Source organism: Camelus bactrianus, chromosome 16 (assembly GCF_048773025.1).
Source record: "Camelus bactrianus isolate YW-2024 breed Bactrian camel chromosome 16, ASM4877302v1, whole genome shotgun sequence".
Classification (NCBI taxonomy): Eukaryota; Metazoa; Chordata; class Mammalia; order Artiodactyla; family Camelidae; genus Camelus; species Camelus bactrianus.
Window position 1 is genome coordinate 47,762,333 of NC_133554.1, and position 576,716 is coordinate 48,339,048.

A 576,716-nucleotide genomic window follows, 5' to 3' on the forward strand; every position below is an offset into this window, starting at 1 on the left:
ATAGCAAATGCAATCAGGCATTGCCAATAGAATTATTTCAGAAAAATATAAAGCATCAAGAACACAACAGAATGATTTAAAATGTTGTAATAGTTTCTGGCGTACAGCATGGATGGACTGGGAGGGCACTGTGCTAAGTGAAATAAGTCAGACAGAGAAAGACAGATACTGTAAGATATCGCTTACATGAGGAATCTAAAAAAATACAACAAACTAGTGAATATAACAGAAAAGAAGCAGACTCAAACTGACATAGAGAAGGAACTAGCGGTCACCAGCGGGGAGAGGGAAGGGGGAGGGGCAAGATGGAGGTGGAGGATTAAGATGTACAAACTACCAGGTATAAAATAAGCTACAAGAATGTATTGTACAACATGGGAATATAGCCAATATTTTATCGTAACTATAAATGAAGTATAACCTTTAAAAATTGGGAATCACTATATTGTATACCTGTAACACATAATATTGTACATCGACTATACTTCAATTTAAAAAATATATTGTAAAATAAATATATAAATGAATTAAAAAAGGAAAAAAGAAAAAAAAAACACAACAGAAAACAGTACTATTTAAAGTGTAGATACAGGCAAAACTTCCTTTGAAATCCTAGGGAATAAACATAGTTTTTTGAAACATAATCAACTTAAACACACACTCATCATTAAGTAAACTTTTATTAATTTATATTTATGGTATCCTGAAAGGGTTCAATAATTCATTTAAAACTGTACGCTGCAATCCAAAGGAACCAGAGTCTCATAAAGTCTCTAGGTCCAAATACCAATTTAGAGGGAATACAAATTCAGAAGAATGTAAAAAATGATACTATGGGGAAATAATCAGCAAAACCCAGACTGGAAATTCTACAGGACAAATGACCTAATTTCACAAGAAAGAAAAAAATAAATAAGAGATGGTAACAAAACCTGTAGACTGAAAGTCATGAGACTTATCAATCACCATAATGTATAAATTCCACTTGTCCTGATTCAAGCAACTTGTAAAAGTAAATGAGTAACTGAAATATACAGAGATGAAATTATCTAATGTCTGGGATAATATGGGCAGGGGAAGCAGGTGGAGGTGTAGATGAAACAGGACTGGGAAAACACTGATAAATGTTGGAGATGGGTGATATATACATGGGATTCATTATACACGCCTGTCTACTTTTGTATGTTTGAAATTCTCCACAATGTGAAGAAAAAAGAAAAAAAAGAGGAGGAACCTTTAAAGTTAAAAGTTTAAAGATATAAATAGGTAAAGTCTTTGTGAGGTTAAATTTGCATTTTCTTGACTTCTGCAGTTACCATATTTGTATCCACCTTTCCTGGGCCTAATTTTCTATTTCTGTTATACTGTTTCATAGTACACTTCTCTTTGTTTGAGAGGCAGTGTATAAATAAATTAAAAGCTTTACATCAAAGGTTACAGAAGCCTTAAGCCTCCTGATTTTCTTACGGGAATCATGCAGCAATCAAACTGTTAAAAATGTTGCAAATTTCATCTTATGGTGCTTATACTGCTGCATATTACATGCTACTGCCCAACCTAGTAATGAAACAGGGATGGTGTACGTGGTCTGTGCAAATCCAAGAGCCTTTCTTTCTTCTAGCATATATTTGAAGCACTTGGTATCCAAGTTCATTTTAAAGTAAAACAAAAAGTCTAACTATACCTTACCTGATGTACAATGTAAAATATGAGACACTTAACAGTAAAGCAACAAAATATCCAGATAAACCAGAAGAAATAAATGTTGCAAGTCCTGAGGTCTGAATATATCACAACAATGCATAACAAATTTGGCACTGATGACCCATATCAAAAAATTTACCCACAAATAAAAAATAGCCAAGGATAATTAGATTCATATGAAATTACATTTTTAGAGAAGAATTTCAATTTGTTAATGTATAAGGATTATAGGAAACTGTAATTACCTCATCACTTCCTATACCAAGGAATTTGTGTTTCTGGGAAAGCAAATCAGTGTCAATTGCTTGCTGAGTACAGAACTAAAAAGTAGAAAAATAATTAAAAGTTTTCTTTTTGGCAACAACGTGTCCCTCTTGTAGACTCCGCTCTCCCTTCCAGGGCAGTATTATTTTTTGGTTTCCTACATTTTTTCCTCTCTGATTCAAATCATTCTTTCATCTTTAGACAAATTCACTTTTGTTTATTCCAGACTTACTCAGTTTTGATTCTATGCCTAATATGAACACAATTCAAGGTATTCCATGTTTGATGAGAAAATTTGCTAGGTTTTGGAGTAATAATGCTTTCTACTAATCTGCATACTCATGTTATAGATATTTAGAATCTATTAGATAATCTTCTACGCATTATACGAATGGCATCGGTTTACTGTCACAAGGTGTTCCTGTAAATTTTATCCCAAGGAGGACTACCATGAGGTAGATATTTCCTACATAAAATTAAATGACAATTAGGAGTTATATTCCTAAGATTGAACTCCAAATTATAGATCTGACAGCTATGTAGCATAAGTGTAGCAGTGATTAAGAGGCAGCACAGGACAGAGTACAGGGTTAGGAGTACTAATGCTGGAGCTGGCTGGGTTCAAATCCTGATAGTTACTAACTATGTGAACTTGGAAGGTTACCCTTCTGGTCTGTGCTTCAATTTCCACAACAGTAAAGCACACTTCATGGAATTGATAAGCAGGCTCAAGAAATTAAGTCAATTAATATTTATAAAGCATTTAAAACAATGGCAGGCACATAGTAACTGCTATATAATGTAACAGATAGTAGCTTATATATTACATATTATAAATATATTACATGTTTAAATGGTAAGTACCCAAATGTAATGTTTTACTTGTTAAAACGCATCTTTAAAAAACAAAACCATTTTATATTCTAAGTCTAAAAATGAGCAGAGAATATCATAGCAACTAGGATCTGAAATGTATCACAAATCAAAAATCTAATACACTAAAAGTACAATTCTATGTAATTATTTTCTGTGTTAAGCTAGGTAAAAAAAAGTCTTAGGATGTGATCTGAAACTAATAAGGTAATAGTAAGAGACATTTATTTAAAACCCCTTTAATAATAGTACACTGCTTTCTTAGAGATGAAAACACTCTGGGGAAGTACTTTTAAATGATGCTGTCTCTTCAAAAAAGTTGTTCAGAATTTTGAGTAGTTTTCTCCTTAAGAAATTTGTCAGTAGCAAATGTAAGCATTGCAAAAGTCCCATTCATGTGAGTATGCTTTCCAAAGTGTCCCAAAATTATAATGATGATGATTAAAGGAAGTGGAAGAGTATGATCTAATATCATATTTCAGCTTTGCTAGAATAAAATTGTGGGAACTGGGTAAGACACTTAACATTTATGAATAAATTACTGGTAAGGCATCTCAGCTCTAGTTTTCTGGGTCAGAAACTTTTGTTTTAAGAATCAAATATTTTAACTATGTAAAAACATGTTTTTATGCAAATAGTAAGTGAAAAAAGTAGACCACACATTATATGCTCAGTGTGATTATAACTTCAAATCTGTGAAATATCTCCATCCATTTATCTGCTCATCTACCTATAGACTGGGAAGCAGACTGAGGAGATGAGAATGGCGGCTATATGGCACACAGCATTCCATTTTACATCGAAATTTATGCCCAATTTTTACATTTGCAACCATAATCACCACCAAAGTAGTAACTAATTCAGGCAAAAATTACCAATGGATTTAAAACCACTGTTGGGAAGCACAATACTCCAAAATGGGATATTCACAGCATCAAAGATAAATACATAGGTTACTTATGAAATACAAAGGGAAAAGGTACCTTTGGAGAGAGGCCGTCTGATAAGCCCTACCTTAATTAAGTGATCCAATTTAATGTCACCAATGATGGGACAACTCACATCAATGCCTCCTGATGCTGTGCCTTCTCTGCAGCTTTCTTGCCAGAAATGTTTAATCTGAATCTAGTCATGTGGAAACGAGACAAATCCAAACTGAGGGACATTCTGCAAAATAACTGGCCTAGATTCTTCAGAAATGCAATTATCTAGGGAACTGTTCTAGATTAAAGGAACATGAAAACTAAATGCAATGCCATGACCCTTGAATGGATTTTAGGAAGGAGAAAGTCCAATTATAAAAGACATTACTGGGACAATTGTGGAAATCTGAATAAGGACTGTAATTATTCTAAACAGTACTGTATTAACATTCATTTCCTGAATTTGATAATTGCATGTGGTCATGTAAATTAATGCCCTTGTTTTACAGGATTAAATTTAAGTATTTATTGGATTAAACTGAATTATGGGATTAATCTCAATGTTTGCAAATAACTCTCAAATAATTCAGGAAAAAAAGAAAAAATATAGAGAGAATGTAAAACTAGCATGGTAAAATGTTACCAATAGGTAAATTTATCAAGGATATGGAAGTGTTCATTGTTTTTTCTTGCAAGTTTTTTATGATTAAAATTTTTAAAAAAAGAGCTGGGGCAAAAAAAGCCATCTTTATTTTAAAATTCTCTATGATCCAGAATGGACTCCACTGTAGTTATAGCTACCAACTATTTATAAAGAAGGCTAAAGAGGCAAAAAGCAAGCAAATGTGTAATTTTAAGTAGTAATGGTAACCTGTTAGCCTGCATTTCCCTCAAAAAACATTAAGCTTACAGCAGGAAACCATTTCCTAGATGGAAAACCTAGTTTAAAGAACAGCTCTTTTATTATTATATAGATGGAGCATATCTAATCAGGAACAAATGTGAATTATAATTTAGTTATAAAAAATAAAAGTCTAGAGGCAGAAGACAGACTGCCTATATGGGGTGAACACAAATGATTCACTTTTCAGAAAAAGTAACTATTGCAAACCCTCAGAATTATTACTCTACAGTTGGACAGATAAATTCTATTCAGTCATTTTATTCAGTAACCATTTACTGAACGCTGACTGTGTGCCAGCAGCCCTGTGCTTAGTGTGGAGAAAGCGCGAGACACAGCCCTTGCCTTGAAGAACTCAGCCTATAAGAGTCTTGTCAATTATACCTCAAAAAAAAAAAAAAAAAAATCCTCTATGTATCCTTATAAAATCCTTATTTAATTTCTAAATTTAGTTTAACTTAGACTGCAGGCAACCTAGAGACAATTTGTAACTAATATTTGAAAGCAATTAAATTTTTCTACTTCAGAATCAGTAATTTGCTTCTATAATTACAACCAAATTATTAAACTTTACAAAACAGACTTCGTAAGGATCCTACATAGAAGCTCTGTCCAAATAGACAAAAAACTGAGGGCGTAGGCCTTCTTCTTCTGGCCTCTCCCTGCTCAAAGGCCTTTATTTGTTTGAGCCCTGACCAGGCAAGTTATCACTGCAGAAGCCCCCTTCAAGTGCGATTAAATCAGGAGTCATGAAGAGCAAAATGTCAATCTATGAGCTGATCATTACTGAGTTTCATTTGCTTGTTTACTTTGGCTGAAAGAATTCACAAATCAATCAGATTTATCTCTTAATTATGGGTTCTTATAAATTAAATCATAAATAACCCAGAGTCTAAAAAGTGTGAAAATCCTGAATAATCTTTTTTTAAAATTTAATTTATTATTGTATTATTTAATTTTGGTGGGGAGGGGAGGTAATTAGGTTTATTTACTTTTAACGGAAGTACTGGGGATTGAACCCAAGACCTCACGCGTGCTAAGCATGCACTCTACCACCTGAGCTATACCCTCTCACTCTGAATAATCTTATAAAAGGATCCTTATAAAAGGATCTCTAAATCATAATGGGTTTTCTACTGCAAAGCTCAAAGTTTTAAGAAAACCTTAGGGACCCACCATTTTAAGTCTGGGTGTCTGCTAGTACTTCTTAAGTGGTTCACAAAAAAGATAAAAGGACAAACACCAAGGAGACCTGCATTTTTCATTTCTGCTGAGAAGTACTGTATTATTTTAAATTGCCTGAGCAAAAGGTCCCATTATATAAAATGAGCATGACAGTTAACACATGCTGTTATCTTTGATATTTCTTTTCTCTCAGGATTAAAGAGAGATGAAAATGACTGAGGAGAACCTGTTTATTAACTGCCATAGTTGTAACGAAGGGTTACATAGAGTGCCTAGCCTAAAATGAAGCCTTTCTCTAATGCAAATTAAGCTAAGCCATCAGGATTCTATAAATGTAGGCTCTAGAACCACACCTGAACTTACGTTTATGCACTAGAATTTCAGGGTTTTTTTTTTTTTTTAAATATATTGTAACCCTTCAGGTTAAAACAAGTTTCTAAAGGATTTACTCAACAGAGCTTTCAAGTTACTTTTGGGAAACTTTAACTCATCACTTGTAAAAGTTATTTCACTTTTGACAAAAATAAATTTGAGTTTTTTTTTTTTAAGAAACCAAATTACCCATTTCTTCTACATAAAACCTTTCATTTGTTCGAAACCCTAAAATTTAGAGTTAAAATAGGAAACTGTATGGTTAATCAACCTATAAACCTATTTTCAGAAGAGAATTTTTTTTTTTTTTTTACTACTTAGAGACATCTAATCATAGCGTAATCTAAGGGATAAAGTATATAAAGAGGTACTGTTCAACCCTGGGTATGTAAGAAGGTGAGTGGGAGTAGGTAAAGCAGGAGAAAACGGCAGAAGACAAGCACATGCTGGACAAGGACCCCTCCCGCCCTGCTTGTGGACCTGACCTCTTCTGTCACCCATGAACACAGATGAGCTCTGATAAAAACTACGTTCTTCCTAGAATCACTGTTTCAGTGGTGATTTATTAAAAGAAGAACTATTCAAACACATCGTAAGAAATTAAACTTTTATCAATACACAAATAAGTTTACTTAAAAGCAGCTCAGTTAACATTTTTAAAAAGTTCCAGAACCTCTCACCACCAATGTTCATAAACTAGAATAGGTTCATGTAACCCCTCCAATCTGACCTGGGAGCACCAATAAGTGATGGTCCAGGTACTTGCCAACACATTTCTCTTGTCGCTGAGAAACAGTCATAAACAAAACACATCTCTTGCCTGGATGAATAGGAAGAATTCACGTAAAAGAGCTTCATAAAACATCTATGAAGGAGAACTGGTAATATCAGAAGAGTTCCAGCACTTCAATTGAATATAATTCTCTATTATTCTTTTCTTGATTTAATTTCTGTAGTTCACGAAAACCTACTTCAATCTTGTTGAGCTCCGAACAAATGCTTATCTAAAGAAAAAAGTTCCAAAATAATTTTTACCATAACTTGTATATATGATGAAATCCTCTGCAATGACTTATAACTATTCCAAGAAAAATTTAATAAATTGTAATTTTGATGCTTCTTGGGTACAAACAGAATTGAGTATATATCAAATAGTTACATACCTGGGATTTCACAAACTTGTAAAGACTTAACAATAGCCTTTTTGCTTCTGGTATCATTACCACAACAGTAAAGTTAGCATCTAGCAGTAGACATATCCAATCCATAATCTGAAGATAAACAGGAAAAGGAAAGTTAAGATTTTAATTTAATTTTAGGTTAATTCATTTTACAAAGTCCATAATTCTACCAGTTATAAGAAAAGAAAATCTTAACAAAAGCCTGAATGTTTTAGTTTAGAGATAAAGGAGTCTCTCAACAATCTAAAAAGGTTCTTTTCTGCTTTTTTTTTTATACTTGTCATTTTACAAACATAATTGGATATTTTTTATAGGATTAACCAGTAAAAAGAAAGCCACAGTGATATTTAATCCAAGGGAGAGTTAGTACTTATTTGAGAAAAAAATTTTTTTGACAATTACTGGCAGTTACAAAAAAAGAACATACTCATCTCTTACTCTGAAATATACATGATGCCCCAAGAACAGAATATGGTGTAATATACATGAGCTACCAAGAGCCAAAATAAAATTATTACTATACATTTATTAAAGTATGTAGTTCTAAATTTTCACATGGTAGCAAATGTTGTTAACATGCAAATATCACTGTCACTAAAAAGCATTAAGGAAATCGATTATCCATTTGGGGAGAGGGGGGACAGCAGATCCCTATGTAACTCCTCACACCAAAATAAATTTTATATGCACCAAAGAGTTAAAATCAGAAAAAGGAAACCATTAATGTATCACGGAAAAACAGGGTGGCTATTTTTACAGCCTTAGAGTGGGAAGGGCCTTAAGCATGATATAGCCATAAGGAAGCCATAAAGGAAAAGCTCAACAGTTTTGACAATAAAACTCATTTATGGCAAAAATTACACTAAAGAGAATGATCAGAAAAAAGTATTTGTAATACATTTGACAGAAATAAACTTATTTCCTTAATATACAAAGAATAATTAGTAAGCCAAAAAGAAAAAAAACAGGAAATGCAATGGAAAAATGGACAAAAAAAAAAAAAGGAACATAAAACAGGCAAGAAGAGATGGCCGACCTCTCTCATCAAAGAAATGCAAATTAAAATAAAACACCTATTTGTTACCTATCTGGCAAAGAGTAAGATCTCAGACCTTGCTGGCAGCAGTACCTCTTGTCACAACCTTTTGGAAAGGTGTCTGGCATTTTCAAAACTAAAAATGCATGCACCCTTTATCCAATAATTTCACTAATGGGAATTTACCCAGCAGGCGTTCTCTCATAATATACAAGAATATCTGTATAAAGATGGTCACTGAAAGTCTGTTTGCAATAGCAAAAAACTATAAACAATTAAAATGTGAATCAAAAGGGGACTAGCAGACTAACAGCGTCTATAAAATCAATAGTATGCAGTGGTTAAACAGAATGAAGCAGATATATACTAACCTAGAAAATTTGTAAAACATAGTATTGAGTGAAAAAAACAAAACTCCAGAATAACATGTACATTATTATCTAATTTGCATTAGAAAGACAAGAGAACAATTAAGTGTATAGAAAGAAAATTTCGGGACATGAAAGAAACTCTTAATACTGATCACCTCTGAGAGGGACTGGGGATTATTAGGTTATTAGGAGATCATTAAGAGGATACTTACTATCCCCTCTCCCCACAAAGCTAAGGAAATTCTTGAAAAGGGTCACAATAAAGAACCAGGAATTTAAGATGAATTTAAGTTCTTTAGTACAGAATTATGGCTCGAAAAATCTATCTACCAAATTGACAGATCCACTCCAGTGGTTTGGGTATACGGTGAAGAAGGAGGGTCATAGGGACTAGGAGACAAGGAGAAACAGGTTACTGAATTCCAGATTCTGATACTATGTATATAACCTTTTTTTAAACAGATTTTTCCCAGCATCAGATCAAAGGAAAAAGACTATCTCACCTGGTTCAGGGTTGGAGGGTGTATTCCAGGAAGAGTCATGGTAACATTTTCACTACATTTCAGATAAAGGAAATACAAATACTGCAGAAATAGCTGAGTGGGAGAAAAAAGGACAATTTATCAATTTGATAGAAAAATTTTCTTCATACAAAGCTAACAATGAGACTGGAAAGAATTTTAAGAAGCTATTGAATTTCACTATCAAATAAATATGCTGGACATCTGGAGACACAAAAATGAATCAAATGCATTCCCTGCTGTGACAGAGGAGTTCACTTGGTTTGGGAGGGTTTTGTTTATCAACAGTAAGTAGAGAAGAGAGAATCCTTCTCTGGGGAATTGTTTTTAGTTTCTTCTTATTTATAATTTAGACAGATTAACGTGGCGGCCCTCAGGCTTAGCACCAGGAACATGTCAAGCTCTGCCTCCCCCAAATCACTCTAGTTTCCTAGGCACCACTGTTCACCATCATGGCTGGGAAACCTCTTATTCAGATGAAAGTACTTTATAACCTTTTGAATGCCCTAAAGGCTGGTTAGAGTTAAGCAGCAATATTTAAACTAGAAATAAAGTTCTCTACGATTTGTAAGAACTTACAGTGATATGCTGTGCTGGGATGCCTTTCAAATGAGGCAGAAGAAACGTTTCACTATATGCTGAGTGAAGAATTGCATTTCTACTCAGGAATAAAGGAAAATCTTATTTCAACAAATAAAGGCTTTTCTAACAAAATTACGAGTAATTCTCTTCCCTAACGATTTTTCTAAATTTATACAAAAGTTTAACTTTTCTAGAAGAGCTCTATCAGTGAACATTCTCCTGGTCACTAGGGATCATCTGGAAAACTTCACAATAGTGAATAACAAATGATTGGTATTTATTCAGTATACTAACTTTTAGAACTGACTGAGCTTCTACCTTAGTACAGCTTCTTAAATAAGAAATAAGGTTTAAATAAGCTGTTGGAATATAGCATTGAATGTAACCCATTTTCAAGCAGAAACTGAAAAAAATTGAAAAAAGGTAAAAAACACCTTAAATTATCTAATTACTCCTTAGTTATTGCTTGGCATTTGACTCTATCCCTGGGGGAGAGATAATATAAGGGGAACTGTTTGAAAGGATACAGTAGGGCTGCTCTCTTTGGTATAACAGGGCACAAAGCAGCCTCCTCCACTGCCGCCTGAGGCTTTGCACTTAACTGCTGAGCACAGTTCTCACAGTTATCTTCCTCCAAATTGAAGCCATTTTGAAGAATTTCAGCCTGCTCTTCCATCTTCTCACCTTGTACAGTATTGGCATAGTCAGAAACTGACTCCATATTGATATCTGTTTCTTGAAGACTGTCATCACCAATGCTATCATGATAATTGAAAACAAGGAATTAATTCTTATCACTACTTGAACTTACTGGAAAAATTTCATTTTCTAAGCCTTCAAAGTTTCAGACATCAAATAATATAATAGATTAAAAATGTAGTGAAGGAAAAGGACCATTGGCTTCTAACTTACCCCAAGAAAATTTTTAAGCAAGCGCAGGTGACTGATTCAGGAATGTCAGGGAACTGCTGTAGACAGAGCTGTAACATCTGCACATCTGTCTTTTCTAAGGCAATCTCCATTAAGCCAGGGCACAAGCTAAGGCCAAAAGCATGAATTACTTTTATATATTAAGGAAACTCTCAACTGCAAATAATTCATAAGGCTTTTTCACAGTATGAAAATCAGAACCGTAAACTACAAAACAAGGTCAAAAGAGTTATGTATGTGAAGCCTGGTGTACAGAAACTTTTACCTGTAAGAAAGCACATGCGTTTGGATAAGCTGCATCAGAGAGTTCCGGGGATAAAATGATGGTTTTGTTTTACATCTTTCCAGAAGTCCTATCACTGTGTCCCCAATAATTGTATGAAAGTCAGGTGTCCGCTTAATAGCCAAAAATTTACGTAGTTCTACTTCAATGTGTTTTTCTGATTCTTTCTGAAAGGGCAGAAGTAAAGAGTTCAGTCTGGTACATTGATAAATGTCATTCTGAACTTAAAAGTTCCTAGCGCAACATCTTAAATCACTAACAGTATTCATGCACTTCTGTGAAACTGGAGTTGATACTACAATTTACTGAACAAAGACAAACTGTAAGAAAACGAACAAACAAACAAACCTCAAGGATTTAGAAATCAAAATTTCTGTGAAGCTAAATTACAAACATATTCAATGCAAAGCTGAACGAGGTATAAGGCCACTACCATCACATTGATCTCACAAAATGCTTAGTGAGAGTCAAATAAGCTAAAGTATTGGTCACTCTGACAACCTCAGCATACTATACAAATGTAAGTTATAGCTATAAAAATGATCCTAAAAGTAAGATCGAATGAAAAGTACATGGGATTTCCTTCAACGAGTTGAGTTGAGTTTTGATATTCCTAATATATATACACATGTATTTGTGTGTGTGTGTGTGTGTGTGTGTGTGTGTGTGTGTGTGTGTGTGTGTGTGTGAGATGGGGGGATTAGATTCATTTATTCCTTCAGTGGCGGGACTGGGGATTCAACCCATGACCTTGTGAATGCTAAGCATGCACTCTACCACTGAGCTATACCCTCCTCCTTCTAATATTTTTAAATTTACCTTTATGGTTGCTAAAAGTTGTTCGGATGTTGGAACCTTTGGCTGTACACTCACTTCAATTTTTCTTCTTCTTAACTGGAATTAAGTAAATTGATTAGGATCTCAAAATAATATAAAAGATCCAATATACAGTTTGAAGAATATGAAATGTCCCAAAGATACTGGCACACTTTTGCTCTAATCACAAACTTTTTTAGGGTTTAATTTTCTTACAGTGAAAAGTGAGTTTATTTTAACTTTTAATGTAAATATCTTCAAGATTTTTAAGGTTTTCATTTTTGAATAAACAAAATAAAATCTCTATACAAGAAAGTATTATTATTAACAGCAAACTGGTCCATTTTTACACCTGGGTCTTACACACACAACCATAAAAATTAACTACTAGATGACATGTGTCATTTTCAGACAAGGGCTGTTGGGTTACTGAGTTCAAGCTTCAAACTGCCCCATCATTAAGAGCAAGTTGTAGGAGTTGTACAGATATGAATTATTAAAGTAATTCAGCTTTTCATGTTTTTTGACATTTGCACTAACACTTGTATTTCGACTACGAAACTTACAATTCTCTTTGATTGCTCTGAGTTCTGGGATCCTAGACCAGATTCCTGCGATGCTTCCCAGTTTACAAAATGAGGTATGGCATGAGTGCCTAAGAAAACACAAAACACACAATTTCTGGAATTTTTTGACCTACTGGTATGGATCCAACCAACCAAAGAACTATAAAAAACAACCATCTGTGCACAGTTCAAGAGAGGCTTTAAAGTCCACTTCATTCTACCAATAACCTTAGATCAGTAAAGCATAGTAACTTAAAAGGCTACGTGCCCAGCAACAGTAAGCTAACAGATGAGGCCACTGGTTAAACTAGGGAGGGAAAAAGCATTACTGATTTTGTCTGGAGGACCTTCCCATTGCCCCTAAAGTCAGAAGAACACTGGTGTTCAAATCAGTGTAACGCTTTAGCCTGCAGCAGTAACTGCAATATGGACTGTTCCCGGGGTAGCTTCCTGGATCAATAAAATCTGAATGAACAATGCCAACTTTCAACATTAAGAACAGGCTATATTATGGAGGTTCCTTAAAAAACCAAAAATAAATTTACCATATGACCCAGCAATCCTACTCCTGGTCACATATCCAGAGAAAAATGTAATTCAAAAAGACACATGCACCCCAATATTCACAGCAGCACTATTTACAATAGACAAGACATGGAAATAACCCAAATATCCACTGACAGCTGACTGGATAAAGATGTGGTATATATGTACAATGGAATACTACTCAGCCATAAAAGAAAAAAAATGCCATTTGCAGAAACACGGATGGACCTGGAGATTGTCATTCTAAGTGAAGTAAGCCAGAAAGAGAAAGAAAAATATATGATATTGCTTATACGTGAAATCTAAAAAAAAAAGGACACAAATGAATTTACCTACAAAACAGAAAGTTTCACAAAGAGAACAAACTTATGGTTACTGTGGGCAAAGGGGGTGGGAAGGGTGCAAATTTAAAATCTGCACCTCTTGGGGAGTGATGGAAATGTTAAGGTATCTTGATAGTGGTGGTGGCTTCATAGGTGTATATATCAAAATTCATTCAAATTATACATCTAAAATATGTGTAGTTTACTGTACAGGAATCATACCACAATAAAAGTGTTAAAAAAAAGGCTATGCAAACTGATAGCTGTGAAAATCTACATATCAAACTAGAAGTTTATAAAATGGTTTTTAGTAATAAAACAAACATTTAAGTTCCTACCTGGATCTTGACTATGTTTGAGTTTTCCAAGAGCACCTGCTAATGATGACACTTCACACTTGTATGGAATTACAGTTAGAAATTTTCCATGTAGCATAAACAGATTTTCCCCATAATACCAGAGCTACAAAAAAAGTTATCAAAAATGTAAGCAATCCTTTTTTTCTTCCAAGATCTGATTCAACAAAGCCATGTAATTTATAACAATAGCCTGTGGTGTGAGCAATCTTAGTGTAACAGAAAAGGATAAGGCAAAGTTAAGCAACGTCCCAGAATAATACCATATGTTCAATTTATTTATTGGGGTAGGTTTACACTGCTTCTATTTTTGCCCATGTCTGAATGAAGCATAATTTAAAGAATACTTTCTTTTGACTCATAAAAATTTCTTAATTTCTTTTTGCTTTGTGTGGGGTAATTAGGCTTATTTATTTATTTTTAGAGGAGGTACTGGGGATTGAACCCAGGACCTCAGGCATGCTATGCATGCACTCCACTGCTTGAGCTACACCTTCCCCCTAACTCATAAAAGTTTGATCAATACATATATTTAAAATAAATGAGGGGGGTGGGAATAGCTCAGTGGTAGAGTGCATGCTTAGCATGTACTACATGAGGTCCTGGGGTCAGCCCCCAGTACTTCCATTAAAAACAATAATGAAAGAAAACAAATTGCTTAAAATAAATAATGCCACTATTACACATCTATTAACATGATAATCACAAAGGCTGCTGTAATTTAGGCAAAGTGTTATGATGTACTAAATGAAAAAAAGCAGAATTTAACATGATAGAATCTATCTCATGATTCTAATTATAAAATTGTAAAAATAAGATATATGAACAAAAACTCAAAGGAATATGGAAATGAAAAGTAAACTCTATCAGAGTAGTGAAATTGTGAAACATTAATTTTGTTAAAATTATTTAAATGTAAGTTAGAATTCCATGCCGATAAATCTAGTCTCATCCTCTAATTATAATGATCAATAACATCCTATATCTTGATTTACATTTTATTTTTATATGAACATTTAGTCACTAAACAACTAGTATTTACTCAGTACCTCTGGTAGGTACTGAATATACATGGAAAACAAAAAGGCCAGGCAGGACCCTTGCCTCAGAACATTTATAGTCTGTCAGCTTAAATCTTAATTGTTTATTTATGTAATTCCGTGATAATGTTTAACATATAACCTAAAAGACTAATTTATTAGGAAAAGTAATAGCCCTAGGGTATAGCTGAAAATACAAAAGTAAAAAGATCAAACCAAAGAGAGGCGAAAAACAAAAGTTTTTGTTAACTAGTTAATTGTTCTCCTTTGATCTAAAATTAGCTTATAATTTAGTCTTTTGAAAGTGACAAATACAAGGAAACTATTAAAATAATGACCAAATTAAATTTTGCAGGTAGAAAATAAAGTATTTCTTAATTTAATTTAATCCAAAACTGCCAAAAGATTTAGATACAAAGAAGTCTCTTTCTATACAGTATATTAGTGCAAAACTGTTACATTGAAAGAAAAAAACATCCAAGTGCAAAAACTTACTTGACCGCTGGTCCCTTGTGGTAATTCTTTTGAAGTCTGTAGCGTCTGAAATTTTATATTCCATATGGAGAGGCATTCTGTAAAATACGACATACAAATTCAGAAGTCATCCAAGTTTAAATATATGATGCTTGGGGTTGGCGGGAGGGAGAGAGGAAAGTCATGGTTAAATATATGTCTTTCTTTATTAAGTATAAAAATGAATAATGAAGACAGTAATTCAAAGATACAAGATTTCATGACAAGAAATAGAAGTGTGAGGGCAGGCAGCCTGCTGGAATCAGTGTATCTTCCCCTCAGTTTTGCTGTGAATCTTAAATTGCTCTAAAAAAAAAGTCTTTTAAAAAAATTAACTATTTTTTATTGAAGCATAATTGCTGTACAATATTAGTTACAGGTGTACAATATAGTGATTCACAATTTTTAAAGGTTATATTCCATTTACAGTTATTATAAAATATTGGCTATATTCCCCAAGTTGTACAATATATCCTTGTAACTTATTTTATACCTAATAATTTATACGTTACTCCTTCACCCCTATATTGCCCCTCCTCCCTTTCCCCTCCACACTGGTAACCACTAGTTTGTTTTGTAGATCTGTAGGTCTGCTTTTTTTATGTTCACTAGGTTTGTTGTAGTTTTTAGATTTCACACATAAGTGATATCATACAGTATTTTTCTTTCTCTGACTTATTTCACTTAACATAATGCTCTCCAAGATCATCCATGTTGCTGCAAATGCAAAAATTCTGTTCTTTTTAATGGCTGAGTAGTATTCCACTGTGTGTGTACACGCACACACTATATATATACACATACACACCACATCTTTATCCATTCATCTGCTGGAAACTTAGGTTGCTTCCATATCCTGGCAATTATAAATAATGCTGCTATAAACATTGGGGTGCATGTATCTTTTTGAATCAGTGCTTTTTTGTGTGTTTTTTCTTTCTTTTTTTCTGATATATACCCAGAACTGCTGGGTCATTGAGTAGTTCTATTTTTAGCTTTTTGAGAAACCTCCATACTGTTTTCCACAGTGGCTGCATCAACTTACATTCCCACCAATAGGGTTCCTTTTCTCCACATCCTCACCAGCATTTGTTATTTGTGTCCTTTTTGATGATAGTCATTCTTACAGATGTGAGGTGGTATCTCATTGTGGTTGAGATTTACATTTTCCTGATAAGTAGTGATGCTGAGCATCTTTCCATGTTCCTGTTGGCTGTCTGCATTTCCCCTTTGGAAAAATATCTATTCAGTTCTTCCACCCATTTTTAAATTGGGTTTTTCTTTTTTTTGGATGTTGAACTGTACAAGCTGTTTATGTATGTTGGCTATTAATTCTTTATCGGTAGTATCTTTTGCAAGTATTTCCTCCCATTCAGTAGGTTGTCGTTTCATTTTGTTGATGGTTTCCTTTGCCGTGCAAACACTTTTAAATTTAATTAGGTACCATTAGTTTATTTTTACTTTTATTTCCTTTGCGTTAGGAGATGAATCCAAAAAAATATTGCTGCGATTTATGTCAGAGTGTGTCCATGTTTTCCTTTTAAAAAATAAAGTTTTAATAAAGATGCTGATGTGGAAAGATCTCTGTATCTCAGGTAGGTGGATAAATAAGGTGCGCAAGAGTGTGTATGATATGGTACCATTTGTGTAAAAAGAGGAGAAAAAAATAAATAGAAGTATTTGCTTGTGCGCATATTAAAAAAACTCTGAAAAGATACATGAGAAACTCTATGGTGGGTAGTGGGTTTTTTGGGGGATAGAGAGCAGGAACCAGAAAGAGGGAAGATTGGGGATTGAGAGAGGAGAAACACAGCTGGTAAAGTGGTTAAAAGCTAGGACTTGAGAATGGTAGTTCACGTGGCCTAAGACTCCACCTGCTTCGTTTGATCCAACTCCACTACTTAGTTACCTAAGCTCAGATTCTGATGCATAAAATAGGGGTCATAATATCTGAACTTTCTCTCATAGGGTTGTTAGAGGATTAAATGATACAAATAATGAGACAATATAAGTAAAATCCCTGGCACAGGGTAGTTATGCTATTAGTGGTAGCTCCTAGCTTAAAGAGTAGGAGAAACCTAAGAACAAAGAACACAGGTAAGGATGGCCATATCCAGCCCGGCCTGAACAAAGCAGAGAGTTCTTGCTTCAAAATCGGGAGAAGAGATTAGAAAAGGTGGACAGGGTCTAGACTGTGGAGAGACCTGAATGCTAAACCAGAGATTTGGAGTTTCATAGTGTAGGTGGGGAGACACCAACCTTGCACTGGCCAGGAGCAACTGTGTCCTTCATGAAAGACTACAATTCCGTGTGTTTGGAGGGGTATCTGAGGGTGAGGATGATAAGAATCCTGCTCTGAAGTCACAGTGATGAAAGGAATACTAACAGTCCTAGAATTTCAACCCGTCCAAGTCTAATGGATTTATATTCTGCTGAAATGTTATCAAGCTATGAATTCAACCCTCTATTGCAAGGCTTACCAATGTTTCCAGTGCCTGAGGGCTGGCACAGATATTTGTAGTTTTTATTTCTTTAAGATATTGGTGATAAGCAAAGCAGTGAGTGATACAGGAGATGTTTCAGGAAACTGATCAAGGCAAGATGAAGTCAAAGACCTATTCAAGAATTAGGAGCTAGAAAAAAATTTGAGTACAGTGATAAAAAAGAATGGATTAGGGTGGTAATAGACAAACGAAAAAGCAAGAGAAGGCTAAAGGTACACTCTGAAGGAAAAAAAATCCAAAGGACTCCTTAACTGACTAGATTTCAGTTACCTTTAGAGGTTGGGAGTGGTGGTCCCAGGACCGCTAAGTGATCTTGATCCAGGACCATGAGTCCAACACCACTTCGAGCATTACCAGACACTGCCGACTTGAGCAACAATGATCGAACTACCCTCTGATTTTTTTCTGGGTCACTCGGATGTATTGGTATCAAGGTTTCATATACACATCCATCAGAGCCTGTTGCAAACAAGTATTTGTTGTTTATTATTGGATAAAGAGCAGTTCTATATCTGTTACAGTTAAAACATCCTAAGCTGTTTATAAGATTTTACCAATTTGATACATGATCCAACCAGAAAAATAAACAAATGTAACAATCACATCACTCTATGCTTTCCCATAAAGAATATACTACAAACCTAAAGTTGAGGGAGGAGAAATAGTAATAAAAATCTCAGTAAGAAATATTGTAACAGTCATGAAATAAAAATTATAAATGCCTATAACAACTAAAATAGGAGAGGACTGCCAAGAATACAATCTAGTCACTAAAATTTAGCTCTGTCTCTCATTAGAAGTTAATTAGCATTCTGGTCTAAACATTACACTTCTTGTTACTCCCCTCTGAAAACCCTATAAAATTGCTGGGTTTTGCAGGCCAACTGAATTTTTGGCAACTTCATGTAGTTTTAGCTATGTTACATGAAGATTCTATGGCCCTTTGGTTCAGACTCCCTTACTTCAATGTTCAATAAGCTAAAACATAACTCATAAATGCCTGTTTTACAATTAATAAGTCCTAGAGCTTAAACTTTAAGAAAACCAGTCCCTCTTAAGCAAAGGTATTAAGCAGACTCCAATAACCCTCTAAACATAAATGACAGGAGCCTTTTTAGCTGCCACTGCAAACATCTGCACATTGAAAAATTTCAGAAGATTTTAAATTGTGGTAACATGGAAATGTTTCCTAAATATTGCTCTTGCTTCTTCCTCACATAACCTTCTCAAAAGAACTTCAAAAGAAGTCATAAAGGGTAGGGTAGAAGGAACACCACAAAGGCATTTTCTCCCTAGATGCATATGACTGGCTTAAGCTTTAGAGCATTACATAGAGGTAAACTCCAAGGCATTTGAAAAAAATCTGTAAAATGCCAACTAGCCTGAGCCCAGGCTGCTGTTAGTCCCCTTTCACCCACCTGTCTCCGTCACTGTTCAAAGAAAGGCACACTCTATTCTAAGGCTGGAAGAGACGAATGGAGGGCCATTCAGTACCAACCTTAGGTATCTTGTGGGTCACTAATTATGATATCAAAAAAAAATTGGACTTATCATGGTAAAGATAAAGGTGATTTTCCCCTTTTTATTGGTATTATACTACTACTTGTTGCTTATGATAAATCTTAAGACATAAAAGTTACTGCAGAGAACTACTGACCTAACACATGACTAGACAAGGCAAGATGCAAAAAGGCATAAATACTTGTCAGAAAGCACAGAAAGGGAAATACTACAAGAGAAAACTGCAAAAATTGAAGACTAAGTTAAAGAAAACACTATCTTGTAACACCTCTTTATTTATACACTCTGAAAGTTTAAGGAAAAATACTTACTTAATGACATCAAAGAGATAAATTTCCGATCCACAGAGGTACTAAAACTCTGTATAACAGAGTTTTCTTCTTGTCCAAGTACAAGTGTGTATTTGCTTAGGATACGTGAGTTAAACTTTTGTACATAAGCAAAGTAATTTCCATGCTGCAAAAAAGAAGGTTTTAAAAAAAATATTCCCATTTCCACCAACTATATTTAAATGTTAAAACTAGTTGCCCAGCCTTCTGAGATGGCCTGCACTCTACGTAGTGTGTATCTCTGAATAAATCTACCTTGGCTCAAAATGAAACAAAACAAAAACAAAAAAACAAAACCAGCTGCCCTATTGCAATCACTTCAAAGAGTACTTAAAAACCTCTAGTCCAATTAAATTAAAAATGTTGTAACGAATTTCTATACACCCCAACGTTCACAGCAGCACTATTTACAATAGCCAAGACATGGGAACAACCCAAATGCTTGATAGATGACTGAATAAAGAAGATGTGGGTATAGCTGAAGCAGTAGAGTGCATGCTTAGCATGCATGAGGTCCTGGGTTCAATCCCCAGTACCTCCTCTAAAAATAAATAAAACAAATAGACCTAATTACCTCCTCCCACCAAAAAAAATTAAAAAAGAAAATACTTAAAAAAAATGTGGTGTGTGTGTGTATATATGTATATGTGTGTGTATATATATATATATATATATATATATATATATATACATACATGGAATACGACTCAACCATAAAAAATAATGCCATTTGTTGCAACGTGGATGGAACTGGAGATTGTCATTCTAAGTGAAGTAAGTCAGAAAGAAAAGGAAAAATACCATATGATATCACTTATATGTGGAATCTAAAAAAAAGGACACAAATGAACTTATCTACAAAACAGAAACAGATTCACACATAAAGAGAACAAACTTATAGTTACTAGGGGATAAAGAGGGTGGGAAGGGATAAATTGGAAATTCAAAATTTGCACTTCTTGGGGAGTGATGGAAATGTTAGCTATCTTGATGGTGGTGGTTTCACTGGTGTATAAATCTATCAAAATTCATCAAATTGTACATCTTAAATATGTGTAGTTTACTGTATAGGAATCACACTACAATAAAGGTGTTAAAATTTTCTTCTATAATTCAGGCATAGAAATAATTATAACTAATAGGCTTTTTAGTATTTTTAAAATATATAAAATAAAAGGCTTCTGAAAGAAGTACCGAAGTCCAAGCTTAGTTTTAAAAATAATATAGGTGACTTTGAAATGTCACAAAATGGGCCAGGAATTAAAGATTCACTTACTTTTTCAGTAATAAAAATTAGCACAGGATGCCTAAATACCATGAAAAACTTTGTCCACCTAAAAAAAGAAAAAGAAAAATGATAAAATGCCAAATTACCAGTTGAGAGAAAAACATACCATCAATCTAAATTTAAGAGATTATCTTTTATTAAATGTTTTTTAGAGCCAGAGAGATATCACAGAGCACTTAATTCAGTGTTTCAAAATATATACCGTGGGGAACTAGTAGGCATTTCTCTGTCAAATGAGTCTCTGGATTAAATGCAAGTTGCTGAGCTTCCCAGAGCTTACAACAATAATGTGAACTGAAAAGTATCAAGGATGTGTGAGAAAGACACGGTGTTTCCCAAACTTACTTGAAACCCCTCGCTCCTTTTTTCAAGAGTCATTTTGGGACCAGTGTTTTAGGAAAATATGAGCATCTCATCTGCCTTCTTCAAGTGAGAGGGGAAACTGAGGCACAGGGAAGGTAAATGGTCTGTAACCAAGGCTGCACAATCGTTTTTTGGCAAAGTGGGGATTAGAACTCAGATCTCTACCTGTATCTTTTTTCCTAAAGACTTCCTCCAAATACAGCTGCTCACACTTCAGAGGCATTCATCAAGTCTAAGATACAACTGCTTATCGTCCACACTGTTTACTGACTACATACAAGTCTCGCTTGGACTTTTAGAAATTTAGTTTGCATCAGATGGGCCTGGAGAGGCAGCAGTTAACCAAATAGGAAATGTGATGAAAGAATGGGGATTAGAGAGATGCGAAACCATGAGATTTCCTTCTATCATTTGGATGAGTTGTTCTCCCAGTTTTATGCCAGAATCTGGGAAAGCAGGTCTCGAAGCACTATCCTGATTCTGCTAACAACAAGCTGCACATTTCTTCAGGGGAAAGGGTTCTGACCCTGGCAGTCGGGGTAATATGACAGAAGCAAAGATGCCAATCTCGTGGGATTACTCACTTCATCTTCAAATAACTGACTATCCAGTTCTGTCATTAGGACAGGAGACATCTGGCCCTATTTCTCTCAGTCACTTATCACCCTAGAGGCTTTTGGGGGATGTGATTTTGGCTTATGTCTTACAGACGGCTTTAATTATGTTACTTTTACTACGTTTATAATTAAAATATTTTTGAACAAGGTAAAGATTATAAAAAAAAAAACATCAAGAGCATTTTCATTTTAGTAAAAACTCACTTGTAAGTATTGGAACTTACTTAATCACTTCTTCATCAGAGATAACAGTTTCAATTTTCTGCTGGGGCTCTTCAAGCAAGGCCTCTAAACTACGCACGGCGCCTTCCTTGAATAGCACCAAGGGTTCTGTCCCTTGTATTGAATGTATCCTATACACCTCAGCCGACAACTAGAAGAACATAAAAATATTTTAATTTTTATTCTAAAGCAATTGCCACCTAATAGAATAAGGACATTGATAGAAGGCTTATCTTTAAGGACTGATTTGTTTTCATTTTGATTCAATTTTGCTTTGTAACTATGTATGGTTGCAAAGTCAAATCTACAACATAAAATACATTCAGGAGTTTAACTTTTGCTCCTATTCTATCTTCTCCCCTGCTATCCCCAAGAAGTAATCACTTTTATTCATTTTTTGGTTTATTCTTCCCTTGTAAATACTGGAGGTTAGGCTATCTAACCTGGGTCTCTCAAAACTGGAGGTGGGGGGAAGGAACAAAGTCACAAATGCAGAGTTATAAGTGGTTCCGGTGTTAAAGACAGAGTGTGTGTGTGTGTTTCTAAACCATACCCTGCAAGCCCAAGAAAAGAAGTTAACACCATATGTGGGATTAAAAAAAACCCTGTCATGTAAATTCAGGACCGTGTCACTGCAGGGTAAACAAAAAGACAAGTCAGGAGACAGCACAGTCAGCTGGCTAGAAATTTCAAGGGTCCAGGTGACAGCTGCCATTATATTTGAATCAGTTTATTGTGAATCACTTCGAAAATGCGCCAATTATATTTAGAGTTAGACATTTAGAACCAGAAGGAAACTTTGAGATTAATCTTTCAGATCCTCATTTGATAAGAGGAAGTTAATTAACATACTTTAGGTCATTAGTAGAAAACACAGTTAGTCACGGTTCTTTTTTACTGCATTACGTGCTACTCAAATGTATAACGCACAATCCTTGCAGGGTCTACTCTACCTATTTTAAGGAAGGGAACAATGAAGTTCATTTGTTCTCACAAGGGACACACCACAAACATTTAAACTCATGGAAATAGCTATAAATTTATCATTCGTGATTTAAATCATCAACCTCATATAACATTACCTAACATTTTCTAATGTATTACTTCATAAATTGAGACATTTTACCAAGATACACTGTACAATAACTAGAATGAAAAATTGATTATAACCTTTATATCACGTTCATAGATGCTTTAAGATAAATAACTGTTATATTACATTATTCCATCTCACCAATAAACTAAATAAATATGTCAGAAAATCCAAGACTTACCGTGGCTTTAAATACTTTATCCAGGTTTACGTCTTCATTATTCCATATTCTCAAGACCTTAAATCAAAAATATACAAGTTAAAAAAAAGTCCAATTTCCATACAACATGGATAGTTAATAAGTCAACATTTGATTTGTTCTGTATATATTATATAAAAGTTAAAAAACTCACCTTATTATCATGTACAACAATAAACTCTCCAGTTTGAAAGTTGCACACAGCTGGACATGTTATAATTTGACCTTGTTTCACTGACCAGCTCCCCAAAGGTTTCTGATCAGAAACCTAATGAAATTAACATACAATATTCAAAATGTTAGTTTCAGACATTAAAGCAATTAAATTTACATTTGAGACAAAAGCAGTCATTAAAATGATAGCATTTAACAAATTTTCTGAATTAAAAAAAAACCTAGTCACAAAAATACAAATACTGTGTGATTCCGCTTAAGACAGAAAGTAGAATGGTGGCTGTCTGGGGCTGGGGGAATTGGGAGTTACTGTTTAATGGATACAGTTTCAGTGTTGCCAGACAAAGAGTTCTGGATATAGACGGTGGTGATGACCGTACAATAATGTAAACGTATACACTTAATACCCTGACTGTATACTTAAAATGGTTAAGATAGTAAATTTTGTTATATTTTACCACAATTAAAAAAAAAACTTAAAAATTAAATGAAAATATAAGTTCCTAAAATGAAAAAAAAGTAAATTAATAACTACACTTTGATAATAAACAATATTAGTTCATTTAAAAAATTGATTCCATTGTGCCCTTGAACAGGGGCATGAGAAATTAGGTAAGGATAGCTGGGATCATGCCAATTCTAATCAGCTACTCAATTCCTATGCAGAAAACGTAAAAAGCCCACTTGACAGCCAGGTAAAAACCAACGGTGTCATCCGACACATCAAAACAAGCAAACAGTACAGGGAACTGTTGGCAACCTGTTCCCCAAACTTCAAAGTAGATAGCTAGCTTTTTCTTCTTCCTTTTTTCTTTATTTAAGTATAGTTGCTATATACTATGTAAGTTACAAGGTATACTATAATGATTCTCAATTTTTATTATAAAATATTGGCTACATTCCCCGTGTTGCACAATATATTCCTGTAGCCTATTTTATACTTACTAGTTTACACCTCTTACTCCCCTACCCCTATATTGCCCCTACCCCCTTCTCTCTCCTCACTGGTAACCACTGTCTCTAGAGCTGTGAATCTGCATCTTTTTTGTTATATCCACTAGGTTGTTGCTGTTAGTTTTTAGCTTCCACATACAAATGATATAATACAGTATTTATCTTTGTCTGATTTACTTCACTTAGCATAATGCCCTCCAAGTCCATCTGTGTTGCTGCAAATGACAAAATTTTGTTCTTTTTACGGCTGAGTAGTCCACTCTACATACTCACCACATCTTCTTTATCAATTCATCTGTTGATGGACACTTAGGTTGTTTCCATATCTTGGAAACTGTTAATAATACTGCTATGAACACTGTGGTGCAAGTATCTTTCTGAATTAGTGTTTTTGGGGTTTTTTTGGATATATACCCAGGAGTGGAATTGCTGGATCATATGGTAGTCTTATTTTCAGTTTTTAAAGAAATCTCCATACTGTCTTCCACAGTGGCTGCACCAATTTACATTCCCACCAACAGTGTACGAGGGATCCCTTTTCTCCATATCCTCAACAATTGTTAAAATTTGTGTTCTTTTTGATAGCCATTCTGACAGGTGTGAGGTGGTATCTCATTGTGGTCTTGGTTTGCATTTCCCTGGTGATTAGAAATGTTAAGATAGCAAGCTTCTCAAAGACACAGAAATCTATGTTCAGCAGCTCACATAAAAATATTCACTTTCTATGCGATCACTAAAAGAGTTTAGAAGGTGTGCCCAGTAAGTTGTTAGGCTGAAAAGGGGGCGGGGCGTGCAGATTTCACGGGGCTCAACTCTACCATTCACAGGGTAACTACAGCTGGCAACAGACAGGTCACTCAGAATCAAAATTCCGACCAAGCTGCCAAGAAAGCGAAAAACCAAAACAAAATTTACCCACAAAACTTTTTTTCTCTAATGAGTGGGTATGAAGTGTATGGACACAACGCTAAATCACTATTCCCACTATCAGTGACATCTCCCACCCAACCACTCTCCGTTCACCGTTTCTGGGGGCAGCTGGGGTGACAGAGACCCCAGGAGGGGATCTTAGCGAGGCTATCTCCGGGAGACACAAAGCGAAAGAACAGGTTGCCTTTCCTTTCTGAGTCTAGCCCACGTGCACTTAAACGCTCTGCCGCCTGCAACTCGAAACTATGCCTCTCCTTCCGGAAAAACAACCCAGTCAGACGCTAGACCTCATTCAGCGTCCGGAAGAGGCCACGCCGGCTCTCCGTTAAGCCCGCTGGATGATGTCCAGCCGAAGCTGTGAGAAACCCGAGGTTCTGGCCCCGCGCTCCGAAAGGGGGGAGACGGCAGTGGGGGCACTCCGAGCCTGTGACTCTCACCTTATAGAGGATGACGGTTCTGCCGCTGTCCGTCACTAGAAACTGGTCTGTTTTGTCGCTCGGCTCCACTCCTAGAGGTCCGTCAGGCCCAGAACCCAAGGGTACCGCTGTCAACGTGAATTCCTCCTCGAGAGCTGCCATTTTGGCCCAACTTACCCGACGGCCGCGCAAACTTCCCGTCAGGCTTCGCGCTTTCTCTCGCGAGAACTAGGAGACCGACTATCAGGCACTCGCCAAGTGAGATACCTGCTCCCGGGGCCTGCGACCCCTGGCGGGTAGAGATGGAGCTGCGGATATCGTCGGGTGGGCGGGGCCTGAAGCTTGCGTCTAGACTCCGCCTCCCAGGCCGCGCCGCCGAGTCCCGGATGAACGCGCAGGGGAAGTCATACCTGTTAGGTGCTGAATGTGCTGCGTCTCGTTCACCTGCGGACTTGAGCTGCTGAGGGATGGGCGTGGCAAGTGGCCGAATTTAAATGAGCCAGATTTTTTTTTTTAACTTGAAGCGAACTCTCTACAGGTATTCCTACCACGACCTCATAGAACAATGTCCCAAAGGAAAAATATTTATCTCTTAAGATAAATTCTTAATAACTTGCTGTAGCTAACTGAAATGCTTTAGCCCCCCTACTTAGCAGAACCCGGCACAGAGGCCTAGTGTCTGGCCTTTTGCACCTCCCAAGTTGTGTCTCCCTGGTTTTCTGAGCACCCGCGGGGAGCTCTTTCAGCAGCTTACAGGAAATTCAGACTTGTTTGTTGAAGAAGGTGAAGTCCAAAATCCCCCAGGGCAATTTTTGGCAAGACCGTTTCCAGGAGAGATTTTTAAGGTAAACGTGACTGATTCAGTCAAGATAAATCGTGCGTGTTCTTAGGGAGAAACCATCTAAATAGGCCATTAGTCACAAACATGTACCATGTGCTATGTCACACGGCAAAATGCCGCCACATCGGTTTAGATTAAGCATCCACACGGCCGCAGCATTACAACACAGGAGAAAGGAGGTTATGCAGCTACTACGGAAAGAATCAAATACCTACCGTGAATTCTTAATAAGGCTAACAGGTCTTTTCATTTTCAACGTGACTCAGGAATTTGAGTTTGTGACCCCTTTGTTATTTGGAAAAGAAATACTGTGAGATTCAGCCTAGACATCATGGCCTCTGTGAAGCATTTCTTTTCCTCCCAGCACAATCAGCCTCTCAACTGAATAAGTATTTAGCACTTATTACCCATATTTGGGATGTCAGCCTAGATACCTCCTCCTCCAGGCAGGCTTCTCTGACTCTCTGAGGCTGGATTAAATATCTGATTCAGGGCATTGGTGTTATTGGAACATCCAGTACTGGGATGGCCTAGTTACTCATGTATTTCCTCCATTATGTTTGGTTCTTTGAAGGGACTCTGGACTTATCACTAGTACCTGGCATAGTGCCCGTTCCATAAATATTTATGAGGCTAATGAATAAACAGTGAAAGCTTACTCATAATATTGAATTTGTGCTTTCTCTCTTCTTCAGCTTGAAGACTTTAAAACAGGGATTCTCAACCTTTGTGATTTCAGGATTCCTTTACAGTCTTAAAAATTATTGAGGACTGCAAAATGCTTTTTTTTGCTTTATAGAAATTAAAAGTGAGGAATTGAGAAGTATGTATTTATTTTCAAACAATGAACCCATTACATTTTAAATAACATTTTTATGAAAAATAATTTGGAAACCAATTTAGTGAGAAGAGTGGCATCATTTTACATTTTTGCAAATCTCTTCAATGTCCGACTTAATAAAAGACAACCGATTCTCACATCGGCTTCTGCATTCAACCCATTGTGGTATCACATGTCATACCACACCGGAGCTCCGTCGTGCACCATAATAGGAAAATCACATCTGAGTAGTTTGTCTTCATGGACTCTCTGAAAGGGTCTCAAGACCCCCAAGAGTGTGAGAACTGCTGTACTAGACAGTGCAGGTGGAGAGCAAGTACAGGGTTAAAGGTTGCCTGCCTGGGAAGAGGGAGATCAAAGTTCTTGGTGTCAGAAAAGAGAGATGGAGCAAACTTCCCTGAGTTCCGGAGTCTGGATTAGGTGTCAAGACTCTAAGGAAGTCAAAGTAGGAAGAAAACATGGGAGGGCTTTCAGCTCAGAAGTGAAAACTAAGCCTTGCCCTCCTGATGCCCAAGGAGACCTTAGGACCAGGAAAAGAGCTGCTGGGCTAGGAATGCTACCAAACTTCTTGCAGATGCTGAGAATTGAAACAACTTCTGACTCTTATTTTTAGCCCTAGAAAAGGTTATGGGACTGGAGATAGATTTTTAAATTTTCTTTTTCTTCTTTTTCTCTGTTTGGATAGGTGTTGTGGGCAGACTTGTGTCCATCCTCCCACCCAACTCCCCCCCAAACTCATATGTTGAGGTCTCACCTTTAGCACAATAGAGTGTGACTGTGTTAGGAGTGAGGGTGTTCAAAAAGATAATCAAGGTAAAAATGAGGTCATTAGGGTGGGCCCTAACCCAATAGGGCTGGTTTCAACATCAGAAGAGGTGATGAGGACACAGACACACACAGAGGTGGCTGTATGAAGACACAGGGAGAAGGCTATCATCTATAAGCCAAAGAGAGAGGCCAGAAGAAAACCAAACCTGCTGGCACACAGACTCCCAGCCGCCAGAATTGTGAGAATATGCTTTTCTGTTGTTTAAGCCACCCAGTCTGCAGTACTTTGTTATGGCAGCCTGAGCAAACTAAGACCCCCACAAGAGTCCAAGCAGAAGAAAGATACACAATGTAAAAACTCGCCCTCTCATCCCTGTCTCTGGCCACCCCGCTCTCTCTCCCAGCGATGATCAATGTTAACAATTCCTGGGTGACATTTCAGATAGATTTTCTACACGTTTAGATTGTGATGTGTGTCTGTTTTCTCTTTCCTTTTTACACAAACGACAGTGTAGCCTATCTGGTGCTCTGCCCTTTGCTTTCTTCATGTAAACAATGTCTTGTCGATCATTTCCAGTCAGTACATAAAGAGTTAATCTGTTTCCTTTTAATTTCCTAGCACTTAATAGGCACTCACTTAAAAAGTGCTGTCTGATTGAAAGAACCACTTTGTATTCATGGCACCAGCCATAGTTTGATACATGCTTGTTGAATAAATCACACTTATATGGCAAGCTGTTGTAATAGATGTGAACTTGACCCATTAGGATAAAGTTGAGACTTAACAAGTTGAGAAAGCTGGAACTTCACGTGCATGTTTGTCTGTAAATTTGAGTCTAAGTTTGGTAAACGATTAAAGGAGACTGTAATCCCTTTTGGAAGGACACCAGCTATAACGAGGGAATTAGGAGTCTTCTGCAACCTAGCCTAAGATAAGAATGGGTCAAAGTATGCTACTTCCAAGATGAATCAGTCAAGGTCACTGAGCAAGAACAAGGCCTGGCTATCCATCACTGGTTAGAGACATGTGAGGGCTGCTCTTCAAAGGCAGCTGTGACCCTGTACTTTTTAATTTGAGCTGTAGATGTTCCGCCTGGATTGTTTCTCTTGTTTCTGCTGCTTGGCTGCCTAGCTGTGAAGACTGGGGAAAGATATTGCATCTCACATTCAATTCCTAGAATAGAATCAGGTGATAAATATGCAGTAAATAAGTCTAATTGTATAGTAGGGATGCCTGCCCATATTCGAAAGGGAGAACGTTACCCATTATGGATTTTTCACGGAAGGTTGACCATTGATGACGTGTGCAATGTGTGAGCAGGATGTAGTAAGTACTTTGCCAAAGGAGCATTTCTAGAAGCACTATTCTGAAAACAGGATGGATTATATATATATATATAAATTCCACCAAATCTCCATACTATATGGAAGTTGTAGTGGTTCTTACATAAAGGTCTAAGATTCTCTGAGATAGATTTTCCAGTTTTAGAGTCTCAAAATGCCTTTGAGGTAAATGTTGAGACCACAGCAAAGAACTGGATGATATTACTGGAATTCAGGCAGACGCCTCTCAAGATATTTCCCACAGCAAAAATCAGAGATGAAGGAAGAATGTCATAATCTAAGGTATACATGGCCTTTTTTTCCACGTGAAATATCACTTTTAATGTGCTAGTGGCCTTTTCCCATTTTTTATTGAAGTATAGGTGATGTATAATATTATATAAATTATAGGCGTACACTATAGTGATTCAAAATTTTTTAAAGGTTATATTCTCCATTTATATTTAAAAATATTTGCTATATCCCCCATGTTGTATAATATATCCTTTTAGCTTGTTTTATACCTACTAATTTTTGGGAAGGTAGACCCAGCATTCTATTTTGACTGCGTTAAGTTTGAGATGCCAAATAAGTTGGTAGCACATATGAGCCTGGAGTTTCTGTTCAAGACTCAGGTTGGAGACAAAGATTTAGGCATCAATGGCACAAGAAAGTTCTCTAAAGCAGTGGGACCTGAGTAGGTCCCAAGTGCTGTTGGTTTTGTTTTCTAAATACAAGTCAAATTGTCCACTTCTCTCCTCCACTGCTACCCCTCAAGTCCAAGTCCCTCTTACTTGGACCACAGTAATTGCTTCCTTGTCTCCCTGCTTCTCCACTTGCCCCCTTCCAATCTGTAGCCAGGATGATCTATTCAAAATCCTAATCAGATTGTGCCACTCCCTGCTTAAAATCCTTTAATACCTTGTTCTCAGGATGAACAAGATCAAATCCTTCCCTGACCCACAAGTAGGGCAGCCAAATAAAACACAGGATGCCCAGTGAAATTTGAATTTCAGATAACACATAATTTTTTTAGCATAAATATATTCCATACAACTATTCATTGCTTATCTGAAATTAAATTCAACCTGGCATCCTGAATCTTTATTTGCTAAATCTGGCAATCCCACTCACAAGGGCTTTGCAAAATCTGACCCCTACCCTTCTTTCTCTCTTGTCTCCAATCAAATATCCCTTGTTCTCTGACTCAGGCCTCATCTTGTTTTGGAATAGGCTATGCCCTCTCCCACCTCAGGGCCTTTGTACATGCTGTTTCCTTTGCTGGGAATGAGTTTAGCATCTCCTAAATCAACTAACTGCCACACACCTTTCACATCTCAGTCTCCATTGAATAACCCTCTTTCCCTTGTGGTATATGCTCTCCGAGCGTAACGTCACTTTCCGCCACTGACCCTGCATCAAGTAGCAATTACACATTTATTGTGCGATTATGTCTAAGTATTATATATCTTCTCCACTAAACTATAAGGTGAGAGACCAGATTTCTTTTGCTTACTTTTGTCTCCCCTGTGCTCTCTTATTCTCTGCTACATAACAGACACCATGAAAGGAAAAAAAGGAAAGAAGAAAGAGAAAAAGAACAAAAGACTGTACTAGATTATAGGCTAAATTGTATCAGGACCAGAATGAGGAATGAGGACTAAAGCAGAGATTGACCCTGTGACCCAGTTCACAGGGAGGGCAGGGAGGGGGTGCAGGCTTAAGATAAAGCACCCAGGTCAGCCTAGGAAGAGGGTGGCAATATTTTTGTCCCAATATGTCCCAGGCTGAGGCTGATTAAACGCTTTCTACCCCTCAACTCTATTTGGTCTGGCAAATGGGGCAGTCTGGGCGTGGGTACTGGTGGGCTTTTTGGTGGAATCACTGCTAAGGTCATGTGGGTCTGGGTTAGGCCCCTGTTCAGCTGTCTGGGAATTTTCCCCTTCCACTCCACTGTCCCGTTGTGGCTGCTGGGACTAGGGTTAAAGAGCCATTATGTGTACAGGTCATTAATAACTCGGATGTTTGAGCTGGAGACCAGCTTTTAGAGGAAAATAGAATAGCAAATGCCTCAGAATAGGAGAGAAGAGAATAGCATGTGAAATCTTAGGGGGTCCCCTTTATAGGTTCCAATATTCTCTCTCGGAATAAAGACTGTCCCCTCAGGAGACTTACTTTTAATCCACCTTTCCTTGGTTTTCATTTGAAGAATTAAGGAAGGTAGCATGGGGAGGGGAAAGAAAGGAACTCACCAAAAACATTTAAAGTAATTGATTTATATTTGGATCCAGATTTGAAGAGGCTCATGTTTAAGATATGTATGCTTTTTTTGGGTACATTTGGATTAATTTTATTTAAAAGGAATCAACCCATTAAGCCAGTGGAAACAATGCGCACCCAGTTGTCCCCTTCTCTCTTCCCCTTAAGAAAGACTTTTTTTTTCTTTTTGATTGCTGGAAGAGAAGCCAAGGTATCTACCACAATAAGAATAGGAAAGAAGGGGAAAAGTTCAATGTTAAAGCAGAGCTGGAGGGACAGTTTCAGAGCATCAACGGAGGAGTGATCCCAGAGCACAGGAAAATTGGAGAGTGGAGGGAGGGGCTTTAAAAAGGTGCTACCCCAGGTTATGAATCATATCCCTCTAGTGTTCTTCAATAGGTAAAAGTAAAGAATGTAATCATGTAATCGCTTTTTAAAATTTCAAAAAAAAAAAAAAAAAAAGGAATCACTAAAGAGTTTCAGCTGAGGCAGCAGTATTGCTTAGCAAAATTAACAAAATCCAGTTAACAAAATCTTGGCCTTGCTAGTTAAACTTCTCTGTGTATTAATCAGATTTGTCTCAAAGGCTATTTACCAGGCTGGGGAGGGTAACTTGTTATGCTAAAAAGCTTTTCCATCTAGACCTAATGAGACCTAGCATGTCAAAAAAAAAAAAAAAAAAAAAAAAAAAAGGGAACTTTTGAACATCTTTATATTCTAACAATAACAAGTCATGTTGCTTAAAAGAATCTGACTCTAACACACTATTGACCCTTCAGATAATCTGAATTAGCCAGTTTGTTGTTGTTGTTTTAAAAAAAAATCCAAGCACCCTCACTTAATTCCCTTTACTGGAGTAAAACATAATTATTTGACAATGTGTATGCATGAAAATGAAGCAGGTCTGACCTCATTTGTCCAGTTCTTTTCAAGCAGAAACGTATTTCACTTTATTCTTGAAACACCATTCTTTCCACTTGGGATGTTATTAATGTATGTTGAAATCTCAGAAAGGGACCCGGAAGTTGCATTTCTTCTATTTGTTTCCTTTGGCAAACTTGTTTCTAGAAAGGACATTTTAATCTACTTCCTGACTGCTTTTAGTTACCTCCTGTGGTTAAAAGGAAGAGATTCTCTCAAAACAGACTCAGAATAAAAGAAGCCTCCCGTGATGGTGGAGCGGCCATCCTCTTTTTCTCATGAGCTCCCTGCTCTTTCTTATGGCGCTTTTGTTTGAATTTGCTTGTACCCTCTCTCTCGTACCAAATGGCAATCTTATTTTTACATACTTGCCATTGAAATATAAAAATATGCCTCTTGTTATTATGGATGGTGTGGTGACAGGTAAAGAAATGAAGGCTCAGAAAGAGGAAGGTATTTGCCCAACATTGCACTTGGAAAACACAGGAGAATATCTATGTTTACTGACTTATCAGGTTTTTTCCCCCCATAAAATAAGCCTTTAAAAGGCCTGAAACGTGCTCTAACATGAATGAAACTTGAAAACATTATGTGAAGTGATATAAGCCAGACACACAAAGACAAATATTACATGTCCCATTTATATAAAATGTCCAGAATAGGCAAATTCATAGAGCCAGAAAGTAGAACAGAAGCTCTCAGGGGCTGGAGGGAGGAAAGGATAGGGAGTTAGTGTTTATTGGGTACAGAGTGTCTGTTTGGGATGATGAAAAAGTTCTGGAAGCGAATAGTGGTGATGGTGCATGGCATTGTGAATATACTTAATACCACTGAATCATACACTTAAAAATAGTGAAAGTGGTAAATTTTATGCTATGTACATTTTACAATTTAAAACAAGCCAAAAAAAAAAAGTTTCAGAGCTGTGATGAATATGTTATAGCAGAAAAAAAAAGTTTGCCTCAGTGAAATATTTTCTTTTTTGTTTGTTTGTTTGTTTTGCTTTTTAACATTTTTTATTGAAGTGTAGTTGATTGAATGTTAGTTTCAGATGTACAGCAAAGTGATTCATATACCTACATATATATTTTTTTCTTTTCAGATTCTTTTCCCTTGTATGTTATTATAGGAAATTGAATGTAGTTGAATATAATTTGTTCTTAAAAGTAAAGGTTTTGTGTAGAAACACACTCAGAGATAGAGAACAAACTTATGCTTACCAGGAGGGAAAGGGGGTGGGAAGGGATAAATTGAGAATTTGAAATTTGCACCTCTTGGGGAGTGATGGAAATGTTAGCTGTCTAGATTGTTGTGGTGGTTTCATGGGTGTATACATTTATCAAAGTTCATCAAATTGCACATCTGAAATATGTGTAGTTTACTGTGCGGGAACCATAGCACAATAAAGGTGTTAGAAAAAAAGTTAAGGTTTTGTGGGGTGGGGAGATGGGGGTGGGGTGAGGGGGCTTGGCTGTAAAGGGGCAGCATGAGAGAGTTCTATAGAGATGGAATAGTTCTGGGTCTCACGTGCGGCAGGAGTTATGTGCCGCTACATAGGTGATAAAATTGCACAGAACTACACACACACACTTGCACACACACAAATGAGTGCATGTAAAACTGGTGAAATCGGGATAAGCTTTATGGACTGTACCCATGTCAGTTTCCTGGTTGCGATATTTTATGTAGTTATACAAGCTGCTGTCACTGGGGGAGGCTGGATGATGAGGGTATAGGACATCCAGGTACATTTCTTTGTAACTCCTGTTGAATCCATAATTATTTCAAAATAGAAAGTTTAACGTAAACACACACCAACGACAACAACAAAAAAAATCAAGGCTGCAGTCAGGTTCCAAGCTCACTTGAGGGTCAGTTTTTTATCTTGTCATTATGTGTGAGAAATGGTCAGTCATTCTCCTTGAGGAGAATTCTCTATTCCTCAGGAATGGCTCTCACGAGGCTCAAGAGAGGATGACGCACAGACTGTTACCTTCCTTTTTTGGAGCACATGTGCAATCGATCATCACATTCTTTCCAAGAAGTTAGATGAAAGACTTTGGAAAGACTCTGCTCTGTCCTTCCCAAGGTTCAGTCAGAATCAGGAAATCACTGATTCTGAAATAACGGTGAGCTCAAGTTTTCACTTTGATTCTCTCTTGGTTAAAAAACAAGCAACAACAACAACAACAACAAAAAACCCAAAAACAAAAAAACACCAAAACCAAAAGAAAAAACCTTGTTGGCACACATGTGCTGGTTTTCAGGAAATCCTCAAGTAAAGATGCATTCAATGTGTCTTATCACTAAAAGCTTGAAAACAAAATGGCTAAAAGTGATTTTTTTGTTGTTGTTGCCCTTTTTTTTTTTTCCTTTTTGGAGCGGAGGAGGTAATTAAGTTTATTTATTTAGTTATTTTAATGGAGGTACTGGGGATTGCACCCAGGACCTTGTGCATGCTAAGCATGTACTCTATCCACTGAGCATACATTTCCCTGCAAAGTGATGTTTGTTTATTCAATTAAATACAATTCCTTATGCTTTTCTTTGTGTAGTAGCCAGTCAACGTTTCTGAACTAGAGGAAGCACTGAACATCTAAATAAATCAGAGAACTTCTTTGTCTGGGCTTGACCTTCATCACATGAACACTCAAAAAGAGATATTAATACACTGAATCAACAACAGTCTCTTATAGCAATTGGATGCTAGCCATTGCTTAACAAGTTGAGATTAGTGAACTTTTTCAAACTGCAAATAGTTGTTTAAAAAGACAAATGTTCTCACTCGTCTGTTGTCAGTAGACTTTCAACTTGATACAATTTTCTGTGGAGGAGATGTTGGCAGTAAATACTCAAAGTCATAAAAATATTCATATCCTTTGATTCACTAATTTAATTTCTGGGAATTTATCCAAAACATGTAATTAAAAAGAAGACATAAACTATGTTACAAAGATGTTCCTGACAACACTCTTTATAATAACCAAATCCAGAAAAAATCTATATGCCAAATAATAAAGGAATGTTTAAGTAGATTATAGAATGCCAACTGATTGGAATATAACACAGCTATGAAAAGTGATAGCCATGCCATGTACCAAATGTAAAGGTGTTTATAAAACAATTCAAAATCATCAAAGCATTTTGTAGAAAGATACATGTCTATGAGTTAACTTCCACAGAAGAAAGAGCAAATTCTAAAGTACTTAATGAAGATGAAAAGAAAACTCACATCCCTGGGTCTGTATAGTAGATTTTAACAAAATGCAAAGAAATGGAATAACTCTAAGATGAATGGGAAGATTCAAACTTGTTGACATATTTCTAGATTTTCACGTTGTGTTCTGGGAAGGGGTACAACACACATTAATATTGATGACTGGCCCAGCAGCAGACTGCACCCAGTGAGCAGGAAGCTATCTTTGGGCTGCTCTGAATATAATCACGTGTGTGCCAAAGATCACAGAATGATTCCCAAGTGTCGCTAAAAAGAGCAGTAAACTGCCAGCGTCTTGCACGCAGAAGCCCTTGGGAGCAGGAAAGTTATTTTGGAATACATTTTTTTAAAAAAATCAAAAAGTCCAGATTTGGCTGCCCTTCAAAACCTTGAGTGACAGATGGCCAAAACTCCTTTCTATAAGTTAAAAGAGGGGAAATGATGAGTCCCAGTCCTTTGTGTCTGTTTTTAGGGCAGACAGTTGGTACTTCTAGTTAAACATAATTACCCCCTTGATTCCAGGTGTTTAATTTAGCTGTTTAATGTTGCTGTACTGAATGGCTGGGGTCAGTAGGACCTGAAGCCATGTCCAGTGCCTTTGGCTACTTATTGGCTCAAGGCCTCAGTGCTGGGACCAGGGCAAGAATATTAAGGCAATGGACCAGGTTGTTTCCAGTTTTCCCAGGAGAAGTAGTTAAATGATGGTACTTGAATGACATATCCTAGTAGGTTGCATGCTGCGGAAAAGGGAGAATTTAAGGGGGCATGGAATATTAGAGGGCTAATAATTAAGTAGAGAAAGTCAATATAATGAACTTGAAAACATGGCTTGCCTGGATCAGCCACACGAAGTTACAGGCTCACGCTCATACACACACTCACATACACACATGTATGTACCTGTATACCAAGGTTGATTGTTCTTCCAAAGCCATCCAAACTTTAGGTTTGAGAATAACATTTTCATATAGGAATATTTCAGATCAGCCCTTGGAGAAACGATATGTGATTTATCTTAAGCTTGAGAGGCCCAGGTGCAGTTGGAAGTTGGAGGCAAAAAACCCCATGAATGTACTGAAAGAAACAGGAAGTTTTCGAAAAGAGTAACACTCAAATGAGACAACATCATGATTAAAAGCTGTACAGGGAAACTGGGGGTGTGATAAACACTTACACATTTAACATCAGGCATCCAAATATTTAATAACCTCTATAGTTTAAGCGCCAGAAATAAACAGCCAGCCTGGTTTTACCAAGTTTGTTTTCAGCCAGCAACTGTGTGTGGGGTTTGCGTGTTTTGAAGGGAGAGCTAAAATGCAGGGCAGGAGTGATGATGGTGAAGTTGGAGCTCCAAAATCAAGCACGCTTTCATGAACTGAATTAGTGTTACTTAATCTGTGGGAAAATCTTCAGTGTAGAAAGCCTAGCTAGATGCACTGTTATCAGAAGCTCTGGCCTGATACAATTGGAGATTAGTGCACAGAACATGGATCTTGACATTAGTTACAGCGTTGCAGCAAAGTGTGTTACAGCTCAGTGTTACAGCTCAGTTGTGACAACAACCTGGATCCAGGCGAGAGACCAGGCAGCACTTGGAGAGTCGGAGAACTCAGGTTTATTATGCTGGTGGGCCCAGAGGAGTTAACACTCCAAGCTCTGGACCCCGTCTGTAGGTTTACACAGTGTTTTATAGGCTACCAGTCTAGACAGACTTTGCAACATTTTGCAACATCATATGCAAATAAGGTATAACAAAGGTGACTAATTAGGAACAAGCTTTGTAGAAATGGGCCAATCAGGAGTAAGCTCCATGCAGATGAAGTGCTACAAATGGACCAATCAGGAGTTAGCTCAGGGAACCAATAGAATCTTAGGGGTAACTTCCACTTTCTTAGAAGTGAGCCATTTCAGAGGCAAAAAGTGAGATAATGCTGCTGGGCTAGGGAACTGGATGGTGCTGGCAGGAGAGTAATGGTCCTCCCTAGGGGGCCTGCTGGTCTTTTTCATGGGGCTTCCCACCTCAACAGGATCGACTGGAAGAGTGCAGAGGGGGAGGTGTATCACTGCTTAAGCTCTGAGGAGACTTTTGAACAAGGGGCAGTAAAGCATTTCTGTGCTCACTCCACCCACTCCCTTTTGTAAATGACAGGAGCTACTTGAGATAGAGAGACCACCATCATCAGATCAGAGTGATTTCAGCTCAGCTGAGACTGGCCTGCCTGCCGTGGAAAGAATCTGGTGTGGTGTTCCTACAGAGTCCCTTGGGGTGGTTTTTCTTGGTTAACCACTCAGATGGTTGCCTCACATTTGATGAGGGGGAACCAAGCACCTGTTGGATGGATGGATGAATCTAGATGTGTATCCCACTGAGTTATAGATTCACTTCGGGTATTTTTTGGCTAGATAGTTAGAGCTGGCACCCAGGCATTTCCTACCAGGGGCCCGGCCCTGAAGACACCATATGCTCTTTAGCAGGCCAGGCGTCTTTGCACACAAGTCCCATAGCACTGGGTCTAAGTACCAGCTATTGGCTTGACAGCTTCTTTCCCTTCGGCCCACAAGTTCCTAATTGTCCACGTTCCCTTGAGCACAGCTGAGAAGGAAAGAGAGGAAGCTACACTTGGAAAGAAGATTGCTTTGTACTTTATTTACAACAGAATGTAAGAAAGAGTAAGTCATTATCAATAATAAATAACTTGGAAAAAAAAAACACAAAACAGCCATAAAATGACACAGGAGGATGGCACGTGTGAGGATCAACTTTTGTTTGCTCTGAGTGTCGTCGGTGACACTGTGCATTTCAACGCTTGGTCCTTCAGCAGTGGCAGTGGTGTCCTGACTCATTTAACTAATCAAGATCCCAGCTCGAAATGTAAACACTAAAAATGACACCTGAAGCTACATCTAAGTGGCAGAGGTATAACATCAACTCAAAGAACCTCTCCTTGGTGACACACAGAAACTAAAGGGAGACTTGCGATTCAACACACACGCTTTCGGTTTTAAGCAAAAACACTGAGAGGCTTACCCTAAAACCATTTGGTAACGTAACAACAAAATTACAAGGACTAACAGCATCTGGAAAGGTCTCAACATATTCACATTCTCTTATTGCACTAATGCCTAAAAAGCTTAAACACTTACATTTCAAATGAAACAGATTGTTTTGAAGGTAGAACACAGAAGAATCTGATATGTCTGGCCTCCGGATACCATTGTTGTGCTGTTGTGTAACATTTCAGTTTCAGCAGGAAAGAATAGTTTTAAATAGTCTATTTCTGATCAATTGCAGTCACTGGACAGATTTTTTTTTTTTAATTTCAAGAATTATGGCTCAGATGGCATACTGTCACCAAACCTATTGAATCAGATGATCAGAAAGGGACTAAAACTATTTAAACAATCCTTCTCTCTTGTGATTATTTAAATACACATCACATGTAAAGTAAATGATACTCTGGCTCTTCTGAAAAGTAAAATTCCTATTGACCTATGCCAGCCAGTGACCATGTTTTCTATGAACCATGAATAGCTTAGATGCTAAGGAAAGTAATATTTAAAAATATACATAAATACATTAGCCTTGAAATTTTCTTGGAAAAATGATTTCTTGAGAAGTGTCAGAATCTATTCTGTTAAGTCACTGTTCATTACAGTGTCTTGGAAGAAAACCACATAATTACTTTTGGGGGCCTTGCTGGGTTTTTTAAGTGTCTGCCTTATATGCACATAATTGTGCTATTTATAGAGATTTATTTTCACAACCCAAACCCTGGCTAATAAATACCTCCAAATAAATTAAAACCATTTTTCCCACACACAGATGCAAAACCAAAACAGGAAGTGTTTATAAATTAGTTCACCAGCAAACTCAGTGTTTTGTTTTTAATGTGGTAACCAAAAAATGTCATGGACTCCTTGGTTGTTATGCTTTTTCTTTGCTTTGTCTTATTACAGCCCAAAAGCAAGAAAATATAATGGTCTTCAGAGCTGACTTCTGACAAAGTTTATGCAGTAAAAACACTGAGACCTTCTTCTTCTGGGAAAGCACAGCTAAGGCCACAGGCTGTGCTACAGCCAGCGGAAAGCATGAAGGCATTTCGTAACTGAAAATCCATTCAAAGTAAGGACATTTATCATCATTTTGATGGTCTCCACTTAATGTCAAAGATGAAGATGGGGTGAACATTTGTGTTACTCTGTGGATTACTTACTTTAATTTGGCTACCAGAGACTTAAAACTAGTTGTGTCAGATTCACTATACTACATTTATATATATGATATATATATATCATATATATAAATATATATATATATATGATATATATATACAGATATAATACAGTTTTGGTGAACAAAGTTGAAGGTTTCCACATTGCAGACAGAGGCACTGAGTTAAGATTCTATGTTTCCCCAAACATGCTTAATGAATTCAAGTTTCTGCTTTTTTTTCTTCTGTTTCCATCATGCAGCCATTTAATTTCCATCCATATAGGAATTATTAATGTTCTATATACACATTCATCGCAGGCTTGTACCCCACAATAAACAAATTCATATACGGAGACTGTGAAATGACACTTGAAAATCAAGACAGATAAAATATTGAAGTCATTTATGCCCTGTGATGACTGGATTAAATATTCAAAGCAGCCAAAGGAATATCCGCACCCCTCCCCCCTTTTAAAATGCACACAAACCACATGGAGACAGAAAAACTGAACATACTTTAAAAGCACACATATTTGTTGGCTAAGAATCACACGATCATTGGTAGCTTTGCATAATGTCGGTGGTATTGTGCTGGCTATAAGAGAAAGAAAACTCACAGTAGGAAATGAGAAATTAGCTTTCTAAAGCATAAGGAATCGTTGACCTTGGTGGCAGAAGCTACTCTACAAAAACTGAAAACAGCAAAGGCATCAGTGGAAAAACTAGGTGCCAATGTGTTACCAGCCTGCACAAAATAAATCCATTCCATGCGAAAATAATGACCCCACCCCACCTGATTTCAGCTTGCAAATGGTAAGCAAATACACACACTACATCAGTGTCTTCTGAAAAGTAGCATTTTGCTTTCTAAAGCCAAACGTTCTTGTTAAGTACTACTGGGTCGAGAGGGAGCCATTGAGAAGTCCAAGAGGTCTGGATAAAAGATTTGAGTTTTCCCACAAGCAAAAATCATGCTACCATACCATGCAAAAGTGTCTTACTATGGTGCTATCGTTCTTAGGGAAGAGATGCACTGTTGATCTAAGCTATTTGCAATGGGTTTCCTTTGAGTTCTGGGTTTGTTTACTTATTTACTAAGCTAAATGTTAACCTACAGATAAAGAAATGATCTTGACAATCTGACATATGACTTAGAACACTTGGTGCTGGGCTCCTGGGGCCAGCACCTGCACCTTGGGAGAGTTTGTCAACTTGAAAGACACTATGCAGAGTGCTGGGCACTGAGAGAGAGAAGCAGGCAGGGTCCACTGGCTGAGAGGCTGTGTAAGAGGAGGAGGATACACTCCTTGCTCTGTGTTGTGTCCTTTGGAATCTGTTTGGGGAAGGTCCCTTACCTGAGGTTGGAGGTTATGGTCAGGAAGGCTAGCTGGGGCCTCGGAGTTGCCCAATTACCTTGTTCTCTTCCTCTCTCAGAGGACAGAAGTAAATGCTAGATTCTATTTGCTCTTCCTTCTGTGTTTAAAGGCAGTGAGGTGCGAAGGTGGCAGAGTTTTTTCTCTTTAGGTCAAAGGAGAGTTCTCTTTCCGCCACTTTGGTGAATGATCTTGTCTCCCATCAACCTTGATTCTAATCTTGCGTTACCACGACTCGCAGAAAATAAAGCTAGACAGAGGGGCATCTTTTATCACTCCTTCCTTTCACTCTACACATAGAAGTCAGCAATCCTGCGCGTTCTCTCCTCCCACTTGACTATCTACTCGACTTCTGCGACATTCCCAAGTAAGGAGCAAGAGAATGCCACTCTTTTCTAAGGTCTGGAGATGGGCAATCCATTCCAGGGAAGCCTGGATGTCATTAAGAGTAAAATGAGGAGGCGGATGGGAGACAATTCTGATAGTGTTAAAGTCCAGTTAGCGTACTCTACCCTTGAACTTCTTTGAATGGGCGAATAGTCAGTGAATTCTACTCAATTAACTACAAATTCTGAGAATCTTAATGGATGGTGGAAGTTGACAGGTCAAGGTTCGTTGGTACCTGTAGGAAAAAGAAGATGTTTTGCCTCACCTGGGCCTCTTGGTTCCTAAGCCAAATCATTCAAAAATCAGTCAGTTATGGTCACATTCATCCACATAATTCTTAAAGATTTCTGAGGCCACAAGGGCACAAAGGGGAAAGTTATTAAAAGACAGAAACAAGTGGAATCTTTATTAAATTCTGTGAAAGGTATAAATAAGTTATCATTAATTGCACTTGGAGCCTCTACAGGTTGATAATTAAAATTTCCCCCAATTTTAAAGAGTTAATTAGGCCCCAAATCCTGAGTCAAACTAATCAAAATAGGAATCTCAGAAACTACTGGTATTCAAGTATTGGTAATGAGCAGTTCAAAATTTAACAAGTAGGTATGTTACACCTGAGAATATTTTTGAGAATTTCAGGCTTGATGGGAGGAATCTGACTTCACTATTTTACTGCACCTTGTAACACAGTGGTGCAGAGTTTTCATTTATTTACCCTTGACGTCGATGCCAACCTCCTCAAATGCCCAATAACAAGGCTTCCTCCCTGGCATCCAGCTGTGGCTACAGAAGATTCCTTCTGTCCTTTGCGAGTTTTTCATTTTACATCTAATATGATGCTGTGTGGCATACTTAGGGACTCATATTATATGTGAAATTACTTAACCACATGCACACTCAAGAGATCAAAGGAACACGTCTGAGTGACAAAGCAGTCTTTTTCTGTATCAGAAGAGTCTTAAAAAAAAAAAAAAAAGAAAAAACAAAACTGAAAATATAAAACCCCATAAAATATTCATATGAAGTTACTCTGATTTGGGCCGACATGGCTTATCTGAAGAGTGTATGCCAGGTAAATTCAGGGTGGCTTTTTTCTCAGGGTCTGGGAGTGTAAGAGTTTCTGGGGCGGACTTCTTCCGGGGCCGATCTTTGGGAACTGACAGGAATTCTGGTGCATCTGTGGAGAGAGGTGTGGATGGAGCACTGGAAGGGGCACTGCGGACTGAAGAAGGCAGCAGGGGGGTGGTGGAGATAGAAATGGCAGGTGGGAAAACGCCAATTTTCTTGTTGGTGGCTTCCTGAGTGGCTCGTTCAAATTCTCGGACTTCATCCATTGTCATGTCTTAAAGGAAAAAAATAGAAAGAAAAATGAGCGGGTATTTAGAAGAGAAGCCAAGGGATTCACCTCTCTCTGCCTGTTTTTAAAGGACCTATCAGAACCCTACGATCAAAGGGCGTCTCCAGATTATAAACCCAAATTGTCATTGAAATGCTAAACCCTGAATTATCTTTTTACTGAGGCAAACCTCTGAAAAGATACTCCTTTATGAATATCCATCCAAGATTTTCCAAAGCACTCTTCAGTGAGTATTTTAAGTATTCTGAATAAGAACTTATGAGGGGGTAGGGAGCCACAGCAAAGCTGTGTGTGTATGTGTGCCTGTGTGTTGTAGGTAAGGTGTGGTGATGTGGAGCTATTATTAGGCCTGGCCATCCTTTCTATAAAGGGAAGGTAATTAAAGCAATCAATGGCTCAAAAATGATACATATTATTACCTACTTTAGATCATGAAAATACAAGCATATCTTTATAGGGTAAACAGGCAGATCAGAATTTCTCAACACACTATGCTCTAATTCAATAAACATACTTTTTGTGTTCTAGGGGTTACTTGTTTCCTGGCTGTGTATCCATCCCAAGATTTTTAGATGCTGTGTTTTAAGCACTTCATCTTAAAAAACAGGTAAGATATGACAACAACAAATTCTGCTAATTATCCTCAAACCAAGAAAACCATTTCTCACATAAACATAAAGAGAAAAAGAGTAGAGAACAAAAAGAGAGGATGGCTTAATGGGTGAGAATTTTATTTAAAAGAAAAAAAGAGCATTATTTGGCATTTAAGAAATAAATTCATTTAACAGGCATTGTCAGATGATGTAGATTTTCTAAATACCTGAAATGTTCTTATTACGTGAGAAAGTAAAAAAAAAAAAACCAAAACTCATTAAATGTGAATCTCTCCCTAATATAAATACATTAAATAATGTACTATATACACTTATTATCTTTAAGACATAATAGGCTGAAAGTATATCACTGTGTTACAGTACAGTGATAACCTCTTTCTTGGGGCCAATTTGCTTTATATAGTTTTATATCTCTTCTCTCATTCTCAGGAACTCTATTATTATTATTACTACTACTACTATTAAAGTTATTATTAATCCCTCTCAGGCTGGAATATCCCTGGTATCCTTTGCCAATTGTATTACTGGTAACAGGGAAAACGGGTAATAGGGCTTATCAGAAAAAGTACTGAGTGAAGGCCTACAAGCTTGTCCTTGAGAAAAAGGTGAAATCCGCTGCCCAGGGATCTCTACGTCTGTTTTAGCTTGCCAGAGACCCATTTTTCATTCTCGTCCTCTCCCGTGAACTTAGTAGGTGAAACCTTCACTAGATGATACTGCATAAGCTAGCACGAAACAATACAGCTGCTTTGGAAATATTAACTATGGAGTGAATATTCATAACATGGTATTAATCACATACAGTCATATGGTAACATATGAACCAACCAGAAATGTTGTTCAAACAAACAAAATCCTTAAGAGGATTTCCTGGGGTCAACTGTTAAAATTTTCTGAAAGAGAAAAGTTTTTACAAGGAAATAAAAAATTATGACTGTGTTGACAGAATATAAAATTCAGGATACAGCAAGAAAAATTGTTACCTGGAGACTAACCATTTAAACAAAATACTAAGGCTATTAAACCACCTAAGAAATGCAATTAAATTTTTTTAAAGTTATTTCAAGATAAAATTGAGACTCAGAAAAACCTCTAGGAATTTCAGCAGTATATTTCTATCATAAATGGATATCATCTTTGAAAAATCAGGTTTTCTGTATGTGGCTGAATATAGTGCTCTACACCACATATCCAGCAGGGGGCAGAAATCATCCGAAGTACAGAATTTTGATTTTACACTGCCCTTCAGAGTCTTCTTAGAAGTTCCCTTCCTTGAAAGTATTGAAAAGGAGACCATTATTTCCCTATTGCCATGGTCATGGATGTTGATTTTGCCTAATTTCAATCCAGTTTGTCTCTACTCAGGCCGATGATTCAAACTTATTGAGCACCCATGCAGTTTTTATCTGTGATGGACAGCAGCCTCTTGATTTCAACTTTTTCATTATGACAGAGAAGAAAAATAATGGAAAAATAAACGACCCCCAATTTGACAGAATTCCAAAGAATAAGGGAAATGTGGCAAATATTTAAAGATAACCACTTTGTGTAACTTCTAACACAGAAGTCATGGGAAGGACTGGCCTGCAGGCAGAGAATGAATGCATGGGCTTTCCCATGGGGAGAACCATTGCAGGCATCACCTTCTACATAGTAAACTGACTTCCTAATGGTAATCGTAGTAAAACGGAAAGAAAACCGGTCTTCAGCTGTAAGCCGGGAGAACTCAGAATGAGGAAAGCACTGTGGATATCCTCTGGGTGTCTTCCCCTTTCCTCTGGCTTCCTCGGTCTGGCCATGCTTATCCTTATAGTGAGCGGCTTTCAGAGAGCGGCTGGGGGGGGGACTGGTGTCTGACATTCCTAAAGAAAAGGTAACTGAAAGTGATGGAAATTCAAGGACAGTTTCTTAAATGAGCATTTCTATCTTTAGAAAAGGGAGAGAGGAAAGGGGAAGTCCTGTTGAAATGGTCTGTGCCTACAGAGGAACACCTCAGTTAAGTCTGGTCCAAACAGCTTTCTGCAAATCCAATCACTGCATGCAGATTGGGGAGGAAGAGTTAGAGCCATTTCAACCTCAAGGACAGTCACATGCATCCAGTGGCAGTGCATGAGCCTTCACAGGGCACATTCCAAAGACATGCTCTTAAAAGTTAACTAGAAATTTCCAAAGTGCAATCAAAGGTCTTCACAAATCCAAAGTATTGACAATAATAGCCATCTCTCAATTTTCTATAACCACACTGTCAATTTCTTAAATACCTCACCGTGTATTATTCTGAGGCTAACAGGCATGCGCAAGCTGGCACCCAAAGAGATCACAGCTCTGGCCAAAGATACATGTAAAAGACTTAGTGATCACATTTTCTTTATTATCTGTAACTCCCTTTCACCAGCATGAATGATTGAGATAGAACTATATTTAAGATGCTGGCATACACCATATAGTCAGCTCTCAATCACCAACATGCATTCAATAACCTCAGGCTCTCTGGGGCTTATCTAAGTCCCAGGCTAGATCTAGAATGGTCCTCGGTCATCACTCCTTCCCTGCTTAGCCAGTGTGTATGCACAGACGGCAGCCCCATCTTGACACGAACCTAAGTAGAAAGGAACTGTTTGGGTAAAACAGCCTTAAAGAGCTGTAGAAAGCATTTCAAAGCAAATGTAAAGAAACCTAAAATACCAGATGAGCCTGAAGACCTCCCTTAGATGAATAACTGACTGTTAACTATGTCTTTAAAAGTTACTGGCATTGATGGTCTAGCTTTTGTACGACATCTGTTTTTACCCCTCTGTTCTCTTGTGGTGCAGGCCACAAATTGTTTCCACTCTCTGTGTTCTTGGTTTTACGACCAAAAAACCCCCCAATTCAAGCGGCTTAAAAGAATGGAAATGTCTGGAAGCAAGAGGCAATGCTGTCCAACTGAGACTCAGCTCCTGTTCTTCATAGACAGCCTTTGGGCGATGACGCTTTTTTTTGTGCAAGTTTGAGAATCGAGTGTGTGAAGTCATTTCAAAGATCAGTTTAGGTGTACGTTTGGTAAAGGGTGGGCAACATGTTTTAAAAATTCTACATACACTTGTTTGGGCCTGGCTCTCTATGTCATCCACAGTGGAGGAATGCTGATTGCAAACTTTTATGTTGGTTTGTTCATGCATGTTTTTCTCGTATTCCCGAACATCATCCATTGTCATATCTGAAAGAAGGTCAAGACGTTGGCAACTTCCATTATTAAAGGTGAACTTTTCAATGGGGAAGACTTTAGGGAATGATGGTAGCTGAGCAGAAGCCAAGGAGAGGTGTAAAAAGCAGGGGATTCACTAACTTTATGAAGAGTCAATCATAAAGTTAGCTAAACCAGCCAAAGGGGGAGTCAGTACAAGGAAGTTAAGTCAAAATAGTCAGAACGGAGAAGAGTGGAGATTATTTAGGGATGATTCTTGTAAAGTGAGCTCGGTGGGAGAAAGTCTTAGCACGTGGAGGGTGCCGTAGCCCGAGATCTCCTAAGAGCATAGTTAGAAGATCCCTTTGAGGGACGGACGGGGTCAGGTTTGTGTGGTTAAATACTTACCTTTCATATACCTTTCAAAATAGATTTGGCGCTTCTTTAAACCAATGCATTCAACAACAGAAAGGACACTTTCATCGCTATTATAAGAGACAGGACATAGAAGGCAGAGAAATGACATTCACTGGCACCACTGAGGTTTGGTGCAATGCTCACACCGAGATGTACTTCTGCACAGAATACATGGTGTCCAAGAGTGCAGGTCTACACTGAACTTCAAGTCTAGCCTAACAGCTGGAAGATGGCTGGCACTACTCCCACCTCCACTGGTCTATAAATAAAATGGCAGGTGACATTATGATTTTTGGTCTGAGCTTGCGATTTTTCGGTATTTCAGAATAATGGTTTCTTAATCCAGGGGTTCTCAACAGGCGCCAGTTTTGTGACATTTTCGGTTGTCACAGCTGGGGTGCAGGTGCTACTGGCATGTAGTGGGTAGGGGCCAGGGGTGCTGCAGCACATCCTATGATGCACAGTACTCCCCTGCACCCCCCAACAAAGAATTGTCTGGTCCAAAATGTCAGTGGTGCTGAGGCTGAGAAACCCTGTCTAAATCCGACTGATAAAAAGCTTAAAGAACGCATTCATCTCCAGAATGTGGAATGCATACAAATAACCGTTAATCTCACTTTAAATACTTCTGTTGCTTTATCCTCTACTCCCCACTCCACTCCCTGGTTATTTTACATTTTACCAGCAATTTCCCCAGATGGGCATTCCTCTGTTACTCTCCTGGCAGAATTTAACTTCATGCCTCTTTACAATGAATTGTACATGCTCCACAATTGGTTAATCAAACGACTGCCCTCATCACCAGTTAGCCTGGTGGGGATTTAGAGTGGGTATTCACAGCTGGAATTTCTCCTTAAGTATTTTCTGCATCATGTGGATCGGTGTCTTTTTATATCAGTCCATGTGTGTCATGTGAGAGTCTCTTCACTTCCAAAGGGCAGACCTGCCAGAAGCATATGAATGAATTCAGTGTGGTCTGGGGCCAAGACGGAGGGCAGCTCTAAATCCAGACCTGGGCTATTTTATTTAGCTGGTCATCTTCCCACACCCCAAAATGGTTAATAAGAAATGCTGTCTGTGAGCAACGTAAGTATCAAGAAGGCTAGGCAACAGTCTGGCCAAGCGAAGAGCATGCTTTTCTTTTAGAAAATCAAGGTAACTGGAAAGCAGTAAAGAGATGCTGCTTTGTGATTAGAACAAATGTATCTTAGTTAACAATAACACATCGTTTCAATACAATCACTTTAATTTCAATGACTAGCCTTCAAAATTTCTTAAACACAAATACACCTGGAATGAATACTAAGGTCATTTTTAAGTTAAAAGTTTAAAATTGAAAGAATTTCTCTATACATATGTTCATTAGACAGTTTACTTCTCCCCCTCACCGGCCTGACAGTAATTCCGAAAACAAAAACAAAGGTTGTTTAGTTTCTTTGTTCTTGTGAATCTCAACAGAAATCATTCTTTATCTTTAATTAGCTCAATGTTAAGAGAGGTCTTTAAACTGTGTGACTATGTGCTTTCAAAGATATATCTATTTTTATGGATGTGAAGAAAGATTTAATCATAAAGATACCCGTCATTATCTTGTTCATCATAGTGAAAAACTGAAAACAACTCAGAGACCTGACAGTATTATACAGTCACTAAAAATGATGTAGAAGAATATTTAACACTATAGAGAAATGTTCTTGGTATATTATTAAATTAAAAAAAATTGGAAATAAAAAGATTGTACATGTTGTATGAAATCATTTTTGCACAATATACATTTAAAAAAAACACAAAAGGTACGTTAAAAAAACTGAAATGGTATGTTTCAAAATGTTAACAGGGATTGTTTTGAGGAGTTGGAATTATAGATAATTTGCACTTTCTTCTTTTTGCTTATCTTTATTTCCTAATTTTCTACATCAAATATGCATTACTTTTGTAACAAAGAAAAAGAACATTATTTAAAAATCTATTATTTGGGGTCATCAGGAGATAGATACCACAAATTTGTGAATTGGTAAGGAGACACTTTTCTAGAATTTCTCCCTGTTCTAGAAACATGATCCCTTATTTATTTTTTTAAAGAAAAGAAAGTTGCAGAAAATTTCATCTTAGAGAAAAAAAATCTCTCAGACTATACAAGAATGAACAGTTCTAGTAAAGTAGTCCTCTAAAAAAAGGATAATTTGGTCCCAGCTGATGCTGATCAAATCCTGAACTATCCCCACATACCATACACGCTTAAGGAAATGATGTCAACATTTTCAGTATTCCTCAGTAATTTATGGAGAGCCTAATCAAGCGAAAATATTCCTGTTCAGGTATCTGGTAAAATGCATTACGTCTTGCTTCTGCAAAGTATATTACCTCGAAATCTATATATGAATCAATTTTTTAGTAAATTCAATTACACGTGCCCAATGACAGATTATACGTTCAGGGGTGATTCATCTTCATTACTGATTGATTTTCAATGATCAGAGTGACTTCTCACAATTTAGGTTCAGGCCTCTTTGCTCCCAGCAAACAAGTAAGTGCTTATGTGATCAGAGAAACTCTTAATGAAAGGAATCCAATGTCAATCATTTTGCAAATAAACTGATAATCACTAAATTTATAGATTTGAAAGGTCATATTTTACTCTTGTTAAGCGAACTTTCTTAAATGAAGGCTTCTTAAACAAAGTAACACTGGCCTGCCTGACTTAAGACATTATTCCAACTAGATCCGAATTTCTTCTGATTAGGAATGTATATCCTAGTATCTTTGACACTTGGTTATCAGTGGGTGCCTGATAATCTGGGGGTAAAAATGCCCTTTTCATTGCAAGACTTCCCATCTTTGCCCTCTTGCAAGACCATTTCTTCCTCCTCTTTCTCGCCTGCCTTCAGGTGAGGGGAGTAAGCAGACCCAGTCTCCTATCCCAGCATGTGGAGGTCACACTGAATTGGCCTGGGTGGGCCCCTCTTCTCTACCACCAGCCCAGCTTTGTCAAAGATGCTGTGGACTCAGGGAGTTTGTTAATTGAGGAAGCTTCTTCCATTTCCTAAACCGTGAACTAAGGTTCTTTGTTAAACAGCAAAATGTACCTCAACAATCTGAGTCTTGGTCTGCTTTAGCCATTTTTGGCCTTTTTTTTTTTTTTTTTTACAAAGTATGGGTTTCAATTATTATTTACTTATTGAATCACTTAACTACTGCATGAATTATGCTCCACAGAAATAATTCAAACAGTACTGGTTTATATAGAGAAAAGAGTTTAGTTCCTTTTAACTTCCCTTATCAATCCTATGCCTTCTGGAGATAACCACGGCCAGATTTTTCCCTATGAACTCACATATATGTTGTTATTACACACACACACACACACACACACACACACACACTCTTACAGTCTCACTTATTTTTACCTTTATGGAATCATACTATATGCACTATACTATACATATTGTTCTGGCTTTTTCCACTAATGGAAAATGTACATATTTCTGTATCAGTACATATGGAACTATCTCATTCTTTTTAATCATTGCACACAATATTCATAGTGTGAGTGTTTCATAATTCACTTGACCATATCTCTGCTAACGGACATTTACACGGAGACTAGATTTAAGCTTTTAGAAACAACACTACACTGAATAGCTTTGCACTTATACTCATGAACACTGTGTATTCCTTAAGGATAAATTTGTAGACGTGTTATCAGTGGGTCATAGGCTATTTGTACTTATCGCTGTCATTTTTAAAAAATAGAAATTGTTAGTGTGCTCTCCCACCTATCCAAAATTGGATCATTATCACTCTTTTAAATTTTTGCTATCAGATGGGCAAATGTCATATCTTCTTGTTGTTTTCCTGACATTTCTTGTGATTAGTAGTAATGTTGTTGGTTATTCGCATTTCTTCTTCCACGGTTTACCTATTCATGTCCTTTACTTTTTTTTCTGTTGAATTGTTGGATTTTTGATTTATAGGACCTCTTTATATATTATAGATATTAGTCCTCTGCTGGCTACATATGTTGCAAGTAGCTTTTCTTAGTCTTTCAACTTTGTTTATGGTGGCAATTTTCTTTCAATCATTTTATTCAAGAAGGCAGGTTGATTTCACAGGAAGTGGAGGCAAGACTGTATATCTGAAAGGCCTTTAGGATAGAAGTCAGTTGAATATGAACTATAAATGCCATGGAACAAAACGCCAGCAAGTAAGAATTTTCCTTCATTATACTGCACAGCCGCAGCAGCTGCAGTTTTAATAAAGAGCCATATACTTTAATTCAATGACCTGTCCAGTGGCACATTATATTTTATTTCCTCCTACAAACTTTGTCTCTCCATTTCCAGGCTTGTCAGCCTAAACAGAAGTAATTATTTTTGGCTTTAAATCAAGATGGAAGTCTTAAACAAGTGGTTGGGTCAGGGGTTGGAGAAAGCTTCAACATTAGATTTGATATCTCTGACTCTAGCAAAATGGTGGCCATCCTTTGGGAAGTGCTTTTTTTTTTTTTTTTTTTAAACTCCTTAAAATGGTAATAAATTCAATAGATGCTTGTTATAAATAGCTTAGGGGTGGCTCCACTTTTTTGTAGTAAAAGAAGCCAATCCTCAAGGCTTGGTGCATACCCTTTCCATGTGATTCAGACCACTAAGATCTAGAATTGTAATCTACAGTTGTGATTTTTTTCCATAGTTCTTAATTTGGGGAGGTGGAGGGGGTCACAGATCCCTTTGAAAATCTGATGGAAAGCTATGGGTTCTCTTCCCATAAAAATGAATGTAAGCAAGCACATATAAAGGGTTGCATAAGAGCCATGGCACTCAAGATCATATTTCAGGAAGCCTGAGGCCCCTGGAAAACGCTGGCTTGGTGAACTCAACCAGCTAATGCTAGTCCCTAAGCAGTCTTCTTTTCCACCTTGAGCTTGCTTCACTCATTGTTAGGAAGCTCTAAGGACTCCTGAATGCTCGCTCAGTCACTTTCATTCTGGAGTTTCAGCTATACTAGCCAGAACTATCCCATATACTTTTCTGGAAGGGTCAGGATTCATGAGGTTCCACTCAATCACAGCCTCCCTCGGGCAGCCCTCTGTGTTCTTCTCTCAAAATACTGTCAGATTTGTGAAGCAAAACCATGATTTGGGGAAGCTGGGCTGCCTATTTTTATCCACCTCCCCTTCCACCCCATCTTCTGAAATGTGCTGTTGTTTCTTCTGATTAGTGCTCCAGTCATGCAGGGGATAGCCAAGGCTCATGGATAAAGACCAGTCGAAGCTTTGAAAGACAAACTCAACTCCACCAACAGGGGAAATGGTTATGCTTTACAACGAACAAGAGCAGAATAAAATCTATTTAGGGAAACAGTTATGTGACAGCCAAATGCTGAAACTCAGAAAAGATACAAAATTGATTTCTGGGCAAGAAAAGATCACTGTCAGCTATGATGTCCTTTTTTTTTTTTTTTAACTCTTAATTAAGCACTGGAGGTGGCGACTCTAATTAGGGAGAAGGACATCCAGGGCTGCCACAGCATACAGGTGTACAGTTTGGACACAACCCAGCAGGTCAATGGAGCTAAAATTCAGCCCTAAGCTGATAGCAGCAGCTGAATCTGCCCAGAAGGGGCGCCTTTTTCTAATGCTAAGAAGCCATCAGAGTTTTTAGCAGTTGGCCCTGAAGACATTTCCCATTCTCTAGCCTAATTAAATCTGGACTGAATTAATTAAACTTTCCTTTCATCTAATCTGATTTAAAGTCATTCTTAAATTTTAGTGAGCACCAGAGTCATCTGGGGGGCTCGTTAAAGCACAGACTGCTGGGCTATCCCCCCAGAGTAGCTGAGTCAGTAGGTTTGGGGTGGGGCCTGAGAATCTGAATTTGTAATAACATCCCAGGGGTGCTGATGTTGCTGGCCCAGGGACCTCACTTTGAGAAGAAGCACTACAAGCTATAGGAAAGGGTTTCTTTACTTTGAACCTTTTCTGTTTACTAACAAGGACCTCACTGAGCCTGTATTGACCAAAGAAAAATAAGCAAATTCAGGTACCCCAAACTGAAAGGCTGTTCTGGTGGACAGTGACACACCCACTTACCCGAAAGGTCCGCAGTCCCCAGCATTTGCTTGAACAAGAGGCTGTGCGCAGGGCCATTTCCATTCATTTGACTGACTGAGTGTCTGCATCTGGGTAATGAAGGAACCACCGTTTTCCTGGCAAGCAGCTCAGGCTGGGGGCAGCAATGCCAGTAATTTACATGAAATTGATGGGGTGGTTCTCAGACCCCTTACTGAGTGAAAAGGCTGCTTGTTTTGGTTGGGGCTAAGATTGTGTACACAGGGGGTGGAGACCTTCTCTGGGGAGTACGAGGCGCCCTGACGATCTACATCCACTAAACCACACTCTGTTTTTCTGCATTCAGATACAGAAAGGGCTTTTTGTCTGTAGACTCCTTGAGTTAATTTCTGTCTCTACCTCACCCATCTTAAATAAACAGGTAGATATTTTCTTCTTAAAGGTCTTTCTTTGATACATTATTCTAGCTTTGGGCCCCTGTAGTAGTCTGAGAAATTTTTTTTTAACTGAAAGTCTTTAAGTCTCTTCCTTGCTGAGGGTTCAGCTGGCCCCCATCCTCTACACTCCAGCTGTTCCCTTACTAGACGCCTGCCCATATTTTGTTTTTCTATATCCTGCCTCTACTTAAACTCTCTTTTCTGATCCACAGGCCTGCAGGGTTTTGTCCTCTTAATAGGGGTGCGGCTACCCTTTCTGATGCTGCCTTTTCTGAAAAGTCCTCTACGGTGACCCGGCACTCAATTGACATCTATTAACAAGCCCTGTCTCTCAGTCTTCAGTGTGGCAGTGTTTTGGCCCTTCAGGCTTCTGTTCACTTGCCAAACTTCTCACTGGTTTGAGCCTATTTTTCTTTGAATATCCTTTTGAAATCCTGTCGGGTGGCAAGGACGCCAAGAGCGTGGAGTTGTGCAAGTTGGGGGAGACCAGCAGTTCTTAACCTTTTAGGGTGTTTGTGCTCCCTCTAAGAATCTGAGAGAATCTCCCCAGAAAAAAACAACCAGAAAGATTTGTTTAATGATCAGGGGAAGTAATCACAAGCAACTTTCCCTCCACTTCCCTCACAAAGGACAATCACAGATAGGTGTTAGGAAGACAGTGTGGGGAGTCAGCGCCCTTGCTGCATGTGAGCAGCACCCTGGGGAGGGGGGTGTGATAAGAGACAGCAAATGATGCTCTTTCAAAAGAATCTCTTTCAGAGGTCTGCATTTGGGCAAACCCAGGAAGATGCAAAGATACATTTGCTTTCCAGAAGATGTGGATCTGGGAAAATGGTGCAAAAAAAAAAAAAAAAAAGCATGCCCATAGCCTACAGAACCCTGTCTTTTAAAATGTGGTTTGGAAACAGCAAACATTAATAACAATCACTGTCTTTGCCCACTCAGTCCAATGTAACTTTTCAATTTAAGTTTGATACCTTCTGCTAAGAGGAGGAAGGGGGTTGGTGGAACAATGGTAGAAAGGCACCAAAACGCAATCTAGGGTAACACTGAGAACAAATTCAGTGGGACTTAGGAAAAGGCCGAGGAGAAGGGCATTTCATTAGGCAATCAGATCTACCCCAAGTCACCAACTGGGCATGTTTGTTTCTATTTATAGTCAAGGACACTAGCCTCTGATGACTGATTCTGGGAATGTGGAGGATTCACGTGGACAAAACGATCGTGTTGGGGATCTGGGAATGGTGGTCCGTCCGTCACAGTATGAAACAAATCTTGTTTCTTTCCATTTGCTGGAAGTACACAGAACTTGTTTAATTCTTCCCAAATCATTTTAAACAAAACTAGAACAATAGTCTCAGGATTAAGGGTACACCTAAGCCCCTGCCCTTGAAGTCTTCTGCGTTTTTGGAGAGGGAGTGTTTCAAGTATTCGCTACATTAAAGGGCTGCTTTCACTTGATAAGATGCTTCAGACAGCATTGATCTTGAAGTCTGGGATAAATGGGGGTGGGTTTGAAACCCATCCAACAGAGAATCAATCATAAGCCCTTTGTTATCAAGTATGCAAGCATCAAACACACGGAGGTCCTACTTAGTCAATAACTGAGTGTTGTGGCTATTTTAGAGCAAGCGTCTGTCATCACATCCTTCCTCATTATGTCCTTGGACAGTGCTATTTCCAATACAGGAAACAAAAGCGCTGCCTTTGTTGATGTCTCTCTAGGTAGCGGTAGAAGCCAGATGGACTGGAAGCCCAAGCCAACATGTTATGAAGTTGTTCTGTAAGTTATTTGGGGGAAGTTGACTTACCATACCACTCATCAACCCATGCAAAAGCCTGTCTATGTCCAATCAGAAGAATATCTCGGACCACCTAAAAAAGCAAAAGAAGGCGGTTGACAGAATACTATGTTTGATTAAAACTATCTGGAAAATTGGTGGTTCCCAATACTAGGAATTCTGACAATTACAAATTTCTCCATCCCTCTGTCCATGTGTGATGACAACTACAGGGTGATATACTTACTCAGCTCTTTCCACGGTGGGCATATCCTTGCTGTAAATTAATCTCTTCACCTTATTTGAAAGTTGGGCTGGAGGTTTTTCAGACTAATGACAATGACTTGGCAGTCACACAGCAGTGACTGGAATGAATCTCTAGGGCTAATCACCTTGAGATTCTTCTCTTCATTGATCTTTACCTAAAACAGGTTCTACTTTTCATTTGCAGAAGGGTGAGTCTCACTGGTGCCAGGAGGTCATAAACGGTGGAAATCAAGAACACTTGTCTGGGTAGCAAATCACTTCTAAGCCAAAAGCACTTAACACTCTTCCCTAATGAAATATCCTAAATATTGGGTTTTTTAAAAATATATATAACTGAAGGTGTGGGATACAAGATAAGTAAGTAGTAAATTTGTCTAGGTTTGACTTTCATGTAACAGAAGTGAGGGGGAAAAAGCAGTTTAGTCTACTATTATTGAAAGAGATGAAATAGGAGGCCAGAAGGAGAGCAGAACATAATGGGAATGATAAGCCTGACTGGAGACAAAAGGAATGGAATTATTTCTTAGTGACACATAATGGCAATAGAAGACCAAGGAGAACAAATAGTGTGTGTAACACTATTTATGTGCTTTTATTTCGTGGTTTTTTTTTTTTTTCTTCTATAAATATGCCTTTTTACGTTTCTTGGATACTCACACTCTCCCTCCAACATTCCATTCTTCCTGCCAAACAAATCCAGCAATTGTCAAAAACCTCTTGTGGAAGGTTTCAAGCATGTTTCAATAAATGAAGGATTTTTAATTCGCTGAATTTGTGGAGACAAGGGAAGCTTTCATAATGAAGTGTTTATTACTCTAGGCCTCTGGATATCTAGTGAGGCTTTTATGATTCAGAAGGAGGAAACATGTAATGAAAATAAGAAACAACATGAAGCCGTATGCACTTGAGTGCTGAGTGTGTCAAATTCAGGGAAGTCAAAAGAACAGCGTCGAGGCATCAGCAAATATACCCTATTGCATTAGGAACAACACAGCTGTCTGCTTGAAACAAGAATTCAATAATGTGCTAATGGCTGGCTTTTGAATATTCTTTCCCCTTAACTGTGAATAGATTCTTAAAAAACAAAGGTGTTCGGGGAAAGGCATCCCTGGCACTTAAAACTGATGCAAATGCTAGCTTCATATACTCATTAGCGGCTCATGTGCCGGAGCAGGTGTGTTTTTGGGGTGTTGATAGCACTTCATTATATTTGGAAATGGGCAATGAGAATGCCTATTACTAGAGTGTAATTCTTACAAGTGTTTTGAAGAAATAGATCCTCAAAACTAACCAAAGTCATCTGTGAGAGGAAAAAAAAAAAAAAAAAAAAGACAATGAGCCCTGTGGCCATCTCAGTATGCTCTGTGAGAAGAGGAAATAATAAAACATTACTGTGGTAGTGCCCTAGTAAGAGGAGATCATTTGGGGTTTAAAAAAAAACATGTGGGATGTTGTAGGAGGATGAGAATACACAGCCTGAGAGAGACAGAAGGGAGGCTGGAAAATATTTACTCTGGGAGCCCCGACTGTCTTCCTGCTTGATAACTGGGACATAGCAGGAGAGCGGGAGGTACCAAAACTTGATTTCCATGGGTCCCACCTGGCTTCCACCTTGGGCTGGGCAGAATGGATTCTGGAGCTCAGCAGAAGATCAGGACACTCCTCTGTCTCAGATTTGCTCCAGGGTCTGTTATTATCAGGAGCCCAAGTTCGATCTATCCCTTGGACCTAAATTCCAGATTTACAGATTTTATTATCAATTGGCTCCCCCCAATCTCAGTAGACAAATTCATCCAAGTAACAAAAAGCTCAGTGCATTAAGGTTAAATTCCAGTGCCCTGAAAGGAATTTCAGAAAGCTGCTCTTTATCAGTCTTTCTTTTTTTTTTAAAGTGGAAAAATAAGCAGATATTCAGCCTGTCTGGAATGGAGAGACAACTTGGGTAGTATTTTTTTTTTTAACGAAAATAGGAGTTACAAAGGACGATGTTTAACACTGCATTTCCCATTAATTTCCATAAGGATGAGAGTCATGTTAGAAGGCCCCTAACAAACTTAAATCATCACCAAGTGGGTTCCTGCTACAAAATTAACATGTTCAAAGTAGATATACAGTTGAAATCTGTGTTTTGAGATTATTAATAATTCTTTGGTAGCAGAATTATTAACTGAGCACAATGGCTGAGGTGCACCACCAAAATCCCACCCCTGGGATTTCTTGTTCTGTCTCTTGGGGCATCTTCTACCTCAGTTGTCTATATCTGCACGATCTGTTGAGTGAGAACTCTCCTTGGGTGCCTCTGCCTGGAACCCCAGACCCCAAGTACCTCTACCTGGAACTAGATTAGCCTGATGCCAGAGAGGGAGTATATTTTGAAAGCCCAACTTCCTGAACATACTCACCCAATAGACATGGAGGTCTCAGAATGAGAGATGAAGTGTCAAGTATCTATTAATGGAAGAACATTAAACTGTAGGCAAAATGTATTTTCATGAAAACAGGGTTTTCTAGATGCAGGGACCTCGTGTTGACTCAGCACTTGTACACCTGTTGGGCATCGGACGCTCCAGTTTACATCATAGAGTCACTTTGTCCACAGTCCAGGAACTGCTGTCCATTCACTTACCTTGTGTACAAATTGTTCCACTCTGGTCTGAAGCCCCCAGACCTCAAATTTCACCGTCACCAGCTTGTAGGAACACATGATGGGCTGATGACTGTCTCTCCAGCCTTCCCTTAACTGTCCCCGTCCTGTCTTCTCAGATTTGAAGTGTTTAGGATCCTAGGGGAAAAAAAAATATATATATATGAGAGAAAAGGATAACTTAGAAATTCAACCATCATTTATATGACATAAGTGAAGAAGGGAAGCTAAGTGAAAGAAACCAGTCACCAATGGCCACAGTGTAAAATTCCATTTATATGAAACACCCAGAATAGGCAAATCTATGGAGGCTGTAGATTTGTGTCCCTAAGGCTGGAGGAGCATGCTGGTATGGCGATTGACTACTATGCGAACGAAGTTTCTTTCTGGGATGATGAAAATGCTCTAAAATTAGATTTAAGGTGATGGCTCACAACTCTGTAAACATGCTAAAAACCATTGAGTTGTAGACTTTAAATGGGTGAACTTTATGGCATTTAAATCAGATATTAATAAAGCTGTGAAAAATACATAAAAATAATATAAAAAAACGCTGTGTACTACCTCCATACAATTTTTCAGGGTGTGCATTGGCTCTGGGTTTGCTGATATTCTTGCATAAAATAATATTATAGTAATCATTAACCTAAGTGTGTTTACTGAATGCACACTGTAGGCACGGCATAGAGTCAGGCATTACATTATGGCCTCTCTCGACCTGATTTCTTCATGCTGAGGGTTGTCAGAGGGCAGCTCGTGTATGTGTGGTCGGAAGGGTGTGGTCTGTGTGTGATCGCAGGGCACTTCCCTCCACTCGACAGAATGGACTCAAATCTACTTGGATAGTCTCTGTTCCCTAACTTTCCTCCAGGGTCCCTCCTTATGTGTAGCAACTGCAGGAAGTTAATGGGCCTGGGGATAGAAAGGGACCAGAGTCGGGCAAATATATAATTAATAGGATGCAAAACTGACAAAAGGAATCCTGGAAGGGTGTGAGGAAAAGAGAATGCATGCTAAGTACCCCAAGAAAATAAGTGCTTCTGCGGTGCTTAACATCAAAGAAGTAGAACTTGGGCTCGTGAAAGGAATCTAAGATCCATTAGTAAGCAATATTCCTGCCATAGATTCTTCTTTGGAAAATAGAAGCTAATGTCTTCCGGGGATTCAGGAGGCACTTACTGAAGTGGAGTGGAGGGGCTGGTGTTCTTGAGTATGGATAGCATTTTTGAATCTTCGGTACCAAATTGGCCATGCTATATTTTTATCACCTGGATCAACTCAGAAATGGCCACTGAAATTATGTGCATGGGCCTGGAAAGAGTATAATAATTTAATAACATGATACATGAAAAAAGGATAAGCATAGAGTTTGGCCCATGGCAAGCGCTCAAGTGATGTTGGCCATTTTTGCATTTCCCAAGGCAGTCAGTGAAGCCTTTGAGTAACGTGCTCAATCCTACAGTCTGGGGCAGAGACAGCAATGCCTTTCCAAAGGACCCCGGAATTGCTGGTAAAAGATTTGATCTTTAAGGCCATGAGACTAATTCCTCCCTGATCTGTGTTCCTATACCATAAAATGCCATTAAGAACAAAGAGATATAATTAAGTCAAGAGACATAGCATCAGGGAGACTATGGTAGATAATCTCCAAAGATGGTCACCATCAGTTCCTTCCCTCACTGTGCCTTCATGCTGTTTGTCTCACCAAGAGATGGAGGCTACTTCCTTCCCCATGAATCTAGACTGACCTGTGACTTGCTTTGACCATTAGAACGTGGCAGAAGAGACACTGGGTCAGTTCAGGTCTTTTAAGGGAAGCTGGAGACTGGAAGCCTGCCACAATGTAAAAAGTCCAGTTTGATTACCCTGAGACCACTATGCTGAGGAAGCCCACATGAAGAGGTGCTCACTCATTCCAGTTGAAAAGCCAGGCATGTGAGTGAAAAAGCCATCTTTGATATTTCAGTCCAAGCACGCACCAAGAGGAACAGAAGACCTGCCCAGCTAAGTCCAGTTGAGATGGCAGAATTCTGAGAAATAACGCACTTTTGTTTTAAGCTACTAAATTCTGGGATAATTGTTCCTTAGCAAGAAACAGCAAAACAAAGCATTAAGTAGATTCCAAAATGGATGCAGTGACTGGATCTCCAAAGATGAGGAGAAGGCATGCTGCTTTGTCCTTGCACAGAACGCACCAAAAGTTCATACAACAAGCTACGCGCACAGGTGCCATAGACAAGGACATGTACAGCGGCCACGCAGCTCCAGTGACTTAAGATACAAGGGCTGGGGTCAAACGGGCAGCCGGTTTCCTTCCCCATCTGCCCTTCGACTTTCCCACAAGAGGCAAGTGATAAGTATAATTCTCAGCCCGTGGACAATTATCTTGAGGCTCAAAAGACACGGGCTCCACGCTGTGGCCAACCGGAACACACAGAGGCCAACCCTCGTGAACCTGAGTGGAGGCTGTAAGCAAAGGACAGCTGTAGAGCCAGCAGGCAGGTGAAAGCAAGAGGCCAGAGCTCCTGGCAACCCAGACGCGTAAGAGACCGAGGACCCAGTGAACAAAGCAGGTGTGCCCGTGGCCTGAGCTGCCTTCACTCCCCTCAGGTCCACAGGTGCGGTGGGTCTGGCAGAGGCCTGAGGATGGAGGCCCGGGGTCAGCTGGCTGTGCCCCACCCCCTCCCCAAGTCCCTGATTTATGGATTAGCCTCAACTCGTTCCTTCAGCCGACCACTGTTGAACTTGAAATGATACCTATTCTAGAATCTTCGTGTAGATTCCAGACATCTGAAAAATGAAATATGACACTGTCACATTAAACGTGGAACACCGGCAGATTTTATTTCCAAAGCAGTTAAGAATTGTGGGGCCTCATAGTAAACTTCAGCTCTGAATAAGACCGGGAAAGAACTGCCTGCACAGCGAAAACTGTGCAGGTACTTACATCCATGTGTGGTCCCCCATCGAACCGCACAATTGTCAGACTTTATTAGGCTATTGTGAAGTAATGTTTAGGGAAGAGGCTAGATGGGAATGAGAAGTGCTCTGTATTTTCAAGGCATGGAATAGGGTTTTTAAGCTGGAAGTGATAATTTGACTTCATAGCCTTGATTTTATGGGTAAGGATACTGAGGCCTGAGAGAAATGAAATAGTTTGTCCCCAAACCACGGGCTCTTGGTAACAGGGCTGGGACAAGAATCCCAGCCTCCCCTAATTCTAACCCAATGTTCTTTCCACTACATTTACTTTTAATATTAAAAAGCAAAAGGGTGTTTTTGTTATAGCCAGATGCCCAAAAAGCAATTAACAATTGGGCTTTTTATGGCAACAGTGTGTGCTGATTTTTTTTTGCAAGTCTGGTGTCATATCCACAGCTGCTGATTTCATCTAGTAAATCTCATACGTGGCCTGTAATTAGGGATTCACTTTCAAAGAGCTGGAGGGAGGAAAGGGAGAAGGATTTTCCCCAGAGGACTCCTTTAATCAAAACTCAAGATCAGAAATGAACATTTCAGCTGAACGCCTTCGAATGAAGAGGAGCGAAATAATTAAACAAGCAGAATGTAAAAAACCAGACCACTGGATCTTATCTGAAATATTCTGGTCACTGCAAACGTTCCCCCTTTTCATGGTCTGCCCCCTCCCCTCTACGCCTCCTCCCCGCCTTCCCCCCAAACACCCACTCCTCTTGAAATTGTTATCTGCCACTCTCATGTTCTCACTTGAGTTTGTGAACATAAATACCTAAATTGCCCCATTCATACATCAGTCGACCTTTCTTACATCTTTTTATATTTTTTTATTCTTTAAATTTCTAGTTTGTGTTTCTATAGCTACTCTGCTGTTTTGGTTCTGATTCAAACTCTGTTGAAGCACTTATTCTTTATAAGAGAACTGGACTGTTTCACATCTTAAACTTTCATTTCCAGGTTTCCTTATTTTAAAATAAAGTTTATAAACCTCCACCTTCATCTCTGATGCTACAAATCCCCTGGGCCTTCCCACACTTTGGTTTCAGGGGTTGGCTTATTTTAACAAGACGTAAAACTTGATTTAGTGTGGCTGAGGGATTATGCATCTCCAAACTGTTCCTGGATCCCAACCCGGTGCAGTCAGAAAACACAGTGAAGGTTCTCTGCAGTGATTGGTGACCCCCTGAAAATATGTCCAAATCCTCACCTCTGGTACCTAAGAATGAGATCTTATTTGGGAAAAAAAAGTCTTAGCAGATGTAATGAAACTAAGGATCTAGAGGTTGAGATCATCCTAGCTGAAGAGGGTGGGCCCTAAATCCCCAAACAAGAGTCCTTATAAGAGACAGAAAAGAGGACCCAGAGAGGAGGCCACTTGAAGTCGGAGGCAGGGGCTGGAGACATGCATCCATAGACCACCGAATTCCTGGAGCCCCCAGAAGCTGGAAGAAGCAAACTCTCCTCTAGAACCTCACCTTCACTAAGGACTTCTGTCCTCCGGGAAGTGTGACAGAAACCTCTGGGGATGAGAAGTAAGGTTAAGCCCCCGGTGCCTCTGATCAAATTGGTCTTGGGTGGGGTCTATGTAGCGTTTCAACAGCTCCTCAGGTGATGTGAACGTACAGCCAAGGTTAAACCACTGCTCTACGGTACACGTGTCATCTCTGTGCTCCAGGTGAGGAGCCCGAAGCTCAGAGGTGATGGCTGAGTTATCCACAGTCCTCCAGGATTCAAGCTCAGGTCAGCCTGACTCCCAGACCTGGGCTCTCCACCCATAGTCCATGTGGACAGGACATTCTCATCTGAAATTCTGGCACAATCTATTGGAGGGGAACTTCAGTCTCCTCACTGGCAGGATGGTGTTAGTACTAACTCCCTTGTGGGACTGCTGCAAGGCTTAAATTGGATAATGTCGGCAAAGTCCCCAGCCCAACACCCCACAGGTGATGCACAACATACAGGAGACACCCCAGAGCGATAAGAAACACATGACACTGAAACATCCTTAAGAGATACCGTAATGCAATTTTCTTGAATCTCATTAAGCTCCTCAGAAGACAGGCAGCAGGAATCTCTGAGGTGCTGGAGGATTATTATTACTTTGTTATACTGTAGTCGAGTGTATAGAAAAATAAGTGCCAAAGAATACGGCTGCCAACCATCATGCTGGTGTCCTCATGCCAGTGAAAGGCAGGGTGGGCAGTTGTGTCTTCCAGAAGCTCTCACCTGTCAGTACGTGGTGGATGAAATCCCAGGAAAACGGTTTTGCTTATTGGATGCTTATGACTAGGTTCTGGGCCAACGACAAGTGATAGTCTTCAATCTTAAAATCAGTTCCTTTCCCTCTTTCTCTTATGTTTCAGGAACACTCTGTTCCAGGCTGACGTGGCAGAGAGCAAAGCAGACTGCTCTACTGCAGGCTGGTCCCTTAAAGGAAGGGATTTTACTAATTGCACCGGGGTTCTGGAAATACATGGTGGCACACGCAGGAGCTGGTCCCAGCCAAGCTGGGAGCTTCCCTGGCAGGTGAAGCCATCTCCCAAAGGCAGGATGGGTCAGCCTTGAAGTCAGACAGGCTTTGAGTATCTTGGCGGTTATTGAAAAGCTTTCCTGTTGAGGAGTCGAGAGCTACACGGAGATAAACGCAATCCTTTCCTTCCAGTAATCCTCCAAGCTGGGGCGGAGCTCACTTCCCTAATGGGGAACTCAGCTGTGTTAGTTTCCTAGGGCTGTTGGAACAAAGAACCACAAGCTGAATGGCTTGCACAACAGAAATTTATTGTCTCATGGTTGCGGAGGCTAGAAGTCTGAGATTAAGGTATTGGCAGGGCAGGTTCCCTCTGGGGGCTGCAAAGGGGACTCTGTTCTGTGCCTCTGCCCGCTCTGGTGGTGGTTTGGTTCGCTGGCAGTTTTGGTGTTCCCTGACTTACAGATGTATACTCCGGTTCTCCCTGTGTCTCTTCGCACCGTCTTCCTTCTGGGCATGTCTGTCTGTGTCTAAATTTCCCCCTTTCGTGAGGACACAATCATATTGGATTAGGGCCCACTCAACCGCATTTCATTTGATTACCTCTGTAAAGACCCTGTTTTCAAATAAGGTCACGCTCTCAGGTATTGGGGGCCAGGACTTCAACAGATCTTTTGGGGGGACTCAATTCAACCTATAATACCAGGTCAGAGAGGTTTGCACAGGGAAATCTTCTAGATTCCCCTGTGACTCTTTCATAGCTTGTTTACCCTCTCAGTCAATGCTCTTGCTTCGAGGGCCCTGCCCAGCAGCTGGTTAGCTGAGAACATGCCAGGCTGCAAGTTCCTCTGGCTGGGGGCTTCTAAATTCATCCACAGTGAGAGCTCTGGCTCCGGATCCTGTCGGCACTCCCTGGGCTTGGCAGATGGCAAATTGGACCCTTGCTGTTAAAGCCCATCTGTACGGAGAGAGGTGAGCCGGTGCCAGGGCTGTCTCCCCGGGGCCAGATGGACCTCGCTGGCCACCTTTCTGTGTGGGCACATCTTCTTTAGATGGCTTCTTCTCCCCAGGGTTAGTCACACCTTCGGGTCTCATCCATCTTGCACTTGGACAGAGCAGAACAAAGGGGACGCTAAGGGCTTCCTGATTAGCGCAGCCCATGTGAAATGGTGTCCCTGCGTTTGTTAGAATCAGTCTCACACCTGGGAGGTGCAAGGAGAAACCTGCAGGAGACCTTGGCCTGGTTGGAGCACAGCGTGCGTCTCAGAGGCAATATTATCAGCTGACGTTCACCGGGATATAAAGTCTCCGTGATTAATTATGCTTTCAGTTTGAACCACCAAAGACTATAGCCAACAGGGGCTTGCCTTCTTAGCTGAAATTAGAAGGTTTTGATAAATGTTAAATGAAAAAGGGCTAAGCAGTAACCAGCTAGGAATTGCTATATTATGTAACTATAATGCTTGGCCTTCAAATAGGAACGAACGAACAAATCTGAAGAGTATCAGATTTCCCCCCTGCATTCTGGAACTTTCCTTGAAGACCCTGAGGTGTTACAGATATTATTTTCAGGCCCCTTCAATGAATAGCCATTTTAACGAGGTAAAATTTAGCCCCGAATTTGGACCAACACTTCTTGAACTTGAAGCCTAAGAGGGATACACATAAAAATTAGAGCTTTCAAAGAAGCTAGTCCCAACAGACACATATTAATGGATCCCCTTCATGTGAAATGTCCAGAACAGGGTAATCCACAGAGACAGGAGGACTGGCGATCGCCTACGGCCAGGGTAGGCCTGGGGGTAGAAGAGTAGGAGGGTGGTAGCTAAAGCATACAGGGTTTCTTTTCTGGGGTTATGAGACCGTTTTAAATTTGATTGTGGTGATGGTTACCCATATTTGTGAATCAGCTAAAATCCCCTGAATACTACATTTTAAATGGGTGAATTGTATGGTACGTGAGCTAGATCTCATAAAGCTGTTAAAAAAAAAAAAAAAAAAAAAAGCAGAACTAAGGAGCTTTCATAAGTGTGCTTGAGAACTGACCGAAAACTTTACTTAAAAGGTCACCTGCTATGCATCAGCTTAAAACAAAAACAAAACAAAAAACCCCCCTAAATGCAAATTGTAGCCAGAAGCAGCGAATTCTTGCTTTGTTAGCAGTTAATACCTAAAGTGCTATTTTTAAAGCATTTGCTCTTGGCACTAGCGGGTACTGCGAACACCGAACACCGAGTGATTTGTGCTAGTCCTCTGCAAAGCGACTCTCTTAAAGGAGCTTGACTCATAAGGTGTGTCTGACATGTAGAAAGGCAGAGAAAAAGGTGGCTGTGGTCGGGGGAGTGTTTTGGTGGGTGTTCTGAGCTCTTCTCAGTTCGAATTCAGTGCCAGAAAAACTCAAAAGTCTCTACTTGAAGAAGAGGGAGCATGAGAATGGAAAAGTTGGGCACAAACCCCAAACAATGTAATAGTCAGCGGTCTCTAGCCCGGAGGGGGACCACTGCAGGGGCCTTTCAGGTGTTAGTGAGAAGATGAAGGCAAAAGACAACCCCAAGAGATGTGGCCACGAGGAGGTGGAGGATGGAAGGAGGGAGAAGTCACCTTTCTAGCTAATGTTCCTCAAATGCGTGCCGTGTACCAGAGTCTTGGTGGGACACTTTAGATTTACTCTCATTTAATCTCTGTGGGATAAGATGTATTTGAGGTGACTTAGTTTGCAGTATCTAGATGGCCTCAGAATGGGGCTGGTAACCAGAAAGATCTACAGCTTAGTCCACTGACCTCTGAGGAGGGCAAAGAGGGAGGCTGGTGATTGGAACATACAAGCTCTTGGCAAGGAGGTCTGGAGAGCTTCGGGGCTGGTGAACACATCACTGTGCCCAGGTGGGGTGGCATGCCTGGAGAGGGCACGAAAGCTCTGTACCTTCCCCCCTCCCTCCCTCCCCGCCTCATACCCTGGCCTATGCACCTTTTCCATTGGGCTGTCCCTGAACTGTACTCTTTATAATAAACTAGTAAATGTAAGTAAAGTGTTTTCCCGAGTTTTGTGAGCCTTCCCAGCAAGTTCTCGAACGTGAAGACAGCATTGTGGGAAGGAGGGAAAAATAACCACAGTAGAGCATGTGGTGGCCCTGGACTTGTGACTGGCATCTGAGTGAGAGTGGTCTGCTGGGACTGAGTCCTTTAACTTGCAGTGTGTGATGCTAAAGCCAGGGAGTGTCAGAACTGAATTGTATTGTTGACACCTGATTGGTGTCAGAGAATTGGAGAATTGGTGGGTCTTAGCGTAAACACCCTGGAATTCTCCTCACTACAAACCTCTAAAGTAGGACACAATTATCTTCCTTTTGTATAGTGTCCTAGGGAACGCCCCCATGCTATTCCCAGACTCACTCTCCCACAGTTCCATCTCAGCCCTTGCCATGGACTCCTTCCATAAGCCTCCTCCTTCAGAAATCTCCAGGTGGGCAGCAGGCATCAGTCAACCTCTCTGTTTCCTTACAAACTTCTGGGGCCACTTTTCAGTCTCACCCCAGGTTCATGGGATGGCAGTGCTGAGGGTGGACCTGCAGGTTCCCAGCTCAGCAAATAGTTAGCTTTTTTTGGACAGATGCTCCAATTTCTGCAATTAATTCTCTTGGAATTCTCCCTTCACATGGCTTTGGGTGAGGCAAGAAGTGTACCCCCAATGACTCAGAGAACTCCCCATCCCCATCTTCAACGAATGGGGAGAGATGGACGACGGGGTTGTGGTGAGAGGGCCAGCTGGGCCACTGGGTCAGCCCTGGGGAGTACCTGGCCCCCGGGATTAGCAGCTGCCCGTGGGATGTGGACCTATAACTCTTCTTTGTCCCCAGCTTTGGGCCTGGTCCCCACTTCCAGAGCAACAAGAGACGTCTCCCTAATATACTGTTACATAAAGCTAACCTGTTCCTTTCGGCATGAACAGATATAACTTGATATATTTAAGGTTGCCTCTAATCAAGACCAATAAGGTCATTCAAGGGCCCGCTGGAGAGGACCCCACCTTACTGTGTGACAGTGAGAGGCCAGCCACCAGCTCTCCTAATAGCCGGTGAGCCAAGCTCTTCCCATAAAGGGGGCTGTTAGGACCTGGCTCCCTTTGCAGAATTTGAGCTGGGCCTGTGTGTTGTGGACGGTCCCAGCTCGCTCTGATCTTAGCTGTGCTGTTTGGACATAGGCCATGAAGCACTGATAACCATATCATATATCTATACTGAGGATATACAATTTGGCCCATAGACAGCTTAAGCTTATTAAATCAAAAACTCATAATAGACTAACAAATATTCTTGATGACTTGCAACATGGCAACGGCGATCAGCGCTGGATTAACTGTCCCTGCATCTAGCTTGCTCCTCCTGTACTGTATTATTTTGGGAAACTTGGACCTCCAGCTTGTTGAACAGAAACTGGGATAGAGATATTCAATAAGCCAGTCGATCTGTATTTGAAGGCAATAAAAGATTTCCATTTTCAAAGCTGGAATAGATTTCAAACTTATTTTAGCTTAAGAACTCATTTTGTTTTCCCAAATATAATATTATTTGGAATCCCAGTATATACAGAAGGTAAAAATAATGAATGGATTTCTTGGACTATTTCAGCCTTCATTGTTTGACACAATACATTTTATTGTTTACTGGGCTCAAAGCATTTCTATGGGGTCCTCTTTGGGGAGCTTTGGAATGAGACACCTCTGGGTCTGAATTTCTGCTCCAGCAAGGGCTACCTGTGTGAACCTGGGCAAGTTATTTAACTCAAAGACTTTTGTGGGGATGATAAAATGAGAAGAGGAATGTTTCCCCAACTGTGGTCTGTGGGCGTACTATTCGGGGGCTATGACTTTTATTTTTTCTTTAATAGATTCCTGTATTACTCAGTTGTGGGATGGCCAGGTTTTGTTTTTTCCAGACCAGGTTTGTTTTGGCCAGCTCGCTATTTTCTAGAATGTTCACAAGGAGAAAAGTTTTCCTAAAAGATGGGGAGTCAAGTTCTATCAGATCATTAAACCTAAAGAGGGTAACCGAGGGGCTGGGAAAACCCCCTTCCTCTTCCTTATTTACTCTGTCTTTCCCCAGGATCCTCCCTTCATATGGTCAGTGAGGCTCAGGGGTAGCGAGATACATTTCAGGAGAAAACAAATTTCTTTCTTAAAAAAAAAAGGAGCGTTTTTAAAAAGATAGACAACAGTGTTTGTACCCCCAGCTTTACCTGAAGGAGCCAGCTTGGTGGGGGAGGAGAAGCATAATCTTTGGGGTTTGAATCGAGACTGCCTGAAACTTCTAGCAAGCTACTTAGACTCTGAGCCTCAGTTTCCCTGTCTATAAAATGGAAATAATATCTAGTCTACTGGGTGGTTAGCATTAAATGATATAATTGAATAAAACAACTTAGCAAGACTTTTCTTTTTCTCAAAAGTTAGTTCCTGTCCCTCTAAAGCCAGGTTTAGCAACCCTGTGAGAATCTGTTGAAACTCCTAAGGCCCAAGTTAATGAGCTGGTAATTGTATGTCTTTCTTTGGGCCCCTTAACAATAAAAGATGAAGACAAGCAACTTAATAGCACCTATTCTTTTTGGATATTTTTGGAGCAGAAGCTGAACAGTTGTACTTGGAGTATGAAAAAAAAAATGAAGAAGTGGAGGAGAGAGTCACTGAGAGAGAGAGAGTCTTAGTTCTCAAGGGAAAAAAAAAAACTACTTCCATCATCCCAGAGTTGCAGCCGTAGATTCTCAGAGCTAGTTGGGAAAGGGCTCGGGCAAGATCTAGCCAGAGGATCTGATGGACACTGATTATGGTCTTTGACTGGAGGAAATAAACTTTGATAAGGGTTGATCTGAAGCCAGTCCCCAACTCAGGAGCAACGTGGAGACAACTGCACAAATGTATATTATAAAAACACTATTAGCTGGCAAGGAAGGCATTGAATATGACTCTACAGATGACAGATGGTACCAGATTCTCAACAGATGGAATGCAATTCAAAGGTATTGACCCCTCCCTCGGTAGGGGAATGGGCAGTCTTCCAGGCTTACGTTGCTATTTCCTTTTGCCTCTACAAAAGTAAGTAGTAATAAAATGGTTTAAAAATGTGAACACGGTAAATGGAGCTCTCCGAGGCAGACCTTCCCTACCTTGAATGGATAATAGGTGTGACAAGGTACTTTGGCCCCTGGGGAAGCAGACTGGGCCTCCTGACCCTGTGGGGTGGTCATCTTTACGCAGGAGCTCCTGATATGCCAATCAAAATGCATCACTTTCTATGTGCATCATGGCATGAAAAAGGTTAGGAAGCTCTGCTCTGAAGCTATTCCCCCGAACCTGGTGCATTTACACACAGATCCTTGGGTTCCATCTTACTGGGTCTGGTTTGGTAGGTGCAGAGAGGGTCCCAGGCATCTGTACTTTTTTAAAACCTTCTAAGGTGATTCTAATCAGAATTGGGAACTCTGCTCTAGGGGCCATGAAATTCTGGTGTTTTAATAAGACTAAAAACAGCAGAGGCTATTGTAGCTGGCCTGAGTTCTGAGCAACTTGTGAATTTAATGGCTGTCTTCTTGAAAATACAGAGGGAGGTTCTCCATGAGATGGAACTGAAGAAGAGTTTGGTTGCATCTATTCACTTCTGGCTGAAAGTCTTCAGCCCTTTGGAACCTGCTTCCTTCTTTTAAAGTCTTAACTATTATTCTTCTAAAAACACTGGGTAAAAGGCTCATGGTGGACAGTTAATGAAGTGCTCAAACTACCTTGGGTAGCATCCTGGGACTCCCAGTGCCACAGATTGCTCCAAGTTGGCAAACCAAACAGTAAATGTAACCTCTAAGGTTTCTTAGAGGTGATGTATCAGAGACACGTGCCAGTCTGAATTCAGGTTAAACAATAACAAAAGTAATAACAACACATTTAAAAAAAAAGTCTCAATGGTACAGATGGCTCTACTTTCTGAAGGATCTTGCTGCACCTGCAGAAAACTCTGTGATCTTGTGAACTGGAGTGTTGAAAACAACCCTCTGCTTCCCTTCCCCATTCACGCCAACAAGTAAAAAGCAATACACAAACTCCCATAGCCCAACTCATGGCAGCCACTCTCCCAAGACACTTGGTTCCTACTAAGCAACCATCCCAGCAACCCATCTGCAGATCTCAATGTTAAAGCAGGAAGAGGGAACATTCATGAAATGCTTATTATGTGCCAAGACCGTGCTGGTCTTTTTAATGCCTTCCTTGCCTTTCACATCATCTCACTGCAGCTCTGCTCATCTCTCCATCCATCCAGTCATTTGAAGGAAGGAGGAGATTCAAGATGGTGAATCCTCATTGGTGCTGATGAACTACAATGGCTGTGATTGCCAGGGAGGTGTCCCAAAGCCAGAGCCCCTTATTACATTAGGGCTGAGTTTCATCTCCACATGGAAAGCCTGGGCTGGGAATCCCCATCCATACGTTCTAGAGGTTACCTTTCCCAGAGATCCCTCTTCAACAAACTCAGTGGTTTCTCCCTTCAGTGGATGTTTTGCTAGGTTGAATCTTGCCTCTTAGGGCATGGAGCAATTTCCCCAGGGGCTCTTTCTATTGAGTCAAGGACCCAATGACACAATCGGCAGCTCCACTCCTGGCAGACTTAGAATCTCTGGCTTTGATCTGACATTTAGGAGTTCATTTGCCTTGGCTTTGTTTGACCTAATTGGTTTGGCGTTTCACTACCAAATCCAACTGGTAAGATTTGGAATGGCTACCCTGGGCACTGAGCTCTGGAGAACCTCATTCATGAAAATTATTTCAGCAGTTTAAACCGTTTTTTTTCCCCCTTGAAAAATTAAAACACAAAAATCCTTTCTCTAGGATGGAATTGGGTAGTACCGTCTTCCAGGTACTCCCAGTAAAAATTGGCTTTGCTCACAGCATTGTGGTAGCTCCACATTATTAGGCCAAAAGAACAGCAGTGGTTTTAAAAATCAGCATTCAGCATGGTATTTCAGCAAGACTTGGTGGCCCAGGTTTCTTTTCCTTGGAAGAAATGAGAACTGAAAGAGAATACCTATTTGTTCACTGGGAAGTGAGCTGCCCATTAGTGGCCTAAAAATGATGCAGTCAGGGTTGTTGAAGGCTGGACTCCTGTTTAATGCCCTGTTATTCCAAAGGTTTCTTTTCATTAACAAAGCATTGTTGCTGCCAATACAGATGAAGGTGATTTGTTTATGAAAGGGGTAACAGAAGAGGGAGAGAAGTAGGTTGATGGGATGGAGAGTTCTAAACCTCTTCGTGTCCAGGCTCCTGCCCTTACCATCCCCTAAGAGAGTTAGCCTCTCTGGTGTGGTCACAAATGGAGACGTCTTGCAAGGTGGCTGGTGACCCTGCTTGGAAAGTTTTCGGCTACTTGCTGAATAAAATCCAAATTCCTTGGCTCGGTATTCAAGGCTCTTCTTTTCTGTTTCAGACAGTTGCTCACGGACCCTCGAACATGCGGTGGAACCCCCTACATTCTCACTGTTTTTGCTCTCACTTACTACACTGCTTTTCAATACAACTTCTTTAAAATTCAGTGTGCTCCCACACAAGTGTGGATCAGAGGGTCATTTAATATAGCTTTGGAGCAGGGACAACTTGGCTCTTTCTAACAAGATTTAAACCCATGTACCCATTGACTCAACAATGTTCACTTTTAGAACATATTCTACAGAAATATTAAAACAGTACCAAAAAAAAAAAATAGCATGAGGATGTTTCTGGTACTGTAATAGCGAAAGAATGGAAATACCCTAAATGGCCACCAAATGGAGAATGGCATAATCATGCAATGGCACATTATACAGTCATTATAAAGCCTGCTGGAGAGATGTGTGCTGCCCCGGAAAGATGGCAAGCTTTATAGCATTAGTGAGAAAATGCAGCTGCAAAGTTGCACTGTGTGAGCTCATTTTTATGAAATAATGTTATGTATGCATTACATTGAAGTCTAAACACCATAAACACCAACTTTAACGACACCTGTCTCTGTGATGAGGCATCTTAGGACATTTGCTTTTTCGACGTTACATATTTATATCACGTTGGAATTTTTTTTTTTTAAAGGATCACGAATTACTGTGTGAACAGATAAAACAGGAAAGATAAGCAGCGTCTAAGGGCCCAGTTCAGATTCCACCTGACCTGTAAAGCCCGCCCTGACCACTTCTGTTTGCGGAGCTGTGGTGATGGTGGAGCACAGGAGTTTTAGGGGAGTGAATCCCGCGTGATGAGAAGGCAGTTCTCCTGCTGCCTCGGGCTGTGCTGTCATTTAGCCTGTGTGTCAGACCATATCCTTGCAACCAGGCTTCTTAAAGGTGAAGGTGTCCCGCTTTTTGTTTTACCCCACAGACTGTGTCCCCACCCAGTGTCTTGCACTGTGTCTTCACAAAGTGTTATGTTCTCAAAGATCAGAGGAAGGGCAGAACTCCTCTCCAGCCTTGCTGGGACAGAGGCTCCCCGGCCAGGCTGACCGGATCCCCACTCCCATACAAAGGAAGCCACTCAAATATCACCTAAGCCTCTCTCTGGGCCGGACACCCACTGCCTTTCTGGATTGATGGACAGGATGTCGTCCAACTTGTAAAGGGGGCTGGGGGGCAGGGGGAAAGAAAAAGAAAGCCAGTTCTTATTATCCAAGGAGCGCCCAGCCCCAGTAAATTGGAACCCATCACAAAACAGCTGTGTTATTCTCAGAAAGAAACAGATGGACGGAGGGAAAAGGGGGAAAAAATGACAATAACAATACAACAACAAACTGAACTCCACCACATACCCCAGCAGGAGGCAGCTGGGTTAAATCTGGCCATTTGGAGATAATTGAAAATTTTTACCACCCTCAACCGCCAAGATGTAGACCACCACGAAAATATTTTTAATTTGAGGGAGCAGAGTGGTTTGGATACAGCACTTTGTACTGAAGGGTGCAGCTAAGTACGACAGACAGTATTTACTCATTTCATCTCTCTGTTCTCTTTCTGGGGGCCCCCTGGCCTTAGCAAACAGCATTTAATCTCTCACCCTTGACAGTTACTGGGAAAGTTAGATGTATCTCTCTGTTCCTTTCCCTTTCCCTTAAGAGACAATTTAGGGGATATTTAGGGGATATTTAGGTTGGTGTGACCAATGAACTGGCTGCCAAGGATTTCTTAGTCCAGTAAAACTCTATAATCCAGGAGCCTAGGGGTGAGTTCCAAAGAGTCCCCTTAGTCACCCAACTCAGCGGGAAGGCTCTGAATCAAATCCTGCCTAAAAACTCCCCTGGCACCCCACTACATTCACTTACACCACCTCCGGGGTGCGTGCTTCTGGGAGAGTCTCATGTATTCCTTCATTGCTACCCGAGTTCAAAGCATTGTAAATTTCCCTAATTTTTCCATTAGAATTATTATGCTCTATTTATCACTGGTAAAATGGAGACTTCTTTTGTATCTTCCAAAGCGAAGAGAAAGAGGAATTTTCTTTATATATATATATATAAATATATATAAAAGATCAAGTTCAAAGGGTAGTGGAGACTAGGCATAATCATGGCCTTTGTAGTTTCAGTGCCTAGCACAGAGCCTGGCACACAGTAGGTACTTAATAAATGCAAGCTAAGGAAATTAATCAATGAGTTCTGCTCCTAATAAGATTTTACTGAATTCTGTGTCCTTGGGTTGGTCTACAGTGGAGACGTCACCACGGTGGGCATTTCGGGCTGGATAATTCTCTGTTGTGGGGGCCATCCTGTGCATTGTAGGGTGTTTAACAGCATCCTGGGCCTCTACTCACCAGATGCCATAGCAAACAACTCCCCACCAGTGGTGACAATCAAAAATACCTCCAGACATTGCCAGATGGCCGCTCGGGGGGAGAATTGGCCCTAGTGGAAAACCACTGGTCTATAGACTCCCCCTTGGCTTTACATAAATCATTGAAGATTTAAAAAAGCTAAGCACAGGGAGGTAGGTATATAGCTCAGTGGTAGAGCGCATGCTTAGCATGCAGAAGGTCCTGGGTTCAACCCTAGTACCTCCATTAAAAAAAAAAGAAATGATGTTGATTTAAAAAAAAAGCATAAAACATCCTCTATTTCTAAACCTCCTCCACCAGAAAATCATTTCTTTTTTCCTTTTCCCCCTTTCTACTCAAGGCACATCTGAACAATTAGGGGCTGTGTGTGCCTCCACCTTCGTGTCTCTGGGGGAAAGCTGCAGGGGGGGCAGCAACTAGGAGGCCACTAGAGATGCCATTCCCCTGATCACCCCGGTCTTGTAACTGATGCCAAGACTTATAATCGACTGCAGTTAGCCCAGGAGGAAGAGCGCTGGCCTTTAGCCAACACCAAAGGCCTCTGAGCTAGAGCTCCCTACACCTGACTTCTGGATGCTGTCTAGGCGAGACTCGCCCTGGAGGCTGGGTGTTGAGATTAGTTCCTGCATCCCAAATGGCCAGCTCAGCTCTGCAGGCCCAGGCTCACCACCTGTGTCCTCTGAGGGCATGCCGTGACTTATCGTACGAAGTTCCTCATTCCTGCGCTGGGCTCTTCACCTTGAAATCTTGGCAGAGCAGCAAAGGGATGGAAATCTTGGCAGAGGAAAGAACCCGCGTATCAACCACACAACAAGTACAGCCCGCTCAGACTTTGGCTTCCCTTCATCTTTGCTGCTCTGGTGGTGCTAATGTGACTTGGTGCAAAGAGATTTGTGAGTGTGACAGGGGTGCAGGGCCTTGGTGGGGCTGAGGCTCAAGGAGCTGCTCTCTGTGCCTGAGAAATTACACGGATTTTGTTTTGTTTTGTCTTTTTGTTTTTGAAACAAGGCAGCACTGCCCTGCAGAGTCCTGCCATCCATATGAGAGCAAAATCTGAGACTAAGAGGCTCTTGGGAGGGGCAGCTCAGGCCCCTGCTGTGGATGGCAAACAGCAGCGCTGCAAAATGAGGATCAAGAGGGCGCCGGGGGGGCCAGCAGCTGATTCTGTCTCCAGAGCATCCTTCTGCATCTCTGGTTAGTGGTGCCATGAGGGCCACCAAGCAGAGGGTGTCCAGTGGAAAATTTCCAGCTCCAGTCACTTTAACGAGAGAGGCATTCTTGCCTCTCATGTGGTTTGGAGGTTTCCAGGGAGAAAGGGAAAAAGGAAAGAAAGTACTTCAATCCCCTGTTAGCCTGGATGGCGGTGGGTGGGTGATGGGAGCTGAGTGGTGACCCTGATAACCCCAGTTTGAATGCCTAAGTATCAGAAATCTCAGGACAGATTGAGCCCACCAGCATTTCGGCTTTCTCCACAGAAAATGTGTTCCTATTTATGATGCTGACACAGTCAACTTATGAAGATGGATCAGAAGAAAAAGCCCATAAAGCTGTTGGTTTCAGATTAAAAAAAAAAAAAAGGAACTCTGATTCACAACTATTAGCTTAATGGCAACAAATGCCATTTTCAGTGATCGTGCTTTCCCTGAAATTGTCGCTGCTAGAAGGGAAAAAGAAAGCCCATGGCTTTCACTTATTCATTCGACAACCGTTCTGTGAGCAGCTGCTACGTGCGGGCACCATGCTAGCTGCCGGGGTATGCGGATCAAGAAGACAGCTCTTGTCTTCCTGGAGCTTAATATGCAGCCACGAGCTAGCATGAGCTAGCATGATCTAGAAGCCACAGACCAGAACTCTGCTGCCAGTGAGCAGGGAACAGGGCACGTAGAAAAGCCCCCAGAGGGAATGTCAGGTTTGAACTGAAGTCTAAAGAGGTGTAACTAGAAGCTTCCCAACTGAGAGGCACGGGGGTGAGGAGGGCCGGAGAGCGGAGAAGGCAGAGGGCCATGCTAAGGGACCCGGCTTCCCCCCTGGCCAGTGAGGGGTTTTAAGCAGAAAACGACACGGTCAGATTTCATTTTAGGAAGAAACTCTTATGGTGGGGAGAAGGATGTTAATTACTTAGTGCACGGAGGAGAAATTTATTTGGAAATGGTTTGCCTTCTGTATCGGTTATTTCCCTTCCTCTTAGTCCCTGGCAACGACACCCAACCAGACAGGCTAGGACAGTGCTTCTCTCCCTCCTGGTGGGTTCACACTGGATTCTGGAAGTTGAATGATGGTGTGGTTGGGTCACAAGGGAGTCCCATGAAGAAGACTTTCCCTATGATTTTTTTCACAGGGTCCCAACTATGCCTTTTCCTTTGCAGTCTAACTGCCAGAGCGAGTGAGAAAAAATTCTCCCTGCAATGTAGGCTGCTAGTCCTCTGGCAAGTCATGCCTGACAAACAGTGTGCAGGGCTGAGACCTCTGGGGCCCCTTTCTTCACATCCGTTAAGTAACCATAAGGCAGGCAGGGGTGACTCAGTGTGAGAGCTCAAACTAGACTTCGTTCATCTCCAATGACCTTTTCCTCTAGGGCGGGGTTTCTTAGCTTTGGCATAATGACATTTGAGGCCAGATAATTCTTTGTTGTGGGGGAGGGGTGCTGTCCTGTTCCTTATAGGATTTGGTTAGTGGCTGGTAGCACCCCCAAGTTGTGACGGCCAAAAATGTCCCCAGATACCGTAAACGTTCTCGTGGGGCAAGATCACCCCCAGGCGAAAGCCACGGCTCTTAGAGGCAGTTTTCCATTCTCATCTTACTGGATTGCTCAGCAGCATTCAGCAAACTGATCTCCCTCTTCTCTTGAAACCTGCATTCCTTGGCGCACTCTCCTTGTTTTCCTTCTAACTGCCTGGCCAGTTCTTTGTAGGTTCCTGGGGCTTCCCCACCCTCCTCCTGATCTCCAAATACTGACTTTTTTGCATGGTCCTGAATCGCTCTCCCATTATACTGTATGCTTTCTCCCTCTCATTCATCCTCAGAATCTTAAATTCTTCTATTTGTCAAATAATTGCCAATTTGTCTCCAAGCCCAGATTCCTTGTCTAAGCTCCAGACTCATTTCTGTTTGTTCTAGATGGCTCATTGGCATCACAGAATCCGCCCATCTTTCTCCAAAATCCCTTCCTCTTCTCACCCCCACCTATCTGTTGTCCAAGCCATAAACCCTAAGGTCATCCCGACTCTTTCTTTTCTCTCATCTTCATATCTGGTCCATGACCAATCCCTGTCAATTCCATCTTCAACATATTCCTCAAAACCACCTGCTCCCAGCTCTCCAGTTCAAACTACCATAGAACCTAAATAACCAACAGTGTAGATAAGTCCGATGACCTCAGTGGTTTCCTGACTTCCACTCTGCTCCCACTCAGTCCATTCTCCATCCAGAGCTACTTTCAAAAGCACAAATCACATGATGCCCAGGTTTAATTTCTTCCAAAGCATTCTACTGTATAAAATCTGAGTGCATTCTACTGTACTTGAATAAAATCTAAGTGTCTCAGCATGGCCCCATCCTCCTGTCCAACCGCCCCTTGTGTCATTTTTCCTTTTGTTTCTGCTGCTGCCACCACGCTGGCCTTCTTTTGCCTCCTCATATGTATCACTTTGGGACCCCCCGCACATGCTGTCACCTTCACTGGGAGCACTGTCCCCCAGCTCTTTTCATCCTCTGGGCCCCAGCGTGTCATCTCTTCCTGGACATCGCTCCTGATGTCATCCTCTTAAATTCAGTTTCCCTATCATGGTCTCTCCCTGCCTGCTGCCTTATGACACATGTGACTTCTAACTCTGTATGTACTCATGTGATTATTTCTTTATTGTTTGGCTCCCCCCAATAGATTGGAAGTGTCCTGGAGAAGAGACCCTCAGTGTCTCTTCTGCTCAAAGCCATGTCACCACTTAAATATTGTCTGTGACACTCAGGGAGTACTCAGAACATATTTACTGGATGAAGGACTATTCACCCCTCATTTCCTTGGTCAGACTGCATCTAGAAAAGAATACTTTATGACCCAGGAAAATGAATGACTGCGAAGCATGAAAAAATTCTCCTCGAATATCTGTGTAAGTGAAAAGAAGCTTCCGGTGGTGTTTCTTGGAAGTATAAAAGCACCGGGAGATGAGTCAGGCACCCAACGACCAGAAATGAGACTTGTTGATTTCATCATCAGTATTTCACACTCGTCCTAAGACTTTCCACCGAATCAGGAGGAAAATCCCTGAGTGCCAGGCAGGACCACACCAAAGCAATCTAAGGGGAAGAGCTGCAAGTATTTCAGAGTTTTCTGGCAACACTGCCTTTCTAGAAGGCCTGTGCTCCCAAAGAGGCAAGGACATCTGGGTAAGACAGCAGACTCCCAGGGCCAAGGAGCCATGGAGTGAGGGGGCAGCAGCTCCACCCAATGCATTATGATGGTTTGCACATCATCGAAGCCCTCCTCTTGAGGAGGACCACAGTTATGCAGACAGCATTTTACTTTGTTTCTCTGAAAATTCACAAGTGTGGCTGGCTGCAGAGTGTAATATAAATCGATGACATTCAAAAGCTCAACCTTTGAGTCACACTGAGAGTAATTCACATCGGCCTCTCCCAGTCTATGAAGGGATGGCAGCTGCAGAGCACACGCCTGCAATTAAGCAGCTAAGCCTTTGCTAAGATCAGGTTAGACTTTGATATCCAAACGAATCCCAAAATGTGGAGACAAAAAAACCTGAACCACATTGGGAGCCCAGTGTGTGTCACGGTAGAATTAATTTTTACTGGGTTTATTTATTATGTCTTAAATCAGCTCTAGAGAATCTGAGCGAAGAGTTTTAAGGTCCATGTGTTACAGCTCAAGGACGAGACTGGAGCCCTGAGTCCAAACATGCAATGATTGGCTGCATGTTGCTAAACAGCAAAAATAGCCCAGCAACTGTTGTCGTTGTAGGGCTGGGACGTTATTTACAAGGGGGTCACCCAAGTTCCATCAGCAGCCGTTAATAAAATACTAACAGGATATAAATGGTGACTTGCACCAATGGTAAAATAAAAAGGTTGCACTGAGGCAAACAGGAGATCCTAGTAGGTGGAAGACTTAGAGAAAGATATTCTCTTAAATTTAGTCTCAGTGAAGAAGAAAAAAGAAGAGAGTTTCACGAAGGCACTTCCTGTTTTGAGAGAAAGGTTCTGTGGAGACATGAGCTGTCCAAGTGTCAATATTCACCCAAGGAGGATTGATTGGGCATCTTTTTTGTGTTAGACCCCAAAGTTACAAATAAAACCCATCGTCTGCAGAGGGGAAGACAGGCTGGGCAGAGACCTGGCCAAACAGGAAGCCAGAGGTGGCTGCTGTATTTTAGGGAGGCCAGGGTGTTGGGTGCTTCAGCCTTGTGAATATTTCACGGCCCAGAATGATGGCAGAGCTGGGGAGACAGGAAGACGAAATTGAAATTGAGTGGCTGCCGGGGTTAACAACGGGCCCTGAGAAGTAGGGACTTAATTTTGAGACTCACAGTAAAGAATCCAGCAAGATGTGAAACCAAATTGAATCAACACAAAGACAGATGGAAGCCTCCCAGGTCAGGGCAGACTTAATAAATGTTTGTTGAATGAATGAATGACTCTCTCCCACATGCCACCCCAGCTATCGCTCACCTCAGATTCTTTGTAGTAACGTTCTGGAATTTCATCGCAGGCAATATCGATAAAGCAAACTTCTCTCTCCAGGTCTTTGGCTTCATTGTCAAAAATCTGAAAGAGCAGAGCAACATATCAAAGGTTAGTGATAGCAGGTGAGATCGTCAAGGTGCCCGCGGGTTGGCCCAACGGTGCTTGAGGTGGAATAACACCCCACAGAGCATCTCCGCGTGGCTCGGTGCCCCTGGCTAGAGCTTTCCGCCTGCCTCAGAATGTGCAAGAATCATGAGACGCTTTTATTCATCGCTTACATTTTGTCACATCAGAGGCAGGTGTAGCATCAATCACCACTTGGTGAGGGAAGAAGAAAAAGCAGGCTGTTTTTAGAAGTTCAAGAGTGAAGAAATAAATCTCTTCCAAAAATGGTCTGCTGATTTTTGGCAGCTCATCTGAACGGGGGGGGGGGGGGGGAGGGAAGAGGCTAGAAAGGGTCTGGCTGGATATGAGACAAAAAGCAGTAATATAGCCCGAGATTTAGAGAAAAAAAAATGTGGGTTTTTTTTTTTCATTAAAACGTTTACATATATTTAATTTCAGAAATAATACACGCCCATTGCAAAAAAATACAGATAAACAAAAAGAAGAAAATAAAGATCGTCCATAACTCCATTATCCGGTGTATTATTCTTGATCATTTAAGAGCACGATGTCCTTGGTGCCCAGAGTGGTAAGAAGGTAGAGCCTGAAGAGATACTGAGATGGCTTCCTGCCAATCTATGCCAGGTTCCACTGGCCCAGAATGTCCATCGCTTGCAAAAAATTATGTAAGACAGCCATACATATAGATACACATTTCCGTGGAAAGATTAAGTTTCTCCAGTTTTTCCTGTTGCCATTTTTTTTCTGATCTAAAGGGTTGATCTTCCCGGTCCTTCTGAAGGATAGTAAACAGATTAAGTTTGCAAAACCACTTCATCCTTGGAGACAGTCTTAACTGTATCCCTAGCTCACTATTCAGCAGGGGAATAAACAGGGGAGTCATCCACTAGGATTTAATTAAATCTGACTCTCTTGAAGAGAATGAAATATTTTGGAAGAACAGGGTGGTTGATGCCTAAGAATGCTGTCTGGATACAAATTTGGTGCCTGTTAACAACACAATCTCCCACAGGACAGCATCTGCAGGACTCTTAACACGTTAAACTCTCTCTGGTTTGGTTCTCGGGTTGAAACTATTAGTCCGTTCCAAACTCTTTCTGAATAATATTTGTGCTGGTATTTATCCTCCTAGTCTGCTGTTTGTTCTGTCCCCTATTTTCTTCTAAAATGGTGGGAGACAGGACCCTTCAGATTTGTTCAAGGAGATTAACTCCCCATTCTGACCTGAGGTGGCCACTGCATTTTCCTTACAGGCAGAGAAAAACTGGCTCTTGGATCAGCTCTGATTCCTTCCTCAGCCACTTGAAATCAAACGCTTGGGGACACTCTCAAAGTGTTTGGGAGGGACATGTAGATTGCTTTGAAATGAAATGGAGAGATAGTGGGAAACCAAGTTCGAGTCTGAGTGGAGAAATACACTGTGAAATGAAACACTGGGTCTCAGGTGGTTTGTGTGAGTGTTTCTCTCTCTCTCTCTTTGGCATGAGTCTCTTTTAAGTGTGTGCAAGAGAAGATATGTGCCTCGTTAAGAAAACAAAACAGAATGGAACACCCCCGAGGGAAATGAACTTCTAGACGGTAAATTACAAGAGAAGTTAGAGAGGTTTTGACATTTATTGGTGGTAAAATTTACGGGACTGAAAGAAGGGGAAGTACAACAGGGGTCAAGGAAGTTATTGACAGATTAGGTAGCTTTGTCTAATTTAATTCAGATACTTTTGGATCACCCATTATCGCATTAGTACTTTATTGCCCTTCAGCTCCTGATTCACCCTTTAGTCTCTGCTCTGAGATGGCAGACTGGACCCTGTGAGCACCTCACTACAGTGAGTGTGTCATTAGGCCGTGGCTTAGAGGGACCCTGCAGGGAGAAGGGGGCTTCTCTTCCTGGTTTAGATCTTATTCCTGCTGCAGAATCTGTCAGTGGAGGGGACACTCAGTGGTGCTCTGTCCAAGCTGCATGCCCAGGGGGCGTGGTTGCTTGGTGACCTTGGAGTCCTGGCCTTCCCGTGGCCCTTCCGATGTAGACACCATGCACTCCAGGCCTTGCATTGCCAGTGGCGCCCTGACTCTGTGTACCTGCCCACCAGTCTCATCTCACCTGTACCCAGAGGACTGATTTCTGCTGCCCAGCAACTGTGGACCAGCTCTGGTCCAGGAAACCAAGCAAACTTCTCTGCCATCCAGTGGGCTACAACCACAACTTCTGCAAGGAAGCCTGGGCCCTGGCCATAGAGGTGGACCCTTCCAAGTTTGTTCCTCCTTGTGTACACTCCCTCAGCCTTAGGTAACCTTTAGATTTCTCTTTACAGTTTTATAGTTACTCCTGTCAAAGTTTAATAATTCCTTATGTTACACTCTCCCTGTTCAAATTATTGTGTGATTTATGCTTCCTGATTGGGCCCCAACTAGAACACCCATTGCATGCAAAATGGTGCCCTTGGCCTTTGTGGCCGCATAGATTAGGAGGGCTGAGTTCCTGCCCTTAAGGAGTTCTTGCCCACGTAGTGGGAAGCTAGTCTCAAAAATCCAAGGTGGAATAAAGTATTTGCTATAAAACAAAGAACAGACTGTAAAGCTAGGGAGAGGATTCATTTAGGTTGACTCAACAACTACGTGGTCAGGATAGTATTATTATTTACAATTTTCAGATGAGAAAAGGCTCAAAGAAGTAAAGAGCTTTGCCCACGGTCACACAGCCAGTCGGCAGAGAAGCTCAGATTCAGGGCAAGTCTCCAGGCTTCACAACCAGCCTCCTCCAGTGATAAAAGGCTGCCTCTTGGCACCCAGTCGAGAAGATAAATATCAATCAAAAGTGCTTCCTAATTTTCTTCCAGAAAGAAGAAATTGGAATCTGGTTCTCCTCCTGCTACCTAGAAATGTATGTCCTGAGCAGCTGTCATTGGGAACTCCCCAAAGACTTGGAGCTTTTCTGCTGAGATTGCAGTAGAATCTACTTAGGTAGCTTTCAGGTCAAACTCTGGACTACTGCTTTGATACAACACTGATTCTCACATCAAAGTCCATGAAGTACCAAGTACTGCTGTAGTCAACATTTCAGGGTGGTGTCCCCAGCACCTGAACAAAGCCACACACAAAAAATCACTTTGAGGACCTCAACACCCTCTTCAAGCTTGAGGTTACAAAGAGTCTTAATTTCCAGTAAATAATTAATCTCCCTATGATTAGAGACTTTAGGAGAGGCTTGTAGGTCTTCAAGAAGTACCTCCTGAATCCCTGGAAGATATTAGCTTCTATTTCCAAAGAAGAATCTATGGCAGGAATATTGCTTACTAATTGATCTTAGATTCCTTCCACGAGCCCAAGTTCCACTTCTTTGATGGTAAGCACATTAACTTTCCATAATTCCCAGTACGGGGCTCAACGTAGACTGTAAACCTCATAGTATTGGCTGACAGGTCCTAGGCCGAGAATCAGGAGAGCTGAGTTTGAATTCAGTTATCTCCTCTGTGTAACCTTGGGTAAGACCCCGAACCTCCTTTGGGTCTTCCAGATGAGGAGCTTCCAGATGAGGATCTGCAGATGGATAGGCATCAGGGAGTTGTAAAATATCCTGGAATTACATCCCAAATTTGGGGAGGTGCTTTTTCTCTGGAGAGAGGGTTTGACCACTCTCATCTGCTTATCAAAGAGATCTGTGGCCCCAGGGAGGTTGAGATCGAGTGACCCAGATGACTACTAAAATTCTTTCCAGTTAAAATGTCTCTGATGCTGAGTGACTTCTGGGTCATGCTAGTCTCCTACATCTTGTTCTTTGGCTCATTCCTTCTCTGACCCTTCACCTCACATCCAGCCACTTGGGTGACGTGCGGAGGGGCTGCAGTACGGAAACAGGAAGTGGCAGTGGTCATGATGTAGTGTAACCAGAAGCCACAGCTGGAGTGAAACAGTCTAATCTTCATGCTTAGTTTAGGGCATGATCCAGAATTAAGCCAACACTGTTACAAACAGACAGAGGCTTAGCCAGGCCCCCAAGGAAAATAACAAGACTAACTATTCATTTGGGCTTCCTTAGCGACAGCAGCAACTGCCAGAAACTCTGGTCCAACCACCAGCTCTTTGAAGTGGAAAGAGATCTGCTGAGATAGTTTATGACAAGATGCATCTTGATATTGATACATTAAGTCAGAGCTCTACCAGGATTGCACCTGACACAGATGTTGTGTACCTTCATGCTCTTGGGAGCTTCTTGGACAGAATTTGTCCTTTTCTGAGATGGGAGTTGGGTTTGGGAGTCAGTTGTGGTACTTTCCCTATATCCTCTATAATAACGTTCCCATCTGTGGTTAATTTATTGGAGATATACCCACCCACAAATAATCTGTATTGGATTTTAGTGCCAATCTGGTTGATTCTTTTGACCTCCACCCACAACTAGGCAGTGAACACTTAAAAAACAAACTCCTTATAATATGAACTGAGCAATATTACAATGAGAAGGCAGATCTCCTGGGTAAACACTATCTTATACATTCCAAAATGAAAAGGGGGTGATTTTCCCTTTTTTGTAAAGCATCCCTTAATGTAAAGCATTAAGTATCAAGCAGCTTTCAAATCTCCATATACTTTGACCTAGAAAACTTATGCTTTGAGAATTTGTCTTAAGAATCTTAGGTAAAGGAAAAGCTTTGTGTACAAAGATTTTTATTGCAACATTAATGTAATGGCAAGAAAGAGAGAGAGAGAGAGAGAGAAAGCAAACAGCTGAAATATCCCAGGATGGGAGAATGGCCAAGGAAATTATGATAAATCCATTTGATGAACTATTTTGTAGCCATTAATAATTCCATTCTTAAAAAAGATCTTCCCAGGAGGGTAAGCATGGGTGTGGGTGGGATGGAGAAGGGGACATGCCCCATATTTAATAAAGACAGATGGTGAGTCACGTGGTCATGGCTCAAAAGGGAAAGGTACATTGATAAACATGGAATGTGTTTAAACGACACACTAGATTTCTTCCTTGAACAAGGGTGTTCTTCTAGATTTTATAACCTCTCATTTTGCTTTTCAATGTTTCTAGATTTTGTGATCTCTCTTGTTAACAGCCCATCCAGAGAGAACCCTTTTCAGAAATCCACAATCCTGAGAATCAAGGATTCTGCAGCCCCTTTCCCCAAAGAGGAACTTTTGGGGTTTAAGATCCAAGTTTAGATGGGAACTATCTGTCCTTTCTGCACAGTTTTTCCATAAACTTAGAGCTGCTCTAAAAAATAAAGTCTATTATTAAAAAAAATTAAGGTGGGGAAAAAAGATCCAAGCTTAGTAGCTGTATGGATTTTACCTTCCTGCCAACTGTCCAGGCTACCAAGGATGCAAAGTAGAGGTGGTGGGTTAGTAGGGATTTTGAGAACAATCTACCAGTCATCTTGTTTTATGCTTCAGATATGATAAAAGGGACAAAGAGTCCCAGCTAAGCTGCTGTTCTCCTCTAACTTTATTTCACTGCACCTGGGAGGTCTCGGGGGAAGCAACTGTCTAAGACATACCAACAAAGAATAGGTTCAGCAACAAGGAACACTGGAAGCAGAGTTATTGTTTTAACAATGCTTTCATTTCAGTGCTCTGGTTTGCAAACTGGCCATTGGTTTGGTGCAGGGCAGGGGATACGGGTCCCTGGTCAATACATTAGGCACATGGGGCTAGAGTTGGTTCATGGATTATTGATTATTCTCTAACAGCAGCATACCTGGTGGGGGGAGCCTGAAAAGCACTTATGGGTCGGAAAAAAAAAATAGTCCAAGTTATCGACGAAGATAGCTACCACGTCGTTACCCCATCGTACTGGTGTTCCCACCAAGAACATTTTCATGCCTACACAATTCAGTGGTGGCTGTTTCAAAAGTCTGTAAGCTATATGATCCAACCCAAGAGCAGGCAAGTTGCCTCCCCTCACCCCCACTGCCATTAAGATAGAGATAAAACAGGATGGCCTTTGGTCTCTTTAAAACCATTTCTGCTCCCCCCCACCCCCGAATAGAGAGTTGGGTAATGTATTTGTCCTGAAGGTGGAACCACTTAATGACAGTGCCCTGAAGAGAAGGGACCAGGCTTACAGCAATCAATAAATCAGCAGATACTTATGAAGTAACTGCTCTGTGTTCAACACTGTGCCTCTTACAAGGTGTGAGATAAGATCCACTTTCAAGGGGGCTTATGGTTTTGTAGAAAAGATTAGATTCAACACAAGATTTAATTAATAACACCATATAAGATATATCTATCTGTTCTTATAATCATCTGTTTGTTATTAACATATTAAGTACTAAAAGGTGTGTATCGGACAGGAAATACTCCAGTACGAATTCAGCAAGGAGGAAACTTAACAAAGACCCACAGTGGTCTGGGCCCAGGACCATTATTTAACCAGCAGGGGTGATTCCAAAGAAAGCCATTTGGTGTTGCGAGGAACGGAGACCCCAGCCCCACTGTGGTTCAGAGACATAAGAGCCTGGGGTATAACTTATGGCTGGGGAGGGCCCAGAGATGTGACTGCGGGGGGCGGAGGCATTGGGGTAAGTGATGGTCCCAGACCTACTCCTGAATGGACCTTGGTCTTGAAGCAGAATTGGAGCCCCATCAGGTAATATGGTGGGAGGTGACCTGCTTTGATTTAATCCTCATTAAATGCTCCACTTGCCATTGGATTTAGGGGTATTAAGGCTGAGTAAATGAAACTCATCTATCAGGGTTGGGGCAGTTTGTCTTTGGTACCAGGTAAACTTCAGCGCTTCCCCAGAGAATGCTCCCTGGTGGACAGCATCATTAGGCCTTCAGTGCAGAAAGGAAAACTGTTTTTCCAAAGCCGTTGGGAGTCACAAAGTAAACTGAAGGCAAAGGTTTCCACCCACAAGTGTCTAATAAAATTCTGTCCCCAACAAGCTGGCAGTGGCATCTGGGCTGAGCTGCTGCAGGGGTGGAGAGGGCTAAGGGACAGGGCACAGGAGCCCCAAAGAATGCCTCTATGGATCTCCGTGGAACTTTCTTGTGCAGTTTTATTCTCCTTACACTGCCCTCTCTCCTTTGACAGCCAGCTCACCTAACTTCCAGTGTATTGGGTTTGAGTTAAAATTGTCTAAACAGACAATGGGAGGAAGGAACTCAGAGAGAGTCCTCTCTTCAGAATGCTGACTTTGGGTCTAGGTTACACTTCCAGGCGTTCTAGTTACAAGATGCTGGAAGGGGGCAGAGTGGATAAGGATGGAGTAAAGCTCTCTGGGGTGGCACTTAGACGGCACTGGGGAGAGGACACTGAGTTAGGAGAGCATGGGATAGGGACAAGCTAAGCTCTCAGAGGAAGGCTGGAGCTTTGGGTGGTGAGAGACAGCCTAGATCGGAGATAAAGACAGGTGGCTTCCTTCAGCACCATCTGTGGGTTTTCTGCATCACCCACAGGTCTCTGGACAGTAACGAGGGGGAAGCTAGCATACACTTGCGGAAGGCCAAGGCTCCCAAGAGGAATGGAGAGCTCTCAACTGAGTGAGGACCACTCCTACCTTGGCAGCACAGTAAGAATGCCAGTGGGTTGGGGGAAGTGATCCTTGGGAGCCTAGGAAGCATGAATAGAAAAGAAGAACTCCACACCTTGAGGGAACTGATGTAAAAAACTGGGGCATTCACGGTGTCAGGGACAGAGGATTGCATGTTTCCTCCACTAGTCACTGAGTGATGTTTCTCTATATTAGTTCAAATTAATTAAACTCCTAAATAGAACTCTGTGCTGAAAAGACTTGCAAGATAGGTGCTTGGGGAAGTTCAATGTAATGGTCATTCTCAGTTTGAGTACACATAAACGTGGGGGTATACTCCAAAATCGTTCAGTCTGCCCCTCATGGTTGAACTAGCACAAGGGGCACAGCACACTCTCCAAAGTTTTTCTTTCCTTTTCTTTTTTTTACAGTTTCTCAGGAACTTGACTTTTTAATTTAAAAAAGGGTCAAGTACAGGGAAGAATTAGCAACCACCCATGAAGGCTACACATATCTTAATCCTCTAATTCTTCTAGGATAGGACAAAATTTTAAAAATTAAATTTATACAAAAACTAGTGCCATCTCATCAATCACACACAAAAAAAGACAACTGAGCACCTTTTGTAAGATGCTGATCCTTGTGTTTTACTGTAGACTCCCTGCCCCTATAACAATCTTTTTTGAAATTGATTTTAGGGGAGTGTGCAGTTCTATGAATTTTAACACATGCATGGATTCTGGTAACCACCACTACACTTAAGATTCAGAACAGTGTCACCACCCCAAGAAACTCATTTCTCGTCCCACTTCCCACACCCCAACCTCTGGCAACCACTGATGCGTTCTGCATCCCTACAGTTTTTTGCCTTTTTGAGAATGTCATACAAGTGGAACCATAGATTTTAACCCTTTGAGACTGGCTCTTTTCACTTAGGACAATGCCTTTGAGATTTTTCCTGTGGTCATGCAAATCAAAGTTCATTCTTTTTTATTGCTAAGTAGTATTCCATTGTGTGGATGTAGAGCAATTTGTTTATCTGTTCCCTCAATTCTAGTCTGGGACAATTATGAACAGAGCTGGTAAAAGCATCTCTGGACAGGTTTTTGTGTGAACACAAGTTTTCACTTCTCTAGGGCACATACCCAGGAGTGAGACTGCTGGGTTATAGGATGTATGTTGATTCTTCTTTACGAGCAGATGAATCAATACTCCTGCAGTGAATTGACTAGTATCCCCTCCAATTCATGCCCACCAGGAACCTCAGAATGTGACCTTATTTAGAAATAGGGTATTTGCAGATATAATTAGTAAAGGATTGCTATGGACTGAATGCTTGTCGCCCCATCTTCCCCCTGGCCAAATTCATATGTTGAAACCTAACGCCCAATGTGATGTTATCAGGAGAGGGGGCCTTTGGGAGGTGATTAGGTCATAAGGGTGGATTCCCTATGAACAGGATTAGTGCTCTGTGAAAAAGACCCCAAGAGCTCCCTAGCCCCTTCTACCATGTGAGGACACAGTGGGAAGTTGGCAGTCTGCAGCTTAGAACCCAACCATGCTGGCACCCTGAAGTCAGTCTGTCTTCAACAAGTGTCGGGAACAATTTTTTTTTCTTTAACATCAGCCAGTGGTGGAGATGTGTCCTTTTCTTTTCTCCACCCACCTGAAAGGTTGCAGAAAATTCAAAAACAACAGGCAGAAACCTGATGACTACAGTACGGCAGGAATGACGTAGGGCATTGCTCATCAATGAAGTTCAAAATACAAAGCTGCTGATAAACACTCCTGGGGATGAGAACACAGAGAGGTAAAAGGGGAAAGGATGCCTGGGGGAGGGGCAGGGCGGAGGCCTAAGGGTCACAGGGCATAACAGTGGATTTGAATTCAGTGTGCTCCCTTTGAGGGAAAGAACACGTCTTTCTATTCCAGGATCTATGTCTGGAAAGAGCACCGGCAAACCAGGGGAGGATTGAGAGTCATTTTGTGCTGTGACAGGAAGATCCACGCAGGAAACAGTGGTGAAACCTGGTTCATTTGGGTGAGAAAAAAGGTGAAGGTTCAAGAGATAGTAACTGAAGTGACACGGTGACAGACGAGAAAAAGATTCCCATTGCAAAACAATGTTCTCATAAGATGCTCTGATCATGGTAACTAATTAAGAAAGGAATTAAAACAACCCAGAAGGGTCACAAATGCTATGACTCAATTCATTGACTGAAAAGGCTTTTAGGGCACAAAAACGCCTCTAAGTTACGGTTCCCAGGGCAGCTGTAACAAGGCTCTATTCACAAGCTTGGGCTGGTTTCAGCACAGAACAGCCTCGATCGGAATTCTTCCTGCGGTCGCAGCCCCCTTTGGACACAGGCTGTGTCATGAGATCAAGCCAACACTCCACTCGGGCACACGTGGATGCCGGCTCCCGACACCCGAGACCCTGTATGGTTTCCCTGCAGCATGATCAATAATGCTTCCTAAAATAGGTCTCAGAAGCTGAGCTTAAATCGTTTCAATTCCCCCTCGTTCCTTCTTATTTCAATTCCCAGGGCGGTCTCCAGGAACTAGAACTGCTGGTTTTCTCGTAAGTTGACGAATGGACATTTCACCTGGAGGCGCTCGGGGCTGGCCCGTCGCCAGCCTTCAGTAGCCGCAGCGCATGGGGGTTGCCACGCCGAGGTGACGTTGATCCTGTCCTGCTCTAACCCTTTTTTGAGCCCACCGAATCCTCTGCACAAAGAGGCAAAGTTCCTCACACAGAAAAATGGTGACTTCTTTGCTCTTCCCTGATAAGCTACTAACTCAGCCTTCAGGGAAGGCACTAGGACGCGGGGGGGGGGGGGGGGGAGGCGGCCTGCAGAGGCCTGTGCCTGGTGGGGCAGCCATGCCGCAAAGTCAAAAGGCAATGAGGGCAGTCAACAAGAAGGCTGCCAGCAGCCTCACTCCCTAGAGGCCGGAGAGTTTCCCTCTCTTGTTCACCAGACAAGCGTCCTGAGGTACTTCAGGGCCTCGTGTCTCCAAGCTCCTTCCGGGCGTGCCTCTCTGGGCAACACAATGGAAGGGGCACTGGCCCAAAACCACTTAAGAATCATGATAGAGTGCATCTGCTGTCAGAAAAAACACAATCAGGGAACAAATTGTTACATTGTTCTGGTGGGTTGTGTCTTGTTTGGTTTTCCCTTTTGCGGGGACTGGTTCTAAATACCCCAGTTGGGGAACTGGGCAGGGCCTTCTGGCTGAGCTCCACAGACCTGCCTGGCCCCAAGCCGCTGACCGGAAGGCTCCGGAGGGAGCCCTCCAGGCATGGGCCAGCAGACAGGAGGGGCTGGCTTCCTGAGCTCTATTCTAGGTCACCTGAGACCCCAGCAAGGGCCTGTGGCTTCTGTTTTCCCCAGTGGTGAGGACCCTGCTGCCTCATTCCTGCCTGGACGGACCAGCTCTCAAAAATGCAGTCGTGGATCAACTTTAGACTGTCACGGCATTCTTATATAACAACCTTTTCTCTCTTCTTTTTTCCTTATCATAATACCTCTTTATTATGGAAAGTAGAGTCAGAAAATTGTAGAGAGAAAATATAGTGTGGTGGTGACGAGTCCGAACTCCAGAGCTGGCAGACCTGGGTTTGAGACCGGGCTCTGCTGCTGGGCTGGGTGACCTGGGTTTGCCACCGAGGACAACTGGACCTCACTTTTCTCTTCTGTAACATAAGAGCAGTATCACTTCCTCCCTCATCTGGTAGCAGCGAGGACTCAATGACATAAACAGTGATGACAAATTGAAATTATAATGGAGTCATCACAGTCCAGACAGAGGAAAATGGACTTGGGTGGCCATTGATGATTTTGGTCTCAGACACGTCTCTGCACCACTGAGAACCTGAACTTTCTTTGAACTGTATCTGCCCCCAGGACACCACCTGCCATATTCAGAACAACACCTGCCAGCTGCAAACCTTTGGTCTCAAGATGTCCCTTTGTAACCATGCGTCCATTTCGGACCCCAACCAGTCCTTACTTAACAGACACTCTTACTCCTTGCCAGCTCCAGTGATAAACAACTCATGTAACTAACCATAACCTTTCAGTATTTTTGCCTTTATAAACCTCCCTCACTTCGTAGTGCTTCTTAAATCTGTGTCTCCCGGGCTGAGGTCTTGAAAAAGCCTCAGTAAACACCTTTTTGTTTCAGTCAGGTCTCTGTTTCTGGAATTTTGGTCAATGGCAGGTAAACCCCCTTTATTTTGACCTGGTTGTGGTAAGTACACTGTCAATGTCAGATATTAGTATCACTAAGAGGGGAAAAATAATCACCACACCAGTGCTCATTTTCAAGGTCTGAATCACACTTCATTATATAACTGTAACATAAACAAGCCAATCTTTCCATTGCTAAATGTTTAAGATTTTCCCTTTTTTTTCTTTTTGTCTTTTCTCTTTTTTTTTCTCACAGTTTATAATACTACAGTGAACACTTGTAATAAAATGTTAATCTTTGTTTGCTAATGACCTAACAAATCTCCTATATACCCCAGACACTCTGCCTGAATTCCAGGCTTTTTGGAATCAACTGACTATTGGATACAAGTCTCTGGTTTTACTCAAAATTAATGTATTTAGAATAACATTCATTATCTTCATTCCTACCCACTGGCTCTAAGATTTGAGCCTGCTCTTCCTCTTGTGACCCATTAATCGTCCAAGGTAGAAACTTGGGTGTCATCCTAGGCTCTTATTTCTTTCATATTCTCACATCTGGTCAGGCAGTAAGTTCTATTAATTCCTCTATATCTGCCTCTGTACCTCATGAATCCATCTGCCTGACAGACTGTTCTCTATCTCACTGGACAATTGTAGACCCCCTAATTTCCTTTCTCTTAATATTCTGGTTTCCATCATCCACATATTCAGCCATCATCTATCTACCTGGCCACCATTCATACATGCATTCATTGTCTGTCCGTCCACCCATCCATCCATCTACACACCCATCCATGAGTTTTCTTCCCAATATGCGAGAATGGTTTCTTCATTGCTCCTGGAACATATCAATTTATGGTGGAAAGGGCAGAGCCTAGGAGTCAAAATATCTGGGTCTAATCCTGGCATCATGAGTTGTGTGTGACCCTAGAAACTCCTCCATCTAGTTCATCAACTGGAAGTGAGCGTTCTAAGTGTCTTGACTGTTCACTGAGCAGTCAAGACCAGGTGAGATAACCAGGTATGAAGGTGCTTTGCAAACTCCAAAATGCTACACAAATGTATGGACTATGCCTCCACCTGTCAACTCACACTGCCTGGAATTCCTCCTTTCTCTCTTGCTCAGGGCATGCCCTGCTCACCTCTCTGAGCATCAATCCTCCTAACAACTCACCATTTCAACCTTCCACACCCTGGTTCTTGCTCATCCTTTTGCCCTAAAGCCTCTTCCTGACCCTACCTGCCTGGCTCACACCAACTCATCTTCCAAGGTCATGCCAAGTGGTGCCAAGCCTTTCTTGATCACTTTTTAGTAAAGCAACAATATGTATAATTCATTATTTCGGGTAACATTTGGTTATGGTTTGGGTTCCCAGAAATCCCAACACTTTCTCCCTGATGGAATTGCCAGGGGAACACTACTCTGGTAAGTGGTTTGTCTCAGCTGTTGCTACTTTGGTTAAATTAGAGGCTTATACATCATTAGCACTCAAGGAGATAAATAACAAGGTCCCTTGTAGCACAGGGAATTATATTCTTACAATGAACTATAACAGAAAAGAATCTGAAAAAGAATGTATGTATGTATGACCGAATCACTTTGCTGTACACCTGAAACTAACACAGCATTGTAAATCAACTATGCTTCAATTAAAGAAAATAAGTAAGAAACACTCAAGGAAAAGTCGAACAATTATCTTTCAGCTCCAGGCTTCTGAAGTCTCCCCAAGTAAAGCCAAATCCAGCAAAGTGGCAACAGACCCATTGTGATTTTTGTTTTCAACACTACTTATCTATCAAACTGCAGAATCCAGAGGAACTGTCCTGATTGTACTGGTTTGGACATGGAAGATGAAATAAACTTGCGAGGTGACAGCAAAAGTCTTTCGTTTTGCTGAATTTTGCAAATTGGGACGAGTAGCACCCCGAGGGCTCTAGTAAGAAGATGGCCACTGCTCGGGTCCCACTCAGTGCCCCAGCACTCTGAGCCCATGTGGTCCCCAAGGTGGTGGCCAAAGGCTATACAACAAAGGCACCTCATTCATTTGTGCATCCCTCAATCTTCTAATGTCTCACATATAATCAAGGCTCAACACTTAATTTTTTTGTTTTCTTAATTTTTGCTGTTGTGGACCTGAACTGTTGGGCCAAGTACCGCCAGCTTTGCATGTTAACATGAACATTTATTTGCTAGTAGTTGGTTCATTTCATTGTCTGCGAGCAGATGACATCATGTTAGCTAACAAGTAGCAGCAGATGTCAAAGTTTAGAAAAAAATTTGTGTGAGGAAAGGGAAAAATTGAGAAAAAGCCCAGCCATGAAATTTCCTTCTTTCTGCAAATTAGGAAAAATGATTGCAAATCCCTTGATCAAAGAATAGTTTGAGAGGCATGCCTCAGAACCAACAACAGCAAGAGCCTGAGGGGCGACTTACGATCTCTCCAGCGTGTTTTAAATAGCACTTCCTGGACTTTCATGTGCACATAACTCACTTGCGCAGGCTCGCAGGTTCTGGTTTAGTGGGTCTGGGGGGGCCTGAGATTCTAATAAACTCCTGGGTAATGCTGATGCTGAAGACTCTATAAACATCTGATATTTGGGGAATATAAGTTTGAGGCAGGGAGTATGAAATAAAGAAACCGTAGAGGGGATTCCATGTGGCAATGGAAGCCACTGTGAAACAATCCAATCTGGGGGCTAAACGGATCCCCTCAGGCAGCTTTGTGGGGGACGCGTTTAGTGAGAGATTGTTCTAGAGAAAAGGTAAGAACCTTAACTTGGGCAACAGTAGTTGAAATGGAGAAGATAGAATGGATGCAACATTTAGAGGGGAAAACCATCCAAATGGAATTCTCTAGCTCAGCAACTTGGGCACAAAAGGCAAACGGAGAGAGGGAACTTGGCCTCTTTTCCCTCAAATCTCATCACATCCACCTCTGCTCTGAGTGAGCCTGTTGGGGCTTCGTCAGCAGTTTGCAGAAGTTAGAGGCCAGTTAAAGAGTCTACTGTTGCCCCTGCTTTGGGATTCTTCCTGCTCTGTCTCAGGTGACCCTTCAGAGCAGGCAGCCACTATTCCTTCTCTGGTCCTAGCCACACAGACCCCTCACACTTGGCCCCCAACTCCAACTCCGTGATAAACACAGCTCAGAAAACTGAAAGAGGCCACAGTCTCCCCAAAGGCCAGAAAATAAAACACAGGGAAGCCACACACGTCAGGGAAGGACATTTTGAAAGTCCACCAAGACCCAACATTGGTCACGTAGAATTCCTGCCAAAGATGCAAATCTGAATCCAATCATGAGAACACAGTTAGGAAAACCCAAGAAAGAGGGACACCCCCAAAATGGCCTGTGCTTTTTCAAAATGCCAGTGTCATGAAAGACAAAGAAAAGCTGAGACACTGCTCCACGTTAAAAAGTCCAAAGAAAGTAACGACTAAATGGAACGTGTATGCCTGGATTGAAACACAGATCATGAAGTTTTTTTTTTTTTAATTGTTGTTCACTATAAAGACATGGCTGGGACAACTGGCAAAATGTAAATACGACTCTGAATCAGATAATAGTACTGTATCAACGTTAAATTTCCAGAATTTAATAATTGCACTGTGGTTACATAAGAGAAAGTCCCTGTTTTTAGGACATGCACGCTGAAGTATTTAAGGGTGAAGGGTCATGACGTCAGAAACTTACTCTCAACGGTTCTGGAAAAAATAATAATGTGTTAATATTTGTGGAAAGAAACAAAGCAGATGTAGAAAAATGTTAACCACTGGTGAGTATAGAATCGCTGAGTTATCCTTGCAATTTTTCTGCAGGTTTGAAATTTTTTAAATGAAAAGTTTAAAAGAAAGTCACAATCAATCAATCAATCAATCAATTGCTTGTTGGTTTGGAGAAAGCAGCTAAAATGCCAGAGCAACTGCTAACAGGAAAACTGGGCACGCCTCCCAGCCTCAAGAGTTACTTGCAGCAGAGAGCACCCTGCCCATCAGGGGTGGTCAGGCTCTGAGCGGTATGTGCTGCATGCCCTGGAATGGGCGTGGCCAGCCCCACAGCTCACCTCGAAAATGCTACCTGGGCTCTGTGGCATCATGAAATCCTGCGGCTGGCTCCCTCTCCCCAAAGCTCAAAAGGCTGTGCCCTACAGGGAGCAGCTTGTCAGAAAAGTGCAGTCTTGCAAGAGGTCTTACTAGGCCCCATTATGATGCCCCAGGAAGCAGCTTCTACAGGCTTCCATCCCCTGCACACTTCTTTCTTAGAGCTCTGTAGGACAAGAAGGTAGTAACCCCAAATTTTGCTCAAATGGAGTTTCCTCCAACTCCAAGTGCAGGTAACGCACCCCATTCTGCACATGGGCCAACCAAGGACAGCCAAGTTGGAAAGGTTTCTGCCAAGACCATTTTAAGGTCAAGCAACTGCCAAATTTTCAGAGAGACAATGTTTGTTTCTATGCTTATCTGGATATCCCAGGAGAACCACCTGGAAAAGGGCTGCTAAACAAGAATTCTTGTGCACCTTCCTCTTTTTGCTTTTTTTTTGTTTTTTTGTTCTTTCCCTTTCCCTTTTTATTATTATTTTTTAGTGAAAAGAAAAAAAACTCTCCTGGCTCAGAGCCTAAAATCCCTTCCTTGTGATGCTAATCTCTCCTCCCTGGCTCCAAGCCATTGCTGTTGGCTCTGTGCCTGTTTAATATCGTGGTTGCTGATAGGTTGTGTCAGCGTTTCCATTATGAAACTCAGCTTCAAAAATGTTTCTGAGATGGACGAACAGTCTTCCAGGCAAAGGGTTCTTACTCCACACCTGGTCATCCAACTGTGGGCTGAATATAAGAGTGCTCCTTTGTGCTTTTTGGAAAAGGCGATTTTCAATGCAATGCTTCATTCTCTAAACATCTCTTGGAAGGCATTTGAATCTGGGTTTGGGTGAAAAAGGGTCACTTATCTTAGCAATTAAAAATAGAGAGAGAAATACCACCTTAGGTATTTGGGGAAAGTGTTTTCCCTCAAGGCTTGATTAAAAAAATTTTTTTATCTCTTTATTCTCTTCTTTCATTTCTCCAACCCCATTTTCCATGACTTACCTGTTGAATACTTTTTCAACCAAACTACTGAATAATTCCCTCATTTCACCCATCACACATTGTTCCATTAATTCAGATAGCCACTTTAGGTTGGAAAGGTTCCATCTGATGCTTCCCACTGAGGCCCACTCTGGCCACAGGATCTGTTTCTTGGCAGTTGAGGTGGAGTGTGGAAGAGCAAAGAACACAGCCAAAAGACTGAGGATCTCAGTTTTGTTAAGTTATGAATAGTGTGGCCTTGGGCAATTTATTTAAACATCTCTCAACAACAGTGCCCTCATCTGCAAATTGATTATAACCATATCTACCTTGAGATATTGTGAATGGTAACCGAGATAATACACAACACTCTCAGCTTTACATATTCAGTGTTAGGCTTGGGACCTGGTACCTAACAGGAGCTCTGTGAATGCCTGCTGAATTTACTTGATTTCCTGATAACTGCAGGAGGCATTTTTCCGTCTGGCACTGGAGGAGTTTACTGATCTGATTTTAAGAGCTGTCTTCCTGCCCATTACTTATTATTGTATTGTCCATTATGACTCCCAAGCACAGCCCACAACAAATACAAGGACTCACTGTACTGCCTTTACTTACCACTAACATAATTGAGAGGGATGACAGAAATACAGGAGGCCACTAATGCAATTTCCCCTAACTAAAATCTTCATTAAGAAAAGTTGGGGAGGTTTTCACGATAAATATGAAACACAGAGGAAAGTCACAATAAACCCAGGGAAGACTCTTCAGCACCGGGGGCAAGGTTTGTCCCCAGGCTGGATGGTGGCTGCCAGTTGGCAGGCAGCGTACGTCCAAGGTCTCGCAGACTATGGAAAATCCATAAACAGTTCAGGACAAAGACTTTTGCAGAGCTTTCTTTCTCTCCATGTGGTGAGATATGCTGAGTAGTTTTGGCTGTGGGTATTTTGAGATGTCCTTTGGCACTTGATCTCAGCTGAGAAAGGCACGTGGGGACTAAAAGGTAGGAGAAATAAATTTTTCAGACATTGGGCTCTAGGAATAGAGTTCTCGGTTCAACTTTGCTCCTTCAAGGAGCCCTTAGGTTTATCACTGGCCCCATTTTATTTATAAATAATTTCCCTTGCCTTTGTCTCTGGGGCCAGTCTCTCTTTCCTATCGTGGTGTTCCCACCTAGATCTTCTTTTTCTCAGAATCTGATCATTTTCATCCCCTTCTGCATGTGCCACCAGCATCCTGCTAAGAGTTTAACATCCTCACCTTCTAATCTCCAGGTATCTGATTGGAACCAGACTCAAGATGACCCAGTTCTGTCCTACTACCCGTATTTGAAGATATACAAAAACTGAAGACATGGTGGGAAAGCAATTTCCCTGACTATTCTAGTTGATAAACATGCCTTATAAGGCACTAAACTTCTGAGAAAATTCCTACTAACAGAGTTTAAAAAAAAAAAAAAACAACCAAGATGACAAAGGGTATCATTACCACTACAATTCCTTTCAGGAATATTTTCTGCCCTGAAAAACTTGGAAGGAGAAAAAAAATTGTTTTGGACATATAAAAATGTAAACCTTCAACCATGTTTTAAAAACTCAGACTAGAATCTGAAAATTTATGTGTATTTATATATATATATATGTATAGGTATAACTGAATTGCTTTGCTGTACACCTGAAACTAACATTGTAAATAAACTACATTTCAATAAAAAACAAAATTAAAAAAAAAAAACCCAAACCCCAATTCAGGCAGCAGATTCCACATACAGTCTTATAATTCTATTTTTAGACCAAATATAGCATATTCGTTGTATGCAAGCTTGTGCTCTGAGGCTAAACTAACCCAGAATCAAGTCCCAGGTCTGACACTTGCTAGTTCTGATGGTGGGCGGACCACTTGCTCTCGTTAATCCTAAATTCTCAGCTGTAAAATGGTGACAATTATAGTTGTGAAGATTTAATAAGATCATGGCTATAGGCAGCTTAGCAGGATGCTGGGCTCATGTTCAGTAAATGTTCCTGCACATATCCGTATTGGTGTCTTCATCATTACCAGCCATCATCCACAGCACTATCATCACTACTGTTATTATGACTACTGTTACTACACTAATATCGCTGTGACTCCCCACTCTTGAAGAAGTCACTTCCTAGTTGGGGTCTGCGGGTTCACCCTCTACTCTCTTTGCCGTCCTTTGGCTGAGCAGTGCGGAGGCGTCGGAGAGCTTGCTTGCTCCACCTGTACTTTGCAGAAGGGCCATTAGATGGGGCCCTACCATCACCACCCAAGTCAGCAAGTAGCTTTGATTCCGGACTTGGGAGCCTGGGGAAGAGGTGTGAGAGGACTATTGAATTTTGTGATTACTGCTCAGATTGGCCAAATGAACTCACTGGCTCTGGTTAAGAGGTGGCCCAGGGCCTGCCACGCAGCAAACACCACTGCCCCATGGGGCACAGGCGGGAAGCAGCAGTGATGGACTCCCTCAGAATACAGAGCTCAGTATTGAAGAGGCAGCATATTCAGAATCATGAGTCAATCCATTTTGTGAAAGTGATTTTTATAAAGACTTCTTGGGAGAAAATGCAAAAGCATATTAAAATTCCTAGAGGTGAGTGGTCCCTTGTAGAATGATCAGCACTTTTCAGGTCCCTCCTCCTTCCAGGCTCATGCTTTCTAGCCACACAATCACGCTGAACAGCGTTATTTACAGACCACTGATCCAGACACCCTGACCCCTCACTCGACAGAACACCATGGACCACGTCCCAGGTTCTGCTTTACCCCAACTCACGTCCACGTCTTTGTGATCTCGGTGTCCATATGGACAACCCAGGCAATGCCACATACCTAGCCTCCTAATTCCTTTTCTACGTCTCCTTCAATGACCCTAACCTCCATTCTGCCTCGTCCCCACTTCCTCCAGCTTCCTCAAGCCCCACCCAGTCTTGAACCTCCTAGAATGAGTCCACTTCTGAAATCTGAAAATGCAAGTTACTTTTTTTCCAACCTCAGACTTGGTCCTCTCACTCTCACTCCCAGGACCCCTTCTCCTTGACCTGGCTGAGCATTCTGATCCCTGAGAGCCTCCACAGGACTCAACGCTCACAATGACCTTCACTTTCTCATCCAACTTTTCCATACCCCGCCGAACCCACCCTGAAAGCAAATCTGCATCAAGTCAGCCCTTTCCTCTGCTCCGCTGCAAAGCACAGCAGGGAAAATGACACAGATACTTTGGCTGGTGGCACAAACTCATTCAAGATTTCCCAAATCACCAGACTGCCAAACTTTTCAAGTAATCCTCTTCCTCTTCTAGAGCTGGTTCCCTTAGCCATTTCCCACACAGGTTATCTTGGACCTTCATCGTTCTCCTTAAGCCCTTTTTCCTGTCTCCTTCCCTTTCAGTAGATGACCTTTCTTCTCACATTACTGGAAACTAGAGGCCATCAGGCGTGAGGCCAGTGGCTTTCTGCCCCTCTTTCCCCTCCCTGTAGACACATCCTTACCTGCCCTGCCCTCTGCACTCTCCTTCTATCTCAGGGGCTCACGAAGACCTTGTGCCCTCTGACTTCTGGGAACAGCCTCTTCTACTTCCAGACTCTCACTCACCTGCTGGCTCCTTCCTCTTGGTATTTCAGTCAAGAGTTAATTTACAAAATTTTATCAATCAGTGGGCCCCTGTTTGTTTTTTGTATCCCGTGCCTTTTCCTGGGCTCACTTTTTAAACATATTCCTTCATTAACTTCTTGCATCTATTGCTAATCAGACATCTGCAGTCAAGGTTACTGCTGTCCATTTTTAAGCGATTTTTCCTTTGAAGTAGCTTTTAAGAGCTTTTCAAAAGATTTTGATACTCTGCGGTTTCCTTTCAATGCAACGAGGTGTGTCTTTATTTCTGCGTGTCACCTTAGTATTTAGAGAGGTCTTAGAGGATGGCCAGACTGCTTGGGAGCAAATGCCACCACCTAGCTGTGTGACTGTGGGCAAGTTATACACATTCTCTCTCTTCCAGTTAACTCACATGTAACATGCTCTTATCTCAGGGATATTAGAGGATTAATGAATTAATACATGAAAGTACATAGAGTCGTGCCTGGAACATAAAATGCTCAGTAAGTGTTATCTGCTACCATTATTATTCAAAGTATATTTTTGATCTGAGGATTCATGTCTGCCTTCAACTCTAGAAAATTCTCGGCTTTGATCATTTCAAATTGCTTTTCTGCTCTTTCCTCCTATTTTCTGCTCCTGTGAGATAGCCATATGGCACCTCTCAATCTTGCCTCCCCTTTTAGCTATTTATTTAAAAATTTTTTTTATATTTCTGTGCTGTAAACTGGGTAATACCTCAGTATTATCTTCCAGCTCACTAATGATCTCTTTAGTTATGTCTAGAGTTTATCTCATCTGTGGAGTCTCTGATTTGAGCAACTAGGTCCCCAAATTTCTAATTGCTTCTTTTTCAAATCCTCAGTTCTTATTTCTTTTTGTTTTTGTTTCTTTATTTCTCATTCTTTTATAATGGACATTATTTCCTTATTTTCCCCTTTGAGCAGCACAAACGTACTATTCTAATGAGATCCATCTATAAAATTATTTCCACTTGCATTCCATTTGGGCTTTGACTTAATCATACTGCCTATCTTTCTTAACAATTGGTTTGAGGGGATCTTTTTAAGTGGGCAGCAGCTGCTGCTTTTTTTTTGGTTGGTGCTCTCGTCTCTCTCCATCTCTAACCCATCCCCCACCCCTCTCATCAGTCAGGTTTTACAATTGCCTTCCAAGAGCGAAACCAGCACTTTAAGGCATGGCCCAGGCAGCAGTCATAGCCTCCTTTTATCAGTGGAGATGCTTTCAGCCTCTTCAGACACTGAACCTGGCTTCTGGTGTCTTGTTTTGCATGAAGCACTTTTAGTCCCACTGCCTCACGGGACCCACAAACACCTGCTTAGTCTGCCCCCAGACTCACAGTCCAGCCCCTCCGTGCACGCCCATCCCTCCTGAGTTTCTGTCCTGTTTCTGATCCACAAGTCTAGCCATATCATTTTGGCTTTCTCTTTTTGTATTTTATCTGTTATTGCTAAGTGTTTGGGACAGAAGAGAGACACCTGGACATGAATTGTTTTCCACCAAGATGGGAAGTCTTCCACAGGCTTCTTCCCTCAACCCTAAGTCCCGTTCTGATTCAGTATCTTTCCTTATTTTCAGAGCCAACCATCTCAGACTTCCTCTTTGCTACACTGCAAGCTGGGTTCTGCCCCCACCATTTCACTAGTTTTCATAAAGGTCACCAATTATCTCCTTATTGCTCAGCCTCACAGGACCTTTTAAATTCTGTGTTCCTGAATTCCATTGCTATTCTCATTGGTGACACTTTCTTTCTTGGCTTTCTTTCCTGGGCTGTGGTGACCCCCTCGCATCCCGATTCTCCTCCTGCCTCTCCAGGAGCGCTTTCTCATCCACCTTTATGGGATGCTCTTCCATTTGCTTCCCCCTAAATGTCGATATTCCCACAGGTTCCACCTTTACCCGTCTTTTCTCTTTATCCCTCACATATCTTTTGTGTCAGCCTCTTTTCCTACGGCTTCAAACTGCCTTTGCTGTATGAGTTCCAAGTCTGGATCTCTGGGGCTCAGCTTTGGATTTCTATGTCCAATTTCTTACCAGTTATTTTCACTAAATTTTCCATGAGCACTTCAAACTCAGTGGGACCAAAACTGCACTCATCAACCTCTCCTAAACCACTTAAAAACATTCCTTGTCTTAGTTGGGGACGTTACCACTGACCCATGATAAAAATTCAAATCATCGCAGACCCCTGAGCCCGTCGTCCCAACCCACTCCCAAATCCATTTAGACACCAACGTTTCTTCCTCTTCCTAATTAACCCACTTCTGTTTCTTCTGTCACTGCTTTAAATTTTGGGCTGCATTCTCTCTCATCTGATCTACTGCAAGTCTCCTGTTTGTTCACTGAAAAACAATCCTGCCTTTTTTCCAGTTTCACCCCCCACCCTGTGTTCTCGGTCGAACCTATCATATCATGCTGCAATGACACTACTTGCCTCCCCAAACCGACAACTCCTGGTACAAAATAGATGTGCAACAAATGTTTCTTGTACAATAAATTAATGCTCTACTGCGATCATCCTCTCTTTTCAAGGCAAAACAATGGACTTCTCAGTTTTCCCACTGGGAAGTTTCAACAAAAGGATCAAGGAAGATAGTTAACATTTACTAAACCTCTATTACCTGTAAGCACTGTGACATGTGGCTTTTATCAGTTATTTAATTCAGAACATTCGTTATCATTTAAAAAACTGACCCAAGTGGGTAAGGAAAATCCAGAGGGAAGAATTTTTAAAACATAAGCATTTACTACGCCTCTAGGGAATACGGAACACCCAAAGGAACAGCCTTCAAACCAGACGACTTTACATCCTTGTCAGTTTAGAATAATGACTGGGAACAACACGGGTAAATCTAGGTCTGCTGAAATCAGCTCCAGCTCCTGCATCTCTCAAGGCTGGTGCTGTCTGCCCTTGAGACATTGTAGGACTCTTCAAGTACATTACCCGCAAACTTCACAGCAGGAGAAACATGTCAAAGTCCCTGAATGTTTTAACCCAAGAACCACTTCTTGACTTTGTCCAATGTAACTAAACACCTGTTATCTGTAGGGTCACTGGTGTGGTATAAGATAAAGCATGCAGAGCTGGAAATGTCCTTTACGTTAGACATTCCTATTTGCACAAGTGAGTAATGATAATTTTTACCCGTTGTGCATTCTGTTCCTCAGCACCCCATGGTGCAAACTTACAAAGTAGGTACTAGAAGGCACAGACTTCAGGGCAGCTAGAGAACAAATCTGGCAAAAAACAAAACTCTCAAAAATCTGTGCCTGGAGAGAGTCACTAATTAATCTCGTATCCTTAATCGTGTAAGAGAGAATTTTTTCCCAGCAGTAAGATTTTTCAACTAAAATCAGAAATCTTAGAAAGAGGAAGCAATGCAGGTATATATGAACTCTTAGCCCAAGCAGACTATTAAGTCGCCCTGGGTATCACATGACTAGTTTTTTTTCAAGTAATACTGTTTTCTACTCCTAACTGTTACAAAACAAAGGCATACCATGTGTGCAACTGGTGTATCTGGTTTAATATTATCTATTTCAAGAGACCCAGATGGTTCTAAGCAAATTTAGCTGGGTGCTGAAAACAAGGTTTCACCCATAGATCAAAATTAAGTTACTGGGGAAAAAATCAATCTTTCCACTGTCCTTCATTCCTGAGGCCCTTCCTTAATATGTTTCATATTTCACTTCAATATTTCACTCTGGTTTTGACATGCCAACCAAGGTGAAGTTGAGTTAATAACAAACTCAAACTCATGACAGATTTCAGATTCCCTCTGAACCTAGATAAGAGTGATAATAAAACATTTCAGCCAAAAAGCCAATTATTTGGTTTCACTGCTGAGTACCTACTCCACGATGGCAGTTAGTTGATGCTTTTCAACATCTATTTATTAATGATCTGATTGGCGTAGCCAAAGAAAATTAAAATTACTCCACATAATCGTCTGCATCTTCCAAAAGTATTTATGACTGTCTCCTTAAAGGGCTGGAAACAAGATGATAGATTTTCAGATGCAGCTCCATGAAGTTTTTATTTACTAAGTTTATGTACTAAATGGCTGTAAAGCCTGATGGACTATAAACAGGCCTTCAATAGGTATTAGTGGGGAAATGTGATTTAAATATGATTTAACAGCTTAGTATTGTTCCGACAGAATTACTATCAGCCTCAAAAGATCAAGCACAGAATTTGGTGGGCAACAGCTGACACGCTGCTTGGTTACAATGCAGAGCCTGTGTGCAAGCAGAGGAGCAGATGGAAGCAACGCTTTCAGCGCATCAAAAGGAAAAAAAAAACTGCTTTGAAACCACATCCACTGGAAATCATTAACTTCTTTTCCATAAGGTCAGCTGCTACCATCATCCCCTTGCCCCAGTTTTTTAAAAAGACTAAAATACTAGCGGAGACTTTGTCCTTGAAGGTGTTTATCCGATAGGTGACTTCCAGGGATTTTGGAGAGAAATCCATCTTATAAAGATGATGGCTCTGAACCCATGAGTGAGAAGATGCAAGTGCTCTGTTTTCAGGGCTCTGCAAGTCCTTTGCATCCCGAGGAAGCGGATCAGTGCCCTAGAAAAAGTTAACAAACAACCTTCGAGGCCTGAATGACTAAACAGCTTATTTATTCAATGATTTTTCTTTGGTAGAATCCAGTACGGTGTCTGCACTTTATATGCAGACACTCTTCAGGGCTGAAATTCACTATTCAGACATCTCAACATCCTGCGTAGGAGAAGGTCTCAGGCTGAATGCACTGAATCTAAGACACTACCAGTTACGCCACCAGAAAAGAAAAATGCTGCCATCGACTTGAGCACACGTTTCGTTTTTATGGCCACCTTAGGCTTGGTGAAATATGGAAGCACCAATAACAGTAACACGTTGAGCATGACTGTTCTGAGTGCTTTTCATGATGAACACATTTAATCTTCACAGGTACCCGATGAGTAGGAAATATTATTAAAGAGATGAATAACATGCCTTAACCAGCTACTAAGTGACTGACTCAGGAATCAAACCCAACTGGTCTGACTCCAGTGCTTGCTGCCTTCATCCCTTTACCATTCTGCCTCTATCTGGTTGATGAGTACCGTGGAGCAACAGGACAGGTGGCTGTCACCTCTTGGAGTCAAGAAGTACCAGTCAGGATCCCCTCCAGGTGAGTGACAACCAAGGAAGGATTGGTTCTGAAACTAGAACTTCCACTCAGGAGGCCCCGAGGCAGAGGGTCCAAGACTCCAGCCAGTGACCACTCCGTCCTCCATCTTGGAAAAGTGAACTCAAAAGCTTCCATAAACATGGGACTTCCCAACTTATGTCTGAGGATGCCCCATCCAGGATGGTGGAAAAGGAGCAGGGGCTGCAGGCTTTGGAAATGTGAGAACTTAGCACCTTCCCTCCAAAAGAACTCCCCCAGTTAATTTCTCCACTTGTAGATTTTGTAGTTGTAAGAGTCTAACTCTGAAGTCGTTTCCATGAAGCATAACTCAAGTTAAAGAGGAGAAAAGAACCACTGTTATGGGATATTTGACACGCATCATCTCGCTGAGTCCTTCCAATCATTCTCTGAAGTGGACGCCATTTTCCCCTTTCCACTGCTGGGGAATTCAGAACAATGAAGTCTCATTACCACTGAGCTCCAGGGCTCTGCTTTAGACTCTGCTTGGTCCAAGGCGAGTGGGCTCTCTGAATCTAGCACACCATCCTGCTAAATGGGCCTGGCCAGCCGCTAGTTTTTGGCAGGTTCCTAAAGTGTCCTCATCCAAATGGCTCCAAGACCCAAAGGTTGTTGGTCACCATCTGTTGTAAGCAATCCATCACTGAGGTACCAACAACTGGGCTCAACAAATATAAACACAAAGCTCTAGGTAAATAAACAGAAAAGCTGTGCCTTTGTTTTTTTTTTTTTAGTGAAGCATACTGTTTTCCCACAGTAATTAGGTCTCTTATGAGAGGGGGAAAAGCCAAACATTTGGGAATCAACTGTAAAGTGACAGGAACTGAGGATGGATCACAGAAAATAGAAGAGGTTTGAGTCTCATGGAACAGAAGAGTTAGATGAATATTTTTTCCCGAACCTCAAAAGGCCAACATTCAGAAGAATACCAAGAATCACGTAACAAACTGCCACAAGTCACCACTCAAAATGAACATATGCAAACGTTTCACCATATTTGATTCCAATTCTCCCCCCTCTATTTTTTTTAAGAAAGTTTCACATTTAAAGTTGAAATCCTTTCCCCGTCTACTCCAGGCTGACAGCTATCATAAACTTGTGAAGCTGGTCTGTATTTTTACAAATGTTATATTTTGTACAATATGTAAATGTATCCATAAGCAATATATTCTTAAATGATTTTAATGGTTTTCCACACTTAGGCTTGTAAACTCCTTTTGGAGTTCATTTCTTTTTTTTAATATGGAGTGAGGTAGGGATCTAATATTTTACTTTTTCCATATGAAATGTCAACTGACCTAATGCCATTTTCTGAGAAATTTATCTTTCCCCCCAACTGATTTAAGATGCCTTAACTACCATGTATCAAGCTCCCATTATCAACTTCAGTCCATTTCTATCTGTGCCAATACCACACTTAATACAGTTATGCTGTCTGGTATGATGAGTCTTCTTCCTTGGTCTTTGTTCAAAATTTGTTGGACATTTTATTTTATTATCCATTTGAATTTTTACAATCAATTTTATGACAATCCTGTCAGGGTTTTGATTGGAATTACACTGAATTTGGAGATTAATTTGTGAAATAATTTACTTCCTTATTATATTTAGTCTTCCTAACCATGAAAACATATTTATCATGTATTTAGGTCTTGGTGATGCCTTTCAATAATAATTTTGTCTGTAAAAATTAGATTGGTGGGGACAGTGTAACTCAGTGGTAAAGCATGTGACTAGCAAGTGCAAGGTCCTGGGTTCAATCCCTAGTACCTCCATTAAAAAAAATAAAGCCCCCCTCCCCCGCCGAAAAGTATATAGTGCTGTATGTCAATTATATCTTAATAAAATTTGGAAACAATTTTTGAAAAAGTTAGATTGTTTCTAGGTGCCTTAAAATTTGTGTTGGTATTAATGATGGTGTCTGCCCTCATAGAGCTTTGAATGAGTTAGACAGTTGAATGAGCAATTATACAGCATAAGAGGTGCCATGGTTGGAGATGTGCAAATAGCATAGTACGCAAACATCCAGGGAAGTACATGTCCAGGGCTCTACCCCTTAGGAGGGTTGTACACTTAGAGGCCTGGTCTGAATCATCTCCATCTGCCTTTTCAAAACTCCAGAACACAACCCAGAGCGTGAAATTACTCAGAGACAACCTAGGGTTTCTGCAACTCAAAAAAATCTCTTCATAAACATTTTTTGGTTGTACAGAATCAACGTTGATGCTGATAATATTTATGATTAGGCTAATTATTTTGCTGTTTCATTAATGAAATCAGGATATCACTAAAAAGAGAGAGGACTGAAAGTGTCTGCTTTGTAACTACCAAAAAAAAAAAAAAAAAAAAAAAAGAAAAAGAAAAACAACACTCATTGTGTAACATTGAGTAAGTTATTATTTGACATCTCCTTGCAACATGTGAATAGTTCCTCAATGTTTATAAGACTTTTTTTAAGAAGAAAAAAAACCACAGATAAAAATTTTTTTGGGGGGGGGTTGAACTATATGAGAGTAAGAGTATGTTGCATGATATTCTGTTCCTAAATAAGTCAGCATGTATCTCCTAAGAACAAAGACATTCTCCTACATATCTACAATATAATGATTATAGGCAAGAAATTTAATATGGGCTCAATACTATACCACACTATTATTTAATATATGGTCCATATTCAAATTTCCCCAGTTGTCCCATAATATCTTTTCTGTGCCCTGCACAAGCCCATCCCTTCCCTTAATCCAGAACCTAATCAAGGATTAGGCATTAAATTCAGTTGTCAAATTACTTTAGCCTCCTTTAGTCTAGGATAGTCCTCCAGGTTTTTGTTTTGTTTTTGGTCTTTGATGACATATTCTTTTTTGAAGAGCTTTGGCTAGTTTTTCTGTGGAGTGTCCCTCAATTTGGATTTGCCTGATTGTTTCTTCCCGATTGGATTCAGGTTAAACATTTTTGGCAAGGATAATCCATAGGAGATGTTGTGACCACAGTATGTCACAATGGGAGGTGTGGTATGTCATTTTGTCCTATTACTGGTGATGTAAAATTTGCTTACTTGATGGTGTTGACCAGATTTCTCCACTGTTTGTAATGAATACATACTCTCTGAGGTGATACTTTGAGGCAGTGTGAATTCCTTTTCCTCAATACAGTTTCTCTCAGTGTTTTTAGCGTTCATTGATGACTCCTGCTTGAATCAGTTATTACTACGGCAGCTATAAAATGGTCACCTAGACCTTCATACTTGGTATTGCTTTTCTGTGTCTGCCCTCTGGTTTCCTAACCACGACGCAGCCTTGTCCCTTTGATTATTCTGCTTTTGACCAGTTTGGTTAACTGTCTTCCTAACCCTCAGTACTCACAGGTCAGCATAGTCAGGCCTTTTCTAGATTTACCACAGCACCAGTGAACCAGGCCCAGTTCTGCTGCTTTAAGTGACATCTTTTAATAATAATGATCACTAGCAATAGGCTCTAGCTTCCCTGAAGGGACAGATAATCTGCATCGTGACTCTTCTCAATTAGAAAGCTAGTCTTCGTGTTGGCTAGATGCTCCTTTTGCCCTTTTTTTTTTTAACATCCAGCTCTCAGATCCTCAACTGTACCACAAATAGCAAAGGCAACATCTTAAGGAGTCAAAGATGATCTGTTTTCCATTGTCCTCAAAATGATATTATTAGACACAGACTGAGTAAGGACGTCGACTTTCTACTTCACAGACCAACATGGATAATAATCCTTCAAAACTGCAAATGGGGGAGTTTTGTGCAAACTTCTTTTGAGCATGTACTGACGACCTATTAGAGAAAATTGCAGATTTTGTAGGTGGCGGGTTATAATAATCTAAGGTTAAAAACAGAACCATCCAAGTTGAAGACATTAGACGTCATGTCTAAAAATAAAGCAAATGCTTTTTTCTTTCTATAATCCTCAATTAGAAGCCATTTAAGGAAGGATAATCAGCTTGAGAGACTTGTAAATATGGATTCTACAGTTCTCACTGGCACCCCTGCTTTACAAATTAATTTTAGTACATTTTAAAATGTGTAAATAAATTACTTTACCCTACATCCATCCATGGTGCTAAGAAGGCAATAAATAGGATCGAGGGGGAGCTCAGCTAGAAGCCATGTGGTCAGGAAATTCCTCTTCAAAGAGGGGACGAGTCCGTGTGAGACCTGAGGCTGGAAGCAGCCAACCATCTGAAGGGTTGTCCAGGTAAGGGGGCTGTTGTAAGCTGAGTTGTGTTCCCCCCAAAATTCATATGTTGGAGTTCAGAATGTAACTGGGTTTGAAGATAAGGCCTTCAGAGAGGAGGTTAAGTAAAAGGAGGCCATTAGGGTGGGCCAGAGTCCAATCTGACTGGTGTCCTTAAAAGAAGAGGAAACCTGGAGAAGCAAAACTAGGGATGTGCACGCACAGAGGAGAGACCCTGTGAGGACCGCGTGAGGACGCAGCAAAGAGCTGGCCCCACGCAGGCCAAGGAGAGAGGTCTTGGAAGAAACCAAGCCTGCCGACACCTTGGTCTTGGGCTTCCAGCCTTCAGAACTGTGAGAAAACAGCATTCTGTTGTTTGAGCCACTCAGTCTGTGGTATTTTGTTACGGCGGCCCCAGTGCACTAATACGGGGGCAAGAAGGCCCCAGCCCCTGACACAGCCTGGCATCATCCAGGAACTGCCAGAAAGCCAGTCACCAGAGCAACAGGAATGAGAGCAGACTGGTGGGAAATGAGATGGAGAAAGTAGCAGAGGCCAGCTCACGGAAGACCGCAGGGACCATGGGAAAGAAGCTGGATTTTAGTACAATGGGAGGTTATGCCAGGATTTTAAACAAAGGAGAGGCATGATATTTATGGGGCTTTTAATAAGCTTTTTAGTTTGGAATCATCTTAAATTTATACTAAGGTTGCAAAGATAGTACAGAGGGTGCTCGTACGCCCTTTACCCAGCCTCCTCTAAATGTTAGTATCTTATATAACCATGACACGTTTTTCAAAACTACAGACTTGATTCAGATTTCACCAGTTTTCCCACTAACGTCCTTTTTCTGTGCATTCCCCCCAGTCCATGAGTAGTGTGGACGCCTTGTCTGTCGTACTGCTGTATTCTCATCACCTCTTATAATGCCTGACACACAGTAGGCACTCAAAATTTGTCGACAAGACATGGTTTATTGACAATTCAAACAAAAGCAGAGTCTCATTAGAAAACCATCAGTAATGCAGTTAATCCCAAGGTAGGACCATAACCAAAGCAATACCTAGTATTTGTACCGCACTTTACAGTTTATGAAGTGCTTCCAGGTAAACGAACCTATATGATCCTCCACACTGTGATGCAAGCATTATTTACTCTATTTTCTTGATAAAGAAACCAAGACTCCAATGCTTAAGTTATACAGCTGAGACTTCAATACAGCTCTTTTCATTTCACAAAGAACAGCTTTGGGATTTTTTCATTACAACATAGTTAAACTAGGAACTAAATAAATTCCAAATACTTCTAGGTAAGCTCCAAGGAGAGCTCTGTGAAGGACAGTGCTTCACCCTCCCGGGAAATAAACCGGACATTCTTTTCGTCTGATCAGAGAAGTTCCTTTGCTGGAATAACGGCTAACGAGAACAAGTATGGTGCCCCCAGGCCCCTTTACTGTGTGTGTAGGGGGATGGGGTGGTCATAAACATGCTTTTTGTAAACTGTTCTGTTTCCAGGGGTATAAAGAAGTGAAGAAATCTGGAGAACCTGATTTCATAAATGTTCACTGTTGGTTTTAAATAGCACTTAATATTTCCTTTAAATCTATAGTTGTCAGCCCTTGATGTCTTTCAGATTGCCCTGGGGGAGCTCTACAAATCTCAGTGCCTGGACCCCCCATCCCAGACAAATGAAATCAGAGTCCAGGGGGCGGTGGGACGATGGCATCAGTGAGGCTAAAGGTCCCCAGGTGACTTTAATATGCAGCCATGATTGAGAACCATTGGTCTAGGTCTTCAAATGGAGTGTGGATGGCATATCCTCTGCCCTCCAAAGACAGCTTATCAGGTTTAACTGGAAGGTAGACTCTAAGCGTCCACACGCTTCCAACTGGAGAATTCTGTGTTCCTGGAGGGACAGGGTAGGAACCACTGCTCTAGACCAGTCTGCAGCCAGGACCAATTAAATCAGAATCCCAGGGGGTGGAACCCAGGCAGGAGACACTGTCAAAGCTTGTCGGGAGAGTCCAACATGCAGCCAAGGCTGAGAACCACTGCTTTAAGTGGTACCTGCTTTGCTGGAGGAGGAAGTAAAGGCAAAGCTGCCCCCCATTAACTGCGGTGAACGACAGTAACCTGGCAGCAGCCGTCACTTGAACGATAAGCACAGACTCTCCCAGGTCTAGATTTATGGCCTTGGACAGACAACAGAGCTTTACTTTGGCATGGCGCCGCCCTCCCCAGCACTAATTAAGGCCTAAATAATTCTCATCGGTATGTGCTTAAAATAATGCGCCTCAATTTAAGACAACTTCCCCATTGTATCCTGGTTCATGTAATCACAATTTACAGGTTTTCACAAGCATAAATATACTAGTTTTCTCTCAACAAGGAGGAGAAGGTATTTAACTCTAGGTATCCCACCACTAATTTTTATTTTTTTATGCTAGATATTGGGTCATAGAAAAAGATTACTTATATGGTAATTGGTAACAGGATAACGACATGTACCTCATTCAATCAGTAATCAATATGATTATCACTAGCGTCTTTCAATTTAATTATTGCTTCTTATCATCATCCATTTCATTAAATTTTTGGCAGGGAGCGAAGGAAACAGGGTGCAGATAGCAGTGTGAAGGATGGTAGCTGAATGATAAAACTATACACCCAGAAAATACAAAGAAATGGCCTGAGTTTATTAAATAATTTGGCAAAGTAGAGAGACAAGAGAGACATCGCCACTGCACTGCTTTCTTTAGCAATTCTGCCTCCCACCAAAACTCCACACTCATTCCCAGACAGCAAACGAGCATGCCAGCACACGCCATCTGCCTAAAGCTCCAGTTCTGCACCCCTGGACAAAGCCATCTTTTAATAAAATAAGTATTATTACATAAATATACATTTCTCATGTTCTGATTTTGAAACATTAACAAGCTAAATGAACACCAATGAAGTCTTCCTTTTCTGCCTCTAGGGACCAAGTTTGAACCAGTTGGGTGACCAACAGCTGCTGCTGAATATGGAAATTAGAGGAAGGCAAATTGGCAAAGAAGACGTCTAATCAAGCTGCTTGGCCTGTCGGGTCTAGGAGCCTCAGGAGGAAGACCCGGGGAATCCATGGATCCGAGCCAGGCAGAGGCCAGGCAAGAACATTTAGGACCTCTTCAGTGTACTTGGACTTGGGCAAGTTGGGTGCCATGACAGAGAGATAAAGAGCTGACCCCACGGGCAGTCTCAGAGTCAGCGAGTTGAGGAGGAGGCAATGTAGGGTACAACAGTTGGCATTTCTCCCAGAGGAAGCAAATTGTGTTGACAAGGACTGCTCACAAGTGCCCTGGGGTTTAGTGTTTCTCTGGCAGACCGGCCTAAGTCTCAGAGAGACCTGGCCTTTGGCATGGGTAGACAATGCTGGCTCTAAGCATGAATCCTGAATTTCGGGTGGCTAACCTGGTATTTTAGATTTCTAGGAGAGTAGTGCAAAGACCTTAGCACCTGCCAAAAGGGGATAGAAGACAGTAAATGATAACCATGTGATTTTTTAAAATTTAAGATTAGAACTGGGCAGATTATAAACCAGAAGATTATGCTGGTCCTATTATAAAGATCATGGTGAGGCCGCACATCCATCCCACACCTCTACAACTAGAGCAGTTTTACCTCTTCATGAGGACAGAGGATAGAGCCATAGAGAAAAAGAGAAAGCAAGGGAATTTGTCCAGAAAAACTAAAAGAGGTTTTAATCCACCCCCCTACAATATTTTTAGATTCTCCATGGAAAAGCAATTCAGGCATGTCCGATCTTTTCCTGATGGTCCACAGCTACATCAAAATGGTCAAGTCCACTTCAACATCCAGTGACTGGCAATTGTTTAAAGAAGCACCTTTAAGTAGGGAATGCAGTGCAGCCATCAAAAATTACTGGGATGGGTACTTCATGTTAAAAACAGAATGTTTTACGTTCAATTTTAGGGAAATTGGTTAAAAAGTAAATTCATCAATACTTTGCAGGATGAACCAAAATGTTAACAGCAGTCATCTCTGAAGTAGAGGATTGCTACTGGTTTTTCTTTTCTTCTTCTCCTTTTTTTTTTTTATTTTTGTATTCTCCAGGTTTTAATAACCATGTGTTAATTTTCCAGTTAGAAAAAAGTCATTACTTTATAAGTGTTCAAGTTGGGCTGTGCAACACTATTTTCGACAATGAGGCTTTGATGAAGTTGGCCAGCAAAGCACCTCTGATTTCAGGTTGCTGACGAGATGGTACTAAACATTTCCATTGAGGTCACCAACCACCAGGGGTCGCTAACCATTGGGGATCCTGAACTTGGGGAAGAGTACCCTGCCAGATCCATGCTTCTCTCCTCCAGAAAGTTCCAGGAAGACTGGAAGAGACATTCAGCTGGGACAGATCTGTCACATGGTCAAATCTGGAGATCTGGTGGGTGCTGTTCTGATTTGAGTCTCTCTAACCAGGGGTTAGCAAACTTTTCTTCTTTGTAAAGGGCCAAGTAGTAAATATTGTAGGCTTTGCGGGTCTTATGAGCTCTGATGCAAGTACTCGACTCTGCTGGTGTAACATGAGAGCAGCTTAGATAACCACAGACAGGTGAATGCAACTGTGTTCCGAAATAACTTCACTTACAAACAAAAAAAGTAGTTTGCCGACCCCAATAAACTCCAGGTTCCCTAACTTAGTTCAAGAAGCTGAAGTGGCCAGGCAGAAGCTACGTCAGTCCCCGTAAGCAGATGGGTCATTACTGAATCCACTTCTCAAGCTCCTCCCATCCCAAGGGCTGACCAGCAACGACTCCTCACACTGAAGGAAGGGACGCCCATTAACACGCTCGTGTTTTCAGTCATTTAATAGGTTGCTTTACCACCAGTTGAGCCATGGGTACCTAAAGTTTGAGAAATGGCCTGCATTTTAACACCATGCATGCAGCTCACGCTGTGACATCTGAATACAAGGTGCTTGATGTGCCCTTGCTGAATACTGAATGAACGGACCTCCCCCACCACGCTAGTGTGAAATGTGGTTCTCGAGTGACACATCTTCAGAAGCACTCAAGCTCTGTCCAAGCAGGCTCCACCTTGTATGGGACAACCTGAGCCCCACACAAATGCATCTGTACCTTCTAGAAGAATCTGTTCCTGCCACGGGGCAGGAACTTTCTAGAAGATGTTTCTAGAAGATGTCAACACGAAGAAACACAGAGTAGGCCTGGCCAAAGCTGTTCCTTCTAGAGAGTTTCTAAGTTCTTCTCACTGCCTCTTTTCCCATGAAAGAAGGTTTCCAAGTTGTGAGCTCTTCGAGGCTCCTCCCTGGCACTTAGGTACCTCCCAGCCTCCTGCATCCTGTTTTGCATTCCACTAGCTCAGTGAAGGCACCAAAGGGGTCACCTTGTCGGGAAACTCTCTCTTACCCGCTTTGACACAGCCTCACTCCTCATCATTCTCCGCAAATGCAAAACATGTGCACGAAGCAGAAATTAACAGATAAAGCCTTGCAGCTTCTAGATCCAGGCTCTTCCCTCAGTGGGTCCTGACAGAACCCACAGCCGAATGTCAGGGTGAGGTTCTTGTAGGTCAAGTCATCTACTCCCAGAGGGAAGGGAATTTAGAAATGTATTGCTCCGAAAGAAAGAGGCTGGGGTAAAAGCCAGGTCAGAAGTGGAAATGAAGCAACACTAATAAACGAAGTACTTGGCTGAAATTTAGTAAGAGTCAGAATGCCTCACGAGGTGAACTCTTCGCAGGAGGGGTGCACTGATTTTTAAGGTGGGATTTGTGTGCACATGTATATATGTGAACAGAGGCACAGCCCAGAAAATATGCACAGTATGCACACGTACGTCTTGTGTTCAGTCACTGAGAAGATGTGTGTTCAACCCAATGATCAGAAACCAGAATCTGGAGCTCCAAGTTCCCCATCATCCTGCTCGACCCCCAGTGACCATCACTCCAGGTGACAGAGATGGGGCCCGTGAGAAGTACATAAAAATGAGAAGAAAAGCCGGAACTGCTCTGAGGTCCCAGGCCCAGACGGCGCTGCTGGCTCTGGCCACACAAGGAGCTGTGAAAAGCACCGAGACTCTCAGAGTCCACGGTATGGACTGGGGGTGGAGGGGGGGCTACTCACGCTGTCGTTGCTTCCTTTGTTGTCCTCATACTTGGTTTCTATGTGAATGGAGAATTTCGGCAGAAAGGAACACTATGGAGAAAAAGGGAAGTTTTGTCAGCATACCATTTTTTTCCTCTCTTCACATCTTCAATTTAGCCTCTGGATGCTCTCCTGACCATTTGGTTGCGAGCATTGTCCATGACCAGAAATGTTAAGATACTAGGTCCGTATCCAAATTCAAGGAAAGCCACCTTTGGCAGCACAGTTACATCCAGGAGTCAGGCCAGGGAGAACAACTGTCCAATAAGGCAAGTCGCCTTTCCAAAAGGAAAATGTTCTGTGAGTCTGACCACAGGCTTTAGAAAAGCAACCCCCTGAAACAGACACAATTCCAGTTCTGGATGTTTCCCTTTGGGGAGAGGCTGCCGCTGCTGGATACCTGGGGACCAGCCTGAACCATTATATAAATATTTAAATAAAGCTAGGCAGGTGGTAGAGTAGAACTTTAGATTATAAATAATCAAAGCCAGACAGACGTGGCTTTTAGTTCTCAATTTATCACTTGATAGCTATGTGACTTTGGACAAGTCATGTAACTTGTCTGAATCCCAGTAGCATTAAAACAGGGATAATTATTACCTAATAGTGACATTGAGAGGGTTACATAAAATCACATGTGTAAAATGTATCAGTACTGGGCAAAGAGCAAACATTTAACAAACGGCAGCAAATCAGTATGACGCTGCAGCTGAACTTGACATAAAAGGCAGCCTTTCTTTTTGCTGGCGTGGGGCGGGGGGAGAAAAACCCCCAGTGCACACCGCCCTGACGTCCCAGGCTCGCTGAGTCCCTTCTGCATATTAAGCAGACTTTCAGGGTTAGGGTAGCTTGAGGAGAGGATTTTGAAGGATGTTGATGTAGCCTCCCTCCTCCTGGCACTGAGTTGGGCACTAATTTCCTTGACCACCGGAGATGGGATTGAAGACTAAGGGCTAAAAAGACTCAGAAACTCCACTGGGGGCTGCAGGTGTTTGAGGAACGAGGCTCGGGCTGATATACTCACAGTCCCAAGAGGTTGGCTTCTTTATTTATTTATCCAAAAATCCACAGAGTGCATAGTCTATACCTGGCACTGGTTGAAGTGTTTCCAAGTTCTAATTCATTTACTTTTTTGTAAGCATCCTATGAAATAGGAACTATTATCATCATCCCTGCTTTCAAGATGAGGAAAGGAGGCACGAAGTAAGTGGCCATGATCACCCAGCTAGTAAATAGTAGCGCTGGGACTGAAAGCCTGGTGGCCTGGCCCCATGTTCGTGCCCTTGATCACTCCGCCACTGGTTCTCAGGGTGGGATCGCCAAATCTGCAGCAGCAGCATCCTGCAACTTCTCAGAAAGGCAAATTCTTGGGGCCAACCCCAGACCCACTGAGTCAGAAACTCTGGGGATAGGGCCCAAGCAGCTGTGTTTAACAAGCCCTCCGGGGATGCAGATGCAGGCCTGTATTGGAAAATAACCTCACTTCACCATGCATGGGAAGGAAAGAGACACACTGCATTATCTAAAATCCCAAAGTCCACAATATACACCCTCACCCTGTGTGGTCACCCTACAGTGACCACGATCCCCTTTCAGCCCAGCTGAGACCCCGGTGGCATCTGTCCAAGAAGGCAGAGGCTTTGACGTGCCACTGATAATTCTCCTGACATCACATGCCTGTGTGCATCCAGCATTCATCTGTCTTAATCCGAGGGAAAGAAGCAAGCTGAACCGTGACTAAGGAAACATGGAAACAATCAATCCCAGTAATTGCCTTTATGGAGAATGAAGCGCTGCGATTATTCATTAACACCTTCTTTGCTGTCTTCTCTCAAACCTCTCGCTGCACAACTGCTGCCCTCACACCAAGACCCAGGGAGTTCCAAGGAGGGGGCTGCTCATCGGGAACTGGGACCCCAGAGGAACTGGAGCAGCTCAGAGCCCCACCGCGGGGCTCTCGATTGGCACGTGAACTTGAGGACGTGCACCTGCAGAGAGCCTTTTATAAAAATAACAAGCTTTCAGGTGAACTGATTTGTCCTTTTTAACCCATAATTCATGAGGCTCAATCCAGCGTGTGCACAGTACCAGGTGGTGAGAGAACAGAGCCGTCCAGGGTGGGGAGCTGGGTCTGGGTGCATCGGAGTGGAACCCCGAAGGGAGTTTTTATCGGTTGAACCTCTAAACCACTTCACTAAGGTCAAACGAATGAATTTTAGCATTTGGGTATTAAACCCAAATATGAAATGCAAAACTCTTATGCAAATTAGCAGATGTTGTTATTTTTGAGTCAATGACTTAGGTTATTTTCATGTCAGAAAGGCAACCGTCCCAGGGGCTGGAAGTGCATCTGGTTTCGGCAAGGCAGAGGACCTGGGTCAGACAGGCCAGTCCCAGGCTGGTCAGCAGTCTCCTTCAGCACTGGTTTGGGACTGATAATCCCTCTGGGATATCGATGGCTGGTTCTCAGAGCCTTGGAGTGTGCGTCGTCTCATGTTAAAATCAGAAGTATCTGTGACTCTGGCATTTTTAGCGCTGTCACTAAAATCTTTCTGGCTAGATGTCCACCTTGAGCTAAACTTCTGTTTACACCAAGCAGCTTAGCTTCCCTAAAAGTCCAGCCCACTAATCCTAGTAGAGTCTGAACTGTTAAGCAAGGTGTTTTTTCTTTCTCCCTGGCCGGCTCTCTACTGTATCTCACCACCGAGGTTATCTTAAAGCCCTCTCCTTCTCAAGACCCCGTGCTTGGCTTCACTCTTCCTCCCTCTCAGTTGATTATTTCGATTCATAGTTTAACAGGGACACAGACCACGTGACGGAAACACCTACAACTTCTCTCTCCTCCTCTGCAAATTTTCTCCTTATTCCTTTATGCTGCTTCTCATTCTTTGTGAATCAGAGAAGGATGCTGCCTTCTTTATCCCCCCCCCCCAAATAACATAATGATCAGAACTGAGACACAGGAGTCAGCAGATCTGAGATGTGTTGACTTGGGCAAATTATTCTACCATCCCCAGCCCTAGTGTCCCCATTTACAGAATGGGGACAGTCCTTCTCTACTCTGTAGGCACGTTGAGAAGCTCAGTGAGGTCATTCAGGTAAACCAGGCACAGTGTTTGGCACAGGGTAGGTGCAAGGCAAAAATACTTGTAAGTCTCCTCTCAGGAAACTTGTTTCATTGATTATCTGCATTTTCTCCCTGCTTCCTTCCTACAGCCTAAAATACAGTGAAAAGTGTCACGTTCTTAAAAAACAAATAAGCATCAAGTTCCCTCAGTTACGTTTCTTCCTCGATCTACGGCCAATCCCATTTCTCCTCCTCTTCAGAACCAAACTCTATTAAAAGAATAGTCAATGCTGGCTGGCTCTACTTTCTCACCTCCTACCTCTTCTCACAACCAGTGCAATATGGTATGGAAATGAGTGATTATCCAAGAATTTTCAAACCAGCATCACTTCTCCATCGCTAACCCTGTAGGACTCTCTACACTGTTCTGTATGACTAAGCAATGCCTCCTTCCCGAACAGCAGTTCCTGCTCAGCCTTCTCTTCCCTCCTCCACCCTTAGATGAAGGTGGTCCCTTAGGTGCTGCCCTCCACCCTGTTTTCTGACTCCAGGTGACCTCATTGGCTCCTGACTTTTCCATGACTATTTTTTTTAATGAATCCTCCCAAGTTGACATCTGTAACCCCAGCTGCTCTTCTCTCTTGTTCGGCTGACCACTGGCCTTCCCCAACACGGGTCCTCTGGGCACACCAAACTTGGAAGGTCCCTACTGAATTCGAATATTTCCCAGGGCTGTCGTAACAAATTACCACAAATGTGGTGGCTTAAAACAACAGAACTTCATCCTCTCAGAGTCCTAGAGGCCATACATCTAAAGTCAAGGCGTTGGCAATGTCATGCTCCCTCCAAAGCTCTAGAGAAGAATCCTTCCTTGCCTCTTACAGCTTCTGGTGGTCCCAGGGGTTCTTTGGTTTGTGGCTACGTAACTCCAATCTCTGCCTCTGTCTCCCCATCACCTTCTTCCCTCTGTGTGTGTGTCCCTGTCCTCTTCTTTTCTTATAAGACACCAGTTATGGAATTTAGGCCCAACTGAAATCTAGTGTGATTTCATCTCTCATCTCAAGGTCCTTAACTAATACACCTGCAAAGACCCTATTTCCAAATAAGGTCACGTCTGAGGTTCCAATGGACATGCATTTTGAGGGGGACATTATTCAACCTACTACACTCATCCATCACATCCAACAAACTCCCAAGTCCTGCTGACTCAGCTTCTCTCTTTAAGGAGAAGACCTGGAGTCTTCTGTATCCTAATCGTCTTTCTGGCTTTGTCCTGGATTCGTCCCATGGGCCAGTCACAGAAGATCACTTCCTATTCCCTGGAACACTTCTGGCTGCTGTGTTTTTTTGCCCACAGTTCCCTCAGCCTGACATTTCCTTCCTAAATCTGACCCATAGACCATCTCAAATACCACTTCAGAATGATTATCCTGTGTGTGCAGGTTAGTACTCTGTCTGTACCTTGGTCACAGTGCTTATCTCCCTTTCCACCATCACAATGAGCTGTGCCTCTGGCTCACCAACCAGATGAGAAGCTCCAATATGACTCTAACAGGAGGACCCCTCCCCTACACCTGGCTGCCATTAGGAATGGCATAAGTCACTGTCACCCCAGCTTTTCAGGCATAAAACCATCCTCTTTGGTTTCAGTTTGTTCACATCTGCTTTCTGTGACAAAGGGCTTTGCTCTAGCTGGGAAGATACCATCTACCTACTCATTCTCAAATATCCAGGGGGTGGGGAAGGGAGCACTCCACCTCCCAACCCTGGACTTTCTCAAAATATACGCTACCCCCTAAAGATTCTGACACATTTCCTTGGGTGAGGGGGATTCCATATTACTGAGGGAACTGTCAGAAGTGTAGGAATAGAAAAAAAGTTGGGGTTCCTGACACAACCAAATGGACATGATGCAAGAAGAGAGACATCAGGTGTGTCACCCAGCGGCTAAAACTGTAAGATGTCTGAGGGATTCAGAAGACTCCTGTGCTCTCGAGGAACACTGAACATTTAAAGTCCCATTTGGCCCATAGCAACATGAAGGAGAGACTAAAATACCCATGGCAGACAGAACCTAAGATGATCTCCAAGGTTCCCAGCCCCGGCACACACAGCTTGTATAATCCCTCCCCTTAAGTGTAGACATGACCTGTGAACATGATGGGATGGTAGCTCTTCTGATTAGATCAACAAGGTGGTGGTGGTCAGATTTTGTTGCATTACTTAAGACTTCTGTTTAGAAGAGGCAGGCTGGCTTTGAGGAAGTAAGTTGCCATGCCCTGAGAGGGCCATGTGGCTAGAACCTGGGAAGGATCTGTAGGAGCTATGAGTGATCCCTGGAGGCCAGTCAACTAGAAAACCAGACTTTATTCCTTCAACCGCAAGGAACTGACTCCTGTCAACAACCAGTGAGCTTGGAAGAGGACCCTGAACTTCCGATGAGACTGAGAGCTTGATTCTAGCTTCATGAGACTCTGAAACAAGGAACCAGCTAACTTGGGCTCCGGTGGAAACTCTGAGATAATAAATTTGTGTTGTTTTAAGTCACTAAGTTTGTGGGAAATTTGCTATGTAGAAATAGAAAACCAACTCAACACTCAACCTCAAGAATCCGACCACTGCTTCCCTTCCGATCAGCCATTTGACTCTCATTTGAGTAAAATATCACTCACTTTGAGATGTGAACATATCTAGGGGAACGGGATGGGGAATTTGCACTCTTCCTAACTTAGCCTTTCCACCTGTGATGTCACCTGCTTTGTCAGTGGCCCCTGCTGATTGCCCAGGGTGATATTTGCTAGGAACTGATGTCACGAAGCTTGTCACTGACTGATGCAGGGAGCAAGTATGGTTGTTCAGTAGAAATAACAGAGGTTCTGGAGTGAAATAGACTTTAGTTCAAACTCCAGTTTCTTTTCTCACAAACTGTATGACTTTGGGCAAATTCCTTAATCACTCTGAGCTTCAGTTTTTCTCATTTGTAAAATGGACACAATACCAACCTGCTAGCTGTGGGGTAAGGATTAAGTGAGATAACAAATGTCCAAGGCCAGGCAGTGTCTGGCTGAACAGGTACTCGAGAAATGTTGGCCCACCCCACTGTTCCCGTCCCCATGAAATTCCACAGATTATATGGGGAGAAAATAGAGCTGGTGTGTGTGCAGGGGTCATGTATGTGCAAGGACCCCCTGGAAGCTGGTGGGTTTGCTCAAGTAGCAGTAACAGGAGAACACCTGATTTGTCCTGCCAGTGACATGGATAGTGGCCAAGCCCCGGAGCAGGCTTGGGTTCCTCCAGCCTTGCTCTGACCCATGGCCTGCTGTGTTTTGAGGACGTGTCTTCACAGCTTCCAAGTCCTTCCTCTTACTGTCCTCCTTTTCCTGAAGGCTTGGCAGCTTCTCTGTCTGCACAGGGGCCCTCTCCCCTCCCCTCTTCTCAGATTTCTTTGACCCCTTGCCAACTTCACATAGGGAAACAAGGGTACTACTGGAATCTCTGCAAACTTACTTCTCTCCTACATCTATAGGCTTTGTGCCTGCTGGTTCACTCAGCCTTATTTTAAAAAAAACCGAGGCTCAGAGAAGTTAAGAAATAGCATCAAAAAAACAGCATTTGGGAGGCCCAGGGGTCCCATGAGATGACCCTGCTTACAGGCCAAGGGTTGGGGCAGTGACTGCAGAGCAGCATGATAAAGCAGGGAGGGGGGCCATGAAATGCCCTCATCTCCCGGAGCCTGGGGGACGCCGTGAGTCATTTCAGCCACTCCCTACCCTCTTTCCTCCCCTGGGCCCATTCAAAATCTGGAGTCTTCTTTCTCATGAAAAATCTTTTTCTCTCTTTTTGACTAGAGAAGCAGCTTGGCCAAGAGAATCATAACAAATATTCACTTTATTACATCCAGGGTTTATTTTACCCCTAGTCCCCTAAAAAATAGCACAGGTTTCATGGAGAAATCAGGGAAAGAAGGTAGAATACTTCCTGTCATCTCCTCTTTGATTTTCTAGCTTAGATCCTCCCAAGCCAGAAGAGTCTTACTAATGTTGCTATGATCTGTTCCCTGCCAGGACCAACTTCCTTTGTACCCAGTATCTGAGCATCTTTAATTTGCCTTCCAAACACAGTGGCATCCACTGGAATGAACCTCTTACTGCAAAGTGATCAACGGGTACCTGTGAAATCTCGAGCACCTAAAACTGAATGTGCAGAAAAGCGATGGTTCTCTGTTGAACATTAAATACGTGTACTTGTATCTCTTGGAAGGGATGGGGTAATCTGCACTAGGGAAGAAGAATGCCAGGAAAGATGAGTGAAGTACCTGGGTCCCTGCAAGAATAATTTCCAGACACAGGCACACCCAGGTTCAGTGTCAGGAAAGGAAAGCAGCATATGCAAAATGCACGGCAGAGCTGAATTTTCAATTCACTACAGACATGCTTTGGAAAAATGAAAGGGCTATTTTTAGTCCAGTGATTGATTAGGGTTGCTATGGCAATAAGAAACACTTATGAGAAGAAAACTGAACGTAAGCAAGTCTTAAAGAGAAAGGGGCAAGCACACTGAGAATTTCAGTCAGTTTCTGGGTGGTGATGGAAGCCCTGGCTGCACTGTCCACACCTGCCTAGGGAGAGCGGGGATGGTGGCTGTAGAGAATGGGCCAGGGAAACAAGTCTAAGGTTCTCTGGAGGTCATGAACTTCAAAAACATGCCATTATAAAACTTCTGGAAGAATGAGTGAGAGGTGATGTAGTTCAAACCACTTTTTAAATGGCATCAGAGTTCTTTCTTCAAATAAAATGTTATGCAGGGATATGGTGTCCAGTGAGGCATGTCCATAGAACCTCTTGGGCCAAAAGAAGAGAAGTCTGAAAACCACTGATTGAGCTCAGTAACTCAGTGTTTTATTTCTGGTTTCCAGCCAGAATGCTTCCATGTCTGAGAACAACATTTTACAAGGAGGCTTGGAGTCAAGAAAATTAAATGGAAGAGTTGAGAAGCTGCCTGGGGGTAGATGAAGTATTTATAGGCTTTTAAAAGATCATTTCCTTTGAGCTTTTATCTGGAATTCAATGCATTCCTCTCCGATCATCTTGTTCTGACTCCAAGCAACACGTGTTCCCTCCTATCAATGAACATTAAACTCTATAGAGACTTGACCTTCTCTCTAATGGAACCCTCCTGAAGACATCGATTCTCTGCTACTATATTCTATATTATCAAATTAAATGTACTCCAAGGCCATATAGGGAATTTCAGCTTGAGATGGGATCATTAATAAAACTGGATTTGCAAATGCTTCCACCTTTCAGTAACAGGAGACTCACATGCGGAATGTTCCAGTGAACCTAGTAAAATAGGTCTAGAGTTTAGGACTGTTATCTTCTAGGAACCTGGGGCTGGAGCCTGGGCTGTTTGTAAAAGAGGAGACTGTGGGTATGAATCTGTATGTAGTAGGCAGTAGACACCTAGATTTTAAAGTACATTTCAACTTTCTTTATTCTTCATCAGGAAATTTTTATCCTTCTATTTTGACAGAAAACTTGCCCTTTCTTTGGAAGGTGCATAGAAGATCTTCAATAGACATAATTTCAAGAAGGGGTATGTCTGGTTGTCCCCATCCACTCAAAATCTCAGTCAACCTTCAGGGAAAGATGCAAAGGAAATAAGGGGAGATATCTGGGCCTCCTTAGCTGTTCTGGGTTCTGAGGGTCACATGTGACTTTATACATGATAGGTGGGTGGTATTAGTGACAGAGTTGTTGGGAAAAAATTGCAAGGAAGATAGGTCCAGAAAAGAGAGAAGAATGCAAGTGGAGGGAAAAAAAAAAAAAAAAAAAGAAGAATTGTTAAGGCAAAGAGAAGGAGAAAAGGAACTGCATGTAAATAAAACAGATGAGGATGAATCAGAGTGATTTCCCAAATATAGGCTGCATCGGAAGAAAAATGTGGCCAAGAGGAGCAGTGGGACCTGAAAGAAAAGTGGGGGAGGGTGAGAGGAAGGGAGTGTGTGGAAGGCAGAGTATGGAAATACAGCAGGAAGACAGCTGTTTGTATTCCAGCCCGTGGTGAGGAAGTGGATGTCAGCCTCTCAGCTGCTTATCCCCAGCCTACAACCTACACTGAGGCTTCTGTTCATTCATTAGTTCCTTCATTTATGGAGCCTCTTCCTTCTTCTGACATGCTGAGTAACAGCCACTTACTGGAGAAGCCAGTAAGGAGGGAGAGGGAGCAAATGCATGAATGAAAGCATATTTTCTCAATGGGACACAGTTTGCTACTGGCGCCTCTATGAAAATTGAGGAGGGAAGCTAAATGCAGGCTCATTAAATCTAGAGCTGGACCTGTCAAAGCAGAAACAAGCAGAAGATGCTTGTGAATACTGATAGGTACACACAATAAAGGCAGGACTAGGAGTTAAAGAGCAGGCAGAATGCATCGAATGAAAAAGAACTGCATGTAAATAAGAGAGATGGGAACGAATCAGTGACTTCCTAAATATAGGCTGGCGTATGGCCAGGTAGGAAACTTCCAGATCACAAGCTTCTCAGTTAAAAACTGCAAGAATCATCCCTGTTAACCAGCTGAGCAAATTCCTCACTTAAATACATACTATCACGTAATTCAGAGCATCTGAGTAATTAGAAAGGTCAAAAGACATGGGAAGAATCTTGCATTCACTTTATTTAATCACTGAAATGTACTATTTCAGTATATCCATATTTACATATGTTTTATTGTATTTTTGCAGAAAAAAAAATCTGCCCCACAAGATCTTCTCAGTTGTATTATTTTGATCTCACCAACTTGAACTAAACACAACTCCACGGGCATTTGTAAGTGGTTGAAGAGAAATCTAATTTTCAGTACAAGTAGAAAATAGAAAAGAAGGAAGAGTATTTATTTCTTAGTAAAATTTTCTATTGAAAATGCCTTTAAACAATTATTTTTTTCCTTTTCTTTGATGACTGTCCTCTGTAAACTCATTCTTAGTGGTGTTTAAAAAATTTAGACATAGACCTAGAGATCATACTAAGTGAAGTAAGTCAGAGAAAGACAAATATCATATGTTTATCACTTATATGTGGAATCTAAAGGAAGGATACACAGGAACTTATTTATAAAATGGAAGCAGACTCACAGACATAGGAAACAAACATGGTTACCAGAGGGGAAAGGGTGGGAGGGAGGGATAAATTAGGAGTTTGGGATTAACAGATACATACCACTATATATAAAATAGATAAAAAATGAGGACCTACTGTATAGCACAGGGAACTATATTCAATATCTTGTAATAACCTATAATGGAAAAATCTGGAAAAGAATATATATATATATACATATATATATATATATATACTGAATCACTTTGCTGTACACCTGAAACTAACACACCATTGTAAATTAACTACACTTCAATTTAAAAAAGGCAACAATTTTAAAATGCTACGTTATGATAGAGAAGCATATATTACCTTCTGCTCTCTCCACTCAAAATGGATGAATTAATTTTCTTTGAAGTGCAAAGAGTCTGGAAACAGCCAGAGCAAATGGAAATAGGATAAATTGGACAAACACCACTGGCTTCCAAGGTTCCTGCTTCCCCAGGAACCAGTCGACTGAGTTGCTGAGATGTGGAGACAAGTAAGCTCTAGCCCTGCACAAGGACCAAGGCACCACTGTGAATAAGCTGGTTTGTAACTGGTTCACCCATACAGCCAGTTCATTTTCTAAACTGAAATAAATCAGAATGCATAAGCTGACTATCATCCCAATGGACTGCTGCCTCTGCTGCTTGGTCTAACAGAATTGACTTTGCTTGAAAAGAGACTTGAAAAGGTTCTGTGTCAGCTGACTGTTTAAAAAATCATTATAGTTGGGAGTTCTTCCAAAAACTCCAGTATTTGAGTAATAGTAATCTTCAGGCAACATGTTAGTCCACTAAAATTCAAGACAAACTAACCTTTACTGAAATGGAATTCATCCACTGGCTTATTTAGTGGGCACAGAATAGCTCTGACTCTTAAAGAAGCTTCTGGAGCCCCTCTAAGTTTTAGAAGACTGGCTTTGCAAAATCCAAAGTCCCATGGACAAGTAAGTGTGGGAAGTGGTGCATACTACATCTCCCTTTGGGACATTGACCATGTAGGTTAGAATAGTAAAGGCCCTGAGAAGTCCTGCAATCACAAAATCTGTTTAAATCTGTATAATCTGGTGCTTCCCTTAACTGGCCATGACCCATCCTAATGATCGCTATAAATGGTTCTGCACTGTTTCTGTCTCAGTCCTCTTGAATCTGGGAGATTTTTGAACTTGGTCATTCTGACTCTATGACACCAGCCTCATGCCATGACTCGTGCCTCCATAGACTTCAACCACCCTCTCTAGGAAGGTGGCCTGAGCCTTTCTCACCAGCACCCCCAGCTGGAGTACTGTTCCTATGCCTTGGTCCCTAAAAGGTCCCAGCTCACATGGCTCACATGGCCCCATTTCTAAGAAGGGCTATTTCCTTTTGTGCCCTCCCCCACCCCACCTCCAATTACATACTGCCCTGGATACTTAGGGTTAATTGTGATGCAGCGATAAAGGTTATTTTCTTTCTTTTTTTTAAATTGAAGTAAAGGCTATTTTCTAATCATCCAACTCCCATCACTACCCCATCTCCATGACACCGAAGAAGTATTATTCAGGGACCTCTAGCCTATCTTAGCGTACATAGTAGTTGAGATGGTCAGGTTGTCCTCTAATTTCCTTCTCAACAAGACCAATCCCAGGGTTCAGATATAATAATGTATTTTCACTAGACCTGTAACTATTTCCGAGTTATGTAATTTAGAGGTTTCTACTACCCTTGGTTGGGACTCAGCGGAAGGTGAGGGAGGGGAGCTGAAGAAGGATGAGCAGAATGGAGGTCCGTCTGTATACGCAGCACTCACCAGCTCCTTCAATTATCGGGGACGCAGATGAGGCCAAGATTGAAAGTGAAATTCCTATCCAGGACACTTGGCTGCTTTCAGAAAAATGCCCCAATCTCCTTATTGCCACTCCTGGGAAGATAACTCAGGTTCATGCTGGGTGACTGACGACCCAGTCGTGAGCAGCCAGATTCTCTCCCCCGGCTGGACTAACCCAACCCTGAACAACCCCATCTCTCATTGTAGCTCAATACTGTTTGAGGTTCCTATTCCCTGGTCTGTTACAATTTACTTTTTCTACCTCTTTTGACTAAATAATTAAAATCCTGGGTATCATTGGACAGCCCACTACTACTCTGGGGAATGGCATAGTCCGTCCAGCTAAGAGAAAGGTGCTTTCCACTTGTCATCACCTCTTCTGCGATTCTTATTAAAAGATGTTTTGGTGGAGTGGGTAGTCACGGCAGTAAAATATATATAGCAACTGTATATTCTAGGTCACTGCTATTGACTTATTATAGCTTAAGTTCAAATTCTTACAAATAGGAAGAAAACCCATTTTTTCCCCCTTCATTACTACCGAGGTTGAATTGCTGCTGCTCAGCTATGTTCATATTCCAGCGTGGGCTTTTTTTAGCTCTAGAAAAACAAAATCGGCGACTTTGGAAAGCAGCCAGTCTCCTGGGGCACCTTCCTTTGTGACTTTATAAACTTCAGAAGAACCGGCAGGTTTTGAAGAACTGGTTAGATGGTCTATCCTCTGGAAAACTGCCATCGTGTTGTTCTTTGTTTACTGTATAATTAAGATTTTTTCCTATAACTGAGCTAAGGATATTTTTCCACTTCCTGTGCAAATGGCATTTGCACATAATCCTAAACACACAGTCACTCACAGTGATGAAAAAGCTTTTATGTCTTGATAACTGTGATAATACAGAAGTCCTAGATGACCCTAAAGAGAAAGTTCTCTTGGCTGGATTTTGTCACAAATGAGGGCAGCATGAGGTCTCGGTAACAGGCTGGACAGTCAGATATAAGACCCAGAGGAGCCTAGAAATAGACATATATTGCTCTGGACTAGTCCCATGAGAAGAGACACCTGTCCCGAGTATTACTAAGAGCCCCTCTGCCTCCCTGATGGAGGGTGGGCGTGATGACCCCAGCTGGGAGTTTGGCTTTGGGGAAATTTTGCTTTGGGGCCCAGACAGGAAATATGGGGACTGGAAAGACATCAAGAAGAGGTATTTAGGATTAAAGGATCAGGGGATAAAGAGCCCAGTGAAAAAGCATTTAAAACAGGAAAAAAGATGAAGGCAACTGAAAGCATCTGTCCTAAATCCTGGGCGCAGACCCTGTAGTTAGAGAGAAAGGCGGACTCTTCCTCCCAGGCAGAGGGCGTGAGAACATGGCTGAGTCCTAGTCTAGGGGAGGGAGGCAGCTTCAAAATGAACACTGCCGGCCTGAAAGTGTGCACCTGCAGCCAGAGAGAGAAAAGCCAAGAGATCCTTACTGGGGAGATGGAAAGAAAAGCTGTGCTATATTTGGGATGGAAAATAGAAGAGGACTAGCCGGGAACAATGTTGCTGCTTCTCTATGGAGAATTAAATCCAGATCTTGCCCTGACACTCAAAGCTACCATGACCTGGCCTCCACGTGTCTGAGGCGCCAGCAACATCCAGCAACATCACTTGCCCACTGGGCCTGGAAGGACCACGCTATAGACTGAATGTTTGTGCTCCCCTCGCCTTTGTATGTTGAAGCCCTAACCCCCAGTGTGATGGTATTTGAAGATGGGGCCTTTGCGAGGTAATGAGGTTTAGATGAGGTCATGAGAGTGGGGGCCTTCATGATGGGATTAGCGCCTTTATACAACCCGAGAGCTTGCTTTCTCTCTCTCCTATGTGAGAACAAAGCAAGAAGACTGTTAGCAAACCAGGAAGAGAGCTCCTGCCAGGAAGTGAACCAGCTGATACCTTGATTTTGAACTTCCCAGACTCCAGAACTGTGAAAAATAAATGTCTGTTTTTAAGTTACCCAGTTCATGGTGTTCTGTGATGCAGCCCAAGAAGACTAAGACAGAGCAGGTGTCTGCAGATGGGAGTTCTACTCTCTCCAGGGTCCAGCTCAAATGCCACCGGCTCCGAGATATTTTCCCATATTTCTCCAGGCAGAATTTCTCCTTTCCATAAGCCTCCGTTTGTGCTTCAGTTGTAACGCTTAGCACAGGTCTTCCTTGAAACAGTCATGTATTCATCTGCTCTCACTTTGTTTCCCCCAACTCTGCCCTCTTCGGACCATTTCACTTCCTAAACCAATCCTAACTGAGGCAGAAAGTACTTAATTAAGTTGTTCTGACAAGTCATTTGACTGCCCTAACGTTAATGTGTCATGTCAGCTGTAGGACAGTTTCCCGATCTTTACAATTCTCTCTCCTCCCTTTTCCTTGGACTACCAATACACCTGATTTTTGTACATTAGTTTCTGAAACCAGTTCTGTCCCACTGCCACCCCTCCCCCTCTTTTAGCATGAGTATAGCCCATGCAATATTTGGGACATACTTATGCTAAAAAATTATTTGCTTTTAATCTGAAAATTCAAACTCAGCTGGATACTCTGTATTTTTACTTGCTGAAGCTGGCAACTTTACCCCTCCCCCCCAGCATCTCATGATCAAGTAACCTATGTAAGAGGGCTGTGTTCTGTTCTTGCCTGTACCTCTTCTTGAGGACTACAGTCCTGTCCCTGCAGCTAAAGGCTCCAGTCCAGGGACCGAGGCCTTCCCTTTTACATTGCAATCGCTTCTCTGGCTGGATTCCCAGTGCCATTCATTCTACCCTCTGGTCTGAACCTCTGCTGTCAGCGCAGCTTGGAGTTCATCCAGGTCTGAGTGCCAGCCTGTCTCCTGAGCTGAGCCTGTCCTATCTTGCCTCCAGAAAACCCCATCACTTACAGATGACTCCCAGGTTTTGACTGGGATGTGTATTTCTCACCGGATTGTGACTCCTCAAAGGGCAGGGATTATTGCTCCATGAAGCCTAGCATCTGGCATGATGCTTTACACATCGCTGGTGCTCAATAAATTACTGTTAACCTAAACTTGAAAGATGGCGTTATGGGTTGAATTGCATTCACCCCCAAATATATGTTGAAGTCCTAACCTCAGTTCATCAGAATGTGATCTTATTGGGAATTAGGGTCATTGCAGATGTAATTAGCTAAGATGAGGTCACACTGATGTAAGGTAGGTCTTTAATCCAATATGACAGATGTCCTTATAAGAAGAAGAGAGAGACACAGCAAAGAGGGTGTCATGTAAAGACACAGAGACACACAGAGGGAAGACAAGCTGTGTGAAAACAGAAGCAGAGATTGGAGTGGTGCTGCCACAAGCCAAGGGATGCTGGAGGCCGCCGAAGCCTAGAAAGAGGCAAAGAAAGATTCTTCCCCTGCAGGTTTCAGAGGGACCGTTGCCCCTGAACTTGATTCAGACGTCTAGCCTCCAGGATGGTAACATGACAAATTTTCCTTGTTTTAAGTCACCCAGTTTGTGGTACTATGTTACAGCAGCTCTAGGGAACTACCCCAAGGATTATATTAGGGAGGAACTGACTTAAAGACTGAGGTTCTAGAAGAAACCAGGTAACACTTAGAGTTACATGGGGGTGAGTATGAGATCATACAACTCTATCTAACTTCTTTGTTTTGTCTCCAAATTTTCTCAGACAGAAATAACATAATTTGTGTCCCTTTAAAAGTCCTTACTGTGTGATTGGAACTGCAGGAGTACTGTGGGGCAGAAGCTGGGCAGAAGGAAAGGCCATGGGTCCTTCAGAAATCCTCCGTGGCCTACACAGAGGCGGGGGCTAGAAAACGGAGGTTCAGTGATGGAAGCTGGTGGGAAAGGCTTCAGCGGGAGGGCTGTCTTGGGAGGTGCGTCGCCGTGAGCACGGCTTTGCCAGAAACTATGGTTTTCACTCTGTTGCCTTATGTTTTCAGAACCTCAGTCTTTAATACATACTCTTAAAAAAATGAACACAAGATAACGAAACATTTTTCAGACTCCATTTCTCTGTTAGCCATCCCCACATTTCACAGCAGTAGCGTGAGTTTATGGAGAATAAACACCATCAGTTTTGGGTCAAGTCAAGGTGACCCAGTTCTAAAGACAGCAAATAACTGCCTTTGTGTAGCTACAGGGACAAGAATCCTCTTGGCTGTGTAACTATTGATCACATTTCAAATGAAAAGTCCACACAGTAGCTTTTGGAGAAGTGGGGCGTGGGAAAACACCAGCTATCAATAAAATCAAATAAAACTCTAAACAATTAGTACCGTCCAGTTAACTGGAATCCAGTCTGCACTGTGGGGTCCAAGATATATTTTCATGTATTGGTCCACTGAACTTCCATTTTAATGATGGCAGCTTCCAGCATTGAATGATATATAGTAACACTGAACATTTATTGAGGATTTACCACGCACCAGGGACTAGGCTGAAATTTCATGTGGATTATTTGATATAATCTCCATATCATCCTCATGAGATAGTTACTATATTCTCCCCACTTACAGATGAGGAAACAGAGGCTTCAAGGGAATTCATCTGCACAACTGTTAATGGAGGCAGGATTCAAATGATTCCAAAGTCTTCCTCTTGAAAACAGTGAAATTGATGGGGCTGGGGGATGCTGTTGGTGGGGAACCATTTAATTGCTATAAATTGTTATTTACAGGCAATGTGCTAACAGTCTTCCATATATTAGACCAGGGGTTGATAAACTGTAGCCTGGGGGATAAGTGTGGCCTGCTGCCTGGGCAAATACGACCACATCCATATCTCTATATAGAGTCTATGGCTGCTTTCTCAGAGACAGAGACTGGCCCATAAAGCAGAAAATATTTACTATGTGACTCTTTACAGTAAAAGTCTTCTGACCCCTGTGTTAGATCATTGAATCCTCCCACTAATAGCTCTATGAAAGAGGGATTAACCCAATTTTAGAGATAAAGAAATGGGTTCAGGGAAGTTAAGCTGCTTGTTTCAGAGCAGTGTTTCTCTGTCTTCTAAAATGTAAAATTTGTATTTTGTCATAGAATTTCCTTTTTTTCCCCCCAAAGCTAGGGACATTGGAGAGGGTGCTATATATATTCCTTCCTTTCATAAAAGAAAAGATATTTTAATACCCAAGAATGAGAGCTATAATTATCAACCATCCTTTAAGTGGAATATATTTAATTTTATGAGAAACGACTTTTTTCATTTTGCAAAGGACACATGAGAACACGGCCATGGACCAGCATGCGTGTAAGAGCTGGCACTTGGGGGAGTCACTTGCTTAAGAACTTCAGCTAGTGAGAGGCAGAGCCAGAGGACACTCAGGCCTATCTGACTCCAAAGCAGATGACACTTTTGCGTCTGTTGGGACGATCTATCCAGCTTTGACTCATGTATTCTTCCTGTCATTCAAAACTACTCATTGAGAATCTACTATGTGCAGGGTACCAAGCTTGGCTGTGTTGACCAAGACTAAAAAACTCAACTCCATCACAGCTCAGTTAACCATTTTCTTATTAGGACAACTTGACCTGTTTGCCATTGGGGAAAATGATCCGAACGAAAATACTGCAACACAATGATATTATAGAGTCCCTTTCTTTTAGTATAAATAATGACTATAATGGCTCTTAGGCCAGGAAGAAATTAAATGATTTTATCAAGCCACTGAGACTGTCCAAACCAGACCTCTGAGTAAAACAGTTTGAACGTCCGTCTTCCTAGTTTCAAGGTTTTTCTATAAGGGATCAGGCCACAGACTGCAAGTCTAAGCCCTGCTTTCCACCAGTAACTACCATCATCTCTTTAATGGCACATTTCTAGACACTGTTCTTCTATTACAGTGAACTATCACGAGTAGAGCAGTCAAGCTATTTAAAAATACAAGCAAAAGTTAATTATGTAAAGTGACTATCAAGGCATTTTAAATTAACAGTCATATTCTTGAACAAATGAGAACATTCAAATTATTGCATTATATATAACCATGTAATAGCCTACATTTAAATATTTCTGATTCTGAACTATTCCTCTATTTTTAAAATTACATTGATAAGATGAGAAGTACAAGGGAAGTTCCAATTACTCCACTGATCTTAGGCTGAATATTTAAAAATGATTAAATGAAACTTACTGTGTATTCTGGTCCCAGATGTTCATTTGGACAAGAGGGAAAAGAAAAAAGAGAGAGAAAATGATGATTTAGACCACACTTATATGCAATATAAAACCACAGAACTAAGAAATACTGCTGAATTATAATTATTAAAAATGTGGTAAAGAAACCTTCCAAGAATTAAACTTTCATAAACACTAAATGTCTCCACGTTTGCTCTTGAAACTCTTTCATATGATAGCTCTGTGGTTGGGCAGATAAGGGGTGTAAAACAAGATTCAATTAGCCTATAGGTTTGTGGCTAATTAAAAACCGAAAAGTTTGGCATTAGAGAAGCAGAATTAAAGACTAATAATTCCAGTAGAGCATTTCATTAACTGCAAAGGAAATCTTCTAAGTGGAAAAGCAGCTTTTACAACCAATAAGATGAGCTTGTTATGATGATATTCAAGTGGGATCTTGAATTTTCTTTTTTTGTTTGTTATATGAGGGGGAGATAATTATGTTTATTTGTTTATTTATATTTGGAGGAGGTTCTAGGGGTTGAACCCAGGACCTTGGGCATGCTAAGCATGCGCTCTACCACTGAGCTATACCCTCCCCTCAGGATCTTGAATTTTCGTGTGTTCGAGGGCAGGAAACAAACCTTCTAAATTTTTTGCCCATAGTTTCTAGTTCAGTATCAGCACAGAGTGCTGTTATCACTCCACTACAAGTGAGAAGGACAGTGACAAAGAATTTCATATTATCCAACTGCAAAGGAAGTAGTTTGGAAGAGAGAGACCCAACAGAACCTTTTATAGTAAATTATAGTCAAGTTTTATTTTGCCGGGGTGAAGCGGGGTAGGTTCTAAAGCAAACAAGTCAAAAAAACAAAAAACAACAACAACAAAAAAAAACCAACTTGTTTATAACCAAACTAGACTTCAAAATCATTTGGGGATTACTGAGAAAATGGAGAAATAAAGATAATGGAACTTCTAGAAATGTCACTAAAAAGAGCCTCCTTTCCTTCTTCCATGTGCTATTTACTACAATCAGTTTAAGAAGGAAGATGGAATGAATGGTTTAGCTCCCCCCACCCCCCTCGCTAGGAAGAGTGCTGACCTAAGTATGAAGGCAAAGGGTCAGGAAGATATTACAGGGCTCCCCCAAGTCCCTGCCTGGATAATCCAGTCTGAATCCTGCTACGTCCTTGCATGTACACACGTGACATCCTGGGTGTCCAAAGGACTTACCTGTAATTGTGTAGGGATAATAGTTCCATGCCTTCTCTGTAACGTAAAATATTTTGGGGACAACAGCTCTAGCCCAACTAGGCAGTTTGCTAAGAGGAAAGAAAGAAAAAAAGGTAATTAGAGTCTGGCCACATGGCCTCACTTTGCTACCCTATCTTTCTGGAGAAACTGACCGCTAGAAAAATCAGGGAAGTTCTGTCTCTGCTCTTCTCTCCACAGCTACCCCTTCCCCATCTCCCTGGTCTTCACCGTAGTTAAATCGTCCTCAGCTCGTATTTGTGTGCTCTTCAAATGTGTGAAGGCAGAAGGTTCTAGCCTGGTTTAGGGGACCTCATAGAACTATAGGCCTGTCCTCTTTTGATCTGATTTACAAGGACATGAGAATTCAGTGCTTGGGAGGTGCCATGTCTGGAGGGTTTGGCCAGCCTGGCCTTTGTCTCCTAGGAGTGATATGGTGGAAGTGGTGATGAGGGGATGTTCAAAGCCAAATATGGTGGGACAGAGGCAAACGTCAGAATCAGGCATCAGTTTAACAATCCATCTGAGTGATGTTTTGAAAATGGACTAAAGCAACAGAGAGCAGCAACTTCAGAGACATGAAGAGGAATAAAATCTAGCCCCTTGATGACTGTAGTCAGTTGACTTGTGCCTTCCCTAAAGACATATCCACATGTTATCCCCAGTACCTGTGAATGAAAACTTATTTGAAACTAAAGTTTGTGCAGATATAATTAAGGATCTCAAGATGCAATCACCCTAATGGTGGGCCCCAACACCAATGACTGGTATTCTTATAAGAGAAAGGAGAGAGGGATTTGAGACACAAATTCATATAGAGAGGAGATGGCCATGTGAAGATGGAGGCAGAGATTAGAGCCAAGGAACATGTAGGGTTGCCATGGACACTAGAAGGTAGGCGAGAGGCACAGAACAGATTTTTCCCCCAGGAGAACCAACTTGATTTCAGACTTCTGGCCTTTATCCTGTGAGAGGATAAATGTGTGTTGTCTTAAGCCATCCAGTTCACGACATTTTGTCGCTGCAGCCCCAGGAAATTAATGCAATGACAGAGCCGTTCTTCTGAAGCGGGGATCCAGGCAGCCATTTGCAGAAAACATTCTCAAAACCAGGAAAACCCAAGGGTGCAGGTCCCAAGACCTTTGTTGAACCAAGGACTGATCCAGTTTTGCTTTGCTTTGTTTTGCTCTGCTTCCTTCTGAGGCAAACTACAGCATAGTGCAGGCCCAGAGAATTCCTTCAATAGTGTATTTAAATATAGAGCATTATATATCCCTTAAATATGTCTGCATGATTTTATTTCCCCCCTACACTCTATCCTGGGGTTTTCTGTCTTTCTAGACACTATCATTTTGTTTCTTTCCTATTCTGGTGCCTACAGCCGAGTGTCTAGGTCACTGATGTCTAGCAGTACATCAGACCCAGAGAGGTGACGCAGACTCCCAGCTCCTGGGGGCTGCATGTTGGCAATAAAGAGCATCAAGAAGCAGTTGTGAATTCCAAGCTGTTAGAGCCAGGAGAGAGGGGGATGTCAAGCTAAAAGAACCCCAAATCCCCAACCCCTCTTGGACATGGAATTTAAAATGACATCCAGAGCTGTTAAAATACTGTGTTACCTTGTATGTCTTCTCAAATTGTTTCTCTTATTTCTGACAGTCTCCAGGCCCTGCTTTTTAAAAGACAAATATGTATTTTCAAAGGCTGGCCAGACCTAACCCAGTGAAAGCTCTGGGCCGTTTAGCAGGGCTGAAACAAGTGGGGAAACTCAGAGCCCCCCCTGGGGAGCAGTGAGTGTCAGAGGAAGGCCACTGCTCTCAGGTGGGCTGTGAGGGGCGGGCGGAGCGGTTTTAGAATTCACATAACAATTCTTCTTGCTGCTCTAATGCAGACTGTCTCACTCCTATAAAATCCTCTCTGCAGTAACTGCTCATTTACCTTCCCCTCACACTGCTCAGAAGGAAGGGGCTGCTTCCTGACGGGGGTTTTTATAGCTTTCGCCTAGGATTTATTCTGTCAGTCCCTGAAGTTGGAGGGCAACTGGGGTCGCCATCGAGTGGGAAAATTGCATCGGGCTGGCTTGCGGGAAATGGTCACGAGCACCCCGTCCCCCGGGTTCCCTCCCGTTTGTGCCTACGCCCCAGGGCGATATGCCAGTCGGTAATACAGGAAGATGTGGATTCTACACACAGGCAAGTGGCTTCCCTATGCTTTTAATGAACTGAAACGGGATTGGAGAATCTCCCCAAAGTAAGCGAGGCGTTGTTTAGCTTAGACAAAGTACTTCTGTCTCCCCACAAGCATTAGAGCCCTTTCTCCACTTTCCTCTTGGGGGGAGATGTTCCGTGTACACCCCACCCCTCCCCGGATTCACTAGCTCCTCACGCATAGCACGTTGGCACCCGAGTCCCCCTCCCTTCCTAACTCATTCTTTCCTCCATCATTTAAAAAGCCTCCCAGTAGAACCATACCTAAGCAGCAATCATTTTTCTGGAAGGAAGATGACAAACACTGGCAAATTTCCATTCATGTTGAGACTTGTCCTATATGTAAATGGTCAGGATGCCAGGCTCTAACATCTCTATTTTAGCTGTTTCATCCACCAACATATGCAGGATACACAGCACTATGATCAATCACCTTTTCCAATGAGATGCCCTAAAACATACATTTAGCAAGATGACTGATACGATTTTACGTGCCTCTTCTAAATAGTCCAGGAAGGAGGCCTTTCTGGTATAAGCCATTTACCACGCCAGGTGCAGGAGGCGTTGGAATGAGTTCCATGATATGCTATTTAAATATTTTTAGGCCCACTACAGACCTTCTCTTAGCCCCCGACTTCCCCAGAGCACATCATTATTCAAATCGTTTTTGTCTGAGAAAGTAAAATGTAAAAAATTTTCCCTGCAGAAATGATTTATCAGGGCAGCAAAGGAAAATGGAATTAAATTAGTCCCCACTGCTGCTGTCACTCTCACGATGTAGACTGTCACACAGCCTACAATTCCAAGGAGAAGCCTGTCACTCAAACTCACTACCAGGCATCAAACAAGAATCTCTTCTGGAGACGTGGCACAATTTGAATCATGCCTTCCTGGTCCACTGGCCAGGACCAGACTCCCCAGTGACCTATCTCCCCAGGGTACAAAATTCCTGGGTCCTAGGCAAAATGGGACAGTTGGTCACCCTATAGCAGTGGTTCTCATTTCAATGGAAAAGGGGTATGGAACTTCTTCCCCCCAGGGGACATTTGGCAAAGCCTGGAGACATTTTCAGCTGTCCTGGCTGGGGGCAGGAGGTGGGGGGAGATGCTGCTGGCATCTAGTGGTAAGAGGCCAGGCTGTTTCTCAACATCCTACAAAGCTCAGGACAGGATCCTCCCATCCCCCTCCCATCTCAGAGAGAATTATCTGGACGCAGATCTTAACGGCACTGAGGCTGAGAATCCTGGCGCTGGACATAGGTGGATATAATCACTGCAACCCTCTCCGACATTCCCCAGGTTTCCCTAAATCACAGGGATCACAAGAAGGCCCCACCGGCAGGCATAATCTAAAATGGCCTCAGGTTAAGAACGTTTGTCAACTTCATAAAGAGTTTCTGGAACTGAAATCTAAACCATCCCTCCCCTCTGACACTTTATAATCCAGATTATCACCAAATTCTCCAGGATATCTAATCTCACGTTGCAGTTCATGCTCATTTGGGAATATTTTTTGGCTTCAGGAGTTCTTGAACGTCATCAGGCCAAATTTGGTCTAAACGGAGTCTAATTTCATTTTCTCCACAGGGGTCAGAATTATGATGGTCTTAACTAGACACTTTTGGACTTAAACGTTCTCAGTAGAAAGCCCTTCCCAGCTCACAAAATAATATTGTTATTTCTCCTGTACTGCACACCTGAAACCAGCCAGTCTGTGTTAAGGTTAGGCTCAAAGAACTGCAGCTCATTCAAGTGATTCTTAAAAGGACTATGCTACCTTCGTACCTTCATTTCCTACTGGTCCAATAGGGATATTCTGACCTTTTGTTTCTTCTTTGTGCCCAAATCTGGCATTTGGCAATTATTTGATAATAATCAGTTGTTCCTATCCTGTTTTGTGTACAGTGATTTCTGAGCTATCTTAAATTTCTTCTCCGCTGCTGGATTTATTTATTTACTCTTCTTAATGGCTGTTCTGGCTGGTCTTTTCGTTCTGATCTTAATGTAATTCTTTGTATTGCAGCAAAGAGATGATCAGAGCTTCCAGACTACAGCTATCACCTGTGAAAGACATCGCCCACAGGGAGTTCCTTGAACTTGGACACTGCCACTGCTCTTCCTATAAAAGGGCAGTTTATGCTGAGATTCTGGGGAAAGAGGCCTGACTCGTGCCGGTTCATAGAAGGCTCCGCATGGACAGTGTTAGGGTGACGTGGCAGGTATGCTGGGGAGAACCCAGGGGAGCCGGCCACATGTGTCAGCATCGTCAGTCAGGAGCGAGGCAGAATCAAGGTGGAAACTGCTTGACTGGATGCTCTGTCAGATTCCAACCAGGCCTCATGTCCCGTTTCTGTGATTTCTTCTCATGGGAGTAGTTGAGGCAGCAGAAGCCAGGGGGCCTGGCAGCATGAGAACCCCTGGCATGTTCTTAAGGATTGAGTTGGGGACCAAGTAGAATAGCATGGACTGAAAGGTATGTCGGGAAGAAGGCCCTCACCTGCTCTATTTTTACCAGATTATATTAAAAATACTACTAAATAATTGAATTAATATTATATTCAATAGACACATATTGAATATATATTTATATAGAATATATGACTAAATATTTTAAAATATACCATGTTCTTATATATAGCAATTGTGTACTGTCTGTCACTCATAACTAGACTGCAGGTCCCACCAGGGCAGGGCCCTTTGTCCTGTTCACTGTGGCACAGCCAGCCAGCGCCTAGAATGATGCCTGGCACTCAGCAGGTGCTCAATAAATATTTTCGGAATGAAGGAAGATCATCTCTGGATATTTAGAAGTCAATAACGACCATGAAGATTCTTTCAAAATAGCATGAAAATAAGCTCTTAGGTCAGAATCTCTGGCTCCAGCATTTCCTCTATGACCTGTCACCAGGGCAGTGGGCTTTCCCACTGCCACGCAAGCTCTGGGCACTGAGCTCTTACTTTGGGGAAGATCTGGGAGAACCAGAAGAGGACATGTGAAAGAAAGACCCAAGCCACAGCAACGAGGCTCTGCCAATGAGCTGGCAGGTAAAGTGACCGGCTGGCAGCTTTGCTTGTCCAGTTAAACAGGATTCATGGTTTAGGGGAGCTGTACCCTCTCCTACCCAGAGCAGTTAGAGGCCAGGAGAGGTGGCCTTGGAAGGCAAGAGCCAGGGAGTGGGAAAAACGTTCTCACCATGCACATTGATTCAGGCATTAGGCGGAATCACCATTAGAAGCTGGCAACCCTCCCTGACTGGCAGCTGCCCGCACAGCCTAATTAATCCAGCAGCCGTAGTGGGGGAAGAACACGACACTTCATGACTGATAAACAAGCCTAAAAATAGGTTCTATCTTTTCTCCAGTGCCCCTCTGCCCCCACCCGCGATTCTCTCCCCTCGTGGGCTTTAGTGGGAAGGGATTGGAGAGATGCTGTAGACGAAGTAAAAATGAAAGGGGACAAAAGGAGAGCCCTACCCTCATAGGATTCTAGAGGACAGGTTTTATTTAGAATCACTATTTCAGAGTTTGATTAGTATCTTGCCTCCTTTCCCTGGATGCCAGTTGAAACCAGGATTTTTGAAGACAAGCCAAGAAATACCACTTATTTGGTTAACTGAACTGGATCAAAGGCTCAAGGACAACCACCAGATGCACTAATGTATTATTGCTAATGTAATGTTCTAAGGGCATTAGGCAGCCACCCAAATGTACTGCACCCAAGAGTGTATGTTATCAGACGCTGCAGGAAGGGCCAGAGAATAGAGCAACACCACAATCCTGGGAGGTAAGAGGCAAGAACTAAAAGGATAAATGGCATTTGAAAAAGACATTATACTCAATTTAAAAATGGGCAAAGGATTTCAACGGACATGTCTCCAAAGAAGACATGCAAATGGCCAATGAGCACATGAAAAAAATGCTCAATATCATTAGTCATTAGGGAAATGCCAATCAAAACCCAAGCAAGATACCAATTCATACTCACTAGGACGGCTGTAATAAAAAAGACAGACGTTAACAAGTGTCAGTGATCATGTAGAGAAATTGGAATCCTCATACATTGCTGGAGGGAGTGCAAAACGGTGCAGCCGCTTTGGAAAACAGTCTGGAAGTTCCTCTCCCCACCCACTGGTAGCCTGGTTTGGACTGGGAACTCAATGGATGCTTATGTTTGGGATTTTGGAACAAGTGATAGAAAGAAAATAGAGGACAATTCAGACCAACCTGCCCACAGCAGCCATGGTGACGGCAGAATGACAAGATCTGGTTGGACTTAAAGATGGCGTCATCATTGCTGCTCTTGGCCCCTTGGAGCTGCCCAGATAGCTGTCCATTCTCAAGCCTCCAGATAATTCTGTGGGCTGCTAACATCCTTCCAAGAAATGCCCTTTCTGCTCAAAACAGACTCAGAGTGGAGGCCTTGATGACACAGGCACTGAGTATTTCCAGTGCTTCTAATAGTTGCTTTGGGTAATAAATCAATAAAGCTGTTTCTGAGTATGATTTGTCTTCCCACACAGATTGATGTAAGGAAGAGAATCCACTTATTTTGCCAGCTCGGGAATTCGATCCATAGGACACTGATATATCTCCATGTAAGTTATTAAGTGGGCACTGGAATATCTTAGCTACTGCCAGTCCAACTCATAGGACCCACTCCCCTGTCATCAGGGAAGAGGTCCACCACAGTGCAGTAAGGATATTTTGAGCTGAAGACTTAAAAAAAATTTTTTTTTATTGAAGTATAATCAGTTTACAATGTTGTGTTAGTTTCCGGTGTACAGGATAATGTTTCAGTTATACATGTATATATATATTCCTTTTCATAATCTTTTTCATTATAGGTTATTAGAAGATACTGAATATAGTTCCCTGTGCTATACAGTAGAAACTTGTCGTTTATCTATTTTATATATAGTAGTTAGTATCTGCAAATCCTGAACTCTCAGTTTATCCTCTACCCCTTCTTGACCTCCCTGGTAACTATAAGTTTGTTTTCTATGTCTGAGTCTGTCTCTATTTTGTAAGTAAGTTCATTTGTGTCATTTTTTTTTAGATTCCATGTGTAAGTGACATCTTATGGTATTTTGCTTTCTCTTTCTGGCTTCACTTAGTAAGACAATCTCCAACCATGTTGTTGCAAATGGCATTATTTTATTCTTTTTTATGGCTGAGTAGTATTTACACACACACACACACACACACACACACACACACACACACACACCACAGCTTCTTTATCCAGTCATCTGCTGATGGACATTCAGGTTGTTTCCATTATAAATAGCGCTGCTATGAACACTGGGGTGTGTGTATCTTTTTGAATTAGCTTCCTCCAGATATATGCCCAGGAGTGGGATTGTTGGATCATATGGTAAGTATATTTTTAGTTTTTTAAGGAATCGCCACACTGTTTTCCATAATGGCTGCACCAAACTACATTCCCACCAACAGCATAGGAGGGTCCCCTTTACTCCACAGCCTCTCCAGTCTTTATCGTTTGTGGACTTTTGAATGATGGCCATTCTGACTGGTGTGAGGTGATACCTCCTTGTAGTTTTGTTTTGTATTTCTCTGATAATTAGCATTTGAACATTTTTTCATGTGCCTATATTGGTCATTTGTATGCCTTCATTGGAGAATTGCTTCTTTAGGTCTTCTGCCCATTTTTGGATTGGGTTGTTTGTTTTTTTGTTATTGAGTTGTATGAGTTGTTTGTGTATTCTGCAAATTAAGCCCTTGTCAGTTGTATCATTTGCCAAATATTTTCTCCCATTCTGTAGGTTGTTTTTTTGTTTTGTTTATAGTTTGAGCTGAAGACTTGAGAATCAACAATCACAGGAAGACACTTTTTCTGAACTCCTCTTATCTGCACAAAAACAGAACCTCCCAAAATAACTTAATTGTCATAAATCTCCTTTCCAGGAGTTCCACAATCAGAGAAAATTGACTCCTATCACCAGAGATAAGAAGTAAGCACCAGGATAAAAAATCACCTAAACAGACATTGTCATAAAATTATCTTATCTCCCATCCATTCTCCTAAGGCCTCACTTATTTTTCATAAAAGACATTTGTTTTCCCATAAGTGCCTTTTCTCTCCCTCCCCTATTAAAATTAAAATCACATCCATTTGAGTCACAATTTTCTGGATGCTCTCGCCTATATACATGAATAAAAACTTGTCTTTTCTCCCGTTAATCTGTCAGTTTCAGTTTAATGCGCAGGCCCCCAATTACCAATACTACATGGGGTTGAGGAAAAGCTCTTCCTCCCTGACACCACTCATAAGATGGACAGATGGACTTACAAATGCTGGAATCAGTTGGCCTAGAACCCTACTTTGATCAGAATACAAGAAACATTAAGAGGTTCCCCCCAATACCAGGACAATTTGAACACTCATGTAACAAATTACAAAGCAGCCTCACCAACGTGGTAGTTCCATGCCCTGCGCATGCAGGACATGGGTTTACCTGAGGTGGGTCAACTCTAGTTTGTGACTACCAAGTAGTTTACTTTTATGTAAAAATTCCCCATCCATGAATATTCCCATTTGTCTAGGATTTTTAAAACATCCTCCATTGAAATATATTTCTCTCCAAAAAGATTTTGTGTATCTTGTATATTTTTTACTGGGCAGCTTTAAGTTTCTTTTTCTCTTATAAATTGAAATTTTAAAAATGATTTTTTCCACTTGCTGTTCCTGCTGTGTAATAGTGCTACTGATTTTTGTGTTATGAATTTTATACCCAGCAATCTTGTCAAACTCTCCTATTGATGTTAACAGTCAGGGGTAAATCTGATCAGTCATGAATTATTATTGCTGCTGCTGTTGTTGTTGTTGGTTATTATACTCAGGTATTTGATTTGCTAAAGTTTCATATATGATTTTCATCCCTAAGGCCTTAACTGAGATTGGTCTGTAAGTTTCCTTTTTGCGCAGTTATTGTTCAGTTTTGTTGTCAAGATTCATGTGGTAGGCACTATTAGTTGCTTTCCCAGCAGTTGTCATGCATTTCCTCCCCCTTCTTAGAAGCAGATCATGCCTCTCTTGAACATCTTTCCATTTTCTCAGAGAGGAAAATCTCACGTCTCATTGGCTGGAACTGGCTCACATGCCATCCCTAGCTACAAAGGTGGCTGGGAACGTATCTGACATTTTCAACCCATGAACACTTAGACGTATTTAGAAATTTTTACATTTTTAAATGATGAGGGAGTTTGTTGTTCTTATCAATTTCTTATTGTCCTGCTTTGTAATCAGCCAACAGGATCCATATGCTATTAGTATTTGTTGAGATTGATTTCTGGCCTCCTTTGTAGTCAGTTTTTATATACTTTCGTATATGTTTGAAAGGCATGTTGGTTCCTAGGTCTATTAACGCCCACTGATCAAGCTTGGTATTCTGTCATTTTACATTTTCCCTATGTTTGCTAAATTATTTGTCTACTTTGACCTGCTAGTTTAGTAAATGGGTTAAAATCTCCCATTATAACTTCAGGTCACTTGTGATTTTGTCAGTGTTCTGATACATTTGTTGAGCGAGGTTCAGGTTTAGGATTTAATACACATACCTTTATTGTGACCACTGATACATTTTGATTTATCTGACAAACAAATGAATGCTTTCTATTTACTATGCTTTTTGGAGACTTCCCTTTGTTCTTCCTCTGCCTTCTATTGGATTGGTCAAGTTTTCTCTTGGAAGTTACATATTGTTTTCCTCTTCCTTTAGAGGTTATCTTTACATTTTGAATATGTACATTTTCCTTAAAATTTTTTAAAATGAGGGGGCAGGGTATAGCTTAGTGATAGAGTGCGTGACTAGCATGCATGAGGTCCTGGGCTCAATTCCTAGTACCTCCACTGAAAAAAAAAAGAATAAATAAACCTAATTACCTCCCCACCAAAACAAATTTCTTTTAAATGAATAAACATCTCTTTCCTTTTTCCAAATAATATGAGTAACTTAGAGCACTTTTTTTTTTTTTTACTATACTTACTACCCTCTTATCTTCTGTTATTGTCATCTGTTATTTAAATTCCATGAACATAACTCTGAATACTCATTATTCATATTTTGGAAACATTCTATGCTCATTTGAATTTGCCCAGATGTTTACCAACTTCTTTGTTTATTACTACTTCTAGATGGGACCCCTCTTTCTCCTTGGCTTCAGTTTCCTTCTACTTTAAGTACACTCTTTAGTAGTTCTTTCAATGTGCGTCTCTGAGCAGTAATTTAGTCCTTGACTGTCAAAAATGACTTTTTTTTTTTGCTCGATTCTCAGTCCCATCTCCTCATTTACATGTGCCAATGCCACATTTCCTGTCCCCTTATGGGCATGACACCCCCCACCCCTAGATGTCAGGGCTCACACTCAGTTCTGACACCTCCCAGCTTCCTCAGTGTTATTAGCTCATCTGCTTCCTACTCCGGTTAGAGCCTCCTCTTTATCTCTAGTACCTGAGGATTTCCCTTTCTTTGTTTTGAACTCAGCTTTATATTGTTATATTTCATCTTGTGTTTGTCATACCAGGTTGGGGGATGGTCTATATTAATCTTTTTAGTTATTATTCCTGGAGGTCCAGATATTCTGTTTATAACAAATTTCCCTCTTACTAATGTTTATTATTCTCCTTTAAGATAAATATCATATATTTTGCTGGAGAAAAAAGACATGACAGAGACAGCTGGACACTTCTTGTTCTGTTTCAGGAAAAGTTTTAAAGTTTTCTAATTTCTTCAATTTGGTACATAGGGAACATTCCCCAGGCAGTCACTTGGGAAAACACAATCATCTGCCAAGAAATGAAATTTTCTGGAGTTTTGAATCTATTTTCTTGCATCTCCCTCAATTCCCTTTGCTCAACAGAGGTGATGGTTGCTTAATATTTGATTTACACCCTTCGCACTACAAATGCCAAAGCAGCATGTTGAGAAACCTCTCTGTAAGGAAACCATCCTCAGGCTAGATCCAGAGCTCAGTTACGCCTGCAGATCAACAGCTGGCTGCAGGCTGAACTGCTTCCAAATCCTGGGAATTCACAGCTACTAATAGATGAACAGGATCAATCTCATTTGCATTTCATTGTGACTCAGGAATTTCCTGGGACTGCATTCCTGGGCAGATTAAAACGTGTTGGTTTAATCAGCCCAAGGCGTTTAGTGTCAGGATATTGGCCTGAAAGACTTCCACACACCCTAGTGTATGGACAGAACACAAACCCTCCCTTCAGCCTGTCAGAGGGTGAAGGTCATGCAAGAACGGAGGAATCCAAATACGGCTCCTTTCAGATACATCTCGCCGTGGTCAAAGCACTGAGAATAGAGAAAAATTCACAAGTGTCAGTGCATACACTGGGGGCATGGTCCAGATATTATGTTGGAAGTGCTTCCCGGATAACCACAAATAGGCCAAGAGGAGAGGCCAGAGATGGTGGTAAAGAGTATTCATGGAGATGATAGCAAAGACCAGAGTGGTCATACTCGGGTTCACATACGCAGACAGTTACTTTCAAGTAATATTCTGACCCAGAAAAGAAGCAAAAGGAAGGAGGTGGCCTGGAGGGGGCTGTACGATGGGGAGAAGATCAGAGAGGCCCCTACAGTCAGTTATACCATCAGCGATAGGAAAATAGCAAGAGATTAAAGAATGTATTCAAAGCAGAAGTGGCATTAGTGCTGATTAGTGCTGGTTTATTATCCTCGAATCCTCACCCTTCCAAAGGAGAGATGACAACCTCGACCTGGGGAAGGATGGGTCCTCTTGAGAAACAGAAACCACCTGCGTACTGCATACCACGGTGGTCACAGGTGACTGCTGGTTTTGTCAATTCCCTTTGCGGACGCCTGAGTGGTCACTTGGCAGGAAGTGGAAGTCTTACCGGGTTAAGACCCCAATGGCATGCGGCCATTTTCAGCACTTGCTTCTCTACAACTTACAGGCAAAGCCACCTCTTCCCTACTGTCAACACGGAACCAAGGGAGACAACAAAGTCCTTTACTCAACTTAAGATCAGATTTCATCTTAACATGTCTTGGAAGGGTTGAGAGAAGTAAGACGAAAGCTCCGCCTGACGAAAATGCAGTTGAGGACCATTTTGCAGAACGCAGGGGATTCTGCTTTTGGAAGCAACCAGACTGGCAGTTTTGGAGGGTGGATGTAAAGACTTTCCAAGTCACCTTTTCATCCCTGACAGTCACGGACTCTCTCACTAGAGGTGCAGTGGGACTGGGTGCAATGGGGCCAGGTGACGGTCACGACCTCTCTCGCGAGTGGTCTTACGTGGGGAGGGTGCCCGGAGGTGGCGCGCCAGCTGCTAGGACTTACCTGTTGAGATACACGCGCTTCTCCGTGAACTGCCCGTTGCCATGGTGAGGGTCCTCGAAGGGCTCGTTCTGGACAACCTCCACCCCTTCTCCTCGGTCGCTCTGTTCATGGCTGTGCTTGCTGATCATGTACAGCTGTCCGATTTTGTACTGCAAGACACACAGAGACAGAAGGGTCAGCCCCAGCGCCCACTTCGAAAACAGCCCCCTTCCACCATGGTGCTGCGTGCAACTCATATCATCAGCACTTTCTGCTGAGAAAAGAAAGCAGACACATGGGCCGATGTTTTACTTTTCCTCCAGAAGGAGGAAGAGAACTAGTTGTGAGTAGAGTGCAGAAACAGCCTGTTCCTGTGAACATTTTGCATCACCTTGGCGAATGCTGACTGGGGTGGCTGGCGGTCTTTGAGGTTTGGCAGCCAATCAACCCATGGGTAGCAGCAGGGAGGTCGGAACGCTGGAGTCTCCCTTTCCACTCTGGCTCTGCAGGGTTAAATGGAGCTAAAGTCCTATTTTGCTTGGCAAAAAGGCTAAGGTGTGTTATTTCTGTCCCTTTTTTCTGCCTAATTAACTGCATTGCTGGGCACAAGAGGATTAGATGTCACCTGTCTCTCCCATCACCTCTCTCAAAGTGTTCAACTCTCCTGGAGGCCTCTGTCCCCTAGAATGATGGTTCTCAAAGGTGGCTGGACATTAGAATCACCTGGAGGCTTTTAAAAACTCCAGATTCCCCAGCTCCACCATGAGTGGAAACTGTGTTCTAAAGTATGGCCCACAAGGAGGAAAATCAACAGTATCTGTAAGTCTTTTTTATCCAATTCCAGTAAGTGTGGGACAATCCAGCCTGAGGTCTCAGAAGCCACATGTGCTTACGTGAAAATGATGATATGCAATAACATGTAATACGAACACTGTCTGTCCTGTCTTCATTTTTGAACTGTTCCTCTCTCCCTCCTGCCTCTCTGAAAACCCTGGGGCCAGCAGGCATCTCTTTACCCAGTGAACTTCCAAAGTGACAAAACTAATTTGATGGAGGGAAAAAAAAAAGAGAGAGAGAGGAGGGTGGGAGGAGTAAAATGACTTTTGCACGAAGGAAGTCTGCTCAGAGTCAGGAGGCAGGGCTGAGGCCCTGCGCTGGTCCTCCCCACAGAACTGGCGTGGAACAACACACAGTGTCATCATCATCAAGGCCCGTGGGATGGAGGGAAGGGGCCTGCGTTCACAGTAAGACAATAATGGCTCTGGGCTACTCCCAAAGGGCCCAGGCCAGCAGGGATGTAGGGCTCTCGTCTATTTTAAATTAAGGGGCAGGTGAAATGTACAAATCAACAGTGCAGTCAGTTCTGAAGCTGAGAGGACACACATGTCCAAAGGTCCCTCTTGCACTCTGAAGCAGGTGCAGGGAGGGGAGTGTGAAGAGAATGGCAAAGGCTCTGGTGTGAGGCCAGCCGGAGGGACCAAGCCCAGTAACCATGACAATGGGAACAGTCGCTGGCTGGCTCTTCTCGAAGAGCAGTGTTTCCCTGTCTGTGCCATGCCCTCCCCCGCCCCCCAGAAGGGTCTTCATTCAAAATGCTTTTAACGTGAATGTGTGTGTGTGTGCGCTTGGAGGGAGTGCCAGTGCTGAGGGTTAGAGCAGGAAGAGGAGAGAGGAAAATCAAATGTACAATTTATTTTTTAAACAAATTTTGGGATCAGAAGTGTGCCTTGGCTTCCCGTTAGTAAGTCCTTCCCTTCCTAGCTCATCAAGACTGACTTAACACTCTTTCAAGAAGACAGTGAGAAAAAGTTCACAGATTGGAGATCTGTGAGATATACCTGTAAGATCAACACTCCTCCTTATGCAGCTGGGCACACAAGCCTATAACAGGGTGCCCAGCTGCCCTGGGGGTGGACATTCCACTGGCAGTTTCTTTGTACTTGGTGTCCCAAAAAGTAAGTATTTACTTACAGTGGAATACTACTCTGCCACAAAAAGGAAGAAAGTACTGAAAATGATCATGCTCAGTGGGTATTATGGGTTCAATTGTGTTTCCTAAAATTCACATGTTGAAGTCCCAGTACCTTAGTGGGTGACCTTATTTGGTGATAAAATTATGGTAATCAAATTAAGATGAGGTCATTAAGGTGGGCGCTAAGCTAGTAGGACTGTTTTCTCTATACAAAGGGGCAGGATGGACCTAGAGACAATCATAGGAAGATGAGGTCAAGCGATACAGGAAGATGGCTGTCTACAAGCCAAGGATTGATCTGGAACAGATCCTTTCCTCCCAGCCTTCAGATGGAACCAGCCCTGCTGAAACTTATCTTTGACTTCCACCACCCACAACTGTGAGACCTTAAAATTCTGGTTGGTTAAGCCACCCATTCTGTGGTGCTTTGCTACGGCAGCCCCAGCAAACTAATATAATGCACACGGAGCTTCCTTTTGGGGTGATGAAGGGTTCTGGGTCCGGATACATGTGGTGGTCTCACAATGCTATGAATGCACTAGCTGCCACTGAACTGACTTTTAAATGGTTAATTTTGTGTTCTGTGATTTCCACCTTGTGGATAGGGAATGTGGCCTACCATTCCCGTAGACAACGAATATTCTCTGCCATCAAGCCATCAGCCCCTGGAACCAAACCCCAGCCCCCAACTCAGAAGGCGCACCCTGAAGGGAATTCGCAATAGAGAAAAACAGGAAATATTCTGTGCTCTGGATACTGACCCTAGATAATTAAGATGCATATCTAAGGCATAATTTCACCAAGCCCAGACTCTTGAATCTTCCCATACATAAAAAAGCACTAAAATCATTAACTTGAGATGTCTGTTTCTGTGATTAGCAGTAATCTTTTGATGTTCAGCTACATGCTTTTTTTTTTTTGTCCCCCAGCAAAAACTCCTGTATATCCTGGCTCCTCCTTTACCTTTTCTGAGCAGCTCCTTGCAGCTCTAGCCCTCAGTAAGCTCCACAAATACAACTTAACTGGCAAGTTTTAAGTTGTGTGCTTTTCTTCAGTCAACAACCTCAATTAAAAAAAAAAATGTTGACCCCACTTCTGAAGCAGATACACCTAAAACATTAAATCCCGCCAAGGGTTTTATTTGGGGGGGGGGGTTGGCAGAAGTCTATCCCTAGACGATCTTCAGGAGCTCCAACCCTCTCATGCAGGAAAATGTATGGGACCCAGGACGAAGCATGACACAGAAAAGCCATTAGCCAGATGCGAGTCAGCCTGGCTGTACCCAGCTCAAGTGCTTCCTGTGGAGGGGAAAGGGCCGAGGCGGCCGGCGGCTGATTCACCAGCAGCCAGAGGAGGGCCTGGCTGCCCGGCCTCATTGATCATTCGAGCGGCTCCTGAATGAACCATCACAGGGCAGACACCAGCCTTAGCTCACTAAGATAGCGTCAGCCTGTGGGCGACCGACAGGCGCTGGATGCAATAACGTGGGTGACATTGCTGGGGTGTCAGGACACTCAAGCTCCCAGACACTGCAATGGTCAAGGGCTGTGCAGCTGTCACTTTTGTCTCCCAAGCAGATCAGGCCTGCTCTGCTGGTTGTGGCCATCTGAACTGGGCCATCCAGAAGCAGAGGTCTCAAACCACAAACTGACTCAAACACATGCATCCAGAACTTTCTCAGGGGGGACAGGGCAGGACAGACAGTCCTTAATTCCTGTCTCAAAGTCACTAGAGAGATACTCCTTAAAATGCTGACTCCTAGGCCACCCCAGCCCTTTGACATTCAGACTCTGGGGGAGAGGGAAGTTGGGGGTCTTACTCGAACACACAATAAAAGCTGAGAACCACGGGGGCAGAGTGCTGAAGGCATTCATTAGTACTTGCTCAGTTCCAAAGGTGCCCAGACCAAAATGTTCCATCTCTAGGAGGCTGTTTCTTCTTTCCTTTTTAATACTCATTTCTTGCAAAGCTCCATCCCTAATTTAGTGAAAATTCCACATCACAGATTCCCAACTCCCAACAAACTTGTATGTCAAATGAAAGCTGCAAAATCCACAGACTCCAAAGGATTCTGAAGACTTTGAAGCCAGAGAATTGATAACAGAATTCATGACGGTGGTGGTGGTGATTGATAGAGTACAGCTTCATTAATGAATTGTCTATTCGTGTGAGGCACCAATTAGATGCTTCCTAGTCATGTCTAATACTCACAATCATTCAGCCAGGCAGGCATTTACAGATCAGGAAGCTGAGTCTCAGAGAGGCGGGCGGCTTCTCCTGCCATGTGGCTTCGAGGTGGCAGAGCTGGGATTGGAACACCACGGGTCTGGGCTCTTTCTTCTCCACTCAACTTCGGCCCTCACTTCTCTAACAGGTGCATTGCTTTAACAGATCTAGATCTCACTATGATGGAAAAAGAGGGATGGCTCACAGCCACTGCCTTTGAACTTGGCTATTTCAGAAGATGAATAACAGAAGTCTGATATCATTTGAGAGATCAAAGTTGTTGAAACTGTGCTCACATATGGAATGGTGGAGCAATTATGCTCTAACTTTGTCAAATCTATTGTTGTAATTCCAGAGTTTGGGTAATCATCATTACAGACAATCACGATTAGAGACAGCTCTGCGCGGCAGGGCTGAGCCTCCGTGTGAGCCATCATTAGAACAGCTACCCCAAATAATTATCTCCATAGTCAAACATCATGGGAATTCAGATCTTCCCCACTTGCACGCAGCGCTGCACGTTTGACAGAGCTGCAGAACTTGAGGGAGGGCAGAGTTGTGTAACGTGCCTGGAGAAGTCAAGCGTTTTCATCACTTTGTACTTTTGCAAACTCTGTGACCAGGCATGACCAAGGCACTTAACACGGTTCAACCTCAAACCAAGCCTTGATTTTAGAAAAGGTGACCCCAAGACAAAACTCCTGAGTGTGGTAAGGGATTAACTGACCACCAACAACACCTAAACATCATCCTTGCTGGGGAAGAAGTACTGGACCCAAGCTATGACTGATTTTCACTTGACTACCCCTCTCCCCAGCGGCTGAGCTTCAGAGATAGCTGCGAGGCCAGGTTCCCATACTCCCCCACCCTAAAGAACCAAGGAGGGGTCATCTTCCTTCCTATCAATCCCTGTGTCCTCCCTCCCTGTCCCCTTTCTTGTCCTCCAGTAGTTTCCAAACATCATGGTGTGAAAGGTGGGAACCACTGTTTTGCAATAAACATTACCCAGTCTGGATGGAGTTATTATCTGACATGACTCGAGACCTCAAGTCAGGAATCAGAATTTACATCTACTTTCCTTTACCATCAAAATAGATGGATGTCATTCAACCTAATGACCATGGAGAAATACCCATCCCACTGATTTAACGTGATCTCATGTATGTTTCCATCTGTGAAATGTGTGATTCCTGCCTATCTCACTCTGGCTCTGTGGGGAGAGGGAATAGCAGAGGGTGATACAAGCTGGCATTCTTGGGAGTGTCCCATGTTATTCACATCATTATTTTTCGCTCTTTCTTCCAGCCTTCTCCACTCTTAATACGTGGACCTCAAAGCACAATGAAGCAATTGCTTCGTGACACACAAGGAGCCCCCTGAAGAGAGAGTCTGAAAGATAAAACATCACCCAAGACTCAGATGCACAGCAGTCTTCATGCCAAATGGTGCCAAAATTGTAATTACACGCAGGGAAGGGGATACAATGAGGCCAGATTTTAACATCCTCATCTCAGAAAACTAGAGACTAAAGCCAACGGTTTTTTAAATCTCACAGCATAACTGAGGCACCGCGACAAATGCTCTGGTCCAGCAGTCAGCAAACTATGTGGCCTGGTTTCTGCCTTTTTAAATAAAGTTTTACTGGAACACAGACATGCTCATTCATTCTGTGGTTGCTCTTATGATACAACAGCAGAGTTGGGTAGTTTCGACAGATACTGTGTGATTTGCAAAGCTGAAAATATTTACCATCTAGCCTTTTACAGAAGAAGGTTGCTGAACTGAACCCTGTCTAATCCATCACTACTGAGCCCAGTCTGGGCCAGGCTTAGCTGTTCACCTAGACCAGTGCTGTCTGGTATGGTGGCCACTCGCCAAATGCGCAAAGGAGCATCTGAAATGTGGCCTGTGCAACAGAGGGACTGACTTTTAAATTTCCTTTCACTTTAATGAACTTAAATTTTAAAACTGACCCTCAATTCAGCTATGAAAAAACCTTTACATATGCCTGAAACACCTTGGGTACATGAAATCTACCGTTTAAACCGGAAATTTTTATGAAATCTAAATTCACATCTGGTACCTCAGATGAAATGTTAGCATCTGGCTTGATTGCTTGTTAGGTGTAAAATGCACACTGGATTTTGAAGATCTAGTAGCAAAAACAACAAAAGTAAAATAGCTTATTAATAATTTTTATATTGACTGCATTTTGAAATGATAGTATTTTGGAGATACGGGGTTAACTAAAATACAGTCTTAAAAATTAACTTCACCCGTTTCTTTTTACTTCTTTTCTAAATGCGGGTACTAGAAAATGTGGAATTCCATTTGTGGCTCAGGTATTTCTGTTGGACTGTGCTGGTCTAAGCACTCAACTAGACCCGTGGGGAGGGAGAGTCAGGCCATCAACAACAAGACTTTGGAGGCTGGCTGGTCAGGCCAAGGGTTTCCATGTGTTTCCAAGCTAGCGAGGTAGAGCACAGGTTATTAGGGGTACCTCTGGAGAAGCTCTCCCTTTCTGAGGACTGGCATTACCTGGACCTCCAAGGAGGTGATAATTGTTCACAGTGTGCTACGGTGGAAAGCACTGAGTTTTTAAAATTGAAAACCTGCAGCCGAAGTCCTGATTCTGCCTTTGATGAGTTTTGTAGCCCAAGACAATTTGCTTATCTGAGTCACAGTTTCTTATCATTAAAAGGGGACTAATAAAATACCCCACAGGACATGGTGAGAATCAAGTGTGAAAAAACTTGCAAATTAGTATGCTTCGTAAAATGTAAAACCACACACAAACCACTGTGGCTATTGCTCCTTCTGTTTGGCAACACATCTCACTGGGACTTGAAGATCTGTTTCATTCGTTTCTGTTTTGCTACAGTTCTATAAAAGCCAAGAGAACAAGGCATCTGCCATACACCCGTACAATGCAAAAGTCAGGGAAGGCTCAGCCGTCTGCCCAAGACTATCATTTCCTTCTGTAAAAATTTTATTAGATGGTAGTCAGATCAAACACTTCCCAAAATATTATAAAAAGCTTGGGAACTTCCACTTTTATGATGTCCAGAGAGGAGCCAAATTCACATAGACAGAAAGAGACTGGTGGTTGCTGGGGGTGGGGATGGGGAGGTAACGTTTCATAGGGACAGAGTTTCAGTTTGGGGTGATGAAAAAGTTCTGGGGATGGATGGTGGTAATGGTTGCACAACAGTGTGAATGCACTCAGTGCCACTGAACTGTACACTTAAAAAAATGGTTGAAATGGCAGACCTTCTGTGAAATATATTTTATCACAGTTTTTAAAAAAACCTGGGATCATGTCATTTCTCCGTGAGTGTGGCTCCCCTGCTTCCCACCTCAAGGCGGCTATCTAAGAGTGATTCTACTTTTATGATTATGAAAAAGTTTTTTTGTTCGTTTGTTTTTAGGACAGAGACTTTTATATGTGACAGATCTTTGGTTGGGAAGCTTATTTGAAAAGCTTATTTGATGGTGTTGGGCCGAGGGGACAGAAGCAGAAAATGACTTCCCCAGAGGCAACGTTGCACGAGGCACCCGATTCCTGCCAGGCCAGGGGAGAAGGCTGGCTCGCTGTGCCCTAAACCTAAATGTCTTCGACATTAGCATTCTGGAGGATTCCTGTTGCTAATGTTCCCAAGCAACGCAGTGCTCACTGTGACAATGTTACAAAGATCCTGACAGAAGAGAAAGAGTGATTAACCGAATATGAACGCATTCTGATCCCGCCAACCTGAACGCAGGTCACCGAGAACACCAGCTTCTTATCGAACAGGATTGCCACAGTTCACAGCTCAGCCCCTCCGTTTGCTCCTCAGCCTGGGGTTTCATCTGAGAGCCACTCTACAGCAAGCCCAGTTCCAATTCTTTTTTCTTTTGGGAAGGTATAGTGTGTATTTTTACCTCCAAGGGCTGGACCTGATTTGTGTCCTGCAAAGGTGTTACTGGCTAACCCTTCAGTCTGTCTGGCTCTGTGATTCAGCACTGAGATTTCTCCATGCAGACAGGGAGATTTAAAAAAAAAAAAAAAAAGGTGTAAAGTTCTTCGCTGTTTCGGCTTCGGTGTTTCGTCAGATCTCTCCCTGGCAGGTCAATAAAGCACGAAAACCAATATCCGATCTCACAAAGAAAATACAAACCTGCAGCTCATATTTCAGGATATCAGTGCATCACCACATATTTATCTTTTCTCCTGGATCTTTATAAGCAGCCCTCTGAGGTCCCTTGTTTACATAATACCTGTGTCATTAAGCCAGGGTGCAGGAATGAAAAAGCTGATAAAAAGATTTAAGAAGGAGCTGGGTTATCGATATTTAATTCAAAAATCCCCCTTTTGTGACAAACTAATATAAACAGCATTGTACACTGGTGCTTAACCCGTCCTAAGTTTTGGGCTGAACTGAATAGAAACAGAGCAACTCAGTGCCAAGGGAGGGGCTCAGGATATGCTTCGTGCTGGTACGAGCTGAACTCTACACCTGTGGCTGTGCAAAACCATGCAAATTGTTTCTAGTCCATTCGGCTGTCTAGGAGCATAACCTACTTGACTGAGCACAGGAGGGTATGGCGTATGAAAAATAAGAAGCCATATTTAATCTACTTCTTCCAACACTGACTCATCCTTGGGGGTGGTATTCTAGCTCTGAGAACTCATCTGATGCACAACTTGAAAAGCCAAAATGATAACCTGCAGTGTATAAGCTGCTTTATAAGCATCAGCTAAACAAGAGGTGTCACCTCCTTGTAGGGATAAATGAGAAGCTGAACACATTAGCCATCGGTGAGCACCATGGAGAACCACAAAGAGGGCAAGGACAGGACCTGCCAATGCTCAGCTCAAAACCACAAGGGTAGTCGGCCCCTGGGGCAGAACATGGGATTTCTCTAGACACTGGTTTTGGGGACATTTTTGATCTTCGAGAGTCCTGTCCATTCAGGTTTATGCATTCAATAAGCATTCAGTGTGTGCCAGGCCCTGCAGAGACTGGAGGCAGAGCTATGAACAAGGTCGACCTGGTCTCTGCCAAAGAGGAGGGTCTCCCGAGTTCCACCTTGAAGACACAAGGCTACGAGCTGAAGGAACTTGAGGCTTACATCAGAGCTACCGGACCATTTGTTGAGAAACGTGAAACCGTCCGCAACTCAAGTAAATGGAGAGGTGTGGTGACAGGTCTGACCTTTAGAAAGCAATCAAGGCTCTTGTGTTTACTACAGAACAGAAACCCACAGCCAATCACGAGACTGAAAAGGGAGAAAACTGAGACAGAACTTTCCCGGGAAATGTATCCTGCACCGTCTCCTTGTCACACTGCCCCCGCCCACCCCGTTCATCTCCTTAACCTTGGCCCCATAACCAGAGGTGTTTCTAGGAGAGAAGTCTATTTTTATGGGGGTTGCATGGTCTTTCAAGAATTAGCAAAACCCCTGTTTGGAAAGCCTGTTGCCTCTACCAGTCCTTTAGGAAAATGACCGACAGCATCAGGGAGGCTCTAGTTTTGGTCAAAACCAGAAATATACTTGCAGAAATGACAGCAATTACTTTTAGTGTCTATGAGACCTTCTGAGAACAGAAGGGCAAACTGAATGCGAAGAGAGGCATTTGCTGCTTCATGTACATTTGAACAATGGAAGTTCTTAATATTTTGAAAGAATTATTCAAGCCACTTCATGCCTAGAACAACAAGATCTCAGTAATATTGGAAGGTCACTGAACCCCTTTGCTTGCTTAAGTGCTATCTGGCCCGGCAAGAGGTTCCGGGGCTCTGCTAACTAGCAACGAGGAGAGGGGGCTCTGACCAAGTTATATCTGTGGATCTAAGTTTGGAGAATCCCAGCATCTTTCCTCACCCCTACTTTGGAAGAGAGGCCCCAGGTTTCGCATGCCTGTAGTGGTACCTGTGGCCTGTAGGCAGCCACAGGGTACGTAGCTGCTTGCAGGGAAGGCAGCATTCTCTTGAGCAATAGCAGCAGTTTCTTCCTTGGTAAGAAGAAGCAGATGACTGACGGAGAAAAGTCTGAGGTTGTCAGCTCCTGCTCTCCTGAGACAGTTAATAAAGACAGGCAAAATCGGGTAAACAGGGTACCTTTCCAGGAATTGCTACCACTTTAAAATCTACCTTTCTGAGGCATCTCAGACTTACTCTAATGACCTGGAGAGATATTCTGTCAAGTGGTACTTTTAAGGCCAAATGGTGGTCCTGTCCTTGCTGTATCAACAGGTGGTAATCCTTCTGTCTCTGTATGTGTCCTCCTAAGGGAGGCAACACCACGACGAAATACAGTTCACCATGTTTTCAAAGAGTGGGAGAAATAAAAAACCATAGAGACAAAACGATGAACCGGAATGTTGCTCTTCACAGGACTTTTTTTTTTCCCCATTTTTAAGTTGTGGTGACATATACTTAACAAAGTTTACCATTTCCGCGGTTTTTAAATGTGCAATTCAGTGGCATTAAGTACATCCATAATGGTTGTGCAACCATCACCACCATCCAATTTTGAATTTTTTCATCATCTCAAAAAGGAACTCTATACCCATTAGATGGCAATTCCCATTCTCCCCCCAGCCCTCCAGTAACCTCTCATCTACTTCTTGTCTATGAATTTGTCTATTCTACACCTCATAAAAGTGGAATCACACAATATGTGTCCTTGTTTGACTGGCTTATTTCACTTAGCATAATGTTTTCAAGGTTCATTCATGTTGTAGCATGTGTCAGAATTTCATTCCTTTTTAAGGTTGAAAAATACTCCATTGTATGTGTATACCATGGATACATAATAATTCATCAGCTGATAGATACCTGGGTTGTTTCCACCCTTTGGCTATTATTGTGAAGAATGCTGCTACGAACATTGGTGTACAAGTATCTGTTTGAGTCTCTGCTTTCAATTCTTTTGAGTTCACACGTAGGCGTGGAATTGCTGGATCACAGGGTAATTCTATGCTTAACTTTTAAAGGAACCACCGAACTGGTTTGCACAGTAGCTGCACCATTTTATTCCCAGCAGCAAGGCACAAGGATTCCAATTTATCCACATCCTTGCCAACACTTGTCACTTGCTGGGTTTTATTTGTTTGTTTTTTAATCAAAGCCATCCTAGTGGGTGTGATGAGATCACATGTTTTAAACTCAACTCTGATTTCTTTTCTTGGATCTTTCATTCTTGTTAAGGCTCACTTTAGGTGGCACATGGGCACGTCAAATCCCTCTTCCAAATAAGGACTGATGGGAGAGGTTTCAACTCTATCATTTATTTAAATCAGAAGATCTTTCTGATTAAACACTGATGAACTGAGATGGTTATTTTTCAGGGGGTTGGAGGGTGTCCTTCTGAAATGCTCTGGTTGCACACCTGAGATGAAAGTGCAGTCAATCCCTTTAAAGTCAAAAAGTCCCCAACATATATAGAAATAAGTTGAGTCACTCTGTAAGGGGACCACAAAGAGGCAGCTATGAATGATTACTTTACAGAGCCTCGGGGTGGGGGTGGTGAGCATGGCCTGAAGAGACACTTCTATTTCTGTTATAGGAGCTGCATTCAGTATTACTTTGATGGCCCAGCCAGGAATGTAGTACATTACAGAATCACAATGTAGAGGGCAGCAAACAGTCCTGCCGAGTATACTTAAGAATCGAATGTGCATGACTTATATTCAAAGATTTGGGGTGAAAAAGCCATTATTGGTAATTTGCATTTTCATGTTTTTCTTATGGATTAAGTCACTCTTTCTTCTATTTTAAGAAGCTTCTCTTGAAAAAGTAATCTTGGAAATGACTTTGAACTCTGCAGTAGATTTAAGTAGTTTCTCATACTTAGTAAGTTTTTTTTTTTTCTAAGTACACAATTCAGTAGCTTTTAGTATATTCACAAGGTTGTACAACTGCCTCCACTAATTCCAGAGCATTTTCATCGTTCCCCAAAGAAACTCCCTACCCATTAGCAGTAACTCCCATTCTCCCCTGGCAACCTCTAATCTACTTTCTGTCACTGTGATGTGCCTATTCTGGGCATCTCATATAAATGGAAGCATACAATATGTGGCCTTTTGTGGCTGACTTCTTTCACTTAGCATAATGTTTTTAAGATTCATCCATGTTGTAGCATGTATTAGTATTTCCTTCTTTTTTTTCTTTACTGCCAAATAATAGTCCACTATATGGCTTTACCACATTGGATCTCTCAAGTGATAAATGAACGAATTTATCACTTTTTGGGTAACGTCCACTTTTCGGCTATTATGAATAATGCCACGAGGAACATGTGTGTATGAGTCTTTGTGTGGACTTGCTTTCATGCCTCTTGGGTGAATACCTGTGGGTGGAATTGCTGGGTCAAGCGGCACCTCTAGTTTAGCCTCTGGAGCAACTGCCAGGCTGTTCTCCACGGCAGCTACCCCACTTTACATTTCCACCAATAATGTCTCATGCTTACTTTTGATAGTTTTAAACTACTTGTAGGAACAAGAAAGTCAGATAGGTGACTTGAAAAGCCACCCATGGGACAAGGGCGGCCTTGCTTGTTCGGGTACTTGACACCTGGGACCATCCAGTGAGCAGATACCCTGGATAGAACTACCCAGCCTTGTGGTGTCTTTTCGTGACTCTGTGGGGACAACAAAGAGCTAAACTGGACATTACAATCAGGAGCTAAGATAGCACATCCAAATGTACTAATCATACGACACATGTGGAGAGTGTGTGAGGGGTTAGAAATGGTGGCTAGCACGGGCATCCTGTGGAAAATGAGCCTTACCCTCCTTGTGGAGAGGCACCAGCCTGTTAAGAAGGAAAGGGGAAGTCACAGCCTGCAAACAAATCCTGAACATTTACTTGCTCACAGCAAAACCTCATTACTTCCTAGGACACCTGAAAATGCATCACGGAAGTAATAATGCAAGCTGCCACTCAGTGCTAACTTTTCCAGGGTCGGCATGGTCCTAAAGCATTTACACTTATCTAATTCTCACAACAACATTATGGGGTAGGTAGTATTTTTAGTCCCATTTTACAAATGAAGAAATTGGTGCACAGAGAAGTTGAGTAACTTGCCCAACATCACCCAGCTAGAAAGTAGCAGAGCTGGGATTTGAGATCCAGGATCTACCCTCCCCTGTTTCTGGCATGAATCTCCTCAGTTACTTGCTTGACATCCCAATAAAAGGCTATTTATGTATGAGGCTGCGTGAAAGCACCCTGGGAAGCAAAGTGGCTTTCTTCACTCTTTTATGCTGCCGACAGTTTTAGGTTGATATCAGGAATTTTTTTTTACAGAGGTGGGAGTCGGCAGTGCCAACGAGAGCAAGCCGAGAAGAGGTCACAGGGGATGTTACCGGGGGGACAAAATTAGACACTAAGAGCCCAAGGTTCTCGGCCCTGCTCCTGGAATCACCTCCTCCTACACAAATTCTGACACACAGAAATTAAAGGAAGCACACCCACCCATACAAGTCCTCAAGATTTTAAAGTAAAAATTAAAATTAATGAGTCCATCTAATTTGGACTCACAAAACACGTGGGTGGAAGCCATTCCTGCAGCTGACAGCTGATGTGACAGTTATTTCACGAAAAGGAACAGAAGAACTTGCCTGCCTGCCTTCAGATTTGAATGTTTCCAAATGTGATGCTAAACCTTAGCCTGAAACTATATGCAGGACAGGAGCTGAATATAGATGTTCTGGGGGAGAAATCCCTTCAGCTTCTCCAGTCAGCCTGATGTGTGGGAAAATGAGGTGGAATATCCGCTTCTATCTACCCTTCTGCTTTTGAAAAAGGCAGCGGGCTCCCTAACTGTTCATACACTCTTAACCAAAATTAGATTCCTAAAGGCATCATGGAAAACAAAAATTGCATATTCCAAGGCTTCATTAAGCTATTGCAATGATCCGAATTAAGTGTTCTGTGATAAACTGAAAGTGATGTATGCTACCCTTTTAGCTCCCTCTCTGACAAGGAATGTAAAATCCAAGACCTGCATGTATATCCCTAGTGATCTACCTTAGAGGATCGTCCATAAGGCAAACCACAAACTCCTTTCCTCACTCCTAGAGTGAGGAAAAGACTCTAAAATGGAAAAAAATCACATCTTTCCTGGTTTGCCTTCTCTTTGGCCAGCCTCCTCCCTATTCCCAGAGGAAGACATTTCCAGAACTGCTGACAACCCCCAGAGGAGGAAGGCCTTCCTTCCTCCTCTTGGGCAGATGGTATTTGCATACTGACATATTGTAAATCTAGTCACCCAGGTAACGGGCTCCAGTGAGCAACAGCACAATGAAGGTCAGCCTGATTCCTTCTAAAATTAGAAGTCAGACCAATCAGATTTTTAACTGTTCAAGGTAGGATGTCCAGTTAGATGGCAAGTCCAATTCTGAAAGTGAATTTTTCAGTTGGGAGACTCAGCACTAGTTAATAAAGGCGAGTTGGAGCATTTCAACGTGATAGTAACGTAGGTTTTGACGTGTGGAAGGTTTCAGCTCCGTGACTTTGCTGTTTCTGTGAATAATCCTTCTCTGACTCCGTCTCTGTGAGTAGAGTCATCCCCAGCCTGGCATCTCCCTTAACCTTGACAGGCAATTGGTCGTTAAGGGCTGGCAATTCTATGCCAGCCACCTCAGCCCTTGCATCATCGTTGGCTGTTTCCAACTCCTTTGTGGTCCCCCACCTCTCTACATCATCGATGTCTGCCTCATGTGCTAGGCGCTAAACAGGACCCAACTTTTCAGCCTCTTTTGTCTCTGCCCACACAGATCCCTCCTACCTGGGATTTGCTCCCTTCTTTTCTTTTCCTGACTATGGAGAGGGGTCTTGGATGGGCTTCTAGGAATGCATGGATTGTGTACAATTCCCCCCACTGTCAACTTCTCAAAAGGTCACTGTCCCCCCAAAATGTTAACAGCCACTAGCTATTTAACCACAGATGGTATCTACACCAGCATTTCCCCAAATGACTTAAGAAATGACAGTTCCATAGGATTTTAAATAGAGGGAAGAAAAGCCCTTCATAGTCACAGAAATGTGGGAAACACGAGGTCAAACAGAGCTGGACAGGTTTTGTTTTTTTTAATGTGGCCCTTCCCTGGAACTTTGTTGTACTGATGTGCGCCATGAACCACTGACTTCAAAGGAGACCCTATCTCCACAGACTTCTTAATGTCTACTTAGTGGCTCCTAGGAAAGCTGGGCTGTACTTCTTTTTTTTTTTTTTTAACTTTTTTTATTGATTTATAATCATTTTAAAGTGTTGTGTCAAATTCCAGTGTAGAGCACAATATTTCAGTTATACATGTACATGTATATATTCATTGTCACATTTTTTTCTCTGAGCTACAGTAAGATCTTGTATATATTTCCCTGTGCTGTACAGTATAATCTTGCTTATCTATTCTACAGTTTTGAAATCCCAGTCTATCTCTTCCTGGGCTGTACTTTTAATGACAACCAAGTTGTGCGCTGTTCTGTGCTAGTTCTTCCATTACTGTTTTCAGCTGTTTATTTTTTACTCCTTTTTTTTTTTTAATGGAGGTACTGAGAATTGAACCCAGGATCTTATGCATGCTAAGAATCCGCTCTACCACTGAGCTATACCCAACCCTCTACTCCACATTTTTAACAATTGTTAGAAATCATATCATTGCACTCATCACATTATGTCATGCTCAGTTTATATCATTTTATGTCCCTCTCTCCTACTAACTGGAAGCCACTTGATAGTGGAGTATACACCTCGATATTGTCATATCCCAAGTGCCAAGCTGTTTGGAACTTAGATACTTAGTATATGTCAAATGAATGAATGAATGAAAGAATGATTGAGCTTATCTCCCAAACTAGGTAACAAGCTCCTTCAGAATATAAACTACATTTTAAACCTTTTGTGTTCCCATAGCACCTAGAAAACAACTTTTCAAATGGCAAAAGAGTCAATAAAATTATTAAAATTTAAATCCATTAGAGAATATTTTTTAAACATCAGTTATATCCTGGGCACCAAGTATATTAAAATGGTAAATTACAGTCCCTGCAACCAAGGAGTTTAGATTCTAGTAAAGGAAATAGATATATAAACAAAAAATGATGATAAAATAGAAATACTTGTAAATGCATAAGTATAAATATATAAAGGAAGCACAGGCTGCCTGGAAACACAGTATGGAGCCCTCGGATCCATTTGTGCCTGTGGGAAGCCAGGAAGGGTCAGCGCTGTGATGCTGAGATTTGAGGAGGGATCTGCCACCGGGGCCTAGCCACACAGGTCCTCAACTGGCCATGCTAAGCCACATTTTAGGGGGAAACTGCCCAAGAGGCTGCTCTAGCTGAGGCAGTACTCACACTAGCTCTGGCCTCAACACCCCCATGGGCTCCAGGCCCAGTGAGTGGTACCTCTACCTGGAACTGGTGAGCCCTGCTGCTCAGGGAGAGCTATCCCGGGGGCTTAGAGCCATGCAGGCAGCCTGGCTTCACTGTCTCCAAGTCCGCAGCCAAAGCTTGACCCCCTCTGTCTTATTACTTTGAGAATTAAGGGTGGGCAGGCCAAAGAAAGGAACACACCAAGGAAAAGAACAGAAGTAGTTCTCTCCTCCATGAGAACGAAGGCACGGCTGGTCTCATTTGCCCACCTGGCCTTCCTGGGCAGGACAGCCCCAAAGCTGGAGAATGCTGGGACACAGAATCCTCAGTTTTATGGGGAAACCTGGGGACCCTAAGAAGCAGCATGCCAAGAAAGACAGGTCATGTCCCTAGGCATAAATCCAGTAAACGTTTCTCCTTTTGATCCATCCAAAAAAGTTCTTCTGCTTTTTGTGGGAGAAGCGGGCAGCGGGTAGAACACCCCAACACCTAGGCCTCTGTATTTTTTCAAACTTTCAGGTTAAGGTTGAGAACCACTGGACTCAGTATAATTCTAATTTAGCTTAACAACCTGATTCACACATGAGTCATATCTCCATTGCGTCCAGGGGCAGGTTGGGCTAATGAATGAAGCCAGTGGCTAAAATGAACAAATTAAACTCGTGGGACGATCCTTCACTTACATGTAAAAATATGTTCACTTTAATACTTTTGTCTTAGTTTCCCACTTTTAGCAGAGACATGGGTACCAGGATATATTCTTCTACTTTAAGGAAAACAAAGCAAGTGTGATGATGAACTACAAATGATAACCAGCTGCATGGGAACCGGGAGAGGGGAAGAAAGGAGGCAGGGCATGGAAACCTGGAGAACCCACACCCCGTCTAAAGGGGGCAGCAGTGAGCTGGCTCTAGTGGATGCTTGCCAACATTTCCTATTACTCAAGAAAAGCTGGAAATCTAGATTTCATATGAACATCCTAATTTCTAAATGGTGGCTCAAATGAAAACACGGCAACAACAACTCACAACACTGTATGAACATGAGAAATTGGTGAGCTACATTTAGCCACATTAGTTTGTGATCTCCGATTACATGTAACTCAGTTACAATAAAGAGAGAGAACAGATGTGCACAAGCAGAGTACTACCGGAAAGTGTTATATTTGTAGCCAAGCTGCCTCATTAATGTTTGAGCCCCAGGACAATTATGGGAATGGAGAAGATGTGAGAACACAGTAAATGTTCTAGCATAGCTCCCTTTTTAAGGGCTTCCTCCATATCCTCCACCATCTCAATATTGATACTGCATAAGTTAGCAAACAGAGTACACTTATAATTATAGCAATAATGACAATAGCGTTTCCCAAACTTTCACAATGTACAAAGCAAGGGCTAAGTGATTTACATAACAATTATCCCATTTAATCTTGAAGGCAACCCTTTGTTGTAGATAAAATTACCACCTCAGTTTCCAAATGAAGAAACTGGGGTGTAGAGAAGTTAGAAAAATTATCAAAAGTCACACAAATAAGTGGAGCAGCCGGGACTCCCAGGCCTTTCCCACCACAAGTCCTGGCCCGGACATCACCCTCTCCAGCTCTGAGACAGGAAGTGGTAGTCAGCATGGGGGTCTGAAGGGAGGGAATGGATTTCCCACGCTGGCAGGTAGAGCACAGGAATGAGGAAGTAAAGTGCATAATCAAGTAGAAGGAACCCCGGGGAAGAATTCAAGGAAATATACATAGCCGATGAACAAATGAAAAATGTTCGACCTTAAGTATTGGCAGTATCACTCCAGAGTTTTGAAATGGGAAGACATGTAAAAATATTTTTATTGCAAACTAAAGCATTTTACCTATCAGATTAGTAAAGATGAAGAAGGCTAGCCAGTGTTGGCGAGGTGGGAGGAAGACTCTTGAACACACTGTGGTGGGAGAGCAAAGTGGTTAAACCCTTTAGGAAGATGATCTGGCAATCATCTTCAGAAATATGATCTTGTCTATTAAAATTAAGTTGTTTATACCATTTGACCTAGCTACTCTACCTAGGAATTTATCGTAGAGAAGTTCTTTTGCAATTGTGCAAAGATTTATATGCTTCAGATTATTCATGGCTATGTTATATGCAATAGCAAAAAGTTAGAAGAAAGCCGGTTGTCTATCAATGGGACCAGTAAGATAAATAAAGGTACATCAATATAGCCACCAAATCATGAAATAGATCTCTACTTGCCAAAATGGAAAGATGCCCCAGATGCATAGTTAAATGAAAATAAAAAAAAGTAAGCTGCAAACAGTAGGTATAGCAGGAGTTTCAGTAAAGTGCACACACGTGTACTATTATACGAACGGGGAAAAATTTTTTTAATTGTATAGTCAATTGTTAATGGTGATTACCTAAGAGAGGATTGTGAGAAATGTACTTATGTAGGGTTTGAAGTTTTTAATAAAGGGCATATACTTTTCAACTAAAAAAACAAGTTTGTATGTTAAAGATGACCCTATGATGAAATTTTAAGGCAGGATTCCAATTTCTGGGGAGGATGGTAGATAGAATAAGGAAGAAGCCTGAGTGTCTTTACGAGCAATGGCAGCCACACAGGTTGTGCACTGCAACCCTCTTGAGTTGTGCAGGGCTTGGGGCATGAGATAGGCTCCTGAAACAAGAACTCAGACAGGTAACCAAAGCAGAAGCCTCAGCATCTATGCAGGACAGAAGGTTATCAGAAGGGGGCCCAGAGAGGAGAGGGTGGAAATTACTCCAAATAGGCAGAACCTCCTGTCTTTTCAAAGTAATTTGCAAACCTCTGCATAATGTGAGAAGATTGCGTACTTAGAGCTGTTGAAGTTAAGCCTGCCTCCAATCTGAGTGGATTGTGTTCTAGAATTTCCTTTTCAGGCTAGAGTGTTTTAAAGCTCCCATGGAAATAACATCATTAGGTCAGTCTGTGGAAGACTAACTGACCCATAATTTTCCTAAATAAAAGCCCAACCACCATTTCTAATATTTCTGAAGGAAATGCAGAGTTCCAAGCACAGTGTGAGGAAACAAAGACTTAATTCCCCTGCCTTGCCCCCAAATAGGTGGGACTATTCCCCCAAGTGTGCTCCTCTTACACCTAGAGGATATGAACATACGTTATACTTTTAAGACTTTTTTTCCCCTTTTGATCAGAGAGTCTAGTAAGTCTAGGAGAAACTGGTTCAAACCAAGTTGAACAGGTGGCTTTTTTTTTTAATTCTTAAATTCTGATAAAAGATATATAACATAAAATTTACCATTTTAACCATTTTTAAGTATACCATTCAATGGCATTAATTACTGTCACACCATGGTGCAACCATCACCAGAACTTTTTCATCATCCCAAACAACAAAAACTCTTCACCCATGAAACACTAACTCCCTAGCTCCAGGCAACCATCATTCTACTTTCTGTCTCTATGAATTTGCTTAAGTACCTCATCTAAGTGGATCAGACAATACTTGTTCTTTTGCATGTTTTGTTTCTTTTGAAGTTTCTGGCTTGGGTAACTTGTAGGATAGGAGAATGGAGACTATGTTCAGGGGTTCAAGAGAGGAGGAGAAGAAGCAGACTTTGGAAGGAAGGTAGAAGTTTCAGTGAGGCTGAGCAGTCAGGAAACAGCTAGGTGAAGGTGACCTGGACATAATTAAACACATACTGGTTTGGAGTCCACGAAAGAGACCCAGGCTGGACCACTGAAATGGACAGCATTCTGAAGGACAGTATAGCCAAGGAGTAACAGGGATGGTAGGCAGGACTCAGGAGCACCCAACAATTAAGGAGAAGACGGAGGGAAAAAAAACTGGAGAACACAACTGAGAAGGCTTAGCCAAAGAAACAGGAGAAGCCAGGAGCACGCCTCCTAAGTGTTCCCCTACCTCTGGTCTCCTGCCTTCCATTCAGCCTACCCCCTTCCAGAAGCTCCTGTCTAGAGCACAGATCTACCCCTGATCTGATTTTCTCATCCCAAATTAAAAACCTTCTGTGCTTCTCCCCAGTGTGGAGAGCAAAATCTGGACTCCTTATTAAAGTTTCAAGGTCCTCTCCAGCTCAGCCCTGACCTTCTCCCCACCCATCCTGTCTGGTCCAGCCACCGAGTTCATTTGTTGTGCTGCTGCAAGGTCGGGCACGTTCTCAGTGGGCCCTTCTGCTTGGCGTGTGTGTTTTTCTTTCTGCGTATCTGCCTATTCATGTTCTGCTCTCCATTCAGGGCCCAGCTTCCATCCCAACTTTCCTGAGAGGTCAAAATAGATCCCTGAAGTGGGAATGATTGTACCCATTCCCTATAGTCTTACAGAGCTGGGCTATATCCTTAAAAAGCCACAACAAAATCAACAAAACCATACTATCATCTGGTTGTTTATTACATTGATTTGTTTTCATTATAGAAAAATTAGAATATGGAAAAAGTTTTTTTTTTCTCACTCAGAAATAAACAATAGTAACATTTAGGTACATCTTTTTAGTCTTTCGAAAGGTTGTTAAGCTAAATTAGAAATTATACTGAATGCATCACTTTGTAAAGTGCTTTTTCTAACTGAACATATTTTCAGCATTTCCCATATCTTTTGGGGGAGGGAGGTAATTAGGTTTATTTATTTATTTATTTTTAATGGAGGGACTAGGGATTGAACCCAGGACCTCATGAATGCTAAGCACATGCTCTACCACTGAGATATACCCTCCCTTTTCTCATATCTTTAGAGTATCTTCAAAAATTACTAATGGCTGTATAAAATATCTCCTTGTATGGACATAATTTAGCCAATTCTCAATTACTGAATAAGAATTTAAAAAATTTTTGTTTACCTTAGTGCATTACACATAAGTATTCAGAGTATGTTTGTTGAATTGAATTTTGATTATCTATATAAGACAACAGCAATAACCAGTTCCTGTTCTGAATTTACTCTGTCTTTTAAATTGCAAACAATTTATTTAAATGGAAAAAAAATAGTTTTCAGCTTGTGTGATAACACGTTTGCAGAATTTGTAAGCTTTTGTCCTAAAAGCCAATTAAAATGGAAGAAACTACTGCTTTCCCCAGCCCACGAGGGCCACCACCACATCTTCTTCCAAAGACTGAAATCCATGATTAAAGCAATGCTTTAGACAAAACAATGTCATAAACCTACAGGGAGACTGTATATTCATAAAACTCCTATAAATCTTTAGCATCGCCTAATCTGAAAATCTGTGTAAAATCTTACTTCATCTTTTTCTGTTTATCTTTTCTTCAGGACTTTCTCTTCACATTAAAATACACTGACATTTTTCAATTGGTAAAAGCCAGCTAAATAGGATGTATGTACTTGCCCATAATAAAGTTAACTTTCAGTATCACTAATTAATCTACCTGGCACACAGTCTTATCTCCCAAGCATGATGATTTAAGGGAGGAAGGAGAGGAACAGAACAGGACTGAGATCAGTCCAGTGCCCATGAGGGCAGGCGAGGGGCTTCAAGGATGGGGTAATGCCAGAGGGCCACCAACTGGACAAAGTGGACCGCCAAAAAGCCATGACAGAAGCTCTAGTGCAATCTGGGTACAGAGGTGGTGGTGCTGGCCAGAATACAAAGAAACATCAGCAAACGAATTTGTGAAGAAAAGAGTTACTCCAAAATTTTACACATGGCCCAGCTGGCACTTGTGTGAAAAGGCTACACGCGAAGGCTTAAACACATCCCCTGCAAGTGTTCTTAGAAACTACTGCTTGACGAGCTCCTCTAGCTGTCTAAGAAGTACCAAAATTAAGAGCTCAAGATAGCGTAAGTCACATAGAAAACAAACTTAGGGTTACCAAAGGGGAAAGGCGGGGAGATTAATTCAGAGTTTGAAATTAGCAGATACAAACTACTATATATAAAACAGATAAACAACAATGACCTAATGTACAGCACAGGGAACTACATTCAGTATCTTGTAATAACCTATAATGAAAATGAATCAATAACTGAATCATTATTCTGTACACCAGCAACTAACATAGCATTATAAATCAACTCTATGGCAATTAAAAAAAAAGATAGAGTAAATCAAGATAGGAAAGATCTGGTAGTGTACATTGAAACCAGCAAAATTGTTATATCCAAATAATCATTGTAAATATGAAATACTGACTGAAAAGAATACATTTTAAGTATAATATATAATGCAAAAAAAGTATTAATAACATCCTGAGTTCCAAATATTATTGTAGGTGGAAGTGGCTTGAAAGAACATAAAGAGGAAGGGGAGGGGAGACAAAAAGTGTTGCTCCAAATTCTGATTACCTTGACCTTGATACTCAGAAAAAGCAATGGTTGAGATGCTTTTGCAAAACTTAAAGGAAGAATTAAAACAGGATGTGAATTTTCAAATCACTAGAGAAGATACAGTGCATATAGCATACAGCAGATGTTAAAGGAAAAGTAAAAATAAAATAAGATGAAATAAGATCATACTATTAGTTATAATGATAAAGATATTACACTTCCATATTAAAAGGAGATAACTTTCATATTGAGTTGAAAAAAAAAAAAAACCCAGTGACATTTTGCTTTCAAGAGACAGAACTAAAACAAAATGAGACAGAAATGGTCATAATAAAAGGATGATTAAAGATTTAGCAGACAATAAACAAAAAGAAGTGATTTTGATTCATGATAATATAGTCTATGTTTTCTTTTTATGTGCTCATGGAACATTGATAAAAACTAATTATATAGTAGACCACAATAAAAACATAAACAAATTCCAAGACGAAACTATATATAGGACTCATTGTCACCTCTTCCCTCACCCCCAAATGATCTCACTTAAAAATATCAGATATCTAAATCAAAACCCCAACATTTGGAAATTTAAAAGAATTTTTTGACAAACTTTTAGTTATAGTGGAAATTGAACCTACAGTTACAAACAAAAAAGAGAAAAATAGCAATAGGAACAGTATGTATTAAATTCTAAGTGATACAGGCAAAGCTGTGATCAGAGGCAAGGTATACAGATGGGAACATGACTATTATATAACTCTTAGGTTTAAAGCACCCTAAATCCAAATTTGGATGCCATTTAAATATGATATGTACATATAAACGTATATACATTTGAGAGAGAAAGAGAGTGAGAGAAAAGGCTCTCCAAAATATTAAGAGTAGTTATCTCTGGTTGTAGAATTTCTTTTTCTTTTTCTTTTTTTAATGAATTTTCTACATATTCTCAATGAGCATGGACCACTTTTATAATCAAAACAAAATTAAACAAAAGCACAACAAAACATAACTTACTGTCATCAGAGGGTAGGAACAAAACAAAACAAAACACCAGCTTGGCAAAATAATCACAGCAATTAAAACTCTCTCCTTTTTTTTTACTTGTAAGCTGTAGACGGTTATTACAATCCTGTTTTTACTGTTTCAGCACAGTTCTAGCCTCTGGTCTTGTGCATGGACATCAGGTATGGTATGCACAGGCTGACAACTTTTAGCCATTGTTGTCTCTTTTTAGGGAAAATCAAGCATTCAGACAGGTAGGGAAACACAGCATGGTGACTATGTTTAATTTTTTTTTTCTTTTTCAGTTTTATTAGGCAGAATTATTACAATTTGACCACAGCAAGGTGACTGCTATGTTTTAAGGTTAATAGTGTCATATAATAGCATTTACATTACAGAATTGATGGGGAAAAAAATAGAGTGGCTGAAGAAAATTTCCCTTTTTGTCATGTATTATTTTGGTTTTTGTTTTTAAAAAGGAAATAGGTGGGAGAATATAAATGGCACTTCAAATATCACAAGCAGCCCCAGATAGCAATTCAAATCCACATGAAAAGACAGAGTGCCAGTAAAGGTATTTATGTAATTTTAAAAATAGTATAAACGCATATTTCTTCTCCTTTCTTATCTGAACTGACTTTAAAAAGCAACATTATAAAACAATATGTATAGAATTGAACTGTTGGGTCTGTAACATATAGAAATATAGTATATTTGACAATAACAGCATGGAGGAGGTGTGCACTTCCAGAGTAAGGAAATAGTGATAAGTATTATAACTCATATCCAGAGACACCAATGAAGATAGCCAGAAACAGTAAATAAGTAGGTTAGTATAACAAACTCTATAAATATATACTCTCTTTTCTTCTCTCAGTTTCTCCAAATGTCTCTATGAAGAATGTCTTCTATGTCTCACTGGAATTAAGTTAATATAAATCTGAATAGATTCTGATAAATTATGCTATATATATATATGGTAAGCATAAGAGCGACTACTAAGAAAATAACTTTTTAAAAAGTTCTTTAAAATCATTAAAATAATGTAAATGCTACACTAGGAAATACTCAATGCAAAAGAAAGCAACAAAGGGAGCTAGAACAAAAAGACATGAGATGCGAAAACCTAAAAGTAAATTAGCAGATGTAAATCCAACTATATCAATAATACTAAATGTGAGTTGATTAAGCAATCCAATAAAAAAGTAGAGATAATCAGGCTTGCTTAAAAAAAAAAAAACAAGATCTAACTATAAGCTGTCTACAAGAGAATTTAGATTCAAAGTTACAAATAGGTTGAAAGTACAGATGGAAAAAAAAATCATGCAAACAGTAGCCATAAAAACCTGGAATGGCTGTATTAAAATCAGACAAAAGTAGACTTTAAAACAAAAAAAGTAGACTTTAAAACAAAAAAAATGTTACCAGACATAAAGAGGGACAATTTATAATGACCAAAGGGTCAACCCATCAGGAAGATACAATTATAAACATGTATGCACCTAAGAGAGCCCTGAAATACATAAAGCAAAACCTGACAGAATTGTTAGGAGAAATCGATTATTAAACTATAATAGTTGGAGACTTTAAAATCCCATTCTCAATAATGGACAGATAAAACAGTCAGAAGATCAACAAGCAAACAAAAGACTTGCACACCATAAACCAACTAGACCTAACATATCCACAAAACACTCCAATCAACACAGCAGAATACATTCTTTTCAGTGCAGAAGGAACAGTCTCCAGGATAGACAGAATGCTAGACCATAAAACAAACTTCAATAAATTTTAAAGGACTGAATTCATTCAAAGTATGTTCTCTGACAACAGTGGAATGAAATTAGAAATTTGAGAAATTCACAAATAGGTGGAATTAAAACAACTCACTCTTAAATAACCAATGGGTCAAAGAAGAAATCACAAGGGTAATTAGAAATTACTTGTAGAGGAATAAAAATTAAGACACAACATAGCAATTATGAGATGCAGCTAAAGCAGTGCCTAAAGAAAAATGTATAGCTGTAAATGAATTCATTAAAAAACAAGAAAAATCTCAAATCAATAACCTAACCTTCCACTTGAAGACATGGGAAGAAGAACAAACTAAACTTAAAAGAAGTAGAAAGAAGGAAATAATAAAAACTAGAGTGAAAATCAGTGAAATAGAGAAGAGAAAAGCAACAGGAAAAAAAATCAATGAATCCAAAAGTTGGTGCTTTGGAAAGATCAACAAAGTTGACAAACCTTTAGCTAGACTGACCAAGAAAAAAAGACAGATGACTCAAATTTCAAATGTATTAAACATTCCTTTGTTAAAATATGTTTTCCAGGTCCCTTTACCCCAGGGAGGAATGGGATCTAGAGAGATTTAGCCATTTCCTTATAACTTTTCAGCAGAAGGTTGAAATCATATTCTTCAATAGTTTTGCACATGTGGCTGCCAGTCCCTGGAATAGCAAAGCAATTATTGTCTCTGTGCCTTTTCAGCTGCTTTAGATAAGACCTGTTTTGCAGCTACCTGAGAAAATGGGAAGATCTGAGTGGCGTTTTTGTGTTTTGTTTGTACATATTTTGTTTGTTGTCATATTTTCATTTGCTCTAAACTTCAGGCAGATACAAAAGGAAATGAAAATGACTCAACAGAGTGGTCAAGTGACCCCATTCCTTTGGGGAAGGATGTTCCACAGACTCATTAGAGAAAATGCAAGGGCTGCAAAGAAGTTACCCAGAAACCCTTTCCCTTTCAAATCAGAGTCCCTTACCTTTGCTAAACTTTAGTACACTCATTTGTGAGAGGCAGTTCAGTATGTGATAATTTCTCCCAGTTCCTACCACCTTCCACCCAGTTCTACAAGTGGGAAAATCCAAGCTGTCATGTTTGATGCCTCCCTACTCCACCCACTAGCACATCCTGGAGATTTATTTCCCAGTAACTCTCACCTCCAACTGATTCTCTCCATCCCACAGCTGTTCCCTTGGTCAAAGATACAACCACTTCTGGACCCCATAACAGCTTCCAAAGAGGAGTGCTTGAATCCACCTTTGTCCCTCTCTGTCTCCTTCTCACTATAAATCTGTTTTTGTTACTTCCCAAGACAAAGCCCTTCAACTGCTCTTGGAATGAAGCCCTAGTCAGCATGGCCCAGGCTGGATGCCCTGATGAATGGGCTGCCTCCCATAGCTGGATCAGGGGCCCTCCTCTTCTTTAGAGTTTTGCGTGTCAGATACACCAGCCTACTCTCCTTGTCCGAGAAGCCTTTGAAAGCATGGTACCCTCAACCTTTCTTTTTGCCTAATTAACATCATCTGACTAAGCTCACTCAAACTTCCCCAGGCGCCTTCCCTAAGTACTCAAGACCAGACCCAGTCTCCCTGTCTGAGCCTCTTCAAGCACTTTGTACCTTCCTTCTTGAGAAAGTGTTAAGGTGAGGCCAGGATTGACAGATGCACCTGCTACCCCATGGCAGACGTCACTTACTGTCAACAGCCTAATTGCCGCCCCAAATCCTCTTCGACAGCCCCTATAGGTTTACTTTTTATTGCTTTTGTACCTGGGCCAACTTACTCCTTAAATCTTCAATGTCCTAAATTTTCCAAACTCCTTAAGTAGCCCGCACTGTTACTTTCCAAAACTGCTTTCATACATCTAAACCAAATTTGCATTACAATTTAAATCCATTTCCTGGAAGAGACTGCACTTTACTAAAAATCCAGAGAGCTGAGACAGCCTAGTGACTTAAAAAAAAAAAAAAAAGCACAAATAAATCCTAAAACACTGATTATGACTTTATGAAGGAAGAGAAGAAAAACACTAAGGAATAATTCATAAGCCTACGGTGCAACTATGGTAATAGGATTGTCTATTTAATCACACAGACTTTCATCTTCATGCTTTACTGTTAGTCCTTACGGTGTTTTCAGAGTGCTGAAGGATACGGTACATCTAACAAGCTTCAATTACAACATTAACGGCTAATGTTTACTGAACAAATTTATCATGTGCCAAAGACTGTCTAACAGCTTTTCACACACTAACTCACTTAATCCTCATTAATAACTCTGAGGTAGGTGCGATTATGATCACCCCCCTTGCACAGAAGAGAAAAGTGAGGCGCGGGTGAAGTAAAAGATCAAAATTCAGATATTTTCAGGCATGTTAGGATTCAGAAAGTTTCTCTCTCCCGTATTCTTTCTTCTGTGGAATTTCCAAGACAGTGTACCCATTCAAGAGGCTGCAAAATAAGGGAAGAGAACAAAAAAGGGAAGACGACAAGAAATTCAATCAAATGTTGAGCCGGGCAGTGAAAGGGTGAGGATAGTGACTGGCGGGTTGGGACAAGATGAGGGTGACTCTGAGAAGTAAGGGGACTTCCTGTTGCCACGAGCATGCTAATTGCAGACGGTGAAAGCACGTTATTTTTTGTCCATATGAAAAAGAAAGATAAGTAGGAACTCAAGGAAAACAAAAAAGCTGTAGTTGATAGCACAGAAGAGAGAATTCACAGCGTATGAAATATTGTTTTTCAGCTGGTTCTTGCATTGTCACACTGATCCCATAGGCAAGATCATGTAACCCTAGCACCTGGACCTGCAGTGAGCAATGTTTACACAGCAATAATCACATAAATGTTGTTTATTGGTGTTCAATTTTAGAAACAATCTAAAGACATTATTAGGATTAGAGAATGAAATGTAACTGTTAAGAGTGTTTTAATTGAGATAGAAATCACAGATCATAAAATTCTTTTAAAGTATGAAATTCAGTAGTTTTTTATATATACACACAAGGTTGTGTAACCAAGACTACTGTCAAATTTCAGAACATTCTCATTACTCCCAAAATAAATCCCATCCCCGGGAGTACTTAATTCCCATTCTCCCCCCCCCCCCCCCCCGACAACCAGTAATCAGCTTTCTGTCTTTATGGATATGCCCATTCTGGACATTTCTTATAAATGGAATCACATAGTATGTAGCCTTTCTTGTCTGGCTTCTTTCACTTAGCATGATATTTTCAAGGTTTGGCCATCTTGTAGTATATATCAGTGTTCAACACTTTTATGGTATGAAATAATAATATTCCAATGTATGGATATGCCATATTATTTATCCAGAATGTTGACAATGTAAAAGTAAAGGTGGGAGGAAAGGTACACAACATCAATAATCATTAGGGAAATGCAGACCAAAACCACAATGAGACATCACCTCGCACCCTTTAGAATCACTACTATGAAAAAAAATAATAAAATGACAAGTGTTGATGAGGATGTGGAGAAACTGGAACCCTTACAGTGGGAATGTAAAATAGTGCAGCTGCTATGGAAAACAGGATAGAGGTAAGGTTCCTCAAAAAATTAAAAAGAAAACTACCATATCCAGAAGCAATCTTACTTCTGCATATACATCCAAAAGAGCTGAAAATACAATCTCAAAGAGATATTTGACACCCATGTTCATTGCAGCATTATTCACAATAGTCAAGATGTGGAAGCATCTGTCCATTAATGGATGAATAAAGAAAATGTGGTGTATATACACAATGGAATATTATTCAGCTTCAAAAAAAGGAAATCCTGCCACATGCTTGCTGAACCTGAGGACATTATGCTAAGTGAAATAAGCCAATCACAAAATACACAGGAACTGCATAATTCCACTTATAAAAGGCATCTAGAGTAATCTAGACTCACAGAAAGAGATGTAGAATGGTGGTCGTCAGGGTTACCAGAGAGTGAATAGAGTTTTAGTCATGCAAGATGAGTAAGTTCCAGAGATCTGTTGTAAAACAATGTGCATAAAGTTAATAATACTGAATTGTACACTTAAAAACTGTTAAGAGGGTAAATTCATGTTGTGTGTTTTCTACCACAATTTAAAAAAAAAAAAAAAAAAGAAGTACTGAGAGGGAGAGGATGTGTAGGGCTGAAGAGGGAATGGCTGTTGGTGATGGGTAAATGAGCCTAGCGCCCAGCATAGCGGGCAGACCTTGAAGGGAAAGTTTCATCTTTTTTTTTTTTTTTTAAAAACAAACATTTATTCTGGTATGATTCCTATACAGTAAACTACACATATTTCAGGTGTACAATTAGATGAATTTTGGTAGATGTATACACCAGTGAATCCACCAGCACAATCAAGATAGCTAACATGTCCATCACTCCCCAAGAGGTGCAAATTCTGAATTCAAAAGGCTCATCTTTGTAAGGAGAGATTCTGTTCTCCTCAGAAAGAAGCCTCTGGCAACAGTAAGGAAAACAGAGGGAGTTTTCCAACAGTCCTTCTGCATCACTAGAAGGTAAGTAAGTTCCCTGAGGAGTGAATGAGGTCTTGTCTCTGGTATTAGGTAAACTAGAGCTGCCAGATTCAACCAATAAAAATATAAGGCACTCAATTAAATCTGAATTTCAGATAAACAATAAATATTTTTTTTAGTATTAGTATGTCCCAGGTTTTGCCTGGGACTATTTATACTAAAAACTATTTATATAATTTATATATTTATACTAAAAAATTATATTTTGTTTATCTGTAGCTCAAATTTAACTGGGCATCCTGTATTTTAGCTGACAGCTATATAGATAGATAGCTAGGAAATATGGTGAAAGAGAAGGAAATAGAAATAACTGAGATTCAAGCCCACCCAGGGACACCAAAAAAAAAGAAAAAAAAAAGGAAAAGAAATAACTTAGAAAAAAAAATCACTGAAATTTGGAACACTGTTGGTAGGACTATAAAGTGATACGGCTTTTTGGGAAGGCAAGACGGCAAGGTCTATAAAATTGAAGATGTGCATAAATCGGACTAGTAATTCCACCTTAGGAATCTATCCTGGGAAAATAACACATATGCATGAAGACATAAAGAAACTAACAAATAAGTTTATGGAAACAGATTTTTCTTATTTGTAATAGCAAAAAATGGAAACTTCCTAAATGTCCATCATTAAGACAATACATTTTTGTTCATCTACTTGATGAGCTGCTGCTAAAAAGAATGTGGTAGATGTAAGTGTACTTGCACAGACTCCCATTATAAACATTAAATTTTGAAAAAGCAAGTTTATTAATAATGTCTTATGTGGACATTTATATTTTAAAAAAACCTAAGTCAGTCTTATTCTCATGTTTGTAAATGCACAGAATAAAGTCTGAAAGGATGAATGGCACATTCTGGAGGGGGAAGTAATTAGGTTTAATTTTAATTGTTATTATTTTTTAATGTAGGTACCAGGGATTGAACGTAGGACCTTGTGCATGCTAAGCATGCACTCTACCACTTGAGCTATATATACTTCACCCCACCCCCGCCAAACGGCACATTTGTGATGGTGGTAAGCTCTGCAGAGGAGGCAGAATTGGGAAGGTTGAAAGAAGACTTCTTACGCTAAATATGGGTGGGTTATGTATGTACTTTGGAATTTAAAAAATACCCACTTACTCATTTTTGACCTTGTCAGCCTCAACCTTCTCTTATCTGTTCTTAATAGAAAGAATTCTGCTAACCTCTTGCAGTAATGATAACTCTTTCAATCACATGTATGAATCTGGGTTAAAACCATCTGAGAAGTCTGACACAAGTGAAAACATTTTTTCTAGAACTAACTGCACCTAACACTCTCAGGAGGGCTTAACCACAGGGGAACAGCAAGTGCTTTCCATGCATCTCAGTAGACTGGAATTCAAAGGCTGACTCAGAAATTCCATTGTAAACAGGGGGAGACCAAGACTCAAGTTTGGGGTAATGCTTGTCACGAATGAACCCAGCCTAACTTGGTTTTTTACAAAGACAAGCAAGCAGACAAGCAAGCAATAACCTTAAGTGACTCAACTCAAAGAAAGCCATGAATGAGACATAGATGCCTCTTGCAACTAGTTAAAAACTTACATATTTGGTTATGCAGTTAGAGGACTGAAAATATTTTTCATATAATTTAATGGGGAAATTACTGAACACAAGAATCTGTAGTTCAATAGTAGGAGGAAATGGAGAAGAAAAATAATGGGGAAGGGAAAGGAGAAATGTCTCCCTCATGAAAGTGTTTATTAGAGGGGTGGTGTTTTGAAAAGTTGTCCTTTCCAACCTGACCCCAAATTTCAAGTTGTGCTCTCTGGCATTTTTTTCTCTAAGGACAAGTATTATGCTTGGCACTCTTCCAAAAATGCTCTCTATAATTCCTGCAACATTTTCTTCTCAGAATCCAATTCTCAGCAACACTAGAAATTCATCTGTATTTCAGAATTTCCAAAATCCTAAGCATAAGGAATGGGAAATGATCAAATAAAAGATAGCCGATACAAATCAACTGCCCATATCCAACAACATTTATTTCTATGGTACCTTTTAAATGCTGATTTTATGTGTTCAGTTTTTTTAAAAAGCAACCACAAAAACCTCTTTATTAATGTCACTGCGACAACATTATAGAATTAGCTAAAACTTTGCACCCTATAATTTGCTGTATATGTTACATCTATAGCTGTATCCGTCAGGACTGGCCTTTTATGCTGTGGTAACAAAGAACCCCAAGATCTCCATGGCTCAAAACAGCCAAAGTGTTTACTTCTTGCTCAAGCAAGTCAAGAGGGCTACTCTGATCCTCCTTGTCACTCAGGGACCCAGGCTGACAGAGCAGTCACCACCTTGAATTTTGCTGGTCACCACACAAAAGCGGAATAGAGAGAACTTTGGAGGACCTACACCAGCAAGCAAATGCTGAATGCGGCAATATGTCATCCCAGTTAAGGCTCATTGGTCAGAACTAGTCATGTGGCCTCACCCAGCCATGAACACAGTTCTCTGTACATCCAGAAGGAGAGTGTACTAGAAACATTTGAAGAACAGCAACAAACAGTAACTGACAGCTTTTCAAAAACACTAGAAATGAGACTATTAAAATAGGCTAGGTTTCTTAAAATGTGATTTTGTTGTCAAAATGGAAGTAATATTCTGGAATTCCATCTAGGTGACAATACTAGGATGTCAACCTCCCGGTTGAGAAAATTATATCCCCATCAATGCTGTCTTTACAATTTCAAGTTTGCAGTCTAAATCCATAAACCATTTTATCTTTTATGAGCATTTCTTGAGGCCTAAGAAGTAAAATATAAACTTTCACTATTTGACTTTTGATAGATGTTTCCTTTCCAAGAAAGGAAATGTGACTAATTATTAAGATCTACTGTATTAGTAATAATGTCAAACTTTTTCTATTTTATCTCATTATTTTAGTATAACAGGATGCCAAGCGAGAGAAATGTCTAATCTTCAGGTTATCTAAAACAACCTGAGCTAAAATCCAGACGTACTTAGCCATCACTTTTTTTTAAAATCAGAATTACGATGTGCCAGTTCAATCAAATGTCTAAACGGAAAGTAGACAGCTGTTATCTAAGACATCATTCTGACTTTCTTAAAGCAGAGTTTATGTTGACTAACATGTAGTTATAAACTGCTGACTCACATTCAATTACGTATCAAGTGTGCAATGTACAGTTGCTCAAGGCATTGGTCAAGACAGCCACTGAAAATGGGCTACATCATTCTAGAGTTGAGTGGATTTCCCCTTCATGTTGTAGATGATGTTATTAGATTGTCTTCTCTTTTTTCATTTGTCTTGACCAGCTAAATGACATGACCCATCATCTATCAGACTAATGACTGAGAGTGGAATTCAAGGTCATAAATTTGATTCTGACGCAGGCTATAGTGCTTAGTGTGGGTTCCCCCAGCAGCAGATGCTGGAAAACAACTCAAGTGCAAGTGGCTTATTTGGGAGGTGAAGAGAAAGGGGAAGTAATACAGGGAAGGGAAGACAAGCAATAAATGGTATGTTTCAAGCCAGTTACCATTCTGGGCAACTGAGCTGAACTGCATTGGTGAAACCTGCAAAACCACATAGATGCACCCCTTAGATTTACCCACCCCAAAGGGTGAGAGAGCTGGGGTATTTATACACCAGCTCCTGTCAGTCATTGGTTGGGCTGCTCCGGGGAAGCTTAGCTTCATGGGCAGCAAAATGACCTATAGGCCAGAAAAATCTTCAAGCAAAGAAATGCAGGTGCTAGAAGTCAGAAGTCAGGCCCATGTGCATTGAATTGGTAAAGATGAAGGAACATGGGCAGGGCACCAACAGCATCTGTTATAGCTATTAACTGGTAATGGCCACCAGCTCTGAGCCTAACTCCAGCCCAGTGCCTCGTTATTGGTCACTGAGAACATCAGCATTGAGTCATACATGCCTGTATTTCCAACAGTGAACTAGTCATGCTAAAATAGCAGCTGACCGAGGCGCAGTTATCTTAAACATACTGAGTAACAGTAAAACTAATGGTAAGCCAGAAAGAAGAGGTAAAATGCACAAAACTACAGTTATCTATCAAAAGCAATATTTCCCAAAGTGAAAACACTCTATTTCCACTCTACCATGTCATCTTGTTTTACTGTTTTATGAGCTTTTATCACTATCAGAAATTACTTATTTATTTCATGTATGGATTTACGTATCTGCAGCTGTTTCAACCACTTAGAATGTGAAAAGAGAGAACCTGTCTGTCCTCTCCACTAGTGTAACCCCAGGTCCTGGCACATGGATGTGCAATAAATAGATTGTAGTTAAATGAATAAACGAAGATCTCTTTTCCAGAGAGACTATTCCAGGGCGTAGTATAGGTTCTGAAAAGTCATTTATCATAAGACATAGTGACTTTATTTACCCTACCATGTCCCAAATTTATTTGAGCATGGAACCCTTTTATCCTGGAAACAAAGATTATTATTTTTTCCCTTGGGGACAGAGCTTGAGAAATAATAGTCAGAGATGCCAAAGCTAGCAAGACTGAGAATAACTTTAGTGAGTGTGACATGGTTAATGAACCTGGGATACACTGGAAATACTCACTTCTAGAAATTCAAGAGTCTAAAGGAGGTGAAGGCCATTCCTCAAGAAGCAGAAAATATTCAAAATATACGTAAGTCAAATCATTATGCTATTCACCTTAAACGTATACAGTGTTGTATGTCAATTATATCTCAATAAAACTGGAAGAGCAAATAAATAAGAGAAAGATAAAAAAATTTTCTAGAAGATGCCAAAGTACAACTTGTATAATAAAAGATGCTGGGGCAAATTCATCCAATGGTAAGTCTTGCTCCAACAAAGGCTCTTTTATTTTCCAAATTTTGACTTACTACAATCAATTTGAATTAACACAAAGTAAATTGATCCTAGGGATAGGGCAAGCAGGCTAACTGCTGATAATGGCAGTCTTCTTAAGGGCAGAGGTTGGGCTTAGGTTTTGTTCATTGATAAATCTATAAAAGTTATATAAGGATATCCTTTGCCATGGAAAGAGGTTCAACGTACTCCATGCAGACAGGGGCTTTAGTCTGGTTCATTCATGCTTTATCCCTAGGGACTGGCACATGGCAAGCATTCAATAAATATTTTGTTAACTGCAGAAATAAATGTTTGCACAGGAAGGAAGGTTTATACGTGCAGTGTATATGCAAAAACATTCAAGACTGGTTAACTCTGGGTGTCAGGGTTGTGGGCATTTTCTGGTAGACCTGTATTTTTCTCAGTCTGCAAAGAAGATGCATTGCTGTTGTGGTAAGAAAACAGGCATCTTTTACAATGATGGCTAGGTTGCTGCCACCACACCTCCCTCCCTTTTCCAACCCCCATTTCAGTACTTCAAGGTCAAACCCACGCTCCTCTGTTTCCACAAGGATCTAGAGGCATCAGGCAAATTAGAAACAGCCTCCACGTTAGACAGCTGGGGACCCTGAATTTTAATCTAGTTTACTCTGCTCTACCAGTACTTTTTCCACATACTTATCAAAGCAGGATATTTAGAACGACTGCATATCATTTGATTGCTTCCTAAGTTATAGAACATGGAAACCTGAACGCTGGAAAGGAGAGTTGAAACTGGAGCTCTTAAAAGACTGCAAATTTGTTTCTGGGGCTTGAGGTGCAAAATACTACAGCTGGGCCATTCATCTTTCCAGTGATGGATTAAGACTATTTAGAATTCAGTCAGTAGCCCAGCCTCTCTGATTCCCAGAAACCAGGGTGCTCTAACACTTGCCAGCTCTGTAACAGGTTCTTCTGAGACACGGAGCATTCCTCATTGTGAATTCAGAGTTCCTACCTAAGGAACTTGCTTAGGTAGGACTTGTCTTGTTTTAAGAAAACCCTGTGTCCAACAGCTGGACCTTATAAAAGATCTACATTAAAGAACAGCTATTGAATTCACCATTGGATTCTCCATTTAACAAAAGGATCCCAAATATGATTGGATTTTTTTATATTAATTGGAAAACTGGCAATATCTACTAAAGTGAAACATATAATTCAACTCCTGAGAATATATCCAGCAAAATATACAATATGTTTCATAAAAGCCCTATTTGTAATAACTCCAAACAGGAAAACACTCAAATGTCCCCAAAAGGAGAAGAAAAAGCAAACTGTGGCACATTCACCCCATGGAACCCAGTAATGGGAATGATCAAACACACAACAATAGTACACATCTCACAAATACAGTGCTTTGTGGAAGAAGTCTGACACAGAAGACCACATGCTATATGATTCCATTTAATTAAGTTCCAGGGGCATAAAACCTATATCTATGGTGTCAGAAGTCAGGACAGTGGTTATCTTGGGGTGATGAGAAGACAGGAATGAAGCATGAATACCCTGTTTCTTGATCTGGGTATTGGTTATTGTTTTAGTTTCCATATTAAATTACTACAAATTTGATTTGCTTAACACAACAGAAATTTATTCTCTCAGTCTGGAAGCCAGAAGTCAGAAATCAAGGTGTCAGCAAGGACAGGTTCCCTCTGAAGGCTCTAGGGGACAATCGGTGCCTTGCCTTTTCCAGCTTCTGGTGGCTCCAGCTGTTCCTTGTGGCTGTATCTTTCCAATCTCCATCTCCATCTTTCTGTGGCCTTCTGCTCCGTGGCCTCTTCTCCTCTTCTATTTCTTATAAGGACACTTGTCACTGGATTTAGGGATCACTCAGGTAATCCAGGATGATCTCATCTCAAGATCCTTAAATAACAAAGACCCCATTCCAAATGAGACACACTCACAGAGTCTGCAGGACATCTCTTTTGGGGGGTCCCTGTTCAACCCACTACAATTACCTGGGTGTGAAATTTTTACCAGTGAGGCATGCATGCATTTTTCTGATTGTACGTTATATATCCACAAGGATTTTTTTTTTAAAGCAGCTTACAACTTCTCAGAAGTACATTTGTTACACACATGGGGCATCCTGCACACATCTAAGAACAACAAAAAAGACCACAATCCCTGCTATTTCATTGGCCGCAATGTCCACAGAGTTTTTGGCTTTTCACAACCTCCCATTCCATTTCTGGTCTTATGTACAGAAACCTCATGGCAACTTTCATGTATGTTTTGATTAACTGATCCCCCTTCATCAACCCTCCATGACCCAAAGTGGTGAAATCTTTAACAAATTACAGCCCGGGGACCATCAGAGAGTCTGGGCTCTGCACCGTGTCAGCTCAGAGAACCAGGCTATAATTTTAGACAGATGTTAGTGAACTTGGGGATTCCTGGTGTGTGGACTTGGGTGCCTCCAACTTCAGATGGCAGGGGAAGCAGCCAGTGCTCCTTGCCCAGATGACCCAGAAAACATTTCTTAATGAATTGTCCAGCGTGACTCACGCTGGCTCCCACATCTGGCGGATCTGGGTTACGTCACTGTCCGTCCTCAGTGTCCTCAGGGTTCCTGGGAACACGCTGCCCAGAGTCCAGTGCACCAGCTGCAGCAGCCGGCTGCGTTCACACGCCTCTCTGCGTCATCCTGACGGCCACACGCTATGGGGCTGGCTCTGGCTCCCAGGTCCAGAGGCTGAGCTGGCCACCCCCAGGAGGCTGCCTCCTCACTTTCCCATGGGCCTAAGAAGTCACCATGGAAGTAAAATTCCATGCCAGGAGGTGTCCAGGGGAGGACTGCTTTCTCGGCTTTTCTACACTAATAGCTCCTGGCGCCATAATTCAACATTAGCTGTGTTTATGGAGAGAGAGGAAAAAACAAACATAAAAACCTGAGCCATTCACATTCCTCAAACAGGATCAGAGGAGGAGAGAAATTAGTATAAACTTTAAAGGAATTTCAAAGGAGAAATTTTAATTTAAACAGCATGTGGCACAAGGTGGATGGTGGCAAGGAGGTGACAATTTTCATGGAGACAGGGGCCTCTAATGCACTGCTCCACTGGACCAGAGTCCTGCTATGGTCCCTCCATCACTTAAAAAGCCCCAATACTCTCTCACAGTCTACCTGGTATGACATTCCTATTTTCTGATTAACTACAGCTCCTTGGAGATCTTTATTTTGTATCCTTTTAGGAACTGATCAGAACTGCCCTGAGGCTGCTTCTGGGACAGCAGAAGTCCCAGCAGCACCCTGTGGGGAGGTTCTTTACCCTCCTGCTCATTACCACTAGAACACGACGCAGTTCACACTCAGGGAACTACAATGCAAGCCTGTCTCACTCTCCATCATTTCCACTTGTTCATTCAGAGTCATGGCATGTTACAGCTAGAGGGGACGTTAAAAAAAAAAAACTCTTTAATTTCATTCTTCTAGCTGGTTTGCCAATCCATATTCTAATTTTCAAGCCGAGATTTAAAAAAACAAAAAACAAAAAACCTGTGATCCCAACAAGTTAACTAATTCAACATCCCGGCTAGATAATGACATGCACAAGTGTACGGCCCAGGTCTCCTCACTCTTGGTTCTAAAATTATACCATGCAGCCTCATTAATTAAAAAAAAATAAAAAATAAAAAAAGTCTACTAAGTCTTTAAAATGGGGGTTGAGATTTACAAATCTGCAGATGTGTTCTAAAGAAATAACCAAAAAAGAAGACAGAAAGAAAGGAGTGGAGAAATTTTTCACTTATATTCAGTCATTTACCTGGTGCCTTAAAACCCTGGCTGCACAGCAGACTCACCTGGGGGCTTTCCCAACCCCCTCATGCCCAAGTCAGACCTCAAACTAATTCAATCGGAATCTCTAGAGGTGCGGTTTGGGTGGCACTAAGCAACCAGCTGACTGATGTGTAGCCAACCTGGGTGCCGCTGATTTACTGGAGTTTAGGCCAAAGCAGCTGTGTAGAGACCAACACCATAGTTTTCAAAAGAAGAAAAAGGAAAAAAAAGAAAAAGGAGATGAGGAGGGAGGAGTCGTTTATATGACATGATCTTCAATGTACTTTGTTATCCTCTGTGCGTTAGTGGGCTAATCAGATGTACAGTCAACTTGAGAAGGTCTACACCAGCAGTCTCAGCCTGGGGCCACGGAGGCATGTGGGCTACAACTCAAGAAAAGGGGGACAGAACAAACAATCAGGACTCACAGTCTCATCACAGGAGTTGTACAGTTATGATACTTTCCCTTTTTAAAAAGCAGCACATTATCATATGATCCAGCAATTCCACATTTGATACATGTCCAAAAGCCTGGAAATCAGGGACTTAAAGAGATATTTGTACACCTGTGTTCATAGCAACACTATTCACAATAGCCGAAAGGTAGAAGCAATCCATCCACCCATTGACAGAGGAAAGGATAAACGAAGTGTAGTCTATTCATACAATGGAATATCACTCAACCTGAAAAAGGAGGGGGCATTCTGACACAAGCTACCACATGGATGAACTTTGAAGACGTTATGCCAAATGAAATAAGCCAGTCACAGGACAAATACTGTTTGATCCCACTTATATGAGGTCCCAAGAGTAGTCAAATTCATAGTGACAGGGAGGAGAATGGTGGTTGCCAGGGGCTGGTGAGGGGGCAGGGAGCGGAGGAAGTGGAGAATTACTGTTTAATGGGTACAGAATTTCAGTTTTGCAAAATGAAAACTTGGATGAATGGTGGTGATAGTAGCACAACGATGTGAATGTACTTCATGCCACTGAACTGGACAATTAAAAAATGGTTAGGATGGTCAATTTTGTTACACGTATTTTACCATGACTTCAAAAACAATTTTAAAAAAGTCAGGGGGTGCCCAATGAGTGCCCCTCATTTACTTCTCTCTGGTGTTGGTGGAGGTTATTGAGAACAAAATCCCAGAGGTAGACGTGTCATCTGTAAAACTGCGGTCTGAGGTCTGTTCCCAACATACCCCAGGCCACTGAAATCTATCTGGCAGGACTGGCTGACTCGACAAAGAGTTATAGAGCCTCACAACTTCCCCAGGGGCACACGGAGGGCCGACTGGCAGGCCTTGCGTTTCATGTTATATAACCACCGAGCTGCCAGCTTCCAAACAAGACGAGGTGAATTCCGATGTGCTCCATGCCTCTGGCGAGCCAACTGATGAGTAATTCCCAAATAACTTTATCAAGGAGCCTTTTTCTAATTCCCCGATGCAGTAATGCCATTTATTTGTTCGTTGAGAAATCTCTGGCTTTCTCTTTGATAGGTTGACTCAAATGTATTGTGAAAGAGGGGCTTATTTTTCATCTTTTCCTTCCTTTTTGCTTAGTATTCTAGGGACAAAGAAAAACTTCAACAAGGATAAAATTCCATCAGCAATGGCTCTTTTTGAGCTGCTCCATAATCCGAAGCTTTCCCCTGACTAACACCTCTGCCACAGATAGAGAAGAAAAAGCCTGCAACTCCTCTCTGATCAGTGGCCCTAACCCTTTCCTTCAGTCTGTGATGATCCTGTGCAAGGGCTGACTTGGAAGATGTTTTCTAGGGGGAATCACTTAGCCCTAGAGGCTGGTACCCAAGCCCATGTGTTTGAGCTCTGGCCAGGCATCTAAAAAATATTGTCCTGTTTCCCCAGCCCTGGACCAGCAGCCCCAGAACACCACTTACACTTGACCTAGAAAGTCTGTCCCAGTGATTCACCAGGAAGCTCAAAGTTTGGCAGCTATAAAGATGTAAACTTTCCGCTTTCTTAAGAGTTTGCAAATTAACAATTCTGCCAGAAGCCAATCGCTCAATGGAAGTTGGATGAAGTACTTGGACATCCTTCTCCTGAGCTCAGACACAGTGAAATGCTCACTCGTTTCTTTGGCATAAAGTTTTGCTAAATAAAACAAATTTCTCTGAATCTGAGCAACAACAGAAAAGGGGAGAGGTTCTCATCCATGGAGGGAAAGGAAACCTAACTTAACAGTGTGACTCGTTCGTGATAAGCTCTAACCAGTGACCCTATTTTATGGGGTTTTTTTTCATACAGATATTCAGGAATAAATTCCACAATACTCCTTAACATAGAACATGCCACTCTGGGGACTCCAGGACACAGCCTGAAGAGCAAGAGGGGATCTAGATTCCTGGGTGTCTGAATCCAGACACATAAACGTAAACTCTCTGCCTTCTCTCAGCCTCATGTTTGCCCCATGGATGAAAAGGAAAAGATACCCGAGCTTGGATGGAAAGGAAACGACTCTCTTGTTTATAACTGCCACTGATGCTTCCTGATTTTCACAAGGCTTTCTGGAGTCCATGAACTCTGGAACCATGAAGTGGTCCACAGAGTATGTGGACAGCAGCATCCCAGCTAGACACTGGTACCATCCCAGATCAATATCATCTTACCAGAAGGTATTTGTGCCCAGACATAAGGCTAGCTAAACTACATAGTGCCACGGGAGAAGGAAGAAAAGGTGTATTTTTCCACTGTTATTCCTTAAAGGCACACTAAGCAATGTATTTAGCTTCTGTTTTGTTTTATTTTGTTTATTTATTTAGTTTTGGCAGGGGAGGTAATTAAGTTTACTTATTTATTTTTAGAGGAGGTGCCAGGGATTGAACCCAGGACCTCATGCATGCTAAGCATGCGCTCTGCCGCTTGAGCTACACTCTCCCCTGGCAGCATATTTAACTTAATAGTCTATTCCTTTCTTTGCCCATAAGGAGAATCCAGCTCTTGAAATACCACCATTAATATATATTGAGTGTTCATTATATATACAGCCCAACATTAAGATAATATACTGTGTTCCGAAACACTGCTAAGGCTCTGAGAACATTTTTTTGGCACACTGAAACAGTGGAATGACCATAAATTATTTAAAGGGAGAAATTTCTTAATACATTTCAGAAAAAAATAAAATAAAAACCTTTAGCAACAAAATTTAGTGCTTAATAACTCTCACATTCTGAAATTTCAGTTTAATCAATTTTGACTTTTGGTATTTTATTTAATACATCTAGGAAGCATCACCAAAAGAGTAATTTTAATACTGCTTCTAAATTCAGTTAAAGTGGTTATGTTTTTATGGCAGAGTAACATTTGCAGGGCCATTCTTTAATACACAAGTTATTAAATCCCACAGTCTCTTAATCCACATTGCAGACTAATCTAATGCATTTAAGCCACCCTTGAGAAGCCATTTCTTAAGCGCATGGCTCACAGAATGTGATAGCTTTCAGTTTTCTGACCCAAGAAGTCATTTTTTTCCCTCTTGACATCTTAAGAGTCATCTTTAATAATGTTTTTTCTGTACTTCCAACGTCCTCAATTCCTGACATGCCAGACTGACTTGGCAAGTCTGTTCTTCTCCCATAGAAACTCCCATCAGCTGCAGCCATTGCTGAGTCCCAGGCACGTGGTCTGGCAGATACCCTATCACAAAACACACAAATCCAGATGAAAATCCAGACACTTCCCAGCATGCTCCACACATTTCGCACTGTGCCTGTGACACATGCTCCCATTAGCCTGAGCACCAGGAAACACACACACGCACACACACAAACAGTCTGGCCAAGTGGTTAGGAGTGAGAACCCGGTGGCTACACTCCACCCACCTTAGGTAAGTCGCCGTGTCTCTCTGAGCCTCTATTTCCCTATTTGTAAGATGGGAATACTCATTGTAACCACCTTCATTGAAACAAAGAGTCAAAAGTAGTCTTGGTACTTAGCGTGGCATCTGAAGTTTTTATCAAAGTCTTTAGTCTGATTTCTTAGGGAATTGGACCAATTTATACAGGTCCAGACTAATAGGCAAAGCAAGAACCGACAAGTTCGAAATTAGGGTTCCACTGCATTAAATTTTTTTTTTTTCAGAACAGGGTCAGATGTAAATTAACAATGACAGCAGCCCCTAGAGGATTAAGCCACTTTATGTGGTAAATGAACTAAAGATGAATTCTTTCATATAAAGTCAAGATGGTCCCAAATTTAGAATGACGAGATAGTTCAACCAAGGCTTATGTTTTAATCTGGAAAAAGTTGGCTATAAATGATCTCAAGTTGAAGAGAAATCTAATTAGGCAAAGCTAGAGAGTGGAAACTAACACAAGTATCTATCACACAGGCATTTCCTGAGCTGGGTATCAGGTCTGTGTTTCAGGCAAGGAAACAGAATAAAGAAATGGCTTAACAGGGATGAAGGGGGAATGGCTATTGCATAACAATCAGCAGTGTCGGCTACATTATAGTGCCTCTTCAGAAATAAATAGAGCTACACTTTGAAAATTAAAATCTATATGCTTTTCAAGTAGAAAAACCATAGTATAAAGTTCTAAGTCCTCCCAGTCTACCCACCAATCAAAGCTGTTGGTACTTTCCTGGAAACTTCCCATCTCCCATTCTGCTCTCAGATAGATAGTAGGTGATGGATAGATGGATAAATGGATCTGTAGTCTTTGAAATCAACAAACCTATAGGTCATCAAACATTTTCCAAAACATTCATACTGATTAAATCAGAATCACACCCCCACCCAAAGGGACAATTTATCTTAATGTTGATCAAAAAAGGATAAGAAAATGATTTTAAAAGACAGTATGGCTTTTCAGCTCTTTGACTACTTTATAATAAGTAGGAAATATTTTATTTTTGTTGTCACTATGAGATTTCAACTCTCAGTGCTCTTAAATAATGTTTTTTTTTTTTAAATGAGAAACTGTGAAATTCTTTATCTAGAGATGTTTTGGTAAGGAAACTTCTTACAAAATTGGCTGCAAGTCCAATTTCTCCCCCAAAATGTTTATTAATATGAAGCAAGAACATCTCTGCAGATGTTCTATAGACAAAGCATCCAGAAAAGGACTGGAAGAACTGGGGTATAAAGATGGTGCCCTCACTCCCACTTCAGTGCCAACCCATCACTCCCACAGGTCAGGGGCTGTGAAAGTATTGCTCTCTCCTCAGTGGAGTTTCTACCTGAGGTTCCTGTCACTGGTGGGAAGCTGGCAATCCCCAGAGGCAAAACAGAAAGAGAAGCATGGTGTGGTATGGGACAAGGGACCTAAGGACTGAGAGTCAAAGCCATGGTTCTGAAATTTGCCACAAAGAAACTACATGACCTCAGCAAGTGACTTGACCTGTCTGCATTTCAGTTCCTCATCTGCAAAATAAGGCAACTGGATCACTCAATTTTTAAAGTTCTTTCCAGCTATAGAAATCTTTATTACTAGAATAAGTACAATTTGCAAAACAGCAATTTTCAAGTCATTCATACTGTCCCCCTTCAAACATTTTGTTGCATCTCATGGACTACCAGGGAAATACCAAATCACAGGCATTTGGATTCTAGCATGTCTTAAGGGATCATATTTGGTGTGGACTAAAGAAGACACTAAAATCCACCATTTGACTTCTGGAAGGTGTGTGTGTGTGTGTGTGTGTGTGTGTGTGTGTGTTTTCAGTTTTACTAGCCTAATGATGCTAGGCAAAAGATTTGCAAAATTTGATCCTACTGTGAAGGAGGTAATGTATTGTATGATTATGAAAAATAAATCAAAGATAGCAAAAGTTTTATCCAAGAGGAAAAAACCCTTTTTCCATAGTATACTTCTGGTTTGTCTTCCAAACAGGTCTAGAAGTACCCTACTCCAGATAACCTTATTTAAAAACTTTAAAACTATGTATTTTTAAGTTTATTTTAAAAATAACTGATAAATGATTGTCAAGAGTTTTGTTTAAATTGTAGCCCCTCTAAAATATTTTATGTTACAGATCACTACAGGTTGAACAAAGAATTACAACAAACAACAGGTAACTGAAGATCAAGTAGAGCCTTAAATTATTGTTAGGTCAATAGGAAAATGTGATTCCTCTGTGGTATAAAGGGAGATCATGCTACTCTAAAATGTTACAAAACGCGATGTTTTATTTCTTCCAAAGATACAATGAAGAAGAATTGCAAGCTTTTCAAATTCACCTAAGCCATGTTCCATGATCCTAGCCAATTTTCTCCTCTGCATTTATCTGGCTACTCTTTTGGCCCTTTGCATATATGACTGAATTGTCATTGGTCCAGCCACTCTACCGGACTGTAAATCCCTTGAAGGCAGTGTCCAAATTTTATGCTTCCTCTGTATGCTTAATTCCTAAAGGAAGTGTCCTCCGAACACATCTGATCCAAAACTCTATCTCTTTAGAAAATTTCTATATATTTTTTTTATTATACAGGTAATACATTTAGTGGAGACTGAAAGCTCCCCAGCAAAATTCATTTTCTCCAACCTCTGTAGCATTGTAGCTGGTCATATAGATGCCTACCAGGATTTTGCTCCCTGCCTGCCCTGTGGTTGGCAGTTGGGTGTAGCCATGTGACTGTACACCTGCCAAGGACCGTGAGCTGAAGTGATGTGTGCGACTTTGGGATGAGGGTTTCCTCCATGCCCCCTCTTCCTCCTTGATAGCATCCAGCCTTGACTATGTACAAGATGACAAGGCCTTGGGGAATGGAGGAGCTATGGGATGTTAGGAACCTGGGTCTGTGCATATCTGAATGTAACAGAGCCTTCTGCATATGTGGAACACCTACCTCAAACTGCTAAATGAGAGAGAAATTCATTAGTCTCAATACTGTGGACTTCTTAGCAGCTAATGCATGCATTTTTATAGTGGGAAGGATGAGAAAATATGAGAATTAAAAGAAAAGTAACCTGGATCCTTCTACAGCTAACTAATTATTAACATTTTGGGATAGTTCCTTCCTGATTTTCCTCTACATCTATGGAAAAACCACATACACATATTTTTCTACAGAAATAAAACCATACTGGTTTACAGCCTCTCTCATTTAATATTATATTCTATCTAATATATTAATATTTTCTATATCAAAAATGCATAATTTAATTTTAATGGCTATATAATACTCTATTGCTTGGATTTATCAAAATTTATTCAACTAGTTTTTCATTGTTGGACACTTGCATATTTTTCTTTTAAAAATTCTGTTACAAACAACACTCTGGAGAACATTTTTGTACACAAACCTTTACGTATCCATCAGGGATTTTTTTTTCCCCTAGGTCTCTGTTCTCAGCATATCTTTGCAAACAAAGATGTTCCCTCTTTCTGGGGACTTACATTAAGTCATTATGTATGATAGGTATTTGCAAGGCTACCTTTATTTAACTATATTTTTGAATGAACTCCTATTCACTTTTTGTCACCCATAGACAACCAGAAAAACCAAACAAGGTCCAGCTCCCTACTCAGCACCCGGGATGAACAAATGACTCCCTGTGCAGTGGGATAGGGCAAACTCCCCCTGTACAATGCGGTCCTGGCTAGTAACAGGCACAAAAGGGAAAACAGTAGTAGACCTTGTTTCCTGCTGACAAACCTTGATCTACATCTGTGTTGCCAATTACGTGTTCAACAAACCTGTTACTTTTTTGGAAATAATAAATAATTCAGAGAAAGTCATTCTGAATCCTCTGACATCTGTTGCTTGTATGACTCTGAATTATTCATCAGTGAGCATAAACAGCATTAATTAAAGAAAAGTACTGAGGCATACCATGGAGATAGAAATGAACATTGCAGAAGAAAATGCCTTTACTCAACCCTTACTTCACTCGTCATTGACAAATATTCAAAGAGCCCGCCAGTCCTCGGAATTTAAAGGAGCTGGTACACTAAGGGATCAGGAGGCAGGATATAAATGAAGAACACTAGTTCGTGTTTCCAAATTTATTTTTTTTCTCTCCTTCAGAAAAACCATCCTCCTGATTTGGCCTTTTTCAGCATTCTACCCACTTCTTCCCTGGGTTCGAGGGAGCGTTGTGGTATTCAAAGGGGAAGGAAGGTTACTAATCGAGGTACAAGAGAATCTCAAGAAGAAGTATCCCAGATCAAGTCCTCCTATGCTCATTTGGATACTGAGATTTAGATATATTAATGGAAGAGTTCCCCCCAAATTAAGGAAGGCCCAGTTCATCCGGCTGCCACCGCCTGATCATTTATTTCCATGACGACACTGGCACTTCCTCTCGACAAAGTGCTTTCTTGTGGTAAAAAGCAAAAGAGAAAAACCTTCCAGCCTGGCTGCCTATTCTACACAGGTTGACGCTGGCTAATTCCCTCCCCCAGTCTGTCTCTCTGCACAAGGAGAGTGATATGAGATTCAGTAACACCCTCCACGGTAAAAGAGACTACAGAATATGTGTGTGGATGGAGAGTGTGAGCAGAAAGGAAATGTGTTAGTTTACGAAGCACTGTTGGTAAACAGATGCCTCCAGAGGTGGGGCCTTGGGTGTCTGGTAACCAGGTTTCTCAGGGACCAGAAGAAACAGGCCTCTCTGGAAAGGCAAAGTAGGGGAACCGCGGAGGGTGGTCTGAATCGGGCGATTTTCAGAGAAACCTATTCCTTTGTGTGGCTCAGATGAACTGACTCCCAGGTAACCTGGCCTCCTGCTCCCCCCACTCCAGTACAAACTGCTGGGGTTGCTGTGGGCAACAGAGGAGAAACACTGGGCAGAGAACAGAGCGGCCAGAGGAGGAAGGAAAAAAAAAAAAAAAAAAAAAACCAACCAGACTGAAGAAAGCCACAAGCCCAGTTTGGGGTCTTTTCAAAACCTCTGAATTCACAGGCATGACAAGCAACTGGCAAGGTCTTCTTGCTAGTGGCCACTAATGAATGGCTTCTGTTCAGAAACAAGTACTCCGGTCTCTCCAGATCGGATGCACTGAGACCTCCCAAGGCTTCCAGAAAAAGAGAGGTACAGAAACCCTCCACGCACTTTTGAATCCTTTTTCAGTAACACCCTTTCAAGGGATCTCACAAATGGGGACAAATCTCCCTTATTTTTTCCCAGTTTTGTTTGTTGTTGTTGTTGTTTTGTTCCTGTGGGGAAGAAGGTTGGAAGATGTACAGGAGCTTGGAGGAGAGAAATGGCTGGCTCTGCCAGGCTCAGAATGGCCCTGCATCAAAGGGGGTTTGTTGTTAAAAAAGGCAGAGGACGGGTGGAAAAGAAGCCAAGGCTCTCAGTTTCCCAGAAAGAGGCTGAACAGGGACTTCTGTGTCTCTTTTATGCACTACCCAAAATGCAACTACAGATTTAGAAAAGATCACTCAAATAGCACTGAATTTGAAGACATAAACTGAGAAAGATCTCTTTTAGAAAGACAACGGATGGATTTGCTGGGTAAGAGGTCCCTCAACGGAAACCCATGTCCAGCTGGGATGGATGAAGCCTGTTTGTAATGTCAAAAGCTTTCCAGATGCCCATACAGCCTTAATTTTATTCAAATATTCAAAAAACAAACATTAACTGAATACCTTCTCTTTAGGGGGAAAAAAGACGCTGCCTCCTTCCTTTCCAATACAAACAAGCAGTCTCTAAGCTAGAGGTAAAGTGAGTCTTAGGGGCTGAACACAAGGTGAACCTTTCATCACTGGCTAATAGGGGTGCCATCACTCTTAATAGGAACAGCCTGGAGGCACCAAGACTTCGTGATGACACTATGACGCACCCAGAAGTTGGAGACTATGGAAACGTGCTCTAACTGTGAGCACTGAGCAAGACTTTAAGGGGTCAGAGGGGAGCACTTGGGTTCTCAATCTAGGAGGCGTGGTACTCACAGGGTAGAGGGAAGCCAGGGCCCTCGATAGAGGCCACCCAATCGTTGAATGCTATCTGAATAGTAAAAATAAAATAAAAACTGGAAACAAGGTCCTTCCTACTGGATAGCACAGGGAACTGTATTCAATATCTTATAATGGCTTATAATGAAAAAGAATATATATATGTATGAATGTATCACTATGCTGTATACCAGAAATTAACACAATATTGTAAATCGACTATCCTTCAATTAAAAAGTAAAATAAAATTAATTTTAAAATTTAAATAAATGAATAAAAACTGGAGTCCCAGTGGAGATACCAATGGGCAGCTCAGGGAACCTTGCCTCACAGGCAACCCCCAGTGTTTCCAAACTTCACCGGGTACAGGAATCACCTCGGAATCTGGTTACAATGCAGATACTGACTGAGAGGGTCTGAGATGGGGCCTGAGATTCTGCATTTCCAACACGCTTCCAAATGCTCTGCTGCTGGTCTACTGAGTTGTAGCAGTTCAACCCAGGCAACACGTTAGAACCACTAAAGTTCTGAAAGGGAAATCCATGACCCAGCCCTTCCCCTGCTCAATTAAATCAGTATATACAACCAACCACTGAAATTTTTTATTTCCCAGGTGATTCTTATGTGCAACCCGGGTTAAGAACCCCTTGGCTGGACTAATTCTGGCTCTCATTATTAACTAGATATGCGGACCCAGGAAACATAATCTCTAGGAGTCTCAGTTTGGTATCAGAAAAGGGGGATACGCTGGCCAAAATGGACTGGTATAGAAATAAGTGTACAGTATTTGAAAGCACTTTGAGAGAGGATAAAATAGATATTATTCTGATCAAGTCTTAGTTTCCTCGATTAGAATGAGGAGTTAATAGTGTTTCTGACTAATCAAATTGCACATATATCAGCTGCATCCTAACTCTGTGGAACACACTGATTTTCGGTTGCGATCTCGTTGTTGTTCTGTTAACTCCCCAAAGCCCAATGCATTGGGATTCTTTCTTCAATGACAATCAATTCATAAATGGGTTTGGGGTCCCAGTGGCATCCCAGCCGGGTACCTTGAAAAATTCTCCTAAAATTATTTTAAATATAGTTTCCTGGCGCCCACTGATGACTGGTGCTGGATCTTCAAAGCAAACCCACACGACCCACCGCTTCTACTCCTCCCCTATCCTGCCAATCCCGAGCTCCCTGGGTGCAAGGAAGATCCTCTGCTGCCAATTTTCAACTTTCTGTGCAATAAACAAGGCTTCAAAGGCCATCAGTCCTGCCAGCCACCAACAGATGGCATCAGCAGTTGTGCAAGGTCGTTTCAGCCTCGGCCTTGGCCTTGTTCCTTTATCTTTGTTATGTTTGCTATGTTTGAAATACAGTGTCTTGTGAAAAACTAACTGAAGATTAAAAAAAAAAAAGGTCAAAATGCACATGTCTTTGGATAATAAAACGAGAGTTGTAAAGGAGTAAGAGTCCCCAACATCCCTGGCTCACTTGGGAAACAACTTTGCCAGCAACTGATGTGTACCCAAGGGAGGTTAGTGTCATGTTGGACTTAGAACAAATAGGCTTTCAGAAACTCACCTGTGAGAAGAGTTTCTCTGTCCCCAGCTGACATCACAATAAAGTCGCTTCTCAAACCCACACAGAAACTACATAGAAGGTAAAACAACCCATCACCGTAAGGCAAGGCTATAACCACAGCAACACTTTCCAGAACAAAGACCCTCTGAGAACCAGACTTCATTTCTTCTTGACTTGTCAGGTTTCTGTGCTGCGAACACCACTGGCTTGATAAAAGAGATGTTCACATGCTGAGATACAGGGAAGTCATTGTGGCTTATGCAGGGGTTAACTCGAATCTTATGCTAACTAAAGTAGCCTGTTTGTGGCCTATCAAACATACATTGTACATATGCTTTAATTATTAGAGAAAAGGGAACATTGACTGGAAGTAAAGAATATCCATGTTAAACTGTTAAAAACAAAAGATTAAATGTCCCTCTCCCTGGGTTGCTGGTCCTCCTTTGATAAGGCTCCCATCCCAGGTGCCAAGGCCGTATTGTATGTGCTTGTCTGTTTTTTTTTTTTTTTTTGAAAACTTGAAGAAGTGCATCCCTGACTTGTTTAATATTCTTTGTTCTTTTATTTACTTATTTATTTACGAGGGGAAGGTAATTAGATTTATTTATTTATTTTTTGGAGAAGGTACTGGGGATTGAACCCAGGGCCTTGTGTATGCTAAGCATGCATTCTACCACTTGGGCTATACCCTCCCCACCTAATGTTGTTTGATCTGATGAGATATAAAACTGTGCTGAAAACCATGCTTCTCTGGAGCAGTTTCTCAGAGTAATCTGGGAAGCGGGCTTCCAGGCTAGTGCTGAGTTTGGCTCAAATAAAATTCTTTTCTATTCTTATTATTGAATGTTTATTGATTATTTTCATTGACAAGCTGTTTCCAACAACCCCCCACCCCTTAGCAACTGTGGCCACATTGATGTTCACACCGGGGTGGCTTATTTCTTTGTGCAGGAACTCAGGTGAATGTCATTGTCTTAGTCTTTCAAAAGTAATGGTCAGGAATTGTGTGGATGGCTAGCACGGTGAATGTTATTTGAGATCAGTGGTCCTCAGCCAGGGGTGGTTTTGTTTTCCAGGGGATATTTGGTGGCATTGCCTCCTACTTGGTGGCAGAGGAGACATTCTGATGGTCACACTACTGGCATCTAGGGGCTGGAGGCCAGGGATACCGTGAAACACCCTACAATGCACAGGGCAGCCCCTCACAGCAAAGAATGATCCAGGCCAAATGTCAGGAGTGCCGTGGTTCAAGAAAGCCTACTCTAGAGGCCAGAAATTTTCGCCAAGAAAATTTAAATTCCAAGTCAATTTCCGACTGTCGTCACAAAAAATAATCCTGACCAAGAAGACAAAAGCTAATTAATGGGAACTCCCTCCTGGCATCAAAATCGACCCTCTTAAGCATTCTTCATCCCTGTTTTTGAGAACAGAGTGTTCCTTGTTTTTGTCAAGCTCCAACCCCCCCTTCTGGACATCATTCTTGCCCGCCTTCTCAGGAACTTCACTCCCTCCACCATGGCCCTCCTCTTTCTCACCACCTCCCCCCTACCTGATTCAGAGAGGCCATTTTCCCCTTTTAAAAATGCCTCTTACCCAGAGAATAAAATAAATTATCTGTTGAGTCCATATGGACATAAACAAACAATTGGATAAATAAATAAATGCCAGAGAGGGACAAAAGTTCCTCACAGAAGAATCCCAAGTAATAAACATAGGAGGAATGAAAGAAACAGAAAATCACTAGCAGAACGCTGCAGCAATCACGGCTGCAGGAAACATCCACCAGTGAATGCGGAAAGGTTTTAAAAGAGAAACAGGATACTTGCAGAGCCTCAAGCCATCCCTCCAAAAGCATTTATTAATTACTGTGGTGGTTTTAGCACACCTAAACAACCCTTTTTTTTTTTTGATACTCCTCCCTCTGTTGGGTAGAGCTTACTTCCCTCCCTTGAATGTGGGCTGGATTTAATGACTCATATCCCATGGACAGCTTTCTAGAATATTGGGATGACCTCTTTGGCAGTTTTATTCTTAGAGGTCATGGAGGTATTTGTTTGTTTGTTTTTCTTTCTTTCTTTTTTTTTTTTGCTTATTCTTTTAATTTTTTTTAACTTTTTTTTGTTTTAGTCGGGGGAGGTAATTAGGTTTATTTATTTAATTTTTTTAAGAAGAGGTACTGGGGATTGAACCCAGGACCTCTGCATGCTAAGCATGCGCTCTACCACTTGAGGTATACCCTCCCCCCATGGAGATATTTGGACACAATATCCAAAAGCATCACACACCTGGGAGTGGCTGGCAGGTGACTCGGATGCAGAGGTAGAGAGCTTAGCGTTTACCCTGAATGACAATATCTTGTAAAGCAAATCTTGTTGGGGCGCAGGCAAAGCAAACCTCATTACCTGCCTTAAGGGACATGCTGGTGTAGCGAGAGAACAGTACTTGGTTCCCAAATTCAGAATTTTGCAACAGCCATTCAATCACTGACCGGGGCTACTTCAAAAGCCCCACCAACAACATCCGTGAAGGTAAGACCCCAGTCGCTCTGGGCCACAGTAAATATGAAACAGGTACAACTGAAAGTTCTCTCACCCGTCCACACCTACCCCCCCCTCAACTTGTACTGAGAAAGAAATCTGAAGTCAGAAAAAAAAACCAAAACCAAAACCAAAACCAAAAAACCCTGGCCGCCTCAGAGCCCTTTTTAGCTAAAATGGTAACAAATGCAGGATCAGTAAAGAATCACGTGGTCCTCAGCACAAGAATGCCAGGTTTTTATTTTGCAAAAAGTAGAGTCAAAGCCCTGTTAATAGGAGGAAAATATTCTTTTATTCCTTATAAAATTGGGTTGGCTGTTGGATTGTTTGGGGCATAAAATTAATATTCACTGCTGAAAACTATTTGCCATGAGTTGACTCTGGAAGAAAGTGGTTGAAAGACGGATCAGGATTAAGCCCTTCATCACCTCCCACCCTACCTCCCACCAGCACCAGGGACCACCACTCCTCGTGGAGCCAGAAAACCCCCAGTGGGGTCCAGCTAAAGCAATAGGTGCCAGGTGCCAGAAGGCATGGGCATCTCATTCTCCTTTCCTGTGTCCAGGAATGGAGTTTCTCAAGAGAGTGGACCAAGGACACCGAATTTGGAGGGCAAACGGGCACTTTGAAGAGGGTCACTTGGAGGAGTGGTGATTTGTGTTAAAGGGGATGAGTAAGAAATGGGCCAATGCCTGGTCCTATTCTCTTCACTGGGCAATGCCAGAGTGCCCTGCCTGCATCCTTTTAAGTGTCAACTGCTAATGGGTCCCATCTGCCCCTCTACTCCATAAAATTATCTTTGACCTATGGGAGCTTCTCCACCTGGAAGGTTATGCCTGCCCTGAGGGAAGCTTACAACTAATCAATAGCTGACATGGGAGAAGAGAACAAAAGGCCGACCAGCCCTCAGGTAAGAGGAGACAGAGCTCCCCAGGAACCCAGCTAACACTCAACTCCCCCCAACCCCTGCCCTGCCACTCTCCCCACCTCCACCCCCGAGGCCATACATCATCTCCATGAGAATTTCTTGACTTCTAAAGAACCTGACCCAAGACAATGGGAATTAAGCTTCCTTGAAGTTTTGGGAGTCTTGGGTAGATCCTGGGAAGAGAATTTCCAGGTCAAGGACTCCAGCACTCCCTTGAGGACCACTAGGCAGAGAAGACTCAGACCGAAGCCCGCCAATGCCCCAAACACCAGAGAGAAAGCTGATGTCCCAGTTCTTCCTTATTCAGATTGGAGAAAGGTCATCAGAAGGAGGTACTCTCCCATACCTGGGTATCTGACCCATCTCCTAAAAAAATCCTACAACAAAAGGCTGATTTTGCTAGTTCCTGGTCACCATATACTCAAGGGAAATGATGAGGGAAAAACTCAACACTGCTAAGTCCAGTCTCACAGATCACTTATAAGGCAAGAAAGAGTTATGTCAGCCATCAAGTTTGTTTCAACGAGGTACTTAAAAAATAGGATTCACACTGGTACTAGAACCATGGCACAGATCATCTTTCCTTGGTGGTTTTCAAGGCTGTTTCCTCCATACAGGATCAGTTGGAAGCTCTCTCCTTTACATACACTCTATGACCTTTCCTCCTTCCCCTTTCTCACTGCCCTGTGCTCCTCTTGGGTCTTCCTAGGATCACCGCCCCGCCCCATTCTCATCTTAGTGTTGACCTCCGGAGACCAGTCTAAGGCAGGTGTATATCCAGTAACATAAAATCTTAAAATCCTAGTTCCAGAGGGCATATTCCCAGTGAATAGTCCAAGAAGTGAAAGCATAACAATACTAGCTGTACCTGACTCAAGTACTTGACTCTTGGGCAAAGTAGGTTAAAAGCCAGAGGGTTGTAAAAGAGTGATCTAAAACAGCCCAGGAACTTTATATGGCTCATAAATGTGCTTCTTTGGTGCAATTTTAAGTTAGCTTTCATAAATCTCTGCCTGGTCCATTATATTTCAGATGTTGAATTTAGGGCAGTGTTCAAAGAGTTTTATGGGGCCAGTTCACGGTTCCAATTCCAATTTACCATTCTTCCTTTACTGACTTGCTTTTGGAGTTCACCAGCATATGGGTCCTTAAGGACTAAAAAAACGAATGAATTAATCAAAGAAAAAATGTTCTGTTTCCCCCATTTAGAAATTCATTGAAATATAGATGAAGTCCATCCTGAACAGCAGGACGTTCTAAGAAAGCCATCAGCCTAAATGCCTTTATGAATAACTATTATGTTAGAAGCTCAAAAGATCTTACATCTCAGCCAGATGAATAATCAGGCCACAAGGGAACACAGGGAAGAAAATGAATATAATGTGGGTCTACACATTTTTTTCTCTACTTATCTGAACACAAAATATCTTTTCCCTTATACCACCAAATACACATTCAGCTAGCCTCTCCTGGTATCAGTGATGCTTCTTGACTCTAAGTTAAGGACTTCTGGAGGCTGAATTTGCTTCCTCCAACCTCCAAAGCACTATGTGAAGTACAAAATCATTATAGCATGAAGACAACATCCTGGTTAACTTGTAAAAACTGGTAGTATGGGCTCAGGGAAAGCTGAATCAATATTGCCACAAATTCATATTATGGAAATATATGCCACAAATTCAGTTAAGAAAGTGATTAACCAGTATTGTAAATAAGCATTAAAAAAAACCCCAACTAACCCAAATCAAGCTTTCAGTTCTCCCTACCTGCCTATCAGAGGTACAAAAACAGAAATACTATTAGTTTTCCTCTCTCTTTAGCTACTATAAACTGCTACTTGCTATGCAAAGGCATTTATAAGTCCAAATTAGTACAGAATGCTTACGGTTTTAAAAAATACAAATGCTAACCATGATCGGTATATTACAAATATACATGTGTGCATATATAAATACAACCTATGTATTTGTTTATAATTATTTAGTGATCCAACTAAGCTTTTTTCCCCAAAATTTGCCATTTAGAAAACACCATTACATCATGTAAATAATTTCCCTGGCTCCACCCCAATTACATAAATGCAGTCTTTTTTCCAGCACAATGTGCATTTGGAAAGTGCCTGCAATGTGGTGTTCTTGTCCAGGTCACTATACTTAAGCATGTAACAGGAAAAAAATAGAAAAAAGAAAAGTAAAAGCAAAATTGTACCTGAGCTCCCTCCTCCCAACTCATAATAAACAGAACTCTCTTCCTTATCAAAGGACCAAAAAAATGAACCTCTGTGATGGGAGTTGCCAACAGTAGTTATCTCAGTTATCTCTAAGTTCAAGTGGTATGTTGTGAAAGCAAATGGAACGCTACTCAGGCAAGAAGTGGAAGAGAAGCCCCCAGGGGACAGTGATGGGCAGGAATTCCAGGGACCAGGTTGAATGCTGGTTGTGTAACTGACTAGTTCTTATTAACATAGTTTGTGGCTTTGGATTCCTCATCTACAATTAGAACACTAGATTAAATGGTCTAAGGTCCATGCAAGTTCAAAATTCTAAGATTTTTAAGACCGCCTCTTCAACATCTGGACATTGCTGAAGCTCCGTGACACTGATCCTGACTCCCAAGGCTGCACTGTGGTTGCTGGAAAAAAGATTTTGCTTGTCACTCTCCAACACAAAGGGATGGGTTTGGAGAAAAACAGGAAAGTCAGGTCCTGTGTGATTTGCGTGTGGTCCCCTTAAGTGAAAGGAAACTCCCTATTTCATTAGTACCCACAGGATATGGAGTATCTTTCTTCTAACACAGACCAGACTGACTTAGGCACTGCCCCTGCAGCTGTATATTACCCTGTGCTGTTCTGTTGGGACCTATTATCTAGCTGACTCAAATCGGAAGATTCTAGAAGCATTTTCAAAATGGGGATACAGAATGTTTTACTTCTAATTTGAATTAATTTGAAGTACTGGTGGCATTTGCTCTTCTCATATACATAGTTTAAAGTTAGAGAATACAAGAGTTCTGAGCCCTAGAACACATATAAAGGCTAACCCCTGCAACAGAGTGCCCAGGCTGGGAGAACATCCTGGCCCCATAAACCGTTTATCCACTTCTAATGAACAGTGGCAATCCAGAGGCTGACAGAGAAGGTATGTAAAATCAATGAGCGCTCACTTTGACAGACAATTCTGGGGGCAGAATACCTGCCACAGGTAATAAATCACTTCATTTAAGTTTATCTTTTTAGCAGTGCACAGTGGATTATCCCCATACATCACTTCAACCTCTTTTCTGCCCTGTTGACAAAGGACAAATTGAGAAGGATGTTAGGAAAGCTGGGAGAAAGAAGGGAGGAAAACAGAAGAGTTCTGTTCCTAGGCCAGTACAGTAAAAGAAATAATAATAATGATGATGATGATGCAATGTCATTGTCTTCTAAGCATCAGTTCCATATGCAAAATCTTACAGCACTTCCTAGATTTACCAATGAAGTTACCATGGGTTGGAAAATAAAGGTAGCTTTCTTTCCAAGCCCCTCAGGAGATACTATATATCTACAGTCTGAACGGGATCTCAAGCACTTGGCTCTTGTAACAATGGGTGAGTTTATGAGTTTCACTAATGATACTGCTTAAGAACTGGTGCCCTGAGAAGCCCTGAAGCACAGAGCTGAATATGGTAAATGGGACTTCTGGTGCAGCAACATGGCAGCAGATTAAGACAATGTGAGAAAACTCCCACTACAAACACTTAAGGATGCTGGGTAAAATGTAACCTGAAAAGGAAAGGGGTAAACGGAATAAAAGCATGTGAGTGGATTCTGAGACTGCTTTGGTAACTTACAGACTTGCATTTTAAGATCCAAGTGGATAAAGGAGGTGAAACCTTGAGCCGCCATGAGACAGAGTTGGAACTAAAACCTTTGACGTGAGGCAGAATCCTCAAAGGGTGGTTTTCTAGGTGAAGACGGGGGGCAAAAACTCATCCTCTAGAAAAATGGGTCCAAAACCCATTTTATGTGTCCCTGGGCTCTGAATGAAAACAAAACAAAACAAAACAAAACAAAACAATACAGAAAAACTCTCCTCTGAAATATGGATATCCAGGTCTGAGCCTTGAGCAGAGTGATCCAAAAAGTTCCAAACTAAGAAATTAGCATAAATGTTGGCACCAAGCAAGTGATACTTCTGAGATCTCTAGATGAAGCCATGCAAGTTGTCCTTGTGGGGCCTTGTTATCAGGCCACATGAGATTCCCCCCACACACAAAAATAAGCCCCACTCAAGATCAGCTTATAAGAAAATTTAAAATTACAATACACCATGAGCAGAAAATAGTAAACAAAACAAACAAGATTGTTAGAGTTCCAGGAACTTGGGATAATAAAATTATAATCTGAAAAAGAGAATACAAAATACATTGTGTTTAAAACTATAAAAGACATAAAAGTAGGAAATAAAACCATGAGAAAAATATGAAAAATAGATTTGAAAATAAGCCACATTCTAGAAATGAATATTATAATCAGCAAAATTAAAAAGTCAACATATACATTAAATAGAGTAGACATAAAGGAAGAGAGGATTAAGCAAAATGGAAGACATATTTGAGGAACTCACCACAGGGCATCAGAGAGATAAAAGGACAGGGAAGAAAAGCTCCTGGAATAGGGAGTACGATGATACTATCTGTATGCATTTAATGCAAGATCCACATGATGCAAATAGAGACATTGTTAGTTTAGCTCCTCCAATAAACAGATGCCAAGGAAGGATACTGGGAAAAGCAGAAGTAGATAAGGAGAAGCTTCAGACCATGATGCAGGTGAGTCTATGAAAGGAGAAGGGGAAAAGGAGTGTTGAATAAGATAAGACTCAGAGTGAAGAACAGTTCTAAGAAAGTTCTGGTTCCGTGGATAGGGAGTCCCTGAGTCAAAGTCATGCATTAAAGGAGTCCTACATCCTGCAGGAATGGGCTAGCACTACTACCCATGTCTTACTCAGCCATCAACTGGGAACAGCCCAGGGGAAGCATGGCTTTTAAGTGAATCCTGAGACATGGCATCTGGGGTCACTCAACTATGCTTCCTACAGCAGGAGATCTGAGAGGTACATTTTCATGGCTGCTGAAGTGAAGGAGAGCAATATTTTAAAAGATAATAGTCAAGGATTTTCCAAAACTGTAAAAGCCAGGAACCCTCCATGTAGAGAATAATAGCAAGTTCTGAGCAGAATAAATCAAAATAAATCTACACACACTATAGTTAAATAGCAGAATATCAAAGGCTATCTCAAATACCAAAAATAAGGAAAAATTTAAACTAAATAAAAAGAAAATAAACTAGTAGGAGGGATGATTGAAGTTAATTTTAGACTGCTTTCAAAGTGCACACATTTAAGGGTAACAAAGCCAGTAGAAGGGGAAAGGGAGTGACTGATAAAACTCCTTCAGTAAGAGACTAGAAAGGAGAAAAAGAAAGCAAAGGAAAAGTATTGGAAACAGAAAACATGAAATAAGAGAAATCATTTAAAATAACAACAGTTACTATAAACGCAAACAGACTAAAACAGCTGGTTTAAAAACTCAGACTCGATTTTTTAAAATGAGCCATGTGCTATTTACAAGAGGTTCTTGTAAATAACCTCTTACTCACTTCGCCAGTAAGTAAAACCACTGTTACTCTTACTACTTACACAATTTCTTAACCTTTTGGAGATTGACTGATCTCATCACTGAGATCTAATTCTCACTGGTAGAATGGGATGAAATAATAGACTTATTTTTGAATCTATAACATGTTTTTCTTAAATAACACAAGCAAGTAGAGCAAAATGTTAAGAGTAGTGTAATCCTTCTGGTGGGGACATAGGTGCAAGCTTCATTACTGTCTGTACATTCTAGTCCATTTGAATTGTTTCAAAAATAAAAATGTTTTCACTGTTTAGATCTAGATGTCAAATAACCTAGCAGAAATATAAGAGCACAGTAAATGACAATGTCCTTCCATACCACTTGGGAGGGTATAAACTATACATCTTTCCTAGAGGACAATTTTGCAAGACACACCAAAGCTTCAAAAATGTAGATTCCCAGTGATTGCATTCTTGTAATTTATCCCAAGGAACTAATCAGAGATGTGCACAAACATGTATGTACTAGTTTACAGCCAAGTTATGTCTAATGATGAAAAATTCAAAACAACTTTAATGTTGTTGGGAATTGCTTTAGTAAATTGCAATGCATCTGTATAACAGAACAGTATGCAGTCATTAAAATTCAGGCTATAGAAGATTATTAATGACAATTATATATTAATAAGTGAAAAAAAGATACAAAGCAGTATGCTTAATATGAGCTTGCTCTTACTAAAATATATATGTTTATATATGTACAGAGACAATGGACCACCAATGAAACATTTCTGGATAGTAGAGATTATGAATGACTCTTGTTCAATGGTGCTTTTCTCTGTTTTCCAAGTTTTCTGCAGTGAACATATGGTGCTTTGCAATTAGGAAAAAAGCAACCATTAATTCTAAAGTAAGTGGCAATAATTCCAGTTTATACTCTAACACAGGGGTCCACAAACTACATCCTGCAGGCCAAATCCATCCTGCCACCCATTTTTGTACTGCCTGCGAGTTAAGAATGGTTTTACATTTTAAAGTAGTTGGAAAAAAATCAAAAGAAGAACAATATTTGTACTATGTCTTTGTATTTAATCTTCACAACAACCCTGTGAAGTAGGTACTATTACTCATTTTATAGATGAAGGAACAGAAGCTTCTAGATTGGTTTAGGTAAGCAGTCAAAGATGTCATTGTTACTGAGCCTTTGCTGGAAATTCAAACCCAAGGAGACCTACCCCAGAGCTTAAGCTCTTAACTTGCTTCCCCCATGTGAAAGTTCTCCACCACTATGAGGGCAAACGCAGCCAGCATTCTGGTGAATTCTCAGGATGGAAGACCACAGGGTTTCAGGCAAGCTTTGTTGGAGAGTGAGGCCCTGATTCCACCATGATGACAGGAAACACTGACTCTGAACTCCAACTAAGCAAAATGTTATCCTCCCAAAAAGTAGTCCATTCTTCTCATTAGTAGACCTGTATTATAGAAAATTGTACCCAATTATTATTATTATGCTGTGTTGAATTTCATCAATAAAAATTTGTGGAAATTTGTTTAGTCTCTCATTATATAAGCACCTACATAATGTCTTGAGGTTGTTTCTTGGCCCACAAAGCCTAACGTATTTACTATATGACTCTTTACAGAAAATGTCTGCAGACTCCTGCTCAAATTGACAGAGAAAAGCGAGTGGAGAGAAGGGGCAGGCAGTCACAGCATTAGCAGAATCCCCACACCTGAGCCTTGGAGTAACCAAGAACCCAAATGACTCTCCCAAGCTGTTCCGCAAGCTTTTAGTCATTTAGAGAGTGAGTTTCTTTTCTCTTTCTCCTGCTATGTCTATATATTTTATCCATTACCTCCTACCAAGAGATGAGCAAGAAAGAAAGGAAGGAAGGAAGGAAGGAAGGAAGGAAGGAAGGAAGGAAGGAAGGAAGGAAGGAAGGAAGGAAGGAAGGAAGGAAGACAGACTTAGTTTAGTCAAGGTTATTGCTTTTGAGAAACTGGCAAAATTTTGTTCAGGGGAAGAGATTTGACTTTTATATCATTTCTGAAGTTAACTTATCGGTGTTTTCTGTTACCAAACATAACTGAGAATTGGCCACTCATCCTAAGTATGGCTTTGTTCATTCGTTCACTTAACAAACCCTAAGTATTTACCATGTACCCCGCCCAATGGCACTCTGCTAGATGGATCAGCCCCAGTTTAGCTCACAGATTGGAAGATGTATATCAATACAATAGAACGCATTCTATAATAGAAAGCAGTTCCAAAGACTACAGGAAATGTGAGTGAAAACCACAGTGAGATATCACCACACACCCATTAAAATACCTATAGTCAAAAGGACAGAAAATACCAAGTATTGTTGAGGATGTGGAGAAACCAAAACACTTATATATTACTGGTTGGAATATAAAATATAAAATGCATCAGCTACTTTGGAAAACACCCTGGCAGTTTCTTAGAAAGTTTAAACATACACTTAACATATGACCCAGAAATTCAACTCCTAAGTATTTACCCAAGAACGGAAACATGCATCCATACCAAGACTCATATAAAAATGATCATAGCAGTATTTTCATAATAGCACCCAATGTGAAACAGCCCAAATGTCCATCAACTGGTAACTGGGTAAACAAAATGTAGTATATCCACACAATGGAATACTACCCAGCAATTAAAAAAAGAACCAACTATGATACACTCAACAACATGGATGAACTCAAAAACAGTATGCTGAGTGAGAGAAGCCAGTCTCAAAAGACTGCTTATTGTATGATTTTAAATGAAATGTCTAGAAAAGACAAACTAGAGACAGAAAGCAGATCAGTGGTTGCCTGGGATTGGGGTGAGAGCTAGGACTGATGACTAACAAGCATGAGGGGATTTGGGGGGTGATGGAAAGTTCTAAAACTGAATTGTGGTGGTGGTTGCACAAATGTATGGGTTTACTAAAACTCGTCAGTACACTTAAAATAGGTGAATTCATGGTATGCAAATTATACCACAATAAAGCTTTTGAAAACAAAAGTACAGCAGCGAAGGGGCAGCTATCTGCTGGAGGTGGAGGAAAGGGTAGGGAAGGCTTCAGAAGAGAAAGTTTGAGCTAATATTGTGATAATGGACATTAAGCTGAGAGAGGGATTTAACAGTGTGCAAAGGCAGGAAGGCATGAAAACTTAAGTGGTATTTAGGAAGGAAAAGAAATATATGGTACCAAAGGGCAGGCTGCACTTAGAGAGGAGGGTAAGTGAGAAAACAGGAGGTTGGTAATTACTTGGTACTTTATCTCATAGGTCATGGGAAGTCATTAAAGAATTTTAAGGAGGTAAGTGACTATCACATTTGAGTTTTAGAAAGCTAACTCTGGAGACAAAGTGAAAAGAAGATGACTTAGAAACAAGGGGAAAAAGCAAGAGGCCATGTCTAGGTAAAAGATATAAATGAAAGCATTTTGGGTAGAAGTTGGATCGAAGAGATAGTAGGAACATAGAACCAACTATTTAGTTTCCACTGAGGTGGTGGGAAACAGGAGGAAGACAACGACAGAGGAGAGGGTGGTGTCACTAAAACAATTAAGGATCACAGGAGCAGAAGCAGGTTTGGGGGAAGGAGGCTGCAGAAATACTATTTTGGGTTGATTCTCAGGTGCTGCCAGGATATTCAAGTACAAATATCCAGCATACAGTTGCAAAACTGGAAAAAGTCTGGGGTTGAAGCTGTGGCTTGGGGAATCCTGAGCAAAAAGATGGTCACTGAAACCACTGCACTGAGTTAAGAGTCAAATGGACTCACATAACTAGCAAGAAGTTAGGGCTCAAGATTTAAAAGGCTAATTAGAGTCTACCTTTCCTGTCATCCCTGCAAAGACATTAAGAAAATGCCTTTTCTTCTGCTGCTGTTCTAATTGTCAGTTTGTTCCTAGCAGACTGCCAACAGATTGTATAAAGAGTTAGAGATTATAAAACAAACATGCCAAAGATGGTGATCAAAGATGGGACAGATAATATGGATTGGAGAGCATAATGCAGAACATAACAGAGGCAATTTAGACCGGATAGAATCTGATGTCTACAAAGCAAGGTGCATGCTTTAGCTGCCTTTGAAATTCTCATATTGCTCATATGGGTACTAGTCTGCTCCCTCAAGTTAAGGGTAGATGGGGTCAGATTCCATCCATTCCCCTCAGCTCATCCACAACCATCCAAATGCACATTAGTTCTACAATCCTGTCTACAAAATACTGTGCAAATCGGTACCCTGGAGACCTACCTTCTCTGACCTTCCCAATGCCCCCAAAATGGCTAACACATGGAGAGGCCAAAAAAAGAAAAAAGAAAAAATCACACTTGTTACATACAGGATATTAGGAAATATAGGGCTAAACGCCAAAGATCCAAATTCTACACTCTATTCTTACACCATAGACAAATTAATTGTATTCTTTGTATATACAAATGGGAACATAATGCATAGGCCAGATTTTGAAAGTGTTGTCCAGCAATACAGTAATATTGCTTGAAAGTTGGTCAAATCAGATACAAACTCCTGTCTATTTAGAGGCCAAATAAGTTAAAGTTGTGCTCTATTATTTTAGGGGAAAGAAGTGTCTTTGATAGTAAAACTTGAAAATAATTTACAAAAAATCATGCCTAGAGGTGAAGTATTGAGATATAACAAATTCTCTTTCTGTACATGAACTTTAATTCTGCTCACATCTATTTACCCTTTTGGGTAAAAGAACTTAGAACATGACCTAGAGGCCTTCATTCCTTAGCTCCGCCCCCACCTTCACCCACAGCGAATGTAACCCTTCTCCAACAGTGAGTCACCCACCTTCCCCTCTGCCTTCGGCTTGGGTGGCCACCTGCAAAGCCAGGGACCCAATTTCCTTGTCTGTTTACCTGGCCAGACAAGAAGTTCCCTGCATGCAGGATAGAGCTCACTTATCCCTGGGTTCTCAGCACCTAGCAGCATGTAGGGCTCAAAAAAATGACCCCCAAGTGAAATAATAGCAGGAAATTTGGAGGAAAGATTCCAAATGGCACATATTATAAATAAAATTTTTATACTATTCTAACTTTCTAAAATAAAAATTATACATACTTAAGATGTATGAGACGATGATTGGGTATACATATACACAGTGAAATGATTACTACAGTCAAGCCAATTAACACATCTCTTCACACAGTTACTCTTGTATGTGTATGTATGTGATGAGAGCAAGAATAAAATTTTATTATTATTTTTTTAATTAAAAAAAATTTTTTTTAATTTTTTGGATATTTTTAAGGGGGATAGTAAACTAAATAATAAAATTTTAAAATTCTCCTGTGCACTGAGCAACAGATGAATGGATAAAGAGAATGTGGTACATACATGCAATGGAATATTACTCAGCCTTGAAAAGGAATGAATTCTGACATACGCTACCACATGGATGAACCTCAATGAAATAATCCAGAGACAAAAGGACAAATACTATGCGATTCCACCTATATGAGATCCTAAAAGAGTCAAATTCATAGGGACAGAAAGTAGAATGATGGTTGACAGGGTCTGGGGGGAATGGGCATAGGGAGTTAGTGTTTGACAGTTTCTGGTTGGGATGCTGAAGAAGTTCTGGAAATGCATAGTGGTGATGGTAACACAGCATCATGTATGTACTTAATGTCACTGAACTGTATACTTTAAAAAGGTTAAAATGTAAATTTTTATATATAACACCAAAATTTTTTTTTAAATCTCTTGTGCAGTATTTTGTTTGAGGAAGGATACAGGACTGTGGGTCTTTGGCCCACGTTTAGGTGGCTATTTCTTCATAAATTAAGTTCTTAAATATCTAACTAATAGCAAAGGGAAGAAAACACATTTAGCATTCACACAGCTCAGTGTCCAAATATCCCAAGTTCGTAATTTGGAAAAATACCACAAAAATCATGAAACTGATCCAAAATTTACTTCTAAGTCAAGAAAAAAATAATAAAGTGTGATTTTAATTGCGTTTTCTGCGAGTGTAAGTGTTGTCGTAGGTGACTTGTTGTTTATTTTAATTGTTGGTAACCACTTGCTGCTGTCCAACCCCACTGCCAGAAAGATAAAGTTAGGTAATTAAAATATTCAAAATCTGAACCATTAGAGAAAAAGTTTATGTTTCTAACACTTTCCTTTTAGCATCAATTGTGATTCATATATCAAAAGACTAACCTTTTAAAGGAGATGAATTAGCTTTCATATTTGACAATTTTAGTAAGTATAGAAAACTATTTCATCATCCCTTTTCCCCACCCCAAAACAGAGAAAGTTGTTGAGCCTGAGATTTCTAGACTATAATGCTGAAGTTCTCATGAAAGCAAAACCTCCCAGCGATGTTAGATGTCTTGTCAAGGTAAAGACAGGAAGATTTTTTTTTCTTTGCTATCTGTCAAGAAAATGTAGAGGTATGCTTATTACTTTCTTTAAAAAGTTCTTTTCCCATCAAAGAAGAGTGTTATATTTATTCCAATGGCAGTTTAACAAATAATCATAGGTCCTCAGCAAGGTTTCAAAATAGGTGATTAGAATGCAACAAGCCAACATACTCCAAATTAAATTGACAATACCCAGTCTAAGGCTTCAAAAGATGTGTATATCAGCGTCATCAAAAGCAATTCTCTGGGTCACTTTTAACTTCTTCCAAACCCCAAGCCTTTCCAAACTCCAATATGGCGGAGGAGAAAAGGCAAGAGAAGTGTCTTTGCTCTATCAACATGGACACCCCTTAGAAGGTCAGTGCAAATCAAAGAAGTATAACCAAATGGTTTTAATTGCTTAGGTGACAATGCACAGGTGAGAAGGGGGAGCAGCAGAGATAAAAGTGTTAGCACTTGAAGGAGATGGTGTACCCACCTTTGCAGTTCAGTAAACACAGCCTACTGGTGATTGTGTCTGTGGATGGTGAGAAGGGACTTTGCACTAGAAGATCTTATCCCACGGAAAGGACTATAATCACAGAGCCACAAAAGAGGAGAGTAGACCAGTGGCTCTAGACAGGCCCAGTGGAGGGGAGAAATGGAGGTAAGATTCCAAAGATGGAGACCTGAATAAAGCACACATGAAGCACCTACAAAGGGCAGCTTCCTGGGTCCTGAAGGAGCCTTGTACCCCCGCCCGCAGGTTAGGGAAGCTGGGAGCACCTGGTTCCAGATGACAAAAATCACTTTGCTCTGAGTGGAAGAACCACAGGCAGGCAGACAGTCAGGGACACACATAGACCGAGGTGACCGAAAGGAAAAGAAAGCACCCAGAGTAAGCCCACTTTTCAGTATGCCTTTCCAGAGAAGCAATGCGAAGAGACAAGTGAGCCCTGGGAATATAATGAGCTGGCATGGAGACTGCAGTGGACAATACTCTATTGTACATTTGAGAGTTGCTAAGAGAGTAGATCTTAAAAGATCTCATTACAAGGGGAAGGAAAAAAAAAAAAGAAGAAAAAGAAATAAAAAAAGAAAACAGCAATGTGTTAGCTGGAATCCCAGGTCAAATTTTCAGAAAATAAACACCTTCAAAGAAAGGAGACTTCTCTCTGCGGTCTTGAAGACAAAGTTTCACATCCGCCACGTCAAGGACCCAGAAAGGCTTATTGTGCTGGGGAACTGGGGTGTGTGAGCTTTGAAACTTACACAAATAATCAGCTCTTCTTCAGAGATCCGAAAGTATCCCGTCCTCCTCAGAGATTCAGGGCAACAATCAATTAATAGGCTCTCTCCGTTTTATGCTTCTGTTTCTCCTAGCTTAAAAAAATCTTAATCAGAAGCAAAATTATTTCTTTACCACATTCCTAAAGGCTCCATTTCTGGGGGATATCCTGGTTATATTTGGACATACTTTTATTTTCCATTCTATTTTTTTGGACCCAGAAGAAATTCCTCCTTCTCAAGGCAGAAAAGTCTCCAGAAAAAGGATTGGTTGGTTGTGCCCTAGTTTTAGGACATGATGAAGAGGCAGGTCGCTAAAGCAATATGGAGAAAACTACTACTTGTGGCCTCGGGAAGGAAAAAAAAAGAGGGATCAGGCAAACAAAGATACCTGGAGTCAGATTGGAACTTCAGGAGCAATTTAAGCCTTACCTCCGAATGCCTGAACAATAGCGTCTATTTATGCACAATTCAGAAGACCTCATTGCATCAGAAGGCACCTTACGAATAAGACTGCAGCTCATTCTCCCAGCAGCAGAAATCCACTCTTGTGAATAACAAAGCTTTGCTCTGTTATTCATAATAAGGATTAAACTCAGAGGGATAAAATGCACAGTTGCAGGGTCATCTCAGTGTAGGGCTGAGCCTGGAAAACTGAGTTCCCATTTCTCCCCAACTAAAGCCTGATGGTTGGTAAGGGAACCAGTTTCTTTAAAGGTCCTGTGGCAATTTCTTTCCCTGTTTAAGGAGAAATCAGTTAACAAGGAAAGTACTTGGGAAGACAGTTGAAGGGCACTAAATCAAGACTACTACTGTCCTCAGCCCTGTGTCACCATTGTGAGTGCAGACCTTCAAAGGAACACAGTGTTAACTAAAACTAAAAGATTCCCCAGCTTATGCACCCCCTCCCCACCTAAAAGGCTGCCTCTAAAGCATCAAGGGGCTGCCCCCTCCATCTGTTCCACACCTAGGTTTTCCTTCCCGTACCCACTCCCCACCCTGACCCCTGTTCGAGCAAAAACAACCTGCCAACCCCGTGCAGCACAAATGACTTACAGCTTCCCATTTACAAAAGTGCTTTGCCAAAATCTATATTCATCCTTCAGGGCTTGCTTTAAAACGGCCTCCCCATGACCCTAACCCATTGCCAGCTCTTTTTCGCACGTGGTTCCTATTGGTTGGCAATCAATTAAAAGTTCAATGTTCTTATTGAAATAATTCTATGTGGAATGATACATTGTCTGGGATTTGCTTTGAAAAAAAATCCAGGGATAGGAATGGAAGGTGGGGCATTACAAGAAACCATGAGCCGACTATTGTAGTTGGGGGCTGGGCCCATGTGGGTTCATCAGAGGGTTCTCTCTACATTTGCTTATGTTTGAAAGTTTCCATAGTAAAAATATGAAAATATTTACAGTGTCACAAAGCTAGCTAATGACAACCAACATTCGAACTCAGGATCGCTTGACATTAAGAGCAGTGCCCTTTTGGCTCTGCTATTGTTTTTCATGAATTATTTCATAGCTGCTGTTACTGCTTTTTTCACTGTATCCAACTGTATTCATTATTCATCTGACATGAAAAGCCCGGTTGCTCTCCTCAAGGAGAGCTGGCAGTGTAACTGGGGACACAGGTAAACAGATAAATCACAGTAGAAGAGTGAGTGTAACAGCCAGGAAAGGAATCGAGTGGAAACAAACAGATTTCTATGGGAAAACAGAGCAATTAAGCCTGCTTGGGGAGCCCCAAAAGGCAGCCCAGCCAGGAGGTGTTACCCCAGGTGGAACTCAAGAGCTAAGCAGGGACATCTAAGGTGAAGGAGTTTGAGGACAGGGGCACAACTCAGGCTGAAGATATAGCATGGGCAAAGATGCAGTCTTGAAGAGGTATGGTGAGGAAGGAACAGGGCTGGTGGGGAAGATGTCCTGGTGAGGTTAAGTGGGGACCCAGACTGTGAAAGGGCTTGCAGCTAAGCCAACGGGGCTGGATTTTACCTCTTAAACAATAAGGAACAAATTTGGAAGTGACGTGATCACTGCTGGTCTTAATAAACAGTTGTGCACCTGACTGCCTGGAGTGGGCTTTTGCAACAGACCAGAGCCAGGATTAGGGTGAGCAAGTGAGGTACAAAATTTACGGGGACACCAAAGAAGTCAGCAATCTGGATAAATATTATTTTAATGCAATATTTTTTCAAAGCCAAAATTAATGCAAAAAAAATCCACATTGGAATAAAAATCCAAATTGTAAGTAATGACAGAATGTTGCTGTCTATTCCTACCCTGCCTTATTATGCAACTGGAAACCCCACCCACCTCCACATCCCCCTGGCCCCCACCATGCTGGGTCCGTTTATGAGGGTTGACAATGATATGGGAACAGATTGGACAACATGAGGCTTTATATATAGTTGCATTTTTTTTTTATTGTAGAACTTTTATTAACTTTTCCCACTTGGTTCTCAATATGGGAGGATATTCTGATAAGTGTACATAGGGGTACACAGCTTTCTTTGCCTCAAGGCTCCCATATAGCTCAGGAGGGCTCAGCCACAGACCTCAGTAAATGAAGAGGGACAGTCCTAAACAAGAATAAATGCCCAGAGGGCGAAAGAGGAAGAGGCCAGATTCCAGTCACATTTCTCAGGCAGAATTGAGAGAATATAGAAATGCAGTAGGAGTTGGAGCCCAAGGACCAGCTCAAACACGATTTATTCTACCAACTACGTCACAGACACTTCAGGGGCAAAAATCCCATTTTCCTAGTCTTTTGTATCATCTTGTGCCCAGCTCAATAAATTCCTATTAACTAATTAAGTAGCAGAGAAGAGCTTAAACCCAAAGCACACATGACTAAAGCCAGAAATGTATGGTTCCTACTTTACATACTGCTTCTCTTGCTGAAAAGCAGGGCACAGGGGTGAAAGTACAAAAACGTACAAACCGATCGTGATGACGAAGACCCCAAAGTCTAAGAAGGTCTTTGAGTGACACTCTCCTGTCATTTCCCATCTAATGTTGGACCCTTAGGGCTAAGGAGGAGAATAACTGAAGTGAGGGCTCCGCCTTGCAGTCTTTGCAGCTATGAGCGGATCACAAGAGAGGCTGAAAAAAATGGTTGGTTCCACCAGTCTTGTACAATGGGAGAGAATGAACGCTGGGCTTTACAATTTTCTGTATCAAACAGTAACTGGATTCCCACTTCACCCTCCTGCCTTCGGTCCTACGATATGGAACGTGGCCCCATCTCTGCGGAGCAAATCAGAGGCCAGTTCAGGATCGTGGACAGTTTCAGTGACAATAATTAGGGTGAGGTGTCATCCAGATGAATCATCCGGTGTGGAAATGCACTCAAGAGACACTCACAATGACGGAGGAGGCCTTAGTAAATAAAATCTGCTCCCTAACCTGACTTCTGGATGGCTTCAGAAGGCTAAGCTGCTCTGCGAGGGAGGTACAGAGATAGCAACTTGCCACTCATGGCCCAGCCCAGGCAAGGAGCTATGACTGAACAGGAAATCGGTTACAGGGCAGCTGAACAGATAGATGAGTATTCAAAGCACAGGCACCAGGCTATACTCTGACACATCCTATAAAGTGAAAGCAGAGCTGTGTTAACCCTGACAGATGTGTAGGAGACTCATGTAAGAGGCAGTACCTGCTTGAGTCTTACGAAGAGCTTAAGTCTCTGAATAATTCTGAATTATTTAAAGCCATGGTTTATTGGGCATCTACTATGCGCCCAGGGCTTCACAGGCATAATTTTTAAGCCACCCTAAAGCCCTGCAATGGAAAGCATTATCTTCATTTTACAAAAGGAAGCTCAAAGAGGTTGAGTCATGAGCCTGAGGTCACAAAGTTAGTCTTAAAGGAGCTAGAATTCAAACCCAGAGCAAAGCCAGGCTTAGAGCAAGGAGACATTTTTTCCTTTCCAGCTCTCAGTGACCTTACTTTCGGTTAGAGGGAGGGGAATGAATTTGAGTTTGCCAGTGCAGGGTCAAATCCTATCTTCAACATTTTGATAAGTTTGTTCAGCATGAAACACTTTGCATTAATGATGATTTTTTTAATATATTGGATTAAAACTGTTATTCATTGTGATTATTGAGTTTAGGGGCTTTGCTTAAATTTTGGGCCCCAGGGGTGTGTCTCACTAGCCTCACCCTAGTTTTGACAATGCTCCAGGCTACTGGTGACCTTCATGCAGCCACAGACGGCTCTAATTTCAGGCAGAATTTTCACTCTCTTGCCTGCCTCATATGTTTTACATCTAAAGTTACTGCCTACTGGGAAAGAGGTTTTCTGTTTTGTTTTGTTTTGTTTTTAACTTGCTTGTTTGCTTCTTTTCTTTTTCTGTTTGTTTTATTTTGTGTTTTTTTTTTTCCTTTAACCTCCTCTATTCATCACTGGCTGGGATACTTACAGACAAGAAAGGTGGCAAAAGGTGATACACTGGATAACGGGATGCAAAAAAATTCCACACACAACCCATGAACATATTCAAATGCACTCAAAAAGGAAGTGTCTTAGCGTAATGTCGCACGCCCTGCACAAGGCTGCAGAATGTATTTATTTTTAGAAGAAACTAAGTTCCATAATGATCAGCTCTTCACACATCTGCTTCACAGACCTGTTTCTGAGCCCTTTTGCTAGACACAAAATTAAATAAATACTATGAGCTGAGGCTATGGGTTGTCACCGGTAGCTGGAGGGAGAAAAGTCATCCTTTTCCTTTCTAAACTTTTGTTTCTACAGATGTGGGACTGTTGTGACATAACACGAGCATGAGGAGGGGAACGGCCATGCCAACAGCAAACACAGCTGTTTTGAATCCTATTCTGTGTTTTTTTAATTAACTAAACACAGTGCTTTTTTTTTCTTTTAAATCAACATTAGGAAGCTCATCAATTACGCAGGAGAAAAACTGACACAGAAATTGACACTGTCCAGGTTTTTGCATTTCAGCCCTGATTTCAATTAAAGAAGCATCCATTCAGTACCTACTGTGTGTCCAGACACAGCCAGGAATTTGCATCACTGAGACAAAGGGCCAGGTTTCCTGGGAGAGCTGGATGCTCAGCAGGGCATTGCCATTTGGACTCGTGTTTTACGATGGAGAGTGCAGTCCATTAGTTTAATTAGATCACACACACACACACACACACACAGCTTGATCACAGTCTGTGTACATTTTCTACCGGACAGGCCAAGAGAAATTTATACAAACAGAGCGAGGTGGGCTTCTGGAAGAACTACAGTAAAATTAAATTTTTGTGGCCTGGTGTTTCCTCTCCCTTTCCAGCACTTTCAACCTCTAAACAAAACAAAACAAATTCCAGCAATGAACCAGCATCAGGGCTGCGTTTTGTCGCTGGGGCAGAGGGTTATGCAGACTGGCCTCTGTATACAGTATGTGTACACTACGTAATTGCTGCTCCGACGCTCCTCGCTGGCCCAGCTAATGAACAGCTAAAAGGGAGGAAGGGAAAACTACTTCTGAGCTCGGAAAATCAACGTTAGAAGGCCAGATTCTAAAATCCACACATTCTGTGCATGAGACAGTCACTTAGGCCCTCACTCAGGAACTCTGTCCTCCTCATCCAAATTCTAATAAAGAGCTTAACATCTGGTTTCTCGACCCCACGGGAGCGTAGGAGGTACACGGCAAAGGGGCACCCACACACGGTAGAGGGCCACACACACACTGTATGGCCACTTACAGCTATCATCGTTGGGGCTATTTAATGACCTTCGGGGCAGCCCAGTCTCAGGCCTATGCATTCAGCCCTTCCTCCCATTTATTCATTCAGCCAACATTCATCAGAGGCCTCCTCTGGGCCACCTCTGCTCCTTTAAGTTCCTGGTAATCCAAGTGACAACCTGGTCGTGTTAAGGGAGGTCTACAGAGCTGCCAGAGCTCCTGATAAGACCCCCACCCTCCACCCCAGCACAGTCTTCTAAGAGATCAAAGACCCTTAGGAACTGCATTAGTTTCCTGGGACTGCAATGACAGGGTGTAGCAATTGGGTTGCTTAAAGCAACAGAAATTTTATTCTCTTACAGTTTTGGAGGTTAGAAGTTCAAAATCAAGGTGTTATCGGGGCCACACTGCTCCTGAAGGCCCCAGGGAAGAATCCTTCCTTGTCTCTTCCAGCTTCCGGTGGCCCAGGGCTGCTTTATCTCCAACCTCTGCCGCCACCTTCACAAGGCCACCTTCTCTGTGTCTGTGTCCTCTCCTCTTCTTGTAAGGACACCAGTCCTTGGATTTAGGCCCACCCTAAATGATTACACCTGCAAACACTCTACTTCCAAACCAGGTCACGTTCTGAGGTTCTGGGTGGACAAGAATTTTGAGGCACACTATTCAACCCACCAGAGAAGGCTATCATTAAACCGATAACTGTGTACCCTACCTCCCCCAGAAGGCCGTCAGAATGAATCCTTTTACCTCAACATCCCCGAAGTCCAGGAATGCCTGGTGCCCTTGACTTGTATGCATGCTCCTACTCTTGCCTGGACTTTCCACAAGGCAAAGAGACAGAAATCAAATCATGTCACTCCCTTGCTGATGACTCCCAGTGGCTCCCGCTGCAAGGAAGATGTGCCCCTAACTCCTGGCCTGGCCCCCAAAGCCCTGCACAGGCTGCCCCTTGCACCCTCCCAGTACCCACCTCCTTCCCTCCTGGTCACTCAGCTCTACCTTTACTGTCCCCCTTGCCCAAACACATCAAGGTCATTCCAGCACTTGCTGACCCCCCTGTCTCCCTCTGTCTGGACAGCTATTTTCCAGGTTGCCACTTGGATCAAACCATTGTTCAAATGTCAAATTCTCAGCTAAGCCTTCTCCATCTATCTTATTTAAAATAGGGCCCACGCCCATATGCACCTTGGGTCACTTGATTATATTACAACCTAATTTAATTTTTCTTCATTGCACTCAGTACCATCTGAAGTTGTATTATTTACTTCTGTGTTCGCTTACATATAGTCTGTCTCCACCAACAGAATGTCAGCCCCATGATGACGGGGATGTGCCTGGAGGGCTTACACAGACATGTAAAAAGCAGTAACACTCACGGTGCCATTGCTGGGGGAATTTCATCTTCACAACAATCTGATCAATGGTAGGCAACATGTTACGGATGAAGTAACTGAGGATGAGTAACTTGCCCAAGGGGAGTCAGGGCTCAAACCAGGTGATCTGACCCTCGATCCTGTGCTCTGTTTCTAGCCTGCCTCCCAAAGATTATACCCCTTTACCAAGGGTGATGGAAAGGTTATGTCATAGGTCTGTGAGAACTGGAAGAGGAAGCTCTGCCTGAACACGGATGGGAGCTTTCCTTTGGTGGTAAGCTAACGACTTGCCAGGTAGAGGAGGCAATCAACACGTGTAAATGGACAGACAGTCCAAGAGAGAACAGCAGAGAGCAGACGGCACCCAAAGGGATGCAAAGAGGTTTCTGGTCATCCTGTATGAACAGGAGGAGGGGACACGGGCCTCAGGCTCCACAGCTGAGCTGCCAGCATTAAGTCCCGTTGTTGCAAGACTCACTCCTAATCTGCAGCCCTGGTTCTAAGCACTAATCTCTTGGCCTCCTGAACATATAATCAAGGTCTTCTTTTAAACCACTTTCTACTTCTGGGCCCCAGCCTTGCTCCACTCCATCTCCTGGGAGAACCAGGTTCTGTTCTGAGCGTGACTAGAAGTGCCATCTGTGGCCTTGGCCCATCTGCCCCATGCTGACAACACGCCCATCCAGCCTGTACTCTGCTTATGCTGGCCGCCAGACCCCTATTGGACACATCTTCTCCCTCAGCTGGGTGGTCCCACTGCCCAGATGACTGGCTCTCTGATGCATCCGCCTGCGAGCTCAGCTGATCATAGCAGGAACCACACTCTCCCAGGCGTGGTGTCACCCTTGTGTCCAGACTTGCCACCACAGCTGCAGCTAAGCCCTGTGCATTCCCTTCTTCACACTTGACGCCCTGTCTCCTCTCTAGATCTGGCTTCCCTTGGTCTGGCTCAAGCAAGGAGGAGACAGGAAAACTTTCGAGAGCGAAAGAGGGAGAATCACTTAGTGCAGAAGCAATTGGCTCTTCTGCCAAGTATCTGCAAGGCCTGTCCCCATGATTCATGCAGGTCTCTGCTCGAATGTCACCTCATCAAAGGCCTTCCCTATCACTCTCCCCATCACCACCCCCTGCTCCTTTATCCTGCCTCTTTTTTTTTTTTTTTTGTCTCTACCTGACATTATGTTATATTTGTGTGTCTATATGTTACTGTCTGGGTCCCACACCCCGACCCCATGCAGAAGGCAGGAAGTTTGTTTCACTCATTGCTGCATATCCCTAGTGCCCAGAGCACTGCCTGGCACGTAACAATCACTCAATACATAGTGGTCAGCTCAGTGAGAACAACAGTCCCAGGCAGCTGACATCCACAGGGAGGACACACCGTAACAGCTGAAACCTACAAAGATCTCTCAAGAAATCAAGGCAAGGAAGTGTTTGTTTCTTTCTTTGGATTAAATGAGATGTTCATAAAGTGTGTGACAAAGTTTCTAGAACATAGCAAACCCACAAAAACATCAGCTATTATTATAGAAAACATTCTAGAAAAATTGACATGATTTTGTTAAACCTTCCTTATCAGGAACACCAGCTCGTTTCCTGAGAGTCTCAGATAGCTGGAACTTTCCTGGTGGGTTAACCCATTGAGGAAAGAGAGGGGTGTGACTGGTGCCATCTGAAACTGAAAATATCTGCCAAATAGAGGACTTTGAACATAGGTGTTGTTGATGAGATAAACATACAGTCCACTGTCGAGAAAACCAGGACTTTAAGATAAAGGAAGAAAAGGTTTTCAGACTGAGTCACACGGAGCCCTTGGAGATAGAAAGATGTGTGGAGATGTGTGAACTCTGCATTCCCCCAGGTTTATGCTTTTACAGTGAGTTGATGTAAGGGACAAATCTGTATTAGTATTCAAGGCCACAGAAAGCAGTCTGTTTTACAAATTACTGTGTAATTAAACAGAAGGCTCACAAGGTCTATTTTAAGCACATCCTCTCCTTATTCTTAGTATTCTGCTCACCATCCAAGTCCCCTCGAGCCAAAACTACAACTTAAAAACTGCAAACTCACGGCACGATCAAGGAATCTTTTCCAACTGCCCCCTAAAACTGCCAGACAAGCTGTGGCCCTGTCATGAATAAGAGTATAAAAGGGTTGACAGGAGGTTAAAAGGCGGGAGAAAATGTAGTGAGAAGGGTAAAGCGTGAGGGTGAGACAAGACAGGAAACTTAGAAAAAAAGTGTTGTTGACGATAACGGTCGTTAAAGGGATGGTTCACCATAAAGCAGAAACACACTATAAAAACCGTCTTGCAACATTCTGAGTTCTTATATCACAAAGCAGCAGAGATAATGACCCTGAGATGTTACTGTTTATAAACTCGTCTTTATAAATCTTATCTCTATACCTGTGAAATGTACCCCTTTTGCAGACGGGCAAAACGGGGCCCAGAAAAGTTAAGTGATCTGCCCCCAACAGCAAGGATTCAGAGCTGCAAGTGAAATTGTGTTGTTCCAAAGCGAGGCTCTTTTGGCCACACTGATAATTCCTCAATGATTCCTAAACGTTCTTGCATCACAAAGTTTGCACAGGTTCAATGCCAAACGGAAAAAACAAAGCCAGGATAGTCTGTTCTCATAAAGCTAAATTTACTCACTATTTAAATCCTGAAATCATATCCTTCCTGACATGTTTCATGTTCAAATATTCTTCCATAAAAGAAAGGACATTTTGAACTGAAAATTCCCCGTCATAAAAAACAAAATTTTAACATGGAAAATTAATAAACAGAAGTTTTAAAATATCCTTATTCTGCAACATAAAATATGGATGATCTTACATCAATCACTAAAATTTCTTTCGAAATTTTACTGACCCATGAAATAAAAGACTGGCACCATTGCACAACAGTCAGTTATTTTCAATTTACCCATCAGGGGTTCATGAAGTCTTTATAGCTGGTTGATTCCTGCATTCTCTTCTTCCTTTCTTTTCTTTTTCTTCAATAAAATAGAAAACATCAGGAGGTAAGGACAGGTAGCAAAAAGGTTAACTAATGCTTCATGAAACACCTGTTTTAATTACACAGTTAAACATATTTGTGCATGTTTGCACTGGGTCAGGATGTAAACTGTACTTCTTACTGTGGGTCACAGTCAAAAACTTTGAAAGCCTTTGTGCTGTTTTATTAGAGTAAAACATATTCATTATTGAACATCTGTAAAACAGAAAAATTGTAAGTTTCAAATCATCTATAATTCCGTCACTCACAAATGACTATAATATTTATATCACCTAGACACAGTATGTTTTTATATTATGCAGACACTAGCCGGACACACAAACACCAAAGATTCCTAAGTCCTCTAACGTACCACCATGATTTAAAAAGAAGACTGATCCTCAGTGGCTGTGTGCCACACAGGGGGGAGTGCCCTTAAACAAGATGAACTAGTGTCATTTCGGGAGCTGAGACATCCATCAGTCTCGGCGATGACATCAAATGATATGTGGAATTGATTTCCAGCCACCTGCTCACAGAAGGAATGCAATCTCCCATCCTAAAGGTAAGCATTTGGTCCTACCATCAACATTTTCAACAAAGATTCAATCAAATCAGATTATGTATTTGCTTGGAATTTTACTTCCAAGTGTTAAATATGGTTTATTTTTAGCCTTGGGAGTGATGGAATTTGTGTTAACAGGTCCTGGTGAGAATAATCAGTTCAGAGCCAAGCTCCGGGTGCAGCCGATGTTCACGTGCAATGAAGGATGACTTTGAAAATACGGCAAATCTGGCTCACACGCTCTTGTGAAAGGAGCTGGAGGAGGTTTTATTAGTAAATGTAAGGTGTGGGGAAGAAACAAAGTAGCCAGGGTGTCACAATGCCACAAAGCCTTAGGTATTAATATGGACTCGTCCCAGGCGACCAGGAGAACTTCTCCCGGGGGAGTCGGAGAGTTGCCTGGGATGGCACCTCCACAGCATTAAGGAAGTTTAGGGACCTCACACTTGCATTTGCTACAAAGGAGAGAAGCACAAAACACGGTTCTGAGACTGTCGCTGGCATGTGAAAATGAACTTCAAAGTAAATAGGAATTCAAATATCATCAATTAATGTGTTCCATATCAAACGTGGGTGTCCTTACCAAAGAGGAATCCAATTTTCAGGAAATAAACATGGAACATTTATGTAAAAATTAAGTAAGTTGCAACAAAAACATTATGATATGTCAATACGGAAACTCCAAACAAGTATTTACATTCAAATGTGTTTCTTACTCCAGAGTATGATTTTCATACTCTCAAGGGTACAGGAAGTTTATGATGATCTATGCAGGTGGCAGCAAACCAGGGACTGCAAGCCAATGGCCTATCTGGTAAATAAAGTTTAACTGAAACACAGTCACCCTCATTCCTCTAATCCGCTGTCTGTGGTTGTTTTTGAACTACAGTGGCAGCGTTGAATGAATGTGCTGGAGACCTTATGGCCTGCAAAGCCAAAAATAGTTACTCACTGGCCCTTTAAGAAAAAGTTTGCCTCCAGCAAGGATTTCTGGTGAAGCAATGCACCTCCTGAACAGGTGGCAGGTCTTGAATACACTGGGGCCATTTCTGAGGGTGTCATCTTCCTGAACAATGAAATAGTTACTCTTCTTTCTCTACAGAGGTCATTTATTAAGGGGCATACAAACAGCTGTAAAATGAAACAGGAACACCAGTGGGGTTTGGATTGGTGTTAAAGCCAGTTTCAGAGAGGTGTGACTTTCAGGGCTGCAACAAATCTACTCAAAAAACTCTTCTATGAAACTGATCCAGATGCCTCAGCACTGAATCCAAAAAAGGACGAAGACACCCAAGAAGGAGCACTAAGACTCTGCATGTGGGACTCAGACCACATGTTCCTTCCAGGTTGGGGGACACAAATCTGGAGCCTGCTTTTGAAGGATCTACAGAAACTCTCCTCTTTCCTTTAGCAACTTTCTTGTATTTGTCCTTCATTCCAGAATCACAGGATGGAAACCTATAGACACAGCTGGGCGCACACTCATCTCATTTAAATGCAGGTAAACCACGCCACCCTATAGGTTGAAAGTACTAGTAACCAGATTTCACCAGCTCTCTATATCACCTTTGGAAAAGAAAGCTGTGCCTGATGAGTGGGGTCAGGGTGTTCCAGGCAATTATCACCTCTCCCAGGCAAGGCTCTAAGAAATGATAGAGAGTATTTCCCCAACACATCATGATTCTTGTGTCTGTCAGGGAAAAGACCTTTATTCAACTTGTACTGCATCATTTGAAAGCCAAACTCAAATCTCAATGCCATCCTGAAAATATTTCTAATTAAATAGAATCCTCTGTCTTGTTGGGGGCTTTTTAAATCAATCTGCCACAAAAAGCTTCTGAACAAGTTAATTACCCAGACGCCTGACTCATCCTCTCCAGCAAGCACTCCTCCACAGAGAATCAATGGACTTTGTGCAACCTATCAAAACAGTTAGCAGTTGAGCCGTAATACAATTAAAATGCAGCTCTTCCTTATATTCTTTCACATATTTAAAAAGAAAAAAGAAGGCACATATGCTGAAGTCTTGGGAGTCACAAAATTAAGACATAGCTGCTGTTATGCTGTACACCAGAGACTGACACGTTGTCTTACTATACTTAAATTAAAAAAAAAAAAAGATATAGCTGTCAGGTTCAAATTTGAGCTTCATCCCTCACAGAAGACTTCACATTTTCCAAGTCATATGACACAGAAAGCATTGAGGTACGTCCACATGACCACTCTTTCTCAGCCCCCTTTTTTTTTTAGTGGAGGTACTGAAGGTTGAACCCCGGATCTTGTGCATGCTAAGCATGCACTCTACCACTGAGTTCTACCTCACTCTCTTTCTCAGCCCACTTTTAAAGATGAGCACTCAGATTGTTAAAGTGACTTGCCCAAGGTCAAGTGCCTAGTAAGAAGTGGCAGAATTGGGATTCAAACTCAGTCTGTCTCCAAAACTCTATTTTGTACTGTTTTTCCCCCAATTCTATGCAGTGGTAGTTGGACGATGTGGAAGGTCCGTGGCCGCGCCTCTTCCTGGGCCGGGCCTGGGAACATGCTGTTTCGTATTTTTCTCTGCCTCTCCTTTCAGTCTTTCGAAGCATATGTTGGCACAGTCTTTCTTCAGATGATTTGGTTTAAGCCTTCTTCATTACAGTCACAAGTGAGTCATACTTCCTGCAAGTTACACCAGCTCACCTTGCTGGGTTCCAAGGGTTCACAGATATTGGGCTCATCTCTCACTGTGAATCTTAACTTCGATTTGAGGTCATTTCCTGTTGGCCTTTTGTATCATCTACGTGTGGAATTTGCCTCTCGATATTATTTCTGGAAGGTCTCTAACTGCCTTGGCCGTTAGACCGTGAGCCCCATCAAGGAAGGATTTGCTGGCTCACTCCCCACTGTATTCCTAGAACTTTATAAATATTTGCTAGATCAATGGACATCGTATCTTTGTCACATTTCGAGGAGGTAAGGAAACTAAGGCACAGGAAGACTGAGATAACTTCCCTAAGACAGCAAAAGAGTGGGGCTTCATACAAAGTGATTTAAGAACAGCCATCACCTGGACGAGGTGTCATCTGGGAGCGCAATCTGGCTCTTTCTCAATACCACACTACAAAAAGGGGTTTGGAACCAGAAATGGGTTTCAAAAGTTACCGTCCTCTTTTTCCAAGTCTTTGGCACCTAGGTAAGATGTTCATCCTATATATGGGCTGTATGTGTAAGTGAATCCAACACAGGGTGAGAAACTAACAGTTCTTTTTCCACCTGCCAAGTTCTCACAAGCACCATAAAGAAGAAAGTCTGCATTCAGCCTACGTGGAAGGGAAGCAGCCAGGGAGAGGTGTGCAGAGGTCTCCCAAAGTGCCATCTTCCCCTTTGCACCCAGGACCCTACAGAGCCCCAGAAAGAGACTGGAGCTGAGTATGCTCCAGTTAACATCATGGATAACACATTATTCGTGAGAGTCTTGGTAGCTTCGTTATGAATTAGGACCCATATTAGACTTTGCTGATCTTCTTTCCACTACGTACAGTATATGTAAATAGAGAACCACTGATGTGATCAGAAGAAATACTGGAAAATAAGCCTGAATATCACGGTACTCAGCGCTTCAATGAGGAGAAAATATATTAAATGTCAGGAAATGCAATGGAAATAAAAACACACTTGGAGAACTGAACGGATTTCATATCGTGTGCCCCCAAGAATTTAGAAATTTGGCTGTGCATCAAGATTTTTGCTCCACTGATTCTGGCTGCATCCTGAGGCATGCTGACAGGCCGTGACTTAGTAATTCCTGAGAATCTTCCTTTGAAGGTTTTCAAATCCTATTTAACACAAGCATGTCATAAAAAAGACTCACTAATCATTGATCAATAAAATATATTCCCTTCCAAGGACTACCTTTTTATAGCTCCAATCTGAAAAGCACTTCCTTCCTGCGACTCCCTTGGGGATCAAAGACAGACTAATGTCAAGCCCATGAGGCATAAAGGAAAACGTCTCTGATAAATTTGTGCCTTATGTGTAGCCAGAAGTGGTTCTTGCTGGAACAAAAGATTTGTTTTTTTAATGAGTCGATTTACTCTGTAATTCAGAAAAAAGAGGGTCTTCCCTTTCTTAGAATTTTCCTGATACCATTTTTAAAGTTTTTTTCTAGTTTCAGAACTAGAAAGGATCCCAAATAAGTATGAAAGACTGGCCAGCTGTTCGATCTAAAGCACATGCTGAATCCACAAGACTTGAGGTAAGGCCACGGAGAAGGATCCATGAGTCCGGCACAGCAACTGGAGATGATGTATGCTGGATAATAATCCGTCTTCATAGGAAACACACCCTATCTATGCTCTACCCAAGAATTAGGAAACTTCTAGAACCTATGCCAATGGGATGGAGCTGATTGAACAACTGGGAGAGCTTCTGCTTCTCCACCACGTGTACCTATCTTCCCCCCTCACCCCCTGCTCTTGCTGCCTGTCTTTTCTAACCTCCTATTGTATTGCCATCTTTCTTTTCGCTTCCGTATCTTTTTCTCTCCATTTCTCCTTCTCCCCTCAAAGCAAATGTTTACTTGTGGTTACGAGCAACAGCCTTGATTAATTTCACTGAATTATCAACCCAGTGTTAGTCTGGGCAAAGAGGGTGCTGTCCTCTGCCCCTCACCAGGTCAGCTGGCATAGAGAGAGCTGGTTTCTTTGTAACGCCAAGCTAAACTCAAGTAGCATGAAGTTCTCACAGGCTGATAGATCTCTGAACACAACCCTAGGCATCAGTAAGGCCTGTTTTCTCAGGTCAAGGGCATTCATTTTCATCATGATAATATCAAGCCGAATTCCTATAAAGCCTGCCATCCTCGTTTGCTGACTTCTTTTTTGTTTCCTCCCCTCCAGCAAGACTGTTTCACAGAACATGTAGAAATCTGCCTACCTATCCAAAGAATGAAAAATGTGATTCTTTTGTGATAGGAAATTTTTTCATGAAACACTGAAATTCTATTTCCCTGCATTGTAATTTTTAGGTCATTACTTACTAAGCAAAGTTAGAATATTCCATCTAAATGTAAAACTGTCTTCTCCCAGGACCGGCAGAGCAGTGCCATGAGCAAACCAACTGAGCAAGTTAGAAATTTAGTCTCTAATAAAAATAGGTATTGGGGGCTTTATATAGTTTGCAAGGCAAGAAGTAGATCTTAACCTACTACCCAATCATCTCCTGATAATGAGGTTATGTGCCTGGGAACCTTAAGACCTGAATCATCTGTTGGTGAGCTTTATGACACACACATCCCAAGGGGAGGATACCCCAGTACATTGCCTCATTCCCCTGACTAAGCAGTCAGAGCCCTCATGTCTGTGGGAAACCAGGGACACCTTTTCCAGGGCATCAGCTGCAAAGGTATGCTCACAGTGGGACGGCCGAAGAGAAGTTAATTTAAAAGTCTGCAAATATATATGACCCACAGCAGAAGACATCCAGAATTTTATAGAAAATGTAAGATATTCAATCCAGACCTTTCAGTACTCTAGGTCTGGGGAACAATGGGCCTTTTAGAAGACCAGGAAGGCTGGCAAACAAGAGATTATATGTCGATCAAGTTAACTCTGCCTCTGCTTTCCTTGCCGACACCACTTTGGGCTCAAGAAACAGGAGGGTCCTGGATGGTGGAATAATTTCTGTTTACAGGCAAATGAGATCACTGATATAAATACTTCTTGAATGGTGATGCAGATGTCAAGTTAACTAAAAAAGGAGTGTGGTGTAGCAAAAAGTGAACTTCTCAAATATGGTAGGACCCTACCCAGGTACATCAGAATCCCGGTAGCCTGAGAACGCCAACAAGAGGCTGGGGGTCAAAGAATCTAGGCAGAAATACACTGCATCTGCCCCAGCTCCCCTTGACCGCCTCATTTCCCTAAAGTTTATGTATCCTTAGCTAAAAATACAGGATCTTAATCCAGTTTTATAGTGGGTGAAATTATGCAAAACTCCACTGTAAATAAAATAGCAATGCATATGAACAATGAAAAGGGGTGCACATTTATGTACAAAAAAAGGACGAAGCATTATTTGGAAAGTTAAAGTGAGTTTTCAGAGTTGGTACCTGTGTTCATAATAGTCCAGTCATAGCCACACCATTTTCCATATTAAACATACATAACACTGATACTGGTGTGCCTTCAATTTTGCAATCGTTCTTCAACATACAAATGGGAGCAAAGAATGGCAGTGCGTTTTTACACATATAATAAATAGAGAAAATATTCAGGCTTGTTTTTCAGGCAAGCATGATTTTTGAAAGTCAATATTTTCATTCTGAAAGTCATGACTATTGCGTATTTACCCTATCTAAGTCAATGCTTTATCATTTTCAACCAAATTTCCTTGCAAATCATCCAGAAGAAAGAAGAGTACAATATGATCTACAGAAAATGTCATAAATCTTCAGAGAGAATAAAGTTAGAATGAGCTTCTGGGTTCAAAAAGATGTAACATTTTAGATTTCATTTATTAAGGGCACTGTGATGCCATTATATAACCATGTCCGTGTAACTGTAATAGCCAACATTTCATTAGCTCTGATTTTCTAGAGAGCCAAGGCAATAAAGAAGAAGAGATATTAAAAGTTAACTACATAGTACATTTGTGGGACCATAATTAGTTTGATTTGGCCAAAGCATAGGGTACAGGGGAGGGGCAGAGGATGAGGCTGGGGGAAGTCTGCCCTGGAAGACTTTAAATGTCACACAAAAAGGCTCAGACTTGCTATAAAAGAGGGTTTGCTGACCCAAGGGATTTGGAGAAGAATGCGACATGGGCCTTGTTATTTGGAAACTTAACAAATCTAAGAGAAGTGACACCCAGAGAGGATCATGAGATAAAGAAAGGCAGGAGAGAAATGAATGATGACTGGGGAGATGGGAAACCTTCATGAGAATGTGGCATCTCATCCGGCCCCTGAGGGGTAGGTAGGATTTTGACAGTATTGGACGGCAACAAAAGAGCATAACAGATGGAGAAGAGGTGCAAGGACACGGAGGCAGAGAGACACAGCGCGCACCTGGAAAGTGATGAGAATGTCAACCGTGGGTTAAGATGCATGGGAAGCCGTCGGCAGAAAGTGGCTCCCCTTTGCCCGCTATTCTCTACTGCATAGCACTCATCATGACCTGTCATCATTCTTACCTGTTTGTGCTTATTTTCTGTTGTTGGCTGTCTGACTCTAACTCTAGAAGAGGGGTTGGCAAACTTAAAAGAACACGCTGGCAAAGGCTTTGCAGAACATGCAGACTCTGTCACAACTACTCTGTCACTGTAGCATGAAAGCAGTCATAGACTGTATGCTGGTTAATGAGAGTGACTGTGTTCCAGTAAAAGTTTTGCTTGTTTAAAACAATTCTTACTAATAAAATATCAAAAGCCTAAAAGGCAAATTTCACTTGCAAATGCTACTTCTTTCCTTTAGGTTATGACTTTACAAAGGAGACACTAAACAGAACGTTTAAAAACTGAGTTTTCCCAGATGTAAACTCTTATACATTGCCGATACAAGCATAAATATTACACCCACTTTGGGAAACACGTGCATAATTCTATACTCCTAGGCATAGTCCCTAAAAAAACACTCACACTTGGGAGTAAAAAACATTCAACTACGTTCCTAGCAACAGTGCTCAGAAAAGCAAAACTCTACAAACAACCCAATGCGCACAGATCAAAGAACGAATGAAACACATTATGGCAGATTCAAATAAAGGATACTACACAGTCATAAAAATGAATGAACTAGAGTCGTATGCATCAATCTCAGGATCAAAATGTTGAGTGAAAAAAAAGGTCAAGCTCTGCAGTACAATGGGGGAAAATAGTCTTTTCAAAAATGATGCTGAGGCAAATGGATATCCACATGCAAAAGAATGAATTTGGACCACTACCCTACGTCATATCCAAAAATTTACTCAAAATGGGCCAAAGACCTGAATGTAAGAGCTTAAATGATAAAACTCTTAGAAGAAAATGTTAAATGTACATCTTTGTAACACTAGATTAGGGAATGATTTCCAAAAGCACAAGAGACCAAACTGAAAAATAGATACCTTGGATGTAATAAAAATTTAAAACTTTTGCACTTCAAAGGACACTATCAAGGAAGTGAAAAGACAACCCAAGGAATGTGAGAAAATTTTTGCAAATCATATTATCTGATAAGGATCCAACAACCAGAATACAGAAAGAACTCTAACAATCCAACAATAAAAAGACACACAACTTGAATAGAAATTTCTCCAAAGATATATAAATAGCCAATGAGCACATAAAAAGATGTTCAACATTACTTTTCATTAAGGAGATGCAAATCAAAACCACAATGAGATCCTACTGCACACTTACTAGGATGACTAGAATCAAAAAGAAAGTAACAAGTGTTGGCTGGGATGTAGAGAATCTGGAACATTCATACCTCGCCGGTAGGAATGTAAAATGGTACACTGTGGAAAATAGTTTGGTGATTCCTCAACAAGTTAAACAGAATTTCCATCTGACTCAGCAATTCCCCCTCTAGGTATATACCCAAAAGTAAAAACTGGTGTTCAAACAAAAGCTTGTACACGAATATTCATAGCAGCGTTTTTCACAATAGCCCAAAAGTGTAAACAACCCAAATGTCCATCAACTGATGACTGTATAAACAAAACGTGATATGGCCATACGAAGAAATATTACTCAGCCATAAAAAAGAATGAAGTACTGATTCATGCTACATGGAGGAATCTTGAAAACATTATACTATAGGAAAAAAGCTAGACACAGAAAACCACATATTGTATGATTCCGTTTGTATGAAATGTCTAGAATACCAAAAACCATAAAGATAGAAAGTAAATCAGTGGTTGTCAAAGGCTGGAGAAAGCGGGGCAATGGGAGTGGGGTGATCACCAGTGGGTACAGGGTTTCTTTTTGAGTGATGGAAATGTTTTAGAATTAGATAGTGGTGATGTTTGCACAATCTTGTGAATATACTAAAAGCACTAATCTGTACACTTACTTAAAAGAATGAATTTTATGGTATGTGAGTTATATCTCAACACAAAAGTTAATAGAAAAAATGGCAAGCTGTTGAAGACTATCTCCTCCATGATCCAAGTGTATAGAGTCTAGGGTCAGTGGCGGACACATAGAGTATTACGTGAACTTGTATCACTCTACTTACTAAGCTGGGCAACAGAATCATGGGTATATGAACTTCATATCTATTTAATTCAAAAAAACCCAAAAAAACCTTACAAGAGCAATAAATACACTTTATCTGTTTTTCAAACCACAATCAATGCAACAATAGGATCTGAAATTTAAATGACCATAAGCTGGTAATCAGTCTTAACCAAGCAACCACGGTATGCAAAATAGCATTAAAAAAAAAAAACAAAAACCTACAAGGAGTTAAAAAAGAGGCAATGACAATCACAGTCCTCCAAAGGAGCTCATAATCTAAAGCATGAGAGGCCAGTAGCTCCAGAAAGCCACAAACCAGCTTCCTCGTGGAATAATTTCAGCAAAGGTTTTGTCATTCCCAACACCCGCTATTATTAAAGAATCCAATTCACACAATTAGAATATTAAATATATTTTACTTTCAGAGCTTCAAATTTTTGTTCTGAAAATTTGTTTCATCTCCTTTTTATAAATCTGCTTTTAGGGACTTGGGATAAGGTGGAATTAGAGCACAGTGACTTGTAAAGAACTTGTCTACAAGACTTGTTTTTCACTTGAAGTAATGTATTTTTAAAGTCCCAACTTAAATGACATCTTTAGATATCACACATTCTTATTTAGGCTCTATTAGTTTCTGAATATTCATATAATGACATCTTGAAGTGCCTTTTTTTGCAAGATACAGTCTAGATAAACATAGATGTTTTCTAAAAACAATTAAGGTTTCCCTCAAGATTCATAACTTCTGTAAGGTAATCTAAAATCGTATCTGATGCCAGTTTTACCAAAGATCAGCAAATGCAAGTAGTTTTAACTTGAACACTCTTCCCATTAAAGAGGTCAATATTTTAATTTTATATCACACTTTCTGGGATATATACTGCAGAAATGTATCATTCCAGTAACTAATTCAGGGGCATATATCCATTTTAGTATAACTATCTAAGTTAATACAATTAATTCGATAATGACTGTCAACTTCCCTTTGGCTGTGGGATGCAATGGTTTTGTTGGAGAAAGCAAACGGTATTTGTAGCCAAAGAGCCCTGGGTTAGCATCCAGCTTTGCCATTCTCTAGGTGACTTTGGCAAGTCCTGTGAGCCTCAATTTCAACATCTGTAAAGGGAATATAACAGGATCCACCTTGGAGGGTAACTGCAAAGATGAAATGAGATAATTAACACAGTGGTCCTGGCATACTAGAATGTTCCATGAATGTTGGCCCTCTGCGTTTTCCCTTCTCCCGTGAAAAAGCAAAGCCTTGCTAAGTAAATGTCCACATAGACAAATATATAATTTTAATTAAATGTTTATATGCTAAAAAAAATTGGCTACACCATTTACTAAGTTTTCTCCTCTACATGTTAAATTATGATCTTGGTTAAATTGTTTCACAAAGTATCTCAAGAGAATCTTATTTTTAAAATTAAAACTATCATTAGAGAATCTAATGTGTTCTTTTGAGGGCCGTGGGTGAGTTGGGGCAAAGGCTTGCAGATTCTTATTGTAAGCCTTGTGGAAATATTTGATGTGACCTATGTATATGTATAACGGATAGAAATAAAATTCAAATTTACAAAAATGAAAAAAAAAACCTAAAGAGGAAGTGGAGAATAATCCATTCTTAGGCTTATTAATATAACTGAGGGCTTCATCTCTACACCCAAGTGCTCGCTGTTTTCTGCAACCACGGTAAGCAGTTATGACTTATATTTTATGATCTGGATGTGACTGAAAAGTCAGTAAGTTGTCGGATTAAGACAGAAAGGCATGCTTATCACATCTGCCACTAAGTTAAGAGGAGTAGCTAACACAGTAAATAACAGAAGCAAGAACCAAACACATTTTGTCAAACTTGAAACCAGCGGGTGCCATCCATCACATTTACATTTCAAAGTCCTCCGCTAATGGTTGCTGTTGCTCTAAGGCTGCTTGCTTTTGTAGATCTCTGTACACATGCGATGGAGAGACTTACCTTCACCAGGAGATCACGTGGATAAGACCAGGGTGAACTGATCACCTTGTCAGCCAGCAGTTTGATGCAGCTTCCAAAAATGATCATGCTAATACTAAAGCATCAACATCACATTTGGTGCTGAAGTAACAGTTCCCACATTTTCAGCACTGGTCCTTCAACACCTTGGGCCAAACCTGGCCCATGCCTGTTTTTGTACGGCCCATGAGCTATGCATGGATTTTGTGTTTATAAATGGTTGGGAAAAAAATCAAAAGAATAGTATTTCATGACATGTGAAAATTATGAAATTCAAGGGTCCATAAATAAAATTTTATCAGAACACAGTCACGTCCATTTATTTACATATTGTCTCTGCTTGCTTTCATGCCACAAGGTCAGAGCTGAGTTGTGGCAACCTTACGGGCTGCAATTCTAAAATATTTCTCTGTGGCCTTTTAGAGAAAAAGTTTACTGACCCATGCTCTAGAGCTCTGTGTTTAATATTTCTTAAAGGGCAGTACCAGAGGGGGGTCCGTGGGAATGGGGAGAGAGTCTGGAAACCATTTCCTAAGGTGAATCGTTGAGGGAATTGTGGATATGAAGCCAGAAGAAGAGAAAACCAAAGGACAACATTACAGTCTTCTTTAAATATTTAAAGAGCCAGCATGTGCAAGTATCCTATGTTTGTGTCACTAGAGGGGGAAAAGAAACGACCATGAAGGTCCTATGGAGACAGACATTAACTCAACAGAAGAAAGCATCTTCTAACACAATGAGGTAGACAACTGAAGAGGTCCTATCACAGAAGAGCAAGCACCCTGCCATGCTTGTATTTAAGCTAAAAGGCAAGATGATCATCATGCAAGATTATTATAAAATGGACACTTACAGTGGGTAGGAAGCTGAATTGTTTTAACACCCAGGTTCTCTCTATAATTTTATCTCAAAAGAAAAAGTGATCATAAATGACAGGTGAGAGCTTAATGACAGGTCAGTGTAAACAATTTCTACGACCACGTTCACTAAGGATTGTACCTTACAGGGAAATATATGGGCGTTATTACATGTATATGTAAATGACATATTTAAAAGAGGTTTATTTAAATAAAGAGCACATCAGCTATAAAAAGAATCACATTAAAAAAAGAAGAGTTATTTTTAGGAGGAGAGTTCCAATTACATAAAATAAGGAAAGGACATCCACTGCTAAATAAAACGAGCTCAACTCTTTCCTTGTGTTACTATAGGAAATCAGCATGGTGCTGCTTGAAAAAGGGGAAAAGTCTATACATAAAATGGAAAGGGGAGGAATGTGTTAAGAAAAAAAAAAAAGAATGTGCTACAATACAAAATAGGGTAAAGGGCATAGTTGAGTGATTTACTTACACTGGACTTCATAAAATAGTTTTACAAACAGCATCACAAAGCACAGCCACCTGTTAAGCTGTTATTTTGGCCTATCTATTTCCAATGGCAATCTTGACACCCAAGCGAGAGACACACCACCATAGCAACATAAACATCCCGGTATTGGAGAATAAAATTTTAGGAAGCAATTTATAGCCTCTGCAGGGCTGGAAATAAACTAATCCTTAAGCATTTGTTACTACGACATAACGTTCCTACAGGACAAACTCTTATCCTCTGGACACCTCAGGAGTCCTTCCCACAGGCCATTTAGAAAGTGGAGGCTCCAAAATGAATATTGTACTAGATGGTCCTTCTAAAGTAGAGGCATTTAAAAGTGCAAGACAGTGTCATTTCGTGTACAGCTCAGGGACTGCATGATTACCAGGTATTCATGCAGTATCCACAAATGGCCAGTTATCACTGTCCTTTACACTTGCCAAGTGGGCTTGTAGGTCGTGTGGTCAGCCCCTGATGGAGGTAAAAAGACAGGTATTGAAATGCTATGCAGCCGTAAAAAAGAGCAAAATTTGCCATTTGCAGCAACATGGATGGACTTGGAGGGCATTATGTTAAGTGAAATAAGTCAGACAAAGACAGACAAATACTGTATAATATCACTTATATGTGGAATCCAAAAAATGCAATAAACTAATAAATATAACAAGAAAGCGACAGACTCACAGATATAGAGAACAAGCTAGTGATTACCAGTGCTGGGGGTGGGGGTGGGCAATATAGGTGTGGGAGAGCGGGAGATACAAACTATGGGGTGCAAGACAGGCTCAAGGATGTATTTTACTGTATAACACGGGGAATGGAGCCAATATTTTGTAATAACTGTAAGTGGAAAGTAACCTTTAAAATTGTATTAAAAATTAAAATTAAAAAAAATAGAGAGGTATTGAGAGTTGAAGAAAATCCAGTCTTCCTAAATCAATTCATGGCTCTCACACAGCAAAGCCTCACCTAGTGCTTCTCACTCATCATACTGCACCACTCTAAGCCAGAAACCCCAATTTGGGGCAAGATAGGTACTTTGGCTCCAGGAAATAAAAGGCAAAGGAAAGGGTACAGGAAAACGAAAGAAATACCGTGTTTGAAAGTGATTATGCCTCTTTTCAGAGATGATACTCCCTGTGAGAGGTGGCGCAGTTACCAGGATTCAAAACGTGAACTTGGTAAGGTATGGCTGATTTGCAATTCAAAAAGATCCAAGGAAAGGGAAAGAAAGCTGATCCTCCGGCGGGAAGATGAGACACACCCAAAAGGTGTGTTGTGCGGTGGCTGCCAAGCAAGTCTGCATCAGGGTGAACAGGTTTTAATCCCTGCCTGTAGATCTGATAGACACCCAGGGCGGATCCTGAGCCCAGGGGTCAGAAACAGGCCTGGGCTCCACCCTGGAAGCACGGTCCATTAGCCCTGGCCACCACTTCCCACTGCCTCTTTTTACTTTGCTCTTAACTTTCCTCAAAGACAGATGCCTGTAAGGCCCTTGGGCAATTCCTTCTCCAGATCCGCAGAAGAGACTGTCCGAAGGCCAGGACAACACTGAATGTAGCTGTTCTGCAATGGAAAATAGACGAATCTATGATGAAGCTTCTGTGATGCCAGGGATTTGGCTGCTTTTGATGTGAGAACTATTCCAGAACCCCTTTAAAAAATAAGATGGCTTCTGACAGCTATAACCAATATTACCAAGAAGGAAAGGAAGGAAGGAAGGAAGGAAGGAAGGAAGGAAGGAAGGAAGGAAGGAAGGAAGGAAGAGAGAGAGAAAGAAAGAAAAAGAAAGAAAGAAAGAAAGAAAGAAAGAAAGAAAGAAAGAAAGAAAGAAAGAAAGAAAGAAAGAAAGGAAGGAAGGAAGGAAGGAAGGAAGGAAGGAAGGAAGGAAGGAAGGAAGGAAGGAAGGAAGAAAAGAAAGAAAAAGAACTAAAAGAGCTCAGACAGAAGGCTGAGTACGATGTAAATAATGGCTAACTTTAAATATACTTGACCCTTCTGGAAGTGTGTTTCTTAAAAAGGCTTAAGGGGATTATTCCATTTGGACAACTAATAGCATAATTACTATTTTTTAAAAAAACAACAACCAAGCTGCTTTTTTGTCGATCTTGGCAAAAAATATCCAAGTACACCCATCCCTGCAGCACCATAAGTCATACTGCTGAAAAACATAATTACACTCAGCTGCATCCAAGTTTCCATCAAACATAATCCAAAAGAGGTGAACTATTGAATCCTGAATCTAAAGGTTTTTCATTTTGGACACGATGCCTCTTTATGACCAGCAAAAACATAATATCAAAAAAAAAAAAAAAAAAGGAGTATTCGTCATAACCTTCAATAGTCCAGGATTTGGGTCTCTGATGTGCATGGTACAATCTGTACCCCAATGATTAAATACAATTCTAGTTACCAAACTCTTTGCACTTGGGGGGATTAAATAACTGTATTTCATGTCTTTAAACCTGTCTCTCTGAGCAAAAGAACCATCTATTTTCACAGCAGTTTTCAAGTATTGAGAAAACCATTTTTATCCACCATGTCACTTTCACGGAGGCTGAAATAGTCCAGAATGATAAGTGTTAGGCTTATATGAATGGCTATCTTTGTCTTTTCATCGGCATCATTATTTCAGATCAGGATAAACTCAGCTAAATGGTCCTGGTGAAGGACCATGTCACGAGGGTACTAACAACCATAGGGAACTCACGCACTTCAGAAGACATGCCCAGGGGCTCAAGCACAAACTTTAGTGCTAAATCCTGTCTTTAAAACTACCTTGTCGTGCTTCAATTTAAAAAAAAATTAAAAATAGGAAAAATAAAAATTAAAAAAAAATAATAAAATAATAAAAGAACTACCCTGTCCACTTAAGCAGGTGATTACAAGTCTTGTTTTCTCAAACATCTCTCCAATGTTGCTTTCCTATTTGGTTAAACTTCTAATTAGTAGTTTAACAAGAGTGTTGTTCTCTATGACTTTGTATTGCAGATGTCTGATACTTCAGGAGCATCAGAAAGTAAACAGATATCTTTAAGGTGTCTCAGGACACAAACTGCTCCTTGAGAGTGGCAGGGCCATAGTCCTATAAAATCTAATGAAATCCAGGTTGTTGGCTAGTGAGATGAAAACTCTATCTGCAGACACCACTAAGAGAATTGACCAGAATGAACATGTTACACAGTTAATTTATTAATAAGCCAGCATAAGGAAATTTTTTTCTCCTGGATTAAACATTTATCAAATCCTAAAATAAATAAATAAATAAAAGCTAACATTTTAACTGAACTTCTTTATTGAGAAAAAGGGTCCACTTAATGTCTGTTTCCACCTGATACAGGAATAAAACATTATCATTATTAGTCAAATATTCTGTCTTCTACTTTAATAGAAGAACACTTGTCAGTGCCAACTCTGTTTGAAATTCTTCTAAAATGCACTGGTACTTTTTCCTGACTTACTAAGTATTTTGAACAAAAATCCACTTTTTCTGTTAAATGACAATATAGTAGGACTCCTGACTTAAAGTTGTTAGGCACTTCAGCTGTTGCTGCAAGGGTAAAAGTCATTAATTGAGTCATTAATGCCACCCAAAATATGGATATGGGTCCATCTTATCATTTTCCTCCTTTGAAAAAAAGGCAGAATTCAGGGGGAAAAAATTCTAGTTAGATTCCATTAAGTTTTATTGAGTTTGTTTCAGGAAATGATGTGTGAGTTTAATGATAAAGTAATATAACCAATGCTTCAAAGGAAAGGAAAAAAAGCTGACCAGATACCTTGAGATCAGATACCTTATAGACAGAAAGTAGAATGGTGGCTACCATGGGTCGGAGGAAGGTGTATAGGGAGTTATTGTTTATGGATAAAGAGTTTCAGTTTTGGGGGTGTGTGTATAACTCGATGGTACAGAACATGCTTAGCATGCAGGAGGTCCTGGGCTCAATTCCCAGTAACTCCATTAAAAAAAAAAAAACTCAGAGTTTCAGTTTTGCAAAATGAAAAGAATTCTGAAGAAGTTGGTGGTCATGGTTTCCCAACAATGTGAATGTACTTAATGCCACCACACTCTATACTTAAAAATGGTTAAGATGGCAAATTTTATGCAATATGTGTTTTACCATAATTTCTTAAAATTATTATTTTAAAAAACTTACCAGAATACACACATCCAATTAAGTGTGGTCCCCTTCAGAGTTCATTTTAGGTGATTACATGTTTACTTCAATAGTGCTGACACAGAGCAAAACATCTCTGAATCTCCACTGTGGAACTTAGGGCAGCTTTGTTTGGATTTTTTCATCATTTTTAACATTCTTGGTAATGGTGAATGTCTTTGGAGAACTATTTTTCAATTTTGAAAAAAAATTTTCATAGCTCTATTTTCAAAATAATAATCTTATCAAGTTAACAATTTTATTTGAGCCCACATGAGCTGTGACTACAGAGGAACAATATTAGTTTGTGCATGAGGTTTGTAAACTGCCTCTGGAGGCAGTGCTCGTAAAGGTAAGACACAAGTTTCCAAAGAGTAGCCGTCTCAGCAGGAAGGGAAAACAGACAACGCCGAATAATACATTTTGATAGTTTTTCATAACCTCCAATTTGCTTACCTCCATGTGAAGAGTTTTAAGTTGTTTTCAACTAAATATGCCAAAAACATGGTGTCGCTTGTCTGTTCCCATTGTTCTCTCCAGATACTAATTTGAGAAACCCACGGGTGCTCAGCAGCGAACATCTCTGCTGATGATGTCTGTGAAGCCAAAGGTTTTTGCTGCCATTAAAAGGAATAATTTTCCAAAGTGTAGAGGTGGTTCTCTTTTTAGAGCATGAGCTACAAAAGTTATTTTCAAAGAAAAGTATGATTCATTTATCAAAGTTAAACTGAGGAATGTCACTTGGTTTAATACTTGGGTAAAACTGTTCAATAGGAAATAAAACTTATGGACCACTCTGTTAGCTTAACTGGAGAACTGTTTTCCCCCAATTATTTCCTTCCATAATCCTGAACAAGTTATTCAGTCTTTAAGAAATTGGGTTTTGTGTGTGTCTGTTTGTGCGCGTGCGCTGGGACAGAACTAAATAATCTCTAATGCTTCTTCCAGCGTTGGGATTCTAGGGAAGGCAGAGCTGGGAAAGCAAAGAGCCTGGGCCCTGCAGTCTGATCAGCCGAGGCATGAGTCTAAGTCTCCCACTTACTAGCCACACAAGCATCCGTAAAATGGGATGATAATATCCAACTCAGAGGACCACTACAGGGACTAAATAAACAAGAAAGCACTCAACAGATGTAATTCTCTCTTCCCCTCCTTTGTATGTGGAATGGGACTGCAACCAATCCAAGCATATAAAACAGAAACTAAATTTTTTTAACACTTACTTTCCAAACAGAATATTTCATGGGATGTGCTGCTGAGGCACGTAGTCCTGACTATTTCATTATGTACATAAAAGCAAGGTTACTGCCAGGCTGCACTCAGCCAAGACCTTGTGACACAGGGTAACTGCCTAGCTCCTCTCTGCTGTGATCGAGAGTCAGGGTGAGCAACTTTCACAATCTGTGTAAGACATGAAAATGGAGATGGCTCAGATAAGCAAAATGAACAGCACAACCCTGCACTTCCTAGGTGCCCTTTCCGCACTGCCTAGTCCTCCACAATACTTTTCAGGAAGTGTGGGCACAATATCATTAACAGGTACCTTCACTGCCACTATAAACTGTCTATGCAAGTTGGAAACACTTTTGCCAGAGATAAGTGAAACTTGGCCATTTTAAGAACAAATAAATAGATGCCTCCACAATGGTTATAACTAGAAAATATTGAAGAGATGGTTAAAATTAGAAACTACTGAAAAGCTTTTGGGAGCTACAAATAATCCAGCAAGGAAGACCCGATGCATCTGAAGGCTTTGACAACTTAATTACATTAGCATCCAAGTTAATGGTGACTTCTCACTCCCCAGCTGATAAATTTTCTTTTGAATAAATACAAAGATTAGTTAATTGGAGTATAAAAACACACAAACTAGTGCTGAGAAACACCTGGATCTGACCTTAATACAGCAAATATAATCAGACCTAAATGGTGTGTGTGTGTGTGTGTGTGTGTGTGTGTGTGTGCGTGCGTGTGTGTGTGTGTGTGGCATGGAGCAGGGAGTGGTCTTTGGAGATTAGCTGCTTACATTAGGTATTTAAATAACATTATTATAGGCTGTCATCAAGTTACATTTGTTTGCCAATCTTAACTTCTCTAGGTGATTCATTCTGGGAAAGAAACAACACCCTAAAGATTGTCAGATATAATTCTAAAGGAATTAAAAGAAGAGGTTTTTTCCTTTGCTCAGGAACAACAGGAATTCTGGAAGGCCATGCTTCACCCCAACTTTGAAAGAAGCAAAAAAAAAAAAAGGGAAGAACCATTAAATAAATCTGATCAAGAATTTACGTTACCTACTTGTTTAGATGGATGAGTCAACGTAGACTAAGTCTAAAAAGGAGTTTTAAGAGTAGTCCCCTTTTGTCAGAGCTGGGAAATGAAAGAATGAGTCACTTTAACACTTGATGTCAAAACCTTGGTGAGCTCTGGCTTTCGTGTTTCTAAATCAACAAACAGCATCATATAACGTAGCTCAGGCGGTCAGCCAGGAAGTGGCGGTGACCCTAGACTCCTCTCTCTCATGAGTAAAGCCAGTGGCCAAGGCAGTGTGTCCTGTGCGGAGGGTGTTCCTTCTAACTCTCTGCCATCCTGGGAGACTTGCCCAGCCTAATGGGATATGATTCTGCTATCCTAGACAGAGACCATTGACACATGGTTTAAGTGGTCATTTAGCCTACTTTATAATAAAGCCCATGATGGAAAGTCTTAAGGACATCTGCCAGAGATGAATAAGGCAGAGGAACCATCTCCTCCAGAACGCGTATTCTAGGGTTCACTCTGCTAACACATCGTTTCCTACTCAATGTGCAGAGAAAGCAGAGGAATGGACCTGGAGCCACAGCCAGAAAGGCCACCAGGTACTTATGGTTCCTTTCATGGATGATGGCCACGTCAGTCTCTGTCCCGGGCGGCTGGGGTGGGGGTTGTTTCTGAGGATTGTGAAATCTGTCAGTGAATGTCCCCCAGTACCCTAAAGCCCTGCAGGTGGCCTTAGGGCAGCTATTCAAGTTGTGATTACTTTTCTCCCCCTGAGTATCAAACTCTGACCTAAACTGCCGTCATTCTGGTCCAAATCTGGCAGACTTTTGTCCCACACTGCTGCAGAAGAGAAAAACCTCCTTTGGAAAGCTACTTAAATTCAGGATAACCAGACTCATCTTCTTGAGTCCAGGGACCATAACTTTTCAGTGTACATACTCATAATTCAAATTCTGCCAGTGGCTCGCTCTCTGAACATAGATGTCTATTCTGCTGGAAAAAATCCATAGATACCTCTCTTTAAAAAAAAAAAAGTAGCTTTACTGAACTATATTTGTATGTATCAATTCAATGGTTTTTAATATATTTACACAGAACTGTGCAACCATCACCATAATCTATTTTAAGATGGCAATGAAACTTCTCAAAGCTCAAAGAGGACAGGGATCATGGTCTGTCTTGTTTGCTGCTCCATCCCTAGCACTGGTCAAGCACCTGACCTAGCACCTGGCACACAGGAGGAGTTCAATAGGTATTTGTGATATGAGTGCTTTTATGCCGTCCCCGAGTGCCAACTTGGACCTTCCAGATCCCTAAGTTTCCCAGATACAAGAAATAACTACCTCTTCTTTCTTCCAATGGAAACTTTCAATTCAGCTAATCTCCATATGGTAGTCAGAATGATCCCTAAGATCCTCACTCCTTGGTGTGCACATCCTGTATATGTACTGTTTCTTCCCCTTAAATGTGGGTGGGCCTGACCTAATCAGGCCAGTCATTTTGCAAAAGAGTAGAGATCAGAGACAAGAATTCAGAGATTCAGAGCTGCAGCAAATGCTCTCCTGTTGGCCTTGAAGGGGAAACGGCCACACTGTGGAGAATGCAAAGCAGGAAACAGCAGGTGGCCTCTAAGAGCTGGCCCCAAGCTGGTGGCCAGCAAGAAGGAGGACTAGTCCTGCAGCCCCAAGGAACAGAATTCTGCCAACAACCATGCGAACTTGTAAGAGTACTCTCAACCCCAGAAGAAAATGCAGCTTGATTTCAACCCTGTGAGACTGTGAGCAGAGAAGCCAGTCATATAGACTTCTGGCCTACAGAGACTGTGAGATAATGAACGGGTATTGTTTTAAGCCACTAAGTTTGCAAAAATCTGTTATACAGCAATAAATATTGAATACACTCCTCCAGGAATTAGGAGGATGGCAAGACTGATTACATTAACTCCCAGGAATGACTGGCCTCATATCTTCTCAGGCATATCACTTTGGAATTTTAAAATAAGGGAGTTTTTTTTTTTTTTTAACACAAAAGAATCTCTAGTTTATAAAATTTCAAGAGGTATAAAACTTAAGGGAAAAAACTTAAACAGTGTGAAGGAAAACATTTAGGGTCAGCTTTCCTAAAAAGTTCCTATTTTCCTCAGCTTCTTCCCATCCATTCATTCAGCAAGCATTTGCTGTGTACCAGACCCAAGGTGGCCCTATATTGGATGTGACAGCCACCAGCCACATGGGGCCCTTGAGTGCTGCAAAGTGCCTAGTGGGAATTGAAGTGAACTGCAAAATGGAAAATACACACCAGATTTCAAAGATTTAGTATGAAAGAAAAATAAGGTAATAAATCTTGTCAGTAATTTCTTATGTGGATCACACGTTGAAAAGAGTGATGGAGGTGGATGATAAATAAGTAAACAAATAAGTACGGATTAAGATAAATGCAAAAAAAAAAAAAAAGATAAATGCTATGAGGGAAATAAATAAATGCAAAGATAGAGAATAGGGGGAAATTTTTTTAACACCTTTATTATGGTGTGGTTCCTGTACAGTAAACTACACATATTTCAGATGTACAATTTGATGAATTTTGATAGATGTATACACTAGGGAAAAATTATTTTATATGGAGTGGTCAGGAAAGATGTCTCTGAGGAGGTAACATTTCCACTTTAAATGTGCAAGTTTGCTACAAACTGTTAAGTTTTAACACGTGACAGCACTAGGGGCTGGGGAGCTTAAAAGGGCTGACAAAGGCAGTTGGTCAGCTGCAGGGCTATCACACTGCACAATTCCCATTGGGTTCCATGTAAATGGCGCCCCCTGGAGGTGTGCAACCCTGAGATCCTATTTATATGAATTGTTTGTAAGTCTCTGTAAGTTGGAGGGTGGATGGTATAAGAAGTCAAGCTTCCAAGATTAGTTTTTCAAACTTTAGATTTTCCAGATACAATGTGTTTTCCAGTTTTAATAGTTGTAACACACTTGGACTTCATCTGCCATGTAGCTCTACAAAAAAATCTCCACTGGGGAATACCACAAAATTCCTGATTTCAAGCATGAGATATGGAGGGCAGGCAGTTGGCAGTCTGCAATCTGAAATTCTTTTTTTCCCCTTCCAGTGAGCTGAATTTGCTAAAGATATGTAAAACCTTCCTGACTTCTTGCTAGAAATCATCTGGTTTCTATATCTGTCTCTTTCTCTGAACAGAGGCAGAAGTATTAGATAGTTTTCAGAAAAAGTTTTCAGAGTTACTTGACCATACAGACCTCAAGGCAACAAAAAGCAGGCCAGGGCCCACACAGGCCAGCTGGGCACCTGTGGCCTCACTCAGGCAGCTAAAGCAATGAACCTCAACGTACTTTCCCAGTAATTGCTGCCCCTGAAAAACACATTTACTGCCTGTCACTGTGCACAGACTTTTCTATTTAAAAAAACAAAACATCTTTGTGAACCCTCCGCCTTAAACACACACACACACACACACACACATACACACACACACACACACACACATACACATACACAAACACACTCTTCCCTTGTTGATACTCTGGGGCAAGGAAGAGGTATTGAAGAGGTTGAGTGTTGAAAATATATTAATTTTTTAAAACTACTTATTAAAAATAGGATTCTCCATTCACCTGAAATGAGAGACTTTCTGAAACAAAGATGCCTTGCTTTCCCCTAAATATCGGTAATTCTCACTTAATCAGATACAGGGTTTTTCAGTTGATTTTTGAGAGCCTTATGAACTTGCTCCATGCCTTTATAATGAAAAGAAAAAGTTAATTACTACCCACTTTTAACTAGGGTTTTGTTAACAACGGTATGCACTTTGTTTTTCAAGGCCCAGAATCAGTTTCGTGCGACAGGCATTCACACCCAGATCAAAGGGGAAACGCAGTGTCCTTCTTCCACAAAGTCACTTCCACTGACTGGCCAGGAAGACAGCATCTGCTCCTTGCTGTCTGTTCCATTAGTGGTGAAAGGTTTGTCCTGATCCATTAACCTGCCCCCCACTTCCCCCGTGCCCCTTACAATGGAGAAGGGAGCTTTGCGAGGTAGCAGGGCAGCAATGAGGAACGCTCTTCCCTGACTCTGAATCAGGCAAGAGAGGCTACAGAATTGCCCAGAAATCACTCATAACCCTGGCCTTGGTGCCTCCCAACTAGGCTAACAGTCAGGAAAAAGGAAAAGAAAACACCAAAAAACAATCAAAACAGTGCTCATTCTTTCCAAAATTATGTTTATGAGGAACCCTGGAGAAGGTCTATGAGATTATCCAAGGAGGTTATCACTTGGTACAGAAACTATCAATTAAAATATCAAACTAAAAATCTCTTTCCTTAAAGAATTTCTGTCACAATTGGTTTCCAGAAGCATTTCACAAAAATCCTTTGAAACAGAGCAAAAAGGAGAACTGCTGGGTATTTTGGCATCCTCATTTATGTCATTCCTGAGACAGCACCACCCCGATCCCAAATCTGTTCTCAGAAATGTGCACAAGAAAATTCTCTGGGGACTCAGGGGAGCCTGGATAAAGTGTACTGGCTCCCTGCCAGGGCAAAGAATGACATACTATTCTGTATTAAAAAGTTGGGTGGCTTTTTTTTTTTTTTCCTTTTCTTTCTCTCTCTTTCTTCTTTTCTTGGAGGGGAGGGGATTGTTTCTATTTTTCGTTATGTATCAAATCCCTAAAGACCACAAATAAATCCCAGACATTAATGCTGATGCAGTCGGAACAGGAAGTGTTTTAACACCAAAGCAAGCAATGAAATAGAAAAAGTTCCTGCCTTAGATCATATTAGGATGTGCTTAGCTCTTGGAAGATGCTTACCTTACTGTCAGGGAGGGGTGGTCAGTCTGTGCTCCAAAGAGTCCTGAAGATGCAGTTTGTGACCAGGATGCTGGGACCAGTGGCAGCACCAAGGAGCGGCTTGGGAGGGAAGGGCCTTGGACTCTACCATAAACTCCACTGAGTCACACATCCAAAAGCCACCCCAAATAAACATACAATCTAAGGAAAACCAGTGGACTTATTATACAAAAGCAATTTCAAAGAGGGGCCCCTGGCCACCTTCCAATCAGCTGATAACCCCTAAAGGTCAGTTTCCAAGCCACCTTCCAACTGAAAACAGCTTAGCATCCTGCTTTGCACATCTGGCTTAGCAATAATATTTCCTTCCAGCAAGGAATCCCAGAGCGGGAAGAAATGGGGGAACCCCTAGCCTGTAGCAAAAGAGCTTTGCTCCAGGTTCTGGACTAGACCCTGCCCTTGGTTATGAGATGGGCCATGAACAGAACCTTCTGTAGTGCTAGTTTTCTCTTCCACAAAATGAAATGGTTCAACTATAGACCAACTCTAATAGGCCTTCCAAGTCTAAAATTCTGGAATCTACATCACCAAATGTTTCAAATGAAGACAATGATAACTGTCTCTTCATAGCCAGCTATTGGTCCCCAGGGACCTTTACTGTTTAGAACTTTCCAATGGGGTTATATTTAGTTCAGAGACAACACTGAACGCAAATGAGGAGACGAGTCCAATGAAGTGGGGTTTTTTTTTTAATTAAATTAATTTATGAGATGTTACTTCTTATAATTCTTTACTCTGAAATTAATCTCTAAAAAATAAAACACCAACACTCTGATCTATACTGTAATTCCGCTTTATTTGCTTTATCTCCTAGAGCTGTTCTTCTTTCCTGGAACCAGGGAACATTTTATGTTAAAATAAGGTGAGAGAAATAGTAGAAACCAGTACCAGTAATCAATTCAAAAGGTCTTTGATTTTTCATTTAGTTGATTGGGCTGACTTTATCTGTTTTCAATAATTTTTTTTTTCATTTTGCTGGATTAAATATCAGTAACAGGCAAAGATCAGAGTAGGGAGAAACAAATACTAACGGGTTTTACCATGGCTCGGGTTCTGGCTTGACTATTAACTAGTCAAGTTGTGTGGCCTGGCGCACATTATTTAACCTTTGGGAATCTCAGTTCACTCATCTGCAAAATGTGGACATAACACACAGTTCCCCTTATAGTCCCCTCTACCAGGAGTTAAATGGGATAAGGACAGGGAAGAAGAATGGACATATAGTGTTGCTTCTTTGGACGACTCTCCAAAACAAGGGCATCTGCCTCATTTTTAAAAGTATAGACATTGCTACTAATTAACTGTGGTGGTTAAAACAGAAACAAGTCCTGGAAAGGTTCCACATAGGCCGGATCAGGCCCAAGGCAAAGCACGAATTGTAGCAAAAGTGAGGCTTCCAAAAGTCTACCTAAGTCGAAGGTAATTGTATTCTTTGAAGACACTGAAGTTGCTTCCCACTTTTCAGTGTTAAGGTCAGGACATAGTGCAAAGGTGGATGGTGGACACTGTGGGGTTTATGACCATTCAGACTCAGGGGTCTAACCTCTGGCAAACTGGGCCTAGATTCCTCATCCATCATCTGATTTGGTTAATCTGAAACTTCCGTCTAAACTGCACCCCTGCCTCTCTAACAAAGAAGAAAACTACTTCAGAATGTGACCTTACAGACATTGAATCATGTTTTGGTCCAAATGCATTTTACATTAATTAAATTACAATTATACATTATATTACAGGTCGAGTCCTATTTCATTTGCCAATTAAGAAAGGAAAGGCCTCCACCTATACCACTCAAATGCGATTACCTCACCCCAAAGTTGTGGGTGTTTCAGTACCAAAAAAAAAAAAAAAAAAAAGAGAAAGAGCAGTGCCTGAGGGTTCAAGAAAGCCTGAGGAGGGAACCAACCAGAAGAAAGAACTTTTGTCGGGAGTTTAGAAGACTCTAGAACTGGTTATCTTCGTATCTATCACCTGCATTTGGGGGCAGTTCATGCAGTACCAGCATTGCCTCTAGATCCCAAACTCCACTCAGTAAATAAAGTCATTAGGAGGAGGTGGAGTAGAAGCTTACATACTTTCAAGCTGAACTACTCCAGATCAGCGGTCCAGGGATGGCAAGATCTAACCTTTTCTAGAAACACCCTGTTAACCATTCATTCATTCGCCTCCCCCATTCTCCATATAGAGGTTGCTGCTTCTGCACTTGATTTCCACAGTCTGCCTACCCACACGGCATCCATCCTTCAAAGACCTTGCTCAAACGCTCTCTCCTCTAAAGCTAACGAACTGCTCGGTTTATCTTTCGGGTCGGGGCTGATCTCTCTCTCTTTGGCAGCCAGTGTCCCTGGGATACGTGTTGTAAACTTAGACCTGCTTTGATCCTGCCTTGGATTGTATCTGTGTCTTGCCTTAACACTTGCTCCAGATGACAAATGAAGGCAGGCTCCTTGGAAGCATAACCACGTTCTTAGTTAAATACCTTTTTCTCTCCCAAAGCACCTCGCCCCTTCCACATAGTGGCTCAGTAACACATCTGGCAGATTAAGTGCACTGTATTTAAATATAAATACGGTTTGGGTCGCCGGTGTCATGTGTGTTGCCACACCAAACCACACTAGTAGGTTTCAAACTGCCTCGACTGGCTTCAGGCTCCCTCGCTGTCCCTGGACAGGCGCTAAGCAACTGTGAAATCACCAAAAAGACAGGGAGGCATAGGGGGAATAAAGGGAACCCGGGGCCTTAATAATCCTTACTGAGTCATCATTTCCTGAATGATGGAGCTTGCTGCTGGCTGGGGGGAGGGGGGTTGGATCGGGAGAAAGGAACCTGAGAAGCGCGCGGAGGATGAGCCTAGGACAAGCCCCCGCCCCTCGCCCCTCGCCCCTCTGAAGCTCTCCTTGCAGCGGTGGGACCCCAGAGCAGAGGTCGGGCCCGCACCCTCGTGCTGGAGCGCCCCCCTGTGGCCATGCCGCAGCCCTCGCCGCTCTCGGCTCGCCCGCAAACCTCTCTCCTAGCGGCGGAAGAAACAAGACACGCAGAAAGTTTCCCAGCCAGGCGGTTAGCGAAAGGTCGAAGCCAGGTCCCGGAGCCTCGATGTGCGGGGGTGGCGGGAGCGGCGCCCAGGCTGGTGGCTATGGCAAAGGGTCTGGGCCCAAACGGACCACCCTCAAGGGCTCCGGGGTGCTCCCAGCGGGGCCCAGGGCCTCCAGATTCCGATGGCAAAGGGCTTCTCCGGCACCCCAACCTTCTAGCGAAGGGCGGGAGGGGAGCCTGGGCCCACACCAGGACGGGATGCCCCCTCTATCAGGACGCACCTGGGGCTCTTAGGTTTGCTTTATTCATTTTCTCATTGGAGGGAGGGGGCCACCCCCTCCTTTTGGCGCATTCTGATTCCCAGCAACCCCAAGGAGCCCACCTAGAGTCCACCGCCCAGCTCATCGCCGCCCTCCCTGCTGGTGTGACAAGTGGAAACAGCAACTCCCCTTCCTCCTCCCCCTCCAGCCTCCCGGTTTGGGAGGTAATGTTTCACAAGGGTTTCCCCGCCGTCCGCAGTGGACCTGCCAACCGGGAGGCAGCGGCGGGGGACGCAGCGACCCGGGGCAGGGGGCCGGGAGCCGGCGAGGCCGGGCCCGGCGCCGCGCCTACCTCGTCCACGGTGAGCGGCATACAGATCCGGTACTCCTTTAGCAGCATGGTCCTGCCGGCCGCGGACCCCCGGGGCGGGAAGCGGCGGGGGTTGGGGGGTGGTTCGCCCCCAGACCAACAAGGCTGCCGCCCAGACGCAGGGCAGGGCGCCTGGAGTTCCGCGCTCAGAGCCGGCCAGCGAAGCAACCCCGGCGGTGCGCTCAGCTCCTGGCTTCCTCCTTTCCGCCCGAAAGCATGTCAAGGTTTGGGTCCGAGTGTTCTCGGCTCCCCCGCCTCCTTCCTCGCGGAGGTCGATCCGCCTGGATCGCGGTGTTGCAAAGTCAGGCAGGGAGGGAAGGAGACCCGCTGGAAACCGCTTTGATCGGCAGCCCAGGGCAGTAGGAGCGGGCGCCAGATCAGGATATGCCCGGAGGCGGGCGAGGGAGGGAAAAAAGAGAGATTTCCAAAAATTAAAACGAATGCACCGAAGTCACCCGCTCGATCCGCCTCCGAAACCAGATCTGAACCTGGCGGACCTCCCCTCTTCTCCGGCCGCGGCCGGTCTGCCCAAGGCTAGTGTCACCAGGAACACATTGCAGCCGGAGCGAGAGATGCTGACTTTCCAGACAAAGGCTCGATGGGCTCCGCTCCCCGGGCGGTAAACAAGATTTCCAGCTCTTTTTAAGGCCGGTCCGCGAGGTGCTCCGGGGCTCCCTGGGAGAGAAAAGGGAAGCCGCCGCCGCTGCGGCCGTTCAGCTCGGCGTGGCTGGGGCCCGGGGTTCCTCCAACCTCTGCTCGAGGCTGCGAGGGGCGGGCGGGAGGAAGCTGGCGCCTTCCGCGCGCTCCCCTCCCCCGAGTCCCTGGGCTCCCCGAGCGCCGTGCGTGCCCGCGAGTTTGCAGCCACCTCGCCGGGGCCGGAGAGTCGGCGCCGAGCTGCAGTGTGCCTCGGGCCGGGGAGGTGGGTGCGGGAGGAGCAACCGCGAGCGAGGCTGACATCAGCAGCGGCCGCGGCGGGGAGGGTAGCCCCATCCGGCCAATGGGGAAAAGGCAAAGAATGTGGAGGATTTAAACAAAACAGCATGTCTCTCCCAGGTTGCTGCCAGACGGCAGGGCTGTCCCGGAGTGCCGAGCCCGGCCGGCGCTAGGAGGATTGGAAAAGGGGGCTCCCCTCGGCTCCTTTACCCTTTGAATCTGTTCTCAACTGTACCCCAGTTGCTGCAGTGCTCTGTCCAGCCACTCTGGGTAGCTTCTGGAACCAAGGTATAGAAGTGTTCCTTGACCTTTAGGAAAGGTTTTTACAAATGCTTACCACGAGCGTTTTCACTGGTCCAGCAAGCAAGCCCAGCGCTGGAGAGGCGATGAGATTTGGGAGCAGGTGAACAAATCCTTGCTTGGTTTCCTAATTGGTTGCAGAGCAGGAATTCAGAAACTGGAAAGTGCAACAATGTGAATAAAAACGAAGTCCGAACAGAAAGACACAATAGAGCGGGGGGAGGGTCTAGCTCAAATGGTAGAGTACATGCTTAGCATGCTGGAGGTCCTAGGTTCAATCCCCAGCACCTTCTTTAGAAGTAAATAAACCTAATTACGCCCCTCTCCCAAGAAAACTAAAAAAAAACCAAACAAACAAACAAAAAAAACCCCTACATAAATTCAAAAAAAGAAAAGAAAAAAAAAGAAAGAAAGACACAACCAGAGGGAACATGAACTGGACATAGCCTTTTACTTCTGCTGGCCCTACTTTCAGTCTGACTTCAGACTTCGCCAGGCAGCAAGAAGTTTTCCTGTCAGCACTCCTAAGTTCAAAAAGTCACAGTGAAATGTCAATGAAAATGCCTGGAGTGTTGGTATTTCATCCATATTAAACAGCTCCCTCATTTTAACCACAAGAGGCACATTCTTCAGTTACTCAGGAAGCTGCATGTAACTGCTGAAGTCTGTTTTTCATTTGTCTGGTATTTTTAAGCTTGTTTTTCTGAAAAGTTGCTGGATGAAAAATGCATCCGTTGCCTCTTTGCAGAAGAACCTGCAAGCATCATCTTTTCTCAGAAAAAATATTCGTGCTCTAAAATCCTGCCACTACTCACAGAACTCTGGATGGTGCTACAGGTGGCCTCAACATTACAGTATTTTAAATTATGAGTAATAAGTAATTAACCAATATAACTATGGTGGGCTGTGGCTAAAATCATCCAGATGGCTGGAGAGCATTTATAACTGTGTGAACATGATACAAAGGCTGATAGAAAAATGACACCCTCCACCCAGCTTATATTCTAGTGAAAACTGTTTTCTAGAGAAATGCTTCCCAGAGTTGGCTCAGAAACATTCACAGCAACTAATTAAAGCTAAACCAAATTCCTCGAGGTGGAAAATCTAAATCTGACACTGTACTGCTGAATAATAACACATGAAAGCCTGTGATACTCAGAGAAAGCGCAAGCTGTTTTTCCTTTTTCTGCTTCCTACTTGAAAACAAGTGTAGTGGCTTCACTGCTGGCACTCAAAGCTCTTCCCGGAGGCAGCTAGGGAATGTCCTGGCTAGCCACACATGCACATGCACACAGGACATCAGGATATGTGGACATATTCCTGGCTTCCTAGATGTTTCCTGACATTGATTCTGTAACTAAGTATTTTACTGATGAATATTATGGTTGAGGAACTACTCTGAATTTCACAAACTACAAATTATCACATATATGTTTCTGCCCTTTCTCCTCTGATAAGCTGACTTCACTGAACTCTTTCTTTCCACTCAGTCCGCATGCCTGGTCACATTAATTTTGTTTAAGCACAGCTGTAATCCTGCCATCTTCTCTGTGGCCTACTGAGCAAGTTAAAATTCCTCGGCAGGAGGACCAAGGTTCTGAATCTACCTTTTCCCTGTAGCCCCGCCACCCTTCCCCAGGCCTACTCCAGCCAAATGAGAAAAATCTGTTGGCCAGAGACGGCCTGAACTTACAGCTTCCACTTACCTTGACCCTTCTGCTCCTGCCTCTGCCCCTGTCTTCACAGGGAGTCCTCCCTCACTCCATCCTCTCCCTGCTCCGACCCCCCCCCCCCACCTACACACACACACACACACCATTATTCAGCAGGGCACTGACAGTCTGTGTTTTGGAAAGTGATTCTGATGGCAGTGTGTTGGATAGGTTAGAATAGAAGGATCCCAGAGGCTGGAGGTTATTACTCTAATCCTAAAGGAGACACGTGGAGAGGGTCTGAATTAGACAAGAGAATGAAGAAAAGACAATGGATTTAAACGATTCGGAAAAAATAAATAAATAAAAGATGTGGACTTGGGAACCGACTGGTTTTCCCTACAACAGCGCTTGGGGGAGGGGAGGGCAAAGGGGGAGCCTATTCGTTCATCACTCATTCACACAAAGGGAGTAGGGCGCCATCTACTGGTCAGACACGTTGCTTTACAATGTTCTAAGTCACCTCGTCAGCAAGTCTGTCGAGAACTGAATCTTTGTTTCTTTTCAACCAGAGGAGTCATCCACTTCCAAAGAGCCTTGAAGGTGTTGCTATCATCACCATGGATGCTACACTCTACAGTTACCGATCATCACATATTAAAAAGTGCGGGTAGGGCACAAAGAGCAAAAAGAGAAACGAAGAATAAAGTTCCAAGTGAGGAATGACACGACCAAAAGGAAAAGAATATTAGCCGACACATGTCTATGACAGCATATATTCTCACATGGGTGACACCCTATGAAGGCAGGGGTTCTCAGAACGAGAGATGGGGCGGTGCACATCTACATCAATCATCTGAGGAGCCTTTCAACCCACTATCCTCACCGGAATAAGGATGATGCGCCCCTCCCTCACACTGAAACCTCTTCTCAGTTTGTGAGAAAAAACTGTAAGGTTCTGACCTACCTCTAAATAGAATTTGAAAGAGAAATGTGTCAAGGCTCATTGAGAGTCTTATTCCCCACACAGAGCCATTCTAGACAACTCTTTACCTTTCTAGACAACCCAGAACACTGATCTGGACTATTCATTTTGGCTCTTGTTTGTATGCCAGGGTAGCCTCTATATATAAAATGTCATATACTGTACTGTAAGTGTTTCACCTCTCCTCTAATTCCCCAACACAATGGTAAGCTTCCTGAGGAGACAGACCATGTCCTACTGTGTCATCTGGAAAATATAGCCTGGTGTGAGAGGTATTGTAGATACCTGATAAAGGCCTATTAGATGTCTGCATATTTGAGTTCAGGGTTCTTAAACCTTGGTACCATTGACATTTGGTGACAGATAATTCTTTGTTTGGGGGGGGGGGTCACTGTAGGATTCAGCAGCATCCCTGGTCTTTACACACTGACTATCTGTAGCAACCCTCCCCACCCACACACATTGCCAAATATGGGGCTGGGTATGTAAGGGGGAACTCCTGCAGTGGAGAACTACTACATTAGTGTGACATTCATTAATGTTATCTAAATGTTTAGCTGCTTGAAAGAAACTTTTGAAGAGACTGACTTTCAATTTGTTAAAATTAGGGCTAAGGAGGCAAGGAATAAAAGAAAACTGTTACATCACTGTGATATACAGTGTCCACATCTCATTCCCATGCTATGCTTTCTATTAGCAAAGCCCTTGATAAAGGGCTTAACTCTAACATCGATCACTTGATTAAGGCAATGTCTGCCAAGTATTTCCACTGTGAAGTGTCTATCTTTCTCTTTGCATACTCTGTTCTTTGGAAGCCAGTCATTAGGCACAGCCCACACCCAAGGGAGCAGAAGTGAGCCCCACCTCCTGGGGGAGAGTGTCTACATTTACAGTGTGGTATTCTGCAAGATTTGTCCCTTGTCCCTCATTTGTGTATTCATTCAATTACTTACTCATATCAGTGGGGACTCATGCATATTTCCTCTGTACTTTGAGTTATAATTCATTAGTACATTATTTTTGTTGCTTAGATTGTTCTAGCTTTGGTCATTGGTGGCTCTTCCAGGCTGGTTCCTGGGTCCTTTTGACATGCCCACCCTATTTTTAAGGGTGATTTTAGAAAATCAAATGTTATCCTTTGCAGTTAATTTTTTTTTCAAATGTTATTTAATTCCAGCAAAGTCTATGTCTAGGTATGCCTCTTTGTGTGTGTATTTGTGTTTAACACCTGTATGTCTGACCTTGTTAGATACTAAGCAAATGTTAAATTCATTCTTCATAAAACTACACAAAGCAAGTCCCAAGGCAATTCTTATGTGTAGACCCATTTATCAGGCCTCTGTTAAATACAGAGAATGCCTTTGATGTGTAATTGCTTATAGCTGTACAGTAAATGCTCATAAAATAAAAATTAATTGACAATGATGTAGCATATATTGCCTCACGTAGGAAAAAAACCTGTATGTTCCATGGCCAAATGTACGGTTTTGTCTTTTTTTTTTTTTTTAATACATGAGCTAGTAATAAATGTTGTCAAAGTTTCACTTTTTATTGCATTGTCTATTTTTACAGAAATTGGCAAAAGGTCAGAATATTTTGAGATGAATTATGAGAGAATGTAACCTATACTGACTGGAGAGAAATTTTAGTGATGAAAAAAGACGTTGTCCTTGATCCTGAGTGCCTGCCCTTAAAGAGGAGGCAACTGTGCAACCATAACTTATAGCAGCTCTTTAATGCCAAAGATTATTTGACCTAATATCATCAAATGATGTCAACACAAATCCAGAAATAGTATTTCTTAGCTATGTAGTGCCACAGAGACGTCATGGAATTTGACTTTTTGTGGAACATTTAAATGTTTCCAGAGAGAAGAGAGGATTATGTTTGCAATTAACAGTATGTAACCATTCATATGAAAACCCCAGTTTAGAAGTTGCTTAGATGACTATAGTTAGGCTTAATAGTGGCCCCCAAAGATATCAGGTCCCAAGCCTTGGAACCTGAAAATGTTACCTTATTGGGAAAAGGGTCTTTGCAGATGTGATTAAGTTAAGGACTTTAAGATGAGACTATCCTGGATTATCTGGTGGCCCTAAATATAATCATAAGTATCTGTGTAAGAGAAAGGCAGGGAAACATCTGACACATGCACACAGAAGAGGGGAAGGCAATGTGACCATGAGAGCAGAGACTGGAGTGACGAAGCCACTAGCCAAGGGATGTCCACAGCCACCAGAAGCTGGAAGAGTCAAGGAACAGACTGTCCCCTAGAGCCTCCAGAGAGAACATGGCCCTGCCATACCTTCACTTCAGCCCACTGACACTGATTGCAGACTTCCAGACTCTAGATTGCGAGGGACTCAATCGTTGTTGTTTTCAGCCACTAAATTCATGGCTATTTGTTACAGCCGCAAGAGTAAATGAATATAATGATTCAGGTAGGACTTTATTCACCTGATGTAACTGCACTTGACGTGAAGTAATTCCAACACAAGACTAACAGATTTACTCAAAAGATAAAATACAGTATATTTTTCTTTACAAAATGATTCACAACAGATTTGGAAAAATCAAGTTCTCCCATTGCCTTTAAAACAGGCAATTTATAAAAACAAATACTTCACAAACAAATATTTTACACACATTTCAGGAAGATTTCTGTAACGTAAGCCCTGTGACTTTCAATATTTAATGCTCCCTAACTTCAAATCTCTAGCCCAAATGACTCCCTTCAATTTGACACAGGTACATCTACTTGTCATCTCAACATTGTCACTTCCGATATCCAATAGGCACTTCGAACTTAACATATCCAAAACCGGCCCCCAACCTCTTCCCTCTGATTTGTGCATCCCAAATTGGTTCCATCTTGGTAAACAGCAACTCCAACTTTAAAGAGATTCAAGCCAAAATTCTTGCAGGCATGTCTGACCCTTCTCCCCTCAAAACCAACAAGTCCTATCTGAGCTCTATTTTCAGATTATATCCAGGATCTAGCCACTTCTTACCACTTCTACTGCCTCCACCCTCATCCAAGACCCCATCATTTTCCCCCTGATTATTGCAATAACATTTTAACTAGCCCCTCAGCTTCTGCCCAACCTTGTCACCACACAGCAAGCAGCCAGAGTGATTCTTTTACTATGTAAACCAGCTTATGCCACTCCTTTGCCCCAAGCCCCATTGGCTCCCTATCTCACTCAGATTAAAAATCAAGTCCTTCTAATGGCCAAACTGCCTAAACCTCAGCTCTTGTAACTCTCACCCTTACTCATTCTGGTCTTCAAACAAACCAGGCATGATTCTGATTGCTCTCAGCTCAGGGTTCTTGCTCCTGTCTCTGCCTGGAATCTTCATCTTCCAGCTACTTGCAAGACCCTCTTTCTTATTTCAGGTCTTGGCTCACTTGCCTTCCTTGACCACCTCCCAAACACCAAACCCCTGGTACATATTTACATGTTGATTTTGTCTTCCTGCCATTAGAACGTTCAATTCACAAAGGCAGGAAATTTGGGTCAGATAATGTGCACAGCCAAGAAGCTGAAAGTGCCAGAAATGCCAAATGTGAAAAAAATATATGCCAAATATAGTAATTAATATATGGTACATTATTTTCTATAATTAGTATTGTAATATACATTATCACGATTTTTTCCAAATAAAATTTTTCTGATCAGTATTTCTCTCTACCTTTTAGATGCCTTATTTTTCCACTGCCAATTTTTCTCTTCTGAAATCAAATTCTTTCTTATGAAGCCACAAATTTAATCTCAGACTCAAATAATAGATTTATAAAAAGTCTGTCTATAATACAATACTTTCACCTATTTTCTCTGGCCAGTGCTCAGACTTTAACCGATTTCCTTCTTTATTTGCTTCACTTTAATTTTTTGTTTCCTTTGAAAGCTTTTCCTTAGATTTCAATTTGCTTTCATTTCCTTACCTCCAAGTCTAGCAAGCAAGGGCTTCAGTTTGGGGTGGAGTCAACTAGACTTTTCTCCACCTATTTGCCTCTTAGACCCCCTCACACTCTTATTTTTCTGAGTCTGGAAACTATAAATCTGTTTACTCCATTACATCTTTGTTACTTTTTGTCTTTTCAAACTCTTCACACAAAGTGTAGATCTCCAAATTCTTTTGTCTACTATAGTCAGACCAACTGCGTACCAAACACAGAGCCAGAAAACATCTTACCCTAGTGCATCTCAACAATACTGGCTCTTAGTGTGTGGTTTAGAAATTTGTAAGGAATTTTGGATTGTCGCAATCACTGAGGAGGAGGAAGATATCATCATGTAACAGGGACCCTAGACAACAGCAATACAACAAACCTACACAATAAAACACTGTCCCAGGGGAAGGGTGTAGCTCAATGGTACAGCGCCTGCTTAGCACACATGACATCCTGCATTCAACCTCTAGTACTTCCATTAATAAATAAACAAATAAATCTAATTACCTCCTCCCCCAAAATAAAAAATAAATTTAAAAAAATTTTAATAAAAGTAAAATTACTCAAAAAAAAAAAATATATATATATATATATATATATATATATATATATTTCATCCTACATTCCATCAGCTTTTTCAGCGTCCTGCCAGATAACTCCTTATGTGTCTGAGGCCTAAACTCTAACTCCATTTTGCATATGCCAAGCTATTTTTTTTTAAGTTTTAACATGCACTAAAATTTCTAAGAATCCCTCTGTATGAAAAACAATGGAAGATTACACTTCGATAAAGTCAGAACTTTACCAAAAAGTTGTATACCATGTTGGAAAAATCATGTCACCCTTATGCTTGGGGAACCAACAGAACACACCTGTGGCAGCTGTAACTTTTGCGTTTAGTTATTGTATATGCATACAAGCAAATGACTACTTCTTTACATTTCTGCTGTAGACGTGTTTTAGCCTTTATATTTTGAAATATATCATTATTTTGCTATTTTGCAATGTTTCTCCTTTACAGCTAGGGTGTTTTCTCGTTTTGTTTTTTTTTTAAATTATGTGTGCAGATGGGTTGTATTATCTGTGCTTTTCATTACGCAACAGTTAAAAACAAACAAACAAAAAGGTCTATTCAGCATATATAAAGGGAGGTTGGTGCTGATTAAACTGAGAACTACTAACATCACAGGTAAGCCACTCCACAATTTCCCATTTGCTTTCCAGGATACTGTTGACACATGGACCACAACACATACATCCTCATTTCCACTTTCAAGGATCTTAAGCTTCTTCTTCTTCTTTTTTTTAAAATATAGGGACCCAGAGGGTGTGGATGATAATTTAAAAAAAAAAAAAAACCAACAACTTTTATGGTCCTTAAGAATTGAAAACAGTCTGATATGCGTGATCTCGTTTGACGCTGGCTCAAGAGTCCTATAGGGAAAGTAAATAAAAATCTTTCTAAAGATTCTTACCAACATAATATTTACCTATTATACTACTGAACCACTGCCGTGTCTTCTCTTATGAGCTTTAAGAGATCCCACAGATTAAGCCACCAAGAGTCTCAAACAGACGAAACCTGAGAACCCTTTTCCTCAGGGTTTACTTCAGACTGCTCACGTAGACCTGAGAAAACCGAGATGCAAGAAAAGTTAAGCGACTTGCCCACGGTTCTGAGAAATCATACTATTTCAAAGCAGAGGTGTAATAATACATATGACAGCCTCTTCTTTTACACTAGCTTTCCTCACCGCAAATTTTAGGCGAGAAGGCTGTCACCAAAGACAAAGCCGGACGAGGCGGGGAAGGGGCGAGTCCCGGCCCCCGGCTCCGCCCCCAGGGCTGTCCGCGGCGGTGCCTGACTGGCGGCCAGCGCAGGGGGCTTCATGGGGTCCTTCGCGCGGGCTCCCGACGCACTGCCTGAGCGGGTGAGCCGGCGGCTTCCGGTGTGGGTGACGAGTGGTGGCCGAAGCAGGGGGACATCGAGAGACTCTCAGACAGGGACCATGGCGGACGGCGGCTCGGAGCGGGCTGATGGGCGCATCGTCAAGATGGAGGTGGACTACAGCGCCACGGTGGATCAGCGACTGCCCGAGTGCGAGAAGCTGGCCAAGGTGAGGGGAGGCCGGCTGGCTGTTGGCGGGCGCCAGGGGCTGAGTCACGGCGCGGAGCTTGCTTAGGCCTCAGGGGGCCTGCGGGCTGGAGCGCTCATCCCCGTTGCCTGCCCAGCCCGAGTGAGGCCTGCGTAAGTAGGAGATCCCAGGTCTACCCGACCAGAGAGACCCCGCAGCCGGAGTACGCTACTGTGTACAGCTTCCCAGACCCTCCCCAGGGCAGATGGTCAGTCACTTCATTCCCGTAGGAGTTGGGGCTCCATAGTGCTTTTTGCCTTTTCACGTTTACTTTAGTAGTTTCTCAGGGGTTAAGGCCACTACAGCATTCAAGCTAGATCAGAGAGTTTAGTTCTCTTGCTCGTCCTGCATCAATTTATGTCATTAAGTTGCTTACGGATCATGGCGATGTGCCTGGTCTTTGGCCAGGAGAAGGGACAGTAACGTGATAGCACGAAGATGATTAATACGCAGCCCTGTCCTTAAGGAGTTCTTGGATTAGACAAGTCAAGCGTGGCGTTGAGTGCCATATAAGTATGAAAGTGTTAGTGGAACACAAAAGGAAGCTGTTCATTCTTCTGGTGGGGTAAGGGAGGATTTTACAGAGAAGCTGACGTATTAAAGATTCGGTAAGATTCGGATGGGGAGGAGTCATCCCTGGAGCGGGCACTGCACAAATAAAGACACACAGGCACAGAAGTGCAGAATAACATAATTAGCGGAGGTCGTGAACAGTAGTTTAGCCCGACTGCGTATTTCCCATGAAATAAATAATAATAAATAATAGAAATTTTACTTGATCCAAACATTTACCATGCCCCCTGCTGTGTGTCAGGCAACTTTATGTATCATTTCACATGCAAAGAAACCAAGGCTTAGAATTGTTGGTCCATCATAATAGTTAGTAATAGGTAGAGCCAGGGATCTGACTAGGGTTTGGGTGTTAGTTGAATCAGCTCCCTTATGGGATGTTGTTAAGGATTATACTCAGGGCTCATAAAATTCCTTGATCAATCCAGCCATGAACATTTATTGCTATTCATTTGGGGTACATTCACTAATAGGGTTGTTTTTGTCATTTGAGCTTACTACCTAAGTACATAGTAAATTCAGGGGCAAGAGGAGTCTCAAGTAATACTTCACATTTAGTTTTTAGAAAGAACCCTTTTAATGCTTCCTTTTTTTCTGAAAAAGAATTTAGTGGGGCTTTACAAAAGACAAGGATAGGGGAAAATGATAAAGTTGATACACTTATATTTCTTGGGTTCAGTGCCCTAAGTGGAGGGGATCCATAAATTCATCTCTGAGCTTCCTAGCAGCTAGTATAGAGAAGCATCACCAGTTACACAGAGGTTGGAAAACTCAAAACACCTACAGTGCCAGGCAGATGATCACTCTGACATTTATTGAGTGCTTTTACAGTGCCAGAGTTTCTACTCTTCTAAGTGCTTACATGTATTAACTCATTTGATCTTCATCTTAGTCCTGTGTAGTAGGTATTATTATTATTTTTATTTTACAGACAGGAAAACAGTCTAAGAGAAATTGAGTTACATGCTCCAAAGTCTTCAGCTAGTGAAGTGGTGGAGCCAGGATGCAAACCCAGGCAGACTGATTCTAGGGCCTCTGCTCTCCGCAAGCTGTCCTGCCTAATGAGCAAAATGTAATGAAAACCTGAACTTTTGAGCACCCGCTCAGGGAACAGGGGCAGGAATTCTGCACCTCAGGTTAATCTTTGTTAGTTGGGGATGAAGGCCAAGCCTTGTCAACTCTTCTAAGTTAAGGGAGAGACCAGGAATATGGATTTTTATATGAATTGCCTCTATATTTAGAAACTGGGCACTAAACTGTTTGAGCCAATACTACATACATCAAACAAAACATACCAACGGGCCAAAGGCAGCCCCTGAACCACCTCTTTGGAATGAATAGACTGATATTGTCCGTACAAAGAAATTAATTGCTTTAAAGAAGTACAGCTATTCCTAGAACTGAGACTTGGGCAAAAAAAAACTCTTTACCAGTTTCTTCTGATAAGCTACTGTGTGCAAGACCCATTCAGTGCTAGACATTGGGGTAGAAACTATTATTACACTCATATCACTGAAGAGAAAATTGAGGGTCAGAGAGGGTAAGTGTCTTTTCTAAAGTAACACAGTAGTAGATGTTTTTGACCATTACCTTCTGCTGCCTCTGTGATTGATATTTGAGGACTCTGCATCAGATTGATGAGATAATAAAAGTGATACTAGCTCTTGATAATGGTTATTGTTTCGCCCTTGGATTAGAGAGTTAAAAATTAATCTAGTGAGGGCCTTTTCTGAACTGTAAAGATGTAGTATTTAACAGTTCTTAATACTCAGAAGGTTCCCTTCCAACCCCCACACCCTGCTTTTGGGTTACAGTGTATTTGGCACATGGTTATTCAGGGACAACTTGCATTCTTAAATTGAATATATCCATTGTTTTTCCCTCCTCTTAATGCCTTTTCATTTCATTTGGTCACCTGCAACCTCTTCTCGTGGTTAATACAAGATAAAGAGGAAGTGAAATGTAAAACAGTTTACTGATTGATAGCAGCTTGGACAAAAGACCCCTTCAAGAAATAAACATTTAAAAAAATTGAATTGGCATTGCATTTAAACTATTCATGGTTAAGTTTTTATTGGCCTTTTCTTACTTGCTTAGGTTATTTAACAAATCATTAAAAGATTGGATCCATTTAGGAGTAAAAGGACACAGACATAAAGAATGTACAAGATCCAACATGTATTGATGTTGAACAAATGCCTTAGTCATTTACCTCATTGACAAAGACTATTTTAATGAGAAAAGTGAGTCACAAAAGTCCCATGTTCTAACAAGTTGGTTTTGATAGCTCTGACTATCTTGTTCCTCTGATTTGAAAGGTGGCATTGAGGAGGTACAATTTCAATGAACATATGTGAATAAATAGGAAAGGAAGGAGGAAGATGTTTGGCCATAGGATTGAACATGAAGGATAAGGTGAAAAGTGGGATGATGAGAGAATTGGGAGTTGTATTTAATGAAGTTGTTGGTAGTGTCCCTCAGATAGCTCTGAATTGTCAGCCATTTAACTTGTCACATTCGACTTACTGTCACAGTAAAAATCAGGAAGCCAAGATCAGCTGAATAGTTCAGGTCAGTGTCGATCCATTCAGCCCATACTATGTGCAAGTTGGTGCAGGGGAAGCAATTAATCAAACAAGGTCCAACCCTAAAGGAACTTATACACCACTTAGGAGGCAAGACATGCACATTAATAACTATGGTACCAGGTATAAAGGGATGTACCAGAATATCTACGGAAGCACCATTATATGCTTGGGTAGGTGCACAGCACTGAGCTGCTGTGGTGAACAGTATAGATGTTTTCCCTGCTCTCACACTCTAGTGAGATTAGAAGGACAGTGAACATTAAAATAGAAGAGAGTTTGGGGTTGTCACCCGAAGGAAATGCACAACCTAGAAGTTGAGAATTATGTCTTACTCGGAGCATTACTGGGAACTGTAGCCTGGGAGGGCTTTCTCTCAGGTGTTTTTGCTTGGAAAAAACCAAACATGTAGTTGACCATCAAAAGATTACTGCTAATCACAAATACAGACACCTCAAGTTAATGATTTTAGTGTTTTTCTGTGTATGAGAAGATGCAAGAGTCTGGGCTTATTGAAATCATTCCTTTGATGTGCATCTTAACCACCTAGGGCCAGTATCCTGTCATAGTTCCACAACATCCTTTGTTTACTGAGATGGCAGGTGATGTTTTTTGTCCACAGGGTCATTGTAAAGCAGAAAGTCAGTGGACTGGAGTGTTAAAGGCGGTGCTGAGTAACCACAGATTTTAGAGAATGTAATCCAAGAACGCCTTTCTGAGACGGTGACAGTGACATTTAATATTTCATTGGTACCTGTAGACCCCGACTCTAGAGTGATGTATGATTCCTTCATGTGTAGGGTACAGTTCTTTAAAATCCATATTTCTGAATTAAAATACTACATAGTAAACTATATTCTGTTAATTTCAATCATGTGACTAATAATTACAAGAGTGACAAGAAGGGACCATCAGTAAGCAGTATCTTGCATTTTAGCTATTTTTGCACTACATTTTGTTGCCAGATAATAACCATTTCGCTATAGAAATTACAGTTGACCCTTGAACAACACAGGTTTGAATTGCATGGGTCCATTTACACATACGTGAAGATTTTTTTCAGTAGTAACCACTATAGTACTACACCATCTGTGGTTGGTTGAATCTTTGGATATGGAGGGCTGGCTATAAATTATACTCGGATCTTCAAGTGCTCAGAGGGTTTGGCCCCCCATAACCCCCGGCTTGTTCAAGGGTGAACTATACTTTAACTGAAATTACCTTGATGGAAGCAAAGGCATGATTTAAACTAATATGGTTGAGTGTAGTGGAGGGAGCATTGGACCAGGAGGCAAGAGCCCTGGCTTCTGGTTCTGTTGATGAAGTTTTGTGGCTGAGCTGTTTGGTCCTCAGTCTTTTTAATCTCTAAAATGAAGTGAATCTCCAGGTGTCTTTCCAGTTCTAAGATTCTTTGATTTTTATGATTTATAAGCCTTTAACTTTGGAGAATTTATAGATTGTTCTTTGTTCATTTGCTCTGATGGACATTTAGCCAGCGTTTATTGTATGCACGAATCTAGTCAGCTTTCAGAACTGGTGCTCCCCTTTGCATAGGAAACATTGTTAAAATGTTAGTAATTGTATATGTTTCAGACTTAATCAAAATAAATTTAGACAATGGCTATACAGTACATATTTTGTGCTGCATAGAAAATTCATAGTTTAAAAGTTATCTTGGAAAATATGGGTACAGTATTTTGGAAAGTCCAAGCATTATTTGTGCCCTTAATTCAAAAGCTGTTTAGTTTCTTTCAACAGTAAAAGAGTAGTACTCATATACTGTCTATGAATGTCATTAAAATAAAAATAAATTTCCTTTATGATTAGAAAATTCATTTATAAATAAAACCCTCATCATTTCTAATTCATTCATTGTTATATCTTTACCTTAAATAAATGCAATTTTTGTGCTGTGGGCTGTTTTTTTTTTAATCAAGATATGTGGTTCCTGATAGATGGCTTATTTTAGTCCTGGTGTATTATCATCTAGGTTTTTATCATATGAATTTTGTTATTCTCATTTCTTAATGTATGTCCAAGGGAGAATGTTTTGTTTGCACATGAGGTAGAGGTTGCTCTAAGTTGATTACTTTTGTTGTAGCGTGCATGGGTATTCTCAGGTAGTCTTCATTTTCTTTAAGCACAATTATAATTTATTTCCAAAGTCATTGAAAAATTAAACCAAGGTTTCCTATCTTTTTACCACCAAATAACCTTTTTATTTCTCCTCAGGACTTCATGTTTTAAAATATTAATGATGGGGAGAGAGTGTAGCTCAGTGGTATAGAGTGCATGCCTGTCATGCACAAGATGCTGGGTTCAATCCCCAGTACCTCCATTAAAATAAATAACCTAATTACCTCCTCCCTCCAAAATAAAAAATATATATATATATATAAATGGTGGCTTTGTAAAGAAATCATTCATTTTCCCATTATTATTCTTCAAAGACACATGTGACTGCCAGTTAGAAGTCTGTTCAGAACAAGATAAACAGGAGTTACCACACTGAGATGATAAATTGGAATCCAAAACAAAGATTTGATGTTTTTTTCAGGTGTTAAATCATTGTTGTTCTAGATTCACTTTCTCTTAGGCATTTCAAAATGTTAAAAATAGCTTGTGGGCCCCAAGTTGGGAACCACTGACTTACAGAATCCACTGAGGAAGATGAAATCATGAAAAGAAGAAAATCACAACGAAAGTAGTTATAGAGCTGGTCTCGTTCCTCTAAAATAGGCTATTGATTTTTTTCCTTTTCTGTATCAGAAACATCTCATTTTAGACTAGTTATTTGGTTTTGTGTTGGTGGTGGTGTTTTCATTGTTCACTTATCTTTGGTTTTAGGAAGGAAGACTTCAAGAAGTCATTGAAACCCTTCTCTCTTTGGAAAAACAGACCCGTACTGTGAGTAGATTATAGTGAAAACCTCAATTGCCATTAATTTAATTTGACATTGTTCCATTAACTTTCAATATATTTTTATTACAGGCTTCTGATATGGTGTCTACGTCCCGTATCTTAGTTGCAGTAGTGAAGATGTGCTATGAGGCTAAAGAATGGGATTTACTTAATGAAAATATTATGCTTTTGTCAAAAAGACGGAGTCAGTTAAAACAAGTGAGTTCATGATTGCTCAAAAAAAATTCACATTCAAATAAGGACTTTTAGCAAACCTTTCCGTAAATCTACTTTAAATCTGTTAAATATTACAAAATTTAGAGAGTTTTTAAAAATTCTATCCATATTCTCATTGACAACTGCTTTTACTTTTGTTTTCTCTTCTAGTCTTTATATATTTGCATATTTTTACAAAATGTACTGAGTGTTGACACAGCTTTCTTCTATTTCCATGTTGCTCCTTCGTATTTATTATTTTAAATGGTTATGTTATAATCTATCAAGTTGATAATCTGTAATTCACTTAATCATATCTTTTATTAAGCCCTTAATATTTAACTTATTTTTGAGGCCATTTTCAGATTATTGTGACTACTCATTTTGTTTAAAGCTTATGTAAGTTCTCTTTTTTATTTATTTATTTTTATTGAAGTATAGTCGATTTACAGTGTTGTATTAATTTCTGGTGTACTCTTGCTGTTTTTGTGAAGCTGGATTTTCTTTAGTGCTTCCCTGTTGTGCTTGAGACATATTTCAGTGATCTGCTGTAGTGGAAGATTCCACTTTTTACATTTGTATCTCATCTTTAAAATGCTGTTCCCTAAGTAGCTTCTGTGTTTTTATTTTTTTGCTTTCAAATGATAAAACAGAGTAGTAGTGGAACCAAAAATAGAAACATGAGGTTCCTGTCCAAATCCCTTATTTTGTTAATTAGTCTGCTGCTAGAGTGAGTGTAGTATTAGAGTGAGTTAAATTATTTTTTGCAGAAAGCAAAGTTACTGGGCTTGTTTGTTTGTTTGTTTTAAGATAACTTTGCATGCACATAAAATTCACTGTTAAGAATTAACATAGATTTAACTTAGGCACTCTAGTACATGTGAATGTCGAATTCATTTAAATATGCCCTTTTAGTGCTCAGTTCTGTGATTTGAGAGGCCAACATAGATGAACAATCATCTTCCTCTGAATTTTTGAGACTTGCTTTCTATGGGGCAATTTTGAAAGGGCTACTTAATTAGAAATCTTGGGGCCACCTGTGTTAAAATAAGTAAAAATATGTGTTTTATATAGTATTAATAAAGTTCAAAGCACATATCCTAAAATATGGATTTAATTTCATAGAGTTATAAAATTTTAGAGCCAGTAGAAGGGACTGTTTACTCTCACTCTGTTACTTTAGTGATCGAGAAACCAAATTTTATATGTAAGACTCTTGAAATGTGAAGAAACATGTAAGTAGCCTATAGTTTAGTATAGAATATAAATCACAAGTAATCATAGTACATGGCAATCTTTAACAAGTGTCCTAAGATTTTTTTTTTTTTAATTATACACATACAGGGCAACATGTGATGTTGGAATAGTGGAAGGGTACTAAGATATATGGAAGAGGAAGAGAAAGATTTTAATTAGGTTTCTTGGAGAAAGAGGAGTTTGAGTCAGACTCATAGCCACCCAGTGACATCATCACCAGAACTGGAACTGGAGCTGCTCTTTCTGCCGTAACATGTTACGTCTTCACAGCCGTGGGAAGTGCTTAGGGACGCAAAATGTCTCTTTATTTTTCTTGTGATTACTTTTTACTTCAAACTTTTCTTTTTTTTTTTTTTTTTTTTTTTTTGCTTTATCAGGGTTAGAAAGTAGTAATTTTTAAAAAATAACCTTTTCTAGATTGCTTAAGATTAATGGTTTCTAGTTCACTGTCACCTGAGCACAGGGATCAGCATTACTTCAACCATAGAGGGATCATCTCTTCTTTTTTTTTGAGGGAGGGAGGGGGTAGCTAGGTTCATTTACTTATTATTATTTTTTTAATGGAGGTACTGGGGATTGAACCCAGGACCTTGTGCATGCTAAGCATGCGCTCTACTACTGAGCTGTGCCCTCCCGCCAGGATCATCTCTTTTGTGAGAGAATAGGTGTTCCAGAGCTTTGTACCTACTGAAAGTTACATTTTATAATAAAACCTTTGCCTTCTGGAACTCCTGAAGGTCTCTGAACAGCTAATTTTCAAATTATTTAAAGTCTGATCTGAGCTATGTGAACATTAAGTATTTTTCAAAGAAATCTTTGCAAGGTGCATCATGTGATTTATTTTTTCAGCTTTATGGGGGTATAATTGACAGCAGGATATTCTGTTTACTCTTCTGCTATCTTAAAATATGCTTAATCAGCATTTTCCTCATGACAAAGAGTCCTAATTATTTGTTTTGTTTGGTGGGTAGGTAATTAGGTTTAATCTATTTTAGAGGTGGTACTGGGGATTGAACCCAGGACCCTGTGCATGCTGAGCAAGTGCTCTGGATCCTAATTATTATTATCAATGATTATGAAATGTTGTTTAGAATTTAGATGAGGTGTTGGCAAACTCTGAGCCAGGGACCAAATCCCACTTGCCACCTAAATAAAAGTTTCTGGGGGCAGAGCCGCACCCGTTTGTCATGTATGACACATGTGGCAGCTTTGGGGTTACAAAGGCAGAGCTGAAAGGTTGCCATGGAGACCCCATGGCCCACAAAGTCTAAAGTATTTACTGTGTAAATATTTATTAAAATCTTCAGAAAAGGTTAGCTGACCCCTGACCTAGGTCATAGAATGTTAGAGCTGGAGGAAATGTAGTCCAGCCTGCTTATGTTACCTGCGGGGAACCGTGGGCAGGAGATGCTGTGCCTTTCGCCATCACATACCTTTGAGGTGAGCGTGGCTGGCTGTGGCTCCTCCTCCTCACCCAGAGGATGGAGCTGTTCAACCTTTCTGCCTCTGCCACTGACTCTTTTTCCCTCCAGTCACAGTATCTACTGGTCATGGCTTCGCTGCTGTCACAGCCACTGTTAAACTCTGCTTTTCTCTCCCCCTTTTTTCCCCCTTTAATCTGTTGCTATTTCTTCCATACATTTCTGCTTGGCTGCAAAAATGCTAGCTAGCCAGCCTTCTAATAGGCATTGCCAGACATTTCCACCTTTCCTTTTGTGTAATCAGTTGACCAGTTGTAGTGGAAAGGGGTAAAGTCTTTGTACCTGAGGTTTTCCTAACCTTCATTGATTTGTTACTCAGTATTCAGTACTTCTTAGCTAAGGGAGGTTTTGGTATTTTTTTATAGGCATTTCAGTATCTAGAGTTGCTTGGAAAGACCAGATTTGACCATAGCACTTCCATCGATAAAATACTTCCTTTTCCAGTATGAAGAATGAATTTAACTTAGGAATGATTTTTATTACTTTAGGCTGTTGCAAAAATGGTTCAGCAGTGCTGTACTTACGTTGAGGAAATCACAGACCTTCCAATCAAACTTCGATTAATTGATACTCTACGAATGGTTACAGAAGGAAAGGTGAGTTTTCTATTGGCATAACTCGCAGTGATAAGTACTGTTTTGTCTGTATTCAGAGATACTTATGCATTTGAACATTTTATATAAGTACATATTTATATAAGTATTTTTAAGATGAAATACACAAAATGTCTTCACCTTAATTTAACCCATATCTTTGTACATTTCCTTCTCGTGTTATCCTACATGCCTATGAATATACTTAGTGATAATCTTAGTATATCCAGATTTTTCTAGAAATTAGTGTGATCTTATTTCAGATTTACATGTGGTAATAATTAAAGATAAGGTTAATTCTTCACATGGCCTAGATCTGCTTGAGAAGTCTGTGTTTGGGATAGTTAAGGTTTCATAGAGTATTTGCAGTGTGAGATTAGTTTTCAAAATTTCACTGTCTTGCCAGAATTTATTTGTATTTCTTTCGATCCCTTTCTTCCCTACTCACACCACCAATCTAATGTTTCTCTGAAAAGGGCAACTATGAAATGGTGACCATGGTGGATGTTTCTTGCTAGGTAGATTTTTGTGGTTTGGAAGATAGAAACTTAGCTTACACCTAATTTAGATTGCCTCTTTGAGAGTTCCGTTCATTAAATGTTTATTGAGCACCTACCTGTGTTGTGCGAAGTCTAAAATGGGCAGGACACTGTTTTTAACCTCAAAGAGATGAATCGTAGCAGTAGTTGCTGTGCTGGTCTTGACAGTAGCGGTGTGCCTGTTCCCCCCTGCAGCACAGAGGTAGGGGCTGACTGACTGAGGGGCCCAGAGGAGCCTCAAATTGCAAACTGTTGATGGTGGCTTAGCTGGCTTTTTAAGAATGAATAGAAATTCTACTGGGCCAGGGCGTATGGAGAAGGGCATTTTAGACGTAAGGGAAACTATATATAGAGATATCCAAGTAAGAAACTCAGAGTACATTTAGGAAACTGTAAGCAGTTCATTGTTATTGGAGAGGAAGTATTTTGAGGATGGAGTTGGGAAAAGAGACCGCTACAGAGCTAAGGCTAAACAAGTCAGCAAACCCAGTCATGAAAATAAGTTCCCTAGTCTCTATTAGGCTATAGTTACATTTTTAATGTTTAATTTGTTGGAAATCACAAATCTACTACATTACCCATAGCTACCAAAAAATGCTAGTAACTTTTAATACTTATCAAAATCAGATAATTTTAGAGAAAGTAGCCTTGCATTTAAGGAGAAATCAAAATGAGAATATTGATTGAATTTTAGATGCTAAACTGCTACGCCCCTTTGCAAAGTGTGTTATTTTTCAAATAATCCTTTTAAAGGCACTTTCCTTTCTGTGCCATTTATGTAGTTTTTGGTCCTGTTATTTGTTAAACACAGTGATTTAATACTTAGGCTCTCAAAGCAAAGCTGCACAGTATGGATAATGTTTTACAGAGATGTTTTCTTAAAAATTACATGATTGTGAAATGTAAAATGTCACATAGCACTGTTTATACCTGGCGGATAAAGTGCATGACAGCTGCCAGATAAATACTCTGTTGAGCACTATTGTTCACTTCTACCTTGTCAATTTTAACATGATTCTGTAGGAATTTAGATAATACAAATTTCTTGCATTTGTAGATTTATGTTGAAATTGAGCGTGCTCGGCTGACTAAAACATTAGCCACCATAAAAGAGCAAAACGGCGACGTCAAAGAGGCGGCCTCCATTTTACAGGAGTTACAGGTAAGGTGCTGCATTTTAGATTGTGTGAATTTTTACATTTCATCAGCGATATTTTCTTGTGGAAATTGTTTGTTTTGGCACCTTATTACTGTTTTCTAAACCACCAAGATTCAGAGTGAGCAGTATAGAGTATAAAGTTATTCTGGTAGCTGGAAGTTTTGTGATCATGGTCCCAACTGAATTTAGCTGCTGAAAAAGTTTTGAAGAAAAGCAGGATCAACAGATCAGTCTCAGGGAGGGTAAGCTCAGTGGTAGAACGTGTGCTTAGCACGTACGAGGTCCTGGTTCAATGCCCAGTACCTCCATTTACAAAACAACATGCGCTTACTGTATAACCCAGCAGTCCTATCCCTGGGTACCCAAGAGAAATGAAAACTTATGTTCACATAAAACTTGTTCACTAATGTTCAGATAGCTTTATTTGTGATAGACAGAAGGTGGAATCAGCCCAGTTGTTCTTCAGCAAGTGAGTGGATAAACTGTGATCCATTCATGTAATGGAACACTGCTTAGCCATAAAAAGGATGAACTGTTTGATATACACAACAACTTGAATGAATCTTACTATCTAAAGCATTATGCTGAGTAACAAAGACAGTCTCAAAAAGTTGCATATTATGTTTGACATTCTTGAAAAGACAGCTCTGTAGTATTAGAGACAGATCATTAGTTGTCAGGGATTATGTATGGGGGCAGCGTGTGTCTGTAAGGGGGAGCATGAGGGAGTTATTCAGGGTGATGGAATTCTTCTATATCTTGATTGTGATGGTGGTTACACAAATCCATACATGTGCTAAAATTCATAAAACTTTACACCCAAAGAAATAAATCCATTTTACTGTATAATAATTTTTAAAATTTTAATTTCCTGGAGGAAACTAGCTTTAGATATCATCAACACTCTCCCAATAGGTGTGAATGTTCTTATTGTTTATCAAATGTGAATATTTAAGGTCCATTTAGTTTTTCTTTTACTTTTTTTTTTTTTGAAGTATAGTCAGTTTACAATGTTGTGTCAAGGTCTATTTAGTTTTATTGCAATTTTTAAATATTATTAACTTACTTGGGGATTTACTCTGCTAGGTGGAAACCTATGGGTCAATGGAAAAGAAAGAGCGAGTAGAATTTATTTTGGAGCAAATGAGGCTCTGTTTAGCTGTGAAAGATTACATTCGTACACAAATCATCAGCAAAAAAATTAACACCAAGTTTTTCCAGGAAGAAAATACAGAGGTAAGCCCATCTCTTACTATTAGTTTACTTTAAAAGTGTTTGGGGAAAATACCCATAAGCCCCAATTAATTTTGTCCATTTTTTTCAGAAATTAAAGTTGAAATACTATAACTTAATGATTCAGCTGGATCAACATGAAGGATCTTATTTGTCTATTTGTAAGCACTACAGAGCCATCTATGATACTCCCTGTATACAGGCAGAAAGTGAAAAGTGGCAACAGGTAAGAACATATACTTATTAGGAAGAATTTCTTCCTAACTTTTTCCAGCATTCTTAATGTATGTTGAAGTCATTTTAACTTCTGTGATTATACGCAGTTGTCAGGTGCTGCTTTCTGTTCAGTATGTTGATGATTCACTTCATCCTTGCGGGTTCAGGTGGATTGTAGCAATGCTCTAAGCGATTTATGGCCTTTGAAGAATTGTAGGCTTACTATTTGAAATATATCCAGCAGGTTACCTTCTAATAAAGGTCACAGATAAAGACCTAGCGTTACTCTGGGAAGTTATCTGAAAAAGTATGTATATGTATCATTGAATCACTTTGCTATACACCTGAGACTAAGTAAATCAACTATACTTCAATTGAAAAAAAAAAAAAGTCAGCCCAGGTGGTAATCCAAATTAGCAAAAGTTGACTATAATTGTTTTATAATAGTTTTATGAAAAGTAAATATGACAGAAAGACACTATGAAGAAGGTGAAACTTAACAGGACTTTTTCCCTAAGGCTTTTGAGTACAATACTAAAAACAAATATATACAATTATTCCATTAATTTTCACTTTCTGCTGAAGTTTCCATTTTGCTTCTCATCGCACATGTAATCTGTTGTGTTGTATGCCTTTTTTAGGCCCTGAAAAGTGTTGTCCTTTATGTTATCTTGGCTCCTTTTGACAATGAACAGTCAGATTTGGTTCACCGAATAAGTGGTGACAAAAAGTTAGAAGAAATTCCAAAATACAAGTAAGTACTTTTATAATTAACATAGTATGTCTCAGTAGAAGTGCCACTTTGAAAGAAAATTGGTTAACTTCATTGTACACTTCTTAATTGGTTGCTGATAGATTGTATTAGAGAATAAAACTAGAGATAATAAGAGTGGTTTTTAGTACTGCATTAGAAATTAATGTTAAGAGATCATAACACACTTCATTCTAAACCACTTACCAAGTAGAAGTTTTATTTCAAGCTCACTGTAGCTGCCTTTGGTTAATTAACCATTTGATAAATTTTTATCATTAGTAAATGTTTGGGGCTTTGTGATTTTTGGAAATACATGCTTCTGAAAATTCATTATATAAAACAGGCATAGACTGTATCATAAGGACAGTGGGCTTTTTTTTTTTTAAGCTATTTTTCTTTTTTCTGTTTCATTAGTAAGTTTACAGTCAGTTAGTCCAGAGATTGGCAGACACAATACAGGAGAGAGCAGAATGTTAAGCAGGGGAATGCTGTATTCAGAATTACTGTGGGAAAAAAAGGTAGTAAAGTTGGTAACATAAATAATCATCAATTTGTATCTTGATCCACCAACAAAATGTTATAAAAACCATGTTTGTTGACATTTTAACATTGGCTGTTGTGTTAGATGAAACTTAAATTTTACAGATTTGGAATATTAAGTTTTCGGTAATTTCCAGGGATCTTTTAAAACTTTTTACCACAATGGAGTTGATGCGTTGGTCCACACTGGTTGAAGACTACGGAATGGAACTAAGGAAAGGTTCTCTGGAGAGTCCTGCAACTGATGTTTTTGGTTACACGGAGGAAGGTGAAAAAAGGTGGAAAGACTTGAAGAACAGAGTTGTTGAACACGTAAGCATCTGGCATGACGGAGATGACAGTTTAGAAGTAAACTCTGCCAAATTTGAGCATAAACTTTCATTTCTCAAGTTTGATAATCAAGTGTTTCTTTTGGATGTTCTATATTTAATTCTTCACTTGAGGATTTTTTTTTCCTACACCCAGTGTAGTAGTGATGTAAATTCATTGTCAAATGTTTATTGTGTATTTCCCAAAGCATATCAGAATTTATCTTTTGGGTGGGGAGAGAGGTAATTAGATTGATTGATTGATTAACGGAGATACTGGGGATTGAACCCAGGACATTGTGCATGCTAAGCATGCACTGTACCTCTGAGCTATACCTCCCCCCTACCCCCCGAATTTATCTTATTACCCCACTTGTCTTTTTTTTCCCCCATCTATCTTTGGCTTTTCAGAAAAGATAACTATGTGTTAGCATGCTGTATTTTGAGAGGACCTCTCAAGGATCCAAAATTTTATAGCATGTAAACCAGAAGGAATTTCTTAAGAATATGAGGGATGGGTCTGGGTAGAGAGATTGTTTTCTCTCGGACACTTGGTTTTGGAAATGGGTAACATGTCTTGCACCTGACCTTTGATCTTCTTGGTGTCCCTACAGATTGAATTATGTCCGCATTCATTCACATAACAAATATTTGTTGTGAGCCTTCTGTGTGCCACACACTGTACAAAATGCTGAGACACATGGGAGAATAAGACATGGTCCCTACCTTCAGAATGCTTAAAAATTAATGAGAGGGGAGATGGATTTATAAATAAAAGTACAATAGACTAGAGGGAAGCATGGGAGGAGAGCTGATTGGTTCCACCTGGAAGAACGGCCAGGCAGGACACAGAAGAGTTGATGCAGGGGGAAGATTTGTGAGGAGAGGATGTAGTTAGCATGCAGACCAGGGAAGGTGGTTGGGAGAGTCTAAGGCAGGGCATGAAGGCAGCACACAGCAGGGGGCCTCCAAGAAAAGGGCACAGTGAGAAAGGAAGCTGGAGATGCAGAAAAGCTCTGGATCACAGCAGAGTTTGTATACCCCAGTAGTAAAAACCTAGAGGATAATGACCAGACTTGTATTTTACAAAGATTCCTCTGGGAGTAAGGTGACGAGCAGGCTGGGAGAGAGAAAAGACAGATGAGAAGACTAGCTAAGGGAGGGGCTTTCCGAGCTTGAATTAAGGCAGTAGCCAAGGTATGGAAGAAGAGTGGATGGAATGGAATAAACGATTTTAAAGAAGAAAATCAATAGAATTTAGTCATTGGTTAAATTTAAAGGATGAAGGAAGGTGGAGGAGGGTAGATCTGGAGTGATTCTCATGCTGCCTGAGAGGTTGGTGTTGCCATCGAGCCTGATTAGAAGTGGGAGGAGATGCAGCTTCTTCAAAGATGAGTTCATTTTTCTCCCCACTGTTCCCCGTTTTTCGTTGTGAGTGCTGCTGCTTTGTTAGTAACTTTAACGTTAAGAATAGCAAAGGGGTGTCTCTAACTTTAGCACCATTTCCAGTGAAAATTAGGAAGTTTAATTTCAAATTATCTTTATGTAGTTCTAATGATCAAGTGGTGTTTTCACATGATCTTGATCATTTTTTAAAATTTTAGCCTTTTAAACATTTGTGTCATAATTAGAAAAACTTAGCTTTAGATTCTTGTATTTTGCAAGAATATTTTAGTTCAGTAATAACTTTGAACAACTAATTTAGTTAAGCCTATATTTTGGCTATGTATTTTGACCTAAAAATACATATTTTAAAAGAGTTGTAGAGTGTACTCAGAATAACTTTAAAATAACTACTGAAGCTTAGAATATCTAAGGGTTTAGTTTTGTTTTTGACATTTAGAACCAGCTTCATTCCAGCGGTGGACTATAGAAAAATAAAAGATCTGAGACTTGACATTTTAACTAAACCTATTTGGGTATGAAAACAAATGGACTTTTAGCCTTACTGACAGCTATGCCCTCCCTGCCCTCTGTTCTCCCCTCAGAATATTAGAATAATGGCCAAATATTACACGAGGATAACAATGAAGAGGATGGCACAGCTTCTGGATCTATCTGTTGATGTAAGTAGTAAACATCATTTTTTGTAGCCATTCATTTTAAAAAATCAATTGGCTTGTAAAAATCGAGTGAGAAAATCAATTTTGTTTTATTGCTTAATTTTAAGTTTAGGTGATAGAAAGTTTCCCCAAGCTCTCTGAGCACTCTGAATACCAAAGAATGGCCTAAATAGCAAATTTATAGTTATATTAATAGTAATATCCTAGTTAAAATCTTCACTTAAATATGTTAGTTTCACATTGATTGATTTGAAGTCCAAAGTATATATTTCTATAACAAATATGCTGAGGTTCCCATAAGTGAGCTGTAGAAGTAAGACATGAGGGAGACTGGACTCGCAGTTCACCTGAAGAGGTTCCAGGACGTATTAGAGGAGTATCGTATTCAGGTCCGGGTTTCATGCTGGTAAAATGTACAAGACCAAAGAGATAAGAGTTAAGTGAAGTGGGTTATAATGGTCTGAAAAGCCATTTCTGTCACCAGAAGGAGTCCTAACAGTTTAGAAGAAAAAGAAGAATCGTGGAATGGTAGGGTTAGAAGCCTTGATCCTTGGTTAGTTCACCAGCTCTTATTTCTGGAGGAGAATTAAAGTGTCTTGTCCATGGCTACATACTTGCCAAGTGGCAAAGTATATATTCTACCTCAGCATTTCTGGAAACAAACTAACTGTTTTTTCCCCCTTTTAGGGGGAAACATTGTAAAAGGTAGATCAAGCTGCTGTTGGCAACAGGCTCTTGGGGAACCCGCAGCATTAAGTTTGCAGGGAGATTCTGGCTGAGCCCTGACTCTGATCCTTCTAATCATTCCCTGGGTTCTCAGTAGAATAAGTACATTATTGCAGTAACTCAGCAGTTGCTAAGTATTAATAGTGAATTTTAGCCCTGCATATTCTTGAATGAAGAGTTATTTTCTAAACTTTCCTTAAAATATGTTTATTGTCTAAAATTTTATCCTATCTTAATCCAGTTTGTCCTTCTCTCTTGTAGGAGTCAGAGGCTTTTCTCTCGAATCTAGTAGTTAACAAGACCATCTTTGCTAAAGTAGACAGGTTGGCAGGAATCATCAACTTCCAGAGACCCAAGGATCCAAATAATTTATTAAATGACTGGTCTCAGAAACTGAACTCGTTGATGTCTCTAGTTAACAAAACTACACACCTCATAGCCAAAGAGGAGATGATACATAATCTACAATAAGGGGCTTCGTGCCCTTGATGCTTTTAGAAAAGAGATAAAATTGGAAGTCATTTAAAAAAAAAAAAAAGACTTTTATGGTGTATATGTTGGGTTTTTGTTTTTTGTTTTTTTTCCCTATTCTCGGCTCTTTTGTCTAAAATTTAAAAGATAGTGAATATGTTTGAGGCCCCTTCGATTTTTCAGTTCCCCGATTTCATTGTTAACTTTGCATTTGCAATTGGTGCAAAAATATGCAATACATTTCTATTGTCTGGCTACTCAAAAAATTGTCATAACTTACCTAAATGTGTTTTTCTATCATTTGAAATCTTTTTAGCTATTATTTGTTTTCATTCAGTGAACAACCATAATTATAATAATAAAAGCAGTATATACATGTTTACTTTCTATGATTACCTGTGTTTCTAGACATTTTGTGGGATAGCAATTTGTTTTTTAAATAAAATAAATTTTGTTGTAAAGCTATCAATTATTTAGTAGAATTTAAAAAGCAACATATAGAACATATAAGAACATTTGGGATAACATTTTGTGATTTGTGAAGAATTTGTATTTTAGTATTGTGGCAGAAAGTCTCTAGATTAAATGTGTACAGAGCTACCCAGTAGGCTATAAAATTTTTTTTTTTTTTTTGAGTCAAACTAGTTTCAGTCGCAGTAGCTTGTTTTTACCCCTTTTCCCTGCCTTGTCCAGTTGTTGAACTAAATCGTCAACGTGTTGACACAGTTTAACACACAAAGTCATTTTTATAAGACTCCTTTGTGGCTTTAACTTACACATCCAGTTACATCATTAATGCTCCAAATTCATTCTCCTTATAGGAGCTTTATTTCCACTGTATGTGCACTGGATAACAACCTAAAATGCTTTAAAAACGACTCAAAAAAAAAAAAAAGAGAGACTTCAGGCCACCCTCTTGGCAAATGGTATAGAGTTGACATTTTTAAAAATAGAATTAAACAGAAGTAGTTTTACTGTCATACATCTGAGATCACTTAATGTGAGCAAATTTTAGAAGTTTTTTTTAACTTGATTTCAGAGAAAACAAAAATGAAACGATGTTAGGTTATTTAAAATGATGTGTAAATGAAGAAAGTATGAGGTCTACTTTTTTAAAAATATAAATGACAAGACGGGGGAAAAGGCATTCTGGAAACAGAAGCTCTCATAATTCATTTTCCATTTAATGGTCACTGAACTGCCCTATTTCATGATCCCAGGGCTGGAGACAATTGCGAGAACTCTACTATTTTGCTGAGTCATTGTAAATAATAACATAGTATTAATCTCATTTTATTCTTTGGAAATTTAATATATTGGTCACATTAATAACATCTGCTATCATTTATCTTAAAAACTAACCAAAAATATGGCAAGCTCAGAAACATCAGATGTTCACACTAGCAGTAAGAATATGGTTTCAATTTTCTTTTGAATGAAAAGGATAGAAAATAAAGTCATTTTGCATTGTTAATTTGTAAATCAAGTTGGAACTAATTTGAATCTAGCTTCTCATTAATGTCATTAACTTACCAAATCTAGACTGTTTGGCTCTAGAAATATGTTGCTCTAAAGATCTCAAATACTCCTCTTTGTTTTTTATTTAACATGCTCATCTGCAAATTAAGCTTTTTGTTTGTTCTGATTTGGTGCCATTTGTAACTGTCCCAGTGACCAAATCCCACTTGATTAATTGCTCATTCATTATTTTTGTTTGTTTCTTCTGTCCAAGCAACCTTAAGAGTCATTACCAATTTCTTAGTGTTACAAAGAAGAATCCATTAACCTAAGGCAGTAAAATATTTGAGATGTTCAGAACCTAAAATCCTGACTCATGTTTCAGACCTAAAGCTGGCATTCATGAAAAGGATTGAACCACTTTGTTTTAATATGGAGAAGAGAATACTTGACTCGTTTTTATTAGGTTACTGACCAGCAGGAGAGGTCATGAGCCACTGGGTGTTTTTGGTTGGTTGGTTTGGTTGGTTTTGGGTTTTTTAATGAAATACCTTCTACCCTTTTATCTCTATATAATTTATGTTCTTAACTCTGGAGTTCAATCACTATTTCTGTAATTGTCTTCAATTTCCATATGCTTACTATTGAATCATTGGGAAACTCATCTCTAAAATTCATACCGTTCCATTCTATCTCTTTTAAGTGTTAAATGTATGATAAAAATACATATTTTAAATTGTTTTCAGTTCTGGATATAGCTGCAATAAAAGCACTAATTGTGAGTATTTAAGAAAATCTGGAGAATAAACTCATACTTTAAAAGATCACTTCTCTTTTCAGTTCTTTTACTGTTTATACAAAAAGCCATAGATGGTTTTCATTTTTCTTTCAAAATCATTACCTCCCTAAACCTGTTTTTAAGCAGTGGGAAAACATTTTGCACGTTTGTTTCAAAAGCCGCGGGGCCAGCTTTTCCCCCTGAATTCTTTCTGATTAGGGGTTGGTGACAGGCTTGTTATGCTTTGACCAATGGTTCCCTGACTCAGCACATCAGAATCACCTGCAGGGCTTCTTACAACACGGGTTGCTGGGCCCCACCGCCTGAGTTTCCGATCCAGTAGTTCTAGGGGAGGGAGCGCCAAGAATCTTAAAGTCTAACAAGTTCTCAGGCGCGGCGGGTGCTGCTGATCTACAGACTATGAGAACCACTTCTTGAAAATGGAGTAAACGCTAGGAAAAAAAATGTTGAGTTTTTAGAAGATAAGTTTTGTGAGTAAGTAATGCTGAGAGAGCATGGACAGCAGTAAAGCTAGGACTGGGCTGCAGGGTGATGCTTATCCAGTGCCAGCCGTTTTTGAGTCGAGTGTTATGAAAGTCTAGTTTTATCCTGCCCCCTGAGATGTAGAGAAATGTCACTTTTTGAATGGATATAAAGCAATGCCCTTACTTGGAGCTTAATATTTACTATAATGAAAGAATTGAATGACATCTCTTTGAAGATTGCAAAAGTTTCATCACCTTGCTATTTTTGTCTCTGTGAGATTGGGAACCATGTTAGTCTTTGTATCCATCATTTTGTTACATAGTAGAATCCTAAAAACTTGAGTTAAATAACCACTTAATCTCTTTAAAACTCTTCATTATATCTGGCTGGAATTTAGTTTTGATTCCAACTTCCAGTTTTTAATTACCCTGTACGCATATAATTCAGTGGCATTAATTACATTCACAATATAGTACAACCATCACTGCTATTTCCAAAACTTTACCCCAAACCGCAGCTCTGTGACCATTAGTAGTTCTCCATCCCCTGGTAACTTCTGATCTACTTTCTGTTTCTATGAATTTGCCTACTCTAGACATTTCATGTATATGGAGTCATACAATGTTTGTCCATTTTGTGCCTGGATTATTTTGCTTAGCATAATGTTTTTAAGGTTCATCCATGACGTAGCCTGTGTCAGACCTTCATTCCTTGTTATGGCTGAATAGCATTCCATTGTGTGGATCTACCATATCTTGTTTCTTCATTCATCTGTTGATGGTCACTTGGGTTGTTTCTACCTTTCAGCTATGGATGTACAACTCTCTGAAGTCCTGTTTTCAGTCCTTTTAGGGATATCTGAATACTGAGTTAAAAACATAAACGATTCAGAGGAAGTTGTAAAGATTGTGCAGAGAAGTTCTTTGTACCTTTCACTCAATTTGCACATGGGCTTTTTTTTTTTTAATGTATAGTTGGTTTACAGTGTGTTAATTTCTGGTGTATAGCATAGTGATTCATATACATGGATATAGATATATTCCTTTTCATATTCTTTCTTATTATAGACTATTACAGGGTATTGAATATAGTTCCCTGTGCTATACAGTAGGACCTTGTTGTTAATCTATTTTATGTATAGTAGTTATTATCTGCAATTCCTAAACTCCCAATTTATTCCTCCACCGCACTCACCGCATATGGTAGCCATAGTTTTGTTTCTATGTCAGTGAGTCTGTTTCTGTTTTGTAAGTAAGTTCATTTGTGTTTTTTTTTTTTTTTAAGATTCCACATATAAGTGATACCATACAGTATCTTTCTTTCTCTTTCTGGCTTACTTCACTTAGAATGATGATCTCCAGGTCCATCCATGTTGCTGCAAATGGCATTATTTCATTCTTTTTTATGGCTGAGTAGTATTCCATTGTGTATACATACCACATTTTCTTTATCCAGTCATCTGTCAGTGGACATATAGGTTGTTTCCATATCTTGGCTACTGTACATGGTGCTGCTATGAATATTTGGATGCATGTATCTTTTTGAATTCGAGTTTCCTCTGGATATATGCCCAGAAACGGGATTGCTGGGTCATATGGTAAGTCTATTTTCAGTTTGTTAAGGAATCTCCATGCTCTTTCATAATGGCTGCACCAAACTACATTCCCACCAGCAGTGTGGGAGGGTTCCCTTTTCTCTACACCCCCTCCAGCATTTATGTTTGTGGACTTTTTAATGATGGCCATTCTGACAATGTGTGAAGTGATAGCTCATTATAATTTTGATTTACATTTCTCTGATACACACATCAGCTTTTAAAGCCAGAAGTATGTTTACATACAAAGGGATGATGTGGTAGACCAGAGAGGGACCAATTCCTGGTAAAGCTGTTACTATTTTCAATCTTATCCTACTAATCATGCAGACAAATTCCACAAGAATGCCTGTTCTCTTGAACCGCCTTCAAGGGGGTCCAGAATCAATGGAATAGGAACCACTTGTGAGCAAAATTATCAGACCAAGTGTCGGCTGTGTTGAACGTGTATCACGTGCATTAAGTCCCAGTAGAACAGTTAGCACTAAGTAAGGCACTCCTATCTTCATGATAGATAGTCTTGTATCTGAAACCCATTAAGGACATTTTAGAGTGTTAAAATCAAAATATCTAAAGCACATTTGGCATCATTGGGACAAAATAAAGGATTATACAGTATGAATCATAAAAATAGCTGAATAAACATTATTTACACATTCACACACAAAACATCTGGGCTAAGTTTTCAGAAACTTTAGGCTGTAGAAATAATGTTCTCAACAGCAGAAGCTTTATCTACAAGGAAGAAAGTGTCACAGACACACCTTTTCTTAATTTTTCTGTATTGCCATATATACAGCCTTAGTGTTTAAGACGTAATGAGTACCAACTCTGCAGTAAAAATCATCTTTGTCTTTAAGAAATCTAGTATTACCAAACTTAGTACCCTATTTAATTTCATATCTTAATTTGAACTTTGGACTTTTTTCTTGAACTGGGAAAGAGAACTTTCTGGTTTCATAGTGTGTGTTTTTGTTTCTGTTTTTAAAGCTTAAATGTCACTTGAAAATGCCAAAAGGAGAAAAGTTAAAACAATACAATGCAAACCCATCTTGCTTGATCAAGATTTTAGCATTGTACTCATGTAAAATTTTTGAGGATTTAAAGAATTAGCTAAGTTTAAAAGAGCTAACTAACCTTCAAGAAAGAGCAAAGACAATGCTGGGAGAAAACAGACATTTCTTAAAATGCATATCATGTCTGCTTCTGCTGAATGCACAACGTAATGCCTCCGTCCAGAATACTAAACAGCCGGTTTCCCGGTGCTTCCACATTGATTTCCACTGTGTGTAGAATGCCGGGCAGGTATTTTAGTCACAGTGTTCCCACTTAATGAAAACGCTGTGTAAGACCACATCTCCTTCACCTTTTAGAATGCAAACCTTGAAAGAGAAGGATAATGTAATTTTCTTCTGCTGTCAGTGCTTAGGAATTATAGTAAGTGTTTGGAAATAAATTCTTCCTCTGAGACTTAGATTTTAATAGCTATATAGCCTGCACCAAAGCAGATGGCTCCCTGGCTGGCTAAATCTGACTACAAGAAGGTAAGCTTCTAGAGACCAACTTTTATAACTAGTTGACAACTAAATGCTTAACATCTGGAATAGTGCCTAGCATTTGGATACAAAATGTGTGAACTATGAAGAATAAACAGATAATTTGACTAGCTTTTATATATAAATATATAAAATACATATACATGTATATAAAAATATATATAAATAATATACATATAAAATATATATATAAATAATATACATATAAAATATATATATTCACATATATATATATACATATAAAATATATATATATATATATATATATACACAAAGTCAATTAAGGAATTAGCCAAAGAAAAATTAGAATCACAGAAGTACACACTGGTGTGTGTCAGAGAGAGATCCTCAGCTCACCAAATCCAAGTTTTCTGGACTTTTACTTTAGACAGGGCCATCCTAGATGTGGAAATGGGTACAGGAATTACAACCCCAAATCCATGATCCCCTTGATGGCAACAGTTCTCTCAAGGAACTGAAACAGTGTGCAAAATAGCCTAAAATCATGTAACGAGCTCACCTGGTCGGACTCAATGATCAATAAGCAAACTTAGGATGGTGATTGAATTTATCATAAAGTTCATGATAATTTGTGAGGTATTACTGAGTACCAAGTATTATTTTCAAAAAGATAAAATTGAATGTAAAATGGTTCAGTCATGTGGAAAACAGTTTAGTGGATCCTCAGAAACGTAACCAGTAGAATTACCATATGACCCAGGAATTCCACTCCCAAGCATACACCCCAGACAACTGGAAATCGTATTCAAATGCTTGTACATAAATGTTCATAGCAGCACTTTCCAAAACAGCCATCAGAGGATGAAAGGATAAATAAATGGTGCTATACTTATATGATAGAATATTATTTAGCCATGAAAAGGAAAAATCAGGAATGCCGATACATGCTACAGTGAGGCTGAACCTTGACACATGCCAAGTGAAAAGAAGTCAGACACAAAAGATTACGTATGGTATGATTCCATTTATATAAAATATCCAGAATAGGTGAATCCAAGAGGAAAAGCAGATTGGTGCCTGCCGGGGATTGGGAGGAGAAGAGAATGAAAGTAACTGTTTAGTGGATAAAGAATTTTATTTTGAGGTGATAAAAATGTTTTGGAAGTGGATATGATTGTACAACATTGTGAATGTACTATTTTCCACTGAATTTTTCACTTTAAAATGGTTAATTTTATGTTATGTGAATTTCACCTTAGTTTTTTTTAAGAAGGTAAGATCATGACTCATGCTAATATAAAAATACACATATCAAAGATTTCATTCAACTTATAATTAATTAATAAGGGAACCCAATAAGAGGTTAAAACCATCTCAAAAGGGTATTTATATAAGAATAAAACTTCTAGTTAAATACAGAATTTGTTAACATCCAAAAGGCCATGCACTGTAATGTCTCGACATTATCTATTTTCCCAGACAGGCATTATTTACATCACTAGTGGATACAAACCTATAAATTAATCTCTGCTCCTGCAGAATTTTAAAATAGCCCAGACAGTGGAAAGTCAGGATCAGCACTGTACTGAGAGAAAACCCAGCAATCTCTTTTAATTCCCAAGTTTAAAATACTTCTTTCTATACTTAAAAGTGATTAAAATGGTACATTTTGTGTGATTATATTTTAATAAAATAATATAAAATTCAAATGAGAAATAATATGTATATACATAGATGTATACAGAGATACATACATAATTTTTCTGACATCGTCTGTGTCTGCCTACCAGCAGAGGAAGGGTTGATTGCATGATCATGTGGCTGACAAATTTCTCATTAATGACGAGTAAATGGTCACTCTGGTGTTACACACCAGTATTGCAATGGATGGATAGTATATATCTCTGAAAAAGGAACCTGCTCTTTAAGCTGGAAACACTGGGTTTCTGTGCCTATAAGCCCAAAAGTCAGACTTGGCCTGTAGAAAATTCACCAAGGTAACAAATGTGATCTGGTGAAGTCCTTCTTGAAAGACAGGTTTTTGCAAGGGGAGGGTATAGCTCAAGTGGTAGAGTGCATGCTTAGCATACGTGAGGTCCTAGGTTCAATCCCCAGTACCCCCATCAAAGAAAAACCCTAATGATAAATAGATAGGCCTACTGAGCTCCCCCTTCCTCCACCCCAAATTAATTTTTTTTTTTAAAGACAGTTTTTGTACTCTCCCTGGACAAAGAGAGAAGAGAGTCCTTTTCTTATTTGAACTTTCACAACTTCGTATTTGGCCTGAAGTATTTTTTTTTCAGATCTTGAAATCAAATGTTTAATCATTTATGTACGTCTCTGGATTTTGAGATATACTGTATTATCGAAATAAGTCTGCTAAACTCCAATGACTATTGAATGCTTGGGGATAGATTCAGGCAAATAGTCACTACTTGAAATCACTCTAAGTATACTCAGTTGTCAGGTAAGAGTTGGATGGGATACAGGTGTCCCTAGAACGCTTATTATGCCTTTGTGAGGAAGTTACGCTCCTTCCCCTGAGATAACTATCACTCACTTCCTTCCTGGCTTTTAACTTCCCACGCTATTTGTGAATGTTTACGGCAGGGTTTTCTGCTGAGGGAAACAGTGTCCAATATTACATTCTAGCGCTCTTTCTGTCAAACACATTTTCAAACTCTTTATTAGTCATAGTCGTTACACTGCAGATTGGTAGCGTTGCACTGGGTGCCATGTCTTTTGAGATGGTATCATCATGACATGTGTTATGTCATGTAATTATGCATCGATCCACCCCGGAAAGAACCTGTACAGAGAACCGGGGCTCTGGGGCTTTCTCCCCCACTGAATGATGTGGAGGTAATTTATTGAGCTGTTTCTGCTGTGTCCCCACTGCTAGGGGAGACTCAACACCCAACAAGCCAGGTATTTTCCTTCTTCCATTCCGAGAAGACTTTGTGTTTCGTGACCCATCTCCCTTTCCCAAAGGGCTACATCATATGAGTCGAGAGGGGAAGTTATCAGGATGCTCCCTCCTCTACTCCTGGGTTGTCTGAGGAATAAACAGTTTACTCAGGGAGGCAGATGTTGTGGGAGGATGAAGAGAAAGGAGGCAGGACTCCCTTGTGGAGCAGAGAGTTTATTACATCCAGAGTGATTACACCTTGAAACCCACTTCACTTTTGGTCTTATAAACTATAAGGCATAAGACAATGTTATTGTTTAAGCCATTTAGAGTCTTAGTTTCCTGTTATTTGGCAGCCCCAAACATCCTAACATACTTAACATATGTAAAATCTGTCCAAAAATGTACACAAGACAGACCATGCAGACACTCTGCTCTGTGCTTTGCTTTCTTCATTTAATATGTCTTGGGAATGTTTCCGTATCTCCTTGTACAGACCTACCTCCTCTTTTTCATGGGTGTGTTGATTTTCAATGTATTAAATACCATCATTTATCAACCAGTCCCCACTAACTGAATGATTGTTTCCAGATTTTTTAATTTTTAAGTTATTTTATTATTTTTTCCATTTTACCCCCAGTTTTATTGACTTATGATTGACAAATAAAAACTATATATATTCTTCTGAAAGCATCCTCTTTAGGAGATGGTTGCAGGGCTGTGTTCTGGAAGCTGGACTGGAATGGGAACCCCATGTTAAATCTTTGATGTGAATAAACACCAGATTATACCCTTAAAAAAACTATATGTATTTAAAGTGTACAATACAATGTTTGAATATATATATATATATATATATATATATACACATTGTGAAGTGATGACCATAGTCAAGCTAACTAACATTTCCATCACCTCACAAACCTCACATTGTTACCTTGTATGTATGTACGGTGAAAACATTTAATATCTACTCTCTTAGGAAATTTCAAGTGTATAACGCTATTTTAGGATCTGTATACCCTCAGCAACTCTCACCAATAGCAAATAGTGAACATATCTGTCACCTCCCAAACTTTCCTGGTGTCCCTTAGTAATCCTTCCTTCTTGTCTCTCCCCACTGTCCCCATCATCCTTCTTTTTAATGAAGCCATAGATTTTTATTGTATTGAATATCATCATTTATTAACCAGTTTCCATTTTGTTTGAATAGTTTTTCCTAGTTTTTGTTCTTGATTTTTTCCTCCCTATTACAGACACTGCTGTTGTAAACATTCTAGAACATCTACCTTGGTTGTCCTCACTGATGTTTTGCTTCTTATATTCTTATAGTCACATTTGAATTATTATTCAAATGACCTGTCAGATAGCTCTCATGCACCACTTGAGATCTTCTTGTCTTCATCTGTCACTTGTCCAGCCCCAAAGGCGTGGTCATTTCTGTGTAGACACAAATGATTTCAAACTGGTGTGGCCACAACATATCCTGGGTCTGCTCCACCATTCTCTCCTCCTGCCCTAGGACTTCCCTGTTGACCTAGCAGGACCCCAGCTTGGCGCCCACACAACTCTGTGTTACCAAAAGGAAGGGGGACTTAACATCCCATGAGGTGACTCTGCCAGTCAGAGAAGGGAGTTGGAGGGTTGCTTCTGCGCCCTTGGACACAATGTCCTAAGACGCAGGTCACATGACTTCTTGGAGGACAGTCCCCTAGGACTGAGCAGTCAACCACACTGAGAAACAGCAGGTTGAATAATGCATCTTCCTCCCGTTATTACCTCTCTCTTCTCCTGGGCCTCCCCACCCAGGTCCCTGCCTCACTCCTGCTCCCTGAAATCGTATGCCCTAATACATTCGGAGCACATAAGCTTATGCCTCCTAGGCTGTGTTTTCTGGGGAATCCAGGCTAAGACAGTTGGTATTTTCCACATGACTCTACTGACTTTAAATTAAGCCATCTGTAAATCTTCCTAGTGATCAAAGCTGCAACAAAATACTGGGATTGTAAGGATGGTAGACAGCAAACAGAGACCTGCTCCCTCCTCTTCTGGATAAGGGGGGTGTAAGAGTACGAGGGGTCAGAGACTTTGACACACACATTTCCTGTAGCCTTACTTACTCACTGTGTCCGCCTCCTCCCCTCTCTTCTCTCCTCTGTGCCCTTTGATCTGTCCTTCATCTCTACCATCCTTTTGAAGGGGCCCTTTTGAGGACATCAATGTACTCCATCATTTCACATCCAATGAGCAGGTGTCCCAATGATCAGCTGTCCCATTGCCATCTTATTTGGTCTCTCAGCAGCATTTGGCTCCATTAACCAGTGCCTCATTGAAACATTTTCTTCTCCAGGCTTCTATGCCAGAGTTACCATCACACCCTACCTCAGTGGCTGTTTCTTCACCAACATCGCCAGACTGCTGGCTGTTAATGGAGGGTCTGGGGTCTCTCCCCTGCTGTCTTCCCGTTTCCATCCATGCTCTCCCCAGATAATCTCATCCAATCCCAGGGCTTCAGATACATGTCTAGCCTGATGACCTTCAAGTCACTATCTGCTACCCTTACCTTTCTCCCTTGAACCTCAGACTCCAACTATCAACTCATTTCCCCTTGGATATCTTGGAGATGTTGATTTGTCTTAAGTCAGCATCTTCACATGCTAATCTCTCTCTTCCTAAAATACTCTTTCCCAGATCTTGACATGGTTGGTTTCTTTTCTTGGACTCTTTCTTCTCATTTGGGTCTCTGCTTGAATATCATTTCTCCAAGAGGACTTCCCTGACCTCTCTGGTTAAGATGGTCCTGGTCCTAAGATCCTCTCTCTCCCATCATCCAGCTTTATTTTAGCCACATCACTTATCATTGTCTGAAATTATCTCATTATTTATTTTCTTCCTTTTTATTTCTTTGTTTAAGAAATGACTGTCTCCCTCTCTAGAATAGTGCCTGGAATACAACAGGAACTCTTATTTGTTGGATACGAAATACATATTTGTGGAATTAATGAATGGTGGATGGTAGCCTTCTGGGCTGGCTACTTCCCTTTGGCAGGCTGTTTTAAATGAGTTGGGACCAAGGAGATCAGAGGATGGTTTGCAATCTTTGGAAATAACTGGCTTTTCTGCCCATTAAAAGATATATTTTCCTGGTCTCCCTTTCACTCACTACATTTACAATTATTATGCTTTTGCCCAAAGAGTTAGGGTCACAAAGAGCTTATTAGGTTGCGAGAAGCAAACATCATCTTGTGCCTCACCTCTGTATCTGATGGTCTTGGAGAGTGTCAGAGCTTGGAGGAGGGACCCGAGACATCAGGGAGGAAATGTATGGTGAATCCTGTGGACAGGAGTGTCCTAAGAACCCTTAACCCCGGGGCTGACTGGCTCAGCAGAGGGGTTAATCTGTGGTCCTATTGCTGGAGCCTGGACGCAGATTCCCCGCTTCAGACTCCCTTAATCAATAGCTGTGTGCCCCTGAGTAACTCAATTCACCTCTTTGTACGCGAGTTTCCTACTTGTATGGGAATAATAATAATAATAATAATAATAATAATAATAATAATAATAATAATAATAATAATAATAATAATAATAATAATAATAATAATACCTCTGTCTAGAGTTTATATAAGAATTAAATAAGTTTATCTGTCCTAGTAAAATATTTGGTACAGTTTCTAGGATGGATTTCTAGCTAATCTGATAAAAAGGGCCAAACTTGAGGCGTCAAAGAGCAAGCAATCTTATGGTTCTTTTAGGGGAGTATTTAGCTTTGCCTCACGTTTATTAAACAGGTTGAAAATTCCCTACGTCCCTCCGGCACCACTCCCATCTTGCTTCTTTTGCTCTTTTCCAGTCTCCTTTCTCTCTTCCTTAGTGGAATAGGGGGAAGGAGCAAAAGCGGGGGAAATAGGCACCCCCTCCAACATGTGATTTCTTTTAAGTTTGTTTTTGAAGAATGGGACTTCCTGGAGAAGCTGGCCTGGTCCTTGGAAGCCACTAGGGGGCAGCTCTGCTCACGGGTCCCAGCCCATTCCCCCACAATCGCTGTAAGGAAGGTCTGAAATTCCTTCCCCTCCCCTCTCCTGTTCTCCAGAGGAAAAGCTGGGCATGTGCTGAGGAGGCTCAACCTCTCAGACAGCAGCCGGAAACAGTTGCCTCCTTTTTGTGGACGCCAGTGGCCGAGGTATGAGCAGTTGAGAGTTGCCCAGGGTCTTGGTGCCAGTCCTGTGCATCGCAGCCCCAGGAATGAACTGGGGCTGCAGGAGAGGCAGGGGCTGAGCCCTTGTGGTGACATGGAGGGACAGGACTGGAAGGAGCGGAGTGGGAGGATGAGGAGGGAAGGAGGCCAAAGGATGGGTCTCTCTCCCTCTTTCCCAGCATCCACATGATTGGGCTCATCTATGAGGCGAGACCCAAGAAGAGGGTTGGAGTGGTTGTCCCCCTCCCCATCTCCCAAGGCGGGAATCAGAGAGCCTGACTCACTGTCCGAACTTCACGGGGACAGGCAGGGGCTTTCCTTCCACAGGTCTTTATCAGACCCTCCACCTCAACAGACAATCCCCTGCCCACCCAACTGAGGGAGAGGGGCTGTCGTGTGTGTGTGTGTGTGTGTGTGTGTGTGTGTGTGTGGCCCAAGACCCAAGTTCAGAGCCCACTGGGCCTGGTATTAGTTTGCTCAGGCTGCAGTAATGAAATGCCACAGACCAGGGGGCTCAAACAACAGAAATTTATGTTCTCATAGTTCTGGAGGCTAAAGGTCGAAGATCAAGGTGTCTGCAGGGTTACTTTCCTCTGAGGCCTCTTGGGGCCTCTTCACGTGCTCATGCCTCTGCGGGCACCCTGGGAGTCCCTCCCTCTTCTTTTAAGGATTAGGACCCCACCCTAAGGGCCTCATTTTAACCTAATCATTTCTTTAAAGCACTTATCTCCAAATACTGTTACACTCTGAAGTTCTGGGGGTTAGGCCTTCCTCCTATGGATTTTGGGGACACAGTTCAGCCTATAGTTGGCTGTGACTCACTGGATTCAGTTCTCTTCAATGTCAAGGACAGCGTGAAATTCCGTGGGTGTGGAGAAAAGGGGACCCTCCCACACTGTTGGTGGGAATGTAAATTGGTGCAGCCACTATGGAGAACAATATGAAAATCCCTTAAAAAACTAAAAATAGACTTACCCTGTGATCCAGCAATCCCACTCCTGGGCATATATCCAGAGGGAACCCTAATTTAAAAAGATACATGCACCCCAATGTTCATAGCAGTGGTATTTACAACAGCCAAGACATGGAAACAATCTGAGTGTCCACTGATAGATGACTGGATAAAGAAAATGTGGTATATATATATATATATATATATATATATATATATATATACAGTGGACTACTACCCAGCCATAAAAAAAGAATGAAATAATACCATTTGCAGCATCGTGGATGGACCTAGAGATGATCATACTAAGTGAAGTAAGTCAGACTAGGAAAGAAAAATACTGTATGATACCACTCATATGTGGAATCTAAAAAAAAAAAAAAAAAGGAACACAAATGAACTTATTTGAAAAACAGAGACAGACTCACAAGCATAGAAAACAAACTTATGGTTACCAGGGGAGGATGGGGAATGGGGGTGGGGAGGGATAAATTGGGAGTTCAGGATTTGTAAATACAAACTACTATATATAAAATCGATAAACAACAAGGTCCCACTGTACAGCACAGGGAACTATGTTCAACACCTTTTAATGGCCTATAATGAAAAAGAACATGAAAAAGAATATATATATAAATGAATCAGCATGCTGTACACCAGAAATTAACACAACACTGTAAATCGACTATATTTCAATAAAAAAAATAAAAGGGAACCAGAGAGTTCACATCCTCCTATTGAGACGACAGAGGCAAGGAAGGGAGGCCAGGTTGGGGAACTCCCATGAGGACAAGGGTGACCGTCCTCTAGGGGCCGGTGGGGAACCAGGGAAAACTGTGAAGGTGCTGGTGGTGTGAGGAGGAATGGTGTGAACTGTGCCCAACTTTGTGTGGTCGGTGCCCGGCTGTTGGTGGGCAGAGCTGGGCTGTCCCTCCCGCACTGGGGCAAGAGGCAGGCCCTGCAGAGACACATGACGTGACACAAGAAGGCGCCACCTACAGCGGCTACATGGTCCCTTGGGTGGGGAATCCGATGCTCTTCTTAGTCTTACCTTCTTGTGTGTCCGCCGGAGGATGGAGAGTGAAAAACATACTCGGGCCATCGGGCCAAGGGGACTCACTCGAAGCCCGGGAGGAGTGTGAAAGGGCCCTGACTTCACAGTGGGAGAACCAGGACCTTCCTTGACACTTACTGAAGCCCTCCTCCTGTCCTCTTTCCTCCATTCCCACCTCTGGAGCTATCCCTCAAGAGATCGTAGCAAGCGGCAGCCTCCAAATGATGGTGTGAAGAGGCCGTCCCTTCCCCTGTGCTGTGGTGCTGCGGTGTGTGAGAGGGCAGGCCACTCAAGATGGCTGTCCTCTTGCTCTCTGTATATCCGCAGCCCAGCCAGTCCCTGCCTCACCTACACCCTACCCACCTGGCTGACCTTCCCTCTTAACCAGAGAGCCTAAACAGTAAATGCCTACATACTTGCCCTCCGCCCCAGCTAGCGATGGTGCTAACGTTTAGATCAGAACTATCACCACTATGATAGTTTCTCAAAGGGGCAGTGAGGGGTGTGCTCCTGTGCTGGTTTCCCTGGTAACCGATGAGTCAACCTGCCATCGATTCCCTCTATAACTGCTCACCTCCCTGTCCTACCAGTAACAAAGGCTGCTGCCACGTCCTGCCTGCCACCTGCCGTCCGTGGTGGACTGTCGATCCAGGACCCTTTTCTTTGGATGTGTGAGATTCCCCCATCCATTAAACCACTGGTGTCTCTGTCGCTGACTCTGGGCTTTTTTCTTGAGGCTGGGCAAGTGCGGGGCTTGCAGGCCTGCAGGACGCAGCCTGACGGTGAGTCTGAGTTACACCTGGAGGTAGTGAGTCGCAGCTGCAGCAGCGGTGAAACTTTCTAGCTCTTTCTCCCGGCCACATACTTCTCTAAGGCTGGAGCCAGCTTCTAGCATTCACTCAGCTTCAGCCTGACCTGTACCTCCCCAAGGTATTCGTAACCACTAGACCATCCCCCAAAGCAACTGGAACATTCTCAGTGCCACGTTCTAAGGCTCCCTCCTGCCCAACCTAAGGCTCCCTCCTGCCCAACCGGCTATAAGATGAGAATTCCAAGGGAGCAACTTCAACTAAGTTATGAAGAGGCCGTGATTCTGCTGTTCCGAGGTGGCTGTGCAATAGCTTCCCCACAGGGTTTACACGAAGAAAATTCATTCTTTGGGCAACGAGGGGCTACAAAAAATCTAACGATAGTTTAAGAAAAACCCCAAAAAGCCCAGAAATGGATTTCTGTGGAATCCAGAGATTACTTGTGCCATCCCCAGCTCTCTCCTATTTCTTGGGATGAGCTCAGTTTTTCCTTCCAAGGAACATGCCGGATGTTTCCAAAGGACAAACTGTCTATGTCATTTTCCACAGTGGCGGCTGGTGTGAGCAACATGGTCCCAACATGGCTGAGCAGGCAGGAAGGATGGTTGAAATCGAAGCAGAAAACAACTGGTCCCCTCCCCACCCAACCCCCACCCCCAACTTGGGTCACACTCTCCGAAGTGTGAAAGGTGGAGATCTGAGAGCTATGCATCTGGGAAAGCCTTTGTGGAAAGTTTTCCTGGAATGCCAGGTGAGGGGTGTGGGGCAGGGCGCTGGGTGGGGAGGGAGACGTGAACTCTGCTCTGGGAGTTAAGACTGTATTTTCCCCGGAGAAAAAAGACATCTGCTCCTGTGTTTCTTGCCACGCAGGCCCACAATCAGGGAAACCAGAGCAGCGGCAACAGAGCAGGGGTGTACTCTGCCTCTGGCCCTCCAGCCGTCTCCCCTCCTCCCCTCAGCAGCAAACTCATTGTCACTGCCAAATATTTCCAATAGGGTTCCCCACCCATTTTTCCGCAGCCCACACCTTCCCCCATGCTGAGGGGCTACTGGGTTGGTGGAGTTTAAAATGTGTTTACGGCTATCGAGTAACACATTCTCGTTGCCGGAAAATTTTAAAGTACAGAAAAAATGTGAATGAGAGATCAATAATTACCTGTTATCCAACCAACTGGAGACTATCACTGATAATATTGCAATATAGTTCATCCTGGTCTTGTTTTTCTTTTTTTTACATATATATTTTTATTTTATTTATTTATCTTTGTTTTAGGGGGAGGTAATTAGGTTTATTTACCTACTTATTTATTTTAATGGTGGTACTAGGATTTGAACCCAAGACCCGGTGCACGCTAAGTATGCACCCTACCACTGAGCTATACCCTCCCTCCCAGGTCTTGTTTTTCAATGCATTCTTTAAAAAACTTTTGAGATATATATTTATTATATTTTTTATATATATACACACACACGTATTATGTACACACACACATATGTATATTACATATATAATCTACATGTATATATAATCCTTTTATTTAGAATTTTCCACGTAACAGTCTACCATGAGAATTTTTTCCGTGGGTGTTGTCCTTTTGAAAGAACTCCTCAGACATTAAGGACACCTACCAGACAGAGCCTGCGGGGCCAGGCTGCCTCTCTTTCCCTCGCCAAGAACGCACAGGGTGTCAGCCGTCGGGACCGGGCAGAGACTGATCCTACCCCAGCCTGGTGCTCCCTTCCAGGGTCAGTCAGCTCTTTGCCTGCTCAGCTTCGTCCCACGGGGGCCTTCCGAAGCTTTCCACAGCTTCAACATCAACGATGCTTTTGTCTGCTCCCCTTGGGCCAGCGGCTGGAGAGTCTGTTTTTTGTGTCCATGATGGACGCAGCCCAAGTTCGACGGACCCGTGTACTTGCTCAGTTTCCCTTGATGGCTCTGCTCCAAGACGGCTCAGAAGCCAAGGAAACCAAAATCCCTGCCTCTGCAGCCAAAATGGACGGGCTGTTTCCTGATACTCCGTGTGTGTGTGTGTGTGTGTGTGTGTGTGTGTGTGTGTGTGTGTGTGTGTGTGTGTGTAAAGTGAGTCCCAGCCTGCGATTTTACTCAAGTTAAAGTATAAAACAGCTCCGAGCACAGCTTTCCCCCTGCTATCATGCACATAGGTGACGGAGCCCTCCCCAGCTGACTCAGTTATCAAGAGTAAGCGACTGAGAATGGAAATTTTTGCAAATGAATCCAACCAACAGCTGGACCAGTGCTTTGTTGATGATGAAAATAATCAATGTTTTAGCAGAGGAATAGCTGCTTCCTCAGGTGTGAGCTATCTTGTAGTTCATTTTATTCCTTGTCATCAGGTACCAAAGTTTGCAAATAACTAATTTTTTTATTGTGATAAAAAAATTTACCATTTTAACCATTTTTATGTGTGCAGTTTTGTGGTGTTAAGTACATTCACATTGTGGTACGACCCTCACCACCCATCCATCCATCTCCAGAGCTTTTTCATTTTCCCCAACTGAAACTCTGTATCCATCAAATAAAAACTCCCATTTTCCCCCTTCCCCTGGCCTTTGGCAACCATTACTCTACTTCCTGAAAAACGATTCATTTTTCATATAAATCAGAGAGTTTCTAGGTTAGCCTTGTATCATCATTCACATTGATTCATCCATTTATTCATTTAACAAATATTTACTGAGTGCCCATGCCAGTGAATAGAACAAAACACCTATCTGTGTGAAGCTTATGTTCTTAAACAATAAAATGTTAAAAAAAAAAAAAAACCATAATCTAGCAATAAATGCTATGTAAGGAGAGAGTTACCAAGATGGTTTCTCCGAGGGTATGAAATTTTTGATGGAGACTTTAGCGAAGAGAGAGGGAATTATGCAAAAAATCTGAGGGAGGAGTATGAGGTGGGTAGTAGGGGAGGCAGGGAAGGAAAAGATGCACCAGCCCTGAGGAGGTCTAGTAATCACAGGATTTTTGCTCCAGGTAGTAGACTATCCCATCAAGAATGGCTTAGACCACCCTTTCTTAAAGTGAGATCTGTGGAACCCTTGGGGACTCCCAAGACCCTTTTAAGGCATCCATGAGGTTAAAGCATTTTCATAATGACACCAAGACCGCCTGCCTTCTCTCGTAAGTGTGAAGTGGAGGTGTTCCAGCGGATGTGATGTGTGAGATCACAACAGATCAAGTGCAAGATCAATTGTTACTAGAAGCCAGCCGTCTCCTGTTCACTCAGACATTCAAGAGATTTGTAAAGAGGTAAAACAGCCACTCTTCTTACTAATTCTTTTTCTTTTGGAAAATACCACTATTTTCTTCCTAAGTCCATGTTGTTTATATGAACAAGAAATGGTTTTATTATCTTCATTAGAAAATAAAGAAATACATAAATATTTAAACTTTTTCTCTGCCTCAGTTTCTAACATGGTAAATATTGAGTCATAGACACATTAACAAAAGCTTTTTTGGGCCCTCAGTCATTTTTAAATGCTTATAGGGGCCCTGAAACCAGAAGTTTGAGAACCACTAGCTTTAACCCGTAAGGATATTCGTTACCGCACGTAATCGGAGGTGCAGAGTCAGAGTGGTGGACCCTGGGGTGGAGGTAGTGGTTCAGCCATGACACTGAGAATACAGGTGCTTTCCAACTTTCCATTTGGCCCCTCTCTCAACTCGTCAGCAGCATCCCTTCGTCACAGTCAAAGACAGACGTTTGAACAGTTATAGGCATTGCAGATATGCACATACCTAGCCAAGAAAGGCATTTCCTCCCACGAGTCTTTGCAGTAGTGGAAAATCTTTCCTAAAAACTTTCTTTCAGATCCTGTTGGCCAGGATAAGGCCACATGCCCACTCTCCAGCCTTCAGGAGTCTGAGAGATGAGTCTTGGATTTTCAGCTTCTATGGAAGGGGGTCCTGCAGCAGGAAAGGTGGTGGGGGGAGGGTGCTGTGGGGCTGGAGGGTTGGGAGAGCATGGCCTGGTACAGAAGCAGACAGCTGGCCAGGGTGGGAGCATGAGAATGCTGTCGGTGACACGTGTGGAGGAAGGTGGGGAGAAGGTTAGGATCACTGCTTTGGCTTAGAAAAGTCATTACATCTGGGTCTGAGGTTGACCTGGGTCCTGGGTACTTTCTGATAAAGTTCAATCAACAGCAAGAATGAGGTCCAGATGTTCTGCTGGATGAAAACTTGATCCAAATTTGGAATCTATCATTTTCACTTCCTTAAAACTTAAGCCATAAGTCAGCAACTTAAGCATTGGACTTTTCATGAAGTATTTTAATTTCTTCACTGGGCTTTTAATTAAAAGGTAGTTTGATTTACAAAAGCCAAGATATGGAAGCAGCCTAACAGATGAATGGATAAAGAAGATGTGGTATAGCTATACAAAGAAATACTACTCAGCCATAAAAAAGAATGAAATTTTGTCATTTGCAAAAACATGGGTGGATTTGGAGGGTATTATGCTTAGTGAAATAAGTCAGATGGAGAAAGATAAATACTGTATGCTATCACTTACATGCAGAATTTAAAAAATAAAAATCTAGTGAATATAACAAAAAAGAAAAAGACTCAGAAGAGAGAGGAGGGGAGGGGCAAGGTAGGGGTAGAAGATGAAGAGATGCAAACTACTATGTATAAAATAAGTAAGCTACAAGGATATATTGTACAACACAGGGAATACAGCCAATATTTTATAATAACTATAAATGGAATACAACCTTTAAAAATTGTGAATCACTATGTTGTATATCTGAAACATTTAATATTACACATCAACTATACCTCAAATTTTTTTTTTAAAGGTTATCTGATTGATGGAAGGGGAGCAGGAAAGGACTACTATAACATCTAAAGTGGGATTTATTTGATGAATTGCATGAAACTGTCAGAACATTTGCTGCAACTCAGGTAGAAAGAGGCAAGTATTCCCATAATATGTTAGTCTGTAGTCAAGAAAGACATTTCAACTGAAATATGTCAATTCCTGAATCTGGAATCACATAGACATTACTGATGTAGGATTTGCAGGAATCATAGGTAAGGCATTTCGTAATTATGGCACAAGTACCAGGTTTTTTACCTGGAAAGTCTGGGTTGGTTGGCAGTTCCTTGTATCTCAGACTTGGGCTGTACCTTTCCTTAGACAAAAGGCAGAAAAGCAGGTGATCCCTAAAGACAGTATTCCTGTGTGCTCTTTGTTGTCTGGGACTGGACTCCAAAAAAAATACCCAAACAAAAACCCAAGCCATATGGGTCACAGTTTTGCTTGCTCCTTGTTTTATCATTTCTCACCAATGATTTTTTTTTAAAGTTCCACTGAATGCTTATTGATAATCTTCTAAATGCTGGACATTGGTTAGTTGATCCTTGACACAAAAATAGAATTGATCAAGTGTCATAAGCTCCAGAAATTCTCAAATGGGAAAATTTCATGTCCTTGAAAAGTTGGTTTTTAGATATAGTGTCACATGATTTCCTTTAGTCAAAATGGCCCTGTATCTAAATATCTCGGTTAGAATGTACTTTGCTTAATTTTACAAAAAACCTCAGAAGGGAAGTCATGGGATTTCATGATGGGAATTCCAATTTTGAAAATGATGACCTGGACATGGGACTGTTGGGGTGTTTATGCTGTGTCTGTATTCCAACAGCAACACACCATAAGTTCTGTACTGTAAACTTGGTTGTCTGGCCTAATCTAGGTAATAAAATCTAGCCTGAAAAAAAATAGAGATTTGTTGTTGTTATTGATGTTGTTTCGTAACCGAAGTTCTATTTATGAGAGATTTACTATTTAGGTCGGACATCTGCTGACTCAGTTTTTAAAGAATTTGCAAACGTTCCTTCCACAGGCTCCCCCAGCCTGCGGGGTAGAGCACAGAGACACAGATAATGATTGTAGTTGTAACGAGACTGGATGCACTGAACTTTTTTATCCTGCCCCCATCCCCAAGGTGCCAAGCCTGTGGTGGAGGGAGAAACTTCCTTGCAATTCCGGTCTGCCGGCCATCATTGTCAGCCAAGGTAGGGTGCTTTGTCATGTACCGGTGGGCAAGGAGAATGTGCATGTTCTGAAGCCCAGGGCTTAACGGATTAGCTTATGGGAACCGGTCAAAGCTGTGCTAATAGAAGGAATGCAAATGTCCTATGTTGTCCAGACAGGACAGGGCTTTGGAAGAAAATTAATCTTGGCCAAGGCAAAAGACGTTTGATTTTAAGTATGCTAGGAGAAACCAGCTGCAGCTCCAAATGGAACCTCCCCCCATCTTTGAAATCAGAGCTCACGCTTCCCTTCTCCCTGGGAAAGCTGGGAAGTACTGAGTTCCTGGAGCCCAAGGGCTGCTCTGCAGAAGCCTCAGGAACCTGGCAGAGGAGAAAAACAATCAACATCCTTTTGACACCAGAGGCTTGTGAAATTTGCAAGACACAGAGGAGGAGAAGAGGCTTGATCCTTTCTGTGAGGAAGGGTGATGGATGGCAGAGAGAGTGGGGGAAGGATCCTAGAAGTGGGGCGGGGCTACGGGCAAGGGCTGCTTGGACAGAGAGAAAGGAGAGACGTGCAGAAACAGAATTCTCTTTCTGCCACATCACAGAACAGTCCAGAGGTTGTCTCTAAATTATCAAAAGAAAAAAAAATGAATTATATTCAGAATGCTGATAGATTCAATATATTCCACATGTAGCAAGTGGCTAGGTGTTCGTAGAAAGGAGGTGTATTGAAGAAGTGGTAATGCGGATGCATCTTGGCCATGACCTTGTATTCTCTAGCAGGTACCACAAATAATAGTTGGTTTAAAACAAACCCAAGAAGTTCCCTAAGAGAAATGGCAAAGAGAACTTTTTTTGCAGGGTGAATGGTTGAACCTGCCCACATGGCTGATTTCAGCTTCCCCAGTAGGCCTGCTCCTCTTGGGTGTAGACATTGGACACCGGATGCTCTTAACTTCTTTTTCAAAGGTGAAAAAGAGATGTGATGTTGAGAACGCCCATCCTCACCTCCGGGAGCAGAGTAATGGCAACTATGAGACAGATGAAGTCAGGGTAGGTGGCTCTGGTTTCTGCAAAGGCGAAGTCAGAGAGTCTGTCCAGCCTTCTCTCCCTGGCAAATCCAGCCTTGGATTCCAGCCCAGGCCAGGAGCTCAGTCAGGGCTGGGCTCGAGGGAGGATGTGCTTGGTCAGCAGTTATGAGGCAATGGAACAAGAGTGAAATTGGGTTCTGAGCAAGGGTGGGTCAGGCCTGGGTTCTGGGTCATGGTGCAGAGTGGAAACTGGTGTGGAGACTTGGGAAGGGACAAACTAGGAAGCAAGTGTGAACTTGAAACGTCAAGTTTGAAATCGGGATTTGAAGGAGTAGGTTGGCAGTCCTGAACTGGCAGGAAGATGAGACTGGGAGAATGAGCTCAGAGGAAAATCTACACAGGTAAGAATATTTATGGAGTGGAATGGATAGAAACGTTGAGAACCAGTGTGAGGTCTGTGGAAACTAGGACCTGCTGTGGCCCTTGGAAAACCAGGATGGCTGCCAGAGAGAAAGGGCGCATACTGTGGGATACTTCCCAGGGGAAAGGGCAGGGCAAAGTCTACTTGCATTCAGGGAGTTCCCCTCTCCCCCGACTCCCCAGCAGGCTCCGGCCTTTTTAGTTCACACAGTGTCTCTAGCTGTTCTTTGTGGAGCCAGTAATTGGGCAGGTGTCGCTGGTGTGGGTTCACTCTTGGGTGGGTGCTCTTTGTTGCTAATAATCCATGATGAGGGGGTTGCTGATGCCTGCAGGGGATCTTGGACAAAAGAAGTACCCTCTGCCTGGTCTGGATAACTCTCTGATACACACTGAACACTAATTACTGTGTAAGCAACTCTTTCTTGAAGAGCTTAAGAACGGATCCAACACCACCTGGAGTGGGAAGGGGAAGGTAGCTGGAAACCATATCCTTCCCTGGCTCGGTTGTTTTCAACTGGATTAGACTCAGCTCTCTCTTTTTACCTAAATGTTTTGTAACATTTTCTATGTTCTCTTGGAAAAAGATTCACACATGAGATAACCTACCGACACGACACACATAGTTCCAGAAACAAAACCAAACCCCACAATATAAAGCCCCCGTATAAAGGAGAAGTAAACAGAAAGGAATTTGTCATAAAAGAATAGGAATAAAACTTTAAATTTCCATATGTAAATGCTTGGGCTTGATGACACTAGAAGACATAAAGAAATAAGAATATTCTCTCACCTGTGGACAGAGTCACCATGAATGAGACACTGTAAGGCAGACTGGTACAGTGGATGGTGTTACTGACTTAAATACCACAAGCAGTGTAGACATCCTTTCCAAAAGAATAATACTTAGTTTGGGGTTTTTTTTTGGGGGGGAGGGGGTATAAGTAATCAGGTTTATTTGTTTATTTATTTAATGGAGGTATGGGGGATTGAATCCAGGATGTTGTACATGCTAGGCATGTGCTCTACCACTGAGCTATACCCTCCCCACAAAAGCATAGACTTAGATTCCATTGCTATGACCACCACTAGGTGCTGATGGAACTGGAAACCTACCATGCACAATGCCAATAAAACTGAAATGTCCTTGGCATTCTAAAAAACCAGAAATGCATTTTACTACCTCAGGAGGTAGAAGGCTGTTAGCCTTTTTGCAAGATGTCTGAGAGGGCTGCAGGACAAGTTCAAGTATCAGCAGCCACAACATACCTGAAAATAACCACTTTTTCCTAATTCTCAGACTCTTTCACTGGATCTGGCTTTCAGAGCTATTGTAAAATTCAGATGCCAAGGTAAGTCAATGGGAAAAAAATAGTCTTTTCAACAAATGGTCCTGGGACAACTGAATATCTACATATAAAAGAATTAAGTTGAATTCATATCTTATACCATCCACAGAAATTAACTCAAAATGGATCATAGATTTAAATGTGAGAGCAAAAATGATAAAACTCTTAGAAGAAAACAGGCATACATCTTTATAATCTAGGGTTAGGCAATGATTCCCTAGATATGACACCAAAAGTGCAAATAATAAAAAGAAGAATTTGTAAATTGGATTTTATCAAAATTAAAAACTCTTACACTTCAGGTGACATCATGGAGAAAGTGAAGATAACTCACAGAATGGGAAAAACTAGCATATTCTGTAGGTGATAAGGGACTTGTAACCAGACTATATAAAGAGAAAACTCTTGCAAATTAATAAGAAGAAAACAATTAATATTTTTAAATGGGCAAAGGATTTGGAAAAACATTTCTCAGAGAAGATACAGACATTGTCAGTAAGCACATGAAAACATATTCAACCTCATTTGTCCTTGGGGAAATGTGAACTAAAACCAAAGTGAGATACCACGTGATACCTATCAGGACGGCTAGAGTAGAAAAGACGGTAACAAGTGTTGAGGAGGATGTACAGAAAGTGAAGCCCTCGTTCACGGCTGGTGGGAATGTAAGATGGTGCAATCACTGTGAAAAACAGTTTGGCGACTTCTCAAAATGTTCCCACATGACACAGCAATTCCACTGTTAGGAAAAAAACAAACGTCCATACAAAGACTTGCACAAAATGTTTGTAGCAGCGTTGCTCACGATAGTCAAAAAGTGGAAACAACCCAACTACCTATCAAATGGTGAACAGATAAATAAAATGTGTTACATCCACACAGCGTAATACCAATCATAATACAAGCGAATGAAGTACTGATATTTGCTACAACATGGATGAACCTCAAAAACAGGAGGCTGAAGAAGCCAGTTATAAAAGACCACATGTTACATGTTTCCATTTATATAAAATGTCCATAAAAGGCAATCGATAGAGACAAAAAATTGTTCAGTGGTTGCCGGGGATTAGGGGAAGGGTGGGGAGGGACTTTAAATGGGTGCAAGGTTTCTTTTCTGGTGTGATGAAATGTTCTAAAATTAGACAGTGGTGATGGTTGCACAACTCTGTAAATGTACTAAAAACCATTGAATTGTATAATTTATTTTTTTATTTTCTTGTAGGGGGAGGCAATTATATTTATTTACCTATTTATCTTAATGGCGGTACCGGGAATTGAACCAATGCCTTGTGCATGCTAAGCATGCACTCTGCCACTGAGCTGTACCCGTCCCCAGAATTGTATGCTTTAAATGGGTGAATTTATGGTATGTGAATTACATCTCTATAAAGTTTTTTTTTTCTTTAAGAAGTAAATTTGATTAATTCAGGGGCATTTGTCTCTGAGATAAATAAAACTTCTTTCAACTTAAAAAAAAGTTTATCAATGACTTCAAGTGCAGTTCCTAGGGCCTATGAGCTTTGTAAAATCTACAAGAAGATTTTTTTGAGACCTAAAAAAAATATATTGGCTTTTGACTGTAAAAAAAAAAACTTATTTGAAATTAATCAAAAGCTGACAACATATAGTAGGTCAACTAACCAATGAAAGTCAATTCATATGAAACTAATATGCATACACATAAATTGATGTACTATGGGATGTGGGTGTATTTAGTGTTTGACATGATGTTGAATGAGACTCCTACAAGCAGGGTGCCAGGACAATGAGGTTCTAGGACAGGGAAGCTGCCTTACTTAGCGAATTCTTTCTTTCCTGTAGTCTTGCTTCTCTGTGGGCCTCCAAGTTCCTCAGACTTAATGATGATAGACAGTGTTCAAGTTTCTGCTTTCCAGAAAGTTCGTTATCTTACACAGAAATCAGTGCAATTTAATGCAGTTTTATGACAGAGCAGGGCGGGTGCTCTCACGCCACTCAACAGAGGAAACTAGCCCCCGCCATGCAAGGCACCTGGTTCTAAATCACCCAGGAATGGCACTTATCCTGTTGTAGAAAAATGTCTGTTCACATTTGTGCCCCCTACATTAAAAAGTGTGCTCCCTGAGGATTTGGAGCTGTCTCATTTATTTTGAATCCCAGGGACAGTGCCAGACACATGCTCTGGGCTCAAAAAGAGAGTTCTTAGTAGGGAAATTACTTTTATTTATGGTGTTTCTGGAGACAACCTCTACATGCTTGGGTTCCTGCTTTCATGTTTGAAATTTCAATCCTCATATGTCAATAGCATGGCCTAAAAAGTAAATAAATAAGGGGGGAGGATATAGCTCAGTGGCAGAGCATGTGCTTAGCATGCATGAGGTCCTGGGTTCAATCCCTAGTCCCTCCATATAAATAAATAACCAAATATATAGAAAACCTAATTACCTCCCTCCCAAAAAATGAAAAAAGTTTTTTTAAAGTCAATAAATAAAAGTTTTTAAAAATACATCAGTTTCAATCCTCCTTGGGAAAGACAATAAGAGAAAAAAGTGTTATAAAATCACTATTGGGCAACCATTGTAGTAATAGCTCATTCATGCAAGAATCATCAATGAATGCTAAAATTAGTGGGTGAAAGTTGGAGGATTATCAGGGTATTTACACAGTCTCAGAATATCTCTCCACAAGACTGTGATATCATGATTTATAAGAAATATGTATTTGGTCATTCAGATGACCCAAATATATATTTCTCACATATTTGGTCTTCATTTATCGTTCTTGGCTCACACCTCCCAAAACCTTTGGAATTTCCTGAGCTACAAGAGCAATGGGATAATATTTGGTCTCTTGTCTTGAGTTCCTGAAAACGCTTCGGGGAAAGTGACTTTTGGATCCCACCCAAGAGTAGGGGCCGGTTGCCATGAAAACCAACCATGAGATTAGAGGGTTGGAACTTTCAGTCCCCATCCCCCATCTCCGGGGAAAGGAGCCGGGTTGGAGGTCGAATGAATTGCCAATAGCCAATGATTTAATCAATCATGCCTGTGTCATGAAGCCTCCATAAAAACCCAAAAGGAGAGGGTTTGGGAAGCTTCTGGGTTGGTGAACACGCGGAGATTTGGTGAGAGTGGTGTGTTCAGAGAGAACCTTTCCCATAACCTTCCCTTTGTATCTCTTCATCTAGCTCTTGATTTGTATCTCTTAAAACCCTTTTATAATAAATCAGTAATCTGATGAGTAAACAGGTTTTCCCAAGTTTTGTGAGGCGTTGTAGAAAATTAATCAAACTCGAGGAGAGAGTTGTGGGAACCTCTGATTTATAGCCACTCGGTCAGAAGCACAAGTAATAATAACGTGGGCTTGTGACAGGCATCTGAGGTGGATGGTGGTCTTGTGGGACTGAGCCCTCTCCCTGTGGAATTCTGTCTCTGGGTAAGTAGTGTCAGAATTGAGTTGAATTCTTGGATACTCTGCTGGTGTCTTGAGGATTGCTTACTGGTGAGGGGAGTCCAGACCACTTGCCTCATATTAGAATTGGTTCTGGAAACACTTTTCCAAAGATACTTATTAATTTTACAAAGAGAAAATAATAACTTTCAGTTGGGAAACCTGGCAGACACCATCCTAACCGATAGTCAAAGTTAACATCACTGTTAATGGGACAAATTGTCTCCCGATATGATGCACTGAGAATAAAACAGCATAAGCTCCGGAGGATTCCGGCCCCAAATGCACAGGCTGAATCCAATCATGAGAAAGGCATCAGATGTACTGAAACGGAGGGACGTTTTACAAAAGAACTGTCTCCTCCAAAATGTCAAGGCTAGGAAAGACAGGGCAAGATAAAATTTTTTCCAGGTTGAAGAGGATTAGGAAGACACTAGGACAGAATGAGGCAGATCATTTGGAGTTTTCTCTTGTCCTTTCTTTAGGGCATTAGGGACATTATTGGGGCAAATGGCAAAATCTGGAAAAAGTCAATAGGCTCGCTAATAATATTGGATAAGAATTAACTTTTCTGTTTTTGATCATTTTGTTGCAGTTATGTTGCCGCATAACCCCCTGTTTTTAGGAAATACACACTCGATGTGTTAACTGGTAAAGGGGCAACGTGTCTGCAACTTACTCTCAAATGCTTCAGGAAAAAAAACTGATATAAAAGAACACTAAAGCAAATGGGGTAAAATGTTAACATGTGGGGAATGTTGGTGAAGGCTGCATGGAACTCCTTGTACTATTCTTGCAATTTGTTGATAAATCTGCAATTATGCCAAAAAATAAAGGTTACAAAATGTTAAAATATCTTCTGCCTCTGGTCATTAAAGCCATTATTGGATGTCACTTGTGGCACTTGAAGGAGTCTGGTAAACATGTGAAAACTAGTCAAAAGGATTTGGAGTCATCCAAACTTCTTCCTTTCTCAGCAAGGCCCATCCTTCTGTGTGGGTCCAGAGTTTGATTCATGTGCGATATGATTGGATAAATTCCATATGTGAGAATGTACATTTGGCTACATAGCTTTCAAAAATAATGGTGGCTTAAATGTGATAGAAGTTTAGGGGGAGGGGATAGCTCAAGTGGTAGAGCACGTGCTTAGCATGCACAAGGTCCTGGGTTCAATCCCCAGCACCGCCCCCCAAAATAAATGAATAAACCTAATTACCCCTCCTCCCCCCTAAAAAGAAAAATGTGATTGAAGTTTAGTTTCTCACTTGAGTAACAGAAGCTGGCAGTCAGTCCAGGGCTGGGATGGAGGCTCCCCAATCAACAGAGACCAAATCTTACTGCTTGATGTGCTCAGTGTGTGTCCTCATGATCCAAGCTCTAGACAGCACATATCTCTGTTCTAATCAGTAGGAACTAGGAAGGAGCAAAGAAGGGTGTCCCACGTCCACTTTTAACGGCATTTTTTGGACACTGCCCATAATGGTTTTGATTACATCTCTTTGTTCCAAGGCAACTTCTAGCTGCAAGAGAGGCTGGGCAGCCACGTTCCATCCAAAAAATTAAGGAGGAAGAGGATGGTTATTTGGATGAGTAAATAAGCTCATATTCCAAAGCAAGATGAAAGTAATCGATAAGGAAACTCTCAAACCTGTGACTCAAGTGACAGAACTGGGGCTGCCTGGTGACACAAAGGATAGTGGATCTGGGAGTGGGTGGCCTAGTACGTGTACGTGGAGACTGGAGATGTTTGGAAAGAAAAGAAGAAAATGGAAGCAACCCCATGGATGCTGTGGAAAATAGTATGAAATACAGTTAAGGCCTCTGCTTCAGTGACTACAACTCCAGCTGAACAGGGAAGAAAGGAGGAGAAGGAAAACTGGACAAAAGAAGAGACCGGGCAGAAAGGACAAGGGGACCAGGCAAGGGAGAGGTCAGGAATACCAGGAGGGTGAGTTTCAGCTGTTGGAGCCGGTGGAGGCTGGCTCTGTGGTGCCTGGGGCCGTGGCCTCTTACTCATCTGTAAGGAGAGTTCCGGGAGGCACAGCTTTATCTGGTGAAAGCAACCACCATCCACTTCCAATTGTCATTTGTAGTGTCGGAGACGCTCCTGACTTCAAATAAAGCCTTTATGTAACTAAGTCACGTGAGCGAACATGGTACAAGGGCCAGGAAAAAATTTTTTTAGGCTACACTGAAAAGAAATCCAGCTGTGTGCAAGTAGGAATTTGAATAACTACTGATAACTCAACCCATGGCTTTGATGCCGTCTTCTGGGCCATCACATCTAACTGTTACCCGAGGGCTCATTGTTGTGGCTCCGAGGAGGTCTGCTGAATACCATGAAAGCTGGTCATAAGGCTTAAAGTCAATAGACTTTTTTAAAGGCCCCTTAAAAAAACCCACCTTATATCCAATAAACACTTGGCCCTTCTCTTGTAAGGGGAATCATCAGGGGTGTTTACCTTTCAGCCAAGCCTATGGGGCCAAAAGACGTGTTTAGGCAAAATTATGCGCAGTTTCCAAGGGAATGGGCAAGCTTGTTCACAAAGCACTTCATTTATAGCAAAATGTTTACATTATAGCATCCCAGGGCTGGAAGGGACCCTTCTCTTTGGGTATAAATATTTCTACAGAAGGCTGCAGAGACTGGAGTTTGCTTTGTTTATGGAAATCATTTCCACCCCACTCATGAGAATTTCTCGACGGTAGACTTGGGCTGTGCCAATAATTTCAAAATCTAAAACTGGTGGACGCCTGCAAGTTTTGCAAAATACTGTGCAAATCTGGATGCGAATCCCTTTGAAGGGTTTAGGCCAAGGCTGGGGGCCTGTGCCTGCTCCCAGGACATCACCCCCCTGAGGCCTCAAGCTGTTCTTTAGAAAGACAGAGGGAAACCAAGATAATAATCAAAGCAGTGACAAGGCAGCAGGAAAGTTCTGGTGTCTCTGAGTCTAGACCCAAGTACTGCAATCAAACAAACTGCTTGGCCCATTAAAAACACACTGACGGCAACACATTTTTGTTTCGTAACATATGAGAAGGCAGATTGCCAAGTACTTGGTTATGAATGTGGAATCCATAAAAAAAAAAGAAAGTCCAGCATCTTGTCACTGTCTCCATAGAGGATTAACCCTCTAGCATCAGAAATGCCATGAGAGATTTAGTCAAGTCATTTGAACATGAAACTTTCTTTCTTGGCAGTGACTTTCTGTCAGATCAGTAAATCAGCTTCCAGGGAGTCCTTTTCTGTATGTAAACTGGCCCCCTTAGGTGGAAAGTGTGAGAAACCTTCCCCAAACTTTTCTACTGAAGAGTTTATCTGCAGGAAGAAAGATTAAAGTTAAACTAAATAGAACAGAAAATGCCTAAAGGTTGTTTTTTCCCCTAAAAGTGAAATTTGACTTATAATTAAAACATGCTTTGTTTTTTAAAAAGGACCTTAGGGGTCTTTTCTCCCCCGACCCCCAGCTGGTTCTTAGGTAAAACCCCCATGACTCCTTTTTTTTTTTTTCTTTTGGGAGGTGGGGGTGATATTAAAAGAGTAGACTCCTTAATCATTGAACTGAAGGAACTTTAAAGACCATTTAGTCCAACACCCCAGTGTGATGGGCAGGAAGGCCCAGAGAAGTGAAGGAAGCCCAGGGTCTCTGGGCAAAGCAAGGCCTGTGTCACTCACCCTTGAGTCCGAGCTTTTCCTAGTATATCCAAATGCTTCTAACGACCAGGCTAGCCATGCGCGTCTGCGACTGAACAGCTCCACTCTGAACCCTCAACTGTGAGAAACAGGGGAGTTGGGCTTGTGGGCCCTGAATGCCATTTCCAGTTACAACAGGGTCCAGGATGAAAACGTCCTCAGATACCTGCTCCTGCTTGAGTGCCATTTTCCTGTGGAAGAAATCTCGGTTCCATGGCAAATGCCCAAAATAGGTTACCAGGGTTGCAGGTCTGTTTTGTTTGTTGGCTTGTTTGGTATTAGTTAGTAATGGGAACATGGGAGATGAAAGGCGGGAAGAAAATAAATGGGTATTTTTTGAAACTCCATGCTTTAAAACTGGAACCTTTGAAAGTAAGAGCTATGGGTGAGGGCTATCGCTTAGGTGGTAGAGCCATGCTTAGCGTGCATAAGGTCCTTGGTTCAAGTCCCAGTACTTCCTCTAAAAGTAAATAAATAAACCTTTTATTATCTCCCCCCCTAATTTTTTTTAAATCAAAAAAAAAAATAGAAAAGAAAAGAAAGAGCTAATTTTGCTGCAGACTTACTCTGTTCAAGCCATGATCTGAGATGCCTATAACCCTCACAACAATCATTCCCATTTTACAGATGGGGACATGACAGCAAGAGAGGCAAAGGCCTTGCCCAAGGTCATTTGATCATAGGAAACAGCATTTTGGGAGCCTTGGTCCAGGGTCTGTGCCTCTAGCCACAGATGATGGGACCCCAGGCACAACATACGTTACTCTTCTCTGGATGCATCCTCATGCCTTCAAATTGACTTCTTCCTCTTCGACAGTTCTGTGGCCTTTACTTCCTTCCTGCTCTGCTGATTCAGGACCCCAGGAAGCCTAGCTTCCTGTCATGATCAGTTTGAGGCCAGCGGCAGAAATGCAGACTCAGCAAAGCAGCGCTCACCACCGGGGGGAGAGCCTGCAAAAGGTCAGAGGAGCAGAGGCAGAGGCGGACAGAGAGGTGTCTGCTCGGGCTCCCAGGCAAACACATGCTGCAAATAACCAGCTAGGGGAGAGGGAAAGTGGGTGGCTGCAACAAAAAACTGAAAGGCAAAACAGATGAACCTGGAGGACACTGTGCTAACAGAAATAAGCCAGACACAGAAAGACAGACCACTGTACGAGCTCACTTTTATGTGGAATCTAAAAAAGTCAAACTCTTGAGGGCAGGTGTAGCTCAGTGGTAGAGTGCATGCATGAGGTCTTGGGTTCAATCCCCAGCACTTCCCAATTAAAAATTAAAATTCTTAGAACCAGGAAAGTGGAATGGTGATTGCCAGGGGCTAAAGAAGGGGGGCAATGAGGAGATGTTGGCCTAAGGGTGCAGACTTTCAGTTATAAGATGACTGAGTTTGAAGGGTCTAATATATGGCATGGTACATTATTTATGGACTACAGTATTTTAATAATATTGTATTGTACACTTGAAATTTGCTGAGAGTAGATCTTAAGTGTTCTTACCTCCCATCCCCACTAAAAAAGGTAACTAGGTAAGGTGATGAATGTATTAATTTTTTTATCGTGGTGATCATTTCACAGTTTACACCTATGTTAAACCATCATGTTGTACAGCTTTAAAAACTCACTTTATGCAACCTAAAAAAACAAAAACAAAAACAAGAAACAGCAACCAGATAGGTTTGGGGAACCTCAGAAATTCTTTAAAAGTCTATTTACTTCCTTCTAGAAAGAAATATTTCTGCCTTTATTAGGAAGGAGAAAAATATAGTCTTGTTTATTAAATCTATCCACGGGATTTTAAATTTTTATTTGTTTTTTAAATTGAGATGAAACTCACATAACATAAAATTAACCATTTGAAAGTGCACGATTCAGTGGTACTGAGTACCTATTTGTGATGTTGTGCAATCACCACTCTAGTTCCAAAACATTTTCGTCATTCCAAAAGAAAACTCTGTACCCATTAAACAGTTGCACCTCCCTTCTTTCCTGTTCCAGCCCTTGGCAACAATAGAAACTTCTACATGGCTGCTTAATGAATTGGGGGACTTTATCTCTCACAGATGTCTGGGAAGAGCGGGTGACAGCACCATAAAACTAGCCTAAGGGACGGTCTCTCTGGGTCTGCCTTCCCTGGGAAAGGAAGCTGGAAGGGAAAAACCCAGTGCTGTTCTTGTTACAAAGATGCTGCTGCTTCTCCAGGCCAGACTGGTACCCTGAGTCCATTCACACCGTCTCTTGCTGCAATCTGCAATTCTTGTCCCCCAGATTATTTCCCCCAACATGAAACAGTCTGGCCAGGGACCAGTAGATAAATGTTAGGACACTCCATAGAGTATCATTGAGGCTTTAAAAAAAAAAAAAAAGCTTAAAAAAAAGAAAGCCAAATATATAACATACTGGGTTTGCAAACATTCAGCCCAATATTTTATAACCAACTTTTCTGTTGTCTTTCAACCTTTTCTTTATTGTGAAACAGAATATACGGAAAAGTGTATGAAACAGAGATGTATGGCTCATTTTTTAAAAAAATTTTTATTCATTTATATTTATTTTTAATTTAATTTTTTTATTTGGAGGGAGGTGATTAGGTTTATTTATTCATTTATTTTAATGGAAGTACTGGGGGTTGAACCCAGGACCTTGTGGTACAGCTCACTGTTTTATCACAAAGCAAAGAGCCATGTAAAGAAACATTCAATCGGGCAGCTCAGAATGTTCCCCTGAGCCTCCTACCTCCATTTGGAGGTGACCTCAGTCCTGAATTTTACGGCAATCATCTTCTTGTTAAGCAAGTATCTTTTAACACTGCAGTTTAATTTTGCTTCCATTTTGAACTTTGTATAAATGGCCTCCCAGAGTATGGACTGTTTTGTCATTGGTGTGTCATTCGTGAGATTCATTCATGTTCTTGGATGCAACAGTACTTGATTCTTTTTCATTGCTGTGTAGTATGGATTGTAAGAATATAGCAGTTTATTTAATTATACTTTTTTATAGGTAGACTTTTATATATTTTATTTCCCCCCCAGCTTTATTGAAGTATAACGGAAAGATAAAATTGTATATATTTAAGTTGTACCACACAATGACTTGATTGTTTATTCTTCCACAAATGGTCTATGGCTAACAGGTTTTACCCAACTTCTGGTTATGGCAAATAATGCTGCTATGAGCATTCTTGTACCTGTCTTTGGACATACAAGTTCACATATTTCTGTTGGGTATATTCCTAAAGTGAGATTGCTGGGTTATAGAGTAGGTTCACCTTTAGCAGATGCTGCCAAACAGCTTTTCAAAGTGGTTATGCCAATTTAAACTTTCACCCGGCTCTGTTTGAGAGAGTCCATTGTTCCACGTTCTCACCACCAGTCTGCGTGGTCAGTCTTAGATTTTAGCCATCCTGCTGGGTGTGCAGTGATAGCTTATTATGATTTTAATTTCTGTATCTCTGATTATTGGTGAGGATGAACACTTCAAAATATGTTTATTGGTCATTTTGGCATCCTTTGTGCTGAACCGCCTGTTGAAGCCTTTGATCTCCTTTTCTGTGGGATAGTTTTTTCCTTGTTGATCTGTGAGAGTTGTTAAATATTCTGGATATGAGCCTTTTGTTACATGTGTTGCAAATACCTCTTCGCGCTTGTGACTTGCCTTTGTGCTTTTTCACGTTCTCTTTCTCTTTTATATCAAGTACATCATGGAATTTTTAAATGCACAGACATTCTTCATTTTAATGCAGTTTATTAATTTTTAAATGTTTGGTTAGTGGTTTTTGTATCCTGTTGAAGAAGTCTTTCCTCCCCTCAGGTTACAAAGACAGTCTGCATTATTATCTCCCACTATCCCCGATTTCTTCTGCTGGTATAAGCTGTGTGGTACCCTTGTTTGCTGCCCGTCTATTTTGTCCCTTGGGATACCTGGCTCAGTAACCGTCTCTCTGATTCTCTGAGGGCTAAGCTACTTCGGCTGCCAGTTTGACCCTGACTGTAATTCTGACACTCGGGAACCCCGGCTCCTAGTGGATAAGCATCACCGCCTGGTCTCAATTGTTTCAGAATCCTTCCTACTGCTATCGACCAGCCAAGTTCTGTTAACAGCCTGCCCTAATGTCAGCCCTGGCCTACTTGGGAGAGTCACCACTGAACTTCCTGGTGGAGCAGGTGCCCTTCTAACTAGCACATTCCTTATGGCCTGGTAAATGGCGTGTCTTTTGAGACTTTCTGTGGAACGCAACCCGTATCTGGTGGGTCTTCTGGCTGTTCAGTGTTCCTACCCCCCTAAACCTTTTAATTTACTTCCCTACCTTCTATCATGGTGATTCTGGAATTTCAACTTTCCTAGTAGTGAGCTTGCACCCCGGATCCTTACCAGAATGTTAAATCCTGTATCTCAGGAGAGCAATTCCAAGTCAACAGACCCTCCTTTACCCAATTTTACCTTCTGGCCCCCTTGATCAAGAACCCTTAGAATCCAGTCCCCGGCATACTGGCTAGGGTTTGCAGCTCTTTTGTGGGATATAATCCCTTAGCATGTCCCCAGCTGGCATGTACTGTGACTTAAGCTAGTTTTAGGCACAGTGGCCAAGGAGGGCGAATTCTGAGGGATCCTCAGGGAGAAGCTTCTGAATGCCGTTCCAGCAAGTGCGAGTACTAGCTCTTACTGGGGGTGCGGGGATGACAGGCTCAGAAGGTTCACAGGAGGCTAGGGACTCAGAATCTTTCGAGTCCCCGCCCATATGTTTCCATCGCATCCTGGGCCCTGACCTTGGCATCACAGACCTGCCTCTGCTGGATGTTGAATCTTCTTTGTCTTGGTCCTTAGCTTCTGCTGCCTCGTCACTGCAGGAGATGAGGGCTTTGTTATTTGCAACCAAGGAGGCCTCTGGTTTTCACACTTGGCTTCCAATTGCCCGTTAACCTTGGCTGTTTTGTCATCTTTCTGCAGAACATTAATGATGCTTATCAACAGCCATCCAAACCCATCATCTCTATAGCAACTATTTCCTCCAAAAGTCTCAAGTGCCTGGTACACTACCTCTGCTAGTGCTTTCACTTCGACCAGGACACCCTCCTTATGTACCAACAGAAGGCGTGTGAACAACTGAACAAGCACCTCGTGCCACGGGCTGTCTGAGACTCACCTACTCACCGCCGGTGTTGGGGACCTCCTCGCCGGCCGGCTCTGAATCCCATCTTATCACTTGCTTTCTCAGACCCCTCCTGAGTCAGTTGTCACGGGTTAGAGTCTTCAGAAGCAGAGGCAGAGACAGAGTTTGAGGTGCAAGACGTTTATGAGGGATCAACACTGGTGGAAGGAAGGGGAGGTGGCAAAATCAGGCGCAGGAAGGGGTCACACAGCAATGCTGGTGCCACAAAGCTTCAGTCAAAGGAGCAGGGAGTTGCTGTCATTCTCAAGGGTTTTGGAGTGTCCTGCATTGGGTGGATATGGCTCTAATTATGTCCCTGTCTTACTTGTCACTGGATGTATGCTGCTCTGGGACCCGTGTAACTTCAGGTAAGGCAGCTCTCTGCAGCTGGAAGCTACGTGCAGGCCACATCTGCACAGCTGCGCAGTAAGTTCTTTCTTGAAGAGCATCTAAATGACGTTTCCATGTCTGCCACACATGGTGTACTCCCATTTATTGAGATATTCTTTCATTTTTTTCCATAGTTTTGCATAGAATTCTGCACTCACTTCAGCCTATATATTCCTTATATATCCAATATTTTGACACTGCTGTGTTATCTCTTTTTGTTATTCCCCTTTATTAAAAAATTTTTTAAATTGAACTGTAGTTGATTTACAATATTGTGTTAGTTTCAGGTGCACAGCAGAGCGATTCAGTTATATGTATCCATGTATATATTCTTTTTCAGATTCTTTTCCATTATAGGGTATTACAAGATATTGAATATAGTTCCCTGTGCTATACAGTAGGTCCTTGTTGTTTATCTATTTTATATATAATGGTGTGTATCTGTTAATCTCATACCCTTAATTTCTCTCTCCCCACCTTTCCCCTTTGGTAACCATAACTTGGTTTTCTATGTCTGTGAGTCTGTTTCTGGTTTGTAAATAAGTTCATATATATCATTTTTTAGATATGATAAGTGATGTCATATATTTGTTCTTCTCTGACTTACTTCACTTAGGATGATAATCTCTAGGTCCATCCATGTTGCTGCAAATGGCATTATTTCACTCTTTTTTTACAGTTCATAGTATTTCATTGTATATACATACCACACCTTTACCCATTCATCTGTTGATGGATGGTCAGTTTGCTTCCATGTCTTGGCTGCTGTAAACAGTGCTGCTATGAACATTGGTGTGCATGTGAAAGACAGCTTTTAAAATTTTTTATATTCTACCTGATTATTGCTTTATATAGTATATACTAGTATGTGGAAATACATTTTAACATTGATATTAGCGACCTTACTAACCTCACTTGTTAATTCTAATTGAATATTTGTGGATTTTTAAACATACATATCAGGTCATCTTGTAAACAGTATTTCTTCCTTTTCAAATTTATACCTTTTACTTTTTTCTTGTTCTATTTCTTGCATTTGCTAGGTCCACCACTATGATGCCAAATACGAGTGGTCGGAGCAGGCATGCTTGCTGCCAACCCAGAGGGAGAGCTTTCAACATTTCACTACTTGGTATGATTCTTGTAGGTTTCTACGCTACTTGGTGTGTTGGTTGAAGATTCTGTATACCCTTTATCAAGTTAAGAAAACTCCTTTTTATTCCTACTTTGCTGGTACATACATTTAAAAAAATAATAGCGTTGAATTTTACTCAGTGCTTTTTCTGTATCTATTAAGATGATCACATGATTCTTCTTTTTTAATCCATTAATATGATGAATTATACTGATTGATTTTAAACAAGCTGATGTTCATAGAAAAGCCCATGTTGGTTGTGATGTATATAGCTTCTTTGCATATCGCTAAATTCATTTTGCTGATCATTTGCTTAGTTTTGCGTTTAAGAGTCAGATTAACCTGTTATCTTTCCTTTTTTTTGATAGAGTCTCTGCTAGGTTTTGGTATCAAGGTTGTGTTGATCTCCTATGGTTAAGGGATTATTTCCTTTTTCTATTCTTTGAAGGAGAGTAAGATTGGTGCTATTTTTTCCTTAAATATAACTCACTGGTGAAGCTGTCTGGGTCTAACATTTTCTTTGTAGGAAGATTTTAAACTATAGACTTAATTTTAAAAAGTAAGATATAGGACTAGTCAGGTTTTATATTTCTTGTGCCAGTTTGGTAAACTGTATTTTCAAGAAACATGTCTATTTTAATCACATTTTCAGACATACTGGCAGAAAACTGTTCACAATATTGTCTCATTATCTTTTTAATGACTGAAAAATCTGTAGAAATGTTCCCCTTTTCATTTTTTTGGCATTATTTGTGCTTTTAAAGAATTAGTCCCATCAGGGGTTTATTAATTTTATTAGTCTTTTCAAAGAATTAACTTTTGACTGTTTCCATTTATTTGCACTTTCTTTGTGCTTAATTAGCTGTTCTTTTTCTTATTTCTCACGAAAAATACTTCGCTTATTTTTATTTAGTTCGGGATTATTTTTTATTACACTCATTTAAAAACTTTCCGTGTTAGCATGGCTCTAGCTACATCTTAATTTGAGGATGTAGTATTTTCAAAAACTTCCAGTTTAAAATCTTTCCCAGTTCCCACTGTGATTTTCTAAATCCATGAGTTATTTAGGAGGACATGCAGTTTTCAAATATGTAGATATTTTCTACTTACTTTTTCCCTTGTTTTCTTGCTTAATTGCATCACTGTCTGAGAATGTACTCTGTATGATTTAGATCATTTGAAATTTGTTGAGACTTGCTATATTGCCCAGCATTTTCATAAACATTCCATGTACACTTGAAAAGAATTTGTGATCTGAGTTGTGGGTGCAGTATTCTATGTACATCTATTAGGTAAAGCTTGCTTATTCAGTTGTTCAAATCTATCTCTTACTAGTTCTCCACCTGCTTGTTTTCACAGTTCCTGATAAACATATCTTCTGCTACCACTGCACATTTGCCTTTGCCTCCTTGCAATTCTGTCCATGTTTCTGCTTTATATATTTTGAGGCTACATGTATGAGGCACACACATTTAGAACTGTTATATCTTCTTGATGAACGAAGCATATCATCATTATGAAGTGTCCCTCTTTACTTCTAGTCATGCTTTTTGTCAAAAGCCTACTTTCTTTTGGTAGGTTTTGCACAGTTTACCTTTTAAATTTTTTGCTTAAAAAAATTGTGGTAAAATATATATACAATTTACCATCTTTTTTTTTTTTTTAAATGGAAGTACTGGGGATAGAACCCAGGACCTCATGCATGCTAAGCACGTGTTCTACTACTGAGCTGTTAACTGCCCCTCTACCCGACAATTTACCACCTTAACCATTAAAAAATTTAAAAATTGTGGTAAAAAAACACACAACATAGAACTTACCCTTTTAGTCATTTTCAAGTGTACAGTTCAGTAGCGTTAAGTGCATTCACATTGTTTTGCAGTTAATCTCCAAAAGTCTTCTCATCTTGCAGAACTGAAAGCTCTGTATATCCACTGAATGATTCCCCATTTTCCCTTCCCCTCACCCCCTCACAATCACCTTTGCCACTTCCTGTCTAAGAATGTGACTACTCTAGGTACTTCATTTAAATAGAATCATACAGTAATTTTTTTTTGCCACTGGCTTATTTTACTTAGCATATAATGTTTTCAAGGTTCACCCATGTTACATACATGTCAGCATTTCCTTCCTTTTTAAGGCTGAGTAGTATTCCATTGTATGTATATAGCACGTTTAAAAAAATCTATTCATCTCTTGATGGACACTTGGGTTGCTTCTACCTTTATGCTACTGTGAATAATGCTGCTATGATATGCGTGTATAAATATCTGTTTGAGTCCCTGCTTTCAATTCTTTAAGGTATATACCCAGAATTGGCATTGCTGGGTCATATGGTAATTTTGTTTACTTTTTTGAGAAATTGCTCAATGTTTTCCACAGTGGTTGCACCATTTTACATTCTCATTAGCAATGCACAAGTGTTCTAATTTCTCCACATCCTGGCCAACACTCATTATTTTCTGTTTTGCTTTTGGTTTTGTTTTTTTTTTTTTTTTTTTGATAATAGTTATCCTAATGTGCAAGATGATACTCTTGACTTAAATGGCTGTCAAAAGCCAAAGGCCCTGGACACAAAGACCCCAACTTTTAGAATCACCTCCCTGTTCTGGCTATCCTTGGTAGTCTTCACTTTTGTGAACCTCCCAAATGTGTTTGAGCAGATGTTTTGAGGAATATGTTACCCATTTTGTTCTAGTTGTCCTTAGTGGGAGGGTTAGTCTGAGTCATCTGGTCCACCATCACTTCCTTTCTATACGTCAAGAAGAAATGAAGTGGGCCTTAAAAGCAGAAGGGGAATATAGGATTCCAGGGATTTAATATTTCTTTGTTTTTTAACCTGTGTTATTTCCCATGTCTATATTTTAAGTGACTTAGAATAGATATCCTGGTTGAGTACTCACAGTAGCTCAAATTAATACGCAGTGAATTTTTTTTTTAGATGAAGTGGGAATAAAAAGAGAAGAAAATCCATGGAAGAGAAAAGAGAGTGAAAAGGAGAAGGGGAGAGTGAAGGAGGACTTGGGGGAAATAGAGAGGAAGGAGGTAGAAAAGTGGGAAGAAGAAAAGAGGAGAGAAGGTGAAGCAGGGAAGAACAAAATTAGAGGGAACTTTATTCAGTTTTACCAAAGCCTTGTAGTCAATCATTCTCTAGAAATTCAGTTACTACTTCTTTAAACAAACAAACAAAATTCCTTTCCCATTGTCCTTTCCTTGCCAATCGTTCACTTATTTTCATGACTGGTCATGGAAAAGGGAATTAATTCATTCACTCAACAAATATTTATTAGGGCCCCACTATCTGCCAAGCTCTGTTCTGGCCACTGAGGATAAACACATGAGTGAACAAAACATACACAAGTCCTTGCCTTCATTGAGCTTCCATTCTGGTGGGTATAGTAATTAAGGTGCTAAATGCTGTAACAAATAGATCACAAGTTCCCAGTAGATGAACATAATAAAGGTCTATTGTCTGCTGAGCTTTGAGTCCTTGCATGTATTTTTGGTCAGGCAGATTTGCAGGAGCTCATTCAGAGTCACACTTCTGCTCCAAGTCTATTGGCAAGAACTGGTCACATGGCCCCAGCTGGAAGCAAGGGCATAGCTGGGAAATGTAGTTCCCAGAAACAAATACAAATCTGATGATCAGCAGGCTGACTCTTCACATGGAGACAGACAAGAAACTGAGTAACAAATTATTTGTTATATTAGGAGGTGATAAATGCTATTGGAAAAAGGCAGGAAGGAAATTGTGTATACCTGTGTGTGTGTGTAGGAATATTGGAATTTTAAATAGAATAGTAAGAGAGGGACTCATTGGGATGAGCAAAGCTTGAAGGAGGCGGAGGAGTGAGCCATGTGGATATTGGGAGAGACAGTGTTACTGGAAGAGGAAACACTCAAAAAGGAGACTGTACAGCTGAAACAGAGCCAGAGGGAGAGAGGTGGGGGATGAGATCAAACACATCAGAGGCAGATTGTGTGGGACTCTAATTTCTCCTCTGAATGAGACGAGTAGAAACTAGAGAGTTGTGAGCAGAGGAGTGATAAGGTCTGATCTGCACTTTATCAGGATGTGTGTGATGGCCCTGGGGGGAATACACTGGACGGGGGAGGAGATTAAAGTGCATTGGATCAGAGTGGCCACAGTGCAGGTGATGAGAAACAGTCAATGCTGACACATTTTGAAGGTAAAGCAGGGTTTGCAGATGGATTAAAGGTGGGGTTTGAGAGAAAGACAGGCGTCACCGTGGCCTGGGCCATGTGAAGGATGGAGTTACCAATGATGGAGCCAGGGAAGACAGTGGTGGAGCATGTCTGTGGGAGGAAGTCAATTCAGTTCTGGATGTGTTGAATTTACGATGTCTGTGAAAGTTTCAAGTTGTTGGGTCAGGAGAAAGCTCTGGGCTTCAGCTATAGGTTTGGAGCCCTTCCTCAGGATAAAGATGGTATTTTATTAAAGCCTTAAGACTGAAGGAGAAGCGAGGGGGTGTAGTGGAGTAAGAGAGACCCAAGGACTGAGCCTTAGGGCTGAAAAGAATAAGGTGTGGCCAGTGAGGGGAAGACAAAAAGAGGGAAGGAAGAGGAGTGTGACCAGGGAATTATTTGAGGCTGTGGTTCAGAAGATCAGAATCAGAATGGAGTACCATTAATGGTGGCCAAGAGGCCTGTTTTTCCCAAGTCCATTCCTACCTGCCTGCCTCCAGCTGTGTGCAATCCGAGTGGTCAGAAGCAAGGGCAGGGCCCTCAGCTGCTCATTCTAGGCTTCTGCACTCTTTCACCACCACTCCTCACTCTCATAAAAGTTTGGTCATTCATTCAGTGAGTATTTGCTGAACATCTCTATACGTGCCAGGCCCGGGTCTAGCCACTGGGTGGACAAGCTCGCTGAGACCTCTGCCCTGATGGAGCTTATACTCCAATGGGGGTGGGGCAGATAATAAATATTCAACAAGAGACATACAAGAACATTTCTAATCCAGGGTCAAAGAAGACACCTCGCACAGGACCTTGTAGGCAATGGTTAGGAATTTGGTTTTTTTCTAAGTGTGATCCTGTGGCCTTTGTTGGAGTTAAGCAGAGGAGTCACGTGATACTATTAACATTTCGCTAACCACACTGGGTTGGTCAGATGGGGAATAGACTGTAGGGGGCAGAGTAGAGGCAGGGAGAAGAGTTAGGGGGGGTTTCTAGCTCAGGCTTCAGGGGCTGTCTTGGACAAGGATGGACCAGGAAGCACCCTGGACTGGATGAACGGGTGGGTCTGGCAGGCACATATATCCAGCTCTTCTCTGGGTCCAGGCCAATACAAGGCCAAGAAAGGTACCTACTGAAGAAATGTCAGAGAGGTACAGTCCTCACCCTCGGCTTACGCTCTCGTTGAATTATAGGAAACTCAGACCACACGCATAAAGATTGCCGAGTAAACACAAAGCAACCATTCAGTAAGTGCACAGGGGTGGCTAGGTGCATAAGGGGGCCTGGAAACGCAGCTACTGGCTGCCCTGCAAAGAGACTTTGGAATCTCCTCTAGACGGGAGGGCCACTCCATTTTCCAGCAGGCTGAAAGTCGCGAGGGGCTCTGCCTCCCCGCCCCCAGCCCACGGCCCCGCGTGGCGGCGGGCGCTGGATTGTCCAAGAACCTGGCTCCAGGCTCCGGTTTCCCACCTCATTCGGCTGAGGGAAGCGGGTGACTCAGGGGAGGTCCCTCCCGGCACGCCGCGTTCTCGCCGGCCTGGAGTGACTCATTACCTCGCTCCCTCCCTCAGCGCTGACCCCGGGCCAATCCCTTAATGAGTCTACACCCCACTCTTCTCATTTGGCCGGGACAATTGCCCGGTGGAGTTTTTTTAGCTCCCCGGGGGCAGGGCTTATGTATGTCAGCAACCGTCCAGGTTCCTCGAGAGAGGTTTCTCGTAGGGTCTGGAAGAGTGTAAAACTCTTGAGTCGACCCCAAGGCCCCAGGCTCTCCGCGAGCGCCGAAGGGGGCGTTTAATGCCCCCCGCGCATTCTTCTGATTTCAGAGCCACTCAACAGCATTTTACACCGAATACAGTTTCGCAAGTCTCTATGTCCTGGAGGATTTTTCCTTGGACACTTCTTTGTAAAAATTTGCTTGGGGAGGTGGTGGAAAGCAGCCAGAGTAGGCCCCCAAAGTCTGTAAATCAGAGACCAGAGGCAATGGGAAGTGAGAGCGCAGGGGACTAACCAACGGGCTTCGAGGGGGAAGGGGACCACTTTGCTCGCCCGCGCAACCGAAAGCGGGTGGCGAGTATCGGGGAGAGAGATCGGCTCTCCTGCAATCAGTCCTCCCGCTGGAGCAGAGGCCCAGGCAGCGGGCGGGGCTGCGGGGTCGCCCGCCTGGATCCCAGGCTTACGTCTCGGCGCCCCTTATTTCTAGCGCACCCGTGGCAGTCAGGAGACTCCGAGCATCCTCCAACGAGCCTTGGTTGGCAGTGGCGCCCGCAGTCCTCACTTCGCCCGGTCGCCTGCGCTCGCCGCCCTGCTGGGACCTGGCAGGTGGACTCGGGCCGGCCCACGCTCCTCTCGGCCCCGGACCCTCTCCGGGACCTTCCCCCGGGCTCTGGCGCACCTCTGCGCTGGGGCAGGAGCCCGCAGCTTGCGCCCCCGAGTTACCTGTCCGGGGAAGTCCCCAGTCTGCAAGCAGCCCGGGCTGTAAAAGTGGATTTACAAAAGTGGCAGAGCCCACAGTCACATTCCTAGGGGAGGGGTCCCTACTCAGAGGGTCGCGGATCGCGTTACTGGCCGAGGGGAGGAGACAGCGGCAGGGAGAGTAAACAGGGGTAGAAGTTGCATTTAGCTTATTACTCCCCATCCCTCCCCCGCTAAACGCGCTGCGATGCCGTTAGAGTCCGGGACACAGTGTCCGCCCAGGTCCCGGAGCCCGACGGCCCCGGAGCGGTCAGAGATACCTTTCCGTCTGCGGATGCGGCAGTCAGAGCGCCGGCCAGGCTGCAGGGCTGCCGGACTACCGGGCCCCGAAGGCGACCCCCAGCTGCTTGGGGGCGGGAAGCAGGAGCCCGCAGCCGTGCACCAAGGATCTAGAGCAGTAACAGACGCATAAATGCGCATAAATAAATCAATGAGCAGCTCTTTGCTGCCAGCAGCAGGGAAACCTCGAGCTGATTAAATGCAGACGTGGGGTGTCTGCCAGGATCGGAGGGCGGCGGGGCAAAGGGAACAGGCTTGGAGGCGAGAGGTGGGGGGAAGGGAGGCCAGGGGCTGGAGCAATGGGAAAGATCCAAAGCCACGTTTAAAAAATGGGGGTGAATTTTAAAAGCAAACAGTGCAGAAGAGAGGAGTGGGCCGGGCTGCTGGCGCCGGGGCAGGCCCGGCACCCGGGGCAACTTTCCGCGCGGGAGGTGCGGCCGGAGGGGCGGCGCCGGCGGCGGGAGGCGGGAGTCGGGGGCCGAGGGGGGGGAGTCACTTTAAAGGCTCTTTCTTACCCATAATGCTTTGTGGGGACGTTGACAAGTGGATCCAAGATGGCGTAGAAAGTAATGACAGGTAAGTCCTGACTTCCCCCTTCTCTGCTGCTGAGACCGCTCGGCGAGCTGCCAGAGCCCTCCGGGGAGGGGACTGGACTCCCCTCTGGCCCCCCAGGTCCCGGGAGGGGCGGCCCCGGGGCGGGCCGGGAGCCCAGGCGGCCCGCGGCGGGGCCTGGGAAGCGGGGCTCTTCGAGGCGAGGCCCGGACGCTGGAGCTGTTTACAGCTTCTTCCCCTCCTCGGTCCCCTTCCCCTCCGCTGGGGGCCGCGGCGCCCTCGGCCCAGGCCTTGGAGGGGGCCTTGCAGACCCGGGCCGCGAGCCTGCAGGAGGTTTGTCTAGCCCCGGGCACTCCGGGAGGGGGAGTCGACCCTCCTTGCACGCTCCCCTCCTCCGGGTCGCGGCTGGGGGTGGGGAGCGTGCGGGCCTCCCACGCCCCGCTCGATTGCCCCCTCAGGGCTCGGACTTCCACCTGGGGTGGGGGCGGGCGCCGGAGGGTGGGCGTCGGGAAAAGTGGGTCAGGGGTGCGTCCCCTCACCCCCCGCCGAGGGCTGTTGCCTGAGCTTCACTTTCTTCGCCCCTTTCTCCGCCCCCTCCTCGGAAATTCTCATTGGCCCACAAGTACATCAACAAAAATAAAAACAGACTATCCTTTCCTGGAGATTCCTTCAAGACTCCCCTATTCTAGAGCTAAGGGACTGCAGTTTTATTTAGGGAACTTTGATTCCTCTCCCCCTAGAATATTTGAGCCTCCTGCACCCTCCCCTTTGCTGAGGATCCTCCAGCCAGGGCTGGAAATCAGGGTCATAGGATTCTTCTTGGACTGGGATCCTCAGGTGTTGTTTGAAACTCAGAATTCCTTCTCTCTCCCAACTTACACTTTTCAGGCAAATCATTAATATAATATGTATAAATCCAGAGACAGTGGATTCCTAGAGTTGGGTGTGTGTAGGGGGAGGAGGGAGTTGGCCTGGCTAGTTTGTTCTTAATTTTGCCCTCTCTTCAGCTCATATTAATGAGATTTCTTTTCTTTAAATTCTTTTTTTTCCCTTCTTCTTCTTCTTTTTTTTTTTTTTTTTTTTAGAAAGTAAGGTCAGTGCTGTAAGAGATGACTTTTTTATGTTTTGGATTTTAAAAGCATTTTATAATCTTTTGTTACACAGAGAGATAATGTTTTTATTTTAAAGTAAAACAAACTCATTTACAAAGCTGCATAGTGTACCATTGTGGTAACTTTTTCCATTTGAAATGTAGATGCCTTTTCACTTCAGGCTGATAAAATATTTGCTACTGATCATGTCTGTTACTGGTGTTGTATAGACACATTTTACTTTTCTATTTGCCTCAGGAATTGGATGAAGTAATAATTGATCACTAAAGAACTACAGTGCTGGTGAGATGTGTAAGGTGAGACTGCAGTTAAAAATGATTTACCTTTTTTCTTTCTTTATTTTAATCAAGTCATAAGGGTAAGGCTAAAACTAAGTAATTTGGGGCCATCTTTATTTCCAAATCACTCACTAAGTCAAATGCATGTAGAGGCAGGGCTAGATTTAGAAAAGAAAACTGTCAAGTGTACCAAACTTTTCAGTGGCTCCAAAATAGTGGAGCTTATCTGGAGCCAGGTGTTACTTGTAGCCATCCTTGATAAGTATCTTCATCAGGGGTAATTATAGTTTGTCTATTTAAATTTCCTTGAGTAATTAGTTGAGTGTCTTAATTTTATGTGTGTTTTGGTGTCCATCACTTACTCTGCATTGAGTGTTAGTGACTGTGTATGTGGATTTTGTGTGTCCAGTTTTGGAGACTCATATAAAGTACACCTTTTCCATTAGAAAGAATTATTTTAGGCAGATTCTGCCTTTGTTTTCTGAAAAATGGAATGAATAGTACTTGTCTCTCTCATAGTTATTTTGAAATAAAATGATAATGTTGAATATTGTTTAGCTTATTAGGGATAAGGCTGGTTTGTCATTTTCTGGTCACACATAGTGTGTGAATTCAAAGTGTTGTTTATTTAATCTAACCGATAAGGCTTTGGATTTATAGAACATTATTGATATAGAGTCAGTGAATAGTTAGAATCTGTACTGGGGAGAAGGAGAGAGATTTGCTAATTTAAAATTTTTCACAAGCAATTTTCTCAACTTTAAAAATATTTTACTATGGTTTATTGAGACAATGTAAGTTGTTATGGTGGATTGGTTACTGCAGGTTTTTTTTGTTTTTTCTTTAACACATATGGGTAGCCTTTGTATTTTGAAATCCACTCAAACTTTTCATCTCTATCACACATCTGTTTAAGAAGAATAAGCTGTGCTTTATTTTTTTCCAGATTAAGGCATACAATTGACATTTTTGCCTTTAAAAAAAAACTTGGGAAAGGAAGGTGGACATAAACCAAGATCCTTTTGTAAATGCATACACCACATTTGCTTGTGTTTGAAACTCAGCAGTGCTTGTGTATATCACGTATATTTTTATTTTTATTCTTGGCAAAGCAAATGGATTTTAAAATTTATTTATTTTCAGTTTACAGATGGAGGCATATTCATGCCTTAGACCTCCCAATCTGTACCTTTTGTCTTTTCTTTCTTTCTTTCTTTTTTTTTTTTTTTTTACAGATTTCTTTGTGGAAGGGACCAGTAATCTACTTTTTGGCCTATGGAGATGTTTGTTTGTAGTCTATAATGGAATATTTAGAAATAGGTAATCTTGTGTGGCTAGTGTTGTTTGGCCTGAATTGTGTGAAGACATTTTCCACAATTCTCACACATGCAAACCACGTGAAGTGTTAGTATTAACTTCAAAGTGAAGTTGGTGGTTGGCCACCAAACAGGTTGTTACACAAAGCATTCTAAAATGGGAAATACCATAGTATTGAAGGTTGTGGTGAAGTAGGAGTCTGTGTCTTTGAGCTGAATAAAGACATAGCTTTTTTAGTCTGTCCTTTTGGCTGGGAAGCTAGGACACTATTTTTAGGTAAGGCTGTAGTTTTGGGGAATCAGTAAGTACCTTTCTGTAGTTGGTAAACTTGATTTTTTGCACTTGTTAGCAAGAAGTTTCATTTCTAATACCATAAATATTCAATCTACATTGTTTTAAAGTCTGTAAACATTTATGAATCATCCAGTGTTTTACTGGAGAGGGGAACGATGCTTGCATAGGGCCTTGTGTAGTTTAAAAATATACAACATGTTCATGAAAGGGTAAGAATATTGCAGAAGGACCTACAAATAAGTAGACCAGATCTTACACATGCATTTTTGTTCTCTGTTTAAGAGGAGGCTTGGTATTAATATTAAATGCAAATTAGTCTGTAATTGTCTGTCAGCCTATATATAAGACTCCAAATTCAGGCCTAGCACAAGAAATAAGGACCTTTGCCTGTTGTTTTAAATGCATAGAATATTTAGGCCAAGTTTATCAACTTGTTGATTAGATATGAGAGGGGGAGGAGCTACTTAAAAGTTATAAACAAATTGTTATGGTTGTTTATTTTAGTACACTTAGATAAGTGTACATGCAAATATAATTTGATTTCTAAGTAATATTTTGAAATATTTTCTAGGTGAGAACTATGATACGTGTGGAGAGTGAGACTACACCAGTTTATAGTTCATTTAAATGATGGGTGTAGTCAGGATTATTTCTGTAGCATTGACTAGAAGCAACATAAAACTTAGTGAGCTATCGCTTCAAGGGTGGGTGGGATAATACTTTTGAATAATTCTTTTTTTTAATTGAAGTATAGTCAGTTTACAATGTTGTGTTAATTTCTGTTGTACAGCGTAACAGTTCAGTCACATGTATACATACATATATTCGTTGAATAATTCTGAATTTAATAGAGTTAATATTCTTTCAGAAAATATTGTAGATGTAACATGAAGACTTTTAACTTAGGTATATATTTATATATATGTGTGCATATATATTTTTAAGCTACCAATTTTCTAAAGCAAATTAAAAGTTTTCAACATACTACCAAACAGTCATACCAGCTTGTTTACTCATGTAAATTGTACTGGGTCATTTTCTCCAAGAGCAGGAAGTTGTCTGGTAAAACCAGATTTTGTGTACTCAACTTGCTTTTGACCCCCAAAAGCCCTGATTCATCATTAGGTTCTTCAGAGGAATGCATGGCATATTTTTTGACTGAACCATTCTGAAGTGTGAATGTTTGTGATTTTTGTTATTTCTGTGCCATATTTTAGGTGTTCTCGGCACATCTGAATTTGCCTTTTTGCTTTCTTCTGTGGATATTCTCCTTGTGTTGAAAATATTCCTGTGAGGCGAGCTTCCTTTCAGTAGGCAATATGTGTAACATAGCTTTAAAAAATCATTTATTTTTATGTAAAATTGATGCATGCTATGGTTAACAAACTGGAGTAGTACTTAAGTATATAAAGTAAAAAAGATTAAAAAAAAAAAAAAGCCTCTCTTCCCTTCTCCACCGTTAGTTGTGCTCCCTTGATCTGACCATAGAAAACACTTGGTGTCGCTTGGCCTTTGAAGAACTCTCTTGCTGAGGAACCCTGGCAGTCATGAAAGCAGAGAGAGAAGTCAGGAAAGGCATGGCCACTGAACTGGCTTAGATGTTATGCAGGAACTATTCCACCCTTATTTCCTGTGATGATAAGTAATATTGATAATCTTAAGCTTCCGTCAGTTTAAGATAACTGTAATTGAATTGTTACTGAAACACTCAAAGAGTTAATTACATTGTCAGGTTGGTAAAGTTTTGATTTGTTGATCTTTTAAGGAAATAAATATTTGGGAATTGAGTTCATGTAACCTTAGGGCTGGGAGTAATGTTGGTAATTACCATCTGTGGAACTTTATGAATGAGTTTCACAGTTTATTTACTATAGGCTTTTTATAACTCATTCTCTCTCCTTTAGTTCTCAGAACAACTCCAAGATAGTTATTTCCACTTTGCAGAGGAAATTTAGGCTAAATGTGAATGAACTAACATAACGTCACAGGTCTAGTAAGTGGGGGTCCGGCGCTGTGCCTTGGAAAGGGCCTGCTCTTTCCATTGTGATTTGGTCTGCTTCTTCTGTCTAGTCTAACTGTCTTATTTTCCAGATGAGGAAATTGAGGCCTGGAGAAGTCAAGTGACTTGCCCAAGGTCACACACCCAAGTGGTAGCAACACTGAACCAAATTTTTATCTCTGGACTCTTATCTCGGGACTCTTGGTCCTGGCTGGTTATGCTACATTTTATTGAAATACTGTGGACCAAAAGACCATATGCTGTGAATACTGGACACATGTTTCAGAACTGATACACCAGCAATGGTGTTTTCTACTGTGTTTTAAAAAGTTCCTTCTCTCTCTTTCAGAAATTATAAAGAGCTCTGATGGGCTATTTGGGTGATACCCAGTGCAGTGAACTGCAGGTGAGTAAGGCTTGGCAGAGCCTTATTTAGAAAACAAGAACTTGGCAATGCCTGAGGAAGAGACAAAGGAGACGCAATCTAGATGAAAGTGTCTGGCCAGAAAGGGTGAGGTGGGCCAAGGTGGAGGGATATGGAGCACTAGTGAAACTGGTAACCTGGATACGCTGGTCCTGACTGAATTGGCTACTTCTGGAACGGACTGGATGATGGTGGACATACTTTCAGGAGACTGCCTGGTACTTTGTCAGTTTGTTTGAAGAGAAGTGAGGGTAGGTTAATCTTCCACTTCTGTTTTGAATGAGTAACCGCACAGGGGTTCAACCTATCTGCATATTTTGGAACTTGAGAGGTCCTTCAGTTTTGGTGTCAACATTCTTGAGTGATGATCACCGGGCTCTGATGAACTTGGTTAAGTATTAAACTGTTTTTTCTGTTATCTGCTATTTGTGTATTGTCATGAATGACGATATATATCTGCATTTTTTTAGGATCTAGACACTAAGAACACATCAGTGGAAACAAAAGGTTAAACTTTTTTCCTAAAGGTTGTGTTCCCTTCATACAATGGTTGTATTAGTCTTTCAGATTATTTATTTTTAGCTGAAATACCCTAAGAAAGACAATTTAGTCTTGAGTATTTATTACTTCACAGTAATTAATCTTCTTGGTCCATTAGTAACTTGGTCATTCATTATTAAACTTAGAAAATGGAAATATTACAGGAAAACAATTGGAAGACTGTTTTAATACTGTCTTTGTGGGGCATCAGTGCTAAAATTAGTTTTTGATATATTTTCAATACTAGTCCCAGAGACTTTAATGTGACAATACTGTGTACTTTGAGGGTTTATAATTGAACTTAGGCTTGGCTACTTGTTGATTACTAAAGTAAAACATGGTTGTAGGGGTTCTTTGATTCTTGAGGATATGCTAGTTTTGCACGATTCATCCTCCACAGGTTCACTGGGATGATCAGAAAACCAGCTGAGCTAGTTTGTTGGTCCTTGGAAAGCTGGGGTCTGGGTTGTCATAGGTCATTGTGAAAAGGAGTGCATGAGTGAAGTGGCCTTCTCAGTTAAGGCCAAAATGAGCAGTAGACGGGAGCAGTGGACCTTTTCCAAGCTTGTTTGCCAGAACCCCTTGTTTCCTGGTGGAACTCTCTCTCTTAAATAATTTAAGAATTGATATTAACTAAATTGTTAAAGGTTTGGGTTACTACCCTAAAACAATTGATTTTCTTTTTGGCATTCCATTAAAAAATGTGTATTCATTTTTAATTTTGATGCATATAATTTGGATTTTTTTCCTGTTTATTAGATTATGAAACATTTCCATGTTATAGTTGTCACAATTTTAATTTTGTAAGATTACACTTTGAAAGGCTGCAAAGTATTTCATCAAGTCATGCTCTCATAATTTACTTAAATCTTTTTATGTTAGATATTTACGTTGCTGGCTGGTTTTCAGTTAATGGTTTAATCTGCATTCTTGTATATATTATTGTATTTTTTTTCTGGCTAATTATATCACTAGGATAAATTTCTGAGTGCATAATGTGTTAAATGGTATGAATGTTTTTACGGCTTTTGATATATATTGGCATACTGTGTTTCAAAAATGTTATACTAGTTTGTACTAACAGATACACAGATACACCTGTTTCACCATAACTGGATAGAAATACATTTTTTTTCCTTAAAAGTTTTTGCTAATTTGATAGTATAAAGTGACACTTGAATTTCTTCTGTAATGTTGAATTTTTCTCTTTGAGTCCTTTCATGGTGAATTGTTTGTTCATATCCTTTGCTATTTTATGCAATAAACTGTAGATGTGGGCTTTGGGTGGTAAGGCAAGTATAACCAGCTAGTAAACAGGTGATTATTAAAAAGGTGACCAGAACACGTTCAGTGAAAATGTTCAGAGAGAGTCTAGTCTAGATGGTCAGTTTTCTTGGAAATTGTGGTTGAAGGGTAGTAAATGGATTATTCCAAGAGTCAATTCAGCAAATATTTATTCGGTATCCACTGTGTACCATGTGCTGTGTTGTGTCCTCTGAGTGCTTCTTAAGTTATCATGGCATCTACCTGGTTGAAGGAGGAGACTGCTTGAGGCTTGACCAGTTGGGGACCCTGGCTGCTGAAGTCTCTTTGTGGCTGCCTAGAGGACTGAGGGGGTCACGGTCTAGAACAATTCATGACACACCACTGTGCCATGGCACACACTCTTTGAGAAGCTCTATTCTGAAGGATACAAAGATAAATAAAAGATCATTTCCTCTGATAGGGAGTGAATCATTTAGTAGAGAGGACGGGGCACCAAAGAAAGAAAGGACTAATAGGAATTTAAAGGGTGCTGTAAAAGGGGCTCAGACAGGGTGCTTAGGGGTTCAGTGGAGGGAGTAATACTGCCCCCTTGGGGATATAAGGAAACACTTCAACTGAAGAGGTGGCATTTAAATTGCACCACTGTGAAAATGAGGACCAGTGGAAAGAAGAGGACATTCTGGAGGGAAGGATAGCTTGAGCAAAGTCTGGAGGTGCTTTCATAAATGAGGCGGATGTCAAGAATCTGCGTATCCAAATTGCCTGGACCCTGGGTTACATAAAGGGATGCAGTGGAAGATGCAGCTGTTGAGAGGTCCAGACTGGGTTTTGGAGGGTCTAAAATGTCAGGCTAAGGATGAATATGATGGATTGCCAGTGAGGAGAAACTAGAGACAGGGGCTTTAGTTGGGTTCATGGTAGTAGTCCAAGTGAGGGATGATAAGGGCTTGAATTGAATCGGTGGCCTTGGAAATGGAGAGGAGGTGATGGATTCAAGATATTTTGAACAGAGAGATGTGGTGACTATTTAGGTAGGAGGGGAAAGGAACAGTCGGTTCTATATCTCAAGTCAGAAATGATGCTGAAATTTTTATGGTTAGATGGCTGGCAGAATGGGACATTAGGAATATGGAAGTCAGGAGGAAGAACAGGTCGTAGGAGTTTAGAATAAGGATGTGTTTGGTTTTGGATGCTGAGTTTAAGGAACTAGTAGAAAGCTGAAATCAGAATTTTATCCTAGAGGGAACAGACGAGGAAGTTCAGGGCCCAGAGGAGTGAGAGGAATCAGCGAAGACTGAAGCTTCCTGATTCCCAGTCCGGCACCCTCTTCTCTGCCTCAGACTGGTTTTCAGCTGTGAGGTTCTCCTCACACCCAGGTGTGTTCAACAGACAGTTGGAAGTGGCGGAATTTATGTTGGGGAGTGAAGAGTTTATTTTTTAATTATATTTTTTTGTTATGGAAAGTTTCGGACATACAGAAGTAGAAAGAGTATAACCAGTCCCCCCGTACTGGTCATTCAGCTTCAGCAGTTACTAACATTGTTTCCTCTGTCTCCTCCCTCTCTGTCCATTCTGTTAAGCAAATGGGATAAAGTGTTTTGGTGACCTTAAGCTTTGTGTATTTGCACGTAAGGAGGGTTCAACAGTTTGGTAGGGTATATTCTGAGCTTTCCGGGTGGGGTCTAGATTGAACAGAAGTAGGATTAATTTCCAGAATTCCTTGGGCAGATCACTGAAGTCTTCTGGGTTGTAGTTTGTCTGTAAGATGGAGATGCTATCCGCTTCACAGACTCACTTGAGAGAAGGGCTGTGAAAACCCTCTATGAACTTTGAGGTTGAAGTATTATGCAGGTTTTAGTTGTCGGTAATAACAAAAAGGTAGTGCTATTCCTTTGGGCTTCTGTGTTGCTGACATGAAGTTTATATTATTCAATACATTTTTGTTATTCAACAAATGCTTGCTATGTCAGGTGCCTGATGCTTCAGGAGTTAACAATCAGGCAAGATCCCAGTTCTCCTGGAGCTCACATTCCAGATCTGGAGGAAAATGGGAAGCTAGTACTTTAATAGTGGTCAGTGTGGGCCAGACACTGTTCTAAGCGCTTTCATATTTTACCCCATTTAATTCTTGAGGTGTAGGTACTGTTATTATTCCCATTTTGCAGATTTGGAGATCGAAGCAAGTTTTTAGGCAGATTGCTTCAGGTGACAATGCCAGGATTCAAATTCAGGCAGATCTGGCTTCAAGCCTTTATTCTTAACTGCTGTGCCTTAGAACTCTTCAGCTCATTTGTGGCATCCTAGCGTTTGACACAAATAAGTAAGTCTGAAATTATTCCTAAACAAATAAGTGTTCTCTTCTTGTGAAAAAAAAAAAAAGACAAAAACAAATGAAAAAAATAGCAGTACATAGTTCTCTGTGGATGGAATATGTTAGTATTCTCTTATGGAAAATTTTTTTCTTCCTAATTTTGTAGACTTCACCAACTTTCTTGGTTTCTTTAGATACAAATGGTCACCTCAGTGGAAGGAAGTCATTTTTCTGCTGGTACTTGGGAAGAATCTCTTCTTAAATGAATCTCCTTATTTATAGTTCTCTTTTTCCTTTTCCCTCCACTCCTCTCTCTTATCTTGGGGAGATTCCCATCTCTGATCTCTGCTGTTCTCTGTTCCTCCTTTTCCTCACAGCTATGGTGGCCCTTTCTGTCCCCAGTCTGATCAGCTGCCCATGTTCTGAGGAATTCCTTTCCTTCCACCTTTGCCTTCCCTTCCCCCGCCTGCCTCAGCCACCTTTTACAGCACCCTGTGTTTTGGCTTTTCTAAGTTTATTTAGTGGGACTAATATCAGGACCAATTTCCCTCCTCTGGCTCTGGCTCTGGCTCTGGCTCTGCTAGCTCTCCATTCTCCTTCATGGGCAGAGAAGATTGGGAAGTAGGCAGTGAGCATTCCTTAGGTTTGCATCAAGATTAGGACATGGACCTTAATGCTTTTAAGGAGGATAGGAGGGTATTATGGCTTGTATACTTAAAAAATTTTTTTGGTAAAATATATATATAACAAAATTTACCATTTTAATCATTTTAGCATAGCATACTAGGTAATTTTAGCATAAAATTTACCATTTAAATCATTTTAGCATACAATTTAGCATACAAGTGGCATTAAGTACATTCACATTGTTGTATAACCATCACCACCATTGATCTCCAGAACTTTGTCATCTTCCCAAATTGAAATTCTGTACCCATTAAACACAAACTCTGTTTCCCTCTTCCTCAAGCCCCTGACAACCATCATTCTATTTTCTGTTTCTGTGAATTTGAGTAGAGTCCATTCATACCATAGTTGCCTCATATAAGTGCACTCAAACAATAGTTATCTTTTTGTGACTGGCTTATTTCACTTAGCATGTCTTCAGGTTTCATCCGGGTTGTAGCATGTGGCAGCATTTCCTTCCTTTTTAAGGCTAAATAATATGCCATTTTTTGTAAATATGACATCTTTTCTTAATCCATTTGTCTTTTGACGGACACTTGGGTTGCTTCCACCTTTTGGCTGTTGTGAATAATGCTGCCAGGAACATGGGTGTATACATGTCTGTTTGAGTTCCTGCTTTCAGTTCTTTTGAGAAATACCCGGAAGTGGAATTGTTGGATATAGTAATTCTGTGTTTAATTTTTTGAGGAATCTCCATATTTTCCACAGCAGTGGCACCATTTTATGTCTACCAGCAATGCACAATGGTTCCAGTTTCTCCCCATCCTTGCCAACACTTATTTTCTGGGTTTTTTTTTTTTTTTTTTTGATAGTAGTCATTCTAATGGGTATGAAGTGATAATGTATACTTGTTTTAAAGCTGTTTTATGTAGAACAGTAGAATTTTAGGACTAGAAATGGTCTTACAGATTTCTAATTCAATTAGCAGTAGACAGCAAAGAATGTTCTTCAGTGCCTTAGCATTTCCACTTCTTTTTCAATTAAAAAAAAACCATTTTGGGCAGACATATCTTGGGTGTAAGGCTCAAGATGAACCATGTCTGACCCAGGTATATAGAATGCAATTGCTTTGTAAGGAGATCTGCTCTTCTATTCTGCCAGTGACTATTTCTTATACTTCTTTACAGTTCCCAGCTGTGTCTTCTGGGTTATTTAATCTTCTTTCCAGCTTCTTTAAAGGATGAGGTAACTGTATTCAAAGTAAATAGTTCATATTTATTTAAAAAAACTAGATAAGTTAGAAATGAATGAACCCAAGATTGATATAAACTATCCAGCTGATTAAAAATACTATATTCAATATCAGTTTGAAGGAAACTTAAATATTACTCCTGAATGTTACCTGTAATTTCTTACTATGTGACATATGTCACCTTTTAAAAAATTTTTTTTGGAGGGGAAGTAATTAGGTTTATTTATTTTAATTATTATTATTTTTAATGGAGGTGCTGGGGATTGAACCCAGGACCTTGTGTATGCTAAGCAGGTGCTCTACCACATGAGCTATACTCTCCCCACAAGTCACCCTTTTTTGATCCTTTTTTTCTTTAATTTGTAAAAGATGAATCGGGCAGCATAAAAATTAGAATATATTTTATATTTAAGAGAAAATTATGACTTCTGCATTAGTTTGGGGTTTGAATCACTTTTTAAAGTTAAAACTTAGTTTAAAATATTTTGTGAAAATCTTTAGGTCTACAGCAAGGTGGTAAGAACAGTATAATCAACACCCAATTGTTACCATTATGCCGTAATTTGCCTTCTCTCTCTCTTTCTCTGTCAAGTATGTAGTTAGAGTTTTCTTTCTCTTTTTTTCCTGAGCCAGTTGAAAGTAAGTGGCAGACATCTTAGATGGAATTTCATTCATACTTCAACATGTGTCTCCTAAGAATGAGGACATTTTTCTTCATAAACACAATACCATTATCACACCTAAGAAAATAATTCAATAATACTAATGGTTATACTATCAGATATCAAATGTATAAATTTTCCCATTTGTCCCCAAAATGCTATTTATTTCTTTAGGTTATTATGTCTCTTTAGTTTCTTTTAATCTAGAATAGTTACCCCTCCCTTTTTTGTTTTTTGTGATAATGCAACATGTTGCTTGTTGAAAAATTAGAAAATAGAGGTGAATTAGAAAAAAACCTGTAATCTACCATTTAGGTATCTACTTTTAATTTTGGAATAATTTTAGATTTACAGAAAGTTGTGATATAGGTCAGAGTTCTCATATACTCTTCACTCGCTGTTGTTAATATCTTATATTTTTATGGTACATTTGTCAAATCTGAGAAACCATCATTGAAACATTAGTATTAACTATTTTCCAGATTTTATTTGGATTTCTCCAGTTTTTCCACAAAGCCCTTTACTGTTCAGAGATCTACCTAGGATCCGCATTGAATGTGATTATGTCCTCTGGGCTATGACAGTTTTTCAGACTTTCCTTTTTTAATGACAATTTTGAAGAGTCCTGGTTCAGATATTTCATAGAATGTCCCTCAGTTTGGGTTTGTCTTGTATTTTGCTCAAGATTAGACTGGAGTTAGGGTTTTGGAGAAGGAGATATTCGCTAATTTTAATACTTCATTGCATATCTCTCTTGGCTTTTTGTGTAAAATATTCAATATATATAGATATATATTTTATAAAAACAGGACTATGGACTATAGTATTTTATAATCTGCTTGTTTTTACTTACAAAATGGGATTACACTGTAGATATTATTTTGTAAACTTTTGTTACTTTACATCTTTCCAGTAACCCCAGTTCTTAACACCATTTCTGTAGGATACTGTTCTGAATTTCAAACAACTGATTTGAAAATATAGTTTTAGAACATAGGCTGTTGGTAAATTGAAGATGGTGGTGGTGGTACCTTTGGTTTTAATTGTGCATTTGGCACTTTTATATTGATTTATGTTTTATTTATAAAGCTCAATTGTTTTGGATTTTGATGTGTTTACAAGGTCATACAAATAATGAAGAAGGAAAATGAAGAAATACGGATAATAGAAAATGTTTTATAATAATAAAACTTTCATAGCAAGCAGCAAACTTTTCTTGGAAGTCAGTCTTTTAATATAATTTGCTTGCTTCATAAATAAAGGTTTTGTATTTTTTCCATATCTTTATTGATTAGTAAGCATGTTAAATGATTTGAGAGGAGACTCAAACTCTTCAAGAAATATTTTGGAATTATTGATCCAGAATTGCTGACAATTCTCAAAAATGGGTCAGGAAAAATCAAGGTAATAGATGGAAAAAATCTCAATTTTAGCTCTTGATATAACTTTTTAAAAATTTAGTGTTTTTTTTTTTTTTTATAATTTAAGTTACTAAAACAGATGGTAGAAGGTCCATCAGGATATTTATTTTATGTGTTTAAAACCTTTTACTTTGCTATATTGAATTCCATTCATTCTGGAATTTAGAAGAATTTACCTCTTTATGAAAGAGGTTATTCAAAATAAAATATGATTGATGATCTTAGTTTCCAGTTTTCTTCTCAATAGGCTTAGTCTCTTTTCTAGTGCTTCTTGCATACTCAGTGATTTTATAAGTTTTAGAGAAAAATGCAAGTCTGGCTGAATATTAAGCACAGTACAACAAATAAAGCTTTTTCACTTTGCAGAATATTTTGCCTGTGTATCCCATAGACCAACAGATTCCAGTTTTGGATAAAAGCAAATAAATTTAAAGAGAATACAACATCCCTCTCTATGACTTGGCATTCGAATGAGAAATGAATTTGATTCAGGACCGTTCTTGGAATGCTTGGCATTTAGGTTATTCTAGGTCATCTCTTGGGAAGTATTTATTAAATGGTTTTAGTGAATTGAATGGTTGTCATGGGGATATAAATGCTATAAAACATGACTCCTATTTATAAGATATTGTGTTGGGCAGATAAAGTGTCTTACATGATGTATTTAATCCAAGATTAAGTATATGAGTAAAAGGCAAATCATTCCATAGGAAGTAATTCTGGTTCTGGGAGGAGCATTCTTAGGGTTGTAGGCCTTGAAGTGTTCATTTAAAGCTGGGCAGGATTTAGGTCCAGAGAGAGGAGGGAAGGTATATTTGGGCATTGTCAGAGGCTCAGAGGCATTGCTGTCCATGGGACCTGTGTGGGGAGTGATGGGAAAGTTAGATTGTAGCCAGACTGTGGGTGGCCTGCATATTTGGTAATGAGCGTAGACTTTAGTTTATAGGCATTTCAGAACCACTGTGCCATCTCCAGAGTGGTTCTTAACTTTTTTCCTCCCTGAGGAAGCATGACACACTTTTACTAGCTGCAGTGTCTCACCACAGCTGCGCTGCCCAATGGGGAGAAGGAGGCATGTTCTGCTATGATTTCCTTACTCCTCAGGGTACGTCTTGGGGGTTATTTTTAATAATGTATCAATCTGGCTTTTCATTCTTTTTTCACAATACATTTACTTTCTAGAATAGTCTTGTTTTCAGGATAATAATTGGGTTTCCACAGGGAAAATAATAATGTATGAGGCAGATTAAAGGCAAATTACTGACTTTTAAAAACATAAATCTCTGATTTTTTCTAGTACTTCTTTTGTTTAAATTTTTATTTTGTTATGTAAAGAAATTTATTACATTTTAAAGTTTTCCAATGATTTTATTGTTTATATAGTTTAATAATAATTAAAGATAACTTGGGGTCTAATCAAGAACTGATCATTAATGTTAGTAATTTCTGTTCAAGTGGATGGTGGTAATGTTTAGCACAACACATCAGTCTTCTAAAACCTTTACAAATGCAATCTGATTTATCCCATCCAAGTTAATTATGAGGTAGATGATTTTTTTTTTCTCTCATGGAAACAAATGTAAAAGACATCTTCAACTTAGATTGAAGAAATTTTAGTTACTACTATTGGCTCCTGCTATTGAATCACAGTTTTTTATTTTTTTTTTGAAGTCTGTCTCTAATCAAATAAGATTGAATTCTTTAGAAATAAAAGAGGATCTTGACTAAATTAACAATAAAAGTTAATTTAAGGACAATAACTGATTTTCAAAAATATAAAAGTACAGTTCATGACTAGATTTCAAGGTGGTCTTGTGGTTATTTTTATGCTGCTGCAGAAAGAGGACCACAGTGGAAAGAGAATGATGCTTATAAATCACCATCTTTTTTATCATCTGCTACTGAGCATGTCTTAGTCCAAGCGCCTGCCTACCCTCTCTGTGGTACACTGTTGATTTCATTTTTCTCCCAGTATTTACTTTTGGTCCTGCACCAATTATCTAGCTATGATGGGATTCTTCAAAAGTATCCTACATTTTGTACCTAGTGAACTCAGTGATTGTTTTATTTGGAGACCTTCTTTCTGAGGCTCCATTCTTACCTCGAAAACTTAACATTTGTGGGAGGGGAAATGTTTGGTTTTCCATTTATTAACAACAAACATCCTTTATTTCTTTTCAGTTTTTAAAAACCGTGTCCATTGTGACATTGAGATTCATATTTTTAAAATAATTTAAAAATTTTATTCTTAAAATTTTCATCTAGTAAAACTGTTTTCTTTTGGTATATACAGGTCTGTTAATTTAACACACGTGTAGTTTGTGCAGCCATCACCACAATCAGGATACAGAACAATATTATCACCCCAGAGTCCCTCATGCTGTCCTTTTATAGTTACATATCCCTGTTCCATAACTCTTCCAACCACTGACCTTTTCTCCATCCCTATAGTTTTGTTTTTTTGTGAAATCATATAAATGGTATCATACAGTATGTAAGCTTCTGAGACTGGGTTCTTTTACTGTGTCTTTGAGATTCATCTAAGTTATTGCATGTATTAAGTTTATTCCTTTTTATTACTGAGTAGTTTTCCATTGTCACTTATTAAAGGACATTTATTTCCAGTTTTTAACAAATATGAATAGAGCTGCTATAAACATTTGTGTACAGATTTTTGTATGAACATAGTTTTCATTTCTCTAGGGTAGCTATCTGTGGAGAGAGGGGATTGTTTATCTTTAACTTTATAAGAAACTATCAACCGTTTTTCCAGAGTGGCTGTACCATTTATATTTCCACTAGCAGTGTTTGAGAGTTCCAGCTATTCTACGTCACTGATATTATCAGTATTTTTAATTTAGCCATCGTCATAGTTATATAGTAATATCTAATCACAGTTTTAATTTGTATTTCTCTGATGACTAATGCCATTGAACATTTTTTCTTGTGCTTGTTGACCATCATTCTATCCTCTTTGTGGAGTGTTTGTTGAAACCTTTTGCCCAAGTTTTAATTGGGTGGTTTTCTTCTGAGCTTCGAGAATTCTTTATATATCTGGATACAAATCCTTCTTTAGATATGTGATTTGCTGTTGGTTTTTCTCTCAGTCTTTAGCTTGTCTTTTCATTCTTTTAGGTGTGTCTTTCAAAGAGCAAGCACGTTTAATTTTGAAAAAGTCCAGCTCATAATTTTTTTCTGTTTGTGGATTATACCAAGGTGAATAGATTTCTTTTTTCAAGATGGATAGGTTTTTTTTTTTCCAAGTTGGATAGATTTTAAAAGAAGTTTCTATTCTATAAAAGAGGTGAAAAGTAAATTAGTGATGGGGATGTTCTCATAAAGTTGATTTTTGTGGAAGATGAGGATGTTCTCATTTTCTGGAAAGGTGATGCTAGTTAGTATACTCCTCAGTCTTGGTAACACCTAGGGCTTTTGCTTAACCACAGGTTTGTGAGGGTTTACACACTTTTTTTTTTCCTTAGTGGTAGTCACTATCGTGGTTAAATATGTATACTTTCACAATGCAGTTGAAGGAATTAGTCTGTTCCAGAGTTAAAATTGTGATATTTTGCACTCACATTTGATGCTTTTGGGGGTGCCTGAGTTTGAGTTTCTGCTGCATTGGAACAGCATTAGAACCTTGACTGTAGACTCAGAATCAGTATCGTCAATAAAAGCATGAACTGCGTCAGACTGTTTGGATTTGAATTCTACCTTTTATTTACAGTGTAAATGAGTAACTTAACTTTTCTGTGCTTCATTTTCCGTATCTGTAAATGGGAATGATAACAATAATAGCCACCCTATCAGGTCACTGTGAGGATTCAGTCAGATGTTATGGTCATTTCAGCGGTATCTGGCGTACAGGAGGCATTCAGCAAATGTCTCTTGTTATTATTTTTATTATTATTGCTGAAATAGCTTTATGATAAAATTGTTTAAACAAATGTTTTGGAATATTTTCAAGAGACAGAATAACCAAATATCACACTAAATCACTTCTCTCCCATGCCCACCTTTTTTTCTCCTTACATTTGTTATTATTAGTCAATAACTGTGACCAGTGCTATTAATAACTATGTGCACGATGCTGTCTTACAAGACAACAGTCAGTTCACTTAGCTTTTCACATTCTGGGAGGTACTAATCAGATAGACACATATATTTCAATTAGCTTCAGCTGCTTGAAATGTCAACCTAAACCAGCTTAAGCTAGAAAGAAATTTGAGTTAGGCTCACCTAACTGCAAAGTCCAGGCACAGCTAGCTGGATTCAGGGCTCAAGTGAAGTCTTTAGGACTCAGGTCCCCCCCATGAATCAACTCTGCCTTTTCCTATATAGACTTAAGTTATAGGCACTATATGTTAAAAAAAAATGGCCACAGCATATTCAACCCCTGTAGCCTCTCAGATTTTAGATTTGGTAGAGAAGAGTGCCTGTCTTTTCCCCAGAAGCGCCAGCAAAAGCCTCATGTTGTCTCATTGGTGCTTATGGGGTCACATGTCTTACCCTCAGTCAATCCCTGTGTTAGGGGCTGTGAGGCTCGGGATTGGCCGATTCTGGTCACATGCCACTCTTGGCTCTCTGGTGGAATCAGCTCTTCAGAAACCACATTGAGAGTTGGGGAGAGGTGAATACTCAGAGGGAAATTTGGGGCTCTTATTACCAGAAAAAGAAATGGATACTGGGTGGCCAAAAAAACTAATGTGATATTAGTTTCTTTTTGCAAGTCAGCAACAGATCACAGGACTTAAAGGATTTGGATTAGAATCTTGGTTTCTGATTCCAGCTTTTCTGCCTGTGAAGTTACATCCTCCCAAGTTTTTTCCCCACAGGGGTAGGAGTTTGCAGAAAGTAATAGTATTTTATATTCTTTTGGTGAGAGTTGGATAATTTTTAACAGGAAGAGAAAGAATCAAGGCAGTAGGGGAGGACCTCACAGTGGGTGGATGGAGTGCTTCTTCCTGCACTGGTGTGACTCACATGACGCAGCTCCAGTCTCTGGGCCTCTTTTTCCCTATGGGAGAGGCCCTTACAAGACCCAGCTTGGTCTGTGTCTGCCCTTGGATCAGGCTGTTGTGGCCACATGGCAGGATCATATGCTATAGATATGGGTGTATCTGTATAACCCAGACAAGAGTGTCAGCTGCATAGTGAGGTGTATCTGGGAGCTGGCCTCGTAAAGACATAGTTCTAGATCTCTCACTGTTTTCTGTAGTCCATTTTAGCATGGCTTGAGACATTGTCTCACTTTGACTTTGACTGGCAGTTTTTATTTTATGTTTGAGAAGGCGTTTTAAGTTCTTCTGGAGTATATGTAGCAAGGGCATGCTGTTTTCTGAAAAACCAGGGAAAACAATTGAACAGAGGCCTTGTATGGAGATCCACACTACAGCGAAGTACCCCTAACGATTCAGGTAGGCCTCAGTTCGAAACAGATTATCAGGACCTGATTAATTAAGAAAGGTAATTGTGGTAGAAATCTTCATATCCACTTCTGAAGTAGGCACCTGAGCCTGCGTATCAGACGTTAATTCTTTAAGTTAAGTCATCTCCCCCTATAGCTCCTGAAGTTAATAGTTCTGTCCTTAACTTCTGTTGTATGTTAATGTTACTGAGATCTCCCTGGCTACTATGTCTGGTGACTAATGTTGACAGTAGTCTTTGTGCTCTCCCCTCAGAGCCAGTTTTTAGCTCGTCTTTGTCAGTGACATACAAATGCACTTATCTCTCTAATGGCTGTTGGAGATCATAATCATTATTATGATTGCATAATCATAATCATTATTTTACTGAGATGGAGAAAATAGGTGAAAATAATTCCTCTGTCAAGTAGGTAAAGTACATAGTTACATAGAATGATATTTTATTTTCTATAAATACTGTATTGTATGTTGAAATCAGTAAAGTGATTTCCACTTTATATAAATTGAAAATATAGAATTCTTGGGAGATAGCGATAGAGAATAGTGCTATTCTAGGGAAATACCACTTATTGAGCACTGACTGTGTGCGAGCATTCTTTTAAGCACTTTACACGTATTATTTCATTACTCCTTACAATAAATAACACTAGGAGGTAGGTATTAATTGTCTTCTTGCCATTTTAGTGGAGAGCAAGTTGAGATACTCTGGGTTAAGTCATTTGCCCCAGCCCACACGGCTAGCTGGTGAGTGATAGGGCTGGTGAGTTTTGAACTAAGTCCTCTGGCTCCGAGCCTGTGCTCTCGATCACTGCTGTGTTCTCTCCCTGGTAAAGATTTACTGGTGTATTGTTAGTTTTTCTTTTCACTTTACTTCTTTTTGTAATAGTTTCTAGATGTGGGCTGGGAGCTTTATAGGGAGGATTTGGGCCTTTGGAATCCATGAATTTATCCATCTACTGTTGCTGTTATCTGTCAAACAAACTGTATATGCTTGTTTATATCAGTAGTTCTCAACCGGGAATGATTTTACTCCCCAGGGGAAATTTGCTAGTGTCTGGAGACAGACATTTTCAGTTGTCATAAGTCAGGAGATAAGCTACTGGCACCTAGTGGGTAGAGGCCTGAGATGTTGCTAAATATCTTACGATGCACAGAACAGCCCCTCTGCAACAAAGAATTATTCAGCCCAATATGTCAGTAGCATCAAATCTGGCCTATATAATAAGTTACTGATTATCTTATAAAGCCATTCTTATATCTAGTGGCGAAGTCACCATAGTAATATAGAAATCATTATTTTTGATTTTTGTTTGATGATTGATTTTCCCAAATTAATGCATGTTTGTATAAGGGGCATAAATACCAACCGTAACTTAAATATTTATGTTCCCTTAAACCAAACTGGGAATTCTAGCCCACTGAGGGAGAGCTGAGGGAGTTAAAGGGAGGCCATGTGAAGGCTGAGGATACAGTTCTCTAAATACTTGTTGAATTAATCTTGTGAATAACACAATTAGATTTCATTTTTTATGTTGTGTTAATTTGTTAAATGTGTGAACATATAAAATATCCTATAATTTAAAAAACCATGTTTTGGTATTTTTTTAATTAAAAATTTTGAACAGAGAAAAGTAGAGAATATTACACATTGCATTCCATGTATGTACCATACATATTTAACAAATGCTAACAAATTCTGAAGCCCATTTTGAACTCTTCCTCATCCCATTCCTTAGGGGTTTCAACATTTTTTTTAAACATTTTTTTATTGATTTATAATCATTTTACAATGTTGTGTCAGATTCCAGTGTTCAGCACAATTTTTCAGTCATTCATGGACATATACACACTCATTGTCACATTTTTTTCTCTGTGAGTTATCATAACAGTTTGTGTATATTTCCCTGTGCTATACAGTGTAGTCTTGTTTATCTATTCTACAATTTTGAAATCCCAGTCTATCCCTTCCCACCCTCCACCCCCAACAACATTTTTTTGATATACCAGGCATCTCAAAAGTAAAAGGGGCTTGGACCTCTTCTGATGTCTGTCGTCAGCCCTCACTCACTGCTGCTGCCTTTTGGCTGCCCATCAACAATTTCTCCCCTCAGCTTTCACTGCAGTATGTAAGTGGCAGAGGGCGGAGCCAGGCTGTCTTTATCCAAGCTAGAGAGGCCAGGCAGAGTGGATGTGTAGGCTGGAGAGAGGCGGGAGGACAAATAAGTACAGGTTTCCCCCACTGTCTGAAAGTAAGAGCCTTCCTGCAAAACCTTTCCTAAGCTGAAATGGTGTAAAGTGAAGAAGCGGTGACCATAGGACACTTCTTGCTAATGGTTGCATAAAGTAAATCGAAATAAAGCATCGATGCTCGTGGACATGGTTCAAAGCTATGGTGGCTTGATGCTGAGATGCTGAGTGTGGTTCCTGGGGAAGGAGCTTGGTGGTGCCACTCTGGCTGCTCGGAATGTGAGTTGCCTCTGTAAGGGCTGCTGCAAAACACGCTGAACGGTATTTTCGCCCTTCCCCCTTTTTTGTAAAAGGGAAAATTCTCTTTGGCTTTCTTTTGGTTAGGAAAACAGGTACTAAGTAGGTCCTTTGTAAAAGCGAAGTCGTGTAAATCAAACTTTGGAAAAGCAGAGGAGACCTGTCCCTTGGGGCCAGTAGGTAAGGTGGAAGGTGGGGAAGAACAGGAGAGGGAGTGAGGTGGGAGCAGGTGAGAAAAGCGGTCTCCGTGCTTGATGGAGCTGGGGACAGGAGGCCGCCAAGTGTGATCTTCCAATGTTGTGACTGTCAGGTCAAAGGATTTTAGGTCTTCTCTGCCCAGGTTTTCTCCTCCCTCTCTGTGAGTGAGAGAGCTCAGAGAGGCTGTGCTTGAGTTCTCAGTATCCCTTACTTGGACTGTTCAGTGGTCTCTTATGAATGGCAGTGCCTGCTTCTCACCAGTTCTTCACAGGGCTTCTATATGATGGTCCTTTACTTTAAAACTTTCCATCGTGCTCCATTGCCTATGGAATAAAGCCCTCACTCCTTGTGGCATTTGAGGTCATTCATAGCTCCCTTCTGTCTGACACAGCTGGAGTTTGTTGCATGCTTTCTCTCCTTGGTGATTTCTCGTGCAACTCTTCTCTCTGAAGCACTCCCGTGTGCCCTCCCTATCATCCCTGCACAGTGAACTGGTGTTCATCTTTCAAGGCCAGCTCATGCCTTTTGGCAGATGGAATGTCTTCCTTGTAATTGTTCACTTGTGCTCTGCCTCTCTTGCTAGAATCTGAGTTTCTTGAAAGCAGCGATTACGTGCTCCATCTTTGAGCTCAGTGCTGCTAGCACAGGGCCTGGACTCAGGAAACGTTTGCTGAGTTGAATTCATAGGCAGTTCAAACTTGAGTTTTAGCCAGTTTTTTTATATTGATGGGAAAATTCCTATACGGTACAGACTTTGATTCTCTGCAGTCTGAGTTACAGAATTATAAGACTGAAAATAGGAGGTTTGGGTATGAAACATTCCTACACCTTCTGGTTAAAAAAAAAGAAAGAGAAGCCTCCCTGGTTTGTTACACTTTGCACTATTCAGAGTCATGTTTCATTTATAAATTTGCCTCATTTATAAATTTGATGTATTGTAGGAATGATCCTGACTTATGGTTGACATTTTGCTTGGATCTTCATTGAAACTGCATGAGAAGTATAGATTTTGTAGCATCAGTAGCTGCCGCTTAGCTGTGACCTTGATCCAAAGGCTGGTTGAGAGTAACTATTCAGATAGATAATTAAGCCAACTGAGATAGGGATGGGGCTAGAATTTATAATTAATAAGGTTTTAAACTTACTACTTGTTCTTTCTTCCTGTCTTTAGGATTTTTGTCCCTGAGTCATGGAAGACAGAAGAGCTGAGAAGGCATGTGAACAAGCGTGTGAATCACTCAAGAGGCAGGACTATGAAATGGCCCTCAAGCACGGCACAGAGGCCCTCCTTTCTCTTGGCCAGTACTCCATGGCCGACTTCACAGGGCCATGTCCACTAGAGATAGAAAGCATCAAAATCGAGAGTCTTCTTTACAGAATTGCCTCATTTTTGCAACTGGTGAGTAAACACTGTCAATAAATGAATGCTGAATCACGTAAAGTGACCCTTCTCATTGAGTGGGGACTTTTGTTGGTCACTCCCCCTACAGATCACCAAATCCTGGGTTGAAGAGATGAGTGAAGTGGCTGGTGATTGCTGAATATCTTTGATGGCAAGCAACTGTGTTTTTAAGCCTTGAAAGTTTTACTGTTGCATAGCATTTTGGATTATTCACTCATTCAACAGATATTTATTGAGTGCACTGTGTGGTGGATGCTGGTCTAGGTATTTGGTACACGTTGGTGAAAAAGAAAGAGAAAGAGAAAGAGCCCTCCTTCATAGTACTTTTTCTAGTAGAGGGACAGGCAATAAACAGTAGGCATTGTAAACACTTTAGATTCACACAAAGTTCCACAAAGTCAGCACAAAGTTCCTGAGGCAGAAGCATGCCTGCCATGTTTGAGGAAGAGCTAGGAGGCCATTGTGCTGGAGTAAAGTACACAAGGGCGGAGGGTGACAAGGTAGATCCTGTGGGGCCTCCAGGTCACTGTAAGGACTGGTTTCTGTTCTGCTTGAGGTGGGGAGCTATTGTGGGATTTTGAGCAGAGGAGTGGCATGATCTGACTTAACAGGAATTGTCTGGCCTTTGTGTTGAGAATAGACTGTAAGGATAAAGGGATAAGAATAGATACAGGGAGACTAGTTTGGAAGCTTTTGGAATAATCTGGGCCAGAGACGAAGTGGCTTAGACCAACATGGTAGCAGCGCGGATGGTGAGAAGTGGTTTGGTTCTGGTTATAATTTGAAGGTATAACTAAGGATTTCCTAACGTATTGAAGGCAAGGAGTGAGAGATACGGAGCAGTCACAGTTTACTTACTCTGACTTTTTTTTTTTTTTGTCTGAGCAATTGGAAAAATGGAGTTTCTTTCCACTGAGGTGAGAGGGCATAGATGGGGAACAGGTTTTATGGGGAAGAGTTCATTTTAGACATACTGAGTTTGAGATGTCACGTAGATACCCAGCTGGAGATGTTGAGTAAGCAGTTGCAGATGCGGGTATGAAGTTTGGGGGAGAGGTCTGGGCTAAAGATGCTAACTAAAGAGTCTGTGGCCTTTAGATGATACATAAAATCTTACACTTGGGTCAGGCCACCAGGGGAAGGAGTGTAGATAGAGAGGAGGAGTGGACTGAGGACTTATTCTTGTGGAACTTGTGTTAAGAGGTTGAGGAGAAGCAGCAAAGCAGCCTGAAGAGCAACCCATGAGGTTACGGAAAACTAAGACAGTAAGGTGTCCTGGGAGCCAGGGGAAGAGGGTCTGCAAATTAGGGAATGTTCAACAATGTCAATGGCTGTGAATAGAGTCCTGGGAATTCAGAGTTGACTGAGAAATGACAGTGTGTCTAAATGGGTACATGTAAACGTATCTAAGTGGATACAAAGGAGATCATTGGTGAGCTCCGTGAGAGCGGCTTCCATGCAGAGGCGGGTGAAAGCCTGATAAAAGAGAGTTTAAGAGAGAATCAAGGAGGGGAGGATATAGCTCAGAGTGTGTGCCTAGCATGCATGAGGTCCTGGGTTCAATCCCCAGTACCTCCATTAAAAATAAATAAATTAAATAAATAAATAAATAAATAAGTAAGTAAGTAAGTAAGTAAGTAAGTAAGTAAACCTAATTACCTCCCCCGCCAAAAATAAATAAGTAAATAAAAAAGAGGATCAGAGGGAAGGAATTTAAATACATAATAGAGACAATTCTTGAGCCGTTTTGCCCCGAAGAGGCATAAAAAACTGAATGGTAGTTGGTGGGAGAAGTGAAGTCAAGAGAAAGATTCTTTTTAAATGAGAAATAAGAGCCTGTTTGTTTAGAGGACTGAACCAACAGAAAACAAAAAACTAACGAGAAATAGAAGGGCCTTGCTGGAGCAATGTTCTTGAGTAGGCCATGGAGCAGATCTGCACGGGCGGTGGGAGGGGCCGTAGACAGGACCAGGGTGGTTCACCTGGTAACAGGGGGAAGGCAGAGAGTGTGCTGGGAAGCGGGTGGAAGGGGTGGTGACAGTCTCTGGGAATTCTCTTCTCAGCGCTTCAAGTTGACTCAGTAAAGTCATTAGCTGAGAGTGAGGATGGGGGAAGAGATTCTGGTGACTTGAGGTTGGAGAAGGTGAGAAGGAGTGTAAGTGGCCCAGGGAAGCGCACTGTCATGTCTAGTAGAGTACATCCTCAACCAGCTTTGCTCTGTGAATATTAACTTTGCAACATTCACGATTAAACTTTGAAACAAAGCTGAGCTTTCTGATAAAATCTGTTTTTAAGCAGCCCTTGAACTGCTTAATTTTATCTCATATCTTTTATTTTGCAGAAAAACTACGGGCAAGCCGATGAAGATTGTAGACATGGTATGTTTAAAAGCAGGATTCTTTTCTGCTTTGCAGATTTTGAATTATTTAATCAAGCAATATTTAAGATTTGATTTTTTCATGTACTAATTTCAAAAGTGATTATAATATTTAAAAAACCTACGTTAACGGTGGTGACTAGTGACTAATTTGGATGACGACTTTCCTGCTACGATGGGTGTACACGTGAACACTGTTCCTAGTCATAAGTGTTAACGTTGCTGTCACTCCCTTGGGACATTGATAATGCCCTTTAAAGGTCTGTGTATAGGATTTTCAGTCAATAAAGAGCCATATTTTAAGAACTGTAACACACATTGATTCAAATGTTAAGCTTGGATAAATTGAAAAGCTGGGCTTCTGCCTCCTAAAATGTTTTGCTCCTTCAGTAGAGGATTCCCCTTAGAGAGGAGAGTGATTAGAATGCTCTTTAGTGCTTTTTCCTGTTTTCTTTCGGGCAGGGAATTGATTAGTAAGATTCTTGCTCTTTGCATACTCATAGAGTAGGAATCCTTTTCTTGGTGATTGCTGCCAGTTCACTAGAGTGAATCAGGGAGTGAGTGGGAGAAGGGTTCAGTGTACATTCTCACACACTTTGCTGGGATTTTTGCACAGCTCAGTGATTTGGATAATACAGTTTTCAGTTATCCAAATTGGGGGGGGGTGTTGAGGTGTTTAACATAAATTTTTTCCCTATTTACTCCTTTGTGTCAGAACTTTTAAAAGTATAAGCTGTTTTTGTTGTAAACCTTACAAAACAATCTTACCAATTCCTGTGGCATATTGAACATAATTTAACCACTCATTAAAGATTCTGCGACCTCTTTGTGAACATTGTTTCGTAGAATTGTATACTTTGGGAGTTAATTGGCAATTGAGAGAGTTCTAGTACAGTCTTCCATTAAAAAAACTTTACATCTATGGATAATTAAAAATTACCAACAAGCAAGATAATGATAAATCAGATAAAATAGAGGAATCTGAAGAAGGGAATCATTTCCCTTTCCTCCCCATCTGAAGAAATCATGTTATTAGCTTGCTGTATCTTCTTTACCTTTCTCCACAGTGATAAACACAAATGCTACTAATACATAGATAAGGTTTTTCCTTTAAAAATTAAAAAAGAGTCATATGATCATCACAAAGCAGTTTGCTTTCTTCTGTACCAATAGATCATGGATATCTTTCTAAGTTAACAATACATCAGCCCCAATTCCTGCTTAATATTACATATTAAATATGTGCCATAATGTATTCAACTATTCTCATGTTGATGGACATTTAGGTGGTTCGAGTTTTCTAGTTTGTCATAGTCCATCCTATAATAAACATATATGCTTTCTTACCGTTGCCTTTATTTCTGTAGGTCCTTAGTCTTAAAAGTTGGTTGTCTAGGCTTATTTTAATAGACATCATTAGATTAGTTTCAAATGCACACAGCCATCAGCAGGTGAGAATGCCCAGTCCCTGTGATCTCACTAACACTGAAGCCTCTCAGTCTTGCCATTTTGACAATCTCATGTGTGAGAAATAGCCTCTCTTTCTTTAATTTTCACTTGCTTGAGTATTAGTGAGGTTGATACTTCTCATTTGGGGACATACAAAGTCCCAGAAGATTAAATGAAAAGTCACAGAATAAATACTATTGGTGAAGGAGCATATGGAAAAATGTTGCATTTTTCTGGTAATTGTTTTACTTACTATTTTAAAGTTAGATACTATTTTACAAGCACTAAATTACCAAAATAAAAATTTAACCAGGAAACCTTGGAGGTGAAGGATAAGTCTGTTACCTGAATTGTGATCATAGTAATACAAGTGTATGTGTATGTCCAAACTCACCAAATTGTATACATTAATGATATGCAGGTTTGGTATACCGATTATACCTCTGTAATGTGGGGAAAAAGTTTAACCAGTGTCTGAGATCAGGTTATAGTGAAGTGACTGTATGCTTGTGGTATTGGTGGAGTATGAAGCGGAATACAGCTTGGTAGTATGTTCATACGTCTGACCCACTAATCCCATTTCTGGGATACTGTCCCAAGTAAATATTCCAAAAGAAGGGAAAAATTGTTTGTGGAATGGTGTTCATTGCAGTGCTGTGTGGAAGAGCGGAAAATTGGTTAGCTTGCAGTAAGGTTCATTGATTACATTCTGTGCATTCCTTGTTATCATTTATGTGACAAGTAAGAACGTGGAAGTGCTTACTTAAATGTGTATAAAGTTGTTCATTTGAAGTCAACATTTGGGAATATTGCCCAAGTTTACCTGTATATATTTGCTAGTTGTAGAGTTCTACTTTTATGTGTAGTTTTTTTCATTTTCACCTTTTTGTAACTTTTCTTTTTTAAGTTGAAGTATAGTTGATTTACAATATTACATTTGTTTTAGGTGCACAGCAAGGTTATTTTTATATAAGATAAAATACCATGTTTAGACAATCAGTTAGTGATAAAAAGCAGGATGAGAATCTCAATCTGTGTTAATTATTACACTGCTTTGTAAACTGGATAGCCTGAGCAGCTCCTTCCTTACTGGCCCCAGACTTATGTTTGCATTTTATGTACTACAGCATTGTGTTAGTGTCTGTTCCCTTACTGTCAGGCTGTCACTTCGCATTCCTTGCAGCTCTCAACATGCCTCATTGCAGCTTCCCTCCCCCTCTTCTCCACTTGCTGCGTCTGACCTTCTGGTTTCACTTTCTCAGTCAGGGATAGGAAATCAGACAGGCAGTCTTTGTCATGGAGTTAAAAAACATTAAAAAAAAGTTTTTTTATTATGAAAAATTTAAAACATACAGGGAAGTAGGGGAAATAGTATAATAAACATTCATATTCTTGAAACTTGGATTATAACCTTTTGCCATATTTACTTCATTAATTTTTCCTGAACTATTTAAAAACAATTATAGACATCATGATATTTATTCCTAAATACTTCAGTATGCATCTCTAAAAAATAAGGTCATAACTGTATAACCCTAATATTATTATTAACCTCATAAAATTGACCATAATTCCCAAGTGTTATCTAAAACCCAATCCATGATCAGATTTACCTGGTTGTCCCCAAAATGTTTTTTTAATGGCTGATTTGTCTAAACCAGAAAGTAATCAGAGTCATAAAATTTAAAAGTTGGAATTCTACTTAAATAAGGAATAGATTAAGTGAGGACTCAAGGGCATCTGGAAAATAAACTACACAGGCTTTAAGTTCATGGAGTTTGGTGTCGTGTTCTGGATAATGAGGGTTGCCAAGCCAGTGACCACTGGGTAAGTGAGGTGGTGAAGTCTGTTTTCATTATTTGAACTTAGGTTGTGTTTGGCACAACAGGAAAACTTTCCTAAATAAAGATTCTTTTTCTATCTTTGACGTATTCATCATATAGGAAACTCACATTTTTTACACTGACAAAATGGAATGGGGTAACTGGAGAAAGTGAAATCAAAAGATAGTCTTAACTAAAAGAGTATTATGCTACATGTAAAATATAGGTCAAATTCAATCATTATATACATCAAAAAATATTTTTCATAAGGCTGCAAGATTTTTAAACCCTAGCTGAGAGTGTCATTAATTTAAGAAAGTAATACAAACGAAAGAGTTTGGGGCATCTACTGACATTTATTATGATACTTGCCCTGTGAAGTAAATGATTCAGTAACCAAAAACCCCTGTTGAATAGATGCTGACTGTATCAAAAAAGACAAATTGATACATGATTGATTGAACCTTTTACATTTTCCTTCTCTGAAGAGTTTTGATTAAATAGATTTTATGGCAATTAAAATTGGGGGGAAAATAGTTAATGGGGTAACTATTCAGAATTACGTCTGAGTCAGACCCTCTGAAATAGGTTATTTTATTTAATCACATTGTAATATCATTCCAGTTATACAGGTGAGGAAACAGACTTTGTGAGATCAAGTAACTTGCTTTAGAACACAGAGCCATTCTAGAGTACTGTGGTTTTGAAGTGAGGCCTATCTGATCTGAAAGGCCATGTGTTCCTTCTCTTTACCCTGAGCTGCTGCCTGTGTGTTCTTTAGGGTTTTACAGACATTATTCTGTTTGGTATGATAAACTTGGTGGGGGGAGGCAAACAGGTATTTTATATTCCAGAAAGAAAAAACTGAGGCTCAGGATCACTTAGATAACCATTAGTAGAGTGGGACAAGAATTTGTATCTTCAAGCCTCTAGTCCATCCAGTTTTCCCTGTTGACTAGACTTTTAAATAGGGATGCAGTCCAATAATATTTCTTAATTACTTGTTCTTTAGATCCAGTTATAGGAAATGTTTTTTTTTAATTTCATGTATATAAACTTTTATTTCTCCAACAGGAATTAAAAGAAAAAAAACATTTTTATTTGGAAACATAGATTCACAGGAAGTTGCAAAAGTAGTGCAGAGAGGTCCCATGTACCTTTTCCCCACTGGTTACATCTTACGTAACTAGAAAACAATATCAAAACGAGAAAATTGACCTTTGTTCAAAGAATATGTATAATTTTATGTCATTTTATCATGTGTAGATTCATGTAACCCCCAACACAAGTCAGGATGCAGAACTAATCCATTACAGTGAAGATCTCTCTTGTGCTACCCTTTATGGTTACACTCACCATCCGCCTTCCCACCACGTGTAACCCTTGGCAACCACTAATCTATTCTCCATCTCTGTAATTTTGTCATTTTGAAAGTAGTACGTAATGGAACCAACTGTATGTGACCTTTTTAAGATGACTTTTTTTTCCTCTCATCACGTATTGATATCCATCCAAGTTTTCGTGTTTATTATTGGTTCATCCTTTTTGTGGCTGAGTAGTGTTCCACAGTATGGCTATACCAGTTTGTTCTCCAATAGAAACCAAAGGCTTTCTGGAATAGGATTTTGACTTTCACTCTTCATTTCCCCATAATGCCTATTAACTATTTAAAGTAAAGTTCTTATATTTAAGTTGATAGGGATAAAAAGCTAAATTATAGAATACTAATTTTGGAATAGAATATAAATCAAGGAAGTGAGTGTTTATTTAATATATGAATTAAGTTTGAGGACTGTTATTCTCTTAGTATGCAGAGTCTCTATCTTTTTTTTTTTTTTTTGTATGAGTAGATATTTAAGTAAGCAATAGTCTTTTGACTTACTATCCTTTTAACCCAATTGCAAGTGTCTCATCATGGTTGTATGACTGTTCTAGGCCTTTTCTTATTTATGCAGGGTGTCACTTATGGTCATGAGTGACATTGTAAATGTACTTCATGTTGTTTTTCACTTGTGCAATAAATATTAGCATTAGTTTTATATTTACTGAAATTATACATGAAAAGAGAAGATTGAAAATGAGTGGTACCTTGCCTTATAAAATCTCAGTAAAAACTATACCAAAGTAGGGAACTAAAATTAAGAGTATTGTGAACACCTGAAAATACAGCCCTCTCCCATAGGGCCAAGAAAATAGTCAGGAGAATAGCAAAATATTAGAGTTTTTCTCAGTAGGCAAATTTTTTTTTTCTAAAGTAAGCAAATCAACCATGGAAACAATGAGGTAAGGGAATGCCTTAGCAGAGGCTTCTCCCCAGTCAGGCTCTCCTCTGAGAGCTTACGAGGGAGATGGCAAGATGTTGACTTCTGAAATTGACATGAAGGCGGTGGAAGACTTAAGATTAAAAAAATACAGTTAAATTGATTTTTAAAAATAGAAACAGCATCTCAGTTCAGTTATTGAACAGTTAACAGAGGTTAACTTTCCTGTAACTTAATAGCAAATGCATACTGGAAACTGAGATTCTTTATAAAGAGAAGGTTGAAGCCTCTGTAAGCAGCAGATTCTCTCTTGTCTCTCTAATGCACACACAGTGTAGGACAGGCTACTTTTGCAAATACCATTTTAACAGTGCCTTAAGTAAAAAGTTTATTCAAGCATATGTAGAGGAAATAAAAACCTTTTATGATGTTCTGGGGAACCAGATTTCAGGTTTGTTTTTATGCTTGTGTTATCAGCTTTTTACTGTGTATAATTATTTTATATTTGTATAGTAATGAAGAAGTTGAGGGCTATTCAGTGAATTAGCTCTAATATTTAAACTAAACACTGGAAATAAACCAGGAGAAATGACCTATGTTTCTGTAATGTGAAAACATCCAGAAGAAAGGAGTCCTGGAGTCTTTACACAGGACTGCAGCTGAAAGAAAGAGTACTTCCAGAAATACACAATTAGATCTTAGCTTTAAAGTTCGTTGCACACCCAAGGAGGCTGTGAAAGAGATAGAAATATTTTTGTGACCTGATTAAGGACTGAATACTGAAAGGAGCAAGAGCAAGGTGACAGGGATTGGGGGGTGGGTGGGAGGAGAGAATGAGAGAAAGTATATTTAGTATTTAAAGCTGGAGATAAAATATTCAGAAGAGGTCTCAGCGATACCTAATATTGAGTATTGTTAGGGCTTTTCATTTTCTAAAAGCATTTTATAAAGGAAACATTTTATCTGTAAAAGACCTTGGTAGGAAGGACATAAAATGCCACAAAAGCTGCAGCCCACATCTCTAAAAGCATTGTGTGTTGCAGTTGGAAGAAAAGAGAGGGCAGGAGTAAAAGGGCTGAGGCAGAGGAGAAGAATAGTGGGAAAAAAACCAATTTGGAAAAATGGGCACTAGTGAGAAGTTTGCCACAGAGTTATTCTGTTTCATGTTACACTTTTTGATACTCGTGACAAATGGACATTTTAACCTCATTTAGGTCTTCCACTGTTTGGAGTCTGTTTATATACCATCCATATACATTTGACAATTTCTTGTCAAAAATTAAATGGCTTATACTTAGGAAAGGAGTTTATTTATAAATTTATTTTATGTATTTATAAAATAAATCTATTTTCATTTTTCATTCAGTTCCTGATGTATTGGTTCTGAGAATGTGATTATATCCAAGCAGGGAATAAGTTCACTTTATTAATGTCTAAAGGATTTAGTTTAATGGTAATTTAAAAACAGGGAAATATACACAAAATGTTATGGTAACTCACAGAGAAAAAAATGTGACAATGAGTGTGTATATGTCCATGAATAACTGAAAAATTGTGCTGAACACTGGAATCTGACACAACATTGTAAAATGATTATAAATCAATAAAAAAATGTTAAAAAAAATTTCTTCTGAAAATTTTGGAAAAATACTACCCTGGTTAGGCTGTGCTCTTCAATAAAAGATTTAAGAAATAACTAAGGACTTGACGAAAGAAATAACATAGTATGGTCATGTTACTGAAAATGTAAAATACAGAAAAATACAGAGTAATACTCAACATTTCCTGAACTTTAAGCTTGTTTTAAATTACCTTTCTCATTGCAGGTAATTGTTTACGAGCCAGGGAAATTATATTTTAACTGTTAATCCTTTCCTTTTGATAGCCAGGGGCTATCAAACCCTTACAGAGGCAATTTTTATAGAAGCAGTTGAATAAATACGCCTTTAATATTACTCATTTTCTGGTCCAAAACATTCCAAGTAAGACGTATTTCAGATGTTTTATAATACACTAGGCTACACTTTGTTTTCTTTCAAGCCTTTTCAAGATATTAAAGATAATATGGGAACAGATTGGCAGAATTGCAGTTTGACTTTGTTATATGACACCGTAGCAGGATAGCTTTATCTATAATAGCTGACGGTTTCTTTGCCATAGTTCTTCATGTGGGATCCTGCAAGACATACACTGAATTGCGTTTAAAGACGCACTAGAAGAAAGTGCATCATTAATGCTTCTTGTCTAAAATTTTTAGAGAGGGGAAGGAGAAATTTAATTTTGACAAATATTGAGACATTCAAACATGAATGTAATGGAAGAAACTTTGCAAAATAAAATTCAACAAATACCTTTCAAAGATCTATGAAAGGTGTTTGTAAAATTTCATGCCATTTAATACACTTTAAACATAACATAGTAATATGAGATTGAAATATTCTTAGATTTTTTTCATTTCCCTGAAACATTCTTCAGCTCTTGACAACTAGTTTCTTCCTATCCCAGTTGCTGAATAGGAACTACGATATTTCCTCAGCCCTTCTCAATACTGTTTCTAATTATTAGAGGAGAAGGTTGCATCTAGGGAACTCTTACAAGGAGACTGTGCTAGATACTTTATATAATTAACACAATTAATCTCTACTACAACCTTATTAGGTAGCTACTCTCACCTTCATTTTATAGGGCATGAAACAGGCTTGGTGAATGTAAGTAATCCAGACTTTAGGAGGACTGTCATTTTTCCTCAAAGTAACTTTACTTGCATTGTATCATTTGATCCTTACAACACATTTTTACGTGTTTCAGTTTTACAGATGACCACACTGAGGGCCAGAGAGATAAAATGACTTGCCAAAGATCAGATCTGAATAGTTTTAGGAATTGTAAGATCTGAGGGAGATGTTGGCTTACTGTGGAATTTTGTTAAGATACTCAAGACATTCTTAACGATACATCATTGGAATTACTCACGTATTGAAATTGTCAGTTGAGGCGATGAGCGATGTGTAACGTGGATGGAGTGAGACAACAGGTTGACCTAAACTGAAAGTAATTGAATAAAATTCAATAAAGTAAATATATAGAAAGATGTTTATTGCAGTGTTATTTCTAATAGTTAAAATTGGAACTGTTCTGGAGCAAGGGAACAGAATAAATTAATTGATGTATCTACTTGATGAAACATTAGATAGGTAATAATATAAATATAAACACTCATAACATGGAAAATATCGAATGTATCAAGGGGAAGTAAAGCAGAATGAGGACTTAAGTTATATTTACATCACATAATCATGTGAAAAATTATGTAAATATTAATCAAAATTGGAAGAGAATATGAGTAAGTAAAAACAGTTTGTTGAGTGGTAAGCACATGGTGAGCTTCTATGTCTAATTTTATTAATGTTGTTATGTTATTTGTGCAATAAAAAATTGAACCATATAACAAAAGGATGTGTTCATCAATATGTTATGAACAAGCCCAATGGCCTTTAAATGCGGTATATTATACTGATACTTAAATAAAACATTTCCTTGAAAATAATTAGAAAAAAGTGCAATTTCCAAAGTATTTTCTTTCAGCAAATTGTTTTCTTGCAAAGGAAGCTAAAGTGTGTATAAACTAAAAATAGAATCTTGGACTTAGCAGTAAAGACGATATAGATTGTTTTACCAGCTGAACCATTAGCAGTTGTGAGAAATTGTCTCAAATGACATGGCATAAAAATGAGTGTATTTTGTATTGTTAGAAATATGTGCTCCTTGTGATTATATTAAATTAAATCTGTAAACACTGGCAAACAATTTGGGTAGCATTTTCTCTGACCTTTTGACAGTTGAGTTCTTTGTTAATTTTGCAGGTTTTGATAAAAGCTAATTCTTAATTGCTTAAGAATATCAAATATTGAGGTTTACAGTTTCTATTCTTATGCATTTTAGTTGCACTGGGTCTCTGTCAAAAAGTGAGAATTTTATTCAGTGAATATTTCTGCAGTTTAATAGTCCTCATTTACCCAGAAATCATAGGTTGAACACTATTTTCACTGGAGAGCTTTAAGATTAATTCCCCTTGTGATTTTGGTGTGAGCCTACCTGGCTGTTGGCTGTAGTGGGTTGGATACGTGGATTGCCCCATGTTTTTCCTTGTCTTTATGTACGTCTTAGAACTGAAACAGCACTGCTTTTCTCTTGTAGTTATTCTTTTAGCATGAAAGAAGTCATGCTCTTAATAGTGTGCTGATAATAAAATCGAGAAGAATGTGTATTAAATGTCATGGGGTTAATGATGGCTATTCTTTCGTGGCAGTGCTAGGAGAAGGACTGGCCAAGGGTGATGGTGCCTTCCAGACAGTGCTTTGCTGCATGCAGCTTAAAGGCAAGCTCCAACCTGTATCCAGCATTCTTGCCAAGTCACTGACAGGAGAGTCCCTGGTACGTTGATGAGTTCAAATTTGAATGTTCGAAAGTGGATTCATTCATTTGACTGCTCCGGTGTATTACCTATGTTCCTCTGTGTCCCTCTGCATTCTCCTATCAGAAATCAAAGTTTATAAGTATATCTTGAGATACTTATTTCTCTTCAACAAATTGGTATTTAATCATTGGATTCTTGTAGTTTGTGATAATATGTATAAGAATTGGAGATACTTTTTAGAACTTTGAAAGTATAGAATACTAAATGAAATTAAATGATTTTCTTTAAAGATGTAATTTAACAGAACCTGAAAATATTTTTGAGTTCTAAAATGCTCCTGTGGACATATGATCTTATAGGGTTCTTAACTTTAACCATTTATTTTATAAAATGTTTAAATTTATATTCAGACTTTGGAATAACTTTTTGTGTGTGGTATTTAATTTTCTAGAGTTTTTGTTTTTGGTTGAGGTAATTGAAAGACTACTTTTTTTGAACTTTAGAGTTGGCAATCTATAGAAACTGGAAGAAAAGAGAGATAACTTTTTTTCACCAGTTGGTAACTTACAAAATTTGCTGATATTTTCCAGGAATTATAATGAAAAACAGTGAAAGCAAGAAAATATATGTGTACTTTGTTATGCAGCATGAATTCCCTATGCCTTATTTATTTTTCTGAATTAATATAAATTGTGGAAAACTGGAGCCAAGTTGTGTTTTCACTGCAAATAAATATATATTTAGTAAAAAAAAAAATTAGGAAAGTACTTGGAATATTGCTGAGTATAATATAATGCTCTATCTCAGAGGGAAATTTAGTTATTTTCTAAGGAACTATTGTGCAGTGAATTGTTTAGTTGGTTTAACACTGTTTTTTTTTTTTATTTCACCAAATTAACAAATGAATATAATAGCCAAAATGTATTATTAATAAAACAAAATTATATAGCTATTTAGTTCTAAATAGATAGTAAAGAATATATCTCTTCTTTACTATTTAGATAATTCTATCCTTAAGGAACTTTACGTAAGTTAAGTATATTACACAGTTTTACCTGTTGGGTTTCTAAATTTAAAATTAGGAAGAGGTAATTCGCTTTCAAATCTCAAGTGAAACTTGAATTTCAGAAGAGTACATATTTTAAATATTTTCCTTCAACAGCTTTATTAATGAGCTGTCTTTAAGCAGTATGATCATTTTTTGTGAATCTGAGTCATGGGTAACTGAGTTCACTATTTTGCAAATACAGCCTATTAGTTTTAGGAAAAAGAAGTTTTAAAAATTGGTTTATTTTTTCTCTTTATTTAGCTTATATTGCTCTTTGGTTATACATATTTTTATTGAATACTTTATTGAATTAATTTTAAATTCTTATGCAAGGTGAGTATAGTTTTTTAGGGCACACTGTATATTCTGTCCTATTCATCTTTTTAACTTTCTGTATAGACGATTAGCTTTATTATCACCTCTAAGGTAGTGAGGATGGGAGATGAGGGCAGCATTGTTTTTCTAAGGATATACCTTAGAAACAGCTGAGGAGTTAAGTCCTCATAGGAAAGAACTAATATACTGCTTGGTTTTTTCCCTTTTTCATTTGCCCTTTCAGAATGGGATGGTAACAAAAGATTTGACAAGACTAAAAACACTTCTCACAGAAACAGAGGTAAGACTATTTCAGTGGATCTCTTTGGGAAGAGTTTAACTCATTCTGGCTAGTAAGTGTTCTGTATTAACATTTGGAAAATCATTGGGCTGATCCGCAAGGCTTTAAAGGCGGGGTAGTGGAACCTTCTGACTTCCTATAACCCAGTTTGGTCTGATCCTAGGAACACTGATTCCTTTCAAGGTGCCTGTGCTTCCCAGGTCTTTTGTTGTCCCAGTTCTTCTTAGCTTGTTGGCCAGTAAATGGAAAGATGATTGGGACATTTTAGTTTTTAACTACATCTGGCTGTTAGAAAATACTGTCTTTAAAAATGAGGTACTCCTCAAGCCTTCTGTGTTTTTAAGCAACTAAAAGAAGTCTGTGATTTAAGGACTATTTTTAAGGGAATGAGTTTAGGTGATGGAAATAATGTGTATCAGAGGAAATAGTGAACAAAAATGTGCTCTGGTGAAGCACTTGAATGACGCAGGGAAGGCCAGGGACAGCAGTGGAGTGTAGAAGGCCCGTGGCTTTGTGAGGCTCACATTTCCGTTCCTCATACAGGCATATAAAAATATTTTTATTTATATGGTCTCATTTTAAAAATAGCCATTTTTGTCAGCTTTTTATCATAAATGGAAGCCCATGTAAAGGGGTTGATTGGCTTATTTTATTTATAAATTGGCACCTACTGTGTGCTAGGTATTATGCTTGGTGCTGGGACTACAGCACTGAACAAGACACCCATGGTCCTTGTCCTCTGGGAGGTTCAAGTCTCAGGGAGGAGATAGAGAATAAATGAAACAACTCTAAGTGTAATTCACATTGAGGCAAGTTAGGTATGATGGAAAAGAATAAGCTCACTGTGATGGAATGGTGGTGAGGGGACAGGACACTTCAGCAGAGTTGAGAGATGAGAAGGTGCTGGTCTCATGGAGACAGAGATGGAGGGCACTCCAGTCAGGCCGAGAGGATGAAGCGAACCCTGAGGGTCAACCTTGACCTCATATAGATTACTTTCCCACTTCAAATCTAATAATATATCATAGTTCATACCAACAAATACGTAAACAAGGAAGATAGTCATTATAAATTACATAAGCTGGGTAAAGATACTGTTTGTTTTGCTACAATTGAACAGACTTAACAAATGTTATTTTCTTAGTCTTCTGTTATCTTGTTATGAAGTAACTGAGAATCAATATGCTCTAACTTCAAAACCATTTCCCTCACTGTATATATGTAGTGTTTTTAATTTTTTAAGAAGTAAAAGAAGACAATTGTAAATGTTTTAGACTTTTAAAATGCGAACATACAATAAGATGACCTTTCATTTTATTAAGGTTTTTGGCTTTGTTCTTCTCTTGAATTACTAGCTTTACATTTTATAATCTCAAATATATATAAAATTTTATTTTTAATATTTATAATCCTGTTACGTTTAAGGCCGCAAATATCACTTGACTTCTATTTTGTGGCTGTAGTTTTGGAATAAGTGACTTAAGTTTTGTTTATAATTTCTTTTCTATGTAACTAAAGCACTATTATTTTTGGTTAGTGAACTGGTACTATGAAAAAAAATCCATTTAGAAAAAGCTAACAAACAATGGTGCCCTTATTATTGCACCTGACATATTTAAAAATAGCAACAATTTGTTATTTAAAGTTTGGGCTGAGCTGGTGTTTAACTTATAAATGCTGGTGAATTAGGATACAGACAGGGAACTAAAGGCTGACTAATGAAAACAAAAGCAATACATATCCTTTAGCAGATTTAAAATATCAAATCAATAGATTTGATTGTGTATTCATAGGAATTCTAGCCGTATGAAATTTGGCTGATTTCCCTGAAGATCTCAATAAAGACTGAAGATCATAAGCTGATGGTTGTTGCCTTTCTGTCTTGGGGTCTGAGCATATAAAAAACATGTTAAAAAAAAAAAACCCGAAAAAAAAAAAAAAAAAAAAAACCCCGAACACAACACCTTGGAACCTAAAAGCCGCAGTGGCCAAATTCAGCCCAGGTTTGAGCTTCTCATTTCTACCAGCTCCTCTGAAGAGGATATGCTGTTGGCCAGGTCCCACCAGTCTGAGAACTATGGTGTCAGCACAGCCATACTCTGTTTGTTGTACATACACAGATTGTTGTAGATGCTGACTTGTGAAATACACCATGTATGTTTCCCTTTTAACAATTATAAATGCTTTTGGCTTTATTTTGTCACTGAAACATTTTATTCCCATTTCTTCTCACATATTTGGTAAATTTATTTTGATAAATTTTTTAGAGGAGATAGTTTAAATTCATACTTTATGTGAATTTTTTAGCTCTTATGCTGATAAGTTCTATGTAGTTGGAATCATATTTTAAGGGCTGGTGTGGCACTGTGGCACTTAGATCTTGCTTATAGAATTTTAAAGGATCTTTCAGTGTGTCTTTTTGTTGAGCATAGAATCCTTGCAGTGTGAACAATTATTCCTGATTTATTTGTTAGCTGTTATATTCTGATACTCAGTCCTCATTTTACAGAAAGAATGGGTTGTCTTTAAAAACGTATTAATAAGTAGTTTGAGAATCAGAAGGGATTTTCCTGCTGAAACAGTACTTTAGTTATTTAGTTCCAGCCCAACCTAAAAAGGGTCCAATTTAATCAATGACATGTAAATTATGATGATATTATTGTTTCAGTTATACCCAACTAGCATTTATGACATTCTTTCTGTGATACAAGATATTCTAAATTTCATCTTCAGATATTGTTTACTCATTCTGATTCAGTTCAGCATTTGGTGAGTGCTTGTACTGTTCAAGGCTCTGTGGGTTTTGGAAAGCTGAGATATCCATGAAGAACAATCTGCTGGGCCAGCCCAAGATGCACAGAGCTAATGTACCCAGAGGGCAGCCTGTGGTCAGTAAGTGCTGTAATGGAAATACAAGCTGGGAGAGGAGAGATTAGCACCCGGCAGGGAAACCGGGGGCTGGAGTGTGGGAACTGAGGTTAAAGGATGGAAGCTGAGGTGACTTGGCAGTTGGTTGGTTAAGGGGTAGATGAGACAAGTAGCAATGAGGTTCTTACCTAGGACACTGGCAGTGAGGGTGGAGTGTGAGACAGACATGAGAGACACTCTGGACCTGGCTGGGCAAGATTTGGAGAATACTCAGAGCTGGGCAGAAAATGGAGAGTTCAAGATGGCTTTCAGGATTTCAGCCTGGATCTCTTTAGGGAAGATGAATCCATTAACCTGAGATAAGGGACACTGAAGGAAGATGAGATTTGGGGTTAAAGTTGATGAATTTTATTTCAGACATAACTCTGTATGAAGTGCTTGGGTGATCATCCATCCATCCACCCATCCATCCAGATATACTGAGCATTCATTATGTGACAGATCCTCTGAGGTGCAGGAATGCAGAAAGGCACTTGCAGGCTGTTGACAGTGGATCTGTACATGGCTGACAATGATCCAGCCTATAAAATGCTATTGGATAGTCAGGTGAAAGTACCCTGGCTGGCACTCAGCTGAAATTGGGGGTATGGAGGTCAGAGTAAAGTTAAAGCCAGAAGGGCAGATTTATCTGCACCAGGGGAGTCAAGAAAACCGGGCAGTCAAAAGTGAGTAGGTCCCCAGCCACGGGCTCCACTGTGGGAGAAGGGCTCATCCCAGAGCGAGGAGAGCTTGGCAGGATGTGCTCCCCGGCCCTGAAGTGGTGGTGCTGCGCTCGATGCAGGACAAAAGGCACCCCTCTAGCTGGTCCTACTCTAGAGGTTAGAAGAGGAGAGTGAAATACATAAATGGATAGAATGTGCTACACTGTGGGGTTCGGGACTGGGGACTGAGACTTCTCTTCTTTTACTACCAGCTGATTTTTATGTAGGGAATCTCTATCAGTTTTTTAAGTGAAGGCCACACAAGTACTTCTTTTCCATATTTAAATATAGTTTAATGTAGAGCAAAGAGCAAAAAATACCACTTGCAAAATTAATGTTTATTAAGAATTTCTAAATATTTAAACTCAAGCTTTTAAAAAATGTTGAATATGTCCAAGTTTAATTCAAAATTGTCTAGTTATTTCTTTCTTATTATAAAAATATCTTTCATTTGAAAAATTGCAGACAGCAACTAGTAACGTCCTCTCTGGATATCACGTGGAAGACTTAGAAGAAGGTAAGTACCAAGCTGTGATCCCAGACATTGCTTTTTTTTATTGATTATTGGGAGGAAATTTACTGAGTGACAGTACATGTTAGTGGAGGTATAGGACAGGATATAAAAGTTTCATTTTAAGAAGTAGTGTGGATGGAAGCAATTTTTTCACCAGCCCTTTTTCATAATGAAGTAATGGAGGTCGGAGGTAACTCCAGAAGTCACCTATTTCATCTTTCCTCCGTGTACTTATTAGTTCTAAACTTAAACTTCATTCTTAGTAATCTATAGAGGGAGGTCTTTTCTTCTTTCCCTCTCTCTCTCTCTCTCTCTATCCCAGAATAGTACAGTTACTACTTTTTGAAAGTTCTGGTCTGTAGGCTGAGTTGCTTCTGCCATGATTAAAGTCCACGATCTCCTTTTCTCTTGCCAGAGGAAAGTGAAGAGACCAACATTCATTGAGCGCTTGCTACATGATGTGTACCGTGTAGTGGCTTTCACAAAAACAAATAACTAACTTCCTAGAGCCCGTCTCCCTCATTTTGATTGGTGATGAAACTGATGGTTATCAAAGTTCAGTAATTTTCCCAGTAATACAGATACACAGCTTTAAAGTCAACCTGGCTGAATGTCTTTTTTAGGTGGGGGGGCAGGTGGTTAGAGCACAGTGACTTGTGAAGAGATAGAAAATGACTAAGGTCCTTGGAAACTTGTTGCTGTTCAGCCTCTGTGGCTCTAGCCTTTTCTCTCTGAAGCTTTATTTTTCTTGGCTTATTTGGAACCTTTTTTTCCCAAATGAATCAAAACTCACTGTATTTGGAGGTAAACTAATGTTATTTTTGAGCTCCTACCTCAGAATTCAACTCTTTGAACTTCATTTCAGTTATAAAAAAGGGTTATTTTATACAGTGACATGTGTCAGACAAACCCTAAGGAACATTGGAAGGTAAAGTGGAGCTTCTTACTCCATATGTAGTACTGAAATTTGTTTTACAAAATTTCCTTCCAGAATACAATAATTTTATCATTCCTGAAGTAATTCCTAATAGAGACACAGCTCATACTTGCAAAATGACAAGCATGCCAATATCCCCCCTTCAGATGTTAGGGAGGAACCTGCTCTGGAAACATGGCCACCAGTTGCTGGAATAAAGTCAAGGTCACTGACTTGTTTTAGCTGCTGTGTAGCTGCTTCCTTAGTGGTTTCTAAGTTTCATATGGTTAATTGATTTAATTCATTTGATTGGTGGATTACTCTTTTGGTAGAGGCAAGCATGTCATGTCCTTTTTACATCATCTGAGATGATGTGTGTGGAGGGTTTATAGTATTTCTTACACATTAAAATATCAGAATTATCAGCAAGCCTCAAATGATAAGACTATATCCTGATTACTCTCTAGGATCTTGTAATGGTTGGCATTTCCGCCCACCACCTAGGGGAATCACAAGCAGCGAGGAATATACTTTGTGTAAAAGGTAACGTGATTTTTTTTTTTAAACCAATGACATGTCTTTATTCAAAGGATAGTTAATTTTCCTTCACTTTTTGAAAAGTAGTAATTCAAATTTAAAGAATATAATATGTGAAGGAAGAATATGTGAATTGAGTAAAATGACTTATTTTCAACTTGAAACAGAAGCCATAATGGTCATTATCATTAAATAATAAAAATCAAAATATATTGATGAACCTTCTTTTAATTATAAACAACAGTGGTCTAAATGGAGATTAAGATTTTTATAATTCCAGTTGGATTATTATGACTTAATTGCTGGTCTCTTGTTTATACGAAATTTACTTAAATTATGGTGATTGAAATTGAAATTACCTTATATAAACTGAAGTAGAGCATAAAATAGATAAAGAAATGTTAAGTTATTTTGATAATTTTTCTGAAAAAAACTATTATCTTCATGTAATCTTATATAGGATTTATGAGTAATTTATATTTGAAGGGCTTACTTTTCAAAATTTAATAATTATATATTAAGGTAGAAAGAATTATTAAAGCCACATTTAGAAAGGTTCTTTTTATAAGAACTAGTAAATACTGGGTTTTTTGAATATAGGTTCTAATTACTCTAACTGCTTTTGTTAATGAAGGAAGTTTGATATGTAGTTTTGATGATTGAATAGTCAAGAGATCAGACTTGATGTTATAGTAGAAATAAAGAAACTAAGTAGTAAATTTTGAAAATCCTGGTGGCATCGTGTTGTAGGAGAGATAAAATACAATTCTATGCAGAGGAAATATGAGAAAATTTATAGTCCAAGTAAGAATATCAGACCTTCCATTTTTAGGGAAATAATTTAAAATAAAGCAATAGAAGGACAAAGAAATATTTGACTCATAAAGGCATACTTAAAAGAAACAAATGCATAATTTAAATGTGTCTTATGAAACATAAGAGAACTTAATAAATAGCATACTTTGAGTTCAAATGCTTTGTGTATTATCAAGAAAAGCTTTAAATACACATCTTTCCATGTAGGAGGAACCATTTGATAATTTACATTGTGCTGTGGTTCATTTTATATTTCTTATTATCCATATTTTTCAAATTGAAAAATTGTAATATAACATCCCTTTTATCCATTTTGCTATTTATAGTTTAATTTTTTCTCTCAGATGATCTTTTATTAATTTTTAAATGTTTTAATTATTTAAAAATTGGCTGGACTATTATTTATAGAGTATTTGAAGCTTAAAAAATTTACTAATCAAAGTCTTTTTGTTTTTTTTGGGGGGGAGGTAATTATGCTTATTTATTTACTTGTTTATTTTAATGGAGGTACTGGGAATTGAACTCAGGACCTCATGCATGCTAAGCATGCAGTATACCACTTAGCTGTACCCTCCACCAAAGTCTTGCATTTTTATCTGTTTTTGACCATTGAATTATCAGTTGAATCTTCTGAGTCATAAACATTGAGAAATCATGAACTCTTTGTCTTTTAAAATGAACATTTATGAATTTACCAACTGAAGAATTTAAGTTAATTGTGATTCTCATATAAAACTTTTATTCTTAATTTATTTAAAGCTTCAAGCAAATTAATATAGCCCAATATTTTCAATGAGCTATAGGTGATAGTAAGGTAGAAAAGAGTAAGGCATTAATTATATTTGAAGGTGGAAAGTAGAAGGCTTGAAATATTAATTCAATGGCATACTACATTTTTTTTCAGAATGAAATTCCCATCATGTGGAAAATTTTCTTTAGGTCACATCATTTTGGGAAGTAGGGCAGACCTGTGTTTGACGAACTAATCCACTTGATGTCAGTGTTGCTTTAGAGAAATTCTGCTCTAAGAGGAATTGTCTTAACAGAGTTGTTATATCATGAAGGAAGCTACCATTTCACTACCAGTTTTTGTGGGTGGAGGGTGGTTATATGTTCTGCTTTAGCATCCCCTTATTCCAAAGAAAGAGGTCAGCGAATTTGGGGGGTTGCTGTTTGATTAACTGTTGTAAATGTTCTGTGAGCCTCTTCCTCCTTGGAGCAAGACGTGATAAATATGGCCTTTCAGGAGATGAAATTTTGTTTTTGTTATTGAAGAGTCAGAGGGCAAATGCTGGAAGTTTATCTTTTAAATGATCCAACAAAGTATATGATAAAACAGTCTTTCCTATTCTACTTAGATTTTTAGAGCAAGGAATCTGTAGGTATGGTGCCCAGTGTACTTCAGCACATTCCCAGGAAGAACTAGCAGAATGGCAGAAAAGATATGCTTCACGGTTGATAAAATTGAAACAGCAAAATGAGAATAAACAGCTCTCAGGCAGTTACATGGAAACCTTGATAGAAAAGTGGATGAATTCATTATCTCCTGAGAAAGTGGTGAGGAAAATAACTGCATTTTTTTGTTTGTTTGTTTGTTTTAAACAATGACCTTGTTTGAGTCTTGACTTTTATTTTGTGCTATATTTTGGTTTATTTCCCTATCCTTTATATGAAACACTTGATTCTTGACAAAGTGTTTTTAATAGCAAAAGTAGACCCATTTGCTAAAATAAAGAGCAGAACTAAGCCATTTATTTGGAGATTTACAGGTATTATATTAATTTGTCTTCATTCAGGGAGTTTTTAACTGACTTTTTTTATTGTTAATTTTCTTATGTCTCTTATTTGACTTTTACTGTATTTTGTTCTTCTAAAAATAACTGAAAATTAATGTATAAAATACCTTGCTTTGTAAGCAGTGCCATCAACTTCCTTACCGTTGACATTTATTTAACATGCCAAAAGTTGTCGTTTGTGTTTTTAGGGATGAGAACATTAACACTCATTGCTTTCTGATTTCAGCTTAGTGAATGCATAGAAGGAGTAAAGGTAGAGCATAACCCTGACCTGTCGGTTACTGTCAACACCAAAAAGTCGCACCAGACGTGGACCTTTGCTCTCACTTGTAAGGTATGAATTTTGTACCAGTTAGAGTAAAATTTTTTTCCATTTTCTTAAAGCTTTTTTGGACCTTTAAATCTCTGTGTTAAAAGAGCATTGAAAATCTTTTACCCTAAGTACATTTTTATGTAGGTTCTATATTGTGATAAAGTGTATTTCTGTATTTTGATCATTAAAGGTACAGATTTTTTTTTTCTTTTTAGATTTTTGAGATAAATTCTTTGTAGTTGTTTAGATGCTTGCTTATTTTTTTGGTAAAGACATGTTTTACAAACTTGAAACATAGAATGGGGTTCATGGCTTATAATTAACTATTTAAAATTTGAATTATTTAATTTGACAGTTCTAAAATATTCAAACAATGACAGCTTGTTTTTATTTTTGATTTGATGAAATCACAACTTTTGTAATAATGAGTTTTAAATACAAGATTTTCTACAGTGTGTCCTATCTTGAATTGTAATATGCAAAGTTTAAGAATGAAGCAAAGTAAAAAAAATTCTGTGAATATGTGCAGTGGAAAAGTTTTGTGTACTTTTTGGTGGCATTTCTTCCACTGTATCAACCACCTGCAGCTTGACATGAAAAATCTGGGAACATTTAGCTTCGGCCTTGAACCCAATCCAGTGCCTTCAGAGGTAACTGCCCTCCTATGAAGACTTCCTACTTGAGGCTAGACAAAACCTTTTGAGGCCAAGAGTTTGGAAAGTTGGAGGTGATGGTGATACAGCTGATAGCTTTTGCCACAGTGAAAGATGAATGTATCACAGAAGGAGCAGGGAGGCTAGTACTGTAGCATCAGTATATCATTTTTGAAAATTTCAGCTTTATTGAGGTATAATTGACATCATAAATATATCATTTTAACAACTGATTTTTTTGAACTGTTCTGATTTTTTTCTTAAGTGGCTTGTGAGTACAATTTGTATTTTTAACATAGTAACTTAGAAGCATGGGAAAGTAAAAGTCCCTTATGGAAATATTTTCATTGAAGAGCCCAATTACAACTGGATTTTTCACCCCCTTGTACTCAATGAATTATTTTAACTTCCTTGTAGCCTGCAAGAATGCTGTATCGTGTAGCATTGCTTTATGATGCTCATCGTCCTCATTTTAGTATCATTGCAATATCTGCCGGAGATAGTACTACCCAGGTATCACAAGAAGTCCCAGAAAACTGTCAAGAATGGATAGGAGGAAAGATGGCCCAAAATGGATTAGATCATTACGTGTATAAAGTCGGGATAGCATTTAACACAGAAATATTTGGAACTTTTCGCCAAACCATAGTTTTCGACTTTGGATTGGAACCAGTACTCATGCAAAGAGTAATGATTGATGCAGCTTCTACAGAAGGTAATATTTAGACTTTTTTCCCCTGATACGATGTATTAAAAGGCACTATAACAGCGACATTAAAAGATATGTATTGGCCCCTAAATATTCCATGGTTAGAGAAGGAATAGTAAAGAAAAAGATCCCAAATTAATTGACTCATTTACTGTGTAATGGGATTAGGATGGTTTGCAGTATGCCCTGGTCACTGTAGACAGTCACCAGGCAAAGCTTGCTTTGAAGGTTCCCCAGACTTGTATGAGTAGATACTCAGGTCTGTTTTGGTCTACCAATCTCATTTGGTAATTTTAGCACAGTAAAACCTTTCAATATTAGTTTGAGTAAAATATCATTTTAATGTAATTGTGAATACACCTACAATGTCTATTTCCATGTTTGACTGACTCTCCAGTTACCTTTGCTGATATTAATACATTATCTCTGAATGAAAAGTCCTAAATTATAAGCTTTCGTAAGTTGAGTTCACTAGTATAAAGAAGACCAAGGTGCCTTTATTAGGATCTGCTTCATGTTCTTGGGAAGAGGTCCTTGGTTTCAACCTGCAGGCACCTGCAGGAGATGATGACTTACTTTGTAAACTGTCGTATTACTGCCTATACCTATTTTTTTTTGCCAAGCTCCAACAGGACAAGGGAAGGGCATGTTAGCCTACATGTTTTTTTGGTTCTTGGTTGGACTTACAGGTGCTTTATTTTATGTCATGAACCCTAAATATTTATTTAATAAATGCTTTGTATTGTGGAGTTGTACGAAATTTGCTGTTGTTTTGGCTGTGACTGACCACGCCAGGGAGGATTTTCATTATGTCCACAGTGTTCCTTTTATGAGAATCTAGAAGTTTTTTCATGAGCAGTGCTCAGATTTTATTTTTTGGACATGGTGAACAGGTGGAACTGGTTTTGTCTCCTCCCTTCCTTTAGCTGCCAGTAAGCAACACTTGTGCCAAAATTGAACACTTAGGCATAACCTTCTTGCATATGTGCTAGTATTATTACCCATACTTCTTTTTACTCATATTTCTTACTTACTTTGATCCCTTTTACCTGTTTTTATTCTGTTGTGTTCTGTTTTTGTCATCTTCTTACTGCTCTTTGGAATAAAAATATGTTAATTCCTGTAGCCAAACAGATATGATAGTTGATGAAATGAAACTATTTGGTTTATATTTACTAGTAAAGGAATTGGCAAATTTTTTCTGTAAAGGGCCAGATAGTAAGTATTTTAGGTGTCGCAGGGCAGATGATCTCTGTTGCAAATGCTCAGCTCTGCATTGTAGTGAGAAAGCTGCCGTAGACATGTGTAAAGGGATGGGTGTGACTATGTTCCAGTAAAACTTTATTTTCAAAACCAGTAGCAGGCTGAGTTTGTCTTGTATGCAGCGAGTGATTTGTTTATTCCTATACTACTGCGTTGCTTTTAGCAACTAGAACTTGAGAACTACTAGATAGCACCCTTTTTAAAATCGTAAGGGGATTTAAAATCATAAAGAGAGACCAAAATTTATCCCCTACTCTCAAATGTAACTCTAAAAGGATGTTCTTGGCTGTTTTTAGATTGTGGCTTTTAACTCATAACTCATTTCCCATAAAAATAAGTTTGTAAGTGTTGTCAAAAATCTGTACTAGTTAATAAAAAGCCTGTTTAATTAATAATATAAACTTTAAAATATCTACAATAAAATGTAAGAGAAAATGATATTATTAAAGCAGATGAGAACAAAGGAAGGTGGTGATGAGGATTTCAGGGCACCCTCGTGGGCTTGAGAGGTTGAGGGTGCTTTGGCTACTTTTGCATCAGCTTTGTGCTACTTTTCTAGTTCGAGAAAGAGGGAAGTGGACAGACTTCAGAGTAAATAGAGTTGCATTCAAATCCTGATTTTCTGCTTATTTCCTATATGACCCTGGGTGAAGTACTTAACATTTCTGAGCTTCATGTGGAAACATCTGTGAAATGGGGCTAGTGATACCTGTCATAGAAGATTATCGTAAGAAACAGAAATAAGCCTTGCACAGTATCTGGCACTTAATAGGCATTTAGTAAATAGTAGCTGCTATTTTTTTTCAATTGAAGTATAGTTGATTTACAGTGTGTTAGTTTAGGTGTATAGCAGAGTGATTCAATTATATATAGACATATATATCTATATATATAATATACGTATCTGTTCTTTTTCAGATCGTTTTCCATTTTAGTAGCTGCTATTTTTATCATTAACTATTATTAAGATAATTTCTGGTTTACAAACAATGAAAAAGGTAGAAAGAGAAAAGGAGGATTTTTTTTGTTTGAATGAGGACAAAGACTAGGGTACAGCCGTGGGACTGAAAAGCAGAGATGACAACCCAAGTAATTGAGGCCCATAGCACCTACAGATCTCAGCAAGAGGAGTTGTCCAAGATGAATGATGTTCTGAGACTGGAAACTGGAAGAGACAGTCTCATTTCTGATATTTTTAATGTATCAGTTTGAAAATATAGTAAAATTTATATTTCATTCAGATTTAGTAACGGGAGTTAATACAGACAAGGGTTTCCTCCCATTAGGAACCATTATACCCTCCCCCCCCCTTTTATAATACTATATCCTTTTTCTTAGTGATCTTTATGCAGTTTGATATCCTTGACTATTTTCCTTTAAACAAGGTTTTACTTCTAACTTGTTATGTTATGGAAAATAATTGAACAAAATCAAGCATTATCTTGAACTAATTTGGAAATAAAACAATTTCACATAGTGAAATTTGTTTTTCAAGGACATAGGAAAAACAAATATTACAAGAGAACAATATAAAATCTACAAAATGTATTTTCTGACAAGACATTTTAAACATTAGAAAAACTTGAACCTAGGTTTAGGCTAGCTAGATGACATTTGGTTAACTTTGTCATTACTTAAATTAGCTGACCTGTTGTGCTGATTTTTAGTTCTGTCTTTGTCTGTTGTTTTCTACTCTTACGATTGATGTCATGGAATATCTTGACATTTTGGTTAAGGTCTTAAAATTTTTATTGTGTAACTGTATTTGTTTCAGTGTGACTGTGTCCACAGTCCTAACAGAATTTTAGACAAATGAAGGCAGGATATAAACAGTATAGTATTTGGTTCCTGCTTCTATGTTGATGTTAGTGTTTTTGATAATTACAGCAGAGTGCTTGTCAGCAAAAAAAAAAAAAAAAAAAAAATCGAGGGCAAAAGATTTGTTTATGTGAAATCACAGTTTTATAAAACATTTGAAACAACAAAAAGTGTAAAATGTCAGTGTCCTTTTTGTATCTTCTCCTGGAATACTTGTGTGGATAACATTCAGACATTTGAGAGCAAAAGAACTTCTTTGTTGATTTGGTGACAATGTGACAGCCTGGTTATTCATTATTTGATCTTCCTTTGACTAGAATTAGGAGAAAAGTGTCGTTCCAGGTACAAGTTGGCCAAATACAGTTGAGAATTGGGGAACTGGATTAGGTCTGGGTTTTATCATGTTTCCAAGCAGTTTTGATAGTATTATAAATTATACCATACTATAATTTGGTTTGTGCACACACAGAGATATGTACTGATGGTAAAACTAGAATTTACTTAGGAAATAGGTTTATTTTTTATTGAAATGTAGTTGATTTACAGTGTTGTGTTAGTTTCAGGTGTACAGCAAAGTGATTAAGTTATTAAAATAAATGTATACATAATATATATACTTTTTCAGATTTTTCCATTATAGGTTATTATAAGGTATTGAATATAGTTCCTTGTGCTATATAATAGGTCCTTGTTGTTTATCTATTTTATATATAGTAGTGTGTATCTGTTTCTTGCAAACTCTTAATTTGTCCCTCCCACCCCTTTCCCCTTTGGTAACCATACATTTGTTTTCTGTGTCTGTGAATCTGTTTCTGGTTTGTAAATAAGTTCATTTGTATGATATTTTAGATTCCACATGTAAGTGATGTATGATATTTGTCTTTGTCTGACTTACTATGCTTAGTGTGATGATCTCTAGGTCCATCCATGTTGCTGCAGATGGCATTGTTTCCCTTCTTTTTACGGCTGAGTAGTATTCCATTATATATATATATACACCACATCTTCTTTGTCTATTCATCTGTCAGTGGACGTTTAGATTGCTTCCATATCTTGGCTGTTGTAAATAGTGCTGCTGTGAATGCGGGGTTACATGTATATTTCTGAATTACAGTTTTCTCTGGGCATATGCCCAAGTGTGGGATTGATTGATCATATGGTAATTCTGTTTCTAGTTTTTCAAGGGACCTCCATACTGTTCTCCATAGTGCTGTGCACCAATTTACATTCCCACCACCAGTGTAGGAGGGTTCCTTTTTCTCCACAAAGGAAATATCTTTATATTGATTACTTCTGATTGGCTGTTCATTGTTTAAGCAAGTTTTTGTCCTTAAATTAATGCTGGGAACATATATTTCTCTTCTATAAGGTTAAATTAGGACCATGCTAGACCATCTATTAGCTTAGTGTTTCTAAAACCGTGTTTCAAAACTGAACTTAATAGGTAATGAGTTCCATATACAGATACATTTGGAAATGCAGCATGCTTTATTTCCCTCTTAGGGATTCACAGTGCACCTCAATAATTAAAGACTCAGTTCACCATAGAACTTACATTAGTGCATTACTTCTTCTTTTTTTAGTGCATTACTTCTTAAAATTTGAAATCAAGTTATATAGCGGACATTTCTTTTTTAATTCATTGTTCAATATTGAGCTAAAAATCTTAATTACTTAGTTAATTCAAATTTGAATTGGGAAAAACGCTACAGTTTTTTCCTTACGTTACTGCCGTAATGTCTAAAGTATCCCAACCTTTTCTATTTGCAGGCCACGAGTGAATTTTTTTTTCTCTAGTTGTTAGAGAACTGCAGACTGCTCAGGAAATGTGTATAGCCTTCACTTTGCTTATTTCATTATTTTTTCTGTGTTGGTGAGATTCAGATACAGAAAAAGATACTATATGAGCTAAAAAATTTTGGGGGGGATTAAAGATGTGCTTCTCACAAATTTGTGGCAAAAGACATCTGTAAGAGAAGGAAGTTAGTTTTCTCCTTGCTTAGAACACAAATTGCATTATATACTTTATACCACAACTTTGAGTAATGGAAAATTTCTGCTTGGCAAAATTGATTTGAAATTCTGCTTTGAATTTCTGGAAACTACATGTTGAAAATTAATTCTTATGCTTAGATTTGAAAATTTGATATTACACATTACTTTGAGTCTAGCAGTATATTGTTAACATTAGCATTAAAAGTTAGTATGACTTAAAAATTATCTCCAGCTGTCAAAGTTGTTGGTAAATTAAGGGCATAGTATTAAAACATATAATATTTACTATTATGGGATCAGAAAATTAATAGAAAAATAGACTTAAAAATAGTGTATTTGTCAACAAAAGATAAATGTAACTGAGTAGAAGCATGTAAAAAGTATGAGGTACTCCTATGTTATTGCTCTGCTGTTTTAACTTTTTATTAGCCTCACTAAGAGAATGAACATAGAAACAGACAAGATAGGTAAGTTAAGAGATGTGCATCTTACTTCTATGTAGCAGTTTTAGTGAAAGGAATGATGTTGAAATGGATAGCCGAAATCATAGTTTGAGATTACTTTTGGATTTTGTTTTATTTATAATTTGGGCTGTCAAGATTTGTAAAGCCACAGACCAAAATGCTTCCTGAGGAAGAGCGTTGTCTCTGATTTTGGAACTGGGAATCATTTCATCTCATTCTCTTTAGGTCCTAGATAAGTATGGCTTTTTTTTTTTAAATAAATTCCACATTTAACATGCATTTTATTGCATGCCTCTTCTGTGTCAACCCTTGTGCAGGGTACGTAGAACACTGGATTTTTCTCTCCTTACTTTTTTCTTACCCACTGTCTAGGTCCTGTTAAGGGTAATTTTCAAGTCTCCTGTACTATATACTTCAAGAGAAAACAAACCAACCCTTTGGATGCTTTGTTAGAATAGCTATGATCTAATGAATGAATGGGCAGAGCCCAATTGTAGAGTGATTTAGGAAGAAAATGTGCTTAGTTTAGTTTATGAAACTTCTACTTGTGAGGCAATTGCAGAACAAATCATTATCTCATCCAGAGTATTTTAAAAATGCAAATTAAAAAAATTGAAGTATAGTTGATTTACAATGTGTTAGTTTCAGGTATACAGCAAAGTGATTCAGTTATGTCTCTCTATTCTTTTTCAGATTCTTTTCCATTAGGGTTATTACAAGATATTGAATATAATTCCCTGTTAAAAATGCAAATTTTTAAGAAGACCAACTTTTTATCTTGATTATTACAGTTGTGTTTATGTTGTCATTTGAAGAATGATAAAACTGGCATGAAAAGTGCCTTTTTGAAGAGTAAAGTTTAGAAATTAGGGTCTTTAAAAAATTTTTTTTATATTTAAATTAGGGCCTTTACATTCTACTCTTCATTAAGATATTAGGATAAGCTATTTTCTAATATTGAGGAATTAATTTTGATAGATGATTATACTTATCTGTTTATAATTTATATATAGCATTTAAATATAGCAAAATCTCTCACTAAGGAAGACAAGGCAATTATACATTACGCTCTCATTTCCCAGATAGCGCAGGATAACATGTCTTTGCTCTTTGGAGACCGATTTCTGCTTAAACTTTCTTATTTCTTCCTAAAATTTTAGCTTGAGTTGTGAAACCATCTTTCCAATTACATTATATTAAAACTGGATCTTGGCCTAATGAGTCAGTTAAGCACCTTTTTTTTCTTCTGATCAAATTTTATATTTATAGGTATATGTGTGTTCCATTCAGTGGAAAAGTAATGTGCACTGCAGACGGAGTGAGCCTACCCAGTGTTCAGAATTTATGTTCTGGTATATTTCACCCTGTCTTGGTATTGTGCTACTTTTTTTTTTCCCCGGAGCTGTCAGAACTTGAACAGTCATTCATTTTGACATTGTGCCCTACTTACTGTGTAATTTAGCTGAGGCTAAACTGGATTTTTCTGAAATGGCATTTGAATGGTACATTGTACCACATTTTAATGTGAAATTTAACGTGGGAAAAAAACCAAAAGGTTTTTGTTTGTTGTAAGTTGACTTTCGGAGAGTTTCTCTATGCTTTACCACACAAGAAAAGATTTACCCTCTTGCAGTTTTCTGATCTTCTCTTTCTATAATGGGGCAGGTATTGGTAGTAAGAGGAGAAAAGTGATTGTTACCTGATAGATTTTATCTTATGAGGAATTTATCAGACCTTCTTCTGCAGATCAGATTTTTCTTGACTAAAGTCAAGAGTTGAGTTCTAAATGTTAATCTGTATTTTTAAAATGTTAATAACTATTTCTGGTAGGTCCTAACCCAATATTGAAAAACAAAAAAGGATATTTTTTCCATGGATTCCTGTTTTTGTTATTTTGTTAAACTAGACAAAAAATGTTTCTGATACAGAGAAAATACTCTGTCAAATGGGGCTTGTACTGATTGATTTTCAAGAATTTTAGCTCTAGCATATAAAATTCTCTTACCAAAATGCATAATGTATTATTTGAGAATTTTAATGTTGTATTCCTTTATAAATGTGCTTTTTGTTTCCATTTAGATCTTGAATACCTGATGCATGCAAAACAACAGCTAGTAACCACAGCTAAGCGTTGGGATTCTTCTTCTAAGACTATTATAGATTTTGAACCTAATGAAACTACTGATCTGGAGAAGAGCCTTCTTATCAGATACCAAATTCCTCTCTCTGCTGACCAGCTATTTACCCAGTCCGTTTTAGACAAATCGTTGACCAAGACCAACTATCAGTCACGGTTGCATGACCTTCTTTATATTGAGGAGATAGCCCAATATAAGGAAGTCAGCAAGTAAGTTACTTTAGAAACACTTTTCTTTCTTTCTTTTTTTAGATCTCCCTTTTGGATGGTATTTTTTATTTTTAAAATATGGAGGAAGTGCCTAAGTGAAGTCAGCTAGTAAAACGATTGCTATCGAATATTGGTATATGGGCTTCTTAAGGCAAGAACTGTGCTCATCTTAGCATCCCTAGGCTTTAGTACCTAGTTCATCTCCACAAGACTCTTTGCCATGTACTGGGAGTATAAACCACCTGCTCCTTGTTCTTCAGCAGGTTTCTGTTTATGGTAGCCAGAGCAAGCACTCAGTGATTATTTGTTGAGTAAATGTACAAAAACTGAAAGAGACCATATATTTTGGAAAGTAATTTTAAGAATGAAACAACTTAAAAGTCGTCAGGAAAACTATTTGATAGTAACAAAATACCTTTATAGCAGTTTATAAATGCTTCGACGTATTTTACAGTTTATCCATACACCACAGGTAAGACCAAGTATTTTAAATCAAAAGCTGATTTGAACTGTGCTCATAGAATAAATAAATACTGATGAATTAAATATCAAAAAAAAAGCTTATTTGAATCATCACAGAAAAAATAATCTTAGAAATGAGAATTTGAGTGAAGGAAGATGTTACTGAAATAGTTATTGTGTTTAATAATAGTATTCTACTTTTTAGATAAAATGAGAATGAGGCTTAAAAATCGAACCACAAGTATTAAAACATGGACACATTTTGAAGGGTATTTTTTCCTTTAAATATAGCCTAACCAATGTATTTTTCTTTTCTAAGCTGCCTTATTGATACCTTATCATTAATATTATTAATAGGTACTGAACACTCTTTAAGGGATATATCCAGACAAGGAAAAGTGAAAACTTAAAGATAACTTGTATTACTCTATTTATGGATTAAATATGATATAACTTTTGAGAAGTATCTAATTTCAAATTAAATACTTGTAAAAAAGTCAGATAGAGTATAATACATTTTTCATTACTCCAAGACTTTGTCATGGCCCATTGATGGTCTTTTAAAAGACTTTTATTTTTCTTATCATTTGTGTGTTCACTGAAGTACAACTTTTAATTTCCTTCCAGAACTTTTCCTTTGCATTCACAACTTGTTTGGTGCAAGAGGCCTTGCTTTTGGCCCATCTCGGCTTTTGACATGCCTTCTTCACTGAGCTTAATCATTTCTAGCTTCTGATTTAAAGTGAGAGACATGCAAGTCCTCCTTTCACTTGACTGCTTAGAGGTCATTGTAGGGTTATTAATTGGCCTAATTTCATTATTATTGTGTCTTGGGGAGTAGGGAGGCCTGAGGAAAGGGAAAGAGATGGGGGAATGGCCAGTCAGTGGAGCAGTCAGAACAAACACATTTGTCAGTTAAGTTTGTTGTCTTTTATGGGTGCGTTTCATGGCATCCCAAAACAATTACGATATTAACATTACAGATCACTGTAACACATATAATAATATAAGGAAAAGTCTGAAATACTGCAAGAACTACCAAAATGTGACACAGAGACAATGAAGTGAACAAATGTTGTTGGAAAAATGGCGCCTAGACTTGCTCGACTCAGGGTTGCCACAAACCTTCAATTTGTAAAAGATGCAGTATCTGCAAAGGACAATAAAGTTTAATAAAATGATGTATACCTGTACTTTTACATGATCATCCTAACATTCCTTTTTTGAAATAGATTGAAGCTTCTCAAGATAAGATGAAATTTATTTTGGCTTGAGGTTGGATTTGGTAATCAGATTTATCTTTTTTTTTTTTTTAAGAAAGGTGATTTTTCAAAGCAGTCCAGATACTAAGCTTTCTTTTTATGTTGAGTCTTAGTGTGAGATGTGTGAAGGTGGTAAAGATAATACTGCATTTCATTTAAGTTTTAGAATGCTTCTGAGTTCTCTCAAGATTTTTAAAAAATTTCTCTTGTCCTCCAGCTACTTGTTGATGTGCATGCATTCAATAATGATTCTACACTGAAGTGAAATCTATTTCATTCTAAGATACGCATTATCAAAAGAAATTGACTTTGGCTGAAGTTCTTGAGTGCGTGTGCATTGAAGTGTGTCATGGCGTGCCTGATCCGGGTGTGGTGGGTGCTCAGCACTAAAGCTGGCATGACAGGCCTGGTGTGTGGGTACATATTTCATCATTAAGGTGCCCGAGGCCTCGATTGGTTATACCTTGGTTCTGATGCTCTGCCTCAGTAATCCCAGGTACTTATTGGCTTACTATCTTGGTTGATTTTTCTGTTGTTCATTTAGTCAGAAATTGATTAAAGTGGAATTCACTATATAGCTTTGAAATTTTTTTTTAAGTTACACTCAAGAGGTGTAACTATTTCTAAGATGATGGAGCCATGTTTCTTTTAGCTAGAAGTATGGTTTTAAGTTGGTTGAAAATTTTGGTGGGCTACCATTCTGCTACTTCCTAAAATATTAGGAATTATGTAAGATTTAAAGTTGATTTCAAAATGTGGCATGTGACAATGGAAAGATGTTTCTTCTTTTTAAGAAATATAGATTTTTAAAACCTATATTTAGAAATTATAAATTATAATTATAGTTTATATTTTGTATTTCAGGTATTTCTGAGTTATTAAATCTCAAAAATGCACATTATTTTAAATACTTAGGAAAACTTTCTAATGTCTTTTTAGTTTTAGCCTGTTAATCTTTTAGAAAAATTATATGTTAGTAGCTGTAACTTCTTGAAAGCTTCTAATGTCTGTATCTTGAACATATGATGAATCTTCTGTGGGAAAAGCTGTATTTCTTAGTACCTTTATTTTCTAGTGCATCTGCTGCAAGGGTTTTGTTGCAGGGTACAACTGAATGTCATAAGAGGATTCTCTTATTGCTTTAAAACTGTGAGATTAATTTTTCGTGCCTGCCAAATTGTGATCAAAGGTTTTGGGATGGCAGATTCTAAAAGATATGTAACAGGAAACCTTTAATATATTGCCCAAGTTAGTTGAGAAAACATTATAGGATTTCAAGAATTTGACGGGGAATAATATAAAGTAGTTGAAATGGGTATATGGTGCCTGGAAAAAAGTCAGATTATCACAAACATGTAAAATTAATTCAAAGAACAGAATTTATTGAGTATTCAGAGTGTTAGGTTCTAGGCTCGTCTTTGCTGATTCTAAGACAAACAAGTTATGTTTCCTTGTTTCCCCAAAGTTTATAATCAAGTGGAGCAGTTAGACCTATAAATGTAGGATTATGAAACTTGTGGTTAGCACTGGATGGAGGAGAGCACAAGGGCCCCACAGGAGAGGGACCTGCCCCATGTTAGTAGGGACAAGGAGGATAGTCAAGTCGAGGAGGGAATCAAGTGTGCTTTCTGGACCAGATGACACTTAAACTGAATTTTGAAAACCAGGCAGAATTGTCAGATGAAGAAATAGGACAAAGCTATTTAGTTAGAAGAAACAGGATATGAGAATAAGGGCATTGAGTTTTGGGGGAAGCTGCAAGTTGGTCATTGTAATTTTACCGGAGGGCACATGTGTGGTGGGGTGGGTTGGTGAGAGCAAAAGCTGTTTAAACTTTACTGTCAGAACTGTGTTTTGTCAGGCTTGCATTTTACAGGATTCTCTGGTGGTGGTTTGGAGAATAGATTTGAAGCAGGAAGTCATGGTGGGGGTTTGTTACAGTGATCCAAATTAAAAATGTTGAGACACAGGTGATTTAGGAGTAAGAGGAACTAACAGGGCTTGGTGATTGTACGGTAGGGGATGAAGATTGGTGAGAGAGATGTGGTCAAAGATAGCTTGGTTTCTGGCTTGGAAACCTAAATGGATAGTGTCATAAATTGTATAATACATGGAAGGATTGGTTTGGGGTGATATGTGGGGAGGTCAGATGGTGATTCTGTTTCGCTTGTATTGAGTTTGCGGAGCATATAGTCCAACCTCCCTATTTGACAGTTGGGTTTACAGCCCTGAGCTGAAGATCTGGGAGGGGCAGCCTCATCTACTGAGAGCCTATAGAGTAAGAGGAGGGTGGGATGGATGCTTTGATAGAAGATGGAGAAATAGCTAGAAAGGCAGGAAGAGAACTAGTAGAGTATGACTCTACAGAAACCAGTGGAAAAGGGAGTTTAAAGAAAATGGAAAGTGGTTGCAAAGTACTAATAATAAAAAAAAAAAAAAAGATGAGAAAGCTATATATCAACTTTAGCAATAAAGAGGTCAGTTGTGGATGAAAAATGTACTATAAGGAATCTCTTTTCTCTGAGAAAGTTTTTAATGACTGCACATCTCAGTTATATGGATAGTATTTAGAAAATAAAAATCTAACTTCATTTGAAAAAGTGTGAATAACCTAAGAGTTCCTGTTTTTTTGTAAAGCATATATTTTATTTTATTTTTTTAAAAGGAAGATGAACATAGATTATATGTGAACTGGGGAGGGTAGTATACTTTTGTTTCATTTTCATTTTTATATGAATTCTTAATGCACATTCCAGTCTTTAAAGAGTCAAACATAAGTAACGTACAGTCTGTATTTCTTTAAAATATATCCTGCTTTTCTAATTTGGATCTAGTGAAATGTGCATAGAGAATGAGAGAAACAACATAATTTTTAATAATTCCACATTTTATATATATATATATATATGATACACACACATACACACATATATACACACACATACATGGCGAGTACTCCTAGAATTCATTTGATCCTCATATAAAGCCACATTATTAAATACCAAGTTCATATTTATAATAAAGTATATTTTTACACATCTTTTCGGAGCCTTATATGTTCTACTGTAAGTGTATTTTGAAATTACTAATGGAGCTTATAAACTGTGACTTATTATTAATGCATGCATAGCTGTTCAGATGTGTTACTTTCCTTACATTTTAAAAATTTCTGCTAAAATATTTCTCGAACCTTGTAATTTTCTAACTTTAAAGTATATAAATGGACATTCAAAATTTTATAGTGTTTTAATTAGAATTAGTTGCCTAATATTGTAAACAATACAAATGTTTGCATTAAAGAAATGTATAATGTTTTAGAAAGTGTTTTTTTTCTTTTCCCTTAAGAATTTATGACATTCTTGACATCATGTATCCAAAAGAAGATCTGAAAGGAAAACAATTCAGTAGTACCTTTAAAAAGTAGCCTTTTCCATAAATGGGTATATAGATTTTAAAACAATTTAATTTTTTCATTCAAATTTTTTAAACCATATTAAGAAAAAGTAGATGTTCCCATTCTTACCACTTTGTCTTCTCTTTTACAGCACCATTTCAGAATGGCACAGGGGATGAGCTGTTAGTTTAAATCTTTCTTTCACTTCATATTTCTTGGCTGTAAATTAATCTTGATTCTAGTGTTTCCTGCACACACATATTCTCTTTCATGCTTATGTGTGCACGTGGCAGTGGGAGTGCAGCGGCCTTTGTCTAACGAGGTAGCCTGTAACTAAGATAGCTCTTCCTGTAATTTCTGTGTGGGATCTTCCCTAATGTAGCTGTGAACAAAAATTTATTCTGGATGTTATTCGTTAACAGTATTGAAAAGAGAAATTTTGTGATTAGAACCTTTTGATAGGATCTACTTGGAAAGCATCAGTTTAATAAAAGTCTGTTGTAGTTCAATGTGGTACATTTCCTTTTGGTTTTAGGTGATTTTAAAGTCTTAGCTGTCCTAATGGTATATTCAAACAGACTTCCATATTAATTAATACATGCTATTTCATTTTATTAAAAAATCATATTTAGCCTTATTTTAAATGCTCAGACTTAATGTGTGTATTCTTCAACACAACTTAGTATATGCATCTTTATAAACTTGGAGAGTTTATTCACTTAAAAAAAAGGTTTGTTTCCAGCGTGGATTAAAGGCAGAAAGATAGTGTATAGCTTATAGCTCAGTGGAATCAATAATGGAGTTTTAATTTTTCTATGTTTATATTTGATTTGGTTTACTCTTTTAGTTTTAATGTTTTTGATGTTAAGTACTAAAACTCATTTTCTACTTCTAATTTAGGTTCAACCTTAAAGTGCAATTGCAGATTCTAGCAAGCTTCATGCTCACTGGAGTTTCTGGAGGTGCAAAGTATGCTCAGAATGGACAACTTTTTGGTCGCTTTAAGCTTACTGAAACACTTTCTGAAGATACTTTGGCTGGACGGCTGGTGATGACCAAAGTCAATGCTGTTTATTTATTACCAGTCTCTAAAGAGAAGTTAGTACAGACCCAGGGAACCAAAGAGAAGGTTTATGAAGCTACTATTGAAGAAAAAACAAAAGAATATATATTTTTAAGGATATCCAGGGAATGCTGTGAAGAACTTAATCTTCGGCCTGATCATGACACACAGGTAGGTTTTGAAATGTGGCAGCTTCACTGTGGTTGTCTGTAGTCTCCTTGTCGGCTGGCATCCTTCTGCTTTCGTTTGCCTTCCTCAGCCATAAGCAGAAGTGCAGTTGACTTTGAGGGGTTAATATTGGTGAGTGGAGAATTGGACCTTTGGTAGCTTTCAGAGAAAATCAATTGTTTTTAATCTAAGAAAAACCTAAAGTGTTCCAGTTTGATACAGGGTCAAGCTTTCTGATTTGAGTTTTAAATCAGCAATGGAGAAACAGATTAAAAGAAGTTTGCTTTAATGCTTTAATTTTTTTTTTCATTTTGTGTTTCAGGTTGAACTTCAGTTTCAATTAAATCGGTTACCCCTCTGTGAAATGCATTATGCGTTAGACAGGATCAAGGACAATGGGGTTTTGTTTCCAGACATCACTATGACTCCAACCATACCTTGGAGTCCCAACAGGTACAAAAAAGAGATAGCTCATTCAAGAAGTTATGTTAATATTAAATTGAATATCTGTATCAAATAACTCAAGTATACGTTTGTTAAAAAGTATGCATATATTCTTCAAGAGACATGTTATTAGTTGAGAAGAGAGAGTAAAAACCCTTAGAATGATGCATTTGAAGTTCATCATCTATTTTCTTCACTTTCCCTCAGAGGCTAAATGCGTTCTGTTGCTTTTCTCAACAGCCTTAATTTGATAGGATGCCAAGCAATTTAGGACTATTTCTGAGAAGTTGAATGGGAAAATTAGGGCCTTTCTAAAGTGGTTCAAATAGTTAATTTAAAATGATTTTTGAATTTAGAAGACTTTTTTTTTGTAATTTAGGAAAATGGAGAAAGTATCATAGAAGATACACTACTTCAGAAACTGCTCTTAAGTTAATGGTTGTGTAAATATTTTTCTACTTAAATTCTCTTTGCATGTCTTTGCATCATGTGGGAAGGTTTTGTGGGCCAGGCCTAGAAGTGACAAATCATTTCTCCTCACATTCCATTTCTTCTGTCCTAAAAAGAGAACAAAGCAAAATACGCCTTGCAACACAAAATCCAAACACTTCTCCTTTGTTTTCGTTTATCCATACTACCTTTTCCCCATTTGTTTTTTTTTCCTTTTTTAATTGCCAAAATTCTGAAGCAGGAACAATCAACCTGCTTCTGGTATTCTTACTCATCCTGAAATCTCTGTTTTCTACTTCCTCACTCTCCTGAAAGCGATCAGTGATCTACTACTGTGAAAGTCCAGTGACATCTCCTCTTTTCTGATTCAGCTTCTCTGCATCCTTCCCTTTCTTCCTATCCTTACATCTACTGCTGAATTTAGAGCTGGACTGTTTCAGTAGCCTTCTAGTCAGTCTAGTCCTGCTCTCTGTGTCTGTTCTGTGGTCCAGCCCATGTATTTTTTTCCAGAATAATCATTTCACTGCTTAAAAATCTCTGAAGGGCTTCTCCTTGATATGCAGCTAAAGTCTGAAAATCCCAGTACAAAACTCCTCCTGTATGATCTCATTGACCGCGCTTTCCGATAGTTATCTTTTCAGATTTCTTTTACTTTTTTCTACTTTCCAACTCCTTTTCTTCCTCTAAATCTCCATGCTCTAGCCATATTGAATGACCTTGAAGTTTGTTTAATTTGCCGTACACTTATTTGCCTCCTTGTCTTTTTAAAAATTCTTTTAAAGTTGTAGTAAAATCTGTATAACATGAAGCTTATCATCTGAACCATTTTTAAGTGTACCATTGAATAGTGCTAAGTATACGCACGTTGTTTTGTAATTAATCTCTAAAATTTTTTCATCTTGCAAAACTGAAACTGTATACTCACTGCATGTCCACTTCCTCAGCCTTGTCTTCTATCCTTGATTTTCTCTCCCTGCAGTAATCTTTGCCCAGTATTGCTCTATTGAAGATCTACCTGTCTTTTAAGAGTTAATCCAGCTCAAGTGCTCTCTCCTTCAAGTAGATGAATCTGACCCTTTCATTTCATTATTTCAATACATATTTATTGATGCCTACTGTGTGCTAGGTTCAGTCAGTTTTGTACATTCAAGCATAATTTCTCTAAAATTATTTTTTGTCAATTGTGTACATTTCTACTGTTCTCATTGGACTCTGAAGTTTTTAGAAGAGACCGTATCTTATTTATCTTTGACTCTCCAACACAGCCTTGTACATTATTAATATGACACATTTAAATGAATAAGAATGTCAAGTTTAAAGAAGAAAATTAGGGTTTCAAATGTGAGGCCACACCAGTAAACTTTTGGGTGTTTACTTGATACGCTCACTTATGAAAATTATATTGTATATAACAGCATATTCAAATATCACTGATTGCAAGTGTTAACTGCAAAAGTATCTAAAGAAATGTCAAGTAGCAGAAAATTTTCAAGCAGGAAGAGATTTTATACCACTATAATTTAAATAGTAATTAAAATGTATCTGGGTCTAGAAACATTGAGAAGCCATTAGCCATTTAAAATCTTGTCTAGAATAAGGTGGAATGTAGAAAGATAAATGAAATTGAGAAATTATTGTTGAGCATGTAGTCTGTAAATTATACAATGCATTAGACCAGGAAAAAAAAGAACTTAGAATTAATTTGGTTCAGGGAGGAAAATAACTCTTACTTTATTCAGAGTAAACTTGAAGAGACTTTATACTATTTTAATGATGAAAATCAGAGAGGACTTTTCCCAGTGTGTTTATTGTAAGCAGGTGGTATAATAAATAAAGCCAGTTTATTTTACTTACTGGCTTTCTATAAATACTCATCATTCATGACCAGAAACTATTGAGATGACTTACACTGATAAAGTTTCTGGTCTGCTCTGAGGCATTTATTTACACTGAAGCAATTGACATGTAGAATGGGCTATATAAATAAAATAAAGAAGTATTGATCTATTTTAGAACTATATGTAGAAATCTATCATTAGCCTCTTAGATTTATACTTATATATGTATAATCTAATATCTATCTCATTCATAAGTTTATTTAAGTCCCCAAATTGAAAAGATAAAAGGGTGTTTTTAAAAAATATTTGAATTTTGGAAGTGTGTATAGGTCAAGTATTTCTCAATTATTTTTCTTAACAGCTTGCATGTATTATCTTGTTTGATCTTTAAAATAACCATCTGGTGCAAGTATCATTATCTCCATCTACAGAACCAGTGGGGTCAGGTATCATAGAACCATTGTGGTCAGGTATGGATGTAGGGAACAGTGTGTTGAGTTAACTGTGGCTTAAATGAGTAGAGCTAGAAGCCCAGAGCTGGGTTTGGTGGTCCAGGGCTGGTGCAGGGGCTCGGCAGTACCATTGAGGACCAAGGTCGTCTTCTCCTCTCTACCATGTAAAGCATGTTAGTTTTCTTCCTGATACCTGTTGCTTCGTGATTATAAGATGGCTTCTCCAGCTTCATTTATCACGAGCTTCTTCCAGCCAGGTGAAGGAGGAAGGCAAAGGGGTAGGAAGGGCTTTCTTCTAGTGAGGCTTTGTTTTTGTTTTATTGGTTATAGAAGCTCTTCTGAGGGACTTCTTTTTACATCTCATTGACCAGAGTTGACTCTTCAGCCAAGGACGCCGGGAAATGCAGTATTATAGAGTCCAGGTTCACCCTAGAGAAGGGTGCCATGGATGGTTTGGGGGTAACCAGTCTATAGCGTCTGCCACATGCTAGATCTGCCGCATGTTAGTGGTCACCTAAAGCAGTTTCCTCATTTATAGAAGATGGAGCATTGCTAGGTACTGGCAGAATTACGGGTAAATAAACTGGTTAATGCTGAGGGATTCTTCGGAGGTTTAGTAAACGAATTCCAGGGAATCTAGTGCCACTGGTCAGAGTCCTTTTGTTTTTTACTTAAATTTTTTTTTTGAGGGAGAGGTAATTAGATTTATTTATTTATTACTTTTGCTGGAGGTACCAGGGATTGAACCCATGACCTCATGCATGCTGGGCATGTACTCTACCACTGAGCTATACCCTCCCCTCTATTTTTTACTTTAAAAAATTTAAATTCCAGAAAAATAAGTAATGGCATGCTTATATGGTTAAAATTTGTTTTCTAGGATTTTACAATTTTTATGACAATTTTCTTTGCTTGTTTGAAATTATCTATCATAATGTATAACATTGGTTATGATTTTTTAAAACTGAAAGAGTTAAGAAAATTTTCCATAAATAACTAGCTTCTGTTTTAAATAGAGTATAGCCTTACAGAGTGGGAATTTTCCTGTCTAAATCGTGTCCTATTTCAGGATTATTTTGTAGACATTTTGCAAATTTTCTAAGAGTCATTTTTACACACCCTTCCTATTTTGGTTTACATCTCTAATATTTTTGCCATAGTTGTTGCAAAATATAGTATTATAATTGTAGTTATGAGAAAGAATCCTGTTGATTCTCTACTTAGTTTGATCTCTTTCAGCATCTGCTGTCCATTTAAATCTTCAAAACTTAGCCAAGTCATAGAAGGGACACTAGTAAGATAGATCTCATTACAGCAGCCATTTGTGCTGTCATGACAGGTGTTCCCTACCCTGAGAAATAGGACATATGTATATTATTTGTGTGTGAAAATATTAGGAAACATTTTATATTGTTTGACCTTTACCAAAAAAACCCTGCTGTTTTCTGAATTAAGAACTTTGTAGAAGTTTGATATCTCTTAACCAGTAACATACCGGTTTTTTCTTTTTCCCTTGCTTTACATTTTACCAAGAGATCTTTTAATGATTAGAACTTGAAAATCAATTAGTTTCCCTTTTACATTTTATTTGCTATGCAAAGAAACTACTGCTACATTATTAACAGAAAAAAAGTTTTCTGATGCTTTTATGTAACAGAGGGAAATTAAGTTCCTGACGCATTGCCATTACTATTTATAGACTTGGCAGCAGCTAGACTAGAAGTGCTAGCAGTGTGTGAGGTCTTTAGGTTAGTTATCAGAATCTTTTTGCGCTTAGATAGGACAAGGTAACTGAAGTGAATGTTGATCAGCATGGTAAAGCACCCTACACCAACTCTGTTGGGAATTTTTTTAAAAAGTAGTTTCAGAATAAGTATTTGTTTTTATAGATGCTACTATTTCAGTATTTTTAATGGTTCAGTAAAATTCAGGATACTTGTGTGTCATGTTCTGTTTATTAGTAAGATGCATGTGTTTATAATAATAGTATTTTTATTTTCTGTAGGCAGTGGGATGAGCAGTTGGATCCTCGGCTAAACGCGAAACAGAAAGAAGCTGTTCTGGCCATTACAACTCCGCTTTCAATACAGCTGCCTCCTGTTCTCATCATCGGACCCTATGGGACAGGCAAAACGTTCACTCTAGCTCAGGCCGTCAAGCATATACTCCAGCAGCAGGAAACGAGGTGAGGCGGTGCTATGTGTGCTCTGGTCTCATCAGTAGGGCACAACTTCTGTCCTTACTGTGAGTACAAGGCAAGGGCTAGTGAGGCAGTTTTCATCCAGCTTGTAAAAATTTTTAAAAAATATAAAAGAAAGAAAAAGACCCACACTCAAGCCCCACTAAAATTTTAATTCTCTTTAAACATACTGTTTTTAAAAATTGGCAATGCAGAGAATGGTAGCTTTTAAATAGTCATCAAAATGCCACATCTCGTAAGGAATTGTGATATACGTTAGAGCCAAAAGGGTTGGATTTTTAAAAAATAATTTTATACGATAGATTTAAAAATAATTTTGGGAACTTAATCTCCTTTACAGCTTGAAGAGTAATTAAGCTTTAAGAATAATTTCCTAAAAGCATAATTGAATAATATGTTAGCGGTTACTGAGTAGGTTGAGGGAAATGTATAATTTTAAAATGGCCACTGCTTTTTTTTTTGATATTATACTGCTTGAATAGTTTTGTGTTTTATCATTCTTTTTATTTGCACCATTTATTTCAGCAGGATTCTCATTTGCACCCATTCTAATAGTGCTGCTGACCTCTACATAAAGGATTATTTACATCCATATGTAGAAGCAGGCAATCCCCAGGCAAGACCTCTCAGGTATTTTTTAAGGCTTATTATGTATCTGTATCATACTTTATTATTCTTAAGAAAAGGTGTCTGTAAAGATTTTAGTAACTTCTAGAAAACCAAAAATTTTAACTATGCATTGGCGTTTGGAGGTTATGCCTTTTGAAGAAACCATTTAAATTAAGGGATAATTGAAAAATCTTTGACCATTTATTTCTTAAACATTAAGTAAAGAGAAAGACATCCTTTTTTAAGTTTTGTATATTAAAATGTTGTTACAATCTGAGCTGATTTCGATGTGTACCTCTAAAAGCTACTATGATGAAGTAATATAAATATGATTAAATCAATTTTAATTAAAAATTTTAGCATATTTTGCATGGCAGAGTAATCATGCAATGATAGTTCTTTATGGAAATAAAATTTTGACTGTGATAATACAGGTAATTTCATAGAAGCTGCATATTAGAGAAGCATGAAATGGAAGTTATTTCTGCAACAAAATGTAATTGACTGGTATTTACAACTCTTTGCTATCATTTAAGAGACAGAGTGTCAAAGAAAAGTCTAGGTTGATATAGGTCCTCTGGTGTATATGGATATGAAATGTTCTTAAATACAGGATTGTGGGGAAATAAAATCCTTTTCTTCAGAAAACAATAAAGCATCATTAAATGGTTATTTATTATACCATTTGCTTTCATTGTTATATGAATTAATGTTTAGTTTTGCCATTTTATAAACTAATATGTCATGCCCTATGTTGTTCAAATACAATTAATTGTTTAAAAATTAATTTCTAACCACACTTTTGAATCATAATTCACTAACTTTTTATTTCTAGTTGAGCCTAGGCATGGAAAAATGAGAATGCACTATTTAATTCTGTAATAACCACAACCAAAACCATTTGAATGATTTTACAATTGTATTAAAAAGAACAAAGAAGAGAAAAGTGGCATGGCCTGTTAACACAGGTTTATATGCCATTCTCTGTTTCTACTCTGGAAGACAAATTAGAGAAGAAATAATTTAAGTAGAAACCAGTTTTATTTAATAGGAAAATATCACATGTATATGCATACAATCACTGTAAATGAAAATGTGGTGTTTACCAGTGGATAAATTCATCAAAAACTAGTTTGCTTCAGATTATAATCTTTTTTAGCTCATAAGTGAAAGTGAATTAGCTGGTAGCATTTTTCATATGAGTGTTCTTACTTTAATGGAGATGTTGTTTGCCTTTATTGTTGGTAGAGCATGTGTGTGTATTCATGTTTGTATATGTGTGTGGTACATAGGAACTGTGACAATTTCAATTATCACGATGTACTTGGCTTGGAAACAGTGGAATGAAGGCCCCTCAAGTCTTGGTTGACCTAGCATAGGTCTTTTGACATTTGGAGCAGGAGAGCTGTTATTGATAAATAGTAAAATCCATTATTTGGCTAGCATTGTGTTTAGCTTGTCCCATGTAAAATTATGTTTTGGGAGTTATAATCCCGCATATAGTGTAACTAAATATGTAGAATGTGAAGTTATGTTCCAGGAGGGTATATGTATAGTCATAATGGCTCAAATTCAGAAACTTGCCCTCTAGCAGAAAATCTCATCTCTCCCCAAGTCTTAAGTGGCTGAGTCAGAGATGGAAAAACATTTAAATTTATTTAAATACAAATTTCATGTTATTTCATTTAGTAAATAGAATAAAATAAGAAAAGGCTTGGCTTCGCCAAATACTTTCTTTATGTGGCACTACACTTTCACCATAGTTTTTTTGTTCAGGAAAGATGTTAACTTGTGAATGCATTTCCTATACATTAAAATGTTAGGATTTGTTAGCACCTTCTATTACTATATTAACTCAGATTAATTTATAATTTTCCTAATGGACAACAAATAGGAGAGGTATGGGAGATGGAATAGAGAAAATTAGAATGGCTGAGCACTCTGGGAAGATCACCTTTATCTGAATTGTCCCAGAATGCAGGGGAAAGAACACAAGAGGGCACTAAGTGTCCGCACATGACCTTGAAGAGTTGGTGTCTGTGGAGTAAGGCTGATGATGAAGAGTTTACCTTCTTGTATCATAGTGTAGGGCCCTGGTAAATGTGATAAAGTATGAAAATAGTCACAAATATTAAATAGTTAAAACAGTAAGTATGTTTAAATATGCACACTTACAGTTAAAATGTATAAAATTCTGTTAGTTGACAGGAGTTGAGCTTAAATTATTTGGGCATGGAAGTTTTAGGATCCATTTTAGATTACATTTAGCTTCAGTTTTTACTTTATTAGAGTTAGAAGATTTTAAAATGGAATAGAGAGGAAAATGTAGTTTCTTTCTGTTTATGGCTCTGAAGATCAGTATCTAGTTCTGGCGAAGTTGTCACTTAGTAGATAAATGTTATCTATGGAGAAAGTGTGCATTTACTATTTTCTGGGCAGATGGAAGGTATATATTATTTTATATAGCTCCTTAAAGAAATAGATCAGGTCTTTGTGATTCTGTAATATCTTAAGTAATAATATTTTTGGGAGTGTTCATTGCATATAAATTCAATACGTGAATAAAATTTCAGTGAATTAAAATGGTACATTACCAGACAGTCTCCTGTTTTAAATTTCATTATAAATCATGTGGGATCTGTGGATGGTTTGTTTCTAGAAATATGTAAATTACTTAGCTGGTGTCACATTTTATACTATGATTTTGACAAGTGTCAATTCTCCAATTTTGAAAAATTTTAGATGTGTTTGAAATAATCTGATTGATAGTGTCTACCTTAAGTGTTGTACAGAATGAAAGTACTGGGAAAATATTTAAATCTTTTTGAAGTCAGCCCTAGACTATTATATTTTTAAGGAAATAGGACTAATAATCGAACTTTGTATTCTTCCTAGCTTCAATTTGAGGTAGCTTTCCTAACTACAAAAAAATCAGCAGTGAGACTTAGAACTTTGGTTTCTATTTTTCCTTTGAGTAAGAAGCAGTGCTTGGAATTAGATTTAATGAGTAATTTGAAAAACCACTTTTTCAATTTTATAATGAAATGTTCATTTAAGGAAATATGAAAAATATAGAAAAACATAAAGAAAAAAATAAAAATTACCCATAACCTTACCAGCCAGAGATAAACACTGCTAACATTTTGGAGTTTAATTTCTAGTAATTTATATGCTTAAATACATACACTTTAGTTGATATTAATGGAATCATAATTTATAAATGATTTTTTCAGATAATTTATAAAATGAAATTTTTCATATATTTAAAAGTAAATTCTGCTTTGCTGATCTGATTAGACATTTTTTATTACAAACTAAAGCATGCTGAAGATTTTTAACAACTTTTAGTCCTTCCTATCATAGTAATGTTTTAAAATACATTTCTTTACTTTCCTCTATTGTAATTTATAATTAGGGGCATTTATTAAGTGCTATTTTTTTTTTTTTTTGCTTTGCTTAAAAAAAAGACAGTGACCAGTTTTAATTGTTTCATGGAGTGTTAGTTAGAAGATCACGAGATTAGTGTTTGTGCATATCACATTTGAGCTGCCTTTGAAACGTTCTAGAGAAGACAGATGTCAAATAAATAGTTGGAGCTGCATCCTGGAGCTCAGAGGTGAGGTGTTGGCTGAAGAGAGAAAAATGTGAGTCACCAGGGTATTGGTGGTAATTGAAGCCATGGACCTGGGGTAAGGTTGTCAGGTGAGAGAACAGAGCTTGAGAAGATGAGAGCACTGAAGACTAAGCCTTCAGAAGCCCTAGCCTGGAGAGGTAGAAGGAAGCAGGAGAGGCTGAGTGATGGCAGCTGAGGGAAGAGAGTGCTTTACGGAGGCAGCAACCACAGAACGGGATGCTGCTAATAAGTCAAGTAACTTGGTAGGCCCAGAAAGTGTCCAAATGATTTAGTGACATGGGAGTTTCTGTCCCTCGACTGGACCCCTGCAAATCTCCTAAGTTCTCCCCTATTTCATTGACTACTCTTTCCCAGTCTCCTTTCCTATGTCCCTCTCCTTTTCCCAGCCTCTAAATGTTGAAGTAGTCCATCAGTCATTCTTCCAACTGGTTTCTTTTTTATTTACACTTATTCTCCAGCTGAACTCATCTAGTCTCAAGGTTTAAATATTACCTCAATTGTATATTTCTTGTCCCAGGCATTCTTCTGAACTCCACATTTATATATGCCCCTGCTTACTGGGTATCTCTACTTGGACATCAATGGCTATGTCCAAAACTGAATTCTCAGTTCCCACCCCAAATCTCTTCCTCCTATCACTGTGCACTGTCATTCATCCAGTTTCAAAGTCAAAGAATCATCCTTTTTCTTAAATTCCACATCCAGTTTGTCAGCAAATCCTGTCAGCATTACTCTGAAAATGTGAATCTGACCATTGTCATATCTCTGCTGTTGCCACCCTAGTCCAAGCTATTCTTTTTTCTTGTTCAGATCCTTACAGCAGCCTCCTTACTGGTCTCCCTTCTGTTGTCCCCTGCCTCTGCCTCTCTCCCAGACTGTGGTGTGTTGGAGTAGCTTGTACTGGTTTGTGAAAGCCAGTTATGTACATGTCTTCTCAAGTTCACCCTCAAGTTCATATTTGGTGACATGTTGGTAGCTTGAAATTACCCATGATAGTATGTTTTCTACCACAGAAACCAGCACACACTACAGATCAGGTCATCCCCTCTTCTGCCCGAAGCTGGTTGTTTAAATTTACCATCACACACACCACTGTCCAACCCTCTCCCAACCTCCAAACTATGAATTCTGTCCAAAGAAACAGAAGGGTCCTTTAACAACATAAATCATGTCACATGACACGTGCCTTGTTACAACTCTCTGATGGCTTTCCATTAAAATCAGAGTAAATCCAAAGCCTTTATGAAAGCTTGCAAGCCATGTGATTTGCCTCTGTGCTGGACCAGAGCAGATACCCAGGAGATCTTTGTGATATGGGTGGGTGAGAAATGGAGGGGGGGTGGGTGGATAGATGGATGAGTTGTTTTTGTACCATCTTAGTAATAATCTGTTGCATGAGGCCTATTAATATTTTTCTTTCGTAATTAATGGAAGAGATGTTCTTTCTTAAGATTTCCTTTTTTTTTTTTTTTTTTTTTGCTGGTGGTGAGGGCGTGGGTAGGTAAAGGATTTTCTGATTGTCGAAAAATTTATCTTGAAATTTCCAGAATTTTAGATAGAGGTCTGTTTAGATATAGGTATAAGGATATATTCTAAAGTGAAATGCAGAAAACTTTAAAATTTCTCATGTACATACACAATTCACTATTTTTTATTAACATAGATAATTACAAGTTAAGTATATTTTTGTAAGAATATTCTAGAAAAAAGTAATTCCCAAATGGGAACGTTTTGAATTAAGAAAAAAACTAATGTTTATGAAACTCTTTGTGTATCATTCTGTTGTAAGATTAATCTGAACACTTAAAAATACAGCATTATATCTGTAGTATATATACTTTCTGCTTGATTCTTTTTTGGTTGAGGGCAGGTCACAGTTGTATGCTAAATTCTAAGCCAGTAGAGTGTTAACAGTTATCAGATTTATTTGTTAATTTCCAGATACTGTAGTCTTAAAATCATAATGTCAATATTTTGATAATCAGATACTGGTGAGATGTTAATAAATATAAATAGGAAATATTGTCTTCTTTTATAGGGTATATTTCAGAAATCGCTGGGTAAAGACTGTCCACCCAGTTGTGCATCAGTACTGTTTGATCTCAAGCACACATTCCACCTTTCAGATGCCACAGAAAGAAGATATTCTTAAACACCGAGTGGTGGTTGTTACGTTGAATACTTCCCAGTACCTCTGTCAGTTGGACCTTGAACCTGGTATGCTGATTTGAGACACAGATAGGGTGTCTGAATGCATAAGGCTTTTGCGTTCGGTGTAGACCGGGGGTTGGCCTGTGGGCCATATCTGGCCTGCTGTCTGTTTTTGTAAATAAAATTTTACTGGCTGGGACACAGTTGTGCCCATTTATTTACCTACATTCTCTATGGATGTTTTTGGGCTACGGCAGCTGAGGTAAGTAGTTGCAACAGAGATTGTATGGCCAAAAAAACCCCAAAATGTATACTGTTTGGCCCTTCACACACAAAAAATTGTCAACTCCTAGTTTAGACATTTTAGTGACTGCTACTCTGTTTGTTCTCTAATTGATCAGATGGTATTTACTTACTGTAGATCATGTGAAAAATTCAAATTTGGACAATGTTGGTGTTTTTTACAATTTTCTTTAATTTTTAATTATAAAATAGTTTTGCATTAATGTAGTGTAGAGACAACAATTATGATAGGTTTTTTAAAATCACATACTATTAAGATTATTATATTTAAGTACAAGCACTATGTAAAGTCAAACTAATATTATACAAAGTGCAGGTATAAAGTGAGAAGAAGTTCTGATGAATATGGCAGAACTTAACCATCAAAATATGGTATCACTTTAAGGTCGTTGCTTTGGAAGAATATTTATTTAATACTGCTGTATTATAATTTTTGACATTGCTCAACACTTTTTTGCTCTCTGCTTTTGGAATTGCTTTCGAAGCCAGTGACAAATTTCTTCTAAGTCCTTGGAAGGTAGTGATGGGTCTCTTCACCTTTTATTCCTGGCACCTGGCCCAGAGTATAGACATCTGGAGGCCCTTGATAAACCTCTGTTTATCTTAAATGAATGGTGGCCAAACTTTCTTTTCTGAGGGTAGATTTAATTTTAGAAAAGCTTTAAAATCTTTCTGGGACATGTCTGGTAAATGTAGGTGATCAAACTGAGCAACACCATTAGGGATTTAAAATAAGAAAACAGAGAGAGAGACATGCCTCTCATGTAATGAGACTTATTTTCTTGTACATGCAGCTCATAGCTGGCTGGTGAGGGCAGTTAGAAAAACATTCAAAAATGTTTTGAACAGTGGCTGCATCATTGGAATGAGTTATGTTTCCTCCCAACTGACTTCTTTGAATGGAACAACACTTACTTGAAATGTAAATTTTGGTGTGTTTATTTAACAATCAGTCTCATTACTTTAAGATTATACTCTGCATATTTGCCACGTAAATTAAATACCCAAATCTCCTAAACAGTATAGTTTTGTGAGGAGGAGTAAAGAATGAGCCTGGAGAGCAAGAATGTAAAAGAACACTTACTGGAAGTCAACTGTCTGTTTTGTTCTGGGCATTGTTTATACTTTATTTCATTTAATTCTCTTATCAACTCTGTCTGTGGAGGGTTGTTTTACAGATTTGACAACCAAGGCTCAGGCTCAGTCAGTTTGACGAATTCAAGTTACTGTTATCAGCTTAAGCAATAGTATAACAATTTTATTATTCAGTTCCTGATTCAATCCTAGCTCTATTTAATTAAAATGTTATCTAACAAAAACAATAGGTTTTTTCCACTAGTCTCAGGTTTTTCCAATTTGATCCTACGTTTATATAGTCATCTTCCTTAATTAGTCTTGTAGAACAAAAAGCACAAATTCTCCCTAATAGGAAGAAAAATGCACGTGTCCAAATCATGCTTGGGCCACTATCATTACATAGACCATAGTTATTGATACTTGTGCTGTCAGCCAAAGCCATTTGTTTGAATGGATGATGATGGTGATGGTGGTGGTGATTACTGCCAGTCAGTAAGACTTAGAAAGTTCCCAACCTAAAAACAAGTTGCATTAGAAAGTTGTATAAACAGACTGTTGGAACTTATTGATATTCATAGCAATAGAGATGGAAATAGAGGTTAGGTTCTTGGGCCAACCCAGAGGAGGCTAATTAATACAGAGCGTTTTGTAACTTGTCATTTCTGTTGAGAAACTGCTTTGTGTTCTTTGCTGTACCAATAAAAAGAACATCCCCTTCTCCCTACCTCAGTGAGTTGGCAATAGGGGACACGTGGGGACAGCAAGATTTTTGCCTCTTTCCCCTCTTTCAGGGGCAAAGAGACTTTTTCTTCCTTTTTCTACACAGTCTCCTCTGCCCCAGTGTGAGTGGAAACAGTAACCAAAACATGGATGCCTCCTACTGTAGGTATTTGGATCTGGGGGATATTTAATAATGTACATTTTTGATATTTGTTGTCAGTCACTTTGTTTTCTTCAGACTGGTGATTTTTTTCAGCCAAGATACGGTTTTAGACTAAAAAATTATATATAACCTGCCTATACACACACACTCACATAAACCTCAATAATCAAAGTAGTGAATTTGCTAATAATCTTTGTTTTTGGTCTAAGTAGGATTATAACTTTCTCTTTTATATTAGATTTTAGGTATGATTTTCTTTATTTTAATGTCTAATATGTATGTTTAGGCTAAAGTTACTTATAAACTACCATTGTTTTACTTTTGGTGTTTTAGCAAATAACTAGTGAAAGGATTTTGCCCATCAGTGTTTAGTAGTCAGCTCTTCGCTGTGGTGAAAAGCTGCTGTCTTATAAAGTATCTTTTAAAATCTTTTTTGTGTGTACTGATTTAACTGTTAGTCTTGGGGCCGTTAGCACCAGATGACATTTATATGTTTATTGTTGAGTAAAATAGTTATTCCTTTTTTTTAATCACTGCTGTAATACACTTTATTGTGTTTACACTGTACTTTGTAGGGTTTTTTACGCACATTCTATTAGATGAGGCTGCCCAGGCCATGGAGTGTGAAACCATTATGCCTCTAGCATTAGCAACTAAGAGCACTCGAATTGTCTTGGCTGGTGACCACATGCAGGTAAGTGCCCTCTGAGTCATCATAGCGAAAGAAACTTTTATTATATTTTGATGTTTAAAATTTTGCTTTCTAAAACATCCTATGAAATTGTGCTATATATTACAATTTAAGTACTTTAAATATTTCTCTACTAATAATGGAAATTATTGATATTTCTGAAGGAAAATTGCTATCTTACCCTTTTTTTCTTCTTTGGATAGAGAGTGGAATGAATGAGTTTATCAGTGTTTATCATTTTCATGTTCAGTAATTTGAAATTCAGTTCTCCATAGTATGAAACTTTTCCTTATCAGATACATTTAAATTGCCCTTCTTACGATTCCCCAGTACCTGTCCCCAACATTTGTTTTTCAGAAGAGCTAATTTTTCACTATCATAAGAAACAAAGTGCTTAATTAAAAATAGTAGTCAAAATCTCAAAGAACATGTCTGATCTTAGTACCTATGTATGAGAGAGAATTAACAGTTTTTCTATTAAAATATCAATTTTACCGAGTTGCAATTTGAGGTTTTTTCTCTTTTGTCACAGTTATTAAGATTGAACCTATGTAGTATTGTAGCTGTCCAGACATCCAGGAAAGAGTTAAATGTAGAGGAACAAATTCTGTTTGTTTCTTTGCCAGAAGTAGTTTAATATTGTTCTTAGTGTCAAAGTTATAAACAAAAATGGCTCCTTCTACTTTACAAGATAAAGATAGCTTTCTGCTAATAATTAAAAATAAACTTTTTAGTCATGGGCTGTATATCCTGCCAGCTCACCATTTTCAATAGTTGATTAACTTAGTGAAATAGTTTATTGACTCCCCCCAATGATACAGTGGGTTTCATCCCTAAAATCACTAAGGCAGCAGCTGTTTATTCTTATGTTGGAGGAGCCCTTTCTTAACCTGTGTGTACCAACTCTAGATTAATGTTGGCATACTGAAATGGAAAGTTACAAATTTTAGCCTCATTCTTTATAGTTGTATAAAAATACTAGGACGTATTTTTTTTTTAACATTTTTTTATTGAGTTAAAACGTATTTTTGACTCTGCTTATTCCAGTGTTTGGCATGTTGAGGTTTAGTACATCAGAAGTTTCAGCATGGTGGATTGTTTTTTTCTAAGTGGGTTTAAAAAATACTATTTGTATGTTTAGTTAAATTTTCTCCATATGTTTATCTGTTACAGCTCAGTCCTTTTGTTTACAGCGAGTTTGCCAGGGAGAGAAACCTTCACGTTTCATTACTTGATCGACTCTACGAGCATTACCCTGCCGAGTTCCCATGCAGGATCCTCCTGTGTGAGAACTACCGCTCCCATGAAGCTATCATCAAGTGGGTGTGAACTGCCCCCTCTGTCCCACTTCCTGTAGTCTGGTGGGAGGAAGTCAAAACGGCACTGTTTCTAGGGACAGATTATTCCCAGCAGAGTTATGTGGTGTCCCTGGTGTTGCAAATTAGGTTTAATTTTATGTCTGTTAAAGAACACTTCAAAAGTCAGAGCTGTAATTTTTCACAATAGGGCAGTTCTGGAAACGAAACTTTAGGTTCTGCTAGCTATAACATATTTCTCTGTGGCTAAATACATAACGTGTGGGTAAAGCTACATGATGTAATAAACAGATAGACTGACAAACCACAGAATGGTTTACTTATCTATGTCTGGCTGTATTATACAAGGAATCTTTCTTAGAAGAAGGATGGGAGGGAAGAAGGAAGGAAAAACCATGAAACTTAGTAAAAAAGTTTTTAAAGGTTTCTATTAAATATAGTATGCATCTATAAAGGTAAAAATATGGTGACAGCTCAGAGAACAGTCACAAACTGAACATATCCTTGTAATTGACATCCAGACCGAGAAACAGAATGTTACCAGCCCCTTTGTGCTCCTTTCCAGTCACTGCCACCACCAAAAACTTAAGACTTTTTAAAGTTTAGTATAATTTAACAATATTGATTATGGCAGTCATGTGAAAATCATTTTTAGGTTCCTCTGAAAGCAGTAGGATAGATGGATATAAAAATAAACTTGGATTTAACTGTGGCTTTTATCAATATCTCAAAATGTGATTGCTCTTTTATTGTTGCCAGTAATTTGCTGCAGTCGGTGATGAATGAAGTACTCTATATATTTTCATTGGTGGAGAGTATTCATTTTACAGTTGAAGACTGGAATGTCCTTCAGTTGTGTGTATTTTCAGTATCTATAGCTCTTTGTGTTTGCATGTATATGATCCACATAAATAAAAATATGCAATAAAAATTTTTAGTATAGAAAACAAGCTAGCTATCAAATCTCATAGAGCAAGATTCTTATCTAATTTTGGACTGCTGTGATTTCTGCCTTTTCTTTCTCTATTCTGGCTCCATGCCTTCCCCACATCAGCCCATTTAGCAGTGGTATACCAGGAGCCTACTGTGTTTTTATTGCTATAGTTAATTTTGGAGAAAATCTTGGCATCATAGGTGTTAGATGTTTAGATTAAAATTAATCATGGGCATAAAGCAACATTAGAATTGACTGGTGATTTTCTTCTTATGGGTAAGGTTAATTTTGATGACTGACTACTCTTTATTTATTTTGGTCTTTTTCTGCAGTTACACCTCTGAGCTCTTCTATGAGGGCAAACTGATGGCCAGTGGAAAGCAACCAGCACACAAGGATTTCTATCCACTAACTTTCTTTACAGCAAGAGGGGAAGATGTACAAGAAAAAAATAGCACAGCTTTTTATAATAATGCAGAGGTACCTCAGTTTTTTTGCAAATTGTTAACATTTTTTGTAGCCACATAGTCTGGTCTTGTTAAGCGTTTAGTTAGAATTTTGGGTTGATATTTTATTGTGTGTTGACTTTATTTACGTAAAAATAGTATGTTAAAGTTTATTTATTTCAGGAAACCCAGGGGAGAAGGTGTATATGGTTGGTCAATAGTGGAATGATTCTTATCTGGGATCTCCATCTCCCTCTATTCCTTTGATTCCCATTCTTTACTCATTTTATTTACAAAAGAAATGGCTTTCATTATGTAATAGTAATTCATCTTTCCTTTATAAAAAAAATTGACCAGAGGCCTGTAGTTAGAAGTTAGTGCAAGATAACTGACAGCACCTACTTGATAAAATCCTAGCCAAAAACAAAGAAACCTGACATTTTAGTTAGTCTGTGCCATTTAATTTTAGGAAAAGATAAACTTTTCTTTAAATGTTTGAAATATTGACAGATAAGTCTAGGGTTTCCTTTATTACATTTGCACTCAGGTTGGAACCCACTGGCTGGAAACTTGGATACCAGCCGTGGTGGGGGTGAGCCTGTGGACGGGGAGAGACAAGCCTGAAATCCAGGAGGCTTGGGCAGGGGTCAGAGCTGAGCCCTGCCATTGATCCTGAGGCAGAGTTAACGTTTACTGGAGGCTCAGTTTCTCAAGCTGGGCTGCTTGTTCCTTCATGGTGCATGATGTTGTTTCCCAGGAAACCAAGGAACTGTAGGATAAATGAGGTACATCTTCCTGGATGATCAATTTTACATAATCAATTTTGGGGGAAAATATTTTTCGTATTAACAACCTCCAAGATAAAATTTGTGTGACCTTTACATATTAGACATGAAACTTTAGAGAAATCTTAAGCCACCACGAACTTTACCACCAGAGCATGATTGTTCACTCTCTTCAGCCCTATGAGATACTGAAGGCAAAAACTGTGAGACACGTGGCCCCGGGGGCTCTTTCCACAGGGGGCAAAGCTGAGCCCTGTTGACTGCAGCTGATGGAGGGGATATAGCTATCCTGTCCTTTGAGGTGGGAGTAGAAGCTCTCGGAGTTCATAGGCAAGATTTTCCCAAGTTTTAAATACCAGTGTAGGCATGTTTGGACAGTAAAATGTTTTTAGAAGCCCTGGACTTTTCTTGAGGGGATATCATTTAAAGGTGAAACTCAGATGTGTTTTGTGTTCTAGAGCAAGCAAAGCAAGTGGCACCAGTTACATCAGTAGGGGAAAAGTGAGTTTTCTTCTTTTATAAAGGTTCTAACTAACATTTAGGAGGATATTGTGAGATTTGAGATTTCATTATTATGAAAATAATGTAGTCTTAAGCACAGTTACCATTACAAGAAACTTAAAACAGGATGAAAGTAAAAGTAAAATTAAAGAGCTAGATACTCACAGCATTTTGCTGTGTATAATTGTGCTTTGTTTAGGGAATGTTAAAAAATTTTTTATCGTGTGTTTGTGTTATCACTTGAACGTGTGTCTTCTTTCACATGCTTAAACTGGTAGGATGAAAGAGAGTGAGAAAGGTCCTTCTTTTTATTTTTCTCTTATTCTGACTGAATTTATATCCCACCATAATGAAATGGTTTCAATATAATGCCAAGTTGCGGGGAAAAAGGAGAATTAAAATGCTAAACACCAAGGTACGATTCTTAACCTTGGGAAAATAAGTCTAAAGGAGAGGAGCTATGGAAACAAGTAACCATAAGGCAGTATGATGGGCGAGGGGTGGGCTGAGTCATTCAGATGTGAACAAAGACTCCGTCGGGCTGGTGGAGCCTGTGGCCTGGAGGAGGGCCGTGTTTTTGCCTCACATGGATTGGGACTCTGTAGTTAGTGGTTTTGTATGTTTCTAATTGTTACATCCTCCTGGAGGATTGATCTTTTTATCATTATAAAATGTCCTTCTGTCTCTAGCAACATTTTTTTTCATTTCAAAGTCAATTTGTCTGGTATTAGTATAGCCATTCCAGCTAACTGATGGTTGCTGTTTGCACAGTGTATCTTTCCCCATCCTTCCATCTTCATCTTCTTTGTTCCCTTGAATCCGAAGTGTATCACCTGTAGACCGTATCACTGCATCTTGTTTTTAGATTTTTTATTTTAAATCTATTTGGAAAATAACTGCCTTTTGATTGGATGGTTGAATTCATTCACATTTATGTTCTTATTGATATGGTTGGATTTACCTCTGTCTTTTGCTTTTTGTTTTCTATGTCATATGTTTCTTTGACCTTTTGTTTCTCCTTTGCTGCTGTTTGCATTAAGTGCATCTTTTCTAGTGTCACTTTTTAGTTGTTGAATAATTTTTCAACTGTATTTTTTGAGTTGTTTTCTTAGTGATTTCTCCAGAGCCTACTGTATAAATCTTACCAGAACCTGCTTCAGCTTGACGCTGACTTAATTCCAGCGTTGCTCCTACCTGTCTCGAGTCCCTCTCTCCCTTGCAGGTGCTGTTACTGTTATTCATATTATGCCTACGTGTATTATGACTCAGCAGCACATTGTTATAATTACTGCTTTATGTGATTTTATACCCTTTAAGGATTCTGAGAGAAGAAGAGGGGAAGTACATCTTTATAGAGGTTGCTGTGTTAACCTTCTTATTCACTATTTCTGGTTCTCTTTTTCTTCGGATTCAAATTACCATCTTACGTCAGTTTCCACTTGCCTTTGTGCTGTTATCGTCAGCTATATTACATATTTATATATTATAGTCTAACAGTACTATTATACTGCATGTTGTTTTATGCAGTAACTGTTTAAATCGGTTAAGAGGAGAAAGGAGAATAAATATACTACTATACTGTCTTTTATAATTAACCACATAATTACCTTTAGCAGTATGCTTTGTTTGTGTGGATTTGCATTACCGTCTGGTGTCACTTGCTTTTAGCAGGAAGAACTCCTTTTAAGGTGTTTCTTTTACGGCAGGTCTGCTAGTAAGGATTTCTTTCAGTTTTTGTGTCTGTGGGAATGTCTTTATTTTGCCCTCATTTTTGAAAAGTAATTTTGCTGGATATTAGATTATTGCTTGAATTATTTCTCTTAGCACATTAGTATATGCTTTCCTGCTCCTTTATTGCCTTCATTGTTTCTGATGAGAAGTCATCTGTTACTCTTATTGGGGTTCTTTTGTAAATGATGAGTTGTTTTTTTTGTTGCTGTTTTTAAGATTTTACTTTTGTCTTTGGCGTCCACCTCGTTGACCATGATATGTCTGGCTGTAGATCGCCTTGCGTTTATCTTACTTGTTTGATGAGCTTGATACATAAAGCTTTTCATCAAATTTGGAAAAATTTTAGCCATTATCTCTTTGAAATTTTTTCTGCTCCTTTCTCTCTTCTCCAGAAGAGAGAGCTTAATGGTGTTGCACATTTCTCTGAGGCCGTGCTCATTGTTTTCCCTTCTGTTCTTTAGATTGCATACTCTCTACTTCTGTGTTTGCTGATTTGTTTTCCTGCCAGCTCAAATCTTTCGTTGAGGCCTTCTAGGGAATTTTTTATTTCTGTTAGTTTACTTTGCATCTCGCTGGGGCATAAACTATTCCAGGGTGTAATCCAGCTAAAGTTGGGCCCCTTCGCAGGGGCAGAGGGTTGCTGGTTTGTGAGGTCTACTCTGGCTGTCCCCTGGGCAGAACTTATGGAGCAGCTGCCGTGGGAGGATGTGGAGCTCGCTCTTCCCTGGCTGTCTTCACCCTTGTGGAACAAGGGCTCTGTGTGGGTGGTATATGTGTGTAGAATCTGTGCTCCCATCCAGCTGCCGTACCATCCAGTGTGGATCTTTTGCAACCCAGAGCTGGGGAGGTGGGGATCTCTTGATGTTCACTGGCTGCTAAGTCTACCTGCAATGAGTCTTCTGTCCTAGGAAGATGGGGAAGATGGCAGCTGTCACTCTGCTGCCAAGCTCACTGGATCAGCTTCCCTGTGCAGGAAAAGGAAACTACTCTCTTCACCCACTGTCCCACTCTGATCCTCCCCACATAGCAGGAGATGGAAGTAGGCAAACAGGTACCACCCAACTGCTGCTAACCGCTCATGGGCTCATGGGCAGCATGTTGCTGTGGAAAAATGAGATATCTGATGTTCACCAGCTGCCAAAACCACCTGGAATAGCTTGTTCACCCAGGCAGTGGAACAGTTGGGAATTGCCCCTCCGCTGCTGAAACAGTCCTGTAAGACAGTGCTGTGGGGAAATGGGTGCAGTCCCTAGTGTGAATGCCCCACCCTTCCACTCTTCCTACTGACTTTCTGTAGATTTGTTGAATAGACATAATTTTTCTTTTGGGTTTTTTTAGTTGTTGTTGGAGGAGGTAATTTTTGGAGGAGGTACTGGGGATTGAACCCAGCACCTTGTGCTTGCTAAGCATATGCTCCACCACTTGAGCTATACCCTCCCCCTTAGATTTGCTGAATAAATGCTTCTCAATTTCTTGTAAGCTCTTTGCTCAATCACCAGACACTTTGAATAAATGTCTGCTAATTTTGGCCAGCTTAATTGATGTCTACCAGGGAGAGAGTTTTCCCCAAACTTCTCATACCACCATTCCATTCCAAGTCTGTGTATTTTGACTAGTTTTATGCTGTGTACAATATAAGGTTGTAACAGAGGGACAAAGTGGGGTGATAGTTATGTGATGCTTAGTTGTAGGAACAGTGTGTGTGTGTGGGAGCAGCAGAAGTATCTCCCCAACTTTCATGTACCCCCATATCTAGCTAAGTGAGTAAAGACAGTTTTCTCTTACTCCTTGTTGCAATAGACTCAGACCCACCGTTCTTATTCCTTATAGTGAAAGCACCATGTTTTCACTCCAGTTGGCTCATCAGAATCCTTGACAGTCTGTATGTTTGTTTCACTTGCTGTCATATGGTTATAACCATAGGACAACTGTAGTCTGTACCTCTGTCAGTCATTGAATTTGTATCTGGATGTGGGAACTGCATCCTAGCCAGTGATCCTTAAGTTCTTAAAAGGAATAAAACTGTCAGTTTTTTTTTGTATTATAATTTAAGTAGATAGTATTACTAACAAATAGTAAATAAAGAGTGTATTTAAATTACATTGAAAAGAATTTCTCCTTCCTCTCTCTGCCCCTTGACTCTTGCCTGAACCTCTATTGAGCTTGCCTTACATGTATTTTTTAAAATTAGGAATCTATTTTCCTAATATACAGTAATCTCTTAGCAGGCAAACATGTTTTGTTATTCATTTTATCCCCTGCTGTGCCAGGCATTGAAACTGCTCAATTCATTGAATTAAACTAGACTGAACTACACAGAAAGCCCTATTATAATCCAGTAAGTGGGGTCCAAAAAATTCAAATGGGTGAGATATGGTGTTACTTTATTGCAGGGTTAATGAAATGGCTAGGGCAGAGTTGTACCACTAGAAGGCAGTGAATTCTGAAAGTCTGTCTCTCCAATCCAGATTTGTCCTGATCCCAGCTGTGGTTTGATGCCTGCTGTTGGTTGCTCTGTTTAGTTATACTGATGGGGAGAGGGTGCAGTGATAGACCTTGTGCTGCTGGGACTTAGCGGTGGCACTGACTCTAGGGATCTTCTGGTTGGTTGGTTAGTTTCATTATCCTGAACTGCAGAGAGTGGACTGAGAAACACTGGGAATGTGGGGACTTGCTTCCCTGTTTCCCTAGATGGGGTTGCCAGTTGCATGGCCTTCTCTCTACACAGGAACTTGAGCCTGTCCCCATTTAAGAATGGAGGCTAAGTGAAGGTTGGGTGCCAGTTGCCAGCTGCCAATTACATTGTCTCTGATTTTCATGTTTTCACTGGGTACATTATTGTAGAAATTTACTGCTTGAAATGTAAATAAAATTTTTTTATTCACCCTGTGTTCATATCAGCAAAGCATTATTCCTATCTAGAAGTAATTTTAAAATGATATTTGCTAAAATGGAATCCTTTGTACATCCATTTCAGTTACCATATTCTTTTCTCCAAACCCTTGTATAACTTTAATATGTACGTATGTGTGTTCGTCTAAAGGTATTTGAAGTGGTGGAACGTGTGGAAGAGTTAAGAAGGAAGTGGCCGGTAGCGTGGGGCAAGTTAGATGATGGCAGTATCGGTGTGGTGACTCCATATGCGGATCAAGTGTTCAGGATACGTGCTGAGCTTCGGAAAAAGAGACTATCTGATGTTAACGTTGAAAGGGTGCTAAATGTTCAAGGTGAGTACTAATTAAAATGAATTGAGTTATGCAGATGCTTAAATCCTAAAGGGTGTACACATTTGATTTTCAGTTTTCAAGATCTCCTTCCTGAACAAGCAATTATGTATTCATTTCATACCAAGTACTTTAATGCCAGATTTGGCAATTAAAGGTCAAGCTCATTTACGTGTTTATTAAATTTTTATATCCAGATAAGAGATGTATGAACAAATGGACTTTTTCAATGACTGTAATTACGTGAACACCATACACAATAGCTGTATGCTATAGTTACAATCACAGTGGCATACAACACCTATTGTTGTTATAATGTATCTGAGAACTAATTTGTTCATAAAGATTTTAAAAAACTTGTACCTGTCAAGTGAATTCTGTTTATTTTTTTAAAACTTTTTTTATTGAGTTATAGTCATTTTACAATGTTGTGTCAAATTCCAGTGTAGAGCACAATTTTTTAGTTATACATGAACATTCATTGTCACAAGTGAATTCTGTTTAAATGCATTTTTAAAGGCATAGCTTATTTTTCATCTATAGACTTTCCTAAGTGAACAGTTACCAACAGCTCTTTTAAATTGTCTTCTTGTAATTAGTTGCTGTAAAATTTGTGCATTTAAATAAATGAAGCAACACTATAATATGACTGGCAAAAGAGCCCAGTAAAATCTTAGGTTTCATGGTAATATACAATAGTAAGGCTAAAACAATTTCTAGATCATGGGGGAAAAAATAGCTCCCCTATTCCGTGTGTTTTAGATCACGCAGAATTTGGGTGCGCATTTTAGAAGGAATATTACTAGTAAAGTAGGAAGCACCCAGGGGAGACCTAGCATAGTTAGTGGTCTAGAAACTGCCACATGGAGTCAGAAGTGGTTGAAAGAACTTAGGATTGTTTGGCCTAGAGAAAGGAGGACTGAGAATCAACATTAAAACTGTATGTAGATATTTGGAGACTTGTCATAGGATGAGGGAAGAGATATGTTACTACAAGAAAGAGCATGGGGAAAAGCGTTGTACAAACTAGACTCTGTGTAGGCTTCCTCACGGAATCAGCTGTGTCTGCTTTGGTCAGCGAGAGGCCAGATGGCCCTGCTTCAAGGGAGGGTCTTTGTATTGAGTGGGACCTTGGAGTAGATAATCACTAAGGTTGGTTCCAGCAATAATGTTTAAGAAATTTTAATAGAATCTACCATGTTAAACATTTTTATGTGTTTATAAAATGCCACGATTCACTGGTATTAGGTACATTCGTATTGTTGCGTGACCGTCACTACCCTCTGTCTCTAGAACTCTTTTCATCTTGTAAAAGTGACGCTCTGTCCTCATGAAACAAAAGCTCTCCATTCCCCACTCCCCCCAGCTCCTAACAACCACCATTCTACTGTCTGTCCCTGTGAATCTGACTACTCTAAGGACCTCATGTAAGCGGGATCACACAGTATTGGTCCTTTTGTAACTGGCTTATTTCGCCTCTGTCCTCAGGGTTCACCCATGCTGTAGCATGTGTTAGAGTTCCTTTCTTTTAAGAATGACTAATGTTCCATTGCACGTAGAGACCACATTTTGTTTATTTGGTCATCTCTCGGTGGACACTTGGGTTGCTTCCTCCTTTTGGCTGTTGTGATTAATGCTGCTATGAACACGAGTGTGTAAATATCCGTTTGAGTCCCTGCTTTCAGTTCTTTTGGGTATATATCCAGAAGTGGAATTGCTGCATCATATGTTAATTCTGTGTTTAATTTTTTTTAGAAACTGCCATATTATTTTCCATAGCGTTTTACATACATTTTACACTTCCACCTACAGTGTACAAGAGTTCCAATTTCTCCACATCCTCATCAGCATGTATTATTTAGCAATAACATTTTAAAAAATGAAATGCTTTTATTATATCAGTGGTTCAGAATAACAATCATCTTTTATTTATTTTTTTTTTTATAGGAAAGCAATTCAGAGTTTTGTTTCTTAGCACAGTACGTACAAGGCATACTTGTAAACACAAACAGACACCAATTAAAAAGAAAGAGCAACTGCTGGAAGATTCCACAGAGGACTTAGATTATGGTTTTTTATCTAACTACAAACTTCTGAATACTGCCATCACCAGAGCACAATCCCTGGTTGCTGTGGTGGGTGATCCCATTGCTCTGTGCTCTATTGGAAGATGCAGGTAATTGTGTGTCAGTGTTTGAGACATTAAAGGCGGGAAAGGAGAGTAATTTGTATCCCTGTGCACACGTTTATCTATATGACCTCTTGGCTAAGTAAAATCGAGTTTAATCTTAACTCATATCCAGTGGGAACACAAAAGTATATTGCTTTGAGTCTGTTTATCATATACATAATCGTGTATTCACCCAGTCAGTCATCATTCAGCACGTATTTCCTGAGTGCCTGCTATGTCCTAAGCCCTCTCCTAGCCACTGAGGTTACATCAGTGAACAAAAGAGACAAAAGCCTTTGTGGGGCTTAATACTTTATTGGAGAGGAGAGGAAGACTGACAACAAACAAAATAAAAACACTCTGTAGTATTTTACTTGGTAAGTTCAATGGAAAAGAAATAGGACATTAAGGGGGATTAGGAGTGATGGGGGTGGGGTGGGCCGGGCTGTGACAGCACATGGTGTGGTCAGAGTAGGCCTCTCTGGGAAGCCGACTTTGGAGATGAGGGAGCGAGCTATGAGCGTCTGGGGCAAAAGTGCTCCAGAAAGAGGGAACAGCTAGTGCAAGGGTCCGGAGGTGGTTTTGTGTACGTGCTTATCTAATGGAGACTCAATTTTATATCCATACTTCCCTCCTTTTTACCCATCATTATTGTTTTAGCTTGTTTTTGATGAACTTCCTTCTCATTTTCTCTCAAGGCTTCTCAGTGCAAACAATTCTTTGTGTCTGGTTAATCCAGAGGATTTTTAAATTAAGGGGGTTGAAATGGGTTGTTACTTTTCTTTGGAAAATATTGTTAGTATTCCTTAGATTGTAGTCATAAAGAATGTTAAAATATCAGTATAAAAAATTTCTCTTTGTACACTTATGATTTATACTAGTTAATAGGAATTTTAACTATATGAAGCCAGTAATATAAGACTTGGTTTTTGCAGTATTAAAAAACTGTGTTAGCACTAACAACTACAAAAAACCCCAGAAATTTATAATGTTCTTTATGAAAAAGGAAGAAATACACTAGAGATTATTTAAAATTTTATAAGGGTTCTAGTACCTGTCAAAGTGAGTTCAGAAAAGTAGAAGAAATAGATGGCCTCAAATATGCCTTAGGTAATTACTTCTTTTTGATGTGTTAGGATTAAAGTAGACAAAGCTATTAGAAGTGGCCTTTTTAAACCAAATTTTCTGTGCTAGTATAGATACAGCAGCATTTTATTTTATGTTTCAGCAGGAAAAAGGTTTTCTATGGGAAGGGAGATTTTTTGGGACCTTTAAGAATAAGCTGCATTTATTAGACTTTAAGACTCCAAAATAAGTTAATATCCTTTTATAGGGGAAAGCCATTAACAAAGGAATCAAATGGAGTCTAATTTATGGTTGCATCATGAAAAATAGCCTTTTTTTTTAAATGGTAAAACTTGAATGGTCCATGATTTGTTTATATATGGCTAAACAATTCTGTTGTAAAATATCCTTACTTTCATATTTAAAAAAACAGACTTCCATTAATTTTTAACCACTAATGACAAAAAGTTGGAGAAGGGAATATAGTAATTCCACATTGCAAATGAATAAAGCTCAGTATATTAATTTGGCTTCCTCCCTGAGAATTTTACTTTAGTTACTTTACTATTCATTGAAAACATACTTTGTTAGAATATTGCTGTGATATTTTACCATTTTTGTTTCTGTTTATCATTTGATAAATGTGAGAGCACATACAGTTTGATTAGAATATAATAGATTAAAACACATACATAAACTAGGTTGACATGTATTAAAAACAACTAGAAACCATTGGGGGAATAAATAGGTATAACAGTAGTCTTGAGCCACGTTACGTCTGGACTCTCCTTATAAACAACTCCGAACATTTACCAACATGAATTTTTTTTTTAAACCGTTATCACTTTCTATAGAGTCATATTATACTGTGAATTGCATGAGATCAGCACTTTTACCCCTTCTGTGACATAAGTTGTTATTTTCTCAGAGCAAATAGGTGAATGCTCTTTCCTGAGGCCATGCTGTCAGAATTATCCAGGGCTAATTTTTAACTGGAAGCCAGGTCTGCTGGTTGCTCATTTCTTACTGCTCAGCTGGAGTGTGTCAAGGACTGCAAATTAATTTATGAGCTAAGTAAAATATTTTCAGAGAGGTAAATACATTGTGTAGGGAGAGAAAATCCTGTGACCCGTAGCTAAATGAGAATGCCGATTATCTATGTGATTTGGACAGTTTAATCATGGTTCTAACCCAAGAGTTGGTATGGCTATTTATGCTTTACTCTTTCAGAAATTTCATTAGAAATTAATCTCATAATACAAGTAAACCTGAAGAATATAATGTGATTCTTAGGTACAATAATAATGAAGGAGTGAATTCTTCGTAGTTTAAGTTAATCAGGACATCTCCCTCTGCCCTCTTTTGATATTGATAAAAAATAAATATGATTATTTCCAAATATTGATTAACTTTTCAAGGAATAACTACTTTGTATAATATACCAGTTTAGAAGGCAACCAGTTATATAATCTTTTTTGCACTTAAGTATTTTTAAACAGAATTTTTCTATGAGCCCTGAACAAATGTGGGGAACTTCCCCTCCCACCACTTGCCAAACCAACAAACGTTAATTTAGTAGCTGCTGTTTATCGACAGCTTTCTCTGTGCCAGGTGCCAAGTGTGTTAAGTGCTTTGCACACTGCCTTGTTCAGTCACCTCAACAACCCTGCAATATGGGTATTTTATTTGCATTTTAAATGGGCAGCCTGATTCAGAGAGTTTAAATTACTGCCCAAGACCGCAGAGCTATTAAGTGGCTCACTCCAGCAGATGTGAGATTGACTTCAAAACCCAAGCTGTCCTCACTGGGTTACCCTGTCTTTCCCAGGAAATAATGCATATGCATGGATCAATCTGCCCTGAAGAGCAGAGGCAGAAGGGTGTGGTCATACCTTTCTCTAAATCAGGGTATTTTGAACTGAACTTCTTCAGTAGCAGATTCCATTTATTCAGTGAGATATAAACATATTTCACATGTGTAGAGACGTGTGTGTGTATGTGCACACACTCCTTCTCTCTCTATGACCTAAGAACACCAAATGATTTTTCAATGTTTTATCAGTGATCCTAGAAATAAGGTTAGCATTAAAACAAAGCCAGACTTTGTGTGTTCATGCTGTGATTGTCCTTTAACCAACGTTACTAGAAAAAAATGTTAACGTAACATTAACATTTTAGGGAAGGGCTGAAAATTGGTGAAGCCTTTAAATAACCATAGTGGTGAATTCTTCAGAGTGTAGTTGAAATTCTCAGGTGACCTTCCAGTTATGTGTTCTGAAATGCCTCATAATGCTATGTGTAGTATTTCATTAAAGAATTGAGTTCAAGGACAGTGTGAAATAGTCTTTGAAAGAGCCTTCACGGAGAAAGAAAAAGGGAATCTTTTTAGCTTTAAGAATTTTTGAAGGAAAGAATACATTTCTCTGAAAGTTTGAAAGTGAGAAATAAGAGTCTTTTTAGTGATGAAGTATAATAATTCTGTTGGTACCCTGTTTTACCCATGAGGAAACTGAGGTTTGAAGAGAGGTTAAATAGCTTGCCCAGAGTTACACAGCTCCTGAACGACAGAGCCGCAACGGAAACCCAGGCAGCCTAGTTCTGGTATCCCTGCGCTCGACTGCTTTGCTGTTCAGTGGGGAATCAAAAGACAAGTGAGCTTTGAAGTGGAGATTCCAGGTTACTTTTGGAATTAGTTTAACTTGATTGACTTAACAGTAAGTGTTTAGTGTTACTTCTCAGGTGGTGTTCTTTAATTCAAAGGCTATTTCCTTGGTCCCTAGGATCTTGTAGACAGAAACTGTCACCAAGTTACCAGCTTCTTGTGACGTGTGGGGTTGTTTATAAAGTTTCCGCTTAGCTCGATGTTAGATATGTGTGTGCGCAGATACGCAGCGTGTTCTATGCAGTTGAGGTCAGTGACAGCAGTACAGGGACAGGGTATGAAGTTCAAAAAAGAGCCTGAAGATAAAGCAAATTCTAGCATTTTTGGCTATGTAAGCTGGAAATGAAAATACAAGAAATTGATACTACAACTGAGCTAGAGTAAAGCCCACCCATTCTTCCTTGCTGTGTCTTAAAGTTCAACACGAATATGAAATGCCACTCCATGAAATTGATACTTTATCAATTAGACCCCAAAAAGTCTTCCTTTTGAATACAACATGTAGTCAAATTGTGTTGATAAATATTCATACAGTTGAATATTATGGGGTTTTTAAAATCAAAAGTGTGGGAAAGTTTATGGATTTTAGATCCTGAGTACTATATTGAAGATAGTCTTTCTTTAGCTATCAGACTATGAGGAAAAAAACTTGACTCCTAAGGAAGGTTCTTAAGTATAAAAATAAAGAGCAGCTTTTAGTGTGAATATCTTAGCAACACACACTTCCTGCAACTGAATGACTATCTTGTTAGCCTTGATGTCTTATTGTCAGAAATACATAGATAATATTTTATAGCATTTTTATTTTCCTGTTATTGACATAGAGGCCTGAAATTTTTCCTGGACCCATTTCTTAAAGTCATCTTTAAAAAATTAGAAGAGATGGTAAAAAGCATGTGTACGAGAAACATAGTTTGAAATTCAACTCTGCAAAGTTTTATGAATATATTAATAACTCAATTCCCATTCATATACTAACTTTTACAATATAAACCTTTTCATTTATGCTTCTTGAAGCCATCTTGATTACCTGCTGTCCACCTGGACACAAGGATACCAACTTGGGAAGAAACCATATCACATATCTTTTATAGCATAATAAAACATTATTTGAACCTCATATTAAAGATAGGTATGCATATTTATAGTAGTCACTTAAAATCTTGAAGCTTTTTATATGTTGTCCTCTGTAACATGTATTTAATATTTTTAATATTTGGAGATCAGTTTTCAAAACTCTTAGGGACAACAGTATATAATTGGAACAATTTTGAATGTATTTTTCTTCTTTAATATTTATTAATTTGATTAGGAGATGAATAATTATCATTAAAATGAGCATTCCAATTTCCTGTATTTTTCATGATTTAACTCATTTAACTTAGTCAATTAATGTTACAAGCTGTGTTTATGATAAGCATCAGTTAATGAAAAGAAAAATACAGGAGTAGCTAGTTATTTCTTAAGAATCCTCACAAGAATTGTCTACTTTGTGGCTCATATTTATGTCCTGAGTTGGCTCTTCTTGGTCATCTAGCACCAGGCTGCTTTGGCCCCATAATTCGAATTAGTTTAATTTATGTACGTGTGTGTATGTATGTATGTATATATGTATACATATAAGTGTGTATATGAGTATGCCTAGAAGTACAAATCTTCTATAAAATGAGTTATCAGTTTTGAAATCCTTATTGTGTGGGTAACAAAAACCATCATTCTAGATTAGTGTGAATAGTTGAACACTGACCGTGTTACTTCCATTGATCAGTCAGAATTAACTGAGAGTGTAGTTTGTATGTCCCACAATATTAGCCATGACTATAGTTTCAGAACCAAACTTCCAAAAATCTTGTGACCTAGTGGGAAGATTATACCTGAATCATAGATGAATATTGGGCCTAAGAATTTGGGGTGGGGGAAGAAACTCTAAATTATCTTTAGTTGTTAATATTTATTTCTGTGATCTTGTCCACTGAAATTGTAAACTGATCTTCTGAATCTTTTCTGTAGGAAATTTTGGGAGCGGTTTATTGCCCTGTGTCATGAAAATAATAGCCTACATGGAATCACTTTTGAACAGATCAAAGCTCAGCTAGAGGCTTTAGAACTAAAGAAGACATATGTGTTGAATCCACTGGCACCTGAATTTATCCCCCGGGCTCTAAGACTGCAGCATGCAGGAAATGCCAACAAATTGCAGCAATCACCCCCCAAGGTAAAGTCTGTTAGTGAACTTGAAGAGGTTAAAGGTAGAGAACAGCGCAGGGGTATCAAAGGTTTATTGGGCTCAAGTTACTTTAAGTATTGGAATGGAAGGTTACATTTGGAGGCAAGCAGTTTCTAGTTTCTGCAAGGAACTTGTCCAGTTTGGACATGTAAGTGAAAATACAGTGTGATATTTAGCCATGCTTCGTGCCAGAATCACCCTCAGAAAGTTTTCAAGTACCTGATTAGGTCTGGTGCCTTTGTATTATATAATCTCCTAGTCCTCTTTGCTGATAGACTTATTTTAGCAAGATGTGAAGTAAAGCAAAGCAGTTTAAAAGACTTTCACATGTATTAAAAACGTGTTCTTATAATGTTATTTTTTTTACAAGGAATAATATAATAACAATATTTGCATAAAGAAAATAGTTCTAATCTTTTGTTGATGACCAGTTTATTTCAAGTGATACTTGACACAGTGAGAAAATTTGGCTGACTTCTTGATTGTTTTAATTGATTTTGACTGATTTTGTTGTATATGAAGTAGTCCAGTCATTGGGACTGGATGTGGGGGAATCGGGGCCATTTCTACTTTTGAACTGTTCTTATTTTGGGCAGAGACATCTGGTTTATTTGCTAGATTGCCTGAAAAAAAAAGTGCTTGCGCTTACCATCTAGAAAAGAAAGTTATGAGAGTGGCATGTTTAGTATTTGTTCTGGTTTTTAGATGTATTTATAGTCATCAGCATGATATTAAACTTACTGACATGAATTAAGAGAGTGTGCCAGTTTTGGGCTTCATTTAAAAAATATAAAACTTAATGTGTAAGCAATAATTAATGGTTTAAGATCTTGAAAATCTTTTAGCTAAATAGGTATAAATTGAGATGAGAACTGTTTTCTTTGTTAATATGTTGTTTGTTGTCTTAGTTTAATAAAAATGGACCTGATATGCAATAATACTTTAGTGATTTGAGATTACTAGGAGATTAAGCATTTTGCATAAATGAATCTCCTATATTCCTAAAACTTAAACTATTAATAAATTAATAATCAACTTATTTATCAAGCAGTTAAGTTTCTTCTGTGTGCCAGCTGTTACGGTAGGTGCTAGAGAAGCATGGGTAAGCACATTAGGCCCGAATCCTCTTGTGGCAGATGTTGGCGGATGAATGGTCAGAGGAAGTAGGTAGATTCCAGGCAATTTCCATCATGGAGATCTTGTTTAGGAGCCCATCGAGTGGGCAGAGTTAGTGGGAGAGTGGGGAGACATGTCACAAACTGGACTATAAGCTCCCTTAGAGCAGAAGTTTTTGATTGTTTTATTTACTGCACTAGCCTCTGTGCCTAGAATAAATCTGGCTCATCATAGGCACTTAGAAGTATTGTTTTAGGTGAATCAGTGAGGCTTAATAAAGAACTCATACAAAACGCAAGAGGTGTGAGAGGCCAGGCTCTACAGGGAAGGTCAAGAGTGGGGAACCCAGGTAGGAACTTTTACATTTTATTGTTTTTTATTTAAAATGTTGCAGAGTCATTATACCTTTTGTTCATTCTTAAATACAACAGAGTAACTAAAATAAACTCTTTTTACTTAACTGAGCAATGTTTAGCATCAATTAATACACCATAGATGCAGCTAGATTCAGGCCATGATACCAAAGTGTACTGACCCTAAGCAGGATCCTGCAGTTTGCTGTTTGTTTTTAAGGTGAAGAAAATATATGTTGAATCCACGTTTTTTTTCCAAAACCAAAGCTCCCTGAAGACAAAAATCCTATTCTGTATAGTTTTTATGGCCCCTGTGTCCTAGCCTCATTCTTTGCATGTAGTGGGTGTTCAGAAAATATATGATAAGTGAATAATGATTATGATGCATCCAGTAGAGTGTAGTGTGGCTTTTTTCTTTCAATAAGAAGATTGTGCCACAGTATCCATCTCTGTATAGTTTCCTTGTTAACTTTTTAGAGTATTTTCTTCCCTGATCCAGTGGATGTGCATTTTCACAGTCACTAACCCGGTGGTTCACTAAACTGTTTATAGACCCGGTTATTTAAAGCTATTATTTATATCATGAATCATAATAATTATTTTAAATAACTAAGTTATAGTGAGCCAATGGTTATTTTTGTCATTGTCTTCCCCTTCTCTCCCCAGTACTGTATTTTACTTCCATTAAATTGTTTTGTGAATTGAATCTGTTCTGGAGTCTTTTCTTATCTAACTTTCTGTGGTAGAAAATTTCAAATATAGACATAAATAGAATAGTCTAATGAATTCCCTATCATCCAGCTTCATTAAGTAGCAATTTATTCTTCATCTTGTTTCATCGACAGCCTACCTCTTCACTCCACCACCACCACCACATATTCATGCTAGAGAATTTTGCAGCAAATCTCAGATATTTTATTTCATATGCTAGAGTCTTTTCATGAGGTAGAATTTACTTCATTGAGAGAAAAGAATGCTATTTCTGAAAACATGATGCTAAGCCATGTATTCTCCCCCAAATTTCCTTAATGTTTAACATTTAACGCAATTCTGTGTACAAGAAATATTGAAAATTTGTAGTGTTAATGTTAGACTAAGACAAAATCCCGGTGAGATTTCGTGTAGATAGGATCATCAGGAGGCTGGATGATGGTTAAATGTGCTCCAGGACCTGCTTCCTCAGGACTGTGTTTGGCAACAAAACATACCCCTAACGTTCATCAATCGAATAGCCATATTCTCCTCATGAAGACGTCAGTTCTGTGGTAAAGTTTAGTGAAGGTACAAAATGTTAGGGGATCCAGGAGCAGGCAGTGCTCGCTTAACCCTTCATTGCCTCACTCTCTCCAGGCATCGTTTATAGGAAAGCATCTGTTTCTTGGGCGCCTGCAGAATTAGCACATAGAAAAACAACTTGCCCATCTTCATTCTGCTTACTCCTAGGGCGCATGCTGGGAGCAGTGTTAGAAGATTTGCTAAAATTGAACACATTCATTTGTACATACCAAAACACTATTCAGAGGATGGATAATATTCAGAAATGGATCCTCTGAAAAGACCATAGCATTATTGTGTAGATTTTAGTTTGTGAGATATTTTTCGCTAGGTCTAGCTGGTTATGTTGTCTCGCTATCCAGACATCAGGAAGTGTGTCAGTGTTGTGTAGTTCAGTAGCCTCAGTGCCCAGCCAGGGGTGGACATGTCGTGGGCCCTCATAAACATTTGTTGAATGAATAAATGGAAAATGATGAAAGGGTGAGTGAATGAAAAAATAGATATTTGAATGAATAAATGATTCAGTGAAAAAATAATCTTCAAAAAATAGATGATATGAACTACATTTGCTTAAGCATTCTGCCAAATTCACATACTTTCTGAGATTTATTAGGAGAAGTTTGGAATTTATCATTATGGAATGACTTTTACACATACATAGCTCTAGCTTACTGATGCATTATTATTTTGTTTGTGTGCTACCAAACACTGTGTATTTTGTGTAGACCAAGAACACTTCCTGCCCTGCAGTTTCATGCTAGGTCTAAATGTGCTAGAGGAGCTTTTCCTCTATTGAGCTGTACAGAGTGCTGAAGTATGCCTGCAGATAAGCCACTATCTCGTTCCTGATAGACCCCAAGTTCCTTTTTTTTTCTTTCATTCATTCAACCATATTTATTGAGCCAGGCAGTGTTCAGGAACTCAATAATGACCTAACCAGATAAAGTCCTGGATGATTAGGTCCTTTTATACTCTCTGTACATCATCTCTGTCAACAGAGTCATCACAACAACACTGTGGTGTAAGTGTTAACTTTTCAAGCTGCTTTTTCTCTTAGTTTATTACACACACCCAGAGTGCTGATGTGCATTGTCTGACATGCTTCTAGCTTTACAGTATGGGATTATCCTAGACTGTGGTTACTTTTTGTGTTGGTTTCCTATTGCTGCTATAATAAATTAGCACAAACTTAGTGACTTGAAAAAACATTTATTATCTCACATATTTTGGGGGGTCAGATGTCCAGGTTGTTTTGGTTGGTTTCTTGGCTCCAGGTCTCACAAGGCCAGGGTCAGAATGTTGATCGACCGGGCTCTTATCTGGAGGCTCTGGGAACGATCTGCTTCTAAGATCATGCAATTTGTTGGCAGAATCCAGTTCTTGTGGTTGTAAGGAATGAGGGCTCTGTTTCCTTCCTAGATGTCAGCTAGGAGCCATTCTTAGCTTCTGGAGGCTTCTCTCCAGTTCTTGCATCTGGCACTTATGTCTCAGAGCTGTCAGTGGTGTATTGAATCCTTCTCTCTCTTGGAATCTTTTTGACTTCCTCTTCCACATCTCTTACTTCCTTTTCTGCCTCATCTCTCTGATTCCAGCTGGAGAAATTTCTCTACTTTTAGGGCACATGTGATTAGATTGGATCCACCCAGATAATCCGGGATAATCTTCCTATATTATGTCTTTATATCTTCAGAGGCCCTTTTGCTACATAACATGGCATACTCATGGGTTCCAGGGATTAGGGCATGCGCATCTTTGTGAGGCTCTTCTGCCTACCGCACTCTGACTAAATTACTATGTTTTCTTCACGTGCTATATGGTTGCCCTTGGTTGACAAGTCCTTAGAGGCTAAGAAATATAAATGATTTGTTTAGCCTCCTGAAACTGTCTTATCTCTGTGTCCCTGGCTCTCCTTTCTTCTGTCAGCGTATGTGCCCCTGGCCGATTTTGTTGTCACTCCTAACTGCTTGTGCTTCTGATCTTCCCCCCATTGCTGTCATCTCTGCTGTCTGCCATTTCTCCTTTTCACTTTTTCTCCTTTCTTCTGCCTAATTTTCTTTTCACTTCTCTATTCCTCAGAAGTTTGTTTTTTTATAGCTAGTGACAGTCCCTGTGAACATTTACTTCTGGTTAATGGACCAACTATGATTCTTATTTTGACTATTTTTGTTTACTTTTTAGGAGTTTAGAGCTTATCTGCCCTTACCAACTAACTAACCAACTAACCATAAGCCTTTGATGTTTAGTGCTGATCTGAATATTTAAGGTTGCTGACAGTTAGGGAGATAAATCAAGCATCACTGTACCTTTGCTTCGGTCAAGAATCAATTTTTCTTCCTGCTTATAGACATTATCCCTCAACTTTAGTTTTCAGATGCAATATACAAATAACAAATTTATGTGGTCGAAGGGTAACTTGTCTAATGGCTTTATGTGTTACATTTAGCCAATGGAAAGACAAAGAAATTTTTTAAGTCTAGAAATTCAGAACCATTGTTTCTTCAAATATTGTTTCTGCCCAAAGGTCATCATTTTTAATGGTAGACTAGCATGCTGTTGTATGAATCTGCTGTTGCTTATTTAATAAATCTTCTGTTGATGGACATTTAGGTTGTTAACATTATCACATGTATAAACAATGCTGTGATGAACACCTGTGCCCAAATCTATTACTATTTTATTTGGATAGATTCTTGGAAGTGCAATTACTGAGTTAAAGTATATGTACATTTTTGATGCTTTTGCCATATAGTGCCAAATTGCTTTCTAGAAAGTTTGTACATTCTCTTAAGCAAATTGTGACATTGTTTATTTTTGTTTTCCTTCAGTAAGGTTTACACTTTAACATGCCATGAATCGTACTCAGAAATATCATACACCCCAAAACATATTTACATTCATGTTATTATTTTAAAGGGTCTCTTCCTAAAGGACTGAAGACTGATATTTTTCCCTTGAAAATAGCTTTCACATTTCATCATTTAATTCATAGAAAAGTTGTAGAGAAGCTCAAAGGAATAGAGTTTATGTTTCAGTCATATTGATGTATATTTCTTTTTCTAAAAAATTCATTAAAAAAAGAAGAATTTTAGAAATCCTTAATTTGGAGTTGGGAAAACTTGAGGCCTGGCGCCATGACTTAATGTTTAAAGAGAAAGTTAATTCAAAGCCATCTAATGGTTATTAATTAAAAACTCACAGTATTTAAATTTGAATTGTTGTTATGTGTATACTTATTTTGCATAGGATTAGGAAAATGGTCATTGTTCTTTAATATTAAATGTATTTAAAATATTACACATTTGTGTGTTTTCTTTTGTAAAGGGGAAGAGCCTCCATCATACCCAGAATGATCATTTCCAGAATGATGGGGTCGGTAAGTGGAAAAATTAGCTCTATGACAACATGCTTTTATGATAAAAGAGATTTACCCCAGATTTTATCATTAGAAGAGGATGGGGACATGGACACACAAACGCACACACTCACATGAGCATCTTGGAACTCACTTAGCTCTTGCATTCAACACGTCTGTTCTTGTGAATGCTTTGATGTGTCACTTCTGAAAAGGGGTGATTTTGTACCAAGATACATATATAGAACTTTTGAGGATCAACATTTAAGTCTTTTATGCAGTGTAAGTTTTTGGAACATGTTTATATCCTACAAATACTGGATCATACCAATTTCAAGATAAAATTTATTTAAAAGATTTAAAATGTTGGGAGAATTGTGTTTTTAAAACAGTAATTGCTTAACCATTTTGTGTGTGGCTGTTTTACAATTGCAAGTCAAAACTTTATTTTGAGGAATTACAAATGTTTTCTAGTCTTAGAAGAATGTGTATTGTGTCTCCGTGTTTATGTGTACGCATGTTTTCTCTCTTAAGGGACACATCTCCAGCTCCTTGGAAGACATTTTAAAAATTATGCTAGTTTATAAAAGGAGCACTTGTATGTCTCAAGCTAATTTTAGTGAATACGGTAGAATGGTTATGTGTTTTTGGTATGCTTTATCCTTCCACACTGATGATTCTTTGATTATAAGATATCTTATGGCAAACCCGGGAAATAAAGTTTGCCAGTGGATGACTTTAATGATTTTCATCTAGGTGAATACATACAGCTATTGAGTGCATCCTTTCTCTATTTATTTTTCAGTTCAGCCCAATCCTTCTGTACTTATTGGCAATCCTATTAGAGCTTATACTCCTCCACCCCCTCTTGGACCTCACCCAAATTTGGGGAAATCTCCAAGCCCTGTTCAAAGAATAGATCCTCACACTGGGACAAGTATTCTTTATGTACCTGCTGTCTATGGAGGGAATGTAGTTATGTCGGTGCCTTTACCTGTAAGTAGACACTTGAGATACTCTCTATTGAGTAAGATAAAATAAATGAGTGACTATCCCAAATAGTGTTCTACCAACCTCTTTTTTTTTTTTAAACTTTTCAATGCCTATAAGCTTCTTTTAAACTGCTCTTATCTTTAAGCTTCGAATTTTGAAAGGACCAAAGAAATGTGAATTGTTGCTTACAATTTGTTATTAGATTGTCAGTAGCTATGAAGAAATCTATACATTGGATGCTTTGACTGACAAGCATTTGTATTGTTTTTAAATGTTTTTACTGGGGAAAATTGGGCTACAAGTTAACAGGGACTAGTAAACTGGACTCTTATAAAGTGATGTTTTTATTTTATCTTTTGCTTTTTCATTCTTACATAATTCACTAACCCTTTCTAAGAAATATAGTTCTTTGGAGAAGACAGACTTGGATTAATCTAGCTCCCTTGGATCTAAATTTATCTGAGAAATTCCACACCTTATGAAATCCTACTGGTACTTATAAACATTATTAAATCCTTTCTAAGAATATAGAGTTTTAGAGGGCTTCCATCTTATGTAAAACTTATTTTTTTCCTTTAAGATGTTTGAATATTTTGGTAATCCAAAATTTTTGCTGATATAGTAATGGTTCTAAATTCAGGAATTTCAGCCTAGAAAATATTTCTTTGATATAAGACAAGTACTGTAGTTTTAGGTAAAGGTGATTATTGCCAAGGATCTGCGACACCCCTGCCCACACCCCTAGAATGCAAAAATGCCTAGCTGCAAACACTTGTCAGCCATAATAGTCATGATTGTTCACAATCATGGCAGCCAATGAGAATAACAGTCAATAAGAAATATGTAATTCATGCCCACTCTCCATAGACTTTCAATTTTAGCTGAGTTATTCCTTCCCAGACAGGCTGGCAACATCATATATCATTTGCTTTAAATAGTAAGTCCCTTAGGATTTCTATTTCATTTTACTAGGTCAAAGAGACTTTTATTATATAAGCTTTCTAAGAGTGGGCACTTGACAGTTATAATAAAATAATAGGGGCAGTAGCTCAGATGTCATTGTGTTTGTTCCTTTTATGTTAATATGCAGAGATTATATATTTAGACACACCTGAAGAAATTTTCTAGTTCTGTGGTTTAAGGCAAGAATTGAGTTTATCAAAAGCATTAATTAAATTAGTTGTTTGACTTGTTTGAATTTTGACTACAGTAAAAGAACATGAAGTGATCGGTTATTCATATAAAATTGGAACACCTTTTTTTTTTAAGTTGAGACTCCTTAGGCTGAATTCTTTCTTAATTTTTCCCCTGTCCTCTTATTCAAGTCTATTAAACTATGTAACTATACAGTTATGACTTTAAAAGACAGTTTTCATGGTAATCTGTGACATATATACATTCATATTGAGGGAAGGTAATTCAAGATTATAAAATGAATAATTACCAATTCCTTGATTTCTTCCTAACCTGAAAAATGATCAGTTTTCCGTTACACACTAAAGATTAAAGGAGCCTTTTTTTATTTTTGCTAGTTAAGATATAGTAATAATTCTACCAGTTGTTACTATTAGAATTGGCTTCTTAGTTATTCACTTTGATAAAATTAACATCTCTGTGTGTTTGCTCTTTCCTCGTTAATAACACTATAGCAGTTTGCCTTCCAAAATGTACTTAATGCAATTATTCTATTTCTTGCAATAACCTAGGTACCATGGACAGGATACCAGGGTAGGTTTGCAGTTGATCCTCGAATCATTACACACCAGGCAGCGATGGCTTACAACATGAACCTCTTACAGACGCATGGACGGGGGTCTCCTATACCTTATGGCCTTGGTCATCACCCACCTGTCAGCATAGGGCAGCCACAAAACCAGCATCAGGAGAAGGATCAGCATGAGCAATGTCGAAATGGTGAGTTGCTTTGCTGTTCTCATGTTCCTAAATTGATGATATGACAGGTGGTATCAGTGTACAAAGTTCCTTCAACAATGTGATTGTTAACTCATTCATGGATTATAGATCTCTTTGAGAAGGAATCTGATGTAAAACCTATGGATCCTGTCTCCAGAAGATACAGATATGTACCCAGATACAAAATTTGCATGTAACCTAACTGCTTATGACTGATATTATCAATTTCCTGAAAAAAAAATGCTTAATTTTAATATTCAGAGTGTTTTAAATGGTAGTCACTTAAAATTGAGACAGAAAATCCTCTCCTGTTAAACATTTTTGTTGACCCTAAATATTTTTGTAGCATACTGAACATTAATGCTACTGTGGTAATAGTTGATTTGAAGTAGTTATTTCTTACACAAATCATAGTCTCTTGTCTACTAGAATTATAGATAAGGAAAAATTACTCTAAATTTTTTAAAGTCAGATTTATTGAGGTATAATTTATCTATAGTAAAATCCACCCTTTAAAATATACAGTTTGATGTGTTTTGACAAATACACACGGTTGTTAACCACCACCAATATCAAGATTCAGTGTGTTTACATTACCTCCAAAAGTTCCCTCATACCGCTTTGCAATCAGTCTCCTCCTCCAGCCTCCAGCCCTCGACAACCACTAATCTGACTTTTGTCCTCATACTTTGTCTTTACTATAGTTTATAATATAAGTGGACCCACCCATGCAAATTTTGGTGACTCTATTTTTAGTTTGTTTAAGGAACCCCCATAATGTTCTCCATAGTGGCTGCACCAATTTATCTTCCCACCAACAGAGTAGGAGGGTTTCTTTTCCTCCACACCCTCTCTAACATTTATTATTTGTAGATCTTTTAATGATGGCCATTCTGACTGGTGTGAGGTGATGCCTCATTTAGTTTTGATTTGCATTTCTCTAATTATTAGTGATATTAAGCATCTTTTCATGTGCCTGTTGGCCATCTGTATGTCTTCTTTGGAAAAATGTCTATTTATGTCTTCTGCTCCTTTTTTGATCAGGTTTTTTGTTTTTTTGATGTTAAGCTGTGTGAGCTGTTTGTATATTTTGGGAAATAATCCCTTGTCTGTAGTTTGCTAATATTTTCTCCCAGCCCAAAGGTTGTCTTTTTGTTTTGTTTATAGTTTCCTTTGCTGTGCGAAAGCTTTTAAGTTTAATTAGATCCCATTTTTTAAATTTCTGTTTTTATTTCCATTACTCTATGAGATGGAACCCAAAAAATATTGCTGTGTTTTATGTCAAAGAGTGTTCTGCCTTCGTTTTCCTCTAGGAGTTTTTATTATATCTGGTCTTACATTTAGGACTTTAATCCATTTTGAGTTTATTTTTGTGTTTGGTGTTAGAGAATGTTCTAATTCCATTCTTTTACATGTACCTATCCAGTTTACCCAGTACCACTTATTAAAGAGACTGTCTTATCTCCATTGTATATTCTTGCCTCCTTTGTCATGGATTAATTGACCATAAATGTGTGGGTTCATTCTGGGCTCTCTGTCCTTTTCCATTGATCTATCTGTCTGTTTTTGTGCCAGTACCATACTGTTTTATTCCCCTTTTCCAAGTATTCTGCCTTCTTTTGGATTAGTTGCATATTTTTTATGATTCCATTTTATCTCCTTTGTTGGCTTATTAGCTGTAACTCCATTTTAGTACTTGCTTTAAGGTTTGTAGTACACATCTTTAACTTATCACAGTTTACTGCTTTATGTATTATGTCATGCATTTTACTTTTATATGTTATAAGCCACAAACATTAAACAGCCAAGTATCTTTTTAAAGAGTTTTAAATAATAAATAAGAAAAATAATCTTTTGTATCTCTTCATGTAGTTAGCATTTATGATAATCTTTATTTCTTTCTATAAATTTATGTTTCCTTTTGAATAGTTTTTCCTTCTGCCTGAAGGACTTCTTCTAACATTCCTGTAGTGCAGGTCTGCTGGTGATGAATTCTTTCAGCATTTGTATGTCTGAAAAATTTTTTTTTCACTATTATTTTTGAAAGATACTTTTGCAGGGTATAGAATTATTGGTTGACAGTTTTTATCTTTTGGTACTTTAATGATGTTATTGTATTATTTTCTTGCTTGCATTGTTTCCAGTGAGAAATCTGATGCCATCCTTATCTTTGTTTCTCTGCATACAACATGTCTTTTTTTCCTAAAAATTTCTTTTTATACTGGTTTTAGTAATTTGATTATGATAAAATGATATTCCTTGGTGTAATTTTCTTCCTACTTCTTGTGTTTCTTGTGTTTGGGGTTGAGCTTCTTGGATCTGTGGGTTTAGAGTTTTCATCAAATTTGGAAAATTTTGATCTTTATTTCTTCAGAAATTGTTTCTGCCTTATCTCTTTTTCTCTTTTTCAGGAATTCCAACTACCTATATATTAGGCTTCTTAAAGATTCCCTACTATTCATGGATGCTCTTTTCATTTAAAAAAAAAACAAACTTTTTTCTTTTTGTGTTTCATTTTGTATAGTTTCTATTGCTGTGCCTTCAAGTTAACTAAATTTTTCTTCTACAGTGTCTAATCATCTGCTGATTCCATCTAGTATATTTTTCATCTCAGACATTATAGTCTTCATTTCTTGAAGTTTAGCAGTAAGGCTATTCTGGCATGAAAATTCACTATACAAAGTTCCCATGGCATTCTTTAAAGTATGTTTTCAAGGAAGAACCTAAATCAAAGAGTCTTTCAGGGAATTTAAAATATGTAGTAGTTAATTCTTATATATTAAAAGCCTTTCACATGTGTGAACTAGCATGATGTTCCTATTGTAATTGTGATTTTTTTTCAAATTAATATTGCTTCCTTTGCTATTTATTATCCCCTTATATTTAGCTTGATATTTATTACTTTAAAAAGTATAACTGTATTCTTTTTAGAACATCTTTATTCAGTTTAGATTCCTTTACCAAGTTGTATTGACACTTTTTAAAAATTTTTGCTTAATTGCATTTGTAAATGGCCAAAGTATTGTGCCTTTATAAAAAGGCAAGAATGCCAAGGCATTTTCTATGTCTAGTTTAAGAAAAAGAGGCTATAAATTCTTGAAGAGTGGGCAGTTATCTTTGGAATTATTTGATGTTTTAAGGTTATTCCCTTATTAAGCTTTTACCTTGCCAGAGAGGTTTGCTTCATTTATTAATTTTCTTTCTTGCAGAGGAGCTGTAACTCTGAAAATTTAAGAACAAAACCCAAGCAGTAGTAATACATCAATAGTGGGTGAAAAATATTTAAAATATACTTTGTCTAATATTGGATAGTCATTGGCATTTTTAACATCTTCTGGGGACAATTCATAAGAGTTTTTAATTGTTTTCTTAGGTAAAAGTGATACAAATAATCCTGGACCTGAAATTAATAAGATTCGAACACCAGAGAAAAAGCCTACGGAATCAAAACAGGTATGCTGCTTACATGTAGTGCATGTATTGTTTTAATGGATTTAGTTTGATTGATCATCTTGGAATCTTGATGTTTTAAAGAAAATTATGTACCTTTTTGTGTCTATCTTTTACGTTTATCGTTTTATGAGGATCTGGTGGGTCATGTTGCACTCTCTCCCTCTACCTTTTCTTTGGCCACATTATTTTATTTATCAGAATACTTTTCTTAAATTGTGCTATTCAATGATAGACTTGAATTTAGAGGCTTTCCCTGATAAAGTAGTAAATGAAGGCACAGCTACAGATGTCTCATTAAAGATTATGTCAGAAGGGGAAGCGCTGTTACAGTGAAGAAGGAAGAAGTGACCTCCGCACATCCCGCACCTTGTTCTCTCGTCACACCCACTGCAGAAGTCCTTAACCCTTAGCCCACTTGTTCATCTGCTTTCTCTGCTTCTGTGCTTGTGACCCAGTTAGGGAAAATCAAATCACTGGTTGAATTAGTGCTGCTCAAAATTCATGTTTTCCAATCTCAGGGAACCCGTGGGGCTCCTCCTGTTTCTTTTACATGGACTTAGGTCCCTTTGCCCAGTTTTCTCAGCAGATCATCTGATTCCTGCTTACCTTCCACCTTCTGTTACTCTTTATGATCAGGAGATGGCCTTGCCTTAGGATTTTACCCTGTCATCTCAAAACCTTAGACTCAGTACTTTTCTGTCTCCTTGAACATCCTTACTTCTTAATCACCAGTCTCAGAGGAAGAGGTTCTGTCAGTGTTTCATACCTCTCTCTATATTCTAAGATTTCTTACCATAAACTAGCCCAGTTCCATTATTTTCAATACCCACTCCATGGTAGTGACTTCCAAATCTGTATCTTAAACCTCAGCCTTGCTTCTTTAAGCAACTCTTCTCTATATTCAGTTACTTATGTCTCATCAGTAGCTCTGACTCACAGTTTGTAGAACTGGAAAGACTCAGTACCCACTAGAGGATTTGTAGTGCAGATTAGGCAGCAAGGAGAACTTGCCGATAGAGTCAGAGAGGAGCAGCAGTGTAAGTAGACATCCTGTGTGTTTGGAAAGGGTGCAGAGAGAGAACAGATGGCCTGTTGGGACATTGCAGCCGCAGCGGTTGTAGTCTGAAGCAGCTTAGGACAAAACCAACCACAAGAGTCTTAGGTGCTATCAGAGCAACTGAAGCCACAATAGCCAAGTGTCTCTCCTGTCCTTGTTTTAAAATTTCTGTTCTGGTCTTTCCCTGTTAGGGGAGTAGGCAACCTGATAGATGTGTTTCATTTTCTTTCCTACCCTGATGCTTTGTCCTGCTTTGGCCTAGGGGGAAAATATCCTAACTTTCCTGTATTAAGAGAAAAGTGATAGAGGATGATCTAATTCTAATAATATTAGAGTCAGAATCCTTCAGACCTTGCAGTCCACTGTCCTGCTTAGCCCATTGTAATGTGGTCGAGTAGCGCAGTCTTGATCTAAATTCCTGCGACACTGGTCTACCTCCATGGTCATGATTTTGTCCATGTCAAAGTCAGAAGTAAAGAGGTCAATTAAAACATCAGCTTATCCACAACCTTGACATCTAATCATGGTCTCCCTCATGCGATCAGAGTTTGCCTATCAACAGTGTCTTTTGGGAAAAGGTGTATCCCAGCTGAATGTAGCTCTGGTAATTAAAGGATAAAGATTTATGGGGAAAATGTGTGTTTATAAAGAACCTTAATCAGATTCTGAGAAATTTGAGGAGCAGGCATTGCAGCTGCTTGGGAAGACTGGGACAGAGTTGTCATCCTTCTCATTTCACTTTCCAGACAATTTATATACACCCAATAACCTTCAGGACCATATGGGTCATATTTAATGTTGGTCCTTTTGAGCTAGTGATTAGAGATGAGGATGCACTTGGCATGATTGGCACATCACAGCCATTTGTTACAATAACTTGGTTGCCAGGTGTACCCCCGCTTCAATTCAGGAACAAGCTACTTGTTCTGTCTTCTTGGGAATGGTCAGTTCCATGTCTAACTTGAGAGCCTTTGGTGAGGCAAGTACCCAGCAATCCTTAGTGACTCAACATTGAAACTTGTAAGGAGATTGATATACTAAAGCAGCTCAGTGAGCATTTTGACAAAGATGGAAAAGAAAAATTGCCTCTTTCCACCTTATATTTCATTTCCCACACTGTCACCACTTAAGATCAAACTTGTGTTTCAGAAATTTGACAGCACTCCATAGCTTACAAACCTTTTCCACAGTTTACAGGATTAAAAAAATGTTTATACTCGGTATTGAATCATTCAAGGTCTTGTATAATTGGGCTTTTACAGTTTCAGCTGATGTCAAGAAGTAGAAATTAGCCTATAAACAAGTCAAGTTGTAGCTCTTTGTACACAAAATTTCTCATCTCCTTAAATCTGCCATACTTTTTCTCCTCTCTCAATATGTAAGCTATTATCTTTACCTAGAATGTCCTTCTTTCATTGGAAAATTCCAGCTTTTTGTGCAAGATTTAACTCAAATGCTATCATCTCTGTGAAGTCGCCTATAATTTTCTCAGGCATCAGGATCTTACATCGCATCCTTTTCCAGCACCTCTGATTTTATGTTTACATATTGGTATCCTCAACTGGATTCTAAGCCAGAGCTTAGCAAACTTTTTCTGCAGAAGGTCAGAGAGTAAATTTTCAGGCTTTGTGGGCCATACAGTTTTTGTTGCAACTACTCGATTCTGTCATTGTAGTAAGAAAGCAGCTATAGACAGTATGTAAACAATGAATGTGGCTGTGTTCCAATAAAACTTTATTTACAAAAATCTGGTGGGCTGGAAATGACCTGGGGGCCGTAGTTTGCCAATCCCTGCTCTGCGCTCTTGAGGGTACAATCTGAGTCTTCTTACTGCTTTTTTAATCTCCAGCACCAGGCACAATGTCCTTGGTAGACCCTCAGTAAGTGTTTGCTAATGGAATAATGACAAAAAATTGACAACCAAACTGGTTATACAAAGTGATATAATACTTTTTTTTTGTTCACTTCAAAGTTGTTTAAATTGAGACAAAAAAGTTTTTTTTATTAATTTAGATATGTTTGAAGAAAGATGTATAAAAACAATAAAATCAGAAGGAAAGAACACATTTTAATGATTTATATCAGATGGAAGTAAATGGTTCTCTTTCCAAGGAAGAAAGTGTGAAATTAAAAATAATGTTTTTAAAGGAATTAAAGTGGATATGCTAATGAAATAGCAGTATCTCTTCTTATGACTCAGATTTAATATGCTGTTTTTTTCTGTTTCGTCTTTCCTAAGGTAAAGAATGTTCCCTTATTTGATTATCAGAAAATGATTGATTTGGCACCCAGCACTCCTACTATTACTGATAAGAACGGATCATATCCTTTAGATGGGCCCAGGGTAGGAAAAGTTGGCGAGCCACAGGACTTAGATCTTCCACAGTTAAAAGACTTCTTCTTTTTTTCTAGATTGATTTGGAATCGAATCCACAGAACAGAAGTCCTGAATCACGCCCTGGTGTTGTTTATCCCAATACCAAATTTCATCGCAAAGATAATCTCAACCCAAGACACATAAATCTTCCTCTTCCTGCCCCCCATGCACAGTATGCAATTCCTAATCGTCATTTTCATCCCCTTCCTCAGCTGCCAAGACCACCCTTTCCAATTCCACAGCAGCACGCCTTGTTAAATCAGCAGCAGAATAATTTGCCTGAACAGCCAAATCAAATGCCACCCCAGCCAAATCAAGTAGTTCAGCAGCAGAATCCGCTGAATCAGCTGACTCCGCAGCCGCCTCCTCAGCTTTCTCCTGCCTATCAGGCAGGCCCCAGCAGCGCTTTTTTCAATAATGCAGTTTCTCATCGACCACAGTCCCCTCCTGCAGAGGCTGTCATTCCTGAGCAGCAGCCCCCTCCCCTGCTGCAGGAGGGCCACAGTCCTCTGCGAGCCATCGCGCAGCCCGGCCCCATTCTTCCTTCACATCTGAATAACTTCACTGATGAGAACCCCCCGGGACTGCCTATAGGGGAGGCTTTAGGTAAGTTCTCCTGTCACTGCTGGATGTGACGGATTCAGAGATCATTTAGTTAAATGACATGTAGTATACAATATTATTTTGAGTCAGGATTGATTCATTTCCTTAAATAGTGCCAGCAGAAAAACCAATCACTTAGTGTAACAATCAGAATCTGGTTCCTAATGCTGTATAATATAAAGCATCCGGTTGATGCCAGGTTACACTGTAATGTAGGTAAGGAAGGATCCTCATCATTACTCTAACTTTAGTTACTGGCAAGTTTAGAAAACATTGCTTTCTCCAAAACTCAAGTTGTAGCCATTTCTTTGTGGGCAAAATCTGGTTGTAAAAATTCTTGCAGAAATTAACTGGACACCCCCACATGCTGAAAACTTAAACTTTTCTCATGTGTTTTTGCAGATCGTATGCATGGAAGTGTAGCTCTGGAAACATTAAGGCAGCAGCAAGTGCGGTTACAGCAGTGGAATGAGCATCATCATGCCTATCTCAGTCAGGGCAGCATTCCTTACCCACACCATCACCACCCTCACCCTCACCTCCAGCATCTTCCCCAGCCGCCCATTGGATTACATCCGCCACCAGTGAGAGCAGACTGGAAGCTCCCCAGCAGTGCTGAAGATGAAGCAGAAACAACAGACTCAAGGTATTTTCAGCAGAACAAAAATAGTCTCTGAAACATGACCCCTTTACTGTTTTCTTTCTTGAGTGTTGTCTTTTTTTGCGTGAAATTGGACTATTATCCTAAAGAAATTGGATGCCAGCCTTCTAGGCACATGTACAGTTCTGTTGATTGACTCTAAAATAGAGAGTATCCACTGAGCAGTAACTTTTGTGCGAACCTAGGCGATCTGGGTGATCTGCTGTGGATTGTAAATTAATGCGGCTCCTTACTTTGCAGTCTCTTCTGAAAGAGGAATGTACCATCACTGTGGATGTTTTTTTTTTTCACATTCAGTAGTAATGCAAAGAATGAATGAGGGTGAAATTAAATTAGTGATTAAAAGCTAAAAATTATACATTTACCAATTTTTTTCTAGCAGCACAAAATTCTACCTTCTTTTAAGCACTGATGTTTATGAGTGTTCAGTCCTCATTCTAAACTTGTTTTTTTGGTGTGTCATGTGAACGCAATGAAGTGTTTCCCAGTCCCTTCTGATGAAGGTCTGCCATTATGGTGACCAGTTACGGAACACATGTAAAGACAAGGACAGTTGTTTTTAATATCAAGAAAAAGAAAGAAATCAAATAGTTGGGCATATTTAATGTCTTCAATTCAGCATCTATTGAGTGTTAATGCTGCCTCTTGAGATGAATTAATACTAGTTCTAATTAAGTATCATGCTTTTTGCTTGTAAAAATTATACATTGTTGACTAAGCTCTCCTTAATGTGATGGAGCTTTTCTTTTGTTTTCTCCTTTCCTATTTCATCATCCTTATGTAGGTTTCAAGACTTAATCAGAGAACTGTCTAATCGTGATCAAAGTGAAACACGGGAACTAGCTGAAATGCCACCACCTCAATCAAGACTTTTGCAATATAGACAAATTCAGACTAGGAGCCCACCAGCAGTCCCATCTCCCCCGTCCAATACAGACCACAGTACCCACTTTTCTAACTTTAATGACAGCAGCAGAGACGTTGAAGTAGCCAACAACCCAGCATTTCCACAGCGCCTGCCGCCCCAGATGTTCAGCTCACCTTTCTCGTTGCCATCTGAACACCTTGCCCCTCCTCCCTTGAAATACCTGGCACCTGATGGAGCATGGACTTTTGCTAATTTACAACAGAATCACCTAATGGGGCCGGGTTTTCCCTACGGCCTACCTCCATTGCCTCACAGGCCTCCGCAGAACCCTTTTGTACAAATACAGAGTCATCAACATGCTGTTGGTCAAGAGCCCTTCCACCCGTTGTCATCTCGAACAGTGTCATCTTCTTCGCTCCCTAGCTTAGAAGAGGTAAATGTCTTTCTCTTCCTTTTCTCCTTTCAGGATTAGTTGATTGTGGAAATATCAATATTTATTGGTTTGGTAACGACAGTGGACAGACCTTATTGAATTTAATAGTCTTGTAAAGATAATCTTTCCTTGGACTTTATTTTATTTTTCAGCTTCATTTTATTAATTTTTAAAAATTAATTAATTTATGTGACACGTCATTGATTTACCCTGTTGCATCGGTTTCAGGTATACAGCAAAGTGATTCAGTTATTTTCACATTATTTTCCGTTATAGGTTATTGCAAGATATTGAATCTTCTTCCTTGTGTTAAACAGTAAATCCTTGTTACTTATCTATTTTATATATAGTAGTTTGTATCTGTTACTCCCTTACTCCTAGTTTATCCCTGCCCCTTCCCTTTCCCTTTCGGTAACTGTAAGTTTGTTTTCTATGTCTGTGAGTCTGTTTTGTATGTAGATTCATTTTATTATTTTTTAGATTCCACACATAAGTGATATCATATGGTATTTTTCTTTCTCTTTCTGGCTTACTTCACTTAAAATGACGATCTCTAGGTCCATCCATGTTGCTGCAAATGGCATTATTTTATTCTTTTTATGGCTGAGTAGTATTCCATTATATTTGTTAATTACAAATTTGTTAATTAGAGCTTTCCATAAATATTGGCCTTCTCAGCCATTGGTCATCTCCAAGGGCTGTGCTCTTTCTCCTGTAATTCATCCTGGTGCTTTCTTAGAGGCAATGACAGTGACACTGATTCCCAGATTTCAGAATTTGCAGTGCTTAACATAGAATTGACTCTGCTAAACTAAGCATTTTAAGGGAAACTGAATCTTTATCTTAAAATACTTTGGTATTGCTAAAGAGCTTCTTTATGGACCTTCACTGATATAAAAATCTTAGTAATACCAAGTTATAAAACTTCAAAAACAGTATCACTTGGCGTGGACTATAGAAACTTCTAGGCTGTTCCAGTTAAACTTGCAGTGATTAAAGATAAGACAGTGTAAAGCTGGTTGTGGTCATTATCATCATGGATGTCTTTTTAAAACAGAATAAACATTTCTTATTTTGAGTTACAAAAAATATTTTTTGATATTAGCCTCATTTTGGCAGTTCCTTAGTGATTTCTAAAGGCTTTAGAAATAATTCATGTTTTGCAATTTTCTGCTATAGATGCTGATTAAAAGGTCAAGTTTCATAGGGAAAGTTTTGTATCTTATTTGTAGGATTTTGAAGGTAATTTGTTCAAATTGTTCCAGTATTCGTTGATTGACTTATCCTGTATAATAACTGTCATTAAAACAGCTTAATTGCTATCTTAGCCTCCTAATATGAATTGTAACCCTAGGATGAATTGGTATCTGTACACATGTATTGTGAGGATCCAGAAATTTAGAACCATACTTTTAAAGATTTGACACATATCTGACATTATTTCAAATTATAATAGAATGACCTTCACAACTAAACAGTAGTAATTTTCAGTTAAGTGATGTTTTATGTATTTATCTACATGTGTATTTATTTCTGATAAAATTCGTATAACGAAAATTCACCATTTTAGCCATTTTAAAGTAAAATTTAGTGTATACACAATATTGTGCAGCATTCACCACTATCTAATTCCAGAACATTTTAAATCACACTAAGAGAAATGCCATAATCATTAAGCAGTTACTCCCCAATGCCCCCTATCTCGTCTCTAGCAACTAACAATCTGTTTTCTGTCCCTGTGGAGACATTTAATATGAATGGACTCATACAATATATGGTCTTCTGTGTCTTGGTTCTTTCATTTAGTGTAATGCTTTTGAAGCTCATCCACTTTGTAGCATGTATCAGTACTTCGTTCTTTTTATGGCTGAATGATATTCCATTGTATGGATATACTACAGTTTTATTCATCAGTTGATGGGCGTTTGGGTTGTTTCTGGGTTTTTTACTGTTATGAATAGTGCTGCTATAAGCATTCATGAACAAGTTTTTGTGTGAAAGTATATTTTCAGTTTTCTTAGATACGTACCTGAACTTCTTGGGTCATATGGTAACTGTGTTTTTGAGGAGCTGCCAAACTGTTCTCCACAGTGTCTTGTACCATTTTATATTCCCATCAGCAATGTATAAGGGTTCCAGTTTCTTCTTTTTCTTTTTCTTAAATTATAGCCATCCTAGTGGGTGTGAAGTAGTATCTCATTGTTTTGATTTGCATTTCCCTAATCACTAATGATATTGAGCATCTTTTAATATGTTTGTTGGCCATTTATATGTCTTTTTTGGAGAAATGTCTATTCAAATCCTTTGTCCATTTTGAAAAATGGTTGTCTTTTTGTTGTGAAGCTGTAAGAGTTTTTAAGTATATTCTGGATACAAGATTTTTATTATGTATATAATTTGCAATTTTTTTTCCCCTTCTGTGGACTGTCTTTTCACCCTCTTGATAGTATCTTTAATGCACAGTAGTTTTTAATTTAGATAAAGTCCAGTTTCTCTGTTTTTTCTTTGTTTATTGTGTTTTTGGTGTCTTATCTAAAACTGTTACCTAATCCAAGGTCACAAAAATTTATATCTACCTTTCCTAGTTTTATACTTTTAGGTCTTATATTTAATTCTTTGACCCATTTTGAGTTAAATTTTGTACAATTTTTGAGGTAGGTGTCAAATTCATTGTTTTACATGTGGTTATTCAGTTTTCTTTGCATCATATTTTGAAAAGACTCCTTTCTCCATCTTGTGGTCTTGGCAACCTTGTGAAAAATCAATTTGACCATAGAGGTATGGGTTTATTTCTAGACTCTCAGTTCTGTTCATTGATCTATATGTCCTTATGCCATACCACACTGTCACGTATACTGTAGCTTTATACTAAGTTATGTATTTGGAAGTATGAGTCTTTGTACTTTGTTCTTCTGTTTTCAGATTGTTTTAGCTATTCTGGGTCCCTTGAATTACCATATAAAATTTAGGATTAATTTGTCAGTTTCTGCAAAAACAGCCAGCCGGGATTTTAAAAGGGATTGCTTTAAATTTGTAGATTAATTTGGGGAGTATTGCCACCTTAACAACATAAAGCGTTCTGGTACCTGAACATGGGGCATGTTTCCATTTATTTAGGTCTTTTAAAATTTCTTTCAACAGCATTTTACAGTTTTTCAAGTATAAGTCTTACATTTCTTTTGTTAAATTTATTCCAAAGTATTTAATTCTTTTTTGTGCTACTGTAAATGGAATTGTTCCCTTAATTTTATTTTTTGGATTGTTCATTACTAGTGTTTAGAAATAAAATTGATTGTATATCTGCAAACTTGGCAGAACTCTTTATTAGTGCTAATAGATTTTTTTGTGGATACCTTAGGATCTTTTACATAGAAAATAATGTCATCTGCAAATATAGTTTTGTTCTGTCTTTCAATCTAGATGTCTTTTCTTTCCTTCTTTCTTTCTTTCTTTCTTCCTTTCTTTCTTTTTTGCCTAATTGCCCTGTGTACACAGTTGGCAAAATTAGAGAAAAGCAAGTATTTCTAGAGTGAGCTTTCCAAATTTCCTTCTGTTATTGACTTATAATTTCATTCCATGTGGCTGAAGAACATACTTTACATAATTTTAATCTTTTTAAATTTATTGAGACTTGTGTTATGGTCTAACATATGGTCTCTCCCGGAGAATGTTTCAGGTGCACTGGAGAAAAATGTGCGTTTTGTTCTTGTTGGGTGGAGTGTTCTGTAGATATGTTAAGTTTATTTGGTTTATATTGTTCAAGTTTCCTCTTTCTTTTGGATCTTCTGTCTAGGTTTTATATCCATTATTGAAAGCAGGATGTTGAAGTCTCTAACTATTATTGTTGAATTGTCTATTTCTCCTTTTAATTCTGTCAGTTTATGCTTCAGGTATTTGGAGATTGGTTTATTAGTTTTGCATGTGTTTATAATTGTTATATCTTCTTGATGGATTGACCTTTCATCATTATATGATGTCCTTTCTCTCTCACAACATTTTTGTCCTCAAGTATCTCTTTCTGATATTTGTATAGCCACACCAGCCCCCTCTTGGTTTATAGTTTGCATAAAATGTCTTTTCTCATCCTTTTGCTTTTTGATTTTGTCATTTGTTGTTTAGTGACTTTTCTAAACTATTTTTTAAAATTTAATTTTAAATTGGTTTTTAAATTCTGAGCTAATTGTTGAAGTCTATTATGTATGGCCGCTTAGTTTTTTCTTCCATTAGCTTAATGATCAGTAGTCACTGCCCAGAGATTTCCTTAAATGCCCAGAGTCAAAAACGTTGCCCAGTTTTTACAGAGGCATCTGTGTGTGTTTTGGCACACCTTCCATACTCAGCCAGGCAGTTTACATCTCTCCTTTAGCCTTAACTTCCTGCTTCTCCAGAGCCTCCAGGTCAGCCAGAGGTGGGAACTTTTCAGGTCTTTCCTGAGCATGTGCACAGTATGTGTGTGATCTTCTGGATTTTCAGGAGAAATAGGTCAGAGCTGTTCAAAGTCGTTTTTCTGTAAAGTATCTCATAACCCAGCCTTTCCTTCACAGCTTTTGGTTGGTCTGATGTTTGGTCAAACTATTACCCATTGCTTCAGGTAGCAGCAGCTAACACATTTGCCTTGTGAATGGTTTCAGTATGGCCCCTCTAGCACTGGTTGAGTTCTTAGTCAGACAAGATAAGGCAAATGTTGCTGTTGTACCAGCCAGATCAAAACAAGTAATTACAATTCTTTGAGAATGAGGCCCCTTCTGCTCCCTCTGATACTGGTGCTGGAAATGCAGGGTCTTATTTTCAAGGCTACCACTGAGCTGGAGAGCAGGGGCATTGGACTAGGGTAAATTAAAATACCATCGATCTTGCTGTTCTTACTGAAATTTCCTGGGTTTTCTTGATTAAGTGTATCCCTGGCTGCTGCAAACTTTAGTTTCCTGAATTCCAAGAAAGTTGATTGTGCCAGTTTTTGCCAGTTTTTTCGTTGCTTTTATGGAATTCCTTACTCCACCATTTACACTGATAATACTTGTAATATTTTGATTTAACCAGCCAAATGAGTTCATAATGTGGGGGGAAATAACATGTCAAAGTTTTTATGAAGTTTCGTACTTTGCTAAATAATGCTGAATACTGAATAGTGTACTTCAGTCGTTGATTTGTCTAAATGTTTCTTAGTTTTGGAATTTAAGTTCTTTGTACCGTCAGACTCTTTAACATTTGTTGTTACTGTTTAGCTGTGAGCGTATGAATAAGTACCTTCAATTGTTAGTGGGTTCTTAGAGTGAAATTACTTTTGCAAAAACATTTGGTCACCTTTATTTTGATGCATGAGATTCACAAATGATGACTAACTTTCAATACTGAAAAAAAAAAAAAACCCTTGACAAGGAAAATGTTACTTTTACCACATTACAGGTTTTGACGTTTTCACTGCGTTAGGATAACTTTCGTGTGTTATGGTGTACAAAATGATTTTGCATGAATCATCTCACAGAGTGAATGGTTTATGTGCTGCTTGTTTATATCCAGCCTTTTATTTATTTATATTTTTAAACTTTTTTTTTATTGAGTTATACTCATTTTTATATCCAGCCTTTTAAAATAAGTTCTTTAACATTAACAATACAGAAAAATGTTTTATTTACCTACTGACTGTGAGTTCTTTTATTGTTAGAAACCTTGATAGATTAATCTTATGTGGGATGAAAATATCTAGATGTTAGCTTAACAGTTAACTTGAACAGATGGTTTTTTATATTATATTTCATTAGTTTTCTCTTTTTTTTAATAATAATTTTGACTTTCTTTTGACAAATGGAGTACATGGTCAGCATGGAAAATGTGGAAGTTAGAGAAATTGTTTCTAATTTCACTATACCAGGATAGCTACTATAATGTCAGGGAGGAAGAAATTTCCTCTGCCCTTCTAGGTTCTTCCGGTTGGTCTAAGAATTAAATTGACATGAGACAGATTAATAGGAGAAAATCAAACAAAGTTTAATAACATCTATACATGGGAGAGACCAGGAAAACTGAGTGACCCACCACAATGACTGAAGCCCTCACCTCAAATACCATTTTCAGCTAAAGACATAAAGGATGTGAGGGCAGTGGTTTGGGACTTCACAGTGGAGGAAGGCAATCGACGTGGAGTTAGAAAAAGCAGATGTTTGGTAAACAGTGGTTTGCTGGCCATGCAGAGGCAGTGGGACCCAGAGAGGGGTTTTCACAAGCAGATTTTGCTAGGTTCTTCTCTGTGTGCCTCACCTAGGTCCTACCACAGTTACCTGTGGCAGCAGCTCCCTTCCTGGAACAGTCCTCTGTCTAGTCCTTTTAGGCAGTTGGGGGAAGGTCAAAGGTTCTTCCTGAGTCTTTGGGGCCTTAAAAATAATCAGCCTAAATTAATCGTCATGCCAGAGAGACATCTTGGGGTGGCAAACACTGTCAGGTGGCTCCCCTACAGTAATAGATAGCTTTTCATAACATCCATAGATAGGGACATGTGACTGATTAATGGAGGGAAATTACTTGTTGGAGACTCGAAACAATTTTTTTCCCTAATTGCTATGCTCGGTGTCACCCCCATCAAACCTTCCTTTCAACCAGGTTAAGGCACCCTAAATGGGATCTTAATCCTATTCTATAACACTTTCTGCAACTTGAAAAGTTTAGAGTATTTTCAGTTAGATGCTTAAGGCTTAATTCCATGGGTTTTCCTCACCTACCTCAAAAGCAGCAGAAGCCCTGGCCCTCAGCCACTTGGATGAAGCCAGGGCTCTGTGGTCTGGCAGTAGTGCCTGCACCCTCTCTCACTTCTAGTTCTTTCCTGGTGTGATGGGATAAGGAGAAGAACAAAGGGCAGAGGTGCCTTCCTACTTGGGCTGGGTTGCAGACCACTCCTGATTGGAAACGGATTGATAAATTGCTCCAATTTGTTTTCAAATGTCAGTGTAAGCTTGGGGTTATGATTTAATTTTCTCTAAATAGCCAGTTGTTTTCATACTTTATATTAAACATTTTCACTAAACAGAATAGAGGCTATCTTGTCAAATATTAAATTCTTTATAATAGCGCTGTATCATACTTACTTTTCAACTTACTGCTGTGAGGGGTGAGGGGAGATGAAATGCAAAGAGAAACAATAGAAGTTAATTCTTGGCTTCAGTGCGTCCAAGGATTCGGTTTCTAGTAATTTAGTCATGATTCAGGATTTTTCTAGGGGAGTTTGGATCTCAATGAGATTTTTCACTTTACATGATGACTTTAGAATCTAGTCCCTGATTAAGATGCAGCTCTTCAGTATATACTGCAATCCATTTCTGGACTTTCTATTTTTCTCCTCATCTATCTATATGTTTCTCTACCAGAATTACACTATTTTAATTTTTGAGGCTTTCTAGTATTCTAATTTGATAGTGTAAAGTCTCCTTTATTACTTTTCTTCCTTCCAGTTTTGGGGAGGGGGCAGCAGACAGGAAGGTTATTCTCTGGTTTTTCTACTAGAACTTTAGAACATCTGTGTGACCTCCCCCTCCCCCCACCTCCAAACAAAATCAGAAACCTTTCTTAGGTTTTAATTTCAATTACATTAAATGAATAGCTCAAATTGGGGGAAATTTTGTCTTTACAAATATTTTAAACCTCTTATTTAGGAACTGGTACAGTCTTGAATATTTCAGTCTTTTTTCCTTCCTCCTTCCCTTTCTCTCATCTTCCCACCTTTCCTTTTTTTGTTTGCTTTCTGGATATTCCTCTGTAAAATTCTGTAGTGCCTTCATTTCTGGTTAAATTTACTCATAGGTTGATTTTTCTTTGTTTTTGTTATGAACAGTATCTTTTTTTCCCCATTATCCTTTCCAGTCATTTTATCCTGAGAGACAAATCCTCACTCTTCTTAAGTAGTTTTATCATGTTAAAATCTTCTGTTTAACATAGAACCAGCAGCGCTAATGTTGGTGCAGAGCAAAACTTTGGCTGTTTAAGACATGCTTTGCCATGGAATAGTTCGATTAAAAGTGCTCACTAGTAATAAATGGAAAATTCTTTCTAAAAGCATCATTGTAAAAGTCTCCAAATGTTTAAAAGCTGCACATTTTTGTGTTGCAGTGGTGGTATTGTTATAATGGCTTCCTATCTTTCTTTTTATTGAAGTACAGTTGATTTACAATGTTGTGTTAGTTTATGGTGTACAGCATAGTGATTCAGTTATACATATATATTCTTTTTTATCTTTTTCATTATGGGTTATAAGATATTGAGTATAATTCCCTGTGCTGTACAGTAGGACCTTGTTGTTTATTTTATATATAGTAGTTTGTATGTAATGGCTTTCTAATGAAAATGGAATGCTTGTAAATCACTCATTTTGATCAGCTTTCAGTAAATCAGCATTTCCTTTGCCATCTTAGAGATGACATGTATGCCTCTGTGATGTATCTGCTTTGAAACATTTCTGTCTTAAATGTTAGCTTTTGAACAAAGACACTTTTTGGTGCATCTATTTATTTTCATTTTTTCTTTCTAGTTATGAAGTCAGTTTTCAATATTATTTTCAGGAAGTATTTGCCTTTCAATACTCAATGATTTCAATACTGTTGTCCAATCATCCTGCTACCCCGACCCCTACTAAGTTCCTTTCTACGGGGCAGGGTGTTACTGTATAAATGTAGCTTGAAGATTGTATTCTTGGCTGATTGATATATTCTGCCTACTCTGGCTTTCAGAGTAAATGATGTCAGCTCAGGATTTATGTTGCATAACCAGGCGGTAGTATTGCTGTCTTCTCCGAAATGTTAACCTCTCCGAGATATTGTTAATGTGTGGTATCTAACAAACCATCTAATGCACATGACAGAGACAGTGATCAACAAATCAACAAATTAGACCTCTATTCATGCTTGAATTATCAAAGCTAATGATTTAAATGAGGTGTTCTATTTTAATTAAAGTTTCTGGCACCATAGTTAATGAGACTTGGAATTTCCACCAGAGCATTAAGCTTTTGATAGTATAATTGTAAATAGAGCTCTAATTCATTAAATTGCTAAACTTTCTCCCAGTTATTTACTTATACATATACATGTGAAATGTTTTGCTAACCTTATGCATTAGAGAGATGCCTTATAAAACAGTGGTAAGCAGATTATGAATTTTTACTTAAACTGACAACCGCCTTTAACAATAGATATTCATACATGAATTTAGTCATTTAGCTTTTCCTTCTTAAATGGCTTTTGAAATGTCAGCTTTATACTTTGATTTTTAGAAGGAGATATTAGCAGTACACTTAGAAAATAATGATCATATGTTTAGTTACAACAGTTTCACAGTTTAAATGTGAAGAATGTTTATAAACACACAAACATATATGGAGTTGATACTGAACCCAGGAGTAAGAATCTCTGACGGAGTAGAATGAGCCTTTAAGCAATAATTAATGAAATTATTTAAGAACTAAGGACTCTAAAATTAATCTGGGTGCCAGTCATTGATAGGGTTGCCATCTGAAAATAAAGGAACAATCTGATTGGCAGAAGATGTGTATAGAAAGAATAGTTTCTTTATGGAAAAAAACTGAGAACTGGGCAAAAGTAACAGGAAAGAAAAAATGGCCTAGAAGAGAGAAGAAAGAAAAGAGGTATAGTTTATACATTTAAACAGCCTAAAGGCCCATAGAACTGAAGTATAGGTAGAAATAGAAGAGTGTTCTCTATCAGAAATGTATATTTTTTGGTAGGCAAGGAATTTTTTCCTCAAATTTTTGCTTGGAGGCCCTTCTCTTTCAAAGTCTTTTTAGAAATTTCCCTCTGTGGGGAAAAAATCTGAAATTTTAAGCTCATTTCCCATAATGCATTTTATTGTAATAAATTAGTATGCTCTCCATAGTTTTTTTCATTTAAATAACTTTAAATAGGCTTATATATAACACTTTAATTATTATAGCAAATACATCAAATTGTTGATGATTATTAAAGTTGGTGATGGATTATGTTTGGACAAATTAATAAAAAGTTAAAATATATTCTTGTTGACAAAAACAGATTTATTGAAGTCTTTAAAATAAAACTTAGAACTTTGGAATTAATTGAGGCCTTGAAGATCATTTATTCTAACTCCTTTTTAAAGGAAACTGAGATACTAAGACATTAAAGAACTTAGAACTTGAGCAGTTACTAATTACAGCGGAGCTGAGACTCCTGACTTCCAATCTTGTGCTGTTTCTGGAGCATCTTGAACTGTTCTTCACATCTTTATGCCACGAATAAAGTTTATTCCTGGAAAACGAGAAATGATTGCAATTACATGAAGTAGATGGCAATGGTGGGGGGGCACAAATTATGTTCTTGGGACCAAAGAATTAAATCTTCAGTTACATAAAGTTTTCCTTTTTCGGGAGGAGGAGGGATGGTGGTAGAGAGAGAGGAAGATGGAATTCTTAATTCTTAAAAGCTGTCCAGCTCTGGCTGCTAAATGTTTGACTGCTCAAATGATTTATTTGGAGATCTCAAATACTAGAAAATTAACTATAAGGGATGTACTTCATTTCTCAGTGTTCTTTAAAAATTGAAACAAAAATTCTCTGGCATTATCTTGTGTTTCAAGTTAATTATGATAATTATGATTCTTCAGAGAAAATGCAGATAGCTATGAGTTGAAGGTAAACTTCTGTGTACTATTTTATTTCCTATCTAAGCTGACATTTTTCCATTGTAAGTGGTAGTGTGGTCTATAATTGATAACTTGACTGTTTCATATTCAAGAAGTGTTAAGAAGAGCCAGATAGTCAAGGTAGCTCAAAATGTCACAGTAGTGAATCTGACATTTCTTTCTTAGATGTAATATTGCATTCATTCTAGTATCTCCTCTATTACTTTGTGTTTGGATATAGGAAAAGAATACTGGTTGGTGGGAAAATACTGTTTGCAGATTGTAAGTGCCCTTGCCTGTGAGATGCCTTCAAATGGTATTTTTCTTTATTTAGACCTAAATTGATTTTAATGCACTTTACTACAAAGTCGTATTTATTTCAGTATACCTTTCTTTCAAGAAAAACAATAACAAAACCCAGAAATAAATGTAGTGTGGTTTTGGAAATTAAGATACATTTTTGCTTTTATCAATGTAATTGAATCTTATGAACGTGATGTGACATTGAAGTTGTTTTTAAACTTCTGTTAAAATAATGCACTTTATTTTAAAAATAATTATTTTAAAATCATATTTTAAATGGTGGAGAGTGACACGGTTATTTAGGCAAGAGATGATGGAGGCTTGGGCTATGATGGAACAGTAGAAATGGTGAAAAATAAATTCAAGATCTGTTTGTAGGTAACACCTACAGGAACTTCTGATGGAGTAGATCTGATCTGAAATGAAGTGAAATAAAATCATCTGTTTCTCATTTCCACTAGCTACATTTCAGTTGCTCAATAGCCACGTGTGACTAGGGGCCACCTTACTGAACAGTGCAGATGCAGAGCGTCTCTGTCATCACAGAAAGGTCTTTTGGACAGCACTGCTCAAGAGAGAGACTCATACCCTTCAGCTCTTCGAAATTGTCTTACATTATTTCTTTGATAATTGCCTACCATCTCTTTAATCTGTTTCTCACTTTCTGAAACTTATGTTGATGAAATGTTAGACCTCCTGAATTCTTCAAATTCTTTTTTCCCTCTTATATTTTGGTGTTTGTATTTTTTCCTACTTTCTGAGAGATTTCCTTGATTTTATCTACAAACCCTTCTCTCACATTCCATATTTGAGCCCTCAGTTTGTTTAATTTCCGAGAGTTCTTCATTCTCGGATTTTTCCTTTTTCATAACATCTTATTTTTGTTTTACAAATGCATTGCCTTTTCTGAGGAAACCAATTGAGAGTTTGTTGTTATTTTGTCTTAGATTTTTAGTAAGAACTAAAACAGTATTTTAAAAATATTTTGAAAACATCATTGTTACTTTTTTCTGGGCCAACCTTTTTTCCTATTTGTTTATTTGTAACCATCTTTTTTGCTGGAGGCTCCCTTGAAATGTCTGATAACCCTTGATTATCTGTGTCACTAAAAAGCAACTTGGGAATTTTGTATTTATCTGAGGACTTACTGCCTGGTAGGCCTTTCCCTGGGGACTTTTTAATGCTTGAATCCCTCTGGTTGTTGCAGGGGAGTGCAGAGTGAGACCACGTGTTCCCTGTACAGACTTTCAGTTAATCCCCCCAATTTTATCCCTTCATCCTTTCTTCACTTTCCATGGTAGCTGGTGTTTCTGTAGCTGTAACTCCATCCTTCGCCTACACAGTCCTCCATGTATTGCAGAAATGTGTCCTTTGTTGATGGCCAGTCATCCAGTCTTGATTGTTAATATATAGATCTTTTATTTTCATTTATTATTATTTTAGTGGAGTCTTGGACCAGTCTCCACCATTAATTGGGGTATCATGCCTTTGAAAAACAAATACTATTTTCTAATTTATCAAGTCCTTTTCAGTAGAATACATCACATGTACCCATAAACATTACTGTTGCAAGTTACAGTTTATCCAGGATACATTGCCTGGCTTGCTGATATTGATTGTTTTTAATCATACAGTGATATTCCTCCCCTCCCTCCTTTCTAGTTTCTTTCTTTCCAGGTAACTCAACGAAATTGTAGCACCTTGCTTTAGACATAAGATGATAACCTTGAGGGGAGCTAAATTGAAGTAAGTTAGTAGAGCCCAAGAGTGTTCTACAGTCAAGAATTTCTTCTTCAAAGCTTGGGGAAATTAAAAGGAAGATCTAGCACGTATTCAACATTCAACATCTGAATGCTTTTGTCAAATGTTTATTGAGGACTTCTATGTTCTAGGCATGGTATTAGGTGCTGGGAATACAAAAGTGAGTAAGATCTGGTTTCTGCCCCAGAATCTTGCCATGTCCTTGAAATTTTAATATAGGTCAAGGTTATATTGTATCTTCTTGGATCACATGAATTCAGGCCAAAAACATATTTTTAAATTAAAAGAAAACACAAGCATCTCCAAAAAATCAATTTGGTTAATGAACCAATAACCTTCATCTTGTATGAGAATTTATAGTTGAACAAGATGTGAAGCAATGGAATTCAGTGATATTTTGGACCAATAAATTTGAGAAACTGTGAAAAATTACTAAACGCCCCAGAAATGAGGATGTGGCTTAACTCAGGGAGTACAGACTAATAGTCCATATTTGTTTCATTTACTTGTTTAGAGGTTTTTTTAGAAAATTAAATTTGACCAGTTTGATTGCCAGGCATATTTTCTCTGGTTTATGACAGCTTAACTTCACATCGTCCAACACCTGGTCTGCTTTACACATTTAGGTTACAGACCTGGCCCCGTGGACATTAGAATGTTACTCCAAGTTTAAGTAAGTGAAGAAGTAAAGTGCATTCATTAAATATGATGTTATAAAAGAGTTTTCATTATATAGAAATTCTGATATCTGTGTTATTTTAGTGAGAAACTAGCATGTTGTATCTAGTATCTCATGTTTAAATGAGTGTGTGTGTTTATCTGCATATGGGGCAAGATGCACGTAACGTTGGGTTTTTCTTTAAGTAATGTTAAGTTGATCACCGGGTATCAGTGATCAGAACATATTATTCTGACCCATCAACATTAAAAGTTCCCAACAACCTTTCACACTTAGCAGCTATTGATGATTGTTGCTTAGAACCATTGTTTCATTAGAGATAGCAAAATGGTGGTTTTCAAATTCTTTTAATTTCTTCTGTATTTATTTTTCTTCTGTAAAAGAGAAACTTCTCCTCATCGAATATCTGATTACCTAAAATCCAGTCTATGTAGAATAGACAGCCTAACTGATTGATTCTTGCCTTTTATTAGGCAATTTTCAGAGTAATGAAGGCCCCAAAGATGACCACTGAGGCTCCTCTCACCCTTATACATTTGAGTATCATTCTACTTTTTGACACATAGTTCTGTCTTTGGCCAGTGGGATTCCCTTCGTATTGATGCCTGTGTTCTTTTGACATGTTGACAGTGATCTTCGGTAGCTTCCGTACTTTCAGGCATCACAGGATGTCTCTGGCTCATCTTGCACCTTTTCTGCTCCTAACCAGGAATCAGTTATTGCTCAGGGAGCCCTGATGGAGACTGTATTCTGGTGCTGAAGATGTTCATTGCTACTGGTTGTCCTTACATTTGCCCTGGGCAGAGCTAGAAAGTGCTTTATTTTTTGAAAGGGAAAAATAGGTCACGCATCCGTACTGCTATTTCCAAGTCAAATGAAGAAGGGTTTTTAATATTTGTTTACTTTCTTTTACACTAAAGATCATGGTTTCTAATAAATGACTAACAGAACTAATTACTTGCTTTATATGTGTATACATACACATAGATAGATAAGATAGAGATGGGGTGTGTGTGTATGGTGGTTTTATAGTAACAATACTGATGTTAAGTTACCAGTAAATGCAGTTGAAGATATCATTGTGGTTCATTTTGTCCTAAGGCTATATCCCATAGATATATATAATATATTAGTTAAAATGCTGGATTTTAAAGGCATCTGAAATAATTCTTCTATGTGTGGTTATAGTGCTCATTTGATAAAATCTGAGTTTATTTCTATTAGTTTTTAGTTTTTAAGTTTGATTTTAAGAAGCATTTATTAGCACATGGTCCCAAATTCCAAATTATAAAAATAAGCAATATTCACAAAGACAGTACAAAAAAGAGAAAACTACAGATACCTGTGAATATCGGTGCAAGCATCCTCAGCACAACATTAGCAAATTGAATTCAGCAACATCTAAAACAGAATAATACACTATGACCATGTTTGGTCTTATTCCCAGAATGCAAAGCTGGTCTAGTATTTGAAAATAAATCAGTATAATCTACTATGTTAACAGTCTAAAGAGAAAAATCACAATTATGTCAATAGACCCTCCCTCCCCTGAAAAAAAAAAAAACCCACATACATTTGACAGAATACAACATCCACTCATAAAAACTTTTGGCAAACTAGAAATAGAAGGAAAATCCCTCAACCTGTTAAAGGGCATCTATACAAATCCTACAGTTACCGTCATGATTAATCGTAGAGACTGAATGCTGAGTGCTCTCTCTCTCAGATTAGGAACAAGGTAAGACGTCCACTCTCAACATTCCTATTCAGCATTGTACTAGAAGTCGTAGCCAGTGAGGTACAGCAAGAAATAGAAAAGGCATAGAGATCGGAAAGGAGGAAATAAAACTGTCTCTGCTCATAGATGACATGATTGTCAATGTAGAAACACCCAGGGAATCTACCCAGGAAATAAGTCAACAAAAATCCTATGAGTAATGTGAGTTTAGCAAGGTTTCAGGATATAAGGGCGGCACAAATCAATCTCATTTCTATATACTAGCAGTGTTCAATTGGAAACCAAAATGTAAAAGCAAAAAGCATTGCAACAGCTCAAAGAAAAATCAAATACTAGGTCTAAATCTAATAAAACGTGTACAGGATCTGTATGCTAAAATCTGCAAAACTGCTCAAAGGTCATTTTTTTTGTGTATAAACCATTTTCAGTTGTCATCAAGATTTATCTGCCGATACTCAAATTACCTTTGAGGACAGATTCCAAAGTGGCAAATCATTATTTTCATGCATTTACCTTCATTTGTGGTATAGGAAATAGATGTACCAGATGTGTATACACACACACACACACACACACACACACATACATATACACATATATCTTTAACATATTTATCTAATTTTAAGAACATTCAAACAATTTCAAGTTTTGGTTCTTTTTGTAGCTTATAGAATCAGTCGCATTCATGTTGCCTGAGGTTGAATTTCATGTTTTGTCTACACACTCATCTTTGTCGGCAGCTACTTAGGAGCTACTAGAAGTATGTTAGACAGTACTTCCACAAGTCCCACTGTGCATGTCAGTTGTGTGATTTGGGGGGATTTCAGTTTGGAAGATACAAAGGATACACATTTTCTAGAAAGTTTAATTGAATATTTTCCCCTTTCCTATCAGCTTTCCGTTGCTTTCTGGTTTTTAGTTTTCCTCATTTAAGCTCTGTGGTTCATGTATCTATTCATTGCAAAAAGGTGTTTGTTTATATTACCAGTGTATATATGTTCAGTATTTAGTGAAACGGGGTTATAAAGTTAATGCCTGAAATTCATGTGAGTATGTTCTGTATCGCCAGGGGATTTGATTATTTTCTAAGGCCATTAACAGACATTAGTTTTGTACTGTAGTATTCACACATAAAGACTTTAGAATGTGATCCCCTACAGTTTGTGACTGGGCTAAACACTCGGGACATGGTAATAAAAGAAATACTTTATTTTGATTCTAGGAGTTAATCGTCTTCATAACAAACGTTGATAAAAAAGGCACAGGGCACAAGCTGTTGAAACCAATCATTCAGGCATTGCCTAGTAATAGCAAACATGAAGCAGGGTAGGAAGGTTGGTTCTTTAATACCATGAGTTAATGAGCTGGACAAAGAAACTTCCTATGTGCTGATTAAATTCACAGTTGACCCTAGTTGGAATGGTTAATATTCTAGAAAATAAGATTCAAATTCAAAATGATCTTGACGATTGAAAAAAAATTGCCCTTAAAGCAGAATAAAATTAAGGATGACTTTACATTCTATACTTAGAGACAGAAGAATAAAAATATATGAGAAAAGGAATTAACTAGATGGAAGTATTATCTCTCTCCTTCCTCATCCAGTGGCTAAAACTTTGGAAATACAGAAATGACCTGAGCACTCATCATTTAATAGGGAAAGACTTTCTCCCCCTCCTCTCCTTCCTTCCTTTGTGCTCAAGGCAGCCAGTCCAGACCCATTCCTTAGCCTGGTTTATATCCTTGTGGTTCCATCTGTGATGAGTTGACCCTCACGTGCTTAACACCCACAAGTTCCCCCATTTAGTTGGCTTGACAATATCTGCTTGTTCTTTCTTATATTAACATCCCCACCCTCCAAATCCTGCTGTTTCTATGCCGATTTCTCTCTCTCTCTCTCTCTCTCTCCTTTGTAATCTAACCTCCAGTTCCTGATTTCCAATTATTGCTAACAACCATGGTAAAAGAAAGATTCCTCCGAATCATAATGACCACAAACTGTATAGCAAATCGTTATGTTGGGGGAGAAAGAGGGGGCAGTTAAAAAAGCCAGTTCCGTCCTGTCATGTAAGATCTAACATGGAATCTTATCTTTATATGTTACACTAATAACAAACCCTTCCTGTATGCCAGGAACTATTCTAAATGCTATGCATGCTGAACTCAATTCTCACAACAATCCTAAGAGGTAGGTGCTGTGAATAATGAAGCCATATTCACAGCCGAAGTTCCTGAAAGATTAAGTCAATTGCCCAGGGTCACACTGCTGGTAAAAAGCAGCCTGAAGTCTAACCAGAGATTCTGACTCCAGACTGAGGCTGCACCCCTAACTACTGCTCCATACTGCCTTGCTGTTAGAACTGAGACTGAACATTGGTCACAGCAGTCAGGCCAGAAAAACTTGGAGGGTGCTTAGGTAGCAATAAAATATCTGGAGATGTCTGGCAAATACGTCTTGTTGAGAGGGTTAAAGAAATTTGGGTTGTGCAGTGTAGGGAGGAGAAAAATGTTAATCAGGTTTCAGACATATCAAGACTAATGAATGTTCTGTTTCATTTGGAGACTGTCTAAAAGGAGATGTGCAGGGAATCCAGTCAGGGGCACTCATGTTGGCTGGGAGGAGTCCTGTCTTGCCATCTGGTCTAAGGAATAATAAACGAAGTTTGTGAAGGGCCCACGAGATGCGTCTAGAATGGATGAGTGTGTTCAAGACGGTTGTGATTCAGTAGGTTCTGACTGTAATTTCCCTACTAATTTTGAGAAGATACGTTTCTTCATTCTTACTCTTAATCTAATGTTTACCTAGAATGTCGATAGAATTTTAGAACTGAAGACAGGTAGTTCAGCTCCATATTTTACAGACAAGAAAACAGAGTCTGAAATTAGGTGTGTGTTGTCATAGGACTACCTGCTAAGGACCAGAACTTGGGTTTCGAACCCAGGTCTCCTGACACCGTGTCCAGAGCTCAGGCTGTTTCTTGGGCAGTTTTCACAGCCACGGAAAAGAATGTTTTTGAGAATTTCCACTTAATACAGTGAGATTGCCGTATACCTAAGGGAGTGGGGTGTAAGTTTCACTGATTTATGAAATGCCCTTTTTCTTTGTGTAGTATGAACCCCGGGGACCTGGCCGGCCCTTGTACCAAAGAAGAATCTCACCTAGCTCAGTCCAGCCTTGTTCTGAAGAAGTAAGCACTCCTCAAGACAGTCTTGCTCAGTGTAAAGAACTTCAGGACCGTAATAACCAACCTTCTTTCAACTTTTCCTCCCCGGAGTCCTGGGTAAACACCACCTCATCTACCCCCTATCAGAACATTCCGTGCAATGGATCCAGCAGGACAGCGCAGCCCAGAGAGCTGATCGGTAAGGCGGGCTTGGCGCGTTGCCACAGTTGCAGTCTTAACCACTCAGCTGCTGGGTATTTGTGGGGTTTTTCTTCTCCCGTCCCCTCCATTTGCATTATGATCTTTGAACAGCATTTAATGCTCACAGCTCACAGGTGTGCCTCAGGCGTTTATTTAGGACTATGTTGGTTCCTTACTTACGGTCTGGAAGGTAAGTAGGTCTGCCAGTATTTGGGAACTGATCATTTTGATCACTTTCATCTGTGACTGAATGGGAAGTAATGGGAAAATGTATCTCTAAATAGACTCACCTTTGCTTGGAAAAGGCTTGTTGTCTGGATTTTTGTTTTTGCTTCAGGGTTGGGGTGGGGTTAGGTCAGTACCACTTTTCAAGGATTTATTGTCAATAAAGTTGTTGACAGTTTGCTTCACAATTAAGAGTTTGGCCACAAGAGAAACCAGTAAAGTCTTAACATTTTGAGATTTAGAAATCCAATGTTTATTCCTTATATTTTAGTGAATGAGAAATCCAAAGGGCAAAGAGGGAAAAAAGAAGGCATAGATAGGAAAGCATTGGAATGGACATGGCTCTACCTTGGGTGGTGGGAAGTCTAAAAGACTTTCCTCTTTAGCCTTGAACACAAATGCACTTTTATCTTTCCTTTGGTTCCCTCTTTGTGTGTGTGTGTGTTAAATGTAAAGAAATGTTAGATGTTAAGAATGATACTATTTGACTTCTCTAATCTAGAGACTCTCTTTGTGGACTGTAGACATTGATCTTTGTGAACAAGTCTGTAATCTTTGCTGAATTTCCGCCCTGGTAGCATTAACCTCTGTATTTGAGGTTAATTTTGTTCATCTGTAGAATGTGAATCCATTGTTTCTGTAACCTTTTGGAGTATGTGCCATACAAGCGTTATTTTTAGAACAATAGGTATAACAGGGCAGAAAGCAGTAAAAAGGTACTGGTTTCGTTCCTAGCAAGAGACATTGTCATTCATTAGCACTAACTCTGTAGAAGCTGCTTGGGGTTGCATTGTCATTTTAAAGGTCTAACAAAAATACATTTATCATATCTGAATTTCCTGAGAAACATCTAAATTACGTATCAGTGATGAAAATTTATTACTTTTTGTTTTTTATGATTATTGTAAAGACAGCATCATTTCTCCTTTTTTTCCATCTAAATTTTAGGATAGGTTTTGGTCAAAATCAATAAAAATCTGGTAAGGTAAAAATTTCCTAAACAAGTGCCCAAAGCACATGTCATTTATGCCATCTTTTCCACAAATATAAAATTATTATTTTCTTTATTGCTAGGAGACAAATAGTAGTATTCTTTAGTTGAAAGTAACAGTGAAGTATTTAAGAATTAATTCAAAATCACTAATATCCTGATGAAGCACCACTTCTTGTCTAACAGTACGTACATATGTATGTATGTATGTGTGTATTTATCATTTTACTTTATTTTTTTTTTAGAGGAATGTAGTGATTACAAGTGGTGAGTCAGAGGAATATAATCACCAGTTGGGAAACTTCTTTCTGAAGTTTGAGACTTACTTCTTGAGTTGAAGGAAACTATTCATATTATATTGGTTTGAAATTTGAAAGAGGTCATGGTGGCTAGAGATGGCCCTGTCTTCTCCGCAGTTGCAAGCTTGAGAACAGAGACCATGTCTCTGACCTTTCTGAACTTTGGTCTCCCCTTTTGGCACTGATCACACTTCAAGCTCTTGGTAAATGCCTACTGAGTAAGGAGATCCTGAAAACAGATCCTGTGTGATCAAGGGGGTGATCCAGTCCTCCTTCGGGGCCTTTGTGCCTGGTGAGCTCGTCTCTCCAACATGTATGTGTTCGGTACTAGTCACTTATCTTGGTGACAAGGCATAAATTCATCAGGCATTTTCTTTTCATGCACAGATGAATATTTAAAGATTAGATAGAGATGTGTATTTTGAAAAAAAATCATTGGTTGCCAGATTAGTAAAATTCATAGTTTTAAATATGAATAAGAATAGTTTCTTATCTGGAGGATATACAGTAAATCAAACTGATAGAGATCTTAGACTCATGGTTAGATAAGAGTGTAGGCATTAGGTTAACTGCCTCTAAAATATTATTTTGGAAGTATTTATTATTTAATTGAAAACATTCTAAATTTTGTATTGTCATGAAAATGAGAATATGGTTAAATATGAAATCTTAGTAAAATAAATAAAAATAGTAGGTTCATGAATAGCCAGTAAAATGTTTATTTTATGCATTATGTTAGGTAGTAAGGCCACTTTTATCTTGAAATATTTGTTAAACTAATGCTCTTAAAAGCAGTTGTTGTCATTCACAAAAGCAGTGGCATTTAGACGGAAAAGATGATAAATGTTCTAGAAGGATGTTAAGTGGCTTAAAATAATTTTGAACAATTTTATGAATTGTTTAAGTTTTTAAATAGTTCTATGAAATTAGCATATTGAATCAATGAAATACTTAGACTGAAAAGTGAAATATGTTCACCTCAGCTTTCCAATCCACAAACAGGTAATAAACATAGGAAAAAATGTCCATAAATACTAGTAATCAAAGACATGCAAATTAGAACTACAAGATAATTATTTATTTATAAAATAGGCTAAAGTGAAAAATAATAATAATAACATTAATGTTGTGATGGAGTAGGAAAATGAGCCACCATTGTTGATTGGGTGTGAATTACGGTATCTTCCTGCAGGGAAGTTTGGCCACAGTTATCAAAAGCTTTCATTTTGTATGCACCGTATGACCCAACCATTGTACTTTTAGGGATTTATCCTAAGGAAACAGTCATGAATGTTTAGGAATATTTATCTATAGTAACATTTATCACAGTGTAGAAAAGTGAAAAATTGACTATTATCCAAATTTGTAAAAAGAGAGGTTACTTTAAAAAGTTATGAAATATCTGCATTATATGACATAGGAAAAAATGCACCAACAAGTTAAGGCTTATCTCTGGTATTTGGGAAAATGAACAACTTATTTCCTTCTTTGGTCTTTTGTGTAATTTCCAAGTTATCCTCAATGAATATGTATTATGATTGTAATCCAATATAATGTTGTTTAAATTTTCAAAAGCTAGAAAAGAAAAGCAATGTATAAAACAAGTTCTGATTTGGTGGGCCACCAAATTAGTTAGGAAGAGGGGAGTCAAATTTTAAAGGACCTTGCAAGTCAGACAGGTTATAGGAAATGGGAAGTAAAGTTTATAGCTGTTTTCCCCCACCTTATTGCATGTTTACTTATATATTACAAGAAAAGATGGCATTTTTAAGAATTAGAATCTGACGCTACCATTTCTTAGGTTAATAATGAAAGCTGTTCTGACCAGGAGTCTGCATGTACAGCTTCTTTTTATGTAAGAAAGAACACGTCTTCTTCCCATTTGCAAACTATGAGCAGTTAATATAATAAATATCAAAGTGTACAGTTGTGCACATTAGTTTTTTGAAGCACCAACATCATTTCTCCTTTTTTTCCATCTAACTTTTATGATAGCTTTCAGCCAAAATCAGGTTTTACATGTTTAGTTATTCCAGTTCACAGAGTTAATTCTTTTTCAAGTGCTTATAAGACAGAGAAGTTTGGTTAGATGTGTTGTGATTTCTGTGGCAGAAGTTGTCTGTCCTTGTGGCTCTGCAGTCACTGAGTTCCCAGAGATGAGAACCAGTTAATGAGACGCTCTAGTATCACTGGGCTTGCCCTTCAGTCAGTGTCACTGTTCTCTGCTTCTAGCTCCGCCCAAGACGGTCAAACCCCCTGAGGATCATCTGAAGTCTGAAAACCTCGAGGTGTCCAGTTCCTTCAATTATAATGTGCTGCAGCATCTCGGCCAGTTCCCCCCACTCATGCCCAACAAGCAGATCGCAGAGTCGGCCAGCAGCAGCAGCCAGCAGAGCTCTGGAGGCAGCAAGCCCGCCATGTCCTACGCCAGCGCTCTGCGCGCCCCTCCCAAGCCCAGGCCCCCGCCGGAGCAGGCCAAGAAGAGCAGCGACCCTCTGTCTCTGTTCCAGGAACTCAGCCTGGGGAGCTCATCGGGCAGCAATGGCTTTTACTCCTATTTTAAATAATCACCTTTTTTTTCCTCAAGGGAGAATGTTTTCATTTCTGTTTGTATCAATAGAATTAAGATAGCTGGACTTCACCTATAGCTGCACAGTTCCCTTTGTTTTAATATTAAATATGTTCTTACTTAATTGCTTTGCTGCTAGACTTGCAACTAATTTTTTAAAAGTATATTCCATTATTTTGCATTTTTGACGTGAGTCGGAATTTTGACAGCTTTTATGTAGAATAAAAAATATTTTTAAATTTGTGTATTGTTACATATGTTTGCATCAAGCTAGCAGCTAAGAGGTTAATTGTGCAACTATAAAAAAAGAGAAAAAAAAAGTTTGTCTAAAATGTATTTAAAAAGAAAAAAAATTGTAAGTAGCATTTACATTTATTCAATAATATTACCATATGCTGGGTTTCTGTACCAGAAATGGCCAGTTGATGTACAAATGTATGTTATTTTTGCTTAAATTCATTTAAAATTTTTTAAAATAAAGGGGCAGCATCCTCTAAATACTTTAAGTTTTATCAGCTTTTTTTTGGTGACAAGATGCTGCATTCTAAAACTTTTATAGTTTTAGACTATGTATGATGTGCTGTTGTACTCTCCATCCACTGTAGGATAGAGTTAAAGGCATTTTTTGCAGGTGTATTTCATTATGCCACTGTTTTTTGTAACGTGAAAAAAAACAGTGGCATACTTAGTTATTTTTTGGACAAGCTCTACTTCAAGCTTGTTTTTAATGTTAATTTGATAGTGTGTTTTTTTTTTTTAAACAAATCATGAAGCTGAAAAATTTTTAGGATTGTTGGTGCTTAGTAGACTTGATAACTATTTTAAAAATGCGTGAATTTAGTAAAATCTTTTTTTCCTCACTATGCATGTGTAAATGTTTGTAATCTGGCTCCCCCTTCCCCCTCCAGTGGGATAAAGAGTTGTGCCACTTTAAGGTTCATTTTCCCTCCAGTAAAAAATTTTGGTACCTTATTTGATGTTTACAGTAAAATGTGACATTATCCATGGCAATTCAAAGATTTTGCTAACTGTTTTGTTTGAGGAACATCATTAAAAAAGAAATACAATGTTTGTCAAAGGTGTATCAAAATTCATCAAAATCTGGGGCAAAAAACTACCCTTGTTTTTCATGTCTTTCAATTCTTCTAAAAGAACCCCACTGAACTTGTACAAAAACATAAAATTTAAATAGCTATCTTAAATATTCTACAGTCTGAAAAATTGTTTTGAATGAACTTTGGTAAAAATCCAAAGGAAAATGTTTACCCTCTTAAAACTTGTGGTCTTGTAACACTTTTAAAGCGATGCATGTTCTATTGCTTTCCTGGTCTAGTAGTACTACTTTTATACTTCAGAGATATCTTGAGACTACAATATAACCTCTTTTTTTTTTTTTTTTTTCAAGTAAGATGAGGTTGGGAAACATTGCAAATCCTGAGTGGATCCTAATGATCCATTCAAAAATAGTTTATTGGAAGACTCCTTTGGAATAGGCCATCCTGTATTCGCAGTCCATTTTTAAAACAGACTTGAAAAGTGGAGGGGTAAAGAAAAAACTGCCACCACAGGAGTTGAGTCGATGTTGGCCAGCAACAACCCCCCTGTCATCCTCAGACAGTTTTGGAGAAGAGAGTGCCTTGAGTTGAAGGACAAACGAAGCGTACCTCGTTTATTCAGTTCTGTCTTTCTGCTCAGAGCGCAGTTCGTTTGTATGCGGCTTCACGCCGCAGGCTGCGGCTCTCTGTAAGGTGGCAGATGTTGACCTGTAGACAGCAGCACGTCCGTGGTTAGCGTCAGTCACAGGTGAAAACCGAGCCAGCAGGTCACAGCACCTCGTTTTCTCTGTATGATGTCAGATCACCATGCTTAGCTAGGTCAAATTTTCCTCAGCATTCTTTAGTCACAAGGAAAGAAGAAAAAAAATATTGTTATACAGCTGTGTATTTCCAACTCTGTGACAAAACTCAAGATGTAGCCCAAATGAAAATGCAGCCTCCCTGATGTGAGGGGTCCATGAAAAATAATGTTCTTGTCAGTGATGATTCTCCCCCCTCACAAACACGCAGGACTACAACACAAGCCAGATAAGTGTCCAAAAGCAGGTGGATCTTACGCAGACAGGATGTCATGTCAGGACTTCCAGTTAACCCCTTGTCATGAGGTAATTGTTGAATTTCCTGTTCTCCATACTTGAACAAAATACCAGTTTTTAAATTATTTATATGTATATTTAGTTAAAGAGGTCATGTACACATATAAATATATTGATGGAAGCTTTGCATAAGGAAGCTGTTGTTGTGACATCGCTGTTCTAAGCAGTTACTTCTTAAAAAAAACAAAAAACAATAGCTATTTTTTAGTCCACTGCTTTGCTCTTGAGTGTCTGAGTATTTCTCATCATTTTACACAGCCAGTCAAGAATTCGAATGTTGTTTCCATCTAATACTCTTTTAGATTTGGCTTCGAATGCATATTTCAGCCTCCAACAAGCTTATTTCTCAGCATTACTTAATACCATCCTTCCAGCCATGCTTTAAATGTTATTTATGCATAGTGTCTTATAACGGTTGTGAGAAAGTCTTACAGAAAGAAGCATTGCAAGTTTCCATTGAAATGAAGCGTGGTTTCTGAGTACCGTTCATGCTGTTTGGGTGTGACTTGTGTAGTACTAGCAGGGGCCCACAAATCAGACTTATAAAACAACACGCAGTCAGCCCTCTGTATCTGCAGGTTCCATGCCCACGGATTCAACCAAGCGCAGATCAAAGATATTTTTTAAAACTCCAGAAAGTTCCAAAAAGGAGAACTTGAATTTGCCATGTGCTGGCAGCTATTTACATAGCATTTTTATTGTATTAGGTGTTATAAGTAATCCAGAGATGAATTAAAATATATGGGAGGATGTGTGAAAATTATATGCAAATACTGTCATTTCATGTAAAGGACTTGAACATCCTCGGATTTTCGTGTTCCTGGGGGTTCTGAAACCAATCCCCTGCAGATACTGAGGGACGACTGAATTTCATATACTAGATTCAACCTTAGAGTTCAGATGGAATTTTTTTTTTCTTTTTTAAAGAAAGCTTGATGTTAGCTCTTGGATAATACTGAGGATTACCAACTTCCTTTTCTTCCAAAACAGATCTCTTCTTAGTGCGGGTAATTGTTCACCTGCTGTCTTTCTTCTTCTTTGTTCTTTGTATCACTCTGAAGTTCCCTTTTTTTTGCCAGAACTATTTTGTATTCATTTTACTTTTTAATTTCAGTGCTACTGAGATTTTCTTTTTTTATCTTAAAGAAATTATTGTGGACGATAGAATTTGTAGAGTTTTCATGCTAAATTTTTTTTTTTCCTGATCTAAAAATGAATTTCTGTTAAGATTTGAAGAGCCTCATTCAGGGTAACATGGATATTTTCTGGTGTGTTTTTAAAAGGGGTTTTGGCTGCCATTTTGGCATATGCTTTGCCAAATTGTTGTAGCAGAGCTTTGTTTTTGATTGATCAGTAGTTAATTATTGACCATTTAAACTAACATGACCTTAAGTTTCCTTCCCTCAGACAGATCTGCCTTCTGTCCAGGTCATTTTGTATGTGTGAAATAACAAACTGCTTTGTGTGGTTTCTGTTCATCAGAGATTCTAGGATAAGTTCAGGTTTGGTGTAAACATCAGTTGGTCTTTTCAGTTCAAAGAATTGCAGAATAAGTAAAACAAGCAGAATTCCCACTGAGTAAGTGTTGCCTAATTAAACAGCAATCTCCAAGAACTGTTTGTGAAAACAGTTTCCTTGTTTATGGAGGCACTGAAATTGCTGAGAAAGCTAACTGAATTTCCTAACTTGAGATAATTAATATATAGAATTACCTTACTCTAGTGTAGTTGATTTTACATGTTTAATATTTTCCATGTATATACATCTCAAAGGCAAAGCTATAAACGTATACGAATATATCCCTAGCTACCTTGGCTAGAGAAAGCCACTTTGCCTAAGAGCCAGGATGTGAAAACCAGTTTCAAGATAAATTTTAGATTTCAACTATTGTTACGAAGAAAGTTAGATTCACTGAAATCGTTTTAAGAAGAGACACCTGTTATCCTTGGATAGCACTGTTTCATACTGGAGTTGTTTTTAAAAAGGAAACCCAGAAAAAGCCTATAAAAATACAAGATTAAAAGTTTAAATATATTGAAAGATGCAAATTGCTGCCTTAAATGTCACGTAGGCTATCTGGGTCTTTTTTCTTTTCTTTTCTTTTAGCTCCACAAAGGTAGTAATTTGTCTTTTATGATCTCCCAGGCATTATTTCTTGCTAACCATCCCTTTAACATGTGGGAACCATCAATTTCTACCACCACCCTGTTTGCTTTTCCAAATCTCGAAATAAATGTTTTAATGGATCTGATTTTTTGCTCCGCTCTTTGCCATCTGATCCACAAACTATTCAGCAATTAGAAATAATGGATAATGTTCTATGATTGCTTCATGACACCATGATTTCATGGAAGAGTAAGTGGCATGTTAGTCTTCAAAGTGCTCATTACATGAGGTGTCTCGAATCCTCCATCTACTTGAGGCTGGATATTTATTTGCCTCGATTTTACTGTAAAGCTGCTAAATTCACACTTACTACTTTCGTACCTGTTTAATTAGCAATTTCAAAACCATTGTTACAAGGAGTGAATCCTCCTAACATTTAACAGTCTTGCAAAACACATTCAGAAAATGGCTGTTATTACTTGAAACTAGAATATCAAACGTTTAAAAATGAAAAATTTTAATGTAGCATTTAAAAATTTCAAAATGTTTGAAAATATCTACTTTGGAATAAATGTTCAGGAAATAGTCACAGGGAGTTCCTCAACTTTTTTGAAAGGAGGCACCTAGTAGAAGAATCTAGACTTAGTAACGTGAACTGTGGTCATACAGCGGTAGTCTAGAGCTCCTAGAGCTGGCGTGTTAAGAAAACCCAGAGGCATTCATGGACCTATAGTTCGTCATCAGAGAATTAGACCTGACTTTATTTGCAATTTGTTCAATACAGAGATTTTATTTTGATATGAATATTAAGCATAAAGCATAGTAAGTTTTATATAATTCTGTAAGTTCATTAAACAATATTATGAAATCTTCATTATGTTCTTTGGGAGTCTTTTCAGCTCTTTCTATGCCTCACATATGAGGTCTCCTCTGTATTTTAGTTTGCATTTTGCTAGCACGTGACTGCCTGCCTTAGAACTATGTGTAGGAGGGGAAACCAATATTACTTTTAACTTTTTTGAAATATATTTTTTCATTCATTCTTTTTTTTTTTTTTTTTTTTTTTAATGTTTGAGCAGTTGAGGGGAAGGGGCAAATTCCATAGATTTCAACACAGAATAGAAGCCACTCAGGACTGTTTACAAATCTGTCCTGCTTTAAGATTTTGAAGTTTTGAGCAAAGTAGAGAGCAGTGGTTCTAAAACGGTAGACAGCGTCAGAATTACCTGGAGGGCTTGTTAAAGTACGGGTCGCTGGACCCACCCCCAGAGTTCCTGATTCCAGGCTGGAGCCTGATCCTTTGCATTTCCAACAAGTTCCCAGGCAACCCTGATGCTGCCAGCCTGGGTACCACACTTTGAGAACCCCTGGTCTAGAAAGAGTCTGAAGGTCTTGTCAGTCATGCATTTATTTACTCAGTATACAAAACTAGTCTCTTGGGACATAATTCTGATGCCATGAGTGGGACATTCATGGAGAAAAACCTCAATGGAGTGACGAGCCCCTCGGATGGTGGCCACCCCCTTCCAGCGCTCACGCTCTGTAAGGTCTGCGCTGCTCCTCCGTGTCAGGGTGCAGGGGCTCTTTTATTTCTAGGGTGGATTTGGTGTGTGTGCACTGCAGCCTGGGCTTTGGTTTGGAAGCCGTGCATCTGTTTGAAGAGCTTAGAGGCAATCTTGATGGTCTGTACACACAGAGATGAGACTTGTGGGAGGAAGCCGTTCAAATATCACAAGGATGCACTTTGCATTTACCAAGGCGCTAAGTACAGGAGGCCCTGTCCTGAGTGGCAGTGACACGGAGCATCAAAAATGACAGATAATCCCCAAATGATGTATTCGTAGTTTTCATGCTTTGGGGGTGAGGGAGTTGAGGACAAAGGATTTGCTTTTCAAATTATGTGTTTCTCAGGTTAACACAATTATTTTGGATTCTCTGCCATGCCGGTGGGTGTTCGGGGAGCCTGAAGTGATGTATATGGCAGAAAGTTGATCATTGTCTCTGATTGCTTTGCTATCTTCAAAAAAACAAAAAAACAATGTTTGAAAAAAAAGAAAGAAAAAGCAACAGTCTAGGGGAATCTACTACCTACACAGCATGAGTTGTTCATAAACCATAGGTGCACATGTATGAACAAGTTATTTTTGAGAAAGAAACTGCCTACAATATAATCAACCTACAGGTCTTTGGATATTTTAAAAATGTGTGTGTTAGTGTCATTGTTGTTAATATTCCCCCTGGAGTCAGTGCAGCTTGAGGGGTATTGGTCTCGGCCTCTGGTTTTTAGTTTGGCTTTGAATTTACTGAGACACGAGAAAGAGAAAAAAAATATTTTTAAGGTGATAGATTATAGAACGACTTAGAAGTAGTGCATATGATAAGCATCGTAGAACACACAGCTTTGGAATTCTTAAAACACAGTACTTCCTCCTTGAAAGGCTTGCTAACCTTTGGTGGGATCGTTTGTATGTTCAGCACAGGTTACTTTATCCAGTTCCAACTCACAGGGAGCTTCTGTTTATTCACACTTTGCTTGGCACGATGCCTTGGATGCAAAGACCTCTTCTCTCTTTCCGTTGGTCGGAGGGTCCTTTTATCCAGGCTGAGGTCCTGACGGACGCGTCAGTTACACCTGAGAATGTTTCTCAGCACCCCCTCCCATTCAGAGGAAAGGTCTTGGATTTTTACGTATCCAGACCATGCCTGCTTCCTATAAACCCACGTGTATGACATTGTACTGTATCCGCTTTCTGTGCCAGTCATCCAACCTGATTCTTTGAAACCCATGAAGGTACTGGTTATACGTAGTAGTTGTATCCTAGGTAAATACGGTGATTAAAATACCTCTCCTCTAAATGATAAAGGTAATGGGTTTTGCATTTTATTAAAGGGTCCTGTTATTAATGACACAGGGTTTTTTTTTATGCTTCAAAAATACAAGTTCTTATCTAAGCTTGTTCAGCTAACTTCATACAATCAATTACTTAGCAAATTCGTACTGGGTCTTCTTTTGGCAAGTCTTCCAAAGGGAGGCTATATAAAACTGAGATGGTCAGTTTCCATCTCTTAAAAGTACCAGTTGTACAGTCATGTAATAATCATAAGTTATGGCAAAATTATAACAAAATTATTATTATTTCTTACAGTTAATGATACCTCGTCCGAGAGGTCCTAATACCTTAAGAGTTTATCCTTAAAAGTAAAAATGACTTTGTACCATAAAATAACCCCAAAGCCATTCTCTAGGGTTTTTATTTTCTTCCTTTTCTGTCGTTTCCTTTTTTTTAAACTTAGTTTTGGAATTTCTTTAGCCACTTTGGTTCCTTAGAACAAGTTTTCAATTTGGGGGTCTGTAGTTCCTACATTGTGATCATTGTCTCAGTGAAGTTCTTTTGTTTTAAAAGATTCATGGTAACACAAAATGTATTTTACTGCTACAACTAAAATGTATTTATAATAAAATGCCTTTTTAATAATTTGGAGATGTGTTTATTATGTGTGAACCACAATCCTCTGCTTGCTTTTACTTTTAAGATCAAAGGTCTGACAGAAGTTAAGCACAGCCCTTTGATTTCATTCATAATATTCATCTGTAAAACCAGCTAAAGTAACAGGACTTCATATTAATTTGTAAAATTGTGACTCCTCTAGTTTCAAGAAATTTGCAGCTTTACTTAAATCTGTGAACTTCAGCAGTACCCAAGGCCTGAAGGCTTTAAGTGTTACCTGAAAGCTTAAAGATCCTCAGGGGTCAGTGAGAAAATGAGCCGTCCTCAAATTGTCATTCAACACAGTTCTTAAGAACTTTAAAGAAAGTGATCATCAATTGTGATCATCAATTACTGTTAACAAGTCACTTGTTACTGCTGGGCTTGTGTGGTCCAGAATTTATTTCAGAACTCACAAACCTAGTTTATATCATTTATATTATGTGGCTATAATAACACACTTCACGGCGGTATATGACAAGCATTAATTCAACCTTCCCCAACACCTCCCCTCCAAATGCCGGCTGTGCAGAAAACTGCCCTGAGTCAGGGGCTTGTTTTTTGTTGGGGAAATAATTATTTGCATTCTGCCATGATGTGATTTTGAGAAGCATTTAGCAGGTCACAGAATGCTTGGTGTGCCCTGGCTTTTTTATTTTTAACATCCCAGTATGTGGCACTATAAATCTAACTTGAATATGCTGTGCTTAAAGTTTGCAAATGTAAGAAGATAGGACAGCCAGCCTTTCATAAGGACAATTCATTATTCTTACTCATTGCAGTGAATCCGTTTTTAAGCCACGTGTCTTGTTTTCTTTGAGTTGAGTTGATACAATATGACATAAATCATCTCTGGATGTCAGAAAGAAAAACTCTTCTGTACGTACAAATCAAATGGATGTGGAGAACCCCCTGGGCTGCCATCTGCTCTTGATGAAGTAACCAGGGGCCTGTCATGGGTGGGAAAATGCAAACAAGACTTTCAGGTGTTAATTCCTGTGCCATAGTGGTGCTCTTTGAAGCATTTTTGCAAGAATATTGGTGTGAAAGTTAGTGGGAAAATGTAATTTCATCAAAACTGCAAGGTGGGAACAATCTGTAGGGAGTGCAGGTGAGGCGTGAGAATGGAAAGTGGGCTCAGTGGAGGGAGTGCTGGAACAGGGACTTGTCTGCACTAGGCTCCGTTAAACTGGAACCTCCAAACACCCCTCTGGTTGGTTTTAAGCAGCCGATGAGCCCTTGGTCTGAAATCAGCTTTGCTGCTTGACTCATATAGTGGTATTATCCTAACAGACCCCTTCCCCAGTGCGTGGAAGCCCTCTTCTTCAGATCTGAAGACCCCATCTTGATTGCGTGGCCTCCGTTCCAGCTCATCCCACTAACTACAGCCCGAGTTACCTTTCTGAAACACATCTGACGGTGTCACTCTTTCTGAGAAGCCCCTGGTGGCTTCCTATCGCACTCTAAATTTCTTGGCTTGTCTCTTCGTGTGCTCCTGTTCAAACCTGGCACCCCTATGTCTTGTTCCTGAGCCCCACACATGGCTGACTACATCAGACCCCTCGCCTCCCCTTCCCTGGACGAGCCTTTGACATTCCCGCTTCTCTACTTTGTTCAGAGCACAACCTTCAGCACTCAGAACCCCAGGTCTACTTTGGGGAGCTCTTCTTATTATTCGAGACTGTCAAATCCACCCCCCTTACTCCCCGGGTAGAATTAGCTCCCTGTTCCTCTGGGCCTGCTTAGTTGCCTTATACCTCTGCTATCACAGTTTTTGTATTAGAGTTAGGAGTTTGTGAGCTTCTAGGTGGCAGAGATCTTGTCCTAAGACCCTAAACCCTGCAGCACTGACTCTGTACGTCTTATAGAGCCAGCCCTCAAACGCCTGCTGAACTGGGCTTTGACTGGGGTTTGACTGAGAGAAGAACTCAAGAACACGCCCCCCTGCCCAGGGATGTCTTTTGCCAGTGCAGTGTGGCCAGAGGATACCAGTTGTCAGGAGTGACGGCCTGGGGAGCAGGAGTAAGCTGGGCGCTGTGGTGACACCCCCACCCACTTCACTCAGCTCTCCCAGCAATGACAAAGCATGAGTGTTCACCGGCATCTGTGCCTTCCCAGGTATCACCGTGAGAACCCTTGGTTTGACAGCTTCACCATGGTTACGTCAGTTTTGATGGATGCTGCCTACTTTAGCATAGCCTGGTCTGTGGGCATATACCTACCATGCAGATTTCTGGGAAAGTAATGAAAACCCCTTTTGTCTGAAGCTCTGGTTGATTTTAAATCCGCAGAGGGAGGTAATTAAATTGAATAGGAGCTGCAGCTTGCAAAATCTATGTATTAGCCCACACTTAGCTCATTATAACTGATGTTCTGTAAATTGATTTGAACCATTGTTTCGGGAAACCATGCTACTAATTCCCGTGAAGAAAGCTGAGCTAGTCAGACGATGGGATGAACTGGCAGGGACTCTGGAAGGTGGGCGTGGCTGGCTGGCTGAGCGGCTCGTGCTCTGGGCTCCCCTGCAAAGCAAACCAGAGGACAATGTGGTTGGATGCCGTTTGCTCACTAATTGAACAGGAGTGCCATCCAAGGCGTCTGCTGACAAGCCCTCTTGATGGGAGCAGAGTGCCTGAAAGTGTCGGAGACCTTGCAAAAGAAACTTGGAAACGTTCTAATTAGTCTTTCCGGTTTTGTTGCCTTTATGTGCAAAAGACACGAGGAAGCCAAAAGGGAGGGGCCTGAAGTCACAGGGGTGGGTGGCTCGTCTCTGAGCCTGCTCTTGTTCAGACCCACCTGCTAGGTCTTCCACCCGTTTGGAAACCAGACATTGTACGTGTTTTCACAAAGCTTAACAGAAGTGGGTGTTCTTTTGGGCTGGGGCTCCTCCTCGAAGAGAAAGTTTTGAGGATTCAGTCCTCAAAGTTCGCGATCGGGCTTTGAGCAACGTGGAACCCGGGACAAAAGTAACAGGGAATTATTGGCAGGTGAGTAAGCACATGGGCTTTAATCTGATGAAGTAAATCTCGCTGTGACCTACAGGCCTTCTAGGACCCAGATAATTCCTACCAGGCTGCTTCTGCTAACAGGGGGGAAGAGAAACGATTTTGAAAATAAATTTGTGGTCTCGCATAATTAAAGGTGGTTCTGAACCACCCAGCAAAGCACAAGTGGAAATCTGTGTGCTGGCACAGGCTGCCAGCTGATGTGCTCCAGCTCAGAAAGTCAGCTCACTTTGCGGAATCAGCCGTGTGCTCAGCCCTGGCAGATACAGGCGGCGGCTCGGGCCCATCAACCCCGCTCCGGCCACGCATGCATAGGGATAAGCGGCTCTGGCTGCAGACTCCTGAGGCCAGGGAACCAGATCCGAATGAGCTCCGTCAAGCCCCTCCTGTGCTTCTAGAGGCCGTCCTACTGCGCCTCCTGGTTCTTCTTTGCAGTGTCTCTGCACGCACCCCTCCGTTTTTCCAGGGCATGCACTTGTTCAATGTACCAGCACATCCAGGGGGCGCTGTACACTGTATGCTGTGCAGAGGATTTGGCTCAAGGACTGGGGTGGGAAGGTCCTAGCTGCATCTGGGATGATTCTGAGGAAAATAACAGCCTTCCCTTCGAAGAGCTTATAATCCGGCAAGGCAGGCCGGCCCAGGGAGCAGTACAGAAAGGGGCAGGTACAGGACTATGAGCACAGGGTCAAGGGCACCAGAAGGAAGAGAGCGTGAATTCTGCACAGAGAGGTGGGAAGACATGTCCCCTCGTGATGTCTGAGCTGGGCCCTGCAGAGTAAGTGGGACATCAGCGGCTCCACAAAGGGGCAGGCCCCATGCCCCTCCGTGTTTCCACGCAGCCCACCTAAATTGCATAGCACTTGTACTTTATTTGAAAAGCATCCACTATTGAACTCTAAGTACCCAAAGGACAAGACCATAAACTATCTCTCGCTGTGTCCTGGTTTAGCCCAGTGCCTCGCACACAGTGCTGTATCCAACGGAGCAGAGAGAATGATGGTCCCCCAAAGACGGCCACATCCTAACCCCTGGGACCTGTTAGTTTATATAGAAAAAGGCGTTTTGCAGATGTGATTAAGCTAAGGACCTTGAGATGGGGAGCTCCGCTTGGGTTCTCTGGACGAGCCCAATGTAATCACAAAGGTCCTTCTAAGAGGAAGGGAGGCAGGATGATCAAAGTCAGAGATGTGGGCAATGTGATGGTGGAAGCAGAGACTGGAAGGATGTGGCCACAAACCGAGGGACGTGAGTGCTCTCCAGACGCTGGAAAAGCAAAGACTCTCTCCCAAAGTCTCCAGAAAGGACCATCTCTTCCAACACCTTGAGTTTAGCCTCCAAGATTCATTTTTAGACTTCTGACCTCCACAACAGTAAGAGGATAAACTCATGTTAGTTTTAGCCACTAAGCTTGTGTGATTCGTTACAGCATCAGTAGGAACCGAAGATACTCAATGAGTGCACATTTGCTTAAGTGAAGGACATCCCCTGTGAAAGGGATGTGAACGGGCTTAGCATGTATGGAAAACAGCACCCTCTAGGGTGGTCAGTGCTCAGGGCACAAGCAGCAGAGAGAGGGCCTCTGACGACGGCGAGGGGAGCAAGATGAGCGTGTGGATTTGGGAGTCATCTCAGAAGTAGAATCTGGGAGGCCTGGCTCAGGAGGCAAGCTAGGAGTCAAAGAAACCGCAGGGTGAGGCTTGGGTGAATGGGGAGATAGCGCGTCATCAGAATGAGAGAACAAAGAGGGAAGAGCAGGTTTGGGTCAGAAGGGTCAGAGGCAGGGCTAGGACTTCTCCATCTGGAACACCTGGGATGCAGGTCCCCGGGCAAAGCAATGCAACGCAGCAGCGCTGACACCTGCACAGAGAGACGGGCTGGAAACCCAGGCGGGGACCTTTGTCGCCAGGAGCCAGAGCACCAGGAGGGAGTGAAACTTTCATAGACGTTGTGGTGCGAGCTAAGAAGACCAAAGACAAAAACCTTGGAAACACACAAGTTCAAGGGGCAGGGTAGAAATACGAACATTGCATAAACAGGACCAGTACAAAGGGAGAATTCAGGAAATCTGAAGGAGGAAGCAGAGGCCCGAAGGGCAAAATGCTAGAGAAGGATGTTGCAGGATGCAGCTTGGCGATGGAGAGGTCCCTGGTGACCTTCAGGAGAGCACACTCCATGGCGTGGCACGTGGGGTTGAGAAGGGAATGCAAAGTCAGTGGTGACCGGGGTACTGAGAATTATTTCGAGACTCTGGTCAGTTAACGGGAGATGAAACCCACACGGTAGATCTTAGAAGAAGGAACATTCACTGCCCTACCTTTCTCCACCTGCAGCCTCTGCCCCTTCAGACATCTCTCATCTGCATCTCGTTTATCTTTGTCAGACCACTTTCTTCCTCAAAGGCCTTCCCTGGCCATCCATAAGATAAGCAGTGTCAACTTTCTCAAAGAGCTCTTTCTTGAACTCTTACAAGTTTTGATCGCATGATCTGCTTCATTGAATGTAACCAGGACTCTTAAAGATCATCTAATAATCAAATGATCATCAAGGGTTTCCAAACATTTTAAGCAACAGCGTCCTTTTTTTAAATTCTAACAAAGTCTTACATTAGAACCTATATCTATAAGGCCTCAATATACAATATATAAAATACAGGTTTTACTTTTGTAAATGTATTTAGTAAACACATTTCACAACAGCCTCTTGTAAAATCCATTCATTAGAGTAATGATGCTATTCCGAAGGACACAAGCATTGGAAAATGGAATTTATGAAAGACAGAAGCAATCTGACATCTAAATCTAACACTAATTTATTTTCTCTACTTTGTTTTGGTTGGGCGATATGAGAAAATATTTTGATTAATGAAAATAAACAGTAGAATTTTCTCTGCACCATTTTATCTGAGCCGATATGCACAGGCCTGAATTTTCCAAAGACCAACTCAGAACAAAAATCCTCATCCATGAAACACAGACAAGAAGCTGAAATGTAGGCAGAGAAATGTCTGAAGAAGAAAGTGACAGCACAGAGTTTAACACTTCAGGGGTCCTTAATATACCAAAGTGATGCACGTGACACATATAAATGCATGTTGGGTTTTGTTCCAGTTGAAATAAACTAGAGTCAGATATCTGCCTAGCTCACGAGAAACCTTCAGGAACCTTTGGTCTCTCCAGAAAACCAGGACCTGGCAAGACTGAACTCATATTACACAGCAAGGTGGCTACCAGTTCAGCCCCTTGAAACTGACAAGCACATGACTCTCATTCTGTGCTCTGCTGTGGGACGTACCAGCTGTGTTAGATCCTCTAGGTTAGGCCCTCAACCTTGCTGAGTCTCAGTTTCTTCATCTGTTAATTGGGAATAATAATCGAAGCTAACACACAGGGTTGTCGTGAGGCTTAAGAGAGAAAATACACATCAAGTGCACCATTATTACTGTTTCAAGGACATTTGATGGTGATTTTTTAAATGTGCACATCATGTTTCCTGAGGTCTGGGACCCCATCGTGCATCTGGGTATTCACAGCCCCAGAGAACGGTAGAGCTTGAGGGACCGTAACGATGAGGTAGTCTGACACATGCTCCAGTCTCACAAGAGCTAGTTAACGTTTGCAGGTGAGGAAACAGGCCCAGGGAAGGTCCACAGCTGCCCTGACCTGGAGCTCTGTCTCTTATACCCCCAGGCTGGCGTGTAGTGGGGCCAGGAAGGTGAGGGTGACTAAGGGCAGACCTCAGCAAAGGGAACCCTGGAGCAGCACCCTCGTCAATGCAAACGGAAGACTCTGCTGATCGGCAGCCCTGTTCGTCCTTGACCCCACTCACAAACCTACATTACCTGCGGAAAAGCACTATTTTCCCCTCCCTCCTTTCTTTCCACCTCCTTTAAGGTGCCTACTGTGTGCGGGGCCTCTGTAGTGGCAGTGGATGAGCCCGCCAGCCTCTGCCCTCCTGGAGCTTTTTCTGTCCTGTGTTGGAAGCAGATCTTGAACCAGGAAATGACGAGAGGGAGGCATGTCAACCATGGCCTCGGCCATTCTGAGGGGGAGGGGGAGGGGGCCCCTGGGGCTCAGGGACGAGCTGGGTCTCACCACACTTCACAGGCCACTATTTCTGGCCTCCAGACATCTCCCAAATATCTGAAGACGGGAAGGAGGAGGAGAAGCATCTTTCAGCAGGGTAGCTGGTGTCCTCCCTCAGAGGTCAATTTCACACCTGTGAAACCTACAGAGCCGTGGTTCTTCGCTGCTCCTAGATCCCATCTCTCTGCTGAGAGTTTGATACCTGAGTTTCTGGAGACTGCAGGCCAGCCTCTTGGCTTCGGTCTCACCCATCACCTCATCTTAACCACTGCGGCAGCCTCTCGCTGAGCTGGGGCTGGCCTTGGCTGCTGTGTTTCCCTTTTCTCATTTTCCTCCCCGTTAGATGGAGAGGATTCTATATTGTCACCCCCCTGCCTCTTGGACATTCCTAGGTGAACTGTATCCCTGTTTCTATTAACTTCATTAGGCTCTGAAGCATGTGCACGGTTGCCTGAAGGCGCCCTGTTTAAAACGCGGCGAGGTGGGGGCAGGAAGAGTGTTAGCCGTTGAAATCATGGCTCAGACGTGTGTTTTGGGGCTCCTCAAGCTCAGAGCTGAGAACTCGCAGGTCGTGGCTGCAGACAACCCTCCACCCCATCCTCCACTTCTCCCCGGGGTTACCAGGATCCCTTTGTGGGCCAAGATGAGGCAGATCAAACCACATCAACAAGCATTTCCATGAGGTCAGGGCGTTCACATTCAGGCCAAAAACTCTTGTCTGGAGCAAAGTCAGAAGAAGACAAAGTATAGTTCTTTGTAAAGGCAATTACCTTAATGAACTTCCTTTGCTGCACAGGATCAATGCCTGGTGTGGGGATGAATTGCTGGCACCGGTGGTTGCTCTAGAGCCGTGAAATGAGGGCTCAAGGAGGCCACGGGCAGCTGCATCCTCACCTCCCGCCAGTCCTTGATTTAACAGACATGTTCCACACCATGGATTTATTAATACCTTGTCTCCACTTCAGATCTTTTCTGAAAGCAGACAGGGTATAAATTAGACATGAATCTGTAAATAAAACAGTTGCTCAAAATGGAACAAGTCACATCAGCAGGCAGGGGAAACACTGACATAGGATGTGATTAAAACCCCTCTTTATTGGGGCAGGCAGGAGGAATGGAGGTACACAGACTCGAAACGTTCGATCTCAAGGAGGGATAATGAGAACCCAACCACCTGGACAGTTCTGTGTGTTAGACCCGACTATGGGTTAGCCAAAGAGAGAGTCTGATGTCTCTTGGTCCCCCTAGTGAAGACTGAAAAGGACCCTGGTTACACAGGTGGGAAACCAGCAGCCTCGGTTCTCTTTCCTGCTCGGGCACCAGTTAACCAGACGGTGGGAAGCAAGCCCTCCTCAGGGCTTCAGTCTTTCCTTCTGTACAATGGGGATCATCGTGGCTACCTTCCACTGCCCCGCTGACCCACAGGAGAGTGACAAAAAGGAACAATCCATAACATGGACGCTGTCTCTATTTAAAATTTTGATACTATTGTTGCAGAAAAAATGTGTTATAGCTCAGTTGTGACAGCAACCTGGACCCTGGCAAGAGACCAAGCAGCACTCGGAGAGTTGGAGAACTCAGGTTTACTACGCCAGCAGGCCCAAAGGGGTTAACACTCCAAGCTCTGGACCCTGTCTGTAGGTTTACACAAGCTTTTATAGGCTGTCAGTTTACACTTTGCAAAATCATATGCAAATAAAGTGTAACAGAAGTTGACTAATTAGGAACAAGCTTTGTAGAAATGGACCAATCAGGAGGGAGAGAAATAACCAATCAGGAGTGAGCTCCATGCAAATGAAGTACTACAAATGGACCAATCAGAAGTTAGGGAAATGGACCAAACAGGAGTGAAGGAAATAACCAATCAGGAGGGAGCTCAGGGAATCAACAGGATTTTAGAGGTAAGTAAGCCGTTTCAGAGGCAAAAAGTGAGATAGAGCCTCTGGACCAGGAAACCGGATGGTGCTGGCAGAAGAGTAGTGGCCCTGCCTGGGGGTCCTGCCGGTCTTTTTAGGGGGCTTCCTACCTCACTATCATCATTCTGGATATTTTGCAATAATTGTGATTTAAAAAAATCACATATCCTATATATCCCAAAGAATCGAAAACAAGGTCCCAAAGACCTTGTAATCCATATTTGTACATCCATGTTTATAGTAGCATTATTCACAATAGCCAAAAGGTGAAGGTAACCCCAGTGTCCATCAATGTATGAACAGATAAACAAATGTGTATTCACACGGTGAAGCATTATTCAGCCTTAAAGGGGAAGGAAATTCCAACAGAGGCTACAACGTGGATGGACTTTGAGGACATTGTGCTACGTGAAATAAGACAGACACACGAAAACAAACACTGTCTGATTCCACTCATATGAGGCACCCAGAGTAGTCAAATTCGGAGAGATGGAAAGTAGAATGAGTGTTGGGGAGGACTGTGGTGGGCGGGAGCTGTTTAACAGGGACCGAGTTTCTGTCTGGGAAGATGGGAAGAGTTCTGGAGACTGACTGCAACGATGTGAATGCACTTAACATTACTCAACTTTCCGCTTAAAAATAGTTAAGATGTAAATTTTAGGCTGTGTATATTTTACCACATTAAAAAAAAAAAAAGAAATCTCACACTTAAATATTATTTATCTTGACTGAGTTGCTTAGTCCTGGCTCTGCCACCTTCCTTACCTCATGGGATCTGACGAATTTTAAAAAGCTGAGAAAAAAGCATCATGGAACCTCAGGGTTTGATGACTGTTAAATTCACATGCCTCCAGGGAGGAATTAGAAGCTGTGGGTGTCTGATGCTAACTGCACAGGTTAGAGCAAATCGCACTGTCGTTTTGCTGTGTGCCCCTGGGCAGACCCTCTGACCACGGCCCCAGCTAGGCTCTGCCGTGAGGCCAGGGGACACTTCGAAGTCTGAGCCAGACCCAACCGGAGCGAGACTGACCCCCTGCCCATCCCGACATCCTTCCCAGCAAGCACCCGTGGCTGGACTGGGGAGAAAAAGGTGCTTTCCCTCATTGGTTTGGTCGATCTCTTTGTTAATCGGCATCCGGCTCTATTTTGTTCTGTAGAATCCTGTTTGCAGCCACCTTCCAAGCCTTCTGTCTGCCCAGCAGTTTCGGGAGGGCTTATGTCTCTCCCAAATTGCTGAACCTCTGGGAAACCAAATGTCTTCTGGAGTGGAATGGAACATTCAGCGGATATTCCATTCAGAGTGGGGTTTGGTGCTAAACATACAGCTATCCGTGTAGAGATATAAAATGCACACCAGCCTAATTCTTCTAAAAGTAATCATAATAACACTAAAAACAATAATACTGAACTCCAAAATGGAGTTTGCGGGAGGAGGGCATCTGTCTTTCTTCTTGCTCATAAACCGTGGCCCCAGCTCCCAGGCTGGGCCAGGCTTTGCTTTTCCTGTTCTCTCACCTGGAGTGAGTCTGCTGTGTCTTTGCATCTTCAGGAAGCATCCCGTCGTTGGCTGTAGGACCACACGGAGCTGTGCAGCCGCCTGCCCTTCTCCGCAGCACCCACACTTTGACCTCATCCCGTTTTGTGTCACCCTCCACTCCTGGACCCTTCTGGCTTCAAAACCAGGCAGCAGGCATTTGCACTTCCCCTGACTCAAAGGTTGGCTCGGCTGTCTGTCTCCCAGGCTTCCAGACCTCTGAGGTAGCAGAGAGGGAGCTCCACAAGCCCCACCATGGCCACTCCCCAGGTGCCCCCGACTCATGCTCCTTCCGTTTAAATTGTTCTTAGCAGAAGGAACGAGTCTCTTTCCCCTCACTTTACAGATTTAACAGCTAGGGGTTAATAAGCTGGCAGATGAGAGTAGTTACTCCAGAATGGGGGTCGGCAAACTTTCTCTTAAAAGGATCACACAGTAAATATTTCTGACTTTGCAGGCCAGACAGGCCGTGTCGCAACTACTTAACACTGCCCAGGAAGCAAGAATGAGCCATCAGAGGGCCATGGCTGTGCCCTGACAGACTCTCTCCTGGACCAGACTCTAGCCAAGCTGCTCTGAGTCCTCCTCTCCCCTCAACCTTGGTTTAGAAAGATGTGAACAAACATGAGCATCGTTTCTAACTGCTCAAGGCCACATCCCTAGGAAGACCTAAGCCCCTCCTTAAAGTGTCTGCTTGAGAAAATTCAAGGCTTCCTAAAGAACTTGTCCAGCCAGCACCTGAGGAGAAGGCCCTCGTTTTCCAGCTTCGGCGAGAGGGTAGGAACCTAACTTTGATAACCTCTAGTTGGCCAACCTAGACGGGTTTCACATGACCACCTCCTTCCAGCTCTTTGCACACTTCCACTTCTCTGACTCTACAAAGCCCCCCTCCACCCCTCCCACATTCACTCTTTAAAACTCCCGGTCACCTTTGTACAGACAGCTGAGTTCAGTTCATACCAACTCTTCCGGCTGCAATAGTATGTTACTGATTAACGTCTGTCCTCACCACTCTCACTGTGGCTTTGTTTACCTTCGGCAGTTCTGAGAAATTTTTACTTGGGGACGCTGAAATTTGAATTTCATGAAATCTTCACACCACGGAAGACTTTTCTTCTTTTGATTTTTCTTAACTATTTCAAATTGTACAAACCATTCTTAGCAGGTGACGGAGCCCCAGGTTGAACCTCGGGCCAGTGGTTTGCTGACCTGACTTTGCAAGAATAAACCCCACAAGGGCCTCTCGTGCACGTTCAGGGCAAGGAGCACCGGGTCCCCTCCCCCGACTATGTCTGACTTTCCATCTCTGAGGGCTGGCTGTGGACGGTGGGGTTTTGAAGGCAGAAGAGTGTGAACTGGGATACTGCGGGTGGCCCTGCGTGTCTAGCTGCTAAGCCTCACTTCCTGATGTTCTTCAGAACAGAAGTGCAGCGTCCAAAATCACTTGTAGCTGCTCGGCCGGAGTGCTGTGTTAGCGCTCAGATGCCTAGCATGCCGACGGCTCCAGAAATAACCCTTCCTTATTTTTAACACCCTTGCCTAGTCAGATGGCCTCTGGTTTTTCCCAAAGACCATCCCAGGTCCCAGAGATACAAATGGGAATTCGGAAACTCTAGGTCTTATTCGTAAACCAGACCCTCCATCTCCCCTCATCTACACTAAAGTCCTCAACACACTCTGGGGGACCTGCCTTCCTTACTCCTGCCAGGTCATAGGGCCCCTGGGCTGTGGTCCTCTGCAAGGCCAAGGAAAAAGCAAGTTTTCAAACAGATTTTATTTCAAACCACAGTAAGATTCCACCCAGTTAAAAAATGCTTCTCAAGTCTCCCAGAAGCCAAAAAGCAGACGTTCAGGTCACCGGGAAGGGTGCATCTTGTCACTGAGAAGGAGAGAGGGGCTGCCTATTTACACAGGCAGACACCCAGGACTGGTACATACGCACAGGGCATGCCTCTAAGGCTGCAGAGGACAATCGGAGCTGGCTTATCAAGGACAACTGGCCCGGTGGGGACAACCTGGCACTCCAGTGGAAGGTCAGGATTCTCGAAACATCTGTGCACCCCCTGGCCCTGTCTCCCTCCCGCCTTGGTCAGGCCTGGCTCACGTCCACCTGCTGGATTCACAGAGGAGCCTGTTCCAGCCCAGAGAGGAGTTCAGAGAGGGGAAGCAGCTGCGGTTGTCACAGGGGGGCAGGTGGGAACAGGGGAGAAGTAAAGTTCCCACCTCCTTTCTAGAATGTTCCGGGCTGGGCTCGGTGTCCTGAGGGGAAAGCCCCGAGGGTCTCTGGGCCCCCTGGGGGGCTAGTGCTCGGGCTCGGCGTCCATGCAGGACTCCCAGGGGTTCTGGGGCATTCGCGGCAGGGAGAAGAGCAGGAGGGCGAGGCCGCCGAGGAAGAGGAGGACGAAGGCGGCGCAGGCGCAGGCGAAGGACCAGGAGTAAGAGTACTCGATCCAGACAGTGTCCTCGCTGTCGATCATGCGCTTCACCGACTGACGCATGACCTCCACTGAGACGAAGATGCAGAGACCTGAGGGCAGAGCCGGACTCTCAGGGCCCTGGGCTCCATGCCGCAAGCCCCTGCGGCCTTTGCCTCTCCCCCCCCCCCCGCCCATTCCCCCCCCCCCCAGCGGCCTTCACTGCATCTGCCGGGGCTTCCGCACCGGGTCAAGGTCAAGACCCAGCCTCCGGGTGGGGAGAACGGCCCTGAGATTGAAGTTCCAGTTGGGAACCTGCCAAAGTGACCCCTTTGCCTTTAACCGCCTTTCATTCCTTCATTTGTTAGTACTATTTTAAAAATTAATTTTAATTTTTGTTATTAATTAGCATCCTCACTGCCTTGAGGATTGTCTTTGTAAGAAATGGACAAACTGCCAAGATCTGCCCTTACTCCTGGCACATGGCCAGTGGCTGAAGCCCTGATCAGGTTTGCCCCTGGCTGGAGTCTAGGAATTTCCAAACCCAAATCCCAGGCGATGTGGGAATGGGGTCGAAGCATCCCCCGGGACCCCAGGCATAGGGACAGGGGCCCCCATCGTACCTGCAAAGGCATAGAACATGGATGCCGGCCTCAGCAGGTAATCCCGCTTCTTCCTGAAGGACAGGAGCACACAGATGGTTCCCATGATGACGAAGCCGAGGCTGAAGATGGCGATGGCAGCTGCCGAGATGCTGTACTCTGCGACACACGAAAGGGCAGAGATGGCCCCCAGGTGCCTCAGAAGGGGCTCATCCCTTGGACATTTTGTCACTGCTGGCTGTGCCTGCAACCAGGTTAGTGACTGTACCACATTCTATCTTCCCACTTCCTGGATGAGAACACTGAGGTCCAAGAGATGAAATCACTCCCTCAAAGTCACATAGTGGATAAGGGGTGGGTCCAGGACGTTCGCAGGACCTCATTCCTTCCCCCAGGTCTTCTAGGCACTAAACTGAAGTTCCTCCCTCCAGGGGCAGAGGCCTCGGAAGGAGGTGGGAGATTTGTGGCTGGAGACCTTTCTGGAACAGAAGCCCTCCTCCAAGTGACTGGGAAGAAGGCAGCACTCAGGTTGGGGGTGGGCTGTCCCTGGACTGATAAGCAGCCTCTGGGAGGATGGCAGAGGGTGGCTTATTACAGATCTGGGTGTGGGAGAGAATCTATGTGTGTCAGAATATGTGCATGTGTGTTTGTGCGTGTGTGTATGTGTGTATGTGTGTGCATGTGTGTATGTGTGCTTGTGCGTGTGTGCAAGCCCATGCCGTGTGCAGTCATCTGTACATATGCAGATGTTGGGTTGTACTCAGGCCAGGGGGATGCACCCAAATTCCATGGTTCCCAGGAGGCTCCCAGGGCACGTGTGCTCCTGTGGTCCTTCACACATCTGCCCAAGTCCCCACCTCTGGTTCTCAGGGAGTGATTTATAGGTGCGGGAGGGATTCAGATGCCCTACTGACTCTGACCCACCAGCCTTGAAAACCATCACAGGGACCTTGCATCCTTGTTGCAGTTTCAGAGCTCCTGTCACGGCAGCTTCCCTTCGGCTCCGTGGGAGAATGTATGCTTCCTGCCATTTGGGAGCCTACCAGGAAACCTCTCTTTTACAGACTTGCCCAAGCCCTGATGCATGGTTGCTGGGATGCCTGGAGATGGGGTGCCGCCGACTCCAGAGCACGGAGGGTGACGGGGCTCTGCATCAGGAGGGGCCGCTTGTCACAGAGAGCCAGGACGTTGGGGCTTTTGTGCTAGATGATTTTCTGGCTCAGCAGCGTGTGACGGAAGCCACTTTTCCTCCCCCTCCCAGCTCTCCACCACGGGCTCACCTTTCTGAGTGGTGACTTCAAAGATCTCCGAGCTCTCGCCTGGGTTGAAATGCCTGAAGTAGGAACAGTTTTTCTCTGCAAAGGAGGAAGACAGCCTATGAATTGAGAGAAAGGGCCTGCAGCTGGGGCAGGAGCTTGGCCAAGAGAAGGTGGGTGTGATCCCCCTGGAGCAGGCATGAACGGTGCTTCTGGTTGGTTCTCGGCTCCCCAAACCCTGACTCTGGGCTGAAACAAATGTCTTTCTCTAACCCTTACACCAAAATTTCAGTAGGAAGGGGGGTTGTGTAAGAGGCCGGGAGCTGAGGCTTTCTGAGTCCACTGTGGGTACTGAGCCCATTAGGCAGATAGGGGAACTGAGGCCCAGAGCTCAAGTTGTATTTTAGCGGGTGCAGGACATGTGGTCAACCAAGGGCCAAACAGTGATTCTTGGGGGCTGATTCTGCCCCCAAGGTGCCCTGGGCAATGTCTGGAGACATTTTTGGTGTCACATCTGTGCAGGATGCTGCAGGCATCTAGGGAGTGGGGCCCCAGGAGGCTGCTGGAGATCCTACAGTGCACAGGACAGCCCCTACAACATAGAATTATCAGTAGTGCTGAGGCTGAGAAACTGTGGATTCCATCCAATGGAGAGCTGAGTTTCTTATCAGCATCCAGACCCACCCTGAGGCCCTGGGTGTGACCTGGGAAGCAAACAGTGCTTTTCAAAAACTTTCCAGGAGATTCTGATGCTCTGCCAGGTTGAGCAGCCTGGCTCCAGGCCCCCTTAAAATGCCCCAAAGTGGGCTTTTCTAGGCGGACCATCTAGATGGACTTGGGTGAATGGTAGAGAACTTTTAATCAAGGGCCAAATGTCCCCATCAAATCATTTCATTAGGCCCTCGACATCTGTGTCCACACATGCAGCCCAGCTAAGACCTCCCCAGGTGAGCTGCTTGGCCCACCTGACTAGTGTCAGAAAAGCCATAGTTGATCTGCGTGGCACTAGGACCAAAAGTCTGGATTTGATGGGGAGGTGGGGCAGAGGGAAGGACTCAGAACAAAAAAATTCACACTGATTTTCAATATAATTTCTCTTCTGTTTTTTCCTCCTTTAATCTCTTTTGTAATCAGGCATACTATAAAAATCGAAGGATAGTCTTACTGCTTATTAAATATAGTTTAATGTTCTTTACTCCTGATTTAGGAAGTAGATGAATGGGTTATTGGATGCTATTTTGCTTTCTTAAGAAAAAACTAGATTAGGTTGCTTTTTATTTCTGTGAGGCCCTTCATTGAATTCTCTCTTTCCGGTGGCTTCTTGAACCTCAGTAGGACATCTCCACTCCTAGTTTAGAGGGCACCTAGTTTGTGCGTTCATTTCTTCACCTTCAGCCTACATTTAAGTTGTCCCCAGGTGAGTGATGCCTAATTTCTTTTGAAAACACACCCGAGGGGCTGCTAAAGTCAGAGCTTTCGCTGAGGAACTGGCTTCCTTCTATCTGACCCGTATCACCTTCTTGCCGCTTAAGCCCGTGGCCTCCCACTCTCTCACCCTCGCCCAGTGTCAGGGTTCCTGCCGCTCCCTCAGTGGAGAAAGAAAATGACCCCAGGAGACGGAGCCTGGTTTGGCGACAGGAAATGTTCCGTGAGGTAAACAGCCCTGTCTTTGAGCTTCTATATTTAAATCACTTTCCTTTTGAACCAAGGTACCTGGGGTGCCTGACTGCCGCTGGTGATGTCAGACTTGCTGCTGCTTCTCCCTCACAGCTTCTGGTGCTATTTTAAAGCATAATGCAACTCTCTTATATTTGTTAGATTATTAACTATAGATTCTCTTAAATCCCTGCTTCAAAATGGCCTGTGCGACGTCGCAGGTCTCCAAGTGTCTCCCTCTGGACAAAGGAACGATTTCTGTCTCATTCTTTAAGGGCCAATTTCGGTTGTCAGTGAAAACCTTCTGAAAAGAATTGACTGAATTCAAGTGTATTTCACGATCAGCTGCCTCCTGACTGCTCGCAAACCGTGAGTTAAAAGCCTCTGGAGCAGGGGGCCTGGAGATGAAGGCCGGCCCAGGGCCTGGCCAAGGCCCAGCCGCCTGGCAGTTCTGCGTGGCTGAGGCGCGTCCAGCACAGGTAGCGTCTGGGTTGTCAGCCCCCACCCGGCTCCATTCTGGACAGGCCGCTGCCGCTGGGTCCTGGCATGAAAACTGCCTTAGCTCAGGCCACAGCGGGAGGCTGCATGCCTGCAGAAGCCAGTCTGCAGATTCTGGAGGGATTTTTCCCCTCAGTGGCTCCCCTCCCTCCCCTTCCCTATTAAATGCTTTCACACATGGGGGCTGGGCTGGAGGGAGCCCAGTAGGTGGGGCTTCCACTCAGGGCATCTGGAAGTCTCAGCTTTTCTTTGACGCGCTGAACTCAGGATGGATGGACCGACCCCGTCCCCTCTCTTGGACTTAGCACATGAGGAAGGCCACTGTCTTCTGCACTGGACCAGGAGAAACATCCGCTCCGTGGCTGCCCACTGGACACTACACGCCCCTTTGTGGTCCCTGATGGCCTCAGCGTGGGCTGTCAGACATGGCCAGTAACCAAAGAATGCTCATTCAGGATAAATCAGTTCGGGCATCTGCCAGTGTCACTCAAGAATTGCCCAGGGTCCTGTGGAGAGGGGCAGATCCCGGGGCCCTGCCCCTTTGTCTGGGCAAACTGAGCATCAGGGGCAGCTTGAAAAGGGAGGACATTTGAGATGGGCCCCGTGTGAGCCACTCAGTCACTTAGTCATGGGTAGGGGGCTTGGAGGGGAGGGCAGGTGATGGTTCTGTGCAGACTGTGCAGATTCTGATGCCCCTCTCTGCCTCTCTGATGCCCCTTCATGCTCCCCCTGCCTGGCCTCCATCCTACTTGCACAAAGCTCAGGACTTGCAGCTTTGCCTTGCTGATCTCCAGCCCCCTACTGCATAGAGGAAGCAAGAGCTTGGGACCAAGTCAGCAGAGATACCCAAGCCAGGGTGAATGATGATCTGGGACCATAATTAGGAACTCTGAGGTTCCCCAGCCTCCTTTGTCTCTGCAAATGACTCACAGTAATTTTAATATTTGTATTTCTTTTTTCCCCTGTATTTTAGAAATGTCTACCAAGACTCAGTGGTCTAAAAACTTTAAGTTGGTTATTCTTTAAAAAAAATATGGTGAACTCAGCTATGGGGCTTGACTGGGGTTGGAGCATTCAGGCTAACCAAATACTCTAAGAGAGGGACTATCTATGCAGAACCATATCTGTGCCAATTTCAGAGAACTAGAACAGAAGGCACATTTAACTCCAAGCTGAACTTGAGTTAATATAGATCTTTCTCTGATAGTTGGAACAGCTTGTATGATTAAGGGATGCCTCTGGGTTATCGCTGAGAATGTATCACTGTACTCAATGCTGGTGGATGCAGACTTTAATATATTTTAAAATGCCTTGTTGATTTGCACAAAACCCAGAGAACAAGTGCTTTAAGAGTTGGAAGAAATGTTCCACCCACTTGTTACTTGCATCGATGCCAGGGTTGTCTTCACCCGTTTTTTGTAGAAGAAGTTCTTGATGTTCCTGATAGTGGTTTCTCTGTGCTGTCCACCCCCACCCCTCTGAGTGAAGACTTTTATAAAATGGGCTGGAGAAATCCTCGGGACCTGACCCCAGAGCTTCAGAGCATTGCTGTTGTATGGGGGACAAGCCTAGTTATGGCTGGAGTCTCCGGCATGGACTCCTCTGGATGGGAAAAGGGGCGTCTGAAATTCTTGGGGTCACTAGCATCTTGTTCTTTCACATGGCCCCAGTCCCTGCTCCGAGCACTGGAAGAGAAGATGGGCCACTAGGGAAACTGGGCACTGGGGCAGGCTGCTGCCTTGCGTTAAAGAGGCAGAGCCTGAAAGAAACAACATTCCACCCGGACCAAGGGCAAGAGATGACCTTTCTGGGAATTCACTTGGACCTTCAGACAGACAGCTTCTTCTGACAGCTGGGGAATCCCCTACTCTAATACTGGAGACATTGGAATTGACCTCAGATGTAGATGCTGTGCGTGGCAGTCCTTCAGGGACTCTTGGTCGGTAAAAAGAACCAAATCAGACAATTGGTGTTCTCAGATCCTCCAGCGTTCCATGGCTGAATGAGACCTTGAAAACTCTCCTCTACTGCACCAGCTATTGCAACGGCTCTAAACCATGTCATGTCAAAAGCTGGTCTCTAATGTGTTTGCCTGGCTCAGCAGCTTTTGGGAGTGGTGTTTCTATGTACAGCGGAGGGTATGAGAAGGGACCGGAGAGGAAAGAGGCTCTGGATTTGAAATGTGGGTGTTGAACTTCTACTTGTTAGATGGCTGGCCTTGGGAAGGCCACTCTGAGCCTCAGTTTTCCCTCATGTAGAAGGAGAACCTCCTGTAGAATCAGAGCCTCCTCATGGGGTTGTTGTAAAGTAGCATAATGTAGCAACTAAGGTGAATTTTAGGGGTGCGAGTCCTGGCTGCTCTGCCGTGGCCATTGTGTGACCTTGGTCAAATGACTTAACTTCTCTGTGCCTCGTTTTCTTTATCTGCAAGATTGGATGATGATAATAGTATGGAGCTCCTAGAGGATTTTGTGAGGATTATATATGACTATATATATATATATATATATGTTTTATATATATATAAAACATCCCACTGCCTTCTGGCCTCCATGGAAGAATAAACTATTTAATCTTATTAAGAATTCCTTGTATGTAATGAGTCACTTCTTGCTACTTATGAAATTCTCTGTCTTTATCTTTCAGTGGTTTGATTATGATGTGCCAGGTATGGATTTATCCCATTTGGAGTCCATTAAGCTTCATGGATTTGTGAATTAATGTTTTTCATCAAATTTGAGAAATTTTCAGCCGTTATTTTTCACGTATCCTTCCTTCTTCTCTCTCTCTCTCTTTCACTCCTCTTTTTCTGAGACTGCCATTATGCCTAGGTTGGTAAATTTGATACTGTCCCACAGGTCTCTGAGGCTCTGTTTATTTTTCTTCATTCTTTTTTCCCTGTCTGTTCCTCAGATTAGCTAATCTGACTTGAACTATCTTCAAGTTCACTGATTCTTGCCCCTGTCTGCTTGGATCTGTTACTGAACCCATCTAGTGAGTTTTTCATTTCAGTCATTGTACCTCACGACTCTGGAGTTTCTATTAGGTCTTTAAAAAATAATTTCTATCCCTTTATTGATATTCTCCATTTTTTAAACTGTGATTCTAATCTTTATTTTAGTTTTTTAGACATGATTTCTTTCAGTTCTTTGTATCTAAAATAGCTGATTCAAAGTCCTTATCTTGTAAGTTCGATATCTGGGCTTCCTTAAGGATCTGTTGGTTGCATCCTCCCCCGCCCCATATATGGGCCACATTTTAAAAAATTCTTTGCATGTCTTGTAACTTTTTCAATTTCAAATTTGAAACTGGATATTTAAAATAATATAATGCAACAAACTCTGGAAATCTGATTTCCACTCTTCCCCAGGGTTTGTTTCTGTCTGCTGAGTGACGTTTCTGAATTAAGTTTGTAAAGTCTGTATTCTTCACCATGTGTGGCCACTGAGATCTCTGCTCAGTTAGTTTGGTGGTCAGCTAACCCAGATTTCCTAAAATGCTTGGAACCAATACATCTCCCAGTCTTTACTGAGGGGGGCTCTGTGCTAACTGCTAAGTAAAGAGCTAAACACTCAGCTGAGTAGTCTATATTTCTGCCTAAGCCTTCACTTTTTTGTTTTTTTTCCACACAGCTCAAGATAAGCCAGAGATAAAATTTCTGGGCCTTCTCAGATCTTTCCTGTGCACACAGATAGCACTGTGGATGCACACGGCCTCTTAAATTCCCAGAAGTATGTTGGAGCTTTTCAAAGCCTCCCATCTCATTCTCCAGCTTTTTTTGGTCAGCCTATTGTTTGCCCTAATTGTTACCTACTGCCTTAGGCAGTCACAGTATTAAACAATTGCTTCTAATTGTTTTTGACAAATGCCTCTTGGGAAAAAAGACTGTTTCCACTGGATGAGCTCAGAGTAAGGTCGAATAAAGGCAGTCTTGCAGGTGGGGACTTCCAGGGAGCCACCAGACAGATTAAATCATGATAGTTCTCTGGGAATGAGGCTTTGAAAGAGATCCAGTCCTGTTCCATCCTCTCTGGTGGCTACCATGCTGCTGTGGTTCACTGTGATGGCAGGCTGTTGGTTTTCAAGTCTATCACAGAGCTGGGGAGGGGAGAATTGGATTACAGCAAGTTAGGGTACCACAAAACTCACTGTAGTTACTTAGATTCACCCATTTTTCTTGAATAAGCACTTGCTGGATTGCTGCAAGACTGGTTAACTTGAGAGTTCTGAAAAAGTTTATTCTGACCATTTTGGCCACTGTGCTCATTGGTTTTTTTGGAGAAGAGGATATTCGAAGGCTCTTACTCTGTCCTTCTTTATTTCTGATGTCATCCAAAGTTAATGTACATAAGGCACTTAAAACAATGTCTGGCAGACGGTGCTATATTTGTATTTGTGGTTGTTGTTGGTGTTAATAAACAAGAGAACATACATTCTTCCTTCCAGAAAAGAGAGATGTCACAGAGCACAGGAAAGTTGGATGGGACAGGAAAAATGTGTCCACTGGCAGAGAAAGGAGAGGGAAGAAGGCAGGAACACACTTTGGAAGCTTGTTGTGGGTAAGGCAGTGCCACAGGTATGGAAGGTAGGATCCACTCTGGACCAGGATAAGATGGCATAGAGATAGACTCTGCTCAGGCTCAAGGCCAAGCCGTGCCTGCTCATCCCCTGTGGCTGGCCCAGTCACCTCCCACCAGTCTGTCTCTCCTTGTATAGACTCACCTCATTTCCCTGCTCATCTGCTCTGAAAAATCACCAGGCTTTAAAAGACAGGTGCCAAGGACAGGTGGACAGGCCCATAACAGTGTGTTCCCATGCGTGGTACCTGGAGAATCTGCCCTGCCCTGCCCCACCCCGTCCCTGGGGAGAGCTGGGTTGGCTGGATGCTGCAACTGTTTATGGGTGTGCTCAGCCGTGGCTGAGGGGTGTGGGCGTCTGGGCTATATGATACCCTTCAAGCACATGGCTGTGCCTATTAAACCCCTCAGGCCTGGGACTTGGTGTTTCCAAGACAGCTGGGTATTTACGAGTCTTCTGAGTGTCTAGTGCGAGTGAGCAAGGCAGGCATTTCCTGGAGCCAGCAGGAGGGGAAGGAAGAGGAAGGACAGAAATGGGAGGAATGGGGTTTGGGCTACTTTGTCCCCCACACGCTGCAAGATCTTTGGGGACTTAGCCATGGCTTCCTTGCAGGGCAAGTGTCAAGGAACACCCAGTCTTATAACAGAGGGAATAATTCTGAAAACCAGAGGGATGCCACACTCACCCTGGTCCACTGCCACCTTGGAGTGACATTTGTAAGCACTGGAAGGGACTTGATGTTGCCGAGCTCAAGCACCGTATTTCACAGGAAGAAGCAGAGGCTGTGATGGGCTTTGTCGACCCCCCAGAGTCACTTAGAGCGGGTCGGGGCAAGGCCGGAGCAGAGCCCAGCCTCTGATTTCCCACTCAAGGCTCAGCACATGCTCCATTTGCTATGAATGCAGAGGGCTCCACGCTTGTGGAATACACCAGTCACCTTAATACCAGGTGTTCTTGACAAAGAGCTCACCCTCCATGGGTGGTTCACGCACGTGGTAGGAATTCCAGGAAGGCATGTAAATCATAGTGGAAGGAAATGCTTTCTAATTCCGAAGGGGTCCTATAAGGGAGGATGTGCAGAAGGACCCACAGTGCTGACAAAGTCAGGTGGCTCATCTACAGCCAGGTCCTGCCTCACATGTGACCGGTGCTGTGGCTCAAGGCCCGGCTCCCGGGAGGGAGTCCCCCCTTGGTTTGGTGCTCTGCCCTTGCCGACTGGAAATTCTTAATAGTAATACCAAGGAGTACTGCGTTTTCATTCTGCACAGGGCCCTGTAAATTCTCTAGCCGAGCCTGTCTACACCCCGGCCTGGAGGCTAGAGAAGGACCCACCTCCCCCGGCCCAGGGGTCCCTGCCACCTGAGGACACGGGGCCTGTCTTTGCAGGGAGAGGAGCCAGGCACGCCCCGAAGCCCTGGCCTGGTAGATCCACAGTCTCTTTCTCGAGCCTCCTGCCCACCCCTCCAGACCTCTGCTCTGGGCGAAGAGCCCCGAGCCCCAGCAAGACAGAAGTAGCTGGAGACAAAGGTGCTCATTTTACAACCCGGCTCTGGCCAGCAGCACCACCACATGCAACTCAGATCCTCTTCCCCCGGGCGTGGAGGGCCGGGCCCAGCTCTGTTCTGACGCAGAGACTCCTGCCCTCTTTCCCACAGACAACTTTTCCCCAGGGACGGGAAGGGCAGGAGGCGGGGATAGGGGACAGAGAAGGGTACGTTACCCCCAGGCAGGGTGATGGGTCCGCAGCTCTTGTCCTTGCTGTGGCCGACGAAGATCCGCTTGGTGCAAATCCGCCAGAGGCCAAAGTGGGCCGCCTCGCAGGTGGCATTGAGGTGCTCCACGTGGGGGCTCAGCACGGCCCAGTGGTCGGTCACCACGGCCACCAAGGCCAGTGCAATGCCCACCAGGATGCAGAAGAGGGTCACGCGGACCTTCAGTGCTTTGGTCTGGGACATGGTGGTCACGGAGGGGTGGGTGCTCGGGGCAGTGTCCTCCCGGGCAGGTGGCGGCTGGGCCGGGGTGGCAGCAGTAGTTATCGAGCCAGGAAGCTAAGTTTAGTGTGCCTGGCCGCGCCAGAGTGGGCTGGCCTTGGGCTGAGGGACACTGGACGGGGCTGAGCAGCTGCCCAGACGTGTCAGGGGCCTGAGGGAGGCTTCTATTAATGCACCTCTCCAGGCGAAGCCTCGAGAACAGCGTCTCCTCAGGTTTCAGGTTTTCTTCCCCTCCTGGAGGCAGAAATAGGCTAGGGTGGGGCAAGGAGAGAAGGCTCTAGATGGAGACTGGAGACCGTCCATGGAATGGCAGCACAGGGTACCCGAGCTGGGAGGGGGCAAGGGGCAGGCAGCGGGGACGCCAGGTGTGCAGGCATCTTCCTGCTCCGGGCGTAAGGGCAGGGACCCTGGAGGACGCAGGCTGCGTAGCCTCAGTCCTAACACTGGGCAGGCCGGTCACCAGGACCGGGTGAATGTCCCCTGGGGTCTGGGATCCAGGAGCCTGCCAAGGGACATCTCAGGGATGCCCTGCCCAGGGCCCCTGGACCCCACTGCCCAGGCAAGTGCTTTAGACCTGAACCCCACCCCATCCCTCAAACTGCAGGAAGATTTCCTGTGGTTCCTGGGCCTGGCATCACCCAACACTGTGCCCAGCATGAGAACGTATTTCCTTTTCAGTTCCCTTCTCATCCCTCCAGCACCTTTCTGATGCTTGTGAATCAAAGAATAGCCTGGCAAGGACCAAAAATCCAGCTGGGTTTGACTGTAGTTCTGTTCTCATTATATCGTTTCAGTTTTACCTTCTATTAATGGCAGGTAATAAGGATTTTCTGATTATATTGTCATTTACAAAAGAAATACACTTACATAAAAACGAGCAGAAATAGGTTGATTTCTGTGACTATTAAGACAGGTGACTATTAAGAGGTTAATGGGTGTGTGGATACAGCAAAGGACATATGGAAGTTTGAGACCACCATGTGAGGGTCCTGCCTACCCACATGCACGCCTGCCTCCCCACTCCCCAGGCGAGTACTCCAGGCTGGGAGCCCCTCAACCCTCCAGGTTCTGTATTGCCTTTCTCAGTTCACCAGGGGCCTCTTTTGGGATGTATCCAAGAGGCTGATGCATGCATGGCCAGAAATAGACCCCTGAGCTGGGCAGGGCTTTGGCCTTTAAAATCCTGGCTTCAGGTTGACACGGCTTATAGAAGGACTGCCCGAGTCGGGAGAAACATTCAGGGGTCCAGCCTTGGAATCACAGACTGTTAATTAGTAACAATGACCGTAGTAAGAGCTCAACTTCAGGGAGTGCTTACTATCTACCAGGCACTCTGCTGAGCCTTTCCCCATCATTGGAGCCAGTCTTCACACCAATCCATGAGGTCAGTACAACTATTACTCCCATTTTACAGATAAAGACACAGAGGCTCAGAGACATGAAGGAACTTGTCCGAGGTCACCCAGCAGGTAAATGGTGAAGCCAGGTTTCAGAACCCAGAGCCCAAACTCGTAACCAGTGGTTCAAGATCTATTGTGACAGTAGGAGAGGGAAAATGTCTTTGTCCTCCACCCCTTTTAAGTTCTAGGCTCAGGTCCGTCTTTTCAAAAGACAAATTAACGAGAAAAGCATATAAATTAATACAAGTTTTACGTGGCACAGGAGACTTCATGAAAAATGAAGACCTAAAGAAAGAGTTAAACCTGAGTGTCTTTTTTTCTGAGCAGCATATTTATTGTATTAACTTAATTTTTTTTTCCCGACATGAAAACACATTCATTATAAAAATGCAACCACATTCTTGTATATGGAGGAGAAAAGTGACACTTACTCTTTCTGTATTCCTTCTCTGTAACCTCCACCGCCCCCGCCTCATCCAGGGATAAACAGTTAATGATCTAAGGCAGAGCGTTTTAATACGAGGTGTGATGGAGAGTGGAAAAATACAGTAGGACAAAAGGATCTGAGCTGAGGGCAGGAAACTGGGGGGAAAAGAAGGTCTGTTCATTCAGATTCCTCTGCATTTGTGAAACGGTTGCTGCTTTCTTCCAGGTACAAGGAGGGCACCTCTCTCGTGAGAATCTTATGACCTGGTTCAGGGGAGGGTCAGAGAGTCCTTCCTGCACCTGCCATTTCTCAGATTCCTTCAGCTGAACACATGCAATACACCAAGGAAAATACGCAGTATTTTGAGGCAGCGTGTCCTGAAACCCGTCATGACTGATGAAGGGACCCTGCAGCCTAGAGAGAGGATGGCATAAGCCAGGAAAACCTAGTGAACAAGCCCCAGGGCTGAGACCTCGCGACTCCGGCCCCAGGCTGGCCTGAGAGCAGTTACAGCTGAACTTCCCCGGTACAAGCCTCTGCACCCAGATAGCATCTCCCCACAGCTTCTCTCTGCACCTTCCTCATCTCTGCCCCCTCCTCTCCTTCCCTGCACCCCCTCCCCAACCTGTCACTGCCCAGTGACTTGCTGATGCCTGTCATTGCCCTGCTTCAGCTCAGAGAGTGACTCTGTCTCCAGACAGGTGGGCCTTCCCCATCAGGGACTCTCAGAAGCTGGGACATGACTCGTGGCCTCAGCCCCCTCCCATCGCCCATGTGACCCCAGCTTCAGGGTCCAGGCAGCTGGAGGTCTCAGGGGGCACTGGGTAGCCTGAGGCAGACCCGCCGTGTGCCAGGCAGCAGCTGGGGGGCAAGAAGGTTCTTGTGTTTTATGACAGAATATCTGGAAAGAAGCGATTTTAAGTTTAGCACTACGAGTAAACGTGGTGTCACTTGAAGAACCAAAAATGAATTTCCTGGTGTGGTGGGTAGGGGTGGGCCTCTTGGCCCGTCCTGTCCCAGGAGCCCCTGAGGGCCTCCGAGCCCTACAGGGGTGGGGGGAGCCTGGCCCGCGTGTGCACTCAGCCTCAGCGGCCGCCACACCGCAGGCCCATCAGAGAAGCCGGACTGCGCCTTCCCTCCGTGAGGGGCAGGCCTGTGCCACGCAGGGGTCCTGAGTCCTCCGACCCTGCCAGCAGAAACATGAAAGATTGATGGCCGCTTCCTTTTGAAGTAGACTTTGTGTAAATCTAGCACGAGGTCGGCAGCACCAGGAATTGCAGGCAAGTCTGCTCTCTCTGCTCGGCTTACTGGTCTCTGCTCCTCAAGGCCACTGTCGGGCTGTCTGCTCTGCTCCCCAGGGCCTTGCTGGCCAGGAAGGGGGCTCTGGGGAGGCTGGGAGCCTGGACTGGGCGACGCCAGCACCCTCCACACAGTCTTTCCCTTTCCCCGGGGAGTCAGGGAGGGGGGCATCTTAGGGAGTGGGGCCCGGATCTGCCCCAGGGTCAGATCGCTGCTCTGCTGGCCTCCAGCTGCGCGGCTTCCAGCAAGCCATCAACCCCTCTAACGGCCCTTCCCTCTAGGATTCCAGGGAGTCTGCTTGACCAGCTCAGCCTGTGCTGAGTGCCGTGGGCTGAGTTAGATCGCCCCTAAATGCCCCAACGTGATGGCATTTTCAGCCAAGGCCTTGGGAGGCAATGAGGTTTAGATGAGGTCAAGAGGGTGGGGCGAGACACCAGGGAGCTTGTTCGCTCTTTGCCACATGAGGACTCAGTGAGAAGGCAAAAAAAAAAAAAAAAAAAAAAAAAAAGCCAGAAGAAGGCTCTTACCAGAACCCACCCTGATCTAGGACATCCAGCCTCCAGAACTGTGAGAAGATACATTTTTGTGGTTTATGCCACCCTGTCTACGGTCTTCTGCGATGGCAGCCCGGGCTGACTAATACAGGAAGCAGTCCATCCAGGGGGGCTGTTGCTATCACGGTTACTTATAGACTGCAGGTGGATCAGCTCTCTCTGATAGGCTGTAAACCTCTGGAGGGCAGAGATGGTGAGACTGTATAAGACTGTATTATGTACTCATTCTGGGTCCCCTCGGAAACCTCCGTGGATTTAAGCCCAGGGTCGGATCTTCATAAATGTTTATTAAATGATGGATGGATGGATGGACTGAAAAGAAGGGGACAGAAACTCAAATAATTGACTCCACCAGATGACCCAAAGGACATTTCTATGTGGTTTAAGGCCACAGGGACATAAGAAATGCCAGCTAGGGCAGACCCAGGACAGCTTGGACCAATGGCTAAGTTGCTTCTAGGTGCTGAGGGACACCCCAGGAGGGCACCATCATCACCTCTGTGATCAAGTCGGAAGGAAGACCTGACATTTTCTATAGATGGTCTTCGCAGTAGAGATGCCACACTCATTGAATCGGGAGTTGTATTGCACACGTTCAGACGAACCAGCTTTCATTTATCCCAAAGGACTGCTATTTTCCCAAGAAGGACCAGACATAATTAGGGGAAAGAAAACATCTCCCAGAGCCAGGGTCAGGGCACACCTGGGTGGGGGCCGAATGAACCCTTTGGCAATATGTGGATCTAATTTTGAGCTCAGGCTTAATTCGGCTGAGAAATGGCCTTGGGTGTGTGATCTTAACATACTAGAAAAAAACAGGATACCACCAACTGGTCTCAATCTATTTTTGCCCCTTCATCTCCCCCCTACACTTTCAGCTTGGATCTTCTGTTGCCAGTTCCACCCTGTGAGCTTCTACCTCTGTCCACGGGACCCAGAACTCTTCCATCTTCAAAGTCAGTGACCCCATCACTCTGACTTCTGCTTCCATCATCACGTCTCCTTCTCTGACTCTCCTGCCTCCCTCTTTCCCTTATATGGACCCTTGTGGTGACACTGGGTCCACCCAGATGATCCAGGAAAATCTCCCCATCTCATGATCCTTAATTTAATCCCATCTGCAAAGTTCCTTTTGCCCTGTAAGGGGACATAGACACAGGTTCCAGGAATGAGGACTTGGACACCTTGGGGGCTGCTATTCTGCCCACCACTGGCGCTGACTTATGGTTTGCTTGAGTTTTTTCTGGCATCACCTTCTAGCTCAGGTGTAGTGATGGAGAAGATGAGAGGTGAGATTGAAAGAGGGTTGGAGCTCCACCAAGGAAAAGAGGCCAAGGAAACTGAGGGCCATGGCAAGGGTGAGTTTTGATGCTGATTTGCCATCATTTGTCTGGGCCTTCCTGCAGCCAGGAAGAGTCAATATGTGAAAATGGAGAGGACAAGGCCCAGAAGGGCTTGGTGAGGTTGGAGAATGGGTGCAGTGGAGGGAGGTGGTGAAGGAGTTGGGAGCATTGGAAGCTGTGGTCAGAGGGCAGGACGATGGCCCTGAGGATTACGGGGTGGGGGGACAGTCAGGGGTGAAGACAAGATCCAGGTTGGAGGTGAAGGTCGGTGGAGGTGAGAAGGTCAGATGGTCAATGGAGGTGAGAAGGCAGGAGAGCTGTGAGACCAGGAGCCGGAGTGGTTGGCCCCAGAGACATAGATGTGGTTCAGTCTGATGGTGGCAGGACTTTGGGGTACAGAGGAGGGCTTTCCGCCAAAGATGAAGACCCTGATGACGTGAAGGAGTAGCCAGGAGATGCTCAGGAGAGGACAGTGATGAGAAAGGGTTCGGGATGGCCTCCCAGGCCCTCGGAGAAGGCTTTCCCCCAGGACGGTGGGAGTGATGGTTTGGAACCTTATCTTTTCATCAGCCTCTAGGATAAAGCCAGGCCCAAGGTTCATAGTGGGAAGTCACCAGATCTTAACCAGATGCCTCCCGAATATCCCAGCACTTTGGCCCCATTCAGACTTGGTTTAAGATCCGGAGACCCACATCCAGCAATAGTTAGATAAACGGCGGGATCTCTGTTTTATGCAGTCATTAAAGGCTATGTTTCCGAGGAATATTTAAAGACATAGGAGGAGCCTCAGGATGAAAAACAGTGAACGGGGCATGATATTAAGCCAGGCCCCATGTACATTTGGGTGCACTGAAACCTCACCTGTGCTTAGGTGCTGGCATTTTGTCTGACACTGTTTTCTTTAACTTTTCTGTATTTTTTAGATTTTTTTTTAAGGTAAAATGTAATACTTTTAGAATGAGAAAAGCGTAAGTATTGTCTGTTTTGAAAAGCACCTGGCTATTGGCAGTTTAATTTGTGGTTTCTGGAGATCCGACAGGGGGTTAATGTATCTCCAAGAACACTCATCAGGGGACAAAGGTCAGGACCTAGGTCCTTCCAAGCCCCCTCTCCTGTTGTTGTGAGCACGAGGAAGTGGGTTCATACCCTCTTTGATCGCAGTCTTCTGTTCCTGAAGTCATACCGGCAGTTTTGTGGAAAGCTGCAAGTTTAAAAATACCTGTATCAGGTGTACCTGTCCCCTCTGCCCCTCTGGATTCTAAGGTCCCTGAGCAGCTATCTCTCCCCTCGGTCCTTCCCCACCCCTCATCTCAGGGCTGGGCAGCCAGGGGTGCTATATTAGGAACCAGTGCAGGGAGATGAAGTCACTTGGTGGGTTCTGAGCTCCCTGCAGGAAGCCTTCCCTCCCCCCAGGCCTGTCCTCTTTGCCAGCTCCATGCTAGGTGCCCAGAACAGGACCCCTCCCCACGCAGCCTGGCTCCCGGGGCACCCGAGACTGCTTGGGACGGGCCTTTTGCTGCCTGTATCACCTGCATGGAACTGGGAACGTCCCGATGGGGTTTGGGGGATTGCAAGGCCTGCAAAGAAAGCAGAAGCCATGTGGCTGCCTTGATGGCCACCACTCCACCGCCTGGGGACCACTGAGGGCAGAAGTGGATGGGTGTCAACCAGAGAAGCCACTGGGATGGGAGGGCTCTCTTGGGGGGCGGGGAGAGGGGTGCACCACACGGTGCCTGGGTCAGCTGGATGACACGTTTCTCTAGAACCAAAGTGCAATGCGCTCGGCCTGGCTCTGAGAGCACCACCTCCCAGGGCTGTTAGGAACAATTCTTTCTGGGAAATTCCTTGAGTGTTTTTAGTCAACAGACACTCCTGAAACCTCACACGAAGACCAGTTGTAAAGCTGGAGCCTTTATGAATGTTTGCTTAAGTTAAAGTTTAATTCATTCTCCCAACAGCACTGGGAGGGAAGCATTACCCTCCTTATTTGACCTGGGAGGGCACCAGGGCTCTGAGAGAGCTTGGGTGACTGGAGGATTTAATCTCCGTCTTTCTGGCTCTTGGCCTTCTCGCTGCAGCTGCCGGGTGTGGGCGGAGGACACGGCCAGCGGTGAGTCCTGGTGTCGTGCTGGGCCAGGATTCTGGGCTGTTTCTACCGCTGCCTGTTCGGTTCAATTCCATCAGCCTTTTGTCCACAAACCCAGGGATAAGGTATCCACTACCCCCACCGGGGAAAAGTGACTGTTTTCTTATTTCCTTCTTCAACCCCCAACCTCTCTTTTCAAAGTTGTTCGCTCAAAAGTGAAGAGAAGAAAGGCAGAAATTGGAGTGTGTTGCAGGGAAAGGAAATACTGAGGATAAACACGAATTTTCATATTATGTCCACAGATGCAAATACCAAACACTCGCTGTGGGATCGTCACCCTCCCGTGCCTCAGTTTCCCTCACTGTAAAATCAGCCTGGGGATTGCTGACATTTTGGACCAGATCATTCTTGGGGGTGGAGGGAGGGGCTGTCCTGTGGACTGTAGGATGTGCAGCAGCATCCTTGGCCTCCACTCCCTAGATGCCAGTCCCATCCCCTTCCAAGTTGTCAACCAAACCAAAATGACAACCAAAAATGTCTCCAGACATTGGTAAATGTCTCCTGAGAGCAAAATCGCCCCCGCTTGACGAGTTTGTCACAAAAATTCGCGAAAAAAACATTTCCTTCCTTCCTTTTATTCTTCCTTTACGTCCCCCTCACCTCCTTCTTTGGCCTTGATTCCTCTCCTGTGATGTGCACATTGAATGAGATGCTTCCTAAGGTACCAGCCACTCCTGCTGGTCATAGTGTCTAGTGATTCTGTGGTTCTTGTTTGAATCAAGGCTTGAGCCCAAGCCTGCTCCTCCATCCTACGAAGAAGGAAGATAGCATGGACCTATTTTACAGATGGGGCATTGGGAGCAGAGAAGAGCCCAGATTTTAGCTTTGGAGCTGAAGGAGGGGCTCAGGACACACAGAAGTTGATGTAGTCCCAGGCAAAGGTGTCAGTTTCAAATAGGCACTCCCACAAAGATTGGGGAGGGGGAGGCAAAAGAGGGAGATGCCGAAAGACACAGACCAGGAGCTGAAACTGACCAGCTATGCCCCCAAATTGTATTCCTTTCCTCCTGGGCTAGACTACATGTCCCATCTTCCCTGCTCTCAGATGTGAACATGTGATTGAGTTCTGGCCAACGGCATGTGGGCAGAAGGGGAAGTTACAACTTTCCAGGCCATTGAAACCTCTTACAACACTCTCTGTGGAGCCTCCATAGCGTGGGTCTCTACATCTCTGAATAACCGTGTGGAACAGAGCACCTCCTACCCACCCAGCTGATCGGGCTTCACAGATAAGGAATAAACTTCCATTGTATTAAGCCAGTCTGCATTCCAGGCTGTTGGTTATGTCGTTAGTTTACTCTGAGTAATACAAGTGAAGGGTGAATGGGGGCTGGCAGGCACTCTGGGTGGCATTTTGATCAGGGCACCAGAACATCCACTTCTTTGTCAGTTCTTGTGGATTTAACTCTGCAACTTACAGAGGCAAGAGTTTTAGTTGAACAAAATGCACGACCATGTGAGCCCCACATCGAACAGAGAGGCCACACTGTGTCACTGAACACAGGCTGCACAGGAGTCCGCCCAGGACGGCTGCAGAGCTTGTGCTGAGCCAGAGTTTCCTCGGAGCTAAGAATAAACAGAAGTTCCGGCGCATGGTGCCAACGACGGGCGGGGCTGGCTCCAGGCTGGAGGAGCCCTGAGCCCAGAGCTCGGCAGGGGTCAGTTGGTGGGATGGGACCCGAGCTCCCCTGGGCCCTGGGCCTCGTGGCCCAGCCCATCTGGGAGCATCAGTTTTCCCTAGTGCCCATCTGAGGCAGGAGGAAAGAGGGTTAGAAAGCCAGGGCTGAAAGTTCGGACAAGCCGGAGTGGTCCCTGCAGCCACGAGGGTGGGCTCATGGAGACACTGGGTCTTCAGCCTCCCTGCTCAAAGCACTTTGCTGGGACCAGGGTGGGAAAGGCCTTCGTGACACCAAAGTGCTCTTGAAGGAGGCTCAAGAGTTTGGTGCATCTTGACTCCAACAGAGTCAGAGAAGACCGGGGCTCTCAGGAAGAAAACTCACTGTCTTAGTCCTGAAAGAGAAGGGAATGTGAAATTGGATGTGAAAGTGCCCGGGTCTGCAGCTCGAGCAGGACTGGAGGGCACTGACGTCTCTCCTCAGTGCCTCCCAAGAGGGGAGGGCTGACATCCAGCCAGTGCCCACCTGCAAGGGTGAAGCTGGCGGGTTATACTGTGACTGGTGGGGGCCTGTGCTGTATGTCGATCAGAAGGGTCACTCTGGTCCCTCTCTCCATCCCTTGGAGATGGCCAGCTGCACTGCCCAGGATTGGATGGCTCAGTCTCGTTTGGCCTCTGGTTGGAGCCATATTTTCCATCCAGCCCCTCCAGGCATAAAGCTCACGGTTTTGGTACGGGGCTCCTCCCTCTGTTTCTCAGTCACCTCAGGATTTGGAGGGGAAAGGAGGCTGGTTACTGAATTCCTTAGGAACCCCACCAGGCAGATTAGGGACCCTGAGGCTGAGGCTCTGTCGGGCTGGTCCCACCCTGCAGGTTCTGAAGACAGGCCTGGCAGGCTCAGCTGTCCAGATGCCCCCACCACGCTGGAGGTGGCCTGTCCCTCTGGCTCATCTGGGAAAAGGCATCTCCACAGCACCACCCAGAAGTCAAAACCCAGCTGGTGGTGCTGGGGAGGTGGCCAGTGACCTGGACAAAAGCCAGAGAAACCGGCCTTGCTCAGCACAGAATCCACCCTCCCTTCCTCTTCTCCTGGAGGGTCCCCAGCTTCTCCCCGTTCCCAGGGACACTATGTGCCCACAAAGACTTGAAGGGCGATCTCCCCCTCCCCCTACATCAAGAAGAGAACATTTTAAAAATGTTTTTATTTAATTAAAAAAAAGACAGAACTAACAACCCAAAACCAGTAGTAGGTACAGGATTCACAGGTGCTTAACTGGCGAAACACACAGGGGCTGGATGGAGAGGGTAGGGGTGGGGGGAGTATGAGGAAGGAGGCTCAGACCACCCCCTCCCGCCGTGGGCACAGAGTCTCTGAGTGAAGGGCGGGGGAGCTAGCTCCACTCCCTTCCCCAGGGAGGCCCCTCCGAGATGCCCAGGATGCCCGAGGAGAGGGGGTGGACCAGAGCCCGGGGCGGCGGTGGGGAGAAAGGCTGTGAAGACCAGAGGGTCTGAGGTTGTTCTGCTCCCTGCTCTTCTGTCCCTCCTTGTCACTTCCTTCTACTTTCTTGGTCCCTAGAGTGGGCCCCGCGTTCTCTGCCTGGGACTGGGCAAGAGGTAGGATTCATTGGAACACAGCTTTCTCCAGGAAATGATAGAAATTTCCGGGGCAGCAGGTGGGAAGGTGGCTGACGCAGAAGAAAGGATGAGGCTGCCTGTTTTTGGAAGTGACAGAGGCAGAGTCTCGGGGCCTGGCTGGGGGATGTGTCCCCAGATGTCGCCCCCATCCTTCTAGCCCAGTGAGATGGTGTCATGGCATGGAGAGGGTGAGGGTGGACAGGTGGGGGCGGGACGGGGTGGGCCCACAGCAGGGGCAGGCCACGAGCCCTGACACTCCAGCATTCACTGCTGTACATGCTTGAACAAACCACACAAAGCCAACCTCAACGGGAGGGAGGGGTTTCGAGCAAGTGCAGAGGGGCCCCCGGCACGCAGTCTGTTGGGGGCGGGACACGTGGAGATACCCTCGGTGGGGCAGAGGAGGATGGCGATGACCATGACCTGGATCTGAACTCCTAGGGGCCGAGTCCACCCAGGGGGGTCCGGGAACAGATGGCTGAGGTAAGAATTTGCTTGTCACTTCTAAGTACGACAGCTACCGGGATCACAGACAACTGCTCGAGAATGATTACCAAGTCTCAAAAAGTAAGAAAGGGTTTGTCTTTAGAAAGCACGTGTTTTATATAAAAGAAGGTCAGCTCCATGTTCCAGGACATTTTCCTTTTGAACCCGGACATGCTTCCACGTTCTCTGCTTGCTTCCGGAGGGGGAAAAATGGTTGGGAAAACGTCAAACATGGAACCTGCCGCCTGGCTTCCCAAGTGCTGAGACGTCAAGTCGGCCTTGCATTCAAACGTCCTCGCTGAGCCCTTTCAGGTGGTGGCAGAATAAATTACACTTATAGGATTTGGGGCAGGTGCTGCTGCTGCTTTTTAAGAGGGGATGAATGTAACTTGCTCTCCTGGTATTTGCAATAAGTCGGGATTAGTAACCACCCAGGAAATGGATGTTTGTTCTGATTCTTTTTGGTTGCCGTTCAGTAGGCCATGGGTTCTGTTCCCAAACACCATGGGGAGGGGAGAGGGTCTGTCTCCACAGCCCCCTATCACCACCATGAGGGGCAGAGCCACTCCTCAGGCCAGTGGGCAGGGGTGGGGAGGATATAGCAAGAGGCCACTTGGCCACCTTTCCTCTGACCGGTGGAATCTTCCAGACGCTCAAGTACAGTCAGTGTGTTCTGCCCTTTCTATGTGAGGCAGAAACTTCCAGGAGCAGAGAGGAAAGCCAAAGACAGATTCTGGCCTTTACCTCACGCCCAGGCCAGCGAAGGCCTCCCCCTTTGCAGATTCCTCCATGGGCCTCGGTGTCCTCAGGTTGAGGGAAGCCGGCCCAGGATAGCACAAAGGCCAAAGCACCAGTTGGCCACAGGATTGCTGTTATTTCGACAATAGGCCACTGCCCAAGAAAGAGGGACAGACAGACAGAAGAGGAAGGGGGCAAGCTTCAGCATCCTCGCCTCCAGCTCACAGACACAGGAACTTCAGGTTCAAAAGCAACCATCCAGCATTCAGAGGCCCCCTTGTGCCCCGCGAGGCCCTCCCAGTGGCCCAGCGCCCAGGCTGGGAGGGAAAACCCGGAAAGTCTGTTCTTCCGGCAAGATTTGCTTCCAAGAGGAGATAATGGCTCGATTTTGCTTTACCAGGTTGCTCAAGGCTGCACAGCCTCAGGAGAGCTCTGGGGCCTCCTGGGAGATTTCAGAACCGTGGGGCATCCAAACACCCTTTTGGGGGATAAAGTTAGCCTTCTTGCTTCCAATTCCGGTCTCGGGGGGGGGCTTTGCTCCAAGCCAGCCCGCGATGCATTCTGGAGACTGGGGAGGGTGGGGTTTGGCTTCAGTCAGTCGTCTTAAGGGTCAGATGCCCCCCCCTGCAGGATACAAACAGCCAATCCGGGGAGAGGCCGGCGCAGAGAGGACAGGGCGGCTCACACCGGGGTGGTCCGCCGGTTCAGCATGCTGATGTGCACGCCTTCCTTCAGGTCCTGCTGGAAGAAGTCGTGCACCTGTAGGAAGCCGGCCTCCTGGTCGGGGCTGTAGCTGGCGGCCGTGGTCACTTTGAGGGGCTCCCTGGACAGCGTGTACATAGACAGCTCGCCCATGGGGATGGCCCCGGCGATCTTCAGCCCTACCGGAGACGCGTCCCTGGAGGGAGAGGCCTCGGTGGACCTGGAGCTGGACCGCGAGCGCCGTCGCCGGTACCTGTAGCTCGGCATCCTGGCGTAGGGAGACGAGGAGGGAGCCTTGAGGAACTCCCGTTTGGTCTTAAACCTCAACTCTTTGTTTTTCTCAATGTAAATGTTTACAGCCAGGACGCCCACGGTCTCAGCCACAATGAAAGACAGGGCTCCGAAGTAAAAAGACCAGCCGTAGTTGTAATGGTTTTTTTTATCTTCGTCGCGCTTGTCGCTGGGGTCGCCTGTGTTGCTGGAAATGTAGACGATGATGCCAATGATGTTACTGAGGCCTGTAAGAGGAAGCAGGAGTGGGGCGGGAGGGAGAGAGGTAGAGGTTAGACCCCAGCTGGGCCGGGGGGCGGGGGACGTGGCGGGGGCCCGTGGGCGGAGCAGGGGCTGTGGGCGTGGTGGGCCCGTGGGCGTGGCGGCGGGCGGGGCTGCTGGCCCCTCCCCGTTTGATAGGTATTTCTTTGTTCTGGTTGCTACCTTTTAAGTAAAAGTAGTTAATTTTGAATGGGTAATAAAGTACAGAGTTCGGGTGAGTATACAGTAAAACACAGGCTCTGAGCTGCCCAGCTCCCCTCCTGAAGGCAGCTACTGTTAATCTTCTTCGGTATATATATCCTTCTTATAACCATATCCAGTCTCTCTCACATATATTTATTTTTTTCTTTGCACAGTACTCTTTAGCCCCCTTTCTTTTTACTTAACAGACAACCTGAGAGACGATTCCCTATCAGGACACGAAGCACTGTCTCTAACTGTAAGTGGCACCCGCCGCAGGGACATCTAACCAGCCCTCTGCTGTGAGACAGCCTTGTGGCTACACCATTCCACACACGCACGTACAACTGTGATGAATTCCCTGAAGAGAAACTGCTGCCTCATCAGGCGTGTGCATTTAAAAACGAACTTTTATTTTGGAATAGTTTTAGACTTACTAAAGAGTTGTGAAGTCAGTACAGAGACAGCCCCTTTCCAACTCCCCACCCAGTTTCCCCCATTAACTTCTGACATGACTATGTCCACGTGTCACAACCAGGAATCCTGCCTCTTACATTCCTACTCACTTACCTTCCAGCCTTTCCTCGGATCTCACTGGGGTCTCCACTAATGTCCTTTTTCTGTCCCAGGATCTTGAGTTTATTTATATTTGAATTCAGAGTCCCCGCCCAAGACCCCTCCATAGGGGCACAAAATACCTCAACAGCCTACAATTTGTGCTATCAAACTTCTGGATCTTTGCTGATGTGGGAGGTGAAAGCTGTTGTTGTGTTTACGTGATTTTCTCTAATTACAAGTGAGGTTGAGCAGAACTGAGCTGCCTGGGTGTGAATCCTGGTTCTCCCAACTCTCAGCTCTGGAACTTTGGACAAATGACCTTTCCGTGCCTCAGGGTCTTCATGTGCAAAATGGGAATACCAGTGGTGCGCACTTCACTGGCTGGCTGTGGAGATCCAATGAGTTACTAGGTACAAAGCACTTACAGCATGCCTGGCACACAGGGAGCCTGCTTTAAGTTCTATTACAGGCTACTGTGTTGTATAGTAAAGTAGCGTGTTGTATTGTCTATGCCCCACCCAGGTCCTTTGTCCATTTTCCTACTGCACCGATCTCACTGTAGATAGGTTAGCGTATTTCCTGCTAAGGGACCAGAGATCCAGCCCTGAGCAAACTGGCTCTAAGTCTGGGCCCCTCGCCCCTTCTGCTATGTTCCAGAAGAACCCTCCCCGACATGGGCTTTCATGCTCACCGTTTGCTTCCTTCCCTCCCTCCTCTCTTGTCCCTTCTCTCCCTGACTCCTAGCTTGTCTCTCCTTCCCTACCCCGTATTCTACACAAGTCACAAGAACGCTCCTTAAGCCACATCCCAGCAGATTCTGTGTTCCCAGAGAAGTTGCTGCATCTTCTTCCGACTCTCCCAGCCTTTGGATCTTACCTCTCCCCAGGCTCTGATCATTTCCCATGTGGAATTCTTCAAGGCCTGTCTCACCTCGCTGCTGGGGCTGGAGTGGCCTGGGGCTGGGCCCTGCATGGGCCCCAGGGCCTGGCTGCTTCGGCCCACAGTCAAAGCTCCATGAACCAGGGAGTAAATGGGAACAAATGAATGTCCCCTTGCTGGCCTGCCGCGTCCTCTTCTCTCTGGCTGGATCCTTGTTTTTAGCTGAGTGTCTCTGGGCCCTGGGCTCTGTAGTTCCTCTGGTGATGTGGCACCTCTGAACATACCTTTGAAATGATTCCTCCTGGGGAAACGGGCAGCAGTGGGGGCACCTCACTTTGAAGGCTGACCACCCTGGGCTCAGCCGTGTCTTTGCCACCGTGTGACTTCAGGGAAGCTGCCTGAGCCACCTGCCTGCCTCCTCAGGAGCTGGGATGAGGGGCTTGTGCTTACGGAGTACCGGGCACTCGTGTTAGTGTACGTCCTCTTTCCTTTCCTCGGGAAAGGACGGGGGCAGCATTCAAACGTCACAGCAGGGATTTCTATAAGGGTCCACACCTGGAGAAATCTGACTGCTTCAAGGAGAGGAAAGAAGGGACGGGGCAGGGAAATTGCGTGGAAGGAGGACGCTGCTTCTTGGTAAGGAGACCCTAACTTCCCAACACATGCGCGTGCGCACACACACACACGCACACACACCCTGATGCACACATCCCCCCTCAGATACACACACGCATACACTGACTGCCCTGGAAGGGGATGACAGCTGAACGGGCGTAGAAGAAAGAGCATGAGAAGCACAGCCAGGAGCCCCAGCTCTGCTGACCTGCCTGGGAGATCTTGAGCCGGTCTCTGAATCGCTCTGGCCCCTCAGGTCCATGATGCAAAAGGAAGTTATCCTCCTTCTCCAAGGGAACACAAGAAGAGATGGAGATAGGAGGACCTCTGGGGACCTACACGGGCCAGGCACCTTTCGAGGCCCCTCCCTGAGCTCAGCAAAGGAGGCAAGACCACCAGCTACTGGGATTCTCATGGCCACCCTCACAGTATTAGGATGTGAGACCAGATGCAGAGAGGGCACAGGGCCTCGGCCCAGCTCCGGCCGCCTCCCCTGTACTGCTCCACCTCACCAGTCCGGTGTAAGAAAAAAGAAAGGTGCTTCAAAAGCAAAAATGCTGTTAGGACCGTGTAAGGAGCTATGGTAACAATTTAGGAAAGAATTGCTGAGCATCTTAACATTTCTCGCATTTATTCACTGGAATGGGGCCTACGAAGTCAGATGGCTCCTGTTGCTCCAGACAGGACAGGGACCTCTGCTGCACTGTTATCTTCACTCCTCAGGAGCCACCCAGAGTCCCAAGGATGCCACTGGCCAAGCTTTGTCCCGCAGACACCCCCTCCATGCACCCACCACCCCAGCAACTCAGGCCAGAAAACCCAGGTTCTCTGCTGAATGGTGAATAAACACTGACCCATCTCCTGCCTGGATTTCTCCCATGTCTGCAGTGTGAGGGGAGAGGGGACAGGCATTGAATTGTCTGCATCCAGGCTTGGAGGAGCGACAGTGTAAAGCCATTTTGTTTGGTTTGGTTTGTTTTTTTGGGGGGAAGGTAATTAGGTTTATTCATTTATTTATTTACTTACTGGAGGTACTGGGGATTGAACCCAGGGCCTTGTGCGTGCTAAGCAAGCACTCTACCACTTGGACCGGGAGTGTGTTACTGTTACCCACAGCTCTGTGGGTTTTCATTGGGTCGACATAGGGGTGGCATAGAGGTGTTGCCGCCCATCTCTTAGCCAGGAGAGTTGGGCAATCAGGATGGCCCCGGTGAAGGGGGGGTCTGCCCCGCTCCCGCCCCAGCCCTCTTGCTCCCCTGCCCCGGGCACACTGGGCTTCTCTGCTTCTGCACCCTCGCCAGCCCTGTTCCCCCTCACCCTGTCTGCAGTTGCTCAACTCCTTCAAGTCTCGGTTTCCGTGAGTCCCTCTGGGTACCTCCCTGACGCCCCGACTCAGCCAGGCTCCCCTGGTACAGGCTTGTAAGGCACTAGCACTGCCCTTTTGTGGCATTTTACACACCTGGACTTATTATTTTTCCAAATTGACGTGAAATACACATGACATAAAATTAACCCTTCCAAGTGCACAATTCAGTGGCATTTAGCACATTCACCATGTTGTGCAATTACCACCTCTACCTGGTTCCAGAACATGTTCATCACCCCAGAAGGAGACCCTCATACCCAATAAGCAGTTGCTCCCCACCCCCTGCCTGGCCCCCTGGAATTTTGATGTTAATGACGCCCAGTGATCTTATGGCCGACCCGCTCCCCCAGCAGGACCAGCACTCAGTGCAGCGGGGACCAGAGCGGGCAGCTCACCTGCAGCCACAAAGAGGATGCCGGCACTGAGCACAATGTTGTTCTTGCGGCTGTAGAACCTCCCAGCGCCGATGCAGAGCCCGCCGAGCAGGAGTAGGATGGTGCTGAGAATGGGGAAGACGCTGGAGGCACGCACAATGCCTGGGCCGGCGGGAGACAGAGCAGACAGGGTGGTGAGACCAGCTGCCCTCTGGGGCAGGGCCGGGGGCGTTGGCCAGAAGCCCCAAAGCTCTCAAGGCCCTTCCCCTTGACTCCAAGACTCCCGTCTGGTCCTGGAGACCCAAGGTGGATAGGGAGCCGAGGCGGGGACAGTTGGACCAGATCCAAGCGACAGCCCAGGCCTGCTGGTCACCCCCCCGGACGCCAAGTGGCCTGGAGTCATAACTGTCCACATCTCGCTTGGCCTCTTCCGGGGTGTGGGTCACACTTCTGCCAGCCAGGAGGGAGGAGTCAGTGCCACCAGGGGAGCCACCACAACAGCCAGGAAAACACAGTCGGACAACACCTCACAGCCCACTAGGCCCTTTCATGGACACCATCTCCACGAAGCCTCCAGGAGGCTGGGGAGCGGCAGGCAAGACAGGCAGCTGCGGTGGGTGGCTGAGGACACAGGCTTCGCTTGAGTGGGTCTGGGTAGCCTGCTTTGTGACATGCTGGCTGTGTGGCTTTGGTCACATCACCTAAAACTGGGCTTCCCTGTTAGTGGAAAGCAGTTCATAACAGCACCCACGTCCTGCAGCTGGTTTTGCACAGCTAAGGGGCTCAGCACAGGGCCTGGTCTTAGCATGCACTTCTGAAGTGACAGCCTTTAGCGCCATCGTCATCATCGTCACTCCAGGGGACAGACGAGGATGCAGAAACTCAGGACCTCCTGAGGTCAGAGAGAAGGAGGCAGCTGGCCAGAGTTGGAAATCCATGGAATGGTGTCCAACAGAGTAAGATTTGCACCTTTGCTCTGCTGCTTCCTGGTGGGGTGACCAGGGCATCTAACTTCTGACCACCTTGGTCCCCTCTTTTATAACCAGGGGAGACCAGTAATACCTACCTGTAGGGGGCTGAACTGTGGCCCACCCCTCCCCAAAAGCTATGTCCAGGTTCTAACTGCTGGTACCTGTAAGTATGACTTGAGTTGGAAAAAGGTCTTTGCCGATGTGATTACGTTAAGGATCTCGAGATGACACCATCCTAGATTCGGGTGGGCCCTAAATCCAATGACAAGTGCCTTTATGAGAAAGGAAAAGACACAGGCAGAAGAGGAGACACAAGGGGAGAAGCCATGTGAAGACAGAGACAGAGAAAGAAGTCATGTTGCTCAGGACAAGGATGCTGGGGCCACCAGAAGCTGGAAGAGGCAAAGAAAGATTCTCCCCTAGAGGCTTTGGAGGGAGGATAGCCCTGCCAACGCCTGACTGAAGACATCTGTCCTCCACACTGTGTGACAGTAAGTTTCTGTTGTTTTAAGCTACCCACTCTGTGGTAATTTATTACGGTGGCCTTAGGAAAAGGATGCACCACCTGCGAGGGTTGTGGTGAGAATTTGATGGAATAAGGTACAGAAAGCACTTAGTAGGGACCTAGGGGATGCGGGTCCCCCTTCCTTAGCATCTGGCTGGGAGGAGGGGCGGGAGGAAGGGAGAGGGCACCTGAAGAGGAGCCCCGAGCTCAGCCTCCCTGCTGCGCCTGCATCCCAGCCCAGGAGAAGTCCCAGCTCCGTGGACCCTGGGTGGCCCCGGCAGGGGACAGTGAGTCAGGGAGCACTGGCAGGCCCCCCTCCTGAGCCAGCTGAGCTGGTTTCAGGCTCTGAAGGCAGCGTTTGTCTCCTTCTTTGTAAGCCCACCAGTGTGTGCCCCTGCCGCACAGAGAGGGGTTTGTTTGGGGCATTAAATGAAGCTCTTCTCTATGCCACCTCCTCCTCCTCCCCTCTCTGCCTTCTTGAAGTTGTGGGCTCCGGGAGGAGGTTTCCTCTGCGCTTCTGAAATGGGCCTCTGAGCTGTGCTGGCCAGAAAAGGAGGATCAGGTCCCCCTCGATGCCCTCGTTCTGCAAACGGGTCACAGGAGAGAAGGGAGACTGGACCCTCCAAAATCACTGAGGTCGGGCCGGGCTCAGAGCCGCCCATCCTGCCCAGGTAAGTCATGTGAGCGCTGTCCTTTGCCACATGAGCTCATTCTGGGGCTCTGGGTGTGCAGGCGCCAGCCATTGGTGCAGGCTGGGTCTTGCACAGAGCGGGGCTGATGTCCAGCCCATGCCCTGGGGCCATGTCAAGCCCTGGCGAGGACCTGCGTTTGCTCAGAGAATGAGCATCTCCTTCTAATTCACCTGCAGGCACACCATGGACTCCCAGTAGCCCTGACATGAGCACTCCTGAGGCTTAATACAGAAACCATCCACCCAACCAGAAAAGTGGAGCCTGGAAAAGGGGAACCAGGCCCAGGGCAAGTGGGAAGGAACTCCTGAGGCCAGTGGGGCCAGTGGAATAGAAATGGCAGGGAATCAGGGAAACACAGATCGGGTGGCCGCAGTGCCCGAGACCTTGGCCTGTCCTGGAATGCTGCTTCCTCCCTCTGGCTCCAAGCTCACAGGCACCTGCACTCCGAGCTCGCTTTCAGGGTCAGTTCTCCCTGCCTCCGCAGCCCCTGAGTGGAGAGTCGGCTGCACTTTCCACCCCAGTTCCACCAGCAGCCGACATCACAGGCCCCGAAGCCACCGCCCCTCCTCCTCCTTGGGTGTCTCTGGGCTGGTTAATGAACCCAGCCGGTCTCCCCACGTTTCCTTCCCAAATGAGCTTTAATTGCTGACGTGCTGTCGCCATCATTTTATTTTGGAAAATCACTGCTGGGACCCTGCCACCCCCAGCCCTCACGCCCTGCCCCAGGACACCACTGCCAGAGTTTGAGGACAGCGGGGGCCTGGAGCTGGATCGGCGAGTGTGCGGTACACCCTCGCTTTGCCCTTCCAGATCCTCGGACCCCCTTTCCCCATCCTGCTCTGGGCCCAGGGAGGCCGATGCCAGGGACCAGATCATCAGGGTCCCCTCATTCTGGCTTGGAAGGAGAGCAGGGGAGACGGTTATTCCTCTGGCTCCCTTCCTGCGGACAAGGATGAGTGGCTGCATTCCTTCATAAAGGCCACACTCCTGCCAGGAGGCCCTGTTCTCACAGCGCCCCTCGTCCAGGTGACTATACCTGATTCTCCCACCTATTCAGGCCGAGGGGTGTAGGGCTCCTTCTGTTGCTACCCCCGGGGTGCTCTCCACCCCCTGCAAGTTTCCCTGAGCCCTGCCCACCCCTCTGTAATGAGTCCTTCACTAAATGACCTTTCACCCCGTTTGAGCAGACTCTCTGCTTCCTGCTGGGACCTGGGAAGCCGTATCATCTGACCTCTGGGCTGATGTGTCATGAGGCCCATCCACCAAGAGATTCCTGTACCCTGGAGACCGTGAGGGGACAGGGGTGGGGAGTAAAGAGGAAGAACCAGCAGAGACAACTCCCATAACCTGGGGCAAGTTCAAGTGGGAAGTGGGAGAGAATGGTTTGTTTCTCCAGTGCTTCCTTCCCCACAGTCCCAAGGCTGGTCACTGGGGCATATCTGCCCTCAGAGCCTTAAGAACCACCCAACTGCCCTGGGGGGTGCAGAAAGAGGCAGGTTCTGAGGCAGGGTTGATTTTTCAATTGAGCCATTCTGGCTGGGCTGAGCACCAGCAGCTGCCCTAGATGGCTGTGCAGGCCATGCACTGTGCAACTCATGGAGTGTTATTTATATAATTGTCTATGCAAATAACATCCCTTGAATTGTGCAGTGTGCAACCTGCACAACCGTTTGTGGCAGCCCCATGGAATAACATTTGCTTGGTTTAGTGTTGACCCCCAGAAAGCAGAAAGAGAGGACAGGTGGGAGGAAGAGGAGAAGGTAAGGGAGGAGAGATAGAAGGCAGATCTGGCCAAATTATTTCAGGTTCTGGGCCTGGCCAGAGCATCCTGACACTGCCCCAGACTCCATGGGAACCACACGCTGTTTCATTTCACTAGATGACTCACAACCAAAATCCTTTCTCTTAGAAAAAACGATCCATAAGCAGGTGCAGAGTGGATTGTGCTCCCTCTGAGGATGCTGGTATCGATTCTCCATAAATGCAGCTGGCCCCAGCCCCTGGGGGAGCTGCTGGGAGCAGCTCTGCGTGTGTCTTGGCTAATGCAAAAGGGAAAAATGACTTCAAAACGGTGCTGATTTTTCCATTTCCAGGTTCATTCCTGGGCTGTGGCTCCATCCTTCCTCCCAGGGAGGTGTCCACAGGCCCAGGGATGAGATCAGGATTTAGGGCATAGTGCTGTTCGTCCTTTGGGGTTCAGTATATTCTGTGACTTCTGGGTTCCCATCTGGGGGCCAGCCCAGCCACAGGACCCGGGCAGGGGCAGCTCACGGGCAGAGGTGACAGCTCGACCAATTGGTGCTGGAGACACTGAGGACCCACATGTCCGAGGCTGGTCCTGCTACCTCCCTCACCTTCTTCCACAGGCTGCCTGGCACCCACCGGGCTTCCTCAGTGTGTGACTTAATCTGGTTTTTTAAGAGGAGAATGCTGGGTGGTGTGGGGAGGGGTGGGCAATCCAGTGCTGGCAGGGCAGTGTCCTTGGGGTGTCAGAGCCCCCCAGGGATGCTGGGACTGGGCATGCCTATGTTTCTAACCTGCTTGTCAGGACTGGCTGCAGCAACCACTCCTCTGAAGACAGCCATGCCCAGAAGCCCCGGGGAGCTGGGATGCCCCAGACTCATCTCCTCTTCCCAGGCCCCAGTCTCCTCCGGCATGATCCTATCAGCCAAGTAACTCCACTGGGATGCCCAGCCTTGAACAAAACGCCATCCTCTGAACCAACAATTCTGAGTCAGAGAGGGAGTGACAGGAGCACCCAGAGAACAGCACCCCACCCACTCCCACGGGTACATCTCTCCTCCAGCCGCCTACCCGCCACCCACTCCTGCTTGGCACATGAAGGAGGGATTCTCAACACTTACGGAGGAGATACTCCGAGCTGTCGTGGTCGTAATCGTTGTCCTCTGGGAAGTGATTGATCCGGAAGCAGTGGCCTTTATAGATCCCTGGAGGAAAGGAGAGGAGAAGAGTGCGGTCGGTGTGCGTGGGCTCCAAGTGCACGCACTCCAGATCCACGTGCTGCGTGCGTGCCTGGCTCTGGGCGCGGAGGGAGAAGAACGATCCGGTCAGGGGTCCCCGGGTCTAGTGGGGGGTGATGGGCACACACAGAGAAGAACTGCACAGGAGAAACGTGCCCAAAGGTGACCGTATCATTTCCAGTCCACATCTGGACACCTATGAGAGTGAGGCCACCATCAGTAACCACGCAGGGACAAGAGGACTCAAGCAGAAATTCCTGGGCTAGCAGGACAAGAGACCCCCTTATTCAAGGGGGCTGCAGAGCCAAGTCTTGAAAAATGACAGTTTCCCAAGGGGATGGAGGAGGAGGCCTTTGAGGCCAAGGAGGAGGCTGTGTATTTGCCCAGGGTGGGAAGTTCTGGAGCTGAGAAGGACCTGTATAGGGGGAGGGGTTGTGACTGAAGGTGGGGCGGATGCTACGGGTCAGGTAGGTCAGGATGAAATCTGCCCCCATGGTGTCTGTCTGTCTGTCTTTCCCTCTCTCAAGCACACAATTATGGTGAATCCCTCCTAAGTTACACATCAAATCTGCAAACAGCTGGTAACGTGATTCTAATCGCCTCACTCAGTGTGATAGAAGGAAGAGAAGATGGAACAAGAGAAACTGCCAGAAAAGTCGAGACCTTCTTCTGCCTGGCTTCCCCTCCCTGCTCGGAGAAGTTGCCTTACAGGGTGGGAGGCAGGGTACCCTGGGTAGTTCAGTAACTGCAGGAGGACAGCCCAGTCCTCCCTTCCAGAATCTTCCGTCTAGCTCTCCCAGCCCCCACTCTCTTGCTGTCTGGGAGCTGCCAGTGCAGAAGTGGACACAGGTGGAGGGGGTTCTCGGGGGGTCAGGCTCTGCCTGGCTGGCGGACCCCTTCACGCCAGGTCCGCCCCCAGCTCCTGCAGGGGCTCATCTCCACATCCCTGCACTGCCCGAGTGGGGTGGGGGGCGGTTTCCACCAGAGCCAATTCTTGTTCTGCAGCTGCTGCCAAGCGTCTCACTGGCCTTCCCACGCCCAGCCTGACCTCCTGGTCGGGAGCACAAGGTAGGAAGCAGGGCCTGGGCCAGACCAGCGTTCATCTCGGTGCTTCCAATCGGGAGAGGCCTCTGAAGAGCTGGGGGCTGGCTGCTTTTCCTCCTGTTTACCAGTCAGCCGGCTTACCAGCTCTCCCCAAGCTCTCCCCTACGTCCGGCTCCTTAGCTGCTGCCTTCAGGGAGCTGGGGTGCTGGGTAAGGACCCCTGCTTCCTGAAGACCCAGGGGCCTCCAGGGCGATTGGTGGGCAGGTGGGGCTTGGTCAGGGACAGCGGAAGACAGTGAACTCTGCCAGGTCAAGCAGGAACAACTTAGTTACTCCCCTTCAGTCTCCTCATCTGTAGAATGGGGATGACCACAGGCCTTATCTCCTAGGCTCTTAGGAGAATCACCTGAGGTAATACTTGAAAGGCACTAAGACGATTCTTGGCCTAAGGTGGTGGATCAGGGAGGCAGGTTGCTATGGGATCCAGAAATCCCCAACCCTTTACCCAAGGGGTCTTACTCTTTTGTGAGTGGTTAAGTTGATGGAGAATCATGAGCGTCTGTGAGCAAGAGGAAACAGAACCAGGACAGGCTGGTGTCAGGGTGGCCAGAGGTGGGAGATGCAGAGGCTCGAGCAGGCCACACCCAAGACTGAAGATGTTCATGGAGATACTGAACAAGCATTTTCCAGGGGCAAGTAGGCTAGACGGAGCCCTCTCCCCTTCCTCCCTCCTCCCCTGACCCCTGCACACTTTTGGGGCTACCGCCTGCTGCGTCTCCCCACATCTTTCTTTGTGATGTGCACCTACACGTGTGCACGTACGCGAGGCTTCCCCTTGTTTTAAAAAAAAATTAATATTTTTACATGGAGATGTCGATTTACACACAGTTGTAAGAAACAATACAGAGAGATCCCACATACCTTTTTCCGGGTTTCCCCCAATGATAACATCTTACAAAACTACAGTATCACAACCAGGATACTGACATTGCGACGGTCAAGAACATGCCACCAGCGCGAGGATCCCTCATGCTGCCCTTTTACAGCCACACCCACCTCCTTCCTGTCCCCAGCCTCGGACACTGACCCATGGCAACCACCAAGCTGTCCTCCCATTTGTATGGTTTTGTCATTTCCGGAAGGTTCTATAAATGGAGTCACACAGCATGTGACCTGTTGGGACTAGCTCTTTTCACTCAGTATAATTCTCTGAGGAGTCGTCAAGTTGTTGGACATATCAACAGTCTGTCCCTTTTTCTTGCACAGCAATATTCCATGGCATCGATGTACCAGTTTATGACACCTGGATTGTTTCCACCAGTCACAGCTGTGGTTTCCAGCTGTTTCTCATAATGCTGCTATGAACAGTCATGTACAGGCTTTGGGGTGAACCTAAGTTTTCATTTCTCTGGGTTGAAGGCCCAGGAGTGCACTTGCTGGGTCATACAATGGTTGCTCGTTTAGCGTTATAAGGGCCAACCTAACTGGTTTGCAGAAGAGCTGCCTCCCTCTTGGAATTATTCAATACACTTTACTCTGTAACCTGCTTTTTTCATTTACTGATGTATACAAACTTCTCTAGGTCAATACCCATAGAATTGACTTTAAAAAACTTGTCTTCAAAAAAAACCAGTAAGTTGATACTAATCCAAAAATTGCTGGAAATCTTAGAAGGAAATAGCAGAGGGGCTTGGGGACCAAAGCTTGCTCTAACACTGATAACGCTAAAAGAAAATTGTGCTTTGGCAGAGATGAGGAAACCATATATTTATATACTCAGTCGGAAAACAAAACTCAGATTTTGACACATTCACCTGTGTATAGACATGCGAGTTCCAAATGTCCTTCCAATACATTTTGCTAACCTCCACTCTGCATTTAGGGTGATATTTTGTATTTGGTAGAAATTGTAAATAGAAATCACACTGTCCAACATATTAACATTTTTAAAGACATTCTTTTTAGAAGCTGCATGACCATCCGTAGTTAGGGTTTATCAGTTTGATTATATGGTAGAAGAGACGCTTTCCTTTCTTGGGGCTCTGGCTCCTGCCACGTGGCGTTCTGCTCAGAGATACGTTGACTGCACATATTCTGCCTTCGCTCTTCCCCTCAGCGACGCCTCTCCTTTTCTTTCCTTTTTCCTCTCCCTTCATCCTCCCACACCAAGCTCTTCTGCACAGACTGAAGGAACGGGCATTGCTATGGGTAGAACTGTGTCCCTCCCACCAAAACTTTTGCAGATGTCGGAACCCCTGATACCCGTAAATGTGACCTTATTTGGAAACAGTCTTGAAGATGTAATCGAGGTAAGACGAGATCACACTGACTTCATGCGGCCCTAAATCCAATGACAGGTGTCCTTACAAGAAGAGGGAAATCTGGACACAGACACACATATGGGAAAAGCCCAAGTGAAGACACAGACAGAGATCAGAGCGATGCGTCTACACATCGAGGGGTGTCAGGGACCACAGGCAACCACCAAATGCTAGGAAGAGACAAGGAAGGATCTACCAGAGACTCAGAGGGGACAGGGCCCTGCAGACACATAGATTTCACACTTCTGGCCTCCAGAACTGTGAGACAACAATAGTCTGTTTCTTCTAAGCCACCCAGTTGTGACAGTTTCTTATACAACAGCCCTTGGAAGCTAACACAGGGGAGAGGAAGTGCGGCGGGCCTCGTTCACTCATCACTGGAGTCCAGCCTTGCCGAAAGGCAGACAGACCTGTTAGGTCTTCCTGCACCCTGTCAACTGCAGGGGCCCTCAGCGATGTCTAAGAAGCCACGTGCATGGGGCATCTGTAAAAGCATCTTCTTGTTGGGTGCACAGCAAAACTCACGCAGTCTCTCAGGCTTAGGCTTCCAAAGCACTGGGGAAGGTTCCTGAGTCTTCCCCCTCTACTTACTTCCAGCCAGCGACGGGGACCTCACCACCTCCTACGGCATTCTCTTTCCAAACGGCTTTAGCTTCAAGTTCCTGAGAGGCCATCTACCTCCACGAAACTCCATCCACAGGGATGACTTATCATCCCGGGGAATATAAGAATCCATCACCTATCAAGTGTCAACTCTTCAAATCACTGAAGAGAGGAATTGTGTCCAACAGCATGGAAGGACATGCTAGTTTTCCAGCCGTCCAGGCCTTGCACAAAAAGTAAAGCTCAAAACTGAGGACCAGAGGTGGCTGGCCAGCTGCCAACAGTTGGGACCAGATGAGTCCCCCAGCCAGACATTGTTACCAGGCTGGAAGCCTGACCCCACCCCCATCAGCCTCCCCACTACCCCCATTAAGTAGTGGGCGCTATGGGAGAAGGGCAGGAGTCATTTCGGCACACGGAGTGTGAAAGAGATTGCTCCCCACCCCTGGAATCAAGAATGTAAGCATTTCCCTTAAATGAAAGTCCTCCCTGGGTCAAACATCCTCATTTCCTTCAACCATTTCATTATTGAGGGTTCCAGATCTTTCTCCAGCCCCACCCCCTCCTCTGGGTCAGCTCCCAGCTCCCAGTGCTCAGAAGCACAGCACTCACCACCAAACCCAGTGTTCCAGGCTGGGTCTGACCAGCCCAGAGCACAGCAGTGTTGTCCCCTCCTCTTCTCCAGACCCCGTGCTTCTGTTAATGGGACCTGGTGTTCCCAGTGACTCAGTCCCCTGGGACTTTTTTCGCGAGAGCTGCCTCACTTCCCCCAACCTGTTTTTGTGGAGTGGAGTGTTCAGTTCTAAGGACTCCACATTCATCCCTGTCAAATTTAATTTTGTTAGTGTTGGCCTCGAGGCATTTAATAGGGAGAAAATTAATGGCTGATGTGAGAAGTAAGAGAGAAAGCCGTTGCCCATCCACTTCACATGTGTTTTCTCTCGGTGAATGCGCCATTTGCTGTGTTCTCTATCTAGTGACATTCAGGGCGGCTAATTTTGAGATCCCGGACTGGCCACAGCGCAGGAGTACCAAGGTGTGCCGAGGTCGCTGGCTTGTGCTCCCAGAGACCCAGTGGTCCCCTCCTCCTGAGGGTCAGGAAACCACTGATGTGATTTCTTTATCTGTAAAACTCGGGAACCACGCCAGAGGGAGCCCCTCCTGCTCTAAGATTCCAGGACTATTTTGTGGAGAAAAGGTCCAGGAGTCTGTGCATGTGTTAACAGCTCTATTCATTGACATACGTCCTGTTAAAGGTATTTCGATGGCATAGGAAGCATCTGGAAAGAAATACCCTAAAATGTGTCCTCTGTTTTACTTCCCGAGTGAATTAAAATTTTCTCCTTTACATTTTCTCTGCATTTTCTGAATTTTCTACAACATCTGGAAGTGAACCAGCCAGGCTCACTGAAAGTGAGAAAAAGAAACCAAATCTTTGATTGTAAGGCAAGTGTGGTGTTGTGTCTGAAGGAACCACAGGTCCACCCAGATGTGGAGGCTGGGGAGTGGGGTGGGGACCGCGGTGGGGGGATGAGCGTGGGTGATATTTTAGCCTCCAGGGGTGAGTCTCCCCACTGATTTCCTTCTGGGCTGTGATGGTCATGCCCTGAGGTTAAGCCCTGATACGCAGCAAGGGTGACCAATCCCCAGGACTCAGGCAGGCATGGGGACGCAGCACTGTCAGCGCTGAAACCAAGAGAGTCACAGACAAACCAGGACAAGTTGTTCACCCTATGAGTCATTTCAGCATCTGACTTAAGCTTCCATAATAGGCCACCTCAGAGGTCCGTCATAATTCAGGGAATCCTGGAGAAAAGAACGTTAGAGGGAGGCTTAATAATCATGGCGCTCACTCGTGTAATTCCTTATCGCTTGCAATGCATTTTCACCAGCCCTACTTCATCAGATCCTCACTGACACTAACGGCAGCAAGGCACACCCATCGAAAGCATACTTTCTGCCCCACCTCCTGCGTCTCTGCCCACCGTTTACTCCAGCCATTCCTCAGTGAGGCAGTCAGCTCCGTGCGGGTGTCGCCGGCTGCTGTCTCGATTCAGCTGCTCCACTTACTTCTTGCTTTTTGCCCAGGGCACTGGGTAGGTTGCCCAGGGGAGCTGCAGCCCACGCATGCGCACGGGTGGAACTGAATTTCGAGGGATTGAGCACCGCCCCTCCCACACTGCCCCAGGGTAACCTCTGAGCTGGAGGATGGGAGCTGGTGGGTAAATGTTCCCTCAGTCTCACTCTCCCAGCCCTCCCCCACGCCGGCTCCCCAGGATGGCCACCCAAGACACAGCGCCTGTGTGCACGCCCTGGGCTCAGGCTTAGATGAAAACTAATGTGCCGAGCACGGTCAGTGCATCAGCCCATCTCATCTTTGTAACAACACGCCTTTGAAGATGCAAGAAAGAGGCTTAGAGGTATCGAAAGCCCTGTTCTCCCAAGCCCCAGCGCAGAGATCCAACTCTGAGCTCTGAGGCAAGCTGCCTAATGCGGTAAAGGAAAGACTTCTTTGCCCCATTTTCAAGAAGAGGCTCAGGGGATGCCCGTGGCAGAGCGGCAGCCCCTGGAATCCAGCTTCTTGATGTCTCCCCAGGTGTTCTTCCCACAGCACCCGAATGCTGCCTTTCCAAGAGCCCTCAGCGAATGCAGGAAAGGGTTCTGATGCAGTGTGGGTCACTGGCCTTCCTCCCCAAGACAGATCAGGAAGTGAAACCAGGTAACAATCAAGGGTGCTGGGTAAGCATCAAGAGGACAGTTTCCTGATGGTGAAGCAGGAGGCAACGGTGTCTCCAGACCTTGGAAAAGGCGGCTCTGGGTCAGTGGGGTACATGGAGCTGGGGAGGAGGAGGCCAGGCACGGCAAGGCCCCTTTCGGCTCCAGGACAGGGTGATTGTGACTAGAGTCGGCCCTCTGTATCTGCGGGTTTCGGTTGGTATCACTTCCGGGGGCAATACGAGCTGGACAGCTGGAGAAGGGATACGAGATGGTTTGGATCTTAAGTGGAGGCTGAGCTCAAAGCCAAGGTCGGGGCTCAGGTGTGGGGCCCACATCCGGGAACAGATGCTTCTTCGGGGGTGGCTGCTCAGACACGTGATTTCAGAACATCCCCATCACCCTGGTCAATAAGAGGCATGGAAGAGCCCAGATGAGGCCCAGCTGCTGATGGAGGCTGCCTAGACTGGAGGAGGAGGTGAGGGTGGGAACCCCATGTGGGGCCAAACCTTCCACCAGCTTCGTTTGAATCACATGTTGGAAAATAATCAAACCACACTTATTTTGCTAAATAGCTATCAATTTGGATTTTGTAATAATTCAAAGTGGCCATCTCGTAACTAGTCCAGATTAGGATGGTTTCACTGGACTGTACACTGTGAGCTGGGTCATCTGTGCCAGCCACAGCCCTGGTCCAAGGGCCAGATGCACCAAATCCACATCTCAGGTGGGGCAGTGGGAGGAACTCAGAGCCTGCCTGCGTCTCTCACCTGCTGCCAATCACCTGCTCGAACGGCTCCTCCTCCAATGTTTTCCCAGGGCTGCTTAATGTATGAGCCTGGTCCCCTGACCCTAACCTCCCATGGGAAGGATGGGAACAGCTCAGCAGGAGGGCTGTATGTTTCCAGGAGGATACAGACCTTTCCAGAAAGGACCCAGGGCTTTGTGGAAGAAGTGAAGAACTTAGGCGTGCAGGGTTTTGGCTGGAATGATGGGTAAGAAGGTGGAGGAGAGAGTGTTATCCTCACAATAGGAATAATATCAAGGATTCACTTAGCATCTGTTATGTGCCAGGCTCTGTTTTAAGCACCTGACATCTATGAACTCCATACAAGCCCTAAAGGTGGATAGGATTACTGAAACCATTTGCTACTAAGTGCCCTAGCTGGGGTTTGAACCCAGGCTGCCCGGCTTCAGAGTCCGTGCCCTTACCTCCCACACTGTGGAGGCAGAAGGACATGCTGTGTTCTCAGAGCTACAAGCAGTTCTGATTGGCTGGAGCATGACGGGGAAACATGGGTCCTTGACACTCCTTATTGGTGGGAAAACTTGTTTTCCCAGACTTTGGGGCTAAGGGCACCAGCTCATGTTTGAGGTTGGGTTAACCTTTTATTGGAAGTGGAGATGCTGGAGCAGGAGGGATGGCAATCCAAGACCCCACACAGGTCAGGACAGTGAGTGGTCAGGGAGGGGTGGGGGTGGACGTGAGGGCAGAGCTTGCCCATGGCGGCAGGTTGATTTTCCAGAGGTGCCGATGTGGACAGAGGGGCGCTACAGTGGTCCGTACAAGCAAAAGGTACAAAAACAGACAGGCAGGCCAGCCTTGTGCTCTGGAACCTCAGGTGGCCTGGCCTGGCCTGGGTGGAGAGCAGCAATGGAGAGGCAGAGACAGAAGAGGCTGGGCTAGGGGTGGTGTCCTGCAGGTGGGCTGAGGAGATGGGACTTCACTGTGTGGTCTCCATGAGGGTGACTTGTGATTGAGGCTCTGCGGGGACAGCCACTCCTGAAAGGAGCTGCACGGAGTAAGGGCAGCAAGGAGATATAAAAGAAAGGCAGCACAGGGCAGAGCAAACAGGGAGCTTGTTTAGGGAGACCCTGGTTCTTGTCCTTAGATGAGTTTACAGATGAGGGACCGGAGCCTGGGACGGAAATGAATGGGCCAAGATCATTCTGGCACGGAGAGTCAGCGTGTACTGTTTCCAGAGCTGCCGTAACAAAGTACCACAAACCAATTCAGTGTTTCATGGTTCTGGAGGCCAGAAGTCCAAGATGAAGGTGCAAGCAGACTTGGTTCCGTCCCAGGGCTCGAGGGAGCATCTTCCAGGCTTTGGATGGTGTGCTGGCAATCGTTGGCATTCCTTGGCTTGTAGACGCATCCTTCCTCTTCTGCACACATGTGTGTGTCTGTCTCCAAATTTCCCCTTTTCATAAGGAAGCCACTTACTTTTGATCAGGGCCCACCCTAAGGACCTCATTTTAACTTGAATAATCTCTATAAAGACCCTATTTCCAAGTACAGTCATATTCTGAGTACTGGGGTTAGGACTTCAACACAGGAGTTGGAGGGGACACAGCCCATGAGACAGGGTTAGGGGCAGAGGCACTGGCCAGGCATCCGGTACTCCAAGCTGCCACCAACAAACCCAGGCTCCACGTCTCTCCCACCCCTCCAGCTCTTTGCCCTGCCTTGACTCCAGCTCCCTATAACTCCCCCTCTGAGCGCCCTTCATAATTCCTCCACTTCCATGCCAGACTCCAAAGGGCCCTCCTAATCACTGTGATTTCCCAATTGGCACACGCTGGTGTCTCCTAAGAGCTGGCCTCTCTCCAGTTGCGAGGAGGCAGGCGGCTGGGAAACCTCTCCACGGGTTCCTACAGAGAAACTCTGGGCTTGGAGCAGCAGCCTGGGCTGGACTGGGCTGGGCTTTCTTGGGGGAGCCTTAGCTCCCTGGCTTGTAAGTGACTCTCTGTAAGACCCTGTTAAGCCATGATGACCTTCAATTCCTTCATCCAACTTAGGCTTTTGAGCACCTGCCACGCCCTAGACGCTGGGGACTCAGAGATGTGGCAGAGCATCTGCTCACTCAGAATGCAGGCTCTCTTCTTCTTGGGCACATGGCTACACTCTGTCTCTCAGCTTCCTTTGTAGTGAGATGGGGCCATGTGACCAAGTTGGCCAATGGGATGTGAGCGGAAGTGATGTGTGTCCTTCCTGGAGAAGGCTCTGGAGAAGTGGGGGTGCCTCTCCATCTCCACAGCATCCCTCCACCAGCCCAGGGAATGGTGGTGCCACAAGACAGGAGTAGCCTGGGTCCCTGAATCCCACTGTGGAGGAAGGCCATCCACGAAGAGGACTACCCACTTTAAACTGCTCCACGAGTGATAAACCCACTTCTATTACGTTTCAGACAGTCTACATTTGGGCGTGTTTCTGTTACAGCGATAATCAATAATACAAGGGGACAGCAAGGCAGGCAGGGTCTCCACTACCCTGCAGCTTTCCCGGCGCACAGCCGCTCAGTGACCACTGAGGAAAGGAGGAGGCTGGAGTTTCAGAGAGCACGTCATCCCAGGCTGCAGAGTCAGGAGAGCATCTCCTGATCTGAAATATGGAGAAATGTTTTTACATCTTTCAGAGCTGAAGTGAGGCCCAGCGAGCCCCACGTAGGTCAGAGCATTTTGAGAAGGCTCAATCCTGATGATGCGGAGGGTGAGGATGTAGTTTTTAACCCCTCGTTTCTTGGAGATGCCTTCAGATGAGAGTGTTTCCGGACTGGAGTTTGGGGAGGAGCCCTCCATGTCCTGTCCATGGCCAACTGCCTGGGATTCAGAGCCCGGGCAGTCTCTTTGGGCACCAGCGCCTGGGGTAGATTCCCACATGCTCTCCTCTCCTTTCTGAAGTGAGCTTATTAGATCATTGAAGTGCCTCATTGTCCCTCCAGGATCTGTTTGGGGTCTTTCTTTTGATGGAGACGTGGTTCATCTATTTAACACTTTGCCCATTCTTTTAATTCAGTATCCATTCATCTATCGATGCCAGGCTCTGTGGGAACCCAGACTCGGGTCCTGCCGGTGAGAACTCCTAGCCTGGCTGGGGAGGTGAGTGTCCGCATCACCTTAGAACAGGAGAGCCAGTGACACACGTGCTATGAGGCTTTCAGAGAAGGAGGGCTAAGTGCTGGATAGGGTGTCTGGGGCAGCTCTGGGGAGCGGTGAGGAGTGGGTAGGATTTGACCTGTGGCAACCCAGGTGGGGAAGACAGGAGGGAGAATCCCAGAGGTGTGTCTGGGGAGTGAGCTTCTGGAAGAGAGCGTGCATGGGGAGTTGGTGGGGGTGGTGCTGAAGCGGAATAAAGCAGGTGGAGCAGCAGTCACAGAGGGGGTCTGGATCACCCTGGAAGGATCCTGGATTCAATGCCATTGGCCCCAAGGTGCCGCCGTGACCTTCCTGAAGCTGGAAAAGTCTCCCCATGACTAATTCAAGGACCGCCTGTCCCCCAAGGCTCTACACGTCTCCGATTCTATTCCCAGGCTGGCTCCGTGGGAATGCGACCTGTTAGATTTGAGGGCCCTACCCTGGGGCCTCATGGGCATCTTATTTCAGTCCCAGAGGAGCCCAGCTGCCTGGGAGATGCAGGCTCGGCTCTCCCAGGATTAACAAGCTCTCCCTTCATTGCTCCCCCTCACACCGCAGTGCCCTGGGAGGAGGGAAACATTTAAACTTTGGCTCAGAGTCACCAGCTTCCTGCAGCTGCCAGACAGACTGTGGCATCCTCAGTGTCCACGCTGCCAGGAGCAGGGAACGGGGAGGTTGGCAAGGGACCTTAAATGCAGCCTGCCTCACCCCTCACTCACTGTCATTCACAAGGAGAGAGCGTCTTGAGCAGTGATGGGCCCTGACTTGCATTGTTTCTGACCCAAGAGAGGAGAGTGGATTCCCCAGAGACTTGGCCCCTCCTTCAGCTCTAGTCTGTAACCAGGTGGCGGACAGGGGGTTCCATCTCTCAGATACTTCGTCTCCTCTTCAGCAGTCTAGGTGAGCTATTATGTTCCTAAGGGTGTTTCCCCACTGGGACAGTCAGAGTGGGGCTAGAGGAGGATTTGGGAAAGAAGTCACCCTTGTTGTCATCAGCAACAGAAGAAAGATGGCACCCGTTTCAATGGAGCTGGGCTCTAGTTCAGTGTCCAGCGGAGGACTGGGGGTCTGTCTGAACTCGTTCTGGTTCAGGCTTCTTCCCCCAGGATTCACAGAGAGAACTCTATTTCTGCCCCCAAACTCTGTCTCTTTAAACCTGGAACCTGGAGATCACAGTTAGTTTGGTAAACGGAGGCACCTCTAGAGGTCTTGGACGCCAAGGATATTATGCTGGGACAGCTGGGCAGTGACTCAGAGGGCAGAAGATGGGGAGAGAAGGGGCGGGCCATCGCCTTGGTGCTCAGCCCATCCTGAGTCTCTGATGTACCCCTGGGGTACACCTTGGGGAGCCCCTTTTTCTGAGAATGTGTCTCTCACAGCATCCCCCAGATGGCTGCATCGCATGGCCCTGCTCCAGGCAGGCATCCCGGGCACACACCTGGCCCAAGCTGGATCAATCAGATGCTCTCTTAGGAGTTTGGAGTTTGGGTCAGAAGCAGAGGAGATTCAAGGGCTAGGAGACTCAGGGGAGCTCACAAATGAGGTGTTCTCAGTGGTCCATGATGCTAGCTACGTAAGTTTCTGGTTCTCCCCTTCCTCAATCTTGACTGTTAAGCTCCTTTCATCCCTTTGGACTCTCCACATTCTTCCAATAAAGTCTTCCTTTAGGACCAAGTAAGAGGAAGTTGGTTTCTTGCATCCAGGAGAGCCCTAACCCCCAACCACCCACACCTTCATCGGGGGTTCCACCCAAGAGATTCCAACCTAGTTCTCATGGGCTGGGGCCACACGTCATTCCTCAGGGCAGGTCTGTGATGCTCTTACGAGGTGTGAAAATGAGTGCAGGTTCCCAGGAGACCACAGAACCCAGGGGAGGGGAAGGGGAATATAATCTCAGGGGACTGGAATGCTGAACGCCAGTCCCCATGTTCCCACGTGGAACCTGTGAATTTCAGCCTCTTGGGAGCTCAGTCACCTGGGAAAACCCTTGCTGGGCTCATCAGTTAATGGTTCCCTGTTTCCTCATCTATTGAGTGGGGATCCTCACAGACCTTGTGCAGCTGCCATGAGGCATTAGGGAAACAAGAGCACGTGAGGCCAGCACAGAGAAAGCTCCCATTCGCAGTGGTTTCTCCCCCATCCCCCTAAAACAAAGGCTTCCTACCTGTTCCCCTGAAACAAAGGCTCCCGACCTGCTGGCGGCCCATGAACTAAGCCCTTGACCCAGGTCTCCTCCCACAAACGTGATGCCACTTCAAGGAAGGCCTGCTGTGAGGACCCGAGAGATGGCTCTCAAGCACGGGAGTCCCTATCCTCACGGCCCAGTTCCCTGGCCCTTGGTGGGAGGTGGGACCTCAGCCTCACTCTCTCACCATCCGCTATCCTTCATTTTATTTGACAAATACTCCAAGAACACACAGCACCGGCCTCACGCATCTTCCAACCCCTTGCTCCAGAGCGGCCGGGATTTTCCAGGCTTCCTGCCGAGATTCATAATTGAATGCAGTCAGAGAGATTTCCCCAAGAGCTCGTTTCTCTCCTAACACAGGGAAATGAGTGTTCAGTTATTGTCTCTCTGATTTTTCTACTTGAATCTGCTTGATAACTGCTGCTTGTATGAAATCTCAGTACCAAGGTTTTGTTTTGTTTTTCCTTCTTCTTCGTTGTTTCTTTCATTCTTTTCATGAGCAAATATGAAGCTCCAAGGGGCGAAACAGCTCTGCAGGTTCCAGGCTTTTCCAGGTTGGTTTGGCTCTGCAGATCTTTGGAAAGCTGCGCTCCAATAACCCGAAAGCTTTAACTGAAGGGCTTGGATGAGGGAAGGAGATACACAGAGCGGAATCATAAACTTCTTGAAGGAGCCCTTGGGACCATCTACTTCATCCTGTTCACTTTACACGTTAAGAGCCTGACCCCTGGGGAGATAAGGGGCTATTTCCAGAGGGACAGGCTGGCTGGTGACTGAGCCAAGTCTCCTGACTCCAAGCTCAGTGCTTTTCGGCCCACCCCGCACCGCCTGCTCCAATGCAGAGGTTCCCAACCAGGGAAGAGTTTGCCTCCCAGGAGATGATGCCTGGAGACAGTTTGGACTGTCAGAACTTGGTGGAGAGGGGAGACTGGTACTACTGGCAACTAGTGGGTGGAGACCGAGGACGTTGCTAAACATCCCACGGTGCACAGGACAGCTCCACACAGCAAAGAATGGTCCCACCCAAAATGGCATTAGTGCTGTGGTCTGTGATACAGAAGTAGCCTGCGCAGACCTGAATCCTCCCTCCAAGCCCATGGTAGACATTGCTTATCGCTCTTCTCCCCGATCACAGTCTAAATTCCCAATGCCATGCCCTATGCAGGGGCTACAAGTCAAGCTGATACCTTTGGATCATCCCGAGGCCAGATACCATGAAGATGGTAGGTTCTGAAATCATTCTCTCGGGTCTGAGTCCTGGCTCTGACATCTACTAGCTGTGTGATCTGGGGTCCTAATTAATCTCTCTGTGTCTCACTTTTTCCCATCTGTGAAATGGAGATCATAAATGGGAAAATTTTCAGAGGGCTGTTTAGGGGATTAAACAAGTTAACACAGTCTTTCAGTGTCACCGTGCCTGGGACAACGTGGAAGCTGCTATGAGGGTAATCAGCCCTGCTCTAGTGACAAAGAGGCAGCTGGTCCTATCAGAAGGGAGCAGGCCAGTTTTGTGCCCTATCAGGACTGACACGGACACTTCCTTGTCCTCAGATACCCATGACGTAGCGGCTTTCAAAACGTGCAAAGCCCCCTGCTGTTAGAAGGCCCAGCAAGATGACCCAGCTGTCCCTTAGTCCTGTGACCAGTGGGCTGACAAGAGCTGGTTTCTGTTCAGCACGGACTCCCTGCAAAGCCCTGTGCTAAGCTCTTTACATTTTCTCGTTTAAGCCTCAAAATAACCTATGAAACAGGAGCTCCATTTTACACACAAGGAAGACAAGGCTCCGAGAAGGCAAGTAACTTACCCGAGGTAGCAGAGCCCCAAGCAGCCAAGCCAGGGTTCTCACCTGCTCCCGTCTGGCTCCGGAACCAGAGCTCTCCCCACGGTGCTGCCCTGCCTCCCTGTTCTGTTTGAGAACCGGAGACGGGAGACAGGAGAGAGGAAAGATGGGAGGCAGAGAGACCCAGTGTCTTGGAGGGCACACGCTTGCTGGGTCACCAGCATTTTCTGACAGGCAGGTGGGGAGGGATGAGAGGCAGGCTGCTGGGAATGCAGATCCACTTCCTGTATCTCCCCAGGGTTGGGAACAGCTCCTCCTGGTCAGCCAGCACCTGGGTTCCAACCCAGTTTTCAAGTCCCCTGTCACTGCCGCCGGCACCCGCAGTCCAGAGTGCCAGGTTAAAATTCTCCCTCACCTGCGGGGACCCTGATGCTTCCAGGTCACTTGGTGAGGAGCCACCGAGCCCTGGGCTTGGACAGGACTCAGCACCTGGGCTATTCAGCCGCACCCAGTGCCCTGTCTCTTTGTCCCCAACCCTCAGAGCACCGGATGTCCTGACTGTGCTCGGTCCACCGTCTGGTGATGTTTCCGGAAGGGCTTCATTATTGCTGGACCTGGTACCTTCCATTCTCTCTGGAGCCAGAGAGAGCATGTCAGTGCCATCCCCCCACAAGGACCCCTCCAGTGCTGGTGGAGCAGCTGCGGATTGACAGCCATCCAGTCCCCCCTCAATTCAAGTCAGCAACCACTGTGCCGAGGGCCTACCGTGTGCCAGGCGCCAGGCGGGACACTGGGCCGCAGCGGGGACCGAGCCAGAATCTCTTGACTTGGCATCACCAAAGGTGCTGGGGAGCCTGTAATGGGGTCAGGGAAGCTGCCCAAGGAACTGGCACTGGAGCTGGGTCGTGAAGGACGAGCAGGAACCGGCAGCGGGAAAACAGGGTGGATGTGTTCCAGGCAGAGGGAATGGCACTGCTGAGGCCCAGAGGGAAGAGGTAGGCGGTTGGAGCACATCTGGGGAGCTCAAAGGAGGTCCATGTGGTGGCTGGAGGTGGAGGGCCTGCGTTGGGGGCAGAGATGGGAGATGGCAGGGTCTCGGAACCAGAGGGAACCCTGAAGTTTTTAGAAAGTTCTGTCCCTCTGCATGGTGGGGGTACAGAGCAGAGACAAGAAGGCAGCTGGAATCCAGGCTCTGGGACAAAAGTCTCACTCACAGTCACCTGCTAATTTGAGGCAGAGAGGGAGGATTCCCCAAGGTGAATTCACGCCCACCCCTATCCGGCTTTAGACTAAGCATCTATCCCCCCTGGAAAGCAGTCTTGGCTCAGGGACACTAGTGCCCTCTCCAAGTGGCCTCCCCAGGCTGCCTCACCCACTTCTTTCTGGCTGTGCCCAGACTCAGGGTCTGGAGGACGTGGCCACTAGCCCCTGCCAGTCCTCCTGTGCCCCTCCCTGTTCATCCCAGAGGCCACATCCACACCCCTGTCTTTGTTGCCGGCTCCAGGTTCCAGGGCACATGTCCTGTGCCTGTGGTCCCTCCCCTGCCTCCTGGACCTTTCATTCCCAGGGACAGCTAACTTCCCTCCACTTTCTCCAGGAAGTTTGGAGCTGAGGCCGGGAGCTTTTGCTTGAAGGCAAAAGAAAAAAGTAAACCAAATGTAAAACCCAGATTTCCTCCCTCTCGGCACAGCAGGGCTGGTGAGTGGGGCGTTGGTGGGCTGGGCCTCAGCAGTTACAGGCTGGCTGGGAGCAAGAGGATGATGGAGAAACCCCTGGGAACAGAGCAGAACAATTGTCGCTGTGAGTCAAGCAGGCCGTTTATGGGGAGGATAAAAGTTAATGGGAAGCCGTGCTGCAGCTCCTCACTATTAAGCAAGAGAAATGCTGGCGAGAGATGCAGAGGAAGGCAGAAGCGGCTTGGAATGCAGTGGGATTCTGCCCGGAGAGCGCCCAGGGTAAGGCTGGTGAGGACCCGTGGTCCTCACCTGATGAGGAAGCAGTCTGTGTTTGGACATCACTAAATGTTACCTCCTCTCTGGGTGCTGCTTCTGAATCTATTACTCACCACTCCGTCCCAGGCCCACTTAAGTCAGGGGGGAGAAGTCGGCCCTCTCCCCTAAATCATCTACATAAAGCCCTGCTCCCTGGAGGCCACCCAGTCAGACAGCCTGAACTTGGAGCCTCCTCTACCCTAACAGTTGCAGTTGCTCTGGTTTCTTGCTAGACTTTGCAGATGCACAAGGGACACAGGACCAAAGACTGCAGAGGGGAGCCTTCTGGGGTCAAGCAGTTGTTCCTGTGCTACCAGAACTCCTGTGGCCACCAGCAGCTAACACACATCAGTTAGTTAACACGCTTATCAAGTGTTTATGTTTTAACTCATTTTGTCCTCACTACAACCCTCTCCTGTGGGGCTGCTATCGACTCCATTTTACAGATGGAAAAACTGAGGCCCTGAGAGGTTAAATGACTTGCCCAGGGCTGCCCAGGGTAGAACGCAGGCAGCCATCCCTCAAAGCCTCAGCACTGAAGCCACTCAGCCCTACTGCCGTCACACACTCTCTATAATACATTCGTACAGGCACCAGCTGGCCAGGAGAGGGTTGAAGGAGGCCCAGCCCATAAAACAGAATGTCCCACCAGCTCCCCGGACCACCTCAGGAGCGCCTGCCTCTCACCAGCTTCCGTTTCAGGCCAGGCCAAGTAGACAGAGATCCGTCCGCTCTCCACGACCTCGCCATGTCTGGGCTTGCATAACCTTTCTCTTAACTGGTAACCTTGTCACTGCCTCCCTTGAAATCACCTTCCTTCTGGTGACACGGGACTCTGACCACAGCACCATAGATGATTTTCCTCCTCCCCCAGGAACAAGTTTGGGCGTGCCAGCCATCGTGGGCTGATTCCTGCTGACCCCGAGTTTCAGGGCTGACCCCACGAGGATTCCTTGTTCCTGTCATGCTCTTCTGAACTATGTTCTGCTTTCGGTTCTCCCCCTGGCCTGGAGTTTCCTCCCCCATTCAGCCTTGTGAACTCCCAATGTCATCAGGGCCAGGGCCGCCCCTTCCAAGAAGCCCTCCTGGACCTGCTTCCCCCTTCCTTTTGAGCACTATAATGTGCACTCCCCTATCATTGCAACTTCCTGCATTGTATTTAAATTGTGTCTCCCCGCCTGATTCAGGGGGCCAGGTCTGAGAATTGTGTACCTCTGAATCTCCAGCTCCTATTCCCATCTGCCTGATACATGCCAGAGGAATTGCACTGAGCTTCTGTCTCCATAAGGGGCTTCTGTGGGGCTGGAGAAGTCGGGGGGCACTGCTCTCTCCTGGTTCCCCCTGGTTCCAGGTCCACATGGGGAAAGTGGAAAGACCATCCACTCTGCACTGTCACCCGTCTTCCACACCAGCGGGTGATCACCCCAGGGTGGCACCCAGAACGCCCCATAACAGAGCCGAAAGGCACTGGGAAGAGTGAGAGATGCCAGAGAAAGGCGCTGCTTGTCATCAACCCTCCTAGGTCAACACATCACTCCAGGAAGCACAAGCCGATTGTAATATGATAAACAAGACTGTTCTAGAGGAGAATGCCCAGGAGCTCTGCCCTCAGAGAACCACGGCGGAGATCCAGTGTGACCGGCTGTCAGACAGGCTCCACTTTAACCCACTCTAAGACCAAAGGTTGAAATGATCGCCACAAGGAAGAAGGAAAAACCCCAAGGTCTGTCTGGATCCAACACACACTGTCCTAAATTCCTAGATTCTTGATGTTTCAGAAAAAACGCTGGCCCCCACGGAGAGCGGTGGGCAAACAGCAGTGTGGACTCTCAAGTCCCGCCCCTGCCCGGCCTGGAAGTCCTGACCCTGAGCCTCCCACCCCTCACTTCCCACCCCTCCCCATTCTTAGCCGGAGCCGAAAAGCCCCTGCCTCCCCCCGACCCCCAGCGCCGTGAGAAGCCGCCTTGCGCGATGGCAGGGCAGTCATCACTCAGTAAGCCATTTCCCTCCCAGTTGAAATCTGGATCCAGACATAGGAACAGCACATGCGTCAGCCCCCAGTAGAACCTCTCCCTGTCTGTGGACGGAAGCCCAGGACGCCCACTGCCAGCGGTTCACACAACAGCCGGAAAATGAAGCTTGTCCAGGTGCCTCGACCCAGGGCAGCGGCGCGAGCTGCAGCCGGAAGCCAGCACCAGGCCCGTGGAGGCCTGAATATTTTACATCTAATGCCTCTGAGTTATGGGCTTTATACCTTTAGATACCAGAATAAACTTGATTTGAAATCAGCCCCAGGGGAAATTTGTTAAAGAGAAATAAAGATGTTAGATTGAGTCTACAGCACTTTGCAAAGTGGCTGTCTCCACTGGCGTCCACTAGGCCGTGAATTTCTGGATAATCCGGGGGAAAGGTGGTTCCAGCCCTCGCCATATCAATGCTGTGACTCCCCAGTTCCTCACCGCCCCCATCTGGGAAATATCACTCTTTTACTCACCCCCTAACCCCCTATCAGCTTCTTAGAAGGAAGGACGGGGAACCCGCGAGCTGGCTGGGCCAGTGTCGGCCTCGGTGCTGTCATATTTGTTGCCTGACATGTCCATTTCACAGAGGAGGAAACTGAGGCTCCAGGAAGTGCTATGAAGAGCAAGTGGAGACAGCCAGGATTTGAACGCAATTATCTGGTTCCATAGTTGTATTCTTTTACTTACAAGACACCCAGCTCCGTGGTCACTAGGACTAGGCCACTCCAAGGGCCAATTTGGCAGTCAGCTGAGTCTATTACAGGCTGTTCAAGTTGGGACCCTCTCCATGCCTTGTTTTCCTGTTCCAAATAGCCAGGATAATCCCAGGACCCTCCTCTGAGGGTGAAGATTAGGTAAAAGCAAGAGAGGACCTTGGCACAGTGCCTGACGCGCCTGCTCCGTGTGTGTCTGCCCTTAGAGGAAAAGCACTTTGTAACATTAGCCTTGATCTTAAAATGCTTCTTTCTTCGAATGACAGGATGTGTCAAGCTGTCTGTGTGTGGACAGGCGTGTAGGTGAGAGGGTGCATGGGAGCTCCAGCTGGGATGGTGATGCGGGGGAAAGGTGGATGGAGGGGTGTGCACCTGTCCCAGGGCCCAGCCCAGTCCCAGAGAGGGTGAGAAGCTGCCTTTTTCCCCCAAATGCATGCTCATCGCTCTGAGCGGACAAGGATGTCAGGGTGCGACCCACAGGCAGGAGCAGCCCAGAGTGTCTTCTAGCAGCCGATGACAAGCCCCCGGAAGCCAGTGGCCTGGCTGGCCCAGCCTCTCAAAGCCCATGTCTCCAACTGAGCTCTAATTCACAGGGCTGCTGCCAAGGCTCATTAATAAATGATGGAAAACCTCTCAGCAAATGTCGAGCCCTGAAACAGTGCTGTGCGGCCCCCATGAACGGTGCCAAGCAGCCTCCGGGTGGTGAGGCCAGCAGGAGATCACTCACGACCAGTCCAAGCCTGGGCAGTGAACTGGGGCCAGTTGCTGACACGTGGGGCCACTGGACCCAGGGGTGGGCGTCCCCTCTGGGGCTTCCCTTGGGGAAGTCAGAGGCAGCCAGGTTCAGATGCGAATCAGGACTGCCAGCTGGAATCAAAAAGGTCAGCCTGATCAGCGTGTTCTCTGACTCTCTGGAGGGCCAGAGAATCGAGCAAGGAGAGGAAAGACTCACAATCCTCACTGGGAGACCCCCTGCCTGGCCTGGGGGCAGTAAGGGTGTAGGACCAGCAGGAGGCATCCCCAACTCTCTCCCTAGAGACCAGTCCTATTTCAGTGCCACAAGCCCACTGTCCCTGTCCCCACAAAGCTGGATGTAGGGAGGCCTGCTGGGGGCAGTGGGCTCCCCTCAGAGGTATGCATTTACATTCTGAGCCCCTGAACCTTCTTTCATAAAGGGCCTCCAGGTGCCCCCACAGACAAGGACCCCATCTTTCAGAGAAGTCCTGTTTGGGGCATGTTTATACCCACGGTCCAACCAGGACAGATCCAGATTTTGTTGGGCCCTGAAGTTTGCATTCGACAGGCCTTAAAAAAAAACACAGTTACAAATGCACAGAATCCAGACCTAGGAAGGGACTCTGCAAGGGAAGACCTGAAGCTTCGGCTTCTTGAGCATCATGGTAACCCCACTTTGTGCTGACCTTGTCCGGAGAAAGCGATGTAAACAGCACAGCCCCCCTCCCCACCAGCTGTCACCTTCTCACCCCACATCAGGCTCCGGGGAGCCTCGAGATGCCTCAGAGGGGTGCACACCGGCAGCTCCTGTCTGACCACCGCCCCCCCCAATCCACCCACAGTAGGGCTGCTTCTAGCTGGCTTCTGTACACAGACCCCTCTGTCTGAGAAAGATGGGCATGGTGGCAGGCAGGGCTGGGTCCCTTTTGAGCAGCTGGGAGGACCTTCTTATTTGATATAGACCCTGTGTCTGGGAGAATCAGTGCTAGGTTGAATGAATGAATGGAGGAATGAATGAATGTGGTTAAGTCTTCGCGGGGAAGGCCGCCTCTAGGTGAGTCTTGAAGGATGCACCCAGTGGGGTGGGCAGGTGGCTCCCCCCGGGGAGGACCCACGGGCATCCCAGCAGGCGCGGTGGGAGGTGAGGCTGGAAACACAGAGCAGACAGTGGGATCTCGACGTGGGGCTCTCCTTCGATGTGGCAAAGCTCAGCCTGCAGATCGTGCCTTCGCACCTCCGATTTTTGAGTGCTTCAGCATCAGGACCAGTTTACGCCCTAAACATACAAGGTTTCTGGCCCTCGGATGGCAAGATGCCTGGCTGGTTGTTCAACTCCTCCAAGAATCATGAACGTGTGGTCAGGAGCTGTCAGGTCCTCTCCAGGACTAGCGTTTGGGGGCTACACAGGGGGTGGGGCCCACACCCCATCCAGGTGGGAAATCCCTGCTCTGTACGAGACTCTCCTGAGGGTCACGACAGAGAACATGCTGTAAGTGCCAAATGGACAATGAGTGGTGACACAAGAGAAAAGACATCGGCCACCGACCCGCACTCCTTGCACCACCGCCTGGCTCGGCGCCTGGCAGGAAGGTCGCCCCCCACCCGCTGTGGGATCTGGCATCTGGGAGGAGGGGAGCCACGCTTCACACTGTCCGGGGAGGTGGTTGTTTTGTTAGGGGATCTCATTTCAGCTTCACTTTTCTCCAGACGAAGCTGCAGTGATTCCTACCACTTGGGAGCAGGGGAGGGGGCAGCAGAAACTGTAAGACAGGCGTGCCCTGCCGGTGATCGGGCTGGAGCCCGGCCAGGCCTTCTGGCTCCGGGGCCAGGTGCCGTCCACGTGCTCTGCCCATCCTGTGTTCTCCTTTGTGAAGGAGATACTCTTGCAAGGGGAGGGGAGGGAGCCACCGTTTCCTGAGCTCTTAGCAACGACCAGTGCTTGACGGTCTCACCGATCCAATCCTCCTAACACCCCCCTGAATCAAGTACTATCATCCCGCTTTTGTAAATACAGAGACCGAGATTTAAAGGGTGTGAGAGAAAATTCTCTGAGGTCACACCCCAAGTCAGGGACAGGGCCAGGCCCCCAAGGCAACTTCAGCTTGGTCTCCAAGTCAACTTCGCCTGACCTTGGTTGGCAGAATCCTAACATAGTTCCCAGAATCCAAACCCCTTGGTGAGCTCGCCTTGAGTGTGGGCGGCACCTGTGAAAGGGATGATTAGGTCATATTATATAAGGCTCCACTGTGGCGGGCTGGAGGGGGAGCAGTTAGAGCGACTCTCCTGCCGGCCTGGAAGAAAGCATACTGCCATGTCGTGAACAGCCGGTGGGGCCGTGTGGCAAGTTTCTGTGGGCGCCCCCAAGAACTGAGAGGCCCCTGGCTGATGGCTGGCAAGAGAACGGGGCCTCAGTCCTACAGCCACAAGAAACAAATTCTGCCAACAACCAGGGAGCATGGGAAAGGACCCCAAGCCCAGAAAGGAACGCAGCCCACAGACACCTTGATTACAACCTTGGGAGACCTGAGCAGAGGCGCCAGCTAAGCTGGCCTGGACTCCCAACCCACAGCAGCTGTGAGATCATCAATCTGTCGTTTTAAGGCACGAAGCTTGCAGTAATTTGTTAAGAAGCATCAAAAACAAATATATTTCTCATCCAAACAAGCCCATTTTTGCCTTCAGCAGCCCCAATCCAGCCTTGAAAACAGCCCTGGACCCAGAAAGAAAGAAAAATATTCACGTTGCCTCAGGAAAATTATTTCATCTCTCTGAGACTCGGTTGCCTCGATTGTAAATGGGGATAAGACCGGTCCCTACAGTAGAGGGTTGGTGGGAGGATTAAATGAGATGATGTGTCTTTCTTCTCAGCCTACAGAGTGAGCTCTCAAGACACAGTTGCTAACAAAATTGACTTTCTTTTCTTTGAGGTTACCCTCTCTCGGAGGGGGACACAGGCAACAATTCAGGAGGCTGGCCGATTGGGTGGTTATTCGCAGAGTTGAATTAATTTCCGTCAGTCCTGCCATAACAAAACACCAACAAACAGGGATGGCTTAAAACAACAGAAATGTATTCTCTTCCCCTTCTGGAGGCTAGAAGTCCAAAATCAAAGTGTTGACAGGGCCCTGCCCTCTCTGAAATGTCCAGGGAAGAATCCGTCCCGTGCCTTTCTTTAGCTTCCGGTCCTTGCCCGCGGCCTTTGGTGTTCCCTGGCTGGTAGCTGTACCACTCCGATCTCTGCTTCTGTCTTCACGTGGCCTTCTCCCTGTGTGTGTCTCTCCTCTTCTTCTAAGGACCCAGTCTGTTGGGATTAAGGCCCATCCTGACTGAGTATGATCTCAACTTGATCACATCTGAAGGGACCCGACGGCCAAATAAGGTCTCGTTTACAGGTACCGGGGTTAGGACTTCAACCCTTTTGGGGACACAATTCAACTCAATCACACCCCAGTGCTAAAGATGTTGGGAGTAAAAAGCCCTCAGCTTCCTCCTTTTTCCTCCTCATCTAACTCTCCTGCTTTTTCAACGCTTTATCCAGGACAGAACCAGAAATGGGAAGCCTCTACCCAGAACTTTCTTGAACGTTCTGTCCCGAGAGAGGTGAGGAGCTTCAAATTCCTGGGGACCCTCTGAAGAGCAGAGGGGACCGTGAGCTGTTCGGTGCGGTCCGAGCGGTGGGAGAGGCAGGGGCCAAATGAATCAGAGAGACGATGGGAGGCGGGCCCTGCAGGGGGCCCAGCCGACCTGCAGGCAATAGGCAGACAGGGCAAAATCTCCACTGACGGAGCTGGATTTCTAAGGACACCAGAAAAGCGGCCTCCTCACTTCAAATAAAAGCTGGTGCTGCAGATTCCGGCGGCCTCCTCCTCTTTCCCCGGCTCCCCTATCCTCTGTCGCGTAGAGGGCAGTGTGCAGGAGCAAGATGGATCCGTCCAGCGGCTCAGATGGCCAGACTGGCCGAGCCGCGGGGCACCGCGGAGGAGAGCGCTCTGAGCCTCGATGCTTGTGTCCCAGCCTGGTGCTCCCACTGCGGCCACAATACATGGCGGGCTGCAGGCAGATGCCTTCCAGACACTGTCACACGGTTTAGGCACCGGCACATGGGGACCCATGTGGTCAGGCTGTGTCCTGTTGGGCCAGTGGCTCTGTGGCCCTACAGTGTGCAGTTGCACATGCCCTATGCACACACAGGGGAGGTGCGATCACGGGGCAGATGCACGCATGTACTACAACTCTGCTTCCTCCCTCGCTGCAGAGCTGTGGCGTGCACACGCCAGAGGCGTGGCTCATCTCAGCACACCGCTGCCGTACACGAAAATGCACACGCAGACCAACGGTAGACACTGCTCACCATCCACACGGGTGCCTGAGAGTCCCTGCATCCCAGGGAACTACACTTCCCAGGCTCCCTTGCCCTTTGACTTCAGGGTGTGCTCAACCGGAGGCACTGGAACATGAGAGGGCGGAAGGTAAGGAGAAGTCAGCATAATTTCCTCCTCTTCTTTGGGTGGTGTTTGCAGCAGCTGCAGCATCTCTTCTGGGAGTCCAGTTCCTTCTGGGAAGTCCCTCTCTCTGTGGTCTCATCTTCCTCCGTGATCTAAACACCTGCTGATGGCCTGGCCTCTGGACACTGGTGAAACCACCTCCTCTTGCTTCCTCTCCACTGTAACGGTGGCAGGCGTCCCATGGTACCCACATTCGGCTCTTTAGCTCTTCCGTCACCTGGGGCATCAGCTCCCTCTATTAAATTTCCTCTGTCTAAAGACACAGAGTGGCCTCTGTTTTCTTGGATGGCCCTTGGCTGATAGAGGAATAGTAATGGCCATTTACTAAGCACTTAGAACGTGCCAGTGACTCCTACACGCATTATTATCTCCTTGAATTTTTACATGGATGGAGGATGGGGTTGATATATGGACTCCATTTTGTAGATGAGGAAAATGAGGCTCAGAGAATTTAAATAACTTGTCTGAAAAGAAACTCCCATTTGAACCCAGTCGTAATGGAAAGAACACAAGCTTTGGGGCAAACCTCATCTTACCCATTTAGCGGCCGTCTGTATGCAGGCAAGTTACCTATCTTCCTAAGCCTGCATTTCCTAGTTTCAGGACATGCCCACCCCCCCAAAATGGAAACCCTGTACCCATTAAGTAGTTACTCCCATTCCTCTTTCCTCCCAGCCCCTGGCAACCACTAATATGCCTTCTGTTTCTATGAAGACGTTGGGTATGTTGTATAAAAGGAATAACACAGTATGTGGCAGGTAAGCATTGGATTGTGTCCCCTTTCTGCCAAATTCAGATGTTGAAGTCCCAACTCCCAGTACCTCAGAATGTGGCCTTATCTGGACATAGGGTCATTGCAGAGATAGTTAAGAAGGCCCTTAGGATGGGCCCTAATCCAATATGATTGATGTCTTTATAAGAAGGGAAAATTTCACAATGCACACAGGGTGAGCACCCTGTGAAGATGAAGGCAGAGACCAAAAAGCCAAGAAAAAACAGAGACCCCTGGCAGCCACCAGCATGTTGGGGAGAGACACAGAGAGATTCTCCCCTACAGCCCTGGGAAGGAGCCAACCCTACTGACACCCTGATTTTGGGCTTCTGGCCTCTGGAGCTGGGAGACAATACATTTCTGTGGTTCAAGCCACCAGCTGGTGGCCCTTTGTTACAGCTGTCCTTGCGTTTGTGTGTGACCTCTTCCACGTAGGATAATGTTTACAAGGCTCATTCGCGCTGGAGTGTTTCCTGTCACTGTGCTCCCAGTCCTCTAGGGCTTAGTTCTGTTGTGTTGAGAGCTAGGGCCGCTAGACCGTAAGTGGTCACTCTCTCCCAGCGAGCACTGCGGGATGGAGACGTGACCTGCGTGGGGAGGCCCACCGGCGTGCACAGTCCTTCCAGGAGACACAGCTGAGGGGACCTCAGTAAGAAGCTGCTTCTTCATGGTCACACCTGGGGGTTCCTGGGGTGCAGAGCTACCCCATATGCCGCTGAGAAACAGCTTCCAGCCTGCGTGGCTCCACTCACTGCCCCAGCGAAGTTTCCAGCTCTCACCCTGCATCCAGGGGGTAGGGGCCCCCCCCAGGGTTGCCTCACAGTGTGTTGCTCTGGAGCTTGGCCTTGGGAGCCAGATGGCTTGGGTTCAAATCCCAGTGCCAGCTCTGCCACTTGGGAGAGTGACTGTAACTTGCTGTGCCTCAGTTTCCCCATCTGTGAAATGGGGATAGTTAAATAGCGAAGAAATCAGCTCCCACATGAGAGCCTTGTATGGTCTTCTATAGACCAGCTGCTATATAGGGCCCCGCTGTTCCCCAGACACGCCCTGAGCTCTTGCCCTGGAGCTGGACTTTTCAGTCCCACTCATAAGGTCCTCTGTTCCTCCCAGTGTCCTGTCTTGCTTGGTGACACAGCACCCACCCTGTCACCCCAGGACGAGCTCTCCCCTCTCCTCCCTGTGTCTCCAAGACAGATCTCACGTGCATCCTCTGCTCCATCCCGTGTCCTCGTTAAGGGCTCATCTCCCCTGGGCTGGACTCCTCCAGAGTTTTCCTAACAGGTCTCCTGGCCTCTAGCCTGGCTCCCTCCACTCCATCCCTCGGAGCAGAGCCACTCCTTGCCCGGAGGTCCGAATGCAGGCTCCTGACACGTGTGAAGAGTGCCAGCTTCCGGCCCCACCTTCCTCCCCGACGCTGGCTCCTGGGCCTCCTCCTATACTGGGCTTTTTGTCTCAGCAGACCCAAATTTCTTCGGCATTCCAGAACCAACTGTGTCCCATACATCCCAAGTGGCTCACTCGGGACCTGGGATACAGTAGGCACGCGCTAAGTCTGGAATGCCTGAGCGCGTGCCCGCTTCAGAGCTTTGCCTGTGCTGGTGCTCTGCCTGGAACCCTAGCCTCCTTCCTATTTCCTTAATGAATTCATGCTCATCTTTCAAAATCGGTTCAGATGACTTGGCATCTAGAAAGACTCCTGTGCCCACACCCCGTGCCTCAGAGGGCCTCCCTCTCCCCACTCTGTGCAACTGCAGCTCCTTGGATCTGTGTGTACTGTCACATTTCTGCACGGAATTGTAATGGATTTGGGTGTCCTGCTGTCTCCCTTCTGATTTCTTTGAGGAACAGGATTCTATTTTTCACCCAGGTGCTCAATAAAATGTCTGTGGAATGAATAAAGGATGAACAGATGAGTGAATGAATGTGTGAATGAATGAAGACGTGACTCTGCACATTCAGCTCCCTCTGCCTGCAGACTCCTGCATGTTCCACAAGACGCAGAGCAAATGTCACCACCTCTGGGAAGCCTTCCCTGATTTCTCTCTGGACTGGAGAACAGCATGACAAGCTTCTCTTAACCAAGGATCCCAGAAGAGCCCCATCCACTTAGGAGCCATTAAAGGGCAGGCCCTACACTATTCAACATGGTAGCCAGAGGGATCCTTTTGGAACCCAGGCAAAAACATGTCAGGACTCTGCTCCAAGTCCTCCACAACTCCTTCTTCAGAGTAAAAGGCCAGGTCCTTACCAGTGGCCCCTCTCTGACCCACATCTTCTGCTCCCTGCTCCAGCCACTCGGCTCTTGAAGGCCCACGACACCTGCTATTCCTCTGCCTGACCTGACTGTCCCAGACACCTCTGCAGGGCTCACCTCCTCACCTCCTTCAGGCCTGTCCCTTTGAGGCCCACTCCAGCCACTCTATCATCACAACCTTCACCCTGATGCTCTCAGTTTTTTCTTGATTACTGTGTGTCTCCCCTGTGACAACAGTCATTAGCACAAATCGCTGTTCTATTTACTGCTGGGAAAACTTTCCCTACCACCTAGAATGCTGCTTGGTAAGTAGCAGGCACTCAGAAAATGTTTGCTGAATGAATGAATGAACTTTTGGATGCCCATGATTCTGTCCAGGGGCTGTTTTTTCAATTCTCAATGAGTATTTGCTAGATTTTAACACAGACTCAAAGAATGTACGGGTGGAGAACTGGGGGAGGGGGCAGGATGAGGACTGATGGCAATGTCTCCCAGGGCAGGGTACCAAACAGTTTTTCAAAACCACAGTTGCAGAGTCGAGAGAGAGCAGTCTCCCAAGGGGTTCTGCGGGTTCCATGAGAGTCTATTGACCATCAGGCGCGTACAGGTGGGAGGTCTCGTCATTCTGAACAGCTCTGAATCACGCAACTCGCTGAAAAAAGGAACATCATTTTCCTTTAGCAGGTCAAGCAGACCAAGCACAAAAACAGTTGCTGGATGAATGCCTGAGTGAAGAAGTGAATCTTCGCATCTTCAGAACTGAGCACAGGTAAGTGCACACGCTCCCGATGAATATTTGCTGGATTGATGAGAATTGAAGAAAACAGAGGCCAGGAGGTGGGGATGGATGGGGGCAGGTGAGGGCTGGTGGCAGGCCACCTGAGGGGGCTTTGTCACCCCAGAACTGTACTTGTCTGTTTTTAATTTTTATTGAGGGTAATATACCGAGAGCAATCCTAAGAGTGCAGTTTGATGGTTGTACGTCTACTCTGGGTAACCATCACACAGATCAAGATATAGACCATTGCCATCCCTCTTGCCCCCTCCCAGTCCGTTCTCCACAAAGGGAGCCACGTTGCTGACTTCCATCACCCTATATTAGTTCTGCCTGCATTTCAACTTGATATGAATGGAAGCATACAGTATGATCAGACTCTGTTTTTCTATCTGCCTTTGGTGAGTCGGGAGTCACCACGTGAATGCCAACAATTGGAATCTGGGTGTGAAAGCATGCTGGCAGGTGGCATCCCCTGCAAAACGTGGGTTCTGGGGGTTTGAAGTGCACAGTTACTGCCTCCTTAAAGGAGCTGTCTTGAGCAAAATGATTTTCACCTTCTTTGCTGAGAGCATCCCATCTTAAGAGCCGCCCTCGGTCTGACAGCAGAATCTTTCCTTTCCAGGCTGCATGAGTCAGCCCCGAGGCCCGGCATCGTGCGCTGTTCTGGTCACGACGCTGTGCCCACCTCTTCCGAGAAGTCTGCCATGCCAGCCTGGCCCACAGCCAGCGTCTGGCAGCCACTGAGCTGCACCTGTGGGGATGGGTCTTGCTCTGTCTTCACATGCAGCCCTCCTCCTCCCACCTTCCCTCAGCATCAGCAGCCTTTGCAGTGGCCCCTGGGTTCCCAGAGTCACTGTGGCAGGCTTGGGACATTTACAAGACACTGAGCCACTCCACAGCCTCTCCTCAGGGAGACTGCTTCTCTTCCCTGACATGCAGCGGGCACAGGAGACTTTTCAGCATGGGACTGGAGACAAAGCCGGCGATGGGTTTTAGAGTTGGAGCCCGGGATGCAAATGCTGGCTGTGTCCCAGTCCAGAAAACCTGCCTCCATCTCCCCGCCTCCCACGAGGGAAGTGCTCCCCGTGCTGTGTCGTAGGGATGAAAGGAACTATGCAAAGTGCCTGCACATGAGAGGATTTCAGATGTCATAGCTATCGCTGTCACGGCTCGGTGAAGAGGAGGATGAAATCTGAAGCTAGATTGTGTGGATCTGAATCCTGATTTCAACACGTGTTCGCTCTGGGGTCTCGGGCAAGTTGCTTAACCTCTCTGAACCTCAGCTTCCCTGTGTATACAATGGAAGTAGGGAGAGTACCTACCTTACGGGGTGGCTGAGGATAAACTAAACCATGAATCTATCTATGTATAAAGTGTTTGGGACAGTTCCTGGCACATAGTAAAGGCCAGATAAGTGACAGCTTTCTCTCTATGCAGATGCCTGATTAACTAATAGTCCGCTAGATAATTAACAGTATTCAATCATAGCTGTTACAGGGATGACATATGGAAAGGTCTTGAGATTATACATATAGTGCTCAGTATACAGTGAGCGCTCACAGATATTTGCCCTGATTTTAAAAAGAATCTGTGCTGTGGATCCTACACAGAGAAGTGAGCAGGAGGGTGTGGGATGGATAAGCAGGTAAGGGTGGGGGTGGGGGGACAAGGGCTGTTAGGCTTTGCAGGGCTGGCCTGGCCCCCTTCCTGCTTGTGGGCAACTCGACAACCCACCTCTGATTAAGGGGAGGGTCCCCCACGGAGCTCTGGACCCCAGCACCTCCTAGAGCTCTTGGCACCAGCAGCCATGCCTTAAAGGCTTGTTGCTTGAAAGCCAGAAAAAGGAGCTAGAGAAAGCGCCCAGGTTTAAAAACAAAAAACAAGAGAACCAGGTAAATTTCCTTCCCGACCCTCCAGAGATGGGGAGACCGAAGGATGGCATAAACACCACTTCTGAGCAGATGAAGGGCTCTCAAGGCTGAAGATGAGTGCTTTGTTTTCAGCTCCGGGAAAAACTGAATAAGAAGGACTAGACCTCGCCATTAGAGGCATGGAGATTTTGATGAGACTCGAGAAATAACTTTCCAGCTCAAGTATCGAGCATCTCAGCCACAGACTGCCGGAAGTGGATGCCTCTCTACCCATGCACTGGCGCTTTTATCTTAACTACGACTGCAGCTAATGGCTAAAAGCAGCGCTAATGAGCACCTGGCAGCAAGGACCCCTGGTAGCTGATTCCTCATCATTGATTGGCATTTGAAGGGTCAACTGACTCACCGAGACAAAGAGCAAGGGATGGTTCACAACGGCGGTGCAAGTCACAGCCGACCCTGCCTTTCCTCCGATATTTGCCAGGCAAAGACCTTTTCTAAAGAATTTACACAAATGGAATTGGCGATGGAAAAACTCTGAGACAGAAGAAGCCTTTATCTTACAGCATTTGAGGATTTTTTTTTTTTTTTTTTGGTTGGTGCAACGGAGCATGCTTAAACTTGCCACAGGGAGATTTTTCAGGGAAAAATAAAAAGCAAGCATCTTCTGTTCAAACTTCATTGGATTCATATTTTAAGAAACTTTGGCCTGTCTGGTTCAGGCAGAAAGATACCCCCGAAGGAAGATTTCATGGCAGAGTTCTTATATTAAGTGCTTAGTTTTACATATGTGATAAAAGTTTGTAAGAGCATATATCTGGGTTTTATTTACTGTTCACTTACTGTAGTGGTCACTTTGGGCAGTTTTATTGTACGAGATGGATTTCTAGGAATGGAAACCCAGTGTGTAAATCGTGCTTACAGGAAATAAAGATTCAATGGTGGATAGCTCGAAAAGGCTTTCATCCAGGAATCACTTTGGTTATAAGTCAGGGGTGGCCTGTAATCAAACACTGACAAAAGGTGACTGGGCATGATGCCTGGAACGTGTTCCTGGATGCGTTTAAGATTGAAGAGAACAGACACCATCAATGCTGAATGAACGTACAGACCCATTCATCTGTCTGAGGATTGGCGCTTTTTAAAATTAAGTATCAGGTTTATGTACACTTCCTCCCCAACACAATAGAAAATTTGAAAAAGACAGAAGGCGATAAGTCACTCAGAGTTCCCACGACCATCATCTAAAAAAAAATTTCTTTTGCTGAATTTTTTTCCCAGTATTTTTTCAGACCTCATAGAACAGCCACAGCCGTATTCACATCTATTCTGTACCAGGTGACCTTTAGAGGTTTCACATCTGTGGGTTTTTGATTCACTCAATTTGCTATTTAACAGAATTCCCCTCATGTTTAATAACCCTCTTAATAATCACGGAGTTAAAAGAATACATTTTTATCTACTCAGTGTCTCCAGAACTTTCAAAAGACTGCCTTGAACAGGAAGTAAGAGAGGGCTTGTGTGATTTAAATATGGCAGACCAGAAAGGAAAAGGGGGAGGAATAATTAGAAACACAAGTTAGGAAGAAAGAAAAGGAAGAGGGGGAGGGAGGAAGGATGAGGGCTGGGCAGGAACAAATGAACCCATAGAAGGGGGCCGACTCGTTGACCAGGTGGATGTGGTCCTGGTGGGGGCGGTGGAAGTGGAGGGAGCCCAAACAAGGACCCTTGGGCACATCGAAAGCCACCAAGTGGGAAGAGGAGCTGACCAGCGTGAGGATGGGGGACAGGCCAGGGACCAGCAGGCAACTCCCCAAGAGATGGAACCCCAGGACCATGGCCACCGGCCCCAAGTGGCCGCCAAGGTGCAAGAAGGAAGACCCTCCAAACGGTTAAGCAAATGGGGCCTCTCCACCCACCAGGCATCTGGCCTTGACTCACACGCAGGAATCCGTGGGCAGAAAGATAACAAAAGCTATTTTTCATGCAAGAGGAGTCGGACATCAGGAAAAATCAGAGCCCCTTTGTATGACATGCCAAACTGCTGAAGCGAGAAAATGTCTCGGGCGAGGGCTCAGATGCGAGCCGGGAACAGCGCGCTCGCCCTGGGGAACCCGGCCGTCAATGCGCGCTTGTTATCGGGCCGGAAGCAAGCGCCGGGCGGCCTCCCCCCGCTGCACGGCCGAGACGAGCCGGTGACACGGCCTTGGCTGGACTATCCTGGCCCTGGAAGGAAGCCTGGGTGTCCTGAGATGTCCTCGGGGAGTCTTCGGGGAGCCACGCTCTTCTCCCAGCTTGCAGTGTGGACTGGGGGCTGGGGTCTCCCTCTTCTGAGACCCACCCTCACTGTGGGCCCCCTTCCCCTGTAGCCCCACGCACAGGGCTTGCTTTGGGTTAGCAAGTGAGAGTAGTCACCAGGCTTCGGGCACCGTGTTCCAGCCCCAAGCCAAGTGCTGACACAGCTCGTCTCGGCTCCTGCCAGCAAATCTGCACGGTAGATGTTGCTAACACACCCATTTTGCAGAGAAAGCAACTGAGGCTCAAAGAAGGTGAACTGGCTGGTTGGAGGTCTCACAGTTAGTAGGAGACAGAGCCTGGACTCAAACCCTAATTCGCTCCGGGATTGGGGCCCTCCACCACCACAGCCACGGCCATGTCCCCCCTCCCCACCCCGCCCCAAGATGCCACTCACAACAGCTGCTGTGTATCTCAAGTTTATCCAGAGGCAGATGTACGTGGAGTCCCGCGTGCATTTCCCATTTCCCAAGACCCAAAGAGACAGGCCTTGTTAGAGCCCCCAGGAGGAGGCCCTGACATCCAGATGTGTTCTGATGCTCTGCCCACACCCTGCACTGGATTCTGCTGCGTGTCTTTTCTCCTGCAGGTTCCCCAGAACCAGAGAGTAAGTTCCCCAAGACCTCTCTGTACCCACAGGGCCCAGCACGAAGCCAGGCACTCAGCAGGCGGCCCATAAATGCTAACAGAGTGATGGAGTTTTAGGTAACATTGCTCTCCATCTCCAAGGCAGCCCCAGGCCCTGCGTACTGGTTGTGGTGGCCCTCGGAGAAAACGAGATGGTTCCAGCACCCACCTCTGTTCCCCACCCCAGCCACCAATTTCTGTGCACTCAGGACCCTCCAGTATCGCCTCCCCTCCAGTTCCAGCTTCCCCTGCCCCATCCTTCCTCCAATCAAAGTCTTTTCTCAGGATAGAACAGGACACCCAGGCCTGGCTATGTAATTTTGAGGGTCCAGTCCTGTGCAAAATAAAAAACGTGGGTCCCCTTGTTCCAAAATGATTAAGATTTTCAAGATGGTGACAGCAGAGCATTAAATGATGTGTAATGTGCATGAATACAGCCCTGGGGACACCAATCATTTTTTCACATGACCTATTATTACTCGGATCTGGATTTTTCTAGGGCAGTCTTGATTTAAAATTTTCTGCATCCCCTGCCTCCTCCTCTGCCATCTCGCCACCAAAACTAAGCATGTCAACACTTCAAGATCTCAGTAACACCTCCTATATTGCCTCTCATATCTACAACAACACGAGAAAATCTGTCCTCTGCTCTTTTGTCTAGAATTTTGGTTCAGAAAAGACAAATGCCTCAGTGCTATTCGTCCTGTCAGGGAACCAGAGGCAGCGGGGTTCAATGGTCACAGCCTGACATCTCCTTACAAGGGGATCTGTCTCCATCCAGCCAGCAGGTAACTCCCACATCCGTGTCTGCAGGCCAGCCCTGCCTCTGCCCTGTAGAGAGAGTGGTCTCCCAGCGCTGTGCACTCAGCCCATCCGAAGCCGAGCTCCCTTGTACCCCCCCCCACCCCCAGGACACTCCTCCTTGGTTCTGTGTCTTGGGGAATGGCTCACCGCCATGGGGTGTCTACCATAATATCTCCGTTTTACAGATGAGAAACAGAGGCTCAGAGAAGCGAAGGAATTCGCCCAAGGTCACAGAGCTAATGCAGGGTAGGATGCAAACGCAGGTTTCTTTGACCCCCGGCCCTGGTCCTATTAACCGTCACATGGACTTAGTTCAGAGATCACCTTCCCTGACTCCCTCCTGGACAGGGAAGTCCCCAATGGGAGATGATAGGGAGGTGTGTGGGGCTAGATCTGCAGGGCTTCAAAGATCAGGGAACGAGTCTGACTTTATCCCAAGTGGGATGTGGTCCCATTGATGGGTATCAAGCTGGGGAGTGACATGATCTGATATACACTTTTACAAGAGCTTTCTGGCTGTGTGTGAAGAAGGGCTAGCAAGGGGGTGGGCAGGAGGGACAGTGGGAACACCGGTCAGTGGGGATGCCCACTACTTGGGGCATCCAGGCGAGAGATGACAGAGGCTGGGATCCAGGTGGAGGGAAAGCCGGCAGGGCTGGGGAGGGCTCTAAGGAATCGTGCCAGGATGTCACAGGAAAGGGGTTTTTAGTCTTGTCTCTGTGGTGGCCAGCACTGTGCTGGGCACAAAGCAGACTGTGGGAGAGGCAATGGGATGATTCTGTTGAGGTGAGAACACACTAACCAGCAGAAGCGAAAGCAATGGCTGAGGCTACCACCAGCCTGCAGGTCCTTGCTGAGGTGTCAGGGTGAAGGGGGCCAAGCCAAGTGTTTCTAAGAAAATGAGCCTGAAGTCCTATCCCCTCTGCAGTGCCTCTGTGAGAGCACAGCCACGCTGTTTTTCACAGTACTTTGCCAAGTAACCTCTCATCGGATATTCACACAACCCTGGGAGGGAAGAGGAGGACATGGTGAGGATGGAGGAAAGAGGAGGAAGAAAAGACGGAGGGAGGAAGGGATGGATGGGGGATAGAGGCAGAAAGGAGAGGGGAAGGATGGAAGAAAGAGGGAGATGGAGGTAGAGAGGAGGGAGAATGAGGGAAGGATGGAGGAAAATGTAGGAAAGATGGAGGGAAGGATGGAGGAAGGGAAGGAGGGAAGGATGGAGGGAGGAATGAGGGAAGGAAGGAGGGAAGGACGGAGGGAAGGATGAGAGAAGGATGGGGGGAAAGACAGGTATCATTTACCAATTTGACAGCCAATCAGAGGCTCTAGGAGGCTAAGGTATATGCAGAAGATTGTGCAGATGGTTAGTGGCAGAATTAGGACCAGACCACAGGTCTCCTGACTCCCACCCTGATGTTTCCACACTCAGCTCCCCGTTCTCCTTTATCAGAACCCTTATCCCTAGACACTGGAGTTCACAGCTGTAGTCTCTGTGCCTACCAGGAAATGGGATGAGGGGATGAGTGCCTGGGTGGCTGCCATCACCACCCTGGGCGCTGCCTTGATGCCAGACCCTATTTCAACTCTTAACTGAGAACGCTCAGGTTCTGATTTTATGGTTCACAGAAGCCATTCAGAGCAGTTCTGCCTTTGAGAGGTGATGAAACAGTGCTGCATTCTACACCGGCCTGAACATCCCCAGGGATGCTCAGCTTCTCCCATTCCCAGACCTTGGAGGCCCGTGAGCTGACCTGGGGCCTCACTCAGCTCAGCTGCAAAGGTTGGCTGACTTACTTGTTCTGGGAAAACTTCCAAGTTTCAGGAAATATGGAAATAGAGAGAAGGCAATCATACCTTGAATATCTACAAGATGCCAGGTGCCATGAGGGTTATTTTGCTGTGTTTTCTTGTATTTTTTACAACAATCCCAAGGATTGATTCGATGATGCCCCCGTTTTACAATGAAGGAACTGGAATTCAGAGAGTTTAGGTAATTTATCTGAAGACACACAGCCAATTAACGGCAGAGTCTAGACTCAAGGCCAGGTCCACACGACTTCAGTGCTAGATATCTGATGCTGCCACTTCCATGTGGACTACAAAGGGTTGGCAAAAGTGAGCTGACACAAGCACGCAGCCCGTCTGTCTCCCCAGGGCCAGGAGGTGACAGAGAGGCTGACGGCAGGTGAGCTAGGGAGGCTAACAATGTTTAATTATTTGTTTTTCTTCCAGGCTCTGGAGCTGAATTTGAGTCCAGGAACTCCCCTGGATCTTTCCATATTCTCTTCTGGAGATGGGGCAGCGGCGGGGTGGGGGTTGAGGCGAGTGGGGAGACACACAGACGGCACTTGCTGGCCACCCTGCCTCTGTGGGCTTGGCTCGGTAGGAGGCACAGAAGGGCTGGATGCTGTAGTGGGGGGGTGCTTTGCTTTGGGTCTGCAACCTCAGAGGTGGGGGAGGGGAGTAATAGGTGGGGGAGGGGTGAGAGCAGCTCCAGTTAAAGTCCAAAGGCCTTTCCAGCCCAAGTCCCTTTGTGACTGGGGGACCTAAATGCTTGAGGAGTCCAAGGACAGACTTGGGGTTGACTTTATGGAGGACGTTGACTTGAAGGACAGATTGAAGTTCAGGGGAGGATGGGTGGAAGGAGGGATGATGGAGAGATCCTGATGTTTTGCGGAGCAAAAGGCTTCTTCTGACCTAAGTACATCCTTGGCTCCAGCAACCCAACAGGGCAGCTCCCCTGCCTCCATCCTGGCTCCAGGGAAGAGGGAGGGAAGGAGGAAGAGGAGGAAGAGGAGAGGGCCTGGTGCCAAGGCCAGGCGTGGCTAAGGGTGAAGTCACACCCTGCATCCTCGGGCCAGCAGGGAGCCTTGAGTCTTCGAAAGGAGGTACCATCTGCTTTGCAAAGACCCTGGAGCTTCATTTGGAGGGTCATTTGGACCCCAGCCCCATCTTGATGCTGCAGGGGTATCAGGGAGCCCTCAAAATGCGAAGGGGCAAAGATGTCTAGCCTGTGCCTGGATGGCCACCCTCACATCCCCCACGTGTGGGCAGTTGGCAGCTAACTTCTCCGTCTGACTTGCAGCCCCCACCCAGGAGCCTGGGGGCATAAAGAGGCCCTGGCAGACTCGATTCCACCCAGGGTTCTCAGAACAAGCACGCCATTTGGGGAACGCCTACTCTGTAAGTGTGTGCTCAGTACTTCCACGTTCCCTGCCTCATTATTCCATCTTTCAGACACGTAAACAAGTCAGAGAAGTTGAGTAATCTACCCAAAACTACACAGCTACCTGCAAAACTTGGATTTGAACTCAAGTCTTCTCTCCCTCAAACCTGGCCTCCTTCCTCCATCTCATGCTGCCTTTTCAACAGAGTCCATCTTAATGGGACAGAATGTCCCTTCTACAAGGAGATGCGGGGCACATTTCTTCCAGGCCTCTGTATCCGAAACAGCTAGGCTTCTCTTGAGCCATTATTTCCTTTTATTACATGTGCCCCATGGCCTTTATACCTGGGCACGTTCTTCTCTTTGTCCCAGCCCAGGAAGCCCAGAGGCAAGTCTGCAGCCCACCTCTGACAACCCAGCCAGCCTTTACAGCAGGTGTTTTATGCACCGACTGCACTCAGCCATCATCTATTTTCCTTATTTCATTCTAACTTCCATCTCAGTCCCTCACCTATTTCGTAATTTATCTTGTCCTTTCCTTCCTTCCTTTCTTTTTCGGTTGGAGGAAGAAGAACTAAACACACACAGTAAAATCATGTGATGTCATGTTCACGGCTTCAAAAAGTTTCTCATATGAAGAACTTGATCTATTAGGAAGAAACGTCCTTGGTCTGGTACCAGGTCCTGACTTGCAGCTCAGAAAAGATGGTCTCATGCAGTCCTTCCCAGAGCGCCCTGGGGGTGAAGAGGAAGAACTGTGGGGGGAACTTGAGGGTGGATGTAGGCAGGCCCTGCCTGGCCCATCCTTGGGGGTGAGAACCAGTCTGTTCTCATTTACAAGCTGTTCCCTGGAGAACCAGCGTGCGCGCACACACACGGGACTTAACCGTGTTGCAAGTGGGGTGCTGGGGCAGAGAAGGCCCAGAGGAAATGAGTTCCTTCCTCTTTCCGCACTTCTGGCGGCCTACCTCGTGCTACAGGGGCCTGCTGCCCAACCTTCGCCCAGGTGCCAGCCCGAGGGGAGGCTGTGCGGGCAGAGCCCTAACCAGGCAGCCCCCACACCTGCTTCTGCTCCCCGCTCTTACTAACCAGCCATGTGACCTTGAGTAAGTCGCTTTGCCTGTCCAGCCTTGAGGTTCCTTTGCTTGCAGAGTGTGAGGATTAGGCCACATCAGCAGTTCCCATCCCCATGGGGACACATGCTGGGGTGTCACAGGCAGGGTGAGCTGGGTCACCGGTGATTCATTACTCTTAGGAAAGGAATGGAGCTGGGCACCCTTGATGCCTCCTAAAGCTGATGCCAGGTCATCCCCTTAATAGAGATGCTCCCCGTCCCCCGCTGGCAGTCCATGCGTTTTTTCCAAGGAAAAAGAAATGAATGGAGTTCTTATTACCAGGAGTTACCAGGAATTAGACCTGCCCTTGCCCTTGACCTCAATGATGCTTCCCGTAGAGCAGGGGGCTCTCCATGGGGGGCAATTTGACCCCACCCAGGAGACATCTGGCAAAGTCCAGAGGTATTTTTGGTCACTACAACTTGGTGGGGGGCGCTGTAACTGGCTTCTAGCTGGTGAAGGCCGGAGACGCTGCGAAGCCTTCTGCAATAAACAGGATAGCCTTCACAACAAAGAATGATCCAGCGCCAAGTGTCAAAGGTACCAGGTTGAGAAATCCTGCCCTGTCGTGAGGGGCAGTGGTGACGAACCCACCACACTTGGACTATTAGGAGTCATTGTGGTTCTCCTGAGTTGCACTCCACTCCACTCGGCCCCAGCCTCCCAGTCTGGGCACCTGCAAGAATGTCCAGACTGGTCTCCTGGTGGCCTCCCCTGCCTTCCAGAATCTCCATTCCCCACGTGCAGCCAGCAGATCTTCTGAAAACAGAAACCAGATCACTTTACTCTCCTGCCCAAAACCCTCCAGAAGCACTGACCCCTCATAATATGAAGCAAATAAAGCAGGCTCCTGACCTTGACCTTGAAGCCTCCTGCAGACCCCTATGCAGTGATGGAGCCCTGCCCACCCCTGCTCTTCGCTCATGCTCCTCCATCCTCACCAGGTTCTTTCCTGCCTCAGGGCCTCTTCCTCTCCCTGGGAGCTCTCCCGCCAGCCTTCCTCTGACAGCTCTTTCCCGTCCCCTTGACCAACAGCCACCCAGCACACCCCTCTGTCTGTTTTTGTCAAAACACTCATCAGTACCTGGAAGTGCCAGCTACCCCCTTAGAATGTCAGCTCCAAGAGAGCAGGGACCACGTCTGTTCTGTGCCCCCTGTGACTCAGAGCCCCACACGTCTGACACAGAGCAGGTGCTCAGTGAGCATGTACGGGAGAATGGGGGAATGAATGAATGAAGGAATGAAGGAATGAAGGATGCCCAGTAGGCAGGTGACATATCCTTTATATGTATGTCTTAACAGAAAAAAGGTTGAGAGCCACTGAACTAAGTAATCTCCAAGGCTCTTCCAGCTGGAGAACCCAGCTTCCCATGAGTCCACTTCGAGGCCACGCTGAACCTTGTTCAACCTGGAGGCTTTGGGTGGGGGCTCTCTGGCTGGGGCTTGTGTGGCAGAAAGTCAATGGTGGCAGGAATGTTCCTGATCAACCAGGCTCCACTTTCAGATGAGGAGACAGAGGCCCACTAGGCTCTCCAACACCCTTGATCTGATCATCTGAGGCCCCTTCCGACTGTGCTTCTGGGACTATGTGCAGAAATCCCCACAGTTTTGGCTGTCTAAGGAGATGGATACAGGAGATTTATTTTAAACAGCTGTTGGTTTCCTACTGAGCCCTTCTGAAGCCCCTGACATAGGGGTCCTCCAAAGCTGGCTCTGCAGTGAGGCCATTAAGTCAGGCTGGGGTCCACTAAGATCCCCAGCTTCTCTTCACTAAGTCAGCTGGCTCCAGCTGGTTTTTCCTTATAAGAAGAGAGAAAAGAGTAAAGGACACAGGAGGGTGAAGAGACAGAGCAGACACGAGAAGGGACTGCCAGGGCCCCTCCTGAATGATTAGAGAGTGAGCACCAGCCGTAGAGCAGGGACAGGAAGGAAGAACGTCTGTTACAGACTGAATCTTTAAGTCCTTCCCAAACTCATATGTTGAAGCTCTAACTCCCCAGCGGTATTCACAGGTGGCGCTTTGAGAGGTGACTAGATTTAGATGAGGTCACGAGGGTGGGGCCTTCAGGATGGGATTAGTGTCCATTCAAGGAGAGACCAGAGAGCTAGCTGTCTGTCACATGCGGACACAGGGATCAGGTGGATCTGTTTGCAAGCCAGGAAGCAGCTCTCACCAGGAACTGAACTGGCCAGCACCTTGATCTTGGACTTCCAGCCTCCAGAACTGTGAGAAATAACGTCTGTTGTTTAAGCCATCAAGCCCATCGTGTTTTGTTACGGAGACAAGCCCCTCACCTGCCCCTTCCCAAATCTGGTCAACCTCAACTGTGATACAGACAGTGGACAGCATCCCTGGTGCCAGGAGCCGTGGCCTTCTTAAGCCTCATTTTCTCCACCTAGGAAAGGCAGATGATTAATATTTACCTTGAAGACTCGCTGGCAATTACATGAACGAATGCTATGTCCTGCATGAAGGTCTTCAATAAGTGATGGCTGTTATGATCAACTCGGGAGGGCAAAGGAGGGCCCGCGGGTGAGGTAACCAGCTGGCAAGCTCGCAGCTGCAGGAAGGAAGCCTGCTCTCTGCTCTCACCCACCTGAGCCTGATTGGACAGGCTGCCTGGGAGTTATTGCAAGAGAAAATGAAAGCAAACACAGACAGGAAAAGCACCCAGCCCAGTACCTGGCCTGGAGCAAGTGGGGAAAGGATGTTATTTGGATCCAAACGTCCCTGAATGATCCTATGTCGGGAGTGTGGTTTAAGGCAGGGCTTCCCCGTGGACCTGTGTGAAAGGGTTCCAGGTGTGCTGGAAGAGTGGGCCCCTACCCCCACCTCTGGGGACCTGGGCAGGTGCCCCTGAGATAGTCACGGATGGCGGTCCTCTCCGTCCCCACCCCCACGGTGCAGTGTAATAACTTCTCTTTCTCTGTGCCACGGTGTGGATAAAGTCTGGGCACGCTGGTGTGAGATACTGCCCGGGTAAGGGAGGTGAGCATGACTGGGGCAAAGGACCCTCTCACTGTCTAAAATATCTCTAAACCTTTCCCAGTTAATGCCCAGGGCAGAGCAGCTACGGGGCCATCAAAGGCTCGGAGAGCACTGTGAGTGTGTTGGGGAGCATGGAGGACATGGGAGGGGAGGGGTGCTGCTGAGGCTGAATTTTGCCAGGACCATTTATTCTAGACCCAGAGCTCTCCAGATGGCAGCACAGAGATGGTCCCATGTGGACCCTGGTGTCCAGCAGCCCAGGTGAACACTCCGGGGCTGACATGGGTGTGGGGGCTTTGCACGCTGATATGAGCTGCTACCCCTGGGGCGCAGGGTCTCCTCCTCCCCTCCCATGTTTATATGAGGTCTCCTGTCTCTGGCACATAGCACATGCTCCAGAATGCTTGTCTACCTTCTCTACCTTGCTTAATTCCAAACTGCATTCAAGATTGAACAAACATTGGTTGGTGGTAACTTTGATCAAAAGTCCACAAAGATTGATGCCTCCTTTCCCATGGCCCCAGCTTTGGGCTCAGTGTCACCAAAGATACAAAGCAAGAAGGAGGTGGGGGTCTAGAGGACAGAAGGAGCAGATGGCTCATTGTGGTGGCAACAGGCTAGTCCAGAACACGGTGGAAGAAGAGAGAGAGAAGAAGAGAGTGTGTGTTATGCAGTTTCTGTATGGGTTGTACGGCCTCACTTCTAAATGCCTTCACACTGCCGCAAGCCACCCTCAGAGCTGGGCTCCACTGGGTAGTCAAGTACTTGGTTCTATTTTTAATGGTAACCCAGAAGATGTTTGGGAAAGGGCAGGATGACATGGTGGGAAGAGCTCTGTAGTGAGACAGAGCCTCAAATCTGGCCCTGCAGCCTCTGGGCAGGTGCCTTGCCCTCTCTGAGCCTGCTTCTTCAGCTGGAGATGGCGGGGAAGACAGCCTCCTCTCAGGGCTGTTGTGAGCACACCGTGCGGTAACACTCACCAGGCTCTGTGTCCTGGAGGATCTGACACTTGTCTACTAGAGGGGCAGCGGGGAGACCTGGCTTTGGGGGCAGTAAAAGCTGAGGTGATGTCAGCCCTGGTGAGGCTGGGAGGAGCAGTTCTCTGCACGCAGCCCTGCCAGACTGCATGGAGGCCTTAAGTACATAGAGGGCTGGGCTCTCCTGACCCCGCAACATCCTTTATGGGAAACAACCAAAGAAACTGGACCTGCTGTTTGTGAGTTGCTAGCAAACCCTTCAGCGTCCCGCTGTCACAACTGGTGCTTTATTAGCTGCCTGCTGCAGTATTTCCTCAGCTTCAGCATAGAGGTTTGATCTTTTCATCTTTTTCCAGCTAATGCTTTGGGGTACTTTGTTAGAGAGCGGGTGAAAATAATGCATCGTACACACAAAAGCCAATATTGAGGTTACCATGGCCCCAGGGAACGGCCTGGGGTGTGTGTGCTGTCCGGGTCTCAGCCTGGACGCTCGCTGGCAGGTGGCAACATCATAGATGTCAGACTGCTGTCGGACTCTGCGATGTGCTTTTATGAGATAAGCTGGCAGGTTCCGCCCAGGCTGAGGGACGGTCACGATGATTCTAGTGCAACAAGGAATCCGGAACCAGCTCTCCCAGCTCTGGGTTGGTCTGAGGATGTTCTGGCCCTTGGAGGTGGCCCGGTTTGGCCCTCAGAACCCCTGAGCTCTAGGTGTATGTGTGTGGTGGGGGGTGACAGAAGCAGCCCAGTTCTTTCGGCGAAGTCCCCCAGATGGCAACTCCCCACCCTCCCTCTGCCAGCGGAGCCAGCTGCCCAGATCAGCTTGGGGCTCTCTTGATGAACATCGAGTGCAAACGGCTCGAGGCAGCTGGCAAGATGCTAAGTGCAGCATCAATCCTAATTAGGATGAGAAATTAATAAAGGAGGCATTCGAGCCACTCTGCAGAGGCCAGGCTTGCCGGTGTGGAGGAGTTAGTTCCAATTTCAACTGGGAAACTGGAGGGCTTGGGGTCCCCATGTGTGTCAGGCTGATGACAGTGGCATGACTTACTGGACCACATACACAACACCATGGAGCCTGTGTGGTAGAACAGGAGGGCCCCGGAGCCCCTGTGTCTAACTCAGGTGCTGTGGCAGGTAGTGACGTGGGTACATCCTCCAGATGAGAGGAGTGGGTGTTCATGATCTTAGCAACTGCACAGCAAAAGTGATGTTTTTCAAAAGAAAAAAGGAGGATGTGATTGTCGGCCCACCAATCCTTTGTGTGGCTGTGTTTCCTAAACTATTGATTGCACATTCTTGCTCCTGGAAGACTCCACTTAGCCCTGGCATTAAGCTCCAAACTGCAAAGGGCAAAGCCTCCTCGCTTGGGAGCAAATGCGGGGGGCAGAGGTGGGCAGGCCTCCAGATGAGAACAGGCATGATCTAGGGGGCAGAGGAAGGGGGCAAATTCAACCTCACCAAGCCAACCCAGCCAGCTTCACAAAGCCTCTTTTGACATGACTCCACATGCGGCCAGAAAAGGGGCCATCTCTTTAAGAGCTCCCTTCCAACCTCCACGAAAATTCAACCACGCTCAACTATTTGCAGGGGCTATAACTGCAGTAAGGAAGGCTAGGTGTGTGGGAGAACTTCCCGAACAACTGAGGGGCGGAGTTAACACTCGGGGAAAGGTTGGAGAAAGAGAAAGAGAAAACGCTGTCCAAGGATTTTTGAAAGGAACGCTCTGCCAGCTTCCCCCATCTCTTTTCCAATCTGAAAGCCAAGACCAAGCGGCGGACCCGTCCACGACCTGGCTGGGATCAGATCGCCCTTGAACAGCCACCTGTTAGTTCAAGTTCCGCAGCAGGGCGGGCGGGAGGCGCTTAAGTCGGGCGCATGTCGCCATTGGAGGTGTCCGAGCCCCTCCCCCGGAGGGAGCGGTCCCCACAGTCCCAGGGCACCCAATCCCGGTCCCCAGAGGCATTCCATCCTTACAGCACGCACTACTCGCCGTGTCGCGCATCTGGGGGGAGCAGCGCCCCTCCCCTCTGTCCTGGACCGGGCGGCCACGCCCCTCCCAGGCTGTTCTCGGTCCTAGGGACACCCCTGCTCATTCCTGTTCTATTGCTGATTCCGTGCCTTGGGACGACGACGGAGGGCTCCCTGCCCTGGTCGGGGGAAGACTCGGTGACGCTCTTCTCCCTTTCTCACAAAGCAGGGAGGAGCAGGCCATTGGCTCCGTGGAAGAGTAGGTGGCGGAGCAGGGTCTCCGGCAGGCGTCGGGCTTGGGCGACCTGGGTCTCTCAGAACCGTTCGGAGCCCAGTCCCCCACTCCCACCCCTCGGCCCGGGCCTGGAGCGAGCGCGGAGGAGCCCCGGAGCTCCCCGCCCCCGGCCGGCCCCGCCCCAGGATGGCCAGTTCCCATAGCAATCGCACAGACACCGGTTGCCAAGCAACCTCTCCCCCTCCTCCCTCCCCTCCTCTCCCATCCGCTCCCCCCAACCCCAGCCTCCTCCCGCCCCCTCGCCAGCCTCCACCTCCCCCGGGGGCGCCGGCGCGGCCCCTCGGGATTGCTCCGGTCTTGGGCTGCGCGCGCGCGTGAGTTTCGGTGTGTTTCATTGTGTCTGTGTGCGAGGGGGTGTGCGTGTGCCAGTGGAGAGTTTGTGGGATCGGTGTGTTTGGGGGCGTCCGCAGCCAGGAGGGCCCCCGAGGTAGTGCACAGCTGGCCGCGAGGAGACCTGCGGGTTCGCTCTGGCTCCTTTGTGTCTCGCGTGGAGCCACTGCCGCGCCCACCCCCTTCCCGGCCGGCGCCCGAAGCAGGGTGTGTGTGTGTTTGTGTGTGCGCGCGCGTGTGGGGCGGGAGGTGGGGGGTGCCAGGGCCGGACGTACCTTCGATGCAGCACACCCGCCACAGCCCGGAGTGGGTGAGGTCGCCGCGGGCGCGGCGGGGCGGGGGCCCGTCGTCCATGGTCAGGTTGGTGCCGTTGCAGATGTGCGCGCTGGAGTAGAGCCAGTAGTCGGTGCCGATGGCGATGGCCATGAGCGAGAAGGCGGCGAAGGCTCCGGCCGTGGTCAGCAGCATCTGCAGCCCGCGGTCGCATCGCACCATGGTGGGCGCCTCATAGTCCGCCGCCCGCCGGCCCGGCCCGCCGCGCCCGCCCGCCCTCCTCCCTCCGCGCGCCGCTCCGGGGGCGCGGGGGCTGGGGGGCCGAAGGCCGGGGGGCGGCGCCGCGCAGCGCGCTCCGACCCCGCGCCCCGGGCGTGCCTGCGCTCCGGCCGCTCCGGGGCTCAAACTCCGAGGCGCGGCGGCGAGTGAGGGTTGCGCGGGCCGCCGGGCGGGTTGGCGGCGACCGGGAGCTCCTCCCTCTCGGCCCGCCCTCCCGGCTCGGCCCGCGCCTCCTCCCCGCGCCCTCCGCGCCGCCGCCGCCGCCGCCGCCGCGCTCCCGGCCCGCGCCCCGCTCCTCTCGGCGCCGCCCCTCGAGCCTCGGCCCCCACCGGGTGTGCGCTCCCCTCTCTTCCCCTCTTCCCCCTGCCCGGATTGCCTCTCCCTCCCCGCCTCTCCCCTCTCCGCGCTCGCGCGCGCTCTCTGCTCCTTTTCCAGGGTTCATTCACATTATTAGAGCGAAGGAAGCCGAGGCACGGGTTCCCCAGGAGGATCGAAAAGAAACCGTTTTTGCAGCCTCCCCACTTTCCCAACCCAGGACACCCCGCCTTTCTTAAATGGCCCTGGGGACTCTTGAATATGTGGCGTGTGTATGTCTGTGTGTGTGTGTGGTGTCCCTTCTTCCCTATGCACGTATCTATGCTGCTACCTGGTGATGAATGTATAGGGTGAGTGTGGGAGTGGGAGTGTTCAGGTCAGAATTCCAGAAGCCCCAGATGTGGGTCACAGCCAGGAGGCGTTACAGGCCAAGCCAGGCCCTGGCCACTTCCCTCCCCCACCTCGGTGGCTCTTGCCCCCACCAGCTCCTCCAGATCCGCTGGCAGGGGCTGCAGGACCCAGACTTTGGGGTTGAGGGAGAAGGGAGGTGTCAGCCAGAGGTCCTTTGGGAAGAACATGAGATCCCTGTTTATAGAGGGTTGGTGAGGCTTGTTGAAGTCGAGGCTCTCCTCCATTACCCCACTTCTGATGGAACATTACTGCCAGCCCAGGAACACCCCAGTTGTACTGGATTCCACCATCTCAACCCCCAGCTGGTTCCCTCTGTCTCCCAGCTCCCTCTTCAGTACTTTTATTTCTTTTTCCCTTTCGCTCTACTCAAGCTTAACTGGCTTTCCCTCACCTCCTCCCTTTATTGCCAGCTTCTGCCTCAAGCACTACTGACTTCACTTAATTGTCTTTGCTGCTGGCATGTTCCCAATCTGGACACACTCCCTTCTCCTCAAAACCAGTCCAGGCTCCTCCTTCAAAACCCAGCTCCACACTCTCCCCTCCAGGAAGCCCTCAGAGACCAGCACTTGTGTGTCCAGCATGCCTTCACTTCATACCTTCCCAAAGCTCAGGTCGCATCACTGATGGATGTCTTGTGGCATACAGTGCTGGACCCCAGGAGAGACTGTATATATGGTGAGCTGCTTTCCTTTTGAAAGATGCAAATTTGACCTCCTTTTGGCACTTTCCCTGGCCCCTACTACCCAAAGGAAGTTAATTACCCCCTGCTAGAGTTACTGGTTTCTCTTGCATGTGATTGTGAGCCTTTCCCATATCTGACACATATGAGAAGCGTTTAAGAAATGTTTGCTGAGCAAGAAGTGTTTCTTGCCCCCTGGAAAATTATAGTCTGATTGGGGAAAATAGAGCATATAATTAAGAGGGGGGAAACTCCAAGAGAACATAGCCCGAGGAGCAGACTGGCTGCATTACTTAGCATTTGTTGACCCCTTCTCTTGCCTTTGGGGGTGTCTGTTCTGCTTCCTCCAAGTCTCAGAGGACAAGAGTCATCACCTGTATTTTAATTCCACCCACCTGCCACCTGGTCCGGGGTTCTGCACCCAGCGGGTACCCAATGTGTGTCTGAAGGTGTGCACCAGGCATGAGATGACTTACTCTGGCTCAGAACAGGGCTGCCTACCTCTGTCCCTAATATCCACAAGTATAAATTCTGGGTTCTGTTCTCAGAGGCTCCCAGAAAGATGGATTTCAAACTTCTCTTTTCTTCTCCTTCTTCTTCTTTGAAAGGAACAAATCTTTGCTTCAAATTCAACCTTAAACAGAAGGCCAGCATAAACAAACCAGGTCTCCCACCAGTGAGCTCTATAGGTAAGAGATGGCATTGCTCTGGTTGAATGGGGGACCCAGAATACCCATATCCACCCACCCACACCACCCCTGGCAGCCCTCAAAGCAGCCCTGTGAACCTAGGCTTCCATGAAACATGGTGTGAAAACTGACATCCTCAGTCAGTTCCTGGGTCACTTGGGGACAACCCCTCCATGCTTGCAGGCTTCCTCGGGGACCTTGAGAGAAACAAATGAAAGCCAGATAAATGGATCTGATCTGTGGGGATTGGTGAATGGGGTCAGTAGCTTCCCTCAGTCTCCTCTTAGGTCAGGGAGATGACACCAGGGTGGTGGGGTCCTCCTCCAAACAAGTGACCTTTGTATCAGACCCAAGAAGACAGAACTCTTTATCAAAGCCCTGTTAGACCAGCTCCCACCCCTCTGTTCTCAGAGGGGCTCGTGGGAGAGTTGAAAAAGCAGGAGACTAAGAGCCAAGACTGTCACTGTCTCATGCTGACTCCATGACTAACTAACAGGGTGATCTTGGACAAGTCAGAACCACCTGGGTGAAAGAAATGTCTCCAGCCCCCCCCTTTCAGAATTGTCTTCAGGGTCAAATTAGAGTACCTTGCACACCACATACACTTAGCGACCCTTTGTGGAATGAGAAGGAGATGCTCCATTTTCTACCTTTCTTTGGAGACCACCAAGCTAATTACTTAACTTCTCTGTGCCTCGTATTCCCCGGGAATCAGCAGGGGGATAATAGCTAGAACAGCGATACATGTAATATACAGCCCCTAGACCGCGAGTCACTCATTCAAGATGCCCCACCTTGGAAGATCCCAGCTCAGATCCCGATGACTTCAAGGCCAGAGATTTCCAAGGACACTCAGTAGCCTCTTGGTTCTTGTCAAGTGGTGCTTGACAGTGTTATTTTTACCTGTTAATTCACTCGAGGGCAGGGGACTCCAAGGGGGGCTTGGCGGTTTCCTTTTTCTCTCTGTGGACACCCAGCTGGCAACCATGCTGAGTCCTGAGATTGTGAGGATGTAGACTGTGGAGTCAAATAAGGACTTGACCGCCGGCGAAGGATGCTGGAGCAAACTCAAGACTGTCTGAGACCATTCATCATGCCTGGGTGAGCACAATTTAAATCTGGAAATTTCTGCTCAGCCGGATTAGAGAACTCTAAATGGCAGTATTTAACTCCTGCCTGAGGTCCTTGGAGTTTCTCCCATGTGACATTTCTTGATTAGGGTGTGTGTGGGGGGGGGGTGGGAAATATGTCCTTCACTTGCTCGGGAGAAGGCTCTGGATTGCTCTTCTTCTGGAGAGGCTGGACACTTGGCATCATTCCCCAGGGAGCCACTCAGTATGTTTTCCTCTTGGGGGAGGGGATAAGTCATCATACATAGTATTAACTCTCTGGACAGCCGAGACGGTGGAGCTATTTAGACCAGGCTTTCAAAGCCATCTTTTGCAACACAAAGTGGTTTCTATCCCCCTCACCAGATCATTTGGGTAATTACCACAATTCTTCGCTTTACTTTGGCTGTGAAGACAAAGCTTTAATGAGCTCAGAACCCTCTGACAATCCCAACTCCAGGGTGAAGCAGCCGGGCAGCGGCTGTGGGAGAGGAATACAGTATTAGGCGGCTCCTGCTGTGTAACATGCATGTCAAAGCCACCAGGAGGCTGCATTTGCAGTCATGGGGAGGAGGAAGGGAGAAGCCCTCCGCTGGCGCTGGCGAGGGGAGCGTGGTCGCGTTCTGCAGCAGCGGCTCCTAAAGCCTTTATTAAAAGCTTTGTTTTCTCCCTTTGTCCTCCAGAAATAATGACCTTTGTGTGGCAACTTTTTGTAATATCTCATTTCCCTGCCCCAAGCAGATGGTTCGGCTGATTTTGCAAGGCTTAATATTAAGGGGGATTTGGGGAGCCTAGGAGAATATCTCTGGTGAATAAACAGAAAGAGTGATTTTGAGTTTCTATAGCAAAGGGTTGGGGATGAGTCTTAGAAGGTTCCGGGGCTTGGCTCAGCGTGGAGGCTTATCTGCAACCCATCCAATCTGCTCAGAATCCAAGAAGAATGCCTCCAGAGCCTAGACCTGCCAGCCTCCCCTCCATCAGATTATGCACACTGCAAAAATGACTTTTTTCTTCTTCATCTTCAATATTCCAGCAGATTCCTTTGAGGGAGATCAGAAAATGGTACCTGGCCTTATGTATTCAAGTTTATTCCATTTCATTTGCTTATCACTTCTATCCCATTGCAAGGTGATTGGAGCTGGATACGCAGCATTCTGTTTTAGCTCTGCCGCATAAAGCGGTGGCAGGCTCATGGTCTCCACGCCAGGCCAGCCCCTAGCAGTGCAGAGGGAAGGGGAGCAGCATTTAATGAGTGGCCTTTGAGCGGCAGTCCCCCTGTGTGCATCAACTCATTTAATCGCAGCAGCAACTGTAGAAGGTGGATGCCTTTCTCCCCACTTTGTAAAGGATGAGCCTGCAGCTAAACAGAGAGTAAGTGACTGAGCTGGGATTTGAACCCAGCTCTGCCTGAGCACAGCCAGACTGTCAGCTACACACTGCCCCCCACTCCTTCTTGTATTTATCCAGATGAAATCAAGTTCAAAGTCATATGGGGGTGGAGAGGTTAGGACATGTCTCTACCTTGCAACCCACGTTGGGTGAAGCAGGCTTCCCATCTCCTGGGAAGGTAGGAGTGAGCTGGGCTGCTGGCAGGTGCTGGAAGCCATCACTCTCCTCCTCTTCCCTCCTGGCTCCTACCCCCAGGGTCCATTCTGGTGTTGGCCAGAGTGGAGGGCAGGGAGCCACCCTAATTTGGGGCCAGTGGCTCCTTTGAGACAGCTCTGGCCTCAGACTGCCACCCTCCTGGGCATGTGGGCTCATTCAAAACCTGTGTGTTTTCAAACTGGACTCCATTAAGACTGCATTCGGGGCAGTCTCCCCAGCTAGAATTTGTTCGGGAACCAGCCCCATTGGCAAACATATTGGTATTAACAACCTGACTCGGCCAAAGCTTCCGGCTCAGCACGCTTGACAGTTAGCGGGTTATTCTGAGAACCTTCTTTTCAAAACACTCGACAGGACAAACAGGCTGAGAGGTTCCTTTGTCCACAGCCAGCCTCTGAAACTGAGCCGAGGCTCAAAGGGTTGAGAAGAACTCCAAGGAGGAAATTGCTGGTGCAGGAGGCAGAAACGTTTGAGAATGGGGGTGGGGAAGGTGGTCAGTGACGGCGCCTTCTGCAACTAGCGCAGATGGTTTGTGCTTTTACCAAAGTGGCATTTTTAATCTCTAAAATATAATAGCCTGGTGCAGGAGCTCGAAGAAAAGGCTGCATTTCCTGCAGAACTTTGCTGCCAAGTGCCCTGCTGCTGAATGAAAGGTTTGGATCAGGGTAGGTCTGGCTGCTTTCGACTTCTGAACCCACCCTCCTTTTCGTCGCCTGCCTCCTGCGGCTCCAGGCTGCCTGCTGGGGTGGGGGCTGCAGCCACTCTTGGCCTTCTGGATGGGAGAGTTTGCTTTCTACGGCAGATGTCTTTCTGAATCATGGAAAGCAATGGGATGTTTGCACTCTGCCTCCTCTGTTGGCAATTCCCACTTACTTTGTTTTACTGAAGAGCTGCTGAGTCTTTGCTGCTTTTCTCTCCAAGATCTTTTCTTAGGAAAAGGAAAGGGAAGGTCATTGGAGTCAGGTCAACCCAGCTTTCTAGTTGTGCTTTGCCATGTGCAGCTGTGTGGCTTTGGACTAGTGGCCACACCTCTCTGGGCCCCTCTAAAATGGGGAACCAAGCATCTGCCTCCTGGGTTGTTGCACAGATTAAAGAAGCCCAGGCAAGGCGTTGACACAAGGACGCTAATAACTAACGGTTCCTCAGCACCCCGTAAACACCAGGCTCCATGCTAAATGCCTTGCTGTCTATTAACTCATTTGATTTTCCCCCAAATTCTTTGAGATAAGTACTAGTATGGTCTCATTTTACCGAAGAGGTAATGAAGGCATGGAGAAGGTAAGTTATTCTCTAAGGACTGTGCTGTAGGGAGCCCGATTTTTTTTTTAGTTTACTTTCTTTTTTATTGAAGAATAAACAATCAGTTTACAATGTTGTGTCAGTTGGGAGCCCGATTTTGAACCTCAGAGGTCAGGCTCCAGAACCCACACTTGCAATTTTGACTTATATATGTACTAAATAAATGGTAGCGTTGTTATCTTGCTTTTTAATCCTCCCTAAGAATTAAGTTGAAGTTACTCCGTCAACAGTCACTGACTTCACCAGAGTCACGCTCCCTTTGGAACAAAGACCATCACCTGTTAATTAATTAATTTATTTATTTTTAACATTTTTTTATTGATTTATAATCATTTTACAATGTTGTGTCAAATTCCAGTGTTCAGCACAATTTTTCAGTTATTCATGGACATATACACACTCATTGTCACATTTTTTTCTCTGCATCACCTGTTAATTTATTTAATCCAGAAATATAGGATTGCTCTCCTTGGGGCCCTCTCTATTGGTTCATTTTGTCCCCTTGGGGACCTATGAATGTGGATCATCTCGGTGACAAAGACATTATTCAAATCTTTGCTGTCCTTTGCCAACACCCTCTTCAAAATCTCCTTTTGGCCAGAGAGCTGGGCTGGTGGCAGCCAGTGGTGGAGGAACAGATCTGATGTGAGGTCCTCAATGCTCCTCAGCCCTTGTAGGGCTGTTCTCAGATCTGAAGGACTTGATGTGTGAGGTGTGTGGTCCCAGCTGACACAGGCCAAGTGGTTGGTTGGACATCAGCAGATGTCATCACTAGATGGACATAACATGAAGTAAGAAATACTATTTACTGTCTGGATGAATGAGGCAGCCGGGACTGCTGGGTTCTCTCGAAGTGGTCTGCAGAATCACCTAGGTCTTCTTAGGTGTGTCTGCCCAGAATACCTGCTTCCTGACAAGAGGGCTGTGCACTGGAAGGCCTTCTCCATCCTGCCCTGGCTCAAGGCAGTGCCAGGCAGAGTAAATTCTCAGACACTTGCATCTGGCTCCACATTCGGCTGGATCTGATAATGGACCATTTCCAGCTAAACAGAGAATGGAAAATGAATTGACTTCCTAGAGGAGTTATTTTAAATGCTCTAGATCTTTTAACATTCAAGGAGAAGTATTATTTGACTGGTGCTGTATCTCTAGAGAGTGGAGATGGCCCCTGCCAGGTGACTGAATTGCCTTCCCACAGCTTCTACCAGAGGTTCTGTGCATCTCAGCTCCCTGACCTGTTGCCCTGTTGGGCTCCTCTTTGTGTTCAGCTTCAACAATCTCTGTCCCACAAGATGGGTTCATGATGGAATATGATAAACAGAAGTTCTAATTTATTGAACAGTTAATGTGCCCAGCACTTTATAATAAGAAAGTTGTTATCCCCATTTTATAGATGATGAAACTGAAGCTTCAAGTAACTTATTCAAGGTATCAAGGCTAGTAGATAGAAGAGCTAGGATTCCAGGCTAGGACTGGCTAGAATATTCTTCCCATAGGTTAATGGTTTTCAACCCTGGATACCCTTGGCAATGGCCTAGGGGGACTTTAGAAATACATGCCCCACTCCCAGAGATTCTAACTACTTTAGGTATGTCTTGGGGCATCAATATTTTTTAAAGTTCTTAAGGTATTCCTAATGTACGGCCCAGGAAAGAATCTGGGCACAGGGCCATGATGGCTTTGGACCCAAGTTCTCCTGGAAAGTGTTTGATTTTCAGCTGAATTCATTGTTGGCACGTACAGCCCGGCTCAGTCTATATGATAACTAACAGGGAATGGTGGGCTGGGGGCTCCTGGCATCAGCTGGGCTGGCTAAACCCTCAGGTTGGCGAGGAGGGCAGCTGTTAATCTGGTGCAATCTGGGAGATTCTGTGAGGCTCTCCCTCTGCTCCCAGGGTGGGTCATGCTGTCCTGCCATTTGTCTGCCTTCCCACCCAGCAGGTGGGAAATACTCATCAGGGAGAACAAGGGAAGGCTCTGCCTCCAGAAGGCCTCCTAGGATGGGAGAGCCTGGGGGCACAGGGACCAAACTAGCACCTTCCCCTCTAGCATCCTGCCCCACTGGTCACTGGAATCTGCCCTGGGGAGCTGGTCACCACCCCCATGGTTTACCTGGGAAAGCCGAGGAACGCTGGCTTCAGATCAGAGGGCTTGAAGGATGAGAGGCAGATGGGGATGCTTCTGAAGGTCTCGTACTTGGCTCACACGGGCTGGGGGCTGTCAAGTGGACGCACCCTGCTCTCTCCGGATGTTCTGACCCTGTCCACGGGGCATCCCAGAGCCGAGCACCCGGGCCGGGGGCTGTGCAGCTGCCGGCCCCGGGCTCCTCCTCCCTCTGCCTCGGCCAATTCCCAGCAAGCTGCCCGCTGCACTTGCCAATGGAGCCAGATGCTGCTTTGGGGAAAATACCTTCTGGAGTTTGTTGTCTGAGCCCTCCCAGCTGACACCCACGGTGGAGAAGATGTGTCAGGATAAATGGAAAATCTCTTCATAAATATTTGGGAAAAAAAAAAAGCAGAAAGGAAAAGAAAAAAAGAACTAACCCCCAACTCCCAGCGTTCGGGAGCACCTTCGTGGTTGCTGCTAACAGAAGGGGGAAGCAGGTCCTTAACGTTCATCACTTTGTAGTAGGATCCCAGCAGGAGCAGCCGGGGGCCGGGCCTGGTTCGTGCTGCCAGCAGCCAGGGGCCCCTTGGCTTGCCCTGTGGCTCGGGGGGCAGGACGGGCCCGCCCGGGTCTGCGGTAGAAGCCACGGAGCACGCGCAGATCCTGAGCTGCCCTTTATCCATAATGCATAACTGTGTCTTTAAACTCAGCCGCCTTGGGACTTTATTACAAGCGGAGCAAAGGCTAAAGTGGCTTTTAGGGGAGCCCCCGGGAGAGGAGTAAGGAGGCCCCGGGGGCGGAGTTGCTCACAGGGCGGTGCAGAGAAGAGAGCCGCACGCCCACGCTGGAAGGCCCGGGGGATGGGGTGCCCGCCCCCTCGGGGCTCGGCTGCGGGAGGCCAGGAGGAGCCACCGAGCACATGCAGACGCTCAGCTGCCCTTTATCCGCTGTGCTCTCGCTGCCCACATCCCCGCCTCCCTGCTTCCTCCTGGCCGGGTCACCGTCCTCGCTGCTGCTCCGGAGGACTGATGACCCCTCCTCTAGCTAATTTATCTCCCTCCTGCGCCCTTGCGACCTGCATCCTCTCCAGTGATGCCCTGTCCCCTCGACAGCCAGAGGGATCTGGACCAATGCTAATGACTTCGCTCCTCCGACGGAAACCGCATCCCAGCCTTCCAGGCACTGAGAGTCAAACACTAAAGCCCAGACCTGCCCCCCGTGGGCCCGGCCCCACCTGCCGCCCTGTGTCACGCTCAGCTTCCGTTGCGGCCGGCCACGCTGGTCACCTTCCGTCCCTAGGACTCGCCAAGCTGTTTTCCAGCTCAAGGCCATCACCTACCAGGCTTGCCCTCTGTCTACAAAGTTCCTTTTCTACTCGTGGGTCTCAACTCTTTGTCTTAACTTAAATGTCACCTTCTCAGAGAGGCGTTTCCAGACCCTCCAGCCTGCTTGGAGCGCCTGTTTCTTTTCCCTCGTGTTGTCTTCTCAGCTCTTGCCCGCACCAGGACATAGGGACTGAGGGGTGAGATGTTTCATGCCTGTCTTTTCCACACATGGTGAACCCCATGAGGGCAGCAGCCACGTCTGTTCCCTTCAGCTCTGACTCTCCTGGAGAGGTGTTCCATGCATGTCTGCCGAGTGAAAAAAAATAAATGAATAGCTTCCCTGAGCCACGTGGAGGAGGCAGGGAGGAGTAAAGAAGAGGCAACATTTAGGTGGCAAACTTCTCCCCAGTTCCTCTAAGTTTATTATCTCATGACAGCAGGCTTGGAAATGTAATTACTTTGTTTTTATTTCTCCTCCAAAAGCCTTGTTTTTCAAGTGTTTTTTTTCCTTCCCTTCAGAGTAAATATGGGCATTAACCTTCATGGCAGCAGATGGGGAAAGGGTCGAGGGTTTAGAGCGTGCTTGTGAAAGTCAGACTGCCGTCCTCCCTCACCCCCCGGCCGATGGAGCAACTTCTTGTCACACAGAACATTTGATGAAAGTTAAAAAGCACTTGCAGAAATAAATTGGTTGCTGTGGCAACCAGTGCTGGTTCTCCCCCAGAAGGAAAACATAGAAAGAGGAAAGGAAACAGAAAAGAAAAAAAAAAGTCTGCTAACTTTGGCCTAGGCTTGAGAAAAGGAACTGTCCAAATAAAATTATGGGACAATATTGTGAAATGTCTCACATGAACAGCGTAAAATGACGCGGGCATGCTTGCCTCTGTTTGGGCGATGGGCCGTCTTCCCCAGCCTGATGCGTCATTTGCATGGCTTCCCCGGCTGGCTCCTGTGCGCAGCAGAATGTTCGATGCCCGCCAGACTACGCCTCCTGACCCTCTCAAAGTTGCACAGTTTAATACAGCTCTGTATGAAAACGCTCCCTGAAACTTGCTCTTCAAAGATACCCTGTGCTGGGTCCTTCGGGCATGAGTAATCAACTTCTAAAAGCTTCTCGTGGTAAATTCAGATTTTTATCTATATATGGTTTCCCAGGATGGAATCCACCCACTTGTACTGGGAGAGTTCACCGCAAGTGTCAGAATGGGGAGTGAAGTCTCAGAGGTGATTCTCGGGGGTGCATTTGGGGTTCATGGGGAAGGCAACCTACTCTTGGGGGGAAGGGCAGCAGTGGGACACCAGGGGCAGGGCTGTGGAAGAGTGGGTGCAGGCACCCCCACCTGGCCGTGTTGGTGATGAAATGCAGTGGACCTAGTGAGCAGACAGCCCAGCCTCAGCTGGTTTTCTCCGAGCTGATTATCTGTTGAGCATGTGATTTTAAAGATGCACTTTTAAGGGCTTCCATAGTGATCAAAAGTCACAAAGAGTGTTGTGTTCGTGTTGAGGCTCTTGGTGGGCGGTGGTCCGTGAAGTTTGTAGGCTGGTGTCACTCTTCAGCTTCATTCAGTGTGCGTTTACTGAATCCCCTCTGTGGGAGACAGAATAACTGCTCCACAAGGAAGCCCACATCCTAATCCCTGGAACCTGTGCGTATGTACATCTTAGAAGATACAAGGGATTAAGGTTGCCAGTGGAAAGAAGGTTGCTAATCAGATGACCTTCAAATAGGGGAATTATCCTGGATTATCGGGGTAGGCCCAAAGGAACCACAAGGGTCCTTAAAAGTGAAGAGGGAAGCAGAAGAGGGGGTCAGAGAGATGCGATGTTAAAAGGACTCAGCCCACTGCTGACTTTGAAGACAGGCAGGGACATGAGCTGTGGAATGAGTGCAGGCAGTTCTAGACGCTGGAAAAGGCAAGGAAACGATTCTCCCCTAGAGCCTCCGGAGAGGCACATGGGCCTGCCTTGATTTTAGACCAGGGAGACCCATTTTGGACTTTTGAATCACACAACTGTAAGATAATCTGTTGTTTTAAGCCATTAGGTGTGTGGCACTTTATGACAGCAGCCCCAGGACTCTGATATGCCTTCTAAGTGCCAGGCTTGGCACCAGGTTCTGGGGAGACAGAGTCAGGGAGGTGTGTTCTCATCCTCCCTGGGGGGAGGTCACCATCCAGAGAGGGGGATCGCCCAGGAAAATCAGCAGTTGAGGCCCCGTGAGGGGGTGGTGTTCTTCGGACTGTGGGGTGGCAGAAGGCGGTGCTCAGGGAAGCTTCCCTTGGGGAGTGGGGTGGATGGGAGGATAGGCCACTGAGAGAGGGGCGGGGGGAGGCAGCCCAGACCAGAGAGGGGATGAACCAGAAGGGACGACCAGGGCTGGGAAAGCCGCAGAGAGACACAGCACTGTATCTGGCCTGGTGAACTCAGCTAAGCGTCTCGAATTTCCTCCCAAGAGCTGCAGGGGAGCCTCTGAAGGGTTTGAGCAGGAAACTGACATGTTTTGATCAACCTGACCAGAGAAATCGGGCAGAAGCCGAGCGAGTCAAAAACAGAGCCAAGTGGACCAGAATAAAAGCTCATCAGGGCACTGGGCTGAGAAGGGTCGCCCTGCCTTCCTCGGAGGAGAGTGAGGCCTTTCTCGCGGGAGCCCTACCTTCCCCTCCACTCACCCCCTTTCGGTTCCCATCCCAGCTGAGCCTGAGTCCCTTGGAGGTGCCTGACCTGCTTCAAAGAAGTCGTCAGAACTCTGCAGGCTGGCCAGCTCCCCTCCCCTCCCTGCATTTCCCTCTTCTCATCAGGCAAGGGCACCGAGGAGGAAAAAAGGCTGTGGAAACACAGCTGTGGTCACAGGCTGAGCGCTGGGCGTGCCGTCCCTTCATGAATTAAAAGTAAACTGTAAAAATTGATTATTTAAGGCATAGTTGCCATTATTTTCTAATGTGAAAAAGCAGGGATGAACGCTGGAATGGATAACCAGCCAGAATGGAGAGAGGCGTTTAATACACTTCAGGAGCTGGCTGAAAAAGCGATCTGCGTGGAGGGGGCGCTGCCTCGGGCCACGCCCGGCCGCAGCTGGCTCTCCCAGGCCGATGCCCCAGGCCTGGGTCTGGGTCTGCACAGGGCCGGGAGCCTGTCCTTGATGGGCTGAGGTCCAGGCGGCAGGAGCTTGGGAGGAACAACAGGTCGGTGCCCTGGTGCTGCTTGAGGGCATGGGCTGGGCTCTCAAGCTGGCTCTGGCTTTCTGTCTGGACCTGCCTGGCAGCCAGAAGGGCCGGTTGGACAAGTGGGAGATCAGTGGAGGACCTCCATCTGGGCTCTGGAAGGTTGAGGTCAAGTGCAGACAGCTCAGCTAAGCTTCTCGTCCTCAGCCAAAGCCACGGGGCCCACTTTGAGGAGGAGCCCAATTCATTCCTCCCGTGACTGAGCTCAGGGACCCTCTAGTCCTCCAGTCCTTTTGAGCAAGTCCCCACTGTCCCCTCTGGCTCTACTAACTGGGTCCTGTCTTGTCACTCCCTTTCTAGTTGTCCAGGTTCCTGGGCCATATGAGGACAAAATCAAGTGATTTAAAACCCACGATGCCCCGAGGTACTCTGTATCATACGTACAAGCTCTGTACACATGTTCTCCTTAAATCTCCCCAACAACCCTGCGAGGTGGGTATTCTGATTTTACCTGAGAAGCTTGAGGCTCACAGTGCAATAGGCAAGAACAAATCCGCCTCCGTATCAGGTCTGCTCCTTTAGCTCTGACCCTGTGCTTTGTTGCCTGTGCTTAGCGGTGCTGGTTCGGCACCTTTTGGAAAAGAACATTGCCAATAGCGTGAAACATACAGGACAGTCCATTCTTATGGCCCTGACCTTTAAGAGTATAGCACTTTTCCACTCATATAGAGGTAAAAAGCTGCAGGACAGACAATAACATTCGTCTTGTTGGAGCTTTACGGGAACATCGTGACCTGACCTACCAGGACAGCTGCGAGGTCAAGGGATTCTGACCCCAAGAAGTTTGCAACGACAATCCCTCCCCTTTTTCAGTCTAAAAGGAGCCTGCATTCTGTCTTGAGTAAGACGGTTCTCTAGGCCATTAGTCCCGCATTTTCTCGGTTCGCTGGCTTTCCAGATAAAGTTGCTATCCGTTGCCCTAAAAACTCCTCTCTTGATTTATTGGCCTGTCCTGCAGCGAGCAGTATGAACTCGGGCTCGGTAACAAAGGGGTTAAGCAGCTCTCTATTTACATGTTGTCAGTGGCAGAGCCAGGCTTCAAACCCAGGTCTCTGCCAATTTCTAAGCCAGCCTCTCGCTTCTGTGCCACTGGCCACTGTCCCAACCTCGACGCCACGGTCCCCGAGGGTCCTCCTTAGACCAGTCCTGGGGTGGGGCTGCTTTAACCCAGAGGGGGAGATTTCTGGTGTTTGGTGCAGCCATGTTCAGAGGTGGCATTTTGCGTCTGCCTTCAGAGCTGGGTGGTCTCCCAGCCAGACCGGCATCCCAGGTCATCACCTGGCTGCCAGACTGACCAGCAAAATGCAGCTGGAAGGACTGGCCTTGCTCCTGGTTTGGGCCCTCTCTTTCCCAGCCCTTCTCTCCTGTCTCCATCTGGCTCATACATCTCTTATCTGCACCCTGTAGCACCAGGCCTAGAAGACACCCATTTCCTTTGCCAGAAGCCCCATTCCTTCATTCGTCTGTGCTACAAACAGCGATTAAGCTGAGCTGAAGATACTAGTCAAAGGCTGGAGCCTGCCTTTAGAAAGCTCCCAGCTAGGAGGGGAGACAGACAGGCAAACAGGTGATAGCAAATTCTATGTACAAGTGCCGTGATGGGCAAGGACAGGGGCTGAGGGATTCCAGGCTGGGTGGAGGTGTGAGGAGGCAGGGGACACTTCCCAGAGGAGGGGACATTTGCACAAACTTCCCACATGACGAGCAGATCATAGTGGAGACAGCACATGCACAGGTCTGCACGAGGAAGGGAGGAACGTTTGGGGAACTGCAGGTGGCTGGGGGTGGGGGAGTGGGGTGCAGGCTGGCAGTGGGGGAGAGGGCTGAGGCTGGCAAGGAGTTAAGAGCTGGATCATAAAGAATTTTGCATCTTTTCTTGAAAGGGTGGGATGTCATCGAAGGAACTTGGAAGCAGGAAACTAGTGACATGAGTAAAATTTTCAGAGATGATGCTGCATCAGCGTGGAGCAGAGAGCAGAGGGTCCCAGAAGGAGCCCCCGAGCTAGGAAGCGGCAGGCATCCAGGCAAGAGAAGGTGCTGGCGTGGGCTGGGCGGGGGCAGTGGGGATGGAGCAATGGGAAGAGACTTGAGCTTGTATGGGGGTGGGGGGAGGTGGGGGCAGCACTGAGAGTTTTTCTCTGACAGAGATTTCCATAAAGCTGACCTAAGAAGGAAACAGAAGAGAGACAGCAGCCACTTACATTCCAGACCCCTTCCCGATCCCTTCTGGTCCCCAGGACACGCCGCCGTGTTTATTTTCCTGCCCTGCCTCCAGCTCTCAGGACGCGTCACTTGGAACTGAGTGAGAAACACCCTCCCGACACTTGTGTGACTCATGGTCCCTGTGACGGGCGCCCGGGAAGCTGGCGTGGCCTCTGTGGCCGCTGGCGTCTAATTGATTTAATACATCAGCTAAGGAACTGCTGTTTCCTGAATGGAACCTAAAATTGCATTGACTCTCCAGCTGCAGCTGAGAAGGACTTCACTCCAACAGTCCAAATGCATCAACAGAGGTGGTGCCGGGGTTGCTGGGACTGTCACTGGAGTTCATCACTGCGCCTTTGATCTGTTGTCTCCTGCATCTCCCCAAGGGGAGGCACAGACACAGGAGGAAGCAAGGAGCTGCGTGGGAGGCTCTTTAGAGGGTGACAATGGTCACTTGTAAGAAAGCAGGCCCTCCCCACAACCCAGCGCGCGCGTGCGCGCGCACGTACACACAGCGGGGCTAAGATAATGAATGTTCTATCAGCAGCTCTCATCTGAAGGGAACTAATTGATTCCAATTTTCACTTTACCAGGTCCCATAATTCTTTATTATGCCTTCTTTTATGACTTGGGAGGCTTTGGGGCCGTGTGGCTATGTAACAGGAGGGCTGTGTAATCCACACGATAATCATTTATTCACCAGCAGGACAAATGGTGCTTTGTGTCATTAAGAGGACCCCAGGCTCTCGCCTCATCACTCTTTCCCATCGGAGACAGGTGTGTCAACCTCGGAGCTCCTTAAGCCATCTTTCCCTCTGAGAAGGAAGAAGGGAGCAGGATGACTCAAAGGAATCTCAGAGATGCATCCAAGATCGCAGCCACCTCTCCTCCGGCATTCAGAGACAAACGGTAACGTTTCTGAGAAAACCATGCCTCAAGATGGTTCCCTGATGGCATGTGGCTTGAAACAAAATTTATTTCAGGAGGAAGGACTCAGCTCTGTCTGCACCTGGGCAGGGTGTTCTGCTCCCCAGAGCTGCTGGGCAAAGTTCCAGGAAGCCGGGTTATTAAGCAAGTTTTCCAAGACTTGGGTCATTGCTGTTCTCACTGCAAAAATACAAAACGTCAGCTCCTCCCTGCAGCTGACTTCACAGGTTCCTGAATGCGTGGCCCCATTCATTCACTCACTCATTCATTCTCTTACTCCACACACATTTATCAAGTCCCTGCAGTGTGTAAGGCACTGAGGGGACAGAGATGAATAACGCACGTGGCCCTGTTGTCAAGGAACTGACTTTCTGGTCAGGGAGGAAGGAAAAAGCAAGCCAGTAAAAGAGCAGTAGAGTGTGGTGTGAAAAGCGAAAGAAACAGGTCCAGAGGAGGGCGTGACGGACCCACCCGGATCTGGGCCGGCCTCCGCGCTGGGGCTGGGGGAACAGAGTATGCGAAGGCTTGGGGCGTGTAGCCAGGTGGCGACTTTAAGGAACTGTTAGCAGAAGTTCAAGCAGAGGAATGACTGAGGTTTGGTGAGCCAAATCATGAGGGCTGTGTCTGCCTTGCTAAGCAGTTTAGCTTTTATTCTGGAGGCAGTGGGGAGCCAGTACAAGTTTTGCAGCCAGAAAGAGACACTATCCAACGTGCACTGTATGCATTTTAGAAAAAGCCCTCTGGTTGCAGTGGGGTGAGGCTTTGGAGAGGGAGATGGGGAGGCATGTGATGTGGGCAGTGAGCATGCAGAGGAGAGGAGGAGACAAGATACCAAGGAGACAAAATTGCCAGGACTTGGTGACTTCTGAGACATAGAAGGTTGGGGCGGGGCGTGGATTTCATTCCTGGGAGTCTGGTTTAGGAA

General features: G+C 42.0%; 7 protein-coding genes across 13 annotated transcripts; 3 read left to right on the forward strand and 4 right to left on the reverse strand.

Moving 5' to 3' along the window:
• Positions 1–6,765: 6,765 nt before the first annotated feature.
• NOL11 (nucleolar protein 11) lies at positions 6,766–26,102 on the reverse strand. The gene is made up of 18 exons (XM_010948653.3): positions 25,918–26,102; positions 23,577–23,690; positions 23,405–23,461; positions 22,133–22,281; positions 20,917–20,974; positions 19,623–19,767; positions 18,061–18,249; positions 15,269–15,345; positions 13,716–13,839; positions 12,509–12,597; positions 11,946–12,020; positions 11,109–11,293; positions 10,826–10,951; positions 10,441–10,671; positions 9,911–9,989; positions 9,314–9,406; positions 7,386–7,493; positions 6,766–7,226 (listed from the first exon to the last, which is right to left on the reverse strand). Exons 1-18 carry the CDS (start codon positions 26,056–26,058, stop codon positions 7,110–7,112), a joined length of 2,157 nt encoding a protein of 718 aa, XP_010946955.2. The 5' UTR covers positions 26,059–26,102; the 3' UTR covers positions 6,766–7,109.
• Positions 26,103–43,241: 17,139 nt separating this feature from the next.
• PITPNC1 (phosphatidylinositol transfer protein cytoplasmic 1) lies at positions 43,242–254,950 on the reverse strand. Its single transcript, XM_074343501.1, has 10 exons — positions 253,895–254,950; positions 148,737–148,885; positions 136,178–136,266; positions 134,958–134,965; positions 116,769–116,840; positions 80,734–80,829; positions 58,772–58,927; positions 55,909–55,972; positions 47,091–47,209; positions 43,242–43,381 (listed from the first exon to the last, which is right to left on the reverse strand). The coding sequence occupies exons 1-10, from the start codon at positions 253,940–253,942 to the stop codon at positions 43,376–43,378; spliced, it is 807 nt and encodes a 268-aa protein (XP_074199602.1). The 5' UTR covers positions 253,943–254,950; the 3' UTR covers positions 43,242–43,375.
• LOC123614993 (uncharacterized) lies at positions 252,596–259,326 on the forward strand. Of its 2 annotated transcripts, XM_074343499.1 has the most exons (3): positions 252,596–253,904; positions 254,966–255,133; positions 257,370–259,326. In XM_074343499.1, the coding sequence occupies exons 1-3, from the start codon at positions 253,215–253,217 to the stop codon at positions 257,469–257,471; spliced, it is 960 nt and encodes a 319-aa protein (XP_074199600.1). In that variant the 5' UTR covers positions 252,596–253,214; the 3' UTR covers positions 257,472–259,326. The 2 variants fall into 2 exon arrangements, with proteins under 2 accessions (XP_074199600.1, XP_074199601.1); XM_074343500.1 differs by lacking the exon at positions 254,966–255,133.
• A 4,333-nt stretch (positions 259,327–263,659) lies between these two features.
• Positions 263,660–283,769, forward strand: PSMD12 (proteasome 26S subunit, non-ATPase 12). The gene is made up of 11 exons (XM_010948649.3): positions 263,660–263,854; positions 269,875–269,934; positions 270,019–270,147; positions 273,371–273,478; positions 275,072–275,176; positions 276,260–276,409; positions 276,498–276,632; positions 277,264–277,376; positions 278,054–278,228; positions 280,213–280,290; positions 281,275–283,769. The coding sequence occupies exons 1-11, from the start codon at positions 263,747–263,749 to the stop codon at positions 281,482–281,484; spliced, it is 1,371 nt and encodes a 456-aa protein (XP_010946951.2). The 5' UTR covers positions 263,660–263,746; the 3' UTR covers positions 281,485–283,769.
• A 43,514-nt stretch (positions 283,770–327,283) lies between these two features.
• On the forward strand, positions 327,284–469,005 carry HELZ (helicase with zinc finger). Of its 6 annotated transcripts, none has more exons than XM_074343502.1 (33): positions 327,284–327,356; positions 328,682–328,740; positions 332,682–332,738; positions 350,115–350,342; positions 352,687–352,723; positions 362,565–362,689; positions 364,280–364,336; positions 368,431–368,482; positions 369,863–369,938; positions 372,107–372,305; positions 372,771–372,878; positions 373,928–374,225; positions 381,839–382,106; positions 388,125–388,458; positions 388,778–388,908; positions 393,645–393,824; positions 394,365–394,469; positions 400,121–400,299; positions 403,072–403,190; positions 404,361–404,506; positions 405,770–405,917; positions 411,944–412,127; positions 414,072–414,300; positions 420,032–420,236; positions 426,314–426,365; positions 427,150–427,340; positions 429,044–429,251; positions 432,625–432,704; positions 436,174–436,744; positions 437,144–437,387; positions 438,187–438,703; positions 456,933–457,185; positions 460,935–469,005. In XM_074343502.1, the coding sequence occupies exons 4-33, from the start codon at positions 350,133–350,135 to the stop codon at positions 461,267–461,269; spliced, it is 5,841 nt and encodes a 1,946-aa protein (XP_074199603.1). In that variant the 5' UTR covers positions 327,284–327,356; positions 328,682–328,740; positions 332,682–332,738; positions 350,115–350,132; the 3' UTR covers positions 461,270–469,005. The 6 variants fall into 6 exon arrangements, with proteins under 6 accessions (XP_074199603.1, XP_074199608.1, XP_074199604.1 ...); XM_074343507.1 differs by having other exon boundaries at positions 394,368–394,469; XM_074343503.1 differs by lacking the exon at positions 328,682–328,740 and having other exon boundaries at positions 327,297–327,356.
• A 12,307-nt stretch (positions 469,006–481,312) lies between these two features.
• Positions 481,313–492,621, reverse strand: CACNG1 (calcium voltage-gated channel auxiliary subunit gamma 1). Its single transcript, XM_010948647.3, has 4 exons — positions 492,282–492,621; positions 483,854–483,928; positions 482,595–482,732; positions 481,313–482,084 (listed from the first exon to the last, which is right to left on the reverse strand). The coding sequence occupies exons 1-4, from the start codon at positions 492,514–492,516 to the stop codon at positions 481,858–481,860; spliced, it is 675 nt and encodes a 224-aa protein (XP_010946949.1). The 5' UTR covers positions 492,517–492,621; the 3' UTR covers positions 481,313–481,857.
• Positions 492,622–504,259: 11,638 nt separating this feature from the next.
• Positions 504,260–560,081, reverse strand: CACNG4 (calcium voltage-gated channel auxiliary subunit gamma 4). The gene is made up of 4 exons (XM_074343510.1): positions 559,624–560,081; positions 514,454–514,537; positions 509,443–509,583; positions 504,260–505,415 (listed from the first exon to the last, which is right to left on the reverse strand). The coding sequence occupies exons 1-4, from the start codon at positions 559,841–559,843 to the stop codon at positions 504,877–504,879; spliced, it is 984 nt and encodes a 327-aa protein (XP_074199611.1). The 5' UTR covers positions 559,844–560,081; the 3' UTR covers positions 504,260–504,876.
• Positions 560,082–576,716: the final 16,635 nt, after the last annotated feature.

Bases quoted from the DNA above. Each gene is read 5' to 3' on its own strand.
- HELZ (XM_074343502.1), top strand. From the start codon at position 350,133: ATGGAAGACAGAAGAGCTGAGAAGGCATGTGAACAAGCGTGTGAATCA. The intron at 412,128-414,071 runs GTGAGTACTAAT...TTTTTTTTATAG, and splicing joins AAGGGTGCTAAATGTTCAAG to GAAAGCAATTCAGAGTTTTG. The intron at 438,704-456,932 runs GTAAATGTCTTT...TTCTTTGTGTAG, and splicing joins CGCTCCCTAGCTTAGAAGAG to TATGAACCCCGGGGACCTGG.
- NOL11 (XM_010948653.3), bottom strand. From the start codon at position 26,058: ATGGCAGCTCTCGAGGAGGAATTCACGTTGACAGCGGTACCCTTGGGT. The intron at 23,691-25,917 runs GTGAGAGTCACA...TAATTTCATTAG, and splicing joins GAACCGTCATCCTCTATAAG to GTTTCTGATCAGAAACCTTT. The intron at 10,952-11,108 runs GTAAAAGTTTCT...TTTTGGCCTTAG, and splicing joins ACGCATGTGCTTTCTTACAG to CTTGTGCCCTGGCTTAATGG.
- PSMD12 (XM_010948649.3), top strand. From the start codon at position 263,747: ATGGCGGACGGCGGCTCGGAGCGGGCTGATGGGCGCATCGTCAAGATG. The intron at 269,935-270,018 runs GTGAGTAGATTA...TTTTTATTACAG, and splicing joins TGGAAAAACAGACCCGTACT to GCTTCTGATATGGTGTCTAC. The intron at 270,148-273,370 runs GTGAGTTCATGA...TTATTACTTTAG, and splicing joins GACGGAGTCAGTTAAAACAA to GCTGTTGCAAAAATGGTTCA.
- LOC123614993 (XM_074343499.1), top strand. From the start codon at position 253,215: ATGCCGCAGCCCTCGCCGCTCTCGGCTCGCCCGCAAACCTCTCTCCTA. The intron at 253,905-254,965 runs GTGAGCGGCATA...TGTCTCTCCCAG, and splicing joins CCGCGCCTACCTCGTCCACG to GTTGCTGCCAGACGGCAGGG. The intron at 255,134-257,369 runs GTATAGAAGTGT...CTTTTCAACCAG, and splicing joins GGGTAGCTTCTGGAACCAAG to AGGAGTCATCCACTTCCAAA.
- CACNG4 (XM_074343510.1), bottom strand. From the start codon at position 559,843: ATGGTGCGATGCGACCGCGGGCTGCAGATGCTGCTGACCACGGCCGGA. The intron at 514,538-559,623 runs GTACGTCCGGCC...CCTTTCCTCCAG, and splicing joins GCGGGTGTGCTGCATCGAAG to GGATCTATAAAGGCCACTGC. The intron at 505,416-509,442 runs GTGAGCTGCCCG...TTCCTCTTACAG, and splicing joins CATCCTCTTTGTGGCTGCAG to GCCTCAGTAACATCATTGGC.
- PITPNC1 (XM_074343501.1), bottom strand. From the start codon at position 253,942: ATGCTGCTAAAGGAGTACCGGATCTGTATGCCGCTCACCGTGGACGAG. The intron at 58,928-80,733 runs GTGAGCGATAGC...TTTTTCCCCTAG, and splicing joins GTTACTACAAAGAATCTGAG to GATCCTAAACACTTCAAATC. The intron at 47,210-55,908 runs GTAAGTCAACTT...ACCTTCTTTCAG, and splicing joins ATGGGTTGATGAGTGGTATG to ATATGACAATGGATGATGTT.
- CACNG1 (XM_010948647.3), bottom strand. From the start codon at position 492,516: ATGTCCCAGACCAAAGCACTGAAGGTCCGCGTGACCCTCTTCTGCATC. The intron at 482,733-483,853 runs GTGAGCCCGTGG...CGTGTGTCGCAG, and splicing joins TGAAGTCACCACTCAGAAAG to AGTACAGCATCTCGGCAGCT. The intron at 482,085-482,594 runs GTACGATGGGGG...CTCTGCCCTCAG, and splicing joins CATGTTCTATGCCTTTGCAG to GTCTCTGCATCTTCGTCTCA.